This window comes from Monomorium pharaonis, chromosome 2 (genome assembly GCF_013373865.1).
Source record: "Monomorium pharaonis isolate MP-MQ-018 chromosome 2, ASM1337386v2, whole genome shotgun sequence".
Classification (NCBI taxonomy): Eukaryota; Metazoa; Arthropoda; class Insecta; order Hymenoptera; family Formicidae; genus Monomorium; species Monomorium pharaonis.
This window is the reverse complement of record NC_050468.1, coordinates 17,332,131-17,908,846: the sequence shown is the minus strand read 5'-3', so window position 1 is coordinate 17,908,846 and position 576,716 is coordinate 17,332,131. Positions and strand designations below refer to the sequence as shown.

At 33.0% G+C, this 576,716-nt stretch overlaps 10 protein-coding genes and 1 long non-coding RNA gene across 27 annotated transcripts in view; 7 read left to right on the top strand and 4 right to left on the bottom strand.

Moving 5' to 3' along the window:
* The first annotated feature begins 129,324 nt into the window (after positions 1–129,324).
* Positions 129,325–159,585, top strand: LOC105836681 (palmitoleoyl-protein carboxylesterase NOTUM). 3 transcript variants are annotated; one of them, XR_004962188.1, is made up of 9 exons: positions 129,325–130,587; positions 153,854–154,232; positions 154,697–154,757; positions 154,851–155,080; positions 155,622–155,831; positions 155,939–156,227; positions 156,414–156,736; positions 156,976–157,439; positions 158,132–159,585. XR_004962188.1 is itself a non-coding variant. In XM_036282809.1 (9 exons), the coding sequence occupies exons 1-9, from the start codon at positions 130,573–130,575 to the stop codon at positions 158,161–158,163; spliced, it is 1,827 nt and encodes a 608-aa protein (XP_036138702.1). In that variant the 5' UTR covers positions 129,325–130,572; the 3' UTR covers positions 158,164–159,585. The 3 variants fall into 3 exon arrangements, 2 of the variants coding, with proteins under 2 accessions (XP_036138702.1, XP_012536330.1); XM_036282809.1 differs by having other exon boundaries at positions 156,976–157,263; XM_012680876.3 differs by lacking the exon at positions 158,132–159,585 and having other exon boundaries at positions 156,976–157,494.
* Positions 143,853–189,306, bottom strand: LOC114255532. The gene is made up of 3 exons (XR_004962189.1): positions 188,893–189,306; positions 169,061–169,126; positions 143,853–149,714 (listed from the first exon to the last, which is right to left on the bottom strand). It is a non-coding gene; the product is annotated as an uncharacterized LOC114255532 (long non-coding RNA).
* Positions 160,725–167,292, top strand: LOC105836682 (PI-PLC X domain-containing protein 1). 6 transcript variants are annotated; one of them, XM_012680880.3, is made up of 7 exons: positions 160,725–160,996; positions 161,336–161,529; positions 163,778–163,960; positions 164,641–164,872; positions 165,145–165,498; positions 166,001–166,188; positions 166,507–167,292. In XM_012680880.3, exons 2-7 carry the CDS (start codon positions 161,481–161,483, stop codon positions 166,866–166,868), a joined length of 1,368 nt encoding a protein of 455 aa, XP_012536334.1. In that variant the 5' UTR covers positions 160,725–160,996; positions 161,336–161,480; the 3' UTR covers positions 166,869–167,292. The 6 variants fall into 6 exon arrangements, with proteins under 6 accessions (XP_012536334.1, XP_012536333.1, XP_012536332.1 ...); XM_012680879.3 differs by having other exon boundaries at positions 161,323–161,529; XM_012680878.3 differs by having other exon boundaries at positions 160,725–161,009.
* On the top strand, positions 167,451–172,701 carry LOC105836683 (prostaglandin E synthase). Its single transcript, XM_012680881.3, has 2 exons — positions 167,451–168,019; positions 171,513–172,701. Exons 1-2 carry the CDS (start codon positions 167,885–167,887, stop codon positions 171,879–171,881), a joined length of 504 nt encoding a protein of 167 aa, XP_012536335.1. The 5' UTR covers positions 167,451–167,884; the 3' UTR covers positions 171,882–172,701.
* Positions 189,307–189,492: 186 nt separating the features above from the next.
* Positions 189,493–195,656, top strand: LOC105836680 (NPC intracellular cholesterol transporter 1). 2 transcript variants are annotated; one of them, XM_028194596.2, is made up of 10 exons: positions 189,493–189,720; positions 189,800–189,982; positions 190,105–190,351; positions 190,452–190,528; positions 190,681–191,119; positions 192,453–192,698; positions 192,772–193,074; positions 193,594–194,161; positions 194,384–194,866; positions 195,114–195,656. In XM_028194596.2, the coding sequence occupies exons 2-10, from the start codon at positions 189,867–189,869 to the stop codon at positions 195,488–195,490; spliced, it is 2,856 nt and encodes a 951-aa protein (XP_028050397.1). In that variant the 5' UTR covers positions 189,493–189,720; positions 189,800–189,866; the 3' UTR covers positions 195,491–195,656. The 2 variants fall into 2 exon arrangements, with proteins under 2 accessions (XP_028050397.1, XP_012536328.1); XM_012680874.3 differs by lacking the exon at positions 189,493–189,720 and having other exon boundaries at positions 189,822–189,982; positions 190,105–190,168; positions 190,254–190,351.
* A 96-nt stretch (positions 195,657–195,752) lies between these two features.
* LOC105836679 (plexin-A4) lies at positions 195,753–467,583 on the bottom strand. Of its 3 annotated transcripts, none has more exons than XM_036282806.1 (13): positions 467,476–467,583; positions 464,506–465,296; positions 383,694–385,040; positions 271,572–271,754; positions 207,535–208,266; positions 204,853–204,978; positions 204,126–204,587; positions 201,617–203,295; positions 201,327–201,540; positions 201,060–201,243; positions 200,267–200,977; positions 200,032–200,177; positions 195,753–199,936 (listed from the first exon to the last, which is right to left on the bottom strand). In XM_036282806.1, exons 3-13 carry the CDS (start codon positions 384,882–384,884, stop codon positions 199,763–199,765), a joined length of 5,802 nt encoding a protein of 1,933 aa, XP_036138699.1. In that variant the 5' UTR covers positions 384,885–385,040; positions 464,506–465,296; positions 467,476–467,583; the 3' UTR covers positions 195,753–199,762. The 3 variants fall into 3 exon arrangements, with proteins under 3 accessions (XP_036138699.1, XP_036138698.1, XP_036138700.1); XM_036282805.1 differs by having other exon boundaries at positions 467,209–467,547; XM_036282807.1 differs by lacking the exons at positions 464,506–465,296; positions 467,476–467,583 and adding an exon at positions 423,308–424,624.
* A 6,779-nt stretch (positions 467,584–474,362) lies between these two features.
* On the bottom strand, positions 474,363–480,190 carry LOC105832702 (putative GTP-binding protein 6). 2 transcript variants are annotated; one of them, XM_028188784.2, is made up of 4 exons: positions 480,052–480,190; positions 474,975–476,047; positions 474,701–474,887; positions 474,363–474,619 (listed from the first exon to the last, which is right to left on the bottom strand). In XM_028188784.2, the coding sequence occupies exons 2-4, from the start codon at positions 475,998–476,000 to the stop codon at positions 474,378–474,380; spliced, it is 1,455 nt and encodes a 484-aa protein (XP_028044585.2). In that variant the 5' UTR covers positions 476,001–476,047; positions 480,052–480,190; the 3' UTR covers positions 474,363–474,377. The 2 variants fall into 2 exon arrangements, with proteins under 2 accessions (XP_028044585.2, XP_012529333.2); XM_012673879.3 differs by having other exon boundaries at positions 480,021–480,159.
* A 728-nt stretch (positions 480,191–480,918) lies between these two features.
* Positions 480,919–486,409, top strand: LOC105832701 (dynamin-binding protein). Its single transcript, XM_028188783.2, has 9 exons — positions 480,919–481,059; positions 481,165–481,342; positions 481,500–481,618; positions 481,704–483,164; positions 483,252–483,401; positions 483,660–484,280; positions 484,368–484,550; positions 484,641–485,237; positions 485,758–486,409. The coding sequence occupies exons 1-9, from the start codon at positions 480,970–480,972 to the stop codon at positions 485,950–485,952; spliced, it is 3,594 nt and encodes a 1,197-aa protein (XP_028044584.1). The 5' UTR covers positions 480,919–480,969; the 3' UTR covers positions 485,953–486,409.
* Positions 486,410–487,946: 1,537 nt separating this feature from the next.
* On the bottom strand, positions 487,947–510,853 carry LOC105832700. 2 transcript variants are annotated; one of them, XM_012673877.3, is made up of 4 exons: positions 510,653–510,853; positions 492,387–492,930; positions 491,973–492,154; positions 487,947–491,621 (listed from the first exon to the last, which is right to left on the bottom strand). In XM_012673877.3, the coding sequence occupies exons 2-4, from the start codon at positions 492,921–492,923 to the stop codon at positions 491,204–491,206; spliced, it is 1,137 nt and encodes a 378-aa protein (XP_012529331.1). In that variant the 5' UTR covers positions 492,924–492,930; positions 510,653–510,853; the 3' UTR covers positions 487,947–491,203. The 2 variants fall into 2 exon arrangements, with proteins under 2 accessions (XP_012529331.1, XP_012529330.2); XM_012673876.3 differs by lacking the exon at positions 510,653–510,853 and adding an exon at positions 494,786–495,104.
* A 3,234-nt stretch (positions 510,854–514,087) lies between these two features.
* LOC105832703 (cytochrome P450 9e2-like) lies at positions 514,088–518,646 on the top strand. Its single transcript, XM_012673881.3, has one exon. The coding sequence runs from the start codon at positions 514,189–514,191 to the stop codon at positions 515,731–515,733; it is 1,545 nt and encodes a 514-aa protein (XP_012529335.1). The 5' UTR covers positions 514,088–514,188; the 3' UTR covers positions 515,734–518,646.
* Positions 518,647–564,710: 46,064 nt separating this feature from the next.
* LOC105836137 overlaps positions 564,711–576,716 on the top strand; it is a 285,642-nt gene continuing 273,636 nt past the window's right edge. For all 5 annotated transcript variants that reach the window (XR_004962301.1, XR_004962298.1, XR_004962299.1 and 2 more), the window contains exon 1: positions 564,711–565,574. The gene's annotated coding sequence lies outside the window, so the exon portion shown is untranslated. The remainder of the gene's footprint in view (positions 565,575–576,716) is intronic.

Here is a 576,716-nt window from a genome sequence, read left to right as displayed (position 1 = left end):
AAAAAAAAACATTAAATGCTAATGCATGTGATAGAATACATAGAATATCTTGAGTTATATCGTCTCTAGCCGGAGAAGAAAAATCGCAAAAAGAATAGAATTCGAGACACAAAGATGACACGCGCGCGCGAGTTTCCGAATATTATTTTCCGAAGCAACGCGCATTTGACGCTAACGGAACTTTGCGGTTGAAGTGAATTCCGTATTATACCGTCACAGGTGAGAAAAATCGGAAATAAAAGTCAGAATTTCTGCTAATTTAGTAGATTTTCAATAACCTCTCGAAAAAGTACAATTTCTGCGGCATTCCTCGAACAATTTTCATTGGTGCACCGTGAATCTATCGAAATCCATAATTCACTTTAAACGATCATAACGCACTATAAAATTGCATAATACAAAAAGATTTTAGAAAACCACATGAAATCATTTTACCATATAAAAGAAGGGAATTCATAAGTTCTAGTTTTTCTTACTTTCCTACAATTTAAAGTTATCTTTTATTGCTGAAAGTTTACTCAAAATATTGTTACTGCAAAATGTTCATTGTATGTAAGAATGAGAAAAACAGTTTTCAAAAACTCTTTTAAAGAGAAAAATAATTATTAAAACAATAACGGGGAATTTTATAACGTGCACAAAAGTTATGTCATTTATGGCAATGGAAAACATTATGGAAAATAAAGCAGTTTTGAAGTACCGTGTAAGTCGCAAAAGTATAATTACAAGGTCTGAGATTTTGTGTTTATCACCGTGAAAATGGAGAAAATTTATCACGCGACGTTTCTCGAGTTTCCCGGAGCTTGCCGAAAGCAGCTAAAGTAGCGAAATAAAAAATTAAACTACTCCTTAGCGCACGTTGTTTGACAAAGAAAAAAAAGAAAACCGGAATCTAGATTTAACCGAGTTCACAATCGACATTGTGTTTTGCCAGTGACAGAGAGCCTCATACATTGTCGTCGATGAAGTATGGTTTTTCAGTATATTTTTTGTCGTGACTCTCACAGGAAATGACACTGCCGAAAAAATGTCGTTTGAACGTAGAATTTTCGACGAGATTGACTGAGGATTTAAAAGACCCTAATCGAAAAATCTTGCATATTTTTGAAATATATCAACCGCATTTTCGCGAGATTTCTAACGATTATTGTCATTCTCATAGTTTTCAAGAGTTTTCTCTGGCATGATATTGGCACAAGTCAACCTGTCGATATGTCACAGTTGAGTGCTCTAATACCATCGAGAGCTACGGATTATTGTGCTAGAGAAAAAGAATAAAATATCACCGCCGAAAAAGATCGTGTATCCAGTATATCCATGCACCAATAAATCTGCTCAAATTTAATAGCGTCCACTACTTTAACATAATAAAAACTGTATAATTATTGATATATCTCATATACATTTAACATTCTTTAATATTTTTTTATTAAAGTTATAAGTCGCGTATGATGATATAATATTATAAAGTAAGTTGATAGAAAATGTTAGTTAAAAAACTACTCTGATTAGTTTCTTCAGAAATCACAAGTTAGCTGTTCTGATTGCACAGAAATGTGCGTGAGAGAGAGAGAGAGAGAGAGAGAGAGAGAGAGAGAGAGAGACCGGGAGAGACAAGGAGAGACAGGGAGAGACCGGGAGAGACAGAAAGAGGCAGGGAGAGACCGGGAGAGATCGGGAGAGACAGAAAGAGGCAGGAAGAGACAGGGAGAGACAGGGAGAGACAGGGAGAGACAGGGAGAGACCAGGAGAGACCGGCAGAGACAGAAAGAGGCAGGAAGAGACTGGGAGAGGCAGGGAGAGACAAGGAGAGACAAGGAGAGACAGGGAGAGACCGGGAGAAACAGAAAGAGGCAGGGAGAGACAGGGAGAGACCGGGAGAGACAGAAAGAGGCAGGGAGAAACAGGGAGAGACAGGGAGAGACAGAGAAAGACAGGGAGAGATCGGGAGAGATAGAAAGAGACAGGGAGAGACCGGGAGAGACAGGGAGAGACCGGGAGAGATAGGGAGAGACAGGGAGTGACAGGGAGAGACAGGGAGAGACTGGGAGAGACCGGCAGAAACAGAAAGAGGCAGGGAGAGACAGGGAGAGACCGGGAGAGACCAGGAGAGACAGAAAGAGGCAGGGAGAGACAGGGAGAGACCGAGAGAGACCGGGGAGAAGAGAGAGAGAGAGAGAGAGAGAGAGAGAGAGAGAGAGAGAGAGAGAGAGAGAGAGAGAGAGAGCGCTTTGAAAAACTATGGATATAAAAGAAAATTCCGAAACTAAAAACATTTGTAAGAACACACAAAGATAAGTCATAAAATATGCTTTTAATATTTAATAACATTGAAGAAAAGATCATATTATGGCTCTTGTAAGTATTATAGTTACTCTAATATTTTCGTTATTAAGAAATTTTACTTATAAAATTATTTGTTTAATAGTCGACTATTGTGCAGTAGCGCTAATATGCCTATGTATAATAACCTATGTATAGTAACCAACATTTGTTACAAGGCATTTTTACTTTTAATGCATTTTGAAACTTTTTCAAAATATAAGATATTCAAGATATAATTTTAACATTAAATTTACACATACTTCTTTATTATTTTTAAAGGTGTATTATCACACGAATATGCACATTTAAATGTTTTTTTTTCTTTTTATTTAACATTTTAATCAATTACATTTTATTGTACAAAATTGAACAATAGAGCATTAGATTTTACTAATGCAGCTCCCTAAGCGTGCTAATGTTTTAATATACTTAACACGTGTTCTTTTTCAAAAGTTTCTATCAAGTTTCTATCAAAATAGTTATTCAATAAATGAACTGTAATTCTATTGCTAATCCACAGTTTATATTACATGGACTTAATACTGATTTTTAATACTGCAATCTATGTATGCGGGAGATTTATTTATATGTACATAAATTTGCATATATTTTATATATATTTCTTTTTATTTTAACTAAATATATAATTTTTAATACAACAAAATACTATATCTTATTAAACAAAATCAATCTTTTAAATTTATTGTAGTAAAAGGATTACAGTATTACCTTTGCTTTCTTTGATTCCTAAATAGTGTCATTTTTCCAAATAACATCCTATTATGTATTTTATAATTTTGAGTCTAAAATCAATTAAACAACGTATTGACAAATAGAAATGTTATTTCCATTTTCAATTTAATTAATTATAAACTAAGTTATTATATAAAATAAAAATGGGAAAACCATAATAGTATCTTCACTTGTAATAGTTCTATGGTTTGGTGCTTTTTATAAAAACATGTAATTGTTACACAGTTTTAAACCATATTTCAGCTATGTTTTATGACAGTCACATGGATGCAGATTATATTTTGTGAAATCATTATGTGTACAAGCTACAATAACGTTTGCTTCTAACCCTTTTCAAGTAAAATCCTAGTATATACAATACAATTTTTCAAGTTTGACATCATTATTATAATAGTTTTATAAATTAGAATTTTGGATATTTTATAAAATTCTAAATATTTTAAATTTATAAAATGCTGTTTAAATCTATAAAAACATGACAAAAGTTACTGTCAAATAACCTATTATATTTTATCATATTCATTTTTGTTTTTATACTTCAAACTTGATTGTAAATAAACAGAATATGAATGTTTCTATTGTGTTATATTATTATAATTTTTATAGCATTTTATTTTTCTTTATTGGAGATAGCATTACAAAACTGACATCGTGTATGTTAAGTTAGCCACCACACATTAATATTCGGTAGTTCTGGTATGAATTCCCGTTTCATTTTGAAGAAATAAAGAGTTCTCTGTAGTTTAGAAAACGAGTTCTGTTGCTTAACAAAAAATTTAAATGAAATAAATAGGGTGCTAACTTCTTATCGAAATTTCAAATAATTTCGAATAGTTCTGAATGGCTCAATAACTTCATTTTGCGATTGTCTAAAGTTCCTGAAGCATAAAAAAATTTCGATTAATTAAAAAAAAATTAAAAATTGTTAAAAATTCGATTTTAAGATACAATAATTCTGAGATGTGTCTATTGTTATTTTACTTGTTTCAAAGAGTTCTCGACAAACAAACAAAAATTTAGATTAAAAAATTAAAGAATAATGGACTATAAATGAAATTTCAAAATCAATTAAAAATAACATGTATCTGCTTATCATGTTATCCAATCGCTTTGACTTGTAAGACTTTTCGCTAAAATTCGTCGAGAACTACCCAGAAATGCAGTCAAGCCTATTCGAAACTCCAAACCGTTAATAAACAGAACTTTTTTTCTAAACTACAAAAAACTCTTTACCTTTTGAAAATAAAACAAAAACTTATATCAAAATTGTCGAATTTTAATGTGTAAAACCTTACTTAACACACGCACTGATACCTTATCCTCATACATTAGAGAAGATATTAATTTTGTAAGGCTTAATTAATTTTGGTTTCCCAAAAATCTGGAATGTACTGAAACTTTCATTACTTTATTTGTATAAATAAAGACCTCAAGAATATTATACTATTTTTTCGTAATTTAGTTCTGTAAATTTATTTCGTAATTATAACAGAATAAAATTATTCTTTAAAAAAAAAATTTAAAAGTGGCATTTTTTTCTCCAACTCGATTAAATAATTTATAATATTATTTGGTTTTTGTACAATTTTATTATTAATCATACAAGTTATATAACAATTGTAACAAAATAATATTTCGTATTTTTACGAACCGTACGTCATAACATATCAGAGAATTCAAGAAAAGTCCTTTTATACGAAGATGTAATGTTATCTTCAAAATTTGCGCGAGAGTGCAGTTAGTGGAGAGTCGCGAAATCTGTCGCATTTGTTAGTCGGGGAAACGAGGAAAGTGTAACGCCGTTGTGTGAAAACTGCAAATTGTTACACGACAGCTGGCTGGACATGGTCGGAGACCGTGCAGTCAACCAGTCTAAAACATGTTAACGCTCTAGCTTAATTTTTGTAATTACTTCATTGGACGAGAGCAACGTTTAAAAAACCATCCGTAGAAAATTCTTTAAAGTCGATGCATACAACTGTATAGTATACGATTACCTTAAGGTACATGCTTGTCATATTACCAGAATAAAAAATAGAATCTTGAAATTACCGGCTTTACGCAACTTTAACAAATTTAATATAATTAACGTTTTTGCAATATAATAAAAAATTAACGTAAAAAATTCAACCTAAAAACTGACATGACAGGCTGTTTTTTTTTTAATTTCCTTTAACATGAGTCATTTATACAAAATGTTAACAAGTTAAGGTATATGAAGATTTCTAAAAACCTTTTAGTTCGATGTAAAACGTTTTTCGTTGATTATACAAATATCTTGTGCTGTTCAACAAGATGCAAATATAGCGCGATTATTTGTATATAAAGATTAGATTAAATTGTTTCTATTTTATTATGTATAGAAAAAGCCAAAAATGTATAGCTTTCAATTTTTTAATTACCTATATAGATCATGTTTTTGTCAATATTATTATTATTATAATACAGTTTAATTTCTAAGTCATTATTATTATAATACAGTTTAATTTCTAAGAAATAAGAAGGTCCACTTTAACAAGCTTGTACAAGTATTGACGATGTACTTCTACTTCGTTAATAATTTTTAAAAATTATGATATTAAATTAGCTTTTATAAATTAGTTATTTTTAGTAGATTGTAATAATATAAATTAGATTTATAATATCAAATAATAATATAGTAACGTACATTTAAAAAAATACATTAAGGTACATTTTGACATATATATTATTACGTTGATACATAATTAAAAATTTATACAAACATTTTAAAACTTTATATAAATATTTTTAAATATTTTTTAAAATTCATAATCGGTTTATTAAATAAATAATATTTCTTCTTAAAATTAGAAAATTAATTTATTACATTAAAATAATTAACAGCCTTCTTAAATATTTGTTCGTTAAATATATTACAAATTAATAAAAATTATTACAATTTTAAATATTTTTTAAATATCTTTAAAAATATATATACCCCAATATAACCCATAATTGGGACCTTTACTTTATTTGACTATATTGTTGATAACAAGTCAGCAAAAGATATGTCTATATACACGAAGAAAATTTTCTTTTAAAATTTACCCTCAAAATCTGTGGGATAATGCGTAACCTCGAAGAATTTTACTAAAAAGTATAATAAAATTCTTACTAAAAATATAGTAAATTTTACTATATTTTTAGTAAATTTTATTAAAAAGTATAATAAAATTCCTCAAGGTCATCCATTATCCCATAATTATCAAATTTTTAGGGTAAATTTTGAGCAAAAATTATCTCTGTGTAATTTATGTGCAGATATTTTTATCTATACCAAGTCATTGCGTAGAAACAAAAAGTATAGTCAATGGTTGATATGATCACCCTCATAAAATTTCGGGTTGACTGCTTAGGTATCAATAAATCTAAAAGATCACGACAGAAGGGAAATGGTCCGAAAATTTCGAATCTCATCAAGCGGAAATGGGGTAATAATGTAAGCAGAGAAAAATGTTCACACTTTTCCTGTAAAATTATATCAATATGTAAAATTAAAATTCATGCATTCTAAAACGTTGTAGGTTTGATTTCAAGTAATACAAATTTGATACAAATTTTGAATTAATTAAATAAATTTATTGTTACATTGCTCTTTCAGAAGCATTGACTTATGTAATAGTTTTACTTCATGTAACACCGCATAAAGTGTTTATTAATAAAAGTTTAAAAAAAATTTTTAAATACTTTGCTTTATATTATCATACTTTATATATTATAACAAAAAACATTTTAAAAAGATGAGTTGTTTATATCTCATTAAATCATCGTCCATCATAAAAAATGCCTTCACAAGTAATGTATATACAAAGTGTCATTATCTTAGAAAGTTATTTACGGCATTAACTAATTTTTAAACTTATTTTACATAACAAAATTGTTTTATTTTAATTTTCAACATTGTAAATAATTTAACTATTACCGTATAAATATTTTCAGTTAAGCAAAATTTTGGAATTAATAAGAAGCAATTTCTTACATAAATCCTGCTTAACATGCAATTTAATTAAATGTTACGTATAAACCAGCAAATATTAGTACTACAAAAATAAAACAATTTTTCTAAATCTTTAATATCCGTTTTTAAGATGTTCAGCTATGATGCATCCCTGTACATGTACACCCCTGTGCATCACCTTCTATCAATCACCGTATCACTACGTCGGAATATACATGGCAAAAAAGGCATATACATGGAGGTCGACACAACAATAGGTTGAACGACCGCAGTGAAAAATGACAGTGTAGCAGCAAGCTTGACTTTTATGCAAAAGTCACCCTAGAATATCACGTTCAAATATCCCTTCGCCGTTGAATTGCCCGTGAATTTATACCGCAAATAAATTCACGCTCATAAATTCGCGGAAAAAGAAAAGAAATATGTAATAGCGTAGCAAATTAAGGAGAAGGCTGCTCTATTTGGTGGCGCAAGATGCAAAACTATGCTCTTTTAACGAATGTTTGAATGTTCTCTCAACGATAGCCACGATACCAGAGCAAATTACAGTCATATATCGAAAATCTCGTTACAAATGAAATTTGCGATCAACTTTGTAACAATGTATCCATTAAGTGTTATAAGCGATACGTCGACGAACAAGTTTTTTAAAATACCGCGAAATATTTGACGGTTTACAATGCGACAATCTTTCACGTATGTCACAAACATTAAAGCAAAACTTTTTGAATAATTGTGTTGTATACATACACATAATGTTAGAAAAACTGTACATTCCTCTTGATTTGTGATAAAAAACAGATTTTTTTAAGTATAATCAAATTATTTAATTAATTTTAAAATTTCATAATTCTTATATATATATATAATACCTTTCCCCTCTCGCTCTCTTTCATATGAGTCAATAAAAAATCTTAAAGTATAAGAGACTTATGTGTAAACGACAAAAACATTATAATCTTTAAAAAAAGAAAAATTAAAGAGACTTATTAATTTATTTACTATCACGTAAATAATTAACGCATTCGATAATGTTTGCCAGGACATATCTTAAAGTAGTAGAGCATCCATTGAAGACATTAAGAGGAATTAATGCCAAAGAAATTTCATTTTTCGAAGTGGTGGCGAAGGGGAAGCGGGCGTCTACCAACTGCCTTTAGAAGTAGATTCTAACGAAAAGAAAGTCTATCGATTTTGTTGCTTATCTTGACTTTTAGAACTTGCTGAGTCCAGTCACATATCTCTCGCGCGCCGTATCTCGTCACCTCGATCTTCTTTGTGCGCCGGTGCTTTTATTTTTCCTCATCTTGAGTAAAAAGTTTATGGCAGCATCACTTGATCACTAAATGTCAGCACCTCTCCGTATAACAGTCTGCATTTTCGCGGAACTGTATATATAATTCGTTATGAGACGTTAACGCTGTGGCACGATTGTACCAACATTCTCTACCTGTGGAACGTACCCGCGAATCTCACGACAATGCGATCATCCTGCTACCTGGCAGCACTCGAGTATATCGTTTTTTTATGGGACACGTAGCGTCGATGTCACTCCAAAAAGGTACACCGGGGCGACACCAGCAGTGTTTTATGAAGAAGATATAAAATAGACTCGGAAATGGTAGATACGTTCCACGCTGTCACGTACTACACGATTTATGCGGTCACGGTACATGTAATTTGTGCAGTTCTGCCCACAAGAAACGCAAAAAAAAATAATGATAGTGAGAAAAACATTAAAATCTGTCATAGGTTATGCTGGTTATTAAGAAAATAAAATCCAGTCAGTAAGTATAAATATGTTTATGTTATTATTTATCATATAACGTTAAAATTATGTTCTGAATAATTTTTCATATATTGTAAAAATAAAAATTCATTTGTTTTATTCCTCTTTCCTCAAAAACTGTAAAAAATTTATTGCAAAAAAATTAATACCTCAGAATTCAAATTTGAATCTCTCAACATTTCGTGCGGATGGTTTACCAATTCGACTTCCATTCTTTATAATTTCTTTATAAGCTTTTAAATTCTTTAGTTTTTTTTTTTTTTGAGAGGAAGTATTTTATAAATGTTTCATAATATTAGTACCATTATTGCTCGTCAATTTAATTTTTGAAATTACGTATTGCGGCTTCAGTAAGAACTGTTTCAAGATCAATAAAATTGCGGCGCGCATAACTGGAGTACGCATAAACTGGAAATTGTAAAGATTCACACAGAATTATTGGTAGATACCAAGATGCAAGATTGTAATCATTATAAATAATCTCATCTTTATATTTGACATTTTTAACGGTCATAATTTCATTTATTATTATCTATATTTTCAATTTTAATTTTTATTTAAATATTAATCCAAATTAAAAAAAAAAACATTTCTTTGTCAGATTAAATTATTTTAAAAACTCTTGTTTTTAAGAATTAAAGATTTAAAATACAGTATGATTATATTGTTTTTATATATTTTAAGTTATTTTACTCAACAGTATCATCATAAGATTATCTAGATAAAACCATATACATATATATATGTATATATAATTTTACATTTTGTCTCAACTAATTTAAATTATCTCTATCTTATCTAAAATACATTTACATATAATTTATTGTTATGTATAATTTTTAGTTATCTAAACACAAAAATTTTTCTAACAGATTTTTGAAATCTTAACGTACACACTGCAACCACAGAAGTCATTAAACGATATTGTGTCAATACTTTCCAATATTCGAGGGTTTGAAAACAATGGATAGGTCAAATGTGTTGAATAAATACAGATCCTAAGATTTTACGTGCGCAGTTCGAAGTCAAAACCGATTTTGCGACAATTCAATTTCACAAGAAAAAAGTTAGAAAGGTATAAAAGACATTGCCTAGTTGGAAAGACACAACTCTTGGGAGATGCGGGACGCGGGGAGCATCCGCATAGAGTCGCCAAAGTTTGGCGGAAGTGGAAAGTTCGACGATCGTGGCCTCGAATCTACTATTAGATCGCGAATAGGCTCGGTCTATTCTCGACAATCAGATTTTAATCGGGGACGTTTCGGTAGAAGAGTAAACTTTAACGGTAATGATCTGTTGAAAATAGCAAAATCGCATTATCTCGTTTTTTATATTCGTGCAAATAAGGTTTTAATATTTTAAAAAAGTACCTAAAATTGCAAATAAAAAAATTTTATCATAAAATGTTTCAGTTTCAGTGGCGCTATTTAGTGTGTGTGTGAATATATAAAAGGTACCTGTACCCAATATCCAAGTATCCAATTTGGCTCATCCTCATTTTCAAATAGTTACACAATGAATTTTATAGATAATGCTAATATATCGTTCAGGAAGTGATGTATTTTATAATGCTAGTTAAAGTCAATATGATGTATTTTATAATGCTAGTTAACTGCTCAATATCTCTTTTCTATGTAATCACTCTTTATTTAAATTGTGTTTTTCTGAATCTAAAATTTCATAAGTAAATTTTTGCTTTGTGTAACTATCATGTAACAATTATAAATATCCACAATTCATATTATTGTAGCTCTTTATTTATGCTTTTTAACCTTGTATTTATTTTAAGTTTTTATTAAAACATCTCGTTTATAATTAAAGAAAGAAAGCTCTTTGTATTGTGAAACCATTGTGGCCAGGGACACTATTAAAAACACAATGTATCTTATTAATATACAAGAAAGTTAAAATTGTTTCGTTGTTTAATGTTTAATTTTTGATTAATACTTCTTGTCTTTCTCTAATTAATTGAAGTTTCTTGACAGGTAAAAGTTAAGATAACGTCCCTTGTAGTAAAAAAACACAGTTTTATTATTTAATGAATAGTTGTATGTGTAATTTTTTCCATAAGTATGTTAATAATTGCTTAAACATGTTGATTCAGTTATTTCGTATTTTTTCAAAAATACTTACGCAAAAGAGAAAAATACACTGCTGGGCCACATTGGGTATATATCAACATGGTCCAACACTATTAAACTCATAGTGTCAAATCTTACTGAATCGAGTCATTTTTAACGATTTCATAGGTCGCCACTGTTCCTACCCAATAAGAAGGTTAAATTTAACAAATCAACAAAGATTAAATTTAAAACAATCAGCGATATATTGAGTATTTACTCAATATTAGTCAAATTAACTACTTCATTTAATCAAATTAATCAAATATTGGGTAGGAGCAATGGCGACTCAATGGAAATTAACAGTGAAATGCTATCTTTTTTTAAATCTTTACTTATCTATACTTATATAAATAATTGAAAATATTTCATATATTTTTTTTAGTTTCAGAAATAATTTCTATTTTGAACCCTTATTTTTCAATTTTATGTTAAAAAAATTAGAAAAATCTCCATAGCTTAAGGGGGGGGGGGCATATATTAAGTATAGGTATCTTATATAATTAAGGAATAAAAAAATTTTTGTTTAAAATTTTTCGTTTAAAACTTTTCTGTTCTTCATTTTTCAAATAAATTATAAATATCGGTAACATTCAAAATTATTGATATTATCTTGATGCATAATGCATTGCGAGCTCATGGAATTAAAAGATACTTATTATCGATAAAATATCAATAAATGCTTCATGTTTATTAATCCACTCAAATCACTTGGTAAAATTTTAATTAACGATTCAGAACCAGATGAACCAGATTTGGGAAAGAATTTAAATAAAATATTGGTTACAGTTAAGTAAGTTAAAATATTTATGCTTTATGATTTATGTTTTAAATTAAATATAAGATATTGCTATCATAATTTTAAAAACATTATGTTACTACTTTATCCCATGCAGCCAAAATAGAAAATCATTTAGTTAATGTAATTTATTATTTTTTATAAGATGTTATGTACACAATATATGTATATCAAAATCCACACACACACACACACACACACACACACACACACACACACACACACACACACACATCCGCACAATAAAATTTGCAGATTTCATATTCTATCTTGATGAACTTTTCGTGTAACGTAGTTCATTAGATTTACGTACATCGTAACATTTTAAGAAATAAAAAGTAAACTTATCATCGATAATAACATCAAGTCAAGACAGTTATTTAAGTTTAAAATATAATTATCAATATATACAGAGATAGAGAAAGAGAGAGAGAGAGAGAGAGTGTGTGTGTGTGTGTGTGTGTGTGTGTGTGTGTGTGTGTGTGTGTGTGTGTGTGTATAATTGTATTGTAAAATACTTTATATACGTCACAAACTTGTGCGGAACTTCGTATAACATATGTATTCCAATTTATATTAATCTTCAAAAATTGACACGGTAACTTTAATACAACAATTTTTGTAAATTTGATTCGTTTTTTGTAGATTTATAATACAGTTAGTCAATTTATTAATAATTGCTCATGTTAACTTTTTTTAAAATTCTTAATCTACAAAGCATCAAATTTTAAATTAATTAAAAAACTATTTTATAAAAGATGTACTGTCAACTTTTAAAGATCAAAATTATAATTGAAATATTTTCTACGAAGTTTCACACAAAGTTCATAAAATATTTTATAATAAGATTAACAGTAACTATACATATATCACTTTTGTTAATTTTAAACACACACACACACACACACACACACAATTATCAAAAACAGTAATTAATTTAATTTTAATGTTTGCTAATTTTTATCGTTATATTAATATAGAATTTATGTCTATATAAGGCAAAAAATATTTCTTCATTTTAAACAGCATTAATACATTTAATTTAACGGCAGTTTAGCCAACAGCAAATCGAAATCAATTACTGCTTTTGCTAATTAAAGAAATTAATTAAAGAATAGAATGACTCAAAGAATACTAGACTGTCAGTGAGTAGTTCGTTCGAGTATCGGGTCGTCTGTGAAATTTTGTTATAAAGCAAAGTTCACGAGCCGGTAACAGGAATGGCCCGAAGGACGCTGCCGTAACTCCTCGGGAGTTTCGGCGGATCGAGAAACTTCGGCTACGCAGAAAGTTGCCCCGCTGCTGAGAATACGACCACTTGCTGCTCTGGTCCGGCTTTCGAGGCCGGCAACTTTTGCTTTCCGACGATAGCCTGTCGTATCTGTTATCACCTGTTCTCCAATGTTCAAGTCTGTTAATACTAAATTCTAATTGCAATTCTTTGTGTGCAAATTGTATATTACTTGTCCCGCGGTTTCACAACTCATCATGACAAATTACTTGCATTTTGCATGAAAAAATATTAAAATTTTTTAAATTCCAAAAAAAGTATTAAAATAAAACGTTTTTCTAGATGAAAAATTACTCAAAAATAGAAAACAATACTGTGATTACAAGGAGATACAGATTATTAAATCTAAATAAAATATTATAATATCATTAATATTAATTTTAGGATACAGAAGAAACTTTATTAGACAAACTTATTGCACATTAATTGAATTTTACGTATAAACAAAAATATTAGAATTAAAATTAGAATATATTTATTTTAAAATTAATATTTATCTAAAATAATAATTTGATTAACTCCGTGTATGAATAATATAGACAACATATTTTTTTTCACTTATTTTTTACTAAAGAAATAAAAATTCTGCTAATTTAAAGACCAATAGACGTGCTATCTAAAGTACTGTGTCTTGAATTCTTGATTCGAACAGACTTTAAACGGATTATATTTTGCTCAAAAACCCTTCATCTTCTTCTCGCAAAGGATATTCCATCCTCTTCAACGTCCGTCGAAACTTATTTTAAAATTCATGTCCAACAGATAAATTGATTCTCCTCAATAATTTCTTTCTCGCTACTTTCTATCGCTAAGAAAACTAAAATAAGATTAAAAGTCATTGTTATTCAAGCATACTCTTTGGATTTTTACAGTTTTTTTATTTTTACATAATTTCATAGTCTTAGGACATATTTGGTTTAAAAATAATATTTAATTTAAATATTTCAAATATGTAATTGTCAAAAATGTATCTGCTTACATCCATATGCAATAAATACGATTAAATAAAGCCAAACTATATCATTGTCCTACATTACTAACTCATTTTAAAATATGTCTACATATATAAATATGCATTAAAATAGATGAAATAATTTCTATACTTCTTTTTAAGTAAAAAATATCTAAAGTAAAAATTTTTGCGAAATTTATTTTTTTTATTGGACTGTACCAATATACACTAGTGCATCCAATCATATTCGCTATCAGTTTTTTTATTGTACAATTCAAAATAAAATAGTGACATGTTCCAATTGTTACTTCGTATCACTACTCAGACACAATATAAAAATTTGGAACCTTTTTCATGTAAAAAATATAACAGAAAAGCTTAGAAAAATGTAATAAGATAGTTCGATTCTATATTAACAATTTTTGTATCATATTTGTATCAATAGATACAAAATTATTCTATATTTAAGAATAAAATAAATATAAATATAAAATATAATATAAAATAAACATAAATATAAATAAATACACTAAATATAACTTACAAATTAAACTAAAAATTAACTTTTTAAATTAATTCTTAATATGTTTATGCATTTACGACTAAAAATAAAAAAAGAAGCAATTATTGCAAATTAAATGTTTTTTAAATAGATCCTGAAAATTTTATATACTGAGAAAAAACAGTGATTAATTCAACGTTTTGTTGCGGGCTGCCAAAATATATTTAATGTAATAATATCTGCTGTTAATGTAAGTACAACAATCTTCATTGAATTATGCATTTATATTGCAATACCATATATTATTGTATTGAGTATATCTTTTTTGGCAGTCTGCAACAAAACAATTTTGAATCAATTTCTTTTTCTTCTCAGTGTATAATACACAACAATTAGTATGACAATTAAATTATAAAAGTAAGACGTAGAAGAAATGTTACACTCGATTGACAGCGGAGAAGAGACGCAGTAAATAAAAATTCTAGTATATTATAGTACATTATATTTTCTAGATCGTTCATAGCAGAATTTAAATTTCCACGATATTTTTCCAAACAACATCTACAGTCTAGTGTGATATTAATTATAGCTCGAAGGCGTTCATCATTCAACTTCGAACTTTTAACGATATTCGACTCGATATGAAAATAATATGTCGGCTGAATACGAGCAATACAGAATCGTAGAAACCGGATAACCAAAATGAAAGAGATCCGATCTATAAACGATCTTTCTCGTCACTTCCTATGACGTTCACTTTCATATTACTCTCCGGCGGACTAATTTCAAATAAATCACGAACACGGCGAATACGCGCAAGCTTCTATCGTTGAACTCTATGATCTGAAAGTTAATTGGAACCTATAATTGAGATTGGACTATTTAAAAAAGGAGAAACTTCAATTAAAATCTTGAAAAAAAAATGTTGACTTTCTGTCGGCACAATTTTTTTTCTTAAAAAAATTATCTTAACGAAAATTCTTGTAAACATTTTTTTTATAAGTTTTTTTGGATTTTTATATCTTTCTGATATAAAAAAAAAAGATATATCTTATTCCCATGTAATATACCATTCTTGTACTTGTTCCGAATCTCTTAAGAATGTTATAAATTGGATCTGTATGTATTTATATTATACAATGTTTTTAAACGTTTTTTTAAATATCATATCTATTTATAAAAATATGATCAATTCTCACAAAAAATAGTACAATGAATAATAGAAAGAATGATACATTTTGTATTGGATGATTAAAGTAACATAAAATATGGACATATATAAATTGAGATTGATATAGAATTTGTATTGTAACCATTCCGCATGACTGCTTCCAGTATTACACGTGACATGATAAAGTCGAAAAGTAAACAATAATCTATATATTATAAGATTTTTATATAATAATTTATAAATAATAGTAAAAATTTGATACATTGTTGCTGAATGATACAAAAGACTCATAAAAAGTCGAAATTAAAGAATCATCAAATATATTAATAAATAAATTATAGAAATATAAAAATCACTGTTATGGAAAATTATTGCATTTTTACACGAGATTCAAGTGAATTATATTCTTTACTTGAAAAGTTTTCAAAACCTACTTCAAACTCTTGAAATAATTCGAAATAGGTACATAAGAATGTTGAATTATGTAATAGCTAGATAGTTGAATCATGTAATAGTTAAGTTCATTCATGATCTAACGTCAATGTTACATGAACGAAGAGAAACGTGCGAATATCAAAGTCGAGATTGACTTGTTCGCTTTGGCTTCCATATTTATGCAACTCTTTCGATACATATGTACATACAAACATATGCAATATACATCGTGTAACGCGCGTACGCGTTGTATATTTAACGATACAAGAAGTTGGAATGGCTGTCGTTTATACGTATCTGAGAACTGATCGCCAGTATTCCGTTCTAAGAAACAGTGATACGTGCATCTTGTACGAAAGCAATTTTGTAAATGTATCTTCAATCTTCGAGAAAATAGAATATAAGATAAACAATGTAAATGGACAATGTAATCAACAACATTTTTTTAAGAAGAATTCAGTATTTTTTAAATTATTAAACATTCTCTAAAACTAGAAATTATTTTCCAACTGTGAAAAAATAGAAATATATACATTTTAGATTTTTGCATTAGTAAAAATTTTACAATAATTAAAATTTATTATTTGTTGTATTAAAAAAGATTTTAATTTATAAACAATTTACTTAGTAGTAAACACTTAAGCATAATTTAAAATAAGTAAGATAAATGTCCCAGACATGTATTGATGCAGAGCAAAGATTACTGAATTTTTGTAACAATTTCCGATATAAAACGAGCTCATTATAAAATTAAAATATAAAATGTAAAACATACAATATTAATTTACAAAAATACGAAAAACATTTAAATTATTCTGTAAATAATAAAAACTTATAAAACGCGTGAATGAGCCAAACAATCTGAAACGTTTGTTCTACATAATTATCCTATAAACATATAAAATAAATACAAAAAATGTCTTGACAAATACATAATAATGATGTTTCTTAAAAAATTTAGAATACAGCATCAAAATATTAACTATAATCTATATAAAATGAATAATTTTACTGCAGTATTTAAAAATTTAGTTAAATACGAATGAGAAAACAATTTTATGTTCAATTTTATGTTAATTACATCATCAAAATAATTATGTAGAATGTTCATAATAATGTTTGCTACAAGAAATTGCTTTTAATGTTTCGATGTTCTAACTAAAAATAAACATTCATATTTTTAATTATTTAACATAATTATTTATAGATCTGTATTTCGGCTAAATCTATCTGTGCAATTGTGTAACAAATTTTTTTGTTTTATAACATTAATTTTTGTAACATTTAAAATAACCTACCTCATTTATATTTTAAAATATTTAAAAATTACTATTGAATTTGAATGTTATAAAAAACACATTCAAAATTAATTATAATATATTTCCGTGTCCGTGTATAGGGACACGGCATATATTTAGTAATTTGAACATTTCATTTTAATTTAAAGATATCATCAAATACATTTTATATTAAATTAAACAATTACGTACTACATTTTAGAGGATTCTAAATTTTCTTTAACAACGTTTAGCAACTATAATATTCAGTAACTTTAATGAAAGAAAAAGTTACCAAAAAAATTCATAGTTACGCAACAAGCTCACGTAATTATCATCTCATGGCGTATCGCCGGAACATTTTATCAAGTAGCTGGTAAAAATAACGCGTGTACATTCATTGTCTCTCTAATTACGGTTATCAATCTCCCCGTCCTTCTTTCTGCAAGACCATTAATTATCGCTCTAATAGCGCTCCGTTTCATGCAAGCGCCAGGCCTGTTTCCTTTTGCAATTTCAGCTGCGCTTTCATCGAGTGATATTTAGCCGCCCCAGGGGGTAAGTGGGCAAAGTCAACGTAGGCGACAAGCTAACGAAGTTTTAATTTTCACTTACAATTAGTTCGACGCACGCTTCACTGAGCTTTGTGCTCTATCCGTGCAATCAACGTCGGTAATTTTCGCGATAGGTAGAAGGGGTTTCGAAGGGAGAAGGGCGAATAAACAGAAGAGGATAGCGGATAATATTGTGTGCACGATGCAATAGAGTCATCCTCGAGTCTTCAATTAGTGTGATTGGAGTCGACTATTCGGCAGCCGCAAGCGTACGTATACAAACTGGCAACACTCGAAAGTAAACGGAAATTAGAGGAAAATTGTCGGCGTGTCATAAAGTCAACGAACAATACGAATCAATCGCATGGTCGATGCGTGGATGCAGATAGATGGAGTTGATAGTAATCAATCAATCATCATTAGAACCAATATCGTATTTATCGTAAATAACTGACAGATGAAAAATTAAGCTAACAAAAATAAATTTGATTTCAAATTATTTCCAGTGGATATGACACAAGCAAAAGATTTAATTAAATATCTCTCAAAAAATTATAAACTGACAAAAAAGAGAATAATAATTATAAACTGTTAGAGAATTAACAAAATAAACAAAATAAAAATTTTAATAATAAAATACAAAACAATATACAAACGTATCTTTCAACGTTACTTAACACTTACATTTATTTATAAGTATTATAAGAATTATTTATAAATAAATATAATTTACATTATATATATATATATATATATATATATATATATATAATGCCAAAAAACAAAAATAATTTGTGTTTATAGAATTGTTTTTGTATTTTGTAAGTTTGTATTACGTTTCAAGCTTAATGTATCTTCTTAAAATAAAAAGAGAAAAAACCGGTATGTGATACAAAGTACTTGTACCCAATACGGTCATGTATACAGTTCACCCCCCCCCATTTCCAAATAATTACACAACAAATTTCAAAGATAATGCTAATATATCGTTCAAAAAGTTGCTTGTATTTATGTCAATTAACTGGTCAATAGCTGCTATCTACGACTTGTATTAAACTTTATTCAAGCTAGGCTAATTCTGAATCTAAAATTTCAGAGATTTTTGCTTTGTATAATTATCATGCAATTATAAATATCGGCAATTCATATTATTGTAGTTCTTTACTTATGCTTTTCAACACTATATTTTATTGAAACATTTTTATTAAAACGTCTTGTTCATAATTCACAGAAAAAAACTCTTTGTATGGTAAAATCATTATCGTCAGAAAAACACTACTGAAAACACATTATACCTTATTATCATACAAAAGTAGTAAGATTTTCTTTATTTAGTGTTTAATTTTTGTTAGTATTTCTTGTCTTACTCTAATTAGTTGGAAGAGCTTGTTGAACGGTAAAAGTTAAAATAACACCTCGTAGTAAATAAACAGTTTTATATTTAGTAAATTTTTTTCATAAGTATGTTAATAAATGCTTAATTAAACATGTTGATTTATTATTTCGCATTTTTTCAAAAATATTTATTAAAAAAAGGAAAATATATAACTGACCATATTGAGTATATATCTAATCAACATGGTCCAAGTGGCACCTTTTTTTCAAATCTTTACTGTACTTATATAAATAATTGAAAATATTTCACATATTTTTTTTAGTTTCAGAAACGTTTCCTTTTAAATCTAACTCTTATTTTTCCATTTTGTATTGATCAAAAAATTTAAAAAATTCCAAAACTTAAGTGGGTCTTATTGAGCACAGGTAACTTACAAAAAATATTGCTTCTTTTCCTCTTTTTTAGCTATACGAAAAATTTGTTCACAATCCCGGTTTTTCAACTACCAAAAAATTTTAATCCGATGCCGATCACGAATCGTTCTTCTCACTTATTGTCATGCGAAAATCATTTTTATTTTGATGCATGCTTTGTTCTTCGATGCATGTGTAAAAAAGCATACGGCGTTTACGAATATCGGTAATAATTTTCTGCGAGTAGATTGCAGAATGCGTTGCGCAATCCAGGTGTGGGACAATCCATCGATCCATTACGATTCTCTCCTCGCGGCGCTTACTCTATTCATTCTACGAGATCTTCGTTACTATGCGAACCAACTCCACCAGCAATTCCACTCTCTCGCTGCGCGATTTCGGCCATAAATTTTCCTGAGCATTGCTCTCACGCCTATGCTTCTCGACTTAAACCCTTGTGCGCGTGCGCTCGTAGATATTTGTAATTTCTTTAGCCGCGCGCGAATGAAACTCTTTTTATGGTTTACATTAGAATTTATCGGAAAAGACATCGGAAGACATTCACTATAGCAGACATCATCAATTATGCTATTCTCGAGAGAGGACGAAAACGCGAGCATTCTTTGCGTGGTCCATCCCACGATGGACACAAGCTCTATTTTCCCAACGATATTTTTTCCCCTTTAAGCCGTTTTACTATCATTTCAAGAACTTATTTCAATAATGTTATTCTTCCGTTCTTTTCACTTCATGTTTTAAATACGATGTTTTCCAGATAATAATATTTAACTGAATATATAGGACATATTTTGAATCTTGAAGTATTATAGAGCTGTATAAATCCTGTGATAATCTTTGTTTGAAAACCAAGGATTTTATATTACATAGTAATAATAAGTGCAGTATTATTTAAGTCCCTTATATGGTTGTGTCTGTAAAGAACTTTATTATTTGTGTTTATATTGTAAAATAATCATGATTGAAGCTATTGAATTATAAATTTATGGAAATTATATATTCTAAAAAATATTACATGCATAGAGCTATACATATATACATAGAACTACATATACTCTTATGTACACACACACACACAACACACAACACACACACACACACACACACACACACACACACACATACACACACAAAATTTAATCTGAAAAACAGTCTTGTATAAAGCTGTATAGATCAAATTAGGACAAATAATAGTAAAATTCAAAAAATATATATTTTTGTTTCAAGTAATATGAAGGCATTTTTCAAACAAAAAATATATAACTTTCTATACATATAATATAATTCTCTCTAATTATTATACGTTTCTCTAATTATTATAAAAATATTAAAGTATAAAAAATCAATAGTTTACGAAATTTTAGATATCTTGTGTTTTATTATGCTATATTGGACATAACTGTGCTAATCCATTTAAGTAAAAGGACAACCGAATTCGCCGATCGTAACTTCCTACGTGAGTCAATTCTATTTAACGTCTATCGCAATCTTTTTTGCGCGTTTCCCAAGTCGCCTTTCGCTCTTCCTTTCTCCCTTTTCCTTCCTTTCTTTCTAGTGTTATACCCCGTAAATTTTCTTAGCTCTCGTTCCACGCCAACGTTCGCATTTGTCCTCTTCTTTATCTCCCTTTTCAGTTCGACGACCACGAGCGACCACGAGAATGTTCCCAACGTTTTAAAGACACTCGAGTTTCTGTCGATACGACTCGTTTAACCCAGCGAGAAGAGACTGTTTCACACGAAAGTCTTGTACACACATCCACGTGTGATAAGTCATGAAAAAAAAAATTCATGTACTACGTGTCCTAGAAGAGAAGATTTATAGAGAACAACACGCTTCCGGACTGGTGAAAGGCGCATAAAAAATACTATGGTACATTTTCATGCCATTCTAGTCGTATTTTCTAATTTACAGCATCGAAATTTGCGTCAAGCAAAAACATCACAAACATTTTTACCATCATATGAATATCGATACTGTATTAAGTTTTGATATAATTCTAATTTTTTTAACAAAGCTATTTCAAAAACAACATATCTTATATAATTGCAAGTTGTATAATAGTTGTTATATAGTTGCAGACTGTATATAAAATCGCAGTAAAAAAAAGAGAAAAAAAATAGGAAAAAGAGAAATATAAATATTAAGTCAATTTAAATTATATAATAACAAATTAATATAGTTAAATAAAAAAATTAATCGTATTTACTTAATTTTATAATAAGTTATCATAATAAAAGAAAAAAGAGTGAACAAAAGTAAATTTAACATGATCAATACAATTTATTTCATTTTATGTTGAATGTTTAAACGGCATACTGATAATGTTTTTAATTTCTTCTTAGCTTATTCTTGGACTATTTAATATAATGATTATTTCATATAATTATTATCACAAAATAGTTTTACTCGTATAATATAAATGATATATACAATAATATAGCACATATGGCAAAAAAAGAAAACCCTGAAAATAGTAATAAATCATGTAATAGTAAGATTTTTCTGGGAAATAAAACTCCTTGCCGGAGACAAACTTTAGAGGAATGTCATACGAGGAGGGAGCGATAAAATGCGTTTCATGAAGAATCTCTTCGTCACTTTGTAGGCGAGAAGCGGAATCCGCGCTACGTACGTCGCCGGGAAACGCGGAAAAATTCCAGCGGGCGAATCCAGTCGCGCGTCTGGCAGCCTTTTCCGGACTCGGGTGTCGGCTGTGCTATCACGCTTCATAAATCTCGTCGTGAAGGTGTGGGCCCAATGCGAACCTGACACGGCAACGGAGAAGCCTGCGAGCTCTGATCTCGGAGAGCTCAGCCGATCTTTCTACGGTAAACTCGGATGACGCGAATAACTTCCGGTGTACAGAGCTCCAAGCGCAAGTTATCTGCCGCTGTAAATCCGAGAGTCGTTACGAACTACTCTACCGCGGGCAAAAAAAAAACGATTTTAAAAAAATTTAAGAACCACTGAAAGCGAGCGCTTTTCGCGTCTCACTACTTTCGATCGCAAGTCAATTCTCGAAAATGTATCTGCGCAAATATTTTTTTACGACTTTTGTTTACTAAAAATTTCATTTTCAATTCTTATTCAAATTATCAAATTTCACTCTAATTATCTGATACTTAAAAAAATTAGTTCTGATTCTGTTACAATAATATAATGTATATCAATTTACAATTGTGCATTAATACGAGTATCAGAAATGCCTCTGAATACTTCAAGCATAAAAAATTGTGGTAATAGCAAGTTAATGTAAGCTTGCGTATTTCACAAATAGAGTTAGACCATTTTATACAACAGAGATCAATATTCATTTATAATTTTTTAAATATCTGTCTTTACGTCAATGTATATTAACGTTGGAATCAAACTGTTTGTTCTTCTAGTTGCTGTAATTGTAGCTATTAACGCACGGGAAATGCTGCGCTAAACTGGAGCACGAGTACCACTTAGATCCATATAGGCTTTTCATGTTTCCGCGACCCGGTAACATTTAAACCACTTCATAAATCGTGATAAACGCAATCGTGCGCGACAAAACCCGGTTAGCCGTTTCATACGGTGATAAAAATTTTACTCTCCTGTCAAAGAGTGTTACGCGACGAATGATTTATCCGATATTAATCGTTGGACATATAGAAATATATTTATTACTTTAAAATTATCAATCTGTTTTATGCATAAGAGCAGCACATAAAATTATTTATGACTGATTGACAATTGAATAAGTATAAAATGTGTCATTTTAAAGGCTCCTAAAACAAATTACTAACATATTTTATTTAAAAAATATTTTTAAATTAGCTTTATTTTACTTTAATTTCACATTTTTTTATATAATTAAAATACGCACAAAAATAACAAGAGCAAAGAGCAAATACATTAAAAATTTTGAAAAATTAAAAAAAGATTTTTCCGTTAGTAACATAAAATCACTTCTTTGTTCTCTTCGTTTTTCTGCGTACTTTAATCATATAAAAGAACTCAAAACTCCCTCTGTAAAGTCAATTTAAAAATATTTTCTAATAAGAAAATGTCAATACTTTGCTTTAGGAATAATAAAAATAAACAGTATCAAAAGATGAAAAATTAAATATAAAATATAAGAAAAGTGAAGAATAAAAACATGTTATATAATACGGTCTGCTTAGGTAAGATACATTAATCACCTCAACAGAGGATTCAGACAGTTGGGTTTTGTAGAAAATGACAAGAGAAAACTTTCGCGGTTTAAACTTTAAAGCATTTTATACAACCATGCTGCTTCATCTGTTATCAATTTTTTTATATCAAACTTATTTCAATTGTACTTAAAAAAAATCGTACAAATTTTATGAACCTTTTGCAAATATTTAATTCCATAAATTTTCAAGACATTAAATGATTCTATAAAAAAGCAAATTTTACCAATTGCAAAGTATTACATTTCAGCATCAATATCCACGTACAAATGTTCAAAATATAAAAGTTTCTACGACTTTTCTCTTGTCGGTTTCTTATCGCTTTTCCCTGACCTTGTTTGTGCGCATAAAAATTCATCTTACTTTTACGCATTCTTTTATTCAACATACACAGATCTAATTTCTGTATTAGGGACTATAAATTGGCATAGGCTCTGATCCGCTTATTCAGAAATCTCATTGACAAACATCTAACAAATTTCCTGATCGTGGAACTGGCGTTACAGCGACACGTAAATATACGTTTGGGACGGCATGATTAACTGTGTACGGGCAATTTCCGTGTACGTGTCGCGTGCTCAGAGTTTAATTCGCGCTTCGGATTACCACCACGGGGTATCCATTAACGCGGTGAAACGCGTGAGGCCCGGATATACGTGACATTTCAGGATAATGAGGGTGAATCCATCCGCGCATCCATCGCGGCGGTGGCGGTGAAGCGTCGAAAGCGTTATACTCGTGCTTTCAGCGGAATGACTTTCGTCAAAGTAACGCTCAAATAATCGCGCTCGTGCGTTCTCAGTTCTCATTACGTTTCCCCAACGTAATCGAGGACGTCGATCGTCTTATTCGGCCATCGTCATGCAAAGCGGGTCATGGTGTAAAGTGAAGAGCTCGTATCTCTTTCTCTCCCCGGTGTGCGCGAGCGCGATTGTAGCAGACGGCAAAACTGGCCAGTATGCGGAGAGAACCGAGAAACGTACTGTAAGGAACGTGTCAGAGCCCTTTGCGGTTAATGGAATCCAAGTTTGCTCGCAAGGAGGACCACCTCTCGTCGTCTACGGCGGTTTCCGCAAGTGGCAACGTGACGCAGTAATAGAACGTACGAAAATTGATCGGGTGATTTTACTTAAGGTCATTCCCTATAAACAGCCAAAAAAAGCAATTTTTTAAGGAATTTTTTAAAATAAAAGTATTACATTAAATGTTTTGAAACTATATACAGTATTATTACTTGACATTTATATTGTATAAAAAATTTTTTTTGTTGTAAAATAACCGATATATATATATATACATATACATATATATTATATACTAATATATACTATAGAATTCTTTTTTTATTTGTTCAAAACGGCGTGCAGCTTAACGTCCCGCAAAGTGGTCTGAATCAAATAAACAAAAGTTTTTTTTATCTACATGACCATAGTTTCTAGATGAATCTAAAGAAAATTTTAAAAAATAAATATTAACAAAATGGCAACATTAAAAAAAATTTGTTTCAATTCTTGCTAAAAATTTTCGTTTTGTTAAAAAAAATGTAAAATTAAATTTTTTTGTAAAACTTTTACATTCATCTAGAAGAGAATATTATAAAGTAAATTTATGCAAAAAATCAGGTTAATTGATCAATTAGTTTTTGAGCAATTCTGCACGCCAGTTTAAAAAATGCTGTTTTGAGAAAAACGCATTTAAAGTTAAAAGTAATAGAAAATTGTAGTTTTTTTACTTATCACTAACAAAGGCTAATCTGTTATTCCAGTGCCATATAACAAGCTTTCTGCTTCTTCATAGCATTCGTTTTGCTGCATTTGGATCAATTACAAGGGACTACCCCCTTTCGAAAGAGATTTTTATGTCGCCTTTTCCATCGTCACGCTCTGCGATATTCTGAGAGGAATAAACGACGATAAAAAGTGTCTTTTTTTTAAAAGAAGAGAATCCTATTTCTAAAGAAAAAGTAAATAAAATTATCTCCACTAATCTAAATATGCATACGTATGTACAACCCGGAGAAATTTTATTGTATAGGTAAAATCAGGAAGCAGTCAGCACCAATTTTGTTATTTATAAGTAAAATATAATATATTTACTTTTGTCACATATTAACTCCAAATATACAAGATATACAAAAATTGTTTCTAAAATTAACGAAGAGGACAAAGAAGCGGTTTACAAATTCATGAAGAAAAAGTAAACTTTGTTCCGTAGTGTCTAACACATCCTATACATTGCCACAAATATCTCTATTGCTGCTACCATTACCGCGCCACCACATGCAAATTAAGTTAACCTTAATCCTAGCGGACCGCTCTATCGTAGTGGCCAAGGTAATTGGTTCGCGATAATCGACTCGTTGGGTGTTCTCCCGTCGAGTTAAGCTCTTCCTGTCTCTTATCTATTTGCCGAATCATCGATATTCGGCACGTTTCGACCGGCACGCGCTAGGAAGACACCGTCATCAATCCTGGTTTCCAAAAGTGAACGTCGAAATTACGATGCAGATTTATAACCGGCTGTTACTCCGTATAAACAGTCCGAGAAGTCACTCGCAATAAATCCAGTCCCGTCACGAAAGTAGTCGCTCTCTCTAATACGACAAGAAAACCGACGCGCTTTTACGCGCGGATACACGTCATCATTTTTCTCCGAGGGATATTGAAAATGGCTTGGGGACGTGACATCATCCCTCGACAATCGTCGACGCAATTATCCAGAATTCCACAGAAAACAAAAAAATTCGGATATGAATTTCTTCATATATACAAATATTGCGATAAAAACAATAATTGGGATAAGACCACGATAACACAATTAAAAGAGAAAAGAAAAGTCGATAACGGTCATAGCAAAATCTGCTCAATTAATATTTCTTAATTATTTTATACACTGAGAGAAAATATCGAAGTATTAAGAATCAAATATTTCTTGTGACATTTTCTCCGATATTTGTTATTAAAAAAATTTATAAAAACAAAATATACATTTCTGTGAAATATACTTCTGAAATTATATTTCTGTAAAATGTACCTTATTTAAAGAGATAACATCCAGTGTGCGTACAAATAAATAATTTATTTATTAAAAATAAAACATTTAATTCGTCTTATTTAAATATACCATTTATTAGAGAAAAATATTTAATTTTTTTTATGAGAAATAGTGTATATTTTACTCCAAAAATTTTATTCCTAAGAAACCAATTAATAAGAAAAATGAGGTGCATTTTATAGAAATGTATATTTCGTTTTCACAAATAAATCTTTTTATAACAAATAAATATCGAAGAAAACGTCATAAGAAATATTTGATTCTCAATACTTCGACCTTTTTCTCTCAGTGTATATATTTTCTAATTTATCGAAATGCACGTAATTTTCGGTTTTGAAACGCATCTTTCAATGTTGATCCATTTCTTAAATAGAATCAAATAATTTATAATATCACAATAATATTAAATTGTTAATCTATTTAATAATATTAATGTTAACAAACATTTGTCAAATTTCGTCATCCGTGAAATACTGTCAAGAATTTATTATAAAACTATTACTTTAGTATAATAATTTAATCATTTAGGTTCCATCCAAAATAATATTAGAATTTTAATTAATTACCATCTCTCGGAAGGCAAAGGTAAACCACTGAAAATCTTCTGTCAAGATAATCATATGGAACATGTATAAGTATAATTCAAATGGAGATCTTAATCTTTAGTTATAAAGAATCGATTTGAAAGAGAGAGAGAGAGAGAGAGAGAGAGAGAGAGAGAGAGAGAGAGAGAGAGAGAGAGAGAGAGAGAGATGAATAAAATAAAAGAATTCATAAACTAGATACTTTCAAACAAAAGCAATACGATTATAAGATCAATTGTGCTAAATCATACCTTTTATAGCATGTTGCAAAAAGGTTTTTTATAAATTAACTTATTGTTGATAAGAGAAGATTACTAATTGTAGTAATAATAATACCTAAAACATTGAGCTATAATTTTCAACTTTTCAACTCAATTTTCTTTTGTGTACAAATTAACATAGAAGGGAGAGGAAACACTAATGAAAAATAACTATGCATTCGGCAACTCTTCCGTAATAACTTTTTGCTTTTATATTTTAGAGCAGCAAACTCCTATTTGTCGTTGCTTTTACACATACCAAAATTATAGATTTACTTCGCAATTTATACATATAATCGTTTACGTTAATTCTAGTCGATTTACAAAAAATTGCCGTCTACTTCAAAAAGTACCTACATCTAATCGATAATCCTCCGTGCCTCGACGCCGACGTCGTAGCCTGGCACTCGCTTGAAAATGTCTGTATAAAATTCTAGCGCGCAATAAGGGCTCGACAAAGAACTCGGTGACGGTTTATTACGGTTATTGTGGCACGTTATTGCATTCCCAGTTCATAGAAGACAGGACTACTTAAGACAGAGTCGGCTACGAGGCTTGTATCGCCGTGTTCGTATATTCCGCGCGAGTGACCCTCAATAGCGACACCGCGATAGCTACTTCACTCTAAAGAATCGGATTTCCCATAATACTGCGCAGCGCGCGCATCGTTGTCGCATCATGTTAATAAAAGATAAGAATGCCAGGGGTATCGAACGTGTACGGGAGCACTGAGGGAAGGAAGGAAGGAAGGAAGGAAGGAAGGAAAGAAGGAAGGACGGAAGGTCTACAGCGCGATATACGACGCTGGTATCTCGCCATACGTTTTATCAGTCACGGTTCACTTCTTCCAACATCCCGGAATTCGATCCGATTCGTCTTTCGGTGTAACGAAAGAAAGTGGCTCAGGTCGGGATTGAAGCTGGGCTCCTAACGAAGAAAAAGAAAAACGCAGTCGTGACGTGCCAGTATGGTGTCTGTATAGATATTGATGGATAGAGTGATTAACATCACTAAGAACCTCGCCGATCTTAGCCAAAAGCATCATTAAAAAATAACTTTAACAATCTGCGATAAGTAAAATCAATTGGCGCGTCCTCAAAATAAAAAGCTTTTATTAAAAGTGTATCGTCTATCACTGATTATTATGGAAAAAGAACTTGGTTCTGAATAAGAGTTAGGGAACGTTTTAATAATGATACAAAGATGGTAATGCGTATCCGAGAAAAAGTTCGCAAGTTACAGAAAGCTGAGCACAATTTGTCTTCTAATACAAGGTAAGCGTTTCCGTCGCTTTCTTTTTTGTTTGCTCCTCTTTTGTAGCGCCGGGTTTATTCGAGGAAAATGGAAAGGACGAACAAAGCAGATTTTGCATACTTTTTGCCGCTGCTTTCATGTGACATTCTGAGTAAACGTAACGGTAGTTATACGCGATGGAAGACGAGGTAAGATCGAGCAATTCGTATTCTATATATACCATCATTGGTTACGGATAAAGAAATTATGTATTACCACGTTGTGTGAACTAAGACAGAGAAAAGCCCGCCGAACTAGTGGAGAAACGTAGGAGACAGGAAGAAGAGGGTGGAGAGGGGGCAAAGACAGGTGACGAGATTTAATATTCGTGTCTTCGTTCTAACTGAGAGAATCACAGGTCGAGAGTCGTGGCAGTTCAGTTTCCGGGACGGAAGAATTTATTACCTACGTGTGTGTATGAAACTCGACTATGATTGATTTCTCATCTGTTCTCACCTCGAACGACTAATGGCACGCTCGCGGATTATTACGTCCTATATCCTGCAAGCCTAGGCTCCCGAGATATTGGCTTTCAATTTGGCACGATTCAATTTTTATTCTCCTTGGAGAGCCAGGCCACTGCTGCGACTTTCCTCTAGTTCAACTAGAGCAACGTAATATGCAACAACTCCAGATGGATGTGGCAAGAAGCCATCTGCTTTAAGAGACATTGTGCGTGACGGTTTTAAATGTTATAGCACAATACAGCTGTAATCCTAAAATATATTTTTTAGAAATTAAAACAGGCTAATACAGATAAATACATTACATGAATCTCTATTTTTTATTTTAATAAAGTAAGATTAAATAAAAATAAAAGTCAATTAAAAATAGATTGTGTAATAAAAAGCAATTTCAAATAAAAAACGAGTAAATAAAAAAAATCATTCCATTATATACAAAATCTGATTCTTTATAAATTGTTTACATGCAATTTATTAGGAAAATTATTACCAATTAGTTATAGTGACTAGAATTGTAATAGGAAACAATATATTTGTTCACTTCATACAAGTCGATATGATCTTCGTGATACAAGGAAAATATCTTTATGAAAATTGTACAAATAATAAAAATATAAAAACAATAAGTATATTAATATTATTAGAATCGAGAAATATAAAGTGGAAAACTAAATGTTACAAAAGTACCAACACTATTAATTATTGGATAAATAATTAATGTTAAATAGTAAAATTATTATTATGTATTTACTTAATATGACGTTGATTGATTTAAATCATATTTAAATAATATTTGTCAAGTTATATAGAGAAACATTAAACGTCAACAATTATAATAATTAATTAGCTATTGTATATGTCTAGCAATTATAAATTTTATAAGAATTGAAAGCTTTTTTATATGACTTACGATTCTCTTCTTTTTGCTATATTACAATGAGCTCAAGTATCTAAAACAGGATGTTCACTTAATGTATTGCAATTTCTGGATCATGTTTCAATCATGTGCTCGAAAATTTAACTTCCGTCCGTGTTTCAACTCGTGCTAGTTAACCACTTAATGTCATCAAGCAGTTTCGTTTCTCGAATAATTGTATTAGCATACTAATGTCTATTTTGAGAATTTATAAGCAAAACCACATGGCATTAATATACTCTTCTAATTGTATTATTTATTACAATTCGTTCATTTATTATTATTTTTATTTTAATATCAATTTCTTTTTTCTAGTTCTTTCTAATATCATATTAAGGAAATAATTAAAAACTATATAATTACAATATGTTTAACATATAACAAATTAAGTTTCTGAAAATTGAAATATATTCAAGAAATACTTCATTTTTGCAGAGATTTTTAGAAATTTTTCAGTTGCTCAACTTTCGTTGTTAGACATTGTGTTGAAACAGATGTACAGTTATGTAATGTTATAAAAAATAAATTTTTAATAGAAAAGAGAATGTTAAAATAGTATAATTATTATAGTATAAATAGCATTATTTGTCATTTATTTATTTTAAAAAATATATATTATATAGATAATAATTTTACTCTTGATCAAAGATCTGTGCTTTCAATCTCTATATATCTTTTTCAACACTTAAAAATTTTCTCATTTGTGCAACAATTTTTTGCCCTATACTTGTATTTGTATTCCTTCTATTGTAGGATGAAATTTAAGATCTAAATTTAGGGTCGCTGAGAGATGCATTAAGGCAGTACCATACTTCGCGATAAACTCTAACAAATCGGATGGGACAGAGACGCGGGAGCAGATTTATAAAAACATCAACGAATAATGAACGAGCCGTTCTCGCGTGAGGAAGATACGAGACGCGAAGGGAAGGTCGAGCGAACGTTACGAGCGACAGCTACTTCGAGCTTGAAAGCCGTCGTTACTTTTGCCGCCATTCAACCCGGCGGTTTTGGGCCGCCAGCCAGCCAGAGATGTGTTTCATTGCAGCTTCCTTTCCATTTTCGATCGGGCCTAGCAACGCGCGCGCGGCCGCACCACTTCGCCGGTCTACTTGGCGAACTACTGCGGTAATGGCGACGCCGTGCAGAATTCGAGAGAGGTTGGATCAAAGATCTAAACGTGCGGAGAAAATCGTGCGGGGGAAACCGAGCGAGAATTCCCCGGCTATTTGTGAAGCAAGATGTAACTGAAATTCAAGAGTTAGTGTATCTTTTGCCGACAAAAATGCGAGAGAGAGGTCCACGGGGAAATGCGATATTAATCTCCTCGCAGTGAAACATCGCTGCGTGCTATCTTTTTACCGTGATATCTCTTCGCTCTTTGCTTGCCACACGCATCTATCGACATTTCTTAAATAACTATCAAAAAAGCATAAACACATATGCACACGTTATTGCATCAAATTATCCCATATTGACTAAGTCACAAAAATCTCTAGCAAACTTTTATTAAAAATATATTGGTTTCTAATTAATAAATAAGAAAAATTATTATACTTAACTAATATAATGACTTGTTTTACAAATTTATTTGAATAGTTTTATACAATGCACAGTAGACAACTTTGTTTATTGATTTATGTTAGATGTTCAAGTGTTAAAGTTCGAGATAAAAACGATGATATCTATATGTAGGTTCAAATAGTTCGTAAATGTTGAAATAATGTTGTCATAAAACTTTAGAAAGTACTTTTCAAAATAATTATCGAATTGCAGGTTAATTAATATACAAAAAAAGACATAGTTTTAATTAACTATCAGCGAAATCAGGCAATTACTTTTGCTATTATATATGTATTGCATGTGTCACATTTCAAATATGATATTATATATAACTGTCAATTCTTTCTTCCTCATAGAAGAATTTAAAAAAAAGCACGTTTTTTTCGCAGCACAGTTAAATCATCCCGGCCCGCTAAATGGCCGGAAGGAAAAAAGCTGAAACGATGTAGAAGGAAAATAATGGTGGTGAATTGATTCGAATTAAATTCGAGGCGGACGTCGGCGCTATGTAATCTCGTTAAACTTCCGTACCGTGCGAATTAGCGAAAAGTCCAAAGGGGATGACGGTAGTCGACCATTAACTCGCCTCCTCCGCGTAACTCCCGGCCAACGAAGCGGCCCGATAAGATCAAATTATTTACAAGCTCCGTCGCGTAATGACCGCGCAAATGCGCCGGTTGATTTATCGTCGGCTGCTTAAGCGAGTATTACGTGGATGTGTAGGGTAAACGTCGTCGCGGGGAATGGGAAATATAAAGAGCTGTCCGTCACGGCCGTCACCGCTCGTTTACTCTCGGCGATCGCTCGCGCGACTCGCGTTCAGATTATATTTATCGAGATCGCGTCCATCGGCCCAGGTCCCACCGGATCCAGCGGCCATGTACGGACGAAGAAGCGTTTTAAATGATAAAAATGAGTTATCGATCTAAAGGTATTTCGCCCACGGCGGAAACGCGAGCTCGCGAGTCTATGGGGAAATAACGAGCCAAGAGCGCAGCGCGCGCGCGGGGGTCTGGGATATTTACGGGGTCAGAAAAACTGAAAATTAGTTTCATGAAAAAAAGAAACTACGGAGGATAAACGGCTACGGTGTTACGGCCGTCGTTATACGTGTTCGTTTTAGTATCCCCCTCGCGCGAAAACAGAAAATTAACATCGAGTATAACGTCGGATGTAAACGCAACGCATTCCGGGTTTGGAATACATCCCATGAGTCGCTCGATCACGCGGAACACCAGTGAAAACGTGTAGCCGCGTGTGCCGATGGTTAAACGACGTTCGGAGCGCGTTTGCGGATGATGTCGCTGTCGCCTCAGAACGCATTTCCGGGCTTCTCGGTGCCTCTAACGCGCCATATCACGCAAACGGCGTCATCCTTATCTAATGATCTACACCCGTGCGCGCGCGCCCATCCGACACTACGCCGTGTGTGGGAAAGCGTCTTCTGAACATAGAAAGTCCGTCCGCGCACGACTTGCAAATTGGACGCGAAATATTGAAATTCCCGTTTGCGCACGCCGAGAATTTTAATACGCTCGGCTCAGTTTTAATTTAAAAGCGGAGTAGAGGCGAGGTGGCACAGCGAAGTAATGTTACGCTCCACGCACTTATATCTTTTCGTGCGCTTTGACTTTTTCTATCCTCGTGGCAGGGCAGAAGATTGAAATGCGCATTATTAACAGGTACTTCGGGTGTCTCAAGTATTATTCCTCCTCGCGGCGATTTTACTATGTTGTCTTATCTTCCCGGGTCGCCGCGGGTCGTCAGAAAGAAATCCCACTGTTACGAAATATTTAAACTTCGACTACGCCGCCAGGTAACATTAAACAGGTAACGGAGATAATCTTGGGATATAGTAAAAAAGGACCTCGTGAATAATGCAGTGTCTAATAATGCAGAAGTAATCTTTGAGCTTTGGTTTGGTAAAAATAATAAAAATCACAGTTGTTTTTCGTCGAGAAATTTTCTCGAGTATCATATCTTTTTCTCGAAAAGAGAATTTTCTTTCCCGCGGCAATCGAGATCTTATCTTTCTTTCTCGCAGCGGAAACAATTTTACTGCTCAGACATATTTAAATTCCCATAATTCTCAATGCTGTTAGACAAATAACAACCTATAGAGCACTGATTCTTGCAGAAAGTTTACAGAAGAAAAATTTCAAAACCATTTCAACCATCTCACATTTTATGTGCAACAACTCTGAAAAGATTCCGCGATATGTAACACGAAATGTTTTTAAAATCCATCACATTCAGTAAATTTGAAAACATATATGAGTGTGTTGTGAAAAGCTTTCGCGTAAAATGATTTTGGAGACCCGTGAGCAATACGCACCACTGGGTATAGACGGGGTGAGCTTTATATTTCTCGTAAATGAAACCCAAGACAAAGTAGAATAAAAGGTGTAGCATTACGAGATTTTTCACACGTGTTCTAATAAAAGAATTCTAAAATTTAGCTTTGGGATAAAAATAATGAAATATATTCTGACAGTACAATTTCATTTAATTCTGTTTAAAAGTTAATTCAGTGATAAGCAGATCACAGTATTCTGTATAATTCTTAACGATAGATTCATTGTCGTTACAACGTCGCGTCGTTACGCTACTTTTTAACTATATATTATATTATAAAGAAAGATCGCCAATACCTCTTAAAGCGATACCCCCTTATTTTTTAAAAACTTTGTACTAATAAAACATCTACTCAGATAATTTAAATAATAAAATTACTTGTTCCGTTCCAGGGGTTTTCGATCCATGCGAAGACGTCTTATAAGATAGGAGAACAAAATGAACAGAATCAATTGTTAATAATATTTTTATTTGTTGCTTATTTGTTACTAAAAAGTTGCGAAAGAAAAAAATTTGTTGTTCTGTTAGTTTTTTTTTAATCAATGTTTCGCTAAAGGAAGATTAAGTGCAACAAATTAGCAACACAAATTCCCGTATTATTATTACGTATAATTTTATTATTTTTTAATATATTGTTGCTTACAATTAAAGTTTAAACAATAGCAAGAAACTAATCAGCGTGCAAAATTACAAGAGTAAACTATGAGAAAAAAATTTGTTACTTGTTTAAATTTGATGCTGGGGCATCGTCTAAATTTGTTGCTCTCGAAATATACAAGTTTTGCAATTGTTGTTTGCAAATTACATGCAAACAATAACAATAATATTATCAACGTGCACATTGCAAGAGTAAACTATAAGAAAAAAATTTGTTGCTCGTTTAAATTTGATACTGGGGCATCGTCTGAATTTGTTGCTCTCGAAATATGCAAGTTCTACAATAAAACATAAATTTTAACTTTTTATTATTCCACATACATGATTTGTTAATTCCACACACATCATAATTGTAAAATTCGCATATTTTTTCGCATAGCAACAAATTCAGACGATGCCTCAGTATCAAATTTAAACAAGCAACAAATTTTTGTCTTATAGTTTACTTTTACAATGTGCACGCTGACCACATTATCGTTATTGTTTGCATGTAACTTGCAAGCAACAATTGCAAAACTTGCATATTTCGAAAGCAACAAATTCAAACAGTGCCCCAATATCAAATTTAAACAAGCAACAAATTTTTTTTCATAGTTTACTCTTGGAATTTTGCACGTTAATCGATTGTAGAACTTGCATATTTCGAGAGCAACAAATTCAAACAATGCTCCAGTATCAAATTTAAACGCGCAACAAAGTTTTCGTTTATTCTTATGTCTTTGCATGTTTATTGAGCAACAAATAAAAATATTATTAACAATTGATTCTGCTCATTTTGTTCCGCTAACTTATAAGATGTCATGCGAAGCAACATCTACTCCACATCCCCGGTGCTTACGACCCGCGATGAGGTCTATAATTATTCTGATTCATTTGAGTTTTTGACTTTCTACATAAAACTTTTGTTGAAAATATGTATATATCGTAATTTTTTTGTTACTAATTTTTTACGAATTGCAAGCGACAACAAAAATCTTTTGAAGATCATTCAGGGAAGACAAAATATCTTAAGGTCAAGCTCATTGGACATGGTTCCCTATATATGCATCTTTACCAATGTTTTCAGCAGTTAAAACATATCTAAAATATTTCTGAAAATGTTCAGCATAATATGAAAAGAACCTTGCGTTGTACAAAAAAAATATTAAGAATAACTTATATATTTATGAGGATCTCACAAGCAATTAGAAGAGTATTTAAAGAATATTTGAAAAAATCCATATCTTATACATATCTAGATAAATACCATATATAAAAATTATACGACAATTTAATATTCAATAAAATAAAAATTGTTATTTTAGATAATTGTAAAATTTCAGTTATTTTTTTATTAATTTTGTCGACGCAGTTTTAAAATCAGTCTTCATTGTGTGGCGAATAATTACTTTTATAGTGTCATCCGATTTTGTAATAATCCGTAAACTTGTTTTTTAATTTCAATGTTTACCAAATGATTGTTGGTATGTATTATATTCATTACTGTCATAGAAATAACAATCCTCCTTTTTCTTTATTCCTCTCTCAATAGTTAGTCGGTTTTATTAGTGCAATTAAGCTTATATTACAATATCATTTGTTGTATCAAATAGAATAAAAAAGCTTCTAGAAGTACAAAAGACTAGTCAAAAACGTTTAAATTGAATCTCATTTTTTAAACCCATATTACCTATTAACGTTAATATCCCAGAGCAATGGAATCAAATTGAAAAGTGCAATATCGACGACCGAGCACTAACTTACTTTGTCAGATTATGATTATCGATACAGAAAATTTGGGTCGATTCAATTTTCGTTACCATGCGTTCAATAGTAGCAAAAAATTAAAGACAGATTCAGCATTATTTTCTTAATATATAAGAAGACAAAAGTAAAAATAATTTTTTTTGACATGCGAAAAAAATTTGGTGTAAAAATGTGAAACATTTGAAAACCGGAGTTTAATGTCGTTTTTTAAATAAATTATACAAAGATTAAAATTAATATATCACTCAGTAAATATACAGAAAATAGACCAAATTATGTAAAAAACTAAAATACATTATTTATTCTACTATTGATAACAAATTGGTTTGTAGATTTTTAATGAATAACTAAAAAAGTTAAACAGAATAACAAAAATAACAATAAAAGAAATTAAAAAAACTGGAATTTTTTAACTATTGTTTTTACATCGTCTATTTATTAATTTCTTCAACTTTTTATGTACAATACATTAATAATGACTTAAAAATAAATCAAAATGCATCCGGATAGTAGCTAATTGCTCATTGAAATTGTATTACAAGTTTTCTATTATAATTTCAATATTTTGATTAAAGAATTTGAGCACTGATTATCGCGCTGACTCATAAATTATCGTTTTTTTTTTTTCAGTTATTTTTTGATATATATTTTATTCTTGATAAGATCATACAAAGGTCTGGTGCGATGTTATACCATTCTTCTAGCAGAATACCTTTTACTGGGGGATATTTAAGAGATATCTGAGAATATCTGTTTTTTTTACTGCTCTTCAAAACTGTACTCACAATGATTTAATGATATTTACATTAAGCAGTTATATTGGCCAGAAAAACGTTGAAACTTCGAAAAACAAAAAATTTTAAAAAATAGTATGCAAATTTCTTGTCTCCAACATCACTTATGTAATCAATTGAAAGATGTTCTGCTAAAAAAAGTAGTACAATATTCCATTGGTGATTATTCAAATATTATATTATTCCGTTTCAAACAAGGATAAAATTTTAAATATTAAATGGTGAATTAATTTCTTCTTAATGAAAACGTGATGTAATTTCCTCAGATGCTAACATTATTTTTCACTATCCCCTGCATATTGCACTTTCTCTCCATTTAATCTTGGCATCAACTTTCTTATCCACACAATTCTTATGACGAGATATCATAGTCTCGCGCTTCGTTTGCCACCATCGATCAATAGACGAAAGAAACGCTAGATATTTCCCGCATCAATGCAAATCATAAATCCTTCGTATCTTCATGCTGAAAATGGAACTATTCTATTTTCATTCATTGAATTCACGATAAACTCGTCCAACTGATCCGCGTCTGGCATGTAATGACAATGAAAGACCAACGATCAGGAAAAACGACGTGCCAAAGGGATTAAATCTGTTTTTAAGTAAGAAACGAATGACCTCTTTAGAACTGATGAAAGCAAAGTGAGGAAAACGATTGAAAAATAGATAAAGAGAGGATAGAAGATATGTAAAAAAAGACAAGAGAAGAAAATGAATAAAGTCTGAATGTAGATAGACAGAACGGAAAATTAAGAAAACGAAAGAAGCGGTAGGAATATTTATCTAAAATTAAGATGAAAATGGAAAAAGCCACTACAAGAATCTTTTACCACGTCTATAATACGTGTATTTGTCTATTTCGTGTAAAAGATAATTTTCTGTTTAATGATTTGCTTAATATAGAGCTGAAGGTCTGTTTGGAGTTTACGCCCATCTGGAAAGGTTTCCTCTATGAGCAAAAAAAAACAATAAAGTACGTTTTTACGAGAACAGGTGATACAATACCTACTCTTTGTTGTATTATTAAAAGAAAGCAGGCAGATGTTTACATAACACGAGATCACTGATTCTCTCAAGCAACGGACGAAGAGGAGAAAATACTTTTAATTAAATTCTCCGTCTCATTCCAGATCTCTGCATTTTTATATAATATCGCTCGTAATAAAACGTTCGCCGTGCACATATAAAAAACGCGCGCAATGCAAACTTATAATAAAGGTTACATTCAATATATCATTTCCGCGCAGCATGTTTTCGCTCTAATTTCACTCGAAAGTGTTACCAGTATAGATTAAAAGCCCACTAAAGTTGGAAAGTTCGTTTAATCTCGAAAGATTAAAGCGATTCAGTCCCAAACACGTTATAATTTGTATAATTTTCTATAAATTAATTAATTCTTGGTTTCTCCCCTTCCTGCAAATATAGCATTGCAGTATACTAATAATATATAATACTATTTGTGAATACTGTTTTTCAAGAATCAAATTGCTTCAATACTACTCGTGTGCGTATACGTCTAAAGAAATATTCGTATCTAAATAAACATAATAACATATAATTATTATATAATAATAAATAATTAAAAAATATACATCAATAAATATTCGCTTTTTTTAATTAAAGAAATAATTATATTTTGAACTAACACAACCATACATAAATCTTAATATTTAATCTAAATATCAAATGTTTCTCTAAAATACTACTATTTCATATCTTTTACTTGCACACAAAATTTATTAAATTTTTATATTAATTCAGCCAACTCCTGTGCTGATTAACATTTGTTACCGATATTTAAAATTAATTATAAAAATACTAAAATATAATCTTACATGGGAGAACCTGTAATGCCTCTTCTTTCTACCAATTGATTTTTAATCGTTAGAGCCTTTCGAATCTTATATTACTAAAATATATATTCAAAATCTACATAACATATATAAATTTTAATTAACTAAACTTGGGAAAAATAAATGGCAACAAAAGCAACGCCGCGATCGTTGTCTCGAACGGTGGTAGTCACAGAACCCGCATGGAAATCCGCCCGTTTTATGAAAGATTAGAGCAAAACGACGTCTTAATCTGAAGGACCAGACGGTTGCGACGTGAATTCGACGCGTCGTAAAAGTTAGATGTCGACCATGAGCCGAATCGGAAATGTGGTCCCGCGCCCGGATGGCGGCAACGATTTTTAATAAAACGTTTCTCATTCGTCCTCTCTTCTTCTCTCCTGCCCCTCTCCCGCTGTTCGCTGACTCGCCCGTTGTCGTCGCGAAACATTTAACCCCGTCTCGCACGTATGCTCCGCGAAATTGTAAACCCATTGCGCCTACTCGGCGCTAAAGTGTAAAAGTATCGATCGTGCTGCGCGTGTAACTGCCGTTACGAGAGCGATAAATCTGAGTGCAAAATAAAACGCCGCGCATCGGTCTCGTATCGCGATTATTATACATTTTTCTCAATATATCTTCTGTTCGACGTGCCGTTAAATCGCGTTACTACACACATGTTATGTCTTTTCTAAACAATTTGTCGCTGAGCGTTTAAAACTTCACTCCCGCACGTGAGAAGCCGAAAACGCACGATTACTACATTCGTATTACATTCGCGTATTACTGCATTTAGCAAAGAAACCTGTAGATGTATATTTCCATGCGAGATTATGGAAATTATATTCACAATTCTAATTAGGTACATTATTTCACAAAAGAATGTAGCAAAATAAAATTTAGTTAACATTTTCTTAATGAAAACGGAACTCTATAATATATCTTGCCAATTATAAAAATATATGTAAGTCGTGTTAGCGCTCACCAAAATGTGCAATGATGTTTTGCGGAGAGTTTACAGAGAGTTACAAATCGATTATAACTTTATAGAGAGTTACGAATCGATTATAACTATTATTACTAGATCAATATAATTATTTCTTTTGAGAAATTAGTTTATGAACATACGTGACTCATTAACAATGAAATGCAAGTCTCTCGGATAAATTCCAGCAATGTTTCGTAAAATTAATACACAGTAAATACAGTCTTCATTACAAGTTTCCGTCATGAGCGTCCTTTTTATGTACATATAATAATATTTTATCACAAGCAGTAGAACGATCTCTGGTATGAATAGCACAGAATTTAATTAAAGAGATTTTTTTCTAGTTGCTCGTTACTCGAGAATATCACGGAGACTCCGCATTTTATAAACACCTCTGGCGATGTTCTTTTGATACCCTATCACACCTGCATCATCTTATTGCTACTTCATTTGACGGTTAATTACTATAAAATAATTATCTGTTTGACGGATCTGTCGCGAGAAAAAGTATTTAAAAAATTCTAAAAATTCTTCATTATTTGAAGATAATTAAAGAAATTATAGGTTCTTGCGTGTAAAAATCGGGCAATACAAAATACAATACAAATGCGTATAGAAGATATTTTACATTTAAAGAATACTTCAACAGATTAAAAATTAAGGTTTTTAAATACCTCAGTTGTACTGTGTATCACTTTGCGAAAGAAAAAGTCATAAAGAAATAACTGAAAATTAGATAAAGAGTTTTCTTGTTATCGGAAATTGTCCAAGACTAAAAGTCAAGCAAGCTGCATTTACTGCGAATTACTATGCGTTTATTACAGACCTTTGTTGAAAGTCGCTCTTGCGAAGAAGTTGAAGAGCCTCATTTGTAAGTCTATGAGAGAGAGAGAGAGAGAGAGAGAGAGAGAGAGAGAGAGAGAGAGAGAGAGTCTGTTTCGTCATAATTGCGAGAAAGCATTCTCATTGCTGTTGCATAAAAAAAATCGCATTTAGGTGTCATAGATCCTATTTTGAGAAAGGGAAACAAAAAACTCCACGTTAAATCTCGTTATGGTGATTGTAGAATATTTCAGCAAGTACAAGCATTTTTATCGCACTCGTTTTAGACTAGAGTTCATACATCTCGTACGACCAACACGCGCGTCGTAGAATACGTCGGAAAAAGCCATAAAGCCTTTCCGCGAGGTTCTCTCGTAGAGCTTTCCCCTTCTCTTTTCGAAATAAGCCGGGCGAAGATAGGTGAGGATCTTAAAGCCGGAAAGTTTATCCGACCAAGTAGGTAGGTACACCCGCATGAAGGTGGGGTACCGCCCTCGCGTAAAATATACAGTATCCTAAATCGCGGTATTACCAAAGCGATTCCCAAACGTGAACTATCGCGCCGAATTCCGTAATTTCTGTCGGCAGCGCCGGCCTCTCTTCGTACGTCCTACAATCGCTGCGGGAATTGCTTGTAAATTATAAATTAGCGTTCGTCTTCAGCCGAACCCCTCGGCTTATTAATTTATAATGCGCCTTCAATAATCCCGCACGAATCAAACGAACGTAAGTACTCCCGCCCGTGCTCTTAAAGTACGACGGCTTTAATTCAAGGAATAATTATATTTCCATCAGAAATGAAGCAGTTCAACGAAAAAAAATAAGAAAACCGTTAACATCGATTGGGAGAGATTTTTTTATATTAATTCTAACGGAACGCCGCAACGTGTTGAAAGGGTAATATCAAATCAATACGATGATGGATCGCCAAAAATTCGCATACGCGCTGGCTCTGTAGGAGCGTTAAAGCGTGGCAGAAGTGCTGAGGAAGCGAAATAACGATGACTGTAGCAGCTTCAGCCATCAATAAAACGTTATACACGAGTTTTCCACAAGCAGATAGGTTGAATCATTTCGCCACCTCGCCGGGAAAGAGGAAAGTGGAAAGCGAAGAGAGAGAGAGAGAGAGAGAGAGAGAGGGGAGGGAAAGAATCCAGTCAAGAAAGAGGAATAAAGTGAATTTCGCACGGAGAATTTCTGCGAGGCAATCCGACCCGCACCTCGATGGCATCCGACCAACTTTAATTTTCCACGAACGCCTACAGAGGGGCATTAAAAAGTTTTCTCTTTGAAACGGATGCGTCGCGTCGCGTCGCGTCATTACCGTTCAATGCATTGTTTGCCGACGGATAATAGAGAATTATTAAAAGTATGCCGCCGGCGACAACTGGCAGAGGCTAGCCAGATCGAAGATTCGAATGTTCGGAGGGCTTTCTTGCTCTCTGGTACTGTATACGATATGTCGGCGTATCGAAATATATGCTACTTCCCACTAATTCGCACACCACAAATTACCTCGCAAATTTAACTACTATGACGGTGCGACTGTTTGTACAATTAGACGCGACGGACATTTATGTCGAGACATCATATCTACCCAAAATGCCCAGCAATTCGCTTCACGATCTTGGTCCAATGGTCCTTCAATCAACGAACTATCTCAAACTCGTCCCTGTAAACTGGAATTGTCATTAATGTTCGCCGCGCACGACGGTATGCCGCAAACTAATAATGGCGAACATAATGAAAACCAATATTCACATGAGTGAGCATTTAATGCGGCAATCGAGTGGTGAATTACCAGTTTTACAATCGCGGTTAACCAAGCACGGAAATTTGTTGGTGATAAAGATATTTTGGAAAAAGAGAAAGTGTTTAATTATCGATGGAATGGTAATTTTGCATTTTAATGTAGAATTTTGATGCAAAGTTGTTCAGAATTTTTAAATAAATACATTGAAAGAAAAACAGTAATATACCGTATGCATTGAGGAAAGATGCCACATTTAAGTCTTCTTTTTAAAATAACTTTCTCATGAAATTATGTTAATGGAAGCTACAAGAAATAATATATAATATTTTTGAGATCCTCATTTATATAAAGATAAAATGACGAATACGCATCGTTATCCTCACATAATGTTCGTTATTTCATCTACGATCATTTGTTTATCTATTCATTTAATGAAAATGTTGCAATATGCAAAATAAAAAATATTAGTACGTTAATGTATACATTTTTGGCTACATTAACATTTTACGAAAATTATCAATTAGCCATCTTATTTCTTTTCCCCTACTTAATCTTGAAGTAAACATCGAATCGCAATTTAGCTATTTCATTATCAAATATTATAAAAATCATATTTTATGACCCTTTTCATTTGGATCCTTACACATAAGGTGGCCAACTTCACGCAGCTGATATTCGGACGTGGAAGGAAATACAGATCTTTCTCAGACTGAAAGATTCAACCATACGTCAATACGGGAAGCATTGAGTTGTCGCTATCGTCACTAAATAAACATCATGTCGCAGAATTAAGTCGAGTTAAGCTATCGCTTAATTACTCGAGCATTCGGATCGGCACGCGATTATAGTCGGTAAGCAGCTACATTTCTGGATCCCTCCGCAAATTCCCTCGAGTGACAAAGGTGTGAATCTTCGATTCACATTGAAAACCGAGGACGAAACGTTTGCCTTCTCGTTCATTTGCGAGTGAGACAGGTTCGCAAAAAAATCAAGTCAAGCTGTGTGATACATTTACTCACCGTTAGGTAACCTAACCTAACCTTGATGCTCTCGTGAACCTCGCAAACTGCGTCGCAACCGCAATGGTTTTCCTGGAGGATCCTCGTTCTCGTCGGCGCAGGAAGCAGGACGCACTCACGACAAAAACGCACGTTAACGTAAACACGGGCGCAACGCGACGATCACGCAACACCTCGCGAGCGCGGACGACGGGACGCGAGCCGCCATAACACCACCGCGATTTCAGCAACGTTTCGCGCCCGCACAGTCGCGGGGAATCCACGATTTCACGATTCACCGATCGGCACGCGGGTAGACTATCACCCTCGGCACTCCGAACGCGCGGACGCGATTCACTCTTGACGATTAGTGGCGCGACGGAACGCGAAAGGACAAGCCGAGCTCGTCTCGACTAGCGATTGGCGCGAAACGAGAGGCACTGACGCTCGCACGCGAGCTGTGGTACTCGCTGCACCGACAGCTGGGACGCGATTCGCGACAAGTAGGCCTTCCACATCGCGATTCCGCGTGTCCCGACTCAATTCGTTTCTCACGGGAGGTTCTCACGTCGAAAAAAAGTTATCGCGAGAAATTCGTATCCTTGGACCGTTCTCCGATTTCCTCGAAATCGCCATCGGAGTGAAACTGCTCGTGCTCGCGCAAAAACCGAGCGTAACCGAGAACGGCCGAGAACTGGGCGCGGAATCAAAGACGCTTTGAACGCGAGGGAGAGAGAGAGAGAGAGAGAGAGAGAGAGAGAGAGTGAGAATGCGACGCCAATTAAACGTGATCCCGTAAGATGGAAGCATAATTGATTCACACAATTAATCGGCTTAGCGAATCCACGGATTCGGAGCTCAACACATTACGGCCACTGATGTAGATTTACACGCTGTATATACATCTGTATCGTGCATTTTAAGCCGTAAACGCGTTACTTCTTAAGAGTTCTTGTTTTCCTCTATAATAATTGCAAACGGAGACACACACACACACACACACACACACATACACACACACACACACACATGTTTTAAAGGTGAAATAAAAAAAAATAATTTGCCAACACACATTAAGAGAAATGATTAATGTTTGATTACTCAAATTAAGCACAAGATTTTTACAAATCTTTACTAACTCTTGTTAGTCACGAAATTTTCTTCCATAATTGTAGTTTTCCAACAGTCGCTCACTTATGCGCGATCAAATTAGTTGTGATTTATAAAAAAAATTTTATAATCACAGTGATATTTTTCTGAACTTATCTTACGTTTAGAATGTAATAAATAATGATATGTAATGAAAAAAGTAGAAGCAAGTTTTCCCTTTCTATCTTTTACTCATAACTTATTTTTTAAATTATAAAAATAATAAGATAATTAGATAATTAAAAGTAAATAATGATAATTAAAATAAATTAAAATGTTTTTAAATGAATTGAACAAGATTTACTACATTTCTATTTGTCAAGTATTGCCCAAATTTTTTTGAAATATGTCTCAACACGGTATCGTAGATATGGGAAATACGTAGAATATCTGTTTATACAGCAGCTACGTCGTCGCAGCTATTTTCCGTATTTGAAATACCGGCAGCGACGACAAAGTACTGCAAGATTTACGAGTTTTACAAATATGGCGACCGAAGATTTACGAGTTTCGCAAATAAGTATCCGTGGTGAGTTCGTGAGAATGAAGAGAGTTAACTGTGGGAAACTTTACTTGCGCGAGCACGATATCGCAAAGAGGAAAAAATGTTGATAAAACAGAACATATGACGCAATACATTGCTGTCAGTTTTAATCTTTATTCTAAAAGATCAGGGCATTGAAAATTCAAACAATTTGTAATATATCCAAAAGAATTGTCAATCTTGAAGAATTTTTTTACAGGTAACTTCAATATTTGTACCTGCATCTGTTCGCTTATTATAATGATGAAAAATTACCTCATAGATTGAGTCGTAATCCATTGATATATCAAAGATAATGTTTTTATCGGAGGGAGAGCTGTTCTCTGTAATTGTATTGATTAAACTGAAGCACGATATTTGGAAATTAATTATATGATCGTAATCAGCTGAGCTTTGCTGTTTACGATTCGTTCGAAATGCAATTTCAATGTGCATAAATTAAGTTCGCGAACACAACTACGTTTGACTACAGTTAGTTACATGTAAATGTGCGTATGATTGTGATCCAAAAGGAAGCGTAGCAATGCGAGACATTTGTATGAAAGTGTGCTCGTATGTGAATCGTGATTATTTCTATAATTGGCCAATTAGCATCATTCGAAAAGGGTGGATGCGAGTATCGAATTTTGCAGGTAAACGCCCTTCGTATGATAGGCTGTAATGGGAGAACAACTAATTATTTTACTCGTGTTATTCGCTTTACGTACGTGCATATGTACAATACGTACAACTAACGGAATAACTGCCCGCTAACTTTCGGCAGTTTCGTATAATTTCACGCAGCGGAGTTAAATTTCGTATCCACTCCCCTACACCGTGGAACTTTCTCTCGAAGTAATTCGACTTTCTGTGCGGTGCTGTTCGCTCAGAATTTAATTTCCCCCTTCTGAGGTATTAAACATTTCTATCAGAGTTGAACTTTTTCGTTCAAGCTGCGGCACGCTATGAGCGAAAAGTGATTGTTGATGGATTAATAGGATGCTCGCAAGACAATAATAGCTGAAATAAGTTTGTATTTAACTTGAGAGAGAGAGGGACTATAAAGTCTTTGTTATTTCCTTTTGTAAATCCAAACGAATCTTTTCAAAGCAACTCGAGGAATTAATTATCAGTTTCAAGTCTTACTGATCCGTTAAACTTCTGTAAATAAGTAATTTAAAGTTTGTTTTACGCTGTATAAATTATATATATTATAATTAAAAATATATATCATAACAAGATAACATAAATAAAAGAAACATATTTAAATTATTATAGATTACTTTTTAACTTAAAAATATATTAGTTTAATAAAATTGGAATTTATAATTAAAAGGTAAAGATCCACTTTAAAGTCGTTTAATAATTTAATTATATATATAATTTTTAATCTTTGACTTTTCTTCAAGGTATATTATAAAAAAGTTCTTAATTATTTAGTTAAAAAAAAAAAAAAAAAAGAGTTTTGTAATATTCGCGAAATGATCATACTGTTGGATCTGTCCCGTTAAAATTGAAATGTTCCATTAAAATGAGAATAATGACTTTGACAATTGCATGATTATGTAATGTAATTTGCACACGTTGCAACTGTACGCACGTTGTCAGATATGCGCTTTCGAAACGGCTGGTAGCAAGCTTTCCGTGGAAACGCCAACGGCTCGTACGCGGTTCTTGGTAAACGAAGTAATCTAACGGCAAATAATTAATATTTAACTGTATTACCGCAATTGAAATTTGCCGCGAATGTACAATGAATGTGCGCTCGTGCGCTGTCGCAATTAATCAGTCGCAATTAATCAATCGCCATTACTCTCGCAATGGATAATAACGATATTCGACGCGACCAGCCGCCTTCATCACAGCCAATTACAACTGCAATTAACTGCTTCGCATTATATTACGCCCTTCACGAGCAGTCGTGGCGTTACCGAATCTTCGAAATGGCAGCCACTTCGGGATAATTCCCGGAATTTCCGCGAGCGATTTCAATGACAGCACGGCGGTTTCATAATTAGTTCCTTGTTGCTAACGGAATTTTAATCGATTTTCTCAAAGCATTCGCGTAACTTTAATATATTAATTGCCGTTTAATGACAGCAAATTTGATTGCAGCACACTTAAAGCAACCGTGTCGTCTTTGTTCCGGGTGAGCATAAAATTTTCAGTAAAGATAAAATTTTTCCTCCATCAATGCTCGTTACGCGTTATAACCAAAGTGTTAATAAAATTGACATTTTCTGTAAATTTTACAATTGTAAACAGCATGCGGTAAAACAACACGTTGTTGTTAGTTTTTACAGAAGTTACGTTTTACTCTTCTATGCGAGTGTTGCTGCTATCGAGTTGTGTCTCTGTACAAAAGTAATAATTAATTAACAAGTTTTAGCTTACTATATTATATTCATATTTTATTTAAAAAATAATAATTGTAAAAAGTAAAAATATTTAATAATTTATATATAGTGCCTTATGTAATTAACCATAACGTAAATCATAAAAATCAATTATTTTATGGTTTTTAATCTGATAGAATGTGCACGTGCATATTTTATTATTATGCAGGTAGAATATTAATATTTTATTCTATGAATATTAACACAGTTAAAAATTTTATGCAAATTATCACAAATTATATCAATCTATAAGTAATAATGATATTTTGACAAAATGAGTTTTAACAATTTAAAACTATTTATTAGAAAAATAAGATATTTAAATAAATTAAAAGATACCATAAAACATGATTTTTTGAAATTATATTTAAGTATATAAAGTGAAAAATAGAATTTAAAATTTTAATAAACACAATCTCCTATATACTTGTATTCTTTTCTAATAATTTTTTTCACTATTTTTACTTAAACAAGCGCGAGGAATAAACCCTTTCAACAAAAGTTGTTTGTTTCTCTGCTTCTAGTATTTCCGTGAAACTCGAGTCTTTCAAACTCCATTACTTCTAAAATCGACCGAATTTTTCGACAAATTCGAGTCAACTCAAGACAAACTTTCCCATCAGCGACCTCGGGCACCCTGAGTTGCGCTCTATTTTTCTCACTAGATCTGGTACAAGACGCGCGAATACGTTACTAGACATTTCTCGGGACAGTCGATGTCAAATCGAATGTATTTAGGATAGTACTTTCCAAATTCAGATCAGTGCGTGCCACCAAATACGAAACTCTCGCGGGACATTGCAATCGATTTTCCCTGTGGCCGCTTGCTAGTAAGAGAAATTTCAACCGAGCTAAACTTTCAACTCCCTCATCCAATCTGACCGAAAGTGCACCGCTTCGCATCGGATGAGACGATATAGTTGATGATGCCGCGCTCACAACAAAAACGAAAGATTGGTGAAATGCTTGAAGCACGAACGATATAATTCAATTTTCATTTCGTAACATTTGAGCGAAATTATGTAACAAATCCTTATCCAAATTAGCCTGAAGAAATTGAAATGTTAAGAAGTCATATTTGATTTTAAAATACTTTTTATGTATTGTATTAATATTAATTTATAATTTGTCATATTATCATTATAATATCGCAAAAATGAGGTTTTTAAGAAAGCATATACAATTAAACGGATTAAAACAAAATATGATTATATAATTTTTTGTCGAAACAAGAGAGGAAAACATGTTAATTTCATAATAAAAATAATAATTTTCTCTATTTAACACTTTAATTCTTTATTCTAAAAAATAACATAAAATAATATAAATATATTAAATAATATAAAATTTTATTTTAAGAAACAATATAATATAGCGTTGTTATTCAAATCATGTTTCAAAACGTGTGACTACTATAGCTTGAAAGCTCGATCGATCGACTTTTAATTTTATACACTTTTTCTAGACACTAAAAACTAGTGCTAGATATACAACTTTTACAATGTTTAGTTTTTGTCCCAGAAAAAAAGACAAAACTTATACAAACAAAATTTATAATTAAAAAACTGCTTTGTTCACGATTTCATTTAAAAGCAATATTTCAAAAAACGACTACCGTTTGCAAGTGTACTAAATATATTTCAAATTAATAATCTTGCGTGTCATTTTGTATTTTGATGAGTCCTGTAGGAGCAGCAATAATCATCGCAAACGCGTTTTTTTTTAATTATGCTTTTAAAAATATAATTTTGAAAAATTTAAGTACAATTTTACCATTTTATATTTTTTTCAAAATTTAAACGTCAAATAAAGAAAAGTATGATCTTTACAATGGAATAAACATAATACTTTTTTCCATTTTTCAACGAGAAGTCACAATGTTAATTATTTTTATCCGCCTAGGTACATATAATCTTCTTTAAATAATAACAGAAAAAAATAACGCTCGACTGTTGATATTATTAAAGTTGCGTCCCGATATTGAATGCCGTTAATGCTGAGAATCTGTAGGATACATTATATGCGCTATAACTTTTCGGTATATAATAATAAATGCTTAAATTGCATCATTTTATTTTCAAAATTAAATATTTGTTAACTACACTAATTTATTATTTTCTTCGTTGTACATTCAATTAACAATTTATACTATTACTTTGTGGAAAAAGCTCACTATATATTATCAATTAATCACTTTTAACTAAGATTGGAAAAACATTTTTTTAATCAATATTTTGAATTTATATAATAATGTATTTCTAAAATAAAGTTTTATTAATATTCTGTCTTCGAATAAAGATATTATGATATACGCAAGTAACATGTATCGTATGCTATTCCATTTCAGGCTTTTCTGAAATTGTCATACGCGATTAAATTTCGTATTTTGACAGTTTGCATAATAGAATTACATGACGCCTCTTAGTCGTAATATCACGTTTACGAAAGGAGTATAAGATTTACTCTGATGGTGTAAGTAGCTACTTCGAAGATAGTTATCCGACAAAAGGAATCGTTAAATATAGACAGAAGAGGCATTTTATTTCGGTTGTCTAGCACAACTTGAAACTTTGCGCCTCTTTTCAAGAACTTCTCGCTGTTTAGTGCTACAAGTAACAGAAAAGTGTTTTCACCTTGAAAGTTCTTCGCGATTTCTCGGAGTGTTGCATCACTCCATGATGGAAACGTCACATTTAAAATATAATTCCTAAAAATTTTTTAAGAAATCTATTTTACTTAAACATTAATAAATGCAATAAAATCAATAAATTAATAATCAAATTAGTCATAGCGTAAAATATTATAATTAATTCATAGATTTTAGATGTTATTTATATGCACCGAGATATAAAAAGCTTAAATATATTATTCAACTTAAAATCTGAAATTAATGTCAAGCTGCACTAAATTTATAATAATAATAATATATAATAAAGTTTTAAAAATAATTTTACTACAAAAGAGGCAAAAGAGAATTAAATATTCAAATTTTTGTCTACTTAAAGTTTGATAAACGCTTTAAAAAATAAAAGTATATCCTTAAATAATATTATATCTGTAAAATTAAAATTGCAATTAGAATTATAAATATATATACAGACATATCTTAGCTCGGGATCGTAATCCCTTCTTTTTCATCTTTTTTTTACTATTTTGACTTTTAGTTTTTCAACAACCACCTGAGATGCCACAACCAACTTACTTGTCGCGGTCGTACATTACTGCGTTTCGCTAATCGTCTTGAGTTCAGCTGCAATTAAGCACCAGTTTAACGCGGTTCTGAATAGCAGGAATTGCAGGCGCGAGCAGTTTCGTGGTTTCTTTTTACGCAGAAGCGACGATCAGTTAGACCGAACATCAACGATGTACAACTAACTTTTGTTATGCATTTTTTGACTTAGACATATTTTTATTGTAGGAAGAAATAAATAAACAAACTTATTTATCTAAAATACAATTTCTTCTTCAAGCGATCGATAAGTCAGAAAGGAGACTAATATTGATTTACAATAAAATAGAATAAAGTACTCATTAATTTTAAAATATCTCTCATGTCGCAGTTTGAACGGATCTAGAAGTTCCTTCACTCTACTCAAGATATCGTGCGTCAATAATGATTCAGTAGAAACTTGGTGAAATTTCCAACCAACAGCAATGTCACCCGATCAACCGAGAGCGATATTCAATTTCCGCGCGCACGAGCCGCGCGTATTTGACGCGATATTTGCGACCATTGGGCTGCGGGTGAAATTCCCTTTTCAAGTTTGAGGATAGGGTTCAAACTGATATTCAAACGAATATTTTTCAAACCTCATAGCGTCGGATGCCATGGAAGTGTAGTATGCGGGAGAAAAAAGTGGAAAAAGTATATCGTGATATGGTATTATTGTCATACAACAATACAACTACAGTTTACAGGAGTGCGCAAATTCCAAAGTGACTATCGGCACTACATCGGTTACCCCCGTGCCATCACGGTACACACAAACAATTGGCTCAATAGTACACTCGATTTGGAATGAAGCAGGAGAAGATAGGGGAAACCAAAGCCCAGCTATGCGAATAACCGGAAACAATATGTCTAATTGTACCATTTAGAATACCCGTATAAATACATGTTCACGAAAAGCTGCTATCGTTCTACTTCATGAGAGAGCAAACTGATATGATTTTGTTACGACGAATAATTTGAAAATCGAATTTGCGTCTATTGAACTTCCTGTCAATAACATTATCTCATTTTCACCGTTCATGTCTATTTTGTGAAGCTTGCCTTATAAAATTATCTTCTTTTTTCTTCTAAATCTTCTTCAGCGGAAATATATCACAAAACATTGTTGCTGGAAGTAATTTGTTAGAAAATGTGTCACAACAATTGATAAATAACGTTATCTTATTCTTCTATTTAATATTTTGTAAATTTTGGAATTTTTCCGAAAAACTATTTTTATTATTATATATATCTTTATTATATATATCTTAATTATTATACTTAGTGCTTAAATAGATATTATCTGCTTACTAAAGTGCTTTGTAGCACACAAATATCAAATTCAGATATTTTATATATGAATTACGATAATATTATCAGTTAGGATTGTAAAATTTCAAGTATAAATCGCATCTCCGCAAGAAAAGAGTAAATCAAATTTTTTTTAAATTTTGCATTATGTGCGAATTATATTCTAAATATATGGACTTTCTTTTAAAGTCAATATATTTAGAATATAATTTGCACATAATGCAAAAAAAAAAATTTGATTTACTCTTTTCTAAAGTGTATACACAAATTGCCCTTATAACTCTAAAAGATTGCAACAGCATTGTAGAAATATTCACAAAATTGCAACATTGTGGTAAAATGTCCGCTATTAGAAATATTGCAATGCAGCAAAATATTACAATATATGTTTTAATGTTTCTAATAATATTTCAATTATTATTGTATTAATTGTATTAATACATTTTGGCACATATAATTTTCACATACAAATATTGTTCCAGAATTAATTTACACCAAAAATTACACACAGAAAGAAAGTAATATAGCCAATAACATATGTAATTGCAGGCTGCCAACTACATAAAATACTCAGTGCAATAATATTTGCTATTAATGCAAGTACAATGTTGATACTGCAATAGCATATATTATTGTATTGAGTATATTTTTAATTGGCAGCCCGCAATAACATATCTTATTAAATATATTACTTTTTTTTTAGTGCAGTCAAAATACATCTCATTTACTTCTGTCTTCAAACTCAATTTTGGAATCTCATCACTTTTAAAAATTATTTCATTAAAATATCAATCAAAATTTCATAATTTTACGCATTTGTTATTCTATTTTGTGCGGTTTGTAAAATTATGAGACGTATAATTGCGTCGCGTCCATCTGATGGCGTAAGTATCCTATGCTTTACTTAAATACCGTTCGCGAATAAAGTATAATAAAATATTTATCACCATATTTTTAAAACGTTGTTGTAATATTGCTAAAGTTAGAATATTGTAGATAAGTATAGTAAATAAGTAAAAAAAATTTTTATTGCAATATTACACTGAATGCAATGTTGCAACATTACAGCTATTTTGTTACAAGCTTTTGTAACATGTATTTTATGGGTAAATAAAAAATTGGAAAAAATAAAAATAAGAAAAATGACAGATTAAAATAGGGATAGTTTTTAGAAATCTAACGTGTAACATTATAACAAAATTAACATTTACATCACTTTTAGAATAGATTAGTTTAAATCTTTTTTGAGTGACACATGCCGATTTTCAGGCTCTGAACCAAAAATTCAGAAAAAATTTATTTTAGAAAATAATTTTAAATCCATTAAGATGTTAAAAAATCATGTTTAAAAACAGTACAATAACGAGTTATGATTTTAAGCAAACAATCATGTAAAATTATATAAACATAAATGCTACTTGTACACACGCTACTTGTACATCTACTTTATAGAACTTTCAGTTTCCTAGAAAAGTTTCCTATTTCCCGAATGTTTCCTCTCTTCTCTGAGACTTCTGAATGTTCACTGAAACGAGAACGAATTATCCAGATGCAACCGAGCTCTTGCATGGTCACGGCAAAATTTTGTGCATGTTCATCGAAAGTTTTCTCAGTGTTCCTTAGATTACTGTGCTGTATTCCTAAAACACATTACAAACGCCTGTATACATAAGTACGCATTTGCCATTAAAACAATATATAAAATTTTTGTAAAACTCTTGTTTCTTTCTTTTTACTTTGTGAAAAATACACGCCAAAAATATTACTGTACTACATTCCATAATTTTACATAATTTAAAATATTAAAATAATATTTACACTAAAATATATATAAATTGCATTTATGGTTAAATTTTATTTTGTATTTGGAAAATTTGCATTTTGCACCTCCATAAACTTGTAGAAAAATGCAATTTAAATACAATCAAATGGTTAGAAAAATATATTCCATCTACAGTATGTATTTAAATTAAATATTTATTAATACATGGAAATATTCGCTCTGTCACTAATCTTTCAGCTGTAGCATCAATATTTTTTGACGGAATCAATTGCAATCTGAACATATCAATATATTTTCAAATATGTAGAATGATTTGTAATGCACGTATTACAGTAGCATCAAAAATAATTGAGAAGTTTAATTGTTTTTCACGTAAAGACACATTTACTGATTTTATTATTATTCAATTCAATTTGTCTGCAATGTTCAATAAAATAAGAGAATAAAAATTAAGCAGAGAAGCAGATAGAAATGTTTTTTTAAAGCAATTGTAAATGCAATGGAGAAAAGTTGTCATACTTTATTTAATATTAAATATGTCCCTTATATCACATTAACATTGTTTATTAATTAATTTGTATATATAAATTACTTCAATAAAGTAAAAGTAATTAATTTTATTTATATTAATAGTTAATTAATAAATAGAAATTATATTTTATATTGTCATAGAATGATAATATAAGACTAAAAATTTATTAATTTTCTCACAAAAGCATTGTTGAAGAAAACGGAAAATTTAATTCTTCAATTCTATAATATATTCTGCGCAATATTTCAAAATGAAAATGCAGCGCCATTGAAAGTGGTCACACGAAGATGATCTTCCGATGATAAAATCTAGATGGGAAAATATGATTCTGACTGAACGTTAAATATGATTTCAAGCATTTTGGAAAACGTTGACAGGTACGAAATTGCATCACGGAGAACGTACTTTGTCGGTACGTAAGTAGGTAGCATGCGTGTGTAATCGTGACATCGTCGTCGTCGTCGTTGCTGAGACGTTAATTTCGCACAAGACTATTACGAGAGGATTGTCCCCGCGGACGCGAGTATTTTGTGGTCCCGCACGTGTTTCCTCGGAAATAACGTGTGTGTCGCCGTCAGTAAAATGAAACAGCAAGAGTAGCGACGTCGGAAACATAGTCGACGCGGCGCGACAGAATGCATCGAGTATATGTATGCTTATACAACATTTGAATGTTATTTAATAATCCGCTGACAGTAACATGAATTTCTAGTGCTTCTATTGAATAATACACGTGCGTATACGCACCGGATATGCATATAAATGCTTGTTCCTATTTCTTAATTATTATCCACACATTTTTAACAAAACACTGTTAAATGTTAAAAAATTAAATTCAAACTAAGTTTTCACGTTAAATAACATTTTGTTATTTTTAACTTTCATATACGTCGAAGTTTATTATTTTAAAACATGTAGCTAAAGAGAGGTATATCCAATCAATTTATCTTTAGTGGTTAAGTTGTTTAATTTTAAAGTAAGCAGTGTTTATATTAACATAATATATTAACATTAAGTAAAATTGAATAAAATTTAATAAAATTTCTTGAGTTAAATTTTTTAACGTCATTGTTTTATTTACATGACGTATAGTAAAAATAATATACATAGAAAAGATTAAAAAATAACTAAAATTAAGTAAATTTAACATTATAAATTTCATGTGAAATTACAATTCTTACACAAATATGTTTTGCCTCAAAAAATGGAATTATAATATCTATACGTTAACGTAAATAATGGCTTTATTTCTTATTCCTTGCTTTTACAATAAATGACAAAATAGCTGCACAATAAAAAAATACTAGAAAAGAATTTTAAAAATTGGAAAGGATGGATCTTATTTTCTGATATATTTTATATATGAAAATTAAACAGAGTAAAAAATTAATAAAGCGGTAATATATAAAATATTTTTAATCATATTTTCTTGCATGGAAAAAGACACACATCATAAAATTAAATAAATTATCATATTGTATGTACAATTTATACTATTAATGTGGCAACTTTCTCTATGAATATAAAATATTATAATAAAAACTATCAAAATATAATTTATTATTCATAATATTTTTAAAAATGTACTAAAAATAAACTTTTATTATTCTAATAAAAGAGAAATTTTGTATAGTATAAAAATAAAATATAATGAATTGTAGACAGCAAAATCCGTCTGGATTTAAGTATACAAAATAGAAATTATATGACTGTATATTAATGCCAATTTGTACGAAAGGAACCAAAACGTTAAAATGATATTGTTTATTAATAGTCATTAAAATTCATAAATAATACCCATCAAAAGCAGGAAATTATATTCTCATAGCTCAATCCAAATTTAATTTCTTGCGTACTAAAACTATTAAAATTTCAAACGACTCTCTCACAGTTAGTTAGTAACCGAAAACGCAAAGTTCGCCGCACTAACGACAAACTCGGTTATACTCATTCGCGCAACATTTTTATGAGCAACTTTGACATGCTCTATGTTAGTCTCACTAGTCGTTCAAATTGGCTCTCGATAAAAACCAGTCCCGTTACCGTTTCAATGGCAAAAAACGTATTCCAGACTAACGTTCATCCGGTACAAAAGGTGCTCGTTACCTGCCAATTTAAAGTTTTAAATGGTACCGATCGATAAACGGATGCCGACCGGCAAACTGGAATCTTAAGCAAACACAGGACGTTTATTGGCCATGGCCTTTAAATAACGAGAACCACTCGTTACCCAGTTTTGATCCGTTTCGAAAATTACACAGGCCGATTGAAACAATGACTGAATAACATCCTGTGCCGTTGTACTCTTTACTCAGCAACGAAATCGGTTCTTTTATTTCCCCAGAGTGTAACGTTTCATGGTATTGATGTGCCGAAGTCGACACGCCACTTCTATTCTATCAAAGTGAAACACAAAAAAAAAATTGCTGACTAGAGGATAATTTTCCAGTTAAGTATGTGATAGCCGTTTTATTTTAACCGTTTTATTCACACGCACGGAATAAAGTTTTTTTTTTAGAATCTGAAGCTCAAAAACTGAGTGTTAAAAAATCAAGTTAATAAATTATAATTTTTATTTTATAACTTAAAATATTTACTTACGCTTAAATGCTCATCTAATCTTATTGAAAAATACACTGTACTTTACTTCATATCCTTTTCATTTTATAACATAGATATTATTTTAAAAATAAAATATTTCATCACAACGTTACAATATTAGTACACTCGATGCTTTCTGTACGACAAAATTAGTATACGTTTTCAATTCAACTTTCTACAATCAAAAATTATAACTTCTCAAAGAAGCTATAACATATCTAGTTTAATAAGTAATTGAATTAACTAATTAAGTTAGTTGAATAATTAAGTGTTCAACCGATCGATAAAATATGATTTATATATAGAATTATATATAGAATGATTGTGACATTATATAATTTCAATGACTATATGAAGTTTCGACATCGCCGATCAAGCACAAGATTCGCTTTAACATCACATTTCAAGTATTGATTTATTTTAGCCTAGCAGAATTTAAATAATTAGTAAGAACGATATAGAACACATTAAAGTTACGTAAAAATATAATGCGAATGAGCATAATAAACTAGTATATGTGGCTATAGATAAAATCTATTCTCCTAAAAATAAGTATAAAAGCTTGATCAAAAGTATTAAGCATCTATAATTTTTTCAATTATCTAGAATTCTTTTATTTATGTTATTTTCTGTTAATTATATATACATATAAGTTTCAAAAGTTCTTAAAACAAGATAATTACTATTAATAAACAATGATGAAGATTAAAAAATCATTGACAAGTAGAAAAATATAAGTATCTAATATCTTTTGGCTATATGTACAATAATTACGAACGTCAATCAGTGATTACCGTTATACATTGTTATATATTATATTTAAAACATCACCTCTTTCTCTCTCTCTCTCTCTCTCTCTCTCTCTATCTATCTATCTATCTTTCTCTTCTTTCCTGTTCTCTCTATCTCTCGTATCTGACATGCTAATTAATTTAACAAATCGCATACACCCTGTACAATATAAATTTACGAGCTGCCTCGTAAATTAATCGACGAGATACTTTATTGGTGCGTTCGTTTTGTCGTTTTGGCGCAATTTTTCGGTCCGTCCGTTTTCAATATTTAATCATTCAGAAGAATGATGAAGAATATCAGTGCAAATCGTATGAAGCATTAATTGTTATTTACTTTATTTATGAACACATATAAAATCATGCTTGTTGTAAGCGTGCCGACCATATGTTCTAAAATATTTATCATGTAAAATACATAGACTCGTATATGCATACGGGTATACAGTACATATGCACGTATTGGAATATCAACACCAAACCCATTTATAGAAAATTTGTAGAGAAAACAATATTTAACGTTAGCATATTGCTGCATCTATAGATATAAAAATGATAATATAATGATAATAATGCGTAAAGAAATAAAAAAATTAAAGAAAATACACACGTAAAAACAAATTTTTTAATGGTTTAGTCATATTACATATCTAAAAAAAAGTTTTTAATCATTTTTCTTGCTGGATGAATCGCGTGAAAACTTTTTAAAACAAAAAAACTCTTAAAAACTTAATTTTACATTTTATAGAATTTATTTAATTTTACATTTAACAACTATTTTTTGATTAAAATAATTACAGAATATAAGTCTGATTATCGATACATTAATGTCCACATGAACCACAGTCTATGCAAAATGCACCTGTGGAGATAATAAAATCGATATTGCGTGGTTTCTAAAACCAAGTAAAATTTTCATTTAGTACACATTAAAACCTTCAACAAATTAGTGTTTGTCATTAATAAATTATTTTTGAAATGTAAAGAAGATAAGTATTATTTAATTACATAAACCAGCATCAGCATCGCAGAAAATTGTCAACAATAAAATTGCTTACACAGCTTTTTTAATAGAGAATTCGCGACGTCATTATATATATTCTACATAAAGCCCTACTATATTATTTTTTGAGAGACAAATTTTTTAAGTTAAGAAGAATAATTTAATTTTTTGTTAATTGTATTTTATTCAATTTAATAGATATTAAATAAAAAAAAAATAATTTAAAAAATTAAAAAGATTGCTGCAAATATTGTTTATTCTTCCGCTATCAATGATATTAGAATTTTTTAAAATTTAACGTACACACGTATACCTCTGTCTCTAAAAGAGTTGATGCCGTCAAATTAAAGTAAAAATCCTGTAAAATTGAAGTTTACTTTCTCGAGAGCAATTTTAATCGGATCACACACATGTGATACAACTAAAATCCAATAATTTGATATTAATTTGTTACCTGTCGATACTTTTGTACCAGTTAATTGGCCGTTGCATTCAATACAGTTTTTAACACAATAATTTTCCATGCTGAAATCTATCCATCAGTTAGAAAATCGAATATAAAATAAATTTTCCGTATGTGGATCATAACAGGCATGCATTATTTGCATAAAAGTATTCAAGCTTGATATTTACTTTTAATAACTAAAACACACACAATCAAACTTATTTGAATATCTATTAAAATATTCTACGTCTATTCTTCGAGCATTCTCGTATTGATCTTGTAAATTCCAATATTATCTTTTTACAGTATAAAGATTAGTAAATATAACATTTTTTAAATTTCTTTTTCTAAAAAATTATTGTGCATCACACACACACACACACACACTCTCTCTCTCTCTCTCTCTCTCTCTCTCTCTCTCTCTCTCTCTCTCTTTCTTTCTCTCTCTCTCTCTCTCTCTCTCTCTCTCTCTCTCTCTCTCTCTCTCTCTCTCTCTCTTTCATTAAATAATTAAATTTATATGTATATATTACAGACAATTAATAATTTGTAAATCCAATTGACAGTTAAACATATAATTTTACCAGAAATTTATATTATTCCATTTCAATAATATAGAATTAATCAGCAATTGAAACATAAAATAACATCCTCACACATTTGCTGTTGAATGAAAGTAATATGTACAAACCGATGTCATGGAACTAAAAAAGAAATGTCAACTCTTTGTTACTCCATTTATTTAATTATATTACAAAATCATAATAAAGAAGAACTACTTTCTTAATTTCCTGTTTAATTGAATTGGAACAAAGTTCTTGAAATGACAATGAAGCAATTTAATGACTACTCCGCGGTACAGTTTTATTGAACTGTCTCACGGCTTATGGCTTTGTTTACAATCTCTTCCGCTATCAGTTGAAAGATATAAACGGCAACTACCATTTGAGATGTCTAAAAGTTTTGTTTCGGCGCTTCAGGTCCTCGTTACGGCCTGTCGATAAAAATCGTAGTAGACTCGTTATTTTGTTGGCCGAGTGGCGCGTTCCGGCCTGCCTCCATTTCTTTTAGAACTTCTTAATATCATTAGATTTTGCGAAATGTAGTTAAGGATCTTTAAGGCGCTTTTCTTGTAAAAGAGCGCACGCGATGGGATTTTTAAGTTTGCCCGTCATTTAACAGAACACAAGAAGATTCGCAACAACACAGCAAGAACGATGCAGTAAAAATAAATCGGCAGAAACGAGTGCTTCTAGATAGCATTAGTTCACGTTGGCCGACATACTCTACCAACTCGAAGCCTTATAGGTAACTTCAATAAAGCGTTTCGAAGTTGCTCGTTAATGACTATTACGACATGTGTCCGTGTTGATTTTTAATCTCGATATTACGGGCCAACGCGCGAAAATATTTGATTTCGATATCCGACGCAACAACATGGATCGGCCAACATAGCGAAAGTGTATCCATTATAGAAGCGAATTACTGACATACCGCTTGAAACACTCCATCAAAAAGGACAGTTACCGCCGTGAATATGTATATGTGATTGATATATGTATATCCTGGGATCATTCTACGTTCATAGATGCAACTTATTTCAGAATATTGTTGTCAGTTCTTCCCTGAAATAAAAATTAGCCATTTGAAAATAAGCATCAATATAAATTTGATCGCATAATTTTTAATAGATAAATTTACAGTAAAATGTAAGTTAAATATGTTGATTTGTATATAAATACTTTATCTGCACGGATAAATAATTTATAATTTCTTCTTAAAAAAAAATAAAATGTTGAACTTTAAGTAAAAAAATTTAAGTTAATGAAATTAAATCTATATAAATAAAAATGTAAATGTTTGTTCCTCATCTAAGATCTTCGTAAGTTTTTCACCGATTGCTTTGAAATTTTGACACAACGTTGCATTCGTAACCGGGAGTGTTCTTATGAGGTTTGATTTTGGATATACCGGTGTTTCAAACATGATGGCCATAATTTAAGTGTAAAAAATAGTTTTTCATTAATATTATTGAAATTTTGACACATTGAGACGGGGAGAGACGGGGAGAGACCGGGAGAAACGGGGAGAGACCGGGAGAGACGGGGAGAGACCGGGAGAGACGAGTAGAGACGGGGAGAGACCGGGAGAGACGAGTAGAGACGGAAGAGATGGGGAGAGACCGGGAGAGACGGGGAGAGACGGGTAGAGACCGGGAGAGACGGGGTGAGACCGGGAGAGACGGGGAGAGACGTGGAGAGACGGGGAGAGATCAAGAGAGACGGGGAGAGACCGGGAGAAACCAGGAGAGACCGGGAGAGACGGAGAGAAACGGGGAGAGACGGGGAGAGATCAAGAGAGACGGGGAGAGACGGGGTGAGACCGGGAGAGGCGAAGAATGTTTCTGTTGTGTCTAAATTAAGGTAATAAGAAAAATAAAGATGGCTGTTATTTTATTGAAAAAAGGAACTTATTTAAAACAGTCTTTTGAATGGATTTTTAAATCCATGGCAGCTTTTAGAAAAAAAGTTAGAAGTACGCGAATAAATGAATATTAGATTTATTAAAGATAGATAAATGCTTATTCAAAAATAAAATAAAAAGAGCAACAGTAAAGCAAGGGTCTTGAAAGTTAAACAACGAAAGCAAAGAAAATTTGAAAAAAACGTAGCATAAGAATAGAGAGCCACAGGAACGCGTGGCAGAGCATAGCTGGTAACAAATTATAATCTTTATTCAATTATTTTATAAGTAGTTCTCATTTTTATAGAATTTGTACTAAAGAATCAGTTAAAAATATATTTAAAATTAAGAAGAAATGTAAGATAGATATGACAACTAATAAAAAAATAAAAAAACAAATTCATCGAAATTCAATACTATTATAGAGAGAATTTATAGATAAATATCACGCATTGGAAATCTGAAATATTCTATATACTCACAACCTATAATTCAATCAATTCGTGGTCATTGCATACGGATTATATACATTCCAAATGGAAAAGCTTATAAGCTCTTTAATTTTAAAGTTATTCGGTGAAAATAAAATACGTACCATGAAAGGATTCGGATTTAAAATATTTCTATTTTAAGATCATATTAAAGCTTCTTATGTGATTAATCTATTTATTTCCAATATTTAACTGAAAATCGCAACCAAATGTTACATATTACATAAATTTACTAATTTTTTTTTTTAAATAAATATAATTATACATTCATTAATTTTTATTCTCATGCAATATCTCAAGATAACTAAAATAGAATTAATAATTAAAGCATCTCCCAAGAAAATATTGCAGTATTTTTCTGCGATTTAAATATACCACAGCTTGCAATAATATATGTATCAAATTATTGGAAATATTTTAAACAAATTCTTTGTATTTAAAATGCTAAAGTCTGTTTCATCTCTCTCTCTCTCTCTCTCTCTTCATGCTATTGTTAGAAGATTAATAACGATAGCAATTAAAAAAATTGAATTTTTGAGTTTTTTCTTGCTATTAATTGCGTGCCTACACAAAGGAGACATTTGCAAATTGGCAATCGGAGAACGTGTCAAGCGTTTAAATGGCGGTCGCCGGATCGTTAGGAGCTCTTCGTCGGTTACTCACAAGATTGTTGTATCGAACTAAGTGGACAAGCGAGTAGCGAGTAACGTTAGTCATTGTTCGCGAGTACGCTGTCGTTGTCATCGTCGTTGTAAACGATGATCAAAGCGCATTACTCGCGCGTCACTCGTAATCAATGGAATCTATCCGACGCCGACGGACGTTGACAATTCCAACCAGAACCGGGAAGCGAATTTCATGGCAATTCGCATAGCAATATCGTGCCTAAATTGATAAAATCAGGAAAATAATCGATTTCATAAGTAGCGCGATTACTCGATTTATGGATGTGCTCGCTCTTAATCATTTAATTAAAATATTTCTGTGTACAAATTTTTACGTAACTCATATCAAAACAGGCACATATACCTACGCATTGTATCAATTCTTTATAATTGTCTTAAAAACAAAATAAATTCAAAATTTTCTTAAAATACTTTTTATGGAATGTTATTTTATGGAATTAACTTATTGAAAAATATGTGAAATCATATGTGAAATTATGTGTTGAACGTTTATTATTAGAGAGGGAGTTTATTATTTAATATTTTCTTTTTTCAAATTATTAATTAAATTAATTAAATTAGTTATTAATTAGACTCATTAATTAAATAAAAACTATCTCTGTTATTTTTACAATACGTAAAACGCGCATCTATAACCTTATTTTTAATTTTATTTTAAATATTAAATCAAATGAAAATTCTAGCTGTATCACACTTCAATTTTCACTGCATTTAATACAATTCAATATAATAATGATTTGAATTAAAATGTAATTGTAAAACATTTAGATAATTATCAGCTAATTAATAACGTTTGAACAGAAGTTTTATGAAACAGACAGTTCTAAATATAATAATATGTGTATTCATAATATACATATGTGTAGATTATACTGTTAGCAAAAAATAATAAAAATAAAGTTGGAAAAAAAGAGATAAAGAAGGAAAGAGAGGAAAATAATAATATGGATAAGTTGGTAAAATATGTAATTTGTATGTTATTATTTAAATATTTAACAATATATAACCGTTAATTTTTCAATTTCATACTCTTATAACAAATAACGTAAATCTGCATTTAATAAAGGGATTTTGCTGCTATTAAAATCTTTCAATCAAAGTCAATATAAGTTAATAAAAAACAGTAACAGTAAAATAAATATATAATTCAGCTTCAAATTATACTGCAGTAAAATAAATATACAATTCAGCTTCAAATTATACTGCAGAGAAAAAATACAAATACAGAGAATGGAACATTCAAAACGTTACAAACTAAAAGAAAGTTGTTAATATTAACATATCTTCTTTAAGGGGTACCTCCATATTTATTTAAACTAAACATTGCACTTTATAAACACCGATAAAATCGTAATCTATTTAGCCAATTACCATAATAAAAATTTATAGTTTATATATTTATGGTTTTCTTCTCTATAAAATCCGCGAAAACTAATTCTTTAGAAACAAAAATAAAATTTACCTACATGTTTTTTTACACATTGCATAATTAATTTAAATAATATTAAAGTATATTATTGATAATATTAATTTATTTGTAATATGGCTGTTTTAATTAAAAAATAATTTCCTTTTTCTTATTTTTTTGTAATATGATTTTAAAATGTAGAATTGGCCTGTAGTTTGAAGTGGCATACTTGTCAGTAAAACAAACTATAAAATAATAAAAATCATATATTATCAAAATTATTAATTTGGAATAAATTATATATTTTATGCCAAAATATATTAAAATAAAATAGAAAATATTTCATAAACTATTAATTTTTCGATAACTCTACCTTAACGCTTTTATATTATACAGAATAATTAACCAAATAATGTTATGTAAAAAATTATAATTTTATTTTTTAAAAATAATAATAACTTTTATATGATAAAATTTTTTTCAAAAATTAATTTTACTATTATTTGTTTTCTTTCAAACTACACAATTTTTGTTTAAAATAATTTTTAAATATTTTATAACACTAATAAACAAACAGTAACATTTCAATATTGCATTGTATTATAAATATTTAAGCATATTCTTTTAACGGGACACACTATATATACATATATTAATATTAATAAAATATATCTCATATCTTTTATTTCATAAAATAATTTGATAATACTGCCCTTTTAACATTTAAATTCGTTATTTGTAAATTTAATAATGTAAATTAATGTTTACATAAAATTTGATATTACATACAATCTCGTATTCGCATTCTTCAAATTTATTAACTCTGATAATATGTTTTTACCAGTCGCACGAATTAATAACGTGCACGTAATAGCAATGCTTTATTCCCCATTAAGTTGCTTCGAAAATTTGCCTGTATGTTTTAATCATGTATTATGCAAAACTGCGAGAATGCGTAGTTACTCGTTAAATTTGCGCTTGATAATACGTCCATGCAAAATGCTGCCAGTAGTAACATACATTTTATGTGCAATTCATTCTGTTGTAATAGAGTATCGATCGGCATCGACATGAATAAAACTGATATCTAATTCTTTCAATGTGAATATGCATTCTTTCCGTTGAAAAAAAGCGTTATCAATATTATTTTTGATTTTGCCCCCCAAAATAATGACAGTAATTTAATAATTATTTAAATAAAATAAATTTTAATTCTTTAACAATTTACAAAATAGTTTAAAAAATTGTTGAAATATTTGGCATAGATAAAAAACATTTAGTATGTATGTACACAATTTGCGTAATTTTTGCTTTTCATCTAGAATACATATTTTTTAATTAATCGAACTGTACGAATTTCTAATCATTCAAAATGCGATTTAAATCTATAATACACATATATATATAATTTTGCATAATTTTAAATAAATATAACATTACAAAAAATCATCGCATTTTTATTTTTCAAAAAGTATTTTAAAACTTGAACTCTCTACTTTCGAATGAATTTTGACGATTTTTATTATTTTTTGTTTTCACGAAACGGCACAATAATAAAGCTTAACGCGTTAAAATAAAAATTTTTATGTAACTTTGCTGCATTATACCTGCTGTAGAAAAAATCGCGAAAACTTTCTGTTACTTGCATCTTTCAGCGTGATCTTTTCCCTTTATTTTGAGTGGTCGTTCATCGTTGCGATTTTTTTTATCAAGTTATTGAGATTTTAAGAAAAAATAGTTATTTTGATTTTCATAGCTTATTACTCGTGAACAGATCAACGTAAAGCGCTAAATAAAAAAACAATCAAAAACTGAAAGTTTGCACTTTCGAATGTAAACTGATAAGTTGAAAAAAGCGCTTAGGCAAATTTGGCACAAAATTTCACAGGACATTATTGAGAGGTGCATAAACATATAAGAACGTTTACAAGCAGTGATTGATCAAAGATCGTTAGTATTTATTACTGGGAAATAATCATACTATAAAACTTTACTTTAGCGATTGGATCTTTCTTCACGACAATATACTGAATTAAATAAAAACCGTAAAATATGCGATTTTTTTACGTAATCTTTGAACGCGATTTGTTGTTAGAAAAAGTGAATCTACAAAAAAAGCAATAATAGTATTCGAAAGTGCAAACTTTTAGCTTTCTATTGTTTTTTTGTTGAATGCTGTACGTTGATTTTTTCACGCGTTGTAAGCGATCAAAGTCAAAGTGATCACTTTTTATTCAAACATCGATAACTCGGTCAAAAAAAATCGCACAGCGATGAACGATCACTCAAAATAAAAGGAAAAGAATCCTCTGAAAGATGCAAGTAACAGAGAGTCTTCGCGATTTTTTCCATAACAGGTATAATGCAGCAAAATTGCATAAAAATTTTTATTTAAACGCGTTTATTATTGTGCCGCTTCGTGAAAAAAAAGGTAATTGAAATTGTCAACATTCATTTGAAAGTAGAAAGTTCAAGCTTTAAAATGCTTTTTGGAAAATAAAAATGCGATGATTTTTCGCGGTGTTATACTTATTTAAAATTATGCAAAATTTTAACATAAATTTTCGCGCTAATTTTGTTAACCAGTATATATAAATAATATACACAATGTTTATGTAATATAGTTAAAACATTCAGTGATGTCATTATATTCTTACGCAAACAAAGCTGATTGAAATGCATTTTGCGGGACTTCATGTACGGAAGCAGGAAACTTTTTTTAAACGAAAGAGTTGTGCCCGTCGTTGTATGCCGTTTGTAATTTACAAGTTGCTTTAGTCGATTTACCGTTCCGGCTAATTGGCAACGTAATTACCTCAAAGCGTTGCAGCGAGGCCGCGTCGTGCACAGATACACACGAGTATTCGACATCGCGCTACAGCTTTGTACTTTAATTAACGGATGCAACAACTCGCACCGAATAAATTCGCTTTTGTGTTTTGCAGGTCATTATTTACATATCATGGATCCATGGCGCCATTTTAGCCTCTTTTCGGCTGCATTAACTCTGTTGACACTCGCTACACGCAGTCTTGAGTGTCTTCATGCGGTCAATAAAAGTTACTAATACTAGTTTTTGAAAAAATGTAAATTAGGGAACTACGGAGTCAAAATTGAAGTTGTATCTCAAATCACTAAATGTAGAATTTATAAATACACGGAGAAAGTTTTCTTATAAAATTGATTGAAAATTATAGTCATAGAACAGCATTGCATTAAAAAATTTTATGTGATTTTCTCTGTCGTATTAATATTTACTACACACATTTTATATTTCGAGAGACACAGTATATATGTATGACATAATAAATTTTTGGCTATTTTTACTAAATTGCATAGCAAAATTTCAATGATTTAATTTTTAAAATATATTAAACGGTTCATTATTCTTTAAACTTTAAAATTTTTAAAACACGATTTTTGTGTTTATATTTTTATTTTAAAAAGTGTAATTTTAATATCGTTTGGCACATTATGAGTAAATAAAATTTTATTCTGCAGTCATAATTACAAATCGTCTAAAGAAGTCTTAACATAAAAATTTTTGAAATTTATCGCTTTCTTTTCCTTCACTACAGGTTATTACGTCATAAACAGAAAATATACATGTATATGTAAAGTGATGGAAGAAGGGGACAATTTCCTGTAATGAATTTTCTCGACGAAAAGAGCGAGAAATTTACTCTCGACGGCCCATTTTAGGATTAAAGCTGGCTCAGCGGCGACCAATTTTGTGCGCGATAACGCGCGTACACCGAAATTCGCGTCCGAAATTTTTACAGTGACGGTCTTCAGCTGCCGCTTGATATTCATCTAGCACACGTAACATAAATTCCACATAGTGTCGTCGTCGGCTATCTACGTGCGCGACACAACTGACGTGCATTATCGGCAAATTATGCGGCCGTGCTCGCATGCATTCACGTCCCTTTTTGTCAGAGAAATATACAATATGAGGGACCGGATACCTGTGCGAAGCCATCCCTTCCGCATCTCTCGTTTATAAAAATTCCCAAATATTTGATATGCAGGGACTTCATGAGAGACCTTTTTCCGAGCGGACATACGTATCCACGCACGCACGCAAAAACGTGCAAAATTGCTGGTCAAACGGCCAGCGGCAATTCCGGAAGTCTTCGTGTGAAATATTGCATGGAAAAGCCGTATCCGGCGATCCTGTTGCGGGATGAAACTTTGCGCATTGCCTCCAGGAAACTACGAACAGATATACGGTGCTCCGAAAACAGCAGTACAGTTGAAAAAAATAAACTAAGAAAAATGTAATAAAAAATTTTAACGAATTAAGCTAAGAATATAAATATATAATATAAGTATATAACTTTCCTCAATGTATTTTTATTATTTTTTTAAGATTTTAGTAAGTTTAAATACAAAACTATTTAATGTTGAAAAATTAAGTCAATTATTAAATAACAGGCTTAATCAGAAATCAATTTCAATTTTTAGCGCTTTAAATAATAATTACAAAGAAAATATTAATATAAAAATATAATTTTGAAGAAAATATAAAAATGAGATTTTGGGAGCACTCAGTATACAACTGTTTATTCACACGCGCTAAAAACGTAATGTGTAGTAGTGTACGAAGAGTCGCAGTAATTCGAATCCGCTTGAAATCCGTGGAAAGGAGGAAAGAGAATGGTAATAAATGAATAGCTAAAAAGGTTAATTTACAGTCCAGGATTGAATGCATTAACATTGCCGTAGGTAACTACTTATACTGCGAGTTATGGGGAGAAACTAAATGAAAATTGGAGCTGCATGCTTTATGCACCACTTACCAAAGTTACATTTCCGTAAACATATACAATAAATATAGCGTGGCTAGCGAAAATACCAGCAAGTTTAAGGGTGAATGAGCGAAAATTCTGCGCGATCCCCAAATTCCACAAAGAGAATATCGAAGCAGGGAACAGTCAAGTTCGAAGTATCTGGAAAATCAGACTTCCGCTTTTGTTGTAGCGTGTGGAAAACTGCTTACGAAAATACAGGCTTCCCCGTTTTGATCTCAAGTTTTAATGACAAATTCTTCGATGACTTTGACAAATTAAACATCTTCTCAAATAAACATCTAATTGCAAAATCCGATAATACTAAATAATATATAACATCAACATTTCTAAATGTACATTTCAGTTGTAACGTTCATATTTATTCAGCAGCTATACTTGCTAAGATTGAGACAGTTATATAGGCCTTTTCTAAAGTATTATAGTTTTCATAACTCTTTTGTATGAATAAACAAAAAATCATCGACATAAAGCATAGACTGTACAGAGCGAGCTAAAAGTGAGTCCAATTGTGGAAGAAAAACAACATAAACTGTCGGTCAAAATCGTCTTTTCCTAGTCAAGAAAAAAACGAAGATAGAGCTATGTGACATAGAGCTCTAGATGTTACAAGAGTAGCGACATCCTTTGATCTTCAATTGCGTTCTTTTATTGGCTCGTTGACGCTATATTGGACCTATCATTTTTTTTATCTCATTCTATCTTTCTTTCTTCTTTCAACCTTTCACGTTAAGTCCATAATGGCGGTTGATGTTGCTACTCTTGTAACATCTAGAGCTCTAATGTGATGGCCACTTAATTGCTCTTACTCTTTTTTCCAGTTTCGCATATGAATAAGATAAGGATGGCGCAGTCCATGTTCTAAGTCGATGCAAAAAAATAACGTTATTATTCAGTTGTGATGATATTAATTTTTTCTTCATATTTAAATGGTTCTATACAAACTGCTTAGTTCACAAAAGTAGAGAAAATGAAAAAAGTTTAAATTTATTGCGTTTTGTAACGCAATAAATTAGCTTGCGCTTTATAAAAATTGATACGAGGTCACTATTTTAAGATCTTCAAAAATTGGCTTACCTTACTCGCGAAATAAATGGCTTATACAAGTGTTCTTTATAAAAAGATACGGCTGTAAACTCGTTTCTCGGAGGATGCATTGGCCTGACATTCACGACGCCGCTCCGATGCAGAAAACATTCATAGATCTTAATAAAAATCACGTTTATTTTCATCATCGGCCGCGCGTATTACGGCTCTGATTAAAACGCTGAGCTAAAGAGCCAAGAAAAAGATGTTGCGAAAATAATGTGGACAGAAGTGCCAACGCGCATGGAAGCCAGGAATGTGTTTTAACTCGAAACGTATTACCTTTACGTGTCCTCGCTACTTGACGCGTTTTGTATGCATAATACAGGGACGAGATCTGCATGATAAGATCTAGTACGCGAGTTCGTTTCGCGTTCCATTTTCATTGGTTACAACCTAACTTCTCTATTCACAGCAATCTTATCGAAACTTCTGCAGATTGCAGAATGCATCTACGTTTTACAAAATTTTATAACGATTCAAATAATAATGCAACACCACAGTTATTTCAAAATAACTTTGTTCCGAAAATTAATATTATTCAAGTGTACATTTGATCAATTATCATAAAAAAAAAAGAAAAAAACAAGTTTTCTATTTATTGGGTTACATATATAAAATAAATAAATAATAATTAAATTAAAAAATGCTTTTTTGATCCAACACCGCTGATTATGCACAAATTAATACAATGTATTTCATATTAATTCATATATACAATTAAATGTCATATATTGAGAAAGATTTTTTTATCAAGTGATTTATTTTACTATTATTTTGTATTTTTAAATAAATCTTAGTATAATATAATATAATTTCTTTACAAATTTATAAAATAAATATATTTACTTAAGACAGCAAATTAAAATTGACTTTTTAAATATTTAATTAATTAATTAATATTAGTTTTGCACCATTTTTATGATTTTATTTCACATTTGCTTATACATTTCTTGATTGCAGATATTGTATAAAAAGCAATCCATTCAATATTTCTTTGTGCACGTGTGTGTTTTGCAATATTGATTATGCAAGCTACGATTATTATAGGTACGTGCAATTGTGTGTTTTAACTATATTCGAGCAACAATGCTTTAACAATGTATCGCTCCATTTCCTAAATTATAAATTTCAACATTGAAACTTTAGGAAGTACGTACTATAGTGTGACAGAAAGTGAGACTAAATGCTTTTTACGATCCAACGTTCTAACATTGATTACAATGACATCTTGCAATGAAAATAACGATTCGCAATCTCAATTCGCGCTTTTACGAGTGTGCTGATTCGTTGCTACGATGCATCCCGCCTCGGTGGTGCCGTGAAACACATAAAATCGGCTTTCATCGCGTGAATTACCGATCATTCTGTGAGGTTCACGATTTCTTGGCACACAATCGATTGAAATATCCTCCGGCAATAAGATAACAATAAGTGACCAAATTTTCGGTGAAAAAAATATCATTATACAATGTCAGTATCAGACTTTCATTTCTAGTAATATTCTGTCGACTTTTAATAATTTTAATAATTTTATAATAATAAAAATTCTTGATAATTATTTCGTAAAAGTCTAGTCTCTTTCTGGTTTGTTTCTAAAATTTATATTATTAATTAATTTTTTATTAATTTTCACATTTGTGTGAAAAATACAATACAAAAACAAATTTTTTACTTCTGTCATTATTTAACATTACACTACCAAATTTAATAAGATAGTGTGTACAATATATATGAAACATTTAAAGAACTATAAACTTATTTAGACAAATAAAATATTAACTCTGCGTTAGGCGCAATATCTATTGGATACGCATTCAGGCTATAATGCACATCTGTTTTCACACAGCAACAAAAAAACACAAACATTTTTTTATTCATCCTAATATTTGTCAATTTGTTTTTTACTGTTTTATAAAGTACAATGTAGGATTTATCAATCAAATATAAATTTTAAATTACATATACATTGCGACCATTCGTAGATAAAAAAATATTGCGCCTAAGAGTTAATAAAATGTACGATTTCTCAACTAAGAAAGCAAAGTTTGTTTTTACTTTGAAATAAGATCGACAAAATGTATCAACAATTTCGTTTTCAAAAGTCAACATATTATACGGTTATTCATAAAATTCGCTTTGATATGAGATATACGGATGCCCTTAAAAATCAATCATATCGAAACATCACATTGAACGGCATATTAAAGCCGTCACTATATCTAAAAATGAACAAGCGAAAATACGGCAATGGCAGACATTTATTGATATCCATTGACTATTGCTATCTACCACGTATAAAAGGCAACTGGCGAATACATGAACAAAATTGTACTTTCCAAATAAAAAAACTATAGGTACTGTATACTGTGCAATCTCTTTAATATATATTCTTAATGATGAATATTCTTTTCAACAAACTTTCTAACAAATAAACAATGACATTTAATACAGATTCCGTTTTATTCGGTGCAACAATCGCTATAATTTAACATAACTGCAGTATATTATTTAAAGTTTCATACATACACATCCATATACACACACAAATATCATAATATTTAAAATAATAATTGTAAGAATTCTAGAACGATAATATTCGATACCAGGAGAGCTGTTACAATCTGCTTATGTATCATAATATTACTATTCAAGAAAAATGCCTCTCGAACACCGAAATCAAAATGGTTGTCTTCAATAGGCAACTTGAATTTAGAAAACAATAACGAGAGCGAGCGCCTAAGCAGAAGACGACATTATAGATATAGACAATCGGTCTTCGCTGGTGGAATTTATGTTATCTTATACTATCAATCTATTACATAATGAATGAGATGATAATAAAAAGTAACTCGAAGAGTTAATTTAATTATTTCTAACAATATACTTGTTTTAAAGATCAGTATTTATAATTTTTATGAGTTGTTTTCAAGTGTAACTTTTATGTATAGTTCTTTTATAATCGATGGAAAACAGTGCCTATTCTAGTACTTCAATATTATAAAATTTATTTCTTTTGTATTTGTAGAAAATTAGTTATATACACACACGCACGCACGCACGCACACACACAGTAAATCCTATTAAAAAACTCATCTTATTTATAAATCCTTATAAAAATTAACAATATTTGTTATTAATTTATCCTTAAAAAATTCTTTCTGACGTTAAGAAGATCCTTTCAATGCCATATTTTAGAAGATATAAAAATTAAAGGAAAAAATTTTTAAGTTGAGAATACAATTTTTTTACGTATACGTTTCAAAATGACAGCATTCGTTGAATCAGCGATTAGATTTAAAAAAATCGATAACATGTAACGTTTTTTTTTTAGATTAGCAATCTTTATGACACTCTTCGGAAGAAAAGTGCATTAAACTCTATACGCAATCTGCGTTTATAGTGCCCTATTTCTAAGTAAATAGAGTAGTAAATCTTAACTAAGAGAGCAAAGAAATTTACTTTTTTATTTATTAAAAAAAATATTTTCAAAAACTAGATAACTAAAAAGATAAGAATTTATCTATGTAAAATTATGAATCTTTAAGTATTTAAATATTTAGAATTGCATTCTCTTCTATTTCAATAATATTCCAAATTAATCTATTTTATTATACATATTTAATTCTAAAGGAGTAAACTTCTTTGACTTACTATTCGTTCGAGATCAATACTCATTTTAGATGGTTATTACTATTAACTACAACTATCAGTAGTTTATTGGCAAATTTTCTTTCATAGTCATCCCCGAGAAAACGCTCTTAAGTTGAGATGCGGTCTTTTACGCACTTACATGTTATTGCACGACTTTCCGTCAGAATTCTGGTCCCTCAGGAATACGATGGTACTTGAAAACTTTAGATGTTACGTGATGCTTTCGAATTGTCCTCATTATCCTCCGGAATTACGACGCACAAAGATATTTACTCAGAAAAATAACGCAACCAAGAAAATCTCCAATTAGTATTAGGCAAAAAAAAAATCAGAAATGCTGCATATAATAGATTATATAAACATTAATGTGTATATTTACTATTATATATATATATATATATACTTATATATAGTTATTTACTTAAAAAGATAGAAAATCAAAATGTATAAAGAGCAATTATAAATTAAAAGGATTCTGTTTTATTAAAGCAGAATAAAATTTTGTGTTATAATTATTAAGAAAAAAAGAGAAAAGGGTATTTATAATATTTCATCAACTTATAAAATTTAAAGATATATAACAATAACTATAATCTTAATCTCAATACGATAAGTGGTGAATGTGTGTAGTTATAGAAGCGGAAAGTTTGTAGCAAGGTGTTTAAGTATGTTCTGTAATGTGGTCGTAGTTATGGAAACTCTAAGGTCGCTTTTTCGAAGCAAAATTAAATTTTTCAACAAATTTTCTACATCGTCGACCGCCGAGATTTCTCTTTTTTCCGTTATGATTGCGCTTCTTTGAGACAAGAAGAATCATGCTCGGCATCGAAACATCCGCCCTGATGCCGGCGCGGCGCTGGATTCTGGGCGCGTGGAAGGACGCTTTAATTAAACTTATAACTATTATCCACAAAGTCGAGCTTAAGCTTCGCCATTATCAAGCACGAAGCAGACGGATGGCTGAGGAATAGCGAAGAACGGGGAAAAGGCAAGAGAATTAGGCGTGCTGTATTTTCCCAGCTTCTTTGAAGCTAAGGATGCGAGAAATAATTTCGCAGGACTGTGCGGAATACTACATAACGTAGAGCAAGTATTAATAAAAGATTTAAGATACAGCCGAGAAGGCAGCCATGAAGAAGGAAAAGCAAGGTAGTTCTACATCAACAAATATTCTGTACAAATAAAAAATAACGAGAACCGCTTTAGTCAAAACCGCTTTCTCGCGTCTTTCTTGAATTATGAAATTTATTAAAACAAACCATCGCTTGTTCACCAAAGCGATAAGAAAAATAATATCAAAGCAAATGATTACTAAATTAAAAAGCAGTTCCCAACGACACGCCATTCAATCAATGAGCAACGACAAAAAATTAACGAACATAATCCACAGTAAGCATAAAAGTTTACTATTAAGAGTACTTTTTATGACGTTTTGGTAACGATTATGACTGGACAATAAATTGCACAATAACTTTTCTTCCGAATACCATCATAAAATGAAGTCATAAAGTCGCTGGAAGAATTATTTGACCCATTATTGTACAAAATGGTTTATCGTTTGTATAAAAACACTGAAATACAATCTAAATAATCAAGTGCTTTTGTATTTCAATTCTGATTATGTCCTTAAGTAAATTTAATATGCAAAAAATTGGACAAATGTGAGTACTTTTTTTTCTTGTTCAAACGTGCACTCAGAGACTCGTAGCAGAGTCGTTCCGTTGGAAGTGGTATTTTTCTGAACGAATGAAATTAAACCGACGGACCTACTCCTCCAAGAAAGCATCCGACTGCATAATTCTCTGCATTTAAAACGCCGCAACGCCATTCTTCCAAGACGTGAAGCGACTTAGCTTTTCTGGAAAGATGAAGTTTTTTAGTCTGCAGGCGATCGACTTAGACAAATGCGCGCCTTCTTCCTGGCAGACATTTTTAACAAAGTTTCATTGCACTTGAATTAGCCGCATGTAATAAAATTGTAAAGGGAAAATCATCTTTCTGTAATTAAACAGTACATGTGTACGTGTATACCTGAAAAGAATAGTTTTTCTAAAGTATCTAAAAAATTAGCTGTGGATACAAATCTGAAAATAATTTTGTTAGACTAAAATAACTATGTAAGATATTTAAACGGATTGTCAAATATCAAAGCTTTTTATGGCATTGCTCAATATATTTGCGAATATCTTTCATAATTATGTAAATAGTCCAACAAAATTATTTTTAACTAAATTCTTTAGATTTCTTAGCAAAATCGTTCCACGTACTGTTTGGAATAATATATACAACATTAATACATTTTAATATTAATGTTTTACATGTTTTATTGTTCATGAAATAAATATTAGAAATAATTATAACACCAAATATTAGAGCAATCAATTACATTTTAAATAAGTGGAGAGAGTGATACAAAGCTTATAATATTTGTTTTAATGTATTTTAACGCCATTTGATTGTTACATTTCAAACTTCGCCATAAAGTATAACTGTTCTTTTGACTTTTCTAGCGAGCTAGCTCTCATCAAATTGTCTCGTTGCTCATCAAAGCTATCTTATTCATTGATTTTATCGTTAACGACTAAAAAAAATGTGTAAAAACGAACCGATGAATAGAACCGACGAAATGGTTTGCCGACAGATAATGAAGACGCCCTGCCATCATTTACTGCGGGGGTTTCGTCCGGCATTCTTTATTCTTCCCTTCAAAAGTTTCTTTAAAAAAAAAATTTATCTTCGGTAATACAGACAATGGATATCCGACAATTAATAGAAAAAGTACTATTGTAGCGCAAACTTCTATCTTTTGTAATAGTTTGATGTGAGAATAGATCAGTATACATTTATCGAAAAATCCAGTTTAATTATTTTTTATTAATCTGCTTTTCTTTTAATTTACACGGAGAAAATTTTAAGAGAAAAATCTCTCCGTATAGTTTTAATTATTTAATTATTTAAAAGATTAAAACATTTAAAAAAATATAAGATTAAAAATCAAAAATATAAATGTAAGCCAAGCTAGCTATTCGCACTGTGTATTATATAACACACAAATAAATAAATATAAATAATATAAAAACAGAATTATGTATATTTTAACTATAATTTTGGTCATCTTCAATATGTTAATTTTGTTTTAATATTGTATTTATCAAAATGTAATACACATGATGTGTTATCTCAAATTATTTTAGCAGTTGATCAGCCCCATTTATTATTTCTTATTTTCAATTAATCAAGCATAATAATTTAAATACAATATGTTGTATTCAAATTATACTTAAAATCCATTTAAAACAATAAAATCGATTTTATATAAACAGATTAATTTTGTATTTACAAAAGTTATATAATTTTATAATTATGTGTTCACAACAATCCTAAAATATATAAGCTTTAATTGATCCGATTATTATCCTATCTAATAAACTATTTACTATTTATCGAACAAGATTAGACTAAAAAGTTACCTAGATTACATAGATAACATTATCCATACTCGTAAACTGTTCCATAATATGCAAGGCTGGATTTGCAGTCAAAGTGCGAAATCGTGACGACTACCCTATTGTAGAAGTTCTGAGGATTTTAGTTACGTGTTCGCTGTGTAATCACTAGGTAACTTTACACCATGTTGGCTAGTAGTACAAAGGATCATTATATATATTTTGATATCATTTTATATTTGTTTGATTTAACTAATATAATTGCTGTATAATACTCATAAGCTTCGAGAAACAATATAATTTTATTTATCTTTCTTTAACGCAAGTGTAGTCACGCAATCAAAGAACTTTATCATATTTTGTTATCATTTGTAATAAATCATTTGTCATATCATTTGTAAAAAAAAAGCGTGCAAACGACAGTTTTTATTGGAAACTGTAATGAATATTGCAAACGATGTTACACAATTGGCCGTAACCAAAAAATTCACACAAAAGCAATGTTAGTACCATAAAGTAGGTAGCATGACGTTTTAATGTAGAGTGAGATAGATAAAACAATATAAAAAAAAAAAACTTTTTCCGACAATATACACGCGATACATTTCCTATCAAGATTTTGTTATAACCGTGTAATAACAAAACATACCTGCGTTTTCCAATTTCAAATGGGAACTATTTCAAATACTAGCAATTCACGACTTACATCGTTACGTTGTTATTTAATACAATTAAGCAGAAACACAATTAGCATAAAAATTACTTTTTTTAAAATAATTTTTCAAAAATAATTTTTTTAAAGCAAAATTGTAATTAACTATTTATTAAAAATAAAAATTATAATTGTGTTTTCTAAACAATGCCAGAATTTTTCTAAAAAAGCGTTCTGGATAAACTCCGGCGAATGTTGCTCATTATGTAATAAATGAAAACTACAAAGTTAAAAATTTTGAGCTACAAAAACTGAATTTTGAAAGTTACAAAATCATACAAAAATTATTGTATACTTAGGCTGCGTTCCGATATTTACTGTCAGCACTGAAAATCTACAGTATGTATGACGTAAACTATACATTTTCAGTACTGGCAGTGAATATCGGAACGCAGCCTTAATAGAAATAAGCGTTTAAATAAAAAAAAGATATTGATTGCTTAACTGCATTGAGAAAAGAATGTGCTAATAATAATCAAACTTTGGTGGAATAATTGCAATTAAATGTTTGATTAATATAAGAAATATGCTAAATATTTAATAATATTTATTTTTAGTTTATTTATTATTAGTAATTATATTAATGGCCAAATATTACTAAATATTACTAAATATTTAGTCATTTGCACTGAACGTATAGTAAAAATTATTTTACCAAAACTTAATAACTATTATTTCAAAAAACAAATTAAGAAAAGTCGTACGGAGTCAGCGCTGTCTGTGCGCAAAAATAAATTACACGCCAAGTAATAATTAAGTGGCTTTAATCGTGGAAATAGTACTCAGCAAAACGTTTTGGCTCACTTTGAGCCATCCTCAATGCAAAACAAATTTCCAATACTATTAATTATATTCATGGCGATCCAGAGCCGAGTTCAACTAACATAGCCGATTTCAAAGCCGGATGAAAAGACTGATTATATGAAAAAAATAATAGTGACTTAAAATTTTAAGAACAACTGGTTATGTCAATAAAACTCACCTCAGGATCCCATACCGTCTTCAGCGTAAATTCAGAAGCCGTAGAACAGTATAAATCAGTGTGTCAAGACGCAATCCATTGATAAAAATAATTACACCATTAATCAGTTAATGTCTATTACAATATTAAGGCACTAAATGCTTTCGTATAAAAACGGATCTGAACGTTACGATATCTCCGAGTGAGATGTATTCGTGGATTTAAACCGTGTTGTTGTTGCAAGTCACGTTAGTAAGAGATACAATTATTTTTCATAAGTTTTGTTTTTAATGAAGGGTGAATACATTTTGTTTAGTAAATCCGTGTCAGTTTGGAGGTTGAGGCCGTTTTCTTGTTTTTTAATATATAGCATTTCCGAAACTAATCTTCTGTTTAAATTTCTCTTAATACTCACTAAATTTCTCAGAGTGAAATATTACTCTAAAAGAGGGAAAATTGAACTTGTGCAATGTTCAAGTGATTTGTCACTCTAATCAATTTTCACTCTTTTAAAGTAATGTTTCATTTAAAAAAATTTAGAGGGTATATATCCAGAATCTTAACTCCTTCCCAATCAAATTCATGGTTGTGATGCATCCTGTGGTCAGTAATTACAGATAATAGCATTATTCTGTCACTTAATAACTATTATTTAAATTTAATTATTTATTGATTAGACTCTTTTGTTGAGTGTATTAATCTTCGAAATGTTCATCAGATAACAATTAATTCAGATTTATCATGTAGCATGAACATACAAATTAAACATAATATTGGATTTTTCAGTGCTCTTTTCATCACAATTCTTACTTTGTGACTCCATAGAATGCAGACTTCGCCCCGCAAGATGCCAAAGCGCCTTTTATGGAAAAAGTGTTGGCGTAACGCATCAGATCATACGCCGTCCTATGCTGTTGCACGTTGGTGTGTAATTTCGCTACTCCACCCCTTTCAGAACTCCTTTTCCACGGCTGCATTATCATCTCCCAGACTATTAACAGTCTTATGCAAATTTTATTTGCGACCCACCGGTGCTGTTGGCAAAAAGGGATTCAACCCGCCGCCGTCGTCCTCCTCGTTGCAAGTATCCGCACTTTAATGTTATCGGCATTGCGGAAGAGGGCAATGAAGCTTCAGACGAATACACCGGTGGATATATTTTCACTTTCGCGCAAACCAAAGGCACGCGGCTATGAAAATTTTTATCATAAAATCCCATAATACAAAAATGCAAGGTTAACTCACCAAATTGCTATTAAAAAAGTATTAATATTCTAATAATCTTTATTAGAAATGTAATTACTTAATTGAAAGAAATTACCAAGAATATAAATACGGCAATTTATCGAAATACGAAAATAGGCAGAACTAATAAAGTGATTCATAATGAGAAAAACACGTTAATTATTACGCAATAGCTAATCAATAATTGGTAACAATTCAACTAAATGAGTTATAGCTTGTTTAACGACTTGTTTGACGTAATTAAATATGCATAAGAAAAATTGGTTTGTCAAACACTTTTTTGCTGACTTATCGCTTATATAAAAAAAAAATTTTTAACATTTTATTATTTCAAACAATTTTATACGTATATTAATTTTATACTTTAATTTTTACTAATTATTTTTTATTTGCAATTGATAATTTGTGATTTTTATAAACTGTACAAAAGCATAATTTGCACAATGCACAAAATAATATTAAAATATGAACTGCTGTATCAATATATAAAACGTAAAGATAAATTAAATTACAATAAGAATTTTATGTTATCAGAAAATTGTGCAGATTTTTTAAGTATAAAACTTAAATAAATATTTGAGATGCAATTAACGAAGTGTAAATATTTGTACATTTCATCGGATACATTTAGGCCCGGTTCCACAACTCATGGTTAAATTAACTGGCCGATTATTCCATTGGAATCGACCAATCGTATTTGTTAATTTTGCTTAACGACAAATACGATTGGTCAATTCCAATGGAATAATCGGCCAGTTAATTTAACCGTAAGCTGTGGAACCGGGCCTTAGAGATTTTATTTTTCATGGTTTTATGTAAGCTAATAAATATCGTGAAACACCAATTTTCTTCATAATTCATGTTCAAATTGATTGCAGTTGTTTATCAAGCAATGGCTTGCATCTTTTCACCTGTTCACCTTCGAATAACAAAAAGAAATTTAAATTTTTTATCAACAGTAAAGTTAGATAAAGTAAGATGTGCATCGGTCAAGTAAACGAAATTGCTGTGAACTTATCGTAGCGTAAAATTGAAGTCTTATTCGGAAACTATGGCTGAAATGTGATGCACACATATTTTCATGAGATGATGACGAGTAAATGTTTATACTTACACTTTATTGCTTTAAAATTCATAGAAAATTATTAAAAAACTATTATAAATATATATATTTTATATTATAATACATATATTGTACCTGTCGCACATATATTACATAAAAAAAAAATAAATTATAATAATTCAGATCAAATAAAAAGTTATTAATTCAGCAATTATTTTATGTAATCATAAAACATAACTTAAACGTTATCAATATTTTTACATATATAAAATTATTAAGAAAAAAAAGTTTTATTAAATTGTGTGTGTGTGTGTGTGTGTGTGTGTGTGTGTGTGTATAAAGAAAGTGTACACGTATTTTGGAAAAAAGTAAGATAAACAGTTTAAAGTTAAAAGAAGAACTTGGAGTATATCTTAGCTTTTTCGTATCTTATTTATTACCACGCTAGTACCGACTGGTTTTTCCGAGAAACTGTTTCAACAGCATGCATTGTTAAAATAGTAATCGGGAAAAAGGAGTTAATCGCTTCATTCAATCGTAGTTGTATATATTGAGCAAATGAAGCATTAATTTGACACAAATTAATTTAGACACACATACGGTCACGATTTGTTATGCCTCGAGGAATAAATCTAAACTTTGACATAACTGTCAATTTTACGAAACGAGTCTATATTCGTGTAGGGAAAATTCACAAATTTCTTATGACTCAATTAATTCCGTTATAGATTACCGCTGTTTAGCAAATTCATTGCTTCTCATTGAGAACATCTTATATTCTTGTTTTTATAATGTAATTTCGTTAATACAAATATTACATGCATTCTTTTAAAATATGCTTGTTTATTCTATATAATAACGAGAGAAAAAGAAAAAAGTGCTTAAGTAAAAATTATAGTATCTGTAAAAACTATGTAAAAGACATTAGTCTTTTTTTATTGTTAATTGCATAATATATCATATACATTATTATTAAGATAATTACACATCTCGCAGATTTAAATGTATACATGCCATATGTTGACTCGCAGTATGTCTTGTTAGTATCTGATATACTAACACTAAAGCTGATTGTCAGTAATCTTAGTTAACTGTATTATAGACATGTCTATAATATAATACAGAAAGGGCCAGCAAGTCATCAAGTCAGTATTAATTAACCTCATGTTGTTGATGTAATACGCTCTCAGAATCCGAATGCATTCCAAACAACGTTCACCCTTGCCTCGCAGTTCAACGCGTACATACTGTTCCATACGGCATATCACATTGCGTCAACCGGGAAGGTAACTTCAATCAATCCGAGATTCGTAGCATTACAATCAACTGATCAATCATTAATCAGAATCGGCTGACTGGCAGCCATTGCGAATTGGCTTCGTCCTGACACATATTGCAGCAATTCCGCATCAACTATTGCAATTGGCCATGTAACAATTATATCATAACATTAGCCTTTATGTATAAACAACAACTGATATGTGATAGTCTCTAAATCACAATCAGTGAAAATTCGACAAAATCAGTGGAAATACACTGACTTTCAGTGATATACTTATAATTATTTACTGATTATCAATAAGTGAAATAAATACACTAATCTTTCAATGACTATATATACACTAATTCTGATGTGAAAATTACTGAAAGACAGTGAATATTTACTGATTATCACAGTTATAGGAATGCTACTGCGAATCAGTAAATATCCATTGATTACGATTTAGAGAGTAACAATAAATGGAACAGTTATTTTCATGTGTTAATTTAGAAGAACAAATCTGATCAAGTACAAACATTATTAAACATTATTCTATTATTTAAATATTAACTTTTGACAAATGGTAATAATAGCATTCGCAAACGACCCGCATTTTTGTTAGAGAAAAATAAGAATATATGAAATAAATACATTAATATGTTAATAATAATACACTAATATTAAAGTCGAAATTACTAAACGACAGTGAATATTCACTAATTATCACAATTATAAATCTATCATTAGTGCGCGCGTACGCGCGCGCACACACACACGCGGATATACGTGTTATTCGAAATACATGACACGTTCATTTTTATTTTTAAGTGCTGCTAAATCAAAAATGACTGAATAGGATTGATTTGGCAATGGCAAATTTTATTTGAAAAATAAAACTTTTAATTCACTCTTTTTCACATTTCTTTCACATATATTTAAATATTGCATTATAGATTTTTATGATGTATCTAAAAATAATAATATTCTCTTTTACGAGTATTATTTCTTGAAAATTGTATTCTTCTCTTTCATTCACAAGCATGAAATAACGGTATAGTTACATTTTGCGAAAATATAGTTCCTCATAAATTTTAACACAAAAGAAATTAACATATTTTCATGTATAATATACATTTCTTGCGTAATATATGTCGCAACAGGAATTTTGCGTAAAAATTGAAGCAAGCGCGCGCGGAGCGCGGCGCGTACTTCTTCATAATCTCAATTCATCTCTTAGTGATGCAGGCAAAAGATTAATATGCGTGTGCCCGACGGCATGTACACGAATAAATTTAAATCGTGGTTAAAGTTAAAACCATTTGTGAAAATGTAACTGCAAAAAACTTCTTATTTTTGCTACAAGAGCAAATTATGAACAAGAGCTCTATATGTTGTATAACATGCAAGAGCATTATCACGTTTTTTTTATATATGGAAAGAATATTTTTATAAAAATTTACCTTGAAAATTATGGTCGTAAAACTATATTGAATTTCGAAGAATGTTATAATTTCCATTGATTTATTAATATCTATTATACATTTTTTATATTCTATATTTTAATACAGAAAAATTATTTTTACTGCTATAGTTAACTACATTAACTTTTAATAATTTTAAAATATATTGAACGGTTTCTGATTTTTTATTGTTTTAAATATAAGAAACGGCAAGCAACACAAAACGTTTTATATAAATTTTTTAATACATAAAATATTTTCAATCTCTCTCTGACTTAGTTAAGCATGAAAATTTTATCACAGTAATATTTAGCATGTAATTAACCGGCGCTCTGGTTATATGTATAATATCTATTATAAATAAATAGTACATTACACAATATATCAATAGAAGTGGCGTAGCACGTACAGAAGACAAGAGATCTTGAAATTCTTCGAATTTTATTAAAATAAATGTATGTTTACAAAAACCGTAGATATAAAATAATTTAATACTATACACACACACACACGCACGTACGCACGCACGCACGCACGCACGCACACACACACATACACACACACACACACACACACATATATGTATTTTAAGAAAAATATTGATTATAGAATATAATCTGGTTTAATAGCTTTATTTATTTCTTTATGTTTTGAAAAGAAAATAGCACAAATTAACTTAATTAATCTATTGATAATCGTATATCTACTATACGTTAAATTATTATATAAATTCTTTTCCATTTGTAAAATCTAATTAAGTCAGAGATTAAAGATTCATTGCGCTATGTTTGTACTGCTATTAAAATACTTCTTCATTTTTCTTTATTCTGTATTAAATTTCATATGTGTGTACATATTTCCAGTTTCAGCCAATACTTGTAATACTTATAATATTAGTTACAAATATAAGCAATTTATTTTTTCTACCCTTCTATTTCAAATGGAACATCTATATAGAATTATAGACCGTCTCATTAAATAATCGATTACAGAAATGAAAATAGGAAGTATTACATAAGCGAGACTTTAAAATGCTCGATGAATATGATATCTCATTAACTTCCGATCTCCGTCCGTAATTTCGAACAATTTCTCGCGTTCGCTGTGAAATTCGACGCTTCCACTACTTCAATAAAACATCTTTGCGGCGTTTCTGCGCGTTGCAGGTGCTGCATAATCGAAAATGGAGCCGCGTAATCGATCTCTCCCCTCTGTCTCTCCCCGACGTACTGTATCCCCACGATACCACTTACGCTTCCCTTCGTCCATGCGCTGATAGAACTTTTGCTCCGGTATTACGTTGCGTTGAAACAAAAGTTCGATGTGAGAGAGATGATATAGAAAATCAATGCCTATCGAGATGTACGTGCATTCCGTCATAAAAGATCAAAAGAAATTTTGAGAAATAGAGAAAATTATAAAAAAACTTATTTTCTTTAGAGCACGCTAATAAAAGATATAGATTCCAGAACTCGTTATATTATAATTCTATTTACTGCTTACTTGTTAAGTAAATCTACATTACAATCTATATTACACTCTATTCATTATTTTTATAGCATATTACTTATACGCTGTTTCCTTTAGAAAGAGCTTCAAAAGCGCATTTTTCCGTTACCATACAAAAGCGCTTAGTTTTTACATAAAAGCTTTCGAAACAAAATCCCTTCTGACATGAAACGCACCTTTAGATAGATGTGATCTCATCGAGATCGCATCTATCCGTTGAGAAAAGCATCTGATCGTCAGTGCGGATATCTATTGGGAGATCAACAGGTCTTAATGGCTCCCGCAATAGCACCAACGAGTTTGCTTTCCTTCCGTTCGTTCGTAATTAGCGTGACTCGACGGAACTTGGCCAGTCTCTAAACAACGTCAACCAAAGAAAAAGGTGATAAAGCGAAAGATGCAAAAAAAACAAAAAATTCTCCAAAAAGTTTATCCTGCAATAGAAAGCTTTGGAAAGAGTAGAAATATCTGTAAGCTTGTTTTGCTACTATAAGAAAAAATTATCGAGGGTTTATATCTTATATTGAAATAAATTTTTGCAACAATTACACACTTTATTCAAACCCGTTTTTCACTAATAATAAAGAAATGTGAATAGCTATGCGATATAAAATTATATCACATATATATTACAGTATCAATGTGCAAAGTATAAATTAGTTTGCTAAAAGTCGCTACGAGCTGAAAATAGAACGGTCTTAAAAACATCGATAATTTTTATTACACAAATGTCAATTAATAAACTTAAAATTAAGACAATATGTATAATATTTATAAACAAAATTCATCCACAAGAAAATTAATTTGAAAGTCTGGAAGCAAATATGTTATTATAAATTGTAACCTTTGAAATAGAAAAAATTACAATATCTATATTTGCAAGTGTAAGTCTTATACTGCTTTATTCTTAAAAATATATATATATATGTATACAAAACTAGAAAAATTTTCTAAAACATGAGAGATGTAAAAAAAATTTAACTTGATTTTCAAAAATTAATAAAGAGAATATTGTTAAAGATAAATAAAAACATTACGTAAAATTTCTGCATTTATTTAGTATAATTTTTTCGTTTTAAAACATTTAACTCAAAATAAAGAAGTATTTGTAAATATTGCACCACTTATTATGGATATAATGAAGAGAATTCATTCATAAACTTTATCGCGACTGAATGAAAGCTTTATTTCCAATTTTCTTCGAGAGACAATTACCCTTTATCGAAGCGATATTGGATGTACTATAAGCATAACAAAAACTCAACGCTTCATCGCGAGAGGATCGTAGAATCCAATCTTAAAAGAGGCTTCCAATTAACAATTACGGTGGAAAATTACTGAATGGACTTTAAAACTACATAAGATAAAAGCGGACGTAAATTCGCTTCCGCTTTTATTAGGCAGACGATATTACGTGAAAGGGGTATTCTTGAAAAGTCGAATAACCAATATCTAAAGCGCGATGCGTCGTCTCTGTTATGGAAATTGGCTGTACCCGATATCATATATTCTCACGGAAAATCCTAGGAAGTGCCAGCCACAGTAAACCGATCGTATCGGATGAAAATTGCGAACGGTACATCATACGCGACGTGACGTTAATGGACTCTAAATAATTTTAGCGATAAAACAATACAAATTTTATAAAAATAGATTTGAATTTCAATATTAAATTATTCATCTATCTTCTTGAAACGTAATATCAATTAGGAATACTGATTAAACAATGATATAATAATAATTTTATACATAGGTAATAATGATATTATTATCACGTACATACTTTTTCCCTGCGAAAGCAGATTCAAGAAATAAAAATATTATTTTGTAATACTTAAAGCTTAATTTGATCAAAATTTTTTTATATTAAGCAAAGACGTTTTTTTATGTAACATCATACTAATCCTCTAATTTTTATTTTATACATATAGAATAGAAATTAGAGGAATTTTTTTCTGAGATTATATGATATAAAATTATAAAGTCTTTAGGCAAAAATACCAAAACATCAAATTCAACTAGTTTTCTTCATACACAGAAAAAAGGCACTGAATTTGAAACACCACTTTGTTTTTAAACCATACTTCTTAAACAACAGCTAAAAAACAAGTATAAAAACATGAATATAAATTAAAAAGTATCTTCTGTTAAAATCTGTTAGATATTGTTTTATAATTTTATATTTATATTTTATAATATTGTTTCATATTTTTTTGAATAATTAATGTTTTTGCCTTTATATTTGAAACTGTATTACAAGAAAAATATTTTTAAAAAAGTATAAACAAAATAGTTTTAGAAAGCTACAAACATACAAGATAATGATAATATTATCAATAATATACTTATTATTGTTTAAATTAAGCATTACGCAAAAGAAAATCATCCAAATATAATTCTCTTTTTTTAATGAATTCGTTCCTAGATTTTACATAGAAAAGGACATAAATATATAAACTATGGATTTTAATTTTTCTAATAATCTAAGCAGATTTTTATCGGTATTCAAACAATACAATATCTATCTAAAAAATAAAGGGGTATCAAATTAGGAAATTGTTCCAATTTCGCTGCCTCTATTATTGAAAAGATATTACTTCTCTATGGAAATATTAAATTATTGCATTTTTCTCGATTCCAACATTGTTCTCGTTAAAATACGTGTACAATTACGCATTTAAACAATTGCATGCGCGATTCTTCGGAACCACTGGCAGAATTATATATTATTGGTAAAGAAAAGCACCGCTGCAACTTCAAAATTGCAATTTTAAAAATGGAAATAAGTGCGAGGATACGACGCAACTTCGCCAAAACAATTTATAATTTGTGATGTCATAGTTTTATCGTATCATTAATTAAGTTACGGCCGTTACTTTGCAAGAAATTAAAAAGAACACTTATGCAACCGATCGAATGTCTGCGTCTCAAAAAACAACGTGTATACAAATGATTAACCTTATGTAACATCTTTTAAGAAATTCTGACACTAAATCATTATTTTCTAAAGAACCATTTGACGTACTGCATCAATGATTTTTTTTTATTTTTTTGAAATAACGTCAATATTTTTAAAATAATACAAACTATTATTTTATAGTTTAGTACATCTGAGGAAATTATCAGCCTACAGAATAGTATTGGTTGGTCTAAAATCAAAATATCACTGTAGTGAGTTAGTTGTTCCACGTGTATGTAAAAACTCGTGCTTGTAAAAGCGCGCAATAATAAAAACTGAAATGTATGATCCTGGAATGTAATTAGTCACGGTAAATCTCGCTATGCTTACAATTAGCTTAATCTAACTAAATCGTCCGAAAGTTAGTTTCTGTGGAAAGACACCAGTTGAACGTCACATGCTGGAAAATCGATCGCCTCGCTGAATGCAAAGTCATACAAAAAATGATAATTACTATTCCATATTTCCGGCATTCTTAAAACTAGCAGTTTTTTTTTTGTTAATAACACTAAAGATAAAATTCCTTCATACATGCATAATATTCAATAAAAATATACTTAATTTATAATCATTCACAATATGACACATCGGGTACATATATTTTTCTTGTATTTAAATCAGGATTACGTTATATGTTAATTATTTTGTATTCAATCTCTATTTTTCTTTCTTTGTATGTTATCAAGTATATAAAAAGTGATATCAATAACTTTTCATAGTAACAAAGTATGCCATAATCTCAAAGTTGTTTACTACTGATTTTGCTTGTATTTGTTGATTTATGCCTGCATATTCAGTTGCATTCCTTTCGGTACAATCTGCGAGCTCTTCGAGTAAAGCGTAACAACCATTGTCGGGGTCGCAAGCCTGCATACTCGTGGAATAGTCGTGAGTATTGCGGCGCCATAGACATACCATATATCGAGTATATTTGGCGGGAAAACGAGGAAATACTGACTGGTGGTCTGTAGATGAAACTGCCAAGAATTCATCATCGCTGATGATGGATTCGTAATGATGATGGATCATAAATATGTTCTCGTAAAACGAGATAGTCAATCAAATCTACCAGCTTACATAAAAAAGCTTCGATTTTACAAAGCAAGGTAGTACACCACAAATAAATTCGAATCTACACATAGATAAATTTTACTAGCACTAAATTTTATTTTTGTATCTAAGATAAAAAATTTTTTTAAACTGTTATTACTTTTTTTAAGAACTGTTACTACTTTCTAAAAATTATTACTGTCTGCACGTAATACACACAGAAAAATATATATTCGATTGCAAGTATGTATTATTTATTTCATAAGCTGATATATATCCATAATCTATTACAAGTTTATTATGATCATGAAATTCATTCAAAATATGTTCTGAAGCGTAGTAATTTAATACTTCAACAAAAATATTAAGTTAAAATTTTTTGGTAAGTATAATTTGTTCCTATATAAATTATTGTGAAAGCATTGAGAACTTGTGAAAATAATAACGTAAATTTTAAAAATTTCTACAAAGTGACATTATTAAACGGATATTTATTTAAAAATTACTTTAAAAAATATTTAAAAAATTATAGATTAAAGGAATAATTAAAATAAGTTTAAAATAAGTTTAAGAAAAAAAATGTTAGATATCAATTTTAAAGATAAATTGCAAACTAGTTAAATTTAATCAGTGAGTATGCGTGGCAAAACCATTTCAATCAATTCATAACGAGCTAATTTCAGAAAATCATTTTTATTAAAATTTCATAAAAACTACATACGTATGTAATGTATACAACATTATTTAAATAAATATAGACTTATAATATAAATAAAATCAAGATTAGAAATGTAACTTTTTAAAAGTTTCATTATTTTTCTCGTAATGGCGTTACCATTAAAATTACAGACAAAAAAACTAACAAATGCTACAAAAAAAGCAGTAATAGTATACAAGTAATATATTATTTTTATAAATCGTATGTGTATAAGTCGCATTTAATCGAAACTAACGACGATAGTATTGCTCTAAAAATTTTGGATACAATAATCTGTATACAGTAGTGTTTTTTTTAAATTTATACAAATATATAATTTTCATTATTCGTAAATATTTAGGTTATTTACGAATTACATTAATTTTATTTTGCAATGTCATAAAGAATAACAAAAAGATAAGAAACATCTTATAATTTTTGTGCAGTTTTATTTTTATTTTTTATTTAAATGTAAATAGAAATTTATTTACAAGTCATAGAAGTGAAATAAAATACCGTCAATATCGTACATTTAATATAATAATAAAACCAACCCCTAATTTAGGAAAATAATCGTCATCCGTATAGAAAAAAAATCTAAACAAAATTTTTAAAGCAAAATAGAAACGAATAAATACTATGAAATAATAACTAACAAGCAAAAAATCGTCCAATGCGTTTTTCTAATAAATACAATAATAAATGCCAAATTGTAAAATCCCATTCTTGTTTTATAAAAGATAAAACTTTTATTTCGATTTATTCCATGCATTGTCAAATTTTAAATTAACAAATTTGAATAGAAAAATATATATAAATGTTGGGGGGCATTTTTCCGCGCAATTAAATTAAATTAAAAAATACTGAGGAAATTATAAAAGCTTTTCCTGTTTTAACTGCTAGGACTGGTGATTTGCTTTTAATAGACAAGAAATTAATTAGGAGATAAACAACTTTCGTTAGTTTAGACTAAATGTATATATGCAATATAATAATGAATGTGCATATGCGTAATATATATAAATGTAATATGCTGGAAAGTAAAAATATCTAAATTAGTGATAATTACAGCATTAATAATTCTAAATTGCTCATTATATAATAACTCATTAACAATAATATTATTGTGAAAATTATATCACAATATGCATACAAAGTACAATATCTCAACGCACTATTTTCATTTAAGATAAAATGTTAGAGATTCAGATTGCTAAAAATATTAGACAATTTTTTATGACAAACTAAAGTCAACTTTTAAAGAAAAGATCTTTGATCATCTTCTAGAAGATTTGGAGAAAAAAACAAAGTTTCCAGTCAAAAACAATTATAATTTTAACCTTACATAAGACTAAACAAAACTAAAAATAAATTAAACTATTTGTTAAAAATAATCTTTCAAGTGTATGCACAGAAAAAATAAATAAATGTTTAAAAAATTCAAACAATAAGTCCAAAAGTAACTTAACATAAAGTAGGAAAAAATTAAATGCCTAAATCATTTCCTTTTGCGTTAATTTCCTGTCAAAAGTGCATTTATAGTTAAGCATACTGCCGTATACACTTTTTAGTTTGACAGAAGAGAGCAAAGTTCAAAATATCAGAAGATACTTTACAGCTTGTCATGCTGTGCAAAAACACGTACGGGACCACAAGTAACATTCCCATTCGTATCATTTCGGGATTGAAACATTCCGAAAGAAGTCGACAAAACCATGCGTGGTTGTAACGTGAATGAGATTTTAAATAAAGACGAGGACATTAACAATCAAATATGCAAGAAACTTGAAAAAATTTCTCTACACTTTTTCAAATCCTCAAATTTGCTAGCTGCTACGTTACGCTTTATGTGCGTTAATAACTGCTTTAAGTTTTTCACCGATTTAATTTTAAATACATTGCATACAATAAAAAACCCACCAACAGTTTTTTAAATGATATCACAGAGACAAAGGATTCGTTTAAATTATCTTTTATAAAAGTACAAAATAGCTGTGACATTGCACTTTGTTTCAGTGAATATATAAAAAGAGCTAAAAAAGAGAGATAATTATCAAAATGTATTAAATCCTTTACTGTTCTTAATACACTTTCAGCTTAAAAAGCATTTATTTTAATCGAGTGACTTTATACTAAGCTATATGTCGGGTATTTATATTAAGAAGATAAAATTCAAACTTATGCAATTATTAAAGATTACATAGCTGATGAGTGTAAAAGAATACAAAATTCGCACGTAAGTCAGAGTTTAATCACTTTTTACACAAATAAAAAGCCTTTTGTATATAAGCCTTCTGTATACATAAAAATCGGACAAAAACGACATCGACAAATAATAGAAACGCTGGACCGTTAGATTTTCGCAAGCAGATATTTTTTCGCTTAATTTTTGCTTGCTACTAAAAAAAAGATAAATTTTCTTCATTTTTTTACACACATGTACAAGCGAGTTACAAAGTATCTTAATGATTTTTTTCGTCGATAGTATAATAAAGTCATTTACGGCGAGAACCGCGAGAAAAATGATCTAAATGCACAGCGGTGAAACCACTTGGGCTAATTTCTTCATTAACTTCACGGCACAATGGAGCAATGCTCTTTCATAAGCGCGCAAGGAACTGCTCGTCCGGCACAATCTAGCCGTGATATAGTACTTAAGACCATCTGACGGCGTGGCTTAATTTTCATTTCATTAGGCTACCTCTAGTAGTTTGTATCATGCCCTTCGATATCGAAGGCAACGTATCATTTGGAAAAAAGAGCAATACGATACAACAGAAGATCTATATAGAAACACGATAATAGTGCGCGAAATTACCTAGAAGTAAATTTAAATAAAGTTATTATCACATAATTTTTTACTTTTGTTTTAATAAATAACTAAATGTTGCACAAAGAGAACTTCAACTCATTGTTAAGCGAGTATTTTACACAGAAATTTCTATAACTATAAATCTATAATTATTTTTTATATCAGCCAATGTTTCGGAAACTAAATCTTGTTTATAATGTATGAAAAGAAAAAATCAATTACGACAAAAAATAATAAAACACAATAAAACACAATAAAAAATCCCATAATAAAACCTTTATCAATTTCAAGCTCTAACAATTTTGCATAATGATTTAAATTGAATGTTTTTCAAAACATGAGTCAACACTCGATCAATAACATTTGAATAACAAAAAATAAACTAATAAGTCTTCAACCAATAATATATTAATATTTGTATAATTCAGTACTGTTCAAACACACAAACATTGAAAATATTATATTTTATATATATATATATATATATATGTTTTCTAGAAATTTGTAAAAAATACACTTTATATTTATATTAAATACTTAAAAGAAATTGTCTGTATTTAAATAAAATTGCCTTTTGCAATGTAACATAACCACTGTTCGATATTTTATCAACTAAATAGAGACAATTAAATAGTATTCGTAAGACATCGTAAAATTAATAATAAATAAACCAATAGATTTAAAAAGCGCGACACTAAGCTTAACTTCGGAGAGTTTTTTCATTAGAAATAAGCTTCTTTAAAGTTTTTTCCAATAGATTTCTTATCTCCGATGTTATCTTCATAAAGTTCCGGTCGTTTTTAGCCATGTTCAATGGCAGTCTAGAAATCTTTATAAAAAGTACAAAGGATTTTATAATACTTTAAACGATTCTCCTTCGACAAAAATTTTTTCAACAAAAAATTATGTGTTACTCCTAAAAATTGGCTCAGGTATATTTTAAACTATTTATAATCATAGTGTAATTAAATATGGTTATTTCTTTACTCTCATGATATTCTTAATTATATCAAAAGTTCTGGAAGACTACAATAAAATAGATATTACATATATTATAATATTTAATAGTGGAATGTCATAATTATTTTGGTATTACATATTTAAACGTTTGTTGTTTGCAAATACTTATATATATTTAAAATCATTTTTTTTATATATTCGAAGATTCTAGATGCGACAAACATTGATTACGAGAAATATACTCGTTAAGAAACACTGTAATTAGAGACTGGTGATGAGAGAGCCACTTTTGGTCCGCCACTTTTCAACCATTCTTGAATGAGAGAAAGAGATAGTGAAAAAAATAAGAAAAAAAATAAAAAAGAAAGAGAATGAGAAAGAACTAGTAATAAACAGCTTTCTCTTTTACTTCTTCTTTTGACTGCGTCGTGACCAATCTTTGATTACAGTATCTCTATATTTGTTGACCCTGTACTGCTCTCTCGCGACGCCGTTCAGAAATGTTAAGCAGGTCCCAACATTACCAGCGTCATATGAGGAGCTAAATTCTCTTTGAAGAAATGTTAAAAGTATGTTAATATTGTCTAAAATTCATATATTAAAAGAAAGTCATCAATATCGATATACTTTGGCTCCTTTCCTTCTAGGGAACACAATCGACACAAGCATCGTTCTATCTTTTTTTATGTTCAATGAGTAACAAAGATAGAACGATACTGTCGATTGTGTTCCCTAAAAGGAAAGCAGCCATAATCTTTATACTTCTTAAGCAAAGACTAAGAATAAAACTATATGCAAACATAAATACATAAATTTGATAATCTTTAATCAAATAATATAACATAATTTTATAAATAATTTTGAATTTAAAAATTTTACGTTTTTCGTAAAATAAGCAGAAATGAGTCTGACAAAATAAATCCCAAAACCAGCATAGTACCATAACGCTACATTTTCTTTTTCTTTTAAATTTTCATCTATGAATAAAATTGTACGTTGCATGGCTAGTTCAAAGGTTGTTTTGAAGATTCGAATTTGCAATTAACTAATTAAATTGTTGAAACGTTCGTAGCACGACATGGATAATAGCGTCCGATTCAGAATGCGTCAAGCGTGATGGAAGCGACCAATGGATGGAAGTTACTACGTGAAATTTTAATGGATCGAAAGCACATGGGAGAGGAGGCTACTATTGATCGGATCAGAGTTTTGTCGGCTTTAGATTTAAACTGGCATTAAGTCGATAGTATGGGAATTATATTATTCTTCCTAAAAAGAAAAACAAACAAAAAGAACATATTTAAAAGAATCTGCTCAAACATATTCAGTGTGAAGCAATCCAAGCTTAAAAATTTTTCCATTAAAAGAAAGTAAGATAAAAGCGGATATCAAGGAAAATCAAACGGGCTTGCCGTCTATTTTTAAGCGAAGTACTACGAGGTGGCCAAGAATTAATACATTTTAAGTACACAGCAACTTGCCTAAAACTAAATTAAGCATTAGTATCATCTACAATCTTCTCTTCCAAAAAATTAATAATATAATTAAAAGATGTTCTACACAAATCAAACAAGTTCAAGTTTTCAAGAAAAGTTTTTTTTCTTGAAACCATACATTGTATAAATATAATAATTTTTCTCTGAACATATATTATAGGCATAACAACAAAATTGTATTTGTGCGCGCACGCGCGCGTGTCTGTTAATATTTATTATTTACTATATTTTATATTCACTATTATTTTATATTTCTTTTTCTTGTTTTATCCTTACCTGAATATTATTGTAATGTGTGACGTTACTGATAGTATAGTATTAGAATTAAAAATTTCGAAACACTATATAATATTAGACAATAATATAATTTGCTTCATATTTTTGTGAACATCTGCGTCAATATGTGTACACACACACACACACACGCGCGCGCGCGCGTACAAAATAAAACGAAAAGTTTAACTTCAATAGAACTTGCGCTAGTAAAAGTATATGATAATTTTTGAGAACATATAAACGTTATAAAACGCCTATTGAACCTCAACCAACTGTACGCGCGTGTAATACGGAAAAATGGTGATCAGGGATCGATACAAAACATGCGTACGAAAAACAAACGGCAGCAATTTACAGTCGTTGTATGATTGATCGAGTCCATCCAGTCAAGAACACGAAACCCTAGTGGACAATGTATAAAAAATAAAAGTATTTTATTGTTGACCGATTGCTATAAAAACATTTTACTGCCGGTTAAACAAGGATGTTTGTGCAGCACCGACACATCAATTATGTTATTGAATATATTTGCACTTTCACTCATTGCAGGGATTTTGCGAATAATTTAGATTGCATGTGACTGAATAAATTACACAAAAACAAATTTGAAAGAAATTTTAGATTCTATTATTACATCTAATATTAAAAATTCTTCTTTTATATATATTTTATAAAAACTATGCGAAAAATTTAAATAAAATCGATCACATCATTAATAGACAATAAACTATATTAATTAAAGTTCAATAAATTCTAGACAACCTGCACTTAAAAATGTTTCGTTTCTACAATCACACACACACACACACACGCGCGCGCGCGCGCGCGCAGAGAGAGAGAGAGAGAAAATTTTGTTAAAATATAAAAACTGCAAAAACAAATTTCTTAGATTAATTTTTTCCCTAATCAATAATAAAAAAGCTTGATCAATACGTGAATATTTCTTTAGACCTGAAATCAGCTGCAATTATGTCTTATATAACAAAAATGTTCATATTTTGCTTCAGTTTTAGATAAATAACTTTTAAACGAGTAAGTATGGATCCAAATAAACTTTTGTGTGTGGACGAATATTTATTACAATTATATCAATACATGTAAAACATTTAATTTAATTTGTAATGCTACCGCCTTATCAAATTTGCAATAAGTATCATATTTTATGTAAGAATTAAGAACAAACAAAAAATTCAATAACCTTTAAGTCGATAAAAATAAAATTGTGTTCAAATTTTACATAGATATTCAAGTGTAATAATAGAATAATTTATGAAATTTGTATATTTTTAATAATACTTTAAGATGTAACATATATATCCTTAAAATCCTTAATTCAGTATATCTTAAATGTTTCTTTTAATGTAATGAATATTTGCTTGAAAAATGAATATTTTACTTAACGCGCAGCTAATTTTGCTTTCAGATTTCATATTCCTTTCTAAAGCCTTTTTTTACGTAACGCCAAGCTAAACAATATCGCCGAAAAATGTATTTTGTACTCGAAATTTATTCTCCGTCTTCTTTCCTCTCTCCCTCTCCACATCCATAACATCGAGGACGTCGATTTCCGGCCAACATACACCCCATGAAATACTCATGAGCGGCGAATAAAAATTCTACCGCGCGCTCGTTTGCACACGCAAAACCCGACTAACGACCGACCGGGACCGTCCTTAATTACGCATTCCCCGCGCACGCGGTCTTCATTCTTCCCGCGTTTCGCGAGGTGCGCCGCGAAATTTTCCCTTACTCGCAGAACCGACCGGGAGAAGCGGAGCCGAAAGATCGGCGCCGTCTACAGAAAAGCCGATGACGGATACGCGCTCTCCCCAGCATGACGGAGCGGCGATGAGAGGGAAAAGAAAAAAGAAAAAAAGTAATAAAAAAAATATTAACGGCGACGACGCGATTGTTCGGAAAGCTTCGCGGCGGCGGCGGCGGCGGCGGCGTCGGTGCCAAAAGGAGACGCGCGACTACGCTTTCCCTTTCCTTCCGCCATCGCTGTCTTCTTTCGCGACAATTAAGCTTAACGAGGCGCTGTTTGCCGGACGTATTTGAGGCGGCTTCCCACTTATTAGCGCCGGAACACGGCGCTAACTCTCCACAGCGGCCCGTGCGGATCGTGCGTGTTTGCTCACCGTCGTGTATATACCGTCGGCGAAGACGAGCGACCCGAGAATAACAACGGCGACTAAGACTGCGCGACGGCTTCTAAAACCCGGCTCGTTTCTGTTCTTAAAGGCGCGAAACCGTGCGTACGTATGCGTGCGCCATGCGTGCGTACACGCGCGAGCCGACACCGAGCAAACAAGCATCATTTACATACGCGGCTTCTTAGCTTTTGCTTAATTACGGGACGCATGATCGTCGCACCATAGCTTCTGCCGTTCCTCTGTTCTCCCCGATTGCTATGCCGTCTCGGATTCTCTCACTTGAATTTCCTCGAAAATACGGAGAGTAAAATCATTAAATAACTCGACAAACGAATCATATTGCACTATGGAATTCATCCGTTGCTAATTTTATTCATTGTCTCATTTTGATTTTGAAAATTTACAATAACTGTCATAAAGTTATAACGTGTCAAACATTTAGTAAAATATAATTTTTTAATTTGTTGATAATTTCAATCAAGATGTATAGTTTCTAATTTATGTATAACGGAAGTAGTGTAAAACATGTTCATTAATCTATCTTTAGCTATGCTAAAGCATCGATCGAACAAACTTTGATATAGTTACATCTATTAAGCAATGTAAGACAAACAAAACAATTATACTAACAAAATAAATAATTTTGAAAAATTACAAAACAAAAATAACAAAGATTATAGATTGCCTGAGAACAGGCATTTTGTATTCAAATATTATTTTACAGTGCTACAAGTTCCAGTAACGAAACGATGTAGTTTAACTCTAATTGATTTAACTTTCTATTGATTTACTAATTCTTAGTTCTTAGAAAAAGACAGTGAGGAAAATTAAACCGTGATTAACCTTAGAGTATTATAAATATTTTTAAAAATGTCTTACATTAACACTATTTTGTGTGAATTTACTCACAAAATTAAGAATCTTTTAAAAAATGTTTATAATACTTTTTTCCTTTTTTATAAATTGCAAAGTGTCAAAATAATATTAAACACTTTTTAATGTAAATAAAATCCTATTAAATGTTACTTTAAGCTATTCAAATTTTAATAATAGAAATGCACTAGATTTTAATTAACACACGAAAGAAAATTTATCCATATAACAGCAATCCAGGATTAAATTTAATCCTTACCTTAAGGTACCATGAAAAACATACCTTCTTGGTATCATCATCAGTCTCTCGATTCTGACCACTTTTTCATCTACTTAAAGTGATTAAAAACTCTCTAAAAATTCATGAATATACTTTCAAGTTTTTAAAATAAATATCTATATCTCGTTTAAAAGATAAAATGTAACATAATTTAATTATCGCTGAAATTTTGAAAAATTTCCATGAACAGAAAATCGGTCACGGAATACCCATGATGATATCTTAAGAGTTAATCTATATTGGTGCAAATGAGTCTGACATATCGATTATATCAATCTACGTTTCTTCAATATTCTATATTTTTGTAGAATTTTTTATATATGATTCTTCGCGATGTTAACGTTATAGGAAAAGTTACAGTCATTAAAGAACTGATCGCAGAAAATAGGCAAAAGATTGTACAAAAAGGATGACGCAGAAAGGAGCGCCAGTACCAATGAGTTACGATTGGCAAACATCGGCAGCGTTTCCTCGCCCTGATAGGCGGCGCCTCGTTGATCATTGTTATCTACGAGTTCTCTGGAATATACGAAAGATTGCTGTGAGAAGGAAGATGAGTTCCTATTTCCTTCTCTATCTTCGTTATTTCTCCCCGTCTCGACCGTCGTTTTATCTCGCGGTTAAATCGTTTCTAGAAGCCGAATATAAATGTGGATCTACAATCGCTATAAGGAACATCTAGATAGATCACCATGCAGCGTGTCGCTTCTGGCGTACAAAATAACAAAACTCTTCTTTAATTCTTGAACAGAATTATTACAATTATACTATAAATTAATTAGGCATAATAATGTGTTAGATAATTTGATAAATTATTTATATTATTCAAGTAAAATGTAAAATTAATTAAACAACATATTTTTCGCAAATTTTAATCAACATAATTTTTTTAAATAATTATGTTACGAGTCAACTCAAGTCAAATTAACATTCGCTTATTAAGCGAAGAATCAGATTATCTTATTTTGTATGTAAAATGTAATACGTTAGAAGAAATTTTTTCTAATTAATTATACCAAAAAAAATTAAAGCTATTTTTTTTAAGAATGATCTAGTTTTAACTTTCAAATAGATAGATAGTATACTAATACGTTATAATTAAATTCAATTAAGAAAAAAAAATAAAAAGATAAAAAAATAACAAATTTTAATACTTAATTAATAAAAATATAATGAATTGATAAGTTCTGTTCGTCAATTTAAAAGTATAATGTATCTAAAAAAAACTGTTATCATTTGGATATACTGTTGCCACTTGACCTGTCCACTTAAAAGTTACACAAAAAATATCGCCTCACATATAACGCCCAGGGTGGTCCCTAGAAAAATATGTATTAGAGTCGTGTTTTTTAAGAGTTTGCAAATAAAGTCATCATTTTTGTCACTCATCGAATAATGTGCCACCAACGTGGAAATCAAAATCTTCGCTGTAGGTTCAGTCAAGAATTCAACAATATTTGGTCGTGACCACAATGGCGTTAACAAACCATGTTCGTCACTCAGGAAATTTTCGTCTCGAGAAATCAACTGAAGTTCTACTGACATCATTAGTGCTGTCCATAAGTTAAGTGACAACTTTGAGTCATTATTTGGTCATATCTCAATAGCAAAAGATTTCTAGCATAAAAAAACTGCTGCAGCGATTACACATTGCTATATTTTAATAAAATTTAAATAGAATTTTTAATGTAATAAAATTTTTTAAATATTATTAAGAAATACGAAATATATAAAACAGTTTGTCCAATAGGAAAAATTATTCATGAGTAATAATCAATTAAAAGCAATTGCAAATTAAAAGCAATTGTTAGGATACAAATATTTTTGGCACCAACTTGTAATATGTATGTTCTTAAAATTTTTAATTTTAACAATTTATTTATATAATATCATTTCTATGTCATATATATAGAATAATTTGTTACTAAAATTGAAAAATACAAAATCATAAAATAATATAGTATCAAATATTACTTATTATATTATATGTAAATAATTAGAAAACACTGCTGCATTAAACGATATTACTTTTTTAATTGCACTTTCAGTTCAAGTTCTATTTAATAAGCTGTCTGTAATAAGACAGGCGCGATAATAAATTGAAAATTAATCAGTTGAAACGTTACTCGCGCAAATGAAACTTAAACTTTCTCATAATAATGCAATGAAATGAAGGAAATAAGTCCACTCGACAAAGCAACAGTCAGAGTAAATACAGTTAATTTCGCGAGCATGAATTATAATACTTTAGAGCACAAAGTGCTGCGCCTACTAGTAGTTCGGTGATAAAGGTGTAAGGATATCATTTAATACTTCTTTTCATTGCTGCAGTAAAAGTACGTAACAAGATTACGAGCAACATTTATTGCGGCCGAACGAGCAGTTAACTGTACATCGTTTTCACAAGCGAGTGGCTCATAATCATGCGTGGTTTTATGAAACTAAAGATTCTTTTTCTCACGGTTATTTTGACGTGTCTTTTATGAGCGCGAAGCAACCGCGCAGATTTAATGCCTCTTATAAAGGAGGATACATAATTAACGAAAAGTCCATGCGTACGCACACGCACGCGAACACGGCGAAGGCACGTGCTATGTTGTCGATGATATTCCAAGATTGCTTGTTAAAAGAGCGGAGAGATTGTACCTTGTAAAATTATTTTGAGAGGATAAAAGGCAACGAAAACGTTTTGACAATTATAGGATTATTCAGTTAAACTATAAGAAATTTGTATAAAAAACAATATATCTCTCCACACACATGAATATTTATACTTTAAACATAGTACATTAGAGAATATATAGTTATACATTTTAATTGAGCAATATCATCACGCACTCAGTCTTTAAACTTTATTTAGTTGTATTAAATTTGATTAATACATATAAAAGAAAACCCAAAAAGAGAGAGAGAGAGAGAGAGAGAGAGAGAGAGAGAGAGAGAGAGAGAGAAAGAGAGAGCGTGCGTGTATATATTTTAAAATACAAAAAATATGTATACATATATAATTTAAAACTGAGAATATTAATCTATTACGTGCGTTAAGAAAAATGGTTATAAAATACACATACAAAATGCATTCAAGTAATGCCAATCAGAAATCTGATTGTGATTGATTTTTATAGCTAGAATGTTTAATTCAAAATTGAGTATTTGTACCTTTCTAATTAAATCTTTGTCAATTTCTAATTTATTACCAAATTCTTGTTTGTGTGTATTAAAAATTATTGATCAGAATTTTTTAAAGATTTTTCGTAAGACTTTCTTTTTAATATTTGTAACAGGAGATTGTCACAAATTCTCAAATGCCATAATTATGTCCATAAGAGACGTCGCAGTCTTAAATCATCAGGTCAGGTTGTCTGCGCTTCCACGAAACTCTATTACTGTCTTTTCAACAAAGATTAGAATCACGTCGTGATTTCGTGGTTCCTCGGAAATGACAGGAGGCTCCCGTTCCGTGTGATACGCAGCGATTCAGATTAGCGAGAATTCCCTTAATCGAAAAGGAAATAAATCGTCGCGCGAGGGGGTTAATTAAGTTTTACGACCGTCGCCGTTATGCAGGTGCATACGGCCGCATTATCTACGATATATCTTCATCTTCGCGAGATCCGCGAGACCAATCTTGGTTCTTTCTCTCCCCTTCTGTCCCTCTGTTTCTCTTTCTTTCACTCCTTTACTCTTATACGTCCGGTTGCACTTGTATACCAGCGATCGTATCGCGTCCCGACGAAAACAACAGGTGCAGAAAATCTCAGACCGCCCCGTTCCGAGATTCATCGCGACTTGGTTACTATGACGTCAATCGCTAAAATTTAGGACAAAATACCAGTAGCCAAATTACATTAATCAACGATATTTATTATTGATGCTGCGGATCAACAAATCAGCAAATCATTAGTGCATATGATGTGTGAAAACTGCGTCGTTTGTGATCTGTTTATTGAAAGATTTGTGTTATGAGTAATTTACGCAAATGTCACGGTTTCAAAATATCAAAATAAATGATAAATTTGAGACCGATCTATCGAATTGTAATATATTTTCTTATATCAAATATCCCAACACTATTATATGTATAATTTAAGAATAAGCAAATTTAAACTAAAAAAGAAGACATTTAAAATAAAAATATGAATCATCAGCAAATTGCAAATAAGTAAAATCTAGATATTTCCTATATAATAAATAACAGTATTATAAAGCATTATTAAATTATATTTAAATCATTTCTGAAAATATTTTCATTTAAAAAAATATTATATTGTAGTAATTCAGTTTTTAATAAAATATTACAGCATCTGAAGATATGCATGTATATTATAAATATTTTATTGTTATAACTGCAACAATTATATTATTAAAGCTTTCGCATTAATTATTAAGTACTTTAATAATTATTATAATCACATCTGCAATTATCGTTGCAATTATTAAAGAACGTTAGTTACAACTGTTAATAATAAAAAATAATTTAGTTTTTAAAAAAAGATAAGTGCTACAATTAAAAAGAAATAATGGATTTTTTTTTTAAATGTTTCACTACAAAATGTAAAAGATATAAAAAACTATTTTTAAAATATCCAAAGAAAAAGAATGTTTTTTCCAACAACTGCAATTTTACATTAATACAAAAGAGTTTCACAACAAAATCACAAGAATTATAAAGATATTGACGATCTTTTTCTTTCTTATAGTTTTCTAAAAACTCTGATAAAAAGTCAAAGGGTAGTTCGCGAAATACTTGAGCGCATGTTATACGGGAAGCGCTCGGAGATATCGATACACAGCGGACACGCGAAGTCGAAAGGTGTTAAGCGGGCAAGCGCGCGCGCGGAATCTCTTTCTCAAAGAGAACGAACCGGTAAGGAGGAAGGAGCGGCGGCGGGCCGCGGGAATTGAAATTGATTTCGGCTGACTTCCATTACTCAAAAGGAGAGGACTGAGGCATACACCGCGCACCGACAAAAGTCTCAGGACCGATCCTACGAGGATAAGAGCTCGGGGGCCGCCTGAGGCCATGACGCCCCCAGTTGGACATGGACAAGAGGTCCCAGCCGGCTGTGGCCCCAGGAATTCCTGGCGCGTTTACCAACAACCATCCAAAGAGATAGAGAAAGAAAGAGCGAGAGAGAGAGAGGAACCGCCGACTCGCCCCTTTTGCTTGCGCCGACGCCAAGACGTCGCGCCGCGTCGCGCCGGCCAAATCTTGTTGTCGACCTCCCCAAACCTGTGCCGACGATGCCGCGCCGCTGATACGCTGATACTTCGCAAAACTCTGGATGAACTCGTCAGCTTTTGCATTGTGTCATGTGCCACATGTGATAATACTTTACAATCGCCGGTCTTGTCTTTCCGGTGGACCGCCCAGTGGCTTGGTACCGTTTGCGAAATGTCTGTCTCTGAGAAGTGGTTTCCGAAATCTCTTGAATACGTTTTCCCATCGCATATTTAAAAGCTAATAAAGAGCTCCGAGTGTTTTGATAACTTTTAAAACCAGCAGAAGTAATTTATTTCTTTTATACACGCACCCCGCGTGTAAAAAATATCTGCAATCTACTATAAATTGTATGAATTATCACTTTAAAAAGGCTAACTTCGATATTTAACTATATGATAATTTTTTCATCAATCATTACTCATAAAATTTAGTTTGGTACAATTGACAAAAAAATTTGTAACAACCATTTTTGCATTTTATTTATAATTTTTTATAAATTTTTACTTTTTGTTTTTGTATATCTCCAGATTTTTTATCTTATTCTTACTAAAATTATGCTTTTAGTACAATTTACTAAAAGTATAGTAAATTTTACTAAAAAGTATAGCAAAATTCCTTGAGGTCATACATTATTTCACAATTACCAGATTTTGAGGGTAAATTTTAAGAGAGAAATTCTCTCCGTGTAATCATTATTTATTATTAATTTAACATTTCATATATAAGATTGACAAAAGATGTAGCATTTAAATATAAATATGAAAAAAACTAATATTTTTTTATTCTTGCAATGTTAGTTTGGTACGAATCTTTATGCCTAGTAATAATTTTTGTCAACTTTTACCGTCTCCAGCTTATGCACACCGCATATTCGTCGATCTTAATACACAATATAATCTTAAATCACAAATTAAATTAACGAGCAATTTAATAGTCTTGATTCTTATAAGCATTTATAGGATTTATCCTCTTGAAAAAATTAAAAAATTATTGTAAAAATTATTTTATTATATTATACAAATTAATCGTGCTTTTTTATAAATTAACTTAAAATAAAATAATTAAAATAAAATAAATTCAAACGAGTGGTTAATATTATTTATAAAAGAATGATATTATATCGTTTTCATGACGAATTTTGATTAATGTAGGTAACGGTCTCCGTCGATTGACGACATTCAACAAAAAATGTTATCCATTCATAGTTTTATGTTTGCTTCGGAATTTGAGTGTAGAAGGCGTAATGTTGACATAGCTACGATGAGACGTCAGTGATATGTCAGTATGCGAAGGTAACCGGATCGAGAAGCGAAAGAGAAAGAGAAAGAAAGAGGGAGGCGTATACGATGGCATGGGCGCTTGTTAAAACGATCTCAAACTATCGCAGCAGGATACTTCCTTGGCGGCGAACCTTCAAGAGAACGGAGAGACCTTCCGAGAGAAGTTCCTCTTCGATTTAGGATTCACCGCCGCGTGTCTACGGACGTTAAAGAGTAAGAGAAGTAATGGGACTCCATGCCAAAAGTGATGTCACGGTTTACCGCTCGATAAAGAGAGCGGGGACTCATAACGACATATGTATATTGATTTCCGAAGAATTTCTAAAGAAAATCAGGCATTTCAATGAAACGAAACATCAGGTTAAAACGCAGATTCTGTAGCTACATTTTCATATGCCATGATATGTTTCGACGTGTAAAATGGAACGTATTTACGAATTAAATGAGCCTCTTCTTTCTCATATGACAGATTTAAATTTCGTTTAAATATAATTTGATATTACTCGATTATTTTGAACTGGACACTGATAATTTCCAGATGAAAATCGAAAACAAAGGGTTGTTAACAAGCTAATTTGTATCAAATCAAATTCCTTTTAAAATATTTTAACATTGCTTGTCATTTTAATTACAGCAAAAGAGAAGATATTTTATTTCTAATGAAAATAAAGGCAGAATCACGGAAATTTGTTCACGCTTACAAAAAATATATGATGCCCATTAAAAATAAGCATAGGATCGAAACTACATAAAATATGGAAACGTAATTACGTCTTACAAATTTAAACACACTTTTCAGATTATACCTTGAAATATTTATTTATGACAATATGTAACGAATCGTGTATAATTACATGCAATCTTCTCTTTCTAAAATGTACGTTTAGGCCTACCATGTACCCGTCTCGCCTAGACGTATATATTATAATCTGTTATGTTTATTAGGCAGCGAAAACATTTCTACCGGTGTTCAGGCTGGAGGCGGTAAAACTACAAAGAGAACCGGGATAAGGTAGTTTGTTAGAGAGCAGCTTGCACGAACTAACACGAGCTACTTGTTTGCACGAATGCGGAACGAACCACTCGACTGTACAGGATTACAAGCGCCTACACATGGAGCTACGCCCTTATCTTCGATTTAATTTTGCCTTTATGTGCGCTACCGACATTAATCGCGTCGGCTGTACGAAAAGAACTCTACCGGAAATTAAATATCAGAGTGAAGACAAGTTTACCCACCTCCGCGTGATAAACTTGGCTTTACGGCGTCGACAAAGTTAGATTTTTTTTTTAATAATTATTTGATTACCACCTAGTGGTAAATTAAAAAATCAGATTTTGTCTTTAATTAATATTATCTGAAAGAAAACAAAATATTTTGAAGCCGTTTTTAACTCTTTCGAGTTTAGTGACACATATATGTACCAGAGATTTTTTTAAGAAGTCATCTTTGGTAATTATTAAATTAATTAGTTCAACTGGGGCGTTTTGCTATTTTGCGTGCGCGCGCGCGCGCGTGTGTGTGTGTGTGTGTGTGTGTGTGTAATCATAAAATTTAAAAATTGCTTGCATAGAGATTGGAAAATTCTTGGGACTAACCATGGAAAGTTCGACGTAATGTGTAATATTACTTTTGCATGATGTTTACTCAAATATAATTAATAGTATAAATTATATTATATATAGAGTATAAACGCGCGTAATTTTCTATTTTTTGTTAAAAAAAAAGTATTGTTGAAAAAATCCTATTAATAGGATTAATAGGATTCCTGCCTACTTGCATGTGAGCGAAAAATGCCCATGATAAACACTTCATTTCATTTACCAAATATATGATTTCTTACGCCAAATAAAATACATCAATTACGGTTTTATTATAATAATATTTTATTCCTTGATTGCCAGTGATTCTCCAAATTTTTAAAATAATATAACAATATATTGTTTCTTAGAAAGTTCAAACAATGAAAAAGTTAACATACACTTTTAATTGTTATTTCTTAATGATTCATCATAAGTATAAAGTAGTATTCAAGATAATTTTAGCAAAGAAAATTGTATAAAAATTGAGCTCTCTATCTTAAGAGGATAAATGATGCATATTATATTTCAAAAATAAATCATGAGGATTCTTTGCATACGTGACAGGATTCGTGGGTGGTCTTTAGATTTAGACAGATTATTCATCCGAACCACTCGACTTCGTCATCGTCATCGTCGCCTTTGCATTCGTATTCGGGGAAGGCTTTCGGTTTAGCTAAAAAGCATTCCTCAGCGAATTCCGAGCGTATCGGTGCAAGTAACGCCGCCGATGGGTCCACGACAACTGACGGTTCACAGAGTCTTTTCGTGGCGAGAGTGTAAAGTCTCTGGCATCTTGATGGGCGGCTGTTTCTTTTTATCCTATCGCGAAACACGTATGTGTTTATCAAGCTCGAACCTTTACCCTTTTATCTCACAGAATAGATATCCTGATCTTTCTTGATATGTCTTTCTCTTGGCGGTGTTCTCGAATATCCGCACAGATTTTTAAAATTTGTCCTAGTTTGTATTTAGGATGGAAGATTATAAAGTTAGATATAATACATTCCGTTTACAGCCCGAATAATATGCGATTTAATTTTATGCTCTGCCAAGCATCAATGAACATGCAAAGCACGTAAAAGCATAAAAGAGCTGAAGTATGAAAAAAAAAAATAAAATTTGTGAATAAAATACACGTTTAAGATAACATTTTGCAAAATAAATAAAATAAAATAAAATTTTTTTAAATGTACATTTCGATATTATTTTAGATTATTAATTAGATATAAATTAGATATCGTTCTTAATTAGATATTAATTAGAGATCATTATTAATCAGATATAAAGAAAGAAGTTTTTGGTTATTTTTTTCCCGTCCTTCATAATTTATGCGTTTTATTTTACATCGCATGTTCCATTTTTTCTCGCTACTTCTTTCGCTATCTAATGAGATGCTAAGTTTAACTTAACGGAAGAAGCTGAATATTTTTGTGCAGCGTGTACGAATGTGCCCTTTCAATAAAAAGTAAGAGATGATGGTTAGTAAGCGTCCGGAGATTGGATCAGATCTCCCGATTACCGTGGTAATTACAAAGCCGCGCCGGCATTTTGCGGACTCGTGGAAGCCGCCCTGGTCCAGCCGGCCGCGCGATGCATTACGCGACGCACGATGCAAAAACCGGCATCCGCGCGCAAAGCATCGAGAGATAATCACCGCCACGTGACCGCCGCCAGGCCGGCCCCGTTTTTGCGGGCATTACGTGGCCCTAATCCGACCGGAGAGGCGCCATAATTACTACGCCCTGTTCGAACCTCGTCACCGTGCGTAATTTAATAAGTTTACGCGCGATGACGATGCCGCCCGGTCGTGCTGCCCGAAAAAAAAGCTTTCGCCGTGTCTTCCGTTCCGCAGCTACCCAGCCAAATCCCTTTTAACGCACGTTAATCGCACACGCAACCCCGATACGGGCGATCGCTGATGACGCGATCGATGTCATTTAGTAATGGGCAAAAACCTTTACGCAAACAGAAATCGTTTTAATCGAGTAGCTATTGGTAGTTTTATAAAGAAAATTTCTCTGACGTTTACATTTATATTTAGAAGATAAGTAGTGAATACAAAATTAGTTTTTTTTTTTTTTCATTCACACAATAGATCAGATTAACTGCATTATTATATCTGATCTGTATTTATGAATCATAATAATTCATAATACTTTGTATGAAAACATTTAATTTAAAATTTGGTCGATGTAACACGTAATTAAGTACGCTATATTTAATAAAATTAACATGTTTGTTTAATTTTTAATGTACATCAAGATCCTTCAGTTATCGATCGTTTGTGGCATTTCGCGTTATTTTATGTTGATTTTATTCGATTGATGATAATTCAGAAAATCTGAAAATGACGATTCGGCCAAATTCTCTGGCTTTTAAGTCGAATACCAAATAGAAGAACTACGCACAAAAATCGACGACGTTAGCAAGTTTCGCGCGCTTCACCAAAGTTAGTTGCGGCGGCTTTTATTTGATTTTGTTGTGGGTTCTTTAAACCGGCGCGGCCGGCCTCCTATCGATCCGCCGATCTCCGCCTGTAAATCTCCGTCATTTATAAACGCCTTTTAACGACCTCTTCTTTCCGAGGCACGAACCGCCGATTTGGTGCACGCGAATGTAAATGCCTTCGGCCGAATTTGTCGGACCGAGATCCGCCAATGACAGCCTCGCGGACGAGCGCTTCCTGATTGCGTGGCGCCTTCTTAGAATGGGTCTTTATCACTTTTACGAAGTGGCCGAGTAGTTTTTATTAATTGGATACCGCGCAGAGTAGCCTCGAGCTGCGACAGCCGCAATTTGTCTTCCTCGTTTCTTGCCCCCCCCCCCTCTCTCTCTCTCTCTCTCTCTCTCTCTCACTATCTTGTTGATTTCCCTTTTTTCCTCTCTCGTAAGAGAGAGCTCGGATCTTCTTGTCGCCTAATCTTTCGTCCGCATCGGGCGCCCATCAAACGTCGCATTTCACCAGCATGTATGTAAATGTGAATGCTATTTTGATATAGCAAGCAATAGTCGCAAGGAGAAATGATAGAATGTTAAATCATTATCGCGACGTTCGACGCCGTCTGGAAACGGACTCCGTCTTCATCGCTTTTATAAAACGGTCAAGCGGCCTTTATTAGCCTGCCACTTCCCGGAGTAATCTCGACGATGGAGAGGAATACAATTTATCTTCGTTACTTCCACGGGATTTAATCTCTGGACTTTTTAATTAAAACCGCAACATCGTTTAAACCGACTAGCCTCCACCACGTCTCGTTCGCTAGGATCAATATTATTACCTTATAGATATACACCGCTTTTTAGTGAATAGAAATGAGTGCACGCATTAATCTACATTAATTCGCACTGATTTACGTTAATAAATATGCATCTTTCGTGTACGATTCTACAAGCCAAAATGACGCAAGTTATTGAATTAAATACGCGGTGAATACGATCCATAAAACGCTCTATACATATATATATGTAAAATCCGACTTCATATATATATTATTATATAAAAATATATAAAAATATAAATAGAATCGCTTATTGAATTATAAATAAGTAAAAAGAGATTAGTAAAAAATACTTTTTACACAATTAATTAAAATGTTATTATTATGTATAAATGTAAAAGACAAGAGAGCCACGCAACCATCGATTAAACACATTTTCTTCGAGTCAATATTGAATCTCGTGTTATTAAACTTTTCAAAGATTACACGGATGAATATTCTGCAACATTGACTTGCAAAATTTTTTACTCCGCTCTGCAGGACTCGTTAAATCGCCGCGGTAGCAAGTGCATCGTTAGCGGTCTAAATTATATCGCAAATAATCTTCAGGTTACGCACAGAAACTGAAATAGCTGGAGTAAAGTTGCAGGGCTCGGGCTCGCACGACTTGAGCTCCGCCAGAGACGAGATTTCCAACGGCAATTTCGCGAGGCCCCTTTCCCGTGCCACGAAAACGGCGTAAAAAAAAAAAAAAAAAGATCGCACGCGGATGGAATAATCAGGGTCCTGATCAAAGCGCGGTTTCGCGCGACGGACGATGCCGACGGCTAATTAAGCGCCGGCGGACTTCTCGATGCGCTCGCTGCACGCCCGCGAGCATTACATGATCGGTCGTCGTATACGATTACGTCGTTTTTGCCTGTAAAAAGATCCTCCGGTAGTACGCCGTATTCGTGCAACGCCAATGTCCACGGCCATGCCGGGACATCACAGGAAGCTTCCGATCTTTTGAATGCTCCCTCGTGCGGCTACGTTCGCGAAGGTCTCGCCTTATAAGCAGCTTGCGCATATTACATTTAAACGGACACCGACGAGCTGGTTAGCACCTCGTTGCCATTAGTTTAAAAGAAATGTCGCGGATTCCGTGCAAGCCTAAGTTACGCAACGAATCTATGTGTGCATTTGACTCCGTATTTTGTGAGTTTACCGTGACACGAGGAACTTCGAGAAGACTGTCCCAGAAGAGCAATTCAGAAACAACGCTCCCGGCAAAAAGCTGTTCTGTCAAATATATTTTTATTAAACAAATCAATATATATACTCTATATAGAAAAAAAAATTTCTTTCGGAACTTTTCGCTCACGGAGTTATTCCGTTTACAGATAATGTTTATGCTTCTGAACGGCTGCATATGTTCATTATTTGAAACTCATGCTTGTGCTCTTTTAATTTTCACATAACTAGTTTGTGCTGTTTAGAAACTTAAACATTATCTCTAAACGGAATACTCCGTGGACGGAAAAGTCTTGCTCTACTCTAATACAAATATTTAATAAATACAAAAAAAAATTAGCATAACAATTATAAAATCAGCGCAATTAAGAAAGTGATAAAAAATCTATCTGTATAATGTTTAAAGATATAGATTTGTCTCGCTCTGCTCGTAAAGAATTCGCCTACAAAGAATACGTTTGAGATAATTGATACGGGGAAGATCAATCGCGACACGCACCGTGCGAGAACCCGCATAATGGTAAGACAAATATACTACATATATGGCTCGCTTAACGGAAACGGGTACTGCTATTGCTGTGGACAAGTGTATAGCCGATTGGATCCGAAATCGAGCATAGCGTGGTGTTCATTGGTCGTGGCAGGGCGACAAACGTATGAAGGAGTACGCAGGTAAGTGGAAGGGGGGGTGCGTACCGACAAACTTAGAAGAAAGAACGTGGCGGCACGTTCAAAGCGTAGTGACATGTGACCGGCATTGTGAGAGCCTGAGTCTCTCTATACCGTGTGTTATACGCTTTTCTATTGCGATGAACCGGGTTTGCTTTGACGACTCGCCGACGTGGCGGTCCTCCGCGCCGTTTCGGAACAACCCTGAAAATTGCCGACTACGATCGTTCATGGCGTAAATGTGTCATCCTTGAAGAAACTTGCCCGGCAAGACCCCTCTTCCGTGTACGGAAACAATAATCCATAGTGTATTTCTTCTCAATGGCATACGCAATATCTTGCTATTCTCCGTTTTTCGTCTCTTCTTTATGAGGCCATAAATTTATTTTTATAAAATTCATCGATAAAAAAATTGTTATGACAAATTCGATAGCATCGATTTAAGCCTGTTGTACATACTAATTTAATTAAAACGTAAATAAAAATATCCTGTTTGATAAAATGTCTAACTATATTTATTAAATTGATTATCAATTTAATATCGCAATGTTAATTAATATTTTTACTTATCTTAGAACTATGTTTTAAAGATCGAAAAATCTTTCGAATTCAGTAAACTTTGAAAGGAATGTAAAATCGCACAAGTAAATAAGTAAAAGTATGATGACATCTGGCTATGACGAATAAAGTTTGTTCTCTATTAATTGTTTATTTCGAACATTATTTATTGACAACATTAAAAAAAAAATTTTTATTTTTTACATATCTTTTAATTCAGCATCAAATTATTGAATTCTACATGCACAATTCTTGAATTTATAACATCTTTCTATATTTTTTTTAATTTGATACTTTTTATATTTACGATCTAAATTTTAAGATCCTATTATTTTGCAAAGCAGTTCACAATATTCATAACATTTCAGATTGTGCTTAATACAAATGCAATAAAGTATGATTTATAAAAAAAAAAACATCATGATAATCTTGCACTACTATTTTTCAGCATTATGAATGCTCATTATACGTGATTAAAACAACCCTAAATAGAAGTAATCAGCTTCATCAAGCGATGCTCTGCCTTAGATCTCTTGAAGATGCCTATCACAACAAACTGATGGCGCAGTGACTAATCTTACGTAGTCAAGCCACGAAAAGGACACGTGTTCCAGACATGTGTGTCCTCATCGCGCTTATCTTTGAGCCTATCTAACCGCATTGTGTTCTGGCCTGATTGTAAATACCGACCTGCTTCCTGAGAGTCGCAGCCACCACTGAAGCTCACCCCATAAATTTAGGCGGAGGTTTAATAAAATGTACCTCGTTTCGTTTCCACTCCGCTTTTACTCTCTTATATTCCCTCTAATTTCGTAATGTAATTTGCGATTTTTTAAATAGTTATGTAAATAAAACCTGTGTTTAAACTGTGTTATAATATCGAAACTATAAAATTATCTATGGATATACAATCTTCCAATTAGTTTAATTAATCAACAGATTTCTATTATCTATAATGAATATGTGCGTGAGATAATTTATCGTTCATCACAATTGCCACATGCAAACTTGTACGTTATCGACATCGCGTATATTTTATCGTATATGATCATATAAACACCTCGCCAATTGAGCCTCTCCGGCTGTTTACGTATAATTGATCAATTATTAACAAAATTAAATCACGTTTAAATATTTTATGTAATTAATGTGAATTGATCAAGGATCTAAAAACATAATTGCGTTCAACAAGAGTGCTGTAAAACATTATAAATTATATGTTTATGTTATTAAATTATAGACTGTTAATGAGAAGAAGTAAAAATAGAAGATCGTGGAAAAAGTTCTCTACACTCACGAAAAAAATTATACAAGAGAAAATGATGATATTGTGTATTTGGAGAGCGGCTGATTTCAAACAAGTTGAAAACAGTCGTAGTTTAGTCGTAGTTATGGAAATTAGAGATAGGAAACACAACTTTAACAGTAGACTATAGACAGCCGTATTGATTCAAAGTTTATTACGAAGTCGTGAACTCTCCCATTTGTAGTGTTCAACTAACGATGAACTACTAATTAAGGAATCTGTTATGAAAGACATTAAAATTTTTAATTATTTTTAATTAATAAATAATAATCATCTTGGTTTTGTTTTAATTTACAAATCTAAAATTATATTGTACAAGTTAAAAAAGACCCTTACATTGCTTCTCTTATATTCTTCTGTATATCTATGGTGTAAAATTAAATTGCTTGCAAAAGATATCACATGCAAAGAATGATTGTAATAATGGCTGGAAAGTTTATTCTGTCTCGTAAATAGAATGTTAATAATTGTATCATTTTTGCTGTCGACATTCATATACATATGAATACAAGTAATGTCCGTGTGTGTATGTTAATTTAAAAGACTACATATCTCTCATAACTCAAATTATTCTTCATAATTTAAAAGACCATACATTCTATCAAACTAATAAAATTGCAGTTATATTATAACAATGCAGATCGATGTTGCTCAATAAGTTATTCATACAGAGGGAGAGCAATACTCGGTTGGCAGGTAATTATATTATGTTGCGTTAATCCGTGGGATTGGAATTAATTAATCGAACTTATTGCACAAAGTTTCTGGACGGACTCAGGTGTGCCATTGAACGCATACTTTGACTACCTCCAGCCACAGTACACGCCGGGATTCGGCGCGGGTCAAACAGGAAATGCCGTTGTTGAGTTTGATTGCATTGTATCGTACCACGACGTTGATTACATCAGTTCCCGCACCTAGCATCCTTCGTGCGGACATTGACTAGTCACGTGGTATTCCACATCTCTTTGGGCGAAGCAAGGAAATCAAATGTACGCGAAAAGCGGAAATGCGATTTTCGAATTGTTGGAATTCCGCAAATGTCCATCTACAAGATCACTGTCAAAATTGAAAGACATTGAGTCAAACAGTTTAAGGAGAAATAAATTCAGGCTTAAGAGAATCGGATTCTTATTAAATTTACAATCCAGTAAAAATTTGAAGATCAATATAGATTTTTCTCGAGAATTTACCAGCGCACTCCATTTGCAGGAGATATATGTATGTCGTAAATCGAACAATTTTTCAAATATTCAACTGTTATATTGAAAACGCTTCTGGCTATTTGGATTTGACGATCCAAAACCCGTTTTTACACACGAATTCAATAATTCCTCGAATTCATGTCTAAAGTACGCTTTTTTTTTTGTAAATGCATAAGTGCATATTTTCCCTAGCACTTGACGAACAATTTCGATTGTTACAAAAAAATGTATGTTCTGTTGAAAAATGTATGTAGATTTGCATCCTTCGAATCCTTGGCGTTAATTTCGGCAAGCCGCGTGCCATTCCATATTTGCGCGCGGGGATGATTGCCGGGGAGGGCGTATGTATGCACGCCCGCGCAGTAACTTGTAGCCATCAGCGAGTATTACATTAATTTATCGGGTACTTGTTCCGCGGCGTTTGCTTCGAGGAACTACGCGGGGCGCGGCGTCGGCGTCGGCCGTCGTAATAACAATAAAGTAGAGGCTTATGGCGCTCGGACGGGCTCGTTTTCGCGAAAAGGCACCAAAAAGGCATTATCGATATTTATTCGGTGACCGCCCTCCATAATATTCAGAACGATTGCCGACGTTCGGGCCGACGTTCGACTGCGTGTCCGATGAAATTTCTGTTGTGCGCATACGCTTGAACGCATAATCGTGGAATAATAATTAGAGGGCTCGTCGGCGCCGCGGTGGTCGCGCTTTAACATCGTTATTTTTTCCCCTCTCCTCGTTGTTCCTTTTTCGTTTCGATCTCTTTCGTCTCGTTCCTTCAGCGTATACGTAGCGCGCGTGCGAACGAACGGCGTATCGATAAAAAAAATGATTTTCTTACGACCGTAAAATCGAAAAACAACACCGCTGATCGCGATACATGATGCATGAAGCACGATGTTAACAAGCCGGAAAAATCGTGCAGCATGGTTTGGAAAAACAACGAAAGATTATTGCGAAATTTGCAAACTAGAGAGACAGTTGTTTTCTTTCGACATTTAATTGAAGCACGACAAACACTGGAGGGTAGTTTGTTCACAAATCGATTTATGACGCTATGTTTTTTCTTCGCATTCTGCGCGCACGTGACAATTTCAGGACGGTTATTCCTATCAATCTTTCTCTAGTGATAGCTATCAGTTGTTTCAATATTTTTGAATGATATTAATGAAGTAAGTACTTCGCTTCACGTATCATTTATTACTAAAAGTATATATTTGTAACAGTGTCAAAATGTTTGCTATTCGTTATTGAGTGAAATATTTGACATTCTCTTTATAATGTCGTAATTAATAATATGTACTCACAGTAAACAATTATTTTGCTAATATTTCGATATTGTTATCAGAATGAAAATCATTAATGGTAAACGTTTTACGCGTATATAAATACTGCAATTAACAAGGTAAAATCATTACCGTTAAATTAAATCTGTTGTTGACAGTAGGTTTTAATATAAACTATTTTGAGAGAGATTATTATAATTTAAATAATAAAATTTTCAAAATTTTAAATAAATCTGGGTTATCAGAAATTATACTTTAATTCTGTATATGATCAAAATCCAATTGTTTCTATACTGTAACAGAGAGAAAGAGAAAGAGAAAAAGAAAGAGAGAGAGAGAGAGAGAGAGAGAGAGAGAGAGAGAGAGAGAGAGAGAGAGAGAGAGAGAGGGCGGAAGAGAGGGAGAGAGGGTAACGATATTAATTCAACAGAAATTTTATTTTTTAAATAGTAAAACGATTTTCAGTAAAGACGTATACACTTATTATTGTGTTTGTTTGCAAAAAAAATCATAAAGTTTTTTTCTAAATTCGTCGTATCTCACAAAAATCGTCATAAATGTCTATTACTTGCAGATACTGCTTACAGCTACCTACATTTTACAACGCCATTTGTCTTGCCAAATGGAACCTTTCTCAACAAAAAGATAATCTGAAAACATGACATTTACAGCCTTTTTATATATCAAGTCTTTAAATTTTTTCTTTTTATTCTCAGAAAGTAAAATAAATAGTCATAGTAAATTAAGCGATCCTATCTTTATCTCGGATCAAAAATTCAAAAATAATTCAAAGATAACCATCCTGGCCCCGTTAACGACTTATGTATTTTTCACGTAGGGCAGGGGTCATCGATTCGGCGTCCCATGGTAATTTCGCGAATGGAACATTTCGATGGTTTCCTCGATTCGGAGAGAGTTGGAGTTATAGGTCAGCTCTGTAGTGGCGGACATATGGCGGCGAGATGAAAGCTCTCTACTCCGATGTTTACATAATAGTAGTCCACCGTAATTCTTCCCCTCTTTTTCTCCCTACTTTTTTCTTCGACATTCTCACACTCTGACCGTCTCTCTTTTTCCGCGTCTTCCTTCATTAACCGCTACTCTCTTCAGGCTTCCTTTCAAAAGCATCCGCCTTCCTCTTTTATTCCCCTTCGATTTCTATCGCCTGCTTTAGTCTCTCGTACTTTATTTGTACGATAAATTTTTCTTTGATTGAAGTGATGTTCTTGTATTTGAGTTTATGATAATACGCATAATTACTTTATATTCGTTTCATTACTTAACTTTTTATTTTTTTTGTTATATGCTCTTATTATATCTTGTATTTCTCTTTTCCAGTATTACTTTTACATTATTAAAAAAAATATATATATATACATATAAAATTCTGTCCTTTAAATATTTTTTATAAGTTCCAAAAATAAATAATTATAAAAGAAATTGTCAGTATATAGTACTCTAAATTTATTCAAAATTTAATTGACATCAATTAAATAATTTTTATAAAAAAAAAAAATTAAATTAATTATTTTACTTACAGTAGTATAAATTATATGATAACTTAAATTATCAATCAATCTCTTTATCACATGCGCCCGCGCGCGCGCGCGCGCGCGCGTGTGTGTGTGTGTGTGTGTGTGTGTGTGTGTGTAGTCATTTGTATATATTTGGAAGCAACACAAATATAATAATAGCTTCTCTGATCCAATAATTCTCTTACTTATCACAACGCATCGTCATCAGCCAATTATCATTATCTCATTCATCCATTGAGGTTATCCTGACATTTTCATACCACCCGATTTCCGCTCGATCGCTTTTATCCCCTCATCATTTCAATATTCTTGGCATCTTTTTTTTTTCTCCAATTCTGTCTCTACACTGGTTTGCGGTATCACGGTTCTTCCCATCGATATCATCCCCTCCTAACTCTCGGCCGCACTTTTATTTCTTCTCTCTTTCTGTTTCTTTGATTCCACATTTCTCTTATCGCCCTCTTCTCCCCCCCCCCTCTTCTCTTCGTCCCCCTCGAAAGTTTCCGTTTCGTTGACCGAACCGCTCCTTCCTTAACCCCTCCTCCAACCCCCATCCCTGGCATGCACACGCATCACCGATTCAAACGCGACATACGCATCCCCCCATTCTCCGTGGAGCTGCGTGGCCAACATCAAACGTGCCGACAACCACGACGTGCACCTGCCTCCGTCACGCGCGCAAGTAAACGGCTCGTTCCTTCCTACTCTTATCCCTCACGAGTATTCTCATTACCCCCACTAGGGCAACCGAATACTCTCATTGGCAACGACGTGTCTTGGTAACCCATTACCCTGCACTCTGTATTTATTCACACGTGTAGAAAATCATCTTATAGATATTTGAAAAAAAACCAAATGTACAAATGTACATTGTATATCCTGGTTTCAATCTTTATAGTATTGCAGATTAAACATATTCAGAGTATTTTAACAAATTAATTAAGGTATATCTATAAATACTTCTATTAAAGATATGCTAACTCAAATCAAATTGAATCAAATTATAGGTTGCGATGGGACTCATTTTCGAACATAAAATGTCCAAATTTGAATAGTTCGAAAATTTCAAATTATCAATGATTCTATTTCGAATTGGTCGTCATTTGATTGTTTCATTTATATTTCTCGCGCATTCAATCTTGTATTAATGCAAAACAATTCTTGTCTGATTTTTTATAAATTTCCAACCTTTTTTACTTTCAAATAATATCAACTATTCAAAAATTTGTATTTGTGATAGACAATCATCTTCATAAACTTATTTCAATCTTTCATAAATGTATATTATTTTTTATATAATTCAAAGCAAAATTTTTTAAAAATTAAAAATTATAATTCCCAATAAAGTGCATTAAAGTACTATATATACTATATTTAATGCATTTATTAGTACTGTATCCTCTCTTCCACATACATTTATTATGTAATACCTATTATAAATTTCTACTTTATATGTACATTATTTTTTGTTCTGATTTTCTAAAATTCTAGAGGTAATTTTCTTGTATGTTAAAAAATGTCATTAAAAATACTTTATTGTATTTAAATTAAAATTGAATATAAATTAGTATGTAATATAATCCGAAAAAATTTAAATCAAATTGAATTCGTATTCAAATTAGATTCAGTTTGATTCAATATGAAAATATCAGACTTGATTCGATTTGATTCAACTTCACAAATGCTTGTTTCTATTTAATTCAATATCATAAATAAAGTTTCACAAAGACTTTTAATTTTTATGTAAATTAAATTTATTGTGTTTTCTACAAAATGTACTAAAATTTTTTTTAATATAAAAATATTTTTTTAAACTAATAAAATAATTTTATTCTAAAATACTTTTAATGTATACAAACGTATTTCATATGTCTTAATATATAATGAATGTTCTCCAATAAATATAACATACTGTTTAAAAACGTTTTTATAACTATTAATACACATAAATATTATGTAAAAATCTTTATGTAAAAATATTATGTAAAAATGTTTATGTAAAAATCTAAACATTTCTTTATTAGTATAACAATGTACTTGTTAATAATTAATGTTAAAAATCTCCAAAAATAACATATATATCTTCAAAATAAAAATTCCACTATTATATTTTATATTAAAAATTTTTTTATATTTCATACTTTTGTTTCATTCTTGTACATAGACAAATAAAATAGACAATTATTGCCCTAGATTCATGGTTTATGCTATTTCCTCTAAATCCTTCAATTTAGTATATGACCGCGTATTCTCCATCCCACATTTAATTAGCTAGAAATTTGTGACATAATAGGAAGATGCTTGAAACGTTAAGAGCTTGCTGTTGTGTTCTATTATGGTACCGCTGTATGGTACGATACAAAGCCATAGTTATCTTCACCGATAGACAAAGATAACAATAATGAAAAGGCAATTTAGCTGCATTTGTAGATTATCTAATGTTTAGTTTTGCGTAATTCGATTAATCTTAATTTAATAGATAAGATATCACAAACTATACAGGTAGATAAATTTTTTAATTAAAGAAGAGATCTCTGCACCAAAAATTCCTAATATCCATAAAAATAATAGCTAGCTTTCACAAAATGTAAATCAAGCTGACATAGGGAAATCTTGATCCTGGAGACCACCCGAGACGATTACGCAAAAGTTATATCGTGTTAATGCCTAGCTATATTTAAAACTGACAAGAATCATTTATAGCAGGACTGCAAAAGCGGTATTATCATCAATTTTCGTTGCGATATTAATAATAATAGCTGCACTTTAGCCGTGAGAATTAATGATAATAGCGCGTGTTGTCATGCTTCTTTATAAAACCGCTGCCGGCATTTTCAGTCAAATCCGCCGCGAGCTCTGAATTTCGCTCTTGTAGTTCTCACCGATTCGGTCGAAGGATATCGCGAGCTTGCTATCAGTTCCCCGCGATTGTGACGGTTTGGCCACAGCGTACTGGCGGCACCGCTGAAGCAACAAGGGGGCAGGACAAGCGAGAAAAAAAAAAGAGATAAACAAGAGGCAGATCGTCGAGGAAGGGATGAAAGAAGCCGACTGCCCTCCGAGACATTCCCCTCCTATATTCCACGAGAGGCCCCTCTTTCTTCGACTACTACACACCTGGTCGAAACTCCCTCGTCATATCCTCGGCCTGCCGGTATCAAAACTACAATTGTGCGCAACCACGGTATGCCATCGTGCAAAACTATTTATTTATTATATCCTTTTGTCGAACCATTATTTGTTCGAAAATGGGATATCGCTGAGAAAACAAGTTGCTAGAAACGTACGTTTTAAAACGCAATAATAATTTATCATGTAAACCACGTATATAATATTTAAAAAATGATACAAATTAAATTTGGAAATGCGAAAAATTTAAATGAAACAGGAATGAAGCAAAAATCTATGTGACATGCATAGATATTACAAAGATACACAAAAATTATATTTGAATTTTGTCTTCACTCTAGATAAATGTTTCTGATTGAAATCGCCGGCACGTTGCAAGATAGTAGTTCCACATAGTATTTCTTGCCAGTAACGATTAAATAAAAATCTGTAGCATAACATGATATAAAGTAGTAAGAATATGGAATAAATTTATTAATAAAAAGTTGGTCGCTATTATTGCACGAATAATTGTAATACAAACATTTTCCCACATATTTTAGATTTAGACTTTCCTCGGCTAAACAACATATTAACCCATTGTTGCGCGATTTCAATGTTTAATCGTGATCTTTCGTCGCAACGCGCGATTATGACAGTGTTGCCTGCTACAGTGGTGTACCAGGATCGTAATTCGTTTTGCCTATTATCCCAGCAAAATAGGTATTGTTCGTCGCATAATTGCATCGCGTGCGCGTCATTAACAGAAGAATAGGCCACGACTATCAGTCTTTTGAAAAGCGTATTCATGCGCAAACATAGGACACACCGTGTAACATACATTTAAATTACTGCATTGCTAATACAATATTCCTGCTTCGTTATACTCACTAAATCCATTTACGAATCTATTATCCATATGACATTTTTGACGATATTGTGAGGGATCTTATTGCAAGCGACATAAAGATATTCAAATACAACGTTCAAGTTTATTCAATAAAAATTTACGTATGTATGTTACATAAAAATTTGTACTTTTATAATATTGTTTTCAACATGATGACACAGAAATAAATGTCCGAATAAATTTGCACAATTTGTGAATATAGAACAAGATCGTGAATAACCATTCGTCCAGAATACTCCTCGGCACTTTTCGAGCATCAAGTCGGTACTTCGTTTCGACTGCGAATCGGCCTCAAATTGGCATCGACCGGTTTGACGATGACTCACAAAAAAAAATTCCGGTACCCGGCTTCTGATCTTTTGCTTATCATTAATTCGATACGATAATATTACGGCGACACGTTCTTCACTAATAACGTCACGTCGAACGCTTTGATCGCCGTTTTTCAGGATGCTGTTGATTCGATCGCCGACTTTCGAAGATACGGTAAGAAGGAAAAACGCACGTTCGATATTCGCAGGACATACATACGTAATCTTTACGCAAATTTACTTATTGGCTCCATTACGTTCACATATTCATTTATTTATTTATGCGCGGTTCACGGTATGCAAATGCGGGCCGTCGCCATCGAAAGCCAAATTTGGATAAAACTGAAATTCAGATTCGGTCAGTCGGAGATCCCACGTTAAGCCACGGTCGAATTTCGACTGAAATTCTAATGTAAGTGGTAAACGGTGCGGCGCCAGGTGCCGAAGCGCGAAAATGCATTGGTGGAAAAGTAATAAGAACAGAAATTATTTGTTTGATTTGCTCAAGACTGTGTGTGCGTGCGCGTTTTTAAACATTCTACGGAATTCCATTCTCCGTACTTACTAAGCAAAAATTCACAGAAAGAAAAAAGTTAGAGAGAAACCGTAATATAATAATTTAAGCTTTTTAATACATTCGCATCTTTTGAGTTAGAAAAAAAGAACAAAGAATGGGAGGAAGCAGAACGATATAATCTCTTATAATTACTTCTTATAATTCTTATCTACGTTCATAATCATATCTATTTATGAATCCGCATTGATTAGACCTCCGAACATCGAAGAATACATTTCTCCTTTCTTTTTCTTCTTCCTTATAATTATTTTTATTTTCCAATTTAAAAACATGCAAATTGATTTTAATTCTTCTGTTTAAATCATTATTAAACCAACTTTACAATTATTACATTTTTTTATATCTTTCTCGTTGATCCTAACGTTATGAAGTAATTTTTTCTTTTATTTTAAATATATAAATAAACGAATCAATTAATTAATATCTATTGATGTATTATATTTTATTTTATATTATACTGTTGTTCTCTCTTTAAAAACTTAATTTTCGTAGAGTATAATCAATTTCTTATATTTCCACGCTATAAACTGTCATTTCATCACGAGCTCGTATTTACCGCTTATCTACTGTTAATTCTGTTTCCGCTTAATTTACGTAAAGGATTTCGAGAACATAATACATTTCTACTTCATTCCTTGTCTCTACTGAACCCACAGGCCCCGCGGAGGTTCCGTGAATCGGCCGCAGCGTTAAGAGTCGGTACGGAGTGGATATCAAAGAGAGTATCGTGCAGCCTTCCCGCCGGCAGCAGGCGGCTTCTAGCTGCTAATGATCGCGGTGTACCGTAACGTGCTACACGATTCCGACGATAAACTACAACGCACCCGGCAGCACCCGCGGCACCGCAAACCCGTTTTTCGAGCGTGGACTTTTTCACGCTCCTCCTCATCCTCCGCCCGGCTCTCCCTCCCCCCCTCTCTCTCTCTCTTGCTCTCTCCTTCCTCCTCCTTCTCCTCCACGTTCGCTCGTAAGTATCTAACAATAAGTACGCGCTACTCGACGAGCGCCTCGTCGCGATAGACTACCGGCTTTTATGGCGAGCATAGTATGTGCACCTACGTTACCTTATCTCGTTACACGTGTCATTAACGTGGCGGCGCGGTCAAGGTATACGAGCTCTTTTTGCGCGAATGTTAACGACGTAGCGATAACTGCAACACGTTAAACGGGAACGCCTCGCGGTCACGCAGTGTGTGTTCCTAATGTTCATGTATTATCGCTGAATTATTCCTGGTTTTGGGCCCTCGATTAAATCGATTGAAAATAAGTAGGAAGATTTGAGTAAAAGTCAAAAAATCTCAAATTTTCCTCTTATTGTGCTTCATTATTTTTCTTCTGTTTTTCTGTTGCTTTATTTTAAACAGTTTGTGGAAGTACATAAGAAAGTAGTCGAGAACTTGTTATAAAATTAATCTAAACATTGAATATATACATAATATATACACTGTATATCTATTTGATACTAAAGGAATTATTTCTACTCGAGTTTGTGAACTTTTAATCAGTTTAATCATTACGTTTGTGCTAACTTTCTATCCGTCTAGCAGTATATTTCAAAGAAAATGATAATGAGCTAACGTAATAAGTTTTATAAAGAAGTAAATATTACAATGATATCTCTCGACTTATTGTTAACAGTAAACATAATTATAATAACATGTTAAAATTATATACTTCTATTTTTTCAAAAAGTAGTACAAAATCATTATAATCATATATTAATACGTTATCCTGGAATAAATTACTTATAGATTGTAATCATTAAAAACTAAATATTTTTAAATTACCACTAATTACAAGATAAAACTATTGATACAATTGATGTAAATTAGGAAATTACTAACATAAAAATAATTTATCAATTTTTTAACACAATGCAAGTAACAAATATGGGGATACAGATCGTTGTAATTGACGCAACAAAATGCGTCTAGAGATCAACCATTTGCTGACCATGTGAACGCGCGACTGTAAGATATCCCTTTACCTGGGTCTACCGCTTTCTAATAATGCGGCTTGCAAATTGCCCCATCGCTAAATAACCGACGATCAAGGGAGCCTCCTCATTACTACTCGTAAGATTCCCGCGCGCAATTTGCATTAACTCCGCGAACGAGCCGCGACCTCGATGAAGGTCGACACTCCCTACCCTTAAGATTGATGTCGGCCGATTACAGTAGCGACGAGAAGTCAGTCAACAGAGGCCGAGGGGTCCTGCCATTGTATGCGTGTCGAGTTTCCTGCCTACGCGCTGCCGTTCGATTTTCGACTGAGGAGTGTCTCCACCCGTGATAATCGCAGATCAATCGTTACCCTTGATCCTCATCGATGAGGTAAGAGAACAGCACAGAAGAAGAATCGTAGGTTTTGTGTTCACGAAAAGGGCACCTGCTGTCGTCGGCCGCCTTTGTCGGGCGACCTCGGATACTCCGAGCTTTGATCTTTCGTCGACGACGTTCGGGACAAACAACGTCGGCGATGACAGCGTTACGGTGCACCACGGCTATTTGCGGCGGCCGTCTATAGTGCTCACTGGAAAACCGACCGCGCCGCTGCGCAGCGAATTGCACGAATTAGACTGTTAATTGCCGAGACGCGTTGGAAATTAATTGTGGCGAAATAGGAATGTAATTGAAGATCTGAACGCGAGCGCCGAGCAAAGCCGCGACAGACTTGAAATTAAAAATTTATGGAAAGAATGTTTACATGTTATTTATTTACACATGTCTTTTTTTGGCATATATTAGACAAATATATTTAATTATAATAAAAAGACTAAAAGAATTTATTTGTTTTCATCGACAAGTTTATGTTATCCTAATAAATGTTAATAAATAAAGGTTTATTGATGCAAACAAATTAAACATATCTAATAAAATTAACATATTCTAATTTCATGAAAATAAAAATATGTAAATGTAACGTTAATTCCTAATTTATACTACAGACAGTAATGCAGCATTATTAATCTCTTATTTATTGTAGTAATATATTCGTAATGAAATAGCAAAATTCCTGTTTTATTTAAATATTAGAATCAATTCACCATTCGAATCATGTCCCTTCAATATTGTGAATTGTGGCAATCGCATCACCGAATGAAATTGCAAATTTAAGCTTCAATTAGCGAGAGAAGCGAGGATGGAAAAAATCGACAAATGCGTACGGTATGGACTACATTCAATAGCCAACGTGCCATTTATTAATTGAACCCGTGTTCAATGTGTGATAAAGTAAACCATAAAAACATTTAAACCGCAATTATACAAAAAAGTGTCTTTAACGGTATACCACAGTTTAGCAATTTTCACTGTAATATTAAGTGCAAATATGCGATATTGTGCAACGCGATGTCAACAACTTTGCGTATAATAATTTCTCCAGCGACGTTGAGAAAATCGCAAATTAATTCAAGGTTTCATGCAAAATGCGTGCTCTGAAAAAGAGCTATAACGCATTTAGAATCTTAAATTAATTTACGATTCCCTCGTGGTCGTCAGAGAAATTATTATACGCGATGTTACATATTGAACAAAAGAATCAAATATTGAAATTTGATTACAGTTTCATTGATAGAACTGCAGAAATCATAAACTGCATTAAATGACCTCATTTATATTAGCATTTAACGGTCTTCCTTATATAATGATGAAAGGCCTGATATTACGCTATATTTTACGTTGGCATTTATGTCCATGGAACAGAAAACAATGTGGATCAATTTATATAATTTTCTTATTAGTTACAAATATCCAGTGCCATTTTGTCAGATTATTTTCTAGTATTTAAACATATTTCGCATGTATTACATAGTACCCACAAAACATAAAAATATACTCAGTACATACATTGTACATACATTTATGTATATTACATATTCCAGGTATATACTTTCTTCATGTAATTTATATACATTGGATGTGAAAAGTATGTGCAAATGAAACCGGGTTAATGTACATAAAAGATCCATAGTATATACATATGTATATAATATGTATATTGTATGTATGTATATTCTGTATATACATTTTTATATGTAATATGTATATATTATGTATATACATAAAAATATACTCAGTACATACATTGTACATACATTTATGTATATTACATAATCCAGGTATATACTTTCTTAATGTAATGTATATACATTGAATGTGAAATGTGCAAATAAAACCGGATGTGTATCTAAATATACCCCACAAAACAATTTGATATACAATGTATATATTATGTATATACATTTATGTGTGTTGTATATACTATGGTTCTGTATTACACCGTACATCCATTGCATATGAAATGTTACAAGGAAAATATCCATTGCAGATCGGAAGTATATACACATGTATATGATTCGTATATTACATGTATATACATAATGTATGTCCATTTATCATTCATTTTATATACATAACATGAACATAGAATGTACATAATACATGCATAATATTATACATATGTCCATAGTATATATACATAAGATGTACATAGAATATACATGATACAAATTTGTGGAGATCGTGTGTTGGTACGGTACCGTACTCGAGGCACGGTAGCTAATAAAAATGAGATTCGAGATCTGATTGCGGAGTTGCAAGTAACCCCCTTATATATGCAAGAGAGAATCACTTGACTCCGGAGAAAGGGCTAAGTTGCACCGTCTAGCGGTGATTGCGAGAATTACTCCTTACACGTGAGCGTACAAGTTCATGTTATAAAGGAAAAATATCTTGCATATGAAATGTACATACATTTAACATTGTGCGCTGTATATACATACTAAATACATTAATGGATATGCACTTTATATACCATAATGTATATTCGAATCATGTATGTGAGATGTATATACATTTAACATTGTACGCTGTATATACATATCAAATACATTAATGGATATACACTTTATATACCATAATGTATATTCGAATCATGTATGTGAGATGTATATACATTTAACATTGTACGCTGTACATACATATCAAATACATTAATAGATATACACTTTATATACCATAATGTATATTCGAATCATGTATGTGAGATGTATATACATTTAACATTGTGCGCTGTATATACATATCAAATACATTAATGGATATACGCTTTATATACTATAATGTATATTCGAATCATGTATGTGAAATGTATATACATTTAACATTGTACGCTGTATATACATATCAAATACATTAATGGATATACACTTTATATACTATAATGTATATTCGAATCATGTATGTGAGATGTATATACATTTAACATTGTGCGCTGTATATACATATCAAATACATTAATGGATATACACTTTATATACTATAATGTATATTCGAATCATGTATGTGAGATGTATATACATTTAACATTGTGCGCTGTATATACATATCAAATACATTAATGGATATACACTTTATATACCATAATGTATATTTGAATCATGTATGTGAGATGTATATACGTTTAACATACAAGATATTTTTTTCACATTATGGAAAAAAAATGCATATACATAGAATATCCGATGTTATATGGGTATTACACGGTATATTTTTTGCCATATCGTTTTTTTCTATAATTTTATATTATGATTATAAATTATATAAAAAATAAATAATTAAAATAATTAAAGCAATAATTAAAGAGAAGGACTATTTAATAAAATTGTAATTTCGTTAATTTAAATAAACAATTAATTATATTATAAAAATTTATATATTTAAATTTAAATATTGTTAAGTCAAATAACGAAGAATTAAATGTTTTTAACTATCAAGGAACACACACTTTTAAATAAAGTAAAATTTAATGAAAGTATACGATTAATGACAAGTCTCATAAAGATGTATGTCAATTAAAAGATGTGTCAGAAGAGTGAAATAATAAAGTCGCAATTTAAAGAAGGCACCTGATCGAATCGATACTGAAACGTCCGTGATCTTCGCGTGACCTCGTCGCAGTCAAAACAACCCTGATTGCGCTAGTGAGAACCATACTCCTCTCCACCACCCTCTAGACTACTCCGTCTCACTCCCTCTCTTTCCAGCTCTCTCTTTCTTGCTCTTCCCTACCCCTCTCAACCGGTGTGCTCTTACTGGTTACTTCGCACGGTTTGAGCTGGCCCGATTGTCAGTCGGTTCCCGACTCTGATAGTACAAGGAGTAAAGCATAGCTGTACTGCACAATCTCTCATATCACAAGATTATGCGAGAGCGCGCCGAAGTGCTCATCTACTTCTCAATTAATCGAATTATCCGATTACGATATAATTCTCCTATTGAGATAGTCCTTTAATAAGTTTAAAAAAGATTTCTCTAATCGATAATGAGCGCTGTCTAAAATTCCTAAACGTAAGCTTGCGTAATATTCGCAAGGTACCGAAGGGGTGTTCTGAAATTCGAAACGAGCGAAAGAACACCAAGGGAGAGGAAGAGGAAGAGGAAGAAAAATCGGGCGAGAAGAAGAGGAGGTGTCAGTCGCTGTTACTTCGTCGATCGTGCCCGGCACGTGCGCGTACCCGGCCCCTCGTGCCTTCGGAAGAAGAAGGGTGCATCGGTGGAAGAAGCGAAGAAGGAGAGAAGAAGAAAAGGAAGCGGTCGAAGCGAAAAGTGACGGCAGTGCGCTCCGAACCGCCAAGCGGGACGCTGAGGAAGAGAGCGAAATCGGTGCACGCGCATTCAGATGCGTGCCGCACCACGTGACTCTCCCGGGATACCTTCAACCCCCGCTTAAATATTATCGCGCCATCATCAGATTGTCGTCGCGCGATACTTGATCGGAGAACTACAGGTCTCCGTGAATTTCATGCCGCGACAATCGTATACGTATGGATCAACAGAAAAACACAGTGCTGTTGTGAATCTCTGACAAGACTAACAATAAGATGATCCGCGTAAGGATAGATTCGCGCTATTGCATGCGCATGGATTGAAGGTGATCGACATGAACTGCGATGATTACGTGTGAACGAAGACACGACGAAGATTTGTCACGTGAATAGCAGCTGTATTATTCGCATACGAGGGTGCATCAAGATGAAGACGTTGCAGGTAAGTCGAAAATTTATGCACAACCATATTTCGCGATTCTATGTCATATAAAACTTCACCTGATTTCTGGATAAATTTTAAGTTAAGAATGTCAGGAGCTATCGATTAAAAATATGAAATTTGTGAAATTTCACAAAAATTTTCATCAAAACTTATAGATCAACATATCAACAGATAATACTTAATATTACGTATAGAAATAGTTATATGTAACTATATAAATAATATACATATTTCTACATATATAGTCATATATATCTTTAATAAGCATTTATAATTTTTTTATAATTATTACGTGATTGCCTTATTTTATTTTAAATTCTAACTCCAGTTTAATCAATATACACCCCCCCCCCACACACACACACACATATATAAAATATACTAAGCAAATAAGAATCTCAAAACTGCTCGACAATTATTTATTTGAATTATTAGTGTATTATATTCCAAATAAAGGCAAATCTGAATAAAAACAATAAAAAACTAAATTGCTATACATACGAGAAACACGCGGGCGATAATAATAAATAATCAAAAAATAAATCCAGGTTTTATATTCGGTGGCGGACGGATAAAGAGAGAGCTATCGCATGCATCATCATCATCATCATCATCATTATCATTAACAAGGGAAGCAAATGTCCTGTGCATCAATTCCTTCTTACCACACGCATCTCACACACACACACACACACACACACACACACACGCGCGCGCGCGCGCGCTTACACGGGCGCGTCGTAAGACGAGTAGCGGTCGAGGCATCCCAATCCTCTTTTAACGCTCTTTGATCATCTGGAAGTTCTGCTTTCACGGATACCCGCCGCGCGTTTTTCACCCGTTGCCCCTCCACTGAAGGTTTTCCTCCTCTCTACCCCCTGACAAAACCGTCGTATACAGGCGCGACTAGGCATCTCGCGTATACAGTGGCCTTTAACTTTTAAGTACGATTTAACGAAAGCCTTTGAACATCCGCCCGCCTCGCAAAACTCCGGTACCGGTCGCAGATTCTCCGGAGGGGTTGGGTTATTTGACCTCCGCGGACGCCGCCCTCGAAATCTTTCTTTACCGCGATTTCGCAAGCCTTTGCCCTCCCGCGCACAGCGCGATTCTCCGCTACAACGTTCGCTTTGATATTTTTAATGCTATTCGTACGTCAAAGCATACGGCGCTCCTTTTGTGCGTCGCGGAAACGCGAAAAATACGACGGATGTTCGCAATGACGTGAACAACACTTATGTAATTGTGCGGATCTACCGTCAATTTTGTCACAAAATAGTCGAGCAAAATAATCAAAGCGAAATCCAGAGTTATTATTCAAGTGCAACAATTAAGGCTACGTAACGTGATAACACGTAACATTTAACGCGTGATGCGATTGATCGGCCACTTTCAAATGAATGATTACAAAAGACAACACAAAATGTCTGGTATATTTAAATTAATTTGTAACAATTAATACATTTAAATTAGCTGATTAAAATGAGTAATTAAAATATTGATTTTAATGAACAATTAAATTTAATCATTGCTGCCGCATAATATTACAGCCTCGTCGTGAATATCGACACAAGCGATGTGGTTAATTACGGATTGAATCTCATTAAATGAGAGGCTGCTTCAAGCGCGAATCGTGCGTCATCGGGCAACTTCCTAGACAGCCGACTACGATGCGCTTGATCTGGCGCATAGAATTCGCGCGACGACGCACGTGATAAATCACCGCGGCAGCTAGCCGCGCGCACGCGATAAACCGCGAGCTCCCGCGAATCGCGTGCGAATTCTCTCCCGCAAATTTATCGTCGTCTGTCGCCGGCAGCCGACGCGGCACGTGTTAAAGGGATATGGCAGCAGAAAATTAAAAAGCGAAATAAATTTATTCGCGCGCGCGATATTATCGCAGCGTCTCCGATGCGCGTTTTAATAACTAAACGATGGGATAATTCCTAGAATTGCTGAAAAATCTCGCGAGAGATATATCCACTCGATTCACCCCAGCTGCGCCCTTGTACAAACTCCAAAATTGAAAGCGCATGGGTTAAACGAAGTTGTTTTTTTTTCAAACAGCGATTACAATGACCCAAAAACGAAAGCTCAGAGCGAGCGTTACATTTCGGAGAGAGAACAGAGAGTGCAAAATATTTTTCCGCATGGAACCATAAATGTAAATAGCAAAAACGTAACAATCAATATAAATAAAACATAATTTACCTTTCTCTCAATTTCTGCACTGTTATAAATTTTCACATATTCTCTCATTCAAGACTATTTGGTCAAAATGTTACTTTGTTCCTGCATTTGTTGTATTGAATTTAATATTCTGAATATTTTATTTGTACGTTTCTATTAAATAATTGCGGTAGAAATAGCTTCTACTTTTTGGACGAGAATTGACTAAACAGTGTAATCTTAAAATTAAAAAAATTAAACAAATAAATAAATAAAATAAAAATTTTGTTGTTACTTTAATAATTTAATAAAAAATTTTCATTAAAAAAGATAGAATTTAATTCTTGAAAATTAATGTCACCAAAATTCTTATTTGTTATGCACAAAATAGTTAACTAGATATAATCCAAATTTATTTTTATCCTTATTTTATTATAGAATACAGATGCATACATATTTTTTATATTTTTCAGAGATATAAAAAATTAGTTCAGAGTTTTAATAGCAATATATTCCCAAGATCAATCGTATTATTCATTTCTTCTTTCCTTCTCGAAACTGTATAACGCGTATCGTTTTAAACGGTTATCAGAGTACAATAATTGATGGACGCATTGCCATTTATTCAAGATGATAGACATTCATTTACAGATGTCATATGACTGCAAAACGGGAATGACGCGACTCCGAAACAGAGATGACGGCGTCCCTTGTTGTTTTCAAGCAGTGGCAAGCGAATATATCGGCCGTAAAAAGCAGGGTGGATAATTGCAGCGATGATCGTCTATGCCACCTGCTGCCAAGGTTAACGTTACCGTGATATTTGCATGGGTGTCCCTTTGGCACTGCGAACTGCCGCGCTCGTTAATGAGCGTATATTGATCTCTCGAGCGCCGCATGACCAGACATCAAAGAGTAGATGAGCAACAAGTATCCCGTCCGAGAGAAAGAGAGAGAGAGAGAGAGGGAGAGAGAGAAAGAGAGAGGGAGAGAGAGAGAGAGAGAGAGAGAGAGAGAGAGAGAGAGAGAGAGAAAGAGAGAGAACCGAAAGCCCGAGATTACAATTTAAGCCTGTTTACGTCGGGATTCCGTCTCTGTGATCTCGCGCGCCACGCATAGTCCGCGTCGATTCGGAATCCCGTCTCCTCCGGCGTTTCTCCACCGCGCCTCTTCCCGTTTTAGCCCTTTGCTCTGCCCGAGTTGCCTTTGCGCGCCAGCAACTCGGGATTATTTTCCCAATGTACTCTCGCGGCTCGATATTGCCTCCAAAATATAAACGTTTGTACCGCCGTTTCGCAAAAGCGCGCGTTTCGGAAACAGATAAATAATAATAAAACATAAAAGACTATTTTCACACTGAGCCCTGCGTAATCTCCATTTATTGAAATATAGGGTAAAAATAAGAAGTTTCTGCAAATTCCTACAAACATAGAGGTAAATTCTATTTATATATAAAAAATTTAAAAATATTGATACTTTATTTAATAAAAAAATATTGACAGCTAAAATTATTTATCGTTAAAATTTAAATTTTTTGAGAAAATGAAGCTTTGAAAAAACAAATACATAATGAAGTTTTATTTTTTAATATTTACACTTTATAGATAGATAATAAAAATTTATATAATGAAAATTTCATTTCAGCAGAGTCGATCAAAAAAGTTTAATATGTGGAGAGAAAAATTGTGATAAATTTCATTTTTACTCTATTCCGGACTTCAATGAATTAAACTGATTAATATTTATATAACTTACTACAAAAATATATTTATATAACTTTATGCAAAAAGCTATTTTTGCTTTAATTAATAAATCGTACTGATCACTATAATTAAAAAAAAATTTATCAACATAACAAACTAATAGTAACAAAACTTACAATAATAAATAATTTTTTTAAATTTTAATTAATATAAGACCTGCTAAACAACTTTAGAGATATAAATATTACTAAAGTTTATATAAATTTATATTTTTGTATATTTTTAGTTTGTCGCGAAAAACATAATAGTAATAGAATTAAATATTCTTACCAATATAAATCTATGCGTTTACTATATAACATCTTGTAACAAAAAACTAATGTATTTTTCTAAATTATTACGGATTTTGAATAAAGCTTGAAAGGAAAACACTCTCTCAATTGACTCATTCAATTGACAATTGTTCTCTCATTGTTTTCTATTTATTTTTTCAATAGAAAAGACTAAACAGATTTTTTTCGAAAAATACCAGTTTCCACCATTCGACATGGATTTTATTTATAAAAGAAGATTGTGGGATTTTATCAACCTTGCATTTAAAGCTATCTATTGCAAAGAAATTGAACGGTTAATATCACGCAAATATCACGCAAATATCTTTTATATGTTTATGTATGTATCATTATGTTCGCTCAAGCGAAAAATTTAGTCTGCATAAAATATAGTTAAAAACATGGTTTTATCCAGGTTAAATCACAGTATTTAAAATATAACACGAACAAGAAAGGAAAATATTCATAAACTATATTCGATAATGCACATTTTAACGACATAAATAAAAAGGCAAAGGTGGAGATGGCGAAAGAAGAAAGGTGGCGTCCTGGTGTCCTGCTTTTAAAGCCTTTTGCAAACGAAAAAAGTGGCCATTCTAGATTTCACATAATGAGAATCACATAATGAGAACAGTATCAATGATCATAATAATAAGCTGTAGACTATGAGAAGACTGTACGTCGTTCTGTCGTCATTTACGTAAACGCTTTTCGCGCGGAAAACGTGTCGACGATAAAATCTTATTGTCGAAGAAACGACAGCGGTGAGATTGCTGCGATTTACCGCGAAACTTTTACAACGTTTTCCGGTCTGCCGAGACTTTCGGGAGGAGAGCGGTAAGAACAGGGGCGCACTTCTCAGAGGCGAAAATGCTGGCGAGCTGGCAGAAACAATACCCCGTTAGAGAGTAATGTCAGTCCGGGTTCGTTCTACTACGTGCCTTTCTGTGCGGAAACGGTGGAGACCTGGCTGGACGGATAGTGGAGCATTGTGCCAGCAAGCAGCAATTAGTAGACGGGCGTTGTTACCTCAAGTCGAGAGGGATATTCAGTTTGTAGTATTTAAGAGAATCTGGACGCGGAGCGACCAACGCGATGAAAGCGTCGCCCAACAACGATGGGATTGATAACTGCTTTCTATGCGTTGTATGTAGGAGACGTTGGTTAATTTCATCAGAGAATTACAGTCTTTTATCTTGAGTTTTCCTTAAATTTTCCTTTCTAATAATACATATGGAATGAATAATTCAAAATATTCTAAGTTAAAAAAATATAACAATGCAATAAATAATGATATATATCACAAATATATTAAGAGTGTTAAGAAAGATAATTTTGTTGACAGATATTAAGATGCAAACTTTAAAAAATGACAGGATTAATAAAATTAATATTAAGAATAATTAATAATGATTATCGTAAGAATTAATGTAGAATTAATAGCGATAACTACTAAAAGGTAGAAACGTCGCTGAATTAACGTATCAAGATGTTCTTATACCTGGATGTGTGATGTGCTGATTACAAACAGCAACGGCATCATGGGAATAACAATTACATAGCAAACATAACTTCGTTAAACTAGATGGACAGTGGTTTGTATAAGCAGAGCAAGATACACTGTTCTCAGCGAACAGGACCGTTACAAGCGACACGGGAAATGCCGAGGCGGCATCTTGGCGCTAACGTAGTTGGCTGCGTTGCGACACTGTATAAAGGAGATTCTACGTATAAATCATTATTAATGATATTTTACTCGCTGGAAAGATACGTTTCATATGAAATGAGGTCTCGGATGGACTGGTAAATCGCTGTCATAACATAGCGCGGCAATTAGCAGCGGCAGCAATTACTGAGAGTAGACGGTAGAGTTGTGTACTCAAGAAGGCGATTATACGCGCATCTACTTAAGAACATCTACATTACGGGAGATGAATAACGATGGCGATGTGGACACGGATGAGGATAATTGCGACTTGGATTACAGAGCAGCGGGCAATTTAATCTTGAAGACCACGAAGGCAAAAGTATATTTACATCGCGAAACAGTCTGCCCATTCTATAGCCCGTTTCTCCTTGCACGAATGAAAGCTTTTGAAGGTACATTAAATAATGGCTGAAACCATTACGGCAATTCTCAGATGATCGAGGAAGAGACCCTCTAAATTTATCATCTATTAGCAAATATCTTGCGTATTGCGATGATCCAGCAGATTCAAATTTATATCACCATCAATTATATCATATATATAAAATCTTATCAAGTGCAACTAAATATTGTATTACAGTTGGATATTATTTTTATCGTGAGCTGCTCAAGAATTGAGCTATACATTAAAATTATGACAAAACGCCAACGGAAAACAATACTCATGTTAAAGACGAAATAACTTATTTGTATATAACGAGCTGAAAATTCTATATCTGAACAAGAAATATAGATCCGTAGTGTCATTTCTATCAACTGAGATTCCATTCTCTATTCGACGTTTTTTCTTTGCAAGAAAATGACATTGGAAAGAGATCAAGATAAAATCAGCGGTTCTCGACTCGAATAATCCAGCCGTTAACGACTGGATGTCGTCCTTTCACAGAAGAGGCTGTCTAGTTCGCGTTGCTCAAGATCCGAAGTAACGACGATGATGACGAGCTTGAGCTCGAGCGCCTGGACTTGGACGCTGACACGAGACCGACGTAGATGATCAAGGCGATGATGACGACGACGACAACGACGGCGACGACGACGACGACGACGATAACGACGACGACGACGACGACGACGGCGGCGACGATGCTTCTGCCGTGAGGCGGTGAGCAATTAGCGACACAGCGCGGCGAGATCAGAGGCCGAGGGCGGGGTGGGGAGCGGCGGCCTAATTACACACGGTACCGACCGACTTCAAAGGAGCCGACAGTTCCTCTCCTCTCCGAGCCATCCCCTCCGAATGGCCAGCCCGAGAACAACGCTCCTCTTCCTCGTATACCCCAGAGCCCAGGCGGCAGACCTGACTATGCCTTCGATACTCTTCCTTCTCTCGTCCCTCTTTTCTCCTCCCATCTCGTCTTTTCCCATCTCTAGCTCTACAAGAATACCCCTTGCTGTCTTTGATCGCGGAATCATCCGCGGTGGCAAAACTCCTTTCCCGTTCGCGAATATTATCGTTAAATTATCAGATCATACAAAATGTGACGACGTATTCGTACTCGTTGAACTTGATAAATTTTATTGTTTGCGCTTTGAAAGAAGAAGCGTATTTGTCTCTCACGATTAAAGTCCAGATATTTTTCTTAGCAATAGAATTATCCTATTAATGTATCTATTATATAAATGTAAATTTCAATCTGATAATTTTTGTAAAGAAATACGCAACTATTAGAAGTACAATATTTTACGTGCTTTTTTAATATAAATCTTGTAAAATATTTTGATTTGTAGTATTGAGCATAAAATTATGCCGACAGTTTCCAAAAATGGATAGGAAGCAATCCTTTCCTTCGTTCTGCGTTTGTTGAGCGTCTTGTACCAAAAACTGAGAAAAAAAAAACAAATATGAAAGTGTAATTTTTTTCGGCACGCTTGACGGCTCGACTGGTCTCGTTCAAAAAGAAGAGAGAAAAAGAAAGCGAGAGAGAGGGAGAAGGGAGGGGGGGGAGGGGGAGAGATCCAAATTTAATATCCCCAAAAAACGTACGGTGAAGCTTTCCGTGCCCGTGAGAGAAACCAAGACGACAGCGCAGCGGTCGGCATCGCGGCCCAACGATCAAAGGGGCGACGACGAATCACCATGGTCGTGGGTTGGCGTGCGTCCCGCAGGGGCCCGCGAGCGTGGACACACGAGTGGGCACGCGTCGCGCCGAGAAATCGACGGGGACCGGTAAACCCGGCGCGGATATCCAGGCCGACGTGCGGCGGCTCTCGGATGCCGCCGATCTTCCACGAGGTCGTAACGCCCGACGGGCTTAGCCTTAGCGGCTGCCTCCTCTACCCGCGTTGTGGCCGCAAGTCATCAGTCAAGTCTTTGAGGCCGGCTTCAAGCTGCCTTCCCTCTCTCCTCCTATCTTTCTCTCTCTCTCTCTCTCTCTCTCTCTCTCTCTCTCTCTCCCTCTCTCATTCTCCGTCTTTCTCGAGCCTGCAGAAAAAGGCCTTTTGCCGATCTGGCTTGGCGGTGAGATCAAACGTTTCACGGTCCACCGTACGGTGAACCGACTGCGCGCGCGGGTGCGCCGCTTCAGGCCGATATACATAGATATATACGGCGGTGGAAAGGGCGAAGAGGGAGCGAGAGAAGGCAGTTGAGAAGGAAGGAAAGAACGGGTTATGAGAAGGAACGAGAGACTCACACGGAGAGAAAGGGCGCACTCAAACGGAGAGAGGAGAGGTCTGGGTTCGGCGAAGGAAAGGGAAAAGGCCCCGGGAAGGCACCTAAACAAATACGCGTGCCCCCGCTAACCGATCGCAAATTTGTTGAGGTCCGACCTCGAGATTCGGCCTCGTGGCTGTCGCGGCACAACCGACTGTTCCAGTGATCGATCGGGAACGCGATCGACTGTTTCGTGAATTTTGGCAGATATTCATGATGCGAACGAACTGGTTGCGTATCACTATGTTTTTCTGGGCTCGCTGCTGAATTGATTTCCGGCTTAATCTTTCGATGTACACTGGCCGATTACATGGAGTGTAGGAATTGTCACGAAATACACGGCTGTCTAGCCCGAAAGTATCGTGATTGATATATAGGGATATTTTGTTTATCTATTCGATGTTTGTGTACTCATTGATAGAAAGGATAGTTTCACTTTTTAGCAATCTGTGAGAAATTTATTGTATCATCTATACGTCATGTGTATCTAAGAAGTATTTAACAATTGTTTGCACCAAATGTAGCTTAATTCTAAACGCAATTTAACTTACTATTTTTTTCTAATTCTAAAAAGAAGAAGGTAAATTAAGTTGAATAATAACATATGTAAGACCGTGTATAACACAATTCGAATAGAGATAGGCGAATAAAACGGTCATAATGGATCTTAGTGCTTTTTGTATGATTTATACATTTTCTAATCCATTCAAACTACGCGCCGATACTTTCGGACTTTAAAGTCTCTTAAAATAAAACTAAAAAAATAAAATAAAAGATTAGTAATATCACAATTAAATACATATTAAATTTAACAATATTAAATGCATTATTAAATTTAACTAAGAGATGTATTCTTCTATCTCAAAACAAATTAAATTGAATTTAAAATTATAAGCTATATTGATGCAAATGAGCTTTTAATCATATTGATATATATTTATAAATGCTAAATGCAATTTCTAGCTTCTGATGATGTTAAACAATTTATATTAAATGTGTCAATTAATTTGATTAATATAAAATTAATATAGAGAACTAATACTTATTTAACAAGAATTTTACGTAACATTTTACATTACATTTTAAGTATATTAAATAGAAATTCTTTTATTTGAATCACATTATGCTATTATCATGAGAGAAAAAGAAAACTGGTTATATAAATTGGAAATTTGATTAAAATTTAAATCAATAAAAAATCTGGCACAAAATACATATATTTCTTATTAGTGTACAACTAAAATTTTTCTCAATATCGAATTAATAACGATTATCTGTTATTCTTCCTAGATTTAATCATTTTTACTCTCTAAATTCCACAGAATGTGAATACTGAGCTCGTGCAATTAATTGATTGATTTTCCACTTTATAAGAGTCAAATTTTACTCTTACAGAACTGAATAAGATTCCTATATAGAAGTAATTTTTATACTTTTATTAGAGTGGCACTCAAATAATTATACAAGTTCAATTTTAACTTATTTAGAGTGACGTTTTGCTAGACGAGATTTAGAGCATATAATATAAGAAAAAATTAATTAACTTAGTAAAAAGAGCATGATAATTTTGAGAATTATATGTATATTATCATATATGTCTTATGTTCTAAGAAAATTTAGATTTTTATTAGCTAGTATATATTACATAAGATGCAAATTACATTTACCTTAATGGTTTTTTTTCTTAAAAATACCTTTGATTAGAATTCTACGAGAATAATTAATTTATAGATTTCAGAAAGCCGTTTTATATGGCTTTCACATAGTCTTATTCATAAAATATATGAATGCGCATAAACACGATCAAAATTGAAAAATATAAATCGAAAAAATAAAACAAAATTTATAAGAATACGGTACGTATGGAACGCACAAATCGAATAACGATGTAACATGGACGATGAAGTTTATAAGCTTCACGCTATAAGCTTATGAGCGAGATTCATATCCTGGTGCGTCTAATTAGCAATCGAAATAAGCGGCTGCGAACACGCGAAGGTAATTCCCCCATTTACGGCTCGAGAAAATGTGGCGGATCGCGGCGTCGCCGCCGTAAAGTCCGTTCCTCGGTCATTACGAATCTTCTTGATATCACGACTGTGTCTCGATAGCCTCGGAAAGAGGATCACCGAGAGACGAATCTCGTTACGGGGCAGCTACGAATCGTATTATCGATTTGTATGGCGTCGCGAATTGGCGGTAGCCAGATGGAACCTTTGATGTGCGCCGAAGTTCGCGGAGAAGGCTTCCGGAAAGAACGTATACCTGCAATACGTACAAGTCTGGATCGGGCACACGTGAAGAATCTCCCGCCAAGGAAGCAGCCGCGAGATGAATACGAAGAAGGGAAGACCAAGAAGAAGAAGACGAAGACGAAGAAGAAGTAGACCCTCTGAAGCGCACGGCGGCACGGAGTGTGCCCCGCGAGAAGGAAAAGAAGAGCGAAAGGAAGAAGAGGGTAAAGATCTTCGAAATAAGCTCCCGTAAAATCATTGCCTACCTACGCACCCGCTACCGCGCCATTATGTCCGATCTCGCTTAACTCATTCGATATCAGCTGATATGTACTCCGATTTTTTAGAGCGAATAAACTGTTTAATTTGATATCACGGCCCTGTCGTGCTTCGCTTTTCTTAAAACGAATTTTAAACGATAACGATTTTAAGATATGCGTATGTTCTATCAGATTCGATCATATTTATCGTTGCTCTTAAATTTTTTTATGCATTATTCTGATGAAAAACATTTTTGAACTATGTAATTAACGTATCTGTAAATGAAAGAAACTTATTTAATTTACAGATAAGAATATAGTATAAGGATATATTCCGAACTCTCTCTCTCTCTCTCTCTCTCTTTCTCCTTCAATTCTTTGAAATTTTTTTTTTAAAGAGAGAATATAATTTATTCGAACGACATATCAATACGACGACAGGTAACACTTAGAACCGCTGCGCATGGTTTCTTTCCTCGTTGGCAAAGAAGCCGCCCTAATATCGGGGGGGAGAGAGGGGGAGGGCAGATGGTCTCTCTCGCGCGTGCAAAAACGCCATTTCCAGCGCGCGCGGGGCCGAGCCCTCGAAACGAGCGGCCATAATCGATGTTCCGTCTCTCGCGCCTTCGCGTTTCTCGCTTCCTCCCCGCCGATCCTTCAGGCGAATCAAGGTCAAAGTTCGTCGCCGCGGCGCGGCACGGCGTGGCGCGGCCCTACGGACGCCTCCTCTCCGGGGAAGAAACGGCCGAGATTTTTCCGGAAGAGCGACTTTTTTGCGGCACGCCGCCAAGTGTCGGTGGGAGGAAAAACGCAATCTCTCCGGCTGTTCCGCCGCGGCGCGCGAGTTATGACGGAGGCCCCGCGCGCAAGAGGGAAGAGTTAGCAAGAACGCGGTGTAGGCGGCACATCAAAGGCGCACCTCGGGCGTGAACGAGCGAGCGGGCACGCGGCTCAAGTAGAGAGCGGAAGACACCGCCACCAATCCTACCGCCATCCAATATATTTACTCCGATAGACCACCGCTACCATCACCATCGCGCCACTGCCACCACCTCCAGCACCAGCGTCACCATCACCACCCACCACCACCACCACCACCACCACCATCATCACCACCACCACCATCATCACCACACTATCACACTACCACACTATCGCCATTACCGCCAACGTCATCGTCACTGCTATCACTGTCGCCGCCGCCGCCGCCGCCGCCGTCGCCGCCGCCGCCGCCGCCGTCGCTGCGGCCGTAACCGCTGCACCGAGCCGCGTAGCGACCACCGTGCAACCGCTGAGCCGCAGTCACGGTTGGCGCGCGGATACTTTGTTCGCGGCGCGCCACGCCGACCTAACCGAGCTTCTTCTTCCTTTCCCCTTTTTCTCTATCAATCTCCACCAGAAAATACGCACCTTAGATTGTAAATTGTGGTTCCGCGCTCGCATCGACAATCACATTGACAATCCCGCAGCAGTGTCGTTCGGGATATATGTCTGCACCTCAAGCGTGTATTAGGGGTATGCGACACCAACATGTTGTTTCCCTCTTATCCACAGTGCTTATACATATTAAAATTATAAATTATCAACACTGTAAAGTGCAATTATTTCTGTAAAAGTTACATTTTATCGCAGATATATCATTACCGTTAGATCTCTTTAAATATTATTAAAATAATACAAAGCATAATATATAAATAAATTTAAAAGGAATATATCAGAAAGCAAGGAAAACCAGACTCGAAATATTTTGTTAGGAGTCAGTAACACAGCAACAATTATTTCATACAAAGACATATAATTCATTGTATTTTTCATACTAAAAAACACACAACGTAGAAGAAAATTACAGAATTTTCCGCACCTCGGTACTTTTTCTTAGTATGTAATACGAAACTAAAAGTTTTCTTTGCGGCGCCGGATGTCTGTGGTCATTGCGATTCAACCGTGTTATTCAATGGTTGTGTAGTTCCGCTTCGGATACATCTGCAGAAACGTAATTTTGAATACATGGACTACGAGAGTAGTTCCCCAAACTTTCTACATCGTACGTTTCGAGAAAATACAATCTCTGATTGTAATTTGCAGTTGCATATATTCAGCTTACTTCTTTAGCACTGCTTGCTAGTTTAAAATGTATAATATTTGTATGTTATATTATGCACCATTTTTCAGGTAAATTATATTATTTTTCTTTATTTTTTAATTTTTATCGATTATATTCTGATAACGTCATTTTGCAGCGTGAATACAAATAGTAATTTTTCCTAAATTTTAATAACGAGATTAGCTTTAGCTTTAAAATGTACTTTGATTTGTTTCAATATGATTTTTATTTTCAAGATACAGCAATTTAATCTCATTTTCCGTACAAATAGAATTTTTTCCTTTTTCCATGAATTCATTTTCGATGTATATTCCGCTGTACACAAATTGTCTAATTTTAGTTATTACATCACAATTTTAAAAAAAGTAACATCAAAGAATAAAAAATTGCTATTTTAATTTTTGTGTTATGACATCAAATTTTTTGTCACACGAAAGTATCAACTTGTAGCTTTAAAATGCATTTTGGTGCGTTTTTATATAATTTTTCATTTTTGAAATATTTCAATAACAATGCGTGTTACAAGATTTTTTTTCAATTGCTGTATCTCAAAAACAGAAAATGATATCAAAACAAACCAAAATGCATTTTAAAATTATCAGTTAATATTTTTGGATGCTATAAGTAAAATTTAAAAAAATTAACTACAACATCATAAAAACCCTTAAAATCATTTTTTACTCTTTAATGTCATCTTTCTCAAAATTGAGACATGTCAAATTTGACAACAAATTCTTAGTCAGCAAGCAAAAAATTGTTGAAAATGATTAGTTGCATTCATATTGTAAACAAAAGATCAAATTTTGTTAGATAATGTAATCAAGTTTTAAATATATCATCAGTCTAATATGCAACATTGATCAACGTTAAACATTCCATCGTTCTTAGGTCTAAAGTCACCTTAATATTGTCATTTAATATCTTATAATTTGCCTTCTCTTAAATGACTGATATTCAAATTTTGTTAACATGAAACTCATTTAAATTTTATCTGACTGAATATATACGATTAATATTCGCCAATGACTGTTTATTTTCACCTTTTTCGCACTTAAACAGCCTATTTTTGTTAAAACAAATTTGTTTCTATTAAAAAAAATATTACGTAAAAATTTCGCATTGCTTAATTTTTGCACGATAGGGCTAATTAATATAGAATCGACAATCCCTTTTGCTAATTTCTTTACTCTTGGCCAACTTCATTGCATTTTCTCGAATTTCCTCGTCGTGCAGCTAATTAATGTCGACACGAATCGCGACCTATGTTAGAGCTAGTTTATGAACCCGTCGCCGGGGAAGTGCATTGATCCCGCGGATCGTCGGCAAGCAGGCCAACCGATAAATTAGTTGCCAGCAGATATCTCCTTCACTTTTCCTTCGTACAGCGCGGCGTTCGGAAGACGCGCACGCTGCGGCGCGGCACAGCGCGGCGCGGCGCGGCGCGGCGAAGCCGAGCCAAGCGAACGAGCGAGCAAGTGAAGGCGAGGCAGGGCAAGGCAGTCATATTTCAGCCCTTGTTAGGACGAGGGGCCCCTGCCGAGACGAGCCAGGGAGAAAATCTCTTTGACTCGCCGCTCCGTGCCTTAATCCACTGGCGTATACCCTATCTTGCCACCTGCTCTTTCTTCCTTCCTCGTCTCTTCCTTCCCTTTACCCTTTCACATGCGCCTATCTCCTGCTTTCTCTCTTCCTTCCTCACCGTTGTCTCCTTTTTCTTTCTTTCGGACCTACCGACGTAAATTACGGCAGATATTTACGCCGATTTTTTCAGGTCTTTCCTTGCCGCTCTACCCCTCCTTTTACGGATGTTTTGATCTAAATAGAAGTGATATATGCCCACCGTCGTTGATTATTGCCAGACGTTATATTAATTGCTGGATTTAGTCTTAGGAGTATATGCAAATATTTGTTCTCTCCTAGACATGTTGCGATGTATCCAAACGCCTAGGATATAGATAAAATATTTGCCTTAGGATGTTTTGATATCATGTATCGACTTATAGAGTATACTAGTTTCAGAATCAATCTATGATTAGCATATATGGATAAGAAATAACGTTGCCCTATAGATTAAAGTGCATAGAATATTGGACTGTATTCAACCATTATCGTTGGTATAAATCTATTGTGTGCAGAATTCTTTAAAATGTCAAGAGAAAACGGATTTGCTTTTCTTTCATGTATTTTCTATGCATTTTTTAAAGGATTATATATTGCATTAATGAAAAGAAGCATTCAGTCCTAAGTAAATATCACGTTGCATAGAAGTAATCGCAAGAATACAGAGAATATCACGCACCTTGGCTTTTATCTGAACATCACCCGATTGGAGCGGAAACGCACAGCTAAGTCGAAGCTAAGCCGAAGAATGGCAAAGTCCGACATCTATTCCCGTAGACAACTCAATTGCTGGAATCAAACGTATATCTCGTTTCGCCTTCATCCGGACGTATCCTCGCACCGTTAAGGGGACTGATCTACCGGCGAAGCGGCACGAGAAAAGAAAAAAAGACTATAGAAGATTTCATATGCACCGTCATCCGGCAAAAGATACCGAGCCTCTCGCGAGTTGATTCTCGCGCGAAGATCGAGATCTCAATATCCGCGATATACCTATAAACTCATGAACGATAACCTATTACCGTAAGAGTGGCGAGAGAAACATCCAAGAAAGGAAATAACTGACAATTTCTATGTTAAAAGACACGTTTATATACCAATATTCATAGAAAGCAAATAGAAGCAAGTAGAAGCGAAAGATGATTTCCTTGGAGAGTTCGACAACTTTGCACCGATACATTCGAGGTATTATCTTATCTGTGACTCGTGGCAAAGAACGAAGAAAATGTAATACGGTTACACAAGCATAAAACGCTGTTCTTTTATTTTTAAGTCACAGAATGATAATATGATTGTTTCATTGTATTGGTATTAAAATATGTGATAAGCTACTTAAACAACGGAAATAGATCACAGGGCTTTGTTCTCCAGAGAAACATATATTCATGCATATAACGGGGAGGAATTGCGCGCACGTTTTTAATTTAATGTTGAATTTGCATGCTACATTATTCTCTGTTACATGCGACCAGTTGATGAAATCGATGATAATGAAAAATAATAAATATTCATTCTGTAACTGCGGTCTTTTAGTACACACAACGTATCATTAAATCAATTTTACAATTGTTGTATGAGTTAATGAATTCGCCGTAATATAAATCGCGTTGAATACAAAACAGGCAAACGCCATTTCGTAAAATGAACGTAACCGAATTCTTCTTTTTGTAGGGGGGAGGGGAGGTGGGATTCTAATGGAATCTTGATATGTTCAAAATATTCTAAAATACCATGGAAATTGCACCGAATGCCGTTGAAAGTAATTTTGTGTAAAAGTTCGCCCGCAGCAGGTGGGGATGAAAGCCGTTTCGAGAGGATGTAATCTAGCACCCTCGCAGAACTTCTCCTCCTAGTCCCCTCCGTTACTCGCGGAACCGCGCTCGTTAAGTCGCGAGAGCGCGTCGAAAGCTGACGCTTACTTTCGCCAATTCCTCCCGAGGAAGGAGCCGCAGCAACAACCCCGCTGCGCCGCGCCGCGCGGTTATGGTAATGCGTGGTTTGCGGTGCGTGTTAGCCGGCCGGACGGCCCTCGTAATGGTAACGAGACGGTCTCTCACCATCATCATCAACATCCAGACGACGACGAAACGCGATGCGAACGATCAACGACTCTCCGGCCGGCCAGTAAGACGCGCGGCCCTCTTTCAAAGATGCCGACCGCGATCCACTCTCTGGCTATTTTTAACCTGTTTTCGTCTCCCTTATGCATCCCTCTCTGTTTCTCTCTGCCTCTTTCTCTACATCGCGTTTTCTTGCAGCTATATTATTACTAATCAAAAGACAGGCATTTGATATTGTCCAAATCTCTCTGGGACCTTTATTGTGTTTTACGATTGGGAGGGAATAAAATAAAGCCGAAATTTATTATGTTTTGTAACTTGTAAAAAAGATGTGCATGTCTATATAGAAAGACGTTTATGTAAGTTCTACATCTTATACATATCGTACATAGGCATATCATACATAGGTTATATATAATTACAATATATATATGTACAATTTTGTTTAGATTTAAGATAGAGTTATAGCATATTACACAAGCATATAACTCTGTATCTTAATCAATTAATATTTGTATAAAGATGTTAACTTAATCTCACACTCACATACGTAGACGTGGAATTATATATTTTCGTAAATTATAATCTTACTTATTTTCATTATTATTTCACTGTTATTGTATTTTATATGTCATTCCTAAAGTTATATTCTTTCCTGTATGCCCTTAGGGAATTTATGTCCCAAAGTATGAATAAATTGCACCTCTTTCTCTCTCTTTTTCTTTCTTTATTCCTTTCTTTCTCTATCATTCCATGCGTGTGCATTCGCGCACGCCGCATCGGCGGAATGCCACGCATCACCAACCACGAGAATCAGTCAACCTCGAGAGGGAATCAGGTGTGGAACAAATGAATTCGCGACGGGGGAGTCGGATCAGCCAGCTCCTTAATCTCGCGGAAGCAAATGCTTCTTTTGTGAAGGACGGATCCGTAAAGCAGGGCATTGCCGTTCAACGTCATTTCTGCTCCGATGCTAAAGTTTGAGATCATTTACTTACGCGGAAAGATAAAAGGGATCGATGGCCTCTTTATATCTTAAACCGATAGAAATAAAATATCTCAGCTATTTATATTCAGCCTTAAATTAAATATTGTTAAATATAATAAATATCATTATTTGTTGAATATACTGTAAGTTAATTTTTATAAATTCTAAAATTTAAATTTTAAATAGATTAAAATTCTGCTTGTATATGTATCCTATGCGTTAGTATTATTAAAAACTCGTTAATATTCTGTTTATGCATTTTATATATAAACATTTTATTATCTTGTATGATAGGAATATATATCAAATCAAGTAATCTATTATTTTATTTTTATAAAAATTTAAAAAACCATATACACATTAAATCGTTCAAAAATTGAAAAAATGTGTACGCAGAATGGAATCTAATAAAATCTTATCGAGTTGTAAAATCGACAAGAATTATTTAAACAAAAACCGAGATCGAGAATTATAATAGGAAATATTTTAAGTTATCTAATCTATTATAATGAAATTTGTTTTTATTTTATGAAACTGTTATATATGTACTATGTGTGACAAGAAAAGAAACATTTTAAAAAAGATAAATTTCAGTAAAAATGCGATAATCGAATCCGTTTATTTTCCAAAAACGAAGAAGATTATTAAACATAAAAGGACTAATATCGTTTAGGGATAAAAACATAATAATTTTCTAACAAATAGCTTATTTATCTCTGTATCTGCTACAATTGCAAATAATATAATATACATTTATCGATACAATTTCTATAATATTTCTCTAAAAAACTATTAATCATTTGAAATTAAGGATTAAGATGAGTATTTACATTCATATGCAATATTAGAGTAATAGAGAAAAAAGTAAATTTTAATGTTGTCATTTAAAATAAAATTTTCCGACAAAAACTATGAAGAAAAAAATGTATTTGCCGAAGAAAACAACGAATGTTTCTCTGTTTCTCTTCATCACGTACACTAACGATAATAAACTATCGATGGATTTGCGAATCCACTCGGAGCTCGCATGAGTGCGCCGCGCCTCGCCTCACCGTAAAAAGCCGTTCAGATCGCGGCCATTTATCTACGGCGTGATTCATCTCTTTGACTGCGGCGCACGGTATCTTTAAACGTTTTACCTGCTACCGGATTCCCTGCAGCTAGTATACGGTGCGCCGCCGCGCCGGTCCAAGTAACAGCCGTCACTTTGTCGGCCTTTGTCACGGGGATTATGCGCCGGGTGGCAAATTATGACGGACACCTTCACGCCCAGGACACCCTCTAATGCGCCGGCTACGGAGGCAAACAGAAAGAGAAAGAAAGAGTAACAGAGGGAGAAAGAGAGAATTGAGAGTTCTTAATATACCTCAAGTACATGTTTCTTGAAAGAAAGTTTGAAATTATCCATAAGTATTCTTCTAGAGCTTAAAGTAGTAAAACATACTATCGTATCTTAACAATATCATTATATTTCAAAGAAAAATATAAATAAACGATAAATATACAACCAATATAAATAATGTATAAAGAATTATAAATAATAATTATATCAATAAATTGAAAAATTTTCTATCATCAAAAAATCTACCATAATTCATATCGACTTCTATTCATGAAAGTTTCTCATCAATCTTTAATCAATCTTTAATCGGTAATTAAATTATTATACAAGTTTTTTTATTAAATAAAGCACAAAAATTTATTCTACAAACTTAAAAGTATGTGTTTTTAACTTTTTGAATAGATTTTTGACTACTTTAAATAGATGAAACAATGGTCGGACTTAAAATAGCCTTGTTTTTACGGATAAGATGCTGTTTCTCCATTGTATTTCAAAGGTTAAACATATTTTTCCGTTATTTCAATTGCATGTCAATATCAAATTTAAAACGCAATTGTAAACTAGAAAGTAATATCTATCTAATACTAAAAGTAATATCTCAAAACTAATTTAATTGTAAAATTTAATAACGATGCTAAGCATTTTTTAAGAACTAAAGAACTTATTGCAAAAAATATAATTGCAACCAGAGTTCGAATCTGGAACTCTTTCATTTTGCGACAGGTGTCACATCAATTCAACTACCAGAGCATATAATGATATTTTTCATAATAAGGTCTTTACAATTTTTTTAATGCTTACAGCATCTTTATTAAACTTGATAAGTAAATTAATTTTGAGATTATTTCTAGTTTCAGTTTACGATTGCGTTTTAAGTTCGACAACTATATCAATGCAGTATATAGAAATAAAACTTTTATTTCCTATCCATACTTTCTAGTATCTACACAACTTATTATTTTATGTTATTATTTATAAAAAAGTAAAAAGTTAAAACTATAATTAAAATAATAATCAATTCATTAGTAATTTGTCATTTAGCTTTATTCTCTTCTATTTAAAATTGAAAAAAGGTGCATTATACAATAAAAAAACATAATATTAATTTAAGAACATTAAAAAATAATAAATGCCTTGTGTATTGTTAAAAAGTAAAAATGTTTGTATTGTAATATGTTGCTGAATTATAGTTTTGAATACAAGGCGGTTTTTCAGACCTTTTCTTTTAATAGTTCTTGAATACCCTCGCCCAGAGCATAAAACTACCCCTCTGCGACCAGCCTGACACCCCAACGAATTGATTTACGGCATAATAAAGCGGTTAAGCGCAGAGTGGAAGCACCCCCGTTCGAGTCGTCTACTTTATTTATGACCTTCCCGAAAGTTTCGATTCGATGCGGATTCTCGAAATCGCTGCAAGTCCGTCGCTACGCTTTCCCGATAATTTGTGGTTACGCAGAAAGGTACTCGACAGGAAGGGGACATGCCACTTTCGGTCAGCTTTAAAGTTTTACGGTAATAGAGGGGTTGCTATCTACCCCAGGTACTTAACGTCGGCAAACCATGAAACGTTTTTGGTCTTTTATTTTTTAAGAAATCTGGAATCTCGCATTGTTAGTCAAAAACCGTACTTTCTCAACATTTTTTCTGGATTAATTAAAATATGGGCTATAATTTAAAGAAATTTTTTATTGCCCTGCATAAGAAATTACATGAAAAATAGATTTTTTGTCTCTTTGTTTAAAAGTGACTTTGAGTTCAATAAAAACTTGAATAACTTTAATACTATCTAATGCCTAACAAAACATAATATCAGAATAATAACGTCAATTAGAACTGATAAAATGTCAAACATAAAGGTATAAATCGTCTACATCGGTCAACAACGGTGCCTAATAATTTATGTGGATTTTTAATATCTCCTACTTTTGCCTTTCTGTGAAAAAAACTGCAAAGAACTTATTGCGAAAAATAATATTTCAGTCAAAATCAGAATCTCTCTACATTCCGTGTAAGTGTTCTATCAATTCGACTACCGAGACATATAATATTATTCTTGGTAATAATCAATGTAGATCAGAAAACAATAAAAATTGGAATTAAATTTCGAGTAAAATATTGTTTGAGCATTATCTAGTTCTATGAGTTTGAACTACGTAATGCAAAATTATTATTTCAAAAACCAAAAAATGATCTCATTTGATAATATTAAAAAAGAATAATTGTCGAAAAATATCAGTCTGTTGCTTTGAAAATTTAAACGCAGCTGTTTGCGGCGACGACTAATGCGGACGGAAAGACGAAAAAGATGAACTTTTTCTTCTTGTTCCTATTATTCTATACGGAGCGAAACTCAATCCACCGTTTGCGACCTATTATATGCTACGATCATAATTACGTCGCACCAAATTTCTCCTTCAAAACTGATCTCGAGAAAACTCTTTGTCGCCTAATTACTTATAATCTAAAAATTATTAAAATAAATGTTGAAAATCTATTTTGAAATGATAAGTTTTAGATGAAAAAAAATTTTGCTCAATTTTTTTAAGACTACACAGAAAAAAAGGATATTGTTATTTTGACAATACCTTTAGTTTCAAAATGAAAATCTTGCAATAAGATTATATTGCGTTAAATCAAAAAAATTTACTCGAATGAAGATTTATTTTAACATTTTATATAGTTTAATCAAAACAATTATATATTATAAATATGTTATTTAAGAATAATTTTCTTGAATAAAAATGAAAAAATGTTAAATAGAAAACACTGTATTTATGTTGAATAGAAAATACTGTTCAAATCAAAGATTATAATTTTTTTAGAATAAAATTATCAAAATAATATATGTTTGAAATAACAATTATAGTATTAAAATAAAAAAAGACTGTAATATTGTTGAAATTCAAGATTTTCAAATTCTTCTAAGATTATATATTGTTGCGTATATATGAAACAATGAATGCGTTCATATGAATATATAAAAGTTAATTTGACACTTGCTTTTTTTCTGTATACGAATGTAATTATTAAATTATAGAACGTCATCAATATCAAGAGTTTTAATGTATGATCGGTAAACTCATAAGTGTCCGCATTTCTCACGAACCATGATTCTCATGGAAAACCTATCGTTGCGGCTGAATCACGACAGCGTATTTTTCTCGCGACTACGATGCAATGCGAAGGGAAAGGTGAGAGAGGTGAGCTTGTCTCTTTTTTTTGTCATTGTTCCTTACGGAACGAAACCAAATCCGCCGTTTGCGGCCCATCATAATTGCGTCGCAAACAATGTTTCTCCTTTCTATCATCCGCACCGTTGGCGACAGGCTTTCATCTCAAACCGAGATCGAGACCGAGCTTCTGTTTCCGAGGTGTTTCCGGTCCCGACTACCATCCTGATTGCTAGAACTTGATCCTAAGTAGTCGTTTTCGTGAAAAAGGGGCAGAAGGGACTTTGCGGTAAAACGCGCCACCGATGGATATGGTAGCTGGACGCGGGGTAGAGGGTAGAGAGGGAGAGTGGCGCCGTGTAGCTCGCCATCCTCCGTTATCGCTGTTTTTTAAATTATTCCCGCGTTCGCGTTTGTTACGTGTTGGTTCGATCGCCGATATGTTTGTATAAAAACTGGTGAAAAAAAGCCAGGGCCACGCACATGGGACACAAATTCGAGGATATTAATTGTTGAAATAACAATATTAATTGTTGAATAATATTTAAATTGAAATATTTATAAAATACTTTTAAAATATATATTGTGTGCAATAAGAAATTTAGTCGACTGTAATTTTCGATAGAATACATACTCTCTGAGGTACAATCAGTAAATAATCAATGAAGTTAGTAAAAATACATTGATTTTCAATAGTAGATTTATAACTTATCAATCAGTGAAATAAAGATATTGATCTTTCAGTAATGATACATTAATATTGAAGTCAAAATTACTAAATAAAACAGTGAATACTAATTATTATAGTTATAAGTCTACGATTACAAATCAGTGATAATACACTGATTGTCATTTAGAGAGTACAGGATAGGAAAACATAGCCGTATTGAGTTATGGAGATTTCGCGCATGTTTCAGATTATGCCGTATTTAGCGGCGTTGATCCTGACAATAATCGCCGAAGAGAAACCGACGAATACAGTATCCGTTTCCTCGGTTTCCTTGAGTTCGCCGACGGAGTATCAGAGCAATACGATAAGGAAGGTGATGAGCTACTTGGGAAAATACGGGTTAGACGATCAGAGGGCCCTGAAGAGAGTATATCTAAGCAACAGGTCGATCACTTGCAACGATGGATCGCAGGCCGGTTTCTACCTACGAAAGTCCCACGGTTCCAGACGGTGGATCATGTACCTGGAGGGCGGCTGGTATTGCTACGACCACAAGAGCTGTAGGACCAGGTGGATGCGGATGCGGCATCTGATGACGTCAACTCAGTGGCCCGAGACACGCGACGGTGGGTCCTCGATCGCGTATAATTATACGTCGCGCGGAACGAAAACGATTTTCCGCTCGTGCATCCAAGCACCGAAACTCCACGCTGCGTCATAAATTAATTTCCTGGTGATCCTCTGCGGACGCGAGTTTTTGAGCGTCCATATTGCTCCTCGCATGATTTTAATAATACATGCTATACGATGCGAATCAACATATAAGAGTTACGCTTTATTGTGCACAAATGATATTTATTGCAACGCAACGACATTAATCATTTTTTTAATCCAACACAATATATCAGAGATATTCTGAATTTTTCTTTTAACAACATTACTGTTGTTACGAATTTATGTATACATGTAAAAGATATGTACAAGATATAATTATTATTAATTATATCTTTCTCTTACATAATTTCATTAATTAATTAATAATGTTTTTAATTTTTTATCATTAAAAACTATTTACGATTTTTTTTTTCAGTGGGCGGGATGCTCTCGCCGAATCCCGATGAGAATCCATTCTTTTGGGGCACGAATCACGTGTAGGTATTGTCCATCATATAGTCGACCTCGCGTCGCCGCATCACTAGTCACTTACGTCTTTCCGTAACGATGCCGTTGTTATCATTGTGCAGTTTCGTTCCTTATTGCACGAGCGACAGCTGGAGCGGCACTAGGGCCTTCAGGTCTCCGAACGACATGTTCTCCTTCATGGGGGCAGAGATCGTGGCCCAGGTCATTCGAGATTTGGTTCCCCTTGGCCTCGAAAACGCGAGCGCCTTTCTTTTGGCTGGTAGCAGCGCCGGCGGTACCGGTGTTATGCTGAATCTAAATCGCGTTCACAGTCTAATACATCACGAATTAGGTACGACGTCACTGCTTTATTAATTATTGTCCTAATTAATCAATATTATTGATAATTGCCGCAGTTTTCATGCTAATATATGTTTCTCGTTTGACAAACCAATTATAATTAGGAGTGTCAGCACCGACAATGATGGTTATTACGACGGTTATTATTCGTTTTTCCATATATAATCAATAGCGTTGCTTAAACGTAGAAATTACATTTTAATTTGGCTTTTGAATAATTTTCTTATTAACATGAAGATTGAATTACTGTATCATATATAATGCTATTTTTACGTTTTGTAATATCTATAAGTGTTTGAATGTAGATCTCTCAAAATGCTATACACATATACGTATAAAGAATTTTGTTTTAACATTATAAATGAAACGGAATTGTTTATATAATATTACAGAATATTTAACTCAGGTTAACATTGTTCTTCTATATTTGAGTTTGTCAATTTATTTTACTGTTGGACATTTCAGTTTTCTTCGACCATTGCTATCTCATATAATTCATTTATAAAATAATAAGACCTTATTTATTCATTCAGGTTTGAGACACGTTGCTATACGTGGTGTGTCGGACTCCGGATGGTTCCTCGATAGAGCGCCTTACTCTCCGAATGGCCTGTCACCGGTCGATGCGGTACAAAAAGGAATGGAATTATGGAACTCTCGGATGCCTCGTAATTGCGTAATTAAATATCCTAACGAGCCATGGAAATGCTTTTTTGGATATCGCCTTTACCCAACTTTGACCGGTAAGGTTTATCTATTATAGCATGAAAATTTCAGTCTATAACTGCAATAATATTTGGAAAGAGAGAAAGTTTAAATTCTTAGAAAATTCTTTTATTTAACATTTTAGCACCGTTGTTTGTCTTCCAATGGATATTCGATGAGGCCCAAATGAAAGCCTACAACGTCGCTGCCCCAGTGACAAGACAACAATGGGACTATATACATAAGATGGGCGACAGTCTGCGGCAGACGTTTGAAAACGTTACTGCGGTCTTCGCCCCGAGTTGCATTAGTCACAGCGTCCTGACGAAAAGAGATTGGAAGATGATCAAAATAGACGAGGTTTCTTTCGCCCAGGCATTGTTCTGTTGGGATCAAATGCCGATCGGGAATTATCGTAACAACGAACACAACAAGTAAGTAACTAAATGAAATTCATTGGCACGATCGGCCAACTGGAAATATATTCGTTGGTATCGCATTGTTAGAAAAATTATTTGTCCAAGTTCCTTCTCGGATTCACCTTGGTAAATAAATCAATGGTGATCGAGATTAATGACAGCCGAGGCTTCGAAGAGATAATGTTTTTCGTTCTGCTACAGTACTCACTCGCAAATCGAGACCACCCAACCGTGCGGGAAGTCGTTGAAAAAGCTATTGCGTTCTGGTATCAGAAAGGGAAATGGTACCTTGATCGAAGGCGGAAAAAGCAGAGTTGGATCTTCTACGGAAACGCAAAAAGCTCGATTGTCCGCCGTTGGCAAAATGCACGAGAGAAAGCCGGTCTCCGGCTCGGTTCAAGAACGGGAGAATAAGAAGAGGCGAAAGAGGAAACATAAAAGCAGAAGGAGAGAGAGGAAGGAAAGAGAAAGAAGTAAAGAAGAGAGGATGAAGAAAGAGAAACACCAGCGAAGAAAGAACGCTGGTATGGTTTAGCAATGCGTAAACATGTTTTGAACCTTACTCAATAACAGTCGACATTCTTTGAATAGTTTCAACCTGTTTCATACAATTCTATGGATCGATCGAAAACTCATTTGGCACTGCATTTGATTTTGCAATAACATTAATTTATAATACTAATATCTGATTAATTAAAAAAAATTGATTTTTTATGTAATTTGTGTATTGATCAACGATGTTTCAAATTACATCTTTTCGCAGGTCGTCGCAAAGGCGGCAAACAAGTTAATGGCAACAATCATACAGCTATATTTAACGGCATCAGGCCACAGCGATCGGTAATACCGTCATTCAAACGGAAGTGCGTCAAGAACTGCCATTTCCGTATGATCGAGCGCTGCACTTGGCCACAATGTAACCATAGCTGCCCCAAGCTACATAATCCTTTTACGGGCGAGGAAATGGACTTTATTGAACTGCTCAAGAGCTTTGGTCTAGACATGAAAAGTGTCGCGAATGCCCTCGGCATCGATATACATACGTTGAATAGTATGGATCACAATGAATTGCTGAATCTTCTGACACAACGCGCGAACTAACAAGACATTCTGTCGTAATGATTATGCAGAATTCTTCTGCTTGCTTTATTTCTCCGTTGGCACGTCTAGAGTCAGAGCTCAATATTTACGTACAATTTCAAATATATCAAGTAATAACATGGAACGGTTTGTATCAACTATCTCACCGGAATGTTACAGTACTTAAATTAGAAAAGATATATCGCTGATAGAAATTAAAAGTATAGATATTTAAACTTCTAATAAAATAAATTTTAAATGTTCGCGTAGTACAAATAACTCTGTATTAATATAATATGAATTTGAATAATTATTATATATAATATATAAACTGCATAATTATATAACTGTTTAATATTATTATAATATTATATATAATATTATTATTATATATACTATTATATATATACATATAATAGTATATATAATATATTATATATACATAGTATATGTAATATTATATATACATTATATATAATATTAAATAATATATAATATTATAATTATGCAACGATATGTAATTATGAAATAAGATAATCAACATATCAAATCAAGCTTAAAAGAAATATATTTTTTTTTAGTTTAATAACAATCTTGCATGTATTTTCGCGTTGTATATCATTGATTTAAACCGGAGACTGCCAATGTTGATTAAGTCGATAAACTTTAGCCGTACTCACGTATAATATATAAAACATATAATTTTCTCTTTGTTCAACAGTAACAATTTAACATACGAAATATAAATAGAGACGCATTATACATATTAAAATATAACGCGTTTAACCAAAATGGATGTACATAATTTCATAGAAATGCCTCTTATGGTGCGTTTGCAGGACTCGCTTCGCTGCAAAGACGAGAAAGCTGAGAGAAAGGAAATTTCGATTGGCATTTTCGCCGACGGACAGGGGAAAACAAGAGTTCTGGCGTGTAGAAAGTGTATATTTTATTGTAATTGTACGACTACGTGAATATCTTAATTTATTATAATTTATAGATAAAATAACCAATCATGTAAGTATGTTTTACGAATTAATTCGTATGTTCATGGCGCAGAGTTTGTTGCCAAAAACAGAAATTAGGTGAAAGGCAGAATTCTTAACTTTGTATCTGTTCAAATGCAATTTTTTCATTTTCATCGTCCTTTGATTGTCTTGTTAAAAGATCCTTTTGATAAATATCTAGAAATGTCACTTTCTCGAAAACACGTTTTCTTTACAGCAATTGACAAAATTTATATTAAAAAAAACATATGATTCTTTTTAACATAGAGCATGTCTTTACTAGACAATTATTAACAAAAAATACCAAATTTTAGGGGATCAGTAATACAGTAATATGAACGTTGTTTTGCCTTATAAGCAGAGGCAGATATAGGGTAAACTTCATTTCGCATGAAAAGTCGAAAATTCAAGTACAACAAACTTCATGCTTTTCAAGAAACGAGATGCATCACACACACTATCGTGTTTATGATCTGAAATAATATCTATAATTGTTCTGTTTCACATGAGCAAAGTAAAGTCCATACCTCTCTATGCTTACGGTTCGAAACGAGGTCTCTATTTGTACTGTATATATTTTATAATTACTTTTTTGTTAATAATTGTTTAATAAAAACATGGTCGCTCTTAAAAACTACCACATTTCTTTTTTATACTAATTTTATTGATTGTTATAAAGAAAACTTGTGTTTTTGAAGAAATAAAATTTCTGGACATTTACAATCTTTTTTCGTAAAAACATTTCGATGTAATCTTTGTGTTCATTGCATTACAACTCAATCACAAATTCAGTTTGTCATATTATTTAGATCAGAATCAGCGCAACTCAGTTACATACACAAAAGACTGTAAGGATCTTCCAACGGCAAATAGGACTGATTCTTTTATGTAACGTCGGAACGGAAACTCAACAACGAATAATTAATACCGACCGACAAAGCATTCATAGACTGATTAAATTATCTACCTCAACGAATCAAATCGTATTAATGTCCTTCATGTACTATAATTGTCAGCTTAGAACATCACGATAAGAACAGTGTTACTGTAAGTTAATGCGCGTAAAGTATATATTGTACCTATGTCTTTAATTCTGTAATATAACTCTGCCAAGGGGTAATGTTATTTATTTAATATAGCATAGTATCCGATGATTGCGGTGTATCTTTTTTTGTGTATTATACATATAATATATTGATGGTATCAATTAAAAGTATTATAACTACAAAACTACATTGCTTCAAGAAAATTATTTGTCAATTTCTTTTTTAAAAATTTTTCGTTTATATCAGTTTCAAAAATAAAATATGAAATAAATGTAGAGTTACACTAAAAATTAAAAGATTGAAAACATACCAATATTTTTATAAAATATTTAACTGATAAAATAATCATAATTAAATGCCTCAGTTAATGTGCAAAAATGCAATAACTTTGTATTGACACCATCGATATATTAACATTAAAAACTATATTTTAAGATTTTATTTATTTTTATGTTTTTAAATTGTGACCCCGTCTAATGCGAATGCGATCAGAATAATCGAGATTTCATCGTTCAAAGCTTGCATCCACAAATATTGTAACATGTAACTGTTATCTTTTAAAAGAGCATGACACTGTAAATAAATTGTATATCTGTTCTATTAAGAACTTGATAATTAATGAATTATTTATTCGTGTTCCTGCATTGAATTTTCATACAGATCAACAAACTTGATTATAAAGGTATATCATGTCATAATTTATATAAAAAGGGTGTAGTCTTAATTAAGATAAAGATATAATCTTTGAAAATGTGTGAAGATGGAAAGCTTGTAAACACTTTTGTTTGAAATATTAATCGAGTTAGTTCTACAAATAACATTCACAAATTATTCATTGTACATTGCAATATAGAACCAACATATAAATACGATTTGTAACGTACTCGCGATCACGATCTGTCCCAAACAAAATGTAGTTCTACAAATCATAAAATACCCTAAAATGTCATCGATAAATCGCGATCTGTAGCCTCAATCTGTATGTGACGATTAATCTGTTTGCTCTCACGACGCGTTCCCTTCTGACATGCAGTATCCCCTGCGCACGATGCACGAGGGTGATAATTCAATGTAGAAACTGAATCCGTTCTCCCAACCTCCACCGATCGGTTGGTCGGGTTTGCATCCATCGCTGGCTCTCCCTCGAAACTATATATTTCGCGACGGCGTATGCAGGAAATGGTATTTAACAGGCCTAACCGGGTCCGACCCCGAGTGTACGCACGTAGCCGATAGTCAACATGATGGAGAGGCGGACGTAGAGAAGAGAGAAGGAAAACGAACGAGTACTGGTCCCTCCTCATGTCCAATTGACGTGTCCGAGGAAGTGACGGAAGGATGAAAGCGCAATGTACTTGAACGTCCCATAAGCGGGTTCAACATTAGAACTACTCCGGTAGTAGTTCGTTCGGCTGCCTATCGTTCAGTCGGGTTGTCAGCCGAGGCTCACTGCACCGCGCGCATCAAATTCGTTTTCTGAATTCCTTTTTTGATTTTTATTTTGTACATTCCGGAAATGTTCGATGTGACGATAATGTTTGACTTGATCGAGAGATTATCTAACGCGTGACGGAAGTAAAACGTAGACAATCACAAGAACTGGTCGTTATCGTCACCGAGTGGGGAGGATCATATTTCTAAAACTGCACGTGTTCGTATACAGGGTAATTTTTCACTCGCAACGAGAACAGGATGAATTTTCGATACAGAATGTGGCAGTATTATCAATGATATAGATAAATCTGATAGCGAATTCTACTGTTGCTTATATAAACTTCAGCCAAAAATATAAAAATAAAACTCGATGTATTTTTCTATAAAAGTTTTTTCAACTTTTCCTATATCTATTATTATTTCCCTTTAGAATCCTTGGTGAAACTTTTACGTAGAAAATATTCTTGGCTTTCCAAAAGTGAAAATTCATTTATCATTATTTAATAAAGATTTATTATATGGCAACATTGTTGCGTGAATAAGTTGTAAATTTCAGAAACTCTGAAGACTTTTACATCCGTAATGCTAAAAGAAATCAGAAACTGTTTGATTAAAACACAACAAGTGCACAATATTTGGTGACACTGGAAGAATAGAGGCTACAAATAAATAATTTTGCTAAAAATCTCATCATTTCAATCATGCTGAAAGGAGTTGTTTTGCTGATTCTCCATGTCTTCTGCGACATTGGTGAGAACTAAATATGTGTCTAAATTGCATATATTTTCTTTAAGTGTGACTTTTATTATTTTGCTAAAAAAGTAAAACAAGAATTAAAAGTATTTTTAAATAAATTTACAAAACTCAATCAAAAATGTATAGTTATAAACGGAAGAAATTTTATATCCAAAATTATGTACAATAATAACCACCGACCATAAAAAGAAATTCCAAAGAATTATACCGTAAGTAATGTAAATACTATGGTAATATATAATAAAAAACATAATAAAACTTTTCAATTTCTTCTTTAAACCGCGCTTACTATATACCACAGTAATTTTACTATAAAATTTTCTCCATATATAAACACAGCCATATAAATAAAAGAAAATATTTTTTAAAATGTAAAGCATTAATGTACCAAAGCAGCCTCTAGACATAATAATATTGTAAAATATTATTGTATCACATCAATCTTATTGTATAATATACAATCTTTTAAATAATTCAAAAGAAACTCAATATAATTTGTAAATAATCAATAATATTGTACAATATTCAAATATTCTACAATAATAAACTAGAAGCCGCTTAAGATTTCTTTAAATTATTTATTTTGCACAGAAAAAAAATAAAATTTAAAAATACAAATTCTGTTGATATTTTTGTGATACATTTATATATTTGTGTGTTTTTTATATGCATACACATTTATTTTTATCACAAAATATTTAACACTTTTGATAAAATAATCTTATAATATACATCATCACACAAAAGTACACCTTATGTTTTTGCTTACAATTCCATTTTTCATGCGTAGAATAGAGTTTTATTCTTTTATTTTTGATCATGGAAATATTCAAATATTAAGGTCACGAACAATAATTATAAACAAAAATTATAAATAAATTTTTCAAAGAAATCACACGAGTATCACGAGAAATCATACTAATTTAAAAAAAATTAAATTTTAAATTTTCTACTAAACAATGATAAATACTTAAATATCACGAAATAAACGACTAATGATAAGAAGTATGTGAATAATATTCTCGTCGAAATCAAGCATCATTAAGCACAAGTCTTCGATTAAGATAGTGAAGGCAGAGTGTAACAATTTCAGTTATAAACTATGGTAATAATTTACCACTAAAAATGGTAATAATTTTTCTTTTAATCAATAAACATATAGTATTATAACACTAATTTACAAAGTTGAGCAAGGGCATGAGACTACTTCCAAGGTAATTTACGACGCTAAACACGAATTGAAATACTTTTATCAGATTCAGTTAAAAAAAATTTTTCCAATATATAGTTTTATTAAAATTAGAAATTAAATCGGAAGTATATACATTAAACACTTAATTTGTGCTTTTTATATAAAAAAGTAATTTAAATAGGTAATTTCAGCAATTCTATGATTATGCAGTCCTTCTTTTTGATAATATATTGTCTACAAATGTAGCAGAAACAATTAGTGTTGTACAATCTTCTCCATATTTTTACGTAAAAATATAAACTCATCCAATAGTTCAGTGTAATATTTTTATAAACAAATAATCATAAATGTAATATTTATTAGTCATAGGAGATATAGTATATCTTAAAAATTCAATCTGATGGAACTTTTCTAACAACAAATTGGAATTGAGCGCCAAAAAGCTTTTCAAAAATTTGTTATTTCTTTTTTTGCACTATAATTAATATAAAATTGGTAAACTAATGTAATTATTTTCCGATTTATGTCATTAAATACTTTCAAAACCAAAAATAAAAAATATTTCAATTTTCAAGTATAAAATATATGTAGTTATATATATATATACATACATGCACACGTATATATACATATATTACACCCAAAAGAAATAGAACGAGAATATAGACATTTTTACAATGCATAAATGAATTAATCAATTAGAAATATATTTCCCTCCTTCAGAAATGAAAGCTTTTGATTTAATTAATTTTTTTATGCATTATGCGTTATGCAAAAGTGCTCCCATTTATATTATTAGTAAAAAAATATATATATTATTACTATTTTAATACGTATCAGTAATATTTTTAAATTATAATTGTAATAAATATTTTAATAAATGTGTGAAACTTGTTTAGCTTGTATACAACATATATATATAAGTCATAAGGTTTTGATAAAATCAAAATAAACTTATAAATTTTGAAAAAAATAATTAATTTTTTAAGATTTGATATATAATTTATCCCACTTTCACATTGTGTTTCTCAATCTATCTTTCTGTTTCAGCATTAGCAGGACAGTGCGGAAAAGTGTGGGTTACGGTTTCTTCTTTATGGAGACCAATTGCTGCTAGTGACAAGGTGGTCGATGCTGAATTAGAAGTAAATTGGGAATTTGATTGTCCGGCAGACACAAGATATTCAGATACTCACATCAAGGTGTTCACTGCTGATCCATTAGCAGCACATAGTAATAAATTTTGTTTGATTCTTTCGTATATCGTATTCAGTGTAAAAAACAATTAAAATCGAAAAAAATTAACGTAAAAATAAAATTAACGCGTATGTTTTATTTTAATATGTATTAACTATTGCATTAAATATTAACAGACGTAGCTCGCGTCAAGTATATTTTTCATCTTTTCAGGAGATTATACTTATTGTTATTAATATTTACAGTATTTGTCGTTATAATTTATTACATTAAAGATAATATAAATATAACAAAATATAAGATATGATAGTAGCTTGTAATCACTAAAATTTCTTTTATTTATTCTTATGTACAGATTTTATCAACAAAGTTTATAAGTTAAAAAATTTTAAGTTTATTTTACTTTCATGTGTTTCATTGATTGCTTAGTACAGATTACCAGCTTATGTATGTGCGTTGAAACGTTTCGAGTCTGTCGTTAAAACTTGTTCGCTAAGTCTCTCCCTTCCGCCTATCGCATTCAATTTGAAAACATTGATCCGTTCGAAATGAATCCCTCGATAGTTTTGAATCGTTTCCAATCCGATTTATCTTACAGAATGAATCGTCGTGAAATTGAACGCAACTATCCCTTATCATATTTTCTCGCCGTAAAGTTATCGAACTTTGGATACCAAAAAATTTGTCGACACAACCACGGATTCTATTTGTTTCAGACAAAATGATCAAACCTGAATTGATCTTGACTTCCTTACAACGTCCTCGAGGATATTATAGGACAAATATTACAGTCGGTCGTCCTCCGCTTCCAGGAGGTTGGGACACAAAGGATGGAGCAACCCTTCCAGGATCACATTGTCTCGATTATTATGCAATCCTTTACAAAGATGGTCATATATTTTCTATGTCTTGTTTGCAAATTTGGCCAACATGGATGTACGATTTGAGGTACTATAATTTTTTACATATTTTTAAAGCGTTTTCAAACGTATATAAATATGCAGGAAGAATAAATCAGGTAAAAGAAATATCAAGCAATATTGAAAATTTGAAGAATTGTGATTATAAATAATCTTTAATATTATACGCAAACATAATATAAATTGTTTAAAATTATTTTTTATTATTACAAATTTGACAGGTCATAATAATCACACGCAATCTTTTGCAGCAATTAACTGCTACTAATATGTAAACAATGTTTTTCTATATTGTTAAAGGAGAGAAATCGGAATGCTTCCTATCGGCAGTCTAATGATACCTGGGACACACAATTCTGGCTGTTACAAACATGGTGATTTGACGCGTCGGGACGCCTTTCAGCGATACTTGTTGACACAAGATCGTGATGTTTGGACGCAATTGGTGCATGGTATAAGATATCTGGATATCAGAGTTGGATATTATCCATCAATACCAAATGGCACAGCTCTTGACGAGGATGGGAATCATATAAATAGATTCTGGGTCAACCATGATGTCATTCGCATTACACCTCTTTCTGAGATCTTAAAGGATGTGAGGGACTTTTTAGATGTAGCGAGAGGCGAAGTTGTCATTATGGACTTTCATAGGTCAGTTACATAAAATATAGCTATCTAATATTATATAGTATTGTACTATTTTAAATTCACGAGAGCACGTGTTTATTGTAAATTAAACTTGTGAAATAAATTAAAAATTCAATTAAACGGCCATAAAAAAATTATATTCCGAGAAAATTCCAAAAACTAAAATAATTAAATTGTTATTTATCCTTCCCAATAAACTTTATTTAGCTTTTAACATTCATTATCCAAGTAACAAGAATTGATAATAATTATCATCATCTTAATAATAAAAATCACGACGTAAAAAATGTCATTTTAATATTAACTATGACGATAAATAAGCTTGTTTGGTAATTAGATAATGTATTTAAAAGAGTAAAAAATTGTTTAATTTTCATATTTGTAGGTATATTTAACGCATAAAACATTATAATAATATAAAATATAATTATTTGTCGCATAAAAACGTCATTAATAAGTAGGCTTCTATGTATTCTATAATAATTAATATAGAATTAACAAATAGATTTCCTGTGGGCTTCGAAGGTAGACCAAACAGACATCGGAAACTACTAACTATTTTACATCGAGAATTCGAGAGTTTAATCCTGAAACCAGACAGAGGGATTGAAGGTCTGGGACCAACATTAAATGACATTTGGACTGATGGAAAGAGATTAATTATTTGTTATGGTGACAAGCACATAGCAAATGGTAAAACATTTTTATAATCAATTTTTTATTTGCAAGATTAAATAGTTAAAACTCTTTAAAACTTTTAATTATAATAGTAATCGCGTACACTGAGAAAAAAAATGTTAACTTGACTAAATTTTTCGAATTAATAAAATTTCATCAATTCAAATATTTATGTATTTCAATCAAATATATCCTAAATACTTAAAGTACAAATATTTTATGTATTTAAAATAAATGCTTGTACTGAAAACATGTAATTAAGTTGAAAAATTTAGTTAAATTAACATTTTTTCTCAGTGCATAACAATTTCTATTTAAATCTTTTTCATTTAGAATATGATTGGCTGTGGCCACCCTTAACGCAAGTATGGGGTAATCAACAAACTGTGGAGGGTTTGTTCGAATATTTGGACGAAGAGATTTTAGGGTCAAAGAAACGTAGAAATAGTCAAAATCCATTATGGGCTGTAATGGCGGAATTGACGCCATTTCCACTAGACATTTTCTTTAATTTATCTGGCGGACTTCGACAGATGGCTGATTCTGTAAATCGAAATCTCACTGTCAAGTTCCAAGAAGAATGGTGGAAAGAAACAAACATCGTTGCCACAGACTTTTTTCTCGGAAACGATCTGATCTGGGTATCGAGAATGTCAAACATAAAAAAAAGTAACATCGCGCAATGGCGTTTGTAATCTATATAATAGAATTTCATTGATAAAATTAAATTTACTCAAAAATAATAAAAGAATATTATTACAATGAAACAATAGCTTCAAATTTTCATAAATCTTAATAAAGATGAAATTAATGCACATTGTGATATAAATTAATATTTATCTGTAAGATTATTCAATTGTATGAATTTCACAAGAAATGTAAGACACTAATTTATCCATTCAAATAATATTGTTATATAACTTTAAACAACCAAATAATATAAACTTTGTTATCTATAAATAACAATAACACAATCTATTTAAACAATTTCAGTTTGCAAATTATTAGTGGAAAATTGTAAGACATGTTAAAAATTTTATAAACACTAGTATTATACAATCTGTATATCAATTTTGCAAATAAACATTTAAAAATTCCAATTTAAATTTACAGAAATAATAAAAGTGTAAATTTTAAATTTGTGAAAGTAAGTCCTATAAAGTTTTATATAAATAAAGTTATTACAATGTAAGATTGTGATATATTTGCAATTAACAGTACATAAAGGTTTTTTCTAAAAAAAATTGTTTATGCTGTTCTATCTTTTTAATCATAATCCTTATTTTAATCATTTACGAATATATTTGATGTTTTCTTTTTAATTATATAAAAAAAATATCTTACAAGAAATTACTTCAAAATCTAAATTAAGAATTTCTTTTCAAGACTAATTGTAAAAGCTTTTTCAGTCTTATTTATGTTTTTTCATTAAATAAAACATTGTTAATATAATGTTGTAGCTAATACTAAATTAAATGTTATAATCAATCTATGTACTTTAAAGTAATGCGTATCTCGCAGCGCAAATGCTCACGTTTAAATCTTCCCGCTCGGCTACCTGCATCAGATTACCTATCACCGTTTCATACATTTGACTTGCTAATAGCCCTCACCAGTTCAGACAAGAATACACAACCGGTAACGCGGCGACTTCCTCAGTGGACGCGAAGAGGACGAAGGAGATTAAGCGGACAAGATCGCGCCAGGAACAATGCTAGCGAACGTAACTGCAAACGAAACAAAAAAAGAGCTTTGGTGGTCTATATATGCTTGGTGGTCTTGCGTACTTGTGCTAAAGATGATGTTGCTGATGTGGTTTACCGGGCGGATCCGAGTAAGAGAACAGGTAAAATTTTCTAAGTCTTTTACATTTTTCGTTGTTAAATTTATTTGTGTATGTTTTTGTTTGCCTATTTGACTTTTATCAATAATTATACGTAGCATTTATTAGTTGTGATTGTGGTTAATATTTTACCTATGATGGAATTTTCTATATCCATATTTTTTACAAAGAAAATTTGTCGTGATTTATACTGTTATAAATAAACAAAAAAAAATAATATACAAAATTAACGAGTATTTATGTATAAATAATATTTCTCTTGTGTAATTTTATATATATTTTTTAATTCTTGCCAAACTGCCGTTAAGATAAATGTCTCAGTGACACATCTAATATGTTTGGACAAAAACTTATTATTATTAATCTCATAAATTATTTTTTAATAATATTTTGGTTAATTAAAATCTTTGATATTTAAATATTACAATTAAATTTGAGTATTATAATAAAAAAGTATTTGAGATTAATAACAATAAACATAAATATCCGGATATAAATATATATTATTTGATGTTTATTTTTGGTTCTTCTTAAAAGCAGCTCATAAAATAAACCAGAATAGTGATATCATAATATTAAATTGATTATTAATTTAATATTAATACTGATATTAATAAGCATCTATAAGATTACCCCACCCCAAAATACTACAAGAATTTAATTATACACAAATGTATGGTCTTTCATATACCTACATATACATATATATTATAATATGTAATATTCTACATTAAATATCTATAATTTATTAATGTGCAACAATTTATCACAAATTAATAAATTAATAAATGTATGCATCAGAATATTTATATAATTGACGATTAAAATTAATTTATGTAATTGATAATTAAAATCGTTTAAGATTTAGTTCATTTTTTGTTTGTTTTCATGGGTAAATGTAAAAATGTAGAAAAAAAGAAAATCGTTAAAACCTCGATCAACTTCATCTTAAATAATGCGCTTACAGGAAAATTTTATAAAATAATAACAATCATTGAACAGAATAAAACCAACCATGAATGCATAATAAATGAGTTGACTCACCAGTGTATTCTTTTCATCCAATAGTCACTATGTGTCGTTCAAACGCTGCCCAATGCCATCATATATCTAAACAAATATTAATTTGCTTAAAACAGAATATTGTTTTAATTATTTTATTAAATATTATTTATATCCCTAACAAAAATAATGCGTTTGTAAGATGTATACTTAAATGTTGAGTAGATATTTCAATTAAGTTTTAAACCATTGAATTGTTTATAAAATAGAAATTTAAAATTGGAACTGTTTGTTAGATATTTATAGTTATGTTTATAAATGTTTGTAAAATGTTACTATTACACTAAAAAAAAGTCTTGTTTAATTAATTAAAAACTGGTAGGTTCAATTAAAATCTGTGAATCTTATACTCTTTTAACACATATTACAGATTTAACTTTGAAGTTGTATATTCATAGCTAATTAGCATGTAAAACAATTATATATTTCAGGAAAAATCCTAATTGTCTGCAAATTAATTGCCAACAACATCGATTGCTAACAGACCGTTTGCCAACAAATTTTTTTCGCACGAAACTTATCGCCTACAAATCAATCGCTCTTACAAGCTCTTTTGCGTACAAATAAAAAGTTAAGAGATGACGTACGTTTACATACATAAATTTTTACGTACAAGCTCCATTGCACTCATAATATTTTATTGCCTACAGATCGATTGCCTACAAGCTCTTTTGCGTACAAATAAAAACTTGAAAGACAACTTACGTTTGCACACACAAACTAGTCTATAATAAAGGATTTAAGCTTTAAGCCGTAAGAAACTGACCAATCATAGTAGTTTTTTATAAGAGTACTCAGTTATGATTGGTCAATTTCTTACGGCTTAAAGCTTACATCTTCATTGTAGACAAGGCCTTTAAGTATTTGTTTAAATTAAATTTAAATAAATGATGGAGTTAATTCTAATTCTGAGAATTATAATTAATTATATTTGTAAATTGCAATTTACACTTTACACAATCACGATAAGAAAACGGTTATATCTTTTGATACTTAATCGCTAATATGGTAAATATTTAAATGTGAAACTTGCAAAAAATATGAAACGAATGTTTCGGCTATCACATGTCGAAGGGTATCATGAGACGAAGTGTTATTAAACATCAGCGTAATTCGAGTTTATGTAATAAGCAAAATGCTACTTCATCGCCCCATATTCATAGCACACTTTTATAAATAAATGCGTAGTTTTATTTTTGAGATTTTATAGTATATATAAATATATAATATAAACTATAGATATATTTAAGATGCATTTATTGATAAAAATAAATTGAGAATATAAACTTTAATCTTACCTGTTTAAAAATAAAAGATATACAAAATCAGTTCATTATATCAATCATTCATTTAACATTAAATATACTAACATTAATATTACTAAATGTTTAACAAGAACGTTTTAGATTTCCAACTTTTTTCAATGCTAAATATTATTATTTCATTCTATACATTTTCTATTATATGTAATTTCAATATTAGACCAAATTCAAAATACAATTAGTAAGAAAAGTGATATAATTCATGTAGAACCTAACAAAGATTGTGACGTAAAAATATAGATCCCGATAAAAATTCTGCTACATAAACGCATATTTAAAAAATATTGCATATTTTTATTAAAAGAATATATAGATGTTAAATATATAGATATTAATAAAAATATATTTAAAATATCTTAAAAAATTAAAACTATTAATAAAATATATAAAAGGCAATATTATTTATTCAATATGATAAAAGACTTGTAACTATTATTAAATCCTTAAGTAAACAAACTTTTCTTTTTAATTATTTTATATATTAATCGAACATAATTATAATGTAATTAAAAGAAAATTGCAATTTTAAAGCAATTTTATAATTTTCCTTCAATATTTATAAACTTAGCAAAACTGTAGCAAAATTTTAATAAGCTTTTGAATTATTGTCCCAATACAATTAAAAATTTGATGTATATCTAAATGCAAATTAAATTAATATAGGAAAATTAATAATTAAATTTTATAATCTCAAAATACATCTTTTCCTCATATTCTATATTTTACAATATACAACATACACAATATAAATATAATAAAATATTTAAAAAATAGAGAGAAAAAGAAAAAGCTTGAAATAAAAACTTTCAAGCATGTGTAGTTAATCAAACTTTTCTTTCACAGTAGAAATACTAATTAAATAATAAATGGAATATTTGTTTTTCAATTATATAAATTTTTAGAACCTATCTTTTTCTTTTAAAACCTATCTAAGCTTACATTTATGATCTTTTTCTTCCATATGAAATAAACGTCATAGAAATACTGTGAAAGTATGAACAAATAAATCTAATTTTTATCTTTTTCAGTAAAAAAAATTTTATTATTTATGAATTAGTAAAAATCAACGTTCCAATTTAATTGACTCATTTACAATTTGATTGATTGCACAGGTAATTCACAGTGAAGAAGATAGGATGTGGATGACAAAAAAAGCGGACATAATTTTATGTCCAACTGGAGATGGCCATGCTGACGTGATTCGCATACGAAGTGCTCATCGACACGACGTTGAGACTATTCTTCCTTTTCTATTTGTTACGCCGCTTTGGTTAAATGTCGAGACATGCAATTCTACAGTGAAGATCTTAATACCAGGCTTTGCACTAGCCAGTATATTGTATACGTTGGTGTACATGCAGCTTATACAAATGTCTGTTCGTTGGAAATTTTCTTTTTATGTAACAATGTATTGCATTTTGATTTATATAAGCACAATTACTGCAGTCAGATACTATCTTGCTATGATGGCTCTCTACTGATTTAATTACTATGAGAGAATGAATAATAAGAATGAGAAAAAAGCTTTTGCTACATTATAAATATTAGATATTTATGAAAATAAAATAACATTGCATTATTACTTAAGAAGAAATAAAGTTGATAATGTGCTCCATCATAAAAACATCAGATTTAAAAAATTAAGATATTTAGAAAAAATATTGCAGAATGAAGACAAAAATGTATGTATGTACGTGTTTCGTATTGCTTTAACAAAAAAAACAAAAAAAAAATATATATATATATATATGTATATATTGACACGATGCGTAAAGTGTCTATCTCTAACAGATAAGTATGTACACAGACACACGTTTATCTCAAATTTGATTTTAATCTTAAAATAAATTTGACTTAAGACGAATTCGAGAGATTTCGGGAATTCTCGTGATCTCCGCTTTTATAGATGCGATCCTGCTCGAGGATTTCGCGCCGCTCACTTCCACAAAGATCATCGACTCATTACGAAGCTCTGCCTGACTGATCGTAAGAGTTATGTAAACTTGGAAGATCTTGTTTGTAATTGTTTGCAGTAATTTTATTTTTGTTTGTAGTTACACTGTTCGACTTACAGTTGCGCTTAAAAAATTTAAATCAAGATTTTTTTTAATCCGCTTTTTTCATGTGATTCAAAATCGTTTGTAGTTGTTTGTAGTTTCCTTTCTTTTCATTTGTAGTGTCACCGTTAAAAAGTTATAAACATTTGTTTAAATATCCAAAGCGTGAACATTGTTAATTACTATTGTAACATTTTTCAAATGTCCTTTTTCCAAGTTATATAAAATTATTTGGTATATAAAATTGTTTGTAGTGCTTTTCTTTTCGTTTGTAGTTGCATTGTTCAGAAGTTACAAACATTTGTTTAAATATTCAAAAACAAATTTTGTTAATTATTTACATTTAAAAAATGCGCTTTTTCCATGTTATTTAAGATCGTTTGTAGTTGTTTGTAGTGCTTTTCTTTTCGTTTGTAATTGTATTCAGGAGTTATAAAAGTTGGATATTTATCTAAATATCCAATTCTTTGTTAATAATCAAAATATTTCAAATTCTTTTATTTCCGTTTTATTCTGAATCGTTTATATTTGTTTCTGATAATTTTTTTTGTTTGTAGTCGCTCGAATAATATTTGTTTAATTCTTAATGGTCTTAAACTTCTAAAAGGCCATTTAGCCTTTTTATATTGAACGTTGCACTTACTCTTCTTCTGTATTTATATTTAGTTTATGTACAAATAATTTTATTCTCGAATGTTTTTTATTTATTCTAAAGAAGAATCTTAAACTTCTTTCTTTCTGAAAGACATATTTTTTAAAATAAAATTTTAAAATAAAATTATAAATTATAATACATTTTCAGGTTGTTTCTAATTTCAAACTTTCTCTTTGTCGGTCACGTGTGTGAAGTTAACATCTCAAAGTTTAGCATCTCATAAAAATACTGCATAATTACTTGCATCCAATATAGTTCTACACTTCTTGATAGGTTTCAACAATAGTTCCGTTGAATTACGTATTTTAATTAAATTTTTATAAATGAGATGCTAACTTTCAAAATCACATAATATCATCTCACCGTATTTTGAATATACGACCACAGAGAAGACTAAATCTATAGAGTTCTATCGTTTAAAAACGTCCTGTCAATAGTTCTGATGATTAAATTAATTTTTGTTACAAAATTATGTATAACAAATTTTTTGTTACAAAACATACGTATATATGCGTATACGTCTGCGCACGTGGATTTGGTGTAACTGGCATCTCAGCTAGACAAAATTAATTAATTTAAAAAATTTAGAAAGTATTTTTCAACAACTATCTTGATGGAAAACTTGTATTTATTGTATTTAGGTCTAGACATGAGATGCTGGTCAAATATCGACAGTTCTATTTCTTTTAACGCAGTTTTCATATAGATACGGACGCATACAATAATTTTCTAAAGAGTTCCGGTAATATAAATAATTAATACATTTTTTAAACAATTATTTTGCCCAAAAAATTTGTATTTTTGAGGGCTAGACGTGAGATGCTGTCTTTCCCGGTCTCTTCTCGTCTCTCCCGGTCTCTCCCCGCCTCTCCCCGTCTCTTCCGGTCTCTCCCTATCTCTTCCGGTCTCCCCCCGTCTCTCCCGGTCTCTCCCCGTCTCTCCTTGTCTCTCCCCGTCTCTCCCCGTCTCTCCCGGTCTCTTTCCGTCTCTCCCGGTCTCTCCCCGTCTCTCTCGGTCTCTCCCGGTCTCTCCCCGTCTCTCCCGATCTCTCCCCGTCTCTCCCGGTCTCTCCCCGTCTCTCCCGGTCTCTCCCCGACACTCCCTATTTCTCCCGGTTCTCTCCGACACTCCCTATTTCTCCCGGTCTCTCCCCGTTTCTCTCGGTCTCACTCAAAAAATTTGAATTTTGAAGGCAAAATAAATGTTTAAAAAATGTTTTAATTATTTATATCACCAGAACTCTTTAGAAAATTATTGTACGCGTCCGTGTCTATATGGGAACTGCGTTAAAAGAAATAGAACTGTCGATATTCGACCAGCATCTCACGTCTAGCCCTCAAAATTCAAGTTTTTTGAGCAAAATAATTGTTTAAAAAATGTTTAATACTTATATCACCGGAAATCTTTAGAAAATTATTGTACGCGTCGGTATCTATATGGGAACTGCGTTAAAAGAAATAGAACTGTCGATATTCGACCAGCATCTCACGTCTAGCTCTCAAAATTCAAGTTTTTCGGGCAAAATAATTGTTTAAAAATGTTTTAATTATTTATATCACTGGAACTTTTTAGAAAATTATTGTACGCGTCCGGAACTATATGAGAACTGCGTTAAAATAAATAGAACTGTCGATATTTGAGCAGCATCTCATGTCTAGACTTATAAATACAAGTTTTCTATCAAGATAGTTGTTGAAAAATACTTTCTAAATTTTTTAAATTAATTAATTTTGTCTATCTGAGATGCCAGTTACACCAAATCCACGTGCGCAGACGTATACGTATATATACGTACGTTTTGTAACAAAAAATTTTTTTGTTATTAATTTAATCATTAGAACTATTGATAGGACGTCTCTAAACGATAGAACTCTATAGATTTAGTTTTCTCTGTGGTCATATATTCGAAATACGGTGAGATGCTATTATGTGATTTTGGAAGTTAGCATCTCATTTATAAAAATTTAATTAAAATAGGTAATTCAACGGAGCTATTGTTGAAACCTATCAAGAACTGTAGAACTATGCTGGATGCAAGTAATTCTGCAGTATTTTTATGAGATGCTAACTTCACACACATTTGTCGGACAATGTACGCTTATAAACTATATATATCAAATTATCTTCCCTATCCTACTAAGGAAAGAATACAGAAAGATTATTACGCAAAATGTCAAATTCTTAGATACTTAATGTTATACCTTATTATTACAGCACCTTCTACCTCTTACACTCAAACACTCTCTTTTACACTAATCTCTTTTTCTTTCTCTATCAAATTTCTTTCGTTCAAGGCTTCGCCCCCCTCCCGCACCCACCCCGTCCAAGTCGCTAACCCATGTACTATCTGCAATGCGGAATCGTATCGTGTGCAATAGGGTCCGTGTGCAATCGTGTCTGTGCGCAATCGGGTCCGTGTGCAATAGGGTCCGTGTCCAATTGGGTCCGTGTCCAATCGGGTCTATGTCCAATTGAGTCCGTGTCCAATCGGGTCTGTATTCAATCGAGTCCGTGTCCAATCGCGACTGTATCCAATCGTTTATATGCGCAGTCAGGACTGTCCCCAATACTACCAACTTAATTTTTTCTCCCAGCACCAGCAAAAGCTATTTTCGAATGCACCCACTATGTCTTAGGCCGGTATTCATAGTCGATTCTTATATTTAAGATCATCTTAAGTACAGTCTTAAGATGCCATCAATCAATCACAGAGCCGTATTAGCATCTTAAGACATTACTTGAGACGATTTTAAAATAAGATTCAACTATGAATACCGACCTGATGATAGCTATACCAAGATTGCCAAATTGTGCCGAAACTACTGGAAGTTTAACGGAAAATGGCGAAACCAATCACAATCGAGAGCGGTATTGACACAACTCTCCTTAGGCCGGATCTACAATAGGTGTAGTAAATCTTATGCCATTAAAAATTGACCAATTATAATCGAATATGAGAAGAATAATCGAATATAATTGGTTAATTCCTTATGGCTTAAGGCTTACTACACCTATTGTAGATTCGGCTTTATAGGAACTTTATTTAAAACCGGCTTGTGACGACTCTCAGGGCCTAAACACAATACCAGGCAACAGGCAATAGGAACAGAAATAATAAAAGAAAGAAAAAGAGAAAAAATCTTCTCTCTTTCTCTCTTTCTTTATTTCCTATTCCTATTACCTGTTGCCTGGCATTGTGTGATGGCCTTCAATCTTTTCCAATATAGGATACCCCTTCCACAGCCACGGCTTGGTACCAAAGCTCCAGATCTGGCGGCACTGCGAGACCCCTCGATAAGCAAATAACGACAAGATAACTATCGGATTTCTATCTGATCTAAATATCCGTTTGTTACTTTTTGATAAGCTAATCCTATCATTATATTCTGGAAATTATTCTTAGCAAATTTATTATTAAATATATATTAAAATAAATAATGTTCTGTTTACAATATTAATATGTTGTACAACTGTAATTTTTTACAATTTATAAATACATTATCTTAATTAAAGTTTAATTTAATTCTTTTTAATCAAAAATTTAAATTTAATAAAACACGATAATGTTCATCAATACACATTATTATTTTGTTACTTGTGATTTATACATTAAGACAAGATTAGTAACTAGTTAAAAAATTAAAAGTTAATTACTTTTAACTTAATTTAGTTAATTTTAAATAATTTAATTTTTAACTCTAATTGGTTATTTTTTAAATAAATTTTAACTTATTATTTAACTCTTTTTAATTAAAAAATTTTATTTGTGCAAAAAAAATTATAAAAAATACATTTATGCATAAAAACAATACTTTTTTGTTTCATGTAAACTCAATTCACACGCAACACATTAAATATATTTGATGATCGATATTGTAATTGTGTTATTGTATTGTGTGTTAGTAATCTAACTTAAATAAATTATGTAGTTTTTTAATTTAATATAAATAATGTTCTCAAAATTAACTTTACTTTAACTTGAGTTAAAATAACTCTTAACGTAACTATAACTGAGTTAATTTTTTGTTCACTTTTATCTTAACTAAATTATTTGATAATCTATTAACTTTAATTTAATTTAGTTAAAAAAATACACGAATTTACACAACTTTGTGTGCAATTTGTATTAAAAACAAATCCACCTACACATGTTTAAAAAATTTTTTTTAATGATTGAAATAGATCTAATTTTGTTTCGTTTATTTTGTAGATGTCCAGAAAAATTACATGAGACGTCTTTAAAATATTATAAAGATGTTTAAAGATCTAATTTGGATATTTTAAATACACTAGACCACAACATTGCGCGCGCTTCGCGCGCGCCACTTAGCATTTTTATATTGAACATTGCACTTTTTTTCTTCTGTAATATTACTCTCACACACTTTATCATATTTAATGCCCTTCTCTATCTCACGCTCTTTCTCCCACTCTCTAAATTATTAATTATAATATTAATGATATTAATTATATTATTTTCATATTGTTCAATATTACTCTTACACTTTACTTTCTTATTTAATCCTCTTCTTTATCTCTCACGCTCTCCCACTCTCCTCCCTCCACCCCTCTCTCACTCACTAAACACAAATTAGTGATTATATTATATTTTCATGTTTCTTAATATCACTCTTACATACTTTATCTCCATACTTAATCCCCTTTAAATAAATTAAAAATTATAATATATTATATGTAATGTTACCTGTTAATTTTCAATCAATTTTCAAAACTTTCACTTTCTGGCGAACTCTTTAGAAAATTATTGTACGCGTCCGGAACTATAAGAAAACTGTGTTAAAATAAATAGAATTCTCGATATTCGATTAGCATTTCCCGTCAACCCTCAAAATTCAAGTTTTCCGGAAAATATAATTGTTTAAAAAATGTTTTAATTAATTATATCACCTGAATTCTATAGCAAATTATTGTACGCGCCCGGAACTATGTGAGAATTACGTTAAAATAAATAGATCAGTCGATATTTGATTAGCATTTCAGGTCTAGCTTTAAAAATTCAAGTTTTCCGGGCAAAATAATTGTTTAAAAAATGTTTTTATTAATTATAACACCGTAACTTTCCAAAAACTATTGTACGCGTCCAGAACTATATGAAAACTGCGTTAAAATAAATAGAACTGTTGATATTCGATTTGCATTTCACGTCTAGCTCTCAAAATTCAAGTTTTTCGGGTGAAATAATTGTTTAAAAAATGTTTTAATTAAATATATTACCGGAACTCTTTAGAAACTTATTGTACGCGTCCGGAACTATATGAGAATTGCGTTAAAATAAATAAAACTGTCGATATTTGAACAGCATCTCACCTTTAGCCCTCAAAAGTCAAGTTTTTCGGGCAAAATAATTGTTTAAAAAATGTTTTAATTAATTATAACACCGTAACTTTTTAAAAAACTCTTGCAGGCGTCCAGAACTATATGAGAATTACGTTAAAATACATAGATCTGTCGATATTCGATTAGAATTTCAGGCCTAGCCCTAAAATACAAGTTTTTCGGGCAAAATAATTGTTTAAAAAATGTTCTAATTAATTATTTCACCTGAACTTTATAAAAACATATTGTACGCGTCCCGAACTATATGAGAATTACGTTCAAATAAATAGATCTGTCGATATTCGATTAGCACTTGTCGTGTAGCCTTAGAAATTCAAGTTTTTCGGGCAAAATAATTGTTTAAAAAATGTTCTAATTAATTATATCATCTGAACTTTATAGAAACATATTGTATGCGTCCCGAACTATATGAGAATTACGTTAAAATAATTAGATCTGTCGATATTCCATTAGCACTTGTCGTGTAGCCTTAGAAATTCAAGTTTTTCAAGCAAAATAATTGTTTAAAAAATGTTTTAATTAATTATATCACCTGAACTTTATAGAAACATATTGTACGCGTCCCGAACTATATGAGAATTACGTTAAAATACATAGATCTGTCGATATTCGATTAGCACTTGTCGTGTAGCCTCAAAAATTCAAGTTTTTTGGGCAAAATAATTGTTTAAAAAATGTTTTAATTAATTATATCACCTGAACTTTATAGAAACATATTGTAAGCGTCCCGAACTATATGAGAATTACGTTAAAATAAATAGATCTGTCGATATTCGATTAGCACTTGTCGTGTAGCCTCAAAAATTCAAGTTTTTCAAGCATAATAATTGTTTAAAAAATGTTCTAATTAATTATATCACCGGAACTTTACAGAAACATATTGTACGCGTCCCGAACTATATGAGAATTACGTTCAAATAAATAGATCTGTCGATATTCAAATAGCACTTGACGTGTAGCCTTAGAAATTCAAGTTTTTCGGGCAAAATAATTGTTTAAAAAATGTTTTAATTAATTATATCACCTGAACTTTACAGAAACATATTGTACGCGTCCCGAACTATATGACAATTACGTTAAAATAAATAGATCTGTCGATATTCAAATAGCACTTGACGTGTAGCCTTAGAAATTCAAGTTTTTCGGGCAAAATAATTGTTTAAAAAATGTTCTAATTAATTATATCACCTGAATTTTATACAAACATATTGTACGCGTCCCGAACTATATGAGAATTACGTTAAAATAATTAGATCTGTCGATATTCGATTAGCACTTGTCGTGTAGCCTTAGAAATTCAAGTTTTTCAAGCAAAATAATTGTTTAAAAAATGTTTTAATTAATTATATCACCTGAACTTTATAGAAACATATTGTACGCGTCCCGAACTATATGAGAATTACGTTAAAATACATAGATCTGTCGATATTCGATTAACACTTGTCGTGTAGCCTCAAAAATTCAAGTTTTTTGGGCAAAATAATTGTTTAAAAAATGTTTTAATTAATTATATCACCTGAACTTTATAGAAACATATTGTAAGCGTCCCGAACTATATGAGAATTACGTTAAAATAAATACATCTGTCGATATTCGATTAGCACTTGTCGTGTAGCTTCAAAAATTCAAGTTTTTCGGGCAAAATAATTGTTTAAAAAATGTTCTAATTAATTATATTACCGGAACTTTATAGAAACATATTGTACGCGTCCCGAACTATATGAGAATTACGTTAAAATAAATAGATCTGTCGATATTCAAATAGCACTTGACGTGTAGCCTTAGAAATTCAAGTTTTTCGGGCAAAATAATTGTTTAAAAAATGTTCTAATTAATTATATCACCTGAACTTTATAGAAACATATTGTACGCGTCCCGAACTATATGAGAATTACGTTAAAATAATTAGATCTGTCGATATTCGATTAGCACTTGTCGTGTAGCCTTAGAAATTCAAGTTTTTCAAGCAAAATAATTGTTTAAAAAATGTTCTAATTAATTATATCATCTGAACTTTATAGAAACATATTGTATGCGTCCCGAACTATATGAGAATTACGTTAAAATAATTAGATCTGTCGATATTCCATTAGCACTTGTCGTGTAGCCTTAGAAATTCAAGTTTTTCAAGCAAAATAATTGTTTAAAAAATGTTTTAATTAATTATATCACCTGAACTTTATAGAAACATATTGTACGCGTCCCGAACTATATGAGAATTACGTTAAAATACATAGATCTGTCGATATTCGATTAGCACTTGTCGTGTAGCCTCAAAAATTCAAGTTTTTTGGGCAAAATAATTGTTTAAAAAATGTTTTAATTAATTATATCACCTGAACTTTATAGAAACATATTGTAAGCGTCCCGAACTATATGAGAATTACGTTAAAATAAATAGATCTGTCGATATTCAATTAGCACTTGTCGTGTAGCCTCAAAAATTCAAGTTTTTCAAGCATAATAATTGTTTAAAAAATGTTCTAATTAATTATATCACCGGAACTTTACAGAAACATATTGTACGCGTCCCGAACTATATGAGAATTACGTTCAAATAAATAGATCTGTCGATATTCAAATAGCACTTGACGTGTAGCCTTAGAAATTCAAGTTTTTCGGGCAAAATAATTGTTTAAAAAATGTTTTAATTAATTATATCACCTGAACTTTACAGAAACATATTGTACGCGTCCCGAACTATATGACAATTACGTTAAAATAAATAGATCTGTCGATATTCAAATAGCACTTGACGTGTAGCCTTAGAAATTCAAGTTTTTCGGGCAAAATAATTGTTTAAAAAATGTTCTAATTAATTATATCACCTGAATTTTATACAAACATATTGTACGCGTCCCGAACTATATGAGAATTACGTTAAAATAATTAGATCTGTCGATATTCGATTAGCACTTGTCGTGTAGCCTTAAAAATTCAAGTTTTTCAAGCAAAATAATTGTTTAAAAAATGTTTTAATTAATTATATCACCTGAACTTTATAGAAACATATTGTACGCGTCCCGAACTATATGAGAATTACGTTAAAATACATAGATCTGTCGATATTCGATTAACACTTGTCGTGTAGCCTCAAAAATTCAAGTTTTTTGGGCAAAATAATTGTTTAAAAAATGTTTTAATTAATTATATCACCTGAACTTTATAGAAACATATTGTAAGCGTCCCGAACTATATGAGAATTACGTTAAAATAAATACATCTGTCGATATTCGATTAGCACTTGTCGTGTAGCTTCAAAAATTCAAGTTTTTCGGGCAAAATAATTGTTTAAAAAATGTTCTAATTAATTATATTACCGGAACTTTATAGAAACATATTGTACGCGTCCCGAACTATATGAGAATTACGTTAAAATAAATAGATCTGTCGATATTCAAATAGCACTTGACGTGTAGCCTTAGAAATTCAAGTTTTTCGGGCAAAATAATTGTTTAAAAAATGTTCTAATTAATTATATCACCTGAACTTTACAGAAACATATTGTACGCGTCCCGAACTATATGACAATTACGTTAAAATAAATAGATCTGTCGATATTCAAATAGCACTTGACGTGTAGCCTTAGAAGTTCAAGTTTTTCAGGCAAAATAATTGTTTAAAAAATGTTCTAATTAATTATATCACCTGAATTTTATACAAACATATTGTACGCGTCCCGAACTATATGAGAATTACGTTAAAATAATTAGATCTGTCGATATTCAAATAGCACTTGACGTGTAGCCTTAGAAATTCAAGTTTTTCGGGCAAAATAATTGTTTAAAAAATGTTTTAATTAATTATATCACCTGAACTTTATAGAAACATATTGTAAGCGTTCCGAACTATATGAGAATTACGTTAAAATAATAAGATCTGTCGATATTCGATTAGCACTTGTCGTGTAGCCTTAGAAATTCAAGTTTTTCAAGCAAAATAATTGTTTAAAAAATGTTCTAATTAATTATATCACCGGAACTTTATAGAAACATATTGTACGCGTCCCGAACTATATGAGAATTACGTTAAAATAAATAGATCTGTCGATATTCAAATAGCACTTGACGTGTAGCCTTAGAAATTCAAGTTTTTCGGGCAAAATAATTGTTTAAAAAATGTTCTAATTAATTATATCACCTGAATTTTATACAAACATATTGTACGCGTCCCGAACTATATGAGAATTACGTTAAAATAATTAGATCTGTCGATATTCGATTAGCACTTGTCGTGTAGCCTTAGAAATTCAAGTTTTTCAAGCAAAATAATTGTTTAAAAAATGTTTTAATTAATTATATCACCTGAACTTTATAGAAACATATTGTACGCGTCCCGAACTATATGAGAATTACGTTAAAATACATAGATCTGTCGATATTCGATTAGCACTTGTCGTGTAGCCTCAAAAATTCAAGTTTTTTGGGCAAAATAATTGTTTAAAAAATGTTTTAATTAATTATATCACCTGAACTTTATAGAAACATATTGTAAGCGTCCCGAACTATATGAGAATTACGTTAAAATAAATAGATCTGTCGATATTCGATTAGCACTTGTCGTGTAGCCTCAAAAATTCAAGTTTTTCAAGCATAATAATTGTTTAAAAAATGTTCTAATTAATTATATCACCTGAATTTTATACAAACATATTGTACGCGTCCCGAACTATATGAGAATTACGTTCAAATAAATAGATCTGTCGATATTCAAATAGCACTTGACGTGTAGCCTTAGAAATTCAAGTTTTTCGGGCAAAATAATTGTTTAAAAAATGTTTTAATTAATTATATCACCTGAACTTTATAGAAACATATTGTACGCGTCCCGAACTATATGAGAATTACGTTAAAATACATAGATCTGTCGATATTCGATTAGCACTTGTCGTGTAGCCTCAAAAATTCAAGTTTTTTGGGCAAAATAATTGTTAAAAAAATGTTTTAATTAATTATATCACCTGAACTTTATAGAAACATATTGTAAGCGTCCCGAACTATATGAGAATTACGTTCAAATAAATAGATCTGTCGATATTCAAATAGCACTTGACGTGTAGCCTTAGAAATTCAAGTTTTTCGGGCAAAATAATTGTTTAAAAAATGTTTTAATTAATTATATCACCTGAACTTTATAGAAACATATTGTACGCGTCCCGAACTATATGAGAATTACGTTAAAATACATAGATCTGTCGATATTCGATTAGCACTTGTCGTGTAGCCTCAAAAATTCAAGTTTTTCGGGCAAAATAATTGTTTAAAAAATGTTTTAATGAATTATATCACCTGAACTTTGTAGAAACATATTGTACGCGTCCCGAACTATATGAGAATTACGTTCAAATAAATAGATTTGTCGATATTCGATTAGCACTTGTCGTGTAACCTTAGAAATTCAAGTTTTTTGGGCAAAATAATTGTTTAAAAAATGTTCTAATTAATTATATCACCTGAACTTTATAGAAACATATTGTACGCGTCCCGAACTATATGAGAATTACGTTAAAATACATAGATCTGTCGATATTCGATTAGCACTTGTCGTGTAGCCTCAAAAATTCAAGTTTTTCGGGCAAAATAATTGTTTAAAAAATGTTTTAATGAATTATATCACCTGAACTTTGTAGAAACATATTGTACGCGTCCCGAACTATATGAGAATTACGTTCAAATAAATAGATTTGTCGATATTCGATTAGCACTTGTCGTGTAACCTTAGAAATTCAAGTTTTTTGGGCAAAATAATTGTTTAAAAAATGTTCTAATTAATTATATCACCGGAACTTTACAGAAACATATTGTACGCGTCCCGAACTATATGAGAATTACGTTCAAATAAATAGATCTGTCGATATTCAAAAAGCACTTGACGTGTAGCCTTAGAAATTCAAGTTTTTCGGGCAAAATAATTGTTTAAAAAATGTTTTAATTAATTATATCACCTGAACTTTACAGAAACATATTGTACGCGTCCCGAACTATATGACAATTACGTTAAAATAAATAGATCTGTCGATATTCGATTAGCACTTGTCGTGTAGCCTTAGAAATTCAAGTTTTTCAAGCAAAATAATTGTTTAACAAATGTTCTAATTAATTATATCACCGGAACTTTACAGAAACATATTGTACGCGTCCCGAACTATATGAGAATTACATTCAAATAAATAGATCTGTCGATATTCAAATAGCACTTGACGTGTAGCCTTAGAAATTCAAGTTTTTCGGGCAAAATAATTGTTTAAAAAATGTTTTAATTAATTATATCACCTGAACTTTATAGAAACATATTGTACGCGTCCCGAACTATATGAGAATTACGTTAAAATACATAGATCTGTCGATATTCGATTAGCACTTGTCGTGTAGCCTCAAAAATTCAAGTTTTTTGGGCAAAATAATTGTTAAAAAAATGTTTTAATTAATTATATCACCTGAACTTTATAGAAACATATTGTAAGCGTCCCGAACTATATGAGAATTACGTTCAAATAAATAGATCTGTCGATATTCAAATAGCACTTGACGTGTAGCCTTAGAAATTCAAGTTTTTCGGGCAAAATAATTGTTTAAAAAATGTTTTAATTAATTATATCACCTGAACTTTATAGAAACATATTGTACGCGTCCCGAACTATATGAGAATTACGTTAAAATACATAGATCTGTCGATATTCAATTAGCACTTGTCGTGTAGCCTCAAAAATTCAAGTTTTTCGGGCAAAATAATTGTTTAAAAAATGTTTTAATGAATTATATCACCTGAACTTTGTAGAAACATATTGTACGCGTCCCGAACTATATGAGAATTACGTTCAAATAAATAGATTTGTCGATATTCGATTAGCACTTGTCGTGTAACCTTAGAAATTCAAGTTTTTTGGGCAAAATAATTGTTTAAAAAATGTTTTAATTAATTATATCACCTGAACTTTGTAGAAACATATTGCACGCTTCCCGAACTATATGAGAATTAAGTTCAAATAAATAGATCTGTCGATATTCGATTAGCACTTGTCGTGTAGCCTTAGAAATTCAAGTTTTTCGGGCAAAATAATTGTTTAAAAAATGTTTTAATTAATTATATCACCTGAACTTTATAGAAACATATTGTAAGCGTCCCGAACTATATGAGAATTACGTTCAAGTAAATAGATCTGTCGATATTCAATTAGCACTTGTCGTGTAGCCTTAGAAATTCAAGTTTTTCAAACAAAATAATTGTTTAAAAAATGTTTTAATTAATTATATCACCGGAACTTTACAGAAACATATTGTACGCGTCCCGAACTATATGAGAATTTCGTTAAAATAAATAGATCTGTCAATATTCGAATAGCACTTGACGTGTAGCCTTAGAAATTCAAGTTTTTCGGGCAAAAGAATTGTTTAAAAAATGTTTTAATTAATTATAACGCCGTAACTCTTTAAAAAACCATTATACGCGTACAGAACTATATAAAAACTGCGTTGAAATAGACATAATTGTCAATATTCGATTTGCATTTCACGTCTAGCCCAAAAATTCAAGTTTTTCGGGCAAAATAATTGTTTAAAAAATGTTTTAATTAATTATATTACCGGAACTCTTTAGAAATTTATTGTACGCGTCCGGAACTATATAAGAATTCCGTTAAAATAAATAGAACTGTCGATATTTGAACAGCATCTCACCTTTAGCCCTCAAAAGTCAAGTTTTTCGGACAAAATAATTGTTTAAAAAATGTTTTAATTAATTATATCACTGGAACTCTTTAGAAAATTATTGGACGCGTCCGGAACTATATGAAAACTGCGTTAAAATAAATAAATCTGTCGATATTCAATTAGCACTTAACGTCCAGCTTTCAAAATTCAAGTTTTCCGGACAAAATAATTTTTAAAAAAATGTTTTTATTAATTACAACACCATAACTTTTTTAAAAACTATTGACACACGTTTAATCGGCATCGCGGAAAAGCGACAACAATACTTCGAGAGATGCGAGTATTGATGCCATGCCCTTTTTTAGAAAGGATTCTTACTTCTCCCCCCCCCCTTTCTCTCTTTCTCTCTCTCTCTCTTTCTCTTCTTCTCGTATATTTTTTATTTGGCTCTTTTTTCTTTTTCCCTGATTTCTTGTAATTATTTCAATCAGCTATCAAAAGTGACAGTTTGACAGCTGAAAATGACACGAAGTAGTTTGACAGCTGGAAATGACACGAAGTGAAGACAGTCACAACGCACTTAACAACTTTATAGCGAGACAGCCAATCAGCATCTCGGAAAAGCGGCAACAATAAATTCGATTCGATTTAACATCTCCTTTTTTAGATAGGATACGGAACGTCCACTACGTACATTTTTTTAATCGTCTGCGTGCTGCTTGCATGACATTGCCATGACATTATTTATGACCTTTGGTATAAAAATCATTGACTGAAACAGAGTTGTGAGAATTTATAAATTTTCTTATTAAGATAAAATATTAGTAAAAAACTTTTGCATAATCATTGCATGCAAAATTATAAAAGAAAAAATTTTATTGATTTATTTATATTCCTTATAACGTCAATATAAAACAGCAAATATGAGATATTAATTTATGAGATAAAAATGTAACATATGCAATGAAAAAAAGTTCCAGATAATAATAATCAGATTAGCATATCAAACAACTCATTAGAGTAACAAACAGATATTAAACTAGATGGAAATTTGACTCATTCAATGAAAATGAAATCATCAGAATGTCTGTAAAAAAGAAAATAAATACCTAACTATCACTTAAATGGATAATTCGTTTTCTGGAATATTTCAATAATTTTATTCCTAATACGTAATCGGATTTTTGTTCGATCTAAATATCTGTTTGTTACTTTTCGAAAGAATAATTTAATCAACCGGTTTTCTCAGTGTCAGATTAATAGTTCTATCGTAGTTATAATGCATAGTTATATACTAAAAATAATAAAAATATGAGCAAAAATATGCAGTTATAATAAATTAAATATTAGACCGATAAATATTACACTTAAAATAAAAATAAAATTGTTTATTCGGATCTGTAACGACTTTTATGCTGAATATATTTTTTTGCGAATTTAATATTTCCAACATTATGTGTAAAGTTTTTATAAGACTTTTTTCTTATAAAATGATTTAAAAAATAATAGCTAAAATGGGTAAAATATCAAGAACCGTAAATATCAAGAAATCAGTTATTTTTCAAAACTTCCAACAGTACAATCAGTACACCACCAATTTCATTTGTTAGCGAATGGTTAAAATTAGTTTTAATTTTTTATTGTTAACTCAGCGAAAATATAAATACACATTATTAAAAAAGCATTGTGTAATGTAAACATAGTGTTTGACATCTAAATAACAGTTTGGTATTAATATCATCTAAAATTTTTGCTTGTTTATCATAAGTAAATTAAACAGAAAATTATTTTAAAAAATTAAAGTCTTAAACAAACATTCTTTACACACACACGCACGCACGCACGCACGCACGCACGCACGCACGCACGCACGCACGCACGCACGCACGCACACACACACACACACACACACACACACATATATTTACTTATTTATATTTATTTATATAACTTTTAAATTAAAATTCATAAAGATTATTTAATGGTCCTTTAGAATCATTTTTAACTATTAAAATTTTATAAAATTTTAAAGATGTAAAAATACGTTAGGAGTTTTAGTATAAAAATCTCAAAATGTATGCATGTGTGCATGCGTTATCGTAATTTGTAGAGATATACCATTTCTATCAATATCGCACGTAATTCAATCAATTATTAGTATAATTAACATCGTTAGCTTTTCATTTTTATACGCATTTTATAAGTGCGTTCTGAATATAGATGTTCTATCAGTCACGACTTAATTATCGTAAAAAAAATACAGTGAACGAAATTATTTCCTAATCTAACATTCTTAATACATAAATAACTTATCGGTATTACCCCTAACAGCAAAGATCGCAAATCTCATGGCAAGGGGAACGTAATGTCACCATGATATCACCTGTGACGAAACGTATATTCACATGTCGCCGTGATATATCACTTAATTCTAATCTTTTATTATAGGAGAAATGATATTATGGCAAAGTCACGATGACGTGCAAATGTCCGCTTCGTCACAGCGTGATATTGCCATAAAGTCATGGGCTGTATTCCGATATTACTGCCAGTACTGAAAATCTATAATGTACGTAATGTAAATTGCAGATTTTTAATAGTGGCAGTAATATCGGAATATGTTGCCACGGTGATATTATTTTGCGACAAAGCGGACATTCGTATACGTTATCGCGACTTCGCCGTGATCAGCTGTTGTATCATTTGCGATCTTTTGCTATATAAATATGTCTCATCCATGTCCAGGAATTAATGTATGACATTGATTACTAACTGGTTTGATCTGTTTCCAACGTAAACAATCTCAGTATCTCACTGTGTCATGCGTGTGTACGATTCAAGTGATTAACAATGCGAATTTTTATAACCTCCGAACTCCAAACACGCGCGACGTAAGTATTCGAACTGATTTAAATGACGTATGTGCGCGAGCCGTTATGCGCGTCGCGCTGCACATGTAACCATTTTTGACACAGAGGTGCTCAATTCGAGTTCCGCGTGACCTCTAACCGTTTTTTGTAAAGCTATTCTCTCCTTATCAACTCATTTTTGTCGATCGATAAAACGAGCTTTTCTCAACTCGCCACTCGCCCAAGACAGCAATGTAAACAAAAAACTTCTGGGAGATGCATTTACGTCTTGCTTTAATTGATAAAAATGTATGAATATTAACAGATTGAACCTTGACATCCTATGACTAATTCTATGTAAAGATAATTGAAATAAAATAAAGTGACAGTTGCGCGATTTTATTATCGAAATGCGTGGGAAGGAAACATACGTTTATGACCTAGTTCTTATTGGGAACCTCTTTAACAATCGACCAATTGCGCATACTAATGCGCAGACGTAATAGCCTTGTCGTACCGTGAATAATAATGTGATATGTGTGAAGTAATTCCGTGCATTCGTACGAGCACACGAGCAAGCGCATGTCCGCAGAAAAAAAACATAATTGATTTTTTATAATTCATCATGATTACGATACAAACAAGTGTAAAGAGACGTGAAGTCTCATTCTCATCACTTGAGGTTATATATATATTGTCTCGGATGTTGCCTCCGAGAATCATTATGTGTGGGACTTATGAAATGGCATTATGTACGATAACAGTAATTAATCGCGATTCGTCATCGCATGTTCAGCGCTGTTAGTCTAAAGTATCATGTTCTCTCAATAGTTCGCAGATTTGAATTGCGTTAGCTGGACGTTACATAGATTATTGGTACCAATTCTCCTCTTTCATCATGATCAAGGAAAAAATGGAAGTACATGAAAATCGTGCGAAAAGGCAGTCGTGCCGTGAATTTTGGCACAGCCTACCAGAACGTATATCTAGAACGGTGGAACATTTCTTTTATCGGTAAGTCTTTTATCTTGGAATCTTCAAGTGCATGGACTGAACACAACTCGTCAGTGACAAGCAGTGACCAAGTGCCAGAAGCAAGTACCAAACTGTTTAACAATGAAGTGCTACTGTTGCAGACTCGGAGTACACATCGCTCAAAATCCATACAAATGGATGCTCGGATGTCTCTTGGTGATATCAGTCTGTATTCTAGGCCTGTTACGTTTTAGACAAGAGAAAAATCCTATTAATCTTTGGGTACCACCAGGCACTGATTTTGTTACAGATACCCAATGGCTAATGTCACATTCTTTGGAATCTCTGCGAATGCAAACCTTTATGCTAACTGGAGATAATGTATTGGAACAACAAGCACTTATCAGGGTAATGTAATGAATAACTTATTTTGTGTTTCTCAATTACCATGCAATTGATTATAATAAACTATCAGTGATGCACAAATATATATTTAAATTTGTTCCAGTTAAATGAGATCACTAAACAAATGATTTTTGTTCGGACACCAGCTGAGAACATTTCTTGGACAGATGTTTGTATGAAGTAAGCATTGGATGAAATTAGAAATTATATAATTTGCATATGTAATACTAAAGATTATATAATTTATGTATATTATATAACGCAAAATTTTAAGCCAGTTTGATCCAAGAAAGATATGATCAATTGTACTCACAAAAGAAATTTTTTTACAGAATTCCCATTGTCAATGATCCTGTGTTCAGAAGTAAAAGACAAACTTCTCTGGAGGACAATTTTTTTGATGACGATTTCACTGAAGTTGATCAACCATTTGAGCCTTCGGTTCATGTAGATAATAACATGTATTGCAGCATAGTTGAGAGCTTACCTAAGGGTTGCCTTTTGTTTAGTATCTTAGATATATGGAATTTTGATAGTGCTAAAATTGAAAGAGATACCATAGAAGAAATTATCACAAAAGTAAATACAGTAAAAGTGAGTCCCACATTGGGCCATGCTGTAAATTTCAGTGAGTTTTTGGGAAACGTAACTCTAGATGAGAGAGGTAGAATTATTGCTGCGACAGCTATAAGGACTCATATGATGGTTCATGTTAATTTCTTCAATGTGGACATGGATAAACTTGGAAACATGGCAGGAACTGCTGATTGGGTAAGGTGAGTTTATGTCAAGGCCTGAATTATACATCTCGATTTAGCTTAATAAATAAATATTATATAAGAAACATAGACGAGTTTATAATAAATTAAATTTTATATTATTAGAAATATTTGGAAGATAGATCTTATAAAAGTTGAAATATTTCTTTAAAAGCTTTTAATATAATAATATAATTTAGGCCTTTTATTATAACAACATAACATGGATTTGTGAATTTCATTTAGAAACAATATGATATTAAAAAGATCTCACACACACACACACACACACACACACACACACGCGCGCGCGCGCGCGCGCGCACGTATGTATATATAATTTTGATTTTGATTTCGCTATCTATAGAAGAGGCTAGGATTATTTGCATAGACTATGATCAGTAGTCATTTCTTCATTGTTTGTGATTTATATCTTACAGTTAAAGTTGCTCTTAGGTATTATTTCAATATGTCATCTATGACTGTAGTTATTCTTAGTTTCTTTCGACATTATTCAAAATGGTCTTGAAATAAAATTTTATTATGAATATGGGTCTATGTATCTATAATGTGGTGCTATTTAAATGATAATTTACATGCATTTTTTAAGCATCTTTTATAGCCAAGTCATTCATGCTAGAATTAATTTTTATTATTTTACAAGCACAAAAAGATTCTTTAGCAATTCTTACATCTATTTTAACATCAATACATTCTTCAGAAGTATTTGTGTGATTGTTAATTAAAAAAAAACTTATATAAATGTTATAATTAATTTTAGTTGATGAAATCAAAGAGCAGTTTTCATATAAAAATTTATAACTTTGAAACAAAAATAATTAAAAAAAAAAACTTTCATATTTTAAAGTTGACTTTTCAAATAAAAAAAATAATTCAAATGTAAAAATAAAAAAAAAATTTTAATAATTGTAAAAAGTACTTCGTACACGATACAGTCGTATCCCGTAAATAATTTTCTAAAACAATGTACCAAATAATATCTGTTTTATAGATATCAAACTTTTTTAGGAAGGAAATAGAGGTTGTTATAGCATTCATTATATTATGTTTCAGACTAAATGCATGGATCACTTGCATTGATATGTATAAACAGAAAATTACATAATAATTTGTTTCTATTGTAAAATATTATATATTATATTTATTATTGTTTTTTCTTTGATATAAAAGTATTTTAATTATTAATTACGATGTTTTTTTTATTGTGATCATGTTTTTTTACTATATTTACAAATTATTCATAATTTTAATCTGTATCATTACATCTTATTTACATAATAAATGGAAATTAATTTATTGAATAAAAGCCAATTATTTATATCTAGGCAACAGATGAGGTATTGAAATGGGAATTAGCTTACTTGGAAAATATTAAAAATTTTTCAAACCAACTGGAAAGTGAGAGAAATACAAATAATTCATTGACGCTTTATTACGAAGCTGGTAGAAGTTATGGAGATATCTCTAGTACATCTATGTTTCAAGATATAGATAAATTAATTGTAGGAATTTTATTAATGTTTTTGTATGTCTTAACAATTTTGTCGAATTACAATTGGGTGGAATGGCGGGTACGTATTATCATTACGAGAATAATAACTTTTAGATTTAGATACTTCTGTTTAATGAAAGTTCTTTCGGCAGTTTTGTCTTACTAGTACTGGTCTTTTATGCGTGGGTGGTGCATTTATACTTGCGGTAGGGCTATGCTCTCTGATTGGAATCCCGTACGGTCCGGTGCACACCTCGTTGCCATTTATGCTCTTGGGTCTAGGCATAGACGATATTTTTGTATTTAATGCATCTTGGAAGAAAATACACACAGATGAATCAAATTTAAATAAGCCATTAACAGAAAGAATCGGCCTCGCGTTAGGTCATGCTGGTTCTGCTATCACTATTACCTCGCTTACCGACGTCGTGGCATTTATCATCGGTGCTTCTACAGTATGTACAGAATTATAATACATAATTTAAAAGTGAATAATATTAACCATTGTCACTTATTCACGATTTAATTTTTGTTTTTTTATTTAAATACATATATTTACGTTTTGAAAAAATAATATATATAATTATTTATAAAATATATTTTTGATTAAGTAATATATTGTTTTTTTTCTTATAAATAATAACTTAATTAAACGAATTAATTCTTTTTATTTGTATATTTATAAATTATAACTTTTATTATGTATATATATTCTCAACAATAGTTTATATGAGAGTACATTTTTGTATAAAATTTATATATTTTTATATAAAATGTTGGTTATATTTTTTTATGTTTATTTCTATATGAAAAAATATAATAATATATTATTACGATTTGATTCAAATAAATTAGTTTCAGCATGTATCTTTAAAATTATTAAGTCAACCTTTATTTTTTGCATTGAAACAATTACATAATAATATAATATCGCGTGTACGCTTAATTATAATATATATGATACCTTTTTCTAGATATTACCGTCACTTCAGTCATTTTGTATCTACGCTGCAGTCGGTGTTTTTGTGACATATTTACTACAAACCACTTTTTTCATTGCTTGTTTTACCTTGGACTCTAAGAGAATAGAACTAAAAAGAAATGGAATCTTACCGTGTATCGTGCATGAAAACTTTACACCCAAGGTATCAGATGCGAGCGATGAAATTTCCTGGAAATTTATAAATTTTCTGTACTCGAGGATAGTATTGACCACTCCTGGAAAAATTATTATAATATTAATTACTCTTATAACGATATCTACAAGTATTGTAGGTTTGCTTCAACTAAAACAATGGTTTGATCCAAAGTGGTTGTTGCCAGAAGAATCATACTTATCTCAATTTTTAAAAATTGAAACTCAAGTATTTCCTAATCTAGGATTTGAAGCTTTTGTTCTTATGGGAGATGATATTGATTATTCCTCTGAATTTTCTAAAATAATATATCTAACAGAACGTTTTCAGAACGCATCTTTTACGCAGAAAATAGAACCTTGGCCGATTAATTTCGCAAAATTTGTATCGACATATTATGCTACAGGTTATTATAATATTTATTTGGGTCGTTTGTCTTAAGAGTTGCGAAACAAAAATTTTAACTTATTTTCGAAAGATGCGTTTCCACCTTTGAATTAATTTATATTCAAAAATTTACTTTCAGTCGTAAAAAAATGGATTTCATGTAAAGCTTTTAAGACAGACGGATCGTTTGTTGATTAATTAAATAATTTTATAAATTAATCGAATGTTTTTCTTTTATTAGATTTAAAAACTACCAAGATCACAGATGACAAATTCCATCTTTATCTATCGAAATTTCTTTTTAGTCGAGCTGGTGGTAAATATCAGAGGAATTTCTTTTTCAAAGAAAAGCTCAGATGTGGTAAAAATGCTCCACGGATTGTAGTAGCAACTATTGACTTCAACTTTAGACTCTTTAACAATCCTGACAAATGGATTCCAGCGATGGATAATAGTAAACTCCTATCGAAAGAAGCACAAATTCACGGATATGTGACAGTGTGGTGTAAAATGTTTGCACCATGGACTACCAATAAACTAATCAGTCAGGAAGTACTGCGAAACATCATCCTAGCATTAGTTTGCGTTATGGGTACTACAGCGTTTCTCATCGCCGAAATGCAGACTTGTTGTTGGATTTTACTTTGTGTACTTCTCACGTTGCTAAACGTGTGCGGCTTCATGTATTTTTGGGGACTAACGATAGATGTGGTATCCTGCATTGGTGAGTACTTTTTTTATTTTCACTCCATAATTTGTAGTTTTGTTATTCTATTTATAAAGATAGATATATATACATCTACATATAACTACGAAAAATATTTAATAAAATAGAAGTAAAACAATTAAATATCAAGGACAAATAAATCCCTAATGAGCTAGATCATTTAATATCATTTATAAAGTGAACTTGATTATTACGCACAGTCACAGTCACAGTCATCTCTAGATTCAGTAAAAATCATTTACAGGTCTCGAGTTGGGCGTCGGTTTAAGTGTGGATTATGCTGCACACGTCGCACATGCTTTTCTAAATGCTGAATCGCGAGAAGACGACAATAATGCTCGCAGAACTCGAGCGTTAATCGCGGTCAGACACATCGGTGCAGCGGTTGCATATGGCGCAGGTTCGACACTTCTCGCCGTATCGATGTTGGCTTTCTCGTCTTCTTACGTATTCACCGTCTTTTTCCGGATATTTAGCCTAGTAATTTTATTCGGACTCTGGCATGGATTGTTTCTATTACCGGTCGTATTAAGCAGTATTGGACCACAAAGTTTACGCGTGACGCAACAACCACAACCCATGTCCGAGAAAGCCATTACTGCGACCGATGATGAAGATTGAAACAAAAATATAAATAGTTTACTTAGGCAATGCTCTTTCTTTATCAATAATATTTATTTTTGGTTCAATAAACATACAAAATTATTACACTATCCGTACTATTAATCACACATTTATACAAAAATAATAATTAATAATAATAATAATTATAATAATAGTCTGATAACTTAAAAACGTCATTATTTATAGATTTTTTATATATGTATATATATTACGATTAAAAAATTAAGAAATATTAAAAAACAAGTACAAAATAATGTAGCAAGATTGATATAGATTTATTATCAATTATCATCGATCGGAAAGGAACATGACTATTATAAACATAACGTAATCATGTTTTGTTGGATGCGTTTATCCTTTATGTATAATCATAATTAATATTTATGACGTAAAAATGAGCGGCGAGGGAGCGACCTCGGGATTGATTGGCAAGCTCCCTCCGCTGCCTCTCTCAGTCTTGCACAATCCATCTGACATTCGTTCAGTCATTCGTTCATGCAACTCTTCCATCTTCTTTGTCTCTTTTTCAAGTTGTTTTTTTTCAACTCTCGTAACCCAATCCGATGTATTTGATTGACGCATCTTCGATTGACGGCGACGAGAGGAAAGAAAATTCACAATTTGAACAAGACCTACAGAGAAGTGGTAATATAAGATAGCCAGATATTCGTACACATTCGCACACTAGCGTACATCGGAAACACTCTCGGAGGCGCGCACGTTGTCTCCAACATTCAAGCATACGGTAGTTAGACTGCCGGGGGGCAGCAAGCCACGCATGAATGATACGATGATTAAGTTATTACACATCTTAGTTAAGTTGAATTTTACAAATCGGGATTCGTATATTCCGTAATTGATGAGGAACCATCGATACAATAATAATAATAAGAAGAATAATAAGAATAATATTTACTTAGCAAAACGTGCCGATCGGTAATTGTGGCGAATGACGCGTGATGTGAGCACAGTTAGTTGCGTTAAAAGACGGGATGTCGAGGTACTGGAGAAGATTCGGGGGGAGGGGGGAGTCTGGCTCAGGAGACAAAGGACGACGAGGATCCACGATGGGTCGATACACGGCCGGGAATGTTACGCGAGGGAGAGGCTGAACTCGAGGACGACGGTGACGAGGGCGTTGGACTGTGAGGGAATCTGTTCGCCGGGGGTTTCAAGGTACACGCACTTGAGGGGTACACCGTGGGAAAGACACTCAGGGCAGACAGACACCGACATAGAGACTAGGCTACCGACTATACGTTAATATCTATCTAAACGTTTAATTAGCGTACGCACCGCGTACACACTCGGTACGCCCGCACCTCCGCTCGCCTTTCGCGCGTAATCGATTTACGGAGGGCGCGTTAGAAGCACTCTCGCCATGTTTCGTTTTCTTTTTTCTCCTCTCTCTTTCTCGGCTCTTTTATTGTTTTATTATAATCAGCGGTCGCGTCATAGTCGTGTCTCTTTTCCTTTTTTTTTATAGTAAACACTATGTAGTCTTTATTACTCAAGCTTATGCCCAAAAATCTACCAGAGGCACTTTGGGTTTATTAGTACCATTTGAAGTCGGCGTGCGCGGGGGAGGGTACCGCACGCCCCGTTCTCTTGTGCACGGAACAGCGGGCGAGTACGCGATTCACGCGCTTCATTCTTGAGGGAAACCGTTGGTTGTCGGATCGTTCAATTAACACATTATCGTCATTAGTTTATATTGTTTCTCGCACCTTTCTTTCTTGTCGCGTAATTATTACCCTGTCTGGCGATGTGTCTTCGCCACCGCGTAGATTCCACCCTCTGTCTGTCCCTTCCTCCAACTTTCCACCCCGCCCTCCCCCAATTCCTTTTCCAGTATAAGCCTACCAACATCTCCATTTATTTTTACCCACTCTTCCTTACCTTTCCACCACGATCTTCCGATGTTTTTTGAGCAATAAATACTTTCTCCACGTATAACTGCACATTGAATTGACGCACAGGACACATGCACACACGCATACATGTCGGGCAGTCGTCATTCGCTACCAGCCGTACACATTGACAGAACGTCGTGTTAAATGCTGTAAGCTCGAAGAAACAATCAATCGAATCACATTAGCTATTTATCCTTTCCAAGAGTATGTAAAATCATACCAGGATCAGACAACTTTATCTGTATGACAACTGTAGATCGGGCTTGTCGCCCGATTTACAGATGACATAGTATTTTGGCAATTTGTGCGTAAGAAGAGCATGATCAGACAAATTTTTTCATCGATGCAACAATTCTTTAGTAATGTCAGTACCCACACACGAAATTCCAAAATGTGTGTGTGTGTGTGTGTGTGTGTGTGTGTGTGTGTGTGTGTGTGTGTGTGTGTGTGTGTGTGTGTGTGTGTGTGTGTGTGTGTGTGTGTGTGTGTGTGTGTGTGTGTGTGTGTGTGTGTGTGTGTGTGTGCGCCTCTTTTTACGATACTGTGCAATGCTTTCGGCTCTCGATCAAACACACATCCATTCGCGTGGCTCACTTTCACGCACACCAATATGGCTACATCCACAGAGTTAATGTTACGCTTTTAATTAATGATTATCAATTCAATATCAATTCAATATCAATGTATTACAATCAGACAATACTCAACAGTGATCGTTATTCATTATATATTACAATAATTAAGAGTGACAACAACATGACGACGGAGGCGTTGAAGCATTACAAGGGAGAGAAAGAGAGAGAGAGAGAGAGAGAGAGGGGGGGGGAGGGGGGGGATAGTAGTATGTAGATGAATTGCAAGAGAATGAAGGAAGAGCAGGAAAACTTCGATGGTGGACATGTTACAAGTAGTATGAAGAGGAGGGAAAGAGAGAGAGAGAGAGATTGAGAGATAGCAATGGACGTAAGGATGAGGGACGAAAGGATAGAGGTTATCGATAATTATGGAATAGCGACGATGACATCGGTGGATGCACGACGATAGGAATGAACGATTAAATGGCGAAATGGAACAATGAGTCGCAGAGACCAAGGAGGGGAAGCACGCACACTCAACACAACCGTCACATCGAGCTGGCCTCGCGCGTGGCCATAGTCCATAGATTAATTACTTACTAACTAATACACAGTCTGTCTCCGTTGCGCGGATGACTTTTTCCCTCCCTTCAGCTTTCCTTCTCGAGCGCCGTGTAAGTATACATAATACACCATATTAAATACGCACGTGCGCGCGGTACGGCGCTGCCGAGTTATAGAGCGCGCGGCAGCGCGCTTATAAGCGTGTGAGCAAGCGAGACTTTCTTAGGTCTCGTTTTGTGTGATAACGTTATGGCAAAATAACTCGGCGCGGGATATCGTCCTACCTGCTCGCACGCGCGCCTCCACATCGGATACTAGATATACGCACACGCACACAGGCATGCTTGCGCCAGTATAAAGTGTATATATGTACACATATACATACGACATATCATCCATACATATATATATATATATAATATACCCATATCGTTTACTTATTTCATCGTTATCGGTAATTATCATTATCTCTTAAAATTCGTCAGTTCTCGTAATTCAAAAAATTTCAGCTAGAGTAGCGGTGGATGGAAATGTTTCTTCGTTAAAAATTACCAGATCACCGAGATCACGGCGCCGGCAATCGATCGTTTTTTTTTTTTCATTTTTAAACACATTTACAAATTATCGATCGATATCGCGGTTGATTCCCTCACTCGCGCCTCTTATCACTAGTGTGTGTTTCACATTATTACATTCATTTTTTAAATCACTCACGGTGCAAACGGGCGTGCGATCACCGCGCGACGAGGGAAACGTTCTCGCCCCGCTTTTACACTCGACTCGGCCATCGAGGGGTGATCGTACATTTAATATCCTATTACAATTATTCATGATTTTTGATATCTTATGTACAATTATGCGCGCACGCGACAATGTGCTTATGATTATGGCCACACTTACAAACTGGCGACCTCTGAGAAGACTTCCTCGACACATACTTTTAACACTTAGTCCTTTAATTAATTCCCAGTTAACTCGCGACATAATACCCCCCCCCCCTCCCATCCCCATTGGAATAACTCCAAAGTTCACTCGCGATTCGCGTTAAGCTGAGAAAACTGGCTTTTGCACGGAACCTGAGATAATCGATTTCAAGGTAGGCCAGTTCTCTTTATTCGCGCCGTTGATAATTATACTGCACCGCGATTGATCGCTCAGCAGGGTAACTCTTGACGAGCAGGTTTCGTCATGTGTTTCATGGAGTTCATGGTCATGCATCAGGGATTGTCCGCCGCCATTATATTGTGCACTTGCTCGAGCTTGTACGCCAGTCTCTGTTTCTGCGAGAATTCGTCCTCCTCGAGCGTGACTATTAGTTGTTCGTTGTATTTACCCGCGTATGTATACAGTTCGTATAAAGCACAATTCGTGTTAAATTCCGTTGTGTGCAACTGAAACAAAATTAGACGTTAATGCATTAGAAATTATCACCGAAAAAACTTTATTCCAACATTTATGCATTATAAATATAGAAATGGATAAATACCCTCGACTCTTCGGCAAGCATGGCATTCATGTCTTGATCGGATATGGCTGGCATGACTTTAATATCTGAGTAATAACGCTCTACCCATTCTTTGTACACTGGAATGTCCTTCGCATATAATAATTTCGAACTCGGAGAGTCCTTACCTAAGAACAGCAGAAGAAAAATCTTTATACACTTCTGACACTTTCAATTAATACGGACATAATGTAGGAAAGTGATAAAAAATACATACCTAATCTATGATCCGACGTCGAGCAGCTGTCCATGAACGTCTGCGCCACGACGGATAGACACGAGTCCACGATGTTGGACTTGTGTATATCGAAAATAAAATTCGGATTTTTTATGAGATTAACCCAAAACCTAAGAGGAAGGGAATTGCTCTTCCACGTGTGGACCACTTCCGGATCGGATATGCCGTGTTGCAGAGCTTGGTCATCCATGAAATCGAACATGTACTTGATAGCGAGAGGTAGCGCCGAGCCTCGATGGGCAGTACTGAATATTGTCTCGAACAGATCGTCGACAAACTTCTGGAGTGTACCTTTTGTCGCGAGTAACCTCGTCAAATAAATCTCCGAGACCATCTTATTACCGCGATCTCCCTCCTTTCGCGCATCGGAATCGTGGTGTTTAACAAGATGCCAAATCTTCATACCAGCTTCGATATTCTGATTAAGTGGTGAAGTAGCGCGAGAAAGCGGAGGACTCGCAGAACTGAATTTACTAAGATTCAAGGTTTCATATTTGTGCGATTTGTCCGTCTTCTCCGATAGAATCGAGAGATTATATATAGACGATTGTTTAGAAACTAAATTGAGCGACGCTCCGTCTGGTACCCTGTAATGATTTAAAGTGTTTCTCTTTTTCCACTCGCCCTCCGTCTTCGTTGTCGAGTCTTCGTCGTAGAGAATTAATCTGCCGGACGCACCAGTCCGCCATTCTGCAACATTTCATCAAGTATAATATGAGGATTACATGATTTTACATGAGATTTAAGTAATCAAATATGAAGGTTTTTTTACCGAGATCAAGATCCTCCTTTCGGGGTCTTTGACTGTACGGAGTTGCTCGATAGATTGTATCCAACGCTTTCTCCTTTACTTGAGATATTGTGTCGCAGTCAAGGACTTTGACTGGCACATTCTCCGTGTTAGGATCCATTCCGCTGACAAACACAGTTTGTTGGGATATCGAAACATAAACCGTCTGAAATTATAGGAGAATTGTAGTAGGAAGTTATTTATTATAAAGCATTGATTTGTGCTATTGAAATATTGCTGTTTCTTTACCATTGGCTTAAAGTCGATAGATTGTCGGATCAGTTTTTCTTCGGACAAGGAATATCGTGCTTCCGACGTAATCGCATCGACAGGACCCTTATCGACTTGCTGTTTTACCGCGCGGAACAATACATACAATGGTTCGCCGGCGCATTCTCTCATGAATTTGTACAAGAGAAATGTGAACCAAGCAGAAAGCATTTTCTCAGCGACGCTCTCAGTTCTACAAAATATATAAGTGTCGTAAAAATGTCTTCAATATCGAGCATTAATAATTGAAAGTATAATCGCATACTTACCGTCTTAGGAATAACTTCGGATGACTCTTGCCTTCCGTGCATTTCTCGATAAGATCCGCCAGCAACGTTTTCAGGATGTCCGTGCAATATTCCATTTTGCTCTGTAGCGTAACCATAATCAGACTGGCAACATTAACTCGATCTCTCATTGAGAAGTAACGATTGCTCTCGAGCGTTCGTACGAATAACAATAGGAAAGTTTTATTCATTATCAATTGACCGAATAATCGCAATCCTTTCTCCTTTCGTACAAGTTCTGGCCTATCCCACTGCAGTACTGGACTATTGTCATCGCTGGGGAATAATATCATCATTGCATAAGTGCGATAATCGAGGAAGGGTATCCCACCACTGGTAAGATCTCCTGTGAGATCAGTCATTTCTGTCTGTAATTCGGCAAAGGCCTCCTTACATTCGGCAGCGACTCGTAGCTCGAGAATATCCATCTGTTCCTGCATATTTTTCAACACGCGATTGCTCTCCGTAGACTTTCTGCGATAGGCGATAAGGAACGCTATGAATACGAATACTAAGATCATGATGGCGGCGATTATGCCGATGAGCGCAGGTTTCGACAACGGCCCGTTCAGTCCGGCTGGCAGTGCGTAGCTAAGCTTGCCAATGTTGTAACGAAGCGTACCACCTACTATCAGCACCACCTCTGGCAGTTCTTGTTTATTAGGCATACCGAGGGCATCAATAGCCGGTGGTTGCGTCAAAGGTGGTCGACAGGTGAGTTGTTGTCGCGATAAGGATGTGACATTGCAGAAGGCGTTACCGATTTGAACAACCACATCGGATTCTTGACAGGCACGATCAAGGTGTTGACCATTGATCGTCAAATAGTCACTTTTGTAATATTTGACTTCTTCATCAAAGACCTCGTAAATCGGATTTGGATACAGAAGAAAGTGATTAAATCCGTGCTGCGAGAGATTTTGCACACCGGTAACATTGTCCATGCGGAAACCATATTCAAGAGAGAGCGGACGTTCGGCATCCAGTACCACGTGTTCTGGCACTTCGATAGTTGGCGATTTGCACACCATGCTTTCTTGACTGTGTACCTCGCACTGTGATACGAACATTTTCTCATCATAGTAGACGTACATTTGTGGACTTTGTATGTAACCAAGGTTTTTACCAGTTACTGAGATTTTTATTCCACCTGCCGGAATTCCTTTTGGAACCTTCATTTGACCGGCCACGCCGCTTTCCACGCTCTCAATTGTCGGATCATCGACATATTCAAAGAAGCCATCATACAAACGCTTGCCACCATCAAAGGACATCTTTAGCATGCCGCTCCGCTTTCGATCACTTGGACTCGTCATGCAAAGAGCCTCGTTGGGTTCGGCGCTTATTATGGAGCAAGGTAACTCGTCGATATCAGCATGAATAGTACTACCGGCGTTCATATAATTACCGGTGATCTTGATAGTAGTACCGCCGCTCAAAGGTCCATACTTAGGTGATATAGAGATGATCTGTGGATCTACAAATTCAAAATTGTAGTCTGATTCGCCGCGGAAATCTTCGATCTTGACAATGACGGGTCCGCTTCTGCCTTCCTGCGTACCAGGTCCATCGACTCGACAAACGATTTGCTTTGTTCGAATGTAAAGTTCTTCATAAGGTAGGCATCGCATACCGGCCACGGTAACACCACCGACTATGTCCTGCAATGTATTAAATATTATATGTATTAAATAAATACATTTTATCGATATTAATGACAATAAAAGTTTAACGTGCAAAATATATAAATGTTAAAATGAAATTCTATAATTAAAACATCTTTAAATATTGCATGCTAATATTTTAAAAAATTAAATTTTGCTTATTTAAGAAAGAATAGGATAGAAAATTGGTTTCTCTAATTTTATGTTTAATTGTGACGATATAATTTATTTATATTTTTATAAATAAAAATTTCTAATACATACCTTAAAAGTATGTACATTTTTTAAAAAGTAAATTTTAAAAAACTTTAAAAAAATATTAATTTTTAGTCATTAGTAATTTAAATCTTTATTTCGCTATATAATAAGACTAAATAATAATTCGTCGTCAGTTTATTCATTAAAATCAATTAGTATATGTTTTGCCAAGTCTTTTTTGCGATTTCAAAACTAAATATCTTACTTTTTTAATATAATTTTAACACGTTAATATTTTAATTTATCCTAAAAGATTTTTAGGCTTATATAATGTCTTTAAATAACAGCGAATTATGACTTATTAAGCAATGCTCTAAGGCACTTTCAAAAATGTTTTATAAACTTCGTTTTTTCAAATTTCGAAATATTCTAAAAATGCATTTCTTAAGTAAAGTATTAGAAGAAATTGATTTTTTCGATTCATATCCTCGTTAACATTTATGTAATATCATTCTATCTTTCATTATAACATATAATTATGTAAACAAAAATGAGGACAAAGATAACTTATTGTATTTTACTTATGATGACGAAAAATAGACGAAAAAAAAAAATCGCGCTTTTCTTACCTTGAATGTCTTGCCAAGATTGATGCCGCGAATTGTCACGTTTGTATTGCCTTCCCAAGGGCCCATTACCGGCTCAAACGATTTTATCTCCGGATTTGGGCAGGTCTGGTTGCTGTTCAGCCACATGCCTGAGCCGCGGTCGCACTGATCTTTCACCTCGCATCTGTCCGAGCTCTGGCACCAGCCACATCCATACTTCGTTGGCAAAGCCAGGCACATGCCACAGTTGTCCGCCATGTCACGGCAACGGTATATCACAAGGTGTATATTGTCCGGATTATCCAAAGGTTTAGAACCGCCCCAGATCACTGCGAAAGGTACCGTGATGTTCGGTGCACGAGAGGTGTAAGAGAACTCTGTCTCTTCGCAGTAAATCGTGTCGGCCAACAGACGCGCGTTTACGCTTGTTACGCGACCCTCGATGTTGAATTGGCACACGAACCGTGTTTGTATAATAAATTGCTGAAAATTGTACAAAATGCATATTTGTATACATCTATTTCTCAACAGAATTCTGAATTCAATAATGTACTTAACTTTACGCATTAGAAAAACTATAAGAAAACTTAAGTATTCATTAAACTTATCATTTTACTTAAAAATAAAACTAAGAAAATTTGCGAAATTTTTGTAATTACATTAGTCTCAGAGTAAAAGATATATTGATAAAAGTCTAGTTACTAGTAATAATATTTTTCGATAGTAATAAAATAATCTTGTAACGTACCCCAATGATATGCACTTTAACTCGAATTGCCTTTTTGATACCGGAAGACACGAGGATCTCTTGAGATTCAGTAGCATTTATAGTGGGACAAAAACCTGGCCCACTCCTATAACTTGGTCCCATTCTCTGCAAAATATACGGAAGATTACTGAAAAGGCAAACTAATATTTTTACTTAAGCTATTAATGATAAAACAATTAAAAATTTCTAGACAATCTGTATTCAAATTTTATTTTGCTTGCACTATTTATTTCAATTTTACTCGATTTAATTTATGCATCGTTAGAGCATTCTTATTCAATTTTAGTCTACGTAATTATTTTAGACATTATGCAATTCAAATAAAAATAGAGAAGTTCTGAGCCTCGAGTTTTCATCAAAAATTATAAATTAATTGATAATCACGCATTAATATTCGTGAAGTAAACGCAACATTTTAACTTCGAAACGAATCGAGTTGATGTCGAAATGAAATTAGTCGATGCATGTTAACATGTATGCAACAACAGAATTGCCATTCTGTTTTCAAATTAGGTGTTTTGAGTTTGCAGCACATATGAATCGTTTATCTTGCCAAAATGATGTAAATTTATTTTGGAATCATAATGAGTTTTAGTAGAATATAAATATAGCAAAGCCACATTATATTGATTTTAGGATATTTTTTTTAAACTTATTTTCAAAATAAACGATTTAATATACGGACCATTACTGTTAATTATTCCATACAGAATCAAAGCATAACAAAGTATAATTTTAAATGCAAGTAAAAGTTATCAATATGAATGATATGTATATATTACAATTACTGTAGAATCTTAATATCTAATTTCTTATATTATCAGTTATTTAAAAATTCTTGTCATTCTTAAGACATTGGCTGAGTGTGTCTTAAAAGTGTGTTAATAATTAAGTCAAGTAAACAATTTTTATAGAATACAATTTTTCTTATTTTTATACTAATTAAAATGCGCTTTTCAATTTGCAATCAAATCTTCCAAAACTTGAAAATATCTCGTGATATTTTCTGGTAAGCCCTTTCTCAACAATTGATTTCGAATACAAAGGACATGTTCAACACGATTTTATTTAATAAACTGTTGCAACAATGAAACGACAATATTTTGGCTGGCGCACGGCTTTAGCATTTGTTTGCAACATACGATAAATTGTATTATATTATAAAGCTGGAATCACAATGTCACATGATGCATGATTTCTTGATGGTTAAGCTTGCATGTTGTTATGCCTGCACTAAAGGCAGTTCTACATTAGTCGCAAGTAATGTACATGTAACACAACCAGACTGAAGTGTCAATGGTACCAATGGTATATTTAATAGAACTGCGTTTCATTTCACGCATGATGTGTATAATGCATCGTTCATCTTTGTTGTTTGTCTGACGTTAAACAAAGATGAACAATGCATTATACGCATCATGCGTGAAACGGAATGCAGCCTAGAAGAGGCTGCATTTCGTCCAGATGCAGCAGCGGGCAAACTAATTATTTAAAAAATCATACATTGTATGATTTCAGCTTGAAATTGGTGCGCTAACATTTTTAAAGTAATACTGTAGGCAGATAGCGACGCAAGCCGCTTCGCGAGCCATCGTATTATTATTCTGCATAATGCGATATTTCGACTAATTAGTAATTATCAAACAGTTTGTACAATATAGAGTGGGAGAGCAAAGACTACGTATTTGCTAAAGCAGCGTTATTCTGCGCATGATACACGTTCGTTCATCTGCCAAGCTGGCCCTCCTCTCGCCTTGCAAAAATAAAAAAACAAATAACGCAAAATTATGAACTATTTGTGAGTTCTTATAATGCCACAAATTGAAATTTTTTAGCACATTAGCACATTTCTGAGTAGGAATTTAACATTTTTTGTGGTGAGGTAACGTCGAAAGTCGTAACGTAGAAAGTTTTCTTTGTATTAACAAGTGAAAGAATCATTTTACGGTTGAAGTCAAACATTTACTCTTATGAAAAGTGAAATGTCACTTCACTACGAGTGGCAGTATTTTCATTATCGATTGGAGTGAATTTTCAGTGAGGTTTTGAGTGAGGTTTCACTCTAGAAAATTTAGAGAGTAAATACATCTGACATTCCATTATATATTTTATACTGTAAATTATTATAATTCCAATTTCCAAATGCACGCATGCGAGCATTGAGTATCGCGAGTAATGCACGAGTTGTTTGATTGAATAAGTCAATTGAAGTGGTACTTTGTTTTGTTTTATTAATAATATTTTATGCAATTGCGCATTACTATCAATGTTAGGAGTGTCATGTAAAGTGTCACGTGACCATCATATTCTAGCAATTAGTGCGCCCAATTATTATTATTATTAACTGTAAATTTTTCGAATATTGTGTTATGTATTATGAGTGCAACAAAGTTATCTAAGAAGAGAAAGAAGAAGATTAAAATATTAAACGACATTTGTTGTCTAAAAAAATTAATATTTCAATCTCTCTTAATTGACTTATTCATTTATTCAAATTCAGATAAGAACTAAAGAGAAAACTTATTGGAAACATCTATATATAGATGTTATAATATAGATATCACAATATTTGATGAGAAATCTTCTATTGACTGTAATAAAAACATTTGTGTCGTTTTGACCCTCTTCAAATCTGAAGATAAATACAAGCAAGAAACTTACGCTGACTCCCGTGACAAGAATGTCGTTCCGACAGTTCTCCGCTGTATCGTGTGTGCAGCGATGACCATCAACGCACCAGTCGCACGGGAAGCTCGACGACACACATTGCGTGCATGAGCTGTATGTGTTACAATCAAAGAAAGTGAAATTTGTCGCCACCAAATCGGGCCCGTTTGTCATCCGAACAGACAGCTTGGCCGTGAAATGATGCCGGCCCGGCGGTATCGATGGCAGTAAATCGGTTCTCGGTGTGGTGCAATTCACACCGTAGGACTTCCGGGAAGCGTTCGTGATCAAGGTTTTGTCGAGAGCGGAGAACGCGCACAGGAATTGCCCGGACAGTGTCGGCAGATTCTCGATGACGAGCTCGAGAGTCCTGGCGGTGGTACGTTGCAGTTGATCTGGCGTGACAGTTGTAATCGTCGTGCATCTACCGCTCTTGTAGGAGATCCAATACAGTGGATCTTTGGCCGCGTCCTGGCAATCGCTGCGGAGATTGCACTTGTTTTCCAACGAACACCAGCCACAGTATGGGTCCTTGGCGCCTAGGCAATCCCAACAGGTCTTGTAGACCGAGCACTCCTGTACCTTGACCTTTGAGACCTTCTTCTCCGTCAGGACATAAAGGTGCATCAGCTGCGAATCGAACAGCAGATCCGGGTTCACCGGAGATCCAGAATCGATCTCGAGATCACCGTACTCTAATGCTAGCGTCGAGCTCTCCACTACCACCTGGAACAGGAAAAAAATTTTATACAAATTAATAAATTAATAAATTTGTTTTAATAAAATTATTGTGGATAAAGAATATCCTTCTAATTATAGAAAGATGTAATTATATTTTTTGATAATTTAAGTTTTTATTTAATTGCGAATTAAAAGTAGACAAAAATAAATGTATAATGCATAAAAAAAATGGTTTTGCTAAAGTATTTAAAAATGAAACTTATGTGGCTACAGATCTAAAATTAATTTTGTTGGATCAAAATAATTATATACATAAGATGTTCAAGTTGATTGTAAAAATGTCAATTTTATGCAACATTGCTCATCACGCTTATCATAATTATTCTGGTGATCTAACAAAACTTCCAAATTTGTATCCAGCTAAATTTGTATTTGTACTTCAATAAAACCATTCTTCCCGTTTGGATATGAATGTTTTTTTTTTTTAGAAATTATCAGAATTTTAATGAAGTTTTCTAATGTAGAATTTCAAATTTTATTGACCTTGCAAACCCTTTGATTTTTCTGTTCAATGCTATCTATTTAATAATAATAAAATAAAGTAGCGCATTTTTATTATGTCAGATAATATTTGATAAATGTAATTAAAATATGATTATTCTTAATAATTAAGAAAGAATTTACATATATAAAGTGTCATACAATTAGTTGTTTGCAAAATGTAACTTGTTTGATTTTGTCAAAAATGTTTTAATTGCCAGCTAGTTCGTTAAAAAATCAGGAATTTACAATAATCGGCAAATTTGCGTAAAATTGGAGAGATAGAATCATTGATGATTGCAGTTAACAGGCTTGTATAATATATTTATCGTATATATAACGCCGGAGTGCTCTTGTGTTAACGAAACGAGGATGACACGAACGGGATGAAGAATTAAATATTCACGACAGAATTATGAACAACTGCTAGCCTGGCCAGTACGGAATAAATGCTACTTCCGTTTAAGTATTTATTGGGTATTAATTATCGATATTAGTTCGGACGACCTCTCATTGCGTATTCCGTTTTCCCCATTCCCACGATAGTGACAGTGAACGTTCCCAAAAATATTTAATACGTGCAATCCCTCGTGGATGTATCACCGATTTTAATAGTAATGGCGTACAATAATTCGACTGCAGCAACACATTCGACAGCGGTGAATTTTACTTTCGTGTTATGAAAGTAACGTGTATATTTACATCGTTGCACAGGTTCGTTCCCGCAAATTTCCCAAGTGGATACTGTATATGCGTTGTGTCGCAGGTGAGTTTTTTTAATTTCAATGCCGATGGTCGCCGGACGCCAAGGTATAAGATTGCAGCCACTGAAAGTAGCAGCGTAGCTGCAATTTGCACGCTATTATTTTTACGTGAGACTTTCAGCGCGTTACATCTTTTTTTTTATGGACACGCGTAGTACAATCATCTCTGCCAGGTGCATTCGCATAACATTTTCTTAGACCTCACCGCGAGTATCATTCGTGGTCGCGGTTAAGGGGTTGTAAATTAAATCCCAGTCCCCGACGTCTCGAGCGTTCAATTGACAGTAAAACGATGACGACGGATAGAGATAGATGTCTCCGAGACCAGAATCATTCGCGAGTCTAATAAAAAGATCGTACTTTCGAGTAGTAATAACAGTAATCATGTCGAAACACGTAAATTGTTTTAGCGGTAACGTTTATTTTTGATGTAGCAAATTTACTAAGAATAACGTTCATTATTTATTTCATAATTATTACTATCGTCTTAAAAATTCTTCATAACAATTTAATGATTATATAATGGTAATATAATAATCATATCAATTTTTAGTTCCGCAAATTATTAATTGTATAGGCTTAAGTAATTAAGTTTGTCCTTCATCTTTTAAGTACGTAGATTTTTATAGTTTATTCAATTGTTACAGTTTTGTAAAATTTTGATTCGATAAAAAAAAAAAAACATTGGCTCTTCTTCTCTAAAAAGTGTTTCTCGAAATATTAAACTTTTTGACATCAGATTGTACTGGTAAAGCAGCTCAATTTGAGATCCGCAACTTGTTAATGTAACGTAACACGAAAAAAGACGATACACATGACTGGAAACAAACTGTTCTGTCGAAGCAGAAATGGAATAGTTAAGCATTCGCATGTAATTTACAACAAATTGAATTGAGAGAGTAAAGTGAAGTTCGTAGTAAACGCACGGCGCACAGTCACTATTCCGATTTAATTAACAAATATTAATTAAGTCGCGTCGCGCGGCGTAAATCGAGCTAACAGGTAATTTGCCGCAATTTGGTAAACATCTGTTCGCCTATTCCACAATGCTCATTAGAACAATAATTAATGACTTTTAATAAAGGTGGAAGAATGAATTATTACTTATATCATTGACAATTTCCCATAGTCGCGCGTAGTAATGCAGGAATTAGAATCCAAATGAGAGAGAGAGAGGGAGAGAGAGAGAGAGAGAGAGAGAGAGAGAGAGAGAGAGAGAGAACAAGAGGAGAAATTTTTTTTTATTGTAATATGAAGTAATTTATAAAAAATATTTTATAAAGTCTATAGCATTTTTCAAAAGTTTTACCATTATGATGACCAATTTTACCATAATAATGAATTCATAAAATGGTATTTAATTTATAAAATTCGACTTTATGTCGAATGACATCTTCCGGAAAAACTGTTGCAACTATTAAGCTGATTCAACCTTGAGAGATGTTGAGAAGGATCATGGTATAGTATAGCCCGGAAGAATTCTGAGCAAGGGCTAAAGGGGCTGTCCACTATGTACCGATCAGCATTCGACCTCTGGCCGAATAATGAGTCGTTACTTAAGACAGGCAATCACGACGCGGTAACTATGTTACAATCTTTGTGTCTAGGCGGGTTGGGAACGGGCGAAAGAGAAATAATAACAATAATTACGAGGCTACCGAGTATTAGTGGTAGTTGTTAATTCTAAGGTTCGCCCGTGGTACCCGCGGCTAGTCTTTTTAGCGTGATTTCGTTTGCGTCGATATACGGTAACGCGAGTGCGATGTTCGCGCGTCATTCGGCCTCAGCAAATCCTCAACCAACGTCGACGCACAAAGAGGCTTTAATAAACGCGCGGGGATAAAGGCAAGGTCGGTGAGGTCGAGGATGAGCTGGTAGGAGGGTTAAGAGCGAAGGAGGGAGACGGGGGAGCAGATAGAAATTATTTCTTAATGGAAGAAGAAGCATCGTAAGGCAGACGCAAACGCAAAGGGGTACCTGGTAATGATGAAGAAGAAGGAGACAAGCTACAGGCAAGACGTTTGCAAGAAAGTTGCGTGCAGATGAGAACGGGCACAATAGATAAATGTAAAAGAGAATAACGTCGATAAAGGTGCGATAAACTTTGGTAAATAAATGAGTCAGAAATGGCTATAAAATAAAGATAAAAAATTTAATAATGACATAATCAAGTGTAATAAGCAACGAACATGGAATTAAAAATTTTCTTACAGATTGTAAGTCAAGAGGAAGAGAAAAAAGGAGAGAAACATATACTCATAATTACATAATTATCCTTTCGTAGAAATAAAATACGCTATTAATTAAAAAGGAGTTAAATTTATTACTTTTCTATGTTTCTATTTTTTTAATCTAATAATAAAGATATTACGTAATTGAAGTGTTGCCTAGTTAGAGCTTTACTTTGTGTCAAATTAAGTTAATTTTTTATCAAAATCTTATGTTATTGTTATCTCTCAACTTTGTATTTTATACATTGAAACAAAACTAAATAACTTTTTTAAAAGCAAATGCAGGTACAAAAATGCAAAATAAAAAGGATGGAAAAACAAAAAGATGATTAAGTGCAAAATGGAGGATAAGATATTGACGCCTTTTGCGTCTCGACATTCAATCGATGATGTTTAAACGCAAAGAAAATAATAATCGCGACGCTACCAAGAAGTAGGCGGACGTCTTAATTAACGAGCTGGTTGCGTTCCCGCTTTTTCTGGCATACGCGATTGCGTCTATCCTTGTGTTTGTACTGCGTGGGCAATGCTGCCGATTGGTGCATCGGACTGACCGATAAAAAGCGAATCGAACGTCGACATTCCTGAATCGATTTCGAGCTGAACGTGTTCGCGCGTCCCACGTAAGGTGCTCGCGCATTAATGCCATGATAAAATCCACGCCTTAAAGTTCATTGCGTGGTGAACGTGACCGAGCGTGATTAACGAGATGTGTCTTTGTCTCCACTGGCGCATGCAGGAAGCAACGGACTGTCAGCCGATTGGCCGTATACGAGCAATCAATCGTTAATTACTGATATCGTATTACAGATATCGTAAAACTCCACGAATAACCAACTATATTGGAAAGCTTAATGAATAATTTCTTATGTAATTAATGAGAGCGTGAGAATAGTTAATACAGGCACGGAATAATAGTTTCTTTAGCTTCGTTAGAAATTAAAGCGTTAAAAATAGCTCATGTTTTATTTGTAATAAGTTAAAATTTTTGAAAAATTTGAAATATTTTACTAATTTCTAAAAGCATTAAACGCGCAAAGAATGAAATACAATTAATAACTGTAAAACTGTTGGCTCAAGTCCTGTATATTCGATATAACTGACGATCGCTTCAAAGAATTGCCGCGAGCAATCGAAGTCCGATAGAAAATTCCTGCTTCGTAGAGGCGTTAGACGACGATGTGAAAGGGGTTTAAGAGCGATGATCACAACAAGGACTCGACTCGAGGCACGTTCTTGCATCTTGTCAGACTGTCTCAAGGAACAGCGACAGGGAATAGCAACGGGAACGATGCGGGGCGCGACGCGATTAAATCCGGACGTACTCCCGCCGTCGCGATGCATTTCGACGCGGTGATTATACGTTGAGTTACGTATGCATCCCTCCCTATCTTCCCTCCTTCCTCCTTTCACCCCCCCCCCCTTCCCCGATCGGCGTCTTTCCGGAATTTTTAAATGCATTCTTCGATGCGGTTCGCCGCACCGTCGGATTTCTTCTCGCGGATGCGACGGTGAGAAGAAAGAAAAGAAAAGGGATTTCCCTACCGCCACTCAGCGTTAGCGAAGGGGGTGGCTGGAGGACAATGTCTCCGAGAGGCATTCGACTGCGCCACAAATGTAATCCGCCGTTGAGAGACTCCTAGAGAATCCTATTTCATGAACCTTATCCATCGATCTTATCTAGCGAATCGAATGCGCATTCATATAGCCTGCGAGTGCAACGAAATCGACTAAAATTAACTCTGATTAACTCTGGACGAGGAATATGGAATGCCATGTGCCCTGTGATAATGGATCTCGGAAACTTTTCATGTGACATCAAATCCATTCGTCATTCATCATTTATGACTTTTCTCTCTGTTACTCAAATCTAATATTAACGGGAGAAGTTGCAACATTCTATTTTATACGAATAGAAGGCTAGTCTGCCCTAGTTTGACACTATAATAGAAATATTTAATGTAAAACAATTTAATATTCTAACTTTAAGCAAATGAAAACTTTCTTGTGATACATCGGGCATTTTTAACTTTTCAAAATCATGTTAAATATATTTTCCATTTGGTTCTATTGTATATCTATTGTTAACTTTCAGTAGAATGGAATCACTTTTTACATTGCAGATATTGTAAAAACTGTTAAGAAAAAATTTTTATTTCGTTTATATTTCGTCTTCATAATTTTATGTGTCGTTATTTTTCAAACAAAAGTTTATATAAACTCGTTTCAAGCTCGTTAATTAATACAAGTTATAAGACTATTTATTCTTCCTCGTAAAACAAGTAGCTCTATTAGCTCTGTCTTACGCAAATCTAATTACGGCGGTTTAGAATAAAAAAGGGCAGTGAATTGCTAATCTGGCTTCGGTGAAAGTAAAGTTGCTCTAAGAAATTTACTTCGGTCTGTCTTGGATGGATCGTCTTCGCATCCATAGAATGAGATTCTAATGCGCGCAAACACAATACAGTGGAGGATGCATAATCCATACGTTGAGTTACAGTTCGATATCCGCGACGTCAGGTTGAAATAGTGATTTGACGGAAATTGAGAACTTTTCGTCGCATTATTTCCAAAGCATTTTGACAAGTGATTATTTTGAAATTATGCAGATAAAACTATGTAATTTGATCTTTTGCCTAGATAGATTAAAATAAAAATACTATCTTTAATTTATTCAACATATAACTTATTACGTTTACATATAACTTATCTTATCTTTAGCCACATAATTTTAAGTTATCTAAGCATAAGACTGAAATTAAGACGCAAGATTCAATAGCAAGGAGAACCGATTTATTTAGTAAATATTAAACAATTTCCAAATGTTCAATTTCTAAACAGATAAATGTTACGTTATATTTCATACGAGAAAACGTTGCTACGTCGTTTGATAGCAGCGAATAATTAAGAAACTTGCACAGAAAAATAAAAGTAATATTGAAGTGTGTCAATGCAATAGTTCATTAATACTTGACTATGTTTATCTTACAAGATCATTATGCGTTTAGCAATGTGTTGATTACAAATCCGTTCGCATAACTCTCTTCATTATTATTCCTAATTCTTCGACACGGTACAGTAATACGTGGCGAAGGTGCTAATGCTGATGGGTTTTGAAAGGTTATAGATGTTGAAAGCATATTAAATTATATATCCCGCGACGATAACGACGCGACGAAAAATAATCGCGAATCCGAGAAATCCATTAAATTGAAATTAACCAGGGCTCCGGAGATTCATCCGTGGGTGTCATTAAAATGCCGCACGCGCAAATCATCGTTTCCCGGCGATAATCGTCGCCGATAAGAAGCGACGGCCGACAGTACGCATTTATAGCCGACGAATCACGTTTTTAGTCTACCCCATGATGGAAGCGCAAGAACTCGCTATCCCACGATTTGATAAATGAACTCACAGTATGTAATAACCAGGTCGCCGACGTCGGTAAAAGCGCGCGCATAATGTGTTTCACCCTCGTGTTCCCCCGCATCCCTTCGTCGGCCCCGTTCTTCCCCCATCCATTCCGGTATAAAACAACCGGGAGTGACATAATGCGATTGTACGCCGTGGTGTTACGCGCGATAGTCGACCAACAATTTTTCATTATTCGAATCTGTCGTTTTTCGGCGCGAAGAGATGCGGAGAAGAGGGAGGGAAGGGGGAAGAAAAGAAGGGAAAGAGAACGGTGGTGGTGGCGGCAAGAATCCAGAATAACGCTGCAAACTTTTTATCGGTTTTTCCCCGAATAAAGGGTTCTCCACTATTTACCTGCGCTTCCGTCCGTTCCTCGACAACGTTCGAGATTAATTGCCATCGAATCGTCGAATGGAATCGCTATTGAAACACGGGAAAAAAGTCTCATCTCGCAAACTCTAATTAAGCGGCACGACAATCCCAGAACGAGATGTGGAGAGGGGAGAGGTGGGGGGTGAACGGAGAGAAGGGCGGGAATCGGCGAGGTTTCATTCCCGATAAAGCCGCAGGAGCGAGCGAAATTAATACAGTCGACATCTTCTCGGTGCGGATCAATTGATTCGTCCGCATTGTGCTAGAATGCTACTTTTATGAGTGCCCTAGTATATTTCTGATCCCGCGATATCGCTTGGTATCTCCTACGAAGATTATTCATTAAAAATACTACGTGCGTCACATGTATCGGAAATGGATAAATGACAGGTATGATGTCCAATGAAATTTTCATTGAGGACGGATCAAATCATTTATCCAGGATGATCAGAGATGAACCGTGTAAATTCGTCTTAGAATCCACGCGAGAAGGGCGAGTGAAAAATAAAGGCGAGTAAAGGCGGAGGGATGATGAAAAAAGGGTGGTCATGGCGAGGGGATATGTACCGGAGCTGAGAGTAAAGCTAATCGGATTTTTCCTATAAATCATACTTTGCGCGGCTAACGCAAGCTTTTGGAGCCTTCGATACAATCCGTCGGGCGTTAACGACCATACGATGCGACATTTTCGCAAAAATCGTGTCGCGGAAGAGCACAGTCGGCGAATCTTACGTCGACTCGAGAACATACGATATAAATGGTTTTTCAACGAGCCGTGTCCGAATGATCGCTAAATAAACGTTTACCAGTAGCGCGATCAACGCGCGGTTGCAAACTCACGTTCACACGTTACCGTCATTCTGCCGTTCGTTATATGCAACAATCTAAAAAAATAGCTTTCTAAAGGGAAAGTTTGGTTCTAGTAAAGTGTCGAAACTGTTATAAGGAAACACACCGTCGAATTAATCTTCCATCACTTTTCGCTGTGCTTCTCCCCTTTAGATCCTTTTGTCTAACTTGCGTGAAGTTGACTTTTTCTTAAAGAAAATTTCTCTAAAATGTTGCATTTTTTCAACATTGTTCAATATTTATATATAAATATTAAAATTTTCGTATATCTTAGTATAGAAATACTAATAAAATAAAATAAAATGCATTAAAAATGGAAATAAACTTATCACTTATTATTTAAATATCGCATCATTTTTTTACTCACGTATTTGTTAATATATTTTCAATAAATATTAATCCAGGCTTATTTGTAAATTTTACAATTACATGAACTTTTATGATCAATTCATTATGAATAAAAGAGATCAACATTTTTCAAAATATCTTTTTAAAGTGCTAAACGGGCTGTGTGGTCTAATATAAAATTAATTGTAGGAAGTAAATTAAAAATTTATTTCTCATAATATTCCGATTTATTACGATTTAATGTACTTTTATTACAATATAGTTATATGAAGATTCAAACGTGTAATCTCATATAAATGTGGACAGCAGGTATCGGCGCGTCCATGCTCCGTGTCACAGTCTGATATTTCTTTATTAATATTACTGGTGAAATCTGCTTGATAATAATGAAGATATATCATGCATAAAGTCAGTAATATAAAATGTTTGATTGTCGTTTATAATATATTTTTACATCGATGCAGAAATCGAGTGGGAAGAGTGACGCATAAAGCCGGTAATTATCCATTAGACGACGTTCATATATATATATATATATATTATATATATAATGGCACCAAATCTAATTTATATTCCGGATTTCCTATAATGCAATTCATTAGTCTCGAAACAGGTATGGCATGGAGAAACAATGACTCGGTCTTCAAAGTTCCTTGGATGCGCCCTCTCTTACTCTCTTTCTTCCTTAGCCTCTTCTTCTGCTTCTTCTCTTCTCCGTCATTTCTTCCGCTTTCGTTGAGTCCTCCCTCCATCCACCGTCTCGCCTCATAGCTTTCCTCCGCTTCATCTTTATGGTTTTGCTACTACCATCTACCAGCTTCCACCCAATTTATTAACACACCTCATTCCGCTTTCCCTCTGGAGATTTATTTTATAATTATCTTCGCCCCCATTCTCCGGCGTCGAACGAGATGAGTGCCAGTAAGTTTTTTATACCGTATGCAAAAGATAATTTAGCATTACTAACAACCATATGTCGCTCGAATTTTTATACCTCACGATGAGATGCTATAGGGTAACTACTATAACATACAATTTCACTTTGAAAACGATATAAGTTCAGTTTTAAAACATAATGAGATTTTTTAAGAGGGTGGATTTTGTAATCGCTTACACACACATACACACGCAGATAAAGATACATTGGAGATAAAACTTATGTATAAAATTATGAAAAATCTTGAAAAAAATGTGCTTTGAAATAATGTGTTTAATATAGTCACATTATTATAAATTAATGTAATTTTACAGTATACTTTTTCTGTTATGAATAATTCAAAATAGATATGCTAATATAAATCGTAATCTTGTACAACTCTGACCAGATGATCGTGATTCTATCAACCACTGTTTAATGGGATGAAGAGCATATGAGATTGTTATGAATTAACTTAAGGTGTATTATTTTTAAAATTCGTAGATGAAATGAGTTTTCTGTGACTACAAAGCAGTCAGATTTGGTCTCGCCGTCTGAGGGCTAACATTAATAACACTCTTCGTGCTTTCCTTTCTCTCGTCGTCGAGTTTCTCTCGAGTATATTTTCCTTGCCGGCGATTTTTCCTTTTCACCTTATTTCGCCCGCCCGATTCCTCGGTTGCTCTCTCCACTTATTGTCTCGCTTCCTCTTTATAGCTCATACAGCTCCATGTTCCGACTTCTGCCGTATTTATGGACATACTTTACTTTGCTCTCCTTCGTACCTTGTTCTCGCTCTACCATAGTTATCTATATTTTCTTTGCGTTCAGACCTTTAATGTACCGGCGCTTTATTGGTCTCTCGATCGTGAACGGTATGTGTAGCGTGCCATCTGTCTATTGAAATAAATAAAATTATTTTTCAATATGTTAGTATACTCGTCCGTTCATCGTTTTGCATCTTCCTGCTCTCTAAATCGGAATCAATGTATTATTCACGTTCAAAGACGGTGAGTAGTCTGATTTCAATACTGCACTTATAATAATTATATCAGAAATATATGTATACACTGTCTTTCAGTAATACACTGAGACATTTTGATCAGTGAAAGAGTACTCTTTTCCCGCCCCTCTTAATTGAAATCACTAAAAGATACTACCACTGAATAGTTATAATAATTATATCTGTAAGTATAGAACTGTAAGTAAATAAGATTTCACTGATTCTGATTTAAAGAATTCTTGTAGTAATATCCAGCCATGTAAGATTACATAATTTATGTTCAATAATTAAAACTAAAAAAAGCTCTTTAAGAAATTATCAATATTTTGATAACAATTAGTCTATACAACAATGATACTATTATAAAAATATTTTATACCAAAAAAATTCAAAAAATAATTTTACTTGTATTTCCTTTTCTTTATCTTTCATTTAACGATTCATGGATTTTTTTTCTCATTTTTTTTCTAACAGTTTTCATTTCTCTCCGTCTTTCTCTCTTTCTCCTTTATTATTTATTGTTTCATTTAATACATCTATCTAGTCGACCTCTCGCCCTTCCGTCTTTTTCAGATGGTTCATATTTTTGCCCTCGCACACGTTCTTTTACGATTCGTTCTCGGGATTTTTACGGATATACTGTGAGGGCACATCGTAGTTTTCTCGGTTATTTTTGTTTTTACTTTCAACTCGAGTCCGTGATATCAGTTGTAAAAATTTTTTATTCTGCTGCATTGTGATTTGGACAGAATCATTATACGATTTTGCACTTAACTTGTACCAGTATGATAAATTAATGGGAATATACTTAGCAGCTCATAATAGAATAATGATATAATGCTAACTTTGGTTTCTCTCCATGGGTTTTCTTGGATAAAGTTCAGAGCAGCTACCATTTTACTGTCTTCTTCATTTTTTGTGGATCGTTTTCACTCCCGCCATTCGTTACCTAGTAGTGGAAAAACCGTAGAAACAGAACAAAGATAAGGTGATATAGTTTACATTCTTTGCAGTGATACGAAATAATTTAACACAATGTCAATCCAACTTCTATTGTTCTGTATTTTACTTGTGCACGTAATATTGCACAATATATTAATGATCAAAATTATTTCAAAATCGAAATAAGCCAAGAATGCACATTTTATCGTAACTATCTATCTATATATATATATTTATATATATATATATATATATATATATATATATATATGGAATGCACATTTCTGTTGCATTTACATTATATAATAAAGTCGTATATATTCTTCATGTTTTTTTTATTTTCCTCAGATTAATGTTTCACTGGAAAGCTCGCTTTCAAAATAAATTCCGTCGAATTTTGATTGTACATTTTACTGTACTGTCAAGTTGTGTACTGATAACTTTTTTATTTTATTAATAAAAATTCCGTCAAAAATTGCATTTGAAAAGAATTTTGCAATAATCTCTGTGCATTTGTTTCTAAAAATTTCGTTCTACATCTCTCATTAACTCGGTTAATCTCTTGAAGCTCATTTACGTGGCACCTTTTAGAAATAAAGTTCAATATAAATAAAAACTACTTTTTTATCAATTTTTTTGCAACTTTATATCTAACAAGATTGAATTGCTAATTTCAAGTCTAAAGTCAAAAATTTTAAATTTATAACGTTTAATTTAATGTTGACGATTGATTTCAATATGGTTTTAAAGATAAACTTTGTTTTTGTGTAAAATGTACTATAGTAATAATTTTCTCCTAAGCATGATACATTAAAATCTTGTAATCAAAACTTTTTGGGGATCTGATTTTAAGCTTAAAGTCAAAATTTACAAAATACAAGATAGAAAACCAAAATCGTAAAAAGTATACTTTATTAATTTTTGTATTTTTTGTTTTTTTATATTCTTGTACGCATTTGAAAGTTAGTCAATTTCTGCATTTTCGTCATTAAAAAATCTTGTATATCAGGTTTCAAATATTAGGTCTATTTTTTGCATTTTTAGTGCATCATATCAAATCCGCCATTTTTAATTTAAAAAATTTTCAAAATCTGACTCCATATTTATAACCAGCGTTCTTAAAAATTCAAGTTTCAAGAAGTCATAGTTTCATATGTATAAAAAAAAGTATATTTCAAAGAGGCAGAACGTCATACCAATGATTCGTACAGTGTCAATTGTTATTAAAAGCCAAAATACATTTATTGCAGAATCAGTTTTGTTAGATCTCGTTCAACTTCGAGAGTAAAAGGTCAAAAGGTCATAGGAAAATCGATTAGTGGAGTTTTTCTACTTCTCTAAATATTTTTATAACTTGTGTTTTCCAATTGTCCCTTTGCTATGTATTTAATAACGCATATATCTGTATTTTAAAATTTTTATTAAATCTGTATTATTCTGTAAAATGGATAACATTATTTTTGCATTAAAAATGTGTAACCAATTAAAAATTTACAAAGTACGTCTCTCAATTTTATTTCTGAAATAAAACCGTAATTACAATTGAATTTGGCACATCTGTCTTCAAAGAAATATCAACATTATGTATAAAACGTTTATTTTAAAAGTACTGACAATTTTGTTAAAATTATCGTATTATATCTCAATTTACTTTTGCATCTCATTGAAAACCAGGTAAACCAATATAATATTTCAAACTTGATTTCGTATGGAATAAACTGACTAACACTGTATATTCACTGAACATTTAATGCATTTAAAAATTACTTTTAACTCAAAATACTGTTTGCCATGTTTATCGTTACCTTACTGCAAACGGGATTGAAACCAGAGGGAATTTAATTCGCGAGAAAGATAGATATATAAAGTAGAGCAACGGTCCAGTTACTAGATGAAGCTATACGCGTGATGGTGGTGGAATATCAATGTCGATTGTGCATCCAAAGATTTACGGTTAAAACTGTGCTTTACGCATGCGCTTCCCGTCAATTATGCCAAAGTTCGTTACTTCGGTCGAGCGTTCGCACGAAACGCGAGCTGTCGAGTCAGCCCGAACTAATTTTGAAAAACGAGCTATCGGAAATTAAAAAAGAAAGAGAGAGACAGAGGATCACGTTTGTGTCCCATCGAATGGTCGTTAATGCGCAACGACGTTCTATTAGTGCTGGATGTTTTGAATCAATAGTGCATGAAATGTTTTTTTTTAAGCGCAAAAAAAAACTTCAAAATAACAAGTATTTTGATGCATTTTCAAGGATATAAAATATTTTAACCAGTCTTAATTATAAAGTAGACGTCAAAATGTTTATCGTGTCTGTATGTTCATTGTTTTAACTAAAAAAATAAAAGCAGTATGGAATTTCAACAGACAGTTGTTTAATAGATCTTGTTTTGTTTTATTTCTAGTTGAAGCATTTGTGGAAAATATTATAGCGATGCAACAAAATTAATTAGATCGCGCTACTTTTTGGACACAAAATCTTATAAATCTAGAAACAATGTCGGGCAATATATATAATATATATAAAGAAGATATATTATATATTTTCTTTTTTATTTATTAACAATATACTTAATCATACGGAACATAAACTTGTCGTTTTTTTATTTATTTTTTCTCAATATACAATAAAAGCGACGAATTCGAACTAGTTCTGAAGAAATGGCAGAAATTACTAATAAAAAAAGAAATCACTAATGGACTAGATATACCAAATAATTAATATCAAAACTGCTAATTTAACTTTATTTTTAAAAAGTACAACTAAATCATTCAACATAGTTGAATATAACTCGCCTCAGCGACAGTTAAAGCTGCGTAAAAAGTATTTATTTTTTCAAACTTTTAGAAATTAAATACACGACTTCAAAGGAAAAGATTAATTAATAATTAAACCCGAAACATGATAATAATTCGAGTTATAAAATATTTAATATAAAAACCATAATAACTGAGATAACAAAGTTAAATAAAAGTTAAACGCAAAACTAAATAGCGTCAACATGACGATCCAATTTTATTAACAGAAACGAATTCGTTAGATTAAACGAAATATAACAGATGTTATTTTGAATAATATATTGGAAAATAGAAATTAGATTATATTATAAAAATACTCAATCTCCTTTGAAATTAAATATTATCTCGAAATAAATTATTTGAAAAAGTTACAATTTACTTCAGCTTATAAACTTTAAATTTTGTATAGAATTTTGACTTATGCTGTATACACTAAGCGCCAAGTGTAATATTACAATGCACTTCCTAGAATACACAAGGGTATAATTAGTAAACTTTGTTGATATATGGCATAATATCCAATCTACTTCTCTCGTGCTACCACTAAATGTGCATAATTCAAACTGTCAGGAAATGACGGGTTTTATGTAAAGATTTATTTATAAAATAAACTATATAGACATTTTTATCGACCATTTTTTCTAAATTTTTGCACACACAGACACAAAAGATAGTTAAATGAATACAGTAGATAGATGATAGATAGATAGATAGATAGATAGTAGATAGATAGATAGATAGATAGAGAGAGAGAGAGAGAGAGAGAGAGAAAGAGAGAGAGAGAGAGAGAGAGAAAAAGAACAGACAGAGAGAGGGGGGGGGTCCCCCTAGAGAGATTGCAAACCATCGGGGGGGGGGAATTGCAAACCATCGACTTTCGAGAAGTAGGGCGTACGTTCGCAACTTTCTTTTTCGAAAACTAATCAAATAGTGTACGCTGCGCCTGGTAATTAACGACGGCCTAGCTCAAAGATTTAATATCGAGTGCCGCATACCTCAGCGTCAATTACACGAAAGATACGTTCGCTTCTGTTGATCGCGTAACTTGGTCCCGTATTTCTCGGCGAAACGTAGAGGAAACGAATAGATATTCGAACAAGTTTTGATTAATGGAACATGGAGACTTGGAAAGGAAGAAAGAGCCTCGAATATGCAAAAGCGTAATTAACAACGGCAATTAGATGAATCAGTATTTTTTTTTAAGACAGAGAGATGCTGATCCGAAATAGTTGGATTCGTAAAACTTCAGACAATTGGTTAGACATTCGTTCTAACATTAACATCACTTGAATCTTCTGTGGAAATAAATAAATTTTATTTTTATTAAAGCTAAAATTGTTTATTTTCGCGAAAAATTTTTGTCTCTCGAATTATAATTGTTCGATGCAATTTTGTTCAACTAAATTTAAATTTTAGATACATTTCTTCTCCTTTATTTTATCATATGTTCTTTATAAAAGTTTCTTGTCAACAACTATAAGCTGTTCGTTATTTTAAAACAAAAAAAGTCATAAATCTTTACTGAAAAAGTAAGCAACACTTTTTTAATTGGTAAATAAAAGATTAATTTTTATTACAAAATTCAATACTTTCATAGACAATGACGTATCAAACAATAATGAATCCGAAATTATCGATGACACAATTTGAGGAAGGACGAATGAGTGAGAGCAAAAGAGAAAGGGAGAGGAAAACTAGAAGAGAAAATCAAAAAGTTCAAAAGAAGCTTCAAAGGAGCTTTTTCGAGACTTTATGTTAGTAACTCCATGGCCTTTTGTAGTTGCCGAGAAATGTAAGGGTACTGGAAACGGCAGTTGGATATCGATCTCAAAACAAAACAGGTAGCGAGTGTCTCGCGGTGTAATTTCTGACAATCTACGGGATACAGCAGAGCCAGTTAATATCCCCTCGGTATCTTCCATTACGTAAAACAATATTTGTGATGTATTATAACTCGTGATGTGTACACGCAAGAAATTGCAAGTATGAACTCGTTACGAAAGCTCGTTACGTCCTGCCTTGATGTACGAAAAAGTACATACGCATGATTTTAGTTATTCAATTATATTCTCTTCTGAGGATCAATAACCTGAGTTGTCAAAAAGAAGTTTAATATTTTTATCACTTTTTATTACACTGTTATTTATATATTACTTAAAATTCTCTAATATACTAAACAGTTAACTTTTGTAATTATATTACGAAAAAAATTATTAGTAATTAAAACTAATTTTAATTTATCACCAAGAATAGAGATTTCGCTCTACAATTAAAAGTATAAAATGTAACGCAGAATGATAATTAATTATAACAAATCGATTAAACGCACCAGTGCGCATTCGGAATTAGAGCTGTCGTACAACCAATATAAAAATAAGTAATATTTAATGTCATTTTTACATTTAAGTTAAATTAGTGTACAGCGGCTTTAATGTGCATCAGTGTGCGCTAGTGCAGTCTAAAATTCGCTATTAATCAGATTTTCGCAATTTTTAGTTTTAGAATATCAATCACATGTTTCTCCTAAATCTTTCTTTCCTTTAGATTTTCGTCATTCAATTTCATCTGTTCGAGGATCGTTTGTTTTCTTCGATCTAGCAAAATTCACTTATTCCAGACTCCAATTTCAACGAGAGATTGCATCTATCTCTCTTTGAAATTTCTTCTCGTACAAATTCTCGATTGTCTCGGCAGATTCTCGAAATTGTTTCCTACGCGAATACTCGTTCGAAGGTGCCCTTTGAAAAGGTGAACACAGAGAGGAGGGGAGAAAGAGAGAGAAAGAGAGGGGGGGAGGCGGTAGAGAGAATGCTCCAGTGTAAATGCAGTTCAACCGACGACCCTCGGGGGTCGTCTCGAAGCTCAAGTGCAAGAAAGTTTGGCAGGCTTGCCTTTTTATCCCTCCAGACGTAAAAGGGCGCACTCACACACTCCACGCGCTTCATACCTTATTCCTAGTCCTACTCTTCCCCCCCCCCTCCTTTCGCTTCCTTCGTTCCTATCGTCGAAGTCTCTAGAACCGATATATATCCACATTCACCCACCGTTTCCTTTCGTCTCGACGAGACGTTAAAAATCTTCCCTCCGCTGTTACCCGTGAAGCCTTCCAGAAAGGCACGATGGTGCCCACTTTGAAAGAATCTTGAGGTACTTGCCGAATAACCCTCAAGAAGGGTCGCGACGATTGATCGGATATCTCGTTTTCCAGAAATATCGTTCGCATGTTTTGGACATTCGCTACTTCCGCAGTTTTTGTAGGACTTTAAGTTAACGGTATACATACTCTTTCTGGCTGACATAAATTTTATTGGCTTAAATTGAGTTTAAACAAATAAAGCATCACAAGATCTTAAATTATTCATCAACATTCACATATAGTATTTAAACTATAATGAATATTTTTAAATATCTAAATTCTATTTAAACGATGTAGATTAAGGGTAGTTGTAAACACACACACACAACACACACAGGCAGACAGATATTGTTTTTTTATTTCCATTTATTCTTTAATTTCGAAATAAATTAGCCAATTTGCACTTTTCTAAAATGTAGAGAAATATAAAAATTGATTTTAATTGGTATTTTATAATAATTTCTTAGATTCAATAATAAAAGGGAAATTAAAAAATTAAACTAAAAATATTAGCTCGATAAAAAATTAAGCCGGCTAACTTCTTTATCAAAATAATAGAAAAAAGAAACAAACAATATATAAATGGATCAGTTAATTTATATACACAATTAAAAATTAATATAATAGTTGTATTGGTTGCACATTCTGGATGGTTTATTGAATATTACAGTAGCGTTTCCAACATTTTAATCGAACAGTTCTGTTAAATGCACAGGTAAAATCTCTAAACACATTTTCCAATTGTCTCTATTCCAGACAATTAATGGTCGCGTTTCGTCCTGCAATTTATTGTCAATGAAGCGTAATGTAGGTGCAGGTTACACAGCGTGTAACCCGTCTATGCTTGTGGACTAAATTATAGGAAACACAACGGTATCCGACTTCCTTCGCATCGATCGAACGCTTGCGATCGTGATCGTCTCTTCGCCGAGAGAAAAAAAAAGAAATCAACGAAAAATCGACGTGGTTCACGAGTGAGATTCGTGCGGCGTCGTAATTAAAGCTGGCACAACGACTGTCTCATTGGCTGGTTCGGAAAACAACCAACACCGTTACGCGTTTTTTTTTTGCGATTCTCGTGATGATCGTCACGACGTGTCGCGCCAGTGTCTGAAAAATGCATACGTGCCGTCGCGATGAAGAATGCCGTGATACGTCTCTTCCTCTATTACCTTCGACCTGTAATTCACAATTAATGGCGCGACTTAAAAATTCATTTGAACGTTCGAGTAGCCTTCGATTCGAGTAGAAATACTTGGCTTTCTCGAGCCAGGCAGAAAGGGTTAAAGTCACGTTTCACTCCGTTTGTGATTTTATGGCGGTTGGAGGTAATCCGTGAATAACGCCATCAATCATTCGGTCTGCAGTAATCGTGCCTCGTGTCGGGAGGGACGTCAAGTTTCGGCGGCGTTACGTCGGCGTGAAGTAAAGTAAGATGGTACGTACCACCGTGAGAAATCTTCATCTCCAAGAGGCGCGCGACGGCGCCTCTCTTTAAAGACATCCTGGCATTGTCTTCCTGATGACAAAGGGACTCTTGTCTCCGTGCATTAGTGCAATTCGTGGTCGCGGCCTTTAACGCGAGCCCTCGACGACGGATACGTGCTAACGCGCTAGATCAGAGAGAATAAAAGAGAGAGAGAGAGAGAGAGAGAGAGAGAGAGAGAGAGAGAGAGAAGAAGGGGGAGGAAGAGAGAAATATCACGCAGAAAAGAAGAGATATATCGGCATTGTCTCGTCGCGATATATATCGCAATCGCGCGTACCATAATTACCGAACAAAGACGACATAATTAAGAAACCGAGGGCAACACGTCAACCTAATCAACCGGTTCGCGTTCAGACAGCTGTTCGTGACAACGTAACGATGTCTTATTTGCCTCCACAATACGGTAAATTACGGACAATCGCGTTCGTATTGTATAGAACAGCCGTTCTTGCCATTTTTGCAACCGCTCACTGTAATGTGAATATTAACCACACTAACGAGGCGGCCTCGCGATTCGCTAACACTTTGCCGTGTTAGAGCAACGGGGAAAATCGTGACAAAATTTGTCGAGTTAATCGAACAACGGGCCTGTAGATTTTACGTGAACATTATGAACGTTACACAAGCCATCCTTTCTCCAACAACACGGAACCTAATGATGTGTTAGCGTTATTGGGGTTTGGGGTTCTACTACATTAAATATTTTGTATATAATACATGATAGTTGCACTTGTGATCGATAAGCCATAATAATAATTTACAATATTACTGATATCACTTTGATACGTGAAAAAGAACGACAAAAGTATACACGTAGAAATCAGTAAGTAATAATAGATAAGAAAAATGAACATTGGAAATATATATTTTTCGATTAATATCAAAGTGACATACTCTGCTTAAAGCAAGAATTGTTCTAAAATGCTGACAAAGTCAATTTGTGTACTTTCTAAAGTTAAAGGGACGCTGTTCTTTATGTCAAACAAGATTTACAGTTTTACGAGCGACTTCGATTGAAGGGTCACGTTTGTGACAAACGCTATTCAAATCGCGTTTCCTTCCTTGATAAAATGGTGGCTCCTCTCTGTTGTTCTTTCAAGGTAGCTTGATTTTTAGTAGAAAGTACGATTTTTGACGTCGCGCCGAGGGAACGACGAGGTGACGAAAATTGACCCGACCCTCCCTAGGAATTTCTAATCCAATTTCTGTCAAGTTTCTTACAGACGATGCGACGTGAAAATTTTCTCGTGAGCCCGCGAGTGAAAAGTTCGAAGCCATCTTACTATCCTCGCAAAGGGTAAGAGGTGAGCACTTCGATACCGGCACGAAGACGAAGTTTCTTTACACACAACGGCAACAAGTAAGGAATTTTTCGCATGCGCTCGCATTCCTGATCATAGATCTGTATCAGCGGAACTTGAGTCCCGCGCGCATATCTCACGAGCAAAACTCAATCCAGTAAATCGCAATCTTTTTCGGACGTTTACGACGAATCGTGGAGATTTATTACGATAAGTTGAGTGAAACAAATGATCGTAATAACTCGAGGTAATGCTTGAATGTAGTATACCAAACTGGCGCAAGCTTTGCAAATATATAATGTATTAAAATTACAATAGCGACGTCTCTATCACGTTACGGGTCACCCAAGCTCCGCTTCTCGAACTCGACACACCACATTATAAACATAATTTGCGCTTATAACACACTCGTTCGCCCGTTTACTTCATCGTCAGATGCAACGGGATCCATGTCGCACGTACGACAATAAGTGGAAAATTTTGCAATCGCGATTCCACCAGCGATTTTCCTATTTGGCCAATCGCTGTTCCACCATGCACGTTCTTTGACCGTCGTGATTTATGCCGGAGTCTCTTTTAAATCGTTCAGAAGATTAACTTAAAAGGTCCTTTATAGCGTGACTACTATATCACGAGAGCGGTCTTTGTGCCGGGGCACAATCCTTACCAAATGAGATTAGCTCGTCGTTCTTTTGTACCGAACATTGAAATACTTAAGACTTAACGTGAAAATACACGCGCGTAAGAAACTCTTTCCCACAGATAATTTTGACTCGCATCTCGTGCAGATGATGAGCGTCGAAGAAGAATTCGACAAAAAGTAAGCCAAAGAAAAAAAAAGAAAGATAATTTTATCGTACATTTAATGCTAAGTATAAGCGTCTGATTTTAAGTTTTATTTCTTAGATATAAAGATCAACGATATTCTCAAAGAATCACATTATACTACTCATATCTATATATTACATTTGTTATATGTGTCTCATTTAAATTTCAAATAAGGTATTCAATAAATTTTCAAACAATGAGATAACAAAAAGAGTCAATTCTTCTAAAAAATAAAAAATAAAAGCATTTTTGTTCAAATATATTTTTCATAAAATCTAAAATAAATTAGATCTGTTAATTATGTTTAATACAAAATGATTATAAACAATAAAAATCACTGATTTAGCACTCAAAATTTCTTAAATATAAGACCATGTAATATGATACAATTCAAAAGTACTAATATCGTTAGTTTTACTATCAAAATATTTTTACAATAATGTTTAATTACTTCGATCGATAAAGAAATAATCGTAATAAATTTTTAATGATTAAATTACGCGTTAGTAAGCGTGAATATTTGCTAAATAATAATTGTAGTCTCGTAGGAAACTGCACTAGTTACAGATAAGCTAGCACAGGGCAAAAGAGACAAGCTTTACTTTTCGAGTTCAAACAGAACGACAATTTGTTTAAAACATAAATGTCGATTTCGTTTGCTCGTTACATAATCGTCAGTTAGATTAAAAATAGCTTAGAGACTTTTACATAAAAAAAATAAAGTATTTTACCTTACTATTCAACGTGACACATATAAAACTTGTAAATAATATTATACAAATAAAACTCATAACCAATAAATTTTATATTTAGTTACATAAATAAAATTTATATTCAAGTAAAAGTCTAAAGTCATAAAATCAAGAAGTTTAGCATTAAATGTCGATGTGTAAGCACATGTTCATGGCAAATCTAATCTATAGCAATAAAAACGGTAGAATATTCGCTAGGAAAAATGACTGGTGAAAAAGTTTTGGCATAAACATTCGTCGAGCGGTCAGTGCGAAAAATTTAGCTTCGCGGTTCTCAGAACTCGGCAAAATAACGAACAACCAAAGGGAAAAGAAACCGCAAAAGAGCCTTCAGACTCGTCGTGTAGTTCCTCAAGACGACACTTTTATATCGCAAATGCACCTCGAGTATTCCGTTGCTCAAAATGTAAATTTAATTTTGCAATAAAAAAGTACGAGTTCGAGAGAGCAGGCGAGTGAAAGACGGGTGCAAACTCTGCAGAACGTGAATCGCGACGGGTGCTTTCAGGCAGCAAGACGCCACGTTGGTGTTCGCGTGTGTCTTTCAGTTGTTCAGGGACTCCTGAATTATAACGAAGTATCTTCGTTGCCATCGCGCGTTCCAAGATTCAGCTGGCGAAAAAAGGCAAGTGAGAGCTTAATGAGCTGCGGTCGAAAGAACTTAACAAAACGGGTATTATGGCATTGACGCCACTATACTTGTCATTACCATGGCTGTCGCTTGAATAGAGAAGCGAGTTATTATATTTTCATAGACAAGCACTCGAAAGCTGAGAGACAGATGTGATTTATGTAGAAGACGTTAAAAAGTTTACCGCGGAGAAAAAATTCACTAAAATATCATAAAAATTGAAATAAATTTGATGTTCTAGGGTATTATCCTATTTGTAATATAAGCAAGGAAGAAAAATTTAGTTAAAAAAAATTAGTGCTAACTGATGATGGAAATTTAATACAATCGTGATTGTTTTAAGCGGCTTAAATGCAATTAACAATTCAATTTAGAATGTATACGCGAATTCGTTATAATCCTCTCGAATTCGTTATATTCTCTCATCTCTATTCAATATTACTCTCTCTCTCTCTTTCTCTTTCTCTTTCTCCCCCTCCTCTCTCTCTTCTCCATTTAATAATACTATTGGAAATACGCTGTTATATCGGTACATATACATGTATATGTAATAATTCACTTTCAACGCATTCATAAACTTGAATCAATTTACTAGAAATCTAAATTCTACCAATCTAGAAAAAAATCTTTCATAATAATGGATTAAATGTCATCTTATATTTGCAAGATTGAAAGAATATGTAAAATATGATTCCGATTAAACGCAGATTCTCTTACTTGAAAACATTCTGCAGTGCATGTAATGCAATTTAAAGAATATATAATGCACTATATGAATATGAAAAGCACACATTAGATATTAGATATTAAATTATTCTCTGCACAATGGAGTGGACAAAATTTCAAGTAAATGTCTGTTCACGTACACACTGTCACATCCAAATTCTACATATCGTACACGTTCGTTTCACACGCTCAGGCCCAGTGCTCTTGCATGACGTAAATTTGTGCGACCTCTCGGAAATTCTGTGCCGGTCGCAGCAATCTACCATTCGTGCGCTCTCATCTACGTTCCTCCCATATACGGCCCATGACGTAGTATCATGCCCGTCCTCGGATCTTTCTGTCTGCCCGTTTTTTTTTTTCTCTCTCGCAAGTACCATTCATCCGCGAGCTCTAATTGAAACGCGGACTGCGGGCGCGGGATATCGGGGGAAAAAAAATCCTGTCGATTCGTTCGTCGTCGGGCGATCTCTGCACGCGTTGCATGATCGATACGCGATGGCGGTATCCTGACGTGGCGCGATTGGTCGGTCGGTCGGTGGTGCAAAAAGCGAGAACGAGGGAAAAGAGATGCGACACATGGACGGACGGACAGATGGGCAGACAGGCGGACAGAAAGTGAAATGTCCTCGGCGGCGAATTAAATGACGTTTTCGAATTCGGTCGCTACCATCCCCGTCCGGACTATCCGGCAAATGAAAGAGATGAAAGGGAGGCCCTCCTCCCTTCGGCGTCACCAGGAGGACCCGCGTGTAAATAAACCGCACGCTGATAAATTGCCGCGCGCTACGTGTATCCCGGAGTGCGCTCCTCCGTACGTGATTTAACGTAATAGACGTCGACTTGAGCTCGTCGCTGCCTTTCGAAGTTATCGTCAAACGAGAATGGTTCGAGGTAGCGTCGCCACCTCAGGGATAAATACCGATTAAACTGATGAGTCATAGCCATAGTCCTGTCAGCGAAGCAGCTGGGCTGCTGGCGATCACGACAGGATCGATAGATAAGCGGCTGATATCGAAATTGTCGTAAAATGAATCGGGCATTACTGCAATCGAAGATTCCAGTGCAATAAACAAATGGGTCATCTGCAAAAATATCTCTCAGAAGCTAATGAAACATTTCCAAGTTGGAAAATGAAAATATTCATATTTTAAATCGACTTTTCGTTATAGAAAATATATTTTCGATCCAGAGAGATATGACCTAAATAGATTTATCGATTGTTTTATTAATATTTTTTTAACGGTAAAATAAGCTACTCTTTCAAAGAAGAGAACGACGTTTTTATTTCGTTATTGACATTTCCTTTAGTATATTTATTAAAATCAACATTGAGAGACATTATTGAGACAACATTGTTATTTGTTAATAAATATATTTATAATCGATAGCTAAGCTTTAAAGCTATGGTTTAACAGAATTGACATTTTGTAATTTGCAATCACTATTTAAACGCGTCGATTCAATTTTCTCTGTACACGTTGGAGATCGCCATCGAACGTCTATAGGAAATAATCAATGCGCGAGAAGCTTTTAATCGACAATCACTTACAGAGTGGACGTCGTAAAGGAAAAGTTGACGTCGCATTTTTCCTAGCAGAATTTAAATGGAAGAATAATATCGATCCCTAAAATTAATGTTTGTTAATTAACACTTTTCCTTCAAACATTTGTGATTAATTTCATCTTGAAAAATCATGGCCTAATTGTCGCGCTTTTCTAAAGATAATATAACAAACATAGTTGTGTCAATGTTATCGGTTATTCGTGAATTCTTTTATCTTACTTTCTAAATTACAATTAGTGAAAAAAAAATCAGTAAAATCAGTGAAAATACATTGATTTTCAGTGATATATTTATAATTTGTCAATCAGTGTAATAAATACATTAATCTTTTAGTGAAAATCATTATTATCACTAAAAGACCATGAATATTCATCAATTATCACAGCTATGAATATACCACTGCAAATCAGTGATAAAACACTGATTGCAAGTTTAGAAAGTAAGTATATCATATCAATATAAATTACGTCGTTATAAGAAAATATAAATACAATCTAGGCGCGATTCGCTCTTAACGCAAATGCCAATTAAAACGTTTCAGTTTTAATCTATCAATCGAGCATCGTTTTCTCAAACGTCACTTTAAGACGTCCCGTTCAATATTGACTTCTCGAGACTCTTCATCGAAGGTAGATGATCGCCGCATCGAATAGCTTCAAACGATTCCATGACAGCTTTAGCGAAAGCTTCGGAGGTAATTTTCGCGATGGCGACGCTTAATAAAAGAAGAAGAAGAAGAAAAGCATCGTTCATGAAACGTAAAACGTCTCGTAGCCCTCGAGACATTCTGTTCGTTACAATTCGCTATGAAATAACAAGTCGGCGAGCGAATTGCACGCTCGAATCGTCCACGTCACCGACCCTGACGTCGCGTATTAATCGCGGAAATATTCCGTCGCGTCTATTTCGCGACGCGTAGGGAATCTGTCAGACGTGAGAGAAGAAGTAATTATATTTCCGGTGCAGAATGACTTGGACGATGAACTGGCGCGGCGCTATTTTGTCCGTGACTCGTCCAAACGTACGCACGGACGGGACGTACGGCGCGAAGGTATTCCTACATCGCAATTACAGAGACAGCGCCGCGTTCGTTTCGCGTGGAACGTATCAAGAAGTGATTTTCTATTACGGCGGTATTGAAACGCTAAATTGTCTCGCGACTGCGCGCACCGGGAAGCCGTAACGACGTGCACACCGCGAGCCGAAGCGACTCGTTACCTCCGTCTTCTTAATCACGACGCATAATATACGCATAATAAGCGAGCGGAACAGGCGTGATAATACGTAAAATGAAATCAGGAAATAAACTAGTCGTAGTACTGAAATAAGGAAAACAAGTAAACGTTGTAACTAACGTGAGATAAAGTGTATACAGCAAGAAAAGTATATAAATGTGTATCATTGTGGTGATAAGCGAACAAAGATCATTAGCGCTATAAATGCATAGGATAAATAAATAAAACAACTGTATCGTAAGAAAGCGGTATAAATGTTGTTGTAGATCGAGAGATTATAAGTATCGAGTAAAATCGTCACATCACCAGAAGCTGACGGCCACGAGTACCGCGACAAATAGAATAAAAAACGAAATAATCATAACATGCACGAATAAAATAAAATAAACTACTAAAAATGAATAAATAAACCAAACAGCCGTAAAAATAATTCCACGAAATATCTAACTGAATAAACAAAATAATCGAACGTTATGCTCGCACGTCCCATCGATGCGAAGGGGAGAGTACAGGGGTTTACACGTACTTTATAAAATACGCTCTTTTATTCCAGACGTCGCGACCAATTTTCCATATTCATATATCGCACCTGTGTTGCAAGTTCGCGAACGCACGCGCGCGTACGCGTATGCGGAAGGTAATGTATCGATTACAATAAGGCATCATTATTTGTCGCGCTCACGTCGAAGCACTAAATAGTCGCGCAAATATATCCCCATAATTTCGCGCAAGTTACGACATTATGGGCCGCGTGCCGCGAGTTCCGGCGATCCGTTACGTTATATTTCTGTTACGCCCTCGGCGTAACACGTAGCGTGTATAGCGTGTATTACACTGTAATACTATAACGATATTGCCGCGTTACCATAAACGCGCGGTGATGTAGTAGTTTTGTCGCGGCGTCGCGGATTCGCGAATCTCTACGCGAACGAGAGCGCGCGCATCGATCAAAACGAGAGTCGTCCCTTTGCCGCGAAGAAAGGAGAGTGCGGGAGGAGAGGAGACCGCCTCAATTTCCGCCTCAAAATCGAGTGATACTATTTCACTTTATTCCCACCTCTCGCGTACCCGCGGAAAACGCCCGCTTTTGGATTTTACCGCCATATAACGTCGAACCCATACACTGACCTACCACGAGAAATTATTTTCTTTCACAGGCACTAAACGACCCGCACCGGATTGCGTCGTAAAATGCTTTATGAAATACCATCAAAATTTTGACAACGAGAATGCTGAACAGGAACGAAATTATAATACTCAGCAGTTTTATTACATTACATCGAAAGAATGTTGGAAATAATTATTAACGTGTAGTAATTTGTCTCTCTCCTTTCTCTCTTCTCTCTCTCTCATCTCTCTCTCTCTATGCATGGAATAAAATTGTCTTTTGTGTGTAAAATGGGCGACTCTTAACGAATAGAAAATAAACGGCAGTAATCTAATTTGCATTCTTTGCTTCTCTAGGCTATGTATAATTAAAGAGCCAAAAAAACCGTTTATACATTCTGTGCACAAATTATTCTCGTTTGTGCATAGACGTAAGGAAACATTTTTCTAAAACGTAACCGTTGTAAGATAATAATTGCGGGAAATCTAAGTCTAATTAATAGGATAACCGACAAGGGAACGATATATTTCAACAAGACAGCGCGCAATTATATGTCGCGGAAAAAATATTAATTTGGAAAATTATGAATCTCGTTGAGTACGCTGTAATAATTTAAGAAAAATTACGTGGGTCGCAAATTATAGTGACATATATCGTAATTACAGCGCATATGCGTTGCCGCGTATGAGTCGAGAGGCGCTGCATTTTGTCGTTGCATTGCATGTAAGCGTGTGCAGGCGCATATGCCGCGGCTGGCGCGTGCAAAACGATCGCGATTACGCGCGTATACGGAGGTGCAGATTTATCGGCCGAACATTGCCTGCCGGTGAAACGATCCCGCAACGAGACGACCGACGCATCGTTCCGGCAGGCTAGTTTCACCATCGGCTTCGTCCTCACTCGCAGTCCCCATCCTCCCCCTCCCCCGCTCTTCCCCATCTCCTCGGTACGAGCGAGAGAGCTCGTTGCCATCGAGCCGTCCTATAACTCGCCTGGCATAATGTTTAAATACTATCGCGTAGGTCATATGCCTGCTACAATATTATCGTGCACGCGAAGCATCCTGCAGGTTCCGCACGTTTCCTCTCATCTGTGACAAATCTAACCCTCGATTTTTCATTAATAACAAGTTGATCGGTATATCTTTGCTCGCGTCGTTTTCTAAGCCTTATATATTTGTGCCTGTAATTTACAACTTTTATTATACGAAACTCTCATTAAATCGTCAACTGTTGCAGTTGAGTCCAATGTACTCCAGTACATGTATTTAAGATTAAATTAATACCGTTAATGTCATTTTCGGCAACTCGCAAACATAAATAATCGACTCTCGTTACTCTTCTGCTAATTAACAGATATTAATTAGAGCCCAGGGGGACACATCTCGGGGCATTTTTATATCCTAGATGAAATGGTAGATTATTTTAGCTTATTCTGCACTTCTCGCGTTTCTGCATACTAGTCTTGTAACGCTACGTAAAATATTTTAGTATGTGTAATATGTACATACATACACACACGTATTACATAGATATATTACTCATATTAATGTACTTTTCCCTGTGTTATAATTACATATTTATAAGCTCTATATAACATTGGTTAGTTTTTCATGGGATTATCCAGCAAACGTGATTTTATCGGAAGCGCGGCGCGATGTAGCGCATTAATCGTTCAGATCGTAAATTAAAACCCACTTGTATAACTCATAGGTATAACGCGAGAATAGTAATTTATGCAATCCGCACATAGGCCGGCGAGAGCCAATTAAAATTGTAACGTAAAATTGCTTAAGAGCGATTGCTGTACCGACCATTCCATTAACGCAGAAATACCGCGGTACACGGTCCCAAGCGTGGCCGCATATGATGCGAGCCTCAACTTTCGTAATTTTTTAACGTTTCCCGTCCACGTGAGAGATAACGTACATTTAAAATTGCAGGAAACACACGGTACAATAGGCGGGAGATATATTTTACCTTACTGTTGGAATACGTGATACTAGATGCATCTTCGCAGATTCGTTATGTTCTTTCCGTTGAAAAATATAAAAGTAACCTTATCAAAATAAACCAGAGGATAAATAATAGAAGAGAAAGATCCAGAGCTAAATAATAAAAATAGAGTGATCACTTTCTTCACTTCTATTCTCTCCGCTTAGCGTTAATCTTTAATTAGACCAGAAATAATTTCATGCAAAATATATCAACAACATAAAAACTAAAAGTAAAGGACAGCTATAGACAGCCTCAAAAAAATTAAATTAATATATAAAGTGTGTCAAAGCAGAACGTTGCAGGTGCTACTTTTTAATTTTTTTCAGAAAAAAAAAGAAATCTTATTTTCTTGAAAACTGACGCTTTCAAAATTGTACAAAATAGCCGTAAAACTAAAAATATGATGAACAATCAGTCTGTAAATTTTTAGTAAAGCTCTAATTTTAAACAATAGTATATCGATTAAAATTTCAAAACATTGTAAATCCAAGTAAAAATGCAAAAGTCCATTATATTTTGTGGCAGCACTTTCCACACTAAATATGCAATTTGCAGTATTTTGGTATTTACAACGTTTTACTGTGACAGTTCATATATTTGAAATATATATCCGAAAGTGCAAAAAAATTATAGCTAGATAGCTTTTAGTATTTGAAATAATTTGAAGTGACACTATTAAGTGATGTTACTGTTTATTTGCTACAATGATATTTGCTTTAAATTTTTTAATAAAAATAAGTAACTCTTTCCATGTGCAGCAGCAATTTTCCATTTGGTCCATTATCACACATTCGCGAGTAACATTTATTTGCTTATTACGCGAGGGATCTCATCCCGGTGTACACAATAACCTTTCCTCCCTGCTCTTCCGATCATTCCAGAACAGAGTGCAATCTCTAGCGCGCGGCTAATTAATCGTATATTGCGCAGCGGTAATACAGGACTCGACCCGTTAATATTGTGCGCGACAGCCTCTTCCGCTCTCTCTCTCTCTCGCGTCTCATTTAAAGTGTCGCTGTCCCCGCAAAAGTCACGCCAGCAACACCGCCAGGTCGCGAAGCGCTAATACCGATAATCGAGGCGATTTGTCGCTTATTCTCACGTATGATCTCACAGAGGAGCCAGCGCGATTACGCTGGCGCACCGCAATCGCGCAGATTTATCGGTCGTGATCTGGGAAAGAAGAGAAAAGGAGACGGAGAAACGAGGATCGCTCCTCTTGATTCTTCTTCATCTTACAGGGGGTTCGTTCTCGTCCCGCGGCAGCCGGGAAACCGGTTCTGCGCTGCTGTTGGAATTCCAAGCTTTCGCTCGAAAGCGAATTCCACCGATAAAAAGGGAATCGCGCCGCGCAGTGAGGTCGTCTCTCGTACACTAGGAAACACGGACTTTATTCGTGCGTGCCGATGCTACAATCGGTCGGCTATTTTTGGCGACACGACCAGCGGCACCGGCGATGCCTCAGCGACGCAAGCAAGGCCGAGGTGCTCCGCGCGCGTGAGAACGCGCGCACCCGCGACGCGAGGGTGGCGTAAACACCTCTATGGGCGCGATGATTATCAGTTCTATTTTTTTCCCCCGTAAAACATTCCCTCTTTTATACAACGACTCCTTAAATTTCCGCCTCGGAGTATGCTGTATGCGTGCGGAGAATGTACACATGTGCCGTTTAAAAGTCGATAAGACAGAAAAATTTTAACTTTATTTATGATGTAATGAAGAAGATTCAATCGCTCTCTTATGCGACGTGTGTATCTGTGCGCGTGCACGTGTGCGAGCGTAAGCTTATTAAATTCGAGAATTATTTTTTATCAGGTAGATGAAAAATATTTTATTTAATTTCTTTTATTGTGTATGTAAGCTACAAATGCAATGTAGTAATAAAATCTCATAATTTTAAATCATTCGATATTTCGATAAAATAAATCCCTAGACTCAACTTTACAGTTTCGCACGATCAACTCATTTGACAGATATTTGCTGATAAAAAAACGTATAAATGAGATAAATGTATATTGCATTAATAATGTTCCTATTATTTTAAAAGTTGAATACGTAAAATTTGTTCGAAATATCATTGGACTTCAATCAAACATTTTGATAGAACTTAATATCAATGATGTTTTCGTACATAACGGATTTGTAATCTGCTTTGCGGTCCAAAATAATTGTTACGTGGATTCACGAATATTTTTGAAAGTGCGCAACCATACCGTAGAATGTTCACTTCATTATACTCTCTTTCTCTCTCTCTCTCTCTCTCTCTCTCTTTCTTTCTGCTTCGACGTTTCCAATTACAGCGGGTTTTTCGTAAACGGACGGATAACGGCGAAACAGCGCTAGCGATGTAAATTTCAGCTGCGGGCGGCCCGAGAGGCTTTTAAGTTGCAAATAGAACCGAAAAAGGTAATTTGGTACGGGAAATCGTTTCGAGACATCGCCCGGTGCATTTTGTAAAACAATGCGCCACGCGGCGGGCGCGAACGCAATGACGCGCCGAGTTAACGGGAGGTCAGCTCCGCATCCCCGGTTTAATTAAATTTCATTCGGATTTTTAGAATTACCTCACGCGTCCGACGTTCGGCGAGTCGCACTCCCGCGAGTGACGTGATTGTCGCTACAACGGAGTGCGTGTTCGAATGCGCGTGTATGTGCATACGTGCGTGCGTGCAATGAGTTAGTACAGAGATAAAAACCCCGCGTACTGCATGCGCATGCATTTCTCGCTCCTAGAAAGGCGCAGTTTTGATATAACGACACAAGGTATTTCTGTTAAGCATCCTGCTTTTTGGAATTTTCCGAAGGATAACCAGCCAGCAGTGTTAACTTACATTTTTTTGCATTTTTTCGAGTTTTAGGATACATAAAAATTTTATATTTGCTATATTATTTTCATGCAATATACATTAGCGTGTAATAAAAATTCTGACAGTTTTTTTTTTTGCATTTTACGATTTTGTGCGATCCACCAAATACGAACGATACTATTAACTGTATACATACATGTGATGTACTACGGTAATTTGTAGCCACGATACACAGCTATCGTTTATTTTAAAACAAGCTTTCTGTTTTTATTCCAGTACTTTATTGCCATTAATACAACGCCATCATTGCAACTGATATTTTTTTCCATTTGCCTATTATTTTTCTAGTTTCGAGTCTGTATTAACTTTTCCAGTAAAGTGCAGCAAGCGTTCATTATTACGTTGAAATGCTGTATAATCCTGTTCATATTATTTTATATTATCCCATAATGCGATCATCCCTCGTGCGACATAGCGCTCATTCGATTTGTTTAATTATAGCCATTATCATTTTAATAGGGGAAAAAAAGTTAATTTAATCGGGAATTGGTCAACCAAATCATAATAGACCTCATAAACAACGAAGCGTCGAAATCCATCGATAGCTTTACTCCCGATCCTGAGTTAATTAAATCTCGTTTCGATTTTTCGAATTACTGCGCGCCGTATGCGGCGAACCGTGCGCGTCCCGCTGCTTTAATGGAATGACACGATTTTCACGGGTGGCTTTCATTTAGCGTGACGCAGTCGGCAGCTGCTTTTATGCACATTCTCGCATCGTGAGCCGATCTCATTTTTAACGACGTCATTATGCGGATTTATAACGTTAACGTTTGATTACCCGCCATTAGCGTCCCGCAACGAAGTTTCTACCGCGAAAAATTTAATGACAATTTTGCCAACGATTGCTTTAGGGCAAATCTGCATTTACTTTTAGTCGTGGCGCGAACACTGAGCAACATTGGAAGTACTATCAAAGCGATATTTTTTATTTATGTATTATTCGAACTTATTTTAGCAACATTTTAAATGCTGCCCTGATTGTGTAACTACAGACACTTAAATGTTAATATGGTTTGTAAATTGGCTAAATTAGCTAGCATTAACCTCATAGAAAGAGAAGAACGTTACAATCAGACGAAATCAGACAAGTGTCTATTACTTAGTTATTTTCTTAAAATGTAAGCATATGTTGATTTCTTAATATTAAATTTCTAAAATCTACTACTTTTTAATAATATCTTAGAAAAGTCTCAGACTTTTTTTTTACGTTTCTTACTGGATATTTGAAGCGATGCGACAGAGAAATTTGAATCGCGTGATTCTCAAGATCGCGTTTTCTATATAATTGTTGACCACAGGAACAATTTTTCAAGTTAGCTGATAATAACCAAGTTTCTAACGATTAAACGATTAAATGATGAAAGTGGATTGTAAAAGCAACTCGCTGCTGTTTGCGCGATTTTAGAGTTCCTGTGTTCAAATACAAACGGCACAAGGCAATAATAGTGCTGTCGCACCAACTTATCGTCACCCTAAAATCGCTCGTAAAAAAAAAGTTACATTTGATTAAAATATATTTACTTTAAAGCCGTACTCTGACAGTCTCCCGATGGCTACGATATAACTGCGTCATATTTCGAGAAATGACTGCAAAGTGCACAGTAACATGATATTTACATACACACGCGTGCATGCGTACACACACATTGCGCCGCACAAAGCAACAATATAAATTTCATGAGCGTTTCATAAATACAAACCCTGTGAATATTTGATACGCACGCTGGCAACACAATGCAGTTTAAAACGCGAATATCGCGTTTGAACGGGACACGCGCGCGCAATGAGGACACGCAAATTAAAGCAATCGTTTCGTAAATTTCGCAGATCGCCCAACGGAAATTATTTTCGATTATCACGACCGCTGACACCTGACACGATCAAGCAAATATTTAAAATGGGACTCTTTTCAGAATTAACAATTAAATTTAAGCTATATTAAATATCGATTGAAAGCTCATCTGGCAATTAATGATTTAACAGACACTAAAATTAATTTTCTTTTCTAAAGCATTTTGAAAAAAGGCAATTTTATAAATATCGAAAACCATTAAAAACCGTTTAATCCATATTTAGTGACGTCTTCGAGAACGATTTATTTTTTTAACATTCGATCGAACGGATCAGATGCGCTAAATGCAACTTTCGCTTAAATTAAAAAAAAAAAAGAAAAAAGGGAGTCACCCACGTGAGACGGGTCTGCCGTTCGTCACTGTTGGTTTGTAGGCTCGTGAAAGCGCGTGCGACGCGCGTGCGGCGTGAAAGTACGTCCTCGCCGAGTTTGGACAAAATGTGCCGTGTGTTACGGGTCGGCGGGTACGTGCACGACCGACTCTCGACATATTTTTTTCGCCCTCCTGCTTCCCGCGCATCCCCGTTTCACGCTCGTTTATTCCCTCTCGTTTCGGTGCAGCGTGAACCAGTACTTATATGTCCACGTGCGCATGACACACGGCGCGATCGAAAACGCGACGAAGGTAAAAATCGATATTTCTACGAGAGAAACGAATTGTCTGCTGAATTTTCGGATTGCAACAGGCCGGAAAAAAAGCGAAATCATTGTGCTCTAATGTCTTGAATCATCCATTTTCCCCCTAAACTTTCTGATAGCAACTGTGATTATTATAAAGTTAAATATACCGCTGTTATTGCATATGCCTGTCATTTTGAAATTTCTGCAACAATTTATAATTTTCTTTTTGAAGAAAATTTAACGGATTAATATCATTTAAATAACTGAAAGTATCATTAAATTTTTATCAAAAATTTACATAAAAATATAAAAAAGTTTCCTCTCTATATACAATTGTATACATATAACTTCCATTTTTAAATAGCTAAAGAAATATCATTAATTATTTATAACATTAATAATTGTAAAATATTTTTGTTCCAAAAAGATCGACCTTATATTTGAATAATTGCATAAAACACGTTATTGATTTTTTCAATTGTTAATGATTATTGCATTTACAATTGCATTGTTCGTGTTCTACATTTTTTATTTTAATATTCCTATTTAAAAATCTCAACAAAATGATTTTATTGCAATATATGTATTGTCTATTACGGACTCTCAAGACGTACGTTTTCGCATCTCACTACACACATGTATTACAAACCGTTGTACGAAAACTGGCAGATGATAAAGCGCTACAATTCACCTCCCAGTACGTTATTGCATCGATATTTCTGCAAAAATATTGCAGCTTCGAGATGATCGACATAATTCTGCTGCAGAGGAAAGCGTGTCGCTTTCGTCCGATAGCATCCGTCTTCCATTTAACGCGTCCATTTAACTGCTGACACTTTACACATCGACACTCAGGTGTCAAATAAATGGTTGTTCTATATAACGGGAACCAGATGTCAATTTTAGATACACTGAGATAAAAGTTTATCGGAAAAGTTTAATCCTCAAAATATTTATATAAAAAAGTCTAGGTATCGCTGACTTTTGTTGTAATAACATAACAAGCGCTGAACAAATAACAAATTAATGTTATTTATTTCTTCTTTTATACAGCTCTGTAAATGTTTAAAATATACATAAAAGTTGATAGTATATTATATTATTAATAATTTTGAAAAAAGTATGGTGAGAGAATATCAATAATTTTTTTTTAAACTTGATTTCTCGCTTTTTATACAGATGTTTTGCAAGATTGATATTTTCTATGTACAAGTTGCTTTGGTATATTATTTGTTATTCATGCCTTAGAAAAAGAACTGCAAAAAGTGTAACAGCTTATTTAATTTTGCTGTAGCAAAATCTGCACATGTTATTTATTTTACACGAGCAGCATTCGCATATAGCGAACGCGGTCAAAGTTTGAGTAACCCGGTCTCGGAATGTTGATAAAACATCTTAACAGAGGACAAGAATGAATTATATAAAAGTATACTTCTCCATTATAGCGTAGATGTCGAAAGTCCCAGAAACTAACGAGAAACTAACGAGAAACTTCCGAGGATATTACATTTAAGTTCTTAATGTGTTCACTTTTATATCAGAAAACTATCTCTCTCGCTCGAACAAAACATTTCAAGTAGCTATAAATTAGATCGGACATTATATCATCGCTTGATGCCACCACCCAGATAATTCGAATTTTACCGATATCCCGTTATATTGCATGACTAGCATACGTAAGAAATTCTTTCGATATTACATATAGATAATGTAATAGATAAAGCTGAAATATATAATATACAGAACAGTGTGTAATATTCCCAAAACACTTTTATTTTCCAGATTTTTTTAGTACAAAGTGTAAAGTTGAGACCGGCTAATTTAATTATTCACTTTTTTGTTAATTAATACATAACAAGGATAACAGAATAATAACACAACAGAACAATAAATCCTATATCTATAGCACATAAAAACACACTGAGAAAAATGTCGAAATATTAAGAACCAAATGTTTCTTGTGACGTTTTCTTCGATACTTATTTGTTATAAAAAATTTATTTGTGAAAATGAAATATATATTTCTGTGAAATATTCTGTGAAATATACTTCTAAAATATATTTCTGTAAAATATACCTTATTTAAAGAGATAACATTCAGTGTGCAAATAAATAAATAATTTATTCGCTAAAAATAAAACATTTAATTTTATTCGCCCTATTAAAATAAACCATTTATTAGAGAAAAATACTTAAAAATTCTTAATGGGAAATAGCGTATTTTACTCTAAATATTTTATTCCGAAGAAATAAATTAATTGATAAGAAAAATGAAATGCATTTGATAGAAATATATTTTGTTTTTACAAATAAATTTTTTTATAACAAATAAATATCGAAGAAAACATCATAAGAAATATTTGTTCCCAATACTTTAATATTTTTCTCTCAGTGCATGTAGAGTAATTAAATAAATTATTAAATGCGTTTAGGAAGTTTCATTTCAAAATTACTGTATTAATCAAACACGTTATTTTACGGTATTGAACTGAATACTGATAACATTTAACAATCGATAGACCCTCATCCCTAAAATAATTTTCAATACTTCAACATAGCCTTAAGGTGCCTATCTCCTGTCAGTGCTGCATCTTTTTAATATCCAAGCGAATGCGCCCCGTTCGCAGAGCCATTTATCGAAAGCTGCGGATCTCCAAGAGAAAACGGAACGTCATGTAACATTTACCGCGAATGCTCGTCGAGCGATTCACTCGACGTAATCCGCTAAATCTTTCAGGCGTGTTCGCCAGCTAAGCCCGATAAGGGTCCGCGGTTCTCACGACGAATTCTTGCTGTTCATCTCTCGCAGGGAGGCTCGTGCGCCGAATAATGCATCGGCTGGGTCACTTTAACAGAGAACTACGGACTAAATGGGCTACGGCGTTAGTACGCTTAGATACCGAAAAATATCGCTACTAGATAAATATTTTATATGTAATATTTTTTATTGCAAATTTCTAACTTCTTATTTATATTGAATTAAAAATTAAAAATATAAATATCAAAAACAAAAAACCTAATTCTTTTAACAGTATACGTCAAGTAAATAAGACTATTCCTTCATATATTAGTACTTGCCTTCTATAGAATAAACTTATAAGGTTTTTATTATCACTTTTTATTTTTCTTTTTCTTTCTCATTAAATGTGTATATAATTGTTATTAGTAATTAATAAAATCACAAAAACTGTTTGAGAAAAAGACACATTACATAAAAAATCCCAATGTAACGCGCGCTTCAAAGTGGTCATTTCATCCCGTTTTTCCAAAACAATAGAAGAACATTGCGTGTGCGTAAAAACACGAGAATGTGCGCGCGCAGTCAGGCGCCGCACCAACGAACATTGAGCAACGTACGTCTTTTCCCAGCGTTCTCTCGCGTATTTTGCCGGCTCCCGCAGCGATTTCCTTGAGACACTTTCCGACCGATTTTCCAACCCGGCGCCAGCTGACCAACTCGTCGGCGTTTACATGCGCATTCTACATTTCGACCCACTTTCGTTTGCACGACTCTCAAGGCCTCGACGACCACCGCACGCCGGTTTTTCCACATTTAACACCGCCGTGAGATGACGGATTATACGTGTCGGTTTATCCGCAATTTGATGTCAATCGCGTTTGCCGAGGGCTGTATCACGCGAATGAACACGAGTACGCCCGCCGTTATATACGCGAAATATCACCGCAATTAGAATACATTGCGACTGAATTATTAGATAAGCCGCGCTGTAGTGCTAATTAAAATTTATTACATCGTAAAAGTTGTCCACCAACAAACATGTGTTCAATTCAAGCCCAAGTATTCTGATTATTGCGTTATTTTGTTGTTATTATTTATAATGAATAAAAAGTTGTAATAATTAATTTCAATCATTGTCTATAATGTAATGATGTCAATCATCGCTCAACTAAATCATTCTTTGTTAACTTTAAGTTATACATAATAAGTATTTTAAGAAACCTTTTGCATTATTTATTTTTCATTAATTTTTTCTCCTAATATTTAATTCACATATATTTCTTCTTTGGAACAATTTTTGAACAAACAATAATTAATTTTAAATTATCTCTCTACAGTACTTGGTTCTTAATCTCATTTCGTATCATTTTTCTTTTATTTGAGTCTTGACAATACTTTATTACGAGTACGATTCGGGGATCAAAATGACAATCATGGTTTTTAACATATTGTTTTCGTTGTATAGTTACAAACATGAATAACCGGAAATTTTCCAACAATTTTTTTGATGAACCATTCTGATGACGTACATGTTGATGACGTGTAATGGAGAAAATTAAGGGATGATTTTCTATTGCCATCGTTGAGGGCACTAGCACCAGTTAATAATAGTGCTACATGTGTGATAGCAATGACATTAATATTCTACTTCTATCCTGCTCCTCTCCTCCCCCCTTCCCGAGTACAACGACCCGATCGACTGAATAGCCGCATCGTAGACGCATTTAATGGGAGCTGCGGGATGATGCGATGCCGAGACAGAAAAATTAGATTATTCATGAAATTGACTATTTGAAGAGCATCCCGCGATATACAAAGCGACCCTCGTCAGCGTGCGATTATAAGAAAAAATTGCTGCGATAATGTAATTGTTCGCGACACAAATGGAGGCGTCACCGATGCACAATGGATAATTTAATGTATAACAAAATCGATAACTTATCACCGCTCTAGCGCCGCTGCGCGAACAGATTAAAAAAAAAGTACAACCGCATTTTTAATCCATTTCGCCATAATTCCGAACTTCGTTACGGAGAAACACTATATTCTTATGAATAATGTATCAGTTATAACGCAAGTATTGAGTTTCGCGAGATAAATCAGAGAATACAAGTTACGCGGTAACTATAATTAAATTTTCGTTACAATTAAGTTTCTAATTTTTCTTAGTCAGGTATTTTACCGTTTTTCTAATATTATAGTTTACAAATTTTTTAACTAGCATTTTTCTCTTTCAAGTAAATCAACTTTTGTTTTGTTTCTGATTGGTATTCAGCTGAATTGTTATCTCCGATATCTTTAATCATCTTTTAGAGTTCCGATGATGCAACCAGACTCTCAAAGTAGACTTGCAACTTTAAAAGATCTAAGGTTAACTCGTGTAGTAAAGTTCTTCAGTTCTTATCTTAAATGACGCAAAAAGACACGCTGTTAGAATCGGGAGCTCGAAATGATCAGCGTCATCTACGCGGTTTTTTCGAAGAGTCTTATTGTTCCTTCTGACAAATCAGAGTAAGATGGGCTACACTGGAATCGGATTTAGTGAGAAAATCGACTTTCAAGTAGTCAGACTCGCTCTCGCCGGCGGGTTCGCCGCAGCTGATCTGATCTCCCACCTTGTTCCTCCATCTCTCCCGTATCCCTACGTGTTATTCAGCCGCCTCTACAGCAAGCAACGGCAAATTGGACTTGCCCGGCTCGTTGTTGTTGTATTCACAGTTGGTACGAGACTGACGTACGATCTCTCACGGGGAAACCGTGTGGGTGGAGCCGGTTGTGTTCCTTATTTTTATCCATTGCGCTGCCCGCTGGAATTGTATTCCGAGCTCCGGAGTTTCCGTTGCTACGGTATACAAGAGACGCACTATATCCACGTATACATATATATATATATATATATGTGTATGTGTGTGTATGTACACAGTCGAATGCAATGGCAGCATTCGCTGGGTGGAAATGCTCTTATCATGCCTTCAAATTTTTCTTTCACTTTTATCTTCGACCCGTCCGCTGATGTACCACTAAAAGAGCGGTAAACGGAGAATAGTCCTTAATAGATTTGCACGCGAAACGAAAAATCAATGTCAAGTGAATCGCAAATATTAATTTGTTAGGAAAATAATAATTATTAATATTATTATTGCAAAAATGACAATCCTATTTTCCTTTGTTTTTAAAATCCGGTCTTTACTTTCGCAGACGAAATTTTCGTCTTTGAAAACATCCAACATTTATGTTTATATTATTTTATAAAACTGTTAGATTTGTGACAATTTTTCAATTACCATCTAATCAACTCTTCTGCATGGTTTTTGGATGGTCAAACTGAGTTTATGCGGTACCGGTATAATTTCCTCATTACACACGCAGCTTCCGAGATATCGGCGTGTCGGGTTCACAGTTCTCATTCAGTCGTGATTATCAAACTATCGTGCAGGAACAACGGGAAAATTAAACCGTCTTTGTAAGACTCGATCGTCGATTTTCCAACTAGACATAAAATTGAATTGTGCATCAATGTGGCCAGATAACGTGGGTTAAAAAGAGATGCAGGATTCTCGAAGGGAGAAGAGGGGTGGTACGTGTCGAGAGGCCGGCCGAAGGCATTGTAGCGCTAACTAACTGGCTGCTCGGCCGTCTTCTTCGCGTGCGTTCGTTCCGTCGTGTCCGGCGTTTCGGTTGACCCGGCCTAACCCTCACGACGTCTATCCGCGTCGAATCCTCTACATGGCGCGGCGGACGAGGTGGTTTATCGGCCGGAACGGTTCTCACAGGGCACTGGACTCACCGCACTCACGGCTGTGCGCCTGAACCTGACCTAAGCCAACCGAGCTGACGACCGATCGCCGCCAGGAACGCCAACAATGCGGGCTTTGCTCGTTGATGTCTGCTGCGAAAGAGGCTCGCGTTTATTGTCGGTAGGTTCGATGGAACGTTAAAGAGGTAAGCATGAGTTAACTCGCGTAATTTTAATTAATCCTCTAACGGCGGCGGCTAGTTGTTTGGAATACGAATTGGCTATTGACTGAACGCGAGATATGTAACAATTCTCATTCAACCTCACTTACTTCTATCGAGAGTTTAAATAATTTCAGCTCGTATAAATTCCTTCAGAAATTAACAGTTTTATCAAGTTTAGATAATTCCAGCTCGCGTGTGTTTGTTCAGAAATTAATAGTTTTGTCAAATTTAGATTCTCGTTTGTCATATTCTATTGTGACAATTAATTTGAAGCTTTTGAAATATAAAGAAGAATAAAGAATCGTTTATTCAAATTCAATCTCTTCAACTTATACACGCACACACACATCCTTGACAATGCTGACCATTAATTTCTTTCAATCACACACATATTAATAACTCGAGAATTCGCCATGCGCTAAATTACTGGATTGTAGGATAAAGCGCTGAAACGAAAGTCCCGTTAATGAGGACTGTTATCGAACTTGAAACGTAGGCGAGAATCATAAGGCTAACCGAGAGTCAGGAGAGGTCAACTGAAATGATTTCTATGCATTAGATGGTAGAAGAAATTGAGAAACTGGAAGAAATTAAGAAGCAGCTATAGAACTTAGTTGCAACGTCATTACGCGGATGTTGACGTCGCTTTGAATTAACTATTCATAGATCGTTATTGCGTGCAATGTTCGCCGCTTTGCATGATCAACGAGAATTTTGTAATTTGCAATTAAGTCGGGAGAAAGGATTGTAATTTACGAATTGCGTCATTGCATCTTTGTCCTTAGCTTGTTTACCATTTATATAATCTGTTAATGGTCAAAGAATATATAAATCACAGATGATTATAATTGCAGAACCATTTCTTTCAGAAATCCTAAAAATTAAATTAATTGACTACAACATTATTTTTCTTACACAAATTATCGCTCTTGTTATTTTACAAATAATTTTAAACAGCAATAAAAATAATTTTAAATGCAATTCTTCAAAAAAATAATTTGCTACTACAATACATGTTTTCGCTAAATTCTTATATCCTTTTTCATTTCTTAAAAATACAAAATTTTTTTTACGTATAAGGTTTTTGCATTACTACCAATTTATAAATCGTATTAATTATAAATTTATCTCCATCGTGTTCTTGTCTCTCATTATACGATTATCGATAAAAAAAGTTGGATGGGATATTGCACGTGTAATGGTCGCGATAAAATTGAAGGGGAACGCGGAAAAACGGCGCTTCCATTTAGCGCGTTCCATAAATTCCGGAAGGCCAGTCACGAGACGACCAGCGTGATATGCAAGCAAGAAATAGAATTAATCTTAAAAACTGGAAAGCGAAAGGCATCACATGGAGATTAGAAAAGTTGTTTTCTGATGAAAATATTAATTTTGTAAATAAATTTCAACATGAGTAAGTTTCGTTGGTTAAACCGCGTAAATAAAGAAGCAAAAATAAATCAAAAGAAATGAATTGTTCTCTGCCTTTATATTTATTGATTGCTGGTATTACATTGTATTATAAAATATCTACCGTAGTAATTAAATTTTCCTTATCATACATTTTTAAAAGTTATTTATTTTATCGTAAAAAAGATTCGGAAATTAAATTTAAACAGAATTTTAATCAGCTTTTTTATGATTAAATGTTCTATTTCCAATTTAGTTTTATTTAAATAAAATTAATTTTAAACAATAAACATTAAGCAACGTACTATTTGTTTTTTATCGTATATTTAAATTCATATACATATTCTTGTCATATTATACACATAATTAATCTCATTATTAATCAATAAATGAGTAATAGAAATATCAGCGTTTTCCTTTCTCTCAAACTCTCGAATAGATATGCGGAATCAAATATGCGTAAATGTTTGTAATGTTACTCTTAGAAAATTTATTTGCCATAAAATATTATATTATTAGCATAAATTCCATAATTCATGAGCGTATTAAATGTGCATGTCTGTATAATCAATTAATTATTTTGTTATTACCGATTGGATCAATATCGAAAATGTAACGTGTTCGCGCGAGTCAACGTAATATAAAAAAGATAGTGATATACGTTTATCAAGGGATCGGTGATCAGTTAGCTTCGCGGTGGAAAGAGAGAGCTGTCCGCGTCCTTTTTTTTTTGCGATCCCGGCACGATGAAGCACACTCTTTCCGTGCACTAGGTGGTAAGGTACTTTGGCGGATAGACAAACCGCCGAGGTGGCGCGTCGCAAATCGCTTGGCAAGATCCCCCAGGTGGAACGATGTCGCAAATCTTGGCTCAGGAGAAGTAGGTACCGCCGCGCGGGGTTAAGATCGACTCGGATTACGTAACGATCAGCTGGAAGTTCCTACGCTGATTTATTTACGGGTGTAATCTCCGGTGACGATGAACCATCAGTCTACCCGTCCGGGGCTCGCATTAATACCGGCTCAGTCATCGTAAATTCCGCGTGTTTTCAGTTAGACGAATGTAGTTGGGCGACTTAAGTCCCGACCCTTTCCCAATCGCCGCTCTATTCCGTTTCGTGTTACGTTACCGGAGTTACTCTGGTCGATCTGAGAGTGGATCAGCCAATAATGGGAGGACTCGCCGTTTTAACACGGGGAACATCTTCTATCCCAGAAAATATTCTCCACGCGAGAGGAATAAATTTCTACGTGCAATACGGCCCGTGTGGGAAAAGCAAAAGTAAAGTTGACTTACAATCGTGATGAAAATTACAAGTTTCTTCGAACAAAATGTTATACAAAGATGTATTGTAAATCGTGCACTTTCTCATGCAGATTACAGTTCCTCTAGTTTTAGAATCGGTTTCTTCTTCGTAAAAAAGTCGTTTAAGATAAATATATGCTACATATCGATTATTAAAACTAGTAATAAAAATGTTTAGTCAAATAGATTAAAATAAAAAATGGTTTTTAATTTAATAATTAAAAAATTAATCATTTGCTCTTATCTTTTTCGTAATTTTCTATAGTAAGTAGCATTGTATCGACTTATAAAGTTGAACTTGCGAGCGCAATGAATTTTTAGATTGAAATTTCGTTTCCTCTCTGACCAAGAAATGATAAATGTACACGCAATAAAATCGCTCCACAAATTATAAAAAGGAATAACGCGAATTTTCAACGCTAATCACTTCCAGCTCATAATTTATCAACTAGAAAGTACGTTGCCGGTGTGGAAAAATAACGCTACTTACACACCACGACGAATGGTGAAACGCGGCGGGTAGAAAAGTCGAAAAAAAGCCGGTAGACCGACACTTGACAGTGGTTCACAAGAAACAGGGTGGTTTTATGCCCCCGCGTGGAATTCGCGACGGCAGCCTGCCACGCAGGATTTCCCCCGTGTCACCGGGTTACTGTACTCTCTCCCCGATAACGAAAGCAAGAAGTTTCGCTTAACTTGCGCGTCGCGCGGAAATTCTCCCGGCGGAATATGGCCGCGCGGCTTAACTGCGGGGCGCGGCCTCGCAACAACGAAACTTTCGACGTGCCGAGAAGAAAACGTTTTCCGCGAGGCACTCGCTACCGGCGGCCTAAACAAGAGTTCTCGCCGTCTCGTAATTTATCACCGAGACCAACTCGTTCCCGCTATATTCCTCGAGTTTCGCGTTCTCAAACATGGATCATAACGCCGCGCAAAGTTAAGATTCAAAGTAATAAAATAAGACTCTGTATTATATTATATATTTCAATAAAACGCAGGTTTTATCGCAAAATAAAAATGTGCGCAAACAAACAGAATAATAAAGTAGTGAAAGGATAGAATAAATATAAAACCCAAATCTAGAAATCCTGAAATCTTTACATTTAAAAGATATGATACTTATCATTTGCAATTATCTACAGTTGTCCAGATTACCGTGGAAGAATACGTGCAATGTATATCCTTGTACTACTTTGAAGTGGGATTACGTTGTAAAAGATAGTCGGGCTCTTTGAACTCAGTTCTCGTCCTCATCTCGCTGAAATCTCGTCTCGTATCCGTTTCGTATCGAATATATAAAGAGACGTCGCATACGTTTCGCGAATAAAGAGTCGTCGCGACCGTTTCTCTCGGATAAAGAGATATCGCATCCGTTTTTCGAATAAAGAGATATCACGCGGATATCGTCGCCGAGGCGAGCGCGTCTCGCTTCCAATAAGCCGGCATCGTATAAGCGAACTCCACAATATTACCTCGCGGAGCAATAACCGCGACTGCAAGTCGCAACTTAAAGCGGTTATAATGGGAAACAGAAACTCTCGTAGCTGTCAACCTCACCTTTTTCATTTCCAACTTGCTCGCACCACCGCGATATTTATTCCTCCAGGTCGGCCGAGATGCCTGTGGATATGGAGAGCGGGTGGGGAGGGGGAGGGGGACGATAGCCGGAAAAAGCGAAGTGCGTCGCGACGCGTCCCAGACACAATTTCCGCCTTGGTTTTCGAGCGCTCGCGGAAACTTATTTTCTAATGCCGTCCACCCTTAAGCGCGCTTCTACCCCTTTCCTCCCCCTCCCATCTCTACCCCTCACCCCTCCGCGTGCACTTCCGACACGTTAATTATCCCGCCCGTGGCGCGCATGGACGGCGAATGTCGGGAAAAGCTTATTACTCTTGGAAATTTGCCGACAACGCAACGTGATTATAAAGCGTATAGGACGCCTCCTCCCGTGTGAAATGGATTGCGCGATCAATAAGCAATTTTTGTCGTCTCATTTGTCGATGAAAAAATTATAATATAAATACGTTATTAAAAAATATCAAGCTCCAATAAATCACTGTCAGTCATGCTTCAGCTGATTTTATGTTATAACGAATAAGTTTGTGATGATAATAAAACTCTCTACAGCCCACTCCCTTTATTATTGATGTTATTGCGCGCGCGCTTGTGCCAACGCCGCGCCGCCGCCGGTCGGAAACGAGAATATGACGGACGTGAAACACATTCGGTCTCTCCTTTCCCGGTTCTCGTCTCGTTCATAATTTCTCCTGGGCGGCCCTTGGGAACATGGGCATGCGGGAATCCGTCCGTGGGTCCGAGCAGGATTAACGAGAGAAGACGGGAGGGGGGGGGGAAAGACGGAGGGAGACGGAGAGACAGAGACAAAGACAGAATAAGGGCCGGCGGTATCGCGGCTGGAATATTTGCGGAACTCGCCCGAGAACGAATAATATATGTAATTCGCTATCCCAGGTCTCCGTGCTTTTGAAAATTCTCAACAATCATGGAACGTCGTTGCCACAATTCCGGCTTGCGCATTCGCGTCACCCCTCTCTCCTATACTTCCGGTATTCGTTTCAGCATGTGCATTCGTTCCGATATTCATCGAGACCGGGTCGTTTTCAAAATTGAAATTCATTTCGACATGCGCAAAATAATAGACATGAGAATAAAAAGAAAAATTGTGGAAAAAATAAAAAGAGAACAAGAAGTATCTTTTACATTAAGGATAATTCAACGGAATTTAAAATTTTTTAAAAACACTAATTAATATTGCATTTAGATATATAATGTAACATTAATATTAACATTTTATTAAAGTATTTTATCGTGCTGTACGCAAGAAATACGATTATATATTTAATTACAGAATTGTTTTAGAGTTCACCAATTTATTTTATAGTTAACTTCTCCACTACAGGCCGTATCTAAATTCCAACATTACTGCTTATTACGCCAGAGTTTTAGGATCCATTTCTCAGACGTCGTTTTACAGTATGTTGCGAAAACATTAATTATTATGAAATATGAAACAGTTTTATGAAAACTGCTATACCATCTGATAGAAGATACTTTTTAGTTTACAAATTTGTTTTCAAAGTTTTATTTTAATATTTATTTAAAAAGCACTATTCACACACACACACACACACAACGTGATATGGCAATATTGATAATCTTCCTCTAATAGCTATATCATCCTCATGTCACTTTACGCTTTAAAAATCTATGAATTACTGATGTTACCAGTGATTACATCGGAAATCGGCAGATTAAAACACGTGGAACGAATGGGTTGGGATAGTAATCCCCTCGTTTCCTTTATCAAAGAGAATCGGCTCTGTTGATCAGAAATTAATTGCAATAGTTTCGTTTCCTAACTCGATTATCATATAAACGATTTTTTTTCACATAAGAAAATTTTCCCTAAAAGTAGCCATCAGAAGCCAAACATATCAAATACGGACAACTGCGAAGAAAAAACTGCGAAGAAATCAGACAGGCGAATTCGAAGATGCCCCGAAGACAAACATCGTCGCGGGAGTTCTTCTGATTTTCGATTATTTGGGCAGAAGAACAATCCACCCCCGTGCAACGAAGTCTGGCAACTTCGTGTGATCAGCGCGCGCGGCAATATTCCAGTTGTTCTTTTTTCAATATATTTCAATCGTGGAAACGCGGTCCTGAAAGTGCAAGAGAAAATTGGGGATCGGGTTCAATAAAAAAGAAAAAAGAATACAATTGAAGAACAAACGAAGAAAAAAACATTTCCATATTTTGCATTTAAAAATTAAAGTTTAGTGTCAGATTCAAACTTTATATGTAGAACAAATTATTGAAAGTACAAAAAATCTCATTCTAAATTAAGATAAATCAATATGAGTGAATATGTTTTTTAATTAAAATTATATTATTATTAAAGTATTAATATCTTTTTTTTATTAAATTTTAAATATCTATCACATATATCTTCTAGAAAAATATGAGCCAATAAAGTTCTTTTGCCGTTTCAGTTAATTATTGTCAATCTAGAAGACTGTCCCTTTCTAAAAATCTTGTTGATAGGCATCTCAAGAAAATATCTATCAGGTATCCACGAAATTGAGAAATCGGAAATCATTATTAAGTAAAACCAGCGTTCGAGCGGGAACAAGAGAGCGACGGTGGCACAAGCAGAAAAGGGTGTCAAATTGAGAAGAGAGGCGGGAACGATCTGAGCCTCGGAGGTAAGGTGCGAATGAAAAAAAGAGCGAGTAGGTAGAAACCGTAAAGAAATGGAGGCGTCTGGTTCGACCCTGCCGAGTGCACGGGTATTTCGAAAATTCGATAAATCTCGCCTCACCCCCCGTTCTCTTTCTCACTCTCTCCCTCTCCTCTTCTATCTTCCAGTCTCGCCACACACATCGATCGCCTGAGCGAGCGATGAAATTTCCTCGTCGTCCCAATCTCTCGTTATTCCCGAGGCGTTCTGGACCGGGACCCGATATACCCCAGGCTTTCCTCCCCGAAAGCCTCTATCGCCACTCCCGCCCTACTGATCTAACCTGAATTCACGTTCCGCTCTCTTTGTCCCGTATGTTCTCTGCGTTCATTGCTTACCACTTATTTCGCTTCCTCTGATTTCTGCGAGTCGATCGTAGAACACGATCTTTATGTCCATAAAAGAACTAGCCAAAAGCAAAAAAGAAAGAAATATTTAATATACAATCGCATAAGAATCGATATCCAATAAAATAGCGACTATAATGAGGAAGGAATGATGATGATAATATTTATAAAAAAAGTAATTTTCTAAATTCAAATTTTATAGATATTTAATTTTCCACAAGCTATATATGTATAATAAATTTAACGTGGAACAAATAATGCCTTGTTATCTGGAATAAATTCAGCTGCTGTTCAGTTTAAATAAAAATATCTCAAACAAAAGTGAATTCACAGATCGATACACAGATACTAAGTTTTAGCTTGTTAAAAATATTTATTAACTTTTCCAATAGTTCTTCCGATTTTAAACCGATCAAAATAAAGAGATAATTTAAAACAAAATAAAATCAATTTCGGATCAATTTTTACAACAAAACTGTTTCTTCTAACACAACATGTAAAAATATATATATTTCTCTACATCTAAAAAAAGTTTGCATATTTTTTTGAATATTTGTACAATTAATGTAGAAGAAGATGGCTTCTCTAAATATTATAACTATTCTTAATGTTTCTATTATTATAAGTAAAGAATTCTAATGATTACTTATTATTTGTTTAGTAGTCCATAGTTATGCAGTGGTGCTAATATGCCAGTATACAACAATCAAGACTTGTTATATTTTTATTACTGTTGAGTATTTTGAAATTTTTTCAAGATATATGTTATGCCATTTAGAACATTGCATAGACTATTAACAAAGTTATTGTATAAAATGTAAATGGGGAATCGCAATATCCCGTTCTTCTCTACAATGAATTTCGTTTAATATTATGTTGTTGCTATTTCTCCCTATTGTTATTTGTTATCGTTTAATTGATTTATTCTATTCACTCAACTGTAAACAGCTGCGTGTAATATTGCTTCGAATCACACAGCAGCATCCGTAAATAAATTTTTAATTAATACACGAAGTGTATTTCTAGTAACGGGGTAAATATTTACGATGCTTATAACTTATAATAAAAGACGGCGAAGGGAAAGTAATATATCCGTGAATAAACGTCCGAGGAGCACCATATGGCGGAAGATACTCTTTTCCGACAAGACTTCGCAAAAGCGTGTTAATAATTCGTGGCGTGGCAACACGACGTGCTCGACCGGAACTTGGTAGTCGATCGATCGCCGGTACCGAACTAATGCTCGCGGCTGTGTCTGTCGACTCTCACCCTAATCGCGAGGCCGATTAATTCCGCCGTTATGTCGCACTTAATTTCGTATCTTTCAACACTGTAGCGGCACGTCTCCCGCGCACTGACCGCAATATCACGCGTGACGAACATGATAAACAGATACGATCCTAAATTAGGTTCAAAACAAAATAAAACGTTAGAATATTGATTTAATTAATAATAACAGATTTATATCTGTTATATTACCTTAATTATATTAATTATAGTCAGTACGTTAAATTATTATTTCTTGGTTTATATTAAATTTAAAATAATTAATAATCTATTTACTTAATAATATTAAGACGTTTTAATGTCTCTTGTAGATTTAATATGGAGTGAAAAAGAGAGTCTTGTTAAATTAATTGGAAATCTGGTAATTTCCAGAATCCAATTAATTCAACAAAATTCTTTTATTCAGTATGTAGACTTTTAAAATAAATATAAGTTCCATGTCTAGAATATCATTACACTGATGAAAAATCATTTAAATTTTGATAGCTACTATCTTTTCTTTTAGAGTAATGTAAATGTACTTTATTCCGTAAATAACAATCAGTGTATTATTCACCGATTTGCAGTGCTATACTTATAATTGTGAGTATTCACTGCCTTTTAGTGATTTCAGTTTCATAATAGCGTATTGTTACTAAAAGATTAGTACATATACCTTATTGATTGATAAGTTATAAGTACAACATTGAAAGTTGGTGTGTTTTCACTTGATTTCATTGATTGTCATTTACAGAGTAGATCTTTAAAACATAACGCAACCGATAATAACAATCACTGAAATTATCGTCTATAAACAATGTTATTTATCAATGCGGTATAGTGGACGCATAAATTAATAAAGCTTCGTAACCCAATACAGCAATCGATTGCAGGACAAATTGAGCCCTTCAAGGATTTGATACTGATCCGCGGATCGGTCTGACCATACGGCAGGCAAGATATATCGGGCTGCTTTTCTCGTTAGTATCTCTCTGTTCAGCGGATTAATTAATTTATCCGCATCGCGGTGCATTCAGCAACGCGAATTAAGCATTATAATCTCAGCCACGAAATCGTCGTCAATGCAAAAGTGATCGGAAACTGGATCGGCTGAGCATTTACATCCGCCAAATATAAGATCGTTATTGCTGATTAGAATTTTCAGACGTAGTCCAAACATAGGGTAATCCAATTGTTCACGGATGCTGCAGTTGCAGCGCGGTTCGCCGCAGCCTATTATTGTGCATTGATGAAACTGTGCGATGAGGAGGACGCCCCCATTAGCCGCGCTTACCGCTCCTCCGTTCCCCGTGCGCGTCCCGACGGCGTTATTATCATCGAACCGTCGCGTATTATTGTCATCGAACGTCGCGACGCGAGAGCGAATAATAAATTATAGGCGATCGATCCGTCGCGCGCGACGCGACGCGCGGTACGTCGGGATTCTTTCTGTTTGACGGAACGTTTAATGCAAACGAATGAGGAATCCACATTGAATCCTTGATTAAAAAGCAATTCTTCTATTTATTGAAACTCAGATTTAGCAGATAGTTTCTCCTTTCCTCGAATGAAACTTTCATGTTTTGCCAAATAATTTGCTGAATCGCACGTGTCGCAGCAAAAACGTTTCATTGCGATGTGTATGCGTCTGTGTTAAATCATAATATTATCTATATCTCACATATAAAAAATATAACAAGATTATTACAAAATTTCTTTCAAAAACCAAACCGTAATCAATTTATAATGATTTATAATAATTTTTCATACATTTTTATCAAACCAATATATTTCTTTTTTACGAAAACTGTCAAAATATTTTTGTAGTAATTTAAAATTGTTTTTCCTTACGTTAAAAGAAAAATATAAATGTAAACATGTATAGATTAATCCAAAATTATTTTTAATTTAAAATGCAAACATCGTATTGTAGCACACACTACTAGAAATTTTATGATGTGCAAAATGATAAATTTAATAAAAATATGATACGTTGTTAGACTGTTATATCCAAATCCAACGTAAAAGTTTCTAGCCAAAAAGTTTCTTACAAACTTTTAAATATTTACAATTTTGTTACTCGCAATACCAGCTTACGTTTAATTTATGCTGTTTGCGCGTACGACAACGTAATGTGTATAGCGCAGACCTTTTCGAATATTGGGATGATCCCCCCCGGTTTCGCATCGCGTCTATCCCCATCGAGCTGTACGTTAATACCAATTAATTAACCGGGAATCTCTGAGCTTAACCCATTACTGGCCCTTAACCCACGGTCGTCGTCCTAGCGCACGTGTTCTCGAAACGCAACGTGCGTGCAATAATCGCGAACACGCCCTTCAAAGTACGCTCGGTGATCCCTCTCTCTGACCGCGTGATGTTCGCCAATCATGAACAAATTGAAACTGGTACACTTAATTACACCGCGGATCAATATTATTTGTGGCTTAGCTTGCGATTGTGTTAGTGTTGCCTTCCAAATCTATTATCCGTGTTACAAGATTTGTGTCACATAAAATTTGTCAATTTGATCGAGAATATATGAAACATTAATGGCACATGCCTGTGAATACATTGGTGCTTTACATATTATTTCCTGTTGTCTATTCTAGAAATGATAAAAAACAAAGTAACGTAGCTTTGTTTTAATTTGCTGAAATTGAAGTTATTTATTTAATAATAGAGTTATTTATTCATTAATTAAACTAATTATTAATTAAATTTGTTCCATCAAAATAAAGTGTTTAAATTTATATTCAAATTTAGTAAATGAAGATTAATATTGCAAAATTTAATCAACGTAATAAGAATTCAAATTACATAAAATAATTATTTATTGAATCGTTATGTATTTGCTCTTTTTTAAATATAATTTCTAACAGTTTTAAGATTCCATAAAAGACGAGATAAAGAATGTAATAAATAGATTTATGTAATTTATTATTATTACATTATTTTGCTGCACTTTTTATCAAATCACAAACTGTCATGTAAAATATATCAAAAATGACATAATATAAGTACAAACATAATATAATCTTATCGATGACCAAAATATTATTACATTACAATTGTTAGAACTAAAAACAAAAAATGTACGAAAAGCATGGTATTGACAAGTAAACGCATAATAAACCTACATTGCAATTTATTCAATTTGAAAGATAATAATGTTTATTAGCTTTACGTAAATATATTACTATGTTCGTACATTTGAATATACGAAAATGCGAATTCCGGAAATCCCGGAAAATAATGATATTTGGTCATAATGATAATTACTATTTTCTCATTACCTATATTATAGTTTCCTGTTATTGTATATATTACAGCAATGCTACTATCAATTCCGATTTTCCTCAATTCGTTGACGTCGTTATATATTTTATATTTAAATCTTTTTCAACTAAAATTCAATATAATAAACCTTTGTTTGCCATTGTTTGCAATATATCTCTTTTTTTGTTACTCTCAAAATAGAGAAGATTGTATATTAAACATAAAGAAAGAAAATTGTATATTAAACATAAGCAATTATTCATATCACACCCCGAATCTTAAAAGCCATTACCATTATTAATTATTATAAGCATCCATACAGAATAGATCGATTGATGGACCTAGAGTTAATTTATGATCTATGCGATAATATCTATTTTTGTAGCAATTATAATTGATTGAATCGCGATTAAATTCCTGTTACATTGCAAACTAAATTCTACACGATGGAAATTTTCGGAAAAAACTGTTTTCTGCGTAATTTTTTCTCATGGTGCAAGAACCGCAAATTCGATCAAAGAGAGACAAGCGTTTTTAAACTTCAAAAAATAAATTTTACCTGAGGAATGTTCAACGTCAGCGAAAAAATATTCAAAAATATACTACTTTTTTAATATAATGATGACAGTATGGTCGATTCGACCGTCAAAAAGATTGTGATATTATTGGAATCGTAAATTTGACTACCGCGAATGTCAAAATTGGATTTTGCGGGATATTACGGATTGAAGCGGCAGAAAGAAAAATGTAATGAACATTTTATCGAATGCAGAGAGAGCCAATGGAAGCGTATAACAGTCTGGCATGCACTTCGGCAAAATTTGACGTTAACTCTCGTTATATCGGATATCGGAAAATCAAACAATTTTATCCAATCACGTTCTATGACTTTTCGACCTGAAGACCTTCCGAATCGGACTTCCATTTTGCGATGAAACATCGTTCACTCGCAAAATGCATAGTCGATTTTATTCAGTTATGGGAAAAAGTATTTCTAATCCTGTTTTTCCTTTTTCATCGATCAGAGAAAATACGATTAATCGAAGAATCGACACTGACACTGATGTACGTTAAAATTTTTATGTACTATAAAGCTAAGCGCCTTTTTTATAATTGAAATAGCCGTACACTCTCTGTACTTAAAATGAAATAGGTATATATTTGAAAATTAAAGCAAGAAAGAAAGTTCTAATGCAATTTAATGCAACAATAAAAAAAAAACTTATATATTTGAATTTTAAATTTAATAGATAATTTTTCAGTAGACTATTCTATGATAAATCTATCTTAAAAAACTTCTATTTGAAGAATATTTTTGATTTTAATAAATAAGTTAAATATAACTGTTTCAAAGCAATTATATTATACATATTATTTGTCAACTCAAATATTGAATTAACTTTTATTCGTGTGTATTGTGTTTTCAAACACAGATATACTGCATTGAATAAGATCGATTATAAATAACATTGAAATCAAAATTAATCTCTTTTAACAAAAATTTGAGACATTAACAACAGAAGGCTTTTAAATTATACATGTACGTGAACACATACACACACAATTAATATTATCATTATATAATATTTATACATATTCATTGTTCTAAAATAAGTTTAATAGTTTACTTTTATTCATCTGTACACGGAAAAAAAAATTAGCAATGGCAGATAGAATATAGCTGTGACAGCTAAAGTGTGTCCTTATTCTAGGGAGAGCTAATGCAGTTGCTGTCCAAACTAAAATTATTCGCTACTTGCACTTAGCTATTATAGCAACAGATTATTGCTACTGAAGACAAATGTCGCTTAGCTGAATGAAATTTAGCTACGGGTACAACTTTTTTAGCTGCTTGTGCTTTTAATTCAGCTAATAAACTTCTACGTTACAGTTAACGTCGTTTTGCTGTAATAGATAGAATTTAGCTATGATAAGGCGGTAGCTGTTAGAGCTAACTTGAATTCAGCTATTGAAATTTAATGTAGCTGAAGTTAGCAACCAAAGGCAGCAACCAAACGCCGAGCAGCCAGGGTCAAACGTCATATAGGCGTTTCCAGAAGACACCATTCCATCAAACGTTAAAAATTCCCTGGTTATAAAATTTTCATTCGCGATCGTTATTAATTGTTTAGTAGTTTTTTAAATTGTTAATTATGTTAGTCAAGTAAATACAAGGAACGATAGTTCCAGACAAAATTTTGAGGAAATCGTATATTGCGTTTAGGCGTGAAGCGCACAAAACGATAAAAATCAAATTTTTAATTATTTATAACAATTAAGAAAATGCACGTCCTCTCGCAAATGATCGATCAGTCGACTGTACGTTACGGAAAAATATTTCCAGCCAAATTTGGAAGAAATCGTACCTTGCGTTCAAGCGTAAAGCGCAAAAAACGATAAGAATTAATTATTTAAAAATTTATAACAATTAAGAAAATGCACGTGCTCTCGCGAATGATCGATCAGTCGATTGTACGTTAGGGAAAGATATTTCCAGCCAAATTTGGAGAAAATCGTACATTGCGTTGAAACGTGAGGCGCACAAAACGATAAAAATCAATTATTTAATTATTTATAACAATGAGGAAAATGCACGTCCTCTCGCGAATGATCAATCAATCGATTGTACGTTAGGGAAAGATATTTCCAGCCAAATTTGGAGAAAATCGTACATTGCGTTGAAACGTGAGACGCACAAAACGATAAAAACCAATTATTTAATTATTTATAACAATTAGGAAAATGCACGTCCTCTCGCGAATGATCGATCAGTCGATTGTACGTTAGGGAAAGATATTTCCAGCCAAATTTGGAGAAAATCGTACATTGCGTTGAAGCGTGAGGCGCACAAAACAATAAAAATCAATTATTTAATTATTTATAACAATGAAAAAAACGCACGTCCTCTCGCGAATGATCGATCAGTCGATTGTACATTAGGGAAAGATATTTCCAGCCAAATTTAGAGGAAATCGTACATTGCGTTCAAGCGTGAGACGCAAAAAACGATAAGAATTAATATTTTAAATATTTATAACAATTTGGAAAATGCACGTCTTTTCGCGAATGATCGATCAGTCGATTGTACGTTACGGAAAGATATTTCCAACCAAATTTGGAGGAAATCGTACATTGCGTTGAAGCGTGAGGCGCACAAAACGATAAAAATCAATTATTTAATTATTTATAACAATGAGAAAAATGCACGTGCTCTCGCGAATGATCGATCAGTCGATTGTACGTTAGGGAAAGATATTTCCAGCCAAATTTGGAGAAAATCGTACATTGCGTTGAAGCGTGAGGCGCACAAAACGATAAAAATCAATTATTTAATTATTTATAACAATTTGGAAAATGCACATCTTTTCGCGAATGATCGATCAGTCGATTGTACGTTACGGAAAGATATTTCCAGCCAAATTTGGAGGAAATCGTACATTGCGTTGAAGCGTGAGGCGCACAAAACGATAAAAATCAATTATTTAATTATTTATAACAATGAGGAAAATGTACGTGCTCTCGCGAATGATCGATCAGTCGATTGTACGTTACGGAAAGATATTTCCAGCCAAATTTGAAGAAAATCGTACATTGCGTTTAGGCGTGAGGCTCACAAAACAATAAAAATCAATTTTTTAATTATTTATAACAATTAGAAAAATGCACGTCTTCTCGCGAATGATCGATCAGTCAATTGTACGTTAGGGAAAGATATTTCCAGCCAAATTTGGAGGAAATCGTACATTGCGTTGAAGCGTGAGGCGCACAAAACGATAAAAATCAATTATTTAATTATTTATAACAATGAGGAAAATGTACGTGCTCTCGCGAATGATCGATCAGTCGATTGTACGTTACGGAAAGATATTTCCAGCCAAATTTGAAGAAAATCGTACATTGCGTTTAGGCGTGAGGCTCACAAAACAATAAAAATCAATTTTTTAATTATTTATAACAATTAGAAAAATGCACGTCTTCTCGCGAATGATCGATCAGTCGATTGTACGTTACGGAAAGATATTTCCAGCCAAATTTGGAGAAAATCGAATCTTGCGTTCGAGCGTGAGGCGCAAAAAACGATAAGAATTAATTTTTTAAATATTTATAACAATTTGGAAAATACACGTCCTTTCGCGAATGATCGATCAGTCGATTGTACGTTACAGAAAGATATTTCCAGCCAAATTTGGAGGAAATCGTACCTTGCGTTTAGGCGTGAGGCGCAAAAAACGATAAAAATTAGTTTAAAAAATTTATAACAATTGGTAAATTGCAAGTCTTGTCGCAAATGATCTATTATGTATTATAATGACTAAACTCTATGCAAATTTTTCAAAGTTTGTTAAAAATCTGATAACCAGGAAATTTTTAACTTTTTATTGAATGGTGCCTATATGACGTTTGGCCCTGGCCGCTCGACGTTTGGCTGCTGCCTTTGGCTGGTAGCTTCAGCTACATTGAAATTTAGCTGCTGTTACGAAGTCATTTTTTTCATTGTAACTTACCTTGATATTTTTGTTTAAAAAAAATTACTTCTGATTAATAAAAAATAATATGGATTTGTTTTATTTTAAATATATTTTATCTTATGGAAAATTTACTTAAAATTCAATTATTGATAAATAATAATATAGGCATTATAAAGATGTAAAAAAAATGACATTAAATTTTGATATAAAAATTTTCATTTTAGATTTGTTAATAAGTTAATGCGTGAAGTTTCTCGATGCTATTCAGAATCTACTTACGTATACGTCTTATTCAATATGTTCCCACAATTACCGCGGCGAGAGCTTAAAAGATAGTTTCCGATAGTTACGCTATCGCTACCATAAACGTCAGTCGCACGTTGTTAAACGCAGAAACTGGCATGCGATGGTTAATTATCGCCGCAACGAGAAGCCGTAGTGGTCTATCGACGAGACTCGGGAACCACCTCGATCGATCGATCGGCTCGTTGTCGCGCTCACAGCAACCACGGGACTGCGGAAGATCTAAGATTCGCGTATTAATTAAGAGATCGACATCGGATGCGTCGGCAATTAGCAAGCAAACAGAAGCGAGACGCAGGGAACGTTCCCCATTGAAGGAGATTATAACGGAGTAGCTCAACTCAGAGAGACGCCATCAAACATCTTACGACTTGTTAATTACAGAAATCTGCGTTGATTAATCGAAAGGGTAAACTCCGCTAAGACCTCCATATATAGACAAAAATCTTGTCTGAAAAGAAGTAAGATAAATAACACTACAAAATTAACTGAACCCTACATAGATTGCCTAAAGCTTCAAAATTACTTATGTGTATACACTAATAAGAAATTGAAGATTTATTAATGGACAGAAATATAACTAATCAGAAACATATATTAAGGCAGCTATAGACTTGTTACGTATCCGCGTATCACGATAAGCATATCAAAATGATATATTATACAAAGATGAAAAGTACCGTTGCGTATTAAAATGTGATACGCAACGTGCTTGATTGGCTATATATCAATGTTTTGCTGTCATTGAATAAATCAGCCGAGCATATATATCTGGACGTATAATATGTGTATCACTTTATTCTTTTATTGCCCCGTATCATCTTTGCACAAAATAAATAATTAATTATTTTATTTTATAATTGTATTGATCTTAACAATATTTTTTGTATTCTTAATTAAACTTGATTAATGGAATTCTTGCTTAAACTGAAGAAAGAAGATATGAAACTCTGCATGGTCCCACGATTCCTGATTCGTGGGGCTTAAGGCCACATTTGCACAGCGCTACCGGAAGGGATGTCGATGAGCATGCGTAAATATATCAGCGACGACCTCTGACCGTGACCCTCAGTCACGAATTCCCGTACGATCGTATATAATAAGCAGCGGAACTTTCATTAACAGTTCAAACAAAATTTCGCACGTCAATATACTTTAACGTCGGAATCTCTATCGTAAATATATAATTTGTTAAACCTATGAAACATTACCAAAAATAAAGTTCACAAAAAATGGAACAAACAGCATGGAACAAATAATAAATAATAAAAATTAAACAAACAGATAAAAAGAATAATTACAATTAAGCAATAAATAATAAATATGCATGTTGCCAAAATGCTTAAACAACGCTATCTGCATATAATAGAGCAAAATTTTAATACGAATAAAAATTAATAATTTCCAGGATGTGTCATGGATCAACGCTCGCCGATTCTCGGTGTTTTTGCCGCGTCGTGGCGGGATTGCAAACGAAATATCTCGATGCTGCTGTGTTGTGATAATGATCATAGGCATGATAAACAATGACATACGATTATCAATCACCAAAGCCAGCGTAATTAGCTCGTGATAGTCAATGCATTCAGGTGGAAAAGAGATATTTGTAAAAATTGATATTGTGTGCGATCAGCATGAGAAACCAAATACTTTCGATTAATTTGAAATAATCAGATTTACAGATTGTATAAACAAATTATTGTCATATATTAATGTATTTATTATGGAATAATCTTAAGATATTAATAATAACAAAAAAGTGAATAATTTACATTTTATTCCTGTTATGGAGTTTCTTGCTAATTAAATCACAAAAGTATAATCAAATCTTGAATTTTCAAGACCAATAAAATTGATTGTCATTGATTTTGAATGCAATAATTTAAATGTAAATGTATAAAGATTTTTTAATTAATTTTCATCAAAATGTAAACTTTATTTTATCAGAAAATTAATTGTAAAGCTATATATTGAGTCAATGATATTATAGAACAATTAATTTTGCAGTTTTAATAATATATTGAAGTAAATGTCATTACTATTGTTTTACAATAACATTTTACATTTAACATTCAGTTTTAACTAATTTTCTTTTTTAATAAAATAAAATTAAAAATAAAAACAATATATCAATAAGGGTCAATTAAAAATAAAATTTTGTTTACATTATAGCATATCGATTTTTATTATCATCATAATAGTAATGACATTCTCTAATAAATTACAACTTATCAATTATTAATTATTAGTTATTAGTTAAAATATAAACATATATTATTTCCAAAATTACGTATGTCTCTTAAAACATTAGCAAATTGAAAATTTGTTGGAAATCTATAAATAATGACATATTAATATCGTTCATTATATATACAAACTTTTATGCATTAAACAAAGCAAAGCACATATTTCATTCGTATTCATTTGTGGATAGCGACTTACTATTTTTTTTTAGTTTAAAATAAATTATATTAACACAGATCTTATTTAATCTCATTAAATTTAGAATTCAATATTCTCTATCTAGATTATATAGACAGATAAAATTTATAAAATTATAATCCGATATTTTTAGATAAATAGTCTCAATATCATCTCTCTATATGGCAAAAATCGAACTCAATCGACTTACCAATTTAACTGTATTAATTAATATTAAACAAAGTTATAACAAGCACTCGTACGTCACATGTTACCACGTGTCACACGTGCAAATATTCCCTCACTATATATTGAGTTGAGCGAGCGAGAAGGACAATAAGAACTAAAAGTACGATTGTAATCGATTGATTAATAAATTATACAGAATATGAAACGGGGATGACCTCTCTTTTTACCCCCGCATCATTGATTCTCGTATTTTATTACTGCCCCCCCCCCCCCCATCCATCGCTCACTATCGAATTACTTCGAAGCGACGAAGACTTAGCGTTTGACATACGATCATAAAACTGTTTGCACCGGCAATTTCATGTACTGCTTATTTTAATATTATTATATCAATACTTTAATCAAATATTTCTAGTACTAACATTTTAATTCATTATTAGTCAATTTGAAAAAGTTAAAATTAATGTTTTAAAAAACCGCATACATAATATTCCTGTATTTATTATTCCCTATTCGACACAATAATACTATAAAATATTTTTTAGAGAATTTATTACGGATTATCAGCAGTTACGATATACGATATTAAATGCATAAAGATATTGATAGCCTATTAAAACTAACAATAAATATTCCTACATGGCCAAAAGAACAGTTCGTGATGAGATGATCTCGAGAAACTAATAAAATAAGTTTGCGAAGAAATAAAACGGAGATATAGTAGTTCGCCAGTAATGATATTCTGTCGTATCGTTGAAACATGCACGAAAATGGCTTTCACTAAGGATGAAACATTTAATTTGCCCGAAAATTCTATCATCCTGTTTAAACTTCACTCTTCGTTGAAAGGTAATTTTTCATGAAAATTGTATTTTTGCACTTTTCCGGGAACAATCAATATGTAAACAGAAGAGTGAAAGAGTGATCATAGAAAAAGATTTTTTTAATCTACTTTTCTGTCATTACAATCTAAAAAAATAATAGACATTCACCAATTATTTATAAAACAAAAAAGTAATAGATGTATAAATTTATTCTCTTAGACTTAGACGCTATCGCAATTCAATACACACAGTTATAAAATATTCATTATTATAAATATTCACAGTATCATTATTATTGAGTTATCAACACTATTATTATTTTCAATATATTATTTTAATACATTATATTAATTTTTTTGTTGAAAACATTAATTTAAAAAAATTAATATACGCCGCAATTTAATTTCATTATATTATTTATTATTACCATTTTTGCATCTGATATATTTATTTTCATCTTGTACATTCTTATAACTGTATATTAGTGATTCTTGGATCAGTTTCTGAATCTAAATAAATCTTCTCCTCACGATAATAAGCCCATGCTCACGTAAATCGACTTGACCTATCGAACGAGCTGATCGGGCACTCGAGAAGAAAGAACATTAGCAAGGCGCGCGCTCGAGGCAAGATCTCGCCAAGATAATCCATTTCCGTTGAAATGGCAAAAGGCGTATTACGTCGCGAGTCTCACAAAAGCGAATCACGAGCCACCCGACTCTGGATGTGCCGTTCTGAGTGTTAAACGTCCAAAGTAGGGTTACACGTCGCCGTTTACGAGACCGATAAATCTTAGAAGGGCGCGCACGAGTCGTGGATAGAGATTTCCCGTTTACAGTGCCGTAAATAATATAAATTTATAACGAAATATGACATTGTGGCATAAAAACGTAATGTCGCGCCTACCGTAGGTTTAAATGTGGAAATAGAAGCGTGCATATACATATAGATGCGTGTGTTCCACTTCCTCCTCTTCTCCTTCTCCCCTCTGCACTTCGCCGAGATATTATATACTTTATTACTCTATAAATACTATTCTCTACAATAGGACGGCCAGCTATATTTATCGTTACTTTCTCTGTCGAGAGGACGGTGAGACTGCCGCTCGAAATCGCGAATGCATTTCCTTTCTACCGGCTGGTAACTAACGCGGACAGAGTTATAGAAAATAAATTAACGAGAAAGATTATTAACCGCTTTTGTATCAAAGTTTCTATTCCAAAACAGAGAAAGCTACGTCTAAAGCGTATAGAATGAGAAGTATAAATCTTTCGGTAAATCAATCTTCAGAATTAGAAATAGAAAGAAAAGCGTAAAAATTCACTCCGTACCACGAGAATTCCCGTTTGTAGTGATTCAACTAGTGATGCAGCTGCTCTCCTGTGAAAATTTTATAGGTTTAATAGCGATGCACGATAATGTACTATCCACGATCCCCATTTCTGCGAATACACGCCGTACGAGTTTTTTGGGTAGACCCCGTTGACTCTATCGCGTATCGCGGATCCAATTAAATGGCCCGTTGTAACGTTTATGCGGCACGCTGTTGTATCGTGTTTTGATTCACGAGCGCGGTAATCGTATGGTGATCGCGATTAATTTAACGATCATGCCCTGCGATGATCGAGGAAGACTTCAGTATACACACGCGGGCGTGTGCTTCGCTGAGATGACTTGTACATGTGCATGTGCACGTATGCAACTACTGAACTTTGCCATTTGATCCTGCTTCGCCCCGTTAAGTTCAGGGTGGCTGAACTCCATACCTCTACTAGCGTGGAAGAGATTGGGGGAAGCAAGTAGCGTTAACCGTCGAGCTATGTTTCGCTAATCGATGACTTTATAATGCCGATCGCCTCAGTTATTTTATGTAGAAATTCTCTATTATCACATAATTATAAGCCGGTAGAGATTGAACTTTTATTAGATAATTTCCAGCAATTTGCGCGTTAAGTCGAACACTACTCTTCGTTGTCATGCCATATAATGCGGCTATTCTAATATAGTACGCTATTCCCGATATCGTATTTTCATTAAATCTATTGGTTTTAGATAATTTGCTGAGTAATAATCTAACCACTAGTATTCTGTTATGATAATTCGATCAAGTCCTGTAGATTCCACGAATAATCCTACTTAATGATTTTACTCCAAGGAGTTCACTTAAATAAATTTTACTCATTTTACCTACAGAAATTTATAAAGATTTTCTCCCTCTTTGTTCATGGAAGAGAATTGTGATTTGATGGAGTTAAATTATCAAGTTAACTATCTTTGAGCACTGACCTTCTTAAGGTGTCCCTTGTTGGTGCCGACGAAGACCACGGTGTAATCACCGGTTGAAGTGGCCGCAACTGCCGTCAAGTGAGTTTCGAAAGTCAAAACTGCAGTCGCACCCATCGGCTCTTCGCCGCCTAAAGGTGTGTTCACGTCGAGGCCGCAGAAGTCTTCGCCGATTGTTTGCAGTTTCTATAAACATAAATAAAGTACCCAATGAATTGGTGCACGGAGGAAATAATATTTGATGACAGTCAATTAGGTAAAATATTGATCAACTACATAAATAAACTTAACTATCAGTTGTTACAATTTCAGAATTTCACGTTATCACAGTGGATAGGACATATCTGAGCAGTTTTTATGTATTGGTATCTTTGAATCAAATAAATCAATTTTAAACGTTTTTAAAATCATAAGTGCAAATGTAATTTGTAAATAACAAAGGTTGATATGTAAATAATTATTTACATTTTATTTTAAAATTAATATCTCTTTGTATCATGTACAATAAAGTTCAATTAATTGCGACGGTGAATATAATAAATAACAACTAAATGTAATTTCAATACTGTCGATTCAATAAATGTGATAAATATTTTTGTAAAAAAAGTATGACATTAAAATGACTATAGCCAAGAAAAAAATTAATTATTGAATTTATTTTTGTAAAATATCAAATCAATATTTATATACATATAGTACATATAACTTATTTAATATATCATAGTTGAAAGTATTTTTTAATCACGTTCATCTAATTAATTATCTTTTAAGATGTAATATTTAACATTCCTCTCTCAGAGGAACATAAAATAAGTTGCAAGGAAAATAAAAGTGTCCTAGGGTTAAGAGTTAAAAGCTTTATAACGACTAATTCGCCGCCTGGGGAAATAGGCCGCAGAGTTAATTTTACTTGCAGATTCTTCTTATATATGCCTCATGCGTTAGAGTGCGAAATACGACAACATACATTCATTTTTTCGCACTAGCAGAAAATTGCAAAATCACTCATCTTTCTGTTCTACATATATGTGTACAAAGTATTATTCAAATCAAAATTTTCTGCGAAGTATGTTGTTTGTTTTGTGCAGCATACTCTCCTGTTAGACGTGGAATTGTTATCTTTTAACATTATTGAAATGGAATGTTTATTTATTATATTTCATATGCGCTGACATAAATTTATAATATCAAAACAACATATCGTCAAGTAAATATTTATAAAGTTAATGCATCGCACAAAAATATATGCACTTAGCCTCTTTAAAAGCATAATAAAAAGAGAAAGCTAATTGTATGAGAAACACTTTATGTTCAACCAATAAGATAGGTATATCATATAAACAATATTGTAAAACATTATTTATTAAAATTTTATAGTTCTAAGGGAAATAATCTTTACAGAAATAGTAGATCAATTATAATTTATTATAATATATTTTATTTTAAAAACATTTTGAAATTCTGAAAAAAATATTAAATTAAAAAACTCAATTTTGTACAATAAATAAAACATCTCACTATCAGTATTTGTATTAACTAAAGAAACTATTTTGTTATTTTGTCTGAGATCAAAAGTACAAAATTTTCCTATTGAGACGAATTACCTGTACAGGAAAGTGATCTGTGTAGTACGAATCTCGGTGGACACAGAATCGAGGGAGTGATTTCGCCGAGTCGGAACGCGCTTCCTTTTTCCGGTGGAAAAGCGGTATGGTTAGCGAAGCGCGAAACCAGGAAAAACATCCGTGGCTAAAATATCGTGGCGAGACGGGCCGCGATAAATTATCGCAGCGCCGACGATTAATTCTTGCCGGACTGGCGATTAATCGCGTCCTACGACACAGAGATGCGATATTTTATTGCCCTTTACCAAACGTTTCTTTTCCTCCTCCGCAAAACTTGAAACACGAGAAGCGCGAGACATGCAGAGCTCAAACAAATCCTCTCTCGTGTTCCGTGCGACGTACAAAAGCCGCATTACACAATACATTATCCGGTCAGGCATGGCGATTAACGCGTTAAAGACCCCCATTGAAGTAAACAATCACTTATGCCAGATAATCTGACAGAGAATTCCTTATCCCTTTGTGTACAGTGTTATTGCGTAATATATCGTAACTGTGCATATTACTAATCAGCTTTTAAGAGAAATTTAAGAGAAACCTAATAGAGAGATAGCAAGACAAAAATGTCTTTCTTCTAAAGACTTCTTGTTCCTTTCATTAATTTTTTAAGATTTGTAAAGCAAGACCCTCAGCCATTAATTGCAGCGTATTTGGCTGGACGACACTTGCGTTGCTTAAAAATGTTCGATCGTGCGTTCCTTTTTTATTATGTGTTTCGAAGACATTTGCCTTTCGCAATGACTGTGAGACGACAGATAGGATAATCCGCCACCCGGGTGTGTTGTGTGTGAACATATACAAAGGCGTATGTATCCACATCAGCGAACAAACCAGCCAGCTCGTTCGCGGCGGGAATCCCGTGCGAAGTCGGCTCTATTTGCATTCTAGGGTCGGTTTCGCCACCCCGTACACACACGCGCACGCAAGCACGCATACGTACATATCGTGGCGAACAATTATTTGCATTCTCGGTGCTAATACGACGGTGCGGAAAGGGTGTCGCGGCGCATTCTCGCTGCGGCCGTCCTCGCGGCGACGGCAATAATTACGGAAAATCAGCGACGACGGTACGTCCTTACGCGAAACCGCGCCTAAAGCTGCATCCGCGTGCAACGAATTCAATTTAAACACGCAAATGTTCGTGAACAAGATGCAAATCGCACAATACAAGTTAAAATAAATTTGTTCTTCTATATTTTCATAAGTCAAAAATGATAATAATAATAAATTATTAAGACATTAAATGTATTAATAATTTATAGTAATAATCTGTTAAAGAGATTAAAGAGTAATTTTTTAAAATATTGTAATTGGATAAAAGTTTGTGTTTTTCAAAAATAAGCATGATCTAAATAAAAATTATTTGTAAATATTAATAATTCATTTACGATATATATAAAAAAATTATAATTATAATTTTATTTTAAATGAAGAGTTATTATTCAATCAATTAAATATTTAAAAATATATGTATAAAATCGAACGAGCAGATATTCGACGTGCGACAAAGTTTATTTCTCGTAATTAAAGGAAGCTACATACAATAAAATAAAAAAGTGTAGTATATTAATTATGAGCTTTCTCAACTACGTTTTTTGGAAATGATAATGACATTTAAAAAATAAACGCTAAAATTCCAACTAAGATTCCAAAATAAATGTAAATAAAATGTTTTAACAGTCCTTTTTTAGTCCTCTTGTCAGAACTCTTGTCAGAAACGTGGGACTCCTCAACATATTTCTGTAGTGTGTTTTTATTATACAATTATACAGAACCAGAATAGTTTAATGACAGTTTCAAATGACCCAATTAGAGGGATAGTAAGATACTCTCGGTGATTTGCCATTCCAAGAGGTAGTAATCGAATAAAAATCAGATATTTCTGGTCGGTTAGATTTGAACCCGAATCTCTGACACAGAGGGCAAACTTGCAACTCATTGCACCACGATTATTACATCATTTTATATGTTTTGAGAGTACAATATGTTAAATGTTATATTAACATAAATACCTATGTTTAACAATTTTAGAATTGTTAGATCTAAATATCCTTACTTCAGTATTTTTAACATTATTTTAAACATTGATTAGAAACAAGTTTACTGTGTTTTATAAAAAAAATTTTCCAACAAAAAAATTAAATATTCCTTTATATTTATCATTTAATTTTGTTTCGTAATCATTAAATTCCTTTTGTAAAGAGCCGATTATTCTAACTTTTTGGTAAACTTACCTATCAGGTAAACATGTGTCTACCTTCATTTTTTGTTTTAAATAATAAAGATAGAGAGATATTTACCTGATATGTAAGTTTATGAAAAAAAAATAAGAACGACCGGTTCTAAAAAAATATTTTTTAATGTAAAAAATATTTCATTTAATCAACAAAATATATTGATTTGTTTTAAATAAATATTTTATTAGAAGTATACAAATAAATTATTTACTAAAATCAAGCAACATTTTTTATTCTAATAAATAGTTTTCTTAGTGTATAATTTGATATACGAGTGTGTATGCGATAATATGAACAAATATTCGTTAATAGTAGTTCGAGCGGAGCTCTTTATGCGCGCGTGCAGCAATTTGCATATTTAGCGAGGGGCGCAACTATGCACCGTTTCTCACTAATTTTAATTCCGACGGTAAAAAGATGTTAATGCGCGACGTTAATATTCAACCTTAAATATTCGTGCGCAGACTTCGAGTTTGCTGGGTTTACTCTTTATATTTTCCATGCAAAGGACGAGACTTAAAAAATTCATAGTATGCAAAATTTTACGTCGGCTTTTAATATCTCAGACACAAAGCCGCTATGTCAATGCTTTGACACACTTGATATTCATATGTTATCTAGCGAAAAACCTCGAGTGCGATGAATTATTCCCGACACGATGGGATAAAGAGGGGGCGCGCTCGAGATTTCTCCTCCGTGATTTAATTTGAGATGAAAGAGAATAAACAGCTTAAGTGAGCCGATCGTTCCTCGATTGGCCGAAAATGAAATAATCGACGGGCGATGCACAGCTGCAGCAACGCGATCGAGTGATTTTAATGACGGCCAAATCGGGGCGTAACTAATATCAGGATCAAAGGACGCGCTGCTCGACGGTCGCCTTGCGACAGGTTTACTGAGATGAATATACATGTGTACGGAATGTGTACATCGTATACGTAGGTACACCAGGATGACTAACGTCAATAGAACTAATTATCGATCTCTTGGTACCGCTTTGATTCAAGATATACTAGTATATCTATATTCGCTAAGCAAAGTCAATATGTATGTGGGGATAACTTTGGAATGTGAATTTCGCGTTTCGTTTCCACGTTGTTTTTTTTTCCGCGTTTGAAACGTATTTCCTGTTGACTGATACCGTTGAGCAATAAAAAAAGCGCACGGCTGTTACAAACGCGCAATCATTCTCGAAAACGTAAACATATTTTGCACGCACACGTTGTTCTGTCATTCTGATAAAATGTTTTTCAACGAAAAACTTTGAAACTTTTGTGTCCGTTGTAATCTGATAAAAAGACGCGCGTATATATAGTTTTTTTACAAACATATCGAATCTCGAAAATAACTTAATTGTTACTAATTCAACTATTTATTAATTAAATCTTCTTCAATTTTTTAACATTTTAAGTTAAACTTTCGATGTCTTACGTTAAATGACTTAAGCATATTTCACATAAATTAAAACGAAACAATTATAAACACAAAGAACTTTCAAAAAATTTCAATTTTTAAAAAATAAACAGCAATTTAAACTATTAAATATATACTATGAATTAAAATATTAGCGTTAATTAATATCGGAAAGTTTGCAGCGTTCGACAACGTGCAAGTAAACGCAAGTCAAATCGGTATTTCGAACGATTTTTGGCAAATCTTGCCGTCATGCGATAAAAGCGTCGACTGGGCGCTAATCTCGTCCGACGGTAAAATCGAATGAGAGCCCCGCAATTTTCAAAAATATGAAAATGTCGACGGGCAGGCAATGAAATCGCAAACGCGCGCACTCGCACGCCATATTTCGCCGTTCGGCAATCCGATTAAGGAGGACAATCCGTTCTCTCTACCGCCGCAGCAATTTTTCGCGTCGTCGCCGAGTTCCCGCCGAAATCTCATTTTCCGCAAAAAAAAAAAAAAAAACGCTCCTCGTCGATTTACCCGTCGCGTCGTGTCGATCTGCGAGTGACGACGGACGGTGCGATTTCGAGAACGTCGAGAGCATGGCACGATCGCCGCATTTTCTCTTCTTCGATCCTTCCGTCGACGTCGTCCTCGTCGTCTATTCCACCTTGGTTTTCTTTCGATCCTTCGCCTCTCTTCCATCTTGGTTTTCCGCCAATAATTTCGACTTTCGTGCACGGCACTGCACCTCGCTGTCACCTGACGATATTTCTCAGGGAGTACGTGACACGTAGGTCTTTTGGTAACATAAATCGACGCCTTCGATATGTGAGGCAAATATTTCCATCTCGTGGTTACTATATTCATTTTATTTGAATATGCTGATTTAATGCAAGGTAAATTGCAATTTTAACTTGGTATGAGGAATTTTTTACGGTAAGATACGACTCAACAAAATTCATGTCAATGTAATGTATATTACGTTATTATAAACATGATTATGAAAGAAGAGAATGCTTTTATGATTTTCATTAACAATATTTGAATGTATATGCAAAAGCAAACTCTTCTTCTCTCTAAATTTAGTACATTTTAAAAATTTAGTTACGAAATATGAAACTCTTTTCCATTTGTCCAGGAATATAAAACTAGTCATGCTGCACGTTAATATTTAAATAAACACAGCGTTATACAGTGCCGCTTTTAAGAAGATAATGTCAAAAATTATCTCACACGTATAAAAATTAATAATAAAAATTTAGCATCACAATATGCGCGTGCTCAAATGAATAGTTAAACTACGATTGAAAGAAAAGTTATGAGTCTCTCCGTAAATGACGCAACCCTCTCGTGAACGTTACATCATTTATGGAGAGACTCATATTCACTCATAACTCACAATTATTCATGTGCCATCAACGCTACAAAGGAATGCATCATACGAAGCGCCAGTGCAAATTTTCCCAATTAACCCTACTCCCCGCATGTTTCGCATAATCCGTAATAACATGTGTATCGCGCGACGCGATACGATAAGTTTCCGAAGGGAATAACAAATGGTAACCGGACAATAAGCGCCGTATAATCCGCGGGAAAATACGCGCCACGTTAAATTATCGTAAAATTCGCCATCGTAACAGTATCGGTGAAACGATCTTAACGACGTTGCGTGCCGCAACGGTAACAATGCGCGGCTGCCGCGCATTTTTGCATCGCAACGTACCCCAACTGAACATTCTGCAACGTTTTCTGCGGTGAGATCTCTTTTTCAGAGCGATACTAAGCGAGTGATTTAGAAGAACAGTCGAAGACAGCGGTGGCCGCCGACAAAATGGCGAGCGCGTATCGAGTTATTGGACCACTTATCGCGAGTGCTTCTCGATCCGCGGCGAAAGTCCGGCGAAATCGTTTCAGCGCGATTGTTTTTATATTAGATTTTGTATTACACTGTGCTGTATGTCCCTCTCAACACAGTCACAAAACGCGCGAAATTTCTTTTACAGTAAAACGAATTTAATTAAATTTCTTTTTAATACAGATGCAATATTGCGAAAATCCTTCATAACGGTATTAATAATATTTGTTTATAAAATTTAGTTGTCATCAAATTTTATTAGCATTTATCCGATAAAAGTAAAATATAACAAATGTGTGTTCCCTCTTTTGGGAGTTTTTGCAGGTGCGCAATGAATAGAATATAAACTTATTATTATGTCTGTGCTTTTTGTCAGTTGTTTTTACATGTTTACGCAAATAAAGTATATTACGCAGTAATTAAAATATTATGAACTGATTGTACTTTAAAATACTGCAAATACTGTAAAGTCTTTTTTATAACAAATTTATTTTATAATACTATTAAAAATATTACTTTCTTTTCAATTTACTTTAGTAGACTTTATCACAGTCATTTTAAACAAGTAACTTCAACTTAATTTTCAACATAAAATCAGACTATTTTAACAAGACTCTACACGGAGAGAATTTTCTCTTAAAAATTACCCTGAAAATCGTGGTAATTGTGGGACAACGTAAACCTTGAAGAATTTTACTATACTTTTGACAAAATTTACTAAAATTTTAATAAGATTTGGTAATATTTGGTAAATTTTACTATAATTCTAACAATATTTAGTAAAACTTTGCCAAATTTTACTAAATTTTAATAAATTTTAGTAAATTTTGCTAAAAGTATGGTAAAATTCTTCAAGGTTTACGTTGTCTCACAATTACCACGATTTTCAGGGTAATTTTTAAAAAATTCTCTCCGTGTAGGTACAATAATTCTAATTTAATTCTTAAAAAAAATCACTATGAGCTCTCCAAATATTGGAAGAAATAAAATCAGAAGGTTTGAAAATACAAAAATGGAACTTTTTTTTACAGAAATACTCTTTTTCTGATTGATTTGCTGAGTGTCATTGACACTCTCAAAATAACAAGTTATCAACAACATAAATAAAACGTGACGAACCTGTTCTCGCAAATATAATTTTACCTCAACAGTCTGCTTCATTTTCTTCCCGTTATTTTATTTCAATAACCACGTTTTTGTCAATACGGGAAATTGATTCGCTTTGATGTTATCCTGCTTGACAGAACAGAACAGGAACAGATCGGAACTGATTTATTTTCCCGTCGGCGATCGAGTTGCATCTCGATGCTTGTCATCCCACATTATTACGTCTTTTACTTGGTATAAAAAAACAATCATGAACGATATTAACATGGCTCCCATCGAGAAATTTTTCCTGTCGCGATGAAGACTTGATTTTGCGCAACATTAATTATTTTCGATAGATTTACCTTTAAGAAGCAGTATTACGAGACATCTATCGAGATTATATATATATCGATATGTTTTACATTCTATCGATATGTTTTACATTTATTGCTAAAGATAGCAATATTCAATAAGCAAGATTCAATCTATAGATTTCACGAAGCAAATTTACAACTTTTCCATATTATGCTTTTCCATTTTGCCTTTGTGACTGTTTTTATATAAAAGGATATTGGAAAAGTTCTCTTTTAGCATGTTATTATTATGGATGTAAACTAACCTATTCGATATGGATGGCTTTTATGTAAAAGCTGAAAAATAATATAAGCATTTTAGTTTATTTAGTAAGCGTTTACTTTCAAAATTTAATTTAATAAAAGAAACATAAATATATTTATTATCATTATACATTTTGTAATTTTTAATAATATATATTTATTATTATGTTATTATTATAGAGGAAAGTCGTCGAGTAAACAAACTTTGTTTTTAGATAATATTTTTTTAATAAAAAGCTAAACACATGTAAAAGTTTAAAAACAAAATAAACTAGAAGATAAACTAGATAATAGAAATAAATTAGAAAGTGTTTTTATTTCATGTGTTACCGTAGTTTTTTATAATAACCTTGCATATTTTGTAGTAAATAATGTTTTCGTAACAACTCAAAAAGAGCGTCTAAGAAACTGAATTCTATGTGAGTGAGCTCGGCAATAAACCGAGGTTAAAGTTAACTTTTTTCTTATTAAAAATTATTTTTATAATCCAAACAATTATCAAAAAACTTTTAACTGAAAGTGACTAGCAGTCAATTATTTTCGATTGATTATTCCACATATTTCCTGTGATAACCTGAATAATTTATAAAGAATACAATTCATCTTGCTTTTACATGTTTATATACAACAGTTTTTGACAAATCCTTATATGACATAGTTGTTATTTGTCACTTTTAAGCAACAAATTTCAAAAATGGAATTAAATTATTCGGATGATTAATTTTAATCCGCTCCTTCCTTACTTATATATCACAAATAAGATTATAGTTTTCATGTTTCTCTCCAACACGTATATTACTAGCTGAACGTTTATAAGAGCAATACTGTTCGAAACAGATACGAGCTGGTTTCTAGCGCATCATCGGCAAAACGTGGGCGGACGAGACCCTCGGGTTATAAACTTCTGAAAGAAAGGAGGCGTGGTTTTATAACGATTTATTGCGCGCGGCCGTAATAGCGTGTAACGAGTCGGAAGTGGGTGCTTTTACTGCTTTCCCGCACGAAAGAAAAAAATGAAAAAGAAAAAGGATAAAAAAGTCGTGCGCACGTTCAAACGAGAGTTCGGGCGCGCGCGCGCTGTTTCGCAGCGAAACGGGCGATTTTGTTTCGGTTACCGGTGCGCAGCACTTCGCCTCTAATATGAGACAGTTAGGAGGATATATACGCCTTATATAGCCCTAGCCAGGTCGTTCCACGGGTGTTACTTCGACGTGAAATTCCGCACGCGATACCTCGTAAAGTGAATCGAATAAGAAGCACGACTCTCCCCGATGCGAGAAGCTAAAGCAGTTCTTCGCAATGGGTGTTGGAAAAAAAGGTTACTTGAATTTACAGGCCGAGCGAGATTCTAGTCAGAGTGAGACTTAAAACAACTTCCAAAGTATGATGTAATGATTGAAGAGTTGAATCTATATAAAAAATGTTTTTTGTGTATGCGTGTACCACATGAAAAATTAGTAGTAAAAAGAAAATTTGGTTAATAAGAACTTGTATTTTATTACTCTGATTGAGAGTAATGAGAAAATGTAAAAAACTAAAATAGATACAAAAAATTGCATAATTATCGTTAATAACTTTTCAAAACATTTTTACTTTTCTCGCATTGGGATGATGATACTTAAATAACAATTTCTCATTAAATTTGACGTCTGATACTTTCTATGAATTGTAAGCGTGGAGCTTTGTTAAAAGTACCAATTTCTTTGGTAAAATATAAATATAATGCATGGTGTAGTGATTATGGCTTAATAGTATCATTAAATTTTATGAGTGGTAAAGATCAGAAAATGAGTAGGAATATGAGGCTTACAGTCTGGTAATAAAAAATCGTATGAGATGCTGCAGAGCTATTGTGCACCTCACAAATTAGTCAAGCCAATAAAAATGAATAATATCACAAGTTGCTTCTTGCTTTAAACATCGATGAAAACTGATGCTTTGCAGGAGCGACGTGATAGTCCACTCGTTCCAAAGCTTTTAGCGATGCATCGCACATTAACGACTAAAGCTCCCCATCCCTTCTATCATTTTACCGGTGTCCTTATGCGCAGTTCGCACGCTCGGCTTCAACGCGAAACACCGTTCTCCTCCAGACACGTAATGACGTTATAAGAGGGAGAAAAATGTTGTAAAAAATATCGTACACTGCACAGTATCAAAATATAATATGTACATATAATTCATTATATATTTGTTTGAAAATAGATAACAAAAAAACATAAATATGTATCTCTCTAATAACGTGCATTAATCCTTTAAAAACTAAATTACAATTTTAATGTTACTTTTTTACATAAAAGATGAAAAACATTTGTTTCTATTATTTTAAAAATAAATATAATATGTTATGGCACAATTAAATTTGCATAATTTATCGCAAAAATAGCATAAAATTTTGCGCCAATGTTCTCATTATTTTGGAATTTTTTATTGTATTGTAATATTAAAAATCTTTCTATTAAATTGTTATTTAAACATATTATTTTGTAAAAACCGAATAATTTCAAATACATTAATATTATATACGTCAAAATACTTATACATTATATAATCTGTCTGTTCATAATAATCGTATTACAAGTAAAAGTTTCACGCAATATATTTAGAAAATAAAATAAGTAAAATAGAATTATAATGTACGTTGCATTTTACATCTCTTTTCATTTTCAGGAAACACATATAAAGTTGCAACGCAAACAGGCTTAAAATATAAAACTATAATTGCTTGCCGTAATAAATGGTGGAAAACACACACACACACACACACAACAAGCGCACGCACGCATATATACATTTAAAAATTTATTTTTAGACGCGATTGAGGTCAATTTGATTCGAGCAAATATCATCAACAATTTTGTATCAAGCGAAGCTATAATCAGCTTGGTCGAGAATGCGATCCAGGTATTAGTATCGAGTTGCTCATAAGAGAAAAGTACAAACGATACGAAACGTGTTCGATATCATCCACAACTATTTCGTTGTGTTTTCAATCCCGTGCGCCAGATATTTGACCGCGTATTTGCCGTATTTGAAACACTCACAATATTCGCGGTTTCGAAAATGCAGCATACCCGTTTGATTAATTTTGGAAAGTCATTATAATGAGTAGTTATTTTAGCATTAAACACACACAAAATGTATCATGGAAATAAAGAAAGATTCCTACATATTCATACATTATAACAAAGAATGTACTTTCCATAATATTTTATATATAAATCAAATTATGTTAAAATAATTATTAAATATAAATATGCTATATAAAATATAAATTAGCTACCATTGTGTTTTATTATTAAAATATATTTTTAATTATTGGAACATATAGCAACAATAATTTCAATGGCATATATCATATAATATAAATTTAAATTATTTAAAATTTTTGCGTAATTGTATATTGATGACTGTATGACTGCAAATCAAGAATTCAATCGCGGAAGCGTGAAATAAATTCATCTGACTTGCTCTCGAAGTCAGTATAACATGTTCAGAATGCTGTTGTAAAATAATTTAAGAGTATCAAGGAATTTTTTTCACGTTCGAAATTGCATCCATTGATGTCAGAGTCTGTATTTACGATGACGGCACATACAAACGCATGACCATAACATCATTGCCGCGTTTCTCTATGGGCGATACAGAAATTGCTCGTTGCGATCGGTATATCCACGATTTAATTATATTAACGGCAATTGCCAACTCATTGTCTCGCTGTGTAATGAGAAACAATCTATCCCATCGCTAAATTCTGACCCCACACCCTGTCCGCCCGGTTACGCAGCAATTAAATTCGAGTCCGCCTTGAAAAGACAGATCGATTGGTGCACAATGTACCTCTCTCGATGCACACGAAGTATTTCTTTCTCATTCTTTGTAAATAACGTGACTCAAACTTGGAAAATTGCTCTTCCGTTCCCGCTGCTCGTAAAGAATAGCTCGATATTCGCCAGATATCACTATTTTCGTGATATATTCACGTTCCTTGGAATTTGCAATGTCAAACGAACAAGAATGTTAAAAGAATGTTATTTAAAATTTATCTAGTAGAAAAAGAGATGGCCAAGTGCACATACACACACAAAAAATTATGAAAATACGATACTAGACAAAATTATTCTTTACCTTACTGAAATGATTGTACACAAATGTAGAAAAAATTTTTTAATTAAAAAATTTAATTTTCAAAATCCTCGTATGTAATATATCATATTAACACATCGTATAAATTTAGGAAAAGAATAATAGCGCGAGAAAATTCTTTAAACAGTAAGTTTCATATTATAATTTATAATTTTTTAAATCTTAAATTCTACAGATGAAACAGATGTAAAAAAATACAATCGCAAATATAAACTCCTATTATGAACGCTCGTATTAGCAACAGTAAAATGTAATCAGTATTTTTCTTTCGTAAAAGTTGCAGAAAATAAAAGAAGTACTTTTGGCGGGTCTCTCTCTCTCTCTCTCTCTCTCTCTCTTTACCTACCTACCTAAGTAGATCGCGTCGTGTGTATTTAGAGAGACATTAGAACTAGAGAGATATCGCAAGTACGTCTATTGCAAACGACTATATAAACGAGAAGGCAGCGTAAAGCGGGGTGCCGCAGCGAGATTCACGTAGAAAATCGCGCTTGCCTCGGATTTTCGTTGTCGTATTTCCCCCGGCGACCATCTCCCTCTCCCCCCTTGACGATGCCGCAATACCCGGTCTGCCGGAATGCTACCGAGGACAGCTGCCATCCCTCGTTCCATTGCGGGATCCCGACTGGTAAGTTACCGCGGCACACAGGGTAAACTTACCAATGGCATCCGAGTGGACGCCATCCTTGGTCACGTTTCCGCTCACGGTCTCGCCATTTGTTTGAAATCGCATAACGCTTACACGAGCCACCATTACCACCACCACCGTCGTCGCCGCCGCCGTCGTCGCCACCACTGTTTCCTTCTTCCCACTCGATTTCCCACTCTGTTTATTTCAACCCTTCTCGCTACACTCCTTATCTCACGTCCCTATTCCCTGCAAAAACCTTTTTGTAAAGGACATTGCCCTTCTCATTCACACGTTTTTCCCTTATTTCTTTACCAAAAAAAATAAACCATGTGCGACGATCCATCTACGATGGTTGTCAAAGATAATTTGCAACTCGTAGCTAAGAAATATACAACACTGCAAAAAATTTTGCGAAAAGACGCGATATCGTCAAATGTGTGTGTGTATGTGTGTGTTACGTTTTTCTTGATAAAAGATAAAATTAATAAAAAATTCCAGAGAAAGCGAGAATTTTAATCTAGAATTAATTCGAGTTGCGAATTTATAGAGACATAGTAATTCAATAAATTTACACAAGCGTCTCCTTCGCTAATTTTGTTAGTTGCAGATATTTCTACGCTATACAACCGGTTAATGAATATTTCTGCCACTAAATTTATTAGTGGTTGCGACGAGGGTAAAGACAAAAGCGACCGGCGTGGTGTCTCGGAGAGATCTCACAAACGTTTCGTCAACGCAGAACCAAGAAGTGTAATTGGCTTAATTCACATCTACGGTCGCGAGAAACTCCTACATTTAAATGTACTTAGACTCAGCGTTATTATGTTTTGTACATCGTACTTGATTTAGATTTCGTCGGCTTTCTTCAAAATTCAATTGCTTTAAATGATACGTATTTTATACTAATTTTAATCGTTACTTTGGTAAATAATAAAAGATTAATATTTTTTTAATCCATACAAAGAGATTAATATTTCATAAAAAAATATTTCCTAAAATCTAACATAAAATATTATTATTGTCAAAAAATTACAGCATATGTTTGTACGTTAGAGCGAATAATGCTGCATAATAGATAGTAGTCTTCTAGATTTATTTCAATAGTTTTAGCTATATTTCCAAAATTTTCATTTAAATCGTATATTATATCTTTCTACATCTTTCTCATAACAAATACGCATTTTATAAGACTTTTCCTTTACAGGACAATCTTATATCATTAATGTTTATCGTTTGAACATTAAATTCTTCAGGTCTAAAAAAAATTAATTTTTAATTTTACTTGTAGCAATCTAACATGCATGTATATGCACGAATATGTACGAAACCACAGAGATATATACTCACGAGTCGATGTCCCTTTCCGGTTTTCTAGCGGTAATTAATTAGCGTAATGATTCGTCCGCGTAAACATTTCGTTTCGTTCGCCTCTAACGAGTAGAGTTTCGTGAAGTTTTGCCAACCTCTGCAACGTTGCTCTACCAGCTACCCTTGCTCTCTTTTCGCTTCCCCGACTTGCCTCATCGAAATTCGTATCGCAATTTTAATGAGCGACAAGCTATGCAAACATATGCGTTTAAGTAGAATTCTGTGCAGTAACAACGTTATCAGAGCTTGGCGCACGTGTACTCAACAAAAAAAAAAAAAACATAATTTATCTATTGCAATTATGCGAAACAATTAAGTTCAACTCGAAGTAGTATTTATAGCTACAATTGTTCCAACAAATAAGATGTTATTAATTCATTAATATTATAATTAAAATAACATTGAAGTATTATAATATGTGAATTTATTGTATTTTTCATATACATCACATCTTCTTAATCATCTTTTCAATCTTTTTAAGATTTTTCTTCAAACGATTTTTATTTCATACGTATTATCGTATCTTATTTTTAAATTGTTCTAAAAAATGATTGATTATAACTATATATAATTGATATAATTAAATATAAGAGATATATAGATAATTGAATACAAAATTTCTATAATTTAATATTGATATTATAATCGCATCAACTATGTATATAACAAACATAATTTTCATCGTCATTTCAATAGAAACATTTCATATGTGTATGTCGTTATAAATTATTACTTTCTTGTGTACGTGTCTCTTAGGTCATGGAGCTACTTAGCAGATTGAAGAGGCGAGACGACGGTGCTTTTTGCGACATACCGACTCGCTTTCGCAAATTGCTTTTCGATGTCACATGAACATCGCAAGAGAGTCATGCTAATATACGCGAATCGATACTCGCCAATGAACAATGAACGATCGTGCTGGATCAACTTAAGAGATTCATTAACTTGGTCAAGAGAATTCCTACCGTTAAATTGTTAATTGCCTTTATGATTTAATATCGAAATATCTAAAGTTACTGAAAAACTAATAAAAATTGTTTCTCTTATAGAAAAGATTTAAAATTAATATTAGAAATAAACTTTGTGTGTGTATATGTGTGGCAGAAGTAGATTCATCTCTTACAAAAGTCGATTTACACTCAGTGAACGTATCCGGTTCAATATATGATTTACGCACTTGTGCCGTTGCCTTTTCGCAGACGTATTGATGACCGAAGCCAGGCTTCCAAAGTGTCGTACTCAATGACAGATTTGGAACGTAAATTACGCAGAATCCTCGACCGACCATCCGCCGAGGGACGCGTAATCTAAGGTGAATGCTTCAGGACAATATTTATTGAGATCGATCGAAAAACGGCCTGAGACGTGCCGGTTTTCGCCGCTACCGACGGTAACTCTTAAACGTCGTTCAAACGTCTGAATTATTCATTCAATGTACGGGTAACTCTCGAATATCCCGTGTTATTCCCGCCGATAATAGATCTGTCTCTCTTTAATATAAAAATATGCAAAATGTGTTTTCCGTCGGAAAATAAATGTAACTTAGTATTGATTATAATTAAAATATTACAAAAAATATTTTTAAAAATAAAGTAATTAGAAAGAATTTGTGAAAATCTTTAGCAGAATTAAATGTTAATTTCGGAATAAAAGTATCTGTAATTAAATATGTAAAGAATAAAATGTAATTTTAATAAATCAATAAGTAACAATGCTGAATTATTTTTAGCATACATTTCATACGTTATTTCAGTATTAATTTCTGTTTAAATATAATCATAAATCAATAATATGCATTTATCTCATTTTAAAATTGGTATATAAAATTTATTTAGTGTATTAAATAATTAAAGCTGGATAAATTTTTTAATTGCCAATTTTTAATTTTAGTAGCACAAATAATGGAAACAAAGTTATATTGGTCTATCAAATGATTTATCTAAAACTAAGAGAACGGCACGATACTGAAATTATTGATTTTGAGTATGATTAAAATCAGTCAAAACTCTAATATATTGTCCTCCTGGTAAATATATGAACCAAAATGATCTTATATAGGTACGTCACGTAAGTATCATTCATCCAATCTATAATTTACTTTGATCTATAACAACAATTTAATTTTCGAACGTTATATCCTTCCATCAGTCTCTTGAGCCAATTAAATTTTCAACGAAAATTAGGACGCTAGAAGTGCAGGTAGAACTGTCGAGCAAGAGAAGTAAAACGAGGTTACGTTGCAAGCGAGAAAGAGAGAAAGAGAGAGAGAGAGAGAGAGAGAGAGAGAACTATAGGTACGCTTAAATGTTCATTCGGTCATTTATTTGTCTATCACGGAAAGGTTTCCTCTCAATTCCCGGCTGCAACTACGACGAGCAATGGCTCAGAGAACCATTTTCTTCGTGAAAGAATCACGCCTAATAGAGTCAGTAAAGGGAGATTCGAGCTTGCGTCGCACGACAAGCTCCTCTCCCGCATTAATGTGGTGCATTTCCTTTTTTTTTTTCGCGCGTAATGCCTGCTAACGATCTCCCGCAAAATATGGACGAGGATAACCAGCGAGGTCGCGGATAGTCAGTAGGATTTCAAAAAGCCCTGGGAACATAAAAAATGCAATTTACCAACTACACCGATGCGCTCAAAGACAGCAATTCCGCGCGTACACGTCAGGAATATGAGATTAAAGTGTAGGAAAGATTCTAAAATGCCTCTCCTCCAAACCCCTCCGCCTCTTGAATGTCCCACAGGTCGCGTCCGATGAAATTCTCCCCGGGGAAAGGTCGAATTGATCGCCAAAGAATCTAGTTGAGAAGAATTGTGCAACTCTTGGGATCTCGTATATTAATGAAAAGCACTGTTTTCTATCGCGTCGCGAAAGCGTTCACATACAGATGCAGATCGCTGTGTTTGTAGACGCTCAAAAGTATTTGCCTACTTTATCTTTCTTAATTAAATGATGAGAATGAATTTTATTTTTTCTTTTTTATCTTCTACAGGTTGGACTTGATAATTTTAGTGGTTCAAAATTTCACATTCTATATATCCATATATAAAAAGAATATAGTACAATTATAGAACAAAATTTAGAAATACATATAAAAGAGATACATATGAAAATCGGGGTATGTAAATATCTTTGAGCGGTAATGTATAAAATAAAATTTAATAATAAAAGAAATTAATATTAAAAAAGTATATATTATCATTCTCTTTTTATCTATCGCATAGATCATCCTTGAAACTAGGAGTTGGAGTAATAAGCTGAAAGAATTATACATATAATTATATATAATTTATGCAAAAGCTTTCTGTAAAAATCTCATGATCCATACAAAAGGTCGATCGATTTACTCTCAATCGACAGGATTTTTCTTCCGTTCCACAAGCGACTTGCTCAAGATGAAACGTCGACGAAAAGGTCGTATCCTTTCCTCAAGAGTTTTCTTTGTCGAAGGAACAGAATCGCGTTTAATGGAGTCAACGGAGGCGGGTTCGTCCCATGAACCAAAGAGAGAAGATCGTTTCCCCGCATTAATATCACTTCGCGCCGCTTTTTCCTTCGGAGCTTTTCTATTTTTCGCATTATAAGGTTCCCTTCCCCATTTACGACAGGGGCGCGCGGAAAATCGAGAGGCATCCGGCGTCCATTAGACTCGGAGGAGGAAAAATATTCAAATCGCCCGGAGCTTGCCGCGAACGCGAAACGATCGGATAATGAAAGCTCATTTCGTCCTTGATCGATCGACTTGGTTGGGGTCGGGGAGTGTGGGTATCCACCGATTTAATTAGTCAGAAGAGAGGCTACAAGAGGACGATTTCTCTGTCTGACGAACGTCGGAGAGCCGCACATTATAAAGCTGCAGCTTATTGTCTTCAACATTTCTCTCTCTCTCTCTCTCTCTCTCGCGCGCGCGCGCGCGCGCACGCACACACACACACACACACACAGAACTCCGTTCTCTACACTGTTCAAACAATTCTTTCCTTTTTTCTAACAGTATTTTTTATTTTTTCACCACTCCGTAAAAGTGGAACAGTAGTTTGCATGTTTATTTTTACTCACTATTAGTTTTTCTTTTTTATAAAATAACGAAAAGTTTGTAATTAAAGAGACCAAATATGAAACAACAACAAACATTTGACAGATTAAAATTTTGCACATCATCAAAATTTTAACTTCTGCATTTATAAATCAGTACATTCAATCCTACACAGATTTCCAATACATTTTATTAAGATTCCTCGCTATTATAATCAATTTTATTTCTTTTGCCATCACAATTATCCCACAATTGTCGACAATTTAATCAAATCTGCGACGTTTCGATTATTTTGTGCATCTTTATATAATATCAACGTTTTACGAAGCATAGCACGAAAGAGCCTCGTCATTATATTTAACGAACGTCGAGAAGATCCGAGAGATGATGCGATTCGCTAAAGCGTTGCAGTTTGCAACGAACCGGCCGATGCAAGAGCGCGCGACAAAATATGATAGCGCGGCAACGGTCTCCCGGTGGGAATCTGAATAATGCATGAGCGCATAGCGAAGTAAAATATACTTTGACCGTTGTAAAGGCAGAGATTCCCGTGTTCCGCGTGCTACATTCGAAAATCCGTTCCAATATCCGTCCCGTGGCGCGAAACGCTCTTTCCTTGCGACAATGATTGCACCACATTGCGAGACAACGTCGGCCTTAGGTAATATTGGCACTCCAAAAGAGACTTTTTGACACTATTCCTTCTTAACACAAATACCATAGTTGGAATTCTATTTGTATTACACTGTATTTTATAGGTGGACTTTAAAACATAAATAAAATAAGCTCATAATTCATTTCATCTTTAAAATTGCACATTTAAATGTTACAAATTACAAAGCTTTTTTTCACATTTAAAAATCCTTTTACTATTATACTATATATATGTGTCATTTTTAATCTTTTATATGTATTTATAATATCTGTAAAGAATGTATCAATAAATAAACATAAGATCAAGTTGCAAATGGTGTACAATTCTCTAAAGATGTATTAAAATATAAAATTTTGAAGAGAAAAAAATAAAATGGTTTCTTTTTCTAATTAAAATAATGCTTGTTTCCTTTATTTCTGTGATAAAAATGATGTTGTGAGAAATCAAAAACAGAGTTCAAGTGATGGGTGTGGTGAATTGATTTGCTACTTTCGCAACTGCGATAACTGGAAGTGGTAATTGTACATGTGCAATTCTACATTAACTGGTATCGATAGCAGAGGTTACCGAGATACTTGTAACAGTAAGAGATAAAGGCAAACACAATTCGATGTAAAGCTTCTCACGCTTACTATTACTGCTAGTATGTTCTATATCGTACTACTAATCACGCGATGATAAAGCGAACACTTGTAATCGATTCGTACCGACAAAACTTAACATTAGTTTTCAAATTATTAAAGATTAATACGTTTAAAATCTAATTTTAAAAAATCATGTCTATAGCAGATTTAATTATAAATAAAATACATACACATATTATACATTATAATAAAAATAACAAAAATAAAAAGATAGGTTCTTTATTTTATACGTTACATTTTCGTGCAAGTAAATAAGTGCAGTTGATGGAAAATAGATTTTCGAGCAAGAATAAAAGCGATTCAAGGCTATCGTTGACAACCGGACAGGAAATTTCTCTGACAGGAAATGAATCAAGAAAAGAACAGACACGTCCTGTATTGATATGACATGTATTATATCAAGAATGTCCAACGTATGATATCAAGAATGAGCACTTAGCAATTGGAGTTTGTGAAAACAAAAAAATAATACTTAACAAAATAATTGTAATTTTTACTTCAAGATCAAAAGTAATAACACGCAGTTTCAAAAAATTAAAAAATTTATATAAATCATATGTATGAAATCTATTGTTGTGGATTAACAATAAAAAATCCAAGATCATTTATTGTCATATATAGATTTTAGTTGTGGTATACACTTTAAAATATTATATATATATTAATTATGTAAATTCTAGATTATAAATAAACAAATTATAACGTTTAAAGTCCGTTCGCAACGGCGATGCGAAAAAGAAAATAAATATTGGTACATAATGATGATCTTGACCGTGAAAATCTTTAATGGCTTACACACGACAATGCTGCATTTACTTTTTGTCGCCTGCGAATCGTGTGGCCTTCAAAATTCGCCGTCAGCGCAAGTTGCGATTCAACTAATTACAAGGTTCCGATCAACGGCGATACATGTTCGCGTGGTGAATTGCTTCTTTTTGGGAGTGAGTTGTAAATTCGAAACGTTTGCGGCGAGCACGCGACGTATTGGATTGCCAAGATTGCGTCCAACACAAATAACGGATATCGTATTTCGCGCAAATCAGAATAAAAGCTAGTTTCCGGATGCGCGAAAATGTTCAAATGTTTTAGAAATCGAAAAGTTTCTTATAAAATTGATTGTGGTTGGAAAAAATTTAATTAATGTTTTGAAAATCATTCGTGTATGTGAGTTTTGCACGTGTTTTAATTTAAAAGATAAAAAATTGGGAAAAAAACGAATAAAAAATAAAATTATATTCAATAATAAAATATGCGCTGTGTAAAATATATATGTAATAGATATTTGAGCAATATATTTATATAGAAATTTTCGAAATTATCTTTTCTCGGTAAAAAAAAAACCTATATTTTTTTCGTCGCTTTGAAAAATTATATTTCTGTTTACAATGGGCGCTCCTTCCGCGAATGGTTCTTCAATTACGAATCCATTTGACGACCACTTTATTTTATACACAAGTTGATCGAGCGTAGCAAAAGACATGAAAAGAAACAAAAGAAATTGAGTTTAAAGGGAGAGGCTGAACGATGTTCGCGAGGTGTGAGGAGGCTGTAGAGAGATGGGAGATCGATCGGCGGTAAGAAAGAAGAGGATGAGACCTCTCCGCTTCTCGATTCTGGCGATAGTCGGACGAAATTGCGAATATCGAGTTTCGTCGGGAAGGTCCCCGCGCGGCGAATTCGTCCCGCGGGGAAAGAATCGCATGGCAAGCCAAACGGGGAAGGCTGGGTGGCGCGACCAACGGACGAATTGGAGGCGAACTCGATTCGAACACTGATTAAAAATACATATCAGATCCGTGTATTTAGGGAATACGATGAGAGCGGTGTGGAAAAGCCGGTCAGAAAAATTGCGTGGGGACGCCGGTACCCTTCGATACGTAACATGAAAGAACGATTCCTTATCTCGAACGGTGCAAGTCCAAAAAGACCCGTTATTAATCGTCAATTTATAATGGAAAAAAATTGGACTGTCCGTTGACGTTTATGCGTCTTTATTTTAATAATTCATAAAATAGGAAATCATAACATTTATGAAACTTACGAATTGTCCCCTATTAAAGAGAAGTAATACAGATAGTAATTTACAATATTGCATAATAATATTGGAAAAATTTAAGGTTACGAAATATTATCGTTATTATTAATAATATCGTCATTATTATACTTCATAACTGCTGATTATGTAAGAATTACACGTTATTTTCCGGATATTAAATGATTGTAAGACACATTTTCTATCGCAGTTACACTCGGCATTGCAATCTTATCCTATCTTACGATAGACGTCAAATTGATCAACTTGGCGAAATGAGAATTGAACGTTGAAAGTAATCAAGAGTTCACCGGTATTCAAAGATTCGTTATCATGATAATGAAATTATTTTCTCACCTAGTATTCTCTCTCTTTCTATCTTACGAAATGGTTCCAAGTTTCTCACCAACAGTACGATGAGATGCTGCCCTCGGATTATACGACGAGGAAAGGTCGCCAAGAATTAAAAAAGTTAAAAGTATTAATCGAGTCTACGGTAAAAATTAATTGACTTCGCAGCCAGAACGAATAAAAACGCGTGACCTTTGCATTACGCAAGATTCGTGTTGATTAAGAAAGAAGATAGATAAATGGGGGCACTAGCAAACTGTAAACGGCCCTCAGTGTTCAGAGCCTGAAAAATGGCAGTATAACAAAAGCAAAAATTATTCGGAAACCATCTGCTTCGTTCTCGTTGTTATAATAAAACTACTTACGGTAAATAAAAAAAGAAATTTTCATTGTTAAGGTTCGTAGCGTAAGATTTTTCAGAAGTAGATTCAGAAAGAAGATCACATAAATCGTGACATTCCCAAAAACTAATTTATTTTTTAAACGTTATAATAAAGAAAAGCAATGCTTAAGTTTTTCGAAATATCTTGTCTTTTTAATTTTTAGAGAATTGCACATTCATAAGATAATAATTCTTAATTATACAATGTGTCCCAAACCACCCATACTCCCTTTTTAAAAAGAAATAATTTTATTAAGAATCTCAAAAAATTTGATTAAATCGTTAAAATATACATCATCGAATGGTGATATTTTTAATTTTCAGTTTAGATCAGAAATAGATTAGCTAGATCAAATGTGGATTTTTTAAATATAAAATGTACTTTTTACTACAGGTTCGGATTACAAGTAAAAAAATAATTTGTTTCAATTTAATTTCAAAATAATTTTTTCTGAAAATACCTCCATTAATCTTAAAATGATCTTAAAAGTAAATGTAATGAAATAAATTAAATAAAAGTTTAATACTGAGATATTTTTAACAAAAATGTTTAAGGCAAAGTTTCTTTTTTTGTATAATACAAATCTGCAATAAAAAGTACCGTGTTATTTTTTTATTTTAAAAAATGGATGTATGAGTGATCCTGGGATATTCCGTATAAGCATGAAATACGATAAATCGAAAGATTTTATGGATAAAATAAAATTTTTAGAATTTGTTAGAATTTGTTTCTGTTTGCATAATATTAAAAAAAAACTTTATACTAAAAGTTAATATCGATTTATTATAATTGTACGTCCATTTCTTATATTCTAATCATAAAAATAATTTAAAAGATCATTTTCTTATTCTAATGTCTAATCGCTGGAAAATTTTCTGAATTCTTATTTTTGCTCGAGAAAGATATAGAATCTCGGTCAGGGGTTGATTTATTAATACGATATTTAAAGAAAAGGAATAAAAAGTTATTGATCGATATTACATGCATCTCCATTTTTATCAGGCTATTATAATCGGATATCTGTCTTTTTGCAGATATATTTTTAATTAATAAGATTATAACGATTAAAATATAAACCATCAAATAAAAGAATCGTTTTGATAACATTCTTATAAAAGTTCTTTAAGGCAATCATGTATCATAATCTGATATATTAACGACAAATTCATCAATCATTTATAAATAATTAAGAGTATTTATTGTTTATATCTATAAAAAAAATATATGCACGTAAAATAATTACAAAATGTAATTTTGTACTTATTATAACATAATAAGTACTTTTATAAACTTTAATTAAATGTAATCATATTTGTTGCCTGTTCACATACAAAAAAACAAATAGAACATTTAATATATATATATATTATATGTGTGTATATGTATATATGTATAAGTAGTATTGCACAAGGAATAGCAAGAATAAAAATAATGTAAATGTGGGCAAGCGTATACTTAGAAAAAAATCAAACAATTTTAAATAACGTAAAAAAAGCTCATATTTCCAATACTTCAAATTTAAATATCTCTATTTTTATATATTGAAAATTTTAGAATTTTTTTATATTTTTAAATTCGCGTATTTGTAGTACAAACTATTTTTCTTTTATTCATTGAAATATTTTATATACAGTGTTTCCACGCACTAAAATATAACACACCATCATTTTAAGACTTCTCATTTACTTCTCGTTTCGATATTCATAAACAATATGTACCAATCGTTCGTTTAATTAATTTCTTCTTCAAAGGAAAATTAATTAACGTAATTTCAAATATTAATAAAATTTATTTACTGAACAGCGCGACTAAATTGAGAAATCATTACGTCTCAATGTTTGTATGCATATGCACTTGTCCGCGTGTATATCTATTGTCCTAGGTAGTCCTTTATCTGAAGGCACATGCCAGGGTTCGATTCGAGCGATAATCGATCGGATGAAGGCGCCCTCGTAACTGACAATGGCCCTTTATTCTACGAGTAGCGCACGTATGTACAGGTGCATGCGACGTACAATACGACGCATTAATGGCTCTGTCGGCACCGTCCCTGTAGACTTCACTTCCTCCACGATGCAACAGTATCGGAAAATGCAGAATGTCCTAGTATCTTTGTGCCTAATTTCAGTGACAGATTCTTCGCGGCTAATTTCCTATTAAAACAAATATTTACAGCCATAATTTCGAAAACTAAATTACAACAAATTCTCCTATTAATCTTAAGCAAATTACCTTAATGACGTTTAATGCTTAAAAATATGATATTAAATATTGGAAAGTTCTGGTATGTGATTTTCTCTCTGTACTTCTGTTAGGAAAAGAAACAAAAGCGATTCATGAAAGAAACTTTTACTCAAATTAATTGCTACTAAATTGGAATCTCAGGCAAAGATTCAAGATTATTACTTGCTATTACGTGTGTTTTCTAGTTTCTTTCGTTACCTTTGGTTGCGAAAACTGAATTAGTGTAAGAATATCTTAAGTAAAAGGAGAAAAACTTTCAAAAGTTTGGATGTCTTATCATGTATACTGTATGTATTTCTCGAGTTTTGCATTATTCATGTTGCGTCGCACGGAGATCGGAAGATCATGCAATTTAAAAAAATTATGAGTTTCTTAAATTGTTTCTAAAGTACATCCGACTCAGTCAAATACTAAAATCGGATTAAACCATTATTTTTAATAATCGCGTCTAGCGATGCACATAGTAAGTTGCATAAAGAAAGAGAATGCAATATTGTTAATGCTTTATACTGTACGCAAGGGTTGACACAAGCAATTACATATCCGTCTACTGAATTGCGAGGAGAGGCAACTGCAAAGAAGACAAAGATGAAACCCGCAACAAAGTAAAAGAATGCGAACGGGGATGCGGATGAACGGAAACTCGCAACGAACTACGAAGGATGCGCGAGCTGGCAGAGGGATGGAACAGCAGGATGATGGTCGCAACTACACGTCGTGTACAAAAGAGAAAGGGAAAAGGTGCGGGAACGACAGAGGGGCGGGACGTTGCTCGAAATTAACCGGAACGTGACTATTTTCCAGCCTCTTCCCATACCGCGCGCGCCTTTCGCCGACATTTTCCTCCGTCCTGCACCACGCGTCCCTCCCACCCGAGCCCTTCGTTAGTCGTCTCTCTCTCTCTCTCTTCCAACCGCAGAAATTATAGGAAAAAAAGAGAGTAGAGGGTGGTTACGTGTGCAGGGCGCTGGAAAAAAACGGCAAGCGAGATTCTAACGGGGGAAGAGAGGGAGGTGGTGGCGGCCGTTATGTACCTACAAGGAAACGAAACAAGTGGCGGGAGTGACGGTAAAGAACAGGGGGCTATGCGGGAGAACCGGGTGAAGGGTCGTAACGAGCCCTCGTGGTAAGCCCGGCAAGCGGAGAGATCGGCTCGCTTATCGTGTACCTTAGGATTGATTCGAGCGTGGAAGTCTTAAACGAGACGGTCAACATCTGCTGACCCCATTGCTACGTTTCCCACTAACGGATGACGTTTATTAGCGCTACTGCTGCTGTTATCGTTAGCTCTCTGCCTCTAAGCTTCTCCTTCCCGGGGCTATTTGTCCGTCCCTTTGAGATTTGTTTTGAAATTAGAAACGTAGAAATTACGGATGTTCTATTTAAACCTCCGAGAAAATTAATTTCTCTTATAGGATTTACTAAAGGAAAGCTGCTCAATTCGAAGCCGCAATTCCTAAGTTAATTATTGGCTAGAGTTAAAAAAGGCATTTTTTAATTACTTCATTAAAACAGTTGGAAAAGTCATATTTTTTTTAGTTCCTTCTCAAGAGAATATCAAGAAATTTTTATCAATATAAGATAAAAAAATATATAAATGACAGTCCGTTTGTATAATGCCACATCAATTCAATATATTTACCACAGCCTAGTTTCTTATATTTATTCTGCATGTATTTCTTTTTTTATTGTGTCTTAGCATTATCATAGAAGATGCTATTTTTCGTGTGTGCAGCTTACCGCGTTACACATCCATCGGCCGAAAATTTCAGCGTAAGCACGGCCATGCGGAAAATCGAGCCGGAATTTCCGCAGACTCGCACAATCTACGGTTGAAATGGCCCGGAACGATGGAAATTTTCGCGGTTATTGATTTTTCCCGGCCCGTGGCACGGGTGCAGATGCGCGCGTGCACATAATTCCACGTTGAAAGGGGAGGAAAGAAAATGCGCGCGCGCGTGTGACATAAAAAAAAAAAAATAATAAAAATAAACTGATAAAATAGCATTGTGTTGAAAAAAGGCAAGATTAAAAGTGCAATTTCGTAATCTCGTAAATATTCAAATTATTCGCTTTAGAAAACGATGGATTTGTAACAATGCTTTAATAATTCAACATTTTAGCTAACTAATTTGTTTACTTATCTACTCGTTCACTTATTTACATGTTTAACGTCCATTTATTTGTCCATTGGTTATTCACAGCTAATCTTAATCTTAATTTATCAAATATGATTTATTCTTTGTGATCGTAAATACAATCATGAATATAAGATTATGAAAAATGCTTTTGTTAAGCATATAACATATAAGAACTTTTTTTTCTTTCTTAATCTCCTATTTTACAGTTTTTATACCTCATGTAGAAGAAAAGAGAGAAAGAGAGAATTAATTATTTTCTTCGGTCTTCTTAATATTCGAGTTATCAATTTTCATACAAGAAATCTTGCATAGGAATTATTTAATTTTCCATAGAAAGTTCTAAATTTCCAAAGACAGTTTATACATATATATTTTTTAAATTAAGATAGTGAAGAAATACATACGTAAGAAATGCATACATATCCATGAACATCTTTCACTTTTCGTTTACCATTCCGAAAAAAAAGAACCGCAAAATTATTATAGCTCGAGCCATTTGATAATAATTCGCACGCCGCGAAAGTTAAAAGAACCATGATTATAGACAAGGCTCTCCTCTTTCTCTCCCTTCTCCCTTCTTCTTCACCTTCTTCTTGTTCTGGTATCTCAACGCTAACACGTCGAAGGAACTCGTTCGACGCGCCAATTAAACGCCGGCGCGTCGAAACAAGAAAGCGAAGCGACGTTTCACAAATTGCTTTTCTCGCTCCCCTCGATGCCCCCGATCTTTCCTCTCAGACTTTGCAGCCTCCCTCCCCCCCCCCTCTCCCCCACCCCGCTTTTTTACTTGGTCTCGCGGGAGTCCGCGGCAGGAATTCGGTTGAATGATTTACCTGAAGTCGGAGCTCTCGGCGGTGTGCGTTCGAACTTTGCGCCAGAACCTCGAAAATTTACGATTGAAACGGAATCCACGTTTTTTTATTTACTTACAGTGAAATCAAACGTGCACTTTTACTATGCAACTTGATTAGTTTCCCGTTAGAAAAAGCCGTTGACTTCATTTATTAAAAATAGATTGCCAATACAGATAAAGAGAGCAGTAAAGAAAAAAATTCGCAGTAATATTTCTTTATAGTTTTATACTTCACCCATTTCACAAGAAACTTTTATATAATTTTTAAATAAATATATCTTTAACCTAAAAGAATGCATATGAAGAACGCTGTGCATTTCAGTCGTCAGTACATCTGAGTAGAATATAAAAGCTAACAACGTACATTCGAAGACTCGTTGCAGCGTGAAAATTTCGTGCGGCATGTCAGTCTCATAATTGCCGTGCTGGTATAATCGGAAAATTAATAACACTGGTAGTTTTATTAACAAGCGACCTCATTAATTCCATAATTAAAATTGCGTATATCAAAAGCGCCAGCGGGCTGTCGCGCGCGGATTTATCCGTTTCAAAAGAGTACCATGCATCGAGCTTCCTCACAGAGAGAGGGTTGGATTTTACGTAAATCATAGCGAGTTTTACGAGATGTATCGATGGCGTGCACCTCGGTCGAATGCGCTGAAAAACATTTTGCGGCCGTCACGATCGCGACACAATGCAAACTGTCCGCCAAATTGATGCCCGGGCGACCGCGATGCGTTTTGGTTTAATCGCTTTTCGTCCGCTCGTAATAACGTGAAAAATAATTGTCGCGCCGTAATTTATACCATAGAAAAATACATAAATAGATTCACTCCGAAATTTTATCTCGTGCAGCGTTTGCGTTGAAAGAACGCCACATAAATCGCGCAAATAAAATTTATATATCAGAGTCAATATCCCGCCGTTATCTCTTTAACCGCACTTTCAAACGTAAACTTTTCTAAAATTATAAAAAATATTCCATCTTTAATTAATTAATCCTATAAATTTTATTAATTCAGATTTGAGAAAATTTTAAATTAATACGATCCTCTAAAACCTGCAGAATAGATATTTATGCAACTAGTGCGGTAAATTGGCTAATTACCCGTAAGTGCGGGATATGGACACACGAGCCGAAGGCGAGTGTGTTCACCCGCACGAGCGGGCAATAGCCGATCCGCACATGTCGCATACAATATTTTTGTTACCTATGAGTCGAAGTATTGATTCTTTTGTGTGAATTGACAGGTGAGAAAAGAATCATTTTTCATGCACTGGTATCGAAAAATGTATTTAAACACACAACAAATATAAAAATTATTTTTTAATTATAAAATAAAATTATTGCACAAAACTTTTATATATAAAATTGGTAATACATTCTAATCAGAGTTACAATTTAGTGTCATCTCTGTATAGGAATCTGTAACTAATCGTTTCAGATTTGAACTCGTATCGGTATAACAATAGGATAATTACAGGCTGCATCAGCCAACTAGATTCATTCCGCAACCAGTGGTAGCATGAGCGGAACGATTTTCAGTCGCATTCGTTTCAAGACAGTTGCTGATAGTAGAGATAATCGCGCCGAAGGCAGCTTGCCAGCATCCATTAAAAAGGAACGATCATTGCCGGTCGTTTGGTCGTATTGATAGGATCCGAATTCGGTGTGCGATATAGGAAAGAGAAACTGTGCGGAACGAAAAAGTAGGAGCAAGAGGCGGAATAAAAATAACAGAGGAGAAAAGTACCTTCGGTTAGAGAGACGGAAGATTCTAAATCGAATCTTAGGGCTTCGAGCAGGGCATCGTGCCAGACGAGTCGTTAAAGGACGTATGTCTTCGAGAATGTATGCCGCGATTTTTCGCCGTAATCCTCCACAAGACCTCTCCATTCAATAAAACCATTGAGGATATATCGCTACCAATTGTATTGGACTGATAATGCTAAATTCATTCCTGAAGTATTCACTCGACATTCAAATACAATTGTAAACACAAACGCCAATTAGGCAATTTATAGATTTAATATTTTTGAGTAACATTTATATGGTTATTGAGTAAATAAATTTAATAGACATTATTATCGACACTTTACATTTTATACATCATAATTATTAAAAAGAGAGAGAGAAGGGAGAGGAATTAAGAAACAAAACAAAAAATCTAGAAATAATTAACAAAAACCAAATTTATCACACAAAATTAAGAATGCTAAAAAATTTATCGTAAAATTATTGATATCTCCTATACAAAAGACACTGTCATGCAAGACATCGGTATTTAGTTTAATGTCCAAGATAAAACAATACTCATAGATAAGTACTCGGCCTCATAAAAACAAGGTGCCTGTACTATTATTAAAGCGTCCTAGTATTCCCTAATCGCGGGTTCAACGATAACGCTTGGCGGTCGAGTTTAACGGGGCAGTGTGCCAGCCGTTATTATAACGGAGTGACGGCAATGATGATCACCGTCGAAAGAGCCTTCGTTCCGTTCTGTAGACAGAGGGTGGCGGGACGTAAGAGAATGGACGTTTAAGAGGGCGACTCTTGGAGAATGGCGAGAGACAATGTATAGGTCGAGGAATGGGCAAGATATCAATGGGTCGCGCAGCCCGGTTTTCTCTCTTACCCCTCTCTTACTTTGCCCTTATCCCTACCTCTTTGCCCTTCCGCACCGCCCGCAGAGGCCACCCTCCGCGTGGCACGCCACCCTTCTCTCAGGCGCAGCCGCCCCTGCGCGGACCAAACGAATTTCGCCAGGCTTAGCCCGGGGGTTGGCTGCTGCTTTAGGGCGCTCCGCTCACTCACTCTGTCCCTTTCCCTTCCTATGGTCTAGTCTACTTCTTCCTTTACCATCGTCCACGCTACCTTTCTCTATCTACTCATCTATCTTTCTCTTTCTACTTCGCTCTTCGGCTTACGAAGCCCGACGAGACTTCGTTGCCAAGTTTCTCGAGGATCTCACCTACTCGATGTTGTGTATGCGCCGTGAAATATGCTTAAATCCCTAATTACGTGGAGTTTCGCGTTTACGCGATTTTTCGAACAGTTAAACGAGCTAAAATAAATCTAGATATAAATTTAAGCTTGGTTCTTTAAAAAAAGTCCCATTTACTGTGTATGTGCAATGCAATATAAGTAAATATTCGTTACTTTGTCAAGTGATTAAAAGAATTAATTGGACTATCTGTCCAATTTATTTTCGATTTATGTTTGTGAATTGTATGCTCGATAGTGGCAGGAATATGTTATTTATATTTTAGGATTAAAAGATTTATGTTTTTTTGCTTTCTCTTGTGTTATAAAACCTACTGGGTAAATGTGAATTATTATATAAAAAAAATTAATGCTTTATTTTTATTGTGACACTGTGCGACAAAAAGTCACGCACCTATCCAAATTTCTCGCTAAATCTTTTTTTTTAACGAGTGTTTTATAATCTGTCCCACTAAATTATTAAGTCAAATAATAAGAAATAAATTTAAACTGCAAAATAAAATTACAATTAATCAGTTACAATAAATCAATTATTATCGTAGACAGTAACTCTATCTATCTTTGAAATAATTCAACAATTGACACAATTCTGAAACATAATAAAATAAATATATGACGTATAATACTTCCATCTCGCATTATATCTCATATACCAATACTTTCCATTTCTCCTACTTCCTTCATTATAAGGATAAATAACCAAAAAAAAGAGCTGGCGCTGCATTCTAGCTCGTTTAACGCTTGACATACAAATTCGGTTACTTTTGTAGCAAGAACTTAACCAACCGTACTAGTTACGTCAGCCAAATATAACTATCGTAGTTGGTTAGCCTCGCAATCTCCGAAAACGGATGCTCGGCTACGCCGAAACCCCGCGTACGCGTCCGAGTTAAGGATTAACGGTATGCATCATCCAGTGTTTCCAGCTAGGGTAATCCTTCTAGCTGGCGGCGGAAGATGCGCCCGAGAGTCGCGGAGAATGATGCGCCCGTAACTATGGCGCATCTGGATGCAGCCAGCTGCATCGGACAACGACACTCGAGAGCGGCTTCCGTCCATCGAGCAATGCGGCTCTCGAGAGCGTAATGCACTTCCCATATCCGGGACATCGCGCCCGCTTCCGCGATCTCGAGACATCCTCTCTAAGAAGAATGCCTCCGCCTTTGTTAGAGCTTACGTGCCATTTCTTCATGATTATCCTGCGCGTTAATCACCACCCAACGAACAATACCGCGAGATCTTGATACGGTGGAAAAATGAAACCTCCGATGACTGAGTATGTCATGTTCAACTCCTAACAATCCTACGACAAGGTTGTGTTCGTAGAAACGTGACTTCTTTTTCCACTGTTCCGCTTTGATAACGTGTAATTAGCTGTCGTCATAAGTTAAATATTTATTTTTGTAATTTATATTTTTGTAATTATTAAAAATTGTTTTACGGTTGTGTAAGATCAAACGAGTAATTATATAATACCAAAAAGTAAAGAAAAAACATTTTCAATTGAACATAACTTGTTACGAAGTGTTACTGCTAATTTACAAATTTCATGTAAACAGAGTAATAAACTGTATAAATTATAAACTATGTAATTATAAACTATGTAAATATTTTGACAGGAGCTTCTATAGAGTTAATATCAATCAGATATGAAGTGCCCTTCAAAACTCTGAAGAAGTTTTAGTCACAAGGATAAAGACGTGATAGACACGCGATATCGTCAAGACTTGACTTTCGCCGTTGAGATACGACAGTTAACCTTCTTTGATGGAATGTCTTCTCGGTCGCCTCTTCTGTCGATACGCTCCTGACCCCGTGGTCCGTCTCGTCCTCTGACCCAGCACAGTCCCTTAACCCATGATCCCGTGACCTAACCCGGACCAACGAGTGCATTCCAGCCGACGGAGCGCAAAAAAAAGACGTTGGACGGCGATAAATTAAAAGGTGGAGGTCGTTGGCTCGCTTAAGTCAGGATGGTCAGAAAGAAGGAGTGCAAGGTGCGCAGCTGACAAAGATACAATCGGGAACTAAAAGATACGAAAAAGTTCAACTAGAGAATTCAAGATTCGACAATGTGATGAGAATGGAGTAGAGTGGATGAAGATTTGAAATCCTTGAAAACAGCAGCGTAACAAAAAAGTAGAAAAAACACTTATATTTGTAAGACGAACTGAATCTAACGCGAGAGACATTTATCACGCCGTCTGTAGAAATATAAAAATGACTAGAAAAACAGAAAAGTATAACATATTAATTTAATTCTAATTTGCAAGATAAGTATAAAAATTTACACTATAAAATTTATTTAAAATTGATAAAAGTCATCGATGATCTACTTACAATTACATGATATTATAGAATTTTGGAGAAAAATACTCAGATTCACCGCGCGCGCGCACGTATAATCATAAAAAAATCACTAAAGGAGCTATAACATTTAGATTTAAAAAGACCTGAAAAAAAAAGAAGTAGCAGAAAAAGAGATAGTCGCTGAGTTCCACTCGGCAAATTCCTTAGAGGACCGTTCAATAAGTCGATAGATGCAAAAGAACATGCCGTTCAAACATTTATAAAAGTCGGAGTGATAGTAATTAAAGACAGTATACTTTGGCTCTAGAGATGTTGTAAGCTTCTGGGAAACAAAGTTTCAAACCCCTCGGTGTACTTGGAATTTCCGAGTCCAGCGGAAGACGCAAGATCAATAGAATAAGGCGGGGATGCTGCATAAATGAGATAAATACTTGGTCACTAGACAGACAGAGGCTTTCGCTCGCTTTAAGATTTTACTCGTTACTCGCTTCGAGGTTTTACTTTTGCGTTTGTTTTATTGTCATAGTACGGGCCAAGAGAGATAGCTGCTCCACGAAAAATTAAGATTTACTTCCATAAAAATAGCATGTTATTCTGTATAATTCAATTAATTTTTATTTTTGTATATTTATCGATGACGGAATATATATTTAAAAGGATCAAGTTCAATATGTACTTAAAATCCGAGTCAAATCTAATAAACAAGTTTTGTTTTCTAGGATTCAAATTGTTAATATAATATATATAATTAGGAAGAAATAATATTTTATATTTATAATATAATTGCAAAGTAATCAATACCGATTAGTTACTTTTAAATTTTAGGATGTACAATTTGAAATATACTTATAAATAGTTTTTATAGTAAAAAATAAAATATTCTATAAATATTCAAATCTTAAAAATAAAATTGTTCATAAATTCTTTTATTAAAAAAATAAATTTTTAATAAGGACTACTCAAAGAATTTGAACATATTTAATCTAAATTCAAGTGCGTTTAAAAATAACATTCTTTTTCAAAATAAACTACTAATAGAGAATTCGAACTCATTTCGTCCGAGTACTAAATTAGCAAAAGTACTTTGAGTAATATATTTTTCAAAGTAATCATAGAAAGTTCAAAATTATGCAAACAGATTCAAACTTATTTGTGAAATATTTAATCCCATTGTTATTAAAATATTGATATCTTAAAAAAAAAACAATGCTAATAAAAATTAAAAAATCTTAATTCTTAAATAGGTGCTGAACAATTATGTTCCTCCAAAAAACACGATGTAAATATATTATTAAATTATAAATTAAAATCAAAATTAAAATAGAATTAGAAAAATATGAAAACAAAAAAATACAGTTTTAAAAAATATAAAAAAAGAAAACAATTTTACTAGAATAAATAGTTTAAAGTTAAAATAAGAGGGAAAAAATGAAAAAAATTAACAGAGAAATGTAAAAAATAAATAGCCAGATGAAAAAGACACAAGTGGCGAAGTAGTCTGCGATAAGATATTCCATGAGTGGATAAAATGTCACCAAATACCTTCGTGCAAAATATAATCTTTAGTATCTCAATAAACTAAAAAATAATAAAGAAAAGCGGGGAAGGAACGAACGCACCCTCGGCGTAGAAATTCGTCGATCGCCGAACCCCGTCGTCATCATACGGAGAATCGGTGTTCTCCGCTGTTGCTCGGGCGTCGTCGCGACCGCCTCTACCAACCCCCGCGAACCGACAAGCAACCATCCCCCTTACAGTACCCGAGCCGAGCCAGGGGGCGCCGCGACTACGCACTATTGATTCGCACGGGAACGAGGGTGAAAGCCGGGTAGCGAGGAATGAGAGAAGGGGATGACGAGGGTGAGGAGGTGTTCAGGGTGGTCCAGGGACGGCGATGCGCCCTCTTCGTCCGGTAGGGGTGCTCCAGGGACAATGACACACCGGCCCTGACACTCCCCCTCTTGCTCTTTCTATACCTACTAGTGTAACGCACTGGTCTAACAGCTAACAGAACAAATCCCCATATGTGTCAGTCTCATTTGCTACAGATAAAGTTACGTTGTTGAGACACATATGTTTTTTAATAACAGTTCGATTTTTAATTTTATTTTTGTACGAAAAAGCCGATTTTAAGAACACAACTGTATGTTATCATATGTAGCTATATAAAATAAATTATTTAGATATAACAAGCTAGCTCTCTATGAGTTGTTTGTCACATATTACTATATCATATTTTAATATTTGTCATATAATAATCATTTAATTTTATTAATATTTTCAGTACTGTGAGAGTTATTTATAAAACTTGCGTAAAGTAAATACACATATCAACGGAAAAGAATTTTGTTTGAGATTTTTCAGCTAACATGTTTCAAAAACTCATCCCTTTGTTTAATTCAAGATAACATATCCTGATGCGCTGTTTGCGCTTTTGCGTATGATTTCAGCAAGCCGCAGCGTACAACAGTTTAGCAGAGTATTACAGTTGCTTCTCTTGGCATATTTACAGTAAAATATAATCCTGGTTTCGTGGAAATTTTATGCGTTATGATTCAGCAGATTTTAAACGCTAAAACATTGATTATCCTTTTATAGTACATCCTTTAATAGTACAAGTCACTCTTTAACTTCTGCAAATCTATATAACGTATGTTTTGAAGTGTAAAAAGTCTAATAATTATATCAAAATTTGAAAAATAGTGCATTTTATAATGCTGTATTCTCTGTCTCTCTCTCTCTTTCTCTCTTTCCTCTTGTTGAACATTGTAAATAAGTAATTTCATATGCATTTCTTACTATCTTCGGTATATACATATATAAGTATGAGTTGTTGCCCCAAATAAATGTCTTTAGTATGAAATACAGCATGACGGGTTAGTCTACTGACTAAATTAATGGTACTCTAGTCACAACTAGAATGTCAGAGTACGGAAACGAGCCTTGAGAAGCGACGTCCTTCGAGATAACTTGGACGTTCGTGAGGAGAATTTTGAGCCGACTAGTGCAATAGTACGTCGTTAATATGTCGACGAATAATCCCGTAAGTGTATCTAGTCTCTTCAACCGTAGAGGAATGAGTAGAATGCAGCAGGATCCGGACATTGACTTTAATATGTTCGGGACAAACGTGCGCCATCGGTGGCACGTTGCGGATCTCTCGCATGGTCGTTCAGATCCACTGGTAATACAGAATCGACGTAATAACTCCATTTAGCAAAATTCCGCGGTAAGATTTCAAAAATTCTTAAGAATATTTTTTAAATAAATCGATAATGTGTCAAATAAATTTTATTTTGAACGGAAATTAATATTTACGATATTACAATTTTAGCCAAAGAAAACCATTTTGATACGCATAGAATATTTTTATAAGAAAATTTTTCATGTATATCAAATCGTGTACGAAATCTCCTCCCATATTACGGTATGATATCACTAAGCGTATCTTATACTTGTCGTACAAAGGTTATTAGAGATGCCAATCAACTGTCGAGTAGCGAATATCCGGGATCTTCAGAAGTTCCCCAGTCAACAGCCGACTCCTACGTTTGACAAATTTGTCATACGAGTATAACAGGATCTACAAGATTTATTCCCTTATAAAACACATGTATAAGGTATATTCAAAATTTTGATAAAATTTATAAAATTTATATATAGATGCAATTGAGGATCTATTGTAATTAATTATTATTACCCACGATAATTAAATAAAAGTGAATTTGATCTAGTATAGCACAGCATATTAATTGCGAAATGCACATTTATACACATTTACCGTCAGTTGTTGCAGAAAAGTGACTGTTCAATAGTGTAAAGCGTATGAATTTCAATTTAAGACGCATTAAGGTTAAGCTGTCGGTTCAACGTCGAAAAAATTAAACATGCCATGTATCATATGCGATACGCAAGGTCTTGAGAGGTTAATAGGAATATGTCGAAATCTCCCGCTTCCTATTTCTACCCACTCTCGCCTACTCTCAATTCTTTCAAATCTTGCGAGAGTAACGGCGTTGTTACTATTAAGTAAGTATTGTTGCTGGGGGCACACCATTCTTTATCCTAATGAAATTTAGGTGTCATATTTCATTGCAACGACTAATTATACATCATTTATAATGTATTATATGTTTATATCAAATGTATCAAATTGTTATACAACATAAATATATGAAGAGTAATAATCTAGCAAGATTCAAATAGAAGTGCTTATTATGATTAAATGTACTATTATCATATATTAATTAACATGTAATTATGAGAAAATAAATTATAATCATGCGATAATGTATGGGAAACCAATCAAAGTATTAAAATCTAAATATCTGTCCGCGGGTCTCGTAAAAGGGGAAGAGAATTCAATCGATTTCGCCGCTCATTGTCGCCGTCTTGTTTGCATCTTACTTGCGCTAAAGAACTTCGGGAAGAAATTCCGGTCAACGAAAATCAGGTCGGGTTACAACACGATCCACTTTCGCCGCCACGGGAAAAGGGATCACGAGGGGTTCATAAATATTGCGATCGTTCCGTTCGTCTCAGGGAAACGTATGCGTGGGAGCGTGTCCATTGTTACGGCCGTGAAATCGCGAATCCTATCGAGCGCACAGAGAGAACGCGGATAGACGCGGCAGAGATTTGTAAATCTCGCTGACCAGACTCGATTCCCGTGCGTCCGCGCTACGCACGTGCGAGCATCCGTGCGTGCGTACACACTCGCGTGGCACGCGTGGGCGCGATGTCATACGGACCGCGGCGAAATGGACCAGTCGTTCACGAAATGGATTCCCAATGTATCGCGCGACTTAACGACAAGACGAAAGCCCGTATTTTGATCTTTTGACTTTTTGAAACAAGAGAATTCTTGTGTGTGCAACGTTTTAATTTCTTAACAATATATGTTGACAGGATGTAGGTCAATGTGTGTGCGTGTGTGTGTTAAAATCTCCCTCGAAATTAATTGTTCGAATATAGGCATCTAATGAAAATTACATAACGAGTATTGAATGTTGTCAACAATTCTATATAAAATACAACGAGAATATTAGTTAATTATGATCGTATGATGTATAATTCATGGCAATTATATGTATTATATTGTAATTCTGCTGCAAAACGCATTGCAGTGTTATTAATATCAGAATACTATTATAATCTATGTTTAAATTTCATTATATATATATAATTCTAATAGTTGCAATAAATAAAAATCATAACTCTTCTAAATTTCATCAATTCGCTATATACATATATATATATAATATATATTTTTAATTTTCATGTGATTTATCAACCGATCATGAGACCGCGAATTACAAATAACTTTCAGATCGCTAATAAATAATTATAGCCTCGTTAGTAAAAAAAATAGCACACTAATAAATTTGTGTGTGCGTGTGTGTTTTCTGAAACATTCAACGATGTCGCTTTCGTGCTCGCATTTATGCAAATTTACGCATGATGCACGCACAATGTGGCGCCATAAGGCACAACTGCTGCACGCAACATGAGCTACGCAAATCTATGCACTCGCAAATGATGAAATGCGAATTTAGTGTACTAGGATTGGCGATCTGTACGAAGTAAATTAGAATTATCATCATTTCTTTCGTAGATTTTTCTTTCAATTCAAAATCCATTTTTGTTCAGTAAAATTTTAGTTTTTTTAAAAATATTGTACTTTAATGTGCATTAACTTAAAGACCAACTTTAAATGTTTAAAAATAACTTCAGATATATGTTTTTAAAATTCTACTAAAGAAAAAGTTTGTTTAAAATTGAAGAATAAAGTTTACTTATCAGATTGCTGCTAAATCGTTTATGATTCAACAAGTATTGATTTGACACTTTTATTCGAGAAAAATTGACTATGAATTGGTCAAAGAATTTGTAGAAGTGCCAACGATAGTTTTGGGTCACTGTGTAAATACGAGTCTGGGAATAGGGCGCGGCAGGAGATTATTCAGTCACCTCGCACCCCCAGGAACGTACGAGACACATATGCAAAGGTCTCACATCCCTACGCTATAGACAACATCGATATACCAATGGTGTGCAAATTTAACTACGAGTGATCTTTTTTTTTCATATTTTTAATTCCCCTTTTTATATTTATTCTTATTGTACAATTTGCTACCGCGCACTTACGTTCGTGAATAATTTTTATGCAAGATTACGCAAAAAAAAAAATTAAAATAATTTAAGAGAGGAACGCATCGTTTATCGTCATCATTGCTGGCATTTTGCCGGCGCTAGAATTGTGCATAATTTTCTGGACTTTCCCGCTGATTCGAGGCGAGAATGTGCGACGAGAATGTCCCGCCCGATCGGCTCGAAATTAGGTCGGAGGTCGGTGTACTACAACGTCGAGCAAGATCTCCTCAGGGACAAATGTCAACGTCCTTCTTTTCTTCCTTTTTCTTTCCCACAGAATTCTTTCCCTAATTCCATCTTTAGTGACAGTCAAAATACAGTGCTAGTGTTATTTAAAATAGACAGGGTGACGCATTGTGTGCGATAATTCCTTTGAGTATAAAAAACAACCCTCTGCCATTCCAATTGTTGCAGTTGGCCTCCCCTTGGACCTCGATACCATGGGACCTTCTTTGACGTTGATAATACGGTTAGGTGAAACGTTAGAGGTGGACATTTGGGGTTGGACTTAACATCTGGGAAAGCGGATTTAATAAGAGAAAGAAATCTCATGTTGAATGATAAATTTGGTAAATGATAAGTTTTCGCAAGAAGAACACGAAAATACCGAGTCTCGAATTTTCTATGCAGAAGCAACAGCAGGAGAAAAGTACTTGAATCAGTTTACGAAATAATATGACCCCACAACTTTAGAAATAAAATATATTTTAGAAGTGCAAAACCGTAGTCTGAATGAAAACAACATAAGTCTACGTAGTATTTGCACCGTAATATGTTATTCTTTAGACATCGTCTCCCTTGAAAACATGTTTTAAAAAAATGACGTATTTTTTATAAATAGTTCATAATTATTGTTTCTTAAATTTACATTTGTTTTTAATTTAGATGAATTTAACTGACTGGCTTATTAAGTAATTGTGGATAAATTAAGAATTAACTCGTCATTTTATTACAAAACATTTGGAATTGTAATATCTCTAAAAATAATTTTCTCTTTTCAATTATGTTCCTTTAACTTAAATTCGATATAACAAGTCTCTTGAAATAACTACATGCTAATTGTTAAGAAGATAGAAATCAAATTTTAAGATCACGCTACTGTAATGATATGATAAAATTTTCCGCTTATTTTATATTTTATTTTAAAAAGTTAAGATTTACATAAAATAGAACGATATTCAGACTTGCGCGTCGCGCTGTCGTAAAGAGATATCCAGCGTATATTTTAGTTCCTACTTCCGTTCCTATGGTACATTCCTGCTTAGGACTGTCAAACGAACGGTGCACTCATGGACGCAACCTTTTTCATCTGTGATCCCCGTGTTTTACGTCCCCTTCTCCGTTCCCATATCTGCCTCTCTTTCCCCTTCGCTCTTCAAGCCGATTCTCCAGTACGCTAGTAGGCACCGCTCTTTGGTTACGCTGATCCTGCCGGATTTGCAGCCCCCCTGGATCCAATAAATCTGCTCCGCTACACGTACCTGCCCCCAACCCCTTATCGACTCCCTTCCTCCCCCTAAATCGATGCACCCGCGCCCCGTTCACGTCACTCGACCACCCTACCCGGTTGCCACCCTCCACCCCCGCACGTGCGTGCGTTTCTCTGCGTTTCGCTCTCTTGGATCATGTTCGCATGTCAAGCCCAACCGCTCTGACACGCTTTACGCTCGAGAGGCTCCTTTGTCGAGGTGCTCGTCGGCGTAATACGCACGTATATACAGCGTGTCCCGGAACTATTATCGCCGTGGATTTGTCTTGAGGATTCTTTGATTTCGAGAAGATTTCTTCTCAAGACTCGAGATTCACAAGTTACGAACGGTTATCAGCAAAACAAATTTCGAAAATGAAGTCTATTTTACCAGACAATAAAACTTTAATTTTTATCAAATAAAATTTATATCAAATAAATATGGCTATAACGAAATCTTAATTCATGGTTCTGTAATTGAAATAAGATATAAAAAATGATAGCGTCGGAGAAAAGTAATTTCAAACCTAAAAGTGTAAAATAAGTCCAGGACACCCCGTATACACTATGGATTATCATCCGGATGATGTGCGCACGTTGCTTATGTCTTTGATATGATGTCATCAGGGTTCGAGGTCGTTTTACAAGGTGCAAGGTTTAGATCGAACAGTAGACTCTTGTTCTCAAAGTTTAATGAAATACGCAACTAGTTATTTTCACACTGCAGACGCTTTATGCATGAAACATACATTTCGGTCGTTGGTTGCTTGTTAACAAACACTGGAAGAATACGTAATCAGTATTCAGTATCAGTATCTGTTGATTATAAGACAAATTCCAAACTCGAGACGAAACAAAATAAGAAAAAAAAAACTTGAAATCATGTTAGGCAAAAATATGAAAAAATTGTATGTGTAAAAAAAAAAAAGGAAAAAGAGAGGTTTAAAAAAATATATATTCGCGAAGTATAACTTAAGAAGCCATAAATTTATAGTTTTTCTTATTCATAATCATAAATTTAAATATACAATAAAAGTATAATTAATAAAAAATATTATATATACATCGCTAAATTTAGAATTAAAGCAATACAAAAATTTTACAACTTAGAAAATGTCCAAATAGTTGTTTAAATAAAATATTAAAATCATTATTTAAATTGAAGTTTAAGTAGAGAGAGAGAGAGAGAGAGAGAGAATAAAATTTGGGAGTAAAAATTGCGCTTGTGTACGAAAAAGACTCAAATTGTCTATTACAGGGTTAATTATACAGATACATATCTCCCGATTTTTAACTATAATATATAGAAACAATTGAAACACACAGACATGTTATGGAAGCAAAGATTAATCAATCTTACAACTTTAATCCTTTAACAGAAAATATTCAATTTCCCACTTCCTATCACAAATTGCGAAACAGTCTGAATGTAATAAGACGATAAGATCCAATTTGGAATCAGTGTGCGGGACAAGTCTAATGCTGCTATTTCGAATTCGGTGGTGATATTTGAAATCGATTCGCCATGGTGTTGCTGACGCCGACGACGTTCGAAATTAATTTCTGCGGCCAACGGGAAGGAACTTCGCCGCGGACATCGATTACGGTGGCGTCATGTCAGCGTGCTTTAACGACGAAAGCAGGCGGCACAAACGTGCGCGCGCGGTATATTCACGCTCGCATGCGTATATATATATATATATATATATGTTTCGACACGATGGCGGCAGCGAAAACCGTAAGACTGGTGGTGCGATCGCCCGGAGAGCTCGGACTGGAATAACGCGTCGGTCGGCCCGTCTTAGCGAAATACCGTTCGGCGCGTCGCATGTTTCAAAGCGATCGCGCCGCTGGCCGCGAATTTCGTCATGGCGCACGCAGCGGTAAGCGATCGCGGCATGAAAAATCGACTTCCGCCTTTTACCAGGCTTCCGCGTAAGAGAAAAATAAGTGAAATTATTGACAGGAGGCTCACACTAACGGGAAGTGGTCGATGCGGTATAATAAGCGACCGGCCACCGTTCGATATTACGCCGCGCGCGGTATGTTTACAAAGGATATAATTCTGAGTTCACTCTTTTCTCCCTTCAATCTCCCTAACTTTCAGATTACGCACAAATGAGCAAAAATATGAAGCGATGAGTTATGATGCAAATTGATAGACAAAATCCATCATAATATCATCATCCATAATATCATTACACAGAGATGTGCGATAAATTTCATACGCATTTAATTGGTGAAAATTATAATTGTCTGAAAGATAATTTCCACAAATTTTACTTTTTCCTTTGTTTCTTTTCTACGAAAAAAAAGGTAGAGATGTGTAAAAACACAAAATGTTGATTTTTCAAATTTTTACTTTTACACCTTTTTCATTTCTTAATAACAAAACGAAAAATCGAAATTATACTGAGAAAAAAAAGTAATTGGTTCAACAAAATTTTTTAGTTGCGGGCTGCCAACAAAAGATATATTCAATACAACAATACATGGTATTGCAATATAAATACATAGTCCAATCAACATTATTGCACTTGCATTTATAACAGCAAATATTATTGTATTAAGTATATCTTTTGTTGGCAGCTCGCAACTAAACGTTTTGTTGAATCAATTTTTTTCTCAGTGTACAATATAACAATATACGTGATGGCAATATCAACAAAACGCAAACGTATACAACAGAATCTATCTGGACCACATTATATATGTAATTTTCACTTCGGGTGCGAAGGGTTAAATCAAGCTGTATTCATCGGTCGCTCAACGTTTCGATCGTTTTCTAATTACGGTGATACCCACACCGCCGCACAGAACACGATATAACGCAATAAAGCGTGTAAAAGCGCAGTGGGAAATTCGATGCGATTTTATCTCCGACGCCCTTCTCGCCAGCTTATCGTCGCCAGTGATCACCGATTCGATCATTGCTCTCGCGAAAGCGGATGCAAATATAAAGCCCGATGGTACGCTTCAAGTTTTATTCTTTGAAAATAACTACTGATAGCACGATGCTAAGACTCGTGAAAGAGCAATTTGCTTGATTGTACGACGTACAGTAAACATTGCCTTAAAAGCTTCTCGTGAAATTCGTGACTTTTACTCTAAACACGAGCCTTGCTAGTGCAATCTACCGATTTGCACAATCTTTAGAATAACTTCGATAGATATTCAAACAAGAGTTTTATTCCAGATAAAGCAACATTACAAAAAATGTTAACTTCAATGTATTGCGTGATAAATCCATTTAAAGTTATTACATTCAATTCCATAATCATAAACACAAATGATTGTTAACGTGAGTTTTATTTTCAACAACAGTATTTCACGATATAAACATGGATACCTGGTTGTTATCAATCATAAACTTTAAAATAAAACTTCAATAAAGTGCACATGTAAATTTTACAATATTATTTTCCAATAAAACTATATTTCTAATTATAATATTTTTTCAAGGAACATTTCTTTTAATTACAAAACGTTTGTATTGCTTTAATTCTAAATTCAGCAATGTACTTATTCTATTTTTATTATGATGTATTTAAATTTAAAATTCTTAAGAAAGTCAGAGAATTTACTGAAATAAAAATTTAGATTCATAATAATATCGCATATAAATAACTCACAATAGTCACAATTTTTTACTGACTTCAAGATGTCGTACAGATGTTACATATGTGTATATTTACGTGATAAACGATATGATAGTTTCACATCATGCAGGAACAACGCTCGATAATTCCTGAACTTGTGAATGGCTCTCGAAAAGTATCCATAAGAATATCAATTTGCGATAAAATATCAATTTCAGAGAACTTATACATGCTATGAACGATACGACTTTCGATTTTATTCCGTAAACATAAACTTCACGGTAGCTCCCGGAAGACATCCACGCCGGAAACAGAGTAGACAGAAGTTCGGAGTAAAACTCTCGATACTGCACGGTCTAATAACGGGGCGCGAAGCACGGCGCGGCGGCAGTAAAGCCCGTAATTTTTGGAGGGGTGCGACGCAAAATCGAGCGAGGGGAGGTCACAAAATCAATTTCTAGTTAGCGACTCGGAACTTCCTGGGGCTGCTTGGGGCGCGATAGTTCACGCCGCGGCGCCGTCAGGTCGCAGCCTTCGACATAGCTTACCTGAACGTGCGGTCGGTTTACGAGATTACGAGCTAAAGTGGTTAGTGAGAGGAAACCTCTCATCCTCGTCGTTGCAGGCGCGGACGTTACCTGGACCAGAGTCGATCATTAACGCGAGATGACAAGCGGGGAATATCGCCTGCGTGTTTGTTTGCCCTATCCGCTACGAGCACGGAGATAATATCATCACGCAGAGATGTCAAAGTGCGATAAATTTCATAACGCATTTAATTGGCGAAAATTATAACTGTCTGAAAGATAATTTCCACAAATTTTGTTTTCTCCTTTGTGTCTTTTCTATGAAAAAAAAAGGTAGAGATGCGTAAAAAAATGTGCTATATATTCGTGCACAAGATGAAAAGGGAGAATATATGTTTCAAACCCATAAAGAAATCTGTTTAACGTATTAAAAAAAAAATTTAGAAAATTTAATATATCAATTATAAAAAATCATTAAAATAATAAAATTAGTTCATATATTTAAATTTAGAGAGAGAAACATAATTATAAAAACAATTATAGATATAGTTTTTAATGCGTTATAAATTAATGTAAAGCAAGTCAGTAATACATTTTTGACGTATAGTATTACAATTTCTGATCACGATAAATGTCAATAATAATAAAAACAAACGATATTTTTACGATCACAAAACAATCTCTTTAGCTTTGCGATACTTTCCCAACTTCTGCTTTCAAAATTCAGAAAATTGAAACCGCCTCCGCTTTCTAACCCGCGAACACTTTCGATAATGCTAACACTCGATGAAAAAAGGAAAGTACGGTTATTGCAGTATCGGTTACTTTCCCCGTAAAAGCTATTCAAGCATGTTTCCAATTGCGTACAATTCGATCGAATTAACTTGAAACAAATAGAGAAAATATTGTGCTCGTAATTATTACGTGCTCATATTTCTTCCACTTCTGCTGTCTGTCTTCATTATGTTTTCCACTTTTTTCTCTCACGATCAAATCAACCACGTCCTTGCCCTCGGATCCCGAGTTTTGCATAAAATGTAATAAAGATCAATTATCGTGTAGTGCCAGTCGGGCGCGCTTTATAAAAGCGAAATAAGACGGCGGAGCTTTCATTGCACGTTTTACGGTTCTCTAACGCTCGCATAATTGTCCGCGACGTGGGGGTTTGGTCCATTTTCGGTCGAAAATATGGCCGTGAGTCGAGCCGAGTGTTTTGCGCCGACAAAAGTCGATACTTTGGACCGAGAGAGAGACAAAGAAAACAGAAAGAAAGTGAGAATTTGTGTGTGTGTGTGTGTGTGTGTGTGTGTGTGTGTGTGTGTGTGTGTGTGTGTGTGTGTGTGTGTGTGTGTGTGTGTGTGTGTGTGTGTGTGTGTGCGTGTGTGTGTGTGTGTGTGTGCGTGTGTGAGAGAGAGAGAGAGGAGAGGATTTGGTCGGTCGTTATATCGCTCGTAAAAGCAGGCCTCCTCTGTGAGTTTCTAATCAGCGTACATCTGCCCGTTATACTACCACACAGAATACACAACCTCGAGCACACATGTGCCATTCATGCACATGTGCGCGTACCTGAGAGAAAGAGAATGAGAAAGGCGGAGCAGGAGAGAAGAAGGCTTATTTTCATTTTAAGGTAAGCCTCTTGAATACTAAGGAAAATGGGATATGAGAAAATAGCTATTGTGAATTAATAGTATATATTAAAGACGTTATATTAAAAAGTGACCGGGCTGAATAGTACGTCGGTTAATACGCTAGAAAAAGAAAAAAATTGGAGCAAGTGATTGCAGAATAATACATACATTACAAGTTATTTAAAATATATAAATCGACACATAAAAATATTTATACATCAAAGCGACATATTAAATATGTAGAATGTCATCTATATAACATACGTAAGTAAAAGTTAAAAAATCGAATAAGCTACACAAACTGTCGCCCATGTAACTATTTTCACGATATAAAGAGAAGAGGAAAATGTGGAGCATGAACGCGTCACGGATGCATAAGAATGAGAAATATATGTCAGCAGGAAGAAAGAGAATAAGTGAGAGAAGTAGAGGGGCGGAACGAGAGCGTGGGGGATGCGGGGATAACCGAGGTATCGATTCCACGCGCGATACGCCCGGGTGTTTCCGGGGTCTCAACGGTTCGAGCACCACCTTCGACAACTTCGACAACGCTAATTACAAGACGACGGACCGCGCGACCACAAGCGGAAGCTGGCCCGAAAATTTCGTCCCCCGCAAAACAAAGTTATATACGCAATCCCCGTTTCGAGTATTCTGAGTTATTCACCGATATCGCCGTCTCACTGTGTACGATGCGAAAATGTTAAATCTCGATTAGTTACTTTCTAATCTAATCATCGCGTTGCTCCTATTCATTCAATATCGAAGTATCAAGAGAGGTATTTCAAGATACTCTCGATTAAGATTTAGTATTTTAATAATTCTTATTTATAATAATACAATATGATAAAATTGTTCTTCTTTTAAACAAATATTTTAATATTATATTAACTCGTCATTCACGTTATAGAGATTAATGATTTGTTGCTGTGTTATTAGTCAACTGGCCTCTTCCAAACATTGATCACGATGTAGCAAAACTTATGTATTAAATCTACATCTATTTCTAATTGAATTACAAGATTATGTCTTTCTTATTACAATTATTGTATTAGCATTCATTCATATCAGTTCGCATCAATATTAATGTAATAATAATCGTTTCTGAAGATAGTTTCTACCTTTGTATCGTACGCACCCAATCGATGATAGAAAGTCGAAATTCGTGATGAAAAGAACGTCGACGAATAACCCGGTACGATCGGCCGGAAATCGTACGACTTTCGGTGAAAAGAGGGATCCTACAATTTTCCCAGCGCCATTCTTCGGAGCGGCAGCTCCGTGAAATTGGCATAGGTTTACAGGAGCGTAACGCGCACGATTGGTTTCCTGAAGCTTCCGGGTCGACCGCTCTAATATTTTTTAACGTCGATCTCGTATTCCCGGCTGGGGGAAACACGAAATTCGAATCATATAAGATTGCCGGGACTACCGAGGTGGTTTTTCCTGTGATAAAATCTGTTAGGTTGAAAGAAGGGGCTCGTTTCCCCCTCCTTCAATGCTGGATATACATGAGCAAGAAATCCTTGCCCAGGCGCAAGATCGAATTTTTTTTACCACACGTGAAACGTTTCTTCGATTTTTTCACATCATTCAACACAAATATCGGAATCGTTATGGAGAAAACATCTTGTTATATATATAAAGCAAAATAGCATTTGTCCGCGATTGTTTTATTAGTTTCACTTGCGTAAAGCAAACAAATTTGTCAGATAAATATTAAACTTTACATACAAAGCACTAAATTAAAATTTTTTCCCTTAAATAATAATTATTTATTAAAACAGTAATCCTCTACAGTCGAAATATTTCGATTTACGACACAAAAAAAGATTAAATAGACATTATGTTAATATTCTGTATAAAAAATGTGCATGTTAATTTTACATTAAATTAAAATAAAATATTTATAAATTTCGCATTTGCATATATGTGCTTATGTATGCTAATTTCAATTATCCGTACGTATTAAAAACTAAAAACATAATATTTTATGCGGAAGAACAACAGGTGCCGCAATTCGTGCACGACTGTTCTCACACATTCAGCGTCGAATCGGCCCGAACTGCGAGAAAAAAAAAGAGGGAAGAAGAAAGAGAAACGACTGTTCGGAATCGGAGCATTGCGAATATATCAGGACACCTTCAAGCTTCTTAAGGCTCTCAAGTTCATAGCGCGTACCAACGTAAGCCGGAAAAATCGCGGCTGCTCGTCGTCGTAACGACGAGGGCCGACAAAAGCCTCGTGGCGCACGTGACGGTCATAATAATCCCGGGTGATCCTACGGCGTGACAGAACCTTAAAGGACCGCGAGTACATCAGGGAAGAAGAAAAAGTAACGTGAGCTAAAAAACATACCACTTTCCCCCATGCTATGCTGAACAACGTGACATAACTCCTTCTTCATTGTCCGCAATCAATTTTTTTTAATCTTTGATTCCAGAATTATTTCTTAATAAGATTAAATATAAAACTCACGAAAAGTAATAAAATATATATTATGATATAATATTATAAAACAACAGAAATTTCTTTTCATAATAAACAAAATATACAGTAGATTTAATTTAAATTGTAAGTTAAACTATTTATAAAAAATGTATCTAATAATCTATCAAATTTTTAAAATTAATTTTTACCCTGAAAGCATAATACACAAAAACATTGCTAAAAAAATATTACACAAAACAACTTTTGTAGAGAACTTTGTAGAGAAGATTATTGTTAATGTGCATAATTATGTATTATTTTATAATATTATGAATATTGTGAATATTACAGAATGAAACATTTATTCCTATTATATTCACACAATGTTTTCCATTAATTATAATTAACTTTTATATTGTTTAAATAAATGATTAAGAGAAACACTTTTATTAAAAATTATTTCAAAAATAAATTGTAAACATTTTAAATACTTTTAAAAATAGCTAAAATCAACTCATTTCTCAGCAATAATTATAAAAACTATATAGTTTCATAAATAAAAACAAAATAATCAATTTCATTCATTTTTTCTTTATGCTCATGCATTTTTAAAGTAATATCAGCAATGTATAAACAAAAAAAGTGGGGCAGTTCATTAATAAATTAACATTTATTAAGAACTATTGGTTGCACAATATGCTTATTTCCAACATAAAGATTTCAATTTTTTTAATAATAGATGTTTAGTTAATAATTAAATCCTAACTATTAACAAATTATGTATCTGACTATTTATAATTTATTTACTCAATCTATACGATTTTTAAGTAACAGAACAAGAGAAAATCTCTTGAGAAATGCACGTTTACTCGGTAATACATTTAAGACGTCTGCTGCTTATGCTACTCGTATATTGCAGTTCGTCGATCTGGAGAATCCAATTGGATATAACAACAGCTTTATGCTCTGGTTAATAATATCAATAATTGCTAAATCAATGTTGAGTCAATTACTTACGCGTGACGTAACGAAGAGTAGCAAAAATATTACTCTGCACTTACCTGAAACAAAAAAATTAAGATATCATAAATTAACTGCTCTAAGCAATAAAAAAGTAATAATTACTTTACATACAATATTTATAAATTAATTTCCTTTCCACGCGTGATAAATTTTTAATCTTTTATCATGCAATAAAAAATAACAATAAGAATACATAAAAAACAATTAGTTAAAACGTTATTAATAATATTAATCAGTAAATGTACTTAAACGTAATTTTTTAAATATATTTTACATAGTTTTAGTTTTATTTTTATAATTTTATTTTTTATTATATATTAATTCGAAAACATTTTCAAACAAATAAGAGGCTTTAAAGATGTTTGTTTTAACTAGTTTGCTTTTGTTGAAAATGTTTTATGGGAATTATATGTGTGCAGAATAGGTATTACAATTTTGATTATTTTACAATAAATTCTTTACAATATTTAGAAAGAGAGAGAGAGAGAGAGAGAGAGAGAGAGAGAGAGAGAGAGAGAGTTCTTTGTATTATCATAATAGATATATAATAAATACTTGTAAGTCAGTATCATTATTGTTAAATTAATCAATTCATAATATCTCGCAAAAAATATTTCACGCGCATGCATTAATAATACGTATTTGTCAATTTGTATTAAATGTTGCCTTTTAAAATTGAGGTCTGCAAAAAACAATAATTAGGGCAAAAACTGCGGAAAAACATAAAATATAAATATTTGTCAGAAAAAGAATTTTTATTTCCGTATTTATTTCTACATTTCGCATTTATCGTTATTTGACTGCTGAAATATTTTATATCATCGCCAATATTGTAATATTAATTACAATATCGCATAATACTTGATATCAATCACATAAACTCGAAACATTAAAATGTATCACTGTCTTATAAAGAGCTAAATGTAACATATAACGTATTAACGTGTGCAACGAGTTTGTATTCGCTATACGCTGTTTATTCTCCCTATTTCCTATCATCTCTTTTACGTCATCATCAGTATTCTAAGAATATAATCGGATATCTTTTGCAAGGCTGGGATAGTACGCAGAGTTAATCAATATGTAGTAATATCGAGTGGTGAGTGTCGACAATGTTAAATGTTAGTGGACACTATAACCGACTGTATATGAGCAGCGAGTAGAGAACGAATTGCACAAGCGACATTGGATATTTAATCTCTAGGATATGCAGTTCTTTGTGCGCGCGAATGTCCCGTTTCTCGACAACACGGCTGTTTTTCCCAACTGCCATATGCGACATGCTTGCACGTTTACGTCAAACAAAGCGGCAGACACCGTCGGGAACGGGGCAGGCAAACAGTACACTACGTTGAACGTCGATGTGCCGCGCCGCGTCGCGTCGTCCGGAACGTCATCGCAAACTTTCAGGGCATGAAAAACGTCGCTATCTCTCCAACGTAACGGAATGTAATATTTTTCGTGCGAAGCCAATATTCGATAAAACCAATTTCCAACGAACGCACGAGCCGCGGCCAAATTACGTCCGCCGTCGCCGGGTTACGCGCGATGTGGAAACGTGGCGAGTTTAAAAATCTCCCTTATACCTACACCAAACTAAAATTATAAGAGATCGCCAAGCTCATGAGCTACGGAACTCAGCACGAAGCAAATAATAAAGATACACACACGCAACAATTAATGTGTATAGGATATTATCTATTTATTTTAAATATAATTCTATTACAAAACAATTTCACACATGCATGAAAGATTGTAAAAAGCAATTTACATGCTGCTAAAAAGTATTATTTTACCCCATTTCCTTTAAGCTACAGAATAATTTTGTGTTTATATATGTCCTAGATAAAAAAGTGCATGTAAAAATATTTAAAACTAAAAAAAATACACATGTTAGTAAAAATTCTCAAAATATAATTCACGAAGAAAGTATATGTAAGAAGAAGAAAACGTTAACTCGCGTCGTCCAGGTGAATGCAAATTTATTCGCCTTCCGATTAGTTTGCGCCTAATTAAGTGTCCACTTTACTTCTGCAGAGAGGCGACAAATGCGCGGCGGGAAAATTAAAAGCGCGATAATTACGGTAATGGTCGTCGCCGCAAGTGCGAGTGCGCGACCATTACCAGATATTTCAGCTGAAACCGCCGGAAAACTCGAACGTTTAATCACCGAACCGGGCGCTGTAGCGGCTGAACTTTGACAGAACCGCAACAACCCGGCGTTGAATGCTGACCACACGTTGGCGAACGCGTCCGCCTTTCGTTTCATCCTGAGCGGAACGGAGATAATCACTCCACGTACGTCACGTGTGTCCCTGTTCATTTGCCGATTAGATCGCGAAGCAGTGCCGATTACGATACTCGCACTCGCAAAAACATGACGGTGCTTGTTAACGAAATAGCCATGGGCAGAACCCATAACCATGCTGTGCCCGGGGTATCTCAGGGAAAACAAATGGTGGACTTGCTGCTTCGTGCAGGAGCAGTTTCGGAATTTCCTCTGTATCTTTTCTCCTGGCAGACGAATTTACCTGAAAAGTTGAACACGCGGATTCGCGGGATTTAACGGCAATATACGTTCTCGACCGATTATCGATCCTCCATGGGAGAGATACATTCAGGGAGGGATGGCGATTCTATTTTTTTTTTTTGCTTACAAAGATACGAAATGCAATTGCGCGAGAAGTTTGCGCGGACAGTCGCTACAAGGATTAACGAGACTGCGCGCGCGGCTTCCATAGCAGTTTCGCAAGGTCCACGAGGACATCGACCTCTGTTACAGCGAGGTCTTGTCCAATGAGCCCACGCTGCATCTCGTCGTCGTCACCTCGCACCGTGCCCGCTCAAAATTACACTTAACCTTTCAACCGCTTTACGTGCTCTCCGAGGTACCGGATGACGACGCTGGCTAGCCTCGCAGTCTCCTTCAAATCCAGATAATTATCGAAGGTTGTAAAACTGAACGAAGAACCATGCAAGAGGCCGGGCAGCACTACTCGAGATCCACTTTCCATTAGATCTTATTTTCGATTTATTAGTAAAGAATAAAAAAACTAATTCGTGCAGTTTATTAAGATTTAAAAATACTTCATGTTTATTATTTAGCGGAAATAAACTTTTTTCAATAATTTTTGAGTCTTAGGATTTGGTTTAAATTCACACACAAAAACTAGTGCTAAATTATTTCTAATTCATTAATATATCTTGTCATAAAATAGAATGAATTTGATGTTCCTTCTATTTTATATATTATTTACTGTTAAAAAAATTTTAATATCTACTATATTTCTTGCTATTTTTAAACCATTTTTAAAAAGCCATATCACAACTTTTTTTAACTAAAAGTTTTACGTAAGACTCGAAGGCTTTTAATAATACAGTTTTATAATTGAAAAGAATAAAGACATTCAACAATTTTATTATTACGAAAGGAAAAAGTTTCAATATTACGTGAGAAGAATATTCCACTTGAGATAAAGTATTATATTTATTTTGTAATGTACACACACATATGAAAAAGAAGAAAAAGCCTTCGATAGTTTGCGAGATTTCTTGCCACGTTAATGGGCTCTGAAAATATTCTATAAATTTATGTCGCAATGTAAAGGAATAAGGGCTTCATTTCAACATCTGTGTACGGCTCTATGAAGCCGTATTTATCAGGTGCGTCGATACCATCGGCATTCGTCGAGTGACGCGTTCAATTCGAAAGCGTTCAAAGCTCTTTAATATTCGTCGATCGGCGGTAGTGGCGATAGACGTATGCGCACGGCGCATTTCGACTTTGTTTACCGCATATATCTCACGCATGCCATTCGAAATTCGATTTACGAGCGCCGTGCCGCGCGGGAATTACGAAAAATACTGACGGCAATCCGAGAGATAGCCAGCGTCCCATTGCCGTAAACAAATCGGACGAAGCAAAAAGCGATATTTGCGCGGGAAACGGGACGAGCGCGCGCGCGAAGTCGATTCCGTTCGACGAAGAACCGGAATAATTCCACGATGGATTGGGAGTCGTATTACGGCAAAGACGAATTTATACGAATCGCTTGTGGCGCCCGGGTGAAATTAGTTCAACGAGTTTTCGTTCAAAATCCGTGTTGAAGTGAGCTATCGGATCAGTTGCAGATCAAAATGTTTTCGCGAATGAATTGTTAAATTTAACTTGGTGATGTGTAAGACGTGTTATTAAATCGTTTGCGCAATAACTCTGGAGTGCTACTGTGAGTATATTTCACCCAAGTGCACTTGATGCTAATTTAAATTTAATACAGTTTTTGTCATGAAAATTTGGATAGCTTAAATTAACATGTAATAAAGTTTTATTTAAAATAAATTGAGATAATTCCATTCATTCTGAATATCTTTCAATCTATAAAGTAGAATAAGCGTTAAAAAATTTTAATTTGTTAGGCGACTTTTCATCTAGAGTAATGTTAATGTAAAAAAAGTATGCGTAACATTTTAAGGTTAAACCACAACGGCATTTCAACTACATAATATCAGTACAATTCTACAATTTATATAAATTTAACCTTTCTATTCCTCATGCGAAATTCCGAGCTTCCATCGAGTGTAATCGTTTGCACAATTCTTTCCTATCTGGGATGATTCATCCGAGACATGATCGTCGTCAAAGGCGAAACCGCGTAAATTCGCTGTAACGTACATGCGGCACGCCGCGAAATGTATGTTGTCTCTCGGCGCGAGAATTTCGCGCGCTTTACCGCGTTTCATTGCGCGCGATTACCATCTCTCCTGTCTCTCTTTCCGCGCTATAAATTCCTATAGTGTCGCGCGTTAATCCACAGATTAGCCGCTGACTGCGGGCCCTGCAGCGGTGTTCGCTATAAAGAGCGTACAAGCGAGACAAGGGCAGAGAAGCGTTTACGTAGGCTCTAGAGCGAATGTAATAAAATACGGAAAACGACATTCGCGGGAACAATTAGCCTCATGTCTTCCGCATTTCATATAAATTGCTTATGGCGCGCAGGAAAAATAAATTAACAAATGTTTTATTGAAAAGCGAATATACATCCTCCGAATCGTCCAAATTATCAAAACATTGAAATAAAATTTCAAATTCTCTTGCTTTAAATTAAATTTAAAAAAGACCTCTATACATTTAAATATTTTTTCAGATAAAATAACAGTTCTGTATAAATTTTTTAATAAATTTTCTATTTTTATTTCCTGTTTACCTCGAATAAAAAATTTAGTGTTAAAAATGGAATAATGTTAATGTGTGTAAATAAAATAAAATTAATGTCAAGAAAAGGAAATAAATACTGATACACATTAGTCGAAAAAGCGAAGAAAGGAAATTAACAAGATTGAGCAAACATCTTTTTAATAAAATTATCATATATTATATATTTATTATTATATATTATATTTTTTAATGGATTATCGTGCTATTAAGAGAAACGAAAGGGAAAAACCGATGTTGGACGGCCGATAAATGCCGGTTAACGTAAAGGAACTTTTGTGACACGCATACACGTGGAAGAAGATCAATCGATTGGAGGGTGGCTGGTAGTTCGGCTGGTAGCCGCACGAAAGCAATGTAACTGGTCAAACCACCAGCCGATCGCGACCCTAAAATTGTAACCAAGGGTCGCGTGAAAGGGTGAACTAGCTTTCTTTTTTATTTTTGCTAGTCACGATGGAAACGATTGATCTTCCAAGACCTACAATTATCGCAAAAACATCAATAGAGAGGAATTGAAACGCCAAATTAAAAAAGTTAATTTTGCTCCTTTACAGCATCAGCATTAATAATGTAAAAAAATATATAATCATTTTTCTTTATATGTATGCTTATATAAAGAATGCTTGTATAATAGAAATTTTGAGATTAAATTTACTTGCAATCAATATGTCCATATTTTTATTAAGAAAAAGAAAATTTTAAACTAATTAAAAAAGTTTGCAGATAAAAAAGTAAGAAAAGTGTGTTGAAAATTTAGAACGTAGAGATTTTTAAACAAGAGTTATAAACGAGAAAAACTATTGTTTTCACAAAGTAATTTCACAGAAAAACTTTACACAATTTTTGAAGTCCATTTCTTATGATCGTATTGAGCGAGTGAAACCGTTCCAAAATTTAGAAGGGTTCCTGTAATACAGATCAATCGTGAAATAAGAAAGCGAGGGAAGGAGATGAGGGCTGCGCGATTCCGGGCCGCGGTATCTCATATAGTTATACGTCGTGAATTGCGAGCGCGTAAGTTTCCGCCGGAGAATCGCGCGTAGAATATATCGTGGTATATCCGTGAAAAACGACGTGAACGCGCGTCTTGAGGGAGGCGAGTTTATAGGCAAAAAATATTGCATTTGCAGGGAGATGGAAAAGCGAGAGAAAGAGACGAGAGGACGCGAGCGGGTGAAGAACGACGAAGAGGTCATACTTTACTTACTTTGGTATGACCATCGCCCACTTAGGATCGTAAATGTCGGCGACTGTGAGTGCCATCGCTTATGGGACATCGGAGGCTGGGAGGGCTGTGCTTCGGAAGAGATCCCCAGGTGAATGGAAAGGAGAAGGTGCTGCGAGATGGACGATGGTAAGGGAAGGGAGGGGAGTGGAGAGAGAGAGAGAGAGAGAGAGGAGAATGACGAGCCCTTGGGGGTCGAAGCAGCCGGAGAGCTCGTAAATGCCCAAGGAAATTACGCCGGACTCGCCGAAATTACGCCTCGCAAGATTGTAATACCTCCGTAAAATCGCGAGACGTCCCCCGCTACAACCTCTCTGTACTAAGTGTACCGCTGCTATTTCACGCCGAAATTGTTGAACGTGACGTTTGACTTGTAAAATTCTTTAACTGGCCGTACGGTTAAACGGAATGATGCAAGCAATCGCGATCGGTGAGCTTAATCGACGTTTAATAATTTCACTGAACTTTCCTGAGCTCAACGCTGTTCATTAACTTGCGTAATTGGTTAATTCACTTAGCTGAGCTAAAGCTAAAGTAGCCAAGTAACTGAATTACTACTAGATTAGCTAGTTCACTTGACTGATTAGTTAGAATAATTAGTTAACTGGAACCTTACCTATGTAGTGGCGTCAGTGGATTAGATGATTGGTAGACAAAATCACAGGTAAAATGAAATGGCAAACTAGAATTGAGCTTAACCAAATAGCATAGCTTAGCCTTCTTATCATAATTAACAAGCGAAGCTAGTTAATTAATTGGCTAAAGATTTAACTATGAAAATTAGTTGAGCCATCTGGTTAAAACCTTAGCTTAACCCACAGCGCCAAGTTGGCCAATACAAAGGACCAGGGACGGTACATTTCGCTACCCTAATTTCACTCGCTTTCTACTTAATTAATACCTCTCTCTGATGACCGCGCGTTCAAATATCGATGTAATTTCGATAGCTCTTGCCGATGTTCGCGTGTACGGAAGCACTTTGCCGTTTCGTGATCATTATTTGCCGCCGCGTGCATCGTGAGACGCGCTCTTCCAATTATTCCATTATTAGTCGGGGAAGCGAGAAAACGCCAGTCAGAAAACAACAACGCCGTCATGCTGCGGCGATGGTGAGTTGCGCAACGAGGATACACGGCTTGTGAAATCGAGCGCTCGTTTACACGACTTCGCCGGTTAGACTTTAGCAAGAATCAAGCTTACTGCACATGTCTGAGCAAGAAGTAACAACCCTTCGGATGTCTAATATCCTTATAATTTAATCAAACAGTGATTTAGATTTAGCGAGTGATTTAGAATTATCACGTCTATCTTTTTCGAAATCAAAGATACATCGCAAAAAGCGTGACAATCAGTTAATTCCAAATTACAAATTAGATATTAATAATATTATTATTAGCAAACTATAGGTAATATCTTTGCTAAAATGAAATGAGAAAAAAAGAGAGAGAGGAGGGAGCGGGGAGGGAAGAGATAGAGAGGAGACGCTCGTTATTGTCGGGTGTTCACCTGGCCTAACTAGCCCAACAATCGCACTGTGCACGCCGCGCCAGAATAAACGCCGCTCCGACACGGCATGCAGCGTGATATCGTTTGCGCAATATTTTGATTGCTACCTTGCCGTTGGCATAAGTGCAACGGCCGGCTCGAACTCAGTTCCCTCGTGATAGGCCAAGGGAAGATGATTCTGCCGTTCTGGCAGAAGCCGCGTTCTGTGCCTTCTTCCTCCGTCTCTCCTTCTCTCTCTCTCTCTCTCTCTTTCCCTCATATATTTGTCGATGGATGGAAGAGCGCTTTGCAATTTCGATGATGCGCCTTGGTGCCGCACGCCGTGCGGATTCAGACGTAATCGATAATCCCCCGCTGCTCGCAGTCAAACGATCGCGTACTTCTGCCGGTTTGGCGGAAACTCTCGATACAAACTCGATTACGAACACACGGGGGAATCGACACAGAATAGCGAGATCGTTTCGGAAACCTGATTGCTTTGTTTTACGCCGTTTGGTAATCGGATGATACTCATTGTCGCTTGCTGTCAACCGCGGTAATGCAACAGTCAGTGAAGAAAAACGACACGATTGTTTTATACGCCATTGTGTTATTATTACAAATAAAAATTGCAAAATTCAAAACATAGAATATTTTAAATATTTTATTGATTAATATGTTCAATTAAAAATTTGCAAAATATTCTAATAAATAGAATGTACAAAAGAATTAAAATAATACTTGTGCAATTCTTACAAGAACACATTTTGGAAAAAGAAAAATGTAAATAATCTGCCATTCTTATTTAATAAAACTATTATTTTTATATGTCTATACAAATAAATTTATTGTTATTTATTATTATTTATTTTATGTTTCAGTATAATATAACAAAAAACTTTTTATACTTATTTACCTGTTTTATTCACTTAAGACAATCAATTTTATAATACTAAATTAGTTATTAAAGTAACATCTAAAAAATAATACATAATTTAAAATGTTGATTAACATAAAATTATAATAAAAAAAAACGAAATGTCATACATTTTCTAATCGCTCAATTCCTTTTCTACTTTTGACAAATTTACATTTCTGCAACTGTTTGTTACATCAAGTTCTGCAATTTTATCATGTTATATTCCTGCTGAAAGGCGTCCCAGATTCGCGACAAACATTTACCTATTTATCCAACCATCTTCCCTTTTCACTCGTTCGCTTTTGATTCTCTCGCTTCTTGATACAAATCAAAGATGCAAGACCATCGCTTTGCGAACGAGACAGCAACGATGCATTATTACATCGACGTTGCTCGAGATGAATTTTTAATAATCACTTCCAACCTGCCTTCCCTCTCTTGAGGTCGCTTGGTCCAGAGAATTCCCCCTTTTAGAAACCGGCGCGAGGATTATGAACATAATAATTAAAAGGTTTCGTGTCGATAATGGCGATAGTGCCAGTTAGCGGTTCGCATTAAATAATGAGACCGCAAATGTTGGCATCGTTTTGGAGAAAATTTAATGGTCCTTATACGAGACTATCTATAAGCGTTGTTAGCACGAGCAAAATTTCAATATATATGCATGTAAGCTCTTATATCGATCCGGTATGCATGTATAATCTTTATACACGATTTTCATACAAAGCGTTCACGGGATCTTCGATATTTATTCCATTCATTTCAAGTCTCTTGTTGTGCATTATCTAATCCATTAGTTAAACTGACGACGACAAAATTGATGAGCCGACGACGATTTTCGTAAACGAAGATAATAGTTGGATGCCGGGAGAACAGTGAGAGAGTTCGATAAGGGTTGCACGGGTCCATCGTTCGCACGCGCATCCTCGGCGTTCGGGTCTCAACGACAGTCAGCAACAATAATGGCGAGCTGGATGGTCGGCCGGAGTTTAGCCGCAAATTATCGCTGCGTTAGGACGATAATGGAAATCCGATTGAAGCCATCCATTTGCGACGCGTTATGGTGGTTGTTTGGCATTTTAATTGGGAAATCGCAATTAACCCGGCAGTATGATCATTTAGGCTCACGACGCTGACCGAATAGCCGAAATCTCTTCGCGCTAAAATGTTCAGCTCAGAACTACAAACTGAAACTACTGTTCTTCATAAACCGACCATTTACAGTAAGATGTACAGTAAGAAAAATTTGTCCAAGTTAATTCATTATGTATAGTTTTATATCAAATTTGACTTCAATTTAGTTTACGTAATTTTCGTAATGTGATAAGTATCCGTTTATATTCTTTTAAATCTTTAATCTTTAATCAAAAATACGTAAAATATCTGAGATTCAACTTAAGTATGTTGGACTCGGTAATTAGGAATTTTAATTTTATATAATAAGAATTATTATCGGAAAAAAATGTTAGCAAAGATGGATCCACAGCTATTGATGCTTATTTTAGCTAACTTTACTCTTTATACAAAGCGTGAATAATGGTATTACTCGTAAAGAATTTTCGTCAAAGTTCTTGTCTCGTCCGGTACCAAGCCGCCGATATCGACGAACACTTTTAACGGTTGAACTTCGATCTCTTTTTACGTCGGAGACACGGCTTTCTCTCGTCTACGTCGAGGGTGGCGTCTCACGATGGACGTTTTAATTGGAAAATTGTAATTGGCTCTGTCTACTTCTATGGGACCCGCCGCCACAGTCTTCGGGAGCCTGAGGATTCCCCGGAACATCGTCCTTAGAGACTACCGATTCTTTCACATTTGTTTCCCCGCCTGTCCTTTCCCGCTCAAGCTGCTTCTTTTTTCCTCATTACTTCATGCCTGTCTTATTCGTGTGTATTTAATGATATTAAACGTCACCATACTAACTTTTTGATAATGCTATATTTTGCATAATATAATAGTAATTTTTACTAACAATTTATTTTATATTAATTATTTAGAAGCACTCTGACTTATAGTAATAATAAATAGAATTTTTCAAATGAACAATATATGAAATATCAGTTTTTTTAAACGTTTTACGACGTTGTCTGATGCCATATTGAATTTTTTTACATTTTCGCTTTTTTATGAGTACCGAGGAGTTAGTGTCTCAATGTCCAATCTAAATTACCAGGATTTATATAATATGTCTGTACTGTGCGCTTTTACAATTTATACAAATATACTAGATTTGAAATGTCGGTTCCGAACGATCTAATTAGAGAGGTTCTCGTGGCAAGAAATTCTCAGTCATTTGCCGTTGCCTCTTGAGAGGTAGTGATCGAATAAAAATCAGATATATTTTTTATCAGAGACCGAGTCTCCTTAATAAAGATCAAACGCACAACTCACTGCAATCGCGAATTTACATTCCCTTTCCAATTTCTAAATAGAAGTAGAAAAAATCGAAACTAAAAAAAAGATGAAAATTATTTTTATATAAAATATATTAAAGAAATTTTTTTTGTAATTTAATTATTATATGCACAAATCTTGTGCGAAGTATTCACAGTTTACGCAATTAACGTGTTATAAATAATAAAATCTCTTCCTCATTCTCGTACACTGTCTCCTTTAACCTCTTTAATCCAGTATTTCTTCGGAACGATAGTAAATGTGCATTTTTCCTATAATCGAGTCAGTTCTTCAAGCCAAGAACGAAAGAGTCCTTTTTGTACCAGTACATCGTTCCAACTTTTAATTGGCAAATGGTAATTGGACACACGGAAATAGCTGAGTACAATAGAATCCTTTGACTTCGACCCGTGAGCCGTCAGCCGGAGGAAAGAAAGAAAAAAGGAGAACAGCAAGAAAAAGGAAGAAGTCCAAATAGTTTATCGCGCGTTAAGATTAAGTAGTGGCATGCGAGGAAAATAGCGGCGCAAAGTCGAAGATAAAGCTCAAGTCGGTCCAGAACGTAGCCGTAATTTTACCTTAATTGCAATTTAAATTACTAGCACGACGAAACCGCCCACTCGATCTGGCATAGCAAGAGTCATCATTATATCAGATAATTGGAAAAAAAAACGTTTAAAAAAATTAAACAATTAAAATAATTATTAGAGGCACTTTATCATTTGAATTATTTAAATTTGAAATTGCATATAAAAAACATTAATAATTTACATTCTTTATTTTTAATTATTTAAGTCGAATTTCACTTCTCTACTTTAGATCCACACAAATTATATATATATCATTTATTATACGCCTATTTTGATACTTTACTTATTCAAATAGGCCTCCTCTGTTGCAAAACTTAACCTATTGGCCATACACTGAAAAAAATCTTAGATAAACTTATAAGATGTACATTTATTACAATATAATAATAATAACAAAATTATAATAGAAATAACAAAACGTTTGATAATAATTATTTCTTTTATTTATAATAAATTTATTATAATAATTATTTCAGCAATAAACATTTTGTTATAATTACATTATTTCGTTATAATTATCTTACGCTTAGCTGAAAATTATTTCACCAAAGTTTTTGATGAACAATATCATTACTATTTGAAAATAATATCATTACTAAATGCATATTACAAGTTTACCTAAGATATTTTTCCCTGTATAATAGAATCTGTAGAGCTTTAAGTTTTATAGAAATCTCAAAAGGGGAAACTTTTCGATGACAATTTATTTCTCTATTTTTAAATATAAAATAGGATCTCAAAAAGTTTAATTAAAGTCGAAAAAAAAATAAAATTTTAACTCGAATACTTACATATATGTATAATGTAAAAAAGTATAATGAGAAATTTTTCATCACTTTTCACGTAAACTTTAAATAAATAAACTTTTTTCACAATTGACGACTGTTGCGTAAATAAGAGGATTACATGCGTCTCGGCGAAAGTCCGCACGCAATTCTCACATGCGAGTCAACATTTGCAAGAGACGAGGCGCGAATTACGAGGACGATAACGCGATTTCTCGGTGTCGACGCGAAAGATAATTCGCTCGAAACGATTCTCTCTATATCCCGGCGGAGAGCGCGAGATCCCGGCGCCTTCGGCGCCTTAATTGGAAAATGCTAATTAGCATCCAACCCCGACGCGATATTCCCTTTCGAGCGAGTTCGCTTTCTAACTCTCCCTTGCCTCCTCACCATCCATCCCTTCCGCGCCTTTCCACCTTTCGCCCTCACCCTCATCTCTGGCGCGCTCTTTGCTCCTCCCGTACTCGATCTTCTTCATTATAGGGAACGAAATTGAACCTCGCGGGCGGAAATTCTAGTTTGTCTACCATCCTCCCTATGGAATGGACGAATGGACGTACAGTGACATTGCAAACGAGATCGGTATCACAAAAATCCGTGTAACGCGGTTGTTCACAAGATTAAAAAAAAGACGAACGGAAGAATCTGATTTTAGACAATGACAATGTAAAGCGTACTCTCGGAATTAAGGAAGTTTCTTAATTGCAATTTTATAATTACGCTTCCTCGCGTTTAAAGAGCCTCAATCGATTTCTTGCTATAATTTTTTTTGTTTCCACTAAAAGTATTTTAACGCTTACTACATTCTATTACAAACTTAATCTGTTTAAGTATTTTATTACAAACTTAAATTTTTTGTATGCATTAACGTAAAGTGTAAAACAAAATGTCAATTATTATCACAGCTTTAAGAAAATTTCGAAAAATAATAACTACGTCAAGTGGACCAATTTGATGAGGACAAAAAAAAAAAAGAAATTTTACTGTAAAAATTTCACTGTAATAAAACCAAGATATCAGCGAAACTTATCAAATCACTCGAATACAATTATTTTGCATCTCCAATTTTTACTTAAATAACATTTAAACAGTACACTCATTCACATTTTAAAAATATTTTATATTTTTTAATTTCAATGTAATTATATACTTTTTGAAAAGCAATTATGTGTTTTTTTAATCCAACTCAACGGTTTCTCTTATTATTCTGTGCATGTAGTTGCCAAAAAATAGTTTACGAGATATTTAATATTTTGTGAAAATATACCAGGAAATGTAGCACAGAAAATATCATGTAAACTTTTGATATTTTGAGCTTTATTTTAGTAGTTTTATATGTGGAATAATTGAACAAATTATATTTCTAAAAATAATAATAATCTTTGTTTAATCTTAAAAAAACATTTTTTTCGAAAATTGATTTTACCATTATTTATTTCCTTATATATTCATACATACTAAATTATACAAATTATACAATTTTTATCAGAATTTTTAATACATTTAATTAATGTTATGTACTTTAATGTATTAAATAAAATGAAATATTACATAATTGACACAGATAAATACAAAATAAATTGACGCTATGTACAATATTTAAGATAATGTGTGTGATATATTTTTCGTTTCAGTAAACAAAGATGGAAATAGATTGTAACCGTAACTCTTATGTTATAACTTTGTTACTCTCTGACCCTGTGATATTTTTACGTGTTTATATTTAATTCAATATGCGTCATATTTTATAACGTACTCGTATATTTTCATCCATTGAATATTTATCTATATCTATGTATAAATATTAATAAAATATTTATTCAAAATAAATAACATAAAAAATATCATTATTATTTATTTAGTTTTCTGTGTTCTCGTATCATTTATCTTTCAAACTTTGAAAGATTCTTGAAACATAAATAAAATTGGTATTTAATTTTTAATGGTATTTAATAACTAACTAAACTTGTTGCGTACATCAGTATTTTAGATTCAAGCTTCTCGGAAGTAGTATGCGGATATCTTTCTGTGAATTATAACAGAAAAACGGTGCTTACCGGAAGGACTAAGAAAATTATGCAATTTAACGAGGCATTCGCGCAAGTAATCCGAGTTAAGTCGAGCGCCACGGCGATTAAACAGCTCGAAAGGGAAACCTGTCCTAGGACTTAATCCCCAATTTTTGTTGCCGACTCGAGTTTCCGCGGACGCTCGTTCGCCACTATTTTACAGTTTACAATAAATTTATCCACAAGATTTATGCGAGGTAAGACATTTAGCCGACATTCAGCCGAATCACAACAGTGCACCGGATAAAAGCGAATAGATCGACCACGCCTGAAATTACTCCATTTTCATGACGGTACACTACACTTCGAGGGATATCATTATCCAGCGGCAGGCATCGAGGATGTTAATCGGAGCAATCGTGCATTACGATGATTGCGCAGGTTAATACAAAGTAGTTCATAATAGCGCCATTTCAATGCCTGGAATTATATTCCGATCCTGATTAATCACATCGATTATATCGAGAATTGAAATTTGCACGAGGAAAAGTAAAATTCAAATTTTCAAAGAAATATCGAAAATTTGATATAAATATCACAAAATGTCCTGTAATGATAAATTTAATAATTTGTATATATTTCATGTCATAATAATTTCATAATTTCATATTACAGTAATTTTGTATCAAAATCAGATTCTTTGATTAAGTTATGAGTATTTTTTGTAAAATCTAAAAAATTCGAACTCTCTATCTCTCTCTCTCTCTCTTATCAATATTTTGAAGACTCCTAGAGTTTTATTTTTGATTATGTAAAATAATTTAACATTACCACATTACATTCGATTGTTTAGTGACTTTAGTATAAATATGAATCAACTTTCAAAGCTAATAATTTTCCAATTAAAAACAATAATATCCATTTCAATTATAGAAATTATCTTTTATCATGATGATATATGTGGCACAAAATATAATGAAAATGAAATAAACTTTAACGATTAATTCATGCCTGTCAATTGAAATGTTTATATAATACATAAAAATGATAAGCTAGGTAATTAATCATCTAATAAAATTGATATAAAAAGAAAATAACACAGGTGAATAATAAAGAATTTCCATATAAAAATAAATTAGATTAGTAAGCTGCTAAAGTCCGTTTTAAAGAAAGAAATATAATATTTTATATTGCAAATATAATTAATACACAATTCTATGTAAATTATCTGTGTTAATCTATGTAAATAGGTTTAAAAATAAAAAATATCAACTTTTTTCCACTTTCAATGTCTTTCATAAATATAAATATTCATATTTTTATAATTGAACAAATTATACATTTATGGATTATTTAAGTCAATTTAAGAGAAAAAAAATGTATGCGCGTATTTAAAAATAATGTATTGGTTTTTTCCACGTGCATACAAGTATTTTTTAGGCATCAGGCCCTCCAAAATGCCAAATAAAAATTGACACTTGTATTAAGACCCCTTCCCTATACAAACGTCGCGGTCACTTCGCATATTTTGCGTTATGTTTCGCAACGACGGTGACTATTATAACGCGCGTACTACAAGAAGTCTCGCGATTACGTCACGCTGTAACCCAAGACAAATGAAATACGCCAGTTGCGTGCGGTACAATGCGCCGAAAGCTGTCGTCATCGTGCGCGCGTTTAAGGTAAGAGAACGGCCTTTATACGCGTTGAACGTAAGACGCTAAAATAAGTATCGCGCCTCTCCTGTGTACTTTACAACGGTTCGTACATTTATTACATTATACAGACAACCGTGTCAAATTTATTTCGATTCGTACGCACTATGAGCAATTTTGCCTTGCGCTGTGCGGCGACGTCCGTTTTCGATAAATGAAAAAGAACACACAAATTGTTGAAAAAAAGCTTTATAGAACCAAATTTGTATCCTCGATCTGTGCTAATACTTCTATTTCTGCGTAAACCAACAATAGCCGGTTGATGTTAACAATAGTAAAATCCTTTTCAAGAAGAATAAAACGATAAATTTAATCGCTAAGATTTATTAATATAGATGTTAGGTTGAACATGCAGGTCGTTAATCATAAAACTAGAAATCTTACTTATTTTAAATAAGAGCGATGACTTTAGCAACGGTTACTCGATCGCGAGGCAATGACTACTAAACTCGCGCAAAAAGATTTAAGTACATGCAAATTTATGCGTGCGGAGGCCAATCTCGATAATCGCCTTAAGAGCGTGCGGAATTAATATCATCCATTGACTCGTGCGTAATGTATTTTTTGTACAGGCGGACTGTACAGGTTCTTCTTTGAGCGCAGTTGTGCTCGATGTGCACTGCGATCAACTCGATGTCATCGCGTGTCCTATACAAGAATTTTTTACGTAATGAATTGCAAAAGACGTACGGTATAAATAACGGTGTGAAATTTATGCTTGACAAGTTATACGAATCCAGTTGACAATGAGAAACTGTAAGTGAAACTGTCCATTCATTATTCATCTAAACGTACCTCGCAAAGACTAGTAATTTATGCCATGGCAAAGTTTAAGACAGACACATTCCTTTTTAAGCCATAAACCATATTTTTCTCTCTCTCTCTCTCTCTCTCTCTCTCTCTCTCTCTCTCGCAAAATTAAAATAAAACAAAGTTTTATTTGATTTGTTAATATAATAAATAATAAGTTCTTTTCGTAATATTTTTTAAAAATCAAATGTCAAATAAAATTGTTTTATTTAAATAATTTATAATGTATGTCCTACATATTAATTATTAGATGGTAACCCTTAGTTATTAAAAGGTTAAAGTTGCCGCTTGAAATAGATCTATAATCTCTATATAGTTCGTCCATATTCTGGAGCTATTCCGAAAAAAAGATCCACAGAAGTAATAGAATTTTGCTTGCCGTAATTCATAATCGATTTTTCCTTGGTGAATTTAATTAGGAGCTTAATTAGTACGCTGTTTTACATTGGAGATTAAAGGACCTTGACGAATTAAGCTTCAAAAATGCAGATGAGTACCGGAACTCCATTTCCCTATTAATCCGAAGTAAACTTTGACGCGAGAATCTCTAAATTTACGAGAATATCTAAATTTAATTAACATTAATTATAATTAATATCCCTTAAAAATCAAAAGTTTATCACACGATGCATAAAAACACAAAAAATAGGTTTTCTCTGAAGAAATATCGAATATCTTCAGTTTTGCTCTTTAGAAGACCGGGCTGTTATATTGCATACTCGAATACTCATTGTTATCATCAGCATGTCACAGCCGATTTAATCTTTTTCCAAATCTCTGGAAAAAGATAGCCGTGTTGCTTTCGCTGCACTGAGTCCGACCAAATGTGGTCAAGACATCGTGCGTAACCACGCCGAGAATCCCAGCCATCTTGCTACTACGTGACAGCGCTTTGGAAGCACCTTATACATGTATATGTTGGTACCCAAGCAGTACGTGTACGCGAATCTATACATATGCAGAAGCGGTTGTGACGCCAGTGTATACACCAATACATACTCTCTGTCTGTGCTATCCTACCTCTCTCATTGATTACGCTCGAGTATTTCAGAGCTTAACTGATGAAACAAGAGAAGATTTGTGAGACGATGATACGAGGAAAACGATTGCCCGATAGGAAAACCAGATATAAAGGAAGACAGAGCAAGGAGAAGAAAATGATTTATTTTACTATCCTCAGTGTAACCTCAAATAATAAAAATATATTGAAATTTTAAGGTAAATGCATTAATTTCCATTTTATTTGTCGGTGAAAAATTAAAACGTCAAGCATTAATTGACATTTTGTTCGTCGGCAAAAAATTAAGAATGTACATATTTTGAGGATACTCTCTTATTCAAACGACATATTTCAATGTTTCACACAGCAAAATCCATGCAAAAATAAGCTAGAGAAAAACAAGCAGGTGAAATAAATATGTTAAATTATGTTCATGAAACACACAGAAAACGGTTACCTAACAAATAGATACTACAACAAAGTATAATATAAGGAGCGAGAACGTAAAGGAGATAGAGTCAAAGTGACGGATGCAGGGAACGGGGAACAAGGGGGAATGTATCTATATGCACAGGCTCGCATAATCCTGCCAGTTCACGTACAGGGTGTTCGTGATTATCCGACATCCTGAGCAAGCAATTTCTCATGGTCACTCGAGAACCCATTGGTAATCTCCCGGCCACTCGGCGCGCTAACGTACGGCGCCGCGACAAAGGGATTCTCCAAATTTCTCTCCTCCGACAAGGAGCCGAATCTGTCTTGCGATATCAGCGCCAACACGTCGACATTGATGAACAGCGAAATTCGATCCTGACCGAAATCTACATTTAGGCAAGGTCGTCTTTGTAGCATCGTCGTATAAAAGATACCGAAATGTCCTATTTACATATTTATTTAGATTTTTATTTATGAAAATAAATTTTATTTCTTTAGAATAAATATTAAGCTTGTGTAACTTTCAAATAATTTTTCTCTGTACAAAGGTTTAAAATTCATCTATTGCTTATATTTGTTAGATTTTGTAAAGCAATTAATTTTGTAAAATCTTTGTAAAATATTACTTAATACATATCAATATAATATAGAAATCATTAGGTATTAAAACAAATATTGTTGATAACGTAATAATGATATAATTATTATTATTCATTACGTAAATATTCCCGAATTATATTAAAGAAAATTGTAATAATAGTTTCTCATTTTTTAGATGTAAACGCGTTCATTTAAATTAGTTTTAAAAAATTAAAATAATATTATATAATATATTCTTCTTTCAAGTAAAACTTTTTAATAATAATTTAATAAGATTTTAGAATTTGGTTATTCGTTTTCATTATATCAATGAAGGGTATGAAAAGGTAATGTAGTGAATGGCACGTCACAAGAGATCCCTAAAATATTTATTGATGACAGAAATCAATCAATTATTTCTGTATTAAACACGAAGGTTCCATTAGCCGTCAACGTTTGAGATTTAGAATTTATTGATCTGTATATCCGTATAAACTGAGAAAGTTTAGAAACTTCTCTCTTCTCTTCGCTTTTCTTTAGAAATCGTAGAAATAAAATATTTTATTTCAATTGTATCATTCAATTGTATGAAAAAAATATTAGATAATATTATGCATTTTAATTTTAAAGATAAAATTCGTGTATAATTATTGAATTTGGGCTCGTTAGTATATAACTTTTTTATAAGTAATTTTTATAATTAGTAATTGATGGTAAAAATGAAAAACGAGTCTAAGTCCATGGAATTGATTAAATTTTATATAATACAAAACTTGTGGTTAAAATAATTATCGAAAAGAATTGCGCCCTAGAACTCGTACTCGGCCATCAATTATTAATTGCAATTTTAATAGAATTTCTTAGAAACAAAAGAAGAATTCAAATACTTATTTGAAGCATCGTAAAGAACAATTATTACAATGTTAAACTGAAATATGAGTAATGTAAAGTTCTTATCACGCTTCAAGAACTATAATAATGGATGCTACCGATCGTAAAATGGAGAATCTGCATAATTAAATGAATTTAACGCCTCGCGAAAGAAATTGAGCCAGGCACAATAGATAATGATTGAGAAGGATGTAGCGAATAAGTACACGTTAATTACATTCATTAAATCTGCCACACGATATCGTGACATCGGGCGCGTCGCGTGCTATACGCCTCGAAAAATGAAGTAACGAGATTACTCTTTCGCTCGTCGAAGCGAGTGAACGAGTGAGCCGACTTCTTTTTCATCGTGGTCTTAAGTCAACAGCATTAATTAAATTTCCAGCCAAAATTAAATTTACATAATTCCCCGATTGAATTTCGACCCGAGCTCAAGAGTTGGTAACGAGGATCACGCGGCAAGCAAAAGCAGAAAAATTAATTAAAAACAATTTTATGAAAAAATAAAGGCCTTCTATATTCTTCCTCCCTCTCTCTCTCTCTCTCTCTCCCTCTCTCTCCCTCCCTCCCTCCCTCCCCCTGTTATGCGATTGCCCGTTTGTAACATTGCCATCTTCCAGTATATGACATGCGTCTCGTAAATTTAGTATGCAATGTGATCATAGCAAGATCGCCTCATGATCGGCAGGTAGTCGCGGCGTTTTCCCGGGGTCATCCTGTACAAGGTAGGGGCCTCACGGAGTAACCATTGATGTGGAAGAAGAGATGAGACGGGCGAGAGGAGGCAGACTTTGTCGTGGTCGGGCCTTTAGGATCGAGTCCCACGCGTTCCCAGACATTCCAGCTAGTAATTGCAGGCTGCCGCCTCCTATCTTGTCGACGTTGGCTCGCTTCTGAGCCAGTCCATGATCTCTCTTCTCGCTCTTCCGAGGTAGGTCTACCTTCCCTCCCTCCCTTCCTCTTTCCGTCCGTCCCTCTTTCATTCCCGCCCAGATCTTTCTTTCTCTCGTAACACGTCTGCCCTCTGCTCTTCGCCGTTGCCCTTTCCCTCGCACACGATTCTTTGCATCGTGATGCTGCCGTTGCCGCTGTTAATGCCAATGTTGCTGTTGCTGCCGTTGCTCGTATCGCTCCTCCTTCACCGGCATCACTTCCACCTTCTCGCTCTTCCACTCGCTCGCTGCCACGATCGCTCGTTAGTACCGGGAAAAACGAGTCGAGTGCCACGAGTATCCCGGTGCTAAGGGAGCATCAGCCAGAAATCGTCCATAGAGCATGCATCAAAGGACGAGTACGTAATGGGAATAGCCAGGGATTCCGTGACGACGACACGACGACGACGGCTCACGGACACGAATAAACGGCGCGGTAGGTAGTCGGCCGTTGATGGCCGAGCGTTGCCGAGTAAGCCGCGCGCGTCGGCCGGCAAAGAGTAAATATCAATCTCGTAGAAAGATGCCGGTAAACGAGAAGGTTGCGTTGCAGAAGACCGGTGACGTGAACAGTTACAAATTATCACGATTAGCGCGGCGGTAGGTTAAACTTAGTCAAGGAAACAAAAATCGGAGCGGGCAGCTTATTAACTGGACGTGGAATAAAGATACCAGATTAGAAATATTTGCGTAATATAGTCATATAGTCAAGGTACAGTAAATAAACTGATGCAGCATCTCGAAGTAGACGAGACCTTATTACCGTCCTGGACATGCTTATTAAAATTGATAAATCGAAAATAATTTTGAGAGAAAGAGATAAATGTTAACTTTCTCTAAAGAAAATTGTCTCTATTCAATAATCAACTTCTTATTGATGGTTTGGCAGCCATTTCTTAAAATAAATGCCGGACAAAAACACGTGCTTAAATCTGGATGTAAAATAATAATCGTTAGCATACAAAATGTACATGGGCGGTTGCTTGTTTCGAGCGGTGCATACAACGCCGTTACGAGGACGAAACCTAGCTTGGATCAGTTCCAAACGTGCTTATCGTTTGATTAACTATCTTAGTCCCTCGCCATGTACTTGTGTCAAGAAAGGAGGAGACAGAATCACCGGACCAGCCATGTTGAGCACGTATTTATGTCTCTTAGCCAATCCTGCGATATGTTTATGCCATTTTTCCAAGAGCCTATATTGTTCTGTTTGGCAGAATTGTTGAGTAATACAGCTGACTCGGGAGTATTACGCGAGCGACTTACCAAGTAACAAAAGTCATATAGCACACCCGATCGATTCATATCAAGTGCTACTTTTATCTAAGTGCCAATCATGTCGTCATCAAATTTGACTCATCCTGAAAACTGCACGGAGAGAATTTTCTCTTAAAATCTTTATCTTCAAAATCTGATAATTGTGGAATAATGTGTAAACTCGAGAAATTTTACTATACTTTTTAGTAAAATTTACTATATTTTTTAGTAAAATTTACTATACTTTTAGTAAATTTTACTAAACAGTATAATAAAATTCCTCGAGATCACACATTATTCCACAATTACCAGATTTTGAAGGTAAATTTTAAGAGAAAATTCTCTCCGTGTAGATTTATTATTAGATACACGAGCTATAATAATGTAAATAAATAACAATGAATAACTCGCGACGTTTCACATTACATGCAAATTAAATTCCAGCCTCGTGCGAAATGTTATAACAAAAATAGAATAATAGAAGGTTGATACCAATCGACAGTCATATATCAATTAAACGTCAATATATCAGTATCTTGCGTCGATCAGATTGAAGGCTTTGTTCGGCGATATTACGATACGAATCCGTCACACTCTTACCGATTAAAAGTTTCTTAATACGTCCGACATTATAATCGCGAGCGTTTATTCCCGTCAATGGAAACAACGATTCGGATCGCTATATCGGTAAGATCTATTCAAGAGATCCAAAGTGTCCTCAAATGCGATTTCCACCGCGTCCTGACCGCACTTGCAATCCTACTCTTCAACCTCCCACCGATCACGTAGCTCTCTTCGATTCTTCTTCGTACTGTCGTTTCCTCACCCTCTTCGCGATAAAGTGCTGCGCCACTATTCTACTGGCCGTGCTCCAGTACGCCTCGGGCTTCAAGAAGAACGCGGTCACTTCAGCGGCTACATCGGGGTCGTCAGCTTCCGCGTGGGAACGATTGAAAACTGTATTCGATTTTCGTACATTTGCCTCCAGAATAAATAGCGCCATAACCGTCAAACTGGCGATAAAAATTGATTAAAAATACGTTTCTCGAAATTCTCGTATTACTTAAGAGCCAAATGATGCGTTTTTATGACTAAATATGGTATGCTGAAGATATTAAAGAGATATTAAATTATATTACCTTCTATATTTGGAATTAGTTAAATTGAAATGAGAAATTTGATTGACGTTTTACTGCGATAAGTTTCGTCGACAACCAGAAGACACATTTTACGCAACGCGGCGCAAAGAACGATAAAAATCTACTCTCCAGTCTATTTTTATTCATTTGGAACTTTCGCGGAACGAATTGGATTAATGCCCGATTCGAAAGTTTTCCTGAGCGTTCGGAGTTTGTATCCCGTGTAGCTTGCGGCTACTCGTGAGCAACAACCGCGAAATGTTAAACCGTTTCGAAACGGGAATTTCAATCTGTATAACCACCAAACACAGAATTCTTTACAAAGTATGAGATAGTTATTAAAAATGGTTTCTTCATTCATAAAATTCTTATATGTAAAATGCAGTTCTAAATATAAAAAGTCTTTATTTCCAAACTATAAAAAACTCCATTTTCACTCCATTTTATTATGTTATAGATTTTATCTTTTATAAATTCAATATTGAAACGGATTTCACCTTCAAAGAATTGCTATTTATATTTTTAAAAACAAAGTATTTACTGTTTTAAAATTAATTATTAATATAATCAATATAATTTTAATCACGGAAGACAATAGCAAACCACCCAGAGTACCTTTGCAAAAAACAGTCGCCAGAACTGTTTAAAATCTGTCGTTGTTATTATAATAAACGGTTCGTACACTATTATTATTAATATTCGAGTTGGATTCAAGGACAGAATATTCTATGGTTTAGGGCTGACAGGGCGATTATCTCGCAAAGCAGGAATGCACTCTCGCAGTTTCGTATGAGTCGTACGACATCGCATGCGACATCGCTATTAAAGCTGTCGTCGTGAGTCGTTATTACAAACATTAGTGCCTAATTGACGCTGAAAATGTTTCGCGTCTAATTGCCATCGTGCGGACGATGAGTTCCATCGCAAATTCTGGAAATGCATCCACATCCGCCGTGCGCTGTGCAACTGCTGGGCGAAGTGGACAAATAAATGTTTTACGTAACCAAAAAAGCAACCAATTGCACAGCACGATTTCCGTGTTTCACAGATTTTGCTATCAGTAGTTGAGAAAGCAATAAAACGGTATTAAATGTCGCAGCCTCTGTCGTTGCTCTACTTAAAAAATTACGAATCTGCCACGGATAATTTCTGTACGCAAGCATACGGAAGTATTTCTGCTTTAGTGTGACTTAATTATATTTTAAATTATATTCACACACACACACACACACACACACACTCTCTCTCTCTCTCTCTCTCTCCCTCCCTCTGCAAAATCATTTACTTCTTAAACAGTCAAGTAAGTTTCAAGTAAAAGTAATAGACATTTAATTACAGATAGTTTTTATCGATGGCAAAATTATCCGTTTACTAAATCCCGCTAAGGATGTATCGAAAAGAGTCCTTTTCCCAAGGAATTCGACAAGTACGTATAAAAATCCGAAAAGAAGAAGCAGAAACGAAGAGCAGAGCAGCAGGACAAGCCGGATTGCCTCAGGATCGAATTCGTCAAACCGTAGACCCGATAAATCTCGACTATCGAGAAGTCCAGACTCGTGGTAGACCCCTATATACCAGTTCTGGACTGTCTTGTCGTCGTCGTCGTCGTCGTCGTTACCGATGTCGTACGAACCGAATGTGGCGGGCTTATAAATCCCGACGTTTAATGCGAAAATAAAGGCAACGCTCGTTCGAGATAATCCCGTGGGACTCACTCTGACAACATTTTTTTTCTTTTCGTTCTCATAATCTCTTGCATTGAGACATTTATTACGTGCGAGGGTCGTGAGATCCGATATGGCCTTTGAGAACTCTGTCGATATGTCTGAATAGCAAAGCATAAGTTGCCCTTACATATCTAACACGCATAATATATTGTATATATGCCACGTGGCAAGCTATGACGTCATTGGCCGATGGAGAGTTGGACGTAGTCGACTGTAACCCTACGTCTAGAGAACAGGGGTGATTAAAGAGGGACATACATTTGATAGGATACGAATCAGGATTAATCAAAATAATAAACTGTTCTAATATTAGAGCTTTCTGGTGACTGAATTCAACTATACATCCAAGAAAAGACATTATCGGAAAAATAATTAAAAAACGGTATTATTTATGAAACATCAAATATAGTAATCTTATTATTAATTATTATTTTTAAACTTACAATTAACTTCATTATGTAATATTATGTTATTTTCGTATAGATTGCAGATTATAAATCCATCATTTTATTTTTTAAGAATTAATGAACTACTCTTTTTTGTCATTGTATATCATATAAAAACAAAGGAAAATGATATTTACCGTTTAATACAAAATCTTTCATTTTATATATATATATGTGTGTGTGTGTGTATTGTGTGTGTGTGTGTGTGTGTGTGTAATTATTTGTATAAATATTGTTTGTATTAAATTCAAAAAATAAATATATAAATTTCATACACACAATATTACATGCAAATAATTATAAATAAATATTTATATATACTATATAATATTTAAACTAAAAACTATTAAAGTTTATTATATTTATAAAAATGTAATTATATGTTTCCAAAGAGAATGAGCAAAAAGAGAAAAAAAAAAGCCGTTTTATAGAAACGACAAGGGTTTCTATAAAACAACATCTTTAATTTGAGATAATTCTAATTGATGTTTGCGATACATATAAAAGCTATCCGCCTTAAATGTCCGTTACACACATATGATCACATTCGAAATGAAAGGATCGACACCTTCCACGACCGCTAAAAAAAAAGCGACCCACTCCACTCCAAGTGGCCGCATATCGTTTTTCTTCGAAAGCCAAAGTGAAACCTAATCGAATAGTGATCGCCGTCCCCGAACAACGACGCGCCGTCCAGAACACACGTTTGCCGTCTAGCGAGCCCCACCACCCCCGTCATCCCGTCCCTTTTCACTCTGACCACGGCAGCACCCCTCGTCGCCCCGGCGCCTTCGGGCCGTCGCCTCCCTCCCCGGGGGGTACTCCGAATATCGATTCGTCGGACATTACCGTGTAGCCGCCGTTGGAAAACGTTATCGACGAAGTGTCTGCCCGCCCTCCCCCCCTCACTTTCTCGCTCTCTCTCGCTCTCAATAACATCAAAATCCGATGAAGCCGCCATCGAGCGCATCGGCCGTTTCGAGTGCAGTGGCTCTAATACAGTTATGAATTTACAGTCATGTGTACATGTGGGCGAGTGGTAGAGAGATCAGCGGAAGGGAGAATGCAACGGCGTTCGTTCGTGGTGCGAGTAATATTCGGCGTTACAACGCGAGAGTGAGTTTCTGTAATGCTATTGATTCGCCTGGGAATTGTCGGTAACATCGCGATGTGTTCGGCCAATGAGAGACGCCGGATTCACGCGACGATGTGTAACGATATTGTTTTTCGAGGGGGGGCGTCTCTCCTCTCTTCATCTTGTCTGGAAACGCAGCGGAATTCAACGAGGAGACGTCGGGTTGGTTCATTTCGTCTGCGCTCCAACATGCCTTTCAAGTTTGGAAATATATGTGAAATGTAAATACAGGGTATCCTGAGGCTTTCATCTACTGTTTCTTTTTTATGAAATAAAAAATCCAGTCTTTTAATAAAAACATATTTTAAAATTATTAATCAATTGAATAAAGAAAATTAATTTTAAAAACCTGATAACAAAATTTTATACTTTAAGTTGTTTCAAGTAATCTTAAATAAAGTGTTAAATTTTGATTCAAAGTTTGTTGTCAAAATACTCAAGAAAATATAAATAAATAAATAGCTTAAAGTTAAAGTAAATTAAAAAGCAAATATAAAGCTTCAAAGTATAAAAAAGATTTGTGATATATTACAAATAAGTTTTACAAAAAGTCTAAGTTTAAATGAAAAGTATCCCTAGATGGATTTCTAGAGTGATATTATATCATAAGGAAACTTCTTATGATGTATTCTTCAAGTAACTGAACGAATTACCTAAAAAATATTTTTAAAAAAAACTTACAATGTATTTGCCAAATTGCCAATATCATGCTATTTTGACTATATATGTTTAAATAATAACAATATTGTGTATATACTACTTTTAATGAAGCTTCTACAATGGCTAATATTTTTGACGTAATATTGAAGTTCTACGGTTCAATACATATCAATTTGTCGCCGATCCTTTGCCTAAAGTTGGGGAGTACGTTTTGCACCCCAACAACGAACCGAGATTAATTTTCCCTTCGATCCGCCATGAATACATCCCAGTAGCATAATCACGGACTTCATTGGCCACCGCTATCGGATTGACATTTAGCAGAGCAAACAATTATGCTTGTCCATCCGCCCGCGCTCTCCGCCATCGTCCCTACGTTAAGCTCGGATTCATCCCCGCGCGCATGAACGCTAATTTATAAACATTCCCTCTCTAACGTGAATTTACGCGCTCGTAAAAGGGCGTCGATGTACTTTACGTCGGTCTATTTCACACCGAAATGTGTCGGGATGTGCATTGCACTATACTTTATTGGGATATAAAAGAGAATTTCGAAAGAAAAGCGAAGACATGACGATATATTATATTAATCAACGCGACATAAGTTTTTAATATAAATCGAAGTTAGGCGGATAGCTTAATGATAATTATGAAAGAATTATATGAAGAATTATATGAAACTCTGATAATAACGACATTATAATCTTTTATATAATCTTAATAATACAATATTTTATTGATAAATGTATTATTGCATTCTTTACCAACATAATGTAAATTTAAATATATATATATATATATATAACATATGTTTTTTAATCGTTATAATTTATCATTTAAACTGTATATAAAACTCATGTAATGAATAAATTATATATGCAAATATTACAGCTGCGTTTCGAAATTCACTAATACTATAATAAAAATCAATATATTTAAAAAACCTAATGTACATAAACTATAATATATATTTTTAATACTATCATATATCAAAATGCGGCCTGTAAAGTTATCAGATTTATTTTATGCATTTCTATGCTCATATTTAATTTTATTGTAATATATTTTGGAGCTGCAAACATTTTATTTGAATCATAGAAAATAATAAAAGAATAAAAAACATTTGTACAAAAACCGATTTTATTATAGTTTAACAAAAATATAAAAGTTATATATATATATATAAATTTTAATCTGAAGGTTTAATTAAAATATTGATTTTTTAAGAAATATAACAATTTTTCTTCAATCTGTCAATCAGGAAATAGCTGTTGAAGATCAGTTAATTGAATTTATGGAAAAACGGAAAATAGATGTTTTAATTCAATACACCAATAAAAAATTTATAAAAAACAAAAACTAACAATAAGATTTTAAAATAAAAGTCAATTATTAAAAATTGGTTAATTAAAATTTAACACCAACAGTTATATGTTTTAAAATATTTACAAAATTTAAAAATTTGATGATTTTCAAACTGAATAATAAGAAAGAGAATGCTTTGTTTTCTCAAATTTCGATAATTCCATTGCACAGTGCAGTTAACGAAGATGAATGATCTCATGGAAACGTTATACGAAAATTACAGAACTCGCTTAATGATCTGTTCTTTCTTCGTAACAAATAACTATTAAATTATTTGATAGTCGTAATCTTTAAACTGAAACATTTTGCTTGGAAGGTCGTGGTCAAATGTATCGTCCTCAAAAGGCTACAAAATATATAGAATATGTAAAAAGGATAATCAGTATTTCACTTACGTTCATTTATAATGCGCATTTATTTTTAAATACCGCGTAATTCCTAGCAACCATTTCTGATCCATTGCGAAAAATAATGATAATCATGGAAAAATTGAAATTTATAAATGTTAAACTACTCGTAATAAAGAAGATAACTTTTTTATTTTCTGAATTTGTCTGAATAAAGGCAACAAGCTGATCCATAGCTTTATAAACCTAACAAGTAAATAATGCATTTGTTATCCAGGACTAAAAATTATTCAATTAAAAAAATCAAATCTCCAAATATTTCTATAATTTTTGCAAAGATATATCACCAATACTAATATTATTTTAAAAGAAATCAAAAGAAAAGTTTATCTGTTTGCAAAAACATTTGAAATATTCCAACATAATGATTGAGTCTTTCAGCTTAAAAATCTATATTTTATTGTTAAAAATGAAGAAAATAAAATAAAATAATTTTAAAATTAAAACGGTTTTCTTATTTTTTCTGATAGCTTGAGAATCGTGAAAAATACAAAGAAAAAGTAAAAATTACTTAATTCTTTAAATTATATGATAAGATATTTTAAGTTCTAAGTTCTTTTAAGAAAAGATTTGATATTGATATTTTCCGAGTATTATAAGTTCTTCTTGCTCTCCGCCGGATCATGGTTCGGTGTGGCTAATGGAGACACAGGCGAGAGAGCCGACAATTGCAGCCGGTCTTTAAGGGAGCCAAAACGGAAGTGGAGAGGTAGCGTGGGGGCGTTATTACGTTCCATTTCGAGGAGAAGACCCCTCGACAAGGACTTTCGTCGATACCCTGGTGGGCGCCACGCCACCCCTACCGCGGCGACGGGCCGGTTAACGCCTTTGAGCTGCGCGTGCTCAGGCACCCCTCTCGCCCTTTTTTCTCCAGTCCTCCTACCACCAGATTCACAGGCGGAACGAGAGAGAGGTAAAGGGGAAGTGGAGAAGAAGAGCGCGCAACACCCATGTTTTTTCATTCGGTGCTCTGAAATACTCGATCTGATACTTTTCCTACCTCTCTCGATCTTAATTCCCCCCTCCCTCCAATGTGTCCTGGTATCAAAGGAACAAAATAACAAAGGTGCTTGAATGTACGTTTTAACTTATTCACCCTTTGCCATCCCCTTCTAGATATCAATCTTCGCTCTCTTTTCCCCGCCCTATCCTGTCCGAGAGAAACTCGCCTTCCGCTTTTCGGGACGGATATACCAGGGATGATGATATAACGAACGCGTCGCTATCTCTCACCTGCGGCTTTAGCTTGCTTTCCTGGGCCGCAGGGGATTTCTCGTGCGGCCCAATTCCGATGTCCGTCGAGCTCGCATGACCCTCTTCATCGGCTCTCTTCCCATCATCAAGGGGGTGAATCGATCTAAAGGCATCGATTGTTTAATGGACATTTGGTCTGTGCTTTTCATTAGCCCAATGGTCAATATGTGAACGTCGCTTTCTAGAGCGCAAGGCGCGCGTATGTATGTGTATGCACGCGCGCGCATATGTGTATCTATGTATGTATGGAGAACGGATTAAATGTCCTGCTTTCGATTGCGGCCACCAATCCCGAATAACGGCCCTTTAATCGCGGCATCGTGGAAATTGAAAGGGGTTACAAACACGGGGTTATATTGCACCAAAGAGGATAAAGACATTCCTCGCGGCAAAATAAATGTGAATTAATCAAACCATCCACAGATTTACAACATATGAGGCATAAAGCGTGAAGATTAAAATAATAAAATTTATAGATACGTGTATACTAAATTGCAGATTTTTTTGCAATTATTACATGTTTTTCATGTCAATAATTTGCATATTATTAAAAAAATAATAGTAAAATGTAGTAAAAATATGTGGAATATAAAAACCACCAGTGAATGCATACAAATACCTTTATTTTTAACATGTTTATATAAAATACATATATGGCTTTCGATCTGTTCATTAAAACTGAATAACGCTACCTTTAGTTGCAAAATGGATAGTTAAAAAGGTACAAACATATGACGTTTATTAAGCTAACCGCAGCCAATGCAGAATAATCGAATAAAACACAAACAGAAATTTAATTTTTATTGTTAATTTGTTGCTTTATTCATTTCGATTTTATTGCTTAAGGCAATTCGATAAAAATAATGACTGTGCCAAGTTTAAATTAGCTCAGTCACTGGAAAAAATCAAACAAAAAACTAAACATATTTTTCTTATATTATTTTGTTGTTCTATTGACAAGTTAGTTGCACTTTCAATTCATTAAATAACTCGAGCCCACATCTCGTACATACGAATTTTAAAGTTCATAATTTTTAACACTGGATCATGTCTAATGGCGAATTTAGTTGGATGCACCAGTGCGCACTAGTGCGCCCTCGTTTAGTGTTTCGTATTCTGTTGGTTTGTATTCAGAATTGGAAAAACTAAACTGCACTAAACGAGGGCGCACTCAGTGCGCACTAGTGCGCATTGGTGCATCCAACCGAATTCGCCATAAGTATCACTAACAGATTTTCAAATGATAACTGCTCGTCCCCAAGTTTTATTATTATTTAAACATTTTAATAAATTATAACTTTTTGATTTTGTTGTTTGGTATTTTAATTAAATTCAGTTTTGTTGCTCCATCCCTAACTTTGGAAAAGTTCGCCGATTATACTTATTATTAAATTTAAGTTGATACAGCCACTATGTTTTTATCGAATCAGCTTGAGCAACAAAATCACCAAAAAAGCAATAAATTAGCAACAAAAAACACTAAATTTTTTGTTCATGTTTTATCTAAATGCTGCATTGACTATGTCAGGTTAATAGTAAGATGTCCAAAAGAAAATAAAACATTCCTAACAGTTAAATGCAGATAAATTTAAATTTACTTGCAAAAATAAAATAAAAAAATAGATGAAATGAAACTTCCTCGTTTCTGTACATAAATGCAATTAATGCAAAATTTTCGAAGAAAAAAATTTGAGATTCAAATAAATAGGCTACAGGGAAACAATTATTTTTAAGATGTACAAAATAATTTTAATAATTCTAACTTCTTTTTATATAAACGTAATTCCAACTAAAAAGTATTTAAATTTAAGAACATTTACGTAAGAAAAATAAAATTTATCAAGGACAATCTTTTCCCATAGGTCTGTTAGTATCCGTTCTTGGTTGGAGCGAGAGTCTTTGTCATAGATTATGTCATTATCTATGCAGCAAATCTCGGGACATATTATACTCACGGTTGCATATCTATGCGCTTTGTTTACATTGCTATTATCTACCTTGTTCTATCTGTGACACCGTGCTACAAATGATAATATAATTTCTTGAAAGGTATTTCGAAATAATTCTCATTGTCAGATATACAGATATCTCACTTAAATTGTATCAAATGTACTAATGATAGACGAGGTTTCTTCATATTCTTTTCTAATAACAAATAAAAAAATATATAAATAAATTACATCTTTTTATTTTTACCAATCGTATCTAAAAATTGTAACTTTAGCTCGCCACACTTATTTTTATGTCCTTAATTCGCCACACTTCGGTCTATAGAATCACCCGCCCTGTCATTGTAATTAATATTTTCATTGTAATTAATACTTTTTAAGCTTAAATAATACAACACTTGAGAATAACAAAGTATAAATAAAATAAAGCGCAAAAATCGGCGAAAAATATAAAAAATAAAAAAGAGAAATGTTAAACAGTCTATTAGATCGAAGAGTGACAAGATAGGAACAAGCTGAGATTCGAAATTAAATGTGAAAATTTTTAATTTTGTTAAAGTCATTAAGATTTATACATCTAATATATAGAATAAATGTACATGTAATATATATATATTTTCCTATTTCTTCAATTAATTCAAATATTATGCATTACTGTTATTTATCCATTTCCATCTTTAAATCCATACAAAAATATCGTACATAAATGTATTTCCTGTATAGATGTATTTACTTTCATTTCATTTAACTTACATACAAAAAATATTTTGATATTGATAAGTGCTGTTATAATATTATAAATATGTTTATATTTTGGTATTAATAATATTCATTCAATACACATTGCTTCGTTTGACACATCCATTTAAATTGTAAGGCACGTTTTCAGCTCACGGGCAATCGCGGCGAGAGCTTTCACTCGGCTGACGCCTTTATCGCGTCCATTTTTGATTAGGGTGTTATCTGACTGACGATATCGCGGTGTTATACTCATTGGTGCGTACTTATGCGGTAGTGTGGTTGCTTTTAAAGAGAGAAAGAGAAAGAGAGAGAGAGAGAGAGAGAAAGAGAGAGACCAAATTCCCAAGGTGCATTAAGCTATCTATCAATCTATCTCTTGTACGAAGAGAGTGCACACGCTCGGTACCATACGCCAATACCGGTCACGAGTGTGCATACGTGAATTCACGCGTATGCGTAGGTTGGTAAATGCAGTAATGTATGGGTGGTACAACACAGTGCATTGTCGTATGCGAAAGTCACGTTAATGTCAGCCGTGGAGATGCTTGACTCGGAGCGATCGTTGAGATAGTTGTCTCGTACAATTGTAAAATGAATAGATGTTCTCGATGAATCAATATATAACATGTATAATATACAAGTGTGAAAGTGCAATCCACGGTGCATCTCGTAATATTATAAATATGAGCTCGTATGAATATTAACATAAAAGAAGTGATAGCAAACAAGAATTATTTTTTAAAATAATTTTTTAAACAAAGTATTGTATTAATTATAATAATAGTAATAACAATTGTTTCACTTTCTTTTACTTTAAATTGTTTTACTTTATTAATTATTTTTATTTGTTTCATTATTTAAAAAACTTTATTTTACACTCGTATTTATATTATTTTCGAAAGTTTATCAATTATTTATACTAAAATTGTGCATAACTGGGTGATTCTCTAAAAATAAAGACGTTTCGAAATGTATCATAAAAACAATAAATCGATGAAATGTGTGATTCCTATCGGTGGCCTTCAGTAAATTTTTACGATTTCTGACGACAGGCTCTATACAAAAGTATATGGGGGAGGCTCACTCGAAGGGTGTACGAAATAGCGCTTCCTTCCTTTCTTCTCGATCGTCCCTCTCGCGCTTCGACATTTCCTGCGTGTAAAGGCAGTATACTGCCAAACAAGGGACGGAGATCTAATAAAGGGCGGTCTCTAACTTCACGACGGTACTATACTATCTCCACGACGTACTTCCGCCCTGTTGCGTTTTTCCGATTCTTCCTCTCGGACTCCTTTTTTCCCGCCACGCGTTCCACTTTCAACTCCACTCCCTTTCCACCATGATCGTACGTCCAACAATCGCACCAGAACCTACGCCATTTCCTCGCTTACCGACACCCTTGAGTCTCTTTTCGCGTCCCGCCACCACCCCCATGTGAATCTTCCGTTAACGTATGTTCGCGTATTTAGATAAGCGTGGCGAGGGGCGTGCCTTTGCAAAGCACGTGCCCCGTTTTATCGTGCGGGCACTCTTTGTGCATCGCGCAACCCGTCATTCTCTGTCGTCGTTTTGAAAAAAAAGCGCGATAAACACGGGATAAATAGAGTACGATGATGGGCACTTTAATCTCACATTGTATACAAAAGGGCAATGAGCTTTGAAAATTTAGTTACTTTTTAACGAAATATTTCCGGTTTAAACTACAAGATATTTTTCCATTAAATATATATTGTATATATATATATATATATATATATATATATATATATATATACATACATATATATAATATTATGATCAATCCAAAAATTACTAAAAATGTTAGAAACAAATACACAAACAAATATAATATTATTAAAAAATTATGTAGTATTATTTATTTTTTAAAATTATATCAAACCGTATCTTTTATTTAAAATGTCTCTCTTCACTCCTACAAAATTTCAATTATTTAAAAATTTTGAAAATGCATTTGTAAGAAAAATTTCTGTATATAGTTCCTAAATATTTTCTTCCTTTCCACTTATATGTCCATGTAACAATGCTCGGTGAAGCAAATAATGGGTTCTGGGTGTGTGATGACGTTGTCATAAAGTTGCAGTAGAGTGTACTGCTTTCGTTTTAAGATATCGAAGAATTCTAACGCTAAACTTTTTATTACAACCACGCGAAACAAAAGGAGAAATATTTTCAATTTCATGTTCATAAATCGAGTGATTATATCACAATGATTGTGATTATATCACAAATTACGTAAAAGTCATACTCAAACGTATTGTTTAATAATAAGTTCCTTGAGTAACGGGCACGCTAAAAAAGCGCTCTTTATCGTAAAACAAAGACTCCTACAAGTTCCTCGGAGGTAGTTTTCCCACAATGTTTTTGCGCAACCATAACCATGCCGTCCACGACGTACACCCTAATACAGCCATGCAATGATCGATGCGAAATTTCTAAATGAATACCGGGAGAGAGAATTATGACGACGTTGTAAACTTTTCTCAGCTCTCAACCCCTCGAATCGCGCCCGGGACTCACCCCGTACATCCAGAACTTTCGCCATTTCCTTCACTCCGAAGCTCGAGCTTCCTTCGAGGCCCCCCGCTGACTGGCGTTCTTCTAGTAACGTATGTTCGTGTGTTTAGATAACAATTGCGAGGCACGCTCAGTGCTCGAAAGCACGAACAGCGTCTGGTCAGAGCACCGGTTCTCTCTTTCTTCCTCTCCTTTTCGCGCCTCTTTTTCTCACCCCGACGGCGCTGGCGATTCGCATCGTCGTATAAGCAGGATGTATTACGTACGCTTTATGGCGGTCGTGACGGGCAAATGGGTTAATGCAACTACACGCTTACCGTACATACGGCTTGTCGTTAATTTTTACTCCCGGCTCAGTCGCGAAGAGGCGAAGCCCACCTACGTATCTCTCTCTTGACTCAACCAAGTGTTGTTAACCCGTGCGCTAATTAATTACCCACCTAAGCTTCTTTCTTCTACGGGGCGGTCAGCTACTAGCTATCTACTCTATCTGTTTTAACTCATCCTACTTTACTCTGACGTTCCGAAAAATGTCTCTTAACTTCATTGGTGACAAGAACGTTAAAACCGTGCTTTTCAACACTCTGCGGTATTAGTAATATCTACATGCTCTATAGTATCTTTATTATAGAGATCATTTATTTGTAACTATTAATTTTAATTAATATTATTATTACTGCAGTGATAAGAGTATAAAACCACGAAAATCAGCATTGCAATGAAAAAGATTGCGTTATATTTCAAGACTTGAGAATATGATTTGTTAACTTCAATTTCGATATTCCCGAGATTTCACGGCTTGATCCTATTTTACCTATTCTTGAACTAAGAACTTTCTTACAAAATCTACTTTTATACAATAGTATAAATGTATCAACTAATAAATACACTTCTAATAATCTTTATATGTGAATAAATAGCATTTTTATCTGTACGTTTTCGTATTATCTCTTTTATTCATACGTGACGATTTAAATTCACGCTGTCATATCATTCACCGTGCATATAATTACTCAGAAAATCTCGTGTAAGTCGTCGAGAGAGAGAGAGAGAAAGAGAGAGAGAGAGAGAGAGAGAGAGAGAGAGAGAGAGAGAAAAAGGGAGAAAGAGATAGAGAGGGGGCACAGGCGTTTCGAGTCTTCAATTTTAATGAGCAGCGGCTTAAACGGCGCAACGAGTTGAGCCACGGATTTAAAACCTTAATTCCTATGTTTAATCCGATAATTCGGTAATACGAAACTGCGGCAGATGCTTCGTAGCATCTGCATACCTAATCACGTATCCAGCCAGAATATTCAAATCGTAATCCAGATCCAGGTCGGATTTCATCAATCTGGAAAATCGCACATGCGATAACATGTATAACTGTTCAAGCAAAGTATCTCAAGTATCTCGCATAAAATTATTACCATTTTAAGCTTATTTTACTTTAGTTTAATATATAAATATTTTTTAATTTGGTATAGAGTAAGGAGGGCATTATGGCCAGGCGAGTAATATGGCCACAATGCCCGTATTAAATATTTTAAACATTGATAAACGTCGATAATGTATAATGTATATAAAAACCATGCAATTATTGTAGCTATTGTATGTATTGTAACTTGAAGTTTGATAACAAGAACCTCTCTATTTTGTTGTTATTTGTGGTTTGGTGCTTCATTGTTCTCCATAACCATCAAAATATACAAATCAGACATCGCACTTCCAACTAAGTAAGATTTTCAAATTAAAATAAAATAATTTTAGCTTTTCTCATTACACATTTCAAAACCTGAACCTTGGTTATATTTTTATAATAAATTTATTGTGCTTTGCCCATTATTTTTGTAATTATAATGCACATTATTAAATGCATGCTCGGCGGCTAATATGGCTAGCGAGTGCAACGAGAGAGCAGCGAGTATAACAGAGTGTAGAGTATGCCAGTGCTAAGAGTGACAATAACAGCAAAGCAAGAAAATAGTGATTGTGAGAGTACGACAGCGTGCACTGATAGCGGGTGCACAGATTTAACATTCCGATAAAATGTTTATTTTTCAATGTTTTTTTTATTAAATGTTTATTTTTCAAATGTGTATGTTTCAAATGTTTCAATGTTTATGTTCTGTACGATTACAATTATCTCATTTTTGCAAAATATTACTGTTTTGTACACTTTTCTTATAGTTGGCCATATTACCTACCCCGCGCTTAATATGGCCAAAACGCATGCTTTCAGATCTTTTTTTTTTCTTCAAATGTGGATAGATTTTAATTGATCAAGACATTTTGTCATCAAAGCTTTAGAATTTCAGAAAGTTACGAAATAAAAAACCAGCAGTTTGAAAATTATGACCTCAAATAAAAACTATGGCCATAATGCCCGCCTTCACTCTATTTTGAAGTTATATGCTATTGAAGATATTCAGAATAATGCGTAAGAAAAAATTAAAATCATTTGACATAATTAATATGACAACATAAATTTAATTTTCCATTTTGTAAATTCTTCCGTTATATTGTTTTTTTTTTTTAGAAGCTCTCCTTTTTTAAAATTATGTTTGTCAAATTATGAATAAATAGCAATTACAATAGTAACTGCAATTTTATTCAGAATATACTTTCTTTTATCATTGACCTTTTTCACAATATGAATCCTTTTTTATAAGTAACGTTGAGTAAACTCGCATGTACTAAACTCAAATGTACTAAACTCGTAAGTAAATGATGCGAAAGTAGCTACATTAAGACGCCGCGAGGTAATACACGAATCGCCGATGTAATAACTTGGATTTCGTAATGCTGCGCAATGCTTCGTCGATTCATTAAAGTGGTTGAATTATTTACCGCGATTTTGACACGCAGCTTCCTAATGCATTGCATAAACTATCGAATGCACACGAATGGAGCGCGGTCGCTCTGCTATTGCACAATTTTCCTTGGCCGCATGAGCCTATGTCGTATTAGAGGCAGCGTATTAGAGTGCGACGAAATTAATCGATTAATTTAGCTCCCTTATGGTCGGCGAAGCACGATTCGGATGTAATTCAGCAAAATTTCCAGCCGAGACCGCCAGTCGAAAATCTTGTCGGGCGCAACTCGGGTTCACATTAATAATTTCCCCGGTTTCCGCATCGTTACCTACTTCTGCACAACATTAGTGCAAATGTATAACATATGGATGGAGACAAAAAATTATTTTTCATGACAAATTCTTTAACCAATTTAGAATTGATTTTCCCCCAACTGCATTAAGAAAAAAAGACATAATGATAGCAAAAATGACAACAGTACAAGTTTTATATGTACTCTCTAACTTGTAAACAGTGTATTATCTGTTTTACAATGGTATACTTAGAGCTATAATAATTAGTGAGAATTTACTCATTCTTTTAGTGATTTTTATTTCAAAATTAGTGTACAGCCACTGAAAATCAGTGTATTTTCACTGATTTCACTGATTTTTCACTGATTGCAATTTCGAAAGTATATAAAGTTAAACATTTTTTAGTTGCAACAACTAATAAAATAATTTGTTCAACTGTGTACATCTATACATAAAACTTGTACATTTGCCACTTTTATAGTTTTGCTATCATTATTTTTGTTTCTGAGTGTGTCGATAACAACATCAAAGTGCCATTAATTCAAGTTGCAAGGAAGAAATAATAAACTTCTGCAAACTTTCTTTCGGGGATATAATTATATTATAAAAGTTAAATTGTTTTGTGTTTTTCAAAATTATAATACATGTTGTTGTTTAACCGGTTTCTCATGCAACATCCTATACAATCACTCAACGTTACGATCATCCCACGTGATTACGTCGACGCAACGGAATGTCTATGATCATCGCGTAGTCCGTAAAAAAAGATTGCGTTTTTCATCGACGATGATATCAAACATAAGAAGAAGCAACTTGCGAGCAAATAATCTTGAGCTTTAGTCATACATAAATATAGGATATTGTTCAATATAATAAAATATATTGAAATAATGATTTTATGAAAAAAAGTCTATTGACATTAACGATACACTAGTAAAAAAAAGCATGTTGAAGAATCGAAACATAACTATAAACCGCTTTTAATTTTACTTATAAAAATAATTTTATTAATTTTAAACTAAATTATTTGCAAAATTGTATTTTTTTGCGACCAAGAAATAAATATCCGGATTTAAAACACATTGTCCTCCCTCCCTTACACATATATAAAAGCAAAATTGATAATTAATATGTACTCACTCAAATAAATTTGAAGAATATTTCACGTGAATTCAAATATTATTCCGTAATAAATATATCGTTATAAAAATCGTCAAGAATTAATTGTCAAACGTTTGTACTTTCAGTAATCAATAACGCGTTAAATATTTGCCAATTGTTTCAATTTTACAATCGTTAGAATTAAACTACATTCCAATATCCTTAATTTCTACAATCACATTTACGTTTATAAAGAAAACTCCAGGTTATAAAGCTGAGTGTATTGTCGTTGTTAACGAGCACGCAGTTACCACTATTTGCGCCTCGATAATTTCTTCTTTGTTATAACTAAAGTTTATTATATTCGATGTACATATAAAAAGGCAAATAAAAGCAGAGAGAGAGAGAGAGAGAGGGGGGGGGGGGAGAGAGAGAGAGAGAGAATCACAGATTCGTCGAAAGAAATGAGTTATGGTGCATTATTTACACGAATCCCAGCGCGTTGTAATATCCGCGCAATCCCATACCAGAGGGTCGCCAGTGGTGGTGTCCAAATGTAATTAACATATTTCGGGCGCAAAGGGTGGAAAAAGACTCCCTTCCTCCTCCATTCCTTCATCCCCCGCGGCTCATATTATTCTCACCCAGCCCCAATTTTCTTGCTGATGCACCCTCCGCTGAGGGGCCGCCGCAGATTTTCAATCTGCATTTCTCTTTCCCCCTCCTTCTTCCCTCCGCCTATTCCCGCTGCCACATCCCCTTACACCAACCATCACTATTATCCTCTTTTCTTCTCTCTCTCTCTCTCTCTCTCTCTCTCTCTCTCTCTCTCTCTCTCTCCTTCTTTTCGTAAAAGCCCATGGCTGAATTCTCAGCGGCCACATTGAGAAGAAAGTGTAAATGTGACAGGGAAAAGGGAACGGGGAAAATGTCGAACTTTCACGCGCGTGTACGTCTCGCGACTCCTCGAGAGCTTTTCTTCTTGCAGAAACTCCAATTTCGTCGCATTTACATGGGCAAACCTGAGAGCAGAGGCTCGTCAAGCCGAACGAGATGTGGGTATTATACATTTCGATAGTAGCGATATCGAACTTCGCCATGCAGTTTGTCGGAATGTACTTAAAGAACAAAAGTTTGCCTGTAAATTTCAATCAATATTAATTTACTTACAAAAATTTATGGCAAAAAAATAAATTTAAACTTTGTCGTAGCGACAAATTTCATCTGTTGTAAATTATTTCCGTGTTATTAACAAAAAACATAAACCTCAAACTTTTGTATTTTAGTAACGTAGAAATAAGTCATTTATATAATACTAACTAAAAAGTTTACAAATTCTTAATTTGGTAACTAATACATTAAAGGGACAGAAGTCGAGAATAAGATGTACAAGTTGAGAATAAGATATTTTGATAGCTATAAAATAAAATATATCAAAAATCGCGAATGCGCGCTTTGTCGACATTTTACTAATTATAAGCTAAAAATGTTGGCGCTATTTCTGTCTTACATATAATCTTCCAGACTCGCGGGTCAATGATCTTGTTCTGCTGATAAATTTCTTATCACATGTATAGTTTTAGAAACACTGACTCATTGAGATAAAAGACAATGGTACTGTGTAACATGTTCAATAACATTATATCAATAATATAGCATTTAATATCAAGTTCCAAATTTTATTATTTTAAATTTTGATATATCTTGAAAATTCAATGGTAATGAAAACATTACTTCAAAGCAATTTTAATTAAATTCATGTACATTATAAATCAATTGCAGTCATATAACATAAAGTTAATTAAAATCTTTTAAATAATATTTTACATTAATAATTAATATGTTAAAAATCCACACACTTGTTATAGAAAAGTTAAAAGAAATTTTTATCAATTATTTACATAATTGTTTACATGCTAATTTAAACAAATATAACAGATTTTTATGTAAAAATTATAAAATAAATATAAATTACGTGCAGCTTTTTAAATCCTTCAGTCAATGAATAGCAAGCAATAAAATTCAAAGTAGTCAACAGCAGAATAATGTATTTGTTGGAGCCTAATGCAATCCTATCATCATCCATCTATTTCACCACACTTCCGGCTTGCTGCATCCCGCTTCATATTGCGCACAACGGGTGTTCGCGTAAAAAAAAAAAATACAAGAAAGTCACTTCGTCATTGGCGTGAAGGACACCTGTCTATTTGTGCAATCGAGAGAAATAAATTATACAATAGTAATCACAAGAGGGTTGTAGGCGGAGGAATTCATCAATCCGTGAATCTGATTTTAAGTAAGATTAACCGTAGTACATCATGCTAAGAAACCGAACATTAAAAGTTTCTATTTCTATTTCTCAAAGTAAAATGAGTTTCTTCTACAATGCTAAACAAGAAGTATTTAATCATTGATCGTATGAAGTATAAAGGATCAACTTTGCGAAATTATTTAGAAATGCTTTACATGTGTATAATAAAAAAATTAATGTGTTACTGTAAATTAATTCCATACCACTTTCAACTGCTTTATTATAATATTTCAGTATTATTTGTATAATTTTTTAAATCTTATTTTGCAATAAGATAAAAAATTATATACTAGACTTTATTCCAAATTTATTCGTAAAATACGAATTTAAATTCTTTGTTTAAGTGCAACAATTAATAATATAAACATAATATAAACTAAAAACTTTTCATTTATTGTAGCAAATAAATATATCATATCACCGTGTACCGCGAAAAATAACGTAAAGCCAGATAAATCCCTGAATTTTCGTCATTCCCACGCACGGCATTTTAACAAGCAAATGAAGATATGGCGGACAAAGCAGTTTACTAATACCGTCCCGTATAAATAGCTTACGTCGCGGCTCGCCTCTTTTATTCGTTTTCAGCCACTCGATATAGAAAAGTCGCACTCGAGGTAAGCGCACCGCGTGAAGCCGCAAAGCGTATAAAAGTTAAAACGTTTCGATCGCGCGATAACGCATCTTGTGATATCTCAATTTAAAAAACGGTTGAACTACAATGACGGCAACAAGACGGCGTTTCTCAGCCGTCGTTTTATGCGGCCGGAGGAGTTCGATTAAAGTTAGCTCGATAGATTTCACGCCGCCGCCGCCACCGATGGCGACGACTACAGCTCGATAAGGATCTTTCCCTGGGAAAGTGGAAGCCTCCTCCATATTGGCTCTCGCTCGCCAGTTTATACGGTTTCCGCCGCTCCTCGCATTATCTCCCGCGATCCGATTTGATTGTCTCGTTGGGAGTGCGAGGTAACTATATAGACAACGTGTTCCCGATAAAATTCCACTGCCACCTGGTGCCTCGCTAGATTATTTCGTCCGTCCGAATTCCGGAGCGCGAAAAAAAGGGAAGGGCTTTTTAATCAGATTAATCTCCGTTTTCGCAGAGGGTTTTTCGTGATTCTGATGTAACAAAAATTGCATTTCATCTCTTCACTTGATTATATTAATCCAACGATGCAAATAAGAGTTATGGCTTTCATTGGAATTTGATGTATGAGTGATATAAAAATATGTCATACGTACTCTAAGTAGTAAAATTTATTTAAAACTTTATAACTTTAAATTTAACTTAAAGTTTCATTATTTATAATTACATATTCTATATTTTCAAAAAAATTAATAAAATGGAATACTCATTTATCAAAATACAACCATTAGATTAAATATAGACCGAATTATAATTTTATTGTAATTAGTAAAACTTATTGTAATTTCTCTTGATCAACAAAAGTACATGTTGCGCTTTATTACGACATTAGGAAAACTAATACAAATACTGTTACGTGGAAATCCGCGCGTCCATGTTATAACGGACGTAGCATATTCGGGAATCGGCAAACAATGCGTAGGCGCGTCATTCAGGTACCGACATGAGTTCGGTGCGTCAATACTCGGCGACGCCAAGAACATCCCAAACTTTTCGAGAAACACAGAGCATGCGTATACATATATGTAAAGGACAGCCGTCTAGCCCAACTCATAATACAATACGGCAGAGTAATGGTCAAATCGGACTGCAACACGATTCATATACCTGCATCACGCGCTTGCACTTTTACTCGATCCGACAAACGAAACGCAACCATGACACGTTATAATTGCTCGCGCGACTAAAGAGGTAATCGGAAGCCGAGACTTCCAGGCGGTAATCATCGCGAAGTCGCGAGTCAACCCCGCTTAATAAAAAGAGGAGTCGAAATTATAACATAAAGCGAGTCTGTAAAGCGAATGCCACAATAAACTCAGTGACGCGAAATCACGGAGTAAAATTAATCATCTCATTTCCCACGAAAAAATTACGAAACGTAAAATTATAAATATCATGCTTTCGAGAAAATACCCTAAAGAAATATTTGCAATATTGAACAAATGAAAGAAGGAAGAGAGAATGTGTTCGCAAAATAAATCTGTGTGAGTTAGAACAAACGATTAGTACCATTCGTAAAAATTAAACACGTTCAAGTACGTATTTTAAGAAATAAATGTTGTAAAAAAAATAAAACTGTATGTAGCGTTTGGAAAAAGACTCGAGATAAAAACTAAATTAATTTTGGAATTGAAATCGTGCTCGTTCTATACTATTTCTTCCAAACTTCCTTCTGTCAATCCGATTTATAACAGATACATGAGAATATGTAGGATCGCTTGAGAAGATTTCGGCAATCTTACTTGCCACGTACCAACAATAGCCACCCAATTGGGTACGCGGAACATAATAGGGTCTGAACACATTTCCTGAGTTATTTGGTCCCTAATTGAAAGCAAAAACATTTCCAGAGCGAACTTTCATCTTTATTAAAGAAGAAAAGTAGCAAGAGAAAAGAAGAGAGAATATTTTTATATTTTTTATTTTTCGTTGTAATATTCTGCTTTACTTCCCTAAAAATTTAAATAATCAAGCATTTGACATTTTTTAATGTTACAATTCAAAATTAAAAATCGTTTTTTCAAAATTAATAATTTTATTCTGCTCGTTAAAAAAATCATTTAGTTTTATTTGAGGCTCTTGGATACGAACGTAGATAGTACACATTAACCCTCAACAATCATCCGGGATTACGGTAATCTCAAATTTTATATTTACATAAAACTTCAAAAAATGAGAAAAAAATAGAAAAGTTATTTTTTGGTTCTTTTCCATAAATTTTTTTCAATATGTTAAGATCAAAATTTTACGTAAACCATTTTATAATACTTGAATAATAATATACAGTAATTTTTTCAAGTCAAAAGAGACATTATACCTTACTTTTAACGTGACAACCGTTTAGAACCAGTGACAACCAGTAACCGTACTGAAATTATTTGGATGTATGACGATTGAGAGTTAATTATAATTTACCAAATAATTCTTATACATCGAATATAATTCGATGAATTATTTTTATGTCAATCACGACAATAGATTCTGCAAATCAACGGTAATCATCTGTAATGCTACAGATAATTCTTACGTCAACAACATATTTTCAATGTATGCTTTTAAGGTAACTATGGCTTCATAGATATATGTTCGATTATTTTTTTCACTGAGCACCAAATAGTATATAATTAATTCACGGGAAAAAATAAATTACTTGTGACAATCAGGCGTTCAATAAAATTGGCCGTGCCATCAGGGCAGGTGGCACCAGCAAGAAATCCCGCCCCTTCCTTCCCCTAGTAATCCTTATTTATAGAAGTCGAGACCGCTCCTTCATCGTAATTCGCGGAGGAGGGTGATCGTTGGCTCGTACTGAGGGTGGTACTCGAGGGCAAAGGGTAAACGCTCGATTGATTTACGGAATGCCCATCGGACCATGTGGAATTTTCACATCCATACGTGAACCCTCCTCGATAGTCTCTTCTAATCGGCCGAGATTAGCGCGATCGGCGTTGTTTAATCCATACTCTACGACTTGCAGTTTGCAAATGCGGCTCCTCGTCGCAAATGCAAAAATGATATTTTTCAGCATGCGTTTTACGTTTCACATGTAAAACGTTTTTGTGTTTTTTTATTGTACACAGATATAAAATCGGACTATATATATTTCAGCTAAGGTATTGCGTATCCAAATTTTGAAACAATTATTACTCTTTTAAACTTCTAAATTCGTAGGAAAAAATACAAATTTTATATTAAAAAATTCAAAGATACTTTGGAAAATTCTCAAAATAAAGCATTTACAAAAAAAGCGCACATTATTCAGTACTGCAATACATTAATTGAAAGTATACATGATAATCTGATATAAGTATTATTCTCAGGGAAAAAAATCTGTTGAGATATCTACAATGCGTCACTAAATAATATTTCATAACAATGCTCTCATAAGATTTTATTCCAAACAGATTATATCTAGATCTCACTTTCGTTCAACGTATCAAATGCCATCACTAGAGGAAGCGAGATGATCCCGGAATAACGATAGAGAGCAAAAAGAAAAATGCAAGAGAGAGAGAGAGAGAGAGAGAGAAACTGAATGCACTCTACGGCGCCGTCTCTGGGAAAGGAGTGCTATCCTTCCCGGCGCATTCTATGCTCAGACAATAATACCGTTGCGTCACGCTGACCGACCTAGCGGAGGGAGAGCGCCTGTATAGGAAATGGGGACGGTGAAGAAAATGAACGAAGAAAAAGAAGAGGGAAAGTAAAGTAAAAAGGAAAGGGTGCGACGCACTTTGCGAAGCACTCTATCTCCAAGGGCAGAAGAACCGCTCGCATCTCGGTTCTCGTGAATCGAGTATACGGTAACCCAATTAGACAGAACAGTCGCTCTATCTGCGTAGCTACGACGTGGTGTGCGCTCGACCGGAAGTCGAGGCTCTCTTTCGTCAAGGAAAGGAACTCCCTCCGTAGAGACGAACGTTCGCCTCCGACGAAGGCACGAAGGCAATGTGCCAGCGACGCTGTATCGGGAGCAGTGTCGTATATGTGTACATCGCTCCATTAACCGTTATCCTGAGGATTATTCCCGCCGCGCCGCGCTGGAATGCTTTTAATTGATGTTCTCTCTGAGGTGTCTACGCGTAAACAACGATAAACAGCATAAATTGTAACGCGCTATGTAAATCACGCTAGATAAAAAGTTTCGCAAGTTTATTAAGTTTCTAATACCCAAAAAATAAATAACAATACTACATACCTATTAAAATAAACTACATACAATAATACTACTAAGTTATGATTAACAGAGATATCAAATATTTACAGCTTATGATAAATGAATTTTCTTGAAACTAATTATTTCTTAAAACTTGATTAATATATTAATAGCGTAATAAAAAAGCTTGATTCCTGCTAATGTCTTGAATAATACACTACAAACTAAAATTTTATACTAGAATAATTAAATTTATAATTTTCATTAATATGTTATAATTTAAATTCATACATGCATTAACATTATATTAATAATGTCGCAATTATAGCTCTCTTTCGCATGATGAAACAATAAATAAACAAATATGCACACAATAATAATTATACATTTCATTTTATACAAAACTATTATTCCGCAAATTAGACCAAAAAACTAAGCATTAAATACTAATTTCCACAAAAGTACATAAAGTTAATAGAGCAAGAGAACTAGTGGCACATAAAATATTACTCGGAAAATCCGGGAAAAAAACTAAGATGAATTCAGGCATGCGATATCATATCTTACGTATTCTACAGGAAAAACCAACACCATATGTTTTCGAGAATATAGAATACCTTGGCACATGCGCGATCAAAGTTTGAACGAGCAACCACGTTAGCCTTTCGTCTTTTTCGCATAGCAGAACGCCAGCGACGAAAGCAGGATGTTCATCGTGTGGCATACAGGGCAATGTGCCAGAACCATATCGGGGAGCGTGATTATTGGTTCAATGCATAGTAGATAAACAGAAGGGAGTGTAAAAGATAGAGAGAGAGAGAGAGAGAAAAAGAGAAAAGCTAAGAGAAAGAAAAAAGTGAAAGCGGAAAAGAGAAAGAAGAAAAGTTTATTATGTACTTAAAAAATCTAATTCTTTTAAAAGTATCTATACATAAAAGCAGCAAAATTAAAAAATTGATAAAATAATTGATAAAAACTGCGTTTATATTTTTTGAAAAAATTAGATTTTACGTATATAATTCATTTTAGTAGAATTAATAAAAAATTATTTTATACATCGGAGTAACAATAATTATTCACTAATTGCTGCAATATATCAAGTAATTCTTTATTAATATTGATTAAAAATTTTAATTTTTAAATCTTTTATTATAATTTTTATTTAGTGCTCGGCTTTCATTTGTAATCTGATTCATTCATATGTTTTAATATTGTAAATCTTATGGTTATACTATATAGTATGTACAAAGAATATGACTTAACAATGATCGAGAGATAATTCTCAAAGAACAAAAACACAGCAATCTTATTATTTCAATACAAAAAAGAATATTGTCTGTTTTTCTCTTATTTTCTTTGCGCAGGAGACCATGTGCAAATCAAATTACTCTCTTCTCTGCCTGTTTTGCACTTTACGAAATTGTAGGCTGCTAGATCGCCGCGGGTTTCGTCGTATCGGATTACAGATTGGTATTTCAACGGAATGTTATTTATATTTGAGGTGTTAAATGTCGTGACATTTTCCAAATTTCTTTTCTTCTAGCAAATATCTTGACGATGTCTGACATCCGAAGATACCGGTAATGCCGAGTTGCGCCTATTAGCGGTGAATCAATTTTATCGCGTGTACGTGTTTCCTCAGCGTGCTCGCGTAAAGGATTGCTACAACCACTCGAAATTGACAGATTTTTACTATTTTTACCAATTGCGAATGTGTTGAAACCACAGTTAAATACTTCCCTCAATCAAGCAAGTAATCGGATTACGAATGTTTTGTTTTTATAAATAAAAGAGAGAGTGCTGTATTTGAAAATGTGGTTTATTTCTTTTTTAAATTTTCCTATTTGTCTCATTACTTTTATAATAAAACACAATTAAATAGCATAATAAATATTGTTTTCACTTCTAAATATAATAAAAAAGTTTGTAGGAATAAAAATAAGAAATTAGTTAAAATGTATTTCTTAAGTTATTAAAATCAATGTTGATCTATTCAAAATTTCTAATAATATAATTTTTTGTTAAAACTTGACATATCAATGCTAATATAAGAAAAATAAATATCAATCAATATGTAAATATCAACGGTTGTCCAATTCTTTAAATCTTTTTTGTATAATTAAGAAAAAAGGTCTAAAGAAGGTTTTTCGTGCCAGCATATTTTTTTCACGTTTGTAAAGCTTCTCGTCCGCGCATTTATGCGGTCGTTTAGGAAAAGCTGCAGGGGTTCCGGAACGCGTTCGCGAGGATTAAAAACGTTGCTTCTCCTCGATGGCACCGAGCTTGCGGTTCACCGTCGCGACGCGAAGGGCCGCCGATTTCGAGGGCACAGCTTTTTTCGATAAAAGCCCCAAGCTTAGTCCCAAGCTTAACGGATTTGCATTTGTTTGAGCCGCGCCCGTCGAAGCGTCGGTCGGACGAAAAACTGGACGCCGGGACGGGATTCGCGGGGATCGGAGCGTGAATTTCACTGGCACGTCGGATTATTCGACGCGATGGCGACGAACGGAAGGAAGAGGCGGTCGATTATTATTTCAAGCAGCCTAATGCGCTGGAAACGTCAGCGGAGAAAAGAAAGGGAACGGGGCAGAGTGTATTTATTGTTATCATAGGGCAACTCCATAAAAATTAAAAAAAAAGTAATGACAAAGATCTATCGCGAAAAAATGTTTAAACATGTGCAAGCTAAACTTAATTAAAATACTTTACAAAAATACAAAGCAAAAAATATAGTCAGAATACGAAAAATGTTTTAAATTAATTAATAGAATCAAAAATTTTTAAAAACTACACTAAAAAAAATTTACTATATTGAAATAAATATTTTTTGAAATAGTACCAAGCAGAAGTTTTATAAAAAATAAATAATATTTATTTCAAATATGATAATATTTTCTATAGAAAATGTATTAACATAATTTAGAAAATGTATTAACATTTCTAAATTATAGAGAATATTATCTTATTTAAAATAAATTTTTTTTTTAACTTCTGCTTGGTACTATTTCAAAAAATATTTATTTCGATCTAGTATATTTTTTTCAGTGTAAGTAGATGACAGAGAAAAAAAGTGAGAGAGAGAAAGAGAGAGAGAGAGAGAGAGAGAGAGAGAGAGAGAGAAAGAAAGAGAGAGAAATGGATTGATATAAATAATAAAAATAAAAAATAGGGAGGGAAGAAGAAACAATGGAAAATTATTCGAAAGTTCGAAAGTGACCTCGAAATCGTGGGCGTTTCGAGGCGACAAGATCGGTACGAGATAAAAGGTAAGATAAACGAGCCGCGATTCGATCGATACCAAGAGAGAAAACTCGTTTGACGCAAAACAATCTTTGTAACAGATGCTTGTCCTGAGGCTTACTAAAAACGAAACACATTTTCTTTCGTAGAGATGAATCTAAGATATTCAAAACATATAATAAAAGAAAGAGAAAACTGAATAAGACAATTAAAAATTTAATAATAACAGTAATTTCAAATAAAATAAAAATATTAAACATAAAAACAATATCAAAGCTTGATTCGATAATTGTAAAATATATAGAAAATAATAAACGCGTGCAAAAATAATTAATGATATGTTGGAGAAGATCAAGTTTATTTTTAATTAAAAAATTTATTTTTTCTTACATTTCTTTTTATCATTGTAATACAAAATTAAATTTTATCGTTAATAAATTAAAATTCTGATTTGTTCACAGATCTTCAATATTATATTAAAAATATCTCATATTACAATATAAATTTATATATTAAGTATAAAATAATTACTAAACTTTTACTTTTAATTTTCACAGCAAATTTTAATTAAACAAAACGTTCTTAAAAGTAATTATAATTTGTATAATTATTTAACTGAGCATATTGAAATTAAAATCTTTTTATTTTATAGAATTTAAATTGAAATTAACGTATTAATGCTTACATAATATATTAAAAGCATTTAATTAGTTTGATTTTTTTCACCTACAGATTAGAAATTTCAGTAGAAATTGCTTCTCACAGATATATAATTTTGTAATGTTGCGTTTTATATACTGCTATTTCAAAGTAAATTATCCGAACATAAATCTGTATAATAGAGACAGATAAAATTTTCGATCTCTCAAATATTAAGATTTATGATGCGATTATTGCAAATATAATCATAACCAGAAAACAATAGGCAATGTTTGGAAATGAAGAAATTTTATGATTGCATCAGTAATAACATATCACGGGCGCGAATGGAATCATAATAGCACTGTAATAATTTGCCATTGAAGCAACTCCATTGTGTCAGTAGGACAATTTCATCCGGATGTGTAATAAAAGCGTTTCAAGGGCACTCAATTGTTTCATCACGAGTGACGAAAAATCTCAATGAGGCTTAAATTAAGTTCGAAATTGACTTTAGAATCCCACGCAAGAAGCAAACATATTTTCAAAAAATGTAAATAATTTTGAATATTTCGAATTGTGCATTATTATATTATGTATATAATTAAATTTTATTCACAAATTTTTCAAAAATATATTTTATAACAAAAAAATAAAATATAATTTATGTAATCCTTACGTGGTTGAACACAGAGTAGCATCGATAAATTCTTATATTCTATAAAGGTAGATTGCAGTTTACCGTTACAACCAATCTCTCGCGTACAGGTCTGTTATTAAGTCCCTCATTAAAAATCGAATAAGAACGGAACAGCGATGGTTCAAGTCAGTTTACCGGTAGCGTTGTTCGCTTCGATTCCATTGGGTATAGAGTAAATCCTGTTTCCAAGAGCAAAGCGTCAAACATATCAGTTATCCTTTTAGAAGTGTACTTTTAGAAAGCATTAGTTGAACTTATGCAAGATTAATAGTAAAGCATTTTAGAAGAATAAAAGTGAGATGTCAATTTTTATTAATACTGTAAAAACATATTAATTGCAATTTTCTACTGAATACTATCGAGTGTTAAAATCAAGAACAAAACATTAAAATAATATTTAAACATTTAACGTTTCTATAGTTTCTAAATAAATGCGTCGAAAGCCATGCTAGTACTAAACTAGAGAAGATAAAAAAGTTAATAAGTAGAAGATATAAAGTATTTTACACCTATTATACGGCGCACTGTTTCTCTTTCTCATATTTTGTGAAAATATTTTTCGCAAGACGCACCTTATTAACCTTCCTTCCTGAAAAATGTTACTTTTTAAACTCTTGCTACGAATCAGATGGCGCGAAACTTTTGGAATGAACATGATGGAGCCCGAGATTTTTTACTTTTCCCTTTAGTATTTTTCTTATATTGTGTGTGTATATATATATATATATATATGACGCAGATTATTTTTTCTCTCTTTTCTTTGTGACTTTGCATCGCGCACAATCTATATAAAAACAGCCTTTGACTCGTTTTCAACTTTCTCTCACTGTCTAGTTTTCTATCTCTAATTTCTCTCTATTTCTCTCCCTTCAGGAAATATCTTTTATTTGTTATGCTACGACATCATTATGCCTTCATCATTAACGTTTCGCTTTTTCCAGTCTTTCGCGAATGTAGTGAAAGAATTTCATTTTTTGATCTATACTCCCTATTCTCTTTATCTGGTTTTACCAAAATTATAGCCAAAAATGATATGCCTTAACGATGAGAATATCGCAAGTGAACTACTAAACGTAGAATTGTAATTAAATATTTTTAAAAAATGTACGTCTCGAGTTACATTGTCAAAAATTTCTCATCTTTTCCGATTTATTTGAAACAATAAATATTTTGTATAAATGTATAAAAAATGAGTCTTTTTTTTGCTTGCCCTAATTATGCTCGATTTATGATCACACAAATATAAATCTTATTCCTATTCCTATCCTCTTTTTTCAGAATAAGTCTTTTGTTTCTAACTTTTTCTTCAGCTGTTTATCAAATTCGAATTAGTGAATTTGATCATAAGATCCAAATGTTGTGCGGATGAAATGATAAGTTATCGCAGACGAATGCGAGCGGTACGCAACGCAACGACCGTAAAATAACGAGTCAACCACGAAGACAGGTACTCGCATGTTTTAAGTGTCTGTACGACGCAAATGCAATGCATCGCCGCGGCGATGCACTTGCATAATGTGCACTCTATCGAAACGCGACGTGTTTTCCGTACCCCGACCCGATCGTTCTTGTGCAGAAGCGACTCAGGGAGAAAATGTTTCTTATTGCAGCGCAGTTTAATACGTGCCGGATATGACGCGTCGACGTCAATACGTGCTCGCGCAAATCGGCGATTCCGCAAAAAGCTTCCGTCAGGTGTTTCCGGGAGATCGACCCAGTTCGCCGAACTTTTAATCGAATAGTGTTCATTCAACCGTAACTATAATAAAGTTGACGACGGCAATTAAATACATCTTCTTGACTTATTTTAGACAAAAACTTTTTTAAAGAAATTGGATAAAAGTCCATGTCTTGATAATAAGAATATTGAATAAAATATAAGGTAGAAAATAAAGATTTTATAGTAAATAATTTATAATTTAATTTAAAAAGTTATAACTCGGATATATTTTTAAACAGTGTATTCAGATATAATATTAAAATATAATACTAACGGAAATATAATACTAAACGGCTTTCTACTGGCGGTATATAAAAATTTAATTAGATATAAATCAGAAAATAATTTTGTTACTTCATTAAAATAATTATATAATAATGATAAATGCTGCAAAATATTTTGACATTCGCCGAATCAGCTTGAGCATTCCAGATAATTATTTTGAAAATTTAATAAAAAATGTATTTTAAAATCTATATTTAATTAAATTTTTTAATATTTTAGCAAAACTATTCTTTTTTTAATAATGTAAATAAGTCATAATTTAAGATCCTATTTTTTAAATAAAAAAAAGATAAAAAGTTCGGGTATTATTTCAATATTAACAAACTTATTATCCGTTTCATTTTCCTTTTAACTTTAATACATTATATGTATATTTAAATTTTTTCTTTCTCTCTCCGCCTTTTCTTCAAAACACTTTAATAAATAAATTTTTAAAAGTTCGAACACACATGCTATTCAAAACACATAAAATACGCATAACACATATGTGACCAAAAAAGCATGTCAAGATTATAATTATTCATTATAAATATACTCGAACTAATTGAATCTCTCAAAGCCAGACGTTATTGTAAAATTAAATGTGATACCTGCACCGGGTGCATCTCACGTTGATTAAATTAGAAATAACCTTTATGGTTTCTACTTTAAATCGACTTATAAATTCAATCGGTTGAACGTTCTTGTATTTCACGTCAATCCATATTTCAATCAGCTGAAATAATGAGGTCTTTATTTTGGATATTGATAACTGATATATTTTAAATTATTTAAATACTTATTTTCAAACACTATTAAGGAGAGAATAATTGTATTCTAAACCGGTATGCGTAATTCTTTAAAAAATGTATTTAATAAAAGCATTTTCACTTTTTTTCTTTTACAGAATATAAGTTGTCTTTGAAAAGAATTACGTTTCAAAATATCTTTTGTCTAATTTAAATTTTTCGAAAAATAAATAAAAAAATTGTTGCTTTTGCAGAAGTAAAAGTCAAATAAAAACACATTATATGTGGTAAAAATATTAAACATTTTCAATAAGCATTTATTAAATATATAAAAAATATCTAACTGCAGTATTTGAATACTGTAGGATTCCCAGTTTGCAAAAACCAAAGAAATCGATCTTAAAATTTTTTCTCGAAGAATTGAACGAGAATTTTGAAACTGTAATCTTGAAGTTTACTACATTTATCTTTGAGAGTTCCATAATTCTCAGATCTTGGCTATTTCTCAATTCCTTTTTTTCCTATCTCCGATACTTGAGAGACGTTGTTATCACAGTGGTTTGTACTTTGGCATGATTGCGCGCGGGTTCGTCGTTCAGCAATTACTATTCCACGCCCCAGTAAATCTGGTATATGATATCCCGCAATGTTACTTCTAACTGTTCTCAGACGCGAAAGTGAGGTTGCACTTGAACGGAGAAGAAGGAGAAAAAGTAGAACGACGAAGAGAGACCATCTCAAAAACAAATAAAAAAATACTACCGAATTTTTCAGCGTACCATAAAATATCATGTTTTATAAGCTTTCTTACGTTTTATTCAATTTTCCCAATTTTGCTTGTCATAAGAACAACGATGATTTCGTCCCGTAAAGTTATGGACGGAAAAAAAACATGAACATCGGATTTCAATCGGGCTTCAATAGGGGCTTCAATCGCGACGATTAGATTCGATCGATCGATAATGTTGGCTTCTCGAAGTGTACACATGTTGTCTCAGGAAACCTATATAACGATAGTATTAGAAGCAGTACTTTTTATCAAATTTTCTGTTTTAACAATGTATCTATTACAAAACTGGTTTGATGTTTGTATGCTACGTTAAAAATTAATAAAATAAACTTTTAGAAGCTATTTAGGCAAGACAATTCCTTATTTAACAGAAAATACACTAATAAAATAAAAATATTAAAAATGTTTTTCTCTTTTCCTTTCTTCACTATAAATTGTGTAATATTACAAATATTATTTATGCAATTTTACATACTTATTTTACAGCGTAGATTTGGCATCGCAAAATATTTTAATAGGAAGCTTATTAAAAAATTCCATTTTTAGAAATAATATGAAAGAAGAAAGCAAATAAAAGTATAATATTCAATAAAAAATAATTTCCAGCTATAGCATTATACAAGATATTCTTTAATAGATCAGAAAACGACAAGTACATCGTGTTTTACTTTACTTATATTTATATTATTTTCATTTATTATTAATATCTCCTTAAAATAAATCAATAAAATAGAATCTATCCCCTGTACTATCTACATATATTTGTTATTAAAAGTATTTAATTTTAGGAAATTTTTTTACAGTTACATTATATTATGTTGTTTCACTAATTTACAAAATTTATTTTTATAATCGCTTTTAAAAATAATCGCTTCAAAACATAAAAACATAACATTCTTAATAGTACAAATCTTATTTTAATAATTAATATCGTCAAAGTAACATAGATCACTTTGTAAAATTAATCAAATTTACAAAACTTAATCAAACAAATAATATTGCACATTATACGTTATATTAAAAAGTTTGTCATATTAAAAAATATATTGTCGATGACTACTGGTCGATGTTTGCCTCGACCAAAACGAACGAATCGATCGCTGTATCGATGAAGGACGAAAAACAAATTCGGAGTCTGTACCGAGCGATCTCCGACGAATACTTGGCTTTGTGACTCCGTAGCGATTGGAGCAAGCGCGTATTCTCCCGCGAATAGACTGTATTATTAAGAAATAAAGTTATATATTCCGTTTAGAAACGAGTTTGATTAACTAGCCCGTACATATATAAAAAAAACAAGCTGGAAATAAAAAAATAGAGACAAATAATATTTCACTTCGTCTTTAAAATCCATTATACCTAAAAATGTAAGTTAAATATAATGTCAGATTTAAATCGTCTCCATTAATGAAAAATGTATTTTAGTAGATACCAGGCGCACCGTTTTCACAAATGTCACAAATAAATATACAGATTATTTTCGTGCGTCTGCAGTACGAAAATCCGAACTCTCTAAAATTTTACCGGTTTCAACCCCTGATGAAAATTCATCCCGGGAGAATTTTATTTCATCGCCGCGAAACAATCTGACATCCGTCACTTTAGATATTCCCTCTAGTGTGAACAGTAGTTATAAGCTTACTGCGAAACAGTTATATTTCTATTCTCTGCTTTTTCGTAACTAACAAAATTTATCATAAATTACAAAGTTACGAGTGTAAATTATTAAAATAATATAATATAACTTCTAAGGATTAAAAATAATATTTGTAAAAAATTCATGTACATGTGTCTTCAAAATAAGATTCGCAAATAAATGAAAATTTGTATGCACACCATTCCATGCCTAATTTATTGGCCCTCCTTCGGCCTATTCATGCACCTTCCATTCTCTATAACTCTATATCAATCGATTGAACTTCTATCTTTCGTAACAATTGAATGCGAGCGATTTTTTCGCGCACGACCGTTCCACTTTTTAGACAGAGAGAGGAAAAAATCCCGCGAAACTGCATCACATTTACACTATCTACGAGTCGCGAGTTGTTTTTTACCGTGCAAAACTTTTTAATTGCGAGGCTCACTCGGATGGCCGAGGCGAGAGGCCATCCAATTTGAACGAATGGGTTTTTCTCGAAAGCTTTCCCTTCCTACTACCCCTTCATGTCAACCCTTTTGCCGCGATTCTTTTGTGACGTAAAAATTGAATCCACATAGCTATGGTATATTCACGGATACGAACATGTGTTCGTGCATGTCGGGCACACATGACAAAATTCGGAGGAAAAACAACTGCCCGTTTTTCTTTTCTTTATCCATTTCTTCCTTTTTTTTTGTTTACATATCAGTTTATTCTTTTTCTTCTTAAAATAACTGCAGTTATCATTGTTATTGACAATTTTTGCGAGTGTTGTAATTACTGAAGTAATCTATCATAATTAATCAAAAATATTTAAACAATCTGTTTATAAATATTTGTAAATATACAAAATAATCTAAATTTGTTCTGATTGTGAATCGCTTTCATATAAATCGAAAATAATTACAATTTATGCGGATCTAAATATAAATAAATAATACACAAATAATACATTTCTTACATTAATACAAAGTTTTCAAATTACTTATAAGTGATAAATTATTTTTGTAAGTCTAAATCATGTGTGAAAAACAAAGATTCGGAAAGCATAACTTTCATGTTTCTCAGAAAATTAGTATTTCGTTATAATTTTATTTTTTTATTTTTTTGTGGCGTAGCTTAATTGTGATATACACAAAACTCTCTTTCTCTCTCTCTCTCTCAACATGATCTTCGATCAGTCAGATGAACGCACACGCATCCGGTGAGTTGGTCCGTTTCCGTTTCACCGGAATCTTGCGGTTGTCCGTTCGAATAAGACATAAAGGAAGAGGAACAGGAAGAGGAGGAGGCTCGAGAGTCGGTCGGAGTAGAACAACGAAGAAAAAAAGAAAAATAGAAATAAAAGATGAACGCGTTGTCCCACGGTAGCTCGTCGTCGGCTAGACCAAACAAACAATCTTTATCTTCTTTATGGTCGCCCGCTTATCTCCGTCCGGCGACTAACTCTCAGCAGGTTCCGCGCCTTTTTCTCGCCTTCCTACGCAAAGAAATCCTTTGTGTTCCGGCATACGTTCTCACGATAGAGGAAAAGTTTCACGAGAGAGAAAGAGAAAGCGAGACGAAATGCAGAAAATTTGAATAAATCTCGCGCCGCGTCCTGAATATCATTTCGCTAGACTTTGCGGAGTGTCCCGCATCTTTAAGTGGGCACTGAAAACGGTTTTCTAAGTACCGTTTCGGTAAAGTTTTGAGAAAGCCATGCCGGTGTATCGCACGCGGCCAACCCGAGCAAGCTTCGTTATAACCGCCGTTCAAAAACCTTTAGCATTCTTTACGAGAGAGAGAGAGAGAGAGAGAGAGAGAGAGAGAGAGAGAGAGAGAGAGAGAGAGAGAGAGAGAGAGAGAAGAACAGAGATATCTTACAACATTAGCCGAAAACGAAGATAAATGGTTGCACTGATATAAAAAATGGATGATTTTGCTTGTGAATAACTGTCCCAAATTTGTAAAGATAAATCAAGATAAATGTATTTAATAAAATATTTTCCGAATTTATGTGATATTTTCTATTCTTTTCCTTAAAAATAATATATTCCAATCTCTCTATTCTAAATTTCTCTAAAAACTCTTACTTCTTTCTGTTTACTAGTTTACGGAGATTTTTTATTTTATATGTAAAATTTATTATCTTCTGATTTAAGTACGTTAAAAATGTGAAATTTATATAAATCGACACATGTTAGGAAATGGTCGCGAAACTTCCTGACAAACGGAGATCGAGCGCCGGCGACATGAAAATGATGATAAATTGTTCAATTCATTAATACCACTTTCTCGCAAGATGGTAGGAAAGTCAATTTGCGAAAATTCTAACGGATATTTCAGATACAAAAGAGCATGATATTTTTGTTCGTCGAGGAATTTTGAAAATATTAATTAAATAGAGTGTGCCAATATATATTAGAGAATTATGAGCAAACAATAAATAAAATAAATTTAAAATTAATTATATTACAAAAATTTCTCCTTTTTCCCCACGATAAAAACTTTTTAAAGCTTAATTTTATTTCAATAATTATTACGAAATGTCGGAAAAGTATTTTTACTGCTTATTATATAATCTCTCAACCCCTTTATATAAAAATTATATGCGAACTTCACTTTAAATAAATTCCCAAAGTCAAAATTAAACTTGTCTAAAATAACTGACACGCCTAAAATAAAACGAATTTAAGTGTAAAACTACAGTACAAACTAAAATCTATACGATAAATAGCAAATGCAAATCATAGTTGTGTGGTTTTATTAGATTAATTTAACCATACGGTGATAGAAATATAATTAATCATAATATCTCCATCACACTATAGTTAAAGTAATTTAACAAGGCCGAATAATAGGCGTGTCCATCTAATTTAATATCGAGTCCATTTCGCCCTCTTTCGAGGGATGACTTCGCAATACGGCTATACAGGGAGAAACGTTCCTCGTGATCGCTTATTGGGACGAGCATGAATCGTGAAATTCGTTCGAAGTCGCGTGTATCCGTGCGGAATCAATTCGCCAGACTTTCCGTCGGAGGAATGCATAGAGCGATCTAGGTTTTCTCTTTATATGCGGATTTTTTTAACCAATTTGAACCGACTTTTTTCGACAAATGATAGATATCAATCTCAGTGTTATAAAGAATTTAGGTATTTTCAAGTATAAAATCCTCAAGAGAATTTTCATGCATGTTTAGTAGTATTATATATCGGATCAAATTTTCAAAACGGAGGATATTCAGCTTGAAATTCGGAGAATTCATACACTCTGATATATATGGTACGTCAGGAAAAGCGGTCAGCAAAACCGAGAGCTCATCGACGTTTTGTATAAGTTTCGGTTAACCGCTGACGAACGATCGGCAGCAATCGATCGCGAGGAGATAGCCTCGGTGGTTGCGGCCAGAAATGACCTGGCGAACGCAAAAGGGCACGTTTTTGTCGCGTTTTGCCTGTGACGTGCGGAAAAAATCGTGGAATGCGACTGCCGTTGGCTGCTCGCAATAAAATTGCGCCCCGCGTGTACTCCTGGTACTCTAATAAATTATGGATCCCATAGCGCTGGTCGGCGATGCGTGCGGATCCGGGGAAAAGTATTCGCAGTCTCATTAATTAGAGGTTTTAATTGCGGCAAATGAGATCTTGGACAAGCATAAAGACGAATAAAAATTCGGTCACTTTCCCGGAAAATAATAAACCCCGACCTCGTGAATAATCGCGTTGGTTCATGACGTTCCTGACGAATGGTCAACACGCGCTCCTATGTATATTCGCGATACATAATCGCGGTTAAATATACAGATTTTATCCACTTTATCAGTGCGAGTCATAATATACATTTTAATTGCAACATAATGATAATTCCGCGATTACGTAAATATAACAATATCCTGATGCGTGTTTCCGCATTAATGCAAATAATGGTTTAAATGCAATATTACACGTGTAATTTAGCAGATCGCACACGACGGGTAAATACGATAACATTTTCAGAGAGACAGATCCCGGTAAAATTAATACACATTTGTTTACGCATTCTAAAATTCATTATGCGCAATAATAAGTGTATATATATATTCGCCATTTTCCGGTAAAAATGACAGAGTATCGACAGCGGCGGCTTACGCAGGCGTAAGATGCTGCGGAGAAAGATTCTGTTCTCGCGTTCGCATGCGCAAATGACGCGAGGGCCCCGTGTGAAAGGAGCATATGGCGCTTTGTGGACGAGGCCAGCGGCCTCCTGCGTCTTGCCTTCTTTAAGCTTTTCGATGCCACCTGTTACGTAAATGCGAACGGGGGAGAAAGAGAGAAAAGGAGGAGCGAGCTTCCTGCAAGACGCGGCCGATTGATTCGTGCCGTAATAATCAAGGAGGACGAATCGCGTCCTTCTTGCAACGGGAGGTGGTCTTCCCACCTGACGCCATTCAGCAGCCGCTCGGCAACCACGAATGCACCACACCATGCGTCGCGCCGTATGGTTATAATAATTCCGGTTAGCGATGGCACTGATACCCTCGCGGTGCCAAGCCATCGAATACCGTGCACGCGCGACGTACCTTCCGCGAGTTATTGTTGGCCGGCAGTAGCCATATTGCGAGATATCAATTCATTTAAACGAGCTATCAATCTACCGCTAGCATCAGAGAGAATGAACCAAGTAACGAGAGATTTCAACAAGACAGTGAATAACAATGCGCTCGTGAACTCCTCCTCATTTTTCATCATAAAAGTTGCAATCACGCGCTTTATATTCTTTGATTCAATTATAAAGAAAGAGATTCAAGGTTTCACTTTCCAGAAAAGTCACGTCTCTAATTCGCGACAGAAAATAATTTATTAATTATATTCAAAATGACGATGCATCATGCACTTATCATAAATCTCGGAATGCGTTCGCTGAGTTCCGCAACGATCAAAAATGGTCTATACTTTTCTCCGCGGGTAATGAGAGCGGGATGCCGAGTGACATCGCCAAGATTACATGCCGTGCACGTCGGAGCGGCGACGGCGGTTAAATTAAGCTGTTGAAAGTGACTCACCGTTGATATGCATTTGTGGCTCGGCGAGATGAACTCCAGGCCCCGCTGTCCTTCGCCGCTGAAGCACCTCTGTATGTTGCTCATGAACTTGCGGCGAATCGCCTTGAGTGAGTACACGCACAGTGCCGAGTGCGGTCGCGGCACATCACTGTTGGGTCCGTCGCTCTCGGCAAACACGGCGAACAGCACGTCGTCCTGAGCGGTGATGCCCAGGTCGCCGGCGAGAACCGAGCCGGCCTTGCCGACGTAGGCGGCTTGCACCAGGTTGTAGATACGCTCGTTGCTGGTACAATTAATCGGTATCTCCGTATACGAATAATAATGCTCGTCGTCCTGGCACACGCGAATCAATTTCGAAAGATAGATCGGCGTCTCCGTATTCTTCATTTGCGTGGTGAGGAAGTAACTGAAGCCGCCGCTGCTAAAGCCGTAGATATAGTTGATCGGATAACGTTCGCGCGAAAGAGAATTAACGTACATGCGCGTACCGGTCGTGACTGCCGCTTCCGCGATGTTCAGCATCTTGTCCTTGTCGAGGGAACGCGAGCTCACCGCCGGCACTTCCGAACGGTAGGGTGAATTGCCGGTAAAGGTCACGCCGACGTACATGACCTGGGAAACCGGCGGATTTGGTGGGCCGGGCGCGATAAACGCAACCGTCGAGGCGGTGGCGTTGTTTGCCACCACCGCCTCCTTCACTTCCTGCACTACGTCCGATATGTTGTGCAGATTGCGCACCGTGCACATACCCTGGAACAGACTGCCGCAAGAGATGAGCCGCGTGGTCGTGTAATCGATCACCAGGGCCTTGTTCACGTTGTCGACCGGCCGCTTTTGCGCCTCACGGGGGCAGTCGAGCATCGAGCACGCCGTGGAGTCGCCCTTCGGTCCAGTGACCTCCTTTACGACGAGCAGCAGGTCCGGCGACAGCTGATAGAGACGATTAACCGCACCTACGTACACCCGGCCGGTGTTCTTGTCCACTACCAGATGATTCATGCGTTCTACCTCCGGGTCGTGAAATTTCTGCACTATATCGGCCGGCAACGATAACGCCGTCGGCAACGATAACGTTAGCGTGATGATTAGAATCAGTGGCAGCGGCGGGCGATACCAACATCGTCGACGCGACCACGACCGCGTCACCACCCTCATCGTCCCCGTCGTCGTTGCCGGGAAGACTGACAACATGCCTACTCTACTTCCACGCTATGGACTCCGTCGTGCCTTCCACCCCCACCCCCCTCCACCTCCTCCTCCTCCTCCTCCTCCTCCTCCTCCTCCTCCTCTTCCGCGCTGCCGGGCGATTGTGGCGGAGGTGGCTTCTTCCTTGAGCCTCTCCCAGGCCTGCAAAAAAGTAATTAAAATTGCTGGTTAACAATACGATAAAGCGTACTTGAGATTTGCATTTGTCTTTACTTGAATTTTTTTAAAGAATTCTCTGAGAAATTTCTATTCTATTACTTTTTCGAGAATTTGTATTCATTAAAATTCTAGATGAGAATTTTTTAATACATTTTCAAAATTTATTTTATTGTACACGTTTTATACACGTTTTAAATATTCCTTAATCATATAAATTACAAAGAAAAGCTACTTAAGTTTTAAATATATTAAATATGAGAAAATATAAAAAGATAAATAATATATTTAATTAAAAATATAACAATCTATTCGCAATATGGATCTAGCTCATCGGAAATATAAAATTCAAAAAATGACTGAATACACAGCGATAATTTAGAACGATATTTATACGGAAATATAGAATTCGAAAGATGACTGAACACGCAGTGATAATTTAGAACGATCTTTTATTTTTTTTTAACTCGAAAAACAGAATGTATGTAAATGTATACATGTGGATATGTAAGCTATATTTATTATTAATCAATTGTCAACATTGTTTATTATCAAGAAATGAGCAAAGAATAATTTTGTCAGAAATGGAATTTAAATTTAAAAGTATAAAATTTAAAAATTTTTCTCAATATCAACAAAATCTTATATAAATCTATGATTTTCAAAGGTGATAAAAAATCCTCTGAAAATTTAAAGCTTTATAAGTTTATGGAATAAAAAATTATATATATAAGATATTAATTATAAAAATATATATCTATCTTTATAAGTATACATCGAAATTAGCACATACAATAATTTTGTTTTGTTTCTCTTGGTATTCAATTATTTTTATTAATATCACCTTTGAAAATTATACATTTCTTTTACATTTAATTTATCTTTTTCATAGTTTATCTACCATATAAGGTATTCATTATTCATAGCATTGAAATGCGAGACATTGTACGCAAGAGACAGTATTCACCATACATAATTGTAACGATTATTTTCTCGGACTCAAGGTGAGAGCACCTCGTGCACGCAACGTAATCTACTTTCGATCGAAGGGAAAGGTGCAATTAGCGCAACGACACGGAACAATTATTGCCGAGAGCGTACGATAACAATCAAGCATAATAACGCGCAACGTACGTTAAAAACTGCACTTCCAAAAGTTATATTTAAAATATCTTAAATGTCTATGTAAAAAATAAATAATATTATACAGAACTACTAATTAAGTTTCTCGATTCACGCGCATGAACGTATAAACTAGCGTACCAAAGTCAAGGGTAAAGACATTTAAATGACGTTTTATAAAATATATTATAAACATCTTTACGTGATTAGAGATGCCTCTTACCAATCGCTCGACAGTTCATGTTTTTACAAAATCCGATCGACGAACAAAAAAAATAGTAGAACGAAAATAATGAGATCGTAGTGGCAGCGAACGGGAGGAATGTCCGATTTATTGAGCGGGAGAAAATCAGGTGCCTTTGAAACGTACCCCTCCCCCCCCCCTGGTGACGCATCTCGTCGGCCTCCTCTTAAGAAAATGACTTCGTGCAAGCCGGTAAGCGTTGGAAAAAACGAACGGGCGAACAAAGAAAAAAAAGAGGTGGCGATCATCTCTCTTTCGTTTCTTATCGCAATGCGGAAGATAACGGCCGATCGGGAACAAAAGTTTTCTTATTTCCTGAAGACCCATTTTCCCCACACTCTTTCCTTGAATTCCTGGATTACCTCCCGCCAATTTCACTCGATGTCAATCTCAGTTTATAACACTCTACCTCTAGGAAAATTAAAAACATCTGCGTGCGAAAAGCTCAGATATTTTGCGCGGTCTTTAAGAATGTAATATTGTGAAAAATTTCAACTATCCATTTTCCTTAATGTATTTTTCACATGGAGTTTAAAACATACAATTTAATACATAAATTCAATATTGGCAATCAATTACTTTTTCATATGTAAAATTATATATAATAAAATTTTATCCAGATTTACAAAATTTAAAATATATATTTCAGTCTCTAATTTTATAATATTTAAATAAATAATTCTACGTTTTTTTTCTCTGTAAAACTATAAAAGTCTAAAATATCGTCCTTTATTCGTTAAATAATCAATATATCGAAAAGATTATCTAATAACGATTCCATTATAATTTTTATTTTGAAATTCTCTTTAATCAGAATATCAATATTTAAAATATATGGAGAAAGGTTGTATGTTTGATAAATTTTAATTAATTTTAGGTCATCAAAATTGTAACATTAACAATTTAATATATTTAAAATAGCGTATAATAATAAATTCAAAGTTAATAATTTTAGTAATGACAGTAGCAAATGGTTAGATTTTCAAATTCAATAATTGAGCTACTTTTAATAACTCTAATTATTTAATTATTTAATTAAATTATTTAATTATACACTACATTATTATTTTTTCAATAAGCATTATTGCTACATATGGCAAAAATATAACATATAGTATATGTTTTTAAAAAAAAAACTATTTCAAAATAAAAAATGTTTTACTAACTATTTGTTTCCTTGCAATTTTGTAATTTCGCACAACTTCATAAAATAATGACAACTTAACTATTAAAAAAAAAATATTACAATTCTTTTTTTCACTTATTCGATAAAGCTTAAAGAAAAAGATAAATGTTGTTTATTCAACTTGGCGTAGTTGCAGTTTCATAGGCTAAAGCAACTTCGATCCAATGCGTGTCATTAAATGACGAATCGGGGAATCCAATATCACATAAAAGCACCTGTTCTACGAACAGAAAAAGATAAAGTTTGCACAATTGTATGAGCCATTTGCAGTGAGTAAGCAGTACAAGTAACGATTGCGCATACAAAGAAAGTAGACCAGGTGACACGTGCACCGATAAGTATTGAATTGACTGCTATCACGCAATTTCTCAGGCAAGAAACAATGCAAGAATGCACTGAAAAAAATTGCTTGAGAAAACAATGTCGCATAAAAGATCTTTCAATTAATGTTAAGAGATGCCAATTACGTAATACTTAAAAATAATGTATATAGTAATGAATAGTTTACCCAACTTTGTTCAAAATTTAAGGATTTTATTATATTTTAATATTTCTTAATTATGCAAAAAAAAATTACTTAAAATTTAAATATTAAATTTTAAAAAGTACTAAAAATACAAAATAAATTAAATGTCATATAATGATTTATCTAATAATCTAGTTTACTGAAAGTACAAAATATAAAACGCGCTTAAATAAACAAAATTTAGAACAAAGTAATATCTTTTATTGACGCTAATTTTTTAATAAAAACATGCAGGTCATACAAAAACGTATGTAAATGTACAGAAATGTGTATGCCATATTTATTGCTAATCAATTGTCCCGACATTTTGTATTATCAAAAATTAGAAAAAAAAACTATAACAATTAATTTTGCCAGAAAGAGAGCGATAAAAATAAATTTAAATTTAAAAGTAAAATTGCAAAAAGTTTCCTGAGTTCCAATAAAATTATATAAAAGTTCACGATTTTTAAAGATAAAAAATAAATTTCCCCCAAAATTTTGGTTTTTCCGATTTGTTCCCGTAGTACACTGATATATACGTATATATATGTATATACATATGTATATCGATGTAATATTGCATCTCCGATGCCAACCGCATGTCAATTAGATGATAGACTGCGATAGCCTACCATATCTGATGAAGAGAACGCGTATCTTTCGTCATGAATTCCCATTGTACTAGACAAGAGCGACACGCACTTTGACGTCGGTAATTAACGATCTTAATTGCTCTCGGTAATTTGCACCACGATTTTGCCAAAGCGATACACGACGGAGACACCTCTCGTTGCCGACAACGAGTAACATTAGTCGAGAAAGTCAAACATGCGTGAAACTACGGGCTAATTAACGTGCAGAGCTCGAGGCGTTGCCAAACTCGTGGTTGTTGGGAGACTTACATTTACCAAGGTACCAATATTTTCAGTCATTCGGTATCAAAAATCATTCACTATTTTACAATGTCGATGTAGTGTACATAAACAAAGAAAAAATGATAAAACTCAATAAAAAATGTAAAATAAAAAGCTTAAAAATAACGGAAACATAAATTAAAAAATGTTAATTATGAAGTTACAGTAATTTTAAATAAAAAAATAGGAAAAGATAATAAATTATGTATATGAAATTTGATGAAAACATTTAATAAATATTTTAAATATACAATTTTTTAGAAGAAATGTTTAAAAATTAATAAAGTCATTAAAAAAAATCAATGCATCTTATAAAATTCACGATGACATTGATTTCTCAACTATCCAATCTTCATGCAGAAAGTTTTATTTGTGATGGCCGCCATATTGAATGTACATTGAAGATAAGTTTATGCAACTTGAAAGACAAATCGTCTTTTTAAGAAAAAGCCACGTAACGAATGTGATTGCTCGACAAACGACAAGCTTTAGAAGAAAGTGTAAGTATTGAAGGCGTGAAAAAGAATGAGTATGAGCGTGAAAGGGAAAGTTGATGGGCTGGAGAAAAGCCGAAACGCAGGAGAACGCGCGCGAAGCAATACCCTTCGTGATCCTTTAAATCTTTCAGCCTCTTTACTCGAGGTTCTCCTGATTCCTCATTAAGCAAATAGTCGACATGGAAAACATGTCGCGGAAACTTCTCGTAATTTAAAGAAACACGACGTAAAAATGAATCTTTTATAACGATTTAATTGCTCTTTCATAATTTTAATGCGAGAAGCAAAACGATAAGAACTCTTCAATATTTAAATAGTTATACATTGACAAATGCTTTTTGGGTGTAATAATTTTGATTAATTAAGTTAAACTAATTCATTACTATTAAATTCATTATTATTAAACTGTTTTATTTACTATATTTAGACTGTTATAACTTTGTAATATCAAGTTTTAATTTGAATTATTTTCAATCATTTTCTAAGTCGCCATTGTTCCTACACCCTATGTACGTTAATTTAACTTAAATTAAAAATGTAAAACATATCAAAATTAACGTAAATAAAAAATTTAAAATTAAAAAAAATAAAATTAAACAATTTAACTCAAGAAAAATATTAAACTTAATCTTTTTAGTACATAATTTTTTTAGACAATATAATTATCTCATAAATGTGATCCATCCAATCCAATGGATTCTCGAAATTTAATATGATAATTAAACAAGTCTAGTAAGAGTATTATTGCGCGGTTATAAATATACAAATAAAAATTTAAAGACTTTCATATTTTGTTAAACATATACAACGTTTTATATGTTTAATATAATAATAAATAAATAAAATATAAGTGTTTTCATTTTAATTTAAACATTTATAATCGCACTATTCTCTCATTAGTCGCGTTCCATTATCGTAAGAGTGATAATATTATACATACATTAATTCTCTTAATATATAAATATTGCTCATAATTTTCATCATTTTATATTATTATTTGATTTTTCATACTTAAATATTTATTTTATTAATATTTCTAAAGTCTTGTATTAATAATTATTGAATTTTTATTTTTAAATTAATAAAACAAATATAAAAATTTATTCTAAAGTCTAAATTGACCTTCCATTTTTTTATTCATTATTATTTTTCTAAAAGTCTGCTTCTAATCAAAGAGAGAGAGAAAGAGAGAGCTAACACTGAGAAAGTAAACACTGTTTTCCATAACAGCGATTTATTACTCACCAAACCTAACAAACTAAAAAGCTCTTAAACATAGCAGCATAGCTATTATGGTCTACAGGGAAATTTTCCAAGAAGAGAACGGCCGTTAGTAAAAACTTACTATAACCAACTCGGATGGGAAAACTTGAATTAATTTGCCACCGCTAAAGCGTAGGAAGCGAGGGACGAGAGACTCCGAGCGGCAGAAAATTTGCGCGGTCTACCGAGTCCGAAGCCCCTAATGGATCCTTAACGAGTTGAACAATCGTTAGAGGGTTTAAACAATCGTCCGGTTAGTGACTTTTTAAAAACGGCCGATTTCTGCGGCGAGTCCAGCATATCGAGTTACCAACGGCGACAGAGGCGAACTTTTCTCTCTCCGACAAACTTAAACCGAAACTAAATGTCCGCGAAGTATATAATCGCGAAGAAGCTACTCCACAAAGACATCCCGGCTCGTTATCTCCGCCTCGACCCCAGAAGATTTACAAACCCGCTATTATCTCAGTCGATTTTCCGGTGTTTGCGTCCAAAATACAACTTTCTTAGTGTTTTCAAGAGAATGTATAAAATGTCCAATCAAAACACACAAAAATTTTATATTTTAAAATTGTAAAATAAAATACCCACATAAAATTTGTTTTTGCTAATTGTAGAAATTTAAATCTGTAACTAAATTTAGTATTATATATCTGCTACATTAACTTAAAATAAAACGTTTCTCATTTCGTATATTTGTCATTAAAACTGACGATAAAAAATTCCATGTCTTTATTATTATAATATTTGAAGATAGCATCAAATCTAAAATAAGATGTAGGAAAAATATGAACACTATTAGACATAAGCCTTTGTTTAAAAACATCTTTAGTGACGTCTTATATTCCGACTTTAGATATGCGTGTTGAATTATTATTACTATTATGTGTTAGATGCTTATCGATTTATATTCGAATATAGATTATTTATTAAACAATCTGTTTGCTGTACTTTCAGAATCACGATTTGCCAAAAGAAAGAAATTCATACAAAGAGTGTACTAAATATAAGGATTGATACATCACTTCATATTGTAAATTTTTGTAACTTATATAAGTTTAGCAATATTACACGTATTTTATATAGATATATTAGACTGTATGCATCAGTTCGTAAACTTTTTAACAAACATTCGTGTGCTGATTATAGCGTAAAAATTGTGCGTCTTCTCTCTGTACCAAAGATATAGATTCAAATCCATCGAGAATATATCAAATTTTTTAATAATTACCACCTTTCAGAAAGCAATAATACCGCTGAAAGTACCTTTCCCAAGACAGTCGTCATAAAGTATGTATGAGTATTGCATCAATGGAGATTCAGTCATGAAAGACTTGAGATTAGAGAAATTTGAGATGAGAGGGGGAGATATATATATATATATATATAATATATATATATATAGAGAGAGAGAGAGAGAGAGAACTTGTAAAAATAAGTTACACAACTAAATTTTCATGTAGCAGAATCTTGCTTAATGAAAATTCAACTTGCTAACGTAACTTATATTTTTAACAATGTATTAGTTTATTAAAAAACTTATTTATTTAACTTAATATAATAATAAGCGACTATTTAATATATAAAAGACTTTTTGCTGAATAAAATAAAGAATTAATAATATAAATAAACAATTATATATGTATATAAATTTGAAAGTAACCTTAATTCTAACTAGACATCGTCTGCGCTTAACAACTGTTATAAGCGTCGCCCAGATATAAATTTTACACAACTGTACGAATATACATTGCAAAGCTAAGATTATTCATTTCGTCAGCTAACAGTATGATTCATAAAGTAACGAGGTTATATATCACCTAGTTCGTGAAAATGATCACATATCAGATGATCGCTTACAAAGAAAATCAGGTCGGACGTAAAAAAAGACGGAAGAGAATGAACATGAGTCTATTGAAACTAATGAAAAGTAAAAGGCCACCTGGTAGCATATCAGCGATAGTACCGTCTGATTCTTATTATTACCTCGTTTAATGTATTCTGTTGCACAGTGGGATTAAGTGGCGTTATGATAGCGTGTCACATGAGAGACAAGACTAGAGTCTCTGAATTTATTCTTCATCAAGTAATCATCAATCTCCTCTAATAGAATTACTTGATAAAGTTGGTAATATATATTAACTATAATGTTTCTTGAAAATAAACAAAGGACGCAATTATTTGAAACGACAAAACGTTTCAAGTCCTAACTACCAAAAAATTGAATTTTTAACTGTATCAGTTTGACATAAATGACATATCGTGACACACACACGCACGCACGCACACACATACACGCACGCGCAATATTAATGATTCTAAAATTTGTTTGTTATATAATGAGTAATTAGTATTATAATGTCACATATAATATTATAATAAAAAATGGGACACAATAAATATTCAATAGATCCAAAATCGACATAGAAATATAGAATATACCAGTTTCACTTAGTTTTTGCTTAAATAAATTTTACTTGATCAGCTAAATTAGAAAAATCAATAGTAAATGTGTATGTAAATATAAAAAAATTGTTTTATAAATCTATTAATTCATTCATAGATGTCTCTTGAATTCATTCGATTCATAATAAAATCCGATAAAAGATAAAATCAGTAAAATAAATTTTTCTACTGATACTTGCTATCCGATGAAATGCGAGGAAACAGTAGACACGCGATGCGGTCTTGGCAAGTTACCAGTATCAGTTAACTCTTAAGTAATTGTGTGTCACATTTGTTATCATCTGCTTAAAAAACAATACTACGTTCTTAAAGCTTTTTATATAAAATTGACATTTATGTACATCACTGTTTTAATGATATAATATGAAAAATTCAAAATTATTATTGTTAATGCCTACCAATAAAAAACCACATACAAACAAAATCACATAATATAATATCAAAAGAGTCTTTTCTGCTGACTATTGTATAATCATATAATATATAAAAAAATTAATTTTTAATAAATATTAACTAAGCTTATTTAGAAAGAATTAAATTTATAAATATTAAAGACTTATTTAGCAAATAAGCTAAGAACCAAAGAAACCTAAATAAACAAGATTGTATCATGAAACCAAACAAAAATAGTAAGAGTCTGATGGCGTCATCCAAGTCGATTTTTATCGGTCTCGACTCGAGGCCTAAGAAGAGAGAGAAATGTACAGGAAGAAACGCGCCTGAGAGACATAAAGAGAAAGACAAGGAGAAAACGGGGATACTCTGAGAATCTGCAGATTCAGAGACAGAGAGAGAGAGAGAGAGAGAGAGAGAGAGAGAAAGGGAAAGAAGATATCTCGAAGACTCGTGGTGCTCAGCAAAGGCCATTTACTGGTGACAGAGACAAATAGAACTGGGTACGCTCCAGGAGGAGGGTCCACACGAGGAAGGGAGACTTTACGCGTGTCGCCTAGTTAGACGAAGAAGGGAGGGTAGAATGGAATGAGAAACCCCATGCGCAGGATGCACTACGGGAATGAATTCCGTCACGATGTGCCCCTTTATGGCAGGACTGTGACTTGACCAGCGAGTACCCTATGCGCTCTTTTAATAATTTCGTGACAATTAACAAACAGGGCGCGCCCTCCAATATCAAACGAAGTGACAAATAAGAGAGAAAATAAAAGAGAGAGGGAGAGAGAGAGAGAGAGAGAACGCAAAGCAAAAAAATGCATTTGTCACGAAATTTCACAAAAAGCGTACATATGCAAATATTAATTAACGTAAAGTGTCTTGTTACTTTTCATATTCTATTTACAAGATAAAAAATAAAACAATTGATTCGTGAATTAAATAATTTTAGTAAAAGCAATTTATAATTTATTACCGAGCATTTAAATCCTTGTTCACATTTCGTAGCAAAAAAAATTAAACCGAATTCTTTATAAGAGACAAGCAAATCTTACAAAATATCAATGTTTTTTTTACAAATATTTGTAAATACTAACATGTAAAAAAATTTTTTGTTATCTATTGAAAAAATCCGATTAGGAGTTTAAACAAATAATAATAGATTGAAATCTACAAAGTAACGAATCAGCCAGCCGCATGTTCGAGTCAAACGTGGAAATGGAGATAACTCGCTAATTTGCAACACGAAAGTATTAACGCACAATGTGTGTGTGTGTGTGTGTGTGTGTGTATGTATGTGTGTTTATGCGTATATGGATTAATATTAGGCGCGATTAATAACAGGGCGGGTTTATAAACTTCGATTACTACGCGCGCACGTGCTGGTGACCGCTCGTTGCGTATTATACGATCGTGCACATAAACCGCCTATTGCAGGTCAAACTGGATAACGATGTTCGCTTACTGTCAAAAGTCGCGTACGATCATTAGTTGACCAATGCATGTATGCTAGAAATAGCACAGAGTAATTCAAAAGAAATCATGTAGTTCTAGTTAAATAACTCAAATGGAGATTTTTTTAATACTGGCAAACAAAAAATATATTAAAATATTATTACATAATATTTATTTGTTGTCATCTCTTTTTCAACATATTGTTTTATTCAGTTAAAACAAATACAAGTTCGAAAAATGATTGCTCATATTCCTTCCTCTCCTTCTCTTCTCCCCCCCTCTCTCTCTCTTAATCTCTATCTCACTTTTAAAATATATTTTTACTTTAACCATAACCATAAGTTATACGAAAAATAAATTTTCTATTTTCTAAGACTTAATTCACTAAAATCATATTTCTAAATGTTCTTAAAAGTGTTATTCATTTTTCGATATATCGGTCATTCCAAAATTTATCGAAGAATTGATTAACAATAAAATAGTACTGGAACACTCTCTACACTATGCACAAAAGCCCATAAAATTCCATGGAAACGGTTTCGAGCTCTAAATGTAGTTAACGGCCGAAGCTGTTCTCGGCCCCTGTCGAAACGCTCTGCGCAGTGTGTCCCCAGCGAATTCAGGGGACCACCTTGCACACGCTCCAAATGTAATTGCAGCTCATAATCCGTAGAGCTAACAAGCGTAGTTCCGAGGCGCAATATTAATATTCGGCAGACATCAAAACGTTATTTACAGTCGCGCGTCACCAATAATGATTCGCATACCGTTGTGAACGAATGGCTGCCAAATTGCAGAATTTGTAGTCCCGTTGGAAACTGCATTAGCTGAGATGCTCTAGCATATGGCAAAAGGGACAAAGTTTGCTCTTCGTGCACCAACGGGACGCGACATCTCAGGAGATGGGTAAACGTTGGCATTCACTATGTTTGCCAGTTATTAGATTTTTATAGCAAAAAAGAAATTTTTCCGGAAGAAAATGTGATAATATTAAAAATAACATCAATAATCAAAATAATACATATATTTATGATCTGTACGAGGATTTAATATATTAAACAAAAAAGCTTTATAGACTTATAACACATTTATATTTCAATATTAATTAAATGTAATGTTTATTTGTATAAACAATTTTTGTTCACAAAATATTAAAATGAGCAAAATATAAAATAAAAAAAGTGTTAATTATTAAAGCTTAAAAAGTTATATATGCACAATATGTAAATATGATAGATAACTGTTATTTTATCGAAATGTAATTTTTATTTTAAAATATGTATTTCTTGTAATAGTTCTCTCGAGAAAAATTATTTTCAAGTTATTTTATTCACTGTAAAAACTTGTCTTATTTATAACGACATCAGAAGTTAAATTCTCGAATTCAGGTCACATCTTGGTATCCATCACTTGATACAAAACAGTAGCTACGTTCAATGAAACCGTGGCCAGCTGTTTCCATATTGTGAAATAGGGTGAAGACTGTTCAGAAATTCGAATACGGGAGCAAGGCCGGACACGAGGGTTACAACTTATAGAACTTATAGTTTGAAGAAAAGGAACAGGCTAAAGAAAAAAAAAACATGTATGGATGAATGTTTAGAAAGAATATTTTGCAAAAATGTGGTAGTGTGTTGCTATCAACAGTAGAACGGATGATATGTCGCAGGGAGATCGGGGACGAAGAGGGATAGAAGAGGGGTGTAGCTTGTACAGAGCTGCCTGTTAAGTTTCCTGAGTATTATAGCGTATGCCAAAGCCCCCTCGAGGAATGACGGGGTTTTGGGGTTGGTTGTCCGGGAGGATCGACCCTAGGGTATGCTCACCGTCGTTGTGGCCTAAACCGACTTGGGAAGCGGGCAGAGAGTGAGAAGTGAGGAACGAGGTTTTCTCCCTTCCATTGCCATTGTCCTATATGCGATAAATTGTCAAAAGTGCACATAGAGAGAAGAAAAAAAGAAAAAAAGAGAAGGGGGGGAGAGAGAGAAAGAGAGACAGAGAGAAGGGGTAGAGCTGCAAAACACATGCCAAAGAGTACATTACATTAAGATAATAAAGTTAATTTTTTGGTTATATATTTTTTCTTATTTATTTAAAGGATTCAATTCTTGTATGACAGATTTATAAAATGTTTACTAAAAATATGTTTAAATATAAAACATTCTTTTACTATCTTCTTAAAATAAATGATTAGATCTTTCTTTTAAAAAAGTTCAAAAAATTTTTCAAAGGCAATGCAATTCTACAATTTACAACAGATTTTTAAAAGCGAGTATAAAATAATTTATTTTAGAACAGTTCGTAAAACGGAATTTCCAATGTTGGAACTATATCATACATGCGCACAAAGAATCATGTTCATAATTAATAAGAATAAAAAGTAATACAAGATAAATAATATTTCAATTCTATATTCGCTTTAACTAGAAAAATCAATTAAAAATATTGCGTTAAATATATCAAATATCCAATAAGACATTATCCTTTATTACAAATTTACGAAAACCGGTTTAATAAACCTGACACTTCAAGTTTCAGGAAAGTTCTATCACATTGTATTATACTGTCCAAACTCTCGTGACAAATTGTCGTTGAAACAGGTGCAAAATTAAACAGTTAAAGATAATAGCTGTACTATGACAATTGCAATGTCAAAGTAAATGAGTCAACGATTTTCGCAAGATATTATTAGATATACTTATTAGATATTTAGATATACTTATTATATATAACTTTATCACTGAGAAGCGAGAGTTTAATTGGATAAGAGAGATGTGTAACAGATATGTCAGGTCTATTTTAATATCAAACGTATTATGACATCTAACATCATGAATAATGTTGATTGTATCTTTTCTAGATTTTAGAGCACTTTAATAACACTATTCTATTTTTATAGAATATATTTATTCTATTATTATTCCATTAATTTATACATAATTTTGTATATTTCTTTTTTCTAATTAAAAAAAATAATTTTTGTTCTTTTTCACTCCTTTATTCATTTTTTAATTCTATTTTTTAAATCTTTCTTTCTCTCTCTCTCTCCCTCTCTCTCTCTCTCTCTCTCTCTCTCTCTCTCTCTCTCTCTCTCTCTCTCTCTTTCTCTCTCTCTCTCTTCTCGCGAGCGAGCGAATGCGCGCGTTGCAATACAATCTTATGGCAATAGTACATCAGGCGGTCGTTCATTATCGTGCACAGTAATAGATCGAAGAACGAAAGACAGTGTCTGGATGACATCCGTCATAGTACAGTCACCGACGATGCGTCAGAACGTGATGAATCGGCGTAACCGAAATAATGCAACGAGATGCGCGAGCGTGTTGGACGACCATATGGACGTGCATTTGCGAGCTGTCACGTCAAGAGAAGAGCTCGACGACCGCCACGAGACACCTCTGTTACATAGTATTCCGTGACGTCATGTCACAACTTCGTGATCTGATTTCTGATTGCTAGTCAAAAATCTTTCTCTACGACCGTAGTTCGTAATGAATAAAACATAATTGTTATGTTTACAAGAACAAAATCATCGATGAATCATAAATATAATCTTTTAATGTCAATATTTCTTTTTAATAAGAATTTTGATATTAAGAAAAATTTTTTTGTAAATTACGGGTCATGTTTGTGTAATTATTATTTTTGCAATTATTAACAATTGAACTTAAGTTCGCATAAAACATACTTTTCTGTCGCAATAAAATATTAAATTTTAAAAGCAAGACTTTTAATAATAGTAATTATTACAATTCGTAATTATTTAAAATTAAATCCATTTTCAAAATATAACATTTTTAACTCAGGATTGTTTCAGAAATTGGATTCCGAGGTTATGACATAAGGTCGTGGGATACTGTGTATTATATAATACGACGTCAAGATATCGCTATCAGACACACCTGTCACACACCGACGTAGGGTTCTCAACGACTTTCCGTTTTGCCGCGAGAATTCGTATAGCCTCTTCCCATTGTAACGTAATAGCAACAGTCTGTGTCACCACCGTAGTACTATAACCACAAATCATTCACATTTTTAGATGTTTTATCAAATAAGACAATCCTTTCAAATATATTGTCTCGTGTAAATTCCTTTTAGGTATTATCAAGATAAACTAAAATAATAAATTAATATCTCTGTATTAAACACAAAGTGTACTCTCCTTTAGAAATCATTATAAATTTAATCGTAGATTCTAACTTTCGTAACACACACACACACACACACACACACACACACACACACACACACACACACACATTAGATTTGTGTTTGAAAATAGTGCAAATTTTCTTTATATATGTAATCACGATATTTTATCCTGCGCATATTTTTCCTTTTAAAAGCAGTATAACTACTTATAGAATTTCTGTACAAAGTATTTGTTTTTAAATAAATACAAATACTTTCAAGAGATGTTAAAATACATATAAAAGTGATTATAAACATTATTTATACATATAAAAGTGATGAAATATAACTAAAAAGTGTCCCAATGTGTGTAGAAAAGATGACAAAAAATAACGTGTGTACAGAAGGTTAATAAAAAATTTCTTCTTTAAATATTAAATTATATTGTTAGATAGAAATCTATAAAAACGTTAGACATAAATTTTCACAAATAAAAGTTTTCATTACAATTTTTTTAATGCTATTTTTAATTTATTATTATAATAAATATCAGTACTCTTTTTCTAAAAGAAAATAATCTTTGCAGAATATTAATGAAATGATTATTTGCGTGCGATTGTGATATGATAATATTCATTATACGTGAGTGTCATACCGAGACTCGAATGTCATCAATGCGAATGTCATCGCATCGATAGTGTGATATAACAAATGCACAGCTGCATATTACTCACCGCGTGATAAACGTTCATTGGAACGATTTGATTGCAATCTGCAGGGAATGGATTTTTAGCATGAAATTTAGCTCACCATTACGCACGGATTTCAGCAATTGATCACTATGATAATTACGTTCGTCATGATTATCGCACAATTTGTCACATATAAATTATAACGACAACAAAAATCAAATTTCTACGAAAGTATTGTAGCGCATTACGATGGAAATCTCTGTGTGATTCATTGTAAATTTGTATTACAGATTACATACAATATATATTAGAACTTATATAATGACACAATTCGTAATCTTTTCTTGAAAAAAAAAAAAACATATGGAAATGTATTACATTATTTATAATTAAAATTAATCCATCAAAAATAAAATAAGTATATCTTAACTAACTTTTAAACTAAATGCTAAATAACTAAATCTTTTAAATTAAATGCTGCAAAATATATAGAATCTGTTCGCATTTAATATATAAATAAAATCTTGTTTGATTGCTTTTCAAAAACTTTTGTTTTTTAAGCGTACAACTTCAAAATTATTAATTCCAATCAAAATAGAAAAATTATTTCAATTTTCTTCAATTAAAAAAAAATATATTTCAGATTGTTTTTCTCAAAGAATATCTCTGATTAAAGCTTAAATATCGAGGTTTTTGCGATACTTTATATTAACCGTAATCACATGCAGAAGGGAAAGAGGAGGTGATGCTGATGTTGCAAACACAGAACACGCTTTTGCGAGAATCCCACGTTTAATACACTTTGGACGACTTTTAAATCACCTAGCGAAACCTGTCGCATAAAGCTCTTGGGCCTCGCCCCGAGCTTGCAAGGCAACTTAAGGCTTTTCCAACCTGCCTCTAATCCAGTTTTGATTATAAATCACTTAAAGCCGCCGTCCCGAGACGGTGAAACGAAGTTTCCGAAGGCTGTGCCACGTCGCGTTCACATTTACCGACTTGTCCGGCCGGCCCGTAATTGAAGGATTTATCTAGAAAAAGCGCTGTGCGCAGAGAAAAGTCGAAGATGTGGGTGGCTGGGCACAAAAAGTACAACTTTTTTCTACACTTTCCAAGAAATCTTGTTTTAAACACAGTTATATCTACAATATCGATTAGTCTCGAAGCTGCCGCGTGATAAACGTATCGTTCATTTCGAAAGTGGCGTAAATCGAACTTCGAAACGCAACCAATTTTACGCAAGATGCGATTACAAATTAACGCGGCGTGTCGGTTTTAATAGGATTATCTAAAATTGATTTACGTCCCTTGAGCATAAGCAGCACCTCGAGGCTCCGGTAAATCGCTACGTCTTGCTGAAACATTGTCCGTGTGTGCTTATATTTAGATTTGCGTGTCATGCATCACAATAAAACGCACGTAATTCATCGTCCAGAAAAAGAGACGAAATGAGATTTCTGGGTTGCTGTAATTTATGACATTCTAAATGCCATTAATAATAGGATATATTTACTAATCTATATAACTATATATATTATATTAAAATAAAAGGAAAGTATAAAAACTTTTACTAATTTTTATTAATTTATTAAAATATTTAGAAAAATAACATATACTATATTTTAAAAACTTTTCAAAAAAATGTTTTTTAATCTTATTACACACATATGTATGAAACTTTATTTAGAATATCTGGAAGAAATTAAATTTATTGCATTTTTATAATTACATATTTTTAAATTATTATTTCATAATCTCTCATTTTATAATAACAAAATAACCCTGCAAAAATATTATTAATTAGATATTAAATATAAAGGTATTTATTAATCTGATCAAGCTACACGCGGATTTCCTAAACAAAGAAAAAAGAAAGCGATCTCGTGAGAAAAGGCTGTATAAAACGTTAAATTAATTTTCATTGAAAGGGTTAACGAAGCGGCTGGCCTGTCTATGCGATTAAGCCCATCGAGATGCACTTTATTGATTATATTTCCGTCATGCCTTTCGCACAGATGCTACCCAAGTGTTGGCTTACTTTAACTACGACTATAATAGTGCGTCTTTTGTTCCGCCATTCAATCACAAATAGATTTATTTACTCTATAGTTCTCTATAGTTACTCTATAGTTCTATTTCTAAGACATTTCAGTATAATTTGTTTATATGTATATTGTTTATAATATAGAAATTAAAAATAACGTACAGCATTTTTTAATTACAGTAGTCTTTTTTACCTTCATTTGTTATTATAACTTTTAACCTATTAAATTTTTTATTTATTCGCACAATTTTATCTAATGTCTCTATGTATCTAATGTATCTAATGTCTTTTTTACACATTTATAAAAATAATGTTACTTATATGGACTTATCTTATTTATACTTAGATGGAGAAATTCGTCCTCGTTACATTCAAAATTACGGTTTTTATATTCTATTGTATTTTTAATATGACATATCCGAGATCGTATTTTTTCAAAAGTGGTATTGTAAGAAATAAATTAAATTAAATGCCGACTGATTCATAACGAATCGCCTTACCAGGCAAAACACAAGTAAAGCCAATCAGTACTTATCATCATATTATCATGATGATACACCGCGCCAAGGTTCTTCGTCCTAAATACGTCGCGGCAACATCAAATTGCAGCTGGCACGCATTACGTCAGGTTAGCAGGTGATTCATGGCGGATAACGTCGCGCCAAGATAATTGCGATCGTTATGCGCAAACAAAGCCGAACGGAACTGTCGAGCGCATAACGAGATGTCATATCGACTCCTAGAATCTATCATACAAGACTGAGGCGAAGTCCATGTCTTTGAGAGAGAAATAAAACATCCCATCAATATAAATCTATTGAGTAGCCTCAAAGCAGGCCTGAATGTTGATATAAACAACTGTTTAAGCTTATAGTGTCCATTAATTTATACATTAGAATCGTATGTTAATAGTAATTATCTTTTATTTCTTAAATTCGTTTGTTAGAAAGAGACGAAGAAATAAATAAACTATTCTAGTTAATCCACCCTCGAGATATCTTTTTGCTAAGCAGAGCTATTAGCATATGTAACACGTTATATACGTAACTCCGACTGCGGAGAATGGTAGCACCGTAGAAGAAACGGTTAAACGAGAGAAAGAAGCGCTCTCGCGCACGGATATAAAAATACCTCGAGTTTCTAGGGGGGGGGGGCGAGTTAGAGTCCCCCTTTTCTCGCCGTTTAATTTTCCTACGCGAGAGAACCTGTGCGAAAGCTGATGCGTAAGCTTCGCCAAAGACATCGGGCACACACACATATTTACAAATGCAACTCGCGACCCTTATCCAGTAATCTCTTCTCCAAAGAGAACGCCCGACGATGCTATCTTTCAACGAAATTGTCCGCTACAAAACTCCATGCACAGCCAGCGGCGTGCGTATCGTCGCCACCGGCGTCATTTTGCTTACGAGTAAGAACCGTTTCCGAGGGCAAAGGCGCGATATCCGCGCGATAACTCGTGAATACGGTGGTGGTGGCGGATTTTTCTCGGGTGAGGCTGGTGGCAAAGAGAGGACGACCAGAGGGTAAGGTAAGCCGCAAGCCGGCCAATGTAATTTCATCCACTTTTTATTGGCGCGAAACGGACTTTAAGGCCTTAAGCCACTTAGATTTAATAGCGCGACCGCGTTATACGGTCGGCCGTACGTTCTGGCTAGGTTGGCGAGAAAAGAGGAAAGTAAAGAGAAGATAAAGCAGAGTAGAGTGGGACGGAGACAGAGAAGGAAGGAAACGCTTATTGGAAGATAAAAAAGATAATATTATAATATTACATGTTGATTATATGCCAACCAGAAATGAGATAATATTATATCTTAATAAGCGTCAAAAACTTCAAGGAAGGCCACAAAAAGTAAGATTCAATTAAATTTTAATAGAGAGCAATTTAATCAATCTTTCCTCAGAAAGAATCGATTATATCCGCTTCAATGTGCACATTACTCAGTATTACGGAATAATCTAATAAATTATATAAAAATTTTTTAACAACTTGACGATAAGTGAGCTATTATAATTAAGTATATTGTGTGTGTGTGTGTGTGTGTGTGTGTGTGTAAGCAGTTATTTTATAAATTATTTTACAAGACTATATAAAACAAGAAAATAGAAAAATATAAAGACTATACAAACGAAAATCTTCACATAAATAAAAAAACAGTAATTTTTTTCAATGATAAAGGTGAATAATACATCTTACGTCTGAAACACATTCATAATTCCAAATACTATGAATTCCAAATACTATTTGTCTATGAACTGTAGATCGCATACGTAAGTAATAATAATAACAAGAGAGAGAGAGAGAGAAAGAGAAAGTGAGAAAGAGAGAGAGAAAGAGAAAGTGAGAGTAAGTGAGAGAGAGAGAGAGAGAGAGAAAGAGAGAGAGAGAGAGAGAGAGAGAGAGAGAAACAGGGAGAGACCGGGAGAGACAGAAAGAGGCAGGGAGAGATAGGGAGAGATAGGAAAAGACCGGGAGAGACCGGGAGAGACCGGGAGAGACGGGGAGTGACGAGAAGAGACGAGTAGAGACGGGTAAAGACCAGGAGAGACCGGGAGAGACAGAAAGGGGCAGGGAGAGACCGGGAGAGACAGGGAGAGACAGGGAGAGACAGGAAGAGACCGGGAGAGACCGGGAGAGACCGGGAGAGACAGGGAGAGACGGGAGAGACCGGGAGAGACCGGGAGAGACCGGGAGAGACAGGGAGAGACAGGGAGAGACAGGGAGAGACCGTGAGAGACCGGGAGAGACAGAAAGAGACAGGGAGAGACCGGGGGTAGAGAGAGAGAGAGAGAGAGAGAGAGAGAGAGAGAGAGAGAGAGAGAGAGAGAGAGAGAGAGAGAGAGAGAGAGAGAGAGAAAGGGACATCGATTGAGAAATGCACACGCGAGATACAGAGCGGATTAAATCGTGTAATCCATTACATACGCCGGTAAAAAGAGCAGAAGCAGAGAATAGGCTCGCGCGTACATGGAATGGAACGGAGCGGAGCTCTCGCACCGAATCGCACCGCTCTGCTTTTGTATTAACCCAGTTCAGTTCGCCGGGCTCTTTATTGATTCCGGTGCCGGCAAGGCGGTGTGAACGAAATCTCATTCTTAACAAGTTCAACGGCTCCAAGCCATTGGTGAGCGTGCACTTTGTTACCGGTGTGTAACGGATCGATTATTGGGAACGTCGAACGACCTCGCTGAGCACATCTCGCTCTGGAGTTATAGCGCCAAATCGAACGGTTTCTGAGTCAACTCAAAGTTGGTTATAAAGCAAATAGAAATAGTTATCGAAGATAGTACTTAATTTTACATAAATTTAATTACGCAAAATAAATATTTTAAAAAGAAAACATATTATTATATTGTTAATAATATACCTTTTTATTGTGTTTTATATATATATATATATATATATATATGCAATTTATATAATTTTAAAAAATTTATAAAAAAAATATAAAACATTCTTCTGTAAGTAGATTTTCAGATTAAAATAACTACATACTTTTTGAACATCGTGTGTAATTTCTGTACAAAAGAAATTAAATTACACAACACAAACCTACAACTTTAAATATCTTATTGATATACACATAGAAAAAGCTAATAGATACACACGTTAATTAACTCTTAATTAGTTCAATATGAGAGATATAGAGTGGTAAATATAATGTTACCAGACCAATTAAGAGAAAAAAGTCGAGAATTCTAAATGAAGCCCAATCTGATATAAAACATATAGTTACATGTCCACTAATGATCGCCTAGTCGACAGTCTCGAAAAAAAAAGATTACGTGGAACTTGTACCAAATATTTTAAGAGTTACGTGAATGTAGGCCCCAGACTAGTTCTAAATCTTATCAGTAGGCCTTACTTTATCTTTTCGTTTCATCTTTACATTCCTGCATTATATACGCGCGGTGCTTGTGATCTCCGTCCATAATAATTCATGCTAATTAACAGGTTGGATGTCACAAAGAGCATCAAAAAGTAGTGTTCAACGTACGCGAGTACGAGATTTGAGTTCAAAAATATTTTACTCAACAGAGAAAATTAATTCGTGCGACGAGAAAGAAGACAATTTTAGTCACACGTGTGTGTCTTGATCATCGTTTCAAGGAGATTTCTTGAAAATAACACCGCGATATCGCGATCTAGATCTGTGAACGAGATTTCCGGTATGCAAGGGCACTAAGCCTGTAAAGACAAAAAAAATAGAAAATCCAATATACGAGGCACATAAAAAGTATGCGAGAATGACGAATACGTCTGCTAACATCTGTGACTGCCGATTACCGTCCGCACTATCCTTTCCAATTAATTCATCGACTGTATTCGACCATCCGTATTAGTCAGTCTTCAAAAAAATCCAAAAACCCTCATCACATATCGGCCATGTGAACTTCGAGAAATGTCATGCGTGAAATTTATTAACGTAATATTATATCATCGAAAAAAAACTCGGACATTTAAGTAAAAAAATATATTTTTATCCATTTTTTTATTGCAATAAAAATCATTTTAAAATCTTTCATGCATCTACAAAATACTTATGAATATTTGCAATAATTAAATAATACAGTTACTAACGCTGACATAATTATTATAAATAATGATTCATAATAAAGTCTCTCGTTAGAACTTGAGCGACCGTGTCATTATAATTACCAGAAAGAAAAGGGTAATATATAAATATAAATAGTTTCACATTTGTATCAGTCATGAGCTTTTTTTTTATTCCCTTTTCCCGAACACTCTAAGTATGCGTTTTTCGCACGTGCGCGTTCGAGTCACCGCATTATTCTCGGCAAAGTACTGTCACGCATTCCAGCAGCGTTTCGTAATGTGCAGTTTTCTTAGCAAGAACTTTGCTTAGCGAAAGAAACCGTTGTAACGCGTAATGCAGCGTCTAAGCATAATTATTTACGACAGGACGCTCGTTTCTCGTTTTACGGACTGAGAAAACGATTAAATTCCCATGCATTGATTATTTTCGCATAATAGAGGGCTAATTTAGTCGCAAGTACATGCGTAAGAAGCGACTCTCGATCTAATGTAACAAGATTTGCAAGATAAATCAAGACCATCTTTCGCGCGTATCCGTTTTATCGCATCTTTTCGACGACGATGACGACGACGACGACGACGATGATCGATCCGTCCGATAAGCAACGCAAGTCGCTCGTTTTCCCAGGAGACTCCTGGCAATCATGCAACGGCACTCAACACCGCTAATCGATAGGTATTATTTCCTGAATCGCTCGGAAAATCGCTTGGCAATTTGCATTCGATTTATATTCCGAGAACAAGACAGATTATAATGCTCCGCGACAGAGATTAAGTCCTCGGATCTTCTTGACTCAAGAATAACTCAAAGGCCTTGAGGGATGGAATGGCAATGAAGCGATAGTTCAACTTCCTGGCTGAACTTCGGTAAAATGCTATACTCGAAGCTTAATTCATTTTAAATGGTGTAAGTTCGGATAAGATAATTGAAATCATTAAAATGAATGAGATATATAACTGATTTTCTATATTTAATTTAGTAGACAATACGATATTGTTGAAAAAAATGTATTTATTACCATTAATCATTTAACAATTACTTAATAGTCATAAAATTTTATCTTAAAAAATATCTACTATTTTTTTATTATTAGAAAATCTACTCTTAGTTATCTTACTTACCATAGTAAATTACTTATTAAACCCTAAATCAAATTTTACGATCTAATTCGATTCATATTTGTATTTCAATGTTCCACCACTTTTATAATTTTTTTAAATGCGTAATCTTGTTAGTAATATTTTATAATTCTATTATTACGCAGGCGCTCCATTTCTAAGAGCTCCATCGTATATGTTTAAAATCCTTACAAGTCATTAAACTTTCGAATTACGTTTGCTCGTCAGCATCAAATAACTATTTATCAGACACTTGTCGCAATTTGCATTCCATTGATATTCAAGATTAACAAACACGACTGTTTAGTTAGGATAGAGTATTAGTCTGCTGCGATTTTTACTTTTGAGCTAAACGAATTAAGCCAAAGATAGCTCGAGAGAGTCTTGAGACGAACTGCAAAATAAAAGATGCTTACTACATGATATTTTGTTTCGCAAAGTGTTTTCAAGCTTATAATATTCGAGGACAGGTTTTTCAGGTAGACATTGCATAATCGAGTAATAATGCTACAGCCAACAATAAGCGATTGTTATTATGATGCATGAAGCTAAACATTTCTTGCGATTTGCATTTCATTGATGATGCCAGAATAACAAACATTACTGCTATTCAGCGCGATATTAAGTGCGGCTTCTCGCCAGATAAACCGAAGGTCTTGGGCAGAATTGCAATATGTGAAGAGGCAAGAGGCTCCACTTGCTACATGAACTCTGATATTTGTCTCGTAAAAGCACTTTCGAACATATAATTCCTTGGAATCCGGTATTTCCGAAGTAAAATAATGGCACGCAAAATCAAGTTAACGGTTTTTCACCGCGACTAAGTGATTGGTAGTATTTCTTACATGAGGCCGAGAAGTCTGTGATTTGCATTCGATTTGTGAAAGTCTGGGAAAATTTGCTCACAGTAATCTTGACGGATTCCACCACGGAAATTAAGTCTATAAATTCCTCTATAAGTCGGATATATTATATTATGCAATAAAAAGTATATAATTTTTAAAATTTTAATATGATACGAAGAAGAAAATATGAAATTTTACAATAAGACGTATCCAGAAAAGCCAGAGGAGTTGAGGAGTTGAAACAAAATGTGATTTGTTATTGTCTTAGATTTGTCTTATTATTTCGAAATTACTAGAAATAGTAGTAACACTATCAGTTCCTGTTACTCCCGATAAGACTTTTTTATCTTTAAAGCAATTAAAAAATTATTTGCGCAACACAATTATTCGTTATTCCTTTTCATTTCATTTAACTTTAATACACACATTTTTGATCATTTTTAGCAATGGCAATTTTTCAAGGCCTATCTATGTTCTTTCTTCAATTTTTTAGAACTTTTTTTTCTAGAAAAATAAACATGTTGAGTGTTTCATATATAATATTAGTAATAATAATAGTAAAATTAAAAAATTATACATTTTATTTTTAATAATTAGATTTTGCCTTTTCTTCAAGAAAAGAAAGTTGTAATTTACCAAACCTAATGGTACTCTTTTTTGTATTCAAGATTAAGAATGAAGAAACATTCTAAATCTAAAATGTAAAAAACCATTAACACAAAAATTTATGTTTATATGACAACAAAATTGTTAAAAATCTCTTGAAAAATGTCCTAGTTATATCCACAAACTCTATGATTTTATCGAAATCATATGTAGATTATAATTTCAAAAAGTGTGTATAATTTATACGACAATTTATTTAAACTTTGGTAAAAATTATTACAAGAGAACAGAAAAACATCAATGTGAAACATTAGACGCTTCTTCGATTACTATCTCAATAAAGAAGGAAAATCCATCCGTAGCCTATCAACGACAAAACACTACTTTTGCATTCTAGAAAGTAGAATGCTAAAGATTTCTCATTCGCATATTACAAATAGAAAAAAGAAAACTAATCTCACAAATAGTCATAATTTTGACTAACAGAAATACACACACACAGGAAAAAAAGAAAATGAAACTTTAAGATATAGATAATCTTTTTTTAATATGATTTTCTTTTTCAATTTTCCATTGATTGATTTTCCCGACAAAAACTGGCAAGAAAAAATATTGACGCGAATATATAAAGGTAGTTGGCTTGTGCAAGAAAACAAATTGACATATGGATAACTGTACAAGAAGATGGAAAGAAATTGAAAATTGCATCAATAGTAGTTTTAGGATAATGTCTCTTATATTATCGATAGGTATGAGTAATTTAGGCAAATTTGTGCTGACAGAAAAATACTGAATATTCACTTCGTATAAAATATCTGAAAATATCTGATTCATTCATAGTCATAACTTCTATTTCAAATTCAGATATATATTGTAAACAATTAAGAATATCAAATTTATTCAATGTGATTAAATTTATGCATATGTCTTGTTCAGATTTTGTTATCATTAGTTTATTATGCACCAGAAAATTAGATAATCAATTATATATTTAAATTAATACTTTACATAATAATAAATAAATATTAATTTCAATAATACGTATACATAAAAAGTAGATAAGAAATACATTAGTTACACAGAACAGATTATAACGTAAGAATGACAAGACAGATAACAAAATTCTTAAAAAATCTTTTTCAAAGTTTTATATGTAAAAGATATTTTTCATTTTTTACACGTTCTTCATTATAGATATATTGTTAATAATGACACTATTTATTTCTTTGGATTTCCAACGAGCAACATCAGGTATTTACATTCACTTCCGGCGTCCCAGTGCCCTTATGCCATGCTCACAGCGGCATCAACGCGTGACGGGAAGCAGCGACACGCGATTCTTTCCATCAACGATCAGAATAGCCTAGTCTAATATTCCGTGCACTAAGTATCCAAAGAAATGAAAACGCAGAAAGAATCATGTAAATTTTCTTGACAGATATAAAAATAAAATATAATTGAATTATTTATACCCTATGTGAAATAGCTACTTTATCTTATTAGACAAAAAACATATAAAAACATATATTATATAATATTATATAATAAAAACTCAAACAATAAAAATCAATACAAAAAGCAATTAACACAATGTAAAAATTTAGATTGAAATTTAATTATAGTCAATAAAGCAAGCTTACAAAGTGTAAGTATAGCGCAACAGTCTAGTATAAATAATTTTAGTAGAATAATTGAAATTTGTATTCAAAAGTGATTTTCGATCAAAATTTATTTAGTAGCGCAAATTAGAAACTTTGTTAAATTCGGGCTAAATGGACGAAGTTGCAGTAATAGAAAGTAATGTCTTTTCAATCGATCCAATCAGTGCAAGTTCGTTCATTTCTTCCGAAAGAGAAATCTCATGAAAGAGACTGAGAGCTCTTTAAGGCGAGAGAAAATGTTGCAAATCGCAATTTGTAGATTTCCTCCCAAAGTTAACCAGAGGCACGGAGAAAATAACAAAGTATAATATTACGATAATGACGTAGTCAGTATCTACAAATCTATTATTTGAGGACAGCCTTGTAATAATAAATGCAACTAGTCGCGCAACTTTGTGGCAGATAAAAATAACATCGCCCGTGTGCCAGTAATTTGTCTTAATTACGTTCCCGATAACCACAGTGATTTCGCGCATGACGTAGCCATAGAAATATTTCATCGCCTATCGTAATCTTACGTTACGTAGTACCAAGGTGACAGAAAGCGACAAAGAATGAGATAACGAAATTCTTTGCGCAAACAAACTCTCTTTGCACTTCCGAAAAAATATAAATAAGTTAATATACATATAAAATAAAGGAATAAAAAATTTATAAAATTTTATTTCATTATTCCAAGATATAATTTTATATCGTATGTTTTGAAAATTAAAAGTTAACGTGTAAATGGAAAATTATTCTCAAAATGACTGATAAGGAATCGCGTTACGACAAAAAAATTTTAGAACACTTATTATTCCTTTAACATGATGTATATTCATTTATTCGCAATCAAGTATCTGCGAATGCGTATTATGAAAAATGATTTCATTAAATATCAAACAAAGTTTTATGGAAGGATTATAATGGAAATAAATATGAAGTGCAGATACGACAGATCACGACCAGATAAAGTAAAATCGCAGGATGATTTCTTTGAGGCAACCGAGTTCATTTGCACATACAGTGCCGAACTGGTATTAAAACGAAACTCTAGTATAGACCCACCGTAACTATTTCGTACTTGTGGAGAAAATTGCTTTTCGTTGTTTCCACGACGACGATACGAACGGGATTATTTCGTTTGGAAGCGGAAATAATTTGCGTTCGTTTGATCCTCGCGCTCTCGCTCTGTCCATCTATTTCAATTTCTCTTTCTCTCTTACGCGACAACGCGAGATGAAAGGCAAAAGGATGTCAAAAGAGTATTCTCTTTCACTGTGAATAAAATCTAATGAAAGCCAGAACATCATAAACTCGGTAAGCTGATTCTTTATCATCATAACGTTCGCTATCAAAGATTTAAAAAAAAAAGAGTAAAAGAGACCATTGATATTGTTTTATTTAATCTTCCCGATAAACCTATATAAATTTAAAAGTCTTTTATTACATTTTGAACAAACTTGCATACTAAACATCAAAGGAGCATTTTTTTATTAGCGGAAGTTTTAATTATTCTGACTATATTTGAATACGTATCTGCAATCAGTATTAACTCTGTTATAATTATTAATTCATACTTATTATTTATTATTATTTAATTACCAATTAACGATTTATACTATGAAAAATTTTAAGTTCGAATATTACGATAAAAGCCTGGTCATTCATTTCACGATTATGTTTTCGTTTTTATCTGCAAATACTTATGATGTGATTGATCGCGATTCGTTTGATCTTCACACTCACCAGTTTGTTTCGTACTCTCAACAGACCAAGAAGGGAGGAAAAACGAAAAAGAAAGAGAGTCACGGATTGTGAGTTACCGAGTATAACGTCGCCCGAGGATGACGACTTTGGTATAGCGCCCAAACCACCACTTCCCCCTCGCTCCTCTCCTCGCTTCTCCTCGTAATAACGGTTCACCGTTTTACAGCTGGTCGACTCTTTTATTCGAGGATCCACGTGGATGGAAGGATCCGAGGCCATTCCGACACGGGAGTTTCCCCGAGAGCAGAAAGGCACCAACATTCCGTCCCGCAATTTGCTCGGCATAGCCGCGCCAAGAGGCCGTTTTATCGCCCGGGTAAACTTGCCAGGATGAGAAACGCCCGATGTCGTGGATAGAAAGCCAACCCCTACCATCCTCTCTCCAGCCACTGTCGTGCGCGACAGGTGAAGCCGATCGCGCGTTTGATTAACACGTAAAACACGTTGCCAAGGGACACCTTTCCACCAACTCGTTTCTCTTGTCAATAATTAAAGACTGAGTCAACTTTTATTAAAGAAGAAAACACCGAAAGTCTCGGAGAATTTCATTGGAACAAGAAAAAATGTAATTTGTACTCCGAGTTTTGAAAAGCAAAATTAATTTTATTAACACTTGCGAGATATTTTATTGGTAAAAAATGCCAAAAAATATATAATTTTCTTTGGTTTCACTTATATTTTGATTTCTGTTTTTTATTTTATTTCAAATTTGTCGCTTTAAAATAGATTTCAAAAATATCAAAATCAGAAACAATAAAATTGATAAATCAATTTCTAAAAATGTTATTAATATATAAAATATACATGGAATAAATTTCATTTTTTTTTAATAATATATACTTTATAAAAAATTTAATTTAAAAATCATTTACTATGTTGTATCAAGAAAAGAAATTACTTTCTTGGACATTTTCAAAAATTTATATCATAAAAATGCTGTAACTTTAAGAAACAAGCAATAATTTTTTATGTTTATTGATTATTTTAAGTGTTTCCAAAAATAGTAAAGTTTACTCCTTTCATTAATATTAGAATTCTTTAGCTATATGAAGCAAAAACAAAATATTAAAGAGAGAAAAAATTTCGAAAAAAATGTCATAAATAAATCAAACATGCATAACATGTAATTTTACATTTTATTTGACTTTTATTCAACTCTTATGTTCCATGGATTTATTTAAAAGAGTGAAAAACATCTTTGACAAAACCACGGCTCTTTTTAAATGAGAAAATTGGTATTTTAAAAGAGAAAAATGACTGATATTACAAGTTGTGTGTTTCTTACCAAACTCTTAGCAGCATAGTAATGACTGTTTGTATCTTAAGAAATGTCGTTTGAAAAATAGTAAACACGATGGTTAATCTCACCACTGGATCACTATTATTTCACAATGTCAGTGTGTCAATGACGAAGGTCGTTCTAATGTGCTGAATCCCTACTCAATTAACATTTCTTAAGCCGTATTGCTGTATAAGAAATAATCATCGTACCACAAGACTCATTATGATTGGGTTGGACACGTTATTACGATCATGTTACATGCGGTAGCAGTGAAAGATAATTATATCTCAACATGTCGGTTTTCTCTACCAGCGTAAAGTCGTTAACGTAGAATAAAGGTCGGTCGTGCAGTTTTATGTAGTTCATGCACATTATACACATGCATTAAGGCTCTTGTACTCTTGCATGTAGATTTATATTGAATTAAAAACTTATAGTTTTACAAAATGTAGTAAATGTCATATGTTTATGAGATATTAATGGTAGCATATTCGGATGCAAAAAAATTAATATTGCTGATTCTAAATTTCCATGTAAATCTGTAATAATTATTATTCCTAATACCTTACATTTAAAAGTCTTTTTTTATCTATTAAGTTTCAAAGAAATATTGCTAATATATTTAATAAAATAAAAATATTCTTTATTTTCTATTTTGTGTAAATTCACATTTTTTAATAATTGCCAATTAGAAAGAATTTTTTTCATTCAGACTAATATTTAATTTAAATTCAATTTTATCGAGCTCTACATTTTCACAATTAGTAGCATGTGCGCATATATTTCTTTTCCTTGGCTTCAGTTTTAAAAAGAGTTACTTAAAAACTCATGCAAATGCTACATATAAAAATAAAATCTCAAAATTCCTCAAAGTTTTAGAATCCTACTAGGAATTAATTTAACTTAAGTTGTATAAATCTAGGAATTCAAAATATCTTTATTTCAAGGCGCAAGATCGAAGAATTCAAGGTTAAAATCGGCCCGACAGGTTCGAGCAGGATCAAGAATGCGATCGTTTTCGCGGGTCTCGCTCTCGCTGGACCCATCGAGATGGGTCCGAAACGAGTTCCAGGAAGAAAGACAAAGGGTCTATAATGATGGTGAAGTAAAACGGTGAACGAAGAGGGTACTAAAAAACAAAAAGAGAGGGAAAGAGAATCGTCGTTGCTGGTCTCGACAAAAGCTAATTTGACTTCGCACTTTCATTGCGAAATCGCTGAGGCTCGGCGAGGACAAAAGAAAATGTGTGTACATTCTCTTTTTTTTTTCGTCTCGAAAAGAAAGACCTCCCGAAAAGAAGGTCCAGTCGTTATTATCAGAATGAAGGATCGAAAGATACACTTATCTCTAAAGGGGCCTTCAAATGCGAAGCCGAAAAGACTCTGAAATCGTTTGAATTTTAAACCACTTGTAGCTCATTCGGTCTGCTCGAAGATTAATGGCTGTGACTATTCTCTCTTTTCTTCTGTCGAAAACTTTGAGAATCTCCAAAAATACGTGCACACATGGTACTAATTGCAAAAATATAGAGCTCGACGACGCAATTCGTGTGAATTTATGTTTTATGTTAACTTTCAACCGGAAAAAAAAAGTTTCTTATTTCTAATTTAAGATTAACATACTATGTCTCACACAGTCCGTAAAAATAAAATAAAGCCAAAATATCTTACAAGCATATGCGGTTACTTATTATATTGCATATTATAAAAGTGCATGTATAGTAAAAAATTATAAAATGCCGAGAAAGATATAAAATACCAAAATAATTTAACTTTTAATTAAAAAAAATACCAAAAACTTGAAATATTATAGTTACAATCATTCATACACAATTACTATATCTTCCTCAAATATTACTATTGAACGAATTTACTATTGAATATTACTATTAACAGCTATTTGCTAAATAAGAACGCGTCTGAAAAAAGAAACAAGAAATATTAAACAGAATAGTTAAGTTCAGCTTTAATCTCTGACTTATATATCCTTCATGTTGTATGTATACTAACTAAGGTATAATAACATGTCTGTCTTCGAAACCCATGTCTAAAAGGCATAAAATTTAACGTACCACACCTAAGCCTGATACACATCTTTATTAATGTGTATTTAACGTGTTACGGAATGTATGCAGTGACGAAATTAAAGCGCACTGAAAGGAAAACGATGAATCGCTTATATAATGTCCTTGAATATTCATCTCGATTGGCAAGAAGATAAACGAGTCGGGATAAGATAATTATAAGGAAGGATCTAATTCACGGAATTGCGCTTCTATATGTCGTATAAAAATGGAAGATTATACAACCGTGTCATGAGTATACCTATTTTTCAATTTAATCTCTCAGAAGAACAAGTTAACTCAACATAAAAACACATGTTAATAAAATAATTCATGTCAAGTTATAATGAGAACTTGATAATCAAGAACTTATGATAATTATGATAATTATTTATCCTGTTTTAATTTAACATATTCATAAAATAAGTTGTTTAAACAAAAAAAAATATAAATTTATTGATATACAATAATATATACTATAATTAATCCTAAAGACATATTGGGTATAGCATACTCAGACTTTTTTTTTAAAACATAATTTACCTGATTTAAATCCGTTAGGCTATAATAGAATAATGATAATGAAAAGTTCATATTTCATATCCCAATATGTTATATTTGTTTTTTTTTAGGTGTAGCTATATTTTTTATTTATACATACTTGTACATTTGCTTGTATAGTTCTATTCTTGTTCGTAGTGGTATTTTGATTGAAAATAAATGTTATAATGCAATATATTAATTTTTATGAAAATTATAAAATAAAAATAAAATTGAATATGCTACAAGTATACCTAGTATTTGTAACTAGTTTGTCGTTTTAGAGTTAATACTAATCAGCATTCGATTCAAAATTTTTTTAATTTTACGAATTATAGAGGAAATATTTTCAAATGTTATTAACTATGTCAATTGCACCGAATAATTCGTATGCAAACTCGTATGCAAATTTATTTTAGATTCAGATGCACGTGACACCATCAATCTATTTATACAGCAATATTCTACCTATTGATCAGCATATCGATGAGAAAAAATAAAATCAAATTACGCAAAACTCTGTAATGCACATTTATCAGATGCGTAATTCCTTGACACATGACATATCTCTCACAGAATGCAAATTTGAAATTGTTAAGTAATTACTAGAATTTTACTAAAAGAGAGAAAGAGAGAGAGAAAGAGTTTGAATTTTTTTATATATTTACTATATTATATTATATATACTATACTTTATGTATATCTTATACAATGTAGCTTTATCTATTATACCTATACTAATATATGAGTGAAGATTTAAAATATTCCATATATAAACGTTCGCCAAACCTATATAGTCACATATCTTACACCATCTATGTGATATGATATCCGCCTCGGGTAGACGCATATTTGGCGAGCGGAACCGGCTTTACTTGTGCACGGGCGTCGTGATATGATATACACATGCATGCGAACGCACACATACACACACACACACACACACATACATACACAGTATGCGTATAGATGCACCGTCGCGCGTACAGCAATACGGTCGAGCGCCTCCCGGGTGTGCAGGCGTGGATTATTGCGCGAATGATTCAGTGACCAGTCACTCGCGCGAGTTCACGGTTGCTTTCTTGCTCTGGTCGATAACACGATACATTCGCGTTTCTGACGGCACGGCAGGATCGACGGTATACCGTAACGTAAAGTTTTTCTTATTATTAAGCGAATCGGTAATACCGGAGTCGGAAATACCGTTATAAAAGATAGAGATCGCGTTACATACAATTAGGGCAATGTGTCGCTTAACATCGCGCCGGCACAATGTCATTTATCGAAGAACGTGATCTGAAAGTATTACGTGTCGATAATCGCTACGTTACGTACGGAAAGATATACCTAAACATTTGTGATGGGAAAAAACGATGATGAAACGCCGAAGTGTATAAAAATTAGCAGCGAGGGAAAGAAACTCAGAGAATTCAGACACAGGGAATTCAGAATAATCACAAAAATATTTCATGACTGTTTCGATTATATTATTGAACTATGGCTATTGCAGACAATAAAATTCTCTAAAAGCATGTGTCTATCTTCATTTTTTTCTTAAATAAATAAAAATAGTCACATATTTATCTAATAGGTAAGTTTATCAAGAAGTTAGAATAACTGTCCCTAATTCCATATCTCTATTTTAAATAAATTTATTTTTTAACTGATCTCTTTAAACTAATATGTAATTCCTTTTACATTATATTGTATATATCAACTTCTTATTTTATTACATTTAATATTTTGCAATTATTCTTGTTAATTTCAATCGCTCAATCAACGGTGCACGTTCACTATTCGATTTCCCTTTTACACCTCTTTCTCTTCCATATTCGTCGTTCGTAACTAAAAATTTTTGATCCCACGACAGTCTGGATGCGGGCAAAGACTACGCCTGCATAAATTGATTAACCCATTCATACTTTCAGCTCACCCTTCCCCGCCTCTTGTCCATTCATCGTGGTTATGCGCCTCGGCGTTATAAAAGCCAACTCCAGACGACACGTTCGCTTATCAAGTATTCACGGATATTACTAAAACGTTTGAATAAACTCTATATCGCTTGATTTAACGTAATCAATTTGTTTTCGTTCGTTCGTGAGCTGAGATCGGAAAATTCTATTAAAATTCACTTCAAAAAGCAGAATAAGAGTATTCATTTTTATCTCTAAAATTTTATTTTTCGCGAAAAATCTCTGAACGATAAAAACTTGTAAGCTATTTATATTAAATTGTTTATACATTGATTTTACATTATTGCTACTTGACTGTGTTTTTACATTTCATATATACATATATAGTACGAGCAGTTTCTTCCGTTCAGATTTCTTTCTTATTAAGAAGTGCGTCTACACATTCAAATTAACGGCGCGTCGCTCCTTAATATTCTTACTGCGATGAGACGAAATCCGACCAGCGGTAGTGCCATACTTTCCGAGATTGTAATGACGTCGTTTCCGTGCCTCTCTAACGTGCCACGTGCGACACAACTATGCCGTTAACACCGCGACATCGTCGCCTTTAATGAGAGATTTAAATAACTTTTCCGACGTAGAACTGCTCGAATCGGGCAGACGTCTAGGAATAAGACATTGCGCGTCGATTCCCATCAATATATTCTTCTCTCACGTACGTACACAAACACGTACGCAATATACGCACACATACAAACAAACACTTCATCTCAAACTGCACATCCTCATGCGCGGGACTAGCTGGATGACGTATCTCTCCATTATCCATGCCTGTCTATCTTCAGATAGTCTGCAGACAGTGGCGCAGTTCAGAATTACCATCAGTACCGCAGAGATAATATATTTTCGCCCACCCGCAGTTCCCACCCCCTCCTGTCCGCGTAGGATATTGTAAAATATTTCAAAAAATTTTTTACGTAATGCAAAGAGCTAAGACTTGTAGATTTATTCGTTTCTGTTGCTCTCACACGAAATTATTTTAAATACCATTGGCCATTTATGTGTATAATCTTAGAAAAATATTATTGTTAAGTACATTCACTTAAAAATTTAAAAGTGAGAATACGTAACACTCTTGAAATCATTTAATAAATATGTTAATTTTATAAAAATTCCTCAATTACTTTAAACACAAATTACAAATGTAATTTTTAGAAAAAAAGTGTTGGCGTTGACCGCGTAATGTTAACGTTTACTTTTACCTTCACGGTTGAAGCCGAGGAAAATACATCCTGTACAGGCACTGTTGACATAGGCGGAGCTTATCTACTTTCCCTGAAAACGGTCTAACGTTTCACGAAGCAATGAGCCTTCAAGCTTGAAGTAGTACAAACCGCTCGAAAACGCTACAGTTTTGTGCCGCGGACGGAGAAATAAAGAGCGCGTTGTGGCCGTTACGAGGGCGGTGGATTACACACGATTCACCGCTCCAGACTCAGGGATGATATATACGCAACGGAATACCATAGAGAAGAATACTAGCTGCATAAATTCGGGGCGCGAGTCGTGGCGACGACGACGACGCTAAGCGACATATTTCCCGGACTCGCGTTCGTATCGTGAAACGGTATTAAAGTATTAAAACGTCCCGGTGAACGGTCCTCCTGTCCCGTCTCGCTCCCGCTCCCCCTACCCGCGGATCCTCTATTTTCGATTCCCCGCGAAATACGTATTGCACGATATATGCATTATATTCAAAACGCGAACGTGAAAACTGCGTTATCTTGCCATGAGCGTGAGAATTATTTTATCACGAGAGCTCCGAAATATGGAACGCGTGAAATATTCACGCGTGCTCCGAAAATTTCGCCCGTACCTGCGATCGCTCCGCGGGAGAACACTGAAATATTGAACACCGAAGAACGACTTTACTACCTGTGTCTGAATAGCTTGTTTTCGGCTAGATTCAAAAGTCATATGCATATGCATGCTTGAGAATGTAAATATACATATATAGTATTTTAAAAAATCTTAAGGACAAATTTCTCAATAAGATTTCAGTAGTTCTTTTCTCAGAAGACAACTTCTGTGTCAATAGTACTTGGTTTATAGGTTTTTTTAATAGTTAAAATCACATATACAAGTAAAAATTAAACTTGAAAATAAACTTCTTCAAAAATACGTTTTCTTGAATATAAAAATGTTTTATTCGTATGCTATGACTTATCAAATCAATCTTATACACCTTTAAATATTGAATACAAATTCCGGTAAAACAAAATCAATGTGAAATTAATAATTTAATTGTTCAAATTAAATAATGTAAAACAATACAATATTATTGAATACATTTAAATTGCTTGTTGATAATTTTTCCAGCAATTTCATTAGTTTTTTATTAACAATATCTAATTGATTATACATTAATTTATAATTCTCATGTAACTGTCAATCAATTTACAACAAAATAAAAATGTATACTAGAATATCACGTAAAGTTACATCAACAGATTTTGTGCTCAACAAAATTTTTTAGTTTTACACAGTTTTATTCTCCGAAATATTAGATTATATTAAAGTCTCATGGAAATTTCTTTTTCTATAAATATTTAATTTTTGGAGGAAATTGCGTTGCGTGGATATTCGACTATAAATTGCGTTCAATACATTATTTTATTACAAACTCCGATTACATCAAACACCGATTAATGTGTCCTTATATGTTCCAAAATGCAATTTTACTGCTTTGTATAATTAATAAATAATTGCAAAGTAATTTAAATATACGTCAATATTTTACCGCATTCCTATAATTAAAATTTGTTTGTTTTAATTTTCATAAAGCACATAAACTACTAATTTTATATTACTAAGCACTATTAATTTTGTTCCTGCAGATTCATGTTCGTGCGACGCATATAAAATATATCATGAAATTGTAAAATATCATAAATATTAAAGGTGACTACATTTATAATTCCAAATGTAAAAGGATGTCAGAGAATATATTATCCAGAGCTTCATACAAAGAATATAGTAAAAAAGGATTTCAAATATTCCTTGCACAAACAAATACGTATGTTTATATTATATGCATGCCGTGCGTAATAATCACACATCAAAGGCAATTACATATCTACGAAAGTTATAAAGGCTGTTTGTTGTATAAGACACTGATATAACTACAGATATCGAGAGATAGAATGAACTTGAATAGAATAATGATTGCTTCAATCATGTATCATTAAAATTGAAATTATAAGGAAATTACATGAAAAGACTATTAATAAATAAATTATAATTAGAAGAATTAAATCATTTCAGATTCTAAAATTTGAGAAACTAAGAAGCATTGTTCTTCACTCGAAATAAATTTTGCTTTATTTAAGAGTTTTAAATTTAAGATTTAGAAAAATACATAATGTGCAAAAAATTAAATAACGGCAAAAGCAATAGCCAAGGAGTTTTCATTAGAAAAAGAATTACTAAACATTCTCAGAAAAAAAGATAAAAGATAACTGCGAAACGTTCTGCGGAACAGAATATTGACGCGTTTATAACAGATATAAAAAAAACTATATATAAGATAAGACAGTATCGCTCGAGAACGATATTTTATTTCGCTTCGAGTTCACAATACTACGACAAATGTCCGCCATTATTTTCTTTCAGTACGCACCCCAAAAGATACTTTCTAGAGCACTCCTTCACAATGAATCTTGTTAAGTCACTTTCCGTCGACAGCGTGACGTATAATACAACATTGCAAAAAAGTTAAAGAATTCGAAAGTTCTCTGTATCTTATTAATCTATATTTTATTAATAGCGGGATAACCCTTTTGTTTTAATGTATATTTCCTATTATTAATTGGCAAAATAATCGAGGGGGAAAATTTGCTTTAAAAATTTAAAAATTAGTTTTCACATCAACGTTTCTTTCTTTAATCGCATTCTTTCCTTCGACCCGTTAGACAACTTCGCGTCACGCTTAAAATTTCATCCACACCCTTCTTTCCCTTCTTCAATTTAGAATTCAATGGTGTGGCTAGAGCAGCGGTTCTCTATTCGAATAACTTCAAATGTTGCGTCATTTAAAGAATCATTGTTGTTACAAAAGTTTGACAGAGTACACAAGGCGCGTCGCGAGTTTTTCTCGCATTTTTCATCTGGAGTCTCTTTGAACAATTTAGAGCGGATTTTTGCTCCGAAAAAAACTACAATTTTAATATTTTTGTGAGTAATCGATTTCTCGGAATTGTTAAAAAAGTGAATATTACATGGATGCCGGATCACTAAGGGCATATATAACATGGACATAACTGAGTTTCCCTAACGCTGGAAACGGATGGAATCTTGTTTACAGTAGTGATTCAATGGGAGTGAGCGAGGAGTCAAGAGGTTAAGAACCGCTGCTCCAGAGCGATGTTCTCAAACACAGACCGGATTCGCTTTCTTTCCGACGCAACATCTAGCGCGCTCCGAGCCAAGCTAAACGGAGTCCAGCTCCCCGGCGAATGCAAAATGCAACGGTCCTTTATACTCCATAATCGACTCGCAACACTTGCTTTATCCGTGAAACCGATACCTGAGAATAAAGCGGGAATAAAGAGGTGGATTTCTCGGAAGAGACGAGACTCGCGGCTCACTCGCAAAGTTGTATTCAAAACAGAGATAAATTGCTTCTAAAGTGTCCAAACAATCGAACAATCACTAAGGAACAATCCAGCGACGACCGTAAATTTGACCGATTAACCAACTATGCTAAGTCACTATCTTTACCTCTAGTAATTTCTGTTTTCTACACGAAAACTCCCTTACGGGGAATTCTCTAGATTTCCCCCATGATATTACACTTGGCAAGGCGCCTTGGTCGATCGTAACAATTTGGTATACACCGGGATCAGAAAAACCACGCCTACGTGAAAGAATCCGTTCCTAGCCGTTCGAGGAGAATTTCGGCTCCGCGAGCCAGCACACCATGATGGTGGAGGTTAAGTCTTACCTGTCACGCGTGTTGGCGCCTGTCGGCGGCTTTCGTGTCTCTCCGTGAAACTTCGACGGCGGTCCGCACGCCGACACGCCTGCACATTATCCCTCGGTACGTCACTGAACCCCGATATCCGCTGGGTAGATTATTACTATACTTCACTATTCACTTGTTTTAAGGGCGCCGCGAATACAACACCACGACGCGCGATTACGCAGGAACGCGGGTTAGTCACCACCGAACCAACGTATCGAACTGCTCCGCACTGCTCTCACGTGATCACACAGCGGCACTCGCGCACGCGTCCTCCCATACGGAGCGACGATCGACGAACTGACCCGGACTGTGAATCACAGCTACGGCGGCGGCGACGGTGGCGAAGGGCTCGCGGGCTCGGAGCAACGGGGACGGCCGAGCCCGCGCGAACCCGCCCGAGCGTCGACGGACCTACACGAGCAGGCGCGGCTCCTCCGTTCCGAAGACGCACCACCACGTTGCGTTGCCTTCGTGCCTCTTCGAGGGGTGTCGCGTGACCACGAGAAGTCGCGCAACGCGCTCTACACCGTCTGGCACGAAGGCTACACTCGTCGTTATCTTTTTGCTCTCGTTTCCGATCGTGAGATTCGCCGTAGGTCATAGCGGGTAGGTAGGTAGGTAGCGGAGAGATACGAGAGAGATCGCGCCACGGCCGAACGGCGATAGCCCTTTTTACCCGATGATGCTCTTTTCCCCCCCCCCGAAACGTTTAAATGCCCTTCTTCTCATTTGCGGGAGAACGCACTCGTTCTAAGGAGGATGACGCGCGCGCAATGTTACAATCGATGACGAGCGAAGGTGGTCGTCTCTCCTCGCGAGCGAGAAGCCGAGAAACGACCTTCCTGCGAGCGAGGACGTCGCTATTGCAAAACGACGCTTGGGCAACGCGACCCCTTGCCGCGTCGAAGCTTCGCGTACCCGTCGAGTTTCTCCGCGCCATGATTCTTCCTGCTCGGCGCGAAGCGTCGAGACGGCGACGCGTTCTCACGCATTTTTATCGCGCCCGCCGCGCGGGGAAAGCTTCGACTTCAATGGAATTCCGCCTATAGTCGGTGCCGATGCTACCTTGCGATGCATGCGTCCTCGCGGATTGAAATAACACGCGCGAATTGAAACGACGTAATCACGATCGAGCAGATATAACAAGGCGCTTTAGTTTATTGCGCGTGGCGTGCTTGCTCTTTCGCTTCTCAATACCGGAAGCGAAAAGCAAATAAATCTCGCACGGTTAACATTAATTACGTTACAAAAACATATCACGAAACTTATTTTCCATTGTTCCACTATAACGGATAAAATATTACTTAAATATTATGTAATAGGGAATATTGTATTTATTATTTAAAAGAAATAAAAACGGAGCGTATTTTTTTATATTCATTAGAATATCAATTCAATTTTTTTTTTTCAATTTTATATATATATATATATTTCAAAATTGCATTTTGCTTGGATAAATGACTTTAGCTGTAATCTATTTTTTCGCAAAATATCGAAATGCGAGAGCAAACCCGAATTCTGGCCAGCCACGTTTTCAAATTTTACAATATTTTAAAAACACGCGATCGATCGTAGTCGAGCACTTAGGTCGCTATGCACGGCTGCAAGTACACCTTATCCGTTCTGTAATGTGTAACGCCGCATTAATGGTGTCCAGGTGTTATGCGATACGGACGACGAAATACGATAGCTTCCTCGTCAACGGGCGAGAAGCGTTGCGCGTACCACGACGTAATGTGGACATCGAACAATTCCACTGCAAGTCGCTCGCTCGCGCATGAAGCGAAGGAATATCGTTTTTCGTCAAGCTCCTCTTCCGCCTGCGAGACCGAACGACTATCGCGAGACGGTTCGTGCAGTGGCTCGAAATCCGACCCAGTGAGTACTGTTACGCGTATTTGCATCGTTGCAGAAGAACATTGTTCCACAGCTAACCGCATAAAAGTTGCAAGTTTGGAATTTTTCAACTAGATACTTAAATATTAAGAGTAATAAACAAAAATAATTAGACAATTACTAGATTAATGAGAAAGTGACACGTCCTGTTATAATTCTCTAAATAATTAGGATATAATAAATAATACTTTAACTGAGAATAAATGCAGAGAAGAAAGGAATCATATTAAAATTAAAATTTTAAATTTTACTGACAAAAGGCAAAAAATTTTCAATCTTAATACAGTAAAGCTGTTGCATTGACTTGGTTTAGATTTTCTAAATGTAACTCCTATTTATATTATTCTTAATGTTTCGCACAGAAAGATTCTTGTATATTTAATTAGATATTGTATATTTAATTAGATAATAGATAAATGTTTAATAAACTTAGAAATTTTAAGTAAAATACTAATTTAACTAGGTATGATAATTTTATAATTCTATAAGAAAAAAATCAAACGACATATATGTATTTACGATTTTTCACGAGTCTTCACGGTTAACCGAAATATTTAGTACAAGGTTCATTACGATGATGAAAGCATGCTAGGAGTCGTATTATCTGCGACATCCGCTTCGTCCGTTGCAGTTGATAAGACAAGATAGGCCCACGCCACCCACGCCTGCCAGAACGAAAGTTAGCCCACTCATTCTTTCGAGCAAGTCGAGACCAACCTCGCAATTGCTTACAAGGAGATTCAAAATAGTGTCAGGCACACGACTTATACGTAAAATATCTAAATTATCACCCGGATATCATCCTTAAACTCACGGCATTGATTTACACAAATATACTTCTTTATTCATTCCTACTATTGTGGAATGACATTTATAAACACTTATCACCCTTCCGTTTGATAATATCACAAACATTTTCATACATTTCACATGAATAATATGAAAGACCAAAAGACCAGATGTTTTGTATAGATTATCACGACAATTTTTCGTGTTGTCGAAAACACGTCTCCAATCTCTAGATCTAACACATCTAAACGTGGAATCGTTCATTCATGTGTTCAGACAAAAGCTCAAAAATAAAATTTCACATAAAGTTAAAAGAATATTCGTCTAAAAGAATATAAAAGATATTTTTAGTATTTTTTTTTTCACAGAAACACATACAATTTTCGAATTCTTTGTTCATTTTTGTTATATTTTTTATCATATTAACTGTAAACTTAAACATCTTAATAACCGACATGAAAAATATTATAAACTTGTCTATGTTTTTCAAATTTATTTAAAATTTCAAAAACTAATTGACTAATTGACATCCAATTACACAGATTTACTTACTTCAATTAGTTCAGTCTCTTCTTACTAAAGTTGTAACAATATCTTAAACTTTGTTATTTTTTAATAATTAAAAGTTGAAAAATATATTTAAAAAATCAAATTTTTTATTTAACTTATTTAGTTGCCATTTTTATTTATGTCAGTTTATTTTAATAATTTTATTCAGAGTTTTTAGTAAAAAAAAACACGTTTCTTGATTATAAAAAATGTTTCTTGACTTTTTTGTTTCAGATGACTTAGAGAAAACGAAATCATGACAATCATTGCGGCCACAACATTACTTTGTCTATTTTATAATTTCATAATTTGTTTTCGTGTGAATTATTAAGATGATTAAATTTACAACATTTAATATGATAAAAATATAATAAACATATAAAATAAAAAACTCCGAAGTATCAAATTTATCTTTTATAAAAAAACATTTCTAAAAATACCATAATTTTCCGATTCTTTTAAAGAAATATCTATGTAACAGTATTATTCACGAACTTTGAAACTTACGAACATGCTAAAATTCCTCTGTGTTTTACGTCAATCAACGTAAAGTAAAATGTCACGGGTCTATTTTAATCATCGGAAATATCTTTTCTTGTTTCAAATATGCACGACACTTCAAATCTTAATCGTTGACTGATCTGTTGATCATTTATACGTTCGTGCAAGTTCGTGCAAGTTTAGCATGAGGCTACCTGTACACATCGGATCAAAGGAAACCTCGTGGAGCTTGTTCACCGAAAGAGAAAGGAAAGACGGACAGAGAGTGAGAAAAAGACAAAGAGGAGGCGAGAGGTAGGTAACGAGAGACAGAGAAAGAAAAAGAAAGAAGGACACGGAGATGAAGAAAGAGAGAGGGAGAGAGAAGGAGTTACTACAGGATAGGTAAAAGAGATACGGTCATTGGCCGGTTCGGGCAAGGCTGCTGGCAAGGAGAACCAGGGCTGTAGTCACAAATAAAGGAAACGGGTACCTCTATCGACACCGCTGCTATAATAACGGGGCGCGCACGAGAAAAGATGAGAATCGTCTCTCCATTCGTCCCGCCTCACCGAAGGGTCTTAAAAACCAGTGCGCTACTTGTAAACCAGTTCCAGATTTAAAAAAAGAAGCACCCGGTGCTATCGCGCACGATGCTTGCGAAAATAAAGCGTTATCTCAGCAAGCTCGTTCCGCCATCCAAAAATTATAATCGGATTCATCACGATACGATTAACGAGATTTACACTACGTAGAAAGTACGATGTAGAAACATCACACTATACTATACATCGAGGGGTTTCGTTCCAAGGCCAAAGTATCTTACTCTTTACAATCATTTCAAACGTGTGTAATCGTTAGAAAGATATTTTTCTAATTTTATTAGATTTGGAAAGAAATAAATTCACATTTTGTATAAAAGAGTCATCTTTCCAAGGTTATAAATAATATTTTTCTTCCTTTTTTAGATTCTTTGTTTCATAGTTGGTTTATATCATAATCTATTAATGTGCATTTTAAAAATAATTAACAAGCTTTCGAAATCAATTATTCTTTTTTATATAAATTTCACATGTATTTGTATTGAATATTAGCCACTCGCCCGAATTATTTGTATCATATGTTAGAATATTTTATAAAACTTACATGAAATTATAGAATTCATATATAGCACGTAATGCGATTTAATGTTGTGCTATTATTTTCGTAGCACTATATATAAATCTCTTCGATCGACTAACAACCAGGCGTAAATGATTACTATACTGCAACGTAAAAAGGAAACATAGTCATTGGAAAACGTATCGATAGCTCCACATATATGTCGTTTATTTTAAAACTGTAAATCCGGTTTCGAAGATCTCGCCGGACTCGATATACCACATGAATTTATATCCGCGTCACATTAAAATTCATAACGCTTGAAAGCTGGACACGTATCACTTTCAAAGTAAGCGAGACTATTGCTGCATCTGTACTATTCACCGCGGAAAACAGATCTGCACGCGGTGCATCGAGGGATTGTAATAAACGTGCCGACCGTGATTGGACATTCCCACACGAAAAAATCTGAGAAATAATTCGTATTCGCCGCGAGTGACCGTTACACACGCACCAAGCGGTAATACTACCGTAAGCAAGTATATACTCTGCACCTTGGCGATAAGAGTTCCCAGTATTAATCACGCCCGGCTTTCCTTATCGGTGCATACTGATTATTAACCGCGACGGCGTCTCGCCGTCGGTTAAGCGCTTCTTTTTCTACGGTGAACCGCACTATTTCCACCGATGATAAACTGCTTATCTGCAGTTAAATACAAAATTAAGTTAATTAACTTGTGATTTAATGATACACTCTTTAGCAACTAGCCATTCAAAGTGCCTGTCAATTTATGCCTATATTCCACGCAATAAAATTCCGTAAAGTTCAATGTGCAATTTTCTACTCTCATTTTCTAAATTACAGAAAATTCTATTCTTTTTCTTTTTTAAAGAACGAGAGAGTCTAAAATAATCATACAAATTCGAACATATTGTATATTCGATCTGTTGTATAATTCGAAGTTAAATAAAAGTATCCAATTCAAATATCTCGGACAGTTTAAACAGTTCAAACTTAAGTTATGTGTCACATTTTAAAGAAAGTATTACTAAAAATTTTAAACTTTTTATAGATTATTTTATTATTACGCTTAAATGTCTCTGTAAAATTTAAATTCTCTTATTAGTTTAAGAGATATTTAATTTTCTATTTATTCTTGATTCTTATGTAAAATCGCATTTTATAGTGTTTATTTGTAAATTTGATGAGTGAATGACATTACAAATTAAATCACATTTTGTGTGTATTCTAATAAAATTCTAATAAGTATTCGTATAAAAATTTATTTTCATCGACGTTACTCGTTTAAAAATTCATTCAAAACTGCAGTAAAATAAGGTTATATTCGCCATCTAAATCATTGCAAGTTTCGTTTATTCTTCTTTGCCGCTGGTTTTAGAACTAAAATGTGAATATCCACAATCAAATTTCTTTGTCATTGAATCGGAAAAAAAGAAATAAACCTAAGTAGTCCGCAATTTTTCGAAAACAAAAGTTTTTCACGAATGTTCTCTTTTCTACATTAAAATATAAAATTTTTTGTTTCAACTGTAATAATTTCGAATTTTTGAATCTGACGTGTTTAAAATACAGTTCAAACACCTTACTTTCAATTTTTTAATTCAAACTAATATACGATCTTAAGAGTTATTCAAACTATTTGATCACCTGATATTTCCGAGTACTTTAAAGTGATAAGATTTAGATTTCTTTCTTTCTGTCTCTAAAATAGTGAGATAATTTTCTCTTTTTATAACATTTACTCTCGAGTAAATAGTCAAATAGTAAAATAACGCAACCTTATTTGTGCATCGCATATAATTTAACAATAGTCGTTTAAAGGATATCCGTTCGTATTACAGTCCTGAGAACGACTCCCTGTTGCCGTTTCGCCATATAATTCCGAGAGACGAGGAATTCTGTTCGGTCCTCAGGATGTGAGTATCGTGAGTACCGAAGTATCGGGACAAAGGAACTTCAAGGACAAAAGGATAATTCGCATTGTATCTTGACACTACGGAATCTGTTGCTATTTGTGTCGCAATGTAACAAAATTACAAACGCGGTAATCCGATCAAAAATACTGTGAAAGGAATATCGAATAAAAGCATATTTATATTGGATCAGAAGTTATCACTTTAAAAACAAATTAAAAAATTAAAAAATAGACTTTTTCTCTCTTTATTTTCCTACTTTCCATAATTTCGCAAAAATGTTCAACTAATCAGATAAATATTTAATTAATTTCTTGCTAATAAAGAAATATATATATCTCTACCCTATATGTCAAAATAACTTAATTAATCCCTTTAACCTTACTTGCATCTATAATGCATTTTAATCTAAAAAATATTTTTCATAAAAAATTATAATAACGGCAATTACTTAGAAGCATCATATTTCTAGAAAATTGGTTACAAATCTCAAAAAATGTAGTTCGGATAAATAATTGCTATCGCCGAGAAATATGAAATAACATTCTGACACGCAAATCACTGCTCGAGGAAAATCGGCAAATAATTATCCCTGTTAGCATTCGTCTGTAACTTTCTTGTCCTCGACTTGTCTGTCGTTTGTATACAACGACTAATTCTCTGGTATCACAGATTGTACATTGGTTAAAACTTCATGTAACACGACGACAACAGCGGTGGCGAAGTTCATTCGAGCTTGACTTTCGACGATAAAGGTATCCAGGAACTCGGGCGACCCAGAAGCGGAGTCGGTCTGACCTAGAAACGTCAAAACGACGGTGAAGGCTCGTCGAAATAGCGAGGACGTTCCGGCGCTGCATCGCCTGCCTCGCGTTCGTCGACGACAGATGGAATTCACTTAGCCATCATACCGATGAGGCCAATCGGCGGACTCGTCGGACCGTGAACCGTGAGTTAACTGCACGGCATGGAGATGGAATCCCGCGGATTCCCGCTGAGCGTACAATTACGGCTTTTTCTCGCGGGATTCGCCGACCGTCAAAAAATATGTTTTTCGACTAATGATGTAATCGTGCGGTAGACGCGGGAGAAACAAAAAAGAGGAAGAATTTTATTATCGCAAGCATCCCTAAGAATGTCATCTCGGTACTAGGGTGAAATCGATGACAACGACGACGCTCGAACGTCATCATTGGGTAAAAATGCCGACGACTGGCGTGTGAAAGGCGGGTTCATTCCGATGGAAAAATCGAACGGATGTATGTGATACGTACGTCGAGTGCATGTTGTTGCGTTTGACAAATGCGAGGGATATTCACGAGAACGGAAACGCGGCATCTAATTTCCGCGAGTCATGTGATTCCATTTGACGCGTGGGTGTCACATTCTGTATGCTACGCACGAAGCAAAAATAATTCTGAAATCATGGAACGAGGACAAAAGATATAAATCAGATGTATACACAATGAAGCGTGAAAGCGCAAAGCTCAAAATACAAATTGCAAAATCTGGACACGTAAATTTTCGATCTATATTATTGGTTCACCTTCCGTTCACAATAACGAATTTTTCATACGGCTTTATAATAGAGTTGTTAATTTTAAAAAAACATTTTTCAGTAAATATCCTAATTTGATAAATCAGAAACACATAATAACAAAGGCCGTAGCCGAATAAGAAGGGAGCAATTTGGCCCCGCACGGATCATATTCTTTTTTTTTTTGCTTTGATTGCTATCAGCGTCGCTTACAATTTAGCCAAATATTAGTTCTTTTTATTAAACCGTTTTGATATAAATAATAAAAATAAAAATTCCGAAAATAATTCATATCTTTTGATCGGCTTAACCGATTTTGATGAAATTTTAATACGTTATAGATATCATTGAGACACATTTATGGAAAATTTAGGAAAGGTTTCTGATGAATGTTTTTTGTATAATATTGGGATACTATTCTACAACACCAAATTTTTTCGAATCAATAAAATCAGTAGAAGGTATTTAAAGAAACAAAATATTTTTTTTTAATCATGATATGCTTTTTGTATCATTGCCATATTTTTTTGTAGAATTTTTAGACAGTATTCTACAACAAGTAATTTTTAACAACATTAGTACTTAAAATAGTTTGTGAGTTTTGACCGGTTGTTTTCATTGTAATGCGCCAGTTACAAGTTGTATTTTATCGAATGATATTATATTTCATTGCATTTCCTTCAGTGACTTGCTTAACTTTCCGGAACTAACAGAAACTGATTTAAAAATATTATTCACCGGAACTTATCAGTATTCGCAGCCGATTTCCTACTTGGGAGAAATTCGAAATAAAGATGATAATTTAAATTTGCAGTTTCTCAAAGACCAATATACTGAAGCTTCAAATACAGTCCCGTCACATATTTAAGAAAGTGTATCGATGCTTTATTAAATACGTTCCAGTTGTATTGGTCATTCAAGAATAAAAAGATATTTTTGTGAGTGCGCCGATGGACGAAGAACAGTTGGCTGCTGTTCGCAAATTGCTGCTATTATTTATTATTTATTTTACGGACAATATTTATCAAAAATTTCGAGAGCCCAGCACTTATGTACACTATTCGAAACAGACATCACGCCTATTATCAATGAAGATAATGATGAAGATTAGTCCGTCCATATAAATATTGTAAATAATAATATGAAAGTGATTATGTGAACGAATATGTATGTGTAATTCATTATTTTGAGAATCATTAATAAATATTTGATTTAATACGATTAGAGTTTATTCTTTTATAATTATTTCATTTTATTATTTTTTTAGTACCACCTATTTATTTAATTCCGGAAAATTACTTGTAGGATTTCATTTCAAGATTTTAAGTAAAAATATGGCGATAATATCAAAAAACAATAATGAAAAAAAATGTTTTTTTTAAGTACCTTACACTGATTTTGTTTCAAAAAAATTTAGTGTTGTAGAATACTATCCCAACATTCTACAAAAAACATTCATCAGAAACCTTTCCTAAATTTTCCGTAAATGTGTCTCAATGGTATAACGTATTAAAATTTCATCAAAATCGGTTAAGCCAATCAAAAGATACGAATTACTTTCAGAATTTTTATTTTTATTAGTTACACCAAAACGGTTCAATAAAAGGGATTAATATTTGGCTAAATTATAAGTGACACCGATAGCAATCAAAGCAAAAAAAATGAGCATGATCCGTGCGGGGGCAGATTGCCCCCTTCTTATTCGGCTAGGGCCTTTTAAATTACATTTAGAAAATAATTAAAACAAGCAAGTATTACTTGTGGCCTTTTCTTCGATATTTTTTATTAATAAAAAATTTGATTAAGGTAACAAAATACACATTTCAGTAAAATATAATTTATTTCTCTTGTTAATTAGTTTATTTGCTAAAAATAATTGGTTTCGCCATATTTAAATAAAGATTTATTTCAATGGAATAAATTTATATCTCACAAACAAATTTTTAAGTATATATTAAACTAATGGTAGAGTTATTACTTCAGAAAACGTCTTCATTTGTCCGCGGGTCAAAACCATTATCGCGACGATCAACGAACAGTAACTAATTGTGGCGCGCACAGGACGAGTCGATCGTGCGCGAAAGTAAGAGTCTCCTTCGCAATAGCGAGAGCGAGCATTTGTCCGCTCGAAGAGATCGAATTGAAAATAATTACCAATCGCACACTTTGCCATCAGAATAACACAATGCTTGATTGTAATCTCCGAGTGCGTAGGATTTCGCGGGTACGTAACGCCACTTGCATCGGTCGTATCGCGAGCTTCCATTATCGGGATCTCGATCTGCCCTTGACGCACCGACGGAGACGATCCGATCTTTACACCCTCGGAGCATTCCTAGACCCCGCCGCGCGCGCTCGATTTCGCCCTCGATAAATTTATTCCCCCGACTGTAAACTCGCGCTCGGCGATGTAAAGCAAGTTGAGCTTGAGGGAACGAGAAAGAAAGTGAGAAGAGATGGAGAGGCCCAAATTGATATCGAGACCCCCTCGGCTTCGAATATTTCAAGTCATACGCGTTCGTCGTACGAACGCGAGAAGCAACGAGCCCACAGCTAATTACAGCTTAACGCTTTTGCGGGCATGGACGTAAATAGCCTTCGTTTCGTGAATTAAAAATTGCATCACGCGGAATCGCTCTGCCGTTGTTGTCAGCGAATGGATAATAGATTATTCATGCCTGATTCGAAATTCGAGCAGGTGCTTCCACATTGCGTGAATGAACAATGAAGCGACGGATCACATCGTATTCGAAATTGCACGCGGTACATGGGATACTTGCCTTATTAAATAACTATCTGTTAATTATATTGTTTTATGAATAATAAAAATGATAATTTTATCTTCCATGGAAGGTATCGATTTTACTTGAATGCAGCAAAAGATTATTCGCGATTTCGGAATTTCCTCTTTTCTGTACGGCGATTCTCTACATTTTCTTAATAACAGTAAAGCCATTTCTCAGAGATCTCTTCGCAATTTCATCAGACAAAAACCAAAAGATGAAATTTTCTATTTTTGTACATTTACTAAATTTGAAAAAATTAAACTACTCGAAACCAATGTTAAAAAATAATTATTTATAAATATCACGATAATTTATTATATTCAGTACTTTGATTTCGTACAATTTATAAACCAAATTAATGGAGTACGTGAACTATCTATTTCTCTAAAAAGAACTAATCTCTCAAGTCATTAAATACGAAAATTGTTTGATCGTACAGATAATAATGATAATCCCTAACTGTTCGAAGGACATATCGTGTTTGTCCTTCCGTATTCAAATAATCAGCGGCGCGTGGCTGTTACGCTTTTGCTCAAATCTCGTCGCGCAAATAACAATACGGAATGTATCAAGCAATGTTTAATATAATGTGTAATATATTAAATTTGTTTCTTTCATTGCAAATTGATTTACAGATTTCAAATTAATTTGATGAATTGTTTTGTATTTTGTTTTCTTGATTCACAATACAGCTTGTAAGTTTATTCTGTTTAACTAAAAGCATTTTGAAAGTATAATAAAGATAAATTAATATTTAAACAATATACATTATTATTTAAATAAGCATCCTTTTATGAATTTCATTTTACTTAAAAAAAAATTATTAACTGTAACGTTTATTTAAGACATAAAATTCACTTTTATTTTGAAAAAACTATTTTAATTAAGAGATTGAGGGATGTCATCTAAATAAAGATTCCTCTCCCTGTCGCGATTTGCTCCTGAAATAACAGAATCGATATTCTGTTAAATTTAGATATCTCTCTTCAGCGGTTTACTTCAAATCATCAAGGTCATTTTAAAATTTTCCAGAAATCACGACGAAATCTCTTTCTGTCTCTCTCCTTCCCTATCTTCCCTTCTCCCTTTATTACTTGTCGACACACTTCCAAGAATGCAAAACGACAGTCGCAGCACGGATTCGGAAATAGAACTTCGCGTGTCCATTAAAAACGCATATCGATCCTCCTGCACGGCGCGCGACGCGACCCGGCGATTTCGAGCCCGGCGGGCTCGCGCGTTTGAGACATTCGTCTCGTACACTAAATTATTCCACCCACTCGCGCGCGCCATGTGGAAATTCGAAACCACCTACCTCTTCGCGAGAACACTACCCTCGCGATTGAAGGAACAATGGGATACGCAAAGGGTGTCCCGCAACTCCGTGTACTTCGCGCCACACATACCGAGCGAACAAACGGAGAAGCACAATCTCGATGAGATGTTAGGCATCGATAGTCTCTAAATGATGGAAAATTGAAGGGCTACAATGTATGAATCCCTAGATAATTAACGGGTATTACTTGACTCGGGGGATTAATGCAGAAATTTTAATTAACGATTTAGTTGTATATGTACAACGTTAGTATATGTATAATAACGTTGTACTTATTATCAAAAACTAAATTGTAGCTAGTGCTAATGTAGCTCAATAATATTGAAATTAGATTCGAGGTTCAAAGAATATGAATAGATAATAGAAGTTTGAATAAATATAGATAGACTTTATTTAAGCTATGCTATTTAGAATTTAAAGTATAATTTTCACGATAATGGGTGCAAAAAATAAACCACAATTTTACATTATGAGACAAAGGTATTATATTAAAAAAAAAACACGTAAAGATGAAATTTGACATTATCTAACTTTGTACTAAGAAAAAGTTATTAGTTATAAAAAAATTTGATTGTGATGACCAAATATATTTCTGTGAAATATTATTTTTTATTAATTGGTTTAGTTTCCATCAGGAATAAAATTTTATTTCGTCATAATTAAATAAAAATCTATTTCAATCAAATAAATTTCTCATAATAGCAAAATGCCGGTAGTATGTCAGCAAACTCGATCATGATTGTAGAGCGGATTTCTACTCACTGTTTTCTTTAGATTTACTTTTTTTAAATCCAAGCATCGTGGCTGACAAAGCGAACAAAAACTAAATTTAAAGAAAACGTAGTCATAATATAACAACACATTTGCAACAGAAATAAAGCACATCTTATATCATCATAACGTTATAATACAGCTGCTCGTTTCTGACACTTGTAATAATTTTAGAGAAACAATAGATTGTACTTGTTGCTAGATTGTTCTGCTAGTTGTTCTATTAATATAATATATAATTAAAAAATAATTTGCATACTGTTGGCTGGTTTGACTATCTGGATTATTTTTTCAAATAAATTTTTTAATATCTTTTCTCAGTGTTGACTTGTTAATGCTTATTATCATAAAGATCACGTTTTTTTCTAACAATTTTCTCAATTTTCTCAATTTATATTTTATGTTTATGTAATGCAATATATTTTTGTCGATATAATTTTCTTACCGCTATATAATATATCATGCAATTTTACAATTATATAATTTGTCGATATGATCTTCTAATTGTTGTGAGATATCGATTTCAGACTAAATTAGGCGCAGACTATACTTTGTTACACTATCTCGGCAATAAAACGCAAGATACAAGAATATATAACTCGATAAGTCAAAGTTCGCTGACAGCAGTCAGTCGGTGGCATAGGTCGCCCATTGACGACATACACATGAATCGACCATCGAGCTTTGACTTTTCCGGTCACAAGTATAACAGTCATATAGCGTACACTGCTACAACAATAGCAACTTTGCTTACGCTCGTTACTCGATGTCTTTAACCTTTAGTTCTCAGACAGTGTGACGCGAGCGCGCGACTTCGCGCTCCGGCGCCACGCCGCGCGCCGCGCCGCATCGATGTGCATCGTTTCCGCGAGAGTACCGACGATAAACGACGAACTATATCCTCTTCGCAGCATAATTATGCAACACCGAATCGCGCGCGTTTATCGGCGCGTATACGCCCAATGGACAGGAACGGAAGATAAGAACGGGTTGCGATAAAGCAACGAAGATATCGCGCCAAGGAGAATGCGTTTTCCCGTAGATAATTGCATTGTGTGTCGCGAGACGATTATACATATATCTCGTACCTGCACTTATGCCGGCAACATGCGTTATTTCGCCATCTCAAACACGTCGCGTAACACGCATTTCTTCCGGCTAAAATAAAAAACTAAGGGTGCGCTAACAAGTATGATATTAACTTTAATCGACATCTACATTCTCGGAATCGATTTTTTCTTTTTACAAAGTTTCATAAAAATAATAAGAAATATTTCAGATATGGATTGTAAAAATGGAAAATTTTTGACAAAGTACGAAAAGCTAAATTTTATTAAGTAATCAATTTTTGTTAGTTAATTACGTATATCTTAGAAGAAATCATTTAGTCTCTCAAAATAATGAACATAAAATAATGATGTAATTTAATACTGTAAATAGCATTTATAGACATAATAGTTCTGTTATAATCAAATGAGTATAATTCATCTACATTGTAAAAAAATGACAGATGACAAATTGCGGGAAAAACGGGAGTTATATGCTGCGGATTATTCGAATCGCAAGGAGAGCGTAAAACACGAACGCACACGCGTTTTTCTTAAAAGCGGGCCATAAATATCGGCCGGCTCTCATGCATACGAAGTCCCCGGTGAAGAGCGAGGGAATTCCTCCTCGTTTCTCGTCGTCGGCGGGCGCGGGCGGCGACGTATCCGCGAGATGGTTTTGCATCGCAATAACGTCAGGTCGCGACGTTGCTATTCTTCTTCTCCGGGTCCTTTTTTTTTTCTTTTTTGCATTATTATTTCAATTTCCGCGCACGTCAGTCGCACGCGCGACGGCGACTGCGACGTAGCGAACGCGGCTGGCGATGAAAACACCAATCAAAACTCGATAACTTGCGTACGCCGTTTCCGCCAACGTGGTGTCCCCGGCGTGCACTTAATATCGATCGCGCAGAGCGGCACGGAGGCGCTATTGTTTGCCGGGCAAATTATTGCACGCGCGCCGATCGGTCGTTCCGCTGGATTCATGGCATCGGCGCGCGATAGCTCGACCCATTGTGAGCCGGTTCTTGCCGATATCGCGTATATCTTCCCGCAAGAAAATTATCGCGCGCCCGAGTTCTTGACCTTACTTGAACGCCTGCCAATACTATCCGGTAAGTCGCACACTTAAATACCGTACCGACGTACAAAAGCGAGAGGTGAAAGAAAATTAAGAGGATAATTAAGACTCCGGAAATTTTAAAAACCGAATAAAGAAATTATAAACTAAGATTTCACTTTAAATGGAGTTTTTATAAATATATTTTAGAAAGAATTTTTTGATAAAAATTGTGTATAGCAATGGAAAAAAAAAATTAAAAAATTCATAAAATCATAAAACTGCTGCTTATCAAAGACAATAAATCTCTAACAAATTCTATATAATTTAGCTAACACAAAAGATAATAAAGTATGCAAGTGAGAAGTCTTTGCTTCAAATTTTGTTGAGTATAAAATGATTATACGCCATATATGTATTAATCTTTCCTTTACGTCCGTGAGAGAATATCTCATCCGACATATTTTAGTATCCACCTTTATAGAATATTGATTAATATTGTAGAACATGATAAACATGAATGCTTCCGCCGACTCAACGACGAAAGAGAGCAAGTATTTATATAGCGATAAGAAAATTATCTCCCACAAGCGGCAACGCTTGGACTCACGTGGCCAGTTGCCAACGCTATATACATAGCAGCCACTCGACCGAAATAACTCCGAATTACTTAGTTTAGAACATACATGCTAAACACTCAAAAGGCGAAATAATTCCGGTATTACGGAATGTGTAAGTTGAAGAATGCGGAAGTATATATTACGGAAAATCTACAATGCACCGCAAAATTTGATTTTTATCTCACGAGTTAATTCTGCGAGTATCAATGTTATTATATTTTTATAGCTGAGTTGTTCATGGTCTATAAACTTAACAAAAAATTTATTTATTGTTTAAATTCAAAATTGGACAGAAATAAGAGATAGTATCCATATTTATATGTTTACTTGTAATAAAATATTACTTATTACTTATTACTTATAATTAGAGAAAAATTTTTATCAAATACTTTTTCTTTCTCGTTCTCTTTCCTTCCGCTAATAATAAAAAATTTGTGTTTAAATTTGTTAAAAATATATTTACTTTTATAAAAACTCGGTGCTTCATAAAACTATAAATAGATATTAAAAGAGATCTAATTGAAAATTCCAGTTATCCTTCTTTGTATTTACAATTTTTATTTACACGCTAGAGTGGAATCATAAAAGCAATGTATACAGCAAAAAGTGGCAGTTTTTTTACAAAATATGAAAGCAAAGAACTCACAGAAATGCTGGCAAAATTAAATAAATCATAGAAAAAAATTGTTAATATAATTCTATAAAATTTCAGTACTTTTCTCTCTCTCTCTCTCTTTCTCTCTCTCTCTCTCTCTCTCTCTCTCTCTCTTTCTTATTAATATTAAGTGTCTTAAATTTTTCATATTATTAATATAATAATTAATAAATTATTACATAACATTTTTTATTTCTCTCTTTATTATTTCTTAAAAATAAAAAAATAGAGGATAGTAGAAAGTAGATGGAAAAATCAGAAATGCCCCGTTTGTAACAGAAAAAGATACAAAAGACAAAGAATAATAAAATTGCCGTTGATATAGCAAATAATCGGTCATCCAAAACGAAAAATGTTCTTAATATGTGGCTAACAATATTGTTAATTCAATAATAAATTGTTGTCAACGAGAGATGCGTGCTGACAATTGATAACAAAACACTGCCGTTACGATGTGTGTTTAACACTTTCTCATATGATTCTGATTTAATACTTGGATTATAATTGGTGCGACTTTCATTTTTTTGTTGCCGCATCAACGATAGAGATAATAAAACTGCCATCTTCCGTGTAATTTTCACTTTCTCGAAAAATTTTCACCACTCGTTTAAAAGTTACTTTCGCATTCACGGCGAGCTATAATAGCTTCGCTAGATATCATATTAAATGATAGCGGTAAATGCAAATAATGTCGTTCTCTGCTAAATATTACACACTCTTATGCAAATATACAATTCTAATCAAAAGTTTCACTACTTTCACTGAAAATAGAGTTTTCTTGTCTTTTTATTAACACTTGTTTATGATAATTTAGTTGTATAGTAATAATTTAGCTATATAATAATAACATTAACTAACATTAACTTCCTCTACAAATTTTCAGCTTGAAACACTGTTCTGTGCTACAAGACTGATTGCCTTATCACTGATCTAATGGATGATTACTCGCTATCAGATACCCTAATAAATACGCATCAATGTTAGAAATTTGAAGCATGAATCGTGATACACATTGTGATTGCAAATTCCAATCATATCCGTTATTTCCGAGAATATCCGTTATTACTATTTGAGTTCTTTCAATTAATTTGAAATATTTACCATACCAAAAGCATTAATAGATGTCGAATGTTATAAGTAAGTATAAATTAATTCCACTAAATTATTGTATTATTAATAGATGATAAAATCTAAAAAATTCTGTCAAATATTAAGTCGAATTTTACTTAAACTCTGTTTTAAATCTTATTATTGGAATACATTTAATATCAAACATGCCTAGTTGCAAAAAGAAATAGCTTAAATTTCGATAACGGAAGAATCAACTCTGATTTAATAAATGCATAAAGCACAAAAATGCAAATTCTAGGACATCCTGTGCGTCCTCGCAGTTAAGTAATATAAATACAAATATCGCGTGAGGTAGATAATACAATCGCGCGTTTTATTTTCCTAGGGAGTGTACTAAAAATTCGCTTTCTGCACGCGTACCCGGCACGCAGGATGAGGGAGGAGAAGTTGGGAAGGGAAGATTTATTGGAGCGGCTCGAAGCCGCGGAGTTGCTAATTGCGTTTGCTACTGTGTGCAGGAAAGTGTATTCTCGTTACGCCGCTCAGGTTTTCAATTACGGGCTGACCGACCGGCCGGGCCCGCGTTTCAGGATGATTATCAGGCTACCATTATTTCCGGTACTTCCGCCGAGTCCTACGATATGTTTATGCCAATTACGGACGTCGGTGGAATCGCGCAGCTAACGGAATAATCTTTCGGATGACATCCGGGCAAATGAGCCACGAACACGCGCCGTTACTATTGCGACGGCGCACCACAATTACTATGCGATAATAGATCGATAGCATTGCTGGGGAATGCAGCGATAACGAACAAGGCCAATGCGCGCCGATGATTGAACATCTGTTACGTTTGTCTGTATTTTATAATCGAGAAAGATTAATAAAGCGTTGATTGATTTCGTATTCACGTATTCGCTATTAAATGCGCGATATACGATTCCGAAAGTCAATCACATAACGGTCAACGAACTTTTGCGATCGTCATATTTCTTGTCGAATCTCATCCAATCAAATCTTGTCGCGTGACCGAACACCCGAAATAGTCTGCGCGAAACTGACGGAGCCGTGTGGATTTTTCGAACGCGCAGCTGCGGGACCGTAATAAAGTTTCGCGCCGGTCGAATTTGTACATGCACATAACTTGTCGCCAGTGAGTACATATCCGAGGCCCGATGAAGTTCGTTAACTTTGCAACGCGGCGGACCCGTTCGTTCCCGCTGCGAATTATGGCGAGCATCGCGTTTATTGTCAACTGCACACGAGGCACGAAGCAAGCGCGCTCGCTCTCTCTCTCTCTCTCTCTCTGTGAAAACGAGGCTTAACGCGCAACGGGGGATCGAACCCTCCCTGCACCCTGAAGGGCTTCCAACCCCTTTTCATGAGAGAGGAGATAGCGTAGCTCTCCTCTGTCCCCTTTGCTTGGTCTCTGTTCAAACCCTAGGCGAGAGTTGCGTGTACCCCCGGTAAACTCCACCTGAATCATCCAATTCAGCAACAGCCCTTCAAGAAGAGATTAACGCGCCACGCTGTGGCACAAAGAAAAACCAGCTTGAGGAAGCTGGCAAATCCAGATATCTCACCGCGTAATTGCTCTATTGAGAATGCAAAATTTTCGAGAAGCACGACTCTGTCAGAATCAGGAGGAAAAGTGCCCCAAAGAGATGAACGTATTGCTTGACGTTAACTCTTGAATACTCTTAAATGGCTAAATTTGGTAATAGAAAAATTAAATTGTATGACCACAATAATAGAAACCATCAAACAAATACAAAAAAGTAATTTTTTATAATATCCTGTAATATCCATTTTGCAGATAAAAAATATTTCCTTGGAGTTTTAAGATTTTTGAAAAATAATATTATTTTTTCACAATAATAAAATTAAATAAAATATTTAAATTTATCATTTAAAAATTTCATTATTTTCTTATAAAAAATTATCAAGTTTTCAACATTAAATATTTAAATATTATTTAAAATAACGATTTTTTTGTATTGAGTAACGATTTTGTAACAATATTGCTAAACTGTTTTTATATATATAAATAATATCTTTCTTTAGAATGATATTAAAACGAAACTGCTACTCTAGAGCATATATTGTCTATAATTACAGTATTCAGATTACGAAATACTTTTGTTTTGATTTGAACATCTTTTGAATAAATACATTAAATACTATTCAACTGTAGACGAATATATAAAAAGATAAAGAAATAAAACTCACTCAAATAAGGATTGTAGGGCGACATTCAGTTTTTATCGTGGAATAAAAAATATTTTGTGCATGCTAAAGTCATATTCAGTAGCATCATGGACTAAGCAGCATTAAGCGTTAAATATGGGATATGGTCCAAATATGAGAACGATATAAGTATAATAATCTCGAAAATAATATGAGCGAGGACTGCGCTAACAGATAGACTTATCTCGACGGGACTCGCCAACTTCTAAACCTCTCTGAGACTTAATATTCTCTTTCCTTCTTTGTCTTCTTCTTTTTTCACGAATAAGCATAATTCGACGCCGAGCAAAGCATCCACTACATAAAAAGTTAAGAGTCGGTGTCTATTTAACTTGATAACCTGGTTTTATGGAATTCGTTACGTTATACGGACGTATATTTAATAAAAAGCTTATTAAAAATTGCTCTTATTACATACTCTTAGCAAAAATTACAAGCATTAACGTCACAAATAAATATGTATAAAAAAATGCATTTCTGTTCTGTGTTACATTCATATTTATGTAAACTATTGTAAACCAATCTGCTTGAATATTGAATATATAATATATAATGAAATAACATTTATATAAAAAAAAATTAAAAACTTTTATGAAATTATTTACTTTGTGTCAGAAGAGAGTACTTTCTTATTATGAACGTTTTAAATAATTTTTCCGTACTAAAACTTTTAAGAAAAAATAAAAAGACAATTTATATCTTTACATAAAATTTGTTGTAAGAATTTTAGTACATTTTGCTGAAATATTAATAACGTATAAATTCTTTTTCAAATTTAAACATTGTATAGATATATATTATACTTAAATAAATCTCTTTTCCTTAAAATCTCGATAATTAAATTTTAAATTAGTAAAGTAAAAATCCTAAAATAAAAATGAGTGCATGAAGATTAATTATTCCCAATATTCTGTACGCTAAAAACAAACATTTTGTTATATGATCTAACGTAGCAGCCACCAACAGCGTTCATACTAGAAGTGAGAAAGAGCCGCTTCTCAACGAGTATCTTACTCGTTTGTCGGCTGTTTGCGAACTATTACGATATTTATGCTCCGACCATTTGCGAGTACCGTTTACGATGTGCAGTAGTAAACCTCGAGAAATCGTGGGACTACAGCTGGTGGCGGTGCCGATTATTTCGCTACATTCTTGCGTCGTCTTCATTAATAGCGAGCATCAAACAAATAGCATCGCTTAACCCTTGGCACTCGCGTGCGCTTCCTTGACTCTTCAACCCGTAATACCGAGGCCCGCGATCGCTAAATGTCGCCGTGTGATCCTCGAATCCGTTAGGACACTGCATGCTGTCCACATTAGACCAATAAGAATCAAAATCAGAGCCACGTATACCGTTAAATGTAGGATAGTAATGCGCTGTTTACCGTTAGACGTAAATAGCGAAATGTGCACAACGTGTCGAACGAAACATAACACAGAATAAACGAAAACAAAGGATTGTCATTATTTTGCAGACATACGTGTATGTACACGCACCGGCAGAAATGGTGTCCCGCGACGTTCAGCGCGCGGCGATCACCCACACACGCAAAGCGCCGTACGTGTTACTGGGCGCACGGAGGAGCCGGGGAGATGGGAGAGGAGCGAAAAAAGTGGGGATCGCGCCGGTGTTGCATCCTTCACTAACGTCGCACGTTGAAGAAGGATAGAGCTAAGATGAGTGAGAAGACGTGATACCGACTCGATGGTGTCCCAATATCCGTTTCACTCGCACTCGATACTAATATCGTCTCTCGCTCGCCAATACCGATGCGTCGTGCTTTCCTTTTTCTTTGAGAGACGGCTATCCGAGTGCACGAAGCGTCGACATTTATTCTATTAGCATGTCATTCATTACTTTATATTATGTAAAGTGATAAAATTTAATTTAAAAAAACACAAATTTTTATTGAAATATTAATTATGTTATACATAGAAAGAAAAAAATTAACGTTTATCCCAATTAATTATTGATTCACTTATGATTGCGTAATAATGCTTCTTTTTCATCCCGTAACAAATTTTTGTGTGAAATTATAACCATCGTTACGGATAATTTTCAGACTCACTATAAGAGTTTCTTATCCATTTACAAATTTAGAGTATAAGATTAATTTCTTGTATTGTAAGTAAGTGTGTGCAAAATTGTGTAAATAATAATTTTAAAAGATAATAAAAATTTTATTTTAACATTTAGATTTATTTAATGTTGATAGTTTGTAAGTTAATTGTAGTTTGTAAGATAGATTGTAAGTTAATTTTTTGTTCATCTAACATTTAACATAATTAATATGGTATTGGCGAGCGAGAGACGATATTAGTATCGAGTGCGAGTGAAACGGATATTGGGACACCATCGAGTCGGTATCACGTCTTCTCACTCATCTTAGCTCTATCCTTCTTCAACGTGCGACGTTGGTGAAGGATGCAACACCGGCGCGATCCCCACTTTTTTCGCTCCTCTCCCATCTCCTCGGCTCCTCCGCGCGCCCAGTAACACGTACGGCGCTTCGCGTGTGTGGGTGATCGCCGAGCGCTGAACGTCGCGGGACACCATTTCTGCCGGTGCGTGTACAGCACTTGAGTAAAATAAACACATATAAGATATGAAAGCTAAGTAGATAAGTTTTAAGAAAAGTTTATCCGGCCGATTTGTGGCGCATATATAGAAGAATGCGTATTAAAAATGAAAATTTACTTACAGTACACCATTTCAATTAATTCAAATGTAATGCTATTAAGAAAATAATAAATGCTCTTATTCTTTTAACTTTCAAGTATAAGATTTGAGAAAGTAGATTTCCCTCCTCTACTTGCGTCTTTCGATTCACAGACCAATCTCACATTAACGTCCACTCTCATCTCGTTTCCCCACATCGTCTTTATTCGCGCGAATTATCATGCCATTGTCGCAGCGAGGTGTCACGCCTTTTTTTGCTCCCGCGTGCAAACGCGTGTCGCCGGCGATCAACCACCGTGAATGAGCGTCCGACGAAGAGAGGAGCGAGGGGAAGAAGAAGAGGAGAAAGCGCAGCGCTGTATGCACACGTGTCATTCGCAAGCGACAGCCGCCACGTGCTGCCTGAGCGCTTTCCTCGAAAAATAAACAAAACGTAGCGCCACGTCACGGATTGACGCGCGTTTACATCGCCCGAATTGCTGACATTGCTGGACGTTTCTCTCTTGTTCTCTCTTTTTCTCTAACTATCATTCTCTTTCACTTTCTCCTCTTCTAATTCTCTCTCCTTTTTTCTCTTTAAAAAAAAACTCGGACCAGTCCACGTGCGTGCACGTGGTGAGATTTATTATTTGTTACATGTTTCATCTGAGAATCAAGACAAGAGAGCTCAATATCGCCCTTTTTTACATAAGCTGAATGGACTCGAAAAAAAAATAAATAAATAAAAACAGCGAGATAAAAATTTAATACATAACACAAATTAGTTAAGCAAAGTGTACAATTGTAAAACTCCAATATTATTTCTATACATTCTTCACATCAAATCGAAGCTAACAAATTATATTTTTAAATATTTTATAACTTTCCATTCATATAAATATATCAGTCCATTTTCTTTTCTAAATTACAGCAACTCATTGCACTCTCGCAACATCTCAATTTAATAATTTGTATATTTAAAATTATCATAAAAAATATAAATAAATTATGTTATTAAAAAAATATATACAACAAATTAATGAACACATTTAATCAAACTTAAATTAGAACGCGAATATATGTCTGATTATATAATTGCACGATCTAGAGTAGCAAGTTCAATAATGATTTTACATCTTTATTCACCGTGATACAAAATTATTCTCAATAAGTAATCGCACGATCTAAATCCAATTTGATTTCGTCATCAGGACAGAATTATTATGGATCCAACGAACACACATACGATGGTGACATGTGGCGTAGAATAAAAGAAAAAAAGAGAGGAATCGTAAGGATAAGAACGTATATTGCTACCACGTCGACAAGTCGTAAAGACGCGTCAAGAGATTTTACAGCGGAGGCAAAACGATCGGATCCGCGCGGACTTTTAATGTATGTAACGCTTTCTTTTTACGTAGCCCGCGGGTATGCCGTTCATAATGATACCGTCGTCGTCTTTCCGCTTTACTGCGTGTCACGGTAGCGATGTTCGCCCCGTGTTATAACGATATGACGCATAACACGTTTTAAAGATCCCCCGCTCCTCCGACAAATTGTCGGGAGCATTTACAGAATAAGATTTCCATCGATCTTTCTTCGATTACAAGAGCTTGTGATCGGAGAAATGTTTAATCATTTAATCTTGACGTGACTCTTCAAAGCAAAAAAATTCTACGTTGCTCTTGTATTATATTCTTTAGTTGCTGTAGATCGTCGAATGATAATATATCTTGAGCTCTCTCTCCCAAATACTTTTAACACTCTTTTAAATTCTGCAAAATATTTTCTCTATTTTTCTCTTACATATTACTTAACAATTTTCTTCTGTGCATAAAAGAAAATTAAACGATTAAACGTTTATTTAAATTCCAATAAAGGAAAAAGACGATGTGCGCAAAGAACGGAGTTCGGACGCTGTAGTATGTTAATCTCTTCCTCAAAGAAGAGAATTGAGGACGCAATGGGGTCGAGTGTAGTTTTATACAAGCTCGAAGTGTACTCGTGAAGGGCTGTTGCTCTTTAGCAAGAGAAGCGAGGGACATGAAGAGAATGAGGAGATCCGGAAGATATATATACTGAAGAGGAACAAAGAGCAATGTCGTCAGCGCGAAAATGAATGCAATGATATTCTCATGATGTCGGTAGATCAAACTTCTTCAAGCCTTTATTAACTTGATTTGAAAATTTGGAAGCGAGACACGCAAAAGTCAATATATTTTAAAATAATTTTTTGGAGATTTTCCATTTTAATATAAAATTCTAAACTAAAAATCTTTAACATTATAAACACAACTTTTAGTAAAACTTTTCAAAAATTAATAAATAATATTTTACTTTTACAAATTCTTAATAAAATAATTATTACATCCAAATTGTAATATTTCAAATCACTATTTTATGTGTATTGTTGTACATTTATAGTATGTAAAGTTAGTTTAATACATTCGTCGTTTTACTTATTTCATATACGTTTTTACGTATTTTTTTATATAGGCTCAATTATATTTACATCAATTGTACAGATTACTATAAGCCTTTATTATCACATATTTTAATTTAGCTATGGTTATATTAACACAATATATATCTGATAAATTTGATTCTACCATTTACACACGCCCGACCACTTCGATCGTGCGTCAGCGATGATAGATCCCTGTCGGAACGTCGATCAGACCACGCTCTGGTGAACAGCATCAAATTAATCAGGATGATTTTTTCTTTTCGTCGAGTTTCTCGATGGAGAGATAACGCGGTCTCAATATACGCCTTCCTTTCTTTCATCGAGAGCTAAGGAGATCGAGCCAAACAAAGGTATGCTTCACAAAATTCCTTCCTTCTCCAACACAGGTTCTTTTCTCTAGATCTACTGTTCTCTTTTCATTTTGTTTTCTTTTTTTCTAAACCGTTTCAATTTATATTTAAAATAAGTCAATATTTTTGGCATCAATCTCAATATTTTCTCCATCTCCCCTTTGTTCTTTTTTTCAGAAATTAAAATTGCAGTCAAAATTAAATTTTTATAAATATATTTTTATATGTTATACGTCGCAATTTTTGTTCTAAAATATTCTAATTCGCTCTTGTATAATAATAATTTATAAATTCCTGTTTAAAAAATTGTAACATAAATCTCTAGCTCTAAATCCGTTTGACTCTTTGAAATACATCTCTTGTAAGTATTGATATGCGTAATGTAACTACGATACCTGCATATTTCTTTTGAGATGTTTTTTCTCCTTTCTCGGTCATTTTTAAATCAGTGTTCCATCGTGATAAACTTTTATAGATGCATATAGGTACAAAAGTATATATAGTACAAGCACTACCTCTAACTTTATACTCCATTACTATTTACTTTTGATTTTTTACTACCATATAATTCCTTATGTACTGAAAGAGTTGAAGTACCTGAGCATGTAATATACTCTATCTATCTATCATACCTATCTCTTTTTACGCGCTTCAAAGGGTCACGTTACGATCCGTGCTCCTCGATGACGACGAGCGATGACGTCGATTAAATTCCACCACGGCTCGCTCCATCGACTCCGGCCGCGGGAAGGAAGTCGATGAACTTTCGGCAAGCAATCTTCGGAAAGCCATAAAGCGAAACGCAATTCGCCGGCGTTACCTCCCGCCCCGCAATTATGACGTAATTGACGGTTTCGACCGTCAAGCGGAGTTTAATAGACGAAAGGAGACAAACGCACTGTGAGAGAGATATTACAACCTTTTCCACGCCACGTCAACCCACCCCTTGAACGAATTACTTTCCAATTTGCGTGGTCGGCGGCCATGCATATAAATCTGCCGTGATCTCGAAGAGATATTAATTTCACGCGTTCCCAAAATCCACAACTGTCGTCGATCCGCGACGGATAAAACGCGAAAATCATGTACAGACGATCACTTGAGATTTTAATTAAAGTGTCTCGAGATTTCGTCGATGAAGGGGAGCACAAGCGAGAAAGGACAAGTAAAAGTAAGAAAAAGAGACAGAAAGGAGAAATCGATACGACATGCTTGGCGGGGAGAAAATTGCCGCTCATTATTCCTCATTACGATAAATTAGTTTGGGAGTCTGAAGTTAAGTTTGATATATCTCGCTGGGCAATGTGTATTCTAAATTTTGTACACCGCAACGGGATAATTACGTTCACAAAAAGAAGACGGTGAGAACGATAAGAGAGATACAGAATGTAGTCATATATGGCGTTTAGTTTCGGTCAAAATTTTAAAACTCAGACGGAAATTACATTACATCGAAGATCTGAAAGTAGATATCCAAAAGTAAATTTATTAAGTTAGAATTACATAATTGATTAAGTTTTTAAATTTAAAATATATAATTTAGTATATAAAATAATATCAAATAAGAAATGTAAAAGAGAGAAATGAAAAACATTTAAATATGATTTGTAATAATAATAGAAAATAAGAAAAGATATCAAATGACAAACATTATAACGTTCATAAAAAATGTTTCTCTATTCTAAAATTCTATTTGAAAACAGATAATGAATTTCGAGAAATAACGAATATTGTTTAAATTAATAAACTTGTTTAAAATAAGAATTTGATAAAATCAACAAATTAATATATTTCTCTAAAGTTATCAAAATTTCAATATTTATAAGCGCAAATTATTAGATCTACTACTCTTATAAAAATGTAATACTGAGTAGTATTAAATTAATCAGTAATTGTTACTTATTTTGAGCACTAACAGCAGTGCTTTTAATACTTAAAATAAGTATTAATTACTGGGCAATTTAATACTGCCCAAGTATTACAATTTTATAAGGGTAAATGAAAAAAGACACAAACCTTAAATGCACGATTCGTTATCGTCAATACACGATGCGAGAACGGTCGTGTGGAGATTACATCAATCCCATGCATTTGAATAAAAACAAATGTATTTTCTTTCGGCCGCGGCCACGATGTGATCTGCGGATCTTCGCGGCAAAAAAAATAAAATAAAATAAAATCACCCGAGCGGGATGAATCTCAGTCGTGCCACGAACTTCTGTGATTGTGATCGAGATAACGTCGCGTCTCGGAGAAACGAAACTTGGGTGCCTAATCGCGAGGAGGTTCGGCGAGCGCGAAGACGAAGCGGAGAGAAGCCGGGCGCGTCGACGTGGAACACCGTGATTTATCGTCCTAACGCGTGTACTGATTTATTATCTCAGGAATTGACCCCGGGACGCGATCCCGGGTTCCTCGCTGCTGATGAGCGATGGCACGTTTCCGTTAATGTCGGGAGCACACATTGCGCGAATTATTACCACCTTCGCAAAATTAACCCGAATTTACACGAGTTGCGTCTCGATTATTCTGCACGTTGAATTGTTCACGGCAAACGCAATAGACGAAACAGGTTACCGTTCTATCGTTAACATTTCCTTCGTCACGACGTTGTGTTGCGATTACGTGAACCGCTTGGAATATAATAAACGTATTATGTACGAATATAAAGAACAATAACGGTTTTATAACTCAATGGCATTTGAAGTAATATTCTGGCATCGGTAGTGAAAGGATTAAAATGTCGAAAATAAGAGATGTAGATAAACTCTCCTCTCATTTAAAACTCCCGGTACGACTACAACGTCCATTTGTACAATAATCGAATCATAATTCACTCAACATCATCTTTATAAATCTAGCCTATTTATAACTACATGTGAAACGAAATCTTTTAATGTACTTTCACGAATCACTTAGATTGGAACTCTGTTTCAATTTAAATGATCCATGCCGAACGAACTTCCAGTGAATGGCACAACTTCCTTTGGTTTCGATGATTATTTTACAAAAATATCGTGTCCATAAATAAATAAATGTTTTTTTCTCCCTTTTAAATTAACTCGGCATTACAAGCATTAGAAACATTAAGAATAAGATATTACGATACTATATACATTAAACGAGATCTTTGAATAATTCTAGTCTCCTCTCTCTCTCTCTCTCTCTCTCTCTCTCTCTCTCTCTCTCCTCTCTCTCTCTCTCTCTCTCTCTCTCTCTCTCTCCTCTCTCAATATTTTGATTCATAGAAAATTCCCTGATAAATTACTTTTTGCATCTTATTAAGCTAACTTTACTTAGATAGCACGTATATTTATTTTGATATATTTGTTATTACCACATATAATACTATCGTATTACACTGTATTACATGTGGTCGATATAAAGTAACATAAATTTTCGTGTTAGACATTACAGATAAATGCAACACATGAATCTCCTGCCCTTGTAATATTAATTCGAAAAGATCCGCCGTAAGCTTGACTGGGCGAAATTACCGACGTTTCGGCATAGAAACCCCCTTGTAAAAAGTAAGCATTACATCCAATTATCTAAAGTTCCGCTGTTAAGGATCTCAAAGGCATTCCCCCTCTGCAAATACGGTAAAGAAGTCAGTGGCATACGCCTCGCATAGCTCGATGAGCCCGTTGTACTTTGTCTTAATCGCGGAGACGCGTATTTCTCGTAGAAAATTAAGTAGAGGAGTTCGTCAATGGAGCGACGAAGACAAGGACGATGCCAACAGCGTCAAGAGAAGCGGAGAAACCGTACGAGTTAAAGTGAGAAAGAGCCGGAGGGATGCCAAAACCCCGGGGATAATAGGCAAAGCAAGGAAGTGAAAAAAGAAACAAGATTTTACAATACATAGAGGAAAAAAGAAATCAAGAAATAGAGAAGACAGAAAGCGAAGAAAAGAAGCGAAAGAAAAGAAGACAAAAGAAAAAGGGTGAACAAACAAACCGAAAGAGAAGGTAATTTTTAATATTTTAATACTTTTATAATCTTCTACATTGTATCGAATTTTTGATATAAATTGTATGATATTTGAGAAAAATAAAAGATAAGAAAAAAGAGGAAAAAAGAAAGAAAAAAGAAAAAGAGAGAAAAAATAAGAGATACATATGTATATAACGTTTAAGAATTTTTCTTCCAAGCGTAAAATATCATTTGTAAGTAGACGATTATAAAATAACAAATAAAAACGGAAACATTTTGAAATTATAAAACTAATTGTGTATCGTCATATGAATCAAAACCAGATATGCAGTTAAATAATGTATAAAATACAAATCATTGGGAAAAATGGAGAAACATATCTCTCATATTATATATAACTTACAACGTATAGGTACAAAGATATTTTTCATAACAAGTTGCAAAGTATAGCTCAAGGTAACCCCTTTTATAAAGTTCGTAAAGTTATGAAAAATACAACAAAAAAAAAAAAAGAAAAGTAAAACAAGACAGGAACAACCAAAGGAGTACAAGCGCATACGTCGCGCAATATAAGAAATGCGAAATACTAAAAGGTCTATTTAGACGAAGAGAAATTGCAAGAGGAGCGATGGAAGACGCGAGAAGATGGTAAAGTTTGGAAAGCCCGAGGCGAGCTAGAAGACGAAAGGAGAAGAGAATTCCTGTGGAAGAGTGTGGAGAAGGGATGGTAGCGGAGTGGCAGGGGGGTGGTACGGGAGAAAAGCAGAAGGGGCAAAGGAGAGAAGTTCTACGAGAGGACTATGGGTAGACGGGATCCTCGGGAGAAAGAACAAGAGGGAGATAAGAGACAAAGAGACAAACATTGACAATGAGAAAACGAGCATGGCGAAAAAGGAGGAAGGAGGTCCAGAAGAAGGAGATAGAGAAAGAAGTACCATATAGTGGGCGTTCGGTATACGAATACCGACAGCCATCCGAGAGAAGATATAAGGACACGCCGCTCGGGGCCGAACTCTGAGATATTCGACGAATTCGCTCGCGAAATCACAATGAAAGCCTCTCGTCCTGCCGTACGCGAAGAGCCCGTCGCCGGTCGCTTCTCCCGGGAGAGCGAGCCGAACGACGTCCTTTAAACTCCGCCGCTGCGCCGCGCGGCAACTCCTCCGGAACACGCCAATATTGACTTCCGCTGTATTACGTCGGGATAATCGGAATTCGAATGCGGCGTACATTTTCCGACGGCACCAAAAGCGCCTGGAATTTGGTGTCATTGAATTTTCGTGTCGCGCGCACGGTTCGATGAATAAAATTTATTTGTCGCAAATGTAACGCGTATTGTCTGTCGATATATACGTACACGGTGTTTCAATTACATTCTTATATCGTACCTCTTATCTTTGCTCGGACTGTTTCGGTAACTTGGAGTTTATTTTTAAGAAATATCTACGATATATAACGCAAAACATTAACTTTTTCTGCATTTTAAAAGTTGTGTATGTATTTACTGCATTACAACGTAATTCAAAAAACAAAATTTTAGTTTAAATATATTAAATGATTAAGATTTCATAATTTTACAATTTTGCAATTTTAGTGTAACAATTTGGTCTACTGATTTTAGAAAAATAAAAGTATTTTATTAGCTATTTTCTCAATATATTGAATTCTTATCACATTTTTCTTGTCTTTTTGAAGTCAATTTAAAAAAAATAACAATTTCTTAATTATGTTGTTGATGTAGCAAATGAGCAATATGACATATTTAGAAAAACAATAGTATATGATATTAGAATTTAATATTTTTTTAACGATTGTAATAAAAATATCCATTTACAATTTCTTTGAAATGTCAACCGACATACCGTGAGAGAAACAACCGCGGCAAATGTTTCGACTTGCATCAACCTGAGTCTGTCAAAGATGATTCTGAGTATCCGCGGTGTTATCGAATACGTGACCCTTTCGTCTGACATGAGATAACTCCCGCGGCGGATGATAACGCGTGCACATCAGCAAGCCGATCCAGCCGCATAGGAGTGACTACGTGAACGCAATACGCGATTAAGATGGCACACATCGTTTGATCATTACGCATCGACCTAAGGAAAACTCTGAATCCTGGCGCATAGCATCTTTTGGATTCAAGATTTATTCCGAACACGAACCGGTCATATATCGAGGAACGATTTGAAACGTTTCGGAGCCGAGAGTGAAGTCCACTGGACTGGCGATTTTTCCATCTATCTCCTGGCAAATCAAAAATTCATACTTAAAGGACGATTCAAGTATGCGAATCTTACCTATGCAAAAGGGACAACAGGACAGAATTGTAATACTGTCTTAAAAATTTCGATTGCTATGTAGAACATTTTATAAAAATTAAGAAAGAACTATATACTGTCTAAGGATAATATTAATAAATTTTTTAAGAAACATTTATGGAGAGATGTGCACTTTGAAAAGGATGACTGGCGCATGGAAAAGAAAAACAATGAAAGATTGAATAAGAATGATATGAACGTTCGACTGAACATTAAGAAAGAAAGAGAAAAGATGTGCGGATGAGAAAAAGATGAGTGGAAACAGAATAAGACCGCATAATATTCAAGTAATTTTTACTGGAATCCGGCAGTTATAAAGCACATTTATATATGATAAATCTCGCTAAAATTTGACAATGACCATTATACTAAAACTTTTCAACATATTAATATTTATTAACGTCAATATTAAAATGTTGTAACTTTTAGATATACATATTTATTTATATTGCGCAATAATCAATAATCCAATGTGCAACCTGATAATCTTTCGACTTGTTTTTGATTTATTAAAATCCCCTTTTAGATATTATTATATGCAAAAATAGTACACATTTCATGAGATTGTAAAAAATAGTATAAATTTAAATATGTGTTCCTATCTATAAGAATATAGATGTAGAAACATGCACATAATGTAAAAATAACAATTACTTTTAATACAATCATTGTAAATTGCAGATAATTTTAGAAATTCAGATTTATTTTTCCAGATGACGTGAATACTGTGGCATATTAATAAAGTCATTTCGTTACTATTTCAAGTAATGGAATATTCTAATGATATAAAATAAGAGATCTTTCTCTCATACATACACGTGCCAGTTACGTAGAAAGATACGTACGATGAAAAAGCGTTATCGGCACTGGAATAGCCTTTCCTAAAATGGTCGATCCAATCGAATTAAGAAAAAATACACGTAGACTTCCCTCGTACGCGTAATCCACATACATCTTTCCGTTGTTCGTAGATGAACGAACTGTATGACGAGCATACGCTGTAATGATGCAACCAGGCACGGCGCCCTTATGGCAAACGTAGCGCACGAGGAGGAACGAGCGAGGCATGCTTCGTGCGCGACGCGCCTCCTCGCAAGTACGGTCTAAGTATATACAGGGTGACCCGAGTATTTAACATTCTTCCTCTTGATCCTTTCTCTCTCTCTCTCTCTCTCTCTCTCTCTCTCTCTCTCTCTCTCTCTCTCTCTCTCTCTCTCTCTCTCACTCTCTCTCTCTTTCTTCCCCCTCCCTTCTCTTTCTTTCTATCTCTCTGTGCATTTATTTCTCGTTCCTCACGACTTTTACGTACAATTATTGAACCTTTCAAAGCTAAAACAATCAACGTTATCCTACTTTTAAACAACGAAAGAAACACAATTGTAGCCGAATAATACTACAAAATGTCGATTGTTCTTGTTGAAATATTTCACATTAACTGAGACTAAAATTGTTTAGAAATATATTTAATATCGCCGCTACGAGCCAACACAGCGAAAAATAATACCTCTGTTATGCTGATGATTGTAAATTTAAACAATTAATCATATACACGAACATCTAGTGTTGGCTCGTAGCAGCGACATTAAATATATATACATATATATATTATATTCTTGATTTTGAGTCATCCGAGCCAGTAATAAAAATTTCTGTTAAAGTAATTAAAAATTTCTTAGTTGTTCGTACTGATTAGTTTATCACAAGTAACCAAAGCTACTTTTTGCTATCAATAGTGTACCCATTTTCTGGAAAAAAATTTCTTGAAAACATCTGCTATAAAAATCATTTAAAGATCATAGGATAGCAACGTTGGCGAAATAACTAGTACTATTTTAAATATATTATTGTACAGTCTATTAAAAATTATTATCTAATATTCAATTAATATCAAATTACAGAATTAACATATGCATGTATTATTTAATTAACAATTTATTTCATATTTTCGCAATTTAAAAATTATTTCAGTAATAAGAGTGGCACGTAGATAATTACATTTCATAAAAGGAGCATTGGAAAAAAAACCGGTCATTGTCTATTCAATAAATTCAAGAAACCTTGCTCACAGCACTCTTAAGAGGGCGAACGAGTCGAGACACCCTGTATACACATGTAGACGTATATACACGTCGAGTCCTAGATTCTTGCTTTCGTATCCGTGAGAGAGGAGAGAAGGAACAAACCCGTGGCTCGCCAGTCCCACGGGGCCTCGGTGTCCTCAGTTATCTCGGCCGGGCGGCGTGATGGGAGGAGGGAGGCAAAGACGCGGGGCCTTACCTCCGCGATCCTCTTCTCGGTCCCCTTTCTCTCTCGTGGCCAGTCCTTTCGAATCCATCCGCCTGCCTGTTCGCCTCATCTCCGTCTTTTTCCACGGGACGCCAATGCCGTCCGAGATCGTTTTCTTTCTCTCTTTCTCTCTATCTCTTTCCTCCCCCTATTGCTATTTCTTACATTTAATTCCGCCTTGTCTGGTAGTGATCTCTACTTCTTCGTCACGACTGCGAGAACTCACCTCTGGACTTTCGTAAAATATGTATCCGCGTCTCGCTGATAATGAGAGGAGAACTCGCGAGCGAGGAGGCTGAGCACCGATCTCGCGACTTCTTCGCAGAGCGGAGTGATTTCCTCGTTGCCCCCCTTGATTTACGTTTGCCAATGATTTATGCCGGCGCCGTATCGATTAATAAGCGTAGCGTGCACGAGGTAACGTTTGAAGCCAAGCAGTGGCAAACATTAGCAAACGCCGTAGTAGCGTAGGAGTATCGTAGTGCGCAGGAATTTCAAGGAACGATTATTCTCCGCCGTCGCTCAGATTTGATACACGAGCCTCTTCCTGACATAAAAAAAACTTTTACGCAACTTTCAGCGCAATTTATCTAAACGTTTCAAATGTAATTTACGGAGATAGATATCGCTGTGCTGCTACTTAATATTATTTTCTACATCTGTTTTTTAAATTTTGAAAATAGATAAATTCTTATATTATTATAAATCAAGATTGTGCTAAACAAATGATGGATATAAAAATGCAATCTCTATAAAAACATCTATCCATAAGAATAATAAAAGAATAAAGCAGACATTTATTTTAAAAGAAATGATGAGTGATATATATAATTCTTAATCCACAATATAAAATGTTTATTAAATTTAATTAAATATTTAAGTTGTTGATACAAATAATGCAAATTTCTATTTCTTATGCTAAAGTGTATTAGCTTTGTCCTTTTCCCTTTTTTAGTTCTTGATCTTTAAACGTACACCTTTACCTGTGGAGACAAACAAACTCGGGTGCCAATGCGTTCTAAAAACAATTCGCGTATCGACCCCTCTGAACAAATACACAATGTAATCCGGCGACCTTTTTGCGCTTGTTATTTCAGGTACCCCTATTCCCAACTCTGAATGATCTTGCGTTTTTTCTTTGCGCGATCGGATTATAGTAGATCGTATTTCAAAGAGGGGTCCGCTTAGACGTGTGGCCGAAACAGGGAGATTTGCCAGATTCAATGTTACGAAGAACATGTAACAATACCTCCTTTCATTTAAATTTTTGCAATTTAATAAAGTTTACACGCGCACATCTAGATATTTTAATTTATATTTATTATTCTTATTAAATCAAAATTCTTGCGTTTTTCTTCAATTATTCACTGCACTATATTTACAAAGGAAGTGGCTGTGTAGATGTCGGTGAGTGTCCGTAGTAAGACAAGCTTGAGTCTATTTGCTAAAGCCAAATACCTGTACAGATATCTCTACGGAATAGTATATTTTTAAGCAAAAAATGGTGAATGATCATTTGGTTTTGAACTGTATTTTTTTTACACACACACACACACACACACACACACACACACACACACAGGGAGAGAAGGGAGGAACGGAGGAAAAAAGATATTACAGGTGTATTAAGGCCATTCGTTATTAGGTGACAAATTCTAATAATTACACATGGAATTATTTGTTTAGTAGCTTGACGTTATGTAATCGCGCAAATATGCCAATACATAACAGTCGACATTTATTTTAAGACATTTTCGAGGATTTCAAAACTCTTTCTTTTAAAGGTATAGTTTAACATTTCATTGAACATATTTCTTCATTCTTTTTAAATTAATTTGATCATATTATCACATAATATGTATGTACACTTAAGTGTTTTTTGTTATTTAACAGTAATATGGAATTTTACTAACGTAAGCTTTTTAAGCATGCTTGTATCTCAACTCAAGTTTAATACAACCTCTTTTTCAAAGTTTTTATATCAAAGTAATTATTCGATAATTAAATTAATTTATAGTCTACTAATCTATAATTTACATTAAATGTATTATACATTTTCAGTACTTTAGTCAACATACGAAAAGCTTATATGTACATACATATATTTGCACACATTCTACAAGATTTTCTCTTTATTTTAACTAAACAAATATTTTTATAATAATGCACAATATTCTTTTAAATCAATTAATTTTTATAATGGATTATATAAATAACCATTGTTCTTTTTTGACCCATTATACGGTATCGCTATATTTTTATAAATATTTAATGAAATAAATTTGAATTTAAAATCTATTAAAGAATATTTTAATTAATATAATCATTAAGATTTTATTTACAATATTAATTATTAACAAAGTTATTACATAAAATATAAACAATTGGCCATAATACCACCTTCTCCTATATATATTTTACATTTTACACTTTATATAATATTTTTTTCTGTTATGTAAGTAACACATAGAGAAAAATGTTGTAATTTATAATTATTCATAATTTAAATTAAAAAATGTTTTCCTATATACACATACGTATATACATATAACAATGCCTTTTTCCTAGATACATGTTACACTTACATAATAAAAACAAATTATATAAAGTGAATTAAAGTAAAATTAACATCATTATTATATGACCGAAAAGAAATGTTAATTAAAAATTGCTTTATATTCTAGAGTCATCATATTAGGGCAGGGAATACGATCGGAGAATCGTTATCCGCGTCTCTGATAACGACGCTGCAATATCGCTTCTTCTCAGGGACCGGAAAAGGTCCCGGAGAAAAAGAACGAACGGTCGACCTCGTTCTTCGTTGCCATCCTTCCTCATCATATACCGGAATGAAATTGCCCGCGGAAGGCCGGCGGAAGGCCGAGCCATAGACTTTCTGAGGTTAACCGTGCCGCCTGTTAATGGTCAGAGCCACGAAAGCTGGTCGTATTTTAAAGTCGCCAGTAGTCAGCAGCGAACTCTTTTGCGGCGTCGATTAACTCCAGGCAAAGCGCCGAAACGAAGACACGGGAACAAGAAAAAAAAAGGAGGCAGCTCCGTTTTTACACGTTTCTCAAGAGAACCAGAAGGCTGGATAATTGAGGGATCTCTCTACATTCACACGAATTTATCGTGCTGCTATGAAGTAGCTTGTAACAGGAGTACAGAAATTTGTAAATATGTGAATACACAGTCTTATAAAAACGACATGGTTATCTCTCTCTCTCTTTCTCCCTCTCTCTCTGTGTAGTCTTACATAAAAGCTGCATGTGTGTGTATGCGCCACTGATCTATTTATTTTATTTTATTTCACTCACCATGCTTCGAATACTTAAAAATTGATTTTTCTTTTTCTTTTTCTTTTAAAATTAATTCACGAAAACCACGTCTAGGAATTACAAATCTTAAAATTCAATAAAAAGTACTAAAATCTGCTCGTCACTCCATCTAGAGTTAATCGATATTTTACCATATACCCTGCATAATATTGTCTAAATATGTTAGAAAACAATTGATTTTTCACGAATATTGATTCCTCGTCTATTCGCCCTCATCCCACGGAATCCTGTGGCGCGTAAGAAGAAGGTATTGAAGAGCACGACGATGAAAACACGCCGATAATGCGATATTTCATCATCGCGGACCTGGACGAGCCGAACGAAGTCGTGGACCTCCCGCGTTGAAAGCGCCGAATGATCTCGTGAGAGCGGCTCCCGGTTATTGACTGTCGAACGCGAAAGAGCGAACGATCGATCGCGTGACGAGGCGAAAAGAATCGAACGCGCGCTATCTAGATGAAGTTCATTAAAACGCGCGCTCCGGAGTCGAACACGTTAAAGTCGTTTGCGTTACCGACATTCTAGTCCCTCCATCAAGAGTGAGTCTTAACGAAGCCTGCAGAAAGGCTTGCTCCAATTTGGAAAAAAATAGATTAATTATCGTCGGCATCAAATACCGTTTAGTATCAATCGTTATCAGTTTAAACAAAGTGGCGATCAAAAGTTTTTGTTTTTCACTAACAATTTTGTACATTTATATATTTTACTGAAAAATAACATTCATCTTTTTTAAAAATACTTAAGAGAAATTATTACCCCAAACAAGTACCAAGTAAACATCATTACACGTACATTCACTGCACATTTCCAAGTTCTTGATGATCAAAATAAAGAAAATAAAAGAAATTTGATAAAAAATTAAAGAAAATTCTTATTTATAAAATTTTTGTGATATTATTTGCAATCCTCGTGTATATGCTTAGTTTCACCATTTATATTCAACATCACGTTATTCTTAATTAATATTCCGTTGTCATTGTTACTATTAATTTAACATCACATATTTTTATTAAAAACATCAACGCTTGTAAAAAGGTAGAAGGGATCGAGATGAACATAAAAGTCCAATATTGTCTTGGGTTAGGTCTTGGGTTAGGTCCACCAATAATCGAGGTATTAATTTTTCAAATTATGCTAATGAAAGCACGCCGAGGGAAGAGCTCGATCCGCTCGAGCTATAACACGGAAGAAAAAAATCTATCGTAAATGTATGATAAGCTTTCATTAATTTACTGTTCACAATTAATACGATAGAAATTAATTTAATGATTTGCAAATTCCATATGTTAATATCTCGATTATTGGTGGACCTAACCCAAGACAATACTGGACTTTTATGTTCACTTCTACCTTTTTACGAGCGTTGACCCACATGTTTTGGGACACCCTGTGTGTGTGTGTGTGTGTGTGTGTGTAAAATATATGTTACTAACAATATAAAATTGTCAATCTTTGACGTTTCAATGGCGAAAATGAGTAAAACGCGCGTCGCACTTTAGAATGCAAATGAGATTACGTTTACACTACTATTACGTAATATAAATTCGTGAATACGCGTGATATACGATATGTAACGAACTGGATACGAGTGAATTACAGTAAATCACTCACCAGGTCGTCTCATTAAGCATAATATCATTATCGAGGCGCTGAATTACGTGGGAAAACAGCACGTAAAAGATGTCGTGCATCGGATAACGTTATACTTTTCGTAAATCATATATTTACGCGATCTGCCTCGCGGGCAGTACCGACGCTTACGGTACAAACATGTAATATAATGTTAAATCATAATAGCGAATTAAGTGTGATCGAGGTGGTACGCAAAGTATATCTAAGTTTTAATAAAATCGGCAAAAAAACATGTATGTCAAAATATTCTGTTGCTCAGCAAGCAGACCCATTTCATTATCATATAAATCATTATCGATACAAGAAATAAGGAAAAATGTGTATCAACTCTCACGAATACTTTTTCCTCTTCAACATTCATTGTTTTATAATTCAAAAATAATCAGAGTAAATAATATTATGATTAACTCGAGAGATAGTCTTGTGGGAATTAAATAATATTGATGTTAGCAATTTAAGGACTGATTATTCCAACTTTTAAACTTACCTATCAGATAAATATGTCTTTATTTTTTAAAATAAAAATAGACATATGGTTACCTGATAGATAAAAGTTTACCAAGAATTTGGAACAATCGGCCCTAAATGATATTAAGAATTTTCACATTTCCAGTATTTTAATCTCTTTTAGTTAGATTATCTGCGAATATTTCGTTACATAGATTGTAGAAAAACTTTTATTTGAATACGTCACAAAAATAAACGTAAAAATTATTACTGGATATTATAAAATATAATACCTTAATCTCCTTGTGAGGAATGGTATTCATATTTTTCTTACATTAGCCTTATAGTGCTACTTTAGATAAAAATTCACTTGGGCGCTAATTCAAATTTAATACAGTTTTTGAAATTAAACTTTAGGTAGTTAAAATAATGTTCAATAAAGTTTTTCTTGCATAAAAATAATATTAGTTCAATTATTCTAACATCTTGCAATTTATAAAGTAAAAAACAAATTGTACAAATTCTTAAAAGTACAAAGAAATCCTTCTTAATTATGTGATTAAAAGTGTTTTACTTTTAAAGAGTAGCATTAACGAGAGAAAAATATAAATACCACTTTCTAATTAATATTACTTTGGGTGAAAATTTGTCCACATAATTAAGAACTTTTTTACTTTTCCTCACTTTATATATTTTCAAGAAATTAAAAAAATTAAATTAATAGTATTTTTTAAACATCATTTTAAGAAAAAAACTTTTAGATTAATTTACAAAATTTTAATAACATAAACTATACTAAATTCTAAATTAGCACTTGAATAAAAATTTCACAGTAGCATTTCAAAATTAATAGAATATCATAGCGTAGTAGAAGGATAGACAGATATTACTTACGGAAATGTAGGTAAAATGGTTAATAGCTTTTCTGTCAGATTAATTGTATCATGTTTGTAATTACTATTGTATTTTTAAAAGCTAAAATGAAAATTTGACAAATTTGTGAAAATTATGCGCATTTCAAGACACGCACTACGAGAAGTATCATTTCTTAAACATAGCTCGACAAGAGATAAGTAGAAGAATATATCTCACTCTATGAGCACGAAAGGGTTAACTCTGAAGATTATAAAACACTTTATTTGCGTGAAGACAGGAAAAGGAGTCTGACACAGTTTACATATATTACAATGATAAATTTGTATTTATCATGCCAGCGAAACGATCAAAGAACATGAAGATTAAAAAATTCAGAAAAAGACGATTTATGTTATTGAATAGATAATTTTACAGAAATTCTAGATGTAAAAATATTCTGTTTTTATCTTTGTATATTTATTGCGAAATTTGACACTAAATAAATTTGAGAAAGTAGATTTAATTTTTCAAAGAATAACAGCATTTTACTTATTAAATTCATTTAATTGTTCAGATTAAATTTATTATTACTGTTCAAGTTTAAGATCTTCATATTTGAACGCTGTAGAAAATCAAATATATAGATAATTAAAGACTCAGAAGTATCAGTTTAAATTTTGACTTGTATTACTTGTAACGAGCAATTATTTGTTAGTAATAAACAATTGTGTACTTTTACGATCATTATAGAATCTAGTAATTGTTTGATTTTCTCATTAAAAGTAGCATCGTTTCAACTTAATTATGTTTTAATTAACGTAATTACCGATGGAGCATACCAAAATATACAACGAGAAATAGTAATTCGTAACTGTGAGCTCCGACCGTCAGCTGACTGACTATACCGGTCGTAAACTCGGAGAGCATGTGAAATTGATGTTTCCTTAAATCGGAGTAGATAAGTGAAAGAGAAAGGGGTAAGAAAAATAAATATCTTTACGACTCACCAAAATCGCACCGCTGCAAAATCGACGAGCGATCCTCTCCTCGGCACCGCGACGGGCCTCCAAGGGTGCCGATTATAGGCGCAGGGATGGGGTGGGGGGGCAAAGTCAGCTCTACACGCGCCCCCCCGACGTCACTCGGGACCCCCCGTTCTCAACACGTTCCTCGTGTTCCAAGCGGCGAATACACACTCACATAGGGCCGCCGGGCTTGCTATTATATCGTTATTCCGGGTCGCCTCGTGAGTCCGATCGCGCCGCACACTCGCGACCGACGCGTCGGTTCCGGCGTGCTCAGGCTCTCTTTTTATCTCTCTCTCTGTCTCTCTCTCTCTCTCTCTCCCTCTGTCTCTTCCTTTCGTACAAACGCACTGTATACGTAGCGAAGCACTTGATCACCACGAGGAACCCGGCGATGCCGCAGGGTCCAACATGACAACTCGGAGCAGAGATCCTCGCTGCTCTTTTTCTCCAAACAATCCCTGTCGCTCGTCGTTCTCACCGGTGACACGCACGCGCGTCTACGTGCGTGTATGCGTGCACCTCGGTCCGTTTCACTCTAACCTGTCTTCGCCCGTCTCACTCGCACTCACGGAACGGTGTCTAAGCCGCGCAGAATCATCGCGCGCGCCCCTTCGATTCCGCTCGTCCCCTCACGTACGCCGCGGGGGGCTGCTGGTTTCCTCGGCGGACGGGCGATCGCTGATTTCCGGGTAATCCGCGGCCAGGTGCGTGGCGGAGGCGACGCGCGAAACGACGTTCCGTCGCGGGAACAGATGTCGCCGCTTTGGCATCTAGAAAAGCATCACGAGACCACGATCGATCAGAGCGCGGTCGTCTTTTTTGGGACAAATCGCGCGAATCGCGAAACGGCATCGCTCGCTCTCGCTCGCTGGCTGACCGGCCGGCCGGCTGGCCGGCGTGCGTGCGTGCGTGCGTGCGTGCGTACGTGCGTGTCGCGACACCGCGCCGCGGGGAGCCAGTATGGCGCCGGGCTTCTTTCGCACTCTCTCTCACTCTCTCTCTCTCCCTCTTTCTCTCTCGCCGCGCGCGCACTCTCTCTCTCTCGCTCTCTCTCTCTCCCTCTCTCCCTCCAACACCGGCTTTCTCTTCTTTCTTTCGCCGACCGACCGACTCGCTCGCTCACTCGCTCATTCGTTCATCGCATTCGCCCATTCACCTCTCTCCTTCTCGATTCACGGTTTGTCTCCGTCCTGCCACTTGTTCGCTCACTTTCTCCTCCTCCTCTCTTTCTATGTTTTCCATCACTCACCGAGCTCACGCATCCGCCGTGCATGCCTGGACATCGTTCTTCCACCCACACACACACACTCGCTTCTTTCGCTCTGCTCTTCCTTCATGCGAATTCCACACCGCGAGCCAACGACGAATCGTCCGAAAGTCGCGTGTTTTCACAAGATTGACGAGACTTCGGAAATCGAACACCCGTTTCAGTCTAATCCAACCCACGATTAACGACACGAAATGCCCCAGTAATCGCCGCGAGCAACGCTCAACACGACCGCGTGAAAAGTCGCGGCGCAACGTAACGCTCGAGTCGCGAACCGAATGAAGTTAGCGACTGACCGAACGCGCGATTGCTCATACGTCACTCGTCGCGAGAAGCGCGCGAATCGTTCGAATGATTCACGGCTCGCGAATCGCCGCGCGCCGGCGAGGTTTTAGAAATCGTATCGCTAATGACCAGCGATTACTCGAATTACTAGTGCACAAATTTTGAGATACATTTACTATCGCCGCGTGCAGCACGCAACAGCCTAGAAAGCTCACATTTCCTAACATGCAACGTCACTCTGGCTCTAGACCGAAAACGAAACCCCGATGAAATCAACAATTAATAAGCAACTCTTCTCGGTCGTGTTTAAAAACATCGTCTACATCAAGAGAGGAGGAAATGTATCGAATGGACGGGCACGAAATCACGTATCTTTTCTCGTGAAATGAAAAAAAGTTCGACAGCATCCGGGGAGAATCGCCACGCACAAGCGCGTAATTATTCGCGCGTTCTCTATCCTAGAAAGAAGGGGAGGGGGCGCAAAGGAGGGGGAATAGTCGCGAGGCACTCGCGAGTGCTCCGACTACGGCGAGGGCGACACGGACCAGGCGAGGGCAGGCGAGGGGCGCATCCATTGCGGCGCGCGTCGTCGTCGGCACGCACCGGCCCCGATGTGCGTATCCTACACAGCCGTTCCTCGGCGCTAAAATGGCGATCGAAGTGACAGCTCTCGCTGCCGTCGCCTCTCCTCCTACACCTCCTTCTCCTCCTCCTCCTCCTCCTCCTCTTCCTTCTCTACCGCTTCGCCGGCGAGGCTCGACTCGGCTCGACGAGACTTCGCGCGCCACACGACCGGTAGGCGCGTCCTCTCCCTTTTCCCTCCGATAACAACCGGGACGGGTTACTTCTTTACCGCTTCTGAGAACGCTTCATTCTCCCTTTCTCTCGCAATCACACATTATCGTTCCCTCTATCCTTCTCCCATTCACGCATATTCTCTTTCTCTTTTTCTCTCTCTCTCTCTCTCTATCTTTCGTTCTCTCTACATTTCTTCTGCTCGCTCATTCGTTCGCATTAACTTTCTCTCTTTCTAACTCTCTCGCTCTCCATCCGTATCGCTCTCTCGACACGCGGCGCGAGAGAGACGAGGGGGAGGCTGTTTACTCCTTTCTTCGGGGCTGGGCTTTTACCGAGAGCGCAACGGCGACGCACCACGGTACGACGGTAACGACGAACACGAAGACGAAAACGGCAACAACAACGACGACGATGACTACTACTACTACGGTTACGATGACGATGATGACGGCGGCGGCAGCGGTACTCGATGGCGGTTCTCTCTCGGAGGAATCTCCCTCTCTCTCGCTCTTTCTCTTTCTCTCTCTCTCTCCTCGGTCCCGGACGACGCCTAACACCACCACCTCCACCACCACCACCACCACCACGATGCCACCTACTCGATAGCAGTGCTTGCCCGGACTCACGGGACTCGACTGGGCTTCGCCAGGCCACGATACGCCCCTCACCCCCGCCGCTTCCCCGTCGCACTTGCGCCGACCGGCTATCACTTCTGCCGACCTACCCCCGTCTCTCCCTGTCCCCAAGTACTAGCCGTCCCACGCGCCTTGATTCACCCCCAGCGCAGTTGTACTAACCGTACGACAAGCCATGAACCCCCGCGGAGCTCCCACGCCCGCGGAATGGCCAATCGTGCGACTCGCCGGTGGCAGGGACGTATCACGCGAGAGACCAACAGGGTTGCTCATGACCACATGCGCCGTTGCTCATAGCTAAGACCGGCGAAAGAGAAGAGAATGATATTACAAATAAATTACAGAAATTAAGTGACCCGGTAAAATAATTTGGGGATGTAATACACAAGTTTTTTATTGGTATTGATTATTATCAGTTATTTCTTATGTTGTAAAATAAATATGGAATTTATATAACTTATTCTTACAAGTTGTTAAAAAATATATCTTTTTTTTTTAAATTTATTTATGCTTTGAATAAAATTTTATATTTATATAGTATAATATCAATGTGAATATATGTAAAAGTATGTAGAAAATCTATAAGCTTTTTTCAGTACCTCTTCTTGATTTCTTCGAATGTACTTTTCATGAATAATTGACCTACCTATACATTATATATACAATATTTAATATAATTATATTTTATATATAATTGATCGCGCCACGCTTTCAACGTTTGATCATAATTTTTTAAAAAATATATACGATTAATTTTACTCCAAAATAAAAATGTTAAGAAACTTTATTGTTTTCCTCGATATTTAATCTTTAACATATTTTAATAATTGAGACAAAATTAAAATTTGATTAATGTAACTTGCATTGTAATAAAATCAACTCGCTGCAAAGAGAACATCTCGTTCTAAATTTTAAACTAATGTACGGAAAAGGTCCCTCATATAGAAAATATTGTCCCCCCTCCCCCCATGGATTTTATTTTATAACTTTGTAGTTTACGTAACGCTGATTTAAAAAATATTAATAAGCAAAATTCTTTAAGAACTATAATTTAACCCGCAAAAACCGTTAAAACATGAGAACTTTTAGATTTAATTATAATCCAATTACTCATCAATTGCACCAAATTTAGTAATCAAATCATTGTAATTACATCAAATCTAATTAGAGGATTACATCAATAACAATTACAGTTTTATTACCAGCTCTTTATTAAAGACTAACATTATATATTTTCGCGTCTCGCTTATTCTATATAAATATTATAAGACATTAGTAGCATGAACACAGATATTTAATGTTTGTGCTCCTGTTTTATATAGAGTTCTAAAATAGAATTTTAAATGTAACATGCTAAAATAGTATCCTAAAACATATTCTAATATACCTGCTAAGGTACATCCAAAATGGAGTATGCGAGATATGAAAATATCCATCAAATCTTTTAAGCAAGATAAAGGTAATGAAAACATGATCATTATTAATTAGGAGATTATATGTCCAAATCGTTAGATTTGAAGATGCAATCACGATGTACAAATGTGCAATTATTAGATCTGATACAATTGACTTTTGAAAGTAATTGGGTGGGATTCGAATCACAAACATCTTTATGTAATAAGTTCTAGAACATCTTACTTATTAAAATTCACAGAAACTTATAAAAATGATAATTTTTCTACACGGAAAAAATTTTCTCTTAAAAATTACCCTGAAAATTGTGGTAATTGTGGAACAACGTAAACCTTGAAGAATTTTACTATACTTTTTATACTATAATTTTACTATACAAAATTTACTAAAATTTTAATAAAATTGGGCAAAATTTTGTAAATTTTACTATACTTGTAACAAAATTTACTAAAACTTTGTCCAATTTTATTAAAATTTTAATAAATTTTGTCAAAAGTATAGTAAAATTCTTCAAGGTTTACATTGTCCCACAATTACCATAATTTTTAGGGTAATTTTTAAGAGAAAATTCTCTCCGTGTATTATAATACTGAAACTTCTCAACTTTTAATATTCTCTGCAGGCTAAATTATAGTTCTTAATTATAAAACATAAACAAGATTCACCGAGAGACAATTTTTCATATAACTGCATGCCGGGTTCTTTATATTATTAAACATTAATGCGGTAGAATAAGACACCCGGTATAAACTCTCGGCGAGAAATGACTGCACGCGCGAGACGACACGCGTTAAGTCGCAATGACGAGAAACGTGAATGAAGCGGAAAAGGAGATGACGGCAAATGCGTATGCAAATGCGCGTATCGCTCGACGTTCGACCTCTTGCGCGAGTAAGATACGCGAAGGAGGAAGACGAGAAACAGAGGGAAGGAGATAATTCGCGGGAAGGGAATCGCGTTGATCGTTTCGCAAAGGTATTCCCTTACGCGGGGTCGGTCGCACACGAATTTTTTCGCGTCCCTTTGAAGTCAGCCGCTCAAACTCGAGAGTTACTAACCAAACCGCAAATGTCGGCCGCAAAACTGGCCCCACCTTACGTCGCCGACCTCACACCTTGGGCATTCCTTTTGAGCGATTAAACGTGGGAGAACTTACATTTGCAAAAGTCAAACACCGTTGAATTCAATTTTCGTGTCTTTCAGATTCCCAGACATTTCCTAGATACGATGACAGTTGGATGTGAGAATATATGAAACGCTTTAACGCGCTTCCGGTATTCTTTCGTAAGATATCTTGCGTACACTAGGTAAATCAGTCCTCATTTCCAAACAATTAAATAAAGTTTAAATTAGAATTACAGTTAATATTTAGGCGACTTTAATTTTTCATTAAAAAGGCATAATTCTAATCTTTCAAAGTTAAAAAAAAATTTTTTAACAATATACATAAAACAAATAACAAATCCATACATTTGGACAGAGATACAAAGCATAGAGAACTTGCAATTTCCATTAACGACGAACGCGAATAAGAACACGTGACCAAAACGAACGGACATGCGAACTCGAAAGTTGCATTGAACGATAGAGAGTTAAAAATGACCGGCGCTAAACCGATCACTGTTTCGGTTAAAGTCAATTAGCACCAGCTCTTGTTTGATCTGCACTTCATTTAGTAGGCGAGCTCGCAGCTCGCCTATCGCCCGGCAGCGGCCGAACGGCGCTTAAAACAACGCAAGTATCGGATTATGTTCGTTAGGTGCCGGGGGCGATGGCGGTGTCACTTTCGTTATTTATGCGCGCGTAGGGGGTACGGAGGCGCGTTAGGTTTAATTTAATTTTCGTCGTTGATCTCGGAACGTACGGGCGTGCCGCGCCGTGCAAAATACCAGAGCAGGCCGCCCGTAATTGAATCCGTAACGGCGAGCAAATCAGCACGACGATCATTACGTTACACGAGTCCCGCATTCGGCGGGACGATCGACGTTCGTTAGCCAATCGTTTGCTTAATTGCCGAGGGCAGGTGCGATAGGCCCCGGTCAAGCCGCAGCTTTGTATTTAAAGTCTGTTTAAATAAACACGGTTCGGGCCCGGTCTGATAGCGATCTAATGGACCGGACCTCCATTATCGTTTGCCATTTTTCCGGCAGGATCGTTCAGAAGATAAAAATTCAGGAAATCTCGTTTTTCTCTTGGAGGAAGATCACCCGTACTGCGATACCAATTTGTTCTTGAATAGTATTTCTTAAACCAAAGTTAAAATAAACTATAACTTTGAAAACATGAATGTTGGAACATGGAAAAAATGGTTTATACGGTTATAATCTACTTTGGGGCTCACGATTAAGTAATCAAATTATTTGAATTGTTTATAACCGTACCGTGGGAAAAATTTTGACTGTTTTTTTTTTTGTAATTAAACAACTTAATATTTTGATTAATGCCTTACTTAAGTCAAAATTATCTTTGTAACTAGATATCGAAGAAACTAATTGAGAAATTTGTATTGACTAGTATAATTTAAAAATAGAAATAGATAAATCTTTGAAACAGATAAAATAGTTAATTGAAATTTTTAGTTAATACAAAGTTAATTGGAAAAAATTAACGTAAAATTATGATTATGAACAATTCAAATAATTTGATTATTTAATCGTGCACTTCAAAGTAAGTAGTATAATCGTATTTTGGGAAAACAATTTTTCCCAGAGTTGTCCGAGATAAAGAACATTTTTTGATAAGTAGAAAGTTGTGCGGGAATTATCTTGTCAGGCGGGACATGTGACAATTTGAATCTACTGCGATCTTTGACTATATCGTCTTGATGTATGTACATACTAGGCGGATATAGCGGTGAAGGCCTGTCGTTCGGTCAGCCACCGAGATAATTAGGTTTCACTCAGCGTGCTTTAATAATCCAAACAGCATGCAAAGTGCATCGCGCGCGTCCTCGCGAATCCTGGCCGCAGGAGCGGTCGTAACATTAATGTCACCGTGGCCGCGGGCGTGTGACAAATTTTGCAAGATCCCCCGCCGCCCCTTCCTACCGCTTCATCCCCGATGTGAAGCCGACCCCAAGAATTGTTACCGCGTTTCCCGGAAGTGCGGGGTTACGAGCGAGCGAAAGAGTGAGCGAGCATGCGCGCGAAATTAGCGAGCTGCAAAGCGTCGGCGCTCCGCGCTACAAGCGGATTCCGATCGAGATAATGAAAATTAACGACGTTAAAGCGCCGTCACGCCTGCAATTAATTATCGCCACGATCCGCGCTGCCGCCGCCGCCGCTGCCGATCGGCCCACACGGTGCCCGCCGCACCGGTCCCCTCTTCCGCGCTATTGCTACAACATAATCGCGATATCAATCCTTCATTAATTCCCGCAGCCAAAGGACGACGCGCGGAGAGTCCGGGACTCTTCCTTCGCGCGGCGCGATTAATTCTGCCGGGGCACTTTATAAGGCTACACACAGGGTGTCCCGCCGTCACCGGATATTAATGACGCGTTGCTCGGGTTAGTGCGTACTGGAGAGTTTTACGGTCGAGAGTCGCCCGCATAGAACGTAGTTGTCGCGGCTCGCTGGTGATCGCCCCCTCCCCCCCTCTTCGGAATTCGCCTTCATTGCGCGTTTCCTTTGACTGAATATTGCGACGGCAAAATTGTATTCGGCCGGCGCGATGTAGCTATCGCGTTTTCGATAAGAAAGATAGCAGCTAGAGTGAATTACAACGAACAAATTAAGTTTCTCGTTTAGATATAAAGAGAGCGTCACTTAGGGAAGAAAAATAACATTTCGCTTGGCTATCGCCGTATAAAATTATCGGGACACCCTTTGGACGCGCAGAGCCATCGAGTTCTATGAATTATACATTGCTCCGTGACGGCACCCTCGTCGTGAAGTTTCTCTCGCGGTGGTTTGATCACCGGGACATCGCGCCGCGCGCGCGAGCAGAGAGATAAAGCAAACAAACGGAACTCTTAATAAAACGGTGGCGTTAACTAAACGAGGCGAGCGGCAATCTTTTCCATCAGGGCAACGATCCAGACGATCGATCGCCTGCCAAATTTCAGGCCACGCGCATCTTCGCACGGAAGCCTGAACAGCCTTGCCCTTTTTAGATGGAATCCTTCTTTCTATTTCAATGTTTCTCGCTGGAATACATGCCACCTGCGACGTTGAAATAGCATCGCATTTTCCTTGGCCGAGAACCATGAAGCCATGCAAACGCATCAAACTTTTATATGAAAAAAATAGAAGTGTTAATAGAAAGTTTAAAAATTTACAATTCGTTGAAAATGTTTCAATCTTGTCTGTCAGCAGAATGTTTATATTTATACGGTACGACATGATTGATTACCTCAGAAATTAGAAAATCTACGGCAATTTCTCTGGTAAAATGTATTTTTTGCGAGATTATGTATAATTACAATTATGGAAAGAATACATCTCTTGGAAACCATAGAATTTTAAAAAGATAAAGTTTCACAGTTTTCTTTATTTTAAATATTCTAAATTTTTTTAGAATAATTAAAAATTTTTAATTTCTTTATATTTTATTAAAAAAGAATCACAAACTCCGATCTTAAAGATGTAAAAAATTTATTTTTCGCGACTGCGTTTTGGCAAATTATTGAAAACATTACGATAATGTCGCTTCCAGTCTAATCAGCGCTTGTAGATGCCAATAGGGATATTACAGAGTTCAGAGCGCAGAGCGATAAGCTTAGCTTTAAGTACGAAATCCTATTTACAGAGTAAATAAACTTTATAAATTGTATACTTACTTCGCCCGTGCCTAAGCGCCGTGATAAAGTCTTTAATCTCGTTAATAGCCCTAACGAGTATCTCTCTTGGGTGAAATTTTAAATCATGCCATCTAATTGTAGAGAAACACGTGCTAAGCACGTGTACATGCCGGGTTGTAAAAAGAAATGACTTTTTGGCAGCATGCCGCGCCCAAGGATATTCCTAAGATTTCCAAGTGCGTTCTTTATATATGCACACGCGTGAGTCATTCAGACAAAAAGCATTCTCGATAATTTAGATATTTATATATACATTTAATATGTATGATTTCTCTGATAACAATGGAGATACATGTGTGTTCGTTATCTTCTCACTATACATTTAGATGCAAGTTACAATTCATAAATCATGCAATTTAATATTAAAGATTTTTGATATGTCTAACATGTGAAATTTAAAGTATCTTTTTTCGAAGAAAATAATTATTTTCTGTAAAATTATGATGTTATTAAATGCTAATGAAGTATGTGGTGATAATGATAGATAACATATAATCAATGTTTAATCATAAAATAAATAAGAGATTAATTGAAAAAAAGAATATTCAATGTCATCAAATTATTTTAGATCCTCACACAAAAAATGCCTTAAACTCTTCTTATATAAAAGGAAAGAAACATTGCAGAAGCTAAAACGTATGTATAAAATGTTTTATTGCTTTGAATTATTCGTTGCTAAAAATTTCTTAAACTTTTGAATAGTGACCGCAGTAGTGATCACTTCCATAATTAAATACTGGGCATTGTCTGGATCTGATTCGGCGTTCGTCACTGTCGTCATCTTGTACAACCAGCTGGCCGCGAGACTGCCGGATTTTACCCTCGCGCGTATACTTAATAGTCCAGTGGTGGTTAAAAGGACCTCTTGTATCTTCAAGCGCAACAAATCGATTCCTGGAAATATTTAAACAGTTTCGTCACACATAAATTGCATCCATTCGATTCATTAACGGTGACAATGAATTCTCTTTGCACCTGTTAGATTCTTGGCGGAGACGGCAATCGCATCCGTGGGTGCGGGGTTACTTTCAACAAGATCACATTTATTGGCGACGTCGATTATCGGACGAGCGTCCAACATGAGTTTTATCGTATTCTGTACATGCTGATATTGCGCCTGCATATCCGGATGACTGACGTCATATATGTGAACTATCACGTCCTAAGAAAGAAAATTCTTAAGTTGTGAAATTTTTTTGTTAAGAGAGAAAAGTACGGAAGAGAGAGGGATAACGTAAACTCGACGTACAGCGTTTATAGCATCTTCTAGGGTCACAATAAATGGTTCAATCAAAGTTTCGGGCACGTCTTGAATGAATCCAATGGTATCCATGTACAAAACTTTTAATCTGTTGGGTAAAATCCCTTGATGCGCGGTTGTATCAAGGGTTGCGAATAATTTGTCTCTAGGCTGTAAAGAGCCGTCATCCGTGAGCGCTTTTATCAAGGCGGTCTTCCCCGCGTTTGTGTAACCGACTACAGCAACCGTGGGAAAGGCATGGTTTTTGCGGTGGGTCCTGATAACCTGTCGATGCTGTTGCAGCTTCTTCAATTCGTTTCTCAATTTCTTCTCTTTGCCGTCGAGTAACAGTTTCATCTTCTCCGTCATGTTTATCGCGCCGCTGCGGGTAATACACGTTTCAAGCATTTTTTTTCGAATATATGGTATCTCCGCTAAGGCTACCTGCAGTCTTGCTTCCGAAGTCTTCGCGTGCTCGCGGAATATCTGGATGACTATGGAGTAACGGTCATACACCGGTAGACCAAAGATCTTTTCCAATTCTCTAATTTGGACAAATTTCAGTAGATTGGTGCTAACAAATACGGCAGTGGGATTCTCAGATTTACGTAATTCCTTCTTTAGATCTTCCATCGCGCCGGTACCCAGCAGTTGCTTCTTCTGTAACGTAAGTAATGGGGCGTACTTCGCACCGACTACGCACCAGTTAGATAGAGTGTTTATTAGTGCGACAGCCTCGGCCATTTGTAGTTCTGGCGAGGTGTTTCTCTTCTTGTCTCTACCCCATTTTATGTATGGTTGTAAAATAAACGTCCTGTGCCCGCCAACTGCAATGCCCAAATAACTACTGGCGAGCTCGATGTACGCTTGCTGCTCCTTCTCATTCTCAACGGATATGTATTCCTCGGAGTCGTGATTCAAACGACAAATAATATTTTGTAGCAGCATTCCCGTGCTTTTATAGACTGTATCAACTTTGTTACACACTTGCACATTCCGTTGCGCAATATTTAGGATTTTCCGCATACAGTGCATTTTGCAAAAATATTGTCAGTTTCGTCACTTAATATAATAATCGCTAACTATACACAATATTCAAAATTATTATACACTGAGAGAAAAGAAAAATGCTTGCAATTACCATAATTTAACTATAATTTATAACCATTTATGGTATCAACTATACATTTGTAATTCTTTTAACCACCCAAACAATTATTTATGCAAGTTATTAATAATTATTACTACGTAAATAAATGTAAAAAAAATAGTTATATTTTTTATGCAATTGTCTGCCTATTGCAGAAAATAATTTTTACAATGCTCTGTGTATTGTAAAAATTCGATATTTTATGCAACACTCTGTGTATTGTAAAAGTTCGATATTTTATGCAATTGTCTGCCTATTGCAGAAAATAATTTTTACAATGCTCTGCATATTGTAAAAATTCGATATTTTCTGCAATTGTCAGCCTATTGCAGAAAATAATTTTTACAATGCTCTGTGTATTGTAAAAATTCGATATTTTCTGCAATTGTCAGCCTATTGCAGAAAATAATTTTTACAATGCTCTGTGTATTGTAAAAATTCAATATTTTCTGCAATTGTCAGCCTATTGCAAAAAATAATTTTTACAATGCTCTGTGTATTGTAAAAATTCGATATTTTATGCAACACTCTGTGTATTGTAAAAATTCGATATTTTATGCAATTGTCAGCCTATTGCAGAAAATAATTTTTACAATGCTCTGTGTATTGTAAAAATTCGATATTTTATGCAACACTCTGTGTATTGTAAAAATTCGATATTTTCTGCAATTGTCAGCCTATTGCAGAAAATAATTTTTACAATGCTCTGTGTATTGTAAAAATTCGATATTTTCTGCAATTGTCAGCCTATTGTAGAAAATAATTTTTACAATGCTCTGTGTATTGTAAAAATTCGATATTTTATGCAATTGTCAGCCTATTGCAGAAAATAATTTTTACAATGCTCTGTGTATTGTAAAAATTCGATATTTTATGCAACACTCTGTGTATTGTAAAAATTCGATATTTTCTGCAATTGTCAGCCTATTGCAGAAAATAATTTTTACAATGCTCTGTGTATTGTAAAAATTCGATATTTTATGCAACACTCTGTGTATTGTAAAAATTCGATATTTTCTGCAATTGTCAGCCTATTGTAGAAAATAATTTTTACAATGCTCTGTGTATTGTAAAAATTCGATATTTTATGCAATTGTCAGCCTATTGCAGAAAATAATTTTTACAATGCTCTGTGTATTGTAAAAATTCGATATTTTCTGCAATTGTCAGCCTATTGCAGAAAATAATTTTTACAATGCTCTGTGTATAGTAAAAATTCGATATTTTCTGCAATTGTCAGCCTATTGCAGAAAGTAATTTTTAGTTTAGCATCTCATAAAAATACTGCAGAATTACTTGCATCCAGCATAGTTCTACAGTTTTTGATAGGTTTCAACAATAGTTCCGTTGAATTACGTATTATAATTATATTTTTATAAATGAGATGCTAACTTCCAAAATCACATAATAGCATCTCACCGTATTTCGAATATACGACCACAGAAAAGACTAAATCTATACAGTTCTATCGTTTAAAGACGTCCTGTCAATAGTTCTGATGATTAAATTAATTTAAAAAAATTTTTTGTTACAAAATATACGTATATATGCGTATACGTCTGCGCACGTGGATTTGGTGTAACTGGCATCTCAGATAGACAAAATTAATTAATTAAAAAAATTTAGAAAGTATTTTTCAACATCTATCTTGATGGAAAACTTGTATTTATAGGTCTAGACATGAGATGTTGGTCGAATATCGACAGTTCTATTTCTTTTAACGCAGTTTCCATATAGATACGGACGCATACAATAATTTTCTAAAGAGTTCCGGTAATATAAATAATTAAAACATTTTTTAAATAATTATTTTGCCTGAAAAATTTGAATTTTGAGGGCTAGACGTGAGATGCTGTTCAAATATCAACAGTTCTATTTATTTTAACGCATTTCTCATATAGTTCCGGACGCGTTTAAATAATTGTTTAAAAAATGTTTTAATTATTTATATCACCGGAACTTTTTAGAATATTATTGTACGCGTCCGAAACTATATGAGAACTGCGTTAAAATAAATAGAACTGTCGATATTCGACCAGCATCTCATGTCTAGACCTATAAATACAAGTTTTCCATCAAGATAGTTGTTGAAAAATACTTTCTAAATTTTTTAAATTAATTAATTTTGTCTATCTGAGATGCCAGTTACACCAAATCCACGTGCGCAGACGTATACGCATATATACGTATGTTTTGTAACAAAAAATTTTTTTAAATTAATTTAATCATCAGAATTATTGACAGGACGTCTTTAAACGATAGAACTCTATAGATTTAGTCTTCTCTGTGGTCGTATATTCGAAATACGGTGAGATGCTATTATGTGATTTTGGAAGTTAGCATCTCATTTATAAAAATTTAATTAAAATACGTAATTCAACGGAACTATTGTTGAAACCTATCAAGAACTGTGGAACTATGCTGGATGCAAGTAATTTTGCAGTATTTTTATGATATGCTAAACTTTGAGATACTAACTTCACACACGTAGTAATTATTTGATATCATTTAACAGCCTGCCGTTAAGTAGTGGCCAATATTACCCAATAACCAGCATTTGTTATGAGGTTTCTACCTTGGTTTCTACTTTTGAGCACCTTGAAACTTTTCCAAGATATATTTTAACATTTAATCACAGTTGCTTTCTCATTCTTTTTAAATTTGAGCATTATTGAATGTATGTACATACATTTGAGTGTATTGTTTTTTCCTATTTAACTTTTTATTCTACTATACATTTCTAGTTATATAAATTTAAACAATAACATAACATTGTGCTAATATAGCATCATAAGCACGCTGATATCTTAACAGGCCTAATACAATATCATTTTTGAAGTTCTCATATCAAAATAATTATTTGATAAGTTAATTATAGTTTTACTGCTAATAATTTACTACTAATAGTAATTTATAGCTTACATGTGTTATAGTTTTTTAATACTGCAGTTTATATACTGAACAGATCATGTGTATGTACATATCTTTGCATATATTCTGCAATATTTTTTTATTTTGAATAAATATATAATTGAATACAAAACATGTTTTTTTTTAAATAAAATCAATATTTAAAAATTTATTGTTATGGTGACTCATATTATTATCCCTGTTCCTCTTCGATCCATCATGTAGCATTTTTGTAAATCATATTCTATGCAATAAATATATCACAATTTGAGTTTAGAATCTATTGAAGAACACTTTGATATATAAATGATATAAATAAATATAATTGTTAAGTTTTTAATTTTATTGAAGTAGTGATTATTAATTATAGAAATTGTAAATAATTGGCCATAATACCATTCTCCTTTATTAATTTTTATAATTACTTATAGTATTAGTTTTAAAATAATTTATAGTAAAATTTTTTTAAAGTTAATAAAAATATAAACACATATAATGTTAGTTTTATACTATAATAGTAATAAATATAAAAATGGAACTGTATAATTATTTTGCTGTACAACTATAGACAGAAATATCAAATACTTTTCTTTCAGTGCAGTTTTATCATATTATATACTCAGGTAACCAAATTTGTCAACAGCATGTATCGTAAATGTATGTTGCATACTATATTAGTATAAATTTAGTAATCGAGCACATTTAACTGTTTCTTCATTATAATATTATTAGAAATGTGTCAGAAAATAAGCATGTTCTATTCCTGCTTGTTATATGATGCTTGGCAAATTGTAATGATAGAAATTAAATTTGAAGAAAACACAATAAATAAGAATCTACTCTACAACTATAATTGAATTTGTTGACGATACTGTTGACTTGTGCTGCTAACATTTTATTCTGAGTGTATAAGATCATTAAACGTATTTTGATATTATATTCAATTTTTAATGACCACACAAAAGAATTAGTAAAGAAATAATTAATATAAGTACGTTTAAAAACTTATAAATGGTGGAAAATTACGATGCCATTCATTGTCTCACTATTCTTTATTATTTTCTATGAAACTTGGTCCATTTGTGCGAGGTTATGTTTAGTCTTTCTAACCTCATAACTGAGGTACACCGATTAATGTCTGATAAAATTCTTTTTCGCACGATATAATCTTGCTCACAAAAACTATTTAACGCATATAATGTTAATACGTGTATACACTAAAAATACGACGCATTCTAATTATACGAAATAATTAGAGCACGATTAGCGCGAACAGCATTCTGCGATCAGCTGATTCTACGAATTTACTTGATATCACTGATATGATACACGCGTAACGCAACACATACAAACTATCTATTGTAAGTACATAAACGATATGCTTATGTAAATTTATTACGATTGAATTTTGTATCATAAACTTTACATTCAACTTAAGTTTGTAAAATAGATTCCAATTGATTTCTAATTTCTATATCTAAATTTATAAATAGTGCAGATGTCTGAATATGCTTTGCATATATTTTGCTTAGAGACAGTTTAAAATGTGAAAGAATTTCCACAAGGAGAATGATTAAAATCTTTACTACTTTACTGCTAATAAAAACATTAATTTTCCTGTTTTATATTGGCATTGATCGTTATCGTAACAATTGTTGCAAAAAATGTACTTCAATTACGAATAATAATTATATGTCATTCATTTATCCGACACGTGGACGGTTTTTCTCTCATGGCAGTGTCATAATTTAATCTCTGCATAATTCGATTCACGCACACAGACAGGAGCGTATGCCACGTGACAGCCACTTATCGGAGCAGGGTCGCGGTCGGCTGTCAGGGCGTCTGAGTCTGAGGGCGTCAGGCGCCTCGCCAGCGCTTGCGAGACACAATATCGTCGCGTAGTATCGCTAGTTCAACGGATGCGGGTGCGTCGCAGCGGAAATGGAGCCGGGTACGCTGGCGAGGGTGCTGCACGACTTCCTCACCACCGTCGACGAAGAGTTGAGCCTTCCCAAGGGAAATTATTTCCTGGTATGTTCATACGCGCGAACGCTTGACGCCTAACCTAACGAGCAGTCAGGTGTAAACAGCTGAAAGCAATATGCAGGCTGGCGTTGCTATCCTTGTATCTTTCAGGTACACGAGATCGTAGACAAGCACTGGTGCCGTGGTCAGTCTCAAGATAGAGTTGGCAAGTTTCCTTTGAGTCATCTGCATAAAGTGGAGATTCCTCATTTTGGCGAAACAGAAAGACTGTTCGTTTCCATAGCCAGCTTTCCCGGACAAGAAACTGGAGATTTGTCTTTTGCAGAAGGTAAGATTAATGCTAAGACTATTGCTAAGATGTTGCGTTACTTTTCTTTTAAATATAAGATTAATTGTTTTAACAAACATATAAAGATGAAAGAATAATTTTTGAAGTTTTAATATCACAGAAATAAATGATGAAATTTAAATTCTTTCGATATTAGGAGAACTCATAATTGGAATGAGAGACATAGGTTCGGGATGGTGTATGGGGAGGATAAACTCCAGAAATGGAATTTTTCCAATGACACATACATGGGAACTGGATACAACAATGTTAAAGGTAGGACACTGAAAGTAATTACATTTTATTCATGTATCGAGTCTATGAATAAAATTGCTAATTATCATGGACATATTTCTTACAGAAAACATTAAAAAATAAACTGATAAGGAAAAGAGCCAAAGTAAAAACGACATTGAAGGCACAGCTCAATGAAGAATTGGATCTAGTTGCAGGAGAGACGGTCATTGTCACAGAAATTTTAGATGACGGTTGGTGTCGTGGAGTTGCAGAAGATGGCAAAGAAGGCATATTTCCTGAAGGATTTATATCCTACATAGGAGATCAAGATACAATTGACCATGAACAAATACCATGTGCAACTGAGAGCAATTTCATGTCTTTCTCGACAGTTCAAAATGGCACAATCTCCAAAGATTTTAGTGAAACCTCTACGAATTCTTACGCAAACTTTTCCGAAGAACCTGCTCCAAATTACTTTGATTTATTTCCAGAGGTGTTACCAACAACCAATAACATGGGGAACCCTCAACATAACAGTCACGTGAATTCTGTTGATATTAAACCATATGCTATAACATTATATCCATTTAATGCACAGTTTCCAAATGAGCTGAGCTTTGGAGCGGGCGAAGTAGTGCATCTTACAAGATATATCGATTCCGAGTGGATAGAGGGTACAATCGACGCTACTAAAGGCATATTTCCATCGTCTTACGTCAACATTATAGTCGATTGTGCAGAAGCGAAGCAACATCAAATCCAACATGAAGTAATTCCTGCAAAGAAAGATGCTTTGGAGCCGGGTGTTACTGTAAAAGTACTGTATACCTTTGATGCACAGATGGATGGCGACTTGAATGTCCACGAGGGCGAGAGTGTCACCGTGCTGGAAATGACCAATGAGGATTGGGTGAAAGTGAAAAATAAGAGCGGTCTAGTTGGTCTGTGTCCGCGGGAATATTTGAACTCGGTGTCCGAATGTTCGTTGGACAGTCTGCAGGAATCTAGTTTAGAAGACTTTGAAGACTTTGTGATGATTAGGCATAAGGAAGCAAAGGACGCTGTCACGAGCGAAGAACGTAATCCGAAAAGAATGTCGCAACCGCACAGGCCAGCACCACCGGCTCCAGCTCCAGGGAGAGTGCCGTTACAGAAAGAAACTGTTGCAAATGGAGAAGTATCTGCTCAAAGAAGAGGAATTCGAGAAAACGAATCTGCAATTAATAACACTGTAGACATGAGACAAAAGCATGCAGATCAACGACAGAATGTAATATCGGAATTAGTAATAACAGAAAAAGAATATGTTCGTGATCTAAAATTAACGTACGAAACATTTAACTTACATAATCCGAGTTTTCTCGAATCAAAAGGGATTGATGTCGTTACGTTGTTTGGGAATATTTTGGAAGTTATTCACGTTGCCGAGGAATTATTGGATATGATCTTGAGAGCTATGAAAGGTTGCGATGAGAACTTGCAAAAAATTGGGCCTTGTTTTGTGAAAATGGCTGAAAAATTGAAAAGTGTTTATGTCAAATATTGTGGAAATCATGAAGCTGCATTAGCTCTGTTAAAAAAGGTATTTTCTATATTTTTTAAAATTGATATAAAAGAGTTTATTATAATTTTAACTTACACAATCGAACCATATTCATTTGTATTTTAGTATGAAAATAATGAAGAAATTATGAAAGTATTTACTAAAGGTATTGAGACATTACGTCGTCAGGTTGCTTGCTTTGACATGAGCTCTATTTTGATAAAGCCGGTACAAAGAATTTTGAAGTATCCACTAATGTTATACGAATTAATAAAAGTAAGTATTAGTTATACAAAATCTATATAAAGAATTATATAAATTACTTATTTTGGAGGCAGTAAAAAGAAATCAAATGTTGAAATATATTTTTTAGAAGTGAATTGGTACGTCTGTTCTTAGCAACATTTGCAAAATTGAATTTAAATTACTTTTTAGATAAATCTATTTATGCATGTGTATGTTTAGATAAATCTATTTACGCATTCAAAGTTACATCATGTTGTAATATTTTTCTGCATGGAAAATAATTTTTAGTGTACAGAAGACAATCATCCAGATAAAGCAGCCATAATGGAGGCGTGGGAGGTTATGACAAATGTGGCAAGTTACATCAACGAGTACAAACGGAGAAGAGATATTGTATCAAAGTATTTAGAAAATGATAATACCTTATTTAGCAAAATGTCGAAATTAAGTATGCATTCTGTGGCGAAAATGTCAACAAGACTAAGCACGAGATTGTCAGCGAGTCTGGGATTGACAAACGTCGCAAACGATACCGAGTTTGAGGAGCTCGAAAAGCAATTTCGATCTATAGAGAAATGTACATGGCAATTGGTGAAAGATATTGAGCAATGTATCACGTATCTGAGTGATGAAGCTATGTCCGGTGAAGCAATAGCTGACTTACTGCTTCATTATTATCAAGAAAGTCCGACTATCGAGGTGAAAAAGCTACAGGATATAAGATCTATAATTTGGTCACAATATATGCGGGATTTCAAAATGTGTATCGAAAAAAAAGTCAGCGCACCATTGCATTTTCTAGCGACGCTATTGGAAGGGCCAGCGGTGTTGGTAGCGAAGAGGCACGATAAATTGCTGGATTACGACGCCGCTATTTCAAAGAGTGAGAAATATAAAGAATCAAAAATTGTAATTGTTACGTTATTTAATATTTATGTTTTATAAGCATATTATTTTTTTCGTAATTTTTTCTGATTTATAATTATATTGTCGTAGGTACAAGAAGAATTATTTACTGCTAAGAGTAATTACGAAGCTCTGAATCAACAATTGCTGGAAGAATTACCAATATTGCTGGACGCGGCGGCAAACATTTTAATTAATTGCATAAATGTTTTTGCCGGTGCCCGAAAATTACTAAGCGGAAGAATTACCAAGCAATATTTGACTCTTTGCGAGGTATTTGGATAAAACATTAGAACGATAGAAAACTTTCAGTTGGATAAACATAATTCAAAAATGATCGAAACATAACACGTTTTATTTTAGACATCATCACATCTATCGTCACAAGATGTACTGGAATCATTTCTTGTGAATCATAATTTAATATGGAATCAAATAACACGTCTCGCGTTTGCTGGCACAAATACCCGAGTAGACGAGGGTCCACGAGGATGCAAGCAGACCGAAGAACAGAGAGCCTCGCTTAGAGACAAATACACCGCAGATAAATTGTACGTGGTGGTTGAAGACATTTCTAGTACATCTACTTTAGATGTGGATGCTACAAGGGGTACGTTGGTTGGGGTCATTAAAAAACAGGATCCAATGGGAGACACGGCAAGATGGTACGTTGATACCGGAGCTACTCAAGGATTTTTGCCTTCTCAAAAACTGAGACCGGTTCAACGGCAAAGTCAGCACCATGATCAAATTGTATCGGATATCGCTGCTGTTGGGAGAAAAAGTTCGAGCCCTCCCAATTTAATGTCATTAGATTCTCCCGAGAAAGAGATTAAGAAGGTATCTTTGTCGCATCTGCAGGATCTGCTGTCGTTAGAGCAAGAAATGAAAGTAAATCACAATTATAGCAACGTTCCCGAAATGCCAAAAGTTCAAGTGTATCAGAACGTACACAGCGAAGTTAGTATTCTAATTAATATATAAGACCATATAATACAATTAAAATTGAAAACGGACCAATAACAGTGGCGAATCTTAGCTGAAATAATATTTCTCGTGTGATTTTATATACATCCTTTTAGTTCTTTCTGAACTGTGCTATTTTTTATCTTAAAAACCAGCTCTTAAAATGAACCCGAATAACTATCAATTTAATAATACTGTTATTAACAAGTATTTATAAGATCTCCCATCTTGAAATACTCTAAAGAATTTATCGCAAAAAATATCTCAGGATATAAATATAATGGCTCTCAGGATAAAATATATTTGGCTCTAGTCAAGAACCTGGAGAGCTGCGTTTTGAAACCGAAAATAATGGCGCTCAGTTTGAAAAAAAAACTAAAAAAAATGTTGATAAATGTACGTAAAATCATACAAGATATTATTTGAGCATTATAACTGTTATTGACTTTTTTTAGTACTTAAATATTTTAATATATGCTCCAATATCTTTTTATTAACATGATTCTATTTTTAGTTTTACTACGCTATGTATGATTTTGCTGGAAATATGCCGGGTACATTGCCTATTACTAATGGCCAAGCCCTGAGACTCCTCAGGCCTCACGACGAGAAAGGAAACAGTGAATGGTGGCTTGTAGAGAATCGTAACGGTAAACAAGGCTACGTTCCGCGGGATTATTTAAGCTCGCCCGTTAATCTAAAGTCATAATGATGGAACAAAAGTTTTATATTTTTAACATTATAATTTTATGCTAAAATTAAGATAAATAATTTGATTGCAGAACAATTAATCATTGATAGAAATTATTAATAGTATTTGTCAATATTTGAATTTTTTATATTATCTCATAAAAATGTATATATTATTGGTATATTAACAGATAATAATCCTTTTAGAATCTTTTTATCTAATCTGATTAAATCTAAAGATCTAGAAAAGATAATCAATCAAAATATTATTAGACATTTATCATTTACTATTTGAAAAGAATTTTTTTTAATTTCTTTGCTCTAGTTACTTAGGTTTATTCATTTGTATTTGATTTATATATATCTTTAAAATTTTTACATATTTTTAAGATTTTTGAATTATCGTTAAATTGTTATATGCATGTATAAATATGTTAAATTGTAATATATTCATGTATAAATTAGTGCTCGAAAAACATTAGGTGATTGAATAGTTCGCACAGTTTGAAGATTGAATGTCACATAGTTTGAACTTTTCGAACTGAAGGTATTTGAACTGTTTGAACTCGTTACAGTTCAAACAGAAATCGATCATGTAATTTCACGTAATGCTAATTTTTTTTATTTTGAACTATTTGAACAGATTGAACAATATGTTTGAATCTTTTGTTTAATAAGGAAAGATCTAAGTATATATCTTGTGGATTTTAGAAAGTTGGATATTAAAATAAGGGTTAATCATAAAAAATTAGTATGTAACATTTAGATGCTAATGAATTAGCAAAGGGACATACAACATTTTAGGGGTTTACAACAAGGGATTTACAACATTTTAAAGTTTGATATAACTAGAGGCGACAAATATTACACCAAATTATCAAAAATTTATAGAATCAATTTAGTATAAGTGTTAACTTTTTCAAACTTGCAGTTATATATATATATATATATACTATATAGTACAAATTTATGAAATAACTTAATGTGTTTTGACCTTTTTAAATAATTAATTTTATTGTTTAAATAGATAAATTTAAATTTTGTTTTGCAATTTGTTTTGCAAAATCAAAACACATTAAGAATATGAAAAAAATAAATATTAAGGAAAAAACATATCAATTGATTAATTTCAAACAGAAAATAAAAAAATTCATAAATTTAGTCTATGGACATCTGAATGTATAATATATTACGACATCAAATCCATATCTTAATATCAAACTTTTAAAAATTTACAAAATACGTACCTAGATCTCCCTCCTTCCCTATAGCCTTAGTATTAATGTAACATTTTATCAGAAACATTTTTTGTAATGGTTTCATTATTTTTAATTGAATAGGATTAATAATTGATATTAATAATTGATATTATAATTTAAAAAATTGCACGTATATTCTTGCCTAATAAAAATGTATTTTAATAGATCATTTTTACAACAAATAATATATGCCATAAGCCTATTAAATATGTATATAACATTTTTGTGATAATTTTTTTATTTGTATATTTTTATTATATTTAAGTACACGATTGTTTTTATGTGCAATTTTCAATGTATATTTGTATATAATGTTACATGTCTTTTGAAAATTGTATATTGTTTTAAATATGAATATACTTACGGAAAAAAGAAATTAATAAAAATATTACGAAAAAAACGCTAATCAAATCTTATAACTGATTTTTAGTCCCACTTAGAAATTTATTAAATTTATCAACTATTTTATCAATCATTTATTCAAAATAAATAAATTATTATTCTCAAGGAATAATATATCATTACGCTATTTTATTTGTTCTAAAATAAATTTAGTAAGTCAAATATTTTAATAACATTAGTGTCTAATTACACATATATCAAACAATGAATATTATACTTATTCATCATTGATATAAAACGTTCTTCTGATTTTTTTAAAATAATTCTTTTTATTATATTAAATTGTTATATAATAATGTGTAATATAAGCACAATGAATATAATATTTATTTATTGATATAAAATAGTGCGATTTTTTCTGAATTTCAAATATTTTTTTATTATATTTACAATTTTTCTGTGTATGACAATTCAAATAAACAAAAAAATTCGAAATATTTGGTTGTAGTTTATAGAGTATGTTGTTACGAGAAAGATTTAGAAAACATGTTATTTAGAAAAAGAAAAATAAGATATATTGGTTGTATTATCAGCGTAATGTAATAGTAATGTAATTTACTGTTACAATCGAGTAGGTACGATAATATTACATGATGCATATGCTACGGCACTAAGCTATCGCCTAGCCTTAATGTACATACGATAAAAAATAATAAAAGAAATATCAGTATACCGTTTAAAATAAACAAAACAGTCTTTCTGAGGTACAGCTTGCGACTGTATTGCGACCGACGCGAGAATCATGTCGCAAGATTACGCGAATTTACATTAACTTACACTAGGCAAAGGTACATACTGATCTAACAATTAACGACGATCAACGAGATATTCCGGACACATATATATACGCTCAATAAAGTATTATGCTCTTATTGTGCCGGTTTATGATAAGATTCAGATCCACGATGTCGCGTATTAGTTTCGCGAAATCGGCAGATATATGACGGCAAGGCCCGGATAGCGTGTAAGTATGCGTTATTTAACGATTTCTTAACGTTTTTCTTGACTTTAAAACGCACACACCTTCACATGCACCTTTAAATGCAACTACTTTAAATACAATCTCAATAGAATCTTAATAAAATAACGTATTACTTACACGAATATTTGCATGATAAAACCATAAAGTGGCATATTAACAATATAGCGAGATGACCATCTTCGGAAGAGAAGTTTAATTAAGAAAATATTACCAGATGTGATCAACGCTCAGGCATCTTTGGTCCGATAAACATATTTAAAAAACTCGAGTATAATTAAATACGTCAACATATCGATTCATTAAATGTCTAAAAAAAGTGTATCTGCTAACTAAACTGTTGTGAAGAAATGTATCTTAATCATATTATTTCATCTTAATCATTTTTTAATTCTATAAGATAGAGCCTGAATTTATTTACGAAGAAGTTACTTTTTCGTATCCATCTTGCAAAGAAACAACTTTGAATCTTCGCCGGTTATGTCCCTAGCTTTGCAGTCATGTTATTCTTCGAGTTTTACATCGCTCTGACATTGATTACCTCGCTATAGTGACCTTATGATAGGACAGATATTTACTACAGCTCGACATCTCCTTACCTTAATAGGAAACTTATTCTAGGCGCTTGTACAGGCGCATCCGGTCGATTATTCATGAATTGACATTGAATTCATACACATTTGATCCTGCGCTGCTAAACCATTACAGTATGCATTGAAGTGTGCTCGCAAATATCGGACTTGTTTTGGGCTCTGCAGTGGTACATTTTTGTACTGCATCAGCGGTATCTTCGTCAGTGCCTTGTTAATTATCGAGGAACATTTACGATATTTATACATACAACATGTTTCCGAATTATAGAGATATTAATTTGCCGTTACTATTATCGCGAGCAAAGTTTCTCGATAATTAAGATAAATAGCATAGTAAATATCGCTAACATTGTAAAAAGCACCGCTTATAATAAATGTGTGTTCAACGAAGTCGCTGATTCTCATCATGTAAGCGGAAACCGCTGTCCAGATCCCTTAAAATCTGTTCATATCGAATTTATTGTAACAAATCGGTCTGTATTTATCGTTACGTTTATATACATTCAACAATATCTTACACATTTGAGGTAATTAAACAAAGATAGTTTGAAAAATTCATTCTAAATGTTTAAATACAAATTTCTTCCGAACAATCTGTTCAAATACACGTAACATCAATTAAGTATTTTATAGAAAAACATTTTAACATTTTTCATCAGTTTTCAGCAAAAATATTAATCCCTCTCGTAGTATCGGCATTTTTACAGATACCAACAACTTTAAATAGCTATTATTAGCTATAATGTAATTATGATTAAAGTAGCATATAATCGATACAATTATTCGAAGTCATTTCATTCCTTTTAATTGTCTTATCTCTACTTCTAAGCAAGTCAAACGACTTTAAGTACCCGCACATTAGATACAATAAAAATATTAAAGACAGTTAATATAACTATTTTACAGTTGTCGGTATGCGTTAATTCTTATCTTTAAAAATGTCAACACACATCGGAAGTCAAAATTATTGTTATTATTATCGTGCGCATTTTGATATGACAGCGCCACAAAGCTTCACGCGTCTCTAAAAGACGCGATTGTATTGCTTTGTATTTTCATGTCCTTAGTTTAGTATATTTCCGTTCAAGTATTCTTGATTATACGAAAACAGATTACTCGTATATTAATTGCTTAACTTCATTAGTGCTTTCGACACAAGCATCCATAAATTATAATGTTATCCTGACTTCATTTTGTGCTAAGAAACGACAAATATGAGGTACCCATAAAAAAGAAATCGAGACCGTCGCTTCTCTTATGATAATGCCACGTTCTTGTCGTTATGGAGTTTTTACGTCATTTTTTTCGTGCTATCTAAGCTGTTATCTCAGTCCGACTAATAATTATTCCTCTCCATTTGCAAGAGCTAATTGCTCGTTATGTAAAAGACAAACGCAAAATAATACGAAGTGATAAACTATGACTATTGCTTCGTTTCATTAGTAAATTTCCAGGAAAAAAATGTAAAAAAGATTTTGTTTTTAATGTAATGAAAACTTTCGGAAGATAACATTTCTCCACAGCAAAAAAGCAGTCAATCAATATCCGACAAAATATCCGACAAAATTAAATTGGATTTACGTAGCATTTAGTACTGTTGTTATAAGATTTTTTCAACTTTGCAATTAATATTTAATCAGTCATAAACCAGTATATCGATTTTTCGTCAATTCTTTTATCTTTCATGATAAAATACATCGTCAGATTTTGTGAAATCTGATGAGTTAAACCTCTTCGAATTGATGTCTCGTTTCACTCTACGAAGATCCCTGCATTCGACAAGTCTCTGGATTCGCAAACTATTGTCCTACATATCGGACATACGCACGTCAACGTTTTATCTCCGGCCTTCAGTACGAAGCAACAACTACTGTTGCACTCGATAGTCTTCCTCAGTTTCATATCGAAATTTCGAAACGCACACATGTAGTAACCGTACAATTCTCAACACCCGGGCCGGACCTGACTTTTTTCGGTCGTCATCGTCAAATCTATCGCTCGATCCGCGATCGCGTAGAAATCTCTCAACGAAATCCTCTAGTCCGCGGGGTAGAAACGAAGAATCGCGCGACCTTGAATCTCCGAGTGACAAAGCTTTTGGACAACGTCTAGAGCTTCCTCGGCAGGATACACTGTATGCGGGGGTGGCTCGATCTCGCCGGATGCGACTAGTTGCACCAGCTCTCGCAGTTGCTCCAGCGTGCCCGGTTCTACCGGTCTGATGGACTGCTGCCGTTCTTCCGCTCGTCGGCTGAATTTGGGCAGCAGCCGATCGGCCACTTCTTTGATCACAAATACCACACCGCCTTTGCTTAGGCACTGCATGCTACGATGCAGGTTGCGCGAAGTCGTACCGAAATCGATTACCGCATCCACCTGGCCACCGCAGGCATCCATTGTACGTTCGATCAACTGTTTCTCATAAAGATCCTCGTTCCACTGTACTACGTTCACTCTGTAACCGACAACATGCCGACTGTTGCTGAATAAATGAAGTGAGATAATAAATCGGCTTTTAAGGCACCAAATTTAGATATAAAATTTAAAAACAAATTTCGCTGCTTTTTTTTATTTATTTTACATTTTTCTTAAAATTATAGCAAGAAAGAGAGTACTAATAATTTTTGTGCAAAAATTTTTCCCATATAAGTAATATAATAATTTGCTTACTCTTGATGAGCTTGTAATTTCATTTATGACTACTATATCTCATGTTTGTTGACTAATTTATAATTATCCTATTACAATGAAATACCTATTATACTCAATACCTATTACATATGAAAATCAAATTGAATAAACTTACCGTTGGAATTCTTGAGCTATGAGAAGACCTTCATCCTTAAGAGTGGCTATTGTAGTAGTGACTCTGTCTTTCATGTTGCTAAAATGATAAGATGCGATTCTGAGGGCCCACAAGGCAAGACCGCCTGTGCCAACTACCAGAATCTTGCATACGCTGTTTTCGCCTCTTTCCTTCAATAATGTCTGCAACATTTTACCATAGTTTTGTAAAAAGCTTTAAAGAGAAACATCATCACTTATATTAGCTTCAAAGTTATTAAAATAATCGTTCTATCACATTATTTATTAAACGGTCCACTAACTACCAGTAACATCAACAGCACATTATAATGTATTACTAGGGTATCTTTATATGTCGTATAATTTCATTTAATAACAAAAATGGAATGCAAAAAGAAAGATTATTCATTAATACCTGCACGTGCTCGTGCGCAGCGAAGACTGTATTCATGGCGAGAAGAGCGCCGGCCGGTAGCATAGCCCCCACGCTGAGTGACATATTGTCCGGGAGCTTAATCAGATACTTGAGATCGTGCACTACCAGGTATTCGACGTAGCCATTGGGAATGCCGTCATAGGGGTAAAGTATAACGCGGTCGCCAACGGCGAGTTCATTGTCCTCGGGTACCTCAGTGCCGAACGACTCGATCACGCCGGCCACTTCATAGCCAGGGAACAGAGCGGCGTCGCGTACCCCATGATGCGGCAGGGATACCGGATAATCGCTCTCCATGGATATGTCGGCGGCCACGCTGCTGCTGCCGCTCGAGACCGAAGTTAAGCTAGTTAGACTTGGTGATCGTCGGGGATGGTAGCAAGCACCGGCGCACATTACCCGGATACGGGCACCGTGCGGCGGCACATCCGGCACGGGTACATCGAAGCTGAAGACACAATCCCGGCCGGTCACGCTCGGGCTCTCGATCGAGAGTTGACGGCACAATTTATTCATCTTCTCTCTGTAACGCAAAAATAAAGCAACATAAAGCTTTTGCAAAGAATTTATTTTTCAATTATATTGTTTGTATAAGATACTTGTTACTCGATACTATTTATGTTTGATAGGTGGTAAATTCTTATCCCTACTTTATTTAAAAAAGAGATGTTGATAAGAGATGTTGATTATCAGCATAAATTACAGCATTTCTTTAACTAATAATAACTTGTTAAAGGAATCTTACTTCTATTATGTGATTAAAATTGAAGTAACTAGAAGTATCGAATTATTAGACTGTTTATTAATTTAATGCATTATTAAAAATTTTTATATTTTAAGTTACATGATATTTAAATTAAATCTTTATAATGAGTACATCGCATGGTAGGATAAAATATTATTTAGCAATTATGTATATAACACACACACACACATTACAGTTTTATACAATTTATTAATCAATTTGTTTAGTATTATATATAGGATTATAAAATGTTGATTTCATTTATAAATAATAATTAACATAGGAAGTGGAAAGGCAGCATTTGATTAACTGATCAATAGTTTTGAAAAGTAATGTTTATGTATTTATGTATTTAAAGAAAAATAACAAAACGTGAGTCTTGAAAAATAAAAAAACGCGTACATAAATCTTAAAGGTTTAAAAGGCGAATTATTTTATACATTTTAGATTTTATTCATTTTTAATTGTAATAAACTATATACATAAAACTTTGTATGGGATGGTGTTTTACTAAAAAATTACGTATTATTTAATTATATGTATTATTAATTTATAAAATATTTTTGTTTTGAATTAATAGATTCAATAAATTTTCTTTATCACAAAAATAATAATTACACGCACATAATTACGCAACAAAAAAAATACATTTTATGTAGTAATAAACATTTGAGATATAAAACGTATTAGATAACAGAGATAAATTTCTTTTTATGTTATAGTTAAATTTAACTCTGATCAAGTTTAACGAGAAAACTGAAGAAATACGCAGAAAGCATTAATAATAGGATATTTTCCGATTGAAGTGGTTTCTCCCGTAACAATTCAAGATAAAGAAAATTGTTATAAATTATTATCGTCAATGGAAAGAGAATGGAAAGATTTAGCACTAAATTGATTAATAGTAGCATATTTTCCCCCTTTTCCAAAATCACTGAACACAATATAACTTTGATATTAAAATTAGAGGAAGCGTATCATTAATGTCAATTGCTTGGCACGAGGAAACTTGTCGGACTCGTGGATCAGCTGTTCGGACCTTTCGGATCGGAGACACGTTTTCATCCGTAAAATATCATTCGTAATCGTATAACAAATCACGAAGTGTAATCAAATATAATCGTAATATTTATATTAAAATTAACTGAATTCAAATAAATTTTAGAGACATGTCACGCCGATAATAAAAAAAACTCTTTACATATAAAAAATAAAAATTATGATAAGTTTCTTTAATGTATTGTTTTGTATCAAATATAAACAGCACGCTCGAAAAATTTTATACTGAATCTTAACAAATATTGAAGCTAAAAACAGTAAATATATTTTAGAAATTTGTTGCATTTTTAATTTGTAAATATTTGTTACTATATTTAAGTGTGCATATTTTTTATTTTATTAAATCTTATCATAGTAGCTTCTCAAGAAAATATTTGGACAATCCGTAAATACTTTTAAAAAGTAAGTTAAATTACTTCTATGATAAAAAATTTCAATTAGACAAACGCGCATTGTGTGATATTATTCTCCATAAATATAAATTGATAAAAATCACAACATGGTGCATTATTCTACACTAAAGAAACTAGTAACAATTAAAAAGAATATGAAATTTTATAATATAATTGCCTACCCGTGGGAAATAGGTCTTATGAGCGATTGGTGCCATCGATTCCAATTCCATCGGTATAACCAGCTTAATTTAGCTTATTCTTCAAAATCATTCACAAAAAAAATAGTTATCGTTCACTTAAAGAGAACTTTGCTGTGCTGACACTGTGTTAATCTATAATCGTTTTATAAAACACACTGCTTTTATGATTAATAATTAATAAATCTTAATAGTATTGCAAAAGAACTTGCAACAATGGAAAACAGGAAGAACGAATTCTCGACACAAGTTCTCAAACGCTGCGCAAAAGGCACTAACTCGCACTAACCCGTTCTGTTGGTGCGCGTTTGCTTTTATATCCCTTTCCGGACCGACGCATTTGCGAGAGGATGGTAGGAAAAGTGAACGCGGGGAAGAGGGGAAGACACGCGGCCACTCACCAACCACGTGCAATGCTGTTTTTCTCGTCTACATACCTCGGAGTACGCAAAGTACGGCTGCGTTGCTGGAGATCGCATGTGCGATGCAAAACATTTTATATTCGTATCGTATTTGTATTGATAGGAAATAATCGAATAGCTTTTTATTCTGAAAACGTCAAATGCATGTAACTAATTGTTCGTTAATTATTTTTGATCATTAAATATTTTTGCAACTATATACGTATGTTAAAACTATATTTAAATACAGTTTGTTAAAATCAAATAAGTTTTTCTTTATTAACATATAAATGTAAAGTGCATTTTGTGAAAAACTGCGCATTTTCAATTATTTCTAAGAGAAATTTCTAAAAGAAAGAGTTTTCGAATCTATATTTTTTTCCTTATTCTTTTTTTATTTTAATTAAACATTTAATTAGAATAACTGTATTTAACAATTATTATTAAAAATTAATTTAGTCATTTCGTGGTTGCAAGAAAGCATTATTTCTAAAAAGTATTGTTTAAATAACGTTTAAACTTGACTATTTATATAATAGAATAATGGACATAGGATAGGATAGATTTAGTTTAGATAAGTTAGAACTACGAAGGTTTGGATGAATGGATGTGAGAAGTTATTTATTGTAAATCAAGTCCCCTTCTTCGCTGTATAGCTGAAGTAAATAAAGTATTATTATTATAACAGAATAAACACGAATAACGGAATATTTGTTAATCACAGTTTATGAGATCATTTACTTTATCATATACTTTTGCTGTTCTCTTAACTTAAATAATTTAAGCAAAATTTTTTTTGGAGTTTAAAACTTGAATGTTTCAGAATCAAATAATTCCGTTTATAGATTTTATTGAGTAATTATGTCATGTAAAAAAGTGTGAATCATACGTTTGGTTGTCTGAAATACATTAGAGCTTATTAGCAAATAGTATCTTTCTGTTTATAAATTAGTCGCTTTCATTAGGTGCCAATTGCGTTATCAAAGCATAACTATTGATATATAATTGTGTAATTTTATGATATATGTATTTGTATTGAAATAATGTTTTATACTACGCAAGTAACAACGACTTATGTCAAATATTTTATAATTTTTATCTAGAGCGTAACATAATATAAAAATTTTATTAGAGTAAAACTCTATTTTCTATCCAGCGGTTTATTTTTCAAGAACTAGAGCTAAAAATAAATGGAGCGAAAGAAATATATAATCGTTCCTAATTGAGTATAAAAAGAAATTTCTTTTGTTGCTTTATTTAATAAATTACAACGGATGTAACGCAATGTATAGTTTCTATGCGGATAATAATTTATTCGTTTATCTAAACCTTATCAACAACTTTTTAAATCCGCGCACCGCACAGTAGATAACATGTATTTTTCCTGCTGTCAAGGATGCTGGTTATAATCGGCAATGTTTTATCTCTGTTAGATATTTAATTTTTAGAAGAAATATGATATGCTATTTTCGATATATCGGTCGCTCGCATGATTTATGCGGGTATTGACTTTTGTTTTATTCAATTTTTATGAAGTTCTTATCATTTTATACATAATACATTTTTAGATTTGCTTAAGATTCCGGAAGTGCATGGTTCAGCACGTTATTCAAATGAGGTGAATCAAGGCTAATACATTCGTAATTACGCTGTGGTTATACGATAACCAGCAAAACATGTTTTAAAATGCTAAAACGAACGAGTAAGTATTATTTTACAAAAAACAATTTGATTTATATAATTTTGTTGCTTAATTATAGAAGGTTATTAATTATAGAAGATCAATACACGCATACCACTTTTTGAATAGTATTTTTTAAACAAAAGTTAAAAATAAAATTTTTTAAGAAAAATGCAAACTAAAAGGTGTATCAATTAGATGATAATTTTTATAATACTTTTTTTTTGTACTTTTAAATAATAATTAATATTTTAACAATATAATTTTTAACTTGAATTATATATACAAAATATTTACATGTTAATGTATATGATAAAGTCTTCGTTTTACATTAAAATGTATATTTTTTGTCGATTCTACATATAAATATCTTATGCTGTTTTATAAGACGCAATATGACTATGTGTGTATAAAAGTTTCATTAGATTAGATTTACTTTTTAGTAAATTTTATATAAAAAAGTAATAAATGTATAAATTTTTATTCCTTTAATTATGTATGCAAATGGTATTTTTATCAGTATTAATGTAGCGCAATGTTTAATTTTTGAGAAATAAGGTACTGCTTTAGCAGGAGTATGGCAATATTGACCTTCGTCTAATAATAATTATAATTAAATTATCAATTTGCTAAAAATTTATATTGACCTCCTTTCATGTTCCCGACTTTGTTATTTAAATTTTATACCGTTGATTTTCTTATAATTTTATGTCGTTGACATGTAAAGTTGTGATGTAACCGTTTTATGATTTGAATTCTATGGAAATATTAATTTATTTATTCATTGTAATGTCTTGGTTTATTTATTATACACGTCTTATTTATTCTTATATTGTGTTCGCGTATACTGCTGAGGAAAACTAAGTAAGTCGATTCATCTGATAATTATGTAATAAATATATTCAGTTCATTTAATAATTATATAATAAATTTACTTTATTTCTTAAAATCCTGTATATCTCGTTATTGGAATTAATTCTTCTCTTTTATTTATAAATTTGTATTGCTTGAGAAAACATTAATCAACATGTCTCAAAAATAAAATGTATATTACGTTGTTCGTAAGTCTCGTGAGATAATCTAATCATTTGATCATTTTTTGACTTGATTAAAAATTAAATAGGCAGTATATTTATCATAAGTAATTCCGGGGAGGCGTGTCTGCGTACTTAATATTATCATGTGCTAAAATTTGTGATACATATATAAACTGCGAATTAGCAATCGGTTTACAGGGATTCTGATAAAACATCTGATAACGCACGGTCATATATATAGATATCCCAGAAGTCAAAACAGTTGTTAAGTTTTTTTGTAAAATGGAGCAATAAAAAGATGACACTTTGCGATATCTCACAATTATTAAAAATATTAATCAAAACATCTTATCATTTTGATTCCAGATAAACAGTTAAAAGTTTAATAGAAGTGCTTTTGCACTTGATTCATATCATCAACAAAAATTTTTATTACATTTTTCATGTACATTTTATTGCTTTATTTATTTCAAACTTAACAAATGCGGTAAAAGTTTCGTTTTTTATACAAAGTCAACAGACATAAATATAATAAAAATATATATAAGATTTTAGTACTTTTCTTTCTTTGGATTCGTTTATTAAAAATTTTATAAACAAATATTAAAATATACTTCAATACTAAAGTGTCAAGAACAATATATGCTTAAGAGATTATAAAAACAATGTAAATCATACATGGAAATGTTAAAGAAAAAAATATATATTCTATAAAATCCTTTAAATACTTATAATAAATTATTATATTACTTTAGCAAACAACACTTGTAAATCTATCATCTTCAACTACTATTCAATCGTATATTAAAATTGAAAGATATTTATATTCTAAGATTTAGAGGTGTCCCGTATAAGAATTAATCAAAAGAAATATTTATATTCTACCTTTACTATATTTTAATTTTGATCATTTTAATTTAAGTAATATGTAGTTAATAATAAAAAATGTCTTAATTACTTGTATTTTTATATAAATAAAGCAAAGAAATTATTTTGATATTTTAAAGGAGCGAATGTTGGGTGATCATTGTATGAAGATATTTAAGAATGATTACACTTTATAATACAGAACTAATATTATTAACAAGAAATAAAATGACTTCTTTCTTTCTCTCTTTTGATTATACTATTTCTTAATTCTTTTTAAAAAAAGATTTCATTTGCAATCTGACGTAAACACTTCGATATATATGACACCTGGTAAGATACATAGATTCTTCCTTGATCATAAGCTGAATGACGCATGGGATTATTTGTTGATGCATAAATATGACATTTTAAATTTTTACTTCTCTTTTTTGTTAAAAATATAAAATAATTTTTTTGTTTACGATATAATGATATAATAAAATAAATTTGGGAGAAAATATCGTATAAAATATTATTCATGGTCTTACTATCATAAAAAAATTAATTTTTTGTTGAGATAAAGTGCAATTAATAATGCAAAGATGTGCAAGTTTATTAATTATCACGATTATTGAAAGGTCTTAATAGTTTCTTCCGATAAATATAATCTTAAATCTTTCGTCTATCAGAGTATATTCTTAACAGAGATCTAAACTCAGATTCATAATTTCATTTAAAACATATTTTCATCTATTTTCATAGTTAGTATCTAAATAAGAATTACTCAATATGTTATAAATGAAAAGAAAATTTAAGTTATTAAATTAGGCTTTCAGTCCTATATAATTGTGTGTCAATTCGAGTTGTCAAACTTAAAATCATCAGGCTAAAGTTAGAATTAATATCTCAAATAAAATTGATATTAAAATATTAATAATTGACGTAAAATTTTATTAAGGATTAAGATCTGTTTTGACTGACATATGAGAAGTGGCATTTTCTTTTAACAATTATATTAAATATACATATTGGTGTAATGCTCAACTTATTGTTGTTAATATATTATATTGTAACATATAATATATTATACTGCAAGGATTAATTGTTTAAAATGTTTAAATAAGTAATTTTAATTAGTTAAAATTAATTTACTTATGGATCTTTGTATTGTTTTAAATACGTGGAAGCCATTCTGCATTAATTACTAGTGTTTACCACTTTGATCTGTGGAATCATTTATACTGTCCGTAATCACGTGATCTATCTGTAAACAAGTGATGATACTGGAATAGATATGTGCGTTGCTCATAAGACAGGTTTGGACTATGATTCTCGATGATAATCACTCTGTTGACTTTTCTAAGCTCGCGTCATCAAATTTTCTCAAGCTGACGTAAATGATTTATCACGCGAACGACATTGTTGGAATTATTATGATTTAAGTAAACGCGCAAAAATATCCATCACGTTCAAACTTGTAAGAATTTATTTAGAGTTCTTTAAATTAAGAAAAACTTACACAATAAAAATTTTTAGAATATAATTTCTTATGATAATTAATTAATTCCTCTCGGATTTCTTGCGCAGTAATATTCAATGATATGCTTCATTTATTCATTTATTGCGTAAACAAAAACGTTTGTATACTATAATTTTAGTTAATTATTATATTAGTTATACATTTCACTCCAATTTTGTGTTGTAAAAAATTCGGGTGATTGTATCTTTCGTCATAAAATTACAGGAAGTATATTATGCATTATGTTATGCAACCATTGCGATAATTATGGCGAAGGTGCAAGGTACTAGTATATTTGCTGATGCATGAATAATAACTGACCTAATTCGAGCGAAAATATCATACAATCATGTCCAATATGTAGTTTATAAACTTGTTCCAATTTTATCAATAAAAGTTTTTCCAATTGATTCATAGTTAATAACATTTTAATTATCATTTCTCTTTGCAAATGATATCAATATCTAGGTGTTAAATAATATATTAAAATTACCCTTTGTATTAAAATTACAATAAACCCTTTACAATAGATGTAAGTACAGCGTAAAAACTATTGTAATTGAAAAAATTTCATTAAAAAATTTTATTGATCTTGAACTTTGAACCTTATACAATCAATTGATTTGATTCATATTTTGCTTCGATGGAGCTAAGATCCTTGAGTTGGTAAAAACAAAGTTTAAAAAAAATTAAATCATTATTGAGAAATCTTGTATTCAAACAAACATACAAATAGACAGATAAATCAACACTGTAAAATTATAAAGTAGTAATTATAAAGTTTGCACTACACTTAATAAAATTATAGATAAACATGTGCTTGGATACACTTAAACAAAGAACAAGAAATGATAATTAATTTATACTTAAGTACTACTACAGCTTTAATAGTTAAATACATTAATTATAATTACAAGACTATTTTGTCTTTAATATTTTTGTCAAGGAAAAATCGACATCATTTTAATAAAAAAATTATTGTCATTTATCTATATTGAAATACTTTGCAGATTTAATAATTAAAACATATAATTAACTATTATTTTTATCATCGTGTATAATGCATTTACGTCATAGCATTTATCGTTAACAATTTTTTTTGCAAATACATGCAAGTATTATGATCATTTCTCATCAATTAAATATGGCTAATATCTTGAAAACAACATTTAATGATGGTAACAATTTAATTATTTCTGTTAAAAACGTTTAATCTCTCTCTCTCTCTCTCTCTCTCTCTCTTCGATTAAAATAATTATTGGGAATTTCCACAATATTGCCTTTCTTACTCGGAACATGTATCAGAAGAAATCTCTTGGAAATTGATAAATTTTGTGACATGAGACATTAAATGCTGTTATTCTTCCTCATCTTTCTTTTAGAATTAGAACATTTGCTATTAGCGATGGGTAGGTAGATATAGCCTTCTTATATCACTTGACCTATTTCAATTAAAAATATCTGCAGAGTAATGCTTTGATAAAGAATTTACGTGCTTAGATAACCACAGGAGACTTTATACTCAACGAAAATAACAAAAACCAAATTTATTTGTTTGTATAAATAAGTTTATATAAAAAACAGTATAGAATTATAATGTATAAATTATAAAACGTGTTTATAAAATTTGCGTTAAATTTTGAAAATTATGGAATTATTATGGAAAGCTGTAAAAGAATTTCAAATAATATACTGTAAAAAGCTCTTACTCATAGGAAATATTTTGTAATTGTTTTTCGTCTGTAGATTTCTTGATCATTTTTATTTGAGATATTTTGAATAGAATCATTATTATTAAATTTTAAGTTAAATTCTCTAAAGTAAAATAAATAATTTTATATATTAACAAATCGTATCTATATATATTTATGACACTAACTAAAAAATAAATATTAGCTATTCAATAATTTTATTCATAAAAATCTTTAATTTTTGCAGTTTAATTAAATTAATCATTCGTATTAATAGGAAAAGAGAAGGGATTATAATGCCAAAGTTTTTCTGAACAATGAATGCATGCTATAACATAACGCAGTGATGTTGAACACAAAGAAACTATTTACCACGTGAAGCACGCGTGAAATGCACGCTCGATTCGTTAGTGCTTTTCCAAAATAGATTTCTTATTCCACCAAATAGACGTTTAAAAATGAAAAATGTGACTTATATTGATGGTCAGTCTTAATGTGAAAAGTATTTTATCGTAATATACTACCTGTGTTTGTTTTTAATCAATTTCTCATCTATGTTTAATTAGATAGGAATTTGCTTGCGATATGTAATATCATAAATGTTCTATTTGTATTTTGTAATTAATTGAATATTTTTATAATAAAAAATGATTATTATTTACATTAAACTTTATATAAATATTTGTTTCCTGTGTGTAATATAAATTTGTTATTTTTCTTGACTTGTTATTTTTCAAAATTTTAAAGTATATATTAGAAAAAATTAAAGTTATACTTTTGCTCTTTTCATATCACTTCATTGTACAGAAACAGGTCGAGTCATCCACCGTAACGATGTCAGTCTTTGTCCGCTCGTTCGTAATGCATCGTAGTAGAGTCAGCTGACATGCAGCGCAATGTCTTATGGTGAACGTCCAAGAGAAGAAAATGTTCGACATAGTTAAATTTCCTACCCTGAAGACTTTCCCATTTAACGATTATATTATTTATTATTTGTTATTCTTATATAAATTGGTGTATTTTTTGTTTTCTAGAGAACAAATTAAACTAATAAATAAATAAATAAATACTTATTCACTTTTATATTTTAGTCAAATATTAAGTAAATGAAAAAGATGTATACTGCTTCTTTTATACATATGTTTAGAATAACATACGTATAAAATAAACACAATTTATATAGCGCTAAAAATATTGATTTTATAATGTATTATAATTAAATAATCAATAAAGAGAATTATAATAGTAACATTAAGTCCAAAAAGTAATTGTGTTTGCTACATTCTTGTTCATTATATTACGCAATGTTGCAAATTGAAGCACAGGTAAAGTTTTATTTGCTGACTTTTATGTTCCTACACGTGCGCAAGAGCGTCGCGTTCTCTTTCGAGGACACACGACCCCTTTTTATGTCGCATATGCGTCATGGATATTCCGAAGTAATCACTATCCACAGTTACGAACTTGTCACTTTTAGAATTGATATTCTTAAAGTTACACGATGATAAACACGTAGAGACAATCGAATGAGAAACAGACGTATTTTTGACGTTGTTGCACGTTTTTTGATAACCGTTAAAAACAATAAAAATTGGAAAATGTTACTGATCAAATTGTTACAATGTAATTGTTACAGTGTTGTTAATTTATGGGAAATGGGACATGTATGTGTGCGCGTATGCCAATCAGCTTCGTATTGAAAAGCATACATACATATCCATGTACCTTCTGTATAATATGTACCATGTGGTGATGAATCCCAGGTCCAAAGTTCTGGCACCGCAAATCGATACTTTGAAAATTAACAACGATGATTTTAATAGAGAAACACAGAAACTAAATTATATGATTATGTGACACACGACTGCGTTATAAAAGACGTATTAAAAGTATCGCTTATTGATTTGATTTAATGTAATTATTATAAGTAAAAGATGTAACACTGAAACATTATAGTAACGCATTGTGATAATCATTTACTAATACTTTTTAATGCTATTCTGATTTTACAGTAAATTTTAATTAATATGCACTTATAATCTATTGTTTTATATCTTAATCTTCAAATTCCACACTTTAACTCGGCATAATTGTTAGCTCCATATTAATTTCTGAATTAGGATTTCGAATTTTTAATGAATAATAACTTGAAGAAGTGAAATTTTAACTAATATGTATTTCTTTTATAAAATTTTCTCAGAAATCTATTGATAATACTTTCATAATAAAAAAATAACGTTGAAAATATATAAATAAATAAAAATTTTCAAAAATAAGACAAAAAAATTTGCTAGTGCAATTTGCATTAGTGTGAAGGGTTAAATAACTCTAAGGTTGCTTTGGATGTTTACGACGTGCATTTTTTAAAAAGTAAGGTAGATAAAAAATCTATAATTAGAAAACAATAATTCAAAATACGCCTCTTCATTCAATTTTAGATCAAAGTTAATGTTTTATAAAAGCACAAGTTGTGTAAGTCATGTAAAATATTTTTTACAATATTATAAGAATAATCTTATAATATTGTAATATTCTGTCTATATACTGAAGTATTGAAAAACAAGCCCATCCTTATCGAAACAATCGTACCTTTCTGTGGTCGTTTCAAATCAGATTAACATTCACACAGTCTATTTCTAAATTTTCATAAATTTTAGCTGTTTACCCCATATATCTTGGGGATCTTAGAGTTAAATCCGATATACGTCTCATGCACCGGCGCAGGTGTCGGACAAACCGGAGGATGTATGCGTCAGCATGGCTGTATCAGTGTATCACCAAGAGGGGGAAGTCGGTCGATGCCGCGGAACCATGGCACGCTAGAATCACGTGCACATCAGCAGGCATCCGCGTGTTCAGCCGTGCCGATCCGCTTGGAACACCGCGGCACTGCGCTCTCGGGTATAATGCCCGCGGTGTTCTAGTGCATTTTTAACCCTCTATCGCTGCCCGAACATCCTCAATCAGAGAATAAGCGAAAGAAAGAATACGCATGTCTGCATTACTCATCCAACATATTGATTTTGTATGACGAATATCTTTCTTTTCATTCATGTTATATGACATATGTAGCTTTGAAATTGGCTGTCGTACTGTCATCGCAGTTTACGCAATTATTTGAAGTCATTAGTTTTGAATCACATGGTACTATTTATGATTTTTAAACTGTGTAATTAACGGAGAAAAGATGAAGTTATTGTGTACTAAGATACTTGTCAATATATCACTTTATATTTTTTATACTAATATTTTAACAAAGGGTACGTTGTGTAGGTTACGTGTGTGTGTGTGTGTGTGTGTGTGTGTGTGTGTGTTCAAACTGACCTTCCCAAATTGAAATAATGACGTTTAAACGATTAAATATTTGCATTTAGCAAAGTTTAATGCGAATAGAACAATCAATAAGTGGATATCTTATAGATATATGTTTTCCTCAACTTACATAATTGTATTGTTAATTGCGAGGGTATTTAGAACTTTAAGATTTAGAAAAACAAGAGTGACGCATTTGAAAAGGAAACACTCATTTCTCACGTTTAATTGAATTGTTTTGCAACTCTGTGCGTAAGTTTTTGATAAGACTATCACACCCTTAATATCTAGCTGTTAAAGTTTAAATGAGCACATTTTCTCATAACAAACACATTGATAAAAAATAAATATTTATATACTTCCGTCGCACGTTTATATTCTGTATGATGGTCGCGTGCAAATCACGTGATTTCTGTGGTATCAATATGAATTGGTGATAACGCCTGATTATTTGCTGAATTCAAAATATGAAATCATAAGTTTTTTTGTTACATGAGGTCATAAGCCTTTTTAGAAAATAAACAGAAACGGTTGGGGATAATCGTACATGCAAGTTTGATAACGTTTAGATTGCATTTATAAATAATTAAAATAATAATCTAAAAGATTTTTAAATTAATTGACCCTAAACTTGATATAATTTGCATTATTTTATTATTGAATTTTACAGTAAATTTTTGTAGCTTTTTTACAAATAAATTTTATTTATATATTTTGAAGAAATAACAAAAGTGTTCCAACAATAATTTCGTTTATCAATTGTAGAGATCTAATGAGATCTAAGATTAAATGCTGTTAAAAATACATTGGTATAAGGTAAGTCTTATGAATCATCTCATTCCGTATGTATTTTTAGACGTAGTTTTCAAAGAGCTTTTGCAAAGCAAAAGTCATGTAAGATTACGAATAATGCAATTCTATCAATAAAGCATAATTTATTTCCAATACAGATGTATCAGTAAATAGAATGTAGGGTATAATATTGTAGTTGACCGACGACCCGTTCTCAGAGATCAAGACAAGCGTGTCGTGTTCATAGAGAACTCGACGAACGCCACTTGCATCGTTGATGCGCAATAATCGGTCATTCGAATGGGGTCAGTTGTATTCGAAGGTGTTAGGTTTAAGGCGAGACGAAACGATAAAGTTGCAACGATCGAATAACTTCTCTGACGTCTTTTATTTCAATAATATAAGAATAATATCCTTTGGTATGCAAACCAAACAATCTGTTTTAGATACGATAATCAATACTCAGGATCTATTAATCTCACTTTTAAGTATTTTTGCTCGATCCGTTTAGTTAATCTTTAACATTTTCTTGTAAAAAGTTAGTGTGTTTGCGAGTACGTGTTTTGTACTTTCAGATAGCTCTTATCAATCGTGATTCTCTCACATTACTGCATCCGCGTTTATATTGGCGTACGTCGTTTATCTTACTGCCTGTCATTTGTAGTTTGTCACAATAGTAATAATCACATTAGCGACAGTTCTAAGAATGGTATTGTTTACACATTCCATCATATTGTTCATTACATTTGTTCACCAAACGTATAATGAGTTATTTATTAACTTTATACCATTGGCTTCACTGGCTTCACATTTTTATCGAAGACGATTTTAATTTAATAAATACTTCATCACATATATGTCTTATCAGATAATCAATATTGACGCCCCTATTACATGATAACATTAAACTCCGGATCATGGGAGAATAACTTCCCTGTAAGAAAACAATTATACGGCTCACCTTCACTGCCGCTGTCCAGGGGTTAATGACCTATCGCAACGCGAGAAAGTTACAGACTTACTTTAGAAATTCATATACTATATTTTCCTTGGTATTGTATTGTTTTAAATTTTACTTAGATTTTTTAAAATAAATTCATCTATTCTGTAAAATTTGTTACGTGCATATTTTTTATATTACTGATACTTTTTATACTCGGTACTGTTTACATAAAAATGTACTATATATTAAATTCACTTTTTACTATAAACATGAAAGCTACATAAAATTTTAATATTTATGTTCATTCATAATTTTATTTTAATGACAGAAAATGTAGTTTTTATATTATTTTACTTTTTTCTTTATATTTTAAAAGTGCGTAGGTTTATGTTTTTTCTTATTTAATAATTTTATTTTTAAAAAATTACGCTTGTTAGTAATGCATGATTAAAATTATTTAAGATATTAATATGTATATTTTTTATTTTATGTACTTTGAATATTATCTATCTTTATATTGTAAATTAAATTTTTATCAATATAAAATAATTCAATATAAAATCATATGAAATAATATACTGACAAAAATATTGCTATAAACAATAATAAACTGTTAAAATAATAATTGATATCATACTAATAATAAAAATAGATTGTACGTACATTTAATATATTTGGTATGTATTGTAGTATTATATGTATAGAAAAATATACGTGTATGTACAGAGACATAACAATCAAATAACAAAATGTAAAGAAACATTTCATATGCAGAACAATATCACAAAATGTCACATCACATCGTGTACTTATTGCCATTTCCACACGTGCTGCTGAATTCAATTGAAACCAATCAGAATATTTTCAAGGACAAGCTTAATGAATATTCACAAGACGACTTTTCAAGATGACATAACATTCTTTTAATTAAATATTAATTTTTATCTTCATATTAAGCACATTCAATAAATCGTAATTTTATCGAGTAAAGATATCTATCAATTACAATTTTCCTTAATTAAGATACAAAGTAAGATAATTATAAAGAAATAGGTTTCGTGTGCATCAAAATTAATAATACATTTATCATTATATTTATTGCTAAATAATATGCTGGTAACAGATTACGTGCATGATAAAAACTCTGTTTTTTAGATTTATTGATCGATTCATGTCAGTTACTTGGATTATTTTTAATAACGATTGATTAAACGATTAATCACTTGATTGATTACGCAATTAAGAGAATGTGCGAATATTTCTTGTCTTGAAACAACAGTTCTGTTAGAAGAGTGAACAATTAAATGACGTAACGAGCGAGTTTAACTGTAATAAACGATTTCAAGCTTGTTGAACGATTTCCTTTGAACCTTGTACCAGTTATATCCAATTGGAGCTAATGTTAGTCCCACGCAATGTGCTTCATCATTACTAGAGATGAGATTTTTATGTCGTAAAAACTCTTAAAAATGTACAAAAATATTTTGTTAAAAAGTGCAAAACATGTTCTTTTATGCAATAAAGTGTAAGATATATTATTAAATATTAAATAATGGTATCTTTCAAGTACAGTTCTTTAAAATTTTTTAATATAATATCAATATTTCTTGACAAATAAAGTCATTTTCTAGAAATCAGCCGTCCATAACTAAATCGAGCAATGTGATCGAAATTTTATTGTTAACTCTTACGGAAAGTGTCATGGCCTTAAATGTAGGAACCAATAAAACAACATCATTAGGGAATTACTCATCATAATTTCAGTCGTTCCATTCTTTTAAAATAAAAATGAAAACATTACTGAAATGTAGATATTTTTAAAATTTAGATAGTTTTATCTTTGAAAGGTGTATTATATGCTGCAACTCCTAAATCTATTTTTTATGTATCTACTATTAAATTTCTTTTGTGTGTGTGTGTGTCGTGTGTGTACATACATATATACGTATATCATATCTTAAAAAATTTATTGAATATATCTATAGTATATAAGAAATGCGAATATATATATCAAACGTCAGCTTCCTAAGTAATATAAAAAAATATGTAAAAACATAAAAATATATACATATTTCATGTCTAGTCATTATGTTGCATTTATTTTATATTACTTTATATTGAATATAAATGCCAATTAATTAATTACTTATAAAAATATAACAAAATCCATTCAGGTTAGGATTAGGTACAGAAGATATATGTATAAAACATTTTAAATACATTTTAAATTTATTTTTAATCTAATGTAATAAAATATTACATTTTTAACTCACCGTGGCTCATTTAATAAACTTGATTTGTATTAGTTAAAACGTCATCAATTCAAGGACATGTTTGGACAACTCGCTTGTTACGTCAATCAGGTTATTTCCTTGACAAGCAAATCCAAATTGAAATGCGCATGTCACAAATGGCCCTTGTTTGCACCCACACATGCGTAAACGATTGTTCTAAATAATGAAACTGTTGCTTCAGAAGGAAAATATTTTTCGAGAATCGTAACGACTTCGATCCTGTTTACTGTATTTTTGTTAAGAGCGAGTAAGATAGACAATGCACATAGTATTGATTATTAACCGATGCGTAACGTGCACACACACACACACGCGCGCACAGCCCGACAGTCAGCTGTTTGCGAAATGACAGACAGGTGTTCAAAGTCATAATACTGTTGGTGTTGCATGTATTATAAAATTCGAACAATATATCTTCTTTTATGTCACTAAATTGTTCTATTTGATGTAACATAATAAGAAATAACAGCACTTAAATCGGTTGTTTATTTTCGCAAATGCGTTTTAAATTTATAATATATTACGTCGATTTGTCAACAATAAAAATCTTTCAAATATTGCAACTATTAATCGAGAATAAGATAATAAATGTGCTTAAGAAACTACTGATGATAATATTCAGAACACAAAATAAAATTGGAACATGAAAAATTATATTTACGTGCAATATAATGTGCAATAGAGTATTAATTTTACAATTGAAATAAAAGAATTAATAATGTATTGGTATTTTGGATATAAATAAACCATTTTTGTGTTTATGAAGTATTAATAAAAGTTTAAATTAAACAGAAAAAATTAAGAGAGAGAGAGAGAGAGAGAGAGCGAGAGAGAAATTTTGTTTTATTATTAAAAAAAGTTATTTAAAAAATAATTTTTTAAACAAGTAAACAGTTGTTATGTACGATCTAAAACGTTATGAATGGCTGTGTATGATTAATACTATAAATAATTAAATATGTATATTTTAATTTTTTGTAAAATAAATTTAAATTTCTTCTTTCTCTTTTTTTTAGAAAAACTAAAGCATTTCAATTTTTTTTCAATTGTTTTTTTTTTTTAAATCAATGTGTTGATACATATTTCTATCAGCACATAATGTTGAATAATTTATCACGTACGAACAGTTTGTAAACAAGTCCATTTTTAGTGATATAAGACATTCGAGAATATTGCAAAGAAGGAATTCTATTGATGTGCGTCATACTATGTCTAACGTTTACTGAGGCTGAATTTTTATGAAATGTCACCAACTCTTTATGGAGGAACGGACTTTTTCGGGTACCTACGAGCAAAATTAGAAATGAATGAATCAAGGTCAAACTCTCACCTTGAAGATCGATCGCGTTGAAGACGTCGGTGACTAGCGTCGACCGGGGGAAATAATGGCGATTGTCGAGGGATGCACGTCAAAGTCGACAAATCGAGCTCGCGCTTCCTCGGAAAAATTACTGACTGACGCGTCGACTTGCTGGAACGAAGCTTCGTGGGATTCTGATGGGCTTGATGGAGGGCCCGCCCGACGAGGGCGCTTCAAGGGGATCGTTCCATCGCGCCGACTCCGAAAAGTCTGCAAAGCTGATGTTGGGTCGCAAATGCTTCTGCTGGAAGGGATGCATCATCGATCGTTCGTACTGGGTGAGGTCTATGGCCTTAAATACAGATTCTCTTCTCCTGCAATAACTTGTACTTTCAACGGCGAATATAGATGATACAAGATGTAAACATCATTTTCTCGTTATTTTCATCAAAGTTCCTGTTATCCATAAATTCTCTTTGACCAATTTAAAATTTATTTGTCCTTAATAAAAGAGTTGAAACACATCTATACCTTTTAAATTACAAACCTTGCTATGTCTAGGGATTTTTATGAATTAGGCATTGTCGGAATAATAAAAATAGATCACAAGTTTTTATTTTTAGTTCTGTTTCAGATAAATATTGCACAAATTTTAGAGTTTCATATTTTATGAATTACTTGTAAAAATATTCAACCCAAATTTTAAAAATGATGAAAAAAATGTGAAAATAATAAGTGTTTTAAATAAATTGTATGAACAAAAAATTACTTCTATAATAAATTAATTTGTAAGCATGAAAGATAATATTATTATTAATGTTGAAAAGATATTTTAGGAAAATAAAAAAAAATACGTTAAATTGAAATGTATATATATGTATATATGTATATACATATATACTTATTCTGTATATATATATATATATACATTTTTATTTTTATAAATATCATGTTATATTTTGTACATGTGTTTAACAACAGAGTAGATTATAATGTAACTTCTGATAAAATTGAAGAAATGATAACAATGAATTATTGGATTCATAAATGATGGCTTTAAAAATATTTTAGAACATATATTTTTAGTTTCTTTTTTTTTCAATCAAATTAAAATTGATTTAAAAAATTTTAAAAACATTGTATTTCTAGGAATTTACTTATATTACCAGAGAAATGCCTAGCAGAGTGACAACGGTAACAATTTAGCTATGATTTTATTTTGCAGCGCCTCTGTGCTCATAAAATATATCGTTAAACTACGTAGTCAATATTTATGAATACCGTAGGTAATGTTCATGATTTTGTGGTTCTATTCCGTGCTAGAAGAAGGATCGTGCTGTAAATTACAAGATTATGTCTATATGGATGTTATATACATCTTGTTTATGTTATGTTTATACAAATATTTTTTATGTAAACAATACAAGCAATGTAAATTGTTATAAATTAAATAATTCAGAAAAAGTAATTAAGTTGTAAAACTACTGTTAATATATTTGACTTTAGTATTCATAAAATTAAAAAAATACAAATATGTAATATTAAGAATGAAAGAACAAAATATAATTTTCACCATTTTTAATTTTTGAAATTCAAGTCTTTTGTGATTCATTAAAAATATTTTTTTACATAGATGACATATAAACATAGTTTATACATTATAATTACACATATATAAAAATAGAATACCCTCTGTATAAATTAATGTTATTAAGATGGTACCTGATAAATAACGCAGGTTTTTCTCGAATAAATAAAAAACCTGATGTGATGGAGTTAAACAGGCTTTGGATTCGGTTTCAGCAACTTAAAATTCATAAGAAATATCTGGTTCGGGTAAACTTTCAAAAAAATTTTGTTGTTCTGTGTAATTAATTGTTATAATTTAGATAGAAAATACTTCCACGTGCATTCCACCCCCTCCCCACACACACACATTTATAGAGTGTTCTGTTAATTGTAAGTGACCACTTTTTAATCTCATGAATTAAAAGATAGTTTTAACAAATAATATGTTAAATTAAATGCTTTAAATTCCATATAAGCATAATGATTACTTGTAAAAATTATTTATATTAGAGAACGGACAAGTATATAAAATTTTTTCATGATAACATGAATATTTTAATAAAAGTTAGCGTTCTTCAGAAATACAACGATGTATGATATAACAAAATTACAATTACAAATTGTACAAGTTTTGTTGATTTAAAGTTTCAAAAGCGTCTATTTTTTGTCACTTTTACGGTGTGACCAACTTTCAGCAAAATACTATAAACAAATGACAACGTATTTACACGTTAATCGCTAATGCAACGGTCGGAAGTTTTTCTAATCAACATAATTAAAGGCAAAATTTAAAATATTACTTATACAATGTATCTAAAATAACATATCTAGATGAATATATCAATAGCGTTACGAAATACAGTAAATTATAAAATATGAGGACAAAATGCAACTACTATCTAAAATTGATTAGATTTCCTCACATTACATATATTTAAAATAAGTAAAAATTATTCACTAGGATACTCGTACATAGTGTAACAAGTACGAAAGATCGATTTTTTCAGCACAAGTGTTTTTAGCAGGGAGTGGATGTACGATCACGAGTGCGTTTATCCGCATGAGTAGGAATCAGTTTAACGATGTCTCCAAGTACAATATTGTTTGAACTTTGCGTGTCAGTCACACGAGGACAGTGCAACGATATGGACGTGTCACCGTGTTTCTCTTCCTTCCCCGTCGACATTTTACATTTTTGATGGTATTTGTTGATTTAGGAAATATGTAGGTCCAAAGATGGTTGTGTGTATAGTTTTAATTACACTCATCTCATTTGTAATATATTTTAGTGATGACACGACGCTAAGCAATTTGAATTACATTGATTCTATATTGTTCATGTTAAATCGGCGTTACTAATTAAACATTAAAAAAAATCTAAGGTCGAAACGTTGTAAACGTAACATTAATAAATTTGGCCAGTCTAGTTAATATTATATTAATTTTTTCGTTTATTAAATTATAGATAATATGTTTATTAAATTATAGATAATATGTAATTATATTTACTATATTATGCTTCTATGTATATTATTATTATAAACAGAAACTTAGTCTGTGGAATAATAATTGTAGATGCATAGTTTAATAACTATAATTATTATATAATATAATTACGCATAATTGTTATGTTGTATATGTAATAAATAATATTAATTATATCACAAATTGTATTAAAAATTATTCATTTTTCAAATCGTATTAAGCGAGCAATATAGTGTAACTGATTATTATTATACAATTTGTTAGTAAGTGATTATTTATCGATCATGAATCAATGATCATGAATCAATGAATATACACATTTTTTGACGATGGCTCTTTCAAGGTACTTTCAAGTGATAAATCAGTAGATAAGTAAGTATGTGCAACGGTCATGTATAGATAGCGCGCTTATCTATATTTATCTATATAGAAAAAAGAACTCATATCTTTATTATATTCTACACTGTGTCTGACGAAGTATCTCGTTTTAATTGTTACTTCGTTGTATTACGATGGATTTATCATTGCTTTCATCGACGTTTGTGTTATTATTGATTACTGTGGCTCTTATTATTGTCCAGAAAATTGCCACTGTGTTGTATTATACATACTTTTACTGGAAGAATAAGGGCCTACCTTACCTACAAGATTCGTTATCGTCTATTATAACGGATTGGAAATTATTTCTGGGTCATACTTTGGTCGATTATTGTCAATATGTGTACTATCGCTTTCCAGACGCTAAATATGTTGGAACAGTGGATTCTTCCTCGCCTAGCGTGATTATACGTGATCCCGAATTGATTAAAGATATCATGGTGAAGGATTTTGAATATTTCACAGATCATCGTAGTTTTATTGATGAAAGCGTAGACCCGCTGTTAGGTAAAGCCACTTTCTCTTTACGCGGAGATCGTTGGAGAGAAATGAAAAATATATTGAGCCCCACATTCACTGCCAGCAAAATGAAGTTTATGTTTGATTTGGTATCAAAGTGCTCTCAGAATTTCATCAATTACTTGGTCGATCATCCGAACCTCTGTCACATGCTCGATACGAAAGATGCCTTTCGACGATACACCAATGACGTAATTGCTACGACAGCCTTTGGTATAAGTGTGGATTCTCTGAAAGTTCGAGACAATGAGTTCTATACAAGAGGAGTGGAGGCTTCCAAATTTGCTTCTGGATTTCTACCGATCGTTAAGATGATGTTTTTACAATCGTGTCCATGGCTTGGTAAATCAATTGGTCTGACTTTGTTCTCATCGGCTACATCAAAGTTTTTCAAGAATGTCGTAGAGGAAACCATTAGAATGAGAAAACAGCACAATATCGTTAGACCGGATATGATTCATTTGTTGATACAGGCTGAAGATAAGAAAAGTGATAGTGCACACAAAATGACGTTAGACGATATCGTTTCGCAAGCTTTCAGCTTTTTTTTTGCCGGTTTTGAAACTTCTTCGTCCATGATGTGTTTTGTTGCTCATGAACTGGCGGTTAATCAAGATATTCAAGATCGTTTGCGTGAGGAGGTGCAGCAGCATCTTGCCGAAGAAAACGGCGAAATTTCTTATGAATCGCTATTAAAGATGTCTTACATGGATATGGTGATTTCCGAGACTCTTAGAAAGCATCCACCACTAGTTTTCCTTGATAGATACTGCACTAAAAGATATGAACTACCTCCATCGCAGCCAGGCTGCAAGAATATAATCATTGAACCTGACAATGTAATATTATTTCCTGTTTATGGTTTACATCATGATCCAAAGTATTTTCCGAACCCGGATAAATTCGATCCAGAAAGATTTAGCGAGAAGAACAAAGACAGTATTTTACCATATACTTATCTACCATTCGGTCATGGACCCAGAAAGTGTATCGGCAATCGATTTGTTCTTATGGAGGCTAAAATTTTATTAACTCATCTTTTACAAAAGTTTACTTTAAAGACTACAGAAAAAACTGTCGAACCAGTTGTCTACAGTAAAGACATTACATTGCAAACTGTTGATGGATTTTGGATTAACTTGGAGAAGAGAGAAACGTGAAATGCTTGTACGAAATATATTGCACTATGATATAATTGAATTGTCGGGAGAACATTATTGTATATTTTTAACTTTCAAAATATTTAACGTTTTCAAAGATGATAAAAGTGTATTGAAATTTATTTGTGATCCATTATATGATATTGTATGATAATTCAAGTCAATCAATATTAATGCAAATTGGCGAGTTGTTGAGTTTTTGATCATACTGATCGAATTTTAATAATTAAAAAAAGAATATTGGCGATTGGCTTTTTTCTTTAAGGATCACTTTAAGCATCATAAAAATGTAAGAAAAAGTTTCGCCATTTGACCAAACAGTTTTTTGTATCACGTATAAAATTATTTTAATGGTCTAATATAATTTTTGAATTTATATCTAGTTAAATTCCATTCAATAAAATTTTCTGTATAAAAATGAAATATTTGATTACATAACTAATTTATTTCAAAACATGTTTCTTTAATTATTTTTATAGGTGCGGCGAACTTCAAGATAAACTGAAGGTAAAATTTTCCGTAGTACTATGCAATCTCCAAATGAAACATAAACATTCGATTAGACAAAACTGTTTGAACAAATAACAGAAAGATTTTTAATTTCAAGTAATTATTCTCTTTGCTTATAAGTTACGAATGAATATAGATTAATTTTACAAATTAAATAATAATTAACATTAACACTATCTATACATTCAAATCCGGTTTAGATAAATTGGCGCTAGTTTGCTGAACGTTCATTTGTGGCTAAACTTTTCCTTTGAGTTGATTTCCTATCCGTTACTAAACATATAATTATTTCTTATGTAATACATTTACTTTATTTTACTTAGGTTTATAACAGCAATTTATATTTATATTTTGTTTATACTTGTATTTTTGTTTTCGCTGCAAATATATCATTAATTAGTATTTAATTTATCCTAGTAGAAATTTAGTGCAGCTTTCGATTATTAAACAGTTAGTCATTGAACAGTTATACTGGTTTTTGTCTATAATAATTGAACAACAGAACTCTTTAGGATTCCAATCAAGATGTATATAACGCTCGCAAAAAACTATAAAATGATAGACATTATCTGTGGGATTATTGGCTATGTAGTTCAATGTTACTATGTTATGGGCATAGAGGCGCTCTAAAATGGCCGTTCTCAGGCTTTTCTTCAATATTTTAAGGACCATGTAGCGACGGTAGAAAACCGAGAAAACCTGTTTTCGGTTGAGTTCTTGCTAGATATTTACCAATACCAGCTCATGGTAACGAATGCAATTTATCCATTATTTATAAGAAAAAATTATTAGTTTTAAAAGTTACAATTTGCATATATTTTAAAGTTATATAATTATATTTTAATGGTACATAAATAAAATTTCAGTAATAGTCACCTAGCCAAATGTTAACAGTATGCTAGTAGTTCACCAGCAAATTTGATCAGTATATTGCAGAGAGTTGACATTAACTGCACATTAAGCTTGTGTTTCTGCTTGCAGAGCTTTGAGACCATTATATGTAGGAATAACGGCAACATGTAGAAATAATATTATTAGTCTATAAAATTATAACGCTATTGTTAATATTTTATTGAGAGAAATGATACGATGTTTGACAATTAACATACGGAATGCAAAAATAAATAAAAGAATAATTTAATACACCTTCTTTGTGCGACTTAAATAATAATTTTTCGTTATGTAGTATGATCTAATTTATATATTCTTCATTGAAACATCTTCTTTTATAAATTTGTAATACATCTCTTACAATAATAATTTTTCGTTACGTAGTATGATCTAATTTATATATTCTTCATTGAAACATCTTCTTTTATAAATTTGTAATACATCTCTTACAATAAAATGGTAAAAAAGGTTTGCAATAAACGAGCTTAAAGAGAAGTTAATTTCAATAAAAATGCTTGGTTTATTGTTAAAGTTTATCCATTGTCCTCTGAATATTTGTTGCAATAAATGTGACACAATACTGCAAACTTTTCGTCGACGGAATAAAGATCTTTGTTGTTCACAAATCTCATTTTCTGCGCCATTGGGGTTAGTCAGCATAAAAACATTCTTCTCTGCGGAAACATCCGTAGATGCTCAACAGAATACATTTATTATTTTCAATCATGTTTTTAGATAAGATTTTATATTTATGAAAGATGTATTTACAACAATATTTCTTTCAATATATTGTGAGTGTGGGTATATATATGATAAAAAATATAAATATTAAATATAAATCTCTAAGCATCTATATTCAGTGTTTAAAGTGGTTAAATTTATATTTTATTTCTATATAATAAAGAATTTTCATAGAAAAGTCAAACCGATACAGATACCGATATAGTTTTAAGTCTCGATATATTTACAAATATATCCTTTATTTACTATCAACCAATCCCATTTTTATTGGCAAAAGAGTTTAATACAAATTCGAAGGAATAAAATACGCATGTTTCATGATGCATCATGCAATCGAAAGAATACATCAACGAGCGATGCGCTCGTATTCGGTCTCGCACGTACCAAATGGGATACGGTATTCCGTGAGTTTTACTGCAGAACTGCGATGATATAAAAAAAAATTAGACTGCATAATTCTTTTCGACGATTCAAGGGAATACGCGTATCCGTAACCAATGCGCCGCGTCCATAAACTCGAGTCGCCGTAAAATTCAAACGCTTCTCGTATGCAAAAAGGAGTGCGTGACGAGTCACCATAAATTTCTGGAATTTCATTACCGGGTCATTACCGAATTTTACGACATCAAACTCGGTAAATTCATCTAATTTCTCTTGCCCTAGATCTGTCCATTTCACGATCTTTTCGGCAATGCAAAATTTTTAATTACAAGTTGGTTTCTAGAACTAAAGGAAGAAATAAAACATGCATTAAAAGGATGGTTAAAAAAATTATCAAAGTTATATTTTTTGTATAAAAAGTCCAAAGAAATTATTAATTTGTCCAAAATATAAAAAAAATTGTAATTAAGAAAATATGTAACACATATTGGCAAATGTTTCATTTTATATTTAACCGTAAGTGCTATCTTCCAGATTCTCAGTATACCAATTGTGTATAATATATAAAAAATAAATGTGTATGTCTAGAATTAAATATATTCTTGCCGATCTTTTTATCCTGATTATAGAAACATTAAAGTTATATAATTAAGTTTTTTAGTCTCAAATGACAAAATAAAAATGCGTCTTATTTATGCAAAAATGGTCTTATTTACTTAAAAAGATTTTTGTATCATAATTAGTACCAAAAAACGTTTTAAAAAATATAAATTACTTTGTAATCCAAGAAAAATATTACCGTAAAAAATTTTACTGTAATTGTTTAAAAAATTCATAACTTTTGTGTTAGAGATAAACAAAAAAATATGTTTAGTTTTAAAAAGGCACATTTTGAGCTGTTAAAAAATGGATTAAAATTTCGATTATTATTAAATTACACAAAACTGAAAAAAAAAGATAAATTTTTAAATTTCTGTTTTTGATTAACAAGTTGATTTAACAAATTGGTATAAAAATTAAAATTTTTTAAATATAAACTTTTTATAATGTATGTTTACACACACACACACACACACACAGAAATAAAAAATTTATTATTTGTATATCTATAAATTTTCTGTATACAATATTGTTCGGTGAGACTCGTGAAGAATTGTACTACAGACATACAGAGTTCTTTTGTCTTTTTTACATGGATAAAATTCATAAACGAACCACTGACTTCTTCCTCTGACTTGACGTCAGACATGGATTTTTCAGAGCGATTGGAATAAACATAGTATTTCAGTTTACAAGTTACCCTTTTTTTTCCGTCTTTGCAGTTACATATTAATTTATATTAGAAAAGTTGTTAATATTATTAAATATATGCATTAATATTTAAATCACTTATGGTCATAAATTTAGATAAATTATTTATTATTACAGTGTTTTTATATATAATTTAAAATTAAATTATGTGTATGTTTTTTCTTTTTGGTCAACAAATATTTCTTTATTTTCAAGAATGAGATGTTCATAATCAGACATACAAAGCTTCGTCGACATTCAATCGCAAATTTTACAGTAAATTGTCTATCTCTTCTGTCTCTTAAGAAAAATCGACCACCACATCATTATTTGAGAACACAATGGAATACATCGTTGTAGAATAAATGAGAAACATGCACGGCTTGAAAAATAAAATATATCGAGGTATATTTTCTTACAAGAAAGAAGGAAATAATGATGACTTTAATATTAAAAATATTTGTAAAATAATAAATCTACTTTTTCTCCAGCAAGAAAAGGCTACTAAACATAAAATGTTAATTTATAAAATACTTTTCATACTTTTTGATAAAAAAATTATTTTCCTAATTCTAATATTAATATGAAAATTACTGTAAGAGCAGTTGTATTTTCTCAATTAATTACATATTTATTTTTACATTTATTTGCAAAGTCCTTTTTTATAAAACAACTATCAATAATATTTATAACCTACTTATGCAACGTTATCAACTTCTGCATTAGACAAAATGTTTAATTAAAAAACAAAATCTATTATAGTTCAATTTTTTATAAACTCTATTATAGTTCATATATTATTACATATATTATTCTACTGGCTCTATTTGTATCATGCATTGCAGCATATTGATTACAGGACTACAATCGGTGACATTACTAATTTGGCGAATATAATGTATCAATTATTGGTGCTATTGTTGACATAATTATGTCAATGTTTCCAGTGTACTGCATCCCTTCGGAGATAATATATTGATTCTCTCTCGAGACCAATTGTCGTAGTTCCATCAGGATGTAACCGAATGTATCGTCGTTAGTAACAAAAGAAGATTTGAAAGCGCGCATTGAATCTAGAAAAGAGAAGATATTCGAGGATATTTTCGAGAGTGGCAAGGAAAGAAATAGGCAGAATGTCGTCGCGGTAATCGGCGATCGTTCTTCGTTTCAAAGAGAACGGCCGCGAATTTCTCTCACGTAAACCTTTCCTGTTTCCGAAATCCTGCTCGCATAGGATGACCATTCTTTTTTATGTGGCAATCGAGAGAACAATCGAATACAAAGATATATAATACTAAAAAAGAAATTAAACATTTGTGTTTTATTGTTGTCAAAATTATTTAATATTAAATAATTTTATTACTAATTATTAGTTAAAAAACAGATAGATATAACTACAAATTTAACGTTTTATATTTTTTGTATAAACATAAATTATATGATAAAGGGATACGATAGTTTATTTTAATTATTATATTTTTTATTATCTTAATTATTAATTATATTATATAATTTAGTATAAGAATATAAAAGCAATTTAAATATATTAAATAAAGAAATTAAATTAATTTTTATCCATGTCTATATTCTTTCACTTCTTTCGAAACTTTACTTATCGTTGTAGTTTTCTACGGAATGAAAGAAAGACAGAGCAGCGAATTCGCTGTCGCTGAAAATCGCGAGCGAACGGGGACAAGTGTGATTTGTGAGACGTTTATTCCGCGCGATTGCCGCATTTATTTCTACGTGCCCGGTTCGCGCAACTTCGTCCAATGATGTGGAGAAAGCGCGAAAAAAAAAAGAAAAGAAACGAAGAAACGCAGCACGAACGAACCAGCCATGCCGGAGCGCCGATTATTCGACGTATTCTGGATTATCTCTTCATTTCGCCGTGTTTCGCTCGCGCACGATGGTATTCTACGTGTTCGCAAAATTTCGCTCATGGACGAGAAAAGGAGCAAAAAATATTTCTGTGTTAAAGAAACACAAGAATGTAAGTTCGCCGACTAATTTATTCCTTTTTAGTAAAAGCTTGCAAAAAAGTCAACGCAAAGGTATACCGCTTTTAGAATAAATTAAATAAACATGGACGGTACCAATTTAGTAAAATAGAAATTTCTATGTAAAATAATACAGTTAAAATAATAATTTATTAAAATAAGTTTATATAAAAAAATATAAATCATATTTATAAAAAATCATATGTACGTTTTATTGTAAGCTTGCATTAATATGTATTTCCAAATAATCGTATTTGGAGTTATACTTGGACTTTATTCTGCAATATACAAAGTTTATGTTTCTTTCATTAATAACATAAGTATACGTTTGAACTTTTGTCTTCTGCTTTTCAAATACAGATTTACGGAGTCTGGAAGAAAATAGCTACTTAAATATAGAAATATAAACTTTTCAGGGGAGCAAAGAAGAGAGAAAGATACTCCATCATTTTCAATTAGAGATATAACCAGTTAAAAGTTTCATATAACGTAAAAGCAACCTTCTCCTCGATTCTTCATTCACAGTTCAGACTCCACGTGTTTCTTTCTCACGCACGTTTGCTGTTTCACGTCGCTTTGTATAAAAAAAGGAGTTCGCGACATGCTCCTATAAACTTGAATAATGCGTTTTAAAAGCACATCATTGCCAACGGTCAGTTATTTCGCGTGTGGGGACCGGCAGATGAGCGGATTAATGAAATACGCTTAAGGAAATACGCACTCTGCAAATATGCATAAAATGTTCTTTATTTTTTTTTGCCAAATTTAAGCAATACTGAATTCGCACAACGGATGCTACGAAATCGGCTTGGCCGTCGATCAGCACGATGCACTTCGGCGATAGTGTTCGCGGATCAACGCCGCAATCGTCGGACTATTGTTTATCAATAAATTTTCCGAGAGGATAACCGACAAGAATAATGGTGCATTGATTGGAACGAATGCGTGGCACTTTTTTTTAGTTTTCGTAACGTTGTCAAAAGCAAACGCGAAGCACATACAGTTTCAAACAAACTAATGTGTGCTTGTCCATGTGTATGCATACATATTAAAATATACATCATAAAATAAAATCCCAAAATCAAAATTTTTTTCTAGAAATATCGCTATAAAAGCAATATTATTCAATGCATTATTACACGTATGTAGCAAGTATTAGCTTAATATATTAAAATAAACAAGTTTTCTTTTATGTCTGGTTGTACCATCTTTTTTATTTATTAAATAAAATTTGTTTATAGTTTTTAACACGATGTATTGATATATTCGCGTGCGCCCAATTGTATATATTCTTAAAATATAAAAAAATCATATATATATCGCATACTAAGCTAAAGAAAATAAAAAGTAATCGTAATTATGGTTATTTGTTGCGTTTCGGGTTCTTCGTTTTCATTGGGATATGAATCAGGTTGTTCTTCGTTCTTGAATTTTTTTAGATCTTTCATGATTAAGTTAGAAAATTAAAAAAGTGTAGATAAATGAGAAGCGTGAGAAAGATACAATCATCGTTATTTTGCATGTTGAATTGCCTCTCTTTTGGCTTCAACGCACGCACGACGTGGTTACTTAAATTTACATCTCACGGACCGAGTAAGATTGATAATACCGCCGAAGACGAATTATGGTACGACGCTCTTCCCTTTCCATTTAATTCGTCTGTTACTTAATAATTCAGTGCCCGCGGAGAATTTCAAACAAGCTATTTAATTCCTCAACCCCTGTGCCCCCGTCACATCTATCAGTCGTATTCTTCTTTCTCTTACTGCAGTACTTTAGCAGAATATATGAAAATTTAATATACTATCACGTTCGGATGACATTATGACGAAGAATCTGTAGCTATTATGTCATATTTTGTAGCGTCTACATAGGATAAGTTTCAAAGGAGAACATTGTCCCTGAGGAAATAGAAGATTGACTTTAATAAAAAGTGTTCTTCTTGAAGTAGTTTGTTTTCTTGTAGAATATATTATATATGATAATTAACAGCTAACAATTTTATGGAAAGAGTTAAAATTTTTAGAAAAAAATGTTAATAATAAACACAATTTTTTAAAATAATAAATAAAATTAATATATATGTATATATATAACATTTTTGATAAAATTTTTCATAAATGTTGATTTTTATAAATAATTTTATACTTTAATAACATTTTTTTACAATTTATTAGGTTATCTTTTAATTTAAGTTAATTATATTAAAAATGTAATTATTTAATTAAAACAATATTCATTTTTATCGTTCAAGCGTCAGCAGTCACTGATGAAAAGTTGAACGCGGTTTATTTCAAAAAGCGGACAATGCAGTGAATGCACATTTCACTCGCATACGTCTCTCTGTTTGTAACAATTGTTTGATTGACGTAAAATGTTACGCGTTACATGACTTTCATCAGCAGAATGTGGTAGATCAAAAGAAGTGAATAAGAGCAGTAGAGCAGTCTATCACTTGATGGGATCAGTTTGCCATTTCTTTCTTCACTTTTTTGTTTTATTCAATTTGCGTTATTTTTTTTCTTCATAATAAAGTATTTTCGATGCTGTATTTGGTAGTTATAAATTAGGAAATACTTTAATTCTTTTATAAAATTATAATAAATATTGAAATTAATTTGTTATTTCAATAAAGAGCGATTTATTAAATGTATTCTAAGTTTTTGACTCAGGTTACATATTAGTTTTAATTTTCCTTTAATAATCAAATACATAAGGTACTTGTACCCAAGATACTTATATAGCCATATACCTAAGGTATTTGTATGACCATGTACTCAATTTGGCTCACTCCCCATTTTCAAATAGTTACACAATGAATTTCACAGATAACGCTAATATATCGCTCAGGAAGTCGATATGATGTATTTATACTAGTTAACTGCTCAATATCTCCTTTCTACAGCTTGTAATTACACTTTATTCAAATTGTGTTCTTCTGAATCTAAAATTTTAGAAGTTTTTGCTTTGTGTAACTATCATGTAACAATTATAAATATCCACAATTCACATTATTGTAGCTCTTTATGCTTTTCAACCCTATATTTATTTTATATTTTTATTAAAACATCTTGTTTATAATTAAAGAAAAAAGATCTTTGTATTGTGTAACCATTATGGCCACAGACATTACTAAAGAAACAATATATTTTATTAATATAGAAAGAAAGTTATGATTCTGTTTCTTTATTTAATGTTTGTTTATAATTTGATTAGTATTTCTTTCTTTAATTAGTTAAAGCTTTTTGACAGGTAAAAGTTAAGATAACGCCCTTTGTAATAAATAAACACAGTTTCATTATTTAATGATTAGCTGTATATATAATTTTTTTCGTATATTAATAAATGCTTAATTAAATATATTGATTCTGTTATTTCGCATTTTTTCGAAAATATTTACGAAAAAGAGAAAAATATATAGCTGGGCCAGACCATATTGGATATACATATGTATATGTAATCATTGATCAACATGGCCCAAGTGCTATCTTTTTGTTAAATCTTTACTATACTTATATAAATAATTGAAAATGTTTTATATATTTTTTTAGTTTTAGAAATATTTCCTATTTTTAATCTGACCTTTATTTTTCAATTTCGTATTCATAAAAAATTAGAAAAATCTCCAAAGCTTAGGAGAAAGGGGCATATTGGGTACAGGTGCCTTATAAATATATATGTTTGACTATGCATAATTAATGTGAATATTTTGACAATAAGTACAATGATCTATTGTATATGACATAAATATATTATAATAATAAACGGAATGTAAATTTTTATACAAAATGTACACTCGTCTATTATCGCATGAAAGATCCTTATAAAAGATTCGTATATACGTACAGCAGTGCATCTTTGAAAGCTCTCACAACTTTCATTAAACAAAATGAGAGTTGTGCAAGAAAATTAAAAAATGCAGTCAATAATATAGCAAGGATCATCAAGATTTTAATGTTACTTCGCATAAGAAGATATAATGTTTATGTATGCGCATACGTAATGCGTTTTTTGATTATATGCTGTTTATTTTGTAATCAATTGCTTAATAAACAAATTAAAAGATCAGAATACTAAAACAATTTAAATATTGCAATTCTTCTATAATATGAAAATAAGTTTAATGATGTTATGCTGTTTTATATAAATGCCTTTTTCGCTAAACAAGGATGATGCGGACGGTGTTACGTAATTTTCTTGTGTTAATGTAACAATATTATAGAAAAAATGTTCATAAACGTAAAATGCTGATTGAACGACGAACTAAAATTTTTTATTGCAACTGTCATCAAGTTAGATACATGTGTCATACTAGGAAATAATATTGTGTAATTGGAACCTCGTTAAATTAATTTCCGTTTTATCCATTTAATTTATCTGTCAGTCCTGTCGACACGGACAAATTGACAGAAGCCACGGCCGGCTTTGCGGTAGATCTGGCTTACACTGTGAAGTTTAGCGAACGATTATTACGTTATCAATGTGATGGTTTATAATTTTCTCACGATCTACTAGTAATCAATTATGTATTATTCGATGATTACTGGCCAATGTAACCACAATGTTGTTTTATTTAATGATGCTTTAATATTCTGATCCTAGTAGTGCAATTTTAATAAGACGTTGTATAATTAAGAACATTTACTAACAGCAAAAATGTGATATTATGAATTATTTAATTATAATTCCAAAAAATAGAAGTCTAATGTAACACTGTATGAGGAAAGAATAACAATAATAAACAAATAATAAACAAATTTTAAATAAATCGAAAAACTTTAAAAAATACACGATATACAAGTATAGAAAAAAAATTTGACAATTCTGTAAGCCATATTAATAATTTGCGTTGTTTTATTTAATGCAATGTTACATGTTATAATTTAAATTTGTAGTTTATTCACAATTAATCAGATCTTCAAATTTAGTAATATACATATAAAATTCAAGTCTTCATTTCTCTCTCTCTCTCTCTCTCTCTCTCTCTCTCTCTCTCATACATGATATTTATATAATCTATACTTTAGAGTATTTTGCAATATTATAACACGTATAATTTATATGAACATGTTTTCTAGTATACTTAGTATTGAATTTTTAAAGGCAAAATAATTAAGTAAGTGTCACTAAATTTTGTCATGTGTGATTGATATCATAGAATACGAGTACGGCTGCTGAAAGTGTGCTTTCATTCGTTTTCACTGTCTATATACAGAACAATGCAGTCAAGCGTGAATTCTTGCATCCAGGAACAGCATATATTGGTATTGTGGATGCACTCTTTGAAAGCATTGGCAGTCGCACGTTCCTAAAATTTTGAAAGGTAATCTTGTGGAAAATACTTCCGCCGCAATGCGATGACGTATGATTATCCCGGAGAAATTTTATTTATCGATATTGGTAATTAGATCAATTGGTCAAGTAAAAAATCTTGCGTGTTCTTGCAATTTTTAAGGAGCATTAAAATTCAAATAGCTGTATAGAGCTGTATAAATATTTATCTTAATTCTATATTATTTTGTTATTACACGTTTAAATATTTGTAAATGTATTAATATACTTTTTACAAAAAATATTTAGAGTCAAGAGTATAAAAAATAAATTATACAAAAATAAAATAATTTTACTGTTTATCAATAAATAAATATGATAATGCTTAAACTATATTATATTATATTATATTGTAATTATTTAGATCGTAGATTTTTTAGAAGTTCCTCTTTAGATAAAAAATAATATTTTAATGATTCATATTTTATTTGTAACTAGCTATGCCCTGCAACGCGTTGCTGTGGCTCTCCCTTTTTTTCAACAAAATAAAAGCCATCTTTATTTTTCTGATTACCTTAATTTAAACATAATAGAAACATTCTTCGCCTCTCCCCGTCTCTCCCGGTCTCTCCCCGTCTCTCCCGGTCTCTCCCCGTCTCTCCCGGTCTCTACCCGTTTCTCTCCGTCTCTCCCGTCTTTCCTTGTCTCTCCCGGTCTCTCCCCGTCTCTCCCGGTCTCTCCCCGTTTCTCTCCGTCTCTCCCAGTCTCTCCCCGTCTCTCCCGGTCTCTCCCCGTCTCACCCAGTCTCTCTCAGTCTCTCCCCGTCTCTCCCGGTCTCTCCTGGTCTCTCCCCGTCTCTACTCGTCTCTCCCCGTCTCTACTCGTCTCTCCCCGTCTCTCCCGGTCTCTCCCCGTCTCTCCCTATCTGTACCCGTCTCTCGCCGTCTCTCCCCGTCTCTCCCCGTCTCTACCGGTCTCTCCCCGTCTCTCCCCCTCTCAATGTGTCAAAATTTCAATAATATTAATGAAAAACTATTTTTTACACTTAAATTATGGCCATCATTTTTGAAACACCGGTATATCCAAAATCAAACCCCATAAGAACACTCCCGTTTTCGAATGCAACGTTGTGTCAAAATTTCAAAGCAATCGGTGAAAAACTTACGGAGATCTTAGATGAGGAACAAACATTTATTTATAAACATTTTTATTTATATAGATGATATACTTTCACACATGAAATTTTTCTCACGTATTATTACAAAATAATGATAGTAATAGTAAATTTTTCGAAATTTCTTTCTTGTAGAATATCATGTTAGAAAAATATTCGATAAATATGCACATTTACCACTTACATTATAATAAAGTTTTAAAATAGAGAGACACTTATATTCACTACGGACTATAATATCGAGGATTTAATAATACAATGTCGAAATATACGGCTTTTGGTGCCAGGTGTTTCCGAGAATTCGAAATAATTTTACGAGAGTTACATTTTCTGCTTTACGGAGATAAATCGTTTTTGCTTTGACCGATGTTGCGAAGTTGGTTTGAAAACCACATATAACTCGCAGAGTTTCGTTGCGGGTTAGTAGAACCGAAGTCGATGCGTTAACAAAATTTAATTTGTAAACGTAATACTTGATTTCTGCGTTCTCTGAATGGCATATAGAAGTTAAAGCCGGACTTACAATCATAAGCGAAGATTAAGACAGAAGCTCATAATGAGAGCGGGACATTATAATTACCAAAATTTTACCTACGGTTTCTCACAGACCGAGTGATTACAAAGACTGCTAAGAGTTTCTCAACTAATTTCCCGAAGTCGTATAAATTGTTAGACGAACAGAAATTACTAGTTTCATGAAAAGACAGCTTTTCATCTTAAAATTTAATTTAATTTTATGTTCACAACCGTGTTTAGGTTTTTAATTTCAAGAATTTGTAAATAGTTAATATTTTTTGCATAACCATTCAGGCGTGCTGCAGCACAACTTAATGAGTATCCAAATTTTGCAAATGTGTTTTGTTGTATGATTTCATTGTATGGGTTGTAAGTGTTGTATTCTTTCACATATTATGTTCTGTCTAATATTTACTAATATTTACCATGGAAAATAAACGAAAAAGGTGATGCAATTCTTGTATTTTTATCTGGACTTATATATAAAAAATTTTAATTATCCACGCTTTAATATAATTTTTTAAATTAAAACTCAAAAATTTTTGCAGAGACTGTTCTTAATCTATTTTTAGTTATTACAGTAATTTTTTGATAGAATTTTTGAAGTTATAATTTTGAAAAAAATAAGTTTTCCTTTCTTCTAAAAAATTTCAAAAAGGATACAACATTTTACTTTGTCACGTCTCAATTATATATATTTATAATACACTTTTTATTTACGGTGTATGTGCATTTGTATAATCGCGATTAAAATATCTTCGTCGACTGTAAACTTTACATTTAATTTGTTAGTCAAATATCTTAATGGTAAAATGTCGTTTTTATTTAGACATATTCTGGCATCTGTAGAACGTTAAAAAACAATTGATGCTAAAAAATTGTTACACCTGTCTCCTCTGCTAGACGGTAGAACGTAACACAGATCAACCAAAATGCTAAACGGGCCAGCTGAAACCGCGCGCGGTGTTATTCATTGCGCTTTTCAAGAGGCACGCTATATTTCTCGTCCAGTCAAGACCCGGATTACTCGGAATGAACAGTCGAAAGCGCGACCTGTACGGGAGGGCTTACTCGTCGTTACGACAAAACATGAAATACGCGTTAAGCCTTCGCGAAAATGACTTTGCGTAGAATACGTGTCATGGTATACCTCTTCTCTCCGTAAATAAGGAGGCGAAACGTTTCAGGTAATGCAGCTGGGATCGTCAGTAGCAATATTGCAAACGACATGCATCTCCACGTCGAGTTTGGAGGCTGTTTGAAGATGTACGATAAATTTACGGAAAAGTTATTCCTGTTTACCACTTAAACGATACTATTGTTATTTATTCGCAAAATATGAAGCCAAATATAGTAGAAATACTGGCAAAGTTTATTTTCTCTTTCTCGCTGCACGCACTCCCCTTTCTCCCCGCTTTTCCCCACACTCACATTACGTATATACGTACAGAAATGTGTGTATGTTTTTATATTTTCTTCTTTATTCAACACTATTTTTAACAATATTAATTTTGTGTTTCATTTAGGAATTTTTAATGTAAATAAAATTGAAACATATGCTAAGAATCATATTTAAAATTAATTGTAGATACAATTTAAATTAAATGGAAAAAGCAATAAAAACTGTTGGTTCATAATGTTAACATCATCCATATTTAATATTATATATAATACAAAAAATCAGTAATAAATACTAATGTTTATCTTTCACTAAATTAATATAATGTAATAAATAAATTTATAAATAAGAATTGAACGACTACATTTAATGTTTATGTTAAAAATGTAAATTTATGATTTAATAGAAAATAATATGTATAAAGTTTTTTTTTAAAACGTAAAACTCAGCAGTTTTTTAACTTATAGATGTTTTTGTTCGCTACTCTGCACTGTACTGTTCATAGGGTTTAAGTGAGAATAGTTTTCAGAGACAAAAATCCTTTCTTGACAACTGCGAGGATTTTGCAGTATTGACCAGTATTCCCTGTAGCCTACGCCAAATTCTACATGCCATTCCGCAGGCTGTAATACCAGGTTCCATAGACTGTCCGCCTGGCTTTGTGGATTGTAGCCAAAGTTGCTAGTGCGTTGAGTTGCGCAGGCAATACGTCGAATATGCTCGAAGTATCTTTTTGACGTATAACCTTAACGTCAAAAGTTTATAATTTTAGGTTTCAGTGCTTCTCGATATAATGAGAATAAATACGTTAATATGCTTTCTTACAACAGCTATAAGCCATCGCAGAGATTATTACTTATGAACAAGTAGAGCTTTTTAGTTCTTTTCCGGACAGTTGGCGAAGCTACCTAAGCGTGCTTACAAGCACTCGCGCAAAAGGTCTCGCTTCGATGCGTACGAGAAAGTATTAACTACTGGGTTGCTGTTCGGTGCTCAAGAGAAAATGGCAGCCGAGTTGTTATGCCCGTGTTGTAAAGTACTGAGTAACTTACGGAGCTTTCACAATTACATTTTTAAAAATATTAACTTTATTACTTTAATTATTATACATTTTGACATTATACTGTTGATAGAATGCTGAAACTTGAAAGTTTGAATTTTATTCAGAAAAGATGATTAATTAATTATCCTGATAAAATAACATTTATTAAATTATGACCAAATCTTGTATAAAAATTATAATTTGCAATTATATGAGTGTCTATTTGGAAAAATAGATGTAAAAGAGAATATTATTCTTTTATAAAGTATTGATAACTGTTTGCGCAATTAATTTTGAAATAGTATTTCGACAAAACTATAACGAATTATTTTAATGGTATATTTACATAATGGAATTTACAATAGAAAAAATTGTTCACTAATTAAAAAAAATATTTGTATTGTGTACAAAACATTAATAAAGATTATTAATATAGTATTAATAGAAATATTTCAACCTATAATTGAGTATCGTTTTTAAATAAATACGTCAGCCTATTGATACTTATTCGATATATATTCAGGAGTTCAGCTCTTTCATTTTCTACACCAATAATATAATTTAAAAAAATGTCACTTTTTAAAAATTGTTTACAAGAAAAGAGAATTTTAAAGATACCTTGAAAGATTTTAATGATACCTTTATTTCTTTATATTTAGTTACATCAAAATTTTTATTCAAAAATAATATTACAAAATTATAACAATTATATGTAAAATATATACAGGGTGTCTCAAAACATGTAGGTTAACGTACCTTCTAAAGGTACCTTCTAAAAAGGTAGAAGAAATTGAGATGAACATAAAAGTCCAATATTGTCTTGGGTTAGGTCCACCAAAACAAGATATTAACGTATGAAATCTGCAAATAATCTAATTATTTTCTATCGTAATTGTGAAAAGTAAATTAATGAAAGCTTATCATACATTTACGATAGATTTTTTCTTCCGTGTTATGGCTCGAGCGGATCGAGCTCTTTCTTCGGCGCGCTCTCATTCGCATAATTTGAAAAATTAATACCACGATTATTGATGGATCTAACCCAAGACCTAACCCAAGATAATATTGGATTTTTTATGTTCATGTCAATCTCTTTTACCTTTTTACAAGCGTTGACCCATATGTTTTGGGACACCTTGTATAAAAATTTAATAATTAAAAATATTCGAATAGGAAAATTTTGTTTTTTGATATATGTATATTATTGCATCAAATGCACTGTATATCCATTCGTCAATTTAATGTAAAATTATGTTTATTTTGTTGTTAAAACTACCTTATCTGTTGCAAAATTATTTAAATATTATTTAGAGTATAAAATTTTATTTATGTGAGAAATTTAAAGAAAGATATTTTTATTTACCAAGATACCGTTATTGTAAAATTAAAATAAACATTTCATTAAATATTTATAAAATGTAATCTACTTTATGTGTATTAATTAATTAACTATAAAGCTAATTCACAAATTAATATTTAGCATACTGTACAAACATGTATATTATGTTTAACTGTTGATATAGATAGAATTCAAAAGCATAAAATAATAAAATGGAAAATAACAATAATTTATTAATTATGCTCAAAGAAAAAATTACAGAAATTACAGAAATTAGTTAAAGAAACAAATATATTATTTTCTAAACTTTTTAAAACATATGTAAATTTACAGACTCATATAATAGAATACAATATTAATTTTCCATTTTATTGTTATTATTATCGTTATTGTGGTGCAAAAGTCGTTACTGATCGCAACACTGCTATACGGAAAATTATCAATATCAGTACGTATACCATGTTAAAACAAAATATAACATATGTAAGCGCTTTAAAAACAAGAAATAATTTGCGTCAGTAATTTTGTAATAGAACGGAAAATTCGATGCTGCAAACTTGTGTTGCGGTAGCTGCATTCAAATTATCTACGTTGCATGTATAACAAAGAATTATAAAAGCTAGTACTTGCTTATTTCGCAAGAACATCACGTAGATATTGAATGCTAATTAAATTTTATGCGACGTGCGCAAAGGGTATAATCGATAGGGAAGTATTATCAATGAACACAATAAGGGCGGTGCAAGTGTATCATGAGCTGGATTTAAAATGTAAATCACGTACATGCGCGTACACATTAATGCGTAATTAAATGTTAATATATTCTGTAAGCGAAAAGGAAAGATACAGAGAAGAAAGGGACAGAGCGAGAGAGGAAATGTGCACAAATTAATATGTTCGCGAGACGGGGTTAATTATTCTGCGTTTCCGTTCTTTTAAAGGTTTTTTCACAATTACTGGCATGACTTGACATGATACTAAGTGGTTTCAGCGCTATATTATATTTCTTTTATATCGCACGAATACTTACAAAAAACTTATCACAACTGTTCAAAACTGACTCAATTTTTCTTGAAATATGTTGTTTAAATACAAAAATTTAATCAGAAATATATATCGAATAATGTCATCATAAGCTAATACTGAATATTGGTATGTGTATAATAATTATGAGTGGAAATTATAATCTCTAATCCACTCAAACACGCCACGTATTTGTTGATCTTGAAACGTAGTCCTACATGAAATTGGAATATAAGATATAAATTAAATCGAGTAAGTAATTTAGAAGACACGTATATTTATATGTGCCTAATTTGAGATTTAAAAAATAAATTAATTCTTCAACAATAAGAAAACTTGATATCAAGTAATTTTTAATAAAACAATGATGAGATATATAGAAAAATGTTTTTGACGAAACTTTTATAATTTTTATGTATTTTTAACTGTGCATATTTAGATTTAAATAATTTAAAGTTTTACAAAATATTCCCTGTAAACGCTGCATGTTGCATAAAAATATAGATAATGTACAATAGATGTTTGCAGCAAAAATATGATTTTGTAATATAATGTTAATATATATAATTAAATTTAATGAAATTTCCTTTAATTTTTATTTTCAAATTTTTAATTTTATGAAAATAATAATAAAAAGAAAGAGGTATTACAAAAAATATTAAATTTATGAAAAATACATTCTAAATTATCATAAAAAATTATAAAAGTTTTGCCTAAAACATTTTTCTGTACATCTCACTGTTTTGATGATAAATATTTGAAATCAAATATGAGTATTATAGCTTTAACTTCATCTTTTAAATCTTAAATTGGTACGCATAAAAAATACACATTTTGTATTTAATAATATATTTCAAGAATTAAATTTCCCTCGCATAGGTGTTACAATACTGTGTTAATATTTAGGCGAGAAAACGAAAAAAAATATATTTGTCTTACTTTAACCTATTGCACCAGTGTAACAGTGCAGCGAAAAAGAACAAGCCATTTGTTTATATATTTTTGTTTTTATTATGCAAGCAATAAGGCTTAAAAATGTTTTTTCAATTTATATTGTTAATTATATAAATTAGTTTTTAAGATACACATACTAAATGAGCTTATTGCAAAAGGTATTTATTTTTACATGTAGCAGACATGTTGAAGGTAAATCAAAATGGAATTAATTGAAGGGGTCGCATGTAAACAGTGGAAAAAATAATGCATAAAAGAGAAGTCAATTTACGCGTGACAAGCAACACTTTATGAAATTAATAACCTGTAACAAAAGCTATCTAATCATTATTGTTAATCTTCCGTGATCTCATATGTTACAAGCATGCAATCCCCTATGGAGAAACTATCGTTAATATTAGAACAACACAGAGATAGCCACTATTTACGGAAATAGTTCCCTGCTTCACGTATAGAAATGATAATCATTCTTATAATATAAAAAAGAATGATAACATAGTTTAGTAATAAAAGATTTCTCACATATCTCTTGCAATGATTGCAATGATTTTCACATATCTCTACTCCGTTTGTAAAAGATAATTTTTAATTATTTCTAATAAAATTATTTAAGAATCTTAGGGACCAAATTATACAATGCGATAAAATATTGTTGGAGGACGATTTTGATTCTAAAAATTGAGTGTGATAGAGGAAGGAACTTAAAACACTAAAGTATGTTCGGTTCTATTTTATTTATTGAGTCTAAGTCTCATTTAATCGAAATTTGAAGTTGACTAATTTTTAGCTACTTCTGGTTCTTTGGCGAAAAATGCAGCGTTACTGCAGAAACGCAATATAAAAGGGTGAAATAAAGACAGATCTCCATACTTAAATAAAATTTTCCAAAGAATACAATGGATCCTTTTCGACCTCTCACACTCCCTATGTGCTTGTGTGTGTTTGTTTTGAGCAAAATTGCAAAAAATTATTAAAATTGAAAAAAATGAGGAAAAAGGGAAGCTCAAAGTGATTTAGGAGTAATTCCGTCATGTTCTTTAGAAAATTTTACTTAGATATCAATAAAATATGCAATGCATGCAATGCAAGTTTTTTAGTTTTATGGGTGATTTAAACACTTATAAAAGTCGATATTGTGTTTCACCAAAAAACCAAAAATAGCAAAAAAATTTGCCAACTTCAAATTTCAATTAAATAAAACTTTGATTTGATAGAACAAAATCGAGCATAGCCTAGTATTTTGGTCTCCTTTCTCTAACACATTCAACTTTTAAAATCAAAATCGCGCTCCAACAATTTTTATGTCGCACACTGTGTTAAATTAATATCTTCAATTTTGCTTTACATGCAAATAAAAATTTAAAATTAAAATTTAAACTTTGAAATTTTAGGTACTTACTAGCATTTGAGATACTCTGTCAAAAATTAAAACAAGTATTCGTTAATGGTTGTTAAAATTTGTAATATAGGCAATTAAAACTTATAATAGAAATCATTATCAATTTACTAAAATTAGCAATTTTTAAATAACAAATTTTTATATAAACAATTTGCTTATCGGCAAATAAATTAGTATAAAACAAAACTTTTTGTTAATATTTTGTTTTTGATGTACTTGCATTTGAGCTTTATAGAATCTTCACAAGAAATACTTCGTGCAATGTGATCCGAACTACGAATTGATCAATATAATTGTTGGATTTAATTACCATTTACTGCTTTATTGGTATGTGCACTCGTAGCATTTGCGGCGCATCGAAAGCGCGAAATCATGAAAGCTCTCTGTTTAATTGGCTAACTTGAATCATGCGAAGTATGTGTACATGTTTCTGGCATAGTCTGTTAATCTTTTTTCACATAGTTACATAAAGTACATTTAAGCTTATTTTTATTTTATTATTGAATTTAATGCGCTAATATAAAATAAATAAGCACAATATTTTTATATTTCTAATGCTTTAGATCAAATATGTCATTTCTTTAACTTTATGAATATAAAGAACATATCAAGAGACAAAAACTGAAGAATATGAAAGGATATTTTTTGTAAACATTTTTCTTGTTTAAATTCTCGGTGAGTTGGGAACAATAAACTGGATAACACTTGTCCGTAAATAATTTACAAGTCAAGGATGATATCAATGTAAACGCTGTTGAAGATGTAAAAACTCATTACGAATTGTCGCATAATGGTGAGAGCTTTTTTCGCGTCATTAACACAAGTGTATGATGGAGTTTGTAATAGAAATCACCGAGCTCTGATTAAAAAAAGAAATACAATCACAAATTCAATTTTTTACGTATTACGACTATTAGTTAGGTGAGTTCTTTAGAAAACATTTCAAAACAATTTATCTACATAATTTCTTAATTTAAATTTCAATATTAATACATTTATTTATGAAAGGCTGAAAATCAGTATCTCTGATTAAATCTCTCTAACTGAGAATAATGCTAGAATTACAACTCCACTAAATGTTAAACATTTTGCAAATATTCAAATAAAATTATCATATTAATTTACCTAAATTATTTACAAAATAAGATTGTTTTCAGTTTTTATGATTAAAGCTTATTTTCGAAAGAAGTTGCTTCTAATAATGCTTCGTCTTTGTTAAAAGAATAGATTCTAAATTTATTGTCATTTCTTAAAAATATTTTTGTAACTATTGTTTATTTAAAATAAAAATTTGATAAAGATTTTTAATTTGGAAATTTAAAATTACAGCACATCTTTGATTGTAGGTTTTGTAAATGATTTTTATGTTTATTTCTCCTATATCATATCTTCATTCTTTCGTTCTTAATTTCTTTCCTTCTATTCTTCTTAACTGCACTTCCCTGAAAGGAGATGCCCCGCAGAATCGTTAGTTACATGAAATCGTTAGTTACGCTGTTATAATTTGGATTTTCATACGAGGAAATGCGAGATGCAAGATATTCGGTGCATTTGTATTCATAGGCAAACACCCATTACCGCCTCCTCCTAGGGGGTGCACTTATTTTTCTTACTCGCATTTCCATTAAACTCGAGGGTGAGGCCTAACTTAAAGGGGGTAATATATTCCCCTCTCTTTGTTACGGACGACTAAATTACGTGGTACTCTACCGGCAATTACCAAGTCAGCAACCCATTAAGTGAAGTATGCTCCGATGAGGGGGTGCTGCGCTGAAATCTTTCTGCCCGGAATATAAAATTAAGTAGGCAGCCTGATACTCCTAAGGAAAAGCATAAGAGCGAGAGAGAGAGAGAGGGAGGGGGGGGGGAGCAAGATAAAGAGCGCGATAGCAGAGTCAAAGAAGCTGTAAATTGCAATTAACCAAGTTCATTCAAACTCTGCAATTCGGGAAATAAACATTTATAAAATTAGTTAAAATAGATTTCGCGGTATATCAAAATCCATTTAATTGCGCCATCGCTTCGTTTGCTGCGTCGTTATCTGACAATAAAGTACGATATTAACGCGAGGGTAATTAGCGAATCGTTTCTATCGAACGGATGAAAGCCGTCCTGTGAAGAGCGCGTTCATCATCAGACGAAATCGTCGCGCGCCGACAGCAAAAACAGAGGCGAGGACACGATCCCTCGCGTCCTCATCCTCTCTGTTATAACATAGCGCCATTTTTATAACAGATGACCCGTCGGTCCGGATGCTGTGCCGGACGGGCACCGACAAATACCCACGCCGCCACTGTAAAGTTTCGGGTTGGGCGCGGTTGGCGAAAAAGAAGAAAAAAAAAGGAGAACCAGGCCTCATAAATATTTAACGACTGAAACTGCAGCCCGCGAATTTTATACCGTCCCCGTTGTTTCTCGTGGGCTTCAACGAAAAAGTGAAGCCGGAATACTTTCAGTCGCTGCCCTTAAGCAAGCCTTTCGCTAAAGGGTAACATTGAGACTGTTTTATTCGGCGCGGAATTGTACGTTTGCTAATGCGGTCATCATGTACATATACATTTTAGTTTGTGTAGATTTAATTATTTTTAGGCTCTCTTTATTTTCTTTAAGTAAAAAAGATAGGGGAGACAAAGGAAAACAGAGAGAAAAAGAGAAAGGAAGAGAAAATAGAAATTAATTCAATAAAGTTTTAAAATGTTGTTAAAAAGTAAAAAGATCCAAAAGATAATTAAAAATGATACAAAATGTTATACCATTATATACTTTTGATTATATTATATTTTGAATTGCACAATTTTAAAAGTATTAATGCATCTATATACTTTTGTGAAAAAAAGTTGATAAATTTATTGTCAAGAATTTCTAAACAAAAGAATGTACTACATATACGCAGATAAAGAAAGAAAAAAAAAGTAATTAATCGCATAAATTCATTAGGCAATTAAAACAAATTTTTTAAAGATTATTATAAGAGAAATTTTTGAATACTTAAAATATTAAATTTTATTTAAATCTACGTCATATGAAGATTTTTATTTTCGCGTTCCATTTCCATTCTTACTCTTATGTCGCTTTTCCACTATTTTCTTGTGACAAGCGGAGGCTTATAGATGTTGTTGTCGCGCTGGTTCGCGGATTAAAATTCTCGGCCATTTGCATTCTACAATTTCCTCGCGAAAGGACGATCGCCGATACGAATGCAGCTTCTTCGTTTCGCGGCGACATTTATATCTTGGTCCTGCTGTTTTCAAGCAAACTTTTACGTTCGCAAGCGGCTAACGGAGGGACCGCGGTGAAATGCTCATAGAGATACTATCGTGTCGCACAAAAACTTTTGCTAAAGATAGAAGATAAACTGGATTAGCGCTGCATTTGTTTTGAAAACTTGGAATCTCAAAATTTTTTAAAATTAATTTAATTTTTAGTTAATTTGTTATATATAAATATATTTATAAACCTAAAAATTATTTTAATATAAAAATGCATAAAAATCGTATATAAAGATTGATTATACTTAATGTGTACAAAATTCTTCGTTAATTATATTTGTCTATATAATTTTTAATATATTTTAAATGACTTATATGTACCGAAATTTGTAAAACCTTAAAATTCATGATTCTGGAAACTTTAGTGTTTAATTAATTTTATAAAGTTTTTTTCATTCGGAGACATCTTTTATTTCTTTTTTATACGAGAAAATAAAACATTTTAAATATTAAAATTTTGCAAATATAACTTGAACTTTTTGCTTGTAAATTATTAAATATTAAAAAACATTTCTATAATAAAATTTTTTAATATCTCATGTATAGAACAGATAATAAGAAAAGTAATGACAGTTGTTACTCTAATTCAAATTCAGTATTTTGTATATAAACTTTGCATGACAAACTTTGTATATAAATTAATAACAAATGTATAATATATCATTTTGGGGATACTCAGTATTTGAAAATCTATAAAAGCCACTTCAATTGCTTACAGTAGAAAACGTTTCGCAACAACCGTTCTAATTTTCGATCAAATATCTGGTAAGGCTCTTTTCCGCAACTTTTCGCCAATAAATATGCATGCAAAGTGTGGTTTCGGTCCGTTAAATCACATTGCCGGAAGAGTGAAAATTGTCTTGGGGAAAAAGAAAGCGGGTAAGCACACCGAGTGGGCACCTGGGGAGGTCGCACAGCATCCGACTTGCCAATCCCAAAGCTTGAGCGCAGCGTACGTGCGCCGATACATAGAATACGTGCGTGGGGCGAAAGAATATTTCGCGGGGGATATTCCCAAAGAGAAGAGAGTTTTCACTACAGGAATGCCGAAACGTGACGCCATCACGGCTATCTAGGAAGAGTATTTGATCGTCGACGCCGGTTCCGTCAAAGAGAGAGTTAAGCTTCGAAATTTACCATTGACACCGGAGACGCAGTTAAATTCTTTTTAATAAAGATATAGTTTTTAGAGTAAAGCTAAGAGATTTTTTATCGATATTAAAACTATTCAACATTATGCTCACGTATGCATGTATTTATGCACGTATGCAATATCCATTTCATGTCATATTATTATGGACCATCTTTTTCATTATTAATAAAATAAAAAAATAAGAGTTTTGTCATGTTAACAAAACATAAAAGAAAATTATAAATAAATTACAAGTCATTATTGTACTTATATTTCATTTGATAAATTTGTCAATTTTTTAAGATCGGTTTTAGATATATGTATAATAGAAAACATGAGTATATAAATAATAAAAATATTGCTCAAGATTAATTACAAGGTTATTTACACAAAAAAATTGGGCAGTAAGCTTTATTTATTTAGATCATTAAAATATTTACATCGATGGAACGGCGATCTATGTTGCATAATTACTGGCTATGAGTTTTGCATCGGGAAAGCCGATCGGTGAATAGTGGCCGCGAGATTGTGCTCCGATGCGATGGTGTAAATATTTTAGAATACCGTTCGAAGGCTCCATGCATTTTAGATCGTCTGGTTTTGCATTCCACAGCCTACCAACTCTCTCTCTTTCTCTCTCTCTCTCTCTGTTTCCCTCTCCCCCTCTCTTTCGTTCTCACTCCCTCCTTCTTTCCTTCCACCCTCCTCTTTCTCTCTCTCTCTCTTCGAACATATTCAGACTCTGCCAGGATCGACTCGTCTCTCGCGTTGCATGAACAGAACCTCTTGTAATGCAATATCCTTCGAAATGATTCGCTTTCATGGCACGCGTACCATCATGGCGCAAGATTTCCTTGCGCGTTAAATATGCGAAACCGAATATTCGCCGAGCGCACTTTATATAGTAAAGCTTTAATTACTTTGCGAAAAGATTGAACCTTGTCACCGATGTGGTCCGCACAGTAATTCGATACACGAAGCGACGAAGACAACGTTTTAATCCTTTATTGATCTTTACGAGGTATTGTCGCCCAAAGGATACAACAAGGTATATGGAGTGTTAGTAACTTGATAGAAAATTCACACGTTTATTTTTAAAGAAAGATTTTATACATCAGAAAAATACTGGCACGGTTTCTCTTCGATTATTTTAATATTTTATAAATTTTAATTATAAAGTGTAAATATATATTTAATGGGCACAATGGACTCGGTCTAAATACTATTGATGGAGTTTTGTTTGAGAGTCATCTCTTGAATTTTGTTATTGAGTGTAACATAAACCAAATTTAAATAAGAAAAAATTTTTTTTTCTTATTTAATAATAATAATGAAGTAAACGTTTCCTTTAAATAAATTTTGGACATTTTTAAAAATTTATATATATTTTGCAATTGATTCACATGTATATTATATTTTCAATAAAATATCTTTGTAAAATATCTACATATTATATTATAGTTTAATATACTAGTCAACAAATCTATGTTTTAGAAAAAAAGCATGAGAATTTTTATTAAATTTTCTCTTTCTTATAAAAAAATATCCTTTATATTTACTGTTAGAACGTATTTATTCTCTTTTATTTTAAGGATTGAAGCTATGACAATCGGCAATATCTCATATTATCATAAATCACTTTATTGCTAGGATGCGAGAATACAAAGATCAATAAAGCCATCGAGTGTATCGAGAGACACGATTGCACTTTCGAGTGTGATTTTCTTCTTTGTTCGTCAAGCCCGATCGCGACAACTAAAAATAAAAGTGTCATTTTGACCTCTATAATACGTGACGTTCGAGAACGTCGATAGCAAATACATACAAAAGTAGACGTACACTTTGGAATAATATCTATCGTCGCGAAAAGTAAGAATTAGAAATAAAAAAACATTACATAGCATAAATTATCGATACTTTAAAAACTAATATTTATCCAAATTGTAAAATATAACACACAAATATAAATAGACATGAGTTCAAATTTACATATACATGAGGAAAGAAGGGAGTTATAAACCACTACTTTGTTTTATTTAAATAACTCAGTAAATATTTATGTGACATAAACAATGCTTGTCAGTACAAATTTGTTATTCCTAAAGTTCTACCAATCATATTATAAGCAGAAGTTAGAATATACATAATTAAAATAATAAAAATTAAAAAGAAAATTATATATAATAAAAAATTATATACAATTTTTTATATATAAATTAATAAATATAATTAAAATAATAAAAGTTAAGGAGAAAATTGCCAATAAGAGCCAGCCAATTGGATATAATTGTGCAAATTTCTTTAAGCAGATGTTAAATGCAAACGCAAACGGACATAATTAACAATTTACTGAAAAGGAAAAATAAATTGCGGTTATGGAACCGCAAGAGGATATGGAACACTGTCGACAAATATATATAAATATATATCCTTAAAACTTTTTATGTATGTATATCCGAAGAATTTTTGCTTATATTGCTTATAACATGATTGATAAAACTCTATAGGTAATAAATTAATAAAAAATGTGTCACATAAATATTTACTAAATTATTAAGATAAAACAAAATAATGATTCATAACCCCCTTTCTTTAATTATTTTAATATTTTTTTAGTTTTGGACTATAACTGTGAATATAATCAAAATCTAATTAAGAATAAAAGTTATAGCTTCTTTACCTATAAAGAACGTATATCGTCTGCAGATTTTAGCATTATAATAATTTAACATTACAATATGAGTATATATTAGTATATATAATAATTGAGAAAATATAACACGATAAGCCAACATTTATTAAATTATATTTTACAGCGTATCATCTTGCAATTAGTACAATTATTGCGAAATTTTCATCAAGTGATATCATTATTCTGCAATATTTGTACAATGTAGCTATCAGGGGAATAACCAGTTACACAACAGAAATAAGTTTGTGCTCGGTTAATATCTTCATGAAATTAATATCTCTTAGTTTAATATTTTATCGATTGCAATTTTACGATACTTGCGGTGCAGATTGATATCTATTTTCAGTATAGGACATATATAAAAATTAATATCTCATGCGAGAGATTGTCTTTCTAAGAAACCAGGGAAGATTAATGCGTATGCTAAGCTGGATTTTGATAGTTCGCGCGCTTGAGTGTACCATCGCGAACGTGCCCCTTTTTTGAAGTTTAGCAGCTCTTTTTTTGAACGGGAAAACGTGCCGCGGCGCGTACTCGGCATGGGTCGCCATGCAAAACGGCTAATTGGTATGTTGCTACTGCGACCCCGTTGTATAAACTGCGCAGCCACTACGTTGGAATACACAATGCACTTTGACCCCTCGCACACCACCCTCTTCGGTGTAGTCGCCTACGTCGCCTCCGCTAAATGGGTCAACCTTATTTATCGCGGGGGAAATATGTACGTGGACATCGACGATGAAACTCCAATGGTGAGATCTCGTCGCCGAGAGACAACGAGATTTCAGGTGGAAAGTTTTCCCCGGCAATCTCGCGCGCGCTCGATATGCATCCGGCAGTTCGAGAACTCGGCAACTTGGGTTTATAATATTTTAAGCTGTCGCTAGATTTTCCAAGTTGCCGTTCTCTCTCGTTTGAAATATCTGAGCTTTCTGTAAGGCAACTATGTGACCGGGGCCAGTATCAACCATAAAACATTGATATTTATTTAGATGCAGTAGAAGATGCATTAATTAAATCAGATATTTGATCAAATATATAACTTCATGTTTGATGGACCGATCAGATAAAGTAAGAAATACTTTGCAAATGTTTTAAATAAATTAAATTAAATTAAATTGCAATATGTTAATAATTTACAAATCAAGGAATAAGTATACTAAATTTCTACATGCAATAGAATAAATTTACTTTGAAGTTGTATATACAAACTTTCAATATTTTTCAATTTGTAAGGTTAGTTAAAGCAATTTAGCAATTTATGATGCAATTTCATGTCTTCAGTTTAAGTTATGTGCTATATTCGTATAAAAAAAGAGAGTTATCTTTATAAATTACTATATTATTCCGTATTTATATCATGGCCATAACTTTCAATGAAGTACATTCGTAAATAAAGAATCGTTTTATGTTGCCACGTGTTTTGCGTTACATTTATCAGATTGACTTTAAAATCGATAACTTTAAAACGTCATGAATATTATCGTCTTCATCATTTTTTGCGCTCAATATAAGAAAATGTTTACTAACTAAAATTTTAATATCTAGTACCTTTATATTTTGACCGCGTGTCTGGTTTACTCATCTTAAACAAACCGGAACTCCTATTTATCTCGAAGAAATTTATTCTAAAGCACCAACGATGAGGGGGTTTGTCTGTGCAATAAGCGACGATAAGCCGGAGCACGCCATCGGCACGAGTCGACGAAATTTGCAGCTAAAACTTTAGGAAAGCGTTCGTGCATTCTCAAGTAGTCCCGAATCCGGACATCGTCCAACTTCGCTCGTCTTATCGTAACACCGTTGATGCAATAGCCATATATTGATCGCTATTGAAAAATAAACGAAATAATTCGCCACAAAAAAAAATAGAGGAGAGAAGGAGGTTATAAACCATCATTTTATTTTATTTAAATAATTCAGTGAAAAATTGTGTGACACAATTCTTGTTTGTACATACAAGTTTGTTACTCATATGGAGTTCAACCAATCATGTTATAAGCAGAAGTTCTTCGGATATACATAATAAACATAATTAACAATTTATTGAAAAGGGAAAAAAGATGGCGGTTATGGAACCTATAGGGGAATATAGAACGTTACCAACGAATATTCTTAAAATCATTTTTTTTCTAAAATAAAAAATAAAAAATAAATGATTTTTGGAGGGTTTTACGTATCAGTATCACAAAAGTATCAACATCTTGTACATACATAGTATCATACAAAAGAATCGAAAGTATAAATATAAAAATCTTTGGCTCTTGCGACTTTGCGTATTATAGAAAAGTAAAAGTATTATAACAAACAATATTAGTTAAGTATCGTAAAAATATTGTAAAAAATATTACGAGGAAAGAGATTATGAATCTCAGACTCGCGAAAATTGTAAGGGTCTATAATTCTGAATGCAAGCAGTATAATTTTACATGTCAAATGCATGCACACATTACATCCAACAGTAAATTCAATTACGTCATTTGAAAGCTATATTCAAACTCATTAAATTACATTAATGTTAAAAAATTGATACCCAATACATATTTCTGAAAGTGAGGTAAAGAATAGACACCTACAAAACTTTCGGTTACTTGCGTACTGAAATGCAGCTTTTATAACAACAAAACAAATACTAATGACCAGTAGCCATGTTATAACGTCTAAACAGTATATAAAAAAGTAATTCGGACAGTTATCCCCAGAGCTTAAGTATACGAAATATAGCAAATTCCATAACCCCATATCTAGTCTATAACCGCTTTCTCTCCTCTAAGTTTAAACAAAATTACGTTTTATTATGTTATCTCATAACCTAAGCAATTTTGAAAAGTTATTCCTTTTTGTACAGAAGATAATAAAAAATTTTTTAAACTTTAAACTAAAAATATTTATTTTAAAAGAATGATTGACAATATATGTAAATATCAAAAAGTTTTAACCGTCGCTAATGATTTGTTGAAAAGTTATAATCAAGAAATGTTTAATAAATAAGATGTGTATTTTGAAAGAATAATTTATGTAAATAATAATAATAAAAGAAAATAATTTGGTGTTGCGTGAACTAGTATAAATAGAGACGGAGAAGAGGTCCACTCCTTCTTCTGCACCCCTACCTTGAAATTTTTCCTGACATAAACCAGCCCAATTTTAGTTGCAAATGTAAAATCCTAATGCGAATGTTACGCAAAGTGAGATCCAACCCACACCTCCTGGAGCTTAGGGTTCGCGACAAAGTCTATAAATTCTTTTGTTTCACATGGGTTTTAACTTTCCACGTGAAGCATGATTTATCCCATGTTTCTTCCTTGTTTATGATGTAAAATGAGTTCTATAATTGAGATCTACTAACAAAAATTGAGTTCCATTTATAAAACATTTTTTGTTTAACTTTTTTATGAAGCACGAGGGACAGCTAATACCTTTTGAAGAGTGTTCCGAAATTTACAAATTAAAATTTTATAGCAAAAACTTCTCAAAAAAGTAAAATAGTTATTTGTAGATTTTTATTTCAAGTAGTTTTTGAGGTAATAAAAGCTTACACCTGTGCGTATGTGGTCAATCAAAAATTACGTTTAGATGGTCGCTTGTCATGTGGTTACTAATATTTGTTAACGCAATAGTTTAGTGACTTACAAACATGTGTTTGTGTAAGTGACAACACACATTTTAGTGCCTTTATCTCTCTATATTAATTTACATTTACATTATTGCATTACATTGCATAATTTTAGTAAGATTATACAGACTTCTATATACTATTAGAATGCTCATTTCGTCAACATATTACATATTGGCTGCGTTTCGATATTCATTGTACTGAAAATCTATGGTGCATTTATAACGTATCCTTTATGTAATTAAACTGTTTACGTAATTAAACGTAAAAACGTAATTATACTGTTCCACATGAGTTTTCGATTTTTCATGCAAAGCAAAATTTATTTTACACCGCTTAAATATATTTTTTGCGTCCAAAAATTACGTTTTATTTATGTGTAAAAATTGTATTGTCAATAATTTTTTAATAAATAACGCAGAAAAAAGATCAATGACTTTGACTTCTTTTAATATAAAGCTCAATATCAAGAACAATATTAAACAAAAGTTATTTAGAACTAGTTGTGTAAAGATAAATATTTACCAATAAAATTTTTTTTCTAAATTAGTGATAAATTTTTCGTTATTAAAACTTACAACTAATTTCACTTTCCAATTAGTTTGACATGTGAATAAATAATTATCAGCATATTTGTAGGTACATTAATCATGTTATATGATGTTACGTTAGAATTTAGAATGTGCTGTATAATTAGTCTTAGCTTTATCTATAGTGCGCATATACAACGTTACATTTTTATATACAACGTTATACTTTTTTGACTCGTCGCTTTCACGCTTCAGTAAAGGCATTTCACGAAAGTACGACTAATTGACTTCTTGCGAAAACGCTTCCGCTTTTCCTATTCGTAGAATTGGAAAAAGTCGACAATGCGATGTCCGTGATTTGCATTTCGCCGTTATCGCGCCGATTTGTCACAGCTGCCTTTCAATTTTTCACGATTGCCTCGTATTGACGATCAAGCTGAATAAAATTTTGGTTTGGCAAATATTTTCTAAATATGTAAATATTTATCTGTTAATTCTCCATTCTGTTCGAGATTAGCTTTAATTTCACATTGTAAAAAAATTGTGCAAAGCCAAAACAATTTATAGAATTAAAATAGTTGATCAGTACTGATAAAATTAAAAAAGAGAATATTAAAAATTAACTTTATTTAAAACCTCTCGTATTTTTTATATTTATTTCTATGAGATCTTTATATTCTTGACCCAATTTGTAAATAAGTATAAGGAAATAATAATTTTACTAAACTTTTTAAAAATTTAGCAAGATACAGATCTGAAAATAACAGTTTATAAATAAATATTCTTTTCATTATGTTGAGGTAGACAAGGTGGTATTATAGATTTTTGATGCTAAAAATAATACTATGCATCAATTAAGCTTTTCATCAGTACTGTAGGTTTCTAAAATAATTGAAGTTTAATGTCGAAAAAATGACTTTTTGTAATATTTAAAATTTCTTTTATAAAAAAGATTAACGTTATCTTGAAATTCTGATTAGAAATCGTGACAAATGTATAAAATTAATTTCTTTTATTTTAATATTTTATTTTTTAGTTACATTAAAAAAAATTTAAATATAAAGTTTTACTAACAAACTAAAATCTCCATCTACAATAACGATGAAATCATATATACTCGTACTTACAAGTTTTAGTTTATCACTATTGATACATGTAATATGTGTATGTGTTTGTGTGTGTGTGTGTGTGTGTGTGTGTGTGTGTGTGTGTGTGTGTGTGTGTGTGTGTGTGTACATATATATATATATATAATATATAGCTAGATGTTTAGATAAGTAACTTAGTAAAAACGTTCTTTCTCGTATCAAATAAAAGGTATCTAATTCGATAAATCCTTACAAATAAAATTTATTAATCACAAACTTTTGAGTTTTACTTCTATTTTATACTCTATAAAAGTTACACGTTTCTTCAGAAGAATAGAAAATTAAATGAAAATTAAATCGGTAACCGATGGTGTAATAGTTAATTTTTTCACTCGGCTATTGAAATAATATTTCGAACTCATTTGGGAGTAGTACAAAGTAGTCAAATAATTTCAATAAAAATACAAGTCTATTTTTGCTGACATTTGTAATCACAGTTCGGTTTTCAGTCGAAAGATTGAACGAACGGTTAGATTTACAAGCCGCATTCTGTTAAACTACACAAAAACTGCGGTCAGTAGTAATTTTGCCTTTTTCCATGAAGCGAAACTTTTAGCACGAAATTCCGCCTACAATTGAGTGACTGGACAATTTGCACTTGCTCTCCTGTGGTAAAGTTTACTGGCCGCGTCGCCACTTTATTATTAATACTCTCTCAGCTTCTCTTCCGGTTGCGTTACGCGAAAATAATTATATCCATTCCGTGGTTTTGGATCGGGCTTTTGAAACCACCAGACCTCGAAGAATTCAAGAGGTGTTAATGAAATTCGGGCAAACACGCCGCGCTATGCAATAAATCATGATTTTTTTAATAGTTGCGGTATACGGGAGATGCAACTTATGTGTATCGTATTTTTTACGTCAAATACCTGTATGAAAAATACATGTGAAAAATAGATATTCTATTATGAAATAGTAGACGCGATAAAATTTTATCAATGTAATATTATAAAAAATATTATGGAAAAATTATATAATTAAATTTAATAATAAAGAAGAGACTACTAATATTGATATAGGTATTCGAAAGCAACATCCTCTTATTTCTCGGATACTAAACTTTGCATTATTAATTGATAATTAATTCTAACACTGCTTAGATAGTTAAAAAATTAAAATTTATTTATTTATACTTATATATTATATATTATTTATTATATACTTATATATTTTTTTTTATACATAAAATTTTTATGTTAAGAACAAATTCTTTAAAAACAAAATTTATACAACTTTTTTTACAAATTGCATAATTCAAAAAATATAGTGGATATATTATTAAAAATATTAGATTAATTAAAAATCCAATATTTTAAAAATTAGAAAAAACAAATGTATCTCATTAAATTTGATTTATATTTATATAAAATTTGTTGCGCGTGCGCGCGCGCGCGCGTGTGTGTGTGTGTGTGTGTAAATTTAGTATTGAGAGAATTGAAATTTTGGCTGCGAGTATGCGATGTGTAATCGCGGAAAGCGTCGGTGTATGATGCATTTAAGTTTCACGCATGAAATCCGCGGCAACCTGCGAATCAACAGTAGCGCACAGCAGCAGCTGGCATTACATTTCGCAAATTTTGCATTAAATAATACGTGTGATGGAAAACTTTAATTTGAGTGCAGCGACGATGAAGGAACGTGATCGCTTTGTTAAGGTTTTAATTAACTTATCTTGTCACATTTCTACCAGATTTTCTCGTTTTATTATTTATTTTGTTTTATTATAATTTACCTCGCAATTAATCGGAATAAACCGTTTTAGTTTTCGAGGCGGTGATGTGATAGAAAGATTTACGTATATTATCACGTATGGCAAAAGGATTCGACATGTTCGGACACATTTGCGAATTGATGGCTGATCATTTTATACAGGTTATCTGGTTGTAAAGCTTCAGTGGTAGAGAAAATTACATGCAGATGAAAACATCGATACGCACGTACATAATAGTTTAATATTAAATATTAATTACGGAACATGCAAACTTTATATTGATTGACATATTGATGTACCTAGTCCAACAACTCTTTTTATGTAACGCTTTTTATTGATTTTAAATTAATGTAACATGTTTATAATAATTTTGCGCCTATTTTAGATATATTAATAAATTATTCATATAAAAGAAATATTTGATTTAAGTATCGATTTCAATCTAGTAACGAATTTGTATCAGTTACATTATGTAGAGTACTTTTGGTAATGATTGAATTAATTATTTGTGTAATACATTTTGATTTTAATGTCGAAACAAAATACGATATATTATAATACGCGCTCTTAATAATGTATCGTGTCGATTTATACAATGGAAACACATTGTGTGTTATATTGTAAAGTGATTCAAACTTTCCTTCATTTTATTGCATATGCTATTCTATTAATGATTTGATATCTTTCAATTGCATACTTTAATCTGTATTCGCACAATCTACGATTCAACAAAATTTCATTATTTTTTGTTTAATTTTCATAATTTATACACTCATTTATTATTACACAAACGAGCATAATGTTTAATTAATTCGGATAGTATAATAATTAATTAATTTATATGGAATAATACAGCTTAACATGGTATAATGCATATTTAATTCATGGGATAAGATGCGTGTATAATCTTACGTCTACTAGGTGGAACAAACTGCTGGACGAAGTTTACGTGACGTGCTTGCGGAAAAAAATGATGTTCCTAAGTACATACTAGTAAAAGATGGCGGACGAAAAAGTGATGTCCCGTAAATACACGGCAATAAAAAGCGTGGTAAATTACGCGAGGTCGTCGCGTATGCACATCGCGAATGCGCTGTATGCAAGAGGTGCATTTTGCAGTAACACGCCCTGAATTCGCGCGCATCCAGCTTTAATGACGTTGCTGAATTTCACACTATCACTATATTTATTGCTGACCATATTTACGATTATAAAAGAAGACGGGAAATTTATTAGCGATAACGATTTCAAATAGTGGTTTCAATGAAAAATTATGACAATAAGAATAGGATTTTCCAGAATCGCAATCTGACTTAGTCTCAATATAAATTAAAAAATTATTAGTTTTATGTCATTTCTTTTTTGTAATTCAACAAACAAAACTTATACAATATTATTTTTAGGATATATTTGTCGGATATTCTACTTATATATATAATACAATCATTTAAATAAAAAAAAGTTATAAAAAAATTATATTTCTTTGTTTTATCTATGTTTAGAAATATGGATGTTCTATTTTAATGAAAGCAATGGAATATCTTGAAAACATTTTATGAAAAAATGTTCAAAGTACGAAAGTTTTATAATCTGAACGGGGATAAATAATAATAAAATAAAATTTTAAATTTATTTTAAAATTTATTTTTAAATTATTTTTTTGGAAAAAAAAAAAGAATTGGTTTTTAATCACTATTTTTTAAATGGAATTATCTATATATGATTCTTTTCATAATATAATATCTCTAATTATTCTGCATATAAGAGATTTAAAGTAGATTTAGCAAGAAATTAATGGTTTACGAAATATACAGATGAGAAAATATATCCATTGAAAAAAATTTGAATGTGGCATGTAGTGAAGCTGTAAGTATATAATATGCATATAAATATATAATAAATATAATTAAATATATAATTTAAGTGTAATTTAAGTAATGTAGTTATAATTATTTACATCTTGCAATGTTTTACAGCTTTAATTTTTGACAATATCCGACAGATATTAATCTTCTATATCTTTTAGTTAAATTATATATTTTAATTATTCGTGTCTAATATCAAGTAGGTAAATATATGTTTTACAATTTTTCTTATAACAAAATGTTCTGTCCACTTGTTGCAGTTTTCGGAATAATTTCGCTATTGCGCTATTGTAAAAATGACAGTTGCTAATAGTATGGATTCAAGATACATATATGAGAAATAATTGTCATGCGCGCACTTCAAAAGGACCGTGTCGGATTTTAAATTGTTGTGTCTCCTCAAAGATTACATAGCCTCGTACGCTGAATATTCATGATTAACATCCTGGGATATGTTGGTGATTAACAAGGACACGACATGATACATGCTCCTTTATGAATACCGACGCTGGATAGCGTACTTTCGCCAGTGATTAAAAGCGAGGACATTCGGCTTGAGGCATACAAGTAGAGAGCCTTCATGTACTCACCTTTAATTAACCTTCTCGTTGCGATGGTCAAAGTTGCTTTTTCAAATTTAGTGACAAAGGATGACTAGCTATGCAAGTTAATATACAGCGTCCATATTAGATGCTACATTAACCGGTACAAAATAATACAATTTGTCTACAAATTGAAACGTAAAAGCTGAGTTATGTAAAAAATTCTAAAAACATTCTAAATTGTTCTAATCATAAATTATAATTATACGAAAAATTCTAATTCTTTTTACAAGAAAGGTTAGACAATCTGGAATTTCAAATAATTATGAACTTTTGTGTACAAGTAGAATAGTTTATCTATAATGCAAAAGTATTTCTTTGTTCATACCAAATTATGATTTAAACTTTTAAAATATATTTTTACGGAATAGTTATTGAATGGTGGGAAATATCTAAGAAAAGTTCAATAAAAAATTGCATCTCTTATGTCTACAAATTAAGTTGCTTAATTTTAAGGGTCGATAATTTTAAAAAACATGAATTTTTAATATTTATTTAGACTTATTTGTATTTATATACTAAGAAAAAAGTTCCATTAAATATATAATCTTAGTCCAGTAAATTTTACTGGATCGGCGATTAAGCTTATACATGCAAGAAGTCCTGTAAAGATAACTATTCGTTAAAACCTAATCTAACCTAATCTAAACCTGCATTGTCAACCGAGTCCTCTAAATAATATCGTATGTAGTCAGTTGTAAAAAGTACAGAAGTATCTTTTGTTGATTTAATCTTATACATCTTACTGGAACAATACAGTAAAATTTACTAGACTTTTCCATACAATTAACCAAACATTTTTCTCAGTGTATATTAGTCTTTTAAACTATAATTTAGCATAAACAAAAAATAGTTACGGATAAACTACTGAAACTACTCTATTTGTACAAGTTTCAAAATTTTCTGAATTTCCAGATTGCTTAATTTCTCCGTTAGATAATAAATAAATTCACCGAGTTATGCATATTAACTGGAAAGGTGAAATGAAATATTTGGCATTAAAATGATTAAATAATTTCAAAATAAATATCATTTCAATACAGAAAGAACGCAATTTAAACGTTTAAATAAAAACGAAATAAAATAATGAGAAGCAAATATACGAAAGAAGAGAATAAAAAATAGATAAGAAGGATAGGTCGAGAGATCGGACGAAATATTAAAACATACGATAATTCCTTTAACGAATCATATTCTTCCGCCTTTTAGTACCATGAAATAATTATTCGTTTTGCGTCGCTCGGTGAACGCGAATACAGCCTGCAAAAATGCCGGATTTTGCTCACTGGGAACAAGCCTCTGGCGAAAGAGCCCGTACAATATATGCTGCGCACATGAGAGGGACATATGTTGCTACAGGATGTATCAGAAGTCGTATATTTTTCGTTGACTAGAAATGTTTAATGTTTCTTAGCCACTAAGTCTTACTTTGAGTAAAAATTGTATCATGATTGTGTCTGGAGTTCAATTAGTCTCGAAGTAAAACCAACTTTAATCGAAGATTTTATTACTCACTTTTGTTTTTAATGTTTGTTCTAAAACTTTTTAGAAAATCAATTTGTACTTGTAGATGTGTCGACACACCAAACAGCTGCCCTTAACTTTCAACTTAAAACACGTGACTTCTGCTACTCCCTGTATCTGCATAGAAAGCATTTTCGTAAAGCGGGAGTCACGCGAGTGTCTTAATTACCTGGGAAATCCGACGAAGGCACGTACTTCTTATTATATTAAGGTGGACGCAATTCTGGTGTGCAGACGCCATAAATGCAAAGTAGGTCCTAACTGTGAAAGAAGACGGCTTTGCGAAAATGTGCCGCGGCGCTTTTTTCTTTCGCAGAGGTGACTGAGAGTAGGAAGAGGGGTTTTCTCTCGTTCATACACCAGACACGCGTCTCCTCTATGTATACGTAAATCTACACGCACGAGTGCCCGTATATGTTCTCGTCGGAGATGACGTCCACGTTATACCCGCTATTTGCACGTAAGAGGTTGTGATTTCGGAAACTGTTCAGCGCAGGCTGAATTGTAAGAGGCGGATAAATCTCGAAATGCAAGAGCACTTGAAGACTTCCGCATAGTTCCGGAAGTTTTTCAATGATTACGATCGCACGATATCTAATTGATTTCTCTTGTTCTGCCGTCTTGTATAACATCGCTAGAGCTCAATGAATGGAAATTAATTGTCCAATGACGCAGCTGCAGCTATTCGATCTATTGCAGTAATTCGATAAAACTGTCTGCAGTAATTGAAAGAAAATTGAATTCGCGCATATCGCGATGTGCAAAAAATTGTACGCTGAGTCACGAGATGCACATATTCGATAGTAAATTGTCTTATAAAGTTAAATTATTGAAGACAATAAATCTTTGATATTGATATGCACGCTGAGCATTCTTATAACGATTATATATTATTAAAGAGAGAGTAACAAAAGAAAACCAAGAAATAATATTTTAAAAATACATTAATACTATAATTTTTAAATACATATTTTTTTAACTTTTAATTTGTAAAATCCGTTTTTAAATTAAATAATTGTATTAAAAAATTAAACGCTGATTATTAATTTATAACATATAATCCATTTCATTATAATCTAAATGATCCATTATAATTAACTACTAATTTATTAATTATTAGATTATTAATTAAAACATATTAAGTTAATTATTAAATTATAATACATATATTGTATACATATACATAATTTATTATTATCTGTTTCATTTTTTATTTTAAATTTTTTAATGAATGATAATACTGTATGTACACTTTAAAATCAAATATGTAATTTTTACACACTTAGATATGTATCAATATTAAATTATACATGCAAGCGTGTAAAAAGTATAAAAATAATACGTGTATAAACGCGTAATAAGTGACTACATAGATTTTACACACAAAAATACATACTTAGATTTAGAAATTGTACTTGGAATACGTACTAATTGTAAGTATGACATAATTGAGTTTATATATATTTTATATTTATTATTAAAATTAAATTATTCAATATATTTGTGTATGTGTACGTTCTCTGCAAATAAAAGCATAACGTTTAAATAAATATAATTCGCGAATATAACGTTTACACGGAGAGAATTTTCTCTTAAAAATTACCCTGAAAATCGTGGTAATTGTGAGACTACGTAAACCTTGGAAAATTTTACCATACTTTTAATAAAATTTACAAAAATTTAGTAAAGTTTAGTAAAATTTTAAAAAAATTTGGCTAAGTTTTAGTAAATTTTACTATACTTCTAACAAAATTTACTAAAACTTAGCCAAATTTTCTTAAAATTTTACTAAACTTTACTAAATTTTTGTAAATTTTATTAAAAGTATGGTAAAATTTTCCAAGGTTTACGTTATCTCACAATTACCACGATTTTCAGGGTAATTTTTAAGAGAAAATTCTCTCCGTGTACGCATGATGAGAATAAATAATTTAATTATGGAAGCGTTAATTAAAGTTGTCACTACTTAAGTGAACAAGTGATCATCCGAGCAATGTTACAAAATGTTAGACACAGAATCCAGAATTTCTCTTGAGGCCAGTTCATGAGATCGGGCCTTGCACGATATAACGGAAAACTTGTGCTTAAAACAAGAACAGCATGTATACGGAAACTTTACCAATTAATGGGTCGCGGCCCAAATAATTGCATCTCATCATCAAGTTAGGCACGATCGCCGACAATCGAACCACGATAGTCGATAGTTAGACAAAAGTGAGATCCTGTTGATGTCGCAGGACGATGACACCGTGCGCGTGGGAATCGACGACAGGTTGGCGCTTCTTGGGAGATACGAGCGCAAAATCTCGTCGGATAGATTTTACACGATTATGTAAATTTTTGACGACACTTTGGCAAAGTTGGTGTGCCGCGGAACTATGTTCGAGAGGTCCTCACGATACTGGACACGTGCATCCCCGAACCACTACTTACTATGCGGTTTTCCGTCAGTTTAGTCGTTACACGCGCATATTGCATTCTGCACTACAAGAAAAGAAAGGCTAATGCGATTTTAAACCGTAGATTTCAAGCAAAACCTTAAAGTGCAAATTTAAAGCAGCAATTTAACCACGAATTTATTTTACTTGCGTGAGAGCATAAACCATTTATAAAATAATTTAAATTATTAGTTATTGTTAATATAAGTTAATATTTTTTAGTAAAAAATTCTTTAAAAACTTTAAAAAACGTTTTTAATAGTATTTCAAAATTATGTATTTTATATCTATCATAATTATATACTGTATAAAGTTTAAGATAAAATTGATAAATTCAATCTCAACATTTTACATTTATTCATATATTTATTTTGTATACCAATATTTAATTTGTTAAAAATAAAAAAATTTTGAAACATTATTTTGTTTATATTACTTTGTGGTGCATTTAATAATGTACGTTTAATAATGCGTGATTTATGTGAATGTACTAAAAGGTGATAAAATACCTCTTTCCAAAAAACGATTAGAACATACTTACAAAGATTTGTAAGACCTTACTGCTTTTTTTTCTTTTCTTGTTAGTTTTGTTATTTTTATAGTGTAGTACTCTGATCCAACAGTATAAAGCTCTCTTTTTCCTGTCTCTCTCTCTCTCTCTCTCTCTTTCTCTATCAAGAACTCAACTTTAAAGACCGAGTAATTAAAGAAAGGTTTTTGTAGTATCACAGAGAGAAGTGTCTTTCGTGGCAAATAGCCAGCCTCGTACTTTTATGGAAGTTCAAAGCCGGCAAATGGTGCGTGTTAAATATTATCCGTCCTATCAGGATTGCACTATTTTATCAAGAGAGTTTGTAAGAAATAAATATGAATTGAATAATCTAGACTGAACTAAAACAAGTTGAAACATTGTTTTTTTATTACTTTTCGCTGAAAACGTTTAAATGTCACATGAATCAAGGACGTTAGGCATATTGACAGTTGTTCAATAATAATGTGGTTGCTTATTTACTATTAAAAAAATTGTCATGTATTGAAAATCACGCGGTCATATTTAGTATTGAATGTGCAATTTAAATGTGGATGGCTTTTAATTTCGATTTACAAGCGGATGCACCCGGCTGAAGCGAGACAAATCAAAGAGGATTGCTTAAGATCTTAAGGCGGGTGTGCGTCCCCAAGTGACGAAGCATTTCACCGAGCCTTTGTGCAACTTCTGGGACAACGCGGACGATGACGAAAGCTGCCGCGAGAATTCAGAGTTCATGGAATGTACCTGGCGAATAGCGTGCATTAATAGTTCATTGTTCCCCCGCCGTTCTAGAATGCCTCGCGCTTGGGTACCCACTGTTATACGAACGCTCAAATATATGTGTATACGTAGTATACGAAGCGTTTGCGAGAGAAGAATAATTGCATTACGCGCAGTAGGTAGCTCGTATCGCTATTAATAATATCGTCGCTTAACGGCTTGTTCTAATCACGTTCGCAATTTCTGTAGGTCACGTTAGTAATAGCTACGAGAAGAATGACTTCAGTCTTAGCATTTTCATACTTTTACGATTTATAATTAAAGCTTAATAGAATGCTCATGTAAATTAATTCATTTATGTTAAGACACATAAATAAAAAAATAACTTGTCAGTTAAAAGTTACGTTAAGATTAAATTCTCTCTCCCAAGTCTGTCCTTCATGACTGAAGATGGTAATCTTTATTTGATGCATGCTTCATAATAACGTGATTAAATTAATCTTATGACAAATAATTTTGTTAAAATATTATATTTAATTGGAAGAAATCAATTATTCTTGATATCAAAGAAAAATTTAACAGTACAGTATATTTTTGATAGTTAATATTTAATTTAGAATAATTATCTGTAGTAAATATATTTTTACATATCGCAAATTAAAATCTATTAAAATTTCTATATAAATAGATATTTTTTAGTTTTTGATATGTACGTGTATAATTACAAATAAATTTATCTTATATAAATATAAAACAAATATATACTTATGTAATCGAAAAAAGTGTATAGATTACTTTGAAAATAATTTGCATAAATTTATGTAAAAACATAAAAACTTGTTCGTCTAATGTATTCACGTCAAACATTCGTCTGAGATAATATTGAATATTGTGTTAGTTGAAGTGTTTCCACGGAACTATTATCATGGGTAATCCAATTTCGACAATGAACGCATACTTATTGATCGTAGGTACATGTCATCTGTCATACTGTTGATTATTGGGAACGTATTGCTTATTTGCAATATTAATCCTCTTGATTATATGGCTGTCTTCTCAATGAATATTTGAATATTTCCTTAGCAACTGCGTGCGTTGAGTGCAGTTTTGTTGACTTTTTTAACGAATCGTAAATTTGCTTTCAAATAGTCTCATTGTAAGACAGAGTACACCAATTTTCAGGCATCCTGTATGTACAGGCATAGAGAGATGCACCAGTCAGATGCGAGCAGTGGCGCGCGAGGTATTCATTCTTCGGGGTGTCTGCAGCGTAATAAAGTGAACGGGAGAACGCAGACAGAAGGTTTTCCGCCGATGTGGGAAACCTCCGTAGGAAGAAAGAAGGTAGATAGGCATGAAAAGAGGCACACGACCTCGAAACCGCAGCCGTATCCGCATGTACGTACGCGTCGAAATTGAAAATACTTTGCATAGCATTGCGACTAACAGAAGTTCTCTAAGACGATCTGTGAAACGTTAATCGTGAAACATACTAGGCCTAAAGATATATCAATACTTTCAAAAGACAATTTTTAGTTGCAGAAGTTTATTAAATCCAATTTTTGAATGTTTATAGTTTACACAAACACGAAAGCTTGGGACGAACAATCTTTTAATAAATACAAAATTAAGAAATCGTTGACAGAAATTCTATTTAAAAATCTCTCTCTTCAACAATTCAAATAAACTCTAGAAATTTATGCTTATTAATAATTCGAATTTATAGAGTAATGTCGTATGAAATTATTGTAGTGTTATAAGATTATAAAATAATCTTGTCTACGTATATAATTTTTATATTTAATTAATTTTTACATATAAATAAATGGAGAATATATAAATAACTGTGAAGTATAATAAAAATAAATAAAATATTTGTTTAACATATAATCATAGATCAAAAATATAAGGATATATATCGATTTGAGAGTCTATGAATAAATTTCAAGCGTGCAATTATATAGGGAGATTAACTTTCTGACACAAACTATGTTATCTTATGGAATGCACGGAATCATGAGGTTGTACGATAAATTCTAAATTACGATATATGTCGAAGTGTTTATATTATGTTAAATATTCGAATTTTGTGATACTTTGTTTAACAATTTAAAGAAAAATTACGAGAAATTTGTATCAATATAAAGTTTTACGAGATAATTTTATAAATATAAAATAAAAATAAACAATTAAAACCACTGTTTAAAATTATAAATTTTAAAAGAAATACCATTTCGTGGTCGAGGTAGTTCTTAGTGCCTAATAATAATTTTTGTATGAATTTTTACAATCTCCAGTTCATGTGAACTGTATTTGTTATGAATCACAATCATAACTTTTACATGAAGCCGGAATAATTAATTCATAAAATAAATTATATTAATAACTATATGTCTTAAGACTAATGTATATGATAAATTTAAAATAAGATATCTGCTTATTTACAAAGTATATTTATTTCAAGTTTGTTTAAGAATAATAAAGTATAGTAATATTGTAAGTATTAGTTGTATCGACATTCTGTACACGTTTGTAACGATAGTATTGATAATTGGAATGAGAGATAAGCGCAAGTCTCTTCCAGAATACAGTTTTGCGCAAAGACAATCTTGTCACGGTTAGTTAGTCTGTTATCTCGACACGAATTTCTAAAATAGTCATAATTATAATATCCTCGAGAAGCATGTACGTCTGATAAAGGAGTACAGTAGGTGCGACAAACAAACATGGCATGTTCCAGTGATAATACCGATATTAGATAACACGCTACACAATAGCAGAGGTTTAAATGTACATGGCAATTTGCTCAATATAGAAACTAGTGTTAAAGGAAAATAAAATCATGAGATTTTTTGACGATTTCTCAATTTAAGATAAATACATATATCGCAACGCTATTAAAAAAATAAAATATACTCTCTCTTTTTTTATCTCTTTCTTTCTAATTATCACTATTAATAAAATATATATTATATATATTTGAAGAATTAATATTTTGACAAAAAGAATAGTCCTAAAAGAATATTGTAAAAATGACGTCGAAAACATACAATAGAGCCAACTTATATGTATATTAAGCTAGTAGAAAAACAACATTTATGTAAAAAGTAAAAACTATACAACTAAAATCACAAGTTCATCATTTATAATAATACTAAGTTTATAATACGTATAATTTTTTAAAAGCGCAATTAATAAATTAGATTAAACCAATTAATTATTAAATCCAAATTAATTTTCAAATTTTTTGGCTTATTTATATGCAAATATCAATATTATCGAAATAAAGAGATAAAAATAAATTTAAATTATCTTTAAAAGTTTTATTAAAATATGTGCAACTATATTTTACGGAATTTTATATAGTGATATACGTATAAGTCAATGCGTCTGACAAATCTTTGCTTTTACTACTGGGTCTATTTTATTTCACGCGTATCTTCTTCATGTATGCTGTAAACCATAAAAATTGCCATTAATATTAATAATGTTATTAAGGAAATATTTTAATCTCGTTAAAGCAATGAAAAAAAGGATTTATTTATAAAATATTTGCAAGAAAGTTTAAAGTTTGCTGATATTTTTATTTAACTAAGTGCTAAAAGAAAACTTTATTTTACAATTAATTTTACAAATAAAGAACACAATATATTTCTAAGGTCTACTTTGAACAATTCCGGTTAACTTATTCAACAATTAATTTAATAGAAAGTTAATTGGAGTTGATGGAAATGGTAATAAAGTAAGAATAGAAAAATTACAATTTTAAATTTATAACATTCGCATAATATGTATACTCTAGTTCAATTTTATTTTCAGTTTAATCATATTATCATATATTCTGCTGATATTAAATTTATTTCTTATCAAAATACGTGTTCGAATATAGCGATCTCGAATCAAATCCTTAGAATGTTACACGTTCCTGATTACACGTATTGAAACAAAAACATTAGGTTGACGCGTTCTATCGCGACCCCAATGTATTTTACCCATCCGCGCATTGACCTATCTCAACTTGAGTGTTACACCATTAAGATGTTGTTCAACTGCAGTCCCATCTCTCGAAGGACTATGCGTTACGTCATCGCTCATAGTCGACCGTAGTCGGCATGCGGCTTCGCCCTAAGTAGACACCCGCGTCTGATTTATCCTAGGTTCAAGCGAATACTATTCGCCGATATGAATGTCAGCAGAATTTTTCCTCCAAGTTTGAAAATTTAAAAAGAATAATTTCTCTGAAGTAAAAGTAACTATCAGTTTTGTATTAATTTTAATTACTTCTAAAGAATTTATTATATACTATATATCGATAGTATTTTGAAATTAACATAACTATATATAGATTGTGTATATTTTTTAATTATTTCGTTATGCACATACTTATAACAGTTCTTTTAACTTTGTTAACGTACTATAATTAAAAAAAAATCCTTAAAAAATGTGTTTTTAGAAAGAGTCTTTCCGTGAATCAAAATATTGTATATATACACTGAATAATTATTTAATAATAAATGAAATCAATTTAATTCTGTATTATTAATATTATTACTTTAGACTTTTTGATCAGATTCAGTTATAGATTTACAATAAAAAACTGGATATTTTAAAATAATTTTATAGAAATATAATTGTAATTCAATGAGAAAGGTTTATTAAAAATAAACAATTATTAATTTTAATTATTTTTAACTTAATTATCTAAGAAATTCCACATGCACAAATACATAAAAAGAATTTATATATATAAGTATCATGCTATTTATTTTAAAGAAAGAAATGCATTTTCTATTTTAATCTTTTATAACAAAACGTAAAAAAATTTTAATATTTAAATGTTCATTTTAAGTTAATTCTGAAATTAATATTAATCGTGAAAAATATATAATATTTAAATTATGCTTTACAAATTTTTTAAACAAATTTTATTTTGTTTCTTTTCATAAAATTTGCAATTGAACTTTATTACACTTTTCTCCTAGTGTCGATATCTATTGGTAGAATTTCCAGAAACCAACCAACCCTCTCTTTTCCATTTTTTTCTGTGGAGCATCGACCGGAAGCAAAAGTGCCGACGTGTCGATGTCGAAAAATTGATTTCAAGTGACATTTATGAGTGGTAGTGTCATATCACCTCAAAAACTATTTAATATACAGGGCATTTCAAAATAGTATATATTAGCAAAAATTTATTCTTTAAGTAATTTTTGTATTGAAATTTTCTTTATCAAAAATTTCATTTGAGTGTTAATAACTGCACTTTTTAATATTCACGGTTAAAAGGTTTTGAAATCTGCAGATTAAAAAAAAAAACAATCAAAAATAAATTAAGAATAAGAAAAAGTAATTTTCAAAAATATTCTTTAAATAATATAATTGTTGCTTGTAGATAAATTACATTTTCTGAATATGTGTCAATAATTTTTATATTTTAAAAATTTTATTTTATTTTTCTTTTATTATTTTAATTACGTAGATATAATTTATTCAAAAAATATACTAACAATAAGCTGCATTTAGTTTAAACGTTTATCTTCTGGTCTATTTGACGTATATTACTAAAATACATTTAATTATTATAGAAATTCTGTAAAAAAATAACAATTTTATTAGTTCTTTATTTATACATTGAATTAAAAAATTATTTTATAAACAACATAAAAATAATAAAATTGTGTGTGCACTAAAAAAAAAATAATATATTCAATAAGATATGTAGTTGCGGGCTGCCAACTACAGATATATTCAATACAATAATATATGCTATTGCAGTATCAACATTGTACTTGGATTAATAGCAAATATTATTGTATTGAGTATTTTATGTAGTTGGCAGTCCGCAATTACATATATTATTGGCTATATTACTTTTTTTTCTATGTGTGTTTATTTCTCTAATTTTGTTCTAAAATTTTCGCATACTTGAATAAATAACAGTGATAAAATTCCTTTATATCACTTTATTAAACTTAAAAAAACCTAAAATGTCACTGTTACAATCTTGCATTTTTTAGTCAATATCATTATAACAATTGAACAATATATTATTGTTTTAGAAATTATTTTTATTTTGGCAGATAATATTTTCTAAAACTATGTTCAATTTCAATTTATATAAATTTTATGTGCATGCAAAAATGCAACAAATATTCCAAATATTTCATAATAAAATTATGTTTGTATACGTTTACTTATTGAATTCCTTATCTTAAATGATTGCGAAAAAAGAAAATTGAGATTGGAATAATCTAATTTTGTTCTAAGATTTTGTTCCCGCATATTTGAATAAATGACAGTCACAAAATTCTTTTACATCACTTTATAAAACTTTATAAAAGAAAAATTAAAATGTCATTGCTGCTTTTACTTTCATAACTATGTCAAGAGTAAAGGAAAACATTTTTCTTGCACAAATAGAAGAAAATATGTGTAAAGAATATATTCGGGATAATAACAATTAGCATATGCTTATTACTAATTTAAAATTTAAATGTAATCTCGATTGTAAATTTCTCAGCATGTAAATCCTGATATTTCACAGTTCTGAATATATTGTACAATACAATTCTAAACTTGTAAGCTATAAAATATATCTCAATCCTTAGTTTCTGAACTCTTAGCTAGACTTTCAAAGTCTTCAGCTTTTGGTTTCCAATTTTGCATTAATTTTTACATTAACAACAATGTGTTATTATAATTACAATTAATAAAATTTATGTTTTTTGTAAAGAGTTATTTACGATAACATGACATATTCCAAGATTTGCGCATAATCAAGGCAGTAAACTCGCCGAAACTTACGCTTAACGAAAAAGCCGGATTGTCGCGAAAGCTCGGGACTAAGCTAAGTTTCCCTCTCGCATCAATGGCACGTACACAGAAGGGGTAGGCGTGGCACTCCGCGTTGGATGCTCGCGCGTGCACCGGACGCGAAGGGATGAGACTAAGGTATGAGCAAGAGGGATATGTGCGTATGGGATGCTGTGCGAGTAGATAAACGAAGACAAGGATGAGAGAAAAGTTATATTTCGAGAGATGAAACGGAACGAACAATGTGTGCGTAAGACAAGGATGACGAAATAATGAAGAGGTAGGAGAGACCGAGAGAGGGAGAGGTAGAAGGGGGAAGAGAGAGAGAGAGAGAGAGAGAGAAGGAGGGGAAGAAGAAGAAGTGATAGAAAAAGAGGAAGAGGGAGAGAGAGGAAAAATGAGAAAGAGAGTTAAACCTGCACGGGGATGAAATAGCGGATAGAGGGAAGCTGCGAGGAACATTCTTCCTTATCCTGTAAGCGCAAGCGAGAGAAGTAGAGAACGTGCGCCAAGAGGAGGGCAAAGGGGAGCATGAGAGAGGGAGTGAGAGCCGGATGGAGTAGGATAGAAATGCAGGGCGCGAGACCGCGCGACGCTTTCAGTCACCGCCCGATCCTCGGCGCGCACGGTTTTGGAGCGGGTGGTTCTCCATCGTGGAAATAGAATCGGCGACTTAAATGGAAATCTTTCGAGCGACGAGAATCGTGTGATCAGCGTATGTAGTGCACGCATCGGACGCAAAATATAATAGAATAGAGTGGCACGATTGTGCTGGAAAAATCGACAATCGAAAGTATGCGGGTATACTGCGATTCCGAGACTTCGATGTGAAATTAACTTCTAAAAAGTGCAGTGAGAATCGAAGGAAAAGATGTGATTAAATTTCATTATTATATACAGATAAAAACGTGATGGTAAACGCAAAAGAAATTGGGACCAATCGGAATGTAAATGCGAGGACTCATTAATTTCGGCGTAAGAATTTTATGAAAACTTATTATTTCCCTGTTTTAATTTCTGTCGATTTTTTCGATCGAAATGATATTCATTCGTTGAAAATCTACATCGATCATGTAACAGCGAAGCGGCGTCTCATCGGCGAGAAACTGTATCAGAAGTTACGCGGGTGTGTTTCAGAATTAAGTGATGTGAGAGGAACGACTTTTTCCAGTCGGTGATTTTTAATTATTTAGGAACTTTTAGTGCATCCGTAGATGTATGTGTAATGTGAACATACGGACAAATAACTCCAACGTTGCCCGCGGATTTGTCATGGCGAAATGAAGGACTTCGAGCGTCTCTGCTAGACTGAGAGTAGTTAGGTGAGTAAGATAAAAAAATATTTTTGTGTTTACTTCAAAGGACGAATTTTTTGGAAGACCGGGGAGAATAGTGCAGAATAATTTCAGTTGGTTATTGCTAGATTTTTTAACTCAAGTTTTAATTAAGTTGACAAAAAGTGCATATAAAATGTAATATAAAATTCGTACTTTAAATGAAAATCTTTGAACAATCTAGAATTAATTTTTAAAAAATATATAAATAATATATTTTCAACATCTTTAATTTTACAGTTACTTAGAGATAATTGAGTTTAATATTAAACTCAATAATACTTAAGTTAAAGATTTCAACTCAGATTTGGGAATTTCTTCCAATTAATCATATGAATGTTAAAGTAAAGTATAGCAATATTATTTATCATTTAACTTAAGACGGTTTTTATTAAAAAAAGGCATTTATAAATATCAGATCAGTAAAATTAGATTATAAAATTAATTAATCTTGAATATAGAAATGCAAAAAGATGTTTGTTGATTACATTTTTAAGAAAAGTTTGATTGTAAATTAGTTAAAGAATCTCGTTATATGAAACGTAGTCACGAATTTGGGACGGTTATTCTTTGTAAAAATAAAATATACAGTTTTATTTGATGATTTGATTTATAATTAAAAATTTGATTTACGCCATTCTCTACCATTAAACAACATAATTAAACAATATCTCTTGTAAATTTATACAATATTATGTCTGCGTGATTAATGACGCAAAATTCATACTACTTTTGTCCTCTCTGTAATAGCATTTAATTAATCCTTTGAGCAGTGCATCTGCAGGGCTTTATGTTAATAGCGTTATATTGACAGTTTATAGTAACAATTATTATAGTGTAATAAGCAGAAATGAATAAAGAGGATTATAAAATCTAAATAAAAACACTGTTAATTTCTGTCACTATAATGAAATATACGTGATACATGACTTTAATATTTATTCATCACAAATGAATCACTGCATAAGCATAAAGTATAATTTCTATATTAATAATAACATTAATAAAGTAAAAAATCAGTCTAACTACAGTTAATTTTTTTATGAACATATATACAGTAAAAATTTAATATTTTTTTTAATAATTCATTATCTGATTATTAGTTTGCTAAAATATTTCATTTTAAAAATTATTCTATTATACAAAATAATAAATTGGAAATAATCTGTTTTAGATTAATAATTTTCATATTTTGATAAGTTTATATTAACTTTGATTTTAGACAACACGTGTCGTAGAACGTGTTGGACGTAAATTGTAAAACGTTTCACAAATGTCACATTTTTAGACACATTAAAAGTATATTATTTTACAGACATTTTAGAAATATCTTAATGACATCTTGAAGATATCTAATGCTGCAACTTTAGACATATTTGGACATTTTGTTGTCTAAAGACAGCAGCTTATTTATAATTTATTCGTGTCGCACAATCTGTGTTTTATTTTAAGCTAAAAAATTGACAGAAATCTAATCTTTTTAAATGCTCACGGGATTATCAACGCATTTTGGAAAAAATTGTTATACATATAATACAAAGCTGAAAGAAAACGTGACACAACCTTGCATCAATTATTAAAGAGGAATTATATCCAGTTTTTAGATTTCTGACTTTTTAATATTGTCGGCTGCAGAATAAATACACGAGTGCAAGGAGAGTGCCTGAAAGTGACGACCAACCCACCGACTGACCGACCGATCGACTGAAAGAGAAAATGCTATTTCGCTAATGGAAAGTCGGATCCACAAATCGGCCGTACGGCGGGCACTCGCTCGCCTCTTTGTCTTTTGGGCCCCGCATACTCCAGTTTTTCAATTTAAAACGACTTCTAAGGAGAACGAGGGAGGAATGAAGGTGGGGCTCTTTCGATCGATATCGAGCGGGCCAAATGGCACCGGTAAATTGGAATTGTTACCGATAACGACATTGTCAGAGGCAGCCGTGGGTTCGCGTGTCCTTAGAAATCATTCCGCGTAATTCAAGTATAACTTTTACCGAGTACAGATTTCGTAATAATGAACGCGCGGGGCGATAGTAAAATCAATTTTCTAGCGCAAAGGCCAAAGAAATTATTGTAGCAAGGAAAAGTATCAAAGTCTACAAAGACACATCATGGACTTTTATGTTTGCATTAATCTCGGTTATTATAATATATTTGCAAACCCTTAACTTTTTATATAGTTTTTATTGTTATTCGCAATAATGTAATCTTATTCATAATTACGTTATAAATTACGTATTATTTTATTTTATAAAATATACTGGTCAACAAAATTGGCACATATGAAAATTTGTGTCAAAATTTTACATAATTCAAATAAGTATATTACTGCAAAAATTATCGCATTTTAAATTTCCAAAAAAGCAGTTTAAAGCTTGAACTTTTGGATGAATTTTGGCGACTTCAATTATCTTTTTTTTTCACAAAACAGCACAATGACCCGTTAAAATAAAATTTTTTATGCAATTTTATTACATTACATCTGCTGTGAAAAAATTGCGAAGACTTTTTGTTACTTGCATCTTACAGCGGCATCTTTTCATTTTATTTTGAGCGGTTATTCATCGTTCTGCAATTTTTGTTGAGTTATTGAGATTTTAAGAAAAAAGTGGTCATTTTAATTTTCATCGCTTATTACTCGTGAATATATCAACGTACAGCGCTCCGCAAAAAAACAATGGCAAACTGAAAAATTGCACTTTCAAATATTAATTGATAAGTTGGAAAAAACGTTTAGGCAAATTTCGCACGAAATTCCACAGAACATTATTGAGAGGTGCATACACATATGAGAACGTTTACAAGCAGCAATTAATCAAAGAATGTTAGTGTTTATTACTGAAGAGTAGTCGTACTATAAAATTTTGCTTTAGCGGTGTGATTGGATCTTTCTTCACGACAATATATTGAATTAAGTAAAAACCGTAAAATATACGATTTTTTACGTAATCTTTTTAATGTGATTTTTTGTTAGAAAAAGTGAATCTACGAAAAAAGTATATTCGAAAGTGCAAACTTTCTATTGTTTTTTTGTGGAGCGCTGTACGTTGATTTATTCACGAGTAATAAGCGATGAAAATCAAAATGATTATTATTTCTTAAAATCGCAATAACTCGGTCAAAAAAACAATCGCACAGCGATAAACAGACACTGAAAATACAGGGAAAACATCCTGCTGAAAGATGCAAGTAACAAAAAATTTTCGCAATTTTTTCCACAGCAAGTGTAATGCAGCAAACTTGCATACACATTTTTATTTTAACGGGTCAAGCTTTATCATTGTGCCGTTTCGTGAAAAAAAAAGATAATTGAAATCGCCAAAATTCATCTGAAAGTAGAGAGTTTAAACTTTAAAATGCTTTTTGGAAAATAAAAATGCAATAATTTTTCACGAGTTGTAAGCGATCAAAGTCAAAGTGACCACTTTTTATTCAAACATCGATAACTCGGTCAAAAAAAATCGCACAGCGATGAACGGCCACTCAAAATAAAGAGAAAAGATCACGCTGTAAAATGCAAGTAGCAGAAAGTCTTCGCGATTTTTTCCACAGCAGGTGCAATGCAGCAAAATTACATAAAAATTTTTATTTTGACGGATTAAGCTTTATCATTGTGCTGTTTTGTGAAAAAAAGACAATTAAAATCGCTAAAATTCATCTGAAAGTAGAGAGTTCAAGCTTTGAAATACATTTTGGCAAATAAAAATGATTTTTCGCGATGTTATACTTATTTAAAATTATGCAAAATTTTGACACAAATTTTTGAATGCGCTAATTTTGTTGACCAGTATAATTTTAGGAAAATTTGAAGCAATTACTGTTTCTCTTTTCTCTTTTATTAAAAAATATCAAGATTCTTATAACATTTTAAGACATACATTTTAATATGAAAATGTCGAAATCATAATTTTTAAAACAGAACAGTTTACAGATTTTTAAACTCCTTTTAAACTCTTTCTTTTTAAAAATTTTTATAATCTCGACATTTCTGTATTAAAATTCATGTTTTAGAATGTTATAGGAATCTTAATACCCAGATAGAATCTTAATATTTTTAAATAAAAGACAAAAAGGGAGTAATAAATGACGAAATGACTAGAATTATTCGCATTTAAGAATGGCAAAATGGTCAGTGATAAACATGCTGTTTTAAAAGACTTAAATCAGTATTTATTGGCCATCTTTTTCTATGTAATAAATATTAACATATTGAATCGTTATAGTAAATTTGTTTATAGATAAAATAGTTTCTTAATAAAAATTTCGGATATTTGTATAACAATTTTATTATTTTCAAAGGCGTTCGGGGTTCATAGAAAAATCTTTATCATTGATTATTTTCTCTGAGCGCGCAAAATTTTAGTCCTATCAATTTTTAAACTCTTCTTATAGATAAAGTTAAGATTGCCTATTCAGTCTACAGCGGATTTTGGTGTTAAATATAATTATTTATTAATTTAATATTTTCATATAAATTGCGTACATACGCATATAAGAGTTTATAAATATAATTTATTAAAAAATTTTGTGTAAAAGGACAAACAAGAAAATATAATAATTTTGTGTTTATCAAAATAGTGTGTGGTATTCATTTTATATTAGGTAAGATAATTTTTTAAGATGTAGATGCTAGTATAATATGTGATTACTTCAGAATATAAGGTAAAGATGCCTTGAGACACCTTTAAAAAAAAATTTTTGAATAGTAACTTTTAACTTAAAATTTTTATGTACTTTTATAGCTAGTACATTCAAATTTTATCTTTAAAATGTATTAACGATTTAAAAGTGTATTTTCTATAATTTTTCTCATATTTAAAATATTCGTTCGTTTTAAAAAAGATGTTCTAATAAGGGACAGTTGGGTTTTTGATATGAAATAATCTGATATTAGAATATTAAATGTGAAAAACATTTCCAATTAAAATCCTTTTTATTTTATCTTTCTTTTTTATCCTTTTATTGTTTTTTTTTAAATAAAAAGTGTACTTGTCTAGATTTTCTGTTTTCGTATTGTACTTTAATGTAATTTAATGGAACTTTCTAGTATCTTATATTAAGAACTACACAAATTATACAAATGTTGAAATTATTTAAATTTAAAATATACAAGGTAATAATTAAATACCAATAAACAAGTTATACTTAATGCTAGTACCATGTTAACAAAAAATATCAAGTCACTGCTATTAAATTATATCATTTACAAACTTTTTAAATAGTACATTGAAAAACTTGGCGACATAAATAAAAGCTTGGTACACATGGTCATACACGTGCGCTATGCGGCTGTCACTTACTTAACATTTCATGATTATTAGTTATTAACATAAGATAGTAACCTTTATTTTAAAAATTGGTTGCGTTTATAAAATAATTAGTTGTCTCATTATATTAAGTATCCTTATCCTATAATTAAAATTCGTATTTTCATTCTTTTTACATCACAAGTTTTCTAATTCGAATAGATGATAAATTTTTGATTAATTGTCCAGTCTGAATCAGTTAGGAAGTTCGCAGCAACACGGAAGCAAACTTATAAATCTCATATCATTATTATAGCATTCGTTAAGAACTTTCGTTTCTGTCTTTAATGTCGCCGAGTTATCGCGCTTCCAGTTTCGTCATATCGTACAGTTAATTCAGAACACTAATCGCACAGTTTCGCTGTTATAGTAACCGTAACGTCGCTTATTGCGAAAAGTTATGGCTCTGCCAGCGCGTATACGTTCGAACATTTACACACAGCGAAGAGATAAAGGGAATTTTCGTAAATTTTAAAATTAACGCGCTGTAAAAGCATATACTATCCAAGATTATACGCTCGGGGTGATGAAAGATGTGCAAACCGCGGAAACAGATTAAACTCGTCAAAAAGTTATAACGTATAACCTAAATTGTTCAAGAGATGTTTTAATTCGCAAAATATGTTTATCAACTCTTTTATAAATTGCATGGAAACTGGATATTGTATCGATTCGAATTGTTAAATTTACAAAAGATATCATTGTTTTTTGTAAATATACTACTACTGGTTTAATTTTACAACTGTAAATAATATTATCAGAATAAAATAATTTGTGATATTCCGACTTTGATTAAGAACAGTGTTTTTAGACGGAATGTACAGTTCACGCATCGAGAGAAAAAAACAGTTGTTAATATAGTTTGTTATGTAATATAGTTTATTTATACTATGTATATTAAAGTGTTCATAATTATAATATTATGATTATCGTAACCAAAATAGAAATTTTAATATAGTAAGTTGCAATCACTATGAGCATTATTAGAAACACATGGTTATTATTATCAATATTATAGTAATAATCATAGTAAATGAAAATTATAAAAATTTACAGAAAAATGATTATTAGATATCAAGATTCGCTATAGACCGATTGATTCTCTCATCTTCATGTTTGATATTTTCATCGAATCTTATTATTGTTAACTAACAGAATAGTTAAAAATGTTTTACAAAATGTTCCTTAATATATACAGAATTTATCTTGTACAATGTTATACATAATTTTTATGGCAGAAATTAAATAATTAGTACAATACAATTAAATAACCCATTTTTATTATTTACATTGATCCAAGAATATTAACTTAATTTTTAAACCAAGAAAAATTATCTAACAATATAATCTTTATTGAAAATTTTCTTAAGAAAAGGTATAATTCGAATTGTTATCCAAATTCATTAATTATTCAAATTCAAATTGGAAGTTCAAGAACAATTTGCATATAGAAAATCACAATACATAAATGTATAAGTATATGTATATTTATTCTCTTGTTATGTTGCATATCATACTAATATAATTATTAAGAAGGTTTGAGAAATATTTTGATTTTGGATTTGTTATTTTACTTAATGAGAATATCTACTTTGCAATGATAACTGATACTTCGATATGTCTGCGACGTAATAGAATACTCTTTAATTAAATAAAATTGGCAGCACCGAACGTTCGCGTAAATTATTGGTACGCTCAAGAGCTCTTGCAAACGCTGTTTGTCGATGTTTATTCGTTTAGCGCTTCGCGTTCAATGACAATGTGAGCTTAATTATGTAATTGTAACGGGGAAAGTATAACATCCGTGAGTATCATCGAATAAAAACTTACTCGATTCGAGCGAGAAAAAAAATCGGTCACTTCATGTCTGCTTTAATTTACTTTGTAATTAATTGCCAGCAGTTAAATGTGTCTGTGATTTACAAATGGGGGATACTGAATACGTTTTCTTAACTTATTTCTTAATAAATAACGTGGACAAAGATTTATGGTTATGTCCGACTTAATAAGATCCTCTGATCTTTAAATTTTTATTTAATAAAAATGGTGAAACTGAATCGATAGTTTGTGTGTTTAATTATAATATCATTAATCATTCTTTATATAACAATAACAATTATATAATATGAGGAGTATCGTAAGTGTAAAAATAATTTAGAAAAATGAATTAAGATAACACTTCAAGATATTCTATCAAAAAAATTTCAGTAACATTTCAGTAATTATTCAACGTAATAATAAAATAAAAAGTTAAAAGCACTGTCTATTTAAAGCCATTTTATGCATAAGTTTTTCCTATGTTACGGCATCACGTTGTCACATCACGATTGCTGACAGCGCACATTCGCGCACGATCGTGATATAAATCAGTCAAATCGCGGACTATTATTTTCCTAGCGCATCCCTTGAATGACATTGATCGCTAGACGCTTGACGATTTTTACCTGTGCCCTTGCGATAGTGTTCTGACGTAAAACGTGAAAGGTTGACACTTGTGATACAAAAGGCGTACGTCGCTGCGACGGGAGATATATTGTTTGGATTTGCAAAAATTATTCCGGGAAAATGTCACACTTAAGCCATAATTTTATCGATAAAAACAATTTTTATTTAATCCATAAAAAATATTTATAACTTTAATGTATTTGTTATTTTTAAACAATCATTTCTTTAAATAATTACATAGCATTTAAGAATATTTTAATAATAATTTTAATAATAATAATTTATTCCTAATTTTATAATCATTTTATGTTCGTAAAAGAAAAATTTATGTTTTAATTTTATTTTTAACTTATCACTGATATATAAATATATATGTATCCGTTTTGCTACTTTAAATTTAAATAAACAAAAAAAAAGATTAATTACTATGAAAAATGTGTTAGTGAATATTAAATTAAACTTTATCTACGTTTAAGTTTGGAGTCAATCAAGTAATACAATTTTACATAAAATGTTTTGCAATAAAAAAGTTCACGTAAAGCGTCACGTATTTTTAAAGTTATGATGATGTTTATAGAGCTATATTGAAAGTTTTAATATAAGTTTTCTTTAATATTTATGTACTAATCACATGTATAACAATTTGTACTTTTCAAGTACAAAATATTAATTGCGTAGATAATGGAAAAGACACAGAATAGATACAGTATTCTGGGAAAGTGAAATTTCATACGAAATTACATGATTAATCCCTTCATTTAAATGTCTTCAGCTTTCGTTAAACAATGCTCTCTTTCTCTACCCACCTATACATATATGTATATACATATATATAGCATTGTTTAACAAAACAAATATATATTCAGTTTTTGAATAAGAAAAATATCTAATTATTTTACTTGTTTGTGCTTTTGAGTATATACGAATCTGTTTCTTTATTTCTTTTTCTTCTAAAAATGAAAGTAAATGCATTTAAATATATCGTAGCTCTAAGTAGTATATATAATTATAAATTTTATATTAAAATCAAATAAATTTAGAGAGAGAGAGAGAGAGAGAGAAAGAGAGAGAGAAAAGAAATGGAGAAAAAAGAGAATGCGTTATAATTGAAAAAGATTTGATTAATTAAGGGAAGTAAAAGAAGATAATAAAAAAGTTATTTGTACTAAATTTTAGAAAGATAAATGGCTAATAAAACCATACTTTCTAATTATAATAAACTTTTAACAAAGAATTTTAATTTAAAGTTACCCAAATAGACATATTGTCTGTAGAAAATTGAAAATAATGACATATATACGTAAAAATGCGTCCTCATACGATATAAATGTTGCAAAAGAAAGCAAAGAAGGAGGCCTTTGGATGCTATAAAAATTGTGACAATATGCTTTTGATAAAAGCAGAACATAATTAATTTATTATCATTAAGACTGATTCAAATAGATGTTACAATTTTATGCAGTTACAAAGACATTACAATTTATAAATAAATGTCTGTATGTTATATCTACCTGAGTAATATTAAAAATCTATTACATTAAAATTTGTGCGAGAATATTGCTGATTCTCAATTTTGTATCCATAAATATAGAAATAGATTAGAAATCCTAAGCTTCGTGGTATAGATATCTATGGTATTGTAGGTTAGATAAATGTCTATGTAACATATTTTCTCGATGAGAAATTTGAGGGAGGAGGTTAGTTTAGAACCGCACAATATTGGAATGGTTTGTAGTTACGCAAGGATTTTCGAGAAAACAAAAGCCACTCTCGTATTATCAGTGATAATTTGTAGCCTTATGATTTACGCGTAAATCCATGCCCGATAGATTATGCGTTACAGTGGCGTAAAACACTCGTGAGAATATAATTTTCGATCGAATATCCGCCAAAGCTACAGACATTAATTACCGCGCTATAATTTTATCATCTGCGTCCTTGTAATATGCGCACGACGCGCCTATTATTGTTCCATTAACGACGGCGATCGACCACACATGCGAAATCGATAGCTAATTTAGAGGTGCTCATCGCCGCGAGGTAGTCCGCCGTTTATTAATTGCATTTTATTCGTTATCTCTATTTTTTCTCCTTGCGTGAGATATTCTGAATATCGTGATTACCGAAAATCTGCCCGCAGGAATTGTTCATGCCATAAAACGTTTGATCGAGATGTAAGTTAATCATAAAGCTTTACGGTATAAAGAATGTAATATAGGAAATATGAGAAATATTAGATTTTACTTGCAATTGTAGTTAGCACAACATTACCTATAATATTAAAATAATCTGAATAGTGAATAAAAATCATATTCGTAATTTATCAGTAAATTTACGATTATATTAATATAATGTTGCCGTTTTATGCATTTTTTTGATTACTGTTAATTTCGTTAATGTTGAAGATGAATTGCGTAGATATCGATTCTAAATTGGAGTCTCAGCGACATTTTGGAATTCAACTTCGGACCAAAGTTACTACTGTTGAGAAGTAAGGCGAGGTTGTCCCTTCTCCCTTCCTTGGCATAAACTATAATTAGTTTATCAAGAACTGTTAGAAGTGCTCATGCAATTCTCTCTATAAGCAATTCTCTCTATACAAAATGCGCGAGACTATTATATTTTTTCTGTGATTTAACACAAATTTCCTAATGTATTAATTTATTACGCGATATTTGATTTACATTGGAAAGTGGAACTTTAACAGTAGTTAATATTTCTTGTGATAAATTTCTAAAGATTTGCGTTTCCAAGTTCTTTAATGTGTTCAAATGCATTATTGTAATTTTGTAATTCAAAATTAAACAGGGTGTAAAATCAGAGTGTAAAATTGAGATCTTAATTTTCGAGTACGTAATATATACTGCAAGATTAATCAATTTAATTATTTTAGAGTTCAACTTTTCAATAAATAAATTTACTGCATTTTAAATAGGAAAAAGTATAAAAATACAATTAAAAATAAATCTGTGTAAAGTACAATTAAAAATTATTTCTTAAAAGTCATGTTAATCATATTCTTCTATCATTTTTCTTTCTTTCGCATTTCACAGAAATCATTTGTTTTATCTTTTTTTTTTAGTTATTTTCTGACATGTCGTTCTATTAGTCGCATCTGTTTTTAAAGTTCATCAAAAGTTAAGGCTGTTCATTGTTTAATGACTTCCGCAGAGTGCACTCTCGGGAGCGTGTTTGCCTCGCGTAACTCGCTATACTTTCTCGTTATACACTCATTAGAAATGTCTTCTCATGATAATCATACCGCGCAGACACTTCGTTTAGATTTCCTTGTTCTTCAATTCATCATGGAAACTCGAAGATAACGGTACGTCATAAAATTATTTACAGATATCTTACCTTCTTGAAAAACAAGATA

Coding starts and splice junctions, on each gene's coding strand:
- LOC105836681 (XM_012680876.3), top strand. Junction 154,758..154,850: donor TTTTGGGGCACGAATCACGT/GTAGGTATTGTC, acceptor ATCATTGTGCAG/TTTCGTTCCTTATTGCACGA. Junction 155,832..155,938: donor CCTTTACCCAACTTTGACCG/GTAAGGTTTATC, acceptor TTAACATTTTAG/CACCGTTGTTTGTCTTCCAA.
- LOC105832703 (XM_012673881.3), top strand. CDS start 514,189: ATGGATTTATCATTGCTTTCATCGACGTTTGTGTTATTATTGATTACT.
- LOC105836680 (XM_028194596.2), top strand. CDS start 189,867: ATGATCAAGGAAAAAATGGAAGTACATGAAAATCGTGCGAAAAGGCAG. Junction 190,529..190,680: donor TGGACAGATGTTTGTATGAA/GTAAGCATTGGA, acceptor ATTTTTTTACAG/AATTCCCATTGTCAATGATC. Junction 193,075..193,593: donor TTATCATCGGTGCTTCTACA/GTATGTACAGAA, acceptor ACCTTTTTCTAG/ATATTACCGTCACTTCAGTC.
- LOC105832700 (XM_012673877.3), bottom strand. CDS start 492,923: ATGAATAAATTGTGCCGTCAACTCTCGATCGAGAGCCCGAGCGTGACC. Junction 492,155..492,386: donor CTGCGCACGAGCACGTGCAG/GTATTAATGAAT, acceptor AAAATGTTGCAG/ACATTATTGAAGGAAAGAGG. Junction 491,622..491,972: donor ATAGCTCAAGAATTCCAACG/GTAAGTTTATTC, acceptor TGTCGGTTACAG/AGTGAACGTAGTACAGTGGA.
- LOC105832702 (XM_028188784.2), bottom strand. CDS start 476,000: ATGCACTGTATGCGGAAAATCCTAAATATTGCGCAACGGAATGTGCAA. Junction 474,888..474,974: donor TAGAAGATGCTATAAACGCT/GTACGTCGAGTT, acceptor TTTCTTTCTTAG/GACGTGATAGTTCACATATA. Junction 474,620..474,700: donor CTCCGCCAAGAATCTAACAG/GTGCAAAGAGAA, acceptor AAATATTTCCAG/GAATCGATTTGTTGCGCTTG.
- LOC105836679 (XM_036282806.1), bottom strand. CDS start 384,884: ATGTTGTCAGTCTTCCCGGCAACGACGACGGGGACGATGAGGGTGGTG. Junction 201,244..201,326: donor CTATCGACTTTAAGCCAATG/GTAAAGAAACAG, acceptor CTATAATTTCAG/ACGGTTTATGTTTCGATATC. Junction 200,978..201,059: donor AAAGGAGGATCTTGATCTCG/GTAAAAAAACCT, acceptor GAAATGTTGCAG/AATGGCGGACTGGTGCGTCC.
- LOC105836683 (XM_012680881.3), top strand. CDS start 167,885: ATGCTAGCGAACGTAACTGCAAACGAAACAAAAAAAGAGCTTTGGTGG. Junction 168,020..171,512: donor GGATCCGAGTAAGAGAACAG/GTAAAATTTTCT, acceptor TTGATTGCACAG/GTAATTCACAGTGAAGAAGA.
- LOC105836682 (XM_012680880.3), top strand. CDS start 161,481: ATGCTGAAAGGAGTTGTTTTGCTGATTCTCCATGTCTTCTGCGACATT. Junction 165,499..166,000: donor GTCATTATGGACTTTCATAG/GTCAGTTACATA, acceptor ATTAACAAATAG/ATTTCCTGTGGGCTTCGAAG. Junction 166,189..166,506: donor TGACAAGCACATAGCAAATG/GTAAAACATTTT, acceptor TTTTTCATTTAG/AATATGATTGGCTGTGGCCA.
- LOC105832701 (XM_028188783.2), top strand. CDS start 480,970: ATGGAGCCGGGTACGCTGGCGAGGGTGCTGCACGACTTCCTCACCACC. Junction 481,060..481,164: donor CCAAGGGAAATTATTTCCTG/GTATGTTCATAC, acceptor TGTATCTTTCAG/GTACACGAGATCGTAGACAA. Junction 484,551..484,640: donor AATATTTGACTCTTTGCGAG/GTATTTGGATAA, acceptor GTTTTATTTTAG/ACATCATCACATCTATCGTC.